This window comes from Felis catus, chromosome A2 (genome assembly GCF_018350175.1).
Source record: "Felis catus isolate Fca126 chromosome A2, F.catus_Fca126_mat1.0, whole genome shotgun sequence".
Taxonomy (NCBI): Eukaryota; Metazoa; Chordata; class Mammalia; order Carnivora; family Felidae; genus Felis; species Felis catus.
Window position 1 is genome coordinate 37,586,939 of NC_058369.1, and position 576,716 is coordinate 38,163,654.

At 39.7% G+C, this 576,716-nt stretch overlaps 1 protein-coding gene and 4 long non-coding RNA genes across 15 annotated transcripts in view; 3 read left to right on the top strand and 2 right to left on the bottom strand.

Annotated features, from left to right (window-relative positions):
• The first annotated feature begins 76,323 nt into the window (after nucleotides 1–76,323).
• LOC123383745 lies at nucleotides 76,324–416,835 on the top strand. Its single transcript, XR_006593893.1, has 5 exons — nucleotides 76,324–76,445; nucleotides 127,021–127,123; nucleotides 342,114–342,256; nucleotides 395,438–395,492; nucleotides 416,563–416,835. It is a non-coding gene; the product is annotated as an uncharacterized LOC123383745 (long non-coding RNA).
• Nucleotides 148,963–166,272, bottom strand: LOC123383747. Its single transcript, XR_006593895.1, has 3 exons — nucleotides 164,626–166,272; nucleotides 163,354–163,500; nucleotides 148,963–149,612 (listed from the first exon to the last, which is right to left on the bottom strand). It is a non-coding gene; the product is annotated as an uncharacterized LOC123383747 (long non-coding RNA).
• Nucleotides 171,388–173,688, top strand: LOC123383746. Its single transcript, XR_006593894.1, has 2 exons — nucleotides 171,388–172,154; nucleotides 172,637–173,688. It is a non-coding gene; the product is annotated as an uncharacterized LOC123383746 (long non-coding RNA).
• A 42,358-nt stretch (nucleotides 416,836–459,193) lies between the features above and the next one.
• The window catches only part of LOC123384124, a 124,038-nt gene continuing 6,515 nt past the window's right edge, over nucleotides 459,194–576,716 (top strand). The window contains exons 1-5 of one of the 2 annotated variants that reach the window (XR_006594800.1): nucleotides 459,194–459,564; nucleotides 569,702–569,922; nucleotides 571,271–571,361; nucleotides 573,426–573,487; nucleotides 575,526–575,684. This is a non-coding gene — a long non-coding RNA (uncharacterized LOC123384124). Of the gene's footprint in view, nucleotides 459,565–569,701; nucleotides 569,923–571,270; nucleotides 571,362–573,425; nucleotides 573,488–575,525; nucleotides 576,240–576,716 lie in introns of those variants that run through there. The other variant, XR_006594799.1, reaches the window with a different exon arrangement.
• Nucleotides 561,773–576,716, bottom strand: part of FOXP1 (forkhead box P1) — a 509,316-nt gene continuing 494,372 nt past the window's right edge. For all 10 annotated transcript variants that reach the window (XM_045053185.1, XM_023249951.2, XM_023249952.2 and 7 more), the window contains 2 exons: nucleotides 573,783–573,949; nucleotides 561,773–568,159 (listed from right to left, as the gene is read on the bottom strand). In XM_045053185.1, the coding sequence (XP_044909120.1) occupies nucleotides 568,015–568,159; nucleotides 573,783–573,949 (312 nt within the window). In that variant the 3' untranslated portion in view covers nucleotides 561,773–568,014. The remainder of the gene's footprint in view (nucleotides 568,160–573,782; nucleotides 573,950–576,716) is intronic.

Here is a 576,716-nt window from a genome sequence, read left to right on the forward strand (position 1 = left end):
GCATCTAACTTGCGGCTGAGGGAGTTTTTCTTTTTTTTTAAGGTAATATAAAGCCTGTGGTTCACAACAATAAAAACCTTCTCCAGGCTAGCGCTTACTTAGAATGACCCTCTGCAAAACAGGGTAAAAATAATGAACTCTTTGCAAACTGACTCTTGTTCCAGTCCCTTTCCTTCCACACCCGGCATTCATCACCTAGGGTTAATTTTAAAGGATGCAGGAAAAACAGACTGAAAAAATAGATAGAGGCTATTTGGGTGAAAAAGAAAAGGAAGGGAAATCTCTATAAAGTTTTATTCTCTAAAAGTTCATCCTGCAGCTGACATTTTGAAAAGCAAGTTTTTCTAACATTTTTTAGGCAACCAGAAAACATTTCCAGTTTTTTTTTTTTGAGAGTCTGCACATATTCCAAAAAGGACTTGGAATAACATTTAAAAGAGGATTTGTCATTAGATTCTTAGTCAAAGATAATACAGCTTTCAAGTGAATGTTAACAACAAAAAGCATAAGCCTTAGTACACACGATGATAAATAGTCCAATATTCCTAAATGTTTTGGTTTTTTTCTTCATCATGGAAAATAGTCTTTATTTTTGGCCCAAAGTGGTTTCTTTCCCTCAGTGTCCCCGGACGACTTTACGTTATCTGATCACCTTGTAACCCATTTCATCTCCTTTACCAGCTTCGTTTCTTGTACTTTGCTTCCAGTTCCATCATCTGTAAAAACTACCTTGATTATCAAATTTTCATACTCAGATAACTTTCACTTCCTCTCCTTATCAATAAGATACATTTCAAATTCTTTAGGCAGCTAAGGAAGACCTTGAATGGTCAGATTCTCCAACACCCCGTTCAAACTGTGGCTTAACGTCTTAAGATTTCTCCAGGTGCCTAACCTTTTACTCCCACCTAATTCTCATGCTGCTGTTCCTTGAACTTGCCTGCTACTGTTATTAACATTCCAGAGTGTTTCCTCAAAATACCATCTCCACCGCCACCTTGAAGCCTTCTGGATCCCTCTCATATGGAAATGATTGCTCCTTTCTCTATCCCACTTGGAACTCCGGGTGTAATCATCTCCATATTCTTCTCATGTTAACCTGTCTTATCTTCCTCATAAGACTGTAAACCCGCTGAGGACTCAGCCTGGATCTCAGCATTTTCTGCATCTTGCTCATCGTGTGGCATGGTCATCTATAGATTAATAATGACTGGACAGGGTCACCTGGGTGGCTGAGTCGGTTAAGTGTCTGACTCTTGACTTCGGCTTAGGTCATGATCTCACAGTTTGTGGATTCAAGCCCCCACATCGGGCTCTGTGCTGACAGTGCAGAGCCTACTTGGAATTCTCTCTCTCTCTCTCTCTCTCTCTGCCCCTCCATAGCTCACACGCTTACTTGAGCTCTCTCTCACAAAATAAATAAACTTAAAAAAGTAATGACTATACAGATAAAACCAGCATATAAAACTGATGGTGTTTTCCTTTGTCCCAAAGTCCTAGGATACACCTGATTACAAAGTTCCTTTAAGTTGTCTCTTTTCTATAGTTATGACATTTTTTTTAGTCCAACAAAGTTGTATTTATTGACCTGTGGCAACGAAGGGGAAACCAAACCATTGGAAAAGTGGACTTCTCAGTGAAGGAAAGCTAAAGGGGACTTATTAAAGTGTTTGGGAAAGTGTTACATTAGGGGAGGGATCAAGAAAGAAGAGTTTTGCTCTTAAATGGATATGTTCTGTTACAGCATTTTATGTCCCTTATACATTCGGTGACCTAATCTGATTTCCTTAATAGTTTAGGCATTGTCCTTTGGAAAAGCATGTTATCTAAAATATTATGTATCAGTGGGGCCAGGAAGAATTTTGGTAAACAACAGTGGTGGCAATCTTAAAACAGTGAACAGACACAACATGGGAGATAAGAAAAGATAAGGCACAAACATGTAGCAGAAAAGAGGTAGTTAAGGAACGAGGAGCAAATGAAATGAGCCAGGAACACAGTTGAATGTATTATTACTCCTAGTGGATTTTCAATTGTACTGTAATATTAGACAACATGGTTATTAATGTTATTCCTCAACAAAAACAATTAAAAAAGATTTACATTTATTTCTTTTTGAGACACAGAGAGAGACAGAGCACAAGTCGGGGAGGGGAAGAGAGAGAATGAGACACAGAATCCAAAGCAGGATCCAGGCTCCGAGCTGTCAGCACAGAGCCCGAAGCAGGTCTCGAACCCATGAACCGTGAGATCATGACCTGAGCCGAAGTCAGACACTTAACCCACTGAGCCACCCAGGCGCCCCAACAAAAACATTTTTTTTGAAGATTCACATTGGATTTGGGATGCTTATAGGGTTACAAGTCATGTATCCTCTTTTTCTATGTAGTTTTTAAGACAAGGAAGTCATTTTTACTTGTGAGCCTGTGGCCTGTGATGTTTCCAGGTTGAGATCCTGTGATCATTGTTATATATTTAATTTCATCTAAACTCTTTTTTAGTTATCTGGCCCAAGAGCAATCCATAACTCAAACTCCTGTCAACATTTCTTACTTTTGTGATTATAGATTACTTTTGCATCTGGTTTATTCTTTGATTATTCTTTTTTTTTTTTTATTTTTTTTTTCAGCGTTTATTTATTTTTGGGACAGAGGGAGACAGAGCATGAACGGGGGAGGGGCAGAGAGAGAGGGAGACACAGAATCGGAAACAGGCTCCAGGCTCTGAGCCATCAGCCCAGAGCCCGACGCGGGGCTCGAACTCCCGGACCGCGAGATCGTGACCTGGCTGAAGTCGGACGCCTAACCGACTGCGCCACCCAGGCGCCCCAGATTATTCTTGATACCTACATATTCTCCACTTGTTTCACTCTTGCACTCACTGTGATACAATCATATGAGAACCAGTGTTAAGTAAATTGCAAACTTTAAAACCCCTTTGCAAGCATTGTTCTGAGGAGGGAATTTTTAAGACAAAATCCATTTCGTTTCTTTTTAATCTTTTTTTTTTAAGTTTATTTATTAATTTTGAGAGAGAGAGAGTGCACAAGCAGGAGAGAAGCGGAGAGAGAGGGAGAGGGAGAGGGGGAGAGAGAGAATCTCAACCAGACTTTATGCTGTCAGCATGGAGCCCCACACGGGGCTCAAAAATACGAACTGTGCATCATGACCTGAGCCCAAATCAAGAGTCGAACGCTCAAGTGACTGAGCCACCCAGGTATCCCAGAATTCATTTCTAATTTGAAAGTATCCAATTTTGTCAGATATTATTTTCAACCTGTTCTAACACTTGGAATATTTGTTATTTGGTTTTATCCATTTTCTCTACTTACTCTCTCACTGCCCTCTGATTTTGCCTTTGCCCTTTGAATTAGTTTTTTTGTCTTTGAGAGTGTGTGACATTACTTGAATTTTCTGTATGGAATTTTGATTTATTTTGAAGAGCACCATTTTTTTTATTTTTTGAAATTAGGCAGCTCATTTTGAATTTTATTCTTCTCTTTGTATTAGCAATCATTATGAGATCTGTAGATGTTAATTAGTATCACATTCAACGTCCTTCATCTATTTCATCAGTAAATATGATAAGAATAGGTATCAAGTACTTTTCCTGCATCAAATGTCTATCACTAGTGTCCTTGTGAGACATTGGATTAAGGGTAGTGCGTACTCTTACCAATCTTTAAACCATTCATACATTCACCTAGGGATGTATGTGGCCACAAAATAGTCTCTTGAGCTGGAATGAGCCTTGGGATTAATGAGATAAATTACAGTTGATAGTAGGAAGTAAAGAGAAATCAAGTCTGATGAATCTCAGCCATAATAAGGAAACAATAGATAATCCAAAATGAAGATAAAAAGTGACAAGCCAACCTCAGAAATCAGGCTGGTTTGACTAGGATTCAAAGAGAATAAACATATTTAAAAAAAGAAACCTCCGCCCAAATTATGTTCATTGTGCCCACTTAAAATAATGAGCTAAACAATTCAAACCCATGGATGTGATCTCAAGTCCCAAGTTTTCTTGTTAAATTCTGTTTTAGTTTTCTTTTCTAAATAGAGATAGTTTGAATGTACTCTTTTTATAATTCTATTCCTTTTATTTTGACTCATGCATCAGTATTTCTAGTTCCTAGTCAAAATCTGATTAGAGGTAGAAACTTTAAGGACAAACGATCCAGCAGAAGGCAATCTTTGCCAAGAGAAAAACCCGTAAGATCATCTTATGTTTCATGCTCTTGTTTCTGTTAAAAATAAAATAAAATTGAAGGCATGAAGCTAGAACCTTCTTTAACAAAGAAAAATTATGTGCTATCATATTAGTCTTTTCTACAGTCTTCAAAACTATTACATTGTCATTTGCTGTTTTTTCCTAAACAATAAAATTATATGTGTCAGGGGACACTATGATATTAATCAATGTGGAGACAAGTCACCAACTCAGATTATTGGATTTGAGGTGTATGATCTGTAGAGCAGAGGTTTTCCCAAAGGATTAGTGGGTTGGATCCAAATGGAAATGGAATAAGAAATTGTGCTACTCTTTGAAAATATTTTTTTTTTTTTACTAAAGAATTAAATCTCTATATTATTTAGCTGCTACTTAAAATGTTTTCAATAGCCGGGGCGCCTGGGTTGCTCAGTCGGTTAAAGCGTCCGACTTCAGCTCAGGTCACGATCTCGCGGTCCGCGAGTTCGAGCCCCGCGTCGGGCTCTGGCCTGATGGCTCAGAGCCTGGAACCTACTTCCGATTCTGTGTCTCCCTCTCTCTCTGCCCCTCCCCCGTTCATGCTGTGTCTCTCTCTGTCTCAAAAATAAATAAACGTTAAAAAAAATTAAAAAAAATGTTTTCAATAGCCATTCTAATGACTGATATATGCCATTAAATAGTTTGCATTTTTAACATTCTTTTTGGGTTTTTTGGGCCCCAATACAAAAATACACATGGCGTAAATAAACATTGGTCCAAAGTATCAGAGACAAAGGTAAATAAAACAAGAAGAAAATTCCATATTTGTAACATAGGCTTTTCCAAGGAAAGGTTACAGCTAACACCACAGGCATACCAATTCAAGGATTTATTAGATGTTAGATCTCATCAAAAGTTTAGGTTCAAGAAATAGCACTCAGGGATATAAAATGCATTAAGTTTTATCCTTGTTTCATGCCAGATCATTAAAAAGAGCTATTTACCTTTACCAAATTATTTTTATGCCTTATAGAGTTCCTTTTACTGACTTAGATGTTGGCTGGCATTGAGAAAAGACTTAAACATGTCAATGACACTTACTAGTGGGTTTATTTTGAAGATTTTTGGTTCCTTGGAATTGTAGTATGCATCCTTAATGCAGTCTACTTAGTGTAAATATTGTTCTACTCCGTGTTGAATGTAGTAACTTTATAACTATGTAATTCTGCTTACACACTCCTTTATACTACGATTTCTTCTTTCTTTTTAACTTTATTTATTTATTTTGAAAGAGAGAGAGCAGGGGAGAATAGAAAGAGAAGGAGGGAATCCCAAGCTGACAGTGTGGAGCCAGACACAGGGTTCGAACCTGTGTTCGAACTCTCATAAACTATGAGATCATGACCTGAGCTGAAATCAAGAGTTGGATGCTTGACTGACTGAGCCACCCAGGTGCCCCAGTCCCCTATATTTTAGATATTCCTTCATTTTAGATAATACTAGAATTTACATTACATTTGGTTATTTCTAATTGTTCCTATTTCTTTGCGGATAATACCTAACTCTCATTATCACCATCTTTTCTTTCAGTTTCTTGATTGTGTCTATTATTACCAGTTTAAAGTCATTATCTGCCAACTCTAACATCTTTATCTTCTATTGGCTGTTTGCTTTCTTCGTTATGGGTTGCAGTTTCTTTATTCTTTACGTGTGTAATATTTTTTTTTAATTCTATCCTTGACATTTCAGATTATGATACGCTGTAGAGAATCCTAGACTATGCTGCGTACTTTTACAGAGGTGTTGAATGAACGTTGTTCTATCAAACAGGTAAATTGCAGACACATAATTTGTATCCTATCAGACTTGGTTAGGGTGGCTCGATTTCAGTTTTTCGTCTTAGTTTTACGATGTCGCTCACGCTAAGAGATCTGGCTGTTCTGGCCAAGGCATGTCTTTTCCTAGATCTCAGCTGAATATCCCAAGTGGTCCTGAGATATGTCCACTCTAGTTGAGGCAGAGTGTCTCCTGCTGTATTAGCCATGGTAGCTGCGTTAATTGCTCAGCTCCCCAGAAGCTACTTTTTGGACGATATTTAGTGTCTTAGCCTATGCATGCACAGCACAGACTACTTGTGGTCTACTCTGCCCCTTCCCTATCTTGAGCCAGTGTCTCCCCGCCAGAATCCTGCCCTGAAAATTCTAGCTACTTCAGTAGCCCAAACTGCAGTCTCTCCCTCTTCAGCTGCGCACATCTGCCGGTCGATATGGGTTCCACCTACCTGAGCTATTGTTAGGCCAAGTGCTGCCAAGACAAGAGGCGGAGCAGATGTAGAGTGTAGATTTTTGTGTGTTCCTACTCTCAAGAATTACAGTACGGTTCTGCTTGTTGCCCAAGGTTGAAAAATGGCTTCCTTATTTGTGGTGTCTGGTTTTATAACCACATATGAAGAAATGCGAGTCCGGTAGCATTTATTCCATGAAGTAGAAAGAACTCGAAAAGTTTCTTTACCGCCGTCCTTCCAATCAAGGAGATAACAGAGATAGCTTTCTTTCCCGTCTCCTCGCGCAGGGCAGATGAACCAAGAACAAAGGGTATCTTACCTTTGAGATTCAAATTTCACTTTATTTTAAGTTCATAGAAGACTTAGTAGTTTTGCAAGCAAGTCCTTTTTTATGATAAGTACCAAAGAATTAAGATCACATTTAAGCCATAAATCACATATTAGGTAAGAATACAAAATTGCTTAAAAGGAGTGCTTGAGCTAATCACCCCACCAAATTAAATTTTGACAAGTGAGTAGGAAGGAAGTTTAAAGGGGATGTCTGACTATGGTTTAGATGCTGAATGTTCATTAGAAAGGAATTCGGTGCATTATTTTCTCAGATAATCCTAGAATGATTGGGACAATAGGATCTCCAGGTAATCTGGTGGACAGGAGCAGAAGAGGTCTTTGCCCACTTTCTTAGAAGCACCTTGGTGGTTTTCAAGACTTAGAAAAAAGTCTTGGCATCCAACATGACATCTGAGTATCGATAGCAGATGGAGAACTAGGTGGGAAAATCTTGAGTATTTTCCATCATGCGATGTATTCTGAGGACAATCTGGAGGGAACCCCAGATTCCCTCCAAGTGCGAGAGAAGTGCTGAGGGTCAGCAAATAGGAACAAGGCCTTTGGTCACAGTCAGCAGTGCCATTAGTGGATGCTGCATAGACAGTACAAGCTACAGGCAATGGACGGGTTACTACGTTTGGGGGAAGAAATAGTGAGAAAAGAGATGATCCCCAAAGGCAAACAGAAAATGCTAGCTAAGTGGAGAGCAGCAATGACAGAGGATTATCATGTACTAGATTTGCTACCCAGGGAGAAAGCAAGAGGGAATTGTACATAGCCTGAAGGCCTCTCTTTGAAGCTGGAAGAGACTGAACTAACTTGAATTTGTAAGTTAGTTTTTCATCATCATCAGAAATGGGGGTTCAAATGCCAAGTTCATATCAGTTATTGTGGGAAAGTAAAAACGTATGTTTTGTTGAGATGAACACATTGCCTTGTGCCATACTTCCATACCATCTACTCTCCTGACAGCTATAAAATGAGTTCATCAATGTAGTCCGTGCTTTAGGAGCCCTATTTAGAATCATTTTCTTCTTAGATAATGGCTGCCCTCATTCACAGAGGTGAGTCCAACACCACCAGGTGACCTTGTTCCTTGGCCATATTGGATTATATCAGAAATAGGTGATTCAATCTGGTTAATCCAATATCCTCACTACCGAACTTGAATTTGAAGCCAACAATGAGGATTTAGCAGTTTATGTCAACGAGGGTTGTCTAAGTCCTCTAAGGAGGCCTCTTTGTGTTGTAGGAAAGTGGAGGAAAGCGTTCCATTTTCCTCACCCATAACATAGAGATAATAATAACGGCATCTACCATGGAGTTGTTGGGGGCTTAAATGTTAATGAATATAAAGCACTTGGAAAGGGGCCTGAGCCTAGAGTAAACATGGAATAAAGACTTAGCCATTATGTTTATTATGAGTGATTTGTTCTCAACTTTATTGAGATACAACTGAAGAACAACGCATGGCATATATTTGAAATATGTGGGTTGATCAGTTTTGACTATGTATTTACCCATGAAACTATCATGATAATCAAAATAACCATCTACATAACCCCGAAAATTTCCTCATTCTTTGTAATGCAACCCTCCCTCCACCCCATCCCCAAACACTGATCTTTTTGTCATTCCTATGGATGAGTTTGCATTTTCTAGAACTCAATATAAACAGAAGCATACAGTGTGTATTCTGTTTGCTAAATCCTTTTACAGCACAATGATCTTGAGATTTATCCATTTTATTGTATCAATAAAGCCCTTATTATTATTGCATTCTATTGTATAGGCGTAGCACAGTGTGTTATTCCATTCACCTGTTGATGGATATTTCAGTGGTTTTCCATTATAAATATTACAGATAAAGCTCTTATGAACACGTGTGTGTAAGTTTGTGATTTTACTTTTGGTCGGTTTACTATTTATCAAATGCCACATTTTTAAGGGAAAAAATGAGAAAGACTCTCAAATAAATAAAACCGTGATTAGAAAATACAATGTAAAAAATACCACCCAGTGTGCCTTGGTGGCTCAGTCTGTTGAACATCTGACTCCTAATTTCAGCTCAGATCATGATCTCACGGTTTGTGAGTTCTAGTCTCACATCAGGCTCTGCACTGAGAGCACGGAGTCTGCTGCAGATCCTCTGTCTCCCACCCTCTCTGCCCCTCTTCAGCTTGTGCAATCCCTTTCTCTCAAAAATAAATATCCACTAAAAAAAAAAGACAAACTAAGGCGTAATAAAAATTAGGAAAATAAGAATAGTAAAATCAAAAATACCACCCTTGCTTACAAAGTGAATTTTATCCTGCAACATACAACTAGTTGACATCCAAACAGAGTTTACAACTGTCTCATCTTTATATTTGACTACTCTGAAATATTTGACCAACTAAAATCTGCTGGAAAACTTCTAAAGGGGAAAAGGACAGTAAGTCAGATGCTACCCTCTTAACCTCTCAAAATGGTAGAGATAAAGAGGTAAACTGTCTTCCTGTAAATGGGGACTATTACTTTTTAAAAAGATACTGAACTCTTAGTACCTTTGCAAACTCAGTTTATTTCATTTTAAAGATCAATTACAGAAATGGCAGCCTTGCTTTTTCAGTCAAAACCTAGATATTCTGAAATACTTGGATGATAGTGATTGCAGCACTATAGAACGTTGTTTACCGAGTTTGTATTAGAAATTACTTTAACATTATTTATTAATAAGAAGGTATTGATGTATTGATTCTTAGAGGACAGTACCCTTTGCTAAATTCTTAATAATTATTTAAAATGATTATGTAAACTAATAGATATTATTGATGGAGGTGTGATGATGCTTAAAACCGAGTCCTGTAATCGATGCAACATGTCAGTAAAATTTACCCTAAATATTAACATCTGGAAATGTCTTTCTTTTGCAAGTAGTTGTTTTCCTCCTGTTTTTGTCCCTTAATTATCAAGTTCTTTGTCATCATTTTGGATTTGTCTCTCCTTCTGTGGCTCCAAGATCTTCTCTGCCAAGGGGGGGCAGACAACTATAATTTCCTCCATACATACTTGGTCTTCTGCCTACATCAGTGAGGAATACTTTTTCTTTTCTTTTTTTTAACCCAAGAGGAAGAAAGAAAAAAAAATCTTATCTGGATCAGTCTTTCCTCTAGACCACCTCTCATGGGTCAGTCTTAAAGCAGGACATTTAAATAAATTGAACTTCAAATACAATTTCAGTTTAACAGGACTTTTGGATCCAAAGAGAAATTCTAACATTTGATCAGCTATTCACAAATGATGTCTTTGTATCCTTTAAAGAACTATAAAGCAAATAAAAAATTGTAAGCTGTTTTATTTGATGTTATCTGAGATAAAATAATTCTTTGAAGAGCCATAGAGACTAATTGGAAAAGGATATCAGTATATCCATAAATTAGGAAATTAATAAACCTAAAACCACCCAGGACCTACATAGGTAATGCCACAGTGATCTAAGAATACATAATTGTTAACGCGCAAATTCTGAAGGGAAAAATGCGTTTTCCACAGAAGAGATAAGAACATTTTAGTGGGAAGAGATTTAAAAAAACAACAACAGTGGTTGAATGTGGGAAAGGAATGGGTGAAGGTGATAAAAGGGAAGAGTTCTCCTTCCACAAAGTAGATTGAAAATGTCATTTTCTTTCCTTTTTTGAGAAATAAAAAGTACCAGGTTCTTTTTCTTGGATTTTAAGTCTCCTCTAAGTCACAAAGGACCCGAGAAGAAGAAAAGAAAGGCTGTCTTTGTCTTGTAAATTTTGTTTGAAGTCAAGAAAAATGTTTAAGTTGGCTCCAAGATTTTGGGTTACTGTGAAAGTTGGAAGGAAGCAAAACCACTATGAATGTGTTCATTTCACTCTAATAAGTGACGGGATGGAGATTTATAGTAAGATTATGGATTTTTAAAAATTTTTTAATCTATATTTGAGAGAGAGAGAAAGAGAGGGCACAAATTGGGGAGGGGCAGAGAGAGAGGGAGACAGAATCAGGAGCAGGCTCCAGGCTCTGAGCTGTCAACACAAAACCTGACACGGGACTAGAACTCGTGAGCTGTGAGATTATGACCTGAGCCAAAGTTGGACAGTTAATCGACTGAGCCACCCAGGCACCCTAGACTATGGAGTTTTAAAGTTTATATATTTATTGTGAGAGAGTGTGCAGAGGCGGCGGTTGGGGGGAGAGACAGAATCTCAAGCAGTCTCTGCACCCCCAGTGCAGAGCCCAATACAGGGCTGGAACTCATGAACTGCGAGATCATGACATGAACTGAAGTCTATGTTTAACTGCCTGAGCCACCCAGGTGCCCCCAGATTATGGACCTTAAGGTAGTACCACTGACAGGAAAATTTTCAACACCACCAGCTTATTTCTCCTGATTGTCAATGACTCAGATGTGACTGCATGGTGTCACTAGGATAGTCTCTTACATGACTGTGTTCTTCCTCGTTGTAGTCCTTCTCACGGTAGGAGCATTACCGTTGTATGGTCAATGCCTTCAGGCCAGCACATGCAGTTCTGCATGATGTACCCTGCAGAACTCCAGGGTGGTGCATGAGGGGACTTTGTAATATGTCTACTCAGCTAGGCTGATGTGTTTTCCAGAATTCTTTGCCTTGTGTATTTCCAGTTAGAATGGGCCACCGAAGATATTTTTGTGGGAGATTTGAAAGACACAAGTAAAGCAGGGGCTATCTTGTTTTCCACACGGGAAGATTAGGGTGGCCCCTTGTGTATTTCCTGAACATTGCTCCTTACCTACTGGCTCACCTCCTTGGTGTAGACAGCGCCCATTCTGCAACTTTCCGTCTTCCCCTACATCTTCCTGCAGCTTCGCCATCGCTGGGTGATTGTGTTTATCTCCATTATGAGGGGCCCTAGCTTCTTCTGTAGGACAGCCACATCATCAGGAGGAAGGGAGAATGGACATAGGTTCCAATCCATGTGGTTTCCAGCTTATCTTTGTCATCCTCTATTTCACATGCATTCTTCTCTTCATGTATACTTTCCCTGCCAGCCAGAAACTACATCTGAAGCAAAAACAGAAATTTACAGAGATTAACCAGCTCCCCAATTTGTGGAAGGTCAAATCCTGGTATCAGGTTCCTTCGTATAAGAACCTCCTAGTAGTTCTGCCCTCTGACTGACCTCTGACTGAAAGCGTGCACCATGTACATTGCATCATATAAACGACACCACCTCTTATAGTCACGTAATGCACGGCCCGGGGGCCACATCGGGAGCACTGGAAGTCTGTAGTCCCATAGCGTAAATGCTACAAAGAGAAGAATCATTTGGGATGTTTCCTGTTTAATGCTACAGTAAGATGTGGGGAATTTGACTCCATGGCCAAATACATTTGGGAAACACCGAAATAACTCTGCATCTCTGCCTTGAGATCCTTCCACACTCACCCAGCAAAGACACTGTAAAGCTAGGCATGCACTAATTTGTTCAGTCTAGCCTTCTTCAAACTTATTTGATAACAGAATCATTTTCTAGGTACTGTCTGCTAGCATAGCCCTGGAATTAGTGGTCTACAAACCACACTTTGAGAAACACTGGAATACATTCGGATAAGCCCAGTCATTTAACCTTTGACGGTCATCATTTCTAAGTGCTATCTAAGTACAGAGTTAACGTGACTTAAAATCCTTTTTAGGCAGTCAAAATTAAATGCAAACAGGGGATGTGATAATAAGAATATAATGAAGAACAACACGTGCTTATGTGCAGTGTAACTCATTCCAGTACTTTCTAGGAGATATTGAACCACAAGAGAAAGACTTGTGGTAGAGAACATATCCTGAACGGGAAAGACACCATGTATCTCACCATGGCAATGAAGAGAGGTAACAGAGGAAACGTTTCGTCTCCTCTCTCCATTCTTTTCCCTCTTAATGTTGAGTTAGAGGGTGAATATGGGAACGGCGGAAAAGACAATGAGATCAGGAAGAAAAGGCCTTAGCTATTGAAAGCTGGAACCAGGTTAGCTTTAGTGGAAGGGAGGAAGATCAGGCTCAGAGCTGTCCCCGCACATCTCTTTTGTACCTTAACTCAGGCGTTTACATGTAGATGAGCTATTTCAGTGGCACACTAGATGCTTTAGGCCCAGCCCAGGCATGATTGCAAAATACAGTAGACAAGGCTAACTTTTGATGTACTTATTTTCTCTCGATGAAGCAAACAGTGATTTTCAAGAGACTTCCTTTGGGTTGCCATGATGACTGAGAAACATCACTGGCGTATAAAGGAGAGGTACATAGGTTACTAAACATCGCATTGCACAAGAAGGATCCTCACAATAAAGAAATGACCTACCCAAAATGAGTTGCCTCACCGTTGAGAAACACTGAAAGCACTTCATCTGGCTCCGTATGTTTCCTTTTCTGTTTCAGTCATCTTACCCATGAGGGCTGTGTATCTCTCAACTAGGTGTGGATCTGATTAGCTGATAAAAGCTATTGCAGAAAGATGGAAAAAACTCAACTTTCAAGTGTTCATTTACATTTCAAAAGAGGAAATAATCAACTCCAGAGAGTCTCTAACTAATTGATGCTCTGAGAGGAAAAATATATTAAAATATTTTATTAGAATAGTAATGTAGTCCTCTTGTATGCAGAGAAACTTGGCAGCCTTTTCCTTTCCTTTGTAATTTGCTCATTTCAAACTCTGTGCTTTTCTGTCCTTCCACTCACAATACATCCTTTCCAAGGAATTAAATATGTGTGACTAATGTTGCATCTGTACAGCATCCACTTTTAACCTTTGCACATACGTGTTTATAAAAGCAAAAGACGGGCCCTTATAGAGAACCGGTAGGTACATTATAGTGTAAATCACGTCTCTGTCAATGTAAAGAAGTTTTATCTGAACTATTAACTTGAACTCTCCCTGAAAAATAAATGTTCCGACAAGATGGCAGCCTCCTATCTTTCCTTCTTGCCTATACATGACCCAAACAAAAATGCTTGATTTCCTTTCCCGGTATATGGCATAATGATCCTTTTCTGCATTACTGTTTCCTACCTTGGGCTGAAACCCCAAAGGTAGAGGAGATGGAGTAGTTGATGAGTTATAGCACTAGCTGCTTTACATGTGTGTATGGAAGATATACACTCTGCAATGTGCCATCAGTTCCATCCTAAAGACAGGAACCTGAGGCTTGGAAGGCTTAAAAATCTAATACCCTCAATGCAGAAACAGCAGAAGTCAGAATTGACCTCAGGTCGGGTTAGCATCTAAGCTCATACTTTATTACCATGCTCTGCAGTGTACAGGTCTTTTTAGTTGGCTTTATAAGCTGCCCTGCAGGTTCTAGATGTGTGCATGTTCTAGATAGGTCTGAATATAGCCCGTTATTGAATGGGCTACTCTAAGAGAAGTATAAGTAATCCATACCATCAGAGAGGCGTTGCTCTAGTTGGAGAGATGCCACGCATACAATGGCATATGCACATGGAAAGGTAGCCAACAAAACGTGGTATGATATTAATCAGTGCCGGTGGAGATGCGGCGTTCAATAACTTTGTAGGATTTTAGTAGGGAAGAGGTCAGAGTTGACATAATTAAGGAAAAAGTCAGGGCTGGTTTTCAGACTTGATATGTGACTAATAGTAGCCATAATTTATTTTTAAAAAGCGTGGCAGACATTTATTATGATCTGAACTAGGCCCTGAGAATACAATGGCGAAGAGGTTGAACAGAGACCTTGTCTGTCCTGTGACTGCTTCCTACCCAAGCCCCTGCCTTTCACATGCCTATAGAATCACCTGGGCATCTTGTCAAAATGCATTCTCTCATTCAGGAGGTCTGGTGTTGGGGACCCGGATTCTGCATTTCAAACAAGCTTGCAGGTAATGGCCAGGCTGCTGTTCCATAGACCATATTTTGAGTAGAAATACTCTGGAGGAAGGGGTGGATGAGTGAATGAGGAAACAAATGGTGAGCACATAACTTTAGCGCACACACACACACGCACACACATACACACACACAAAATTGAAAGGCATGTAACCATCTTTACTAGCCTTCAGTTCCTATCTTCACAAACAGACCAGGCTACCACTGCCATCATGAGATAGCCTGGGTCAGTCTAAAATACTGGATAAATCCCAGGGCACCTGGATGGCTCAGTCAGTTAAGTGAACAACTTCGGCTCAGGTCATGATCTTACTGCTCATGGGTTCGAGCTCCATGTCAGGCTCTGTGCTGACAGCTCAGAGCCTGGAGCCTGCTTCGGATTCTGCATCTCCCTCTCTCTCTGTCCCCCCCCACCCCCCGCTCATGCTCTGTCTCTCTCTCTCTCTCTCTCAAAAAATAAATAAACATAAAAAAATTTTAATAAAATAAAATATGGATAAATCCTTTTGGCTTACCTTCTTCTAGACTTATATAGACACCTTCTGTCAAACTGTTTTCCCTTATACATTTACAATATAGTTGATTGTGCAATTTTTTTAGTACATTTCCCTTTGCTAATAACATTCTCCAAGCCTAGAAAAATTGATTTGATTTCAGTCACACCCTGGTCTTCTTGGACTGTAGAGCATTTCTGAATTCTGTGAATTTCTAATCTCATTTCTAATGTGCTCTCTGTCTTCTTCCTCCCTCTCTCTTTTCCTCCCTCCCTCCCTCCCTCCCTTCCTTCCTCTCTTTTTGTTGTTTTTTCTGTCATTCTTTCTGTCCTTATATACCCACAGAGTGTAATGTTTACAAATTACTGGAGATTCTCTAAAAAAATAATTTATTGTCGCATTGGCTTATATACAACACCCAGTGCTCATCCCAACAAGTCCTCCTCAATGCCCATCACCCATTTTCCTTCTCCCCCACCCCTCTGTCCATCCTCAGTTTGTTCTTAATATATCTCTCACATGATGATTGTGATGTCTCAGCTGTGTCACTTATTAGTTGTCTGACTTTTTGGGTAAGTTATTCAATTACCCTGTGCTTTCCTCATCTATTAAATGGAGATTAATGATAGTATTCCCTGTCATAATGTCATGGTAGGATTAAATGATTACTAATTATGTTAAGTGCTTAGAACAATTGCTAGGTCATAGTAAATGCAATGTAAATGTTTGTGGATATTCTTGGTGCCATGCAATCTTCTCTTCCCTTCTGTGGGACAGCAAACTTTCTTTTTGGCTTGAGAGCGCAGACGTCCATGGCACTTACGCATGAAGTTCAGTGCAGTAGTCTTCTCTTATGTTCTGAGGAGTCACGTGGGAGGGATGAAGAGTTATCCCAGAGTCTTTATCCTTCCATGTCTTCTTCCTTCTTGTCTTATCAAACTTGGGACATTTTCCCCTGTTTAATGTAATTAAATTACCTCTCCCTTATTCCCATTATTCAATTATCCCAGAAATGTCTATTTCATGAGCATGTAGTTTATTCCACGATGGCAAGACAGTCATGGACAAAAGTCATTTGATAATATTTTAAGGTCTCACTGCACATATTTGATGATGAGGAAGAGGAAGATGATTACTACTAGTGGTAGGGTTAACATTCATCAAGTATATGATAAAGGATTTCTGCTTTCAGCCATAATAGAACAAGAAGAACCATATTTACCACCACCACCACCCCAGTTGAAACAAGAAAAAAAACCATCTGGACAACCACAGTAATCAGACTCTGGACAACAAGCCGTTCAGGACAGTAATCTTTGACAGAAGGAAAACAAACAAGATGAGCTCCGTGATTGCCTCAGTGTGCTTCCCAGGAGGATTTTACAGGTTTAATGCAGAGTAGAGGAACTGAAATAGAGGCTGACACGGCACAGAGTTGAAGAGACAGAATTCAGAGATCAGCGAAGCCAAGACAGAAAGAATTCACAAAGCAGAGTTGGGTTAGAGAGAGCTACACACAGAGCAAATGATTCTTCTCAATTGTTCAGCAAAATATGGCTCAGTGCCTACATGAGCAAACTACAGGAGTCTAGGCAAGGCTGTCAGAAAGGAACAGGCAGAGCAATACCTGGAGCTTACACAAGACTAGAAAGAGTTTGTATTATCATCACCCAGAGTGAAAAGACCTAACATACTGGGCATCAACTAAATCTTCAGCCAACCCACTTGTAGAAGCAGGGCACAAAAGGATCAAGTTACTTCTAAATCACTTAACTGTGTCCCAGAACAAAGATGAAAAATACTTAAAATAATAAAGAATCCTGCAGGACTCAAAGATGTAAAAGACAATGTCTGGGATCCAGTAAGAAATTACCGGGTACACCAAGAAGCAAACAAACAAACAAAACAACAACAAAAAACAAAGAAACAAACAAAAAACCCCACAATCTGTAATACACAGGAAAAGAATCAACATTATAAATAGACCCAGAAATGTCTTAGGTAATAGAATTAGTAGAGAAAAACTTCAAGACAGTGGTTAAGACTATACTCCTTACGTTCCAAAAGGCAGAAGAAAGCATGCACATAAGGAGAGACATGAAAGATCTCAAAAGCAAGACAAAACAAAACAAAACAAAAACAGCAACAACAACAACAACAGTTTGAACTTCTAGAGGTGAAAATCATTGAAATGAATGGGATTAAAAGTGTATTAAATACTGAAAAAGAAAAGATTAGTGATCCTGAAGACATAGCAATAGAAATTACTCAAAATAAAAGACAAAGAGAAAAAAATGGGAAAAGAAGAACAACAATGTGCTAAGCATTTAATGTGCTCTTCTTCATGTAATCCTTTTTTAAGCCTTATAGATACATGCTATTGGAATCCCTACTTTATGGAGTAAAAAATTAAGGTTGTGAGATCCTAAAGAAACACAGACATGGTATTGCCAGACTACAGAATTTGCACTTAGAGACTTAAAGCCACACACTGTATGATTCCAATTGGATGACATCTGGAAAAGGCAGAACTGTGGAGACACGAAAACAATTAGTGGATGTTGGGGGCTTGGGGAGATCAATAAGTTGGGCATGAAATATTTTTAGGGCAGTGAATATACTCTGTATGATACTATAATGATAAATACCTGTTCTTATACATTAGACCAAACCCATGAACTACAGAACACCAAGAGTGAGCCTTAATGTATACTGTGTACTTTGTGTTAAAGTAGGTTCATCACTCCCAATAAATGTGCCAATCAGGTGGAAGACATTGATAATGAGAGAAGCTCTGCATGTGTGTGGGGGGGGGGGGGCAGAAGTTACATAAGAGATTTCTGTACCTTCCCTTCGATTTTGCTGTGAACCTAAAACTGCTATAAAAAAATGGAAGCCTTAATTAAAAAAAAAAAGATCTATAATCTTTATATTTGTTTCATTAGTCTAAGTCCTACTTAATTTATTTCCAGGGAATAGTGTGGTTTGTCATTTGGCAGGAGGTGGGACCACTTCAATTGAAACAGGTGTCTAATAAACATTTGATGGCAAGTCAGCTGTTAATGTCATTTCTTTTTTATAAGTTTATTTATTTATTTTGAGAGAGACAGAGAGAACGTGTGCATGGGAGGGACAGAGAGAGAGAGAGAGGAAAAGAGAGAGAATACTAACCAGTTTTCTCACGTTCAGCGCAGAGCCTGATGTGGACTTGAACCCACAAACCATGAGATTATGACCTGAGCTGAAACCAGGAATGAGACACTCAACCGACTGAGCCACCCAGGCGCCCCAATGTTATTATCATTTTAAAGAGTGCTCATATTTACTAATGAACTTTGTTATAAGAAAAGATACTTAAAGAAAGCCCTTCTTTATATTTTAAACAGTAAAGATACAGTACAGATTTTAGGCAACACAGTCCAAAATTTTAAATAATCAATTATTGCATATATACAATCAAGGTCATTTATCTTATTAAAATAATAATAGCAGTAACTTTCTGAAATATTTAAAATTAAAGAGGAAAAAGACTCATAGCATTCCTTAAGCTTTTCAGTAGAAACTTTCAGAATGACAGTGAAAGATTAACCTTACATCTTTTATAAGTTGCAACATTTTAAAAGCCCTATTAACATTTTCCTTTATTGTTTTAATTTAAAAAATTCAAAAAATGCTATCCATGAGCAAGTTAATGGTTAAGATTTTTTACTGTTATTTTACTCAATTTTTCCAAACACTATTAAATTGGAAGTATGGTAAGGGAGGTTTGAAATTTAATTTATGTCCGGTCATATTAATCAATCACTAGTAACTTCATCCTACATAGTGAATCTCAGTAAGAATTTGTGCATTATTGTTAAAGTATTGCATCATAGAAAAAAAGTCCACAGGCTTCTATCATTGAAAATATAACTCTCACACCAAAGTTTACTGTCTTAATAAACAATTTTCACCTGATTCTGATATGCTAGTGAAATTAGAAAACATTGCTTATGAAAGAAAAATGATAATATGAATTTGAGCATGTGTCATGAAATTCATCTATAGATATGTTACCTGGAATGAAAAGAAAATCAGATGGTTGAATGGATTTTAAAGATTTTACTTTAAGTTTGGAAGGCACAAATACCATCATTTGGTCTAATGGTTTGCTTGCTTGAAGTTTCTCAAAACTTCATTGAAATAAAAGGTTTAGGTGAATAATAAATATTTCGAGTAGAGCCTCCCACTACACATTGTGCAAATTCTCAAAAATTCACATTTTGCAAATTCTCAAATTCTCAAATTCTTGCAAATTCTCATACATCTATCAATATTGGTAGATCCTGAAATAATTTTATATGTCATAGAAATAGAAGGTCACTAGGTAGGATGTGAGAGGGATCTGGCCGTGACATCTGTCACTTCATTGATGGCCAGGGTGCATTTGGCTGATCTGGTTGGTTGGGTGAGTGCTGCCTTCTTCCCCCATCGCTCCACGTGTGCCCCTCCTGTAGCTGCGGCTCTGGATCCATTAGGTGAAAGAGGACTATGACCCTGACAGAGGAAGACTGGTCTTTGGTCAAGGTCAAGGGTACATGAGTAACTGAGCCATCCTGCTGGAGCCTCCAAGCAAGCTCTCATGGTCCATTTGTAAAAGAACATCAGGTATTCAAATTTCCAAGACTCCAGACACATCCAAAGGAGGTACTGCATGTAGCAGTCTGCCTTTCTTTTAAGGAAGGAAGGAAGGAAGGAAGGAAGGAAGGAAGGAAGGAAGGAAGGAAGGAAAGAAGGAAGGAAGAAAGGAAGGAAGGAAGAAAGTTACTAGTTACTTAATTTTTTTTTTAACTCAGGAAAATACATCATCTAAGTCTGTATAAAAGGATAGCTGGAATACTTGCTTCCAATGTGAAAAAAAGACTACTAACCCTGTCTTGAAAAGGAGAATGAATATTCTGTAAATAAGTACATACATTCTCTACTTAATGTTAACTGCTGGTAAGCCTAATTCAAAAAGAATCTACGAACTTTCAGAGAAACTTCAAAAGTAATAAAAGGAGTAACTAATAAGATGTGTAAATGTGTTTTTCCATTTTTAAAAAGTCAAATCATTTAAAAATCTTAATGATGAACTGATAGTTGATCTAAATCTTTCAAAACCCACATGCCTTTTTCTATAATTAGTTGTAGAACTTTGAGAACATATCAGTAATCTGATGTACATGAAAAGTGAAAGGAATAATTAAAATTAAATGGCATATTCAGACAAGCTATCTTTATCTTTGTGGTATATCTATATTTATCTTTATATAATACCATTGAATACACCATTTTGATTTCCTGAGGTCTTTTGTAAGTAAGAGAATACCAGGAAATAATCAAAGTAGGGGGGAAAACAATGTTACAGCGCTTGCTTATTTATTCTCTCATACTTTCACTTACAAGGTTTTTGTGCGACTTAAAAATAGTTGTTTACATGCCGTACCTCTTAATGTTATGCTACTTGTTGAAAAGCTGGCCAGTTGTGAGTGGGAGGATGTTCTGGGTTTTGAACTAAATATAAAAATAAGAGTGAATGGGAGTGAGTGGTTAATTTAATGCTGTGATTTCCTCACATCTCAATAAAACATTCCAAATAGCATCTAAATACATCATTTCAATTTGTGCAGAAAAATACTATAAAATGACAGTCTACCGAACCTCTATGATTGGTGCGATTGAAGATGAATTACAGGCAATTCGTTAGACATGATTTTATACACTCGCAAATGAAACCAAAAGGTAATTACTTTTCAATTGGGATGAGTTAAAATTTTATGTACCTTAATTAATTTTGTTTTATTTCTGTTGACGACAATATGCCTCACTAGTCTATGATGACAGGGAACTTGGGAGGAGTGAGATTTAAAAGGTGAAGGTTTCTTCCTCTTAGGCAAAGCACAAATACTTGAAACCTCTGAGCATTGTTTAAATGTGCCCACCGACTCTCAGTCCACTCGTCAGGAATAGCTCCTATAGCATTTTGTTTATTTCCAGCGCCCTTCTATATATTTTTTTTCTCTGCAGTGCATGATTTCCTGCTACTCTCAACCCTCCTACATGGCCCAATCAAAACTTAGTCCCATGAAGTAATTGGTACTTGTGGACGATCTAATATCGTGACTGCTGGAGCTTATGGGGAGCTTATCACATCATGGGAGTCCAGGGGAGAAAATGTGTGTTTTCTGTTTCCTCCTTATCAGAACAAGACTTGGGGCCACCTGATATCAGACCCTAGATTTTACCTCCCCCGCAAATCCAATTTATTCAATCTATTTTAGACTTAGCATTCCACATAGCCCTCGACACCTCACTGTACTTTATGATAGATAAGGTGGAAAATTCAAGGCACTGTTGATGAAAATAAAACAACAAAGTCTGCACACACAGATCTTACGAGGGAAGTGCATGTAACCGTTTTTAAAAGGTAGAAATCACTTACTTAAACTTCTCAGAGCGGTTTGTTTATGTAAATGGTAGAGTGCATTTGTTTTTGTTTCTAAAAATTGTCAGATAATTTGCATCTCTGCCCTTTATCTCTACTGTCATTAAAGTATTGGAGGAATAAATTTCCATTTGCTTCGATTCACAGAAGACTGTCATATTCAGATAATGGCACAATTCAGAATTTATCAAGTGCCAGGAGATTATAAAAGTTAATGGAACAAAATGGTATTAGTGTGAGATTTGGGGAAAATCTCATGAGATTTGGTACGGTAACTTCACAATTAAATTACCATGTCACTACTGTATGTGCAGACAAAGGGAAGTGGGGCATTTGTGAATTCCATATTGATAGATCTTATGAATGGTCTAGAAATGAAACCCTCCTTTGTTTAGGTAACTGTGAATCTTTTTGGAGTGTTGCTTTCTCTTTCTCTGTACAAATATTCGAAGTGAAGGACGCAGCAATGTAAGTCAACTAAGCAGATATTTTAGGATAGCTTTCTTGAATTCAAACCACAGTGTTCTGAAAGATGTGTTTGGGAATACCAGTGCTATTACCAGAAATTCACTGCAGATTTGGATTTTTTTCTTCACAAAAACTCTCCCATAAATAGGCTGGCTGACTCTTGTAGAATTCCTTCTTGATGCTGAAATGATTCTATTTCCCTCCTGGGCGCTCCAGGCTATTAGGCCATGTGTAGGCTAAGTAAGCCCCTTCTGAATGACTCCCCTGCCCCTTCTTCCAGTCCTCATCCTGACTCAGTTCCTGTGTTCACTTTCTTCGTGGGTGTCCAGGTGTCATCTAAGCCCTGGTGCTCCCCAACTAGCTCATTACCATCTCTGTGAAGAAGTTACTTATCAGAAGGGTTAATATGTGAATTACAAGTGAGAGAAGGGAGTCTTAGTGTCTGGCATTCTGGAACATCCTAGTAACTATTAGTTGATGCTATTACAAGTGATAATATATATTCTTGGATATAATGGGTCCTCCTGTGGTCTCTGTGTTAGCCACGCTATCTTTCCTTGACCACTTGGCCTCCAAAACTTCACGTCATTTCACTTCCTTTGCCACCCTCACTCAGGCTGTCCAACTTGGTCACACATTCCTGGACACACTGTCTTTTAGGAATTTCTTTTTCTCTTGTCACTGTCCTCCTTTAGCCTCTGCTTCAGATATTGCCTAAGCAACAGTCAATCCCCACTCCTTGTTGACAGGGCCTCTTTCCCACTTTGGAGGCTGACATGCCATAGGCTCACATTCCCATCCTCCTCTGCCCCTGAAGCAGAGTCATGTGACCCGCTCCTGACTATAAGACGTGAGGGTGACTTTTAGGAAGGGTATTCTCCTCTTTAAAAATTAAATAATTGATAACTGGAAACAAAATATCTTCAAATAGTGAAATGATGACAAACTATAAAAAAAGACTTACCTGGAAACTTCCATTGTTTTCTTCACTAGAAGTTGTCACACTTACACGTCATCCTGGAATTGCTATAGACATCCTAATACTAGGCTAGAAAACACCACTTTTATAGAGGATGACCGGGGGGGATAGCTGGAAGCCATCCGGATTTGATTTGATTTTATCCCTCTCAAAGTTCTACGGAGCCTAGATCTAAATTGGTCTATTAACTGGTTTACTAGTTTCTTCTTTGATCCTTCCAAACTGCCCTACACATTGCTGCTAAATAGTCATCTTCAAACCTTCCAGGTTTTATGTCTTAATCCTATTTAAACACCATTAACAGTTTTTAGCTTCTGTAATAGTGACCTTCAAATGGAATAGGGTAGACAGGCTAACCCAGTGGAGCATGTGAAGAAACCATTACATATAATACGTAAATGAGAGAAATTAAACTTTGCTAACATTTTCTATATTGGTTATCAATGACTTTCTCAATAGTCCATTTATCTGATGGTCACATATACTCAAAAGGTGGGAACTCTACACTGGGGATCTATTGACAAGGCACCCTCACCTGTTCACTTGCTTTCAGAATATTGAAATTCTGAAGTTTCAATACCAATATTCAGAGGTATTGAATATAACCTGAGCTTCGTTAAGCGGTTTTGTGGACTATATAATTTAGTTTTTTATCACCTAACTCTAAAAAATGGCTTAGAGAGGGGTTCCTGGGTGGCTTAGTCAGTTAAGCATCTGACTTTTGATTCTGGCTCATATGATGATCTTATGGTTTGTGAGTTCAAGTCCCATGTTGGGCTCTGTGCTGATAGTACAGAGCCTGCTTGGGATTCTCTCTGCCCCTCCCTCTCTCTCTCAAAATAAATAAATAAACTTAAAAAATGGCTTTGAGAGATTTCTGTTAAGCTATAGTACTTGAAGGTAGTATAGTTATGCAGGCATATTTCTGCTATTCAGCAGGTGAGCTCTTTGTCAGACTCACTATAAGACATGAACAATAATGTAATCATACTCAACATGAATCAGCCAAAACATCAAGAATTATCAACAAGACAATTTAATATATGGATTTCTATCCACTATTATTAATGATGATACCACCTCTTGAGAAGAGAATGTCTTGAGAAATTAGCCCATGATAGAAGCATATGTATGATATGTATGCAATATATATGCAATATACACACACACACACACACACACACACACATTGGGGCACAGGCTTGAGACCGTGTTTCTCTAGTTCATATTTCAATGGGAATAAATTGGACACCTGTACCTACAGGACAATATCTTCCTTTTGCCAATGAGCTAAATTCTGCTTTTTCTTAATTATTATAAAATAATTATAAATAAGTGCTCTCATTTATTAATGCTTAAGTGTATGCATTAAGTGTATTAAGTGTATGTAGGGCACTGTGCTAAGCCCTATGCATGATGGCTTTTATTTTGTTCAATATTCCTTAAAAACAACAATGTAAACTGAATATTGTCCCTCGTTTTTACAGATGAAGAAATTGAGATGTTAAGAATTTTCCCAGAGGTACCCTGCTAATAAGTTAGAGAACTGGGATCCAATCTACAGGTAAGCCGTACTTACTGCTTTAAATTATTCTATTTTATCTCAGCTCTTATGGTACCCTAGAGTGGCAACAAGTAAATGGAAAAAAAGTAAGGAAATGAAACTAAGCATATACTATGTATTAGAAAGCATGATAGGTATTTTAAACATTTTACAATAAACATTGTCAGTAACCCTATTAGCTAGCTGTCAGTATCCCCTATTTTCTTCTAATGAAGAGGCCACCATATCTTCCATCCCACTATAATCTTACCTCCTTCTGAAATTTATGCAGAAACAATGCCTACCATTTTTTCCCCTTTGGCATTTGATTGTATCCTTTCCTTGTGACAGTTGTAGTCCCTGGTTTTCCCATCAAAGCCAGGGTGATGTCATGGGGGAAAGTAGAGTTGGTTCCAGGCTGACTTGAAATCTAATCTCAGTGCCTCACCCACAGATGAGTCCATTTGGGTAAGAAACTACAGTTCCTTCACATGTAGAATGGACAAAAAAGACATTCTTGAGATGAAAAACACCTAACCCAGTCAATGGGTATGTACTCATGCGAATGTTACTTTCTCACCTGGTGGGTATATCTCATCTCCATTTAGACTGCAAATTCCTTCATGTTGACATGTGGGTGCTTTGCTGTTTTGTGTCTTTCACAGTATTATGAGCATAGTATGCTAGGTGCATGTTGACACAACACTGTCACTTGCTCCTGGATTCCTCAAATTTCCAAACGTTGTTTCATTTTGTTTGGGGTGGGTTGTGAAACAGAACAATACATAGGCTCTGCATTTGTCCCTTCGACCAGCGCATGATCATTTTTGTAAGTTTTTTTTTAATTTAAACGTTTATTCATTTTTGAGAGAGAGCCAGTGGGAGAGGGGCTGAGAGAGAGGGAAACAGAGAAACTCAAGCGGGTTCCACTCTGTCAGTGCAGAGCCTGAAGTGGGGCTTGAACTCACAAACCACGAGATCATGACCTAAGTTGAAATCACGAGTCAGACACTTAACCACCTGAGCCACACAGGTGCCCGTTAAGGTTTTCATCAAAATGTTATCTAGATATTTTCATTGATGTTGATACCACGTACAGTATTTCTTTGAAAGGGCTCCATTAGAATGGACCATTCTGTGATTGAATAACTGAAGCAGCTGCCTTGAATTAAAGACAGCCTATTTACTTAGCTGCTGTGGGGCTGTCCACTGCTATAATCATGAGTGACTTTGAAATACTATAGGTATCTTGAACTTGTGCCCATTCCTATCTGGGTAATTTTCAGTCAGTACCATGCTTGTGAAATATAGAAGCTAAATTCACTTTGTCGACAAGAAAACAGTTTTATGATGTCATCAGCAAAGGGTAAAGAGGCTTATTTGGATTCCATAAAAATAGGAATCTCAGTCTTCAAACTCCTCAAGTAATAGATATAAAATAAGCTATAAATCTCACGTTGATCTTTCCCACTGTGTTATCATAGTTATACCAAAACAGGGAGTTCCATCTTAGAGAGCAAAAAAAAGAATTCAATGGTTAGGCAGTATCATGGTCTAGGCATTCTTCCAGAATAGTAACAGTTTCAGGCTGAAGTTAGGAATTGGTATCACCAGCAAGACTGGAAGTTCTTCCTCAGAAGGGAGCCTCAAGTTTAAATGAGCAGAACTCCAATCAAGATCTTTTATATTTAAAAGAATCACTGTACAAAACAGCACTCAGCACCCAGAAAATATGTGAGCTTGGACATTTCCCAATCTTGCAGTTCAATTCAGGAATATATATTGTGGCTTTAACTTAAAAATTGTGATCAACTTTTTTGCATATCTAAGAACTGCCTGGTAAGTTATATGAAAGGAAAAAGTAAATAGAGCCTGAATTTTTTGAAAGCAAGGACCAATTTGATGGCTTTCGACAATTTCATTATTGTTTCTTCGGAAACTGAATGTTTCCCCCGCACTCTATACTAGCGGTTGTGAGACAAGAGTAATCAGTGTAGCAGGGGGTACCTCTAAAGTTATACAAGCATTTATTTCCTTTCTAGAGTTCTCCATGTTACAAAGAGTTCCCTTTTCCCACACAAAGACTTATCTGTCAATCCTGGAGGTTTGTGGGAGAAACATGTGGGAGTCAGATAAAGTCAAGCTTCAGGAAACTAACATTTTCTAGTTCTTTTGATTGGTAATGGACATCTCCTATTTATGAACAACTTTTGTTCTTCACCAGTCTTGCACAAGAAAAATAAACCACAGCAGTATGATGCCTGAGTTGGGACTGGGTAGAGTCCAGTCGTTGAGTTTACCAGCAACATTTTATTTTGTGCAGTTTCCATACCTTATGGATTCTTCCTTTAGAGAGAATCACTGTGTTTTCTTCGGAATGTTTTGTTACAGGAGTTAAATGTAATAGACAGTTTTGTTGTTCATCTTGCTGTTATCTCCTCTCTCTCTCTCTCTCTCTCTCTCTCTCTGTGTGTGTGTGTGTGTGTGTATTGGAGGGGAGGTAGAGGGAGAGAGAAAGTCCACTGAAGAGTAGAGTCTCTACCAAGAGGTAATAGTTTATCTATTGCTAACTATTCCCCGACCACCACTACTAAATCAAATATTCTTCCTCGTGTTACAGAAAATTAGAATGACTTAATAATAATATCTAAACTTAATAGGGAATTTTATATCTCGTGCTCTTAGGTATTTAATTTAAAAATAATTGCTCTGGTGTTCCAGGATTTAGAACCACAAAGAGAGTGCCCGCTCATCTTTGAGTCACAGCTTCCGGCTCTAGGAGTGGGCCAGGGAAGCTGGAATGCAGTTACCCTGTTAAGTGCTTGTTTTCCCTATTGCATATTCTGCATTATGGCTACATTTCAGCTGTTAGTTTTCCCCAAGGAAAAAGCAGCAAGCAAAGAATATGAATAAATAAATGCTCAACATCTTGCATGTCCAAACTTTATTATAATTTCTTGCAATGATGATAGACATTTTACAAGCTTTATTTAGGGAGATTTTGTCACTCCTTGGCATAACCATATGCTATAACGGATACTTGAAGGTGCCTCTATTTCTGCTGGGATATGGCTTGAATACTAACTTAAATAATGATTGTGCATTTCATAAACTGACTTAAAAATATGATTCTCTGAATGGAATTCCACTAGTCATGTACTCAACGAAAATTTACAAAAATAAAATTCAAGACAGTAGCATTTTAATTAGTAATTACTTTGTTTTTTTTCCTCCATAGATCACATGTATGTTATAGCCTTAAATTAATCTCTTTTTTTTTAAATTTAAAATTGAGTTCCCTTTTATTTCTCTGGTTCCTTTGAAGTACATTAATTTGTACATGGCAAAAATAATAGTTAAGGTATTAAACTCTTCCAATTGTATACTTCCTGATATGTAAATATTATAATCATGTGTTTTTATTACTTGATGATCAAAATTCATATTTCAAATATATATATTCTATGATCGATTTTATAAAGCAGTGGGTTTTAATAGTAGAAAATTTCACTTCCACATTTGGATAAGCCTGTGTTAGAATCCTGGTCCTGTAACCCTAACAAAAGCTACATTTTATCTTGGGCAAGATATATGAACTGTCTGATCCCCTGCTTTCTCACAGTCATATTTAGACACAGTTATCCGTATATCTATTCTTTTTTTAATGTTATTAATTCCCTTTATGACATTTGAAAAGAAAAAAAAAAGGAGGATAATGGGATATGGAATCAGAAGGTTCAGGTTTGAGTTCAAGCTTTGGTATATTCTACATATGTGATTGTGCATAAAGAAGTTAGTTTTAGGCCTGAGACCATTATCCTCAGAAGGTCCTGCTTGAAATGTTGGCCTCTGGCTGGTTCATGGGAACTCGGATTTGGGGATGATAAGAGTGGCTGGCTGTGCCTGGAGTGTTTGTAAAAACGGGGTGGTTTGTGCTGGACACGTGCTTTCCTGGAATCTGGAATTTTGGTATGTGCCAGGCAGAGGATGCCTACATCATCAGCAACCACTGAAAACCCTGGGCGCCAAATCCGTAATGACCCTCCCCGGAAGACTGCATTTCACATGTGTTGTCACAACTTGTTGCTGGGGAAATGAAACACGTATTCTATGATTTCACTGGGAGAGAACTCTCGGAAGCTTGCCCCTGGTTTCCTCTACGTGTCACCCATGCGTCCTTTCCTTTACCGACCTTGCTTTGTATCCCTTCACTATAAAAATCAGCCTTGAGGATGATGGCCCGCTGAGTTCTGGGAGTCCTCCTGGCAAATCACTGACCCTAGGGCATTGTGGGGACCCTTTGAGCAAGTTAATAAACCTCTCTGAGTTTGTGCCACCCTTCCCTTCCGCGTATATGATGCTGACATCTCTCCCTTTCAGGGTGACTCTGAAGTTGAAATGTATATATCTGCAAAGTAGTGTCTGCATGCGAGTCGTTGGGCTACTTCTTATGATTAGCATCGTTGTCCTCACATCCTTTACGTTAGACCTCTTTCTGGGGCTTTGAGATACACTTTCTTGATGCAGTATAAGGGGAAAAGAGAAGCAGCCACATCATTCCCTTTTCTCAGCTTCGCACTGCCATGGCTCCATGATTAGTCTAGAAGAGACTACGGTAAAGCTGAAAGGACTTTACCATAGTGCAGCCAATTCTCCACCACTAGCATCTAGAATGGCACGACAGACAGGGATTTGTTTTGCTTGCATAACATATCATCCTCACTGCCACCTATCAGAACCCTGATTTTTTTTCGTGGGAAGAATAAGATCGCTTCATCTCAGTGAAGGTGAGTTTCTACCTTAGCCAAGAGGATGGATCCTGGTTGGTCATAGCGAATCGTGCTAAAATAATCTCATTCCCCTTGATCACTGATTGGTAGGCAAGGTGATGGGTGACTAGGTGGTGATTTACGAGATAGAAGGGTAAGACTGCCACGGGGTGTTTCCTTTCCTACATAAGAAAACAAAGCCTCGCGAGGCGAAAGCCTTTTCCCACTTAACTCTCTCCTGCCAAGAACCTGAGCATGATGACTGGAAGCAGAGTGGCCGTGTTGTGTCCCTGAGGACACGAATCAGCAAAGTAAGGATGTCAGAACAGAAGGACAGAAAGACCTTTGCCTTTAATGGAGTCATGGAGCATCACAGTGTTTCCTTATTGAGACACAGTGTCCAACATGTGGCAAGCACTCCAATAAGAAGAAACTTTTAAAGTAGTGCTTTATTGATATTGGCTACATGCAACAATGCTTACAATAAGTAATATACACATCCTGTTAATAAACATCCTGTGAATCAATGAATATGCCACATCCAAAGCAAACATTTGCATATCTGGTTACCTGAGCCTTGCTGAAAAACTGTCCTTGGTCTGAGTCCCAAAACAGACTTCTTTTGGATTATTACAAGGAAAACAAACACCTTTAGAGCAAAAGTAACAAACCGTATTCTGAAATATAACCTTTACCAGAAATGCTTATTTTTTATACCATTTCTGGTTATAAAATACTATTACTATTGAGTGTTTGAGGTCAGTTTTTTTTTTTTTGAGGCAGAAATAGTGATGACAGAAAGCACTTTTTTTTTTTTACTTCGAAAAATTGGAGAGAAGTTCACATGGTGTCTATAATAAGACATTTTAGGTGACTCACTTCAAACTCCTAGCTTCAGTAGCTGCAGTAAACACCTGCTGTCATATTTGACACTGCTTGTTAATAAGTGGAAAATTTTTCAAGAATCTATATCTTAGCATAACTGCTTAGCTGGCTTAGAATTTGTGAATTATTGATGACAATTTTGAGTTGAGATACATCGATGGTGCACAGTGGCATAGTTGGCTTCACACTATCCTTCCAAAGTATTCATCTTAGTGTCTCATTAACTTCCGAAGAACCAAATGCCACTTCTCTTTCACTAAATTGATTGATTAATGGATAACTGTAAGCTGCATTTTCCAAAGGAATCCCAAGTGTCCTGTGGTCTTTTATGAATTCTGCTGCAGAATGTAGCAGCGAGTTTATGAGAGGGACTCTCCTTATTTCTGGAAACATCATCTTTATGCAGAGACACACAACCGATGGCCAAGGGCAGTTGGCCTTGCATGAGGTCACCGTTGGCGACCCTGGCACTTCCAACATAAATGTGTTTGTGCATCTCTTCTTGTATTTCTCTTTCATCTTCAAATCTTCTCCTTGTCTCTACATCTTTTGCCAAGGTTTGTGAATTGAGGCAGTTAGAAGTAAAGAGGTGGCTGATTCCTGTTACACTGTAATTCAGGCTCTTCAGCATTTGACAAAGGTAAGCACTGGGTACGGAGAGTTAGCAATGGGTGTAAAATACTCTGAAGAGTTACAAGTGCCAAGCCAGATAGAACTGGGGATGTTACTCTTTTAAGGAAGACAGTTTTGTACTTGAAGCCAGCTCCTCATTACTTTTTAAAAAATAAGCTTTTATTTTTGAATAATGTTAGACTTGCAGAAGAAATTGGGAAGATAGTATAGAGTTCCCCAATTGTCCCCTCTTTGGCCATCAGGAGCTTTTCCACCTGGATCCTGTGTTCTTTTGACATACCTCCATCATTGTGGGTATTTTTGAGCACTTCCTTAGTTTCTGTTCCTACAAGTTATTTCAAGGTCATCTACTCTATTCGCTACCCCAGCCCTAGAGTAGGGCATTTCTCCAAGGATCTCTGGTTCATTTTATTAGAGGATAGTATCAGTCACCAAGATCTAGGTGCTAAGGATGCTTGTTACCATGATGTCTTTGCTTTTAGGCCTTCCTTGTGGACAGAGCAAGGAAATGTACATACATATTCTAACGCCTCCGTATATTTATATCTATATCCATACATGTAACAATTTATGTCTATATTAAATTAAGCTTGATTTCATTCTTATGTCTTCAACTCTAATCCATTTTCACACGGATCACAGTAACTTTTTCTTATCTGTGACCTCCTACTTCAACAGTGAGAAATATGGCCCCCAACATTTGTCATCCATTTAATTGTTCATTTACTGTATACATGCATGGTGGTCCCAAAAGTGATAACCCATATTCCCATAGGAAACAACATTATCAAGTGTAATTTAGTGTGTATGAACAGTTCCTTTTGCCTGGAGTCATACAGTCTCCAGTTTTCTTTCTTTCTTTCTTTCTTTCTTTCTTTCTTTCTTTCTTTCTTTCTTTCTTTTTCTTTCTTTCTTCCTAAACATTTTTATTTATTTTGAGAGACAGAGATAGAGCGCAAACGGGTGAGGAGGAGAGAGAGAGAGAGAGAGAGAGAGAGAGAGAGAGATACAGAATCAGAAGCAGGCTCCAGGTTCTGAGCACAGAGCCTGACACAGGGCTCGAACCCATGAACTGCGAGATCATGACCTGGGCCAAAGTCAGAGGTTTGCCCAACTGAGCCACCCAGGCTCCCCAGCTCCAGTTATTTCTCATGTTACTTAGGTAGGTATCTTTCTCCCCAACCCTTTTGTACAAGTTGTTGCATGTACTAATAAAGCAGTCAGATGTTTTTGTCACATTTTGCATTTCACCCTTTAATTCTCCAATGTCCTAAATTATTTTCTTAATATTCATGCACTTAAGTTTGCTCATCGAGCTGTAAATTTCTGTAGATCTTGACAAATGCATAGCGTCATGTGTCAACCCTTACAGTATCATACAGAATGGTTTCCCTGCCCTAAAAAATCCCCTGTCCTTTGCCTGTTGACACCTCTTTCCCGTTTTCTCCAGAAATCCTGGATTTCACTATTTGCATTATTTTGCCTGTTCCTTAATGTCATATCATTGGAGTCATACGGCCTGTAAGACTGGCTTCTTTCACTTAGCAGTAGCATGGAATATTGATCCACATCTCTGTATGGCTTGATAGCTCACTCCTTTTAGATCACAGAATAGTATTCTACTCTATGGATATGCCACAGCTTGATTATTTATTCACCAATTGAAGGACATCTTGGTTTTGGTGATTATGGACGAAGCTTCCATAAATATTGCAAGTTTTTGTTGTGGACATGGGTCTCCAATCTACTCGGCCAATACCAAGGAGCATAATGACTGGATAATATGATAAAACTATTCTTAGCTTTTTGAAAACATGCCAAATGGACACTGAGAATGGTTGTACAATTTTGCATTTTTACCAGCTATGAATTAGAGTCCTGTTGCTTTGTATTGTCAGTTTTTTTTTTCAGCCATTCTAATAGATGTGAAGTTTCTTATTGCTTTAATTTGCATCTCCACAATTAAAAATGATGTTGTGCATATTTTCATATGCTTATTTCCCATCTGGATATCTTTTGGGATGACGTATCATTTTAGATCTTTTGTCTTTTTCATTTTATTTATTTATTTTTCATCTATTTTAAAATAGAGGATTTTGCTGTTGGGGATATATATAATAAGTCATCATCAAACCCAAGGCCACACAGATTTTCCCCTATGTTTTATTCTGGAAGTTTTATAGTTTTGCATTTTACATTAAGGTGTTTCATACATGTTGAGCTACTTTTGATTAAGGTCTGTCTCTAGATTTATTTATTTGCATAAGGATGTCCAGTTGTTCTAACAGTGTTTGCTGGGAGGACTATCCTTTCTCCATTGAATCGCCTTTGCTCATTTGTCGAATATCAAATGGCTACGTTTGTGTGAATCTACTTCTGAATTCTGTATGCAACTCCATTAATCTAGGTGTCTATTCATGCGCTGACACCACCGTTTCTCGATCATTGTAGTTTTATACCAAGTCTTGAAATGGGATTGTGTGAGTCCCACAATTGTGATCTTCTTCTTCAATATTGTATTGGCTATTCTAAGTCTTTTGCCTTTCCAAATAAACTTTAGAATGAGTACCAACAAATACAAAATATATCGCTATCATTTTGATTGGAATTTTGTTGAATGTGAAGATCAAATTCAGAAGAATTGATACTGAGTCTTCTAATCAATGAACATGGAACATCTTTTCATTTATTTCCAAATCTGATTACTTTTGTTGTAATTTTCCATATTCAGATGGCTTGTATGTATTGTTAGATTTATACATCAGTATTTTAATTTTGGGTCTATTATAAATGTCTGTTATAAATATAAATGGTACTATTTTTATAATTTCCAATTCCAATTATTTGAAAGTTGTTGCCTTTATCTAGAAAAGCAATTTAGTTTTGTATTTTATGATGTTGCTATACTCATTTATTCATTCGAGAAGTTTTCTGGTCAAATCTTTGGGCTTTTCTACATAGACAATTTTGTCATTGTGAATAGAGAAAATTTTATTTCTTCCTTTCAAGACTTTTGAACATCAGAAAATCAAGAGGTCTGAGAAAGTAATAGAAAAATACGAGATTCTTTTTCAGTTCTTTCTTATGTTTCCTCTGGTGTCCTTTTTTGTTAAAAACCTCAGCACAAGTATATTTAAGCTTTCTTCTGTAGTAGGTACATTGCAAGAAGAGGAGAAACTTGTCATATATTTACTTAAGTTGTATTGTGTTTACTTATATTTACATATATTTATTTAAGAAAAAAGTCTTAAACAGAAATTTCTAGGGAGGATATGAAAATTAAAGAAACATGTCATCAGTCTTCCACAGTTGGTTCACTATTCCAAATCCTTCCCTTTGATGGACTAACAATGATCTTTTTATAATTTTTAATTCTAAAATTCTTGTGAAGGATACATTAGACTTTTTGTTTTTAAGAACAAAATTGGACATTATAAATGTGCTGCTAGTATTTGTCTACCTGGAATCCATTCATAGAACATCCCTTTTTCAAGGGCAAAGCAATAATCTCTGACGTATTATGCGTTACCTTCAAGTTGTTGACTCCTTCAGGAATGCGCAAGTGGATCTTGCAGTGAAATTAATGTATAACTATTACACAAATACATGCTGATTGCACACTGATAGTTTACTGACCACAGATCTAAGCAGAAGAGAAATGGGCATCACCACCCAAAATACAATAAATGCATCATCAGTCTGAATTTCTGACTGTAATCAGTAGCAAAAGAAGAATTCTTTACTGTGGAACAAATAACTCCGCAAGTTAGGATTCATTTAGGCAAAAATGCATTGATTCTAAATTGCGTTCAGCCTAGACCTGCGCATTGTATGCAAGGCATTGTGACAAATCAAGAGAAGGTAGTCAAAAGATAGAAATAAATGAATTTGGCTTTTGCCTTCTTAGTTGTATCAGAATCCTAGATCAAGCCATAGTAATTTTTTAGGACTGGCTGAAGTAGAAGAAGAACTTTACTGCATAGGAGTGTCTTCCAACATTAGGATAAGGGTGGAAAAGGGCCTTGGGAAACTGTGGAGGCGTGAACAAGAACACTAAAGGACGCTGGCAGGTAATCTTCCTCTGCCTGTCACCTTTGACTCTCTTGTATGCATGTTTTGTGCTTGCTTGTCTTTAGCGTCAGACCTGCCTTTTTTGTTATTTGCATAACAAAAATAGTTGCACGTATACAAATTCAACATATATTTATGGGGTGCTCATCATTCCAAGCATTGTTCTAAGCACTCAAATACAGACAGTAGTGAAGAAGGTACAAAACACCTGCTCTCATTGAGCTTGTACCCTACTGTACAGAGATAGACAATAAATAATAAACATCGGGGCACCTGGGTGGCTCAGTCGGTTGAGCGTCCGACTTCGGCTCAGGTCACGATCTCGCGGTCCGTGAGTTTGAGCCCCGCGTCGGGCTCTGGGCTGATGGCTCAGAACCTGGAGCCTGCTTCCGATTCTGTGTCTCCCTCTCTCTCCGCCCCTCCCTCGTTCATGCTCTGTCTCTCTCTGTCTCAAAAATAAATAAATGTTAAAAAAAATTAAAAATAAATAAATAAATAATAAACATCAAGAATAAGATATAGGGAAAATGTTAGAAAGTGTTAAGTGCCAAAAAGAGACAATGTGGGCTAGGAATGGGGAATGGAGTTTGCAACTTGAGACAGGATATCAGAAGAGGCCTCATAGGTAGGATAACCTTTGCAGAAAAACTAGAAGAAATACGAGATTTGACCATGCAGGTATCCAGGGGAACAGCATCACGGGCAGAGGAAATGATCTGGTAAAGGTCTCAAGGTGGAGCGTGCTACAGGTGTTGTGGAACAGCATGGAAGCCAACGTGCCCGGAGTAGAGAACTCAAGGCTTGAGAGGTACCAGCAGAAAGGTAACAGGGCCACTGGTTATGTGGAACTTTGCTGGCTAAGGACTGGTTCTTTTCCCCTTGAGGAAACTGGGAGCCATGGGAGACTTCTTTTTCAATGTCAGGGTTGGATCTTACTGTCTGAGCTATGTGGAGACAGATGAGTGAATCAAGGAATCTCTCTCCTACTCCTTCTTGTCAGTCATGAACCCACCCCAGGCCAATCATGGCTTCCCATGGAGCTGTGGCTCAGTAGGTTAGCCAGGTTGCTGGAGCATATTTGCTTCCTTGGGAACTTATCTGTGCCTGGGGTGGGGCACATAACCCATGACTGAGATGGGGGCAGTGGAGGGAGGAGGAAGAACGGTTTTCAGAAAGTGAGGAGCTAAGTGGGGTTGAGAGTGTGAAGAGGCTGGCAACCTATTAGCTGCTCACTTCAAGTCAGTTACAGTCTAACAGAATGAAATGTGTTCATTAATATTTTCTCCCTATATTACAGCTACCTATAATAAGAGGGGTATTAGTAAAGTATAAAGGGAGATTGAGAGGAGGCAAAATCGCTTTTATGTGGGTCATGAATTCGAAAGATAGTTTGGATTTGGCCATATGGAGATGGGGGTGGAGGCAGGGATGGAACAAGAGGTCATTTAATATAGAAAGAAACGTTATGGGCAAGAAGACCTAAATGTTTCCTCCCCCAGGGAGAGATAGGTAAAGTACTGCAGACAGTATATTATGCACGAACAAATTATGCATGAGTTTACTCAGGAGACTGCTAAGCTCCTCAACAATAATGCATAATTGTCTTAGCAAACGCATCCTCCTTTGCTTATGCACCCAACAAATAATAAAGGGAAAGGGGATCAAGAACAAATGTCGGTGCAAAACACATTATTTTTATGAATATTATTGTCGCACAACTCTCTTCTGTTAGAAAGTCTATAGATATATTGATTAATGTAGTAGGAAATTTTCTACTTACACTTCTTCCCTTTGGATACTTAAACTTAAACACCAGTGCTGGTGACATACCATGGTCCTCATTCCAAAAGAGATACCAGAGGCACTTCAACTAAATGATCTGTTTTAAGTCAGGGAAGAATCCTCTGGGTTTAAAAGCTCTGGAATGCTAAATCCCCAAACTTATCATTCCAAAATATAGTTCTGTTTATCTGTTTTAATTTTTTTGACCTCCCAAAGATTCTGTCAGAGAGGTGCTTTTTTTTTTTTTTTTGGCTAAAAATAATTAACATTTTCTTCTGTGGAAGGATATTGAAATTCTAAAGAGCAATTATCTTTTTAGCTCTTCTATTTTGAACAAAATATGTAAAATATTCTACCTCAGGATTCGCTGCCAAAATTATACTGGGATTCCTCTTCTTTCTTGTTTTCTGTCTTTCTTTCTTTCTTGGAATACTATTGGTTTCTAAGATCTGAGTTTCTTTTCTTTTCTTTTCTTTTCTTTTTTCTTTTTTTGAGAGGGAGAAAGAGAACAAGAGTGTAGAGGAAGGCAGAGGGAGAGAGAGAAGCCCAAGCAGGGTCCACGCCCAGCATGGAGCCCAATGCAAGGCTTGCTCCCACAACCATTAGATCATGACCTGAGCCAAAATCAAAAGTCAGACACTCAACCGACTGAGCCTCCCAGACACCCACCTGAGTTTGTTTCTTACTGTGTACTTAAGTAGGTTATCGTACTAGAAATATCATTAACCTATTATGATACAATAGCTAGGGACTATTTATGAAAGACAGTCCCATTTATAACATTTTTTTCACCACTTCTTCATACAAATAGAAAGTGTCAAACTAATTACAAATATAAAACTGTTTTAGAATGTGTCATAGTGTTCATTCATTTCTTCATTCAGATTCAAAGATCCATCCTCATTAAACTTACGTTCAAGAGAGAAGATAGAAAACAAATGTAAAATATGTAAATAAATTAAAGTAATTGGAAATATTTAGACTTGCTATGAAGAAAATAATGTAAGGTAATGAAATCAAAAATACTATGCAATGGATGAGCTAATTTAGATTGGTGCAGGGAGCGGGGGGTGCAGTCAGGAACAACATTTCTAAGGAGTTGACATTGATTTGGGACCTAAATGGTGAGACAGAGCCATTCTTGCAAGGATGTAGGTGAGGAGCATTTCAGACAGAGGGCATAGTCAAGACAGCCCCTAAAGTTGAAATGAGTTTGATGTATTGAAGGGTCAGAAAAAGGGCTTGGGTAGTGTTGTCATAGGACTCATAATGTATACCTAAAATATATCCTATTTCAGGTGTTGTATGTAATCTGTGATATCCCTTTTAATTAGACTGCCATGTAAAATCATACCCTGGAGACAGATGTGAATTTCAGGAATAAAGACCTATTCCCTAAATAAAGTGGGAAAATTGGAAAATGGCAGGTGGAATTCATAGCAACCACTCCTCTAATTCAAAAACCAAGAGAAGGATTTGGGGCATCTGGATGGCTCAGTTGGTTGAGCACCCGACTTCGCTCAGGTCATGATCTCACAGTTTGTGAGTTCGAGCCCCACGTTGGCCTCTGTGCTGACAGCTCACAGCCTGGAGCCTGCTTCAGATTCTGTGTCTCCCTCTCTTTCTGCCCCTCCCCTGCTCATGCTCTGTCTCTCTCTCTCTCTCAAAATAAGGAAACATTAAAATTTTTTTTTAATTCAAAAACCAAGAGAAGGATTCTAAGAGCAAGTATCTAAGAGAATGAAAGAGAAACCCTAAATTTTGTAAACAACTACCTGGCACAGCTTGTCTTCTTTAATGGTAAGTAATCAGAAAAAAAGAAAGTATAGGCTTTTTACCAGGTTCTATAGCAGAAAAGATGGAGAACATGGTATTTGAGGCAGAGAATAAAAATATGTTTCAAAAATGTTTTAAAATTAACAGAAATACTTCTATTTCCAGGAAGATGGAATAGATTCACTTTGCTTTATTCTTCCTGCTGAGTGCAACTAAACCTCCTAGACATTATATATTTTTAAAAACCTAAGTAGAAAAGTGGAAGGAAAAACAGAAGAAAAACTGGCTAAAGATCATGGGAGCTGAGGAACAACATGGGAATATCTTCCTGGGTTTTCTTTTTATCTCCTGTACCTAGACTTATACCTGAAGAAGCAAGCCCCTGAGAAATGCTAACAGTCACAGACACACACATGGGCATACACACACATACACACACACATACATATGAGCACACACACACACACACAAACACATAGATATTCACACAAAAACAAATATCCTGAGATACACACACACACACACCGAGATACACAGACACACACAGACATATACACTTTCTAACAAAACCCTGTTCTCTCTTACCAAATGACCATCAAGGAAAACCTAGGAAGACAAAATATTTTAGACAATAACCACTCTAATCTAATCATACACAGCAGAAAACCTGTGACTCCATCTCTCCCTCCTGCTGGCAAAGGTTCAGAATGGAGTCTAGACTTCCTCCCTCCTGACGCCGTAACAAGACTCTCCCGGCTGGATGGATTAAAAAGCAAGAGAAATGATTTCATCTGAACAACAGAAAGAATAGACATAAATAAATAAAGTTAACAGCACTCGAAGGACCCTTGGGACTATGACAAAAGTTCACATGTTCATGTAATGAGAGTTCTGGATTGAGAGGGAAAAAATGACAGGGATGAAAAAGTAGTCAAAGAAATAATGACCTAACTTCCTGTTTATAAGAGTATGAACCTACAGATTCAAGAAGTTGAGAAAACCCCAAACAAGAAATCCAAATAAATAGAGGCCAAGAAACATCATAGCCAAACTTTCAAAAGCTAACGAAACAAGCAAAAAATCAAACCAAACAAAACCTTGCAAACAGTGAGAGAGAAACGACACCTACCTGTGGAGGGAATGCAATTCAAATGACTGCAGATTTCTCAGGAGAAACTATGGCTGCCAGAAACAAGTGGCACATTTTTCAAGTGCTGAAAGGAAAGACCTGTCCACCTTGAAACCTTATAACTAGTAAAAATATCCTATAGGGATGAAGGGGAAATCAAGACATTCTCAGATAAAGGAAACCTAAGAGAATTTGTCCCCAGCAGACCAACCATAAGGTGGCTAACTAAGGGAGGGTCTCTAAAGAGAATGAAACAAACAAAAATAATAAAAGCAGCTACCTGGAAAGTCAGGAAAGAACATGGCAAGCAGAAATGGGTAAATACAACTGATTTTCCATTTGAAGTTTTTAAAATGTGCTTGACATTGAGCAAAAATCTTAACACTGATATGATTTTATGTAGAGGAAATAATAAAGAAAACTATATTATAAGCACAATTTTGTAGATATAGACAAGAGGGCTTTAAAATTATTTGCAAAATTTTAAAAAAGAATAAGACAATTTTGAAAAAGAATGAGGCCATCCCATTTCAAAGCTTATCATATAACCATAGAAATCAAAACTGTGTGGTATCAGTGAAGGAAGGGATACGGAGATTAATGGAAAAGGATAAACAACCCAGAAATGGACTCACACAAAGACGTTCAACTGATTTCTGAAAAACATGCAAAATTAATTCAGTAGAAGAAATACAGTCTTTTCAACCAACGGTACTAGAGCATTTAGCTAGCCATAGGTTTAAAACAAACCAACAAAGAGCCCTACTTAAGTTTTATCCCTCATACTACAATTATCTTAGAATAGATCATGAACTTAAATGTAAATCATACCTTGAAGGCTAGACAAGGAATTCTTAGCCTTGATACCAAAAGCGCAATCCATGAAAGGAAAAATTAATGAGTTGAGCTTCATCAAAACACAAACTTTTCTCTATGAAAGGCCCTTTTAAAGAATGAAAAGTCAGGGGCACCTGGGTGGCTCAGTTGGTAAAGTGCCCAAGTGCTGCTTTTGGCTCAGGTCATGATCTCACAGTTTTGTGGGTTCTAGCCCCTCATAGGGCTGTGTGCATTGGAGCCTGCTTGGGATTCTCTCTCCCTCTCTCTCTGCCCTTCCCCTACTCATGCTGTCTCTCTCTCAAAAATAAACAAACTTAAAAAAAATAAAAAGAATGAAGAGTCAGGCTACTGACTGGGTGAAAATACTTGCAAATCACATAGTTGATAAAGCACTAGCATCTACAATATAGAAAGAACTCACAAAACTCATCATTAAATAAACAATCCAATAAAAAAAGTGCAAAACATATCAACAGATATTTTGTTGATGAGGATGTACAGATGGCAAATGATCACATGAAAAAGTGTTCATTAGTCATTAGGGAAATACCAATTCACAGTGAGATGTCAATATACTACATATCTTTCAGAATGACTAGGAAAAAAAATGACAACAGTAAATGGTGGAGAAGATTTGGAAAACCAGATCAGCCATACCTTGCTCGTGGGAGTGAAAAATGATATAGCCACTCTGAAACAGTTTTGTAGTTTCTTTAAACACTGAATATGCCCCTACAAATATGGCTCAGTAATTACATTATTGGGCATTTATCCCAGAGAAACGAAAACTGGTGTCTACACAAAGGCCTGTAAGTGACCGTTGGTAAGCAGCTTTGTTTATTATAACCAAAAACCGAATGCTCTTCAATGGGTGAATAATTAAACCGAGATACATCTATACTATTGGAATACAACTCAAAAATAAAAAACAACCAGAATGAATCCCCAGAGACATATTCTAAGTGATAGAAGAGAATTTGAAAAGTTTATATACTGTATGACTCCATTTATACAACATTCTATAAAAGACAACAGTACAGAAATGGAAAACAGAGTATGGTTGCCAGGGTTCGGGAGGCCTTGGGAGTAGAAGACAGGTAAGTGTGGCTATAAAAAGGCAAAACGAAGGGTCCTTTTGATGATGGAAATGTTTCGTATCTTGAACATATCAGTATAGATACCCTGAGTGTGATACTGTACTATGGTTTTGCAAGATGTTACCATTAGAGGAATCTGAGTTAAGGGTACACCACTCTGTATCACCTCTTAGGACTGTAGGTAAATCTACAACTGTCTCAAGATAAAAGTTTAGTTTAAAATAAACAGAAGTCAAATTTAGAGAATACTGGCTTTACACTCAAAATTCAAGAAAAAAATAGACCTTTAAAAGAAGAGTAAAGATGAGATCCAATAAATTTAAAATTAGAAACTGCATGAAGAATGTCAAAAGGCTGTAAATAGGTTAAAGACAATAAATGTGGTCATAGAATAAAAGTCATCCGCAGATGCAGTAAATAACAGAATCAACCATTCATTAAGGAATGGGGAGAATCATGATGGAAATGGAGGCCATGAAGATGTATCTTTCAGACCTTCCAACTGCAGGGGGTAAAACTAACCAAGAGCCCCGGCTTCTGGGCTGGGAAATCCAGTGCTATGTATATGAGGCTATCTCCTCACAGGCTGCATCTAGCCAATGATAGAGCGTGGAGGAAGACACAGAACTTCCGAATTTGTCTTGAGGGCTCCCTAGCAGCCTTGTAAAAATTCTTTGAATTGCCTATATTCTAGAATGCTTCCATTCAACCTTCCTCCCCTCTCCCTCACTGGGCATGAGCTTTGCCTCATGGACTGATTGCTTTCTTCTTACCAAACCCCTTCTCCTTTTACTCTCGTACGGGTGTTTTCCTTCATAGAAATCCTTGGACCTTAAAAAAAAATTTTTTTTAATGTTTACTTACTTTTGAAAGACCGAGACACAGAGTACAAGCAGGGTAGGGGCAGAGACAGAGGGAGACATAGAATCCAAAGCAGGCTCCAGGCTCTGAGCTGTCAGCACAGAGCCTGATGTGGGGCTCAAACCCATAAACCATGAGATCATGACCTGAGCTGAAGTCAGATGCTCAGCTGACTGATCACCCCAAAATCCTTGGCCTTTTAACCATATCTTGGCTTCTGCTCTTTAGAGGACCTGACCTCACACACAGGTCTACCAAGACTTTGAGGCTCCAGGTAGACAGTAAAAGACTGGAGTGCAGTAAAGATACACCAAAGACAAAGGCTAAAAACAAAAGATAAAATGAAATCTAATACTTGAAAATAAGTAACCCACCCCTGACTGATGCAAAGAACACCAGCAATCAGACCCCAGTACCTCAGACAGGAGACCTTGGGTTTCTTTTCTGGATCAGCTGAACAGCTGTGAAGGCAAGGTATCTATGCATTGACACTGGAGATCTGCCTAGGAATGTGGCATTCCCTAATGGTCAACAAGTTCTGCTAAGTTTCCAGTCAGTTTCTCATAGTTTGTTTCTAAATACAAATCAACTAAGCACCACCAGCTATTGGGGAAAACTACCAAGGAAGAAAGATGCTGAAATGAATAAATGGAAAGAGCCAACTGGATATAGTAAGCTATATATAAATATAAAATATATACAGAGGGTAGGAACAAGAAAAAAAACACTTAAAAAGAAAAACTAATAGAAATCCTCAAAAATACACATGATACTGCTTCTATAAAACAGGATACTATTTATTAAAATAACCAGAAATCAAAAGAAAGCTCTTTGGAAATAAAAGAAAAGTACTAGCAAGACAATCAATTTTAAAATCAGAAGATGAAATATTTTGTAGAGAGTAGAACCAAAAAAGAACAGAAACAGAAAAATGAGAATCCATTTAAGAGTAACTTTAAAATGGAGACGAGAGAAAAGTAGAGGGAAAGAAATGATTAAATAAATCACACAAGCATGATTTTCCAGAACTGATAGGCACACTACAAATTGAAAGTGTTTACTAGGTGCCCAGCATGAGGAATGGTGGGGGAGGGGAGTGGTAAACAACACACCTGGACACATTGTTGTGAAATTCCAGCAAACTGGCAAGAGACTGTCTTAACATCTTCCAGATACAGAACCATAGAATCATAACATTTTATTAATGCTTAAAACACGCCAACGAGAGACAATGTACAAAAAAGGGAAAGCTACAGGATAAAGAGAAGGTATTCTTCAAATGCATAGATGGTCTGTGAACCAGTTGATATGTTTTATAAGTTTCTGCATAAATATCCATTGGTCTAGGGAGAGTCAGAGCTTTCAGAAGCTTCCCTAATGGGCCCATGATGGATGAATGGATCCATGGATAGATGCATGGATGGATAGATGATAGAAAAAGATAAATAGATAGACAGGCAGATAGATAGAACTGAAGGACCACAGTTAGGAAATAGGAATACCCTTCAAATTACTTATATCTAGGATTTGTATTATTTGTTTTTTACTTTTCAATTCAATTATATCATTTGGGTTTTCTGGATATTGCTAAGGCTAGAGAAAAATATTATTAAGACCTCACTTATCCAAGGAGCTGAACCTGACAATGTGTTCTATTGACAACATTCTCAGAAACAGGAAAATGACAGTTGGAGAGTTTTAAAGCTGAGCTAAATATATGATAATACTCGCTGGCATTGTTTTCATGGTAGTGTTTATAAAGCACACACAGGGACATGATTTCATTTGTACTTTCAACAATCTTTTGAGGTTATATAATCCAGGTTTTCTTACTATATTTGGTTTACATGTTCTAAGAAAAATTTGCATTTTGATTTGCTTCACATGTTCTAAGAAAAAATTCCATGGGGGAGTACTCAGCAAATAAAGAATGACCAAAGAAATATGTCCTGATCATTAATAAATTTATCGTAAATTTTTCATAATTATTGAAAATAGGTTTAAGCCAATGTTCACCATGGGAAGAGTAATGAAAAGAAGTGTTCTTCATGTTTACATGAATCTGAATGACTAACACTTGATTTAAGATCTATTTTTTATTTATTTTTTAATGTTTATTCATTTTTGAGAGAGAGCGTGTGAGTGAGCCATCAAGGTAGGGACAGAGAGAGAGGGAGACAGAGAATCCAGAGCAGGTTCCAGGTTCCGAGCTGTCAGCACAGAGCCCGACATGGGGCTTGAACCCATGAACCACGAGACCATGACCTGAGCTGAAGTCTGATGCTCAACTGTCTGAGCCACCCAGGTGCCCCAATTGAAAATCTGACAGTAATGACTCAGTGACCTTAATGGAAGTAGAGGTTATTTTTAACCAAAGTCTCTGAAGATGTGAAGTTCTTTCCTTAAATTAAAAAAAAAATGTTTACTTATTTTGAGAGGGAGAGAGAGTGAATGCACACATGTGAGCAGGGGAGGGACAGAAAAAGAGACAGGGACAGAGAGAATCCCAAGTAGGCTCCATGTTGTCAATGCAGAGCCCGACACAGGGCTGGATCTCACATATTGTGAGATCATGACCTGAGCCGAAATCAAGAGTCAGATGCTTTAACCAACTGAGCCACCCAGGCGCCCCCTCCCAAGTTTTTTAAAAATACATATTAAATACACTTTTATGGATTACAAAACAGCACATGCTCTTTTTAGAAAACTTGGAATTTATCACACAAAACAACAAAAAATCACCCATAATTCCACATCAAGAAATAGCAGCTATTAGGATTTTGTTATATTATCTTTCTAATATTTATTATCCCTAGAAAATAATATGATCAAATTGTATATATATTAACTGGTTTTCGTAAATTTAAGCACGTCAATAAATGACACCCAAAATTTGCTGTCCCCTAACCTACTAAATAAACAGATAAATGAATATATTATAAACTTTTCTCAATAATTCTGAGTCCCGGTTACAAGTCCCAGTTGTTGGTTAGTGACATTCTCAAGATTTACTGAGAGACGTCAGTTCCTCGCTCTGGCATTCCATAGTTCCTCACTACTCCTCCTTTTCAAACACCTGACCACAATTCTATTTCTTATGGCTTGTTTTCTCAGAAATGATCAACATTAACTAATGCTTCTTTCTGCCCTGAGAGTATAATCCCATGTAGTGTCGTCTAGTTTCTAATTTAATGCTTTTAATTTGCTGTGTACTAGGAAACCACATAGCTAAGTTTATTAATAATCATAACTCCACCCAAAGCAGCAAGTTTTTAGCTACCATTTTTTGAAGCACTTGATTTACCCCAGGTGATTACTATGGTAAGTGCTTTTAATCTTCATAATAACTGAGTGAGAAAGTCCAAATTAGAGGATATGAAGTAATTTGCCCAAATTCACACAAGAACACTGGCTTGAAGTAGAATTGATTGGAGTGAAATTTGGGGAAAGCAAATTAGATGCTGGGGATTTTAAGCCTACATGGCTGGTGGAATAGTTGTACTGTTAAGAACATAGAATATGCACCCTTAGTGGAAGGTGAGATGATTTTAGGGTGCACCCTAAAAGATTTTTTAAATTTTTTTCTTAATGTTCTTATTTATTTTTGAGACAGAGAAAGACAGAGCATGAACGAGGGAGGGCCAGAGAGAGAGGGAGACACAGAATCGGAAGCAGGCTCCAGGCTCTGAGCCATCAGCACAGAGCCCGATCGGGGCTCGAACTCACAGACTGTGAGATCATGACCTGAGCCAAAGTTGGATGCTCAACCGATTGAGCCACCCAGGCGCCCCCACCCTAAAAGATTTTAAGCATAAGGATGTAGACAAGAAAACTAACAACACTGAATTACATAGTGATCTTCATTCAGTTCTGCTTTTTCGGATTATGTCAAGGAGATAGTCTCAATGAGTGCTAATATGTTTTTAACACCTTGTTGAACCTTGCTAGAGTTGTTTTTTGTTTGATTTTAGAGAGAAAGAGTGCTAATGTGAGCAGGGGGAGGGGTAGAGGGAGAGAGAAAGAGAGAGAATCCCAAGCAGGCTCCATGGTCCGCGCAGAGCCTGATACAGGGCTCAGTCCCATGACACCGAGATCATGACCTCAGCCAAAATCAAGAGTGGGATGCTCAACCACTGAGCAACCCAGGCACCCCTTTCCTGGAGTATTTTTTCGCAGAAAGGGAACAGGCCTCAGGTATAAAGCTTTTGGTAAACAGTAGTGTCTAATTATAATTTACTACCAGTTTGCTTTCACCCTTTATTTATCACGCTAATGCCAATTTATAAAAATATGATAATGATTTCTCCTCCATGGATGTGAGATTTTTGTTTTTCGAAAAAATTATTTAAATTTTAAAAGTTGAGTTGATTTTTTCACATAAGTAATAATAAAGTTGTCCACAGATATGGCAGAAAAAAAATCAGTGTGTCCTATAAATGATTCAATACAAAAATATGTGTCTAGTGGGAGAAAAAAGAATTATCAAAGTTAGAGGATAATCCAATTCGTACCATGTCGCAAGAGTTCAAGTTTCAGTAATTGTGTGAACTAGTTGTTAAACATAGCCGTTAAATCATACAAGCTTAACAATCAAACTATGTTAAAAAAACAAAGGTAATAAATCCTCAAAACTCACCACTTCCTATTTTGCTACATTTTACTATTTTCTTTGCTCTTGAAGCTACTCATGGCTACTGTGTCTGTAGGCTGGAAATGTAATCTGATGGTGTTGGACGGTGCACTTTTTCCCCAGCTCTGTGTTCAGTGGATTCATGGTGGCAATTCAAAATCTACCTTGGGGGGAGTATTTATACTATGGAAATTGGGGAAAGCAATAAATTAGGACTTTTTCCTCTTGGAGAGGTGGTCGTTAAACACTTACCAGCACAACACGGAACATAAGAGTAAATGGAAATGAGTTTCTATTTCCCTGGCCAGTGATTCCTGGTGCGGTCGTTTTAGTTGGTAGAGGAAGTCTTCCTTGAATCTTCCTTGAAAAGGAGTAGATGGTAAGTAATTGCGAACATCTTGGCCAAGCATGGTAGGGAGTTGTTAATCATGCTCCAAGTGAACATTTTGTGAATGAGGGATTCCACCTCCTGTCTCCTAAATAGGCGTAGAGAATATATCTTTGAAATTTTTTTCTTGTGAAAACTAAATCCATCCTACTTTTGTTTATATTATTTTAAATTAAAATGTGTTTCAATAATTTCTTGGTAAGTAGTATTCTTCAAAAGTTTGGTTACTTTCTTCGATGATGTGAACTTATTCTTTGAAAATCCATAAAATGTAAAAGAAGCCAAAGTAGAGTGATAAAAATGTCAGTTGTAGTAACAGAATTTATGGCTTTGGTTTTAATACGAGGAGTGTTTTGAAAATATCTTGTCTCTTATCTTGTGCACACAGTGGCTCTTATTCAGCTGAGGAAGAGGTTAAGTGAGAAATGAGTTGGCTCGCCAAGGATACATTTGTCCCACCCACCGTCAGCCCCCAACACACATATATACTCTCACACACACATACTCTGATGTTAATTTGATTTGAAAAAAATATCAGGAAACATCATCATCAATTTCTCCTCTTGCAGAAGTGATTATTCTTGCTTGACTGCCCTCTGCTGGAATTCCTGAAATATACACTTTGCCTCTACTTACAGGGACAAGTTGTAGGCGGTACGTAACTTAATAATGTGAGCAATCTTTTCAAGGCGTATTATGTGCAGAAGCCCGGGTCCGCAAGATTAGAAATAAAACTGAGTTAAGCATTAAATGCAGTGGTCAAGTGTTGATTTAATTAGCCATGAAAAATAGCCAGGTTTTGAATGGATCAAAGAAAACAATTATACATAATGGGTGAGCTGAAAACAATTGACTATTACTGAAAAAGAGGAATGCTTTAATTAAACTAAAAGATATACCTAATGTTAAATGAGGTGGTTACAAAAGCTCCACAAATAAAGCTGCTTAACTGCTCGGTATAATATGAAAGATCAGAAGGAGTGTTTAAATATACCTAATAAAAAAATACAACCTTATTAAAATTGTATTGCTATTATTTAAAAGTATAGTGAGCCTTTTCTCTGTCCTGTAAGCTCGGCCCCAACATTTAAGAATATTCATTTGCTTGTTTAAAATATTTAGGTTTCTCATTTATTATTAATTCTGATGCAAAGATACTGGTTTTGTGTACTTAACAAGAATATGTTTTCTGTGATATTCAGAGAAGAATTATTTTAGAGTGAATAATGACTGTGGCATCTCAGACCTTACAGTGTACTAGTTTAGCATATACTTATCTCTGCATTTTTCAGGCTTTCCAAGAGTTAGAAGAATACAGATCGACTGTCAAATAGGTTAAGTTGGTGGTGAAATTGGCACCGTGGGGTTCACATTTGAACAGTATTAATGTGGAGTAGTTTTACTATAAAGATCAAATCCTTCATCTAAGGAATTGGAGCTCATAAATGGAATAGACCGCTATCAGTGCATTTGTTGTTCAAAGCGGGAGCCTTTATTTCCATCACCATATTCCTTTTATGTTGTTGTCAATATAAGAAATGAGCCAGGTGATTAGAGAGTAGTGGGAGGGGAAGGGAGGACGAGAAAAGTCAAAGAACTAATAGGAAGGAGAAGACAAAAGACCCTTTCTCTCCACATACCATTTTGTTTGATTCTGGTCCCTCCCATGGATTAGAATCTGTAAAGTTCAGCTTGCAAAAAACCAGGTTTTCCAAATTCAACACATGGATTCTGCATCACTGCCCATTACGGTTTCATGTACAATAAGGACAGGACCTTCTTGGAAACAATGCTAATCACGTGGTTACGGATGTTAATTCTTTTGCAGTAAAAACTGACAACTGTACAAGTAAGTCATTTTTTCTCTTGTGAAAATGACAGTTATGGACTTTAAACCAGCCAGCACACGCAACGAAGGAAATGACAGGAACTTGCTCCCTTCGCCAGACTAAATGCACTCTGTTCCACCTCCCCCCACCACTGATCGCACACCTAGTAGGTTTCTGATACTAACTCAGGAAAACCTGCAGGCAAAGTAGTGTGGGAGACATGGAATTTGATTGGACTTGCTGAGTGTCATAAGATGAATTCAGGCACTGAATTTTGAATGGGACCAAACAATCCAACACTTGTCAGAGAAAGATCGTGATAAACATCATAATATAAATGGGCGAAAAATCCAGATTTTTGGAAAGTTTGCGCGTGGTAGGCTCTTTTGAATTATATGTTCACATTTGAGGTTTAAGAATATCAAAATGTTGTATAATCTGATGTCATTCTAAATGAAGAAGTCCATTCTGTTTTATTCAAAGGAGAATTATTAGTAGAGCATGAATGCAATGAATAGGTCCAGTGTATTGCATTTTTGAATGTTCTCTTGTCACTGTGCTAATCATTTTCCTAGCATTATATCACTGAGGTTTCCAAAATGCCACAATGAGGGGGATACTTAATCATGCCCATATTACAGATTGGAAAACTCAGGCTCAGAGGCCCAAGGTCACAGAGATACTATGTGGTAAAACCAGAACTCTCATCCTATTTTTTCTGACTCCAAGGGCAAAACTCTTAAACATATACTGCATCGGTGATAACATCATTCCTTCCTTGAAAAAGCCCGTAGTGTCCTCATGGGTCCCTATCCTGGTTATAGGCAAGGAATAAGCAGAATTCTCATGTCTTTACATAGTTGGGAAAGGAAGGTGCTTCGGTTCTTTCAAAAGCTAACAGCAGCCACATACGACATTTCTAGATTACCAATTTTCAAAGAATTTTAAGAAATTATACACAATACTGAAGCACTATGGAAGAGAATTTTCATCCTCTTTGGATAAATTTCCGTTGTCTATGGGCCATCATCTTTGTTCGTGTTTCCAGAAACCTATTCTGGGGAAGTGATCTGACAGACAGCCTGCTCCCAGAGCAGCACGCCCCTTTCTCCACTCGCATCTCTCTGCAGCATCTGCATTGGGCATGAGCCCGGATCCATATTTACGAGACATATGTAGACACTTTTCCCTTTCTTGGCAAATGCATAAATAGAATCCTAATGTCTACATGTAGGTACTATATAAATACAAAGTTGTGCACACTCTGTGGATGTCATGCATCATTTATCTGTGTATTTTTAGCGTCACCAACACATTTACATATGCTGTCATGTTTCAAACTGCACCTCAATATAGTGCCTTTTTCAACATGAACTCGGCAGCAGGCAACATCATTCTTCGAACATTTTCATCACAAATGAAGGTCAGAAAGCAAGAAAACAAATCCCAGAATAGAAGACAAATTTTAAATGGGTAACACTTTCCTAGTATGTTCTGAAGATACTGGAGAATTATCTAGAGCAGAGGACTGAATTTTTTACTGTGTAATTAGATTCATGCAGTCATTTTAATGTACCTTATTATGTCAGGATTTCCCGAGATAAATGTTTACACCTTGGCCATTGTCTAGAGGGGATTTAGATATGTAAACCGTCATTTGCAATTTTGTATTAAACACCTGGGGGGTAGAGTAGCAAAATGAGAGGCACTCTCGAGATAGGACTGAAGAAGTCAGGGAATCTTCGCTTGGGCTATAATATTGGAATTGATTCTTGGAGAATGAGGAGAGGTTTGGGTTTTCTTTTGAATGAAATACTAGGAGAGTTAGAGGTCATTTGACCACACATTCAAGTCTAAGATCAAATGTAAGAAATTAATTGATCTGACAGGTAAAGTTTAAGATGCTTGGATTTCTTAGCAGGGATCAACCTTAAATTTCAGAAAACAAGAAGTGGGCAGATGATTCTCCATTTTCTTCATATATTAAAGCCCTCAACCTGCCTCTCTTTGACCTTATATTTCTGTGTGCTGTGGATGTGATCAGTTTAAGGAGGTTTGTGTGAGAACCAAATATATGATTTTTCCAGCATTTTCCTTGAGAAACAGAACATTTTATTAAACAAAATACTTCACGGAATACTAAGTGCAAAACACTTAACAGCAGAGAGCTCATCTGGTTGAAGTGAGGGACAGGGAAAAAAGACCACCTACATGGTACTGTTTGAAAATCCTTGAACTCGGTAAAAAGTGTGTGGGTGCGTGTGTGTGTGTGTGTGTGTGTGTGTGTGTGTGTGATTTCTTTAAGTCCCTAAATCACTTTAATTGCTTTTTTACCCCCAGATTGCATCTAAGGAACACTGACTTTAACCCAATATGCTACTTACTCTGTTCTGTGGAATTTCAGAGATCCAGGAAAGATCTGTTCTGCCTGTCTTTAATCTCTTTCTTCCGATGGATATTTAAATAGCAAGGTTTATGTGTTGAATACAGCCGTGGTTCTCATAGTGCAGGGTGAGCAGTAATTACTCAGGAAACATGGTAGACGAAGATTCTTGAGCCATCTGCAATGATACCGACACCTATAGGTCTGGGGTAGAGCCTACGTCTCTATGGATGTCAATGCATTCCAGGTGATTCTGATGCAGTGATGTATGGGTTAAACCCAGATGTATGGGTTAAAGTATAGACCATAGTGCGGTCAAAGGGACGACAGAATAAAATGATGAATTGAAAGGAAAAGTAGAGTAGGAAGGAGAGAAGAGGAGAGCATGTGTTAATTACAAAATGCCAACAAAAATTGCCTAGCAGGCCACATGGTGAAACTGATGCCAGTTTGATACCTCTGCTTTAGAACAATAATTAGAGGAAACCTGTAGAAGTCAATAGGTATGTTTTTTCAAATTACAAGCATTTAATCAAGCTGCTTGCACCTTCCCCCCCCTCTTCCCTACCTACTTCCCTCCCTTCCTTCATTTCCTCCCCCTATTTATTTCTTTAACTATCTTTAAAGACATTACCAAGTTTTATAAAGAAAATTCTGCAAAGTTTTTGGAAAACATATCCTGGAGTTTTAGTACTACATGGTCCTTTGTTAGATGTTTTTATGTAGCATCAATCATGTTGTATGTATATATATATGTGTGTGTGTGTGTGTGTGTGTGTGTGTTACATATATATGTGTGTGTATATGTTTGATATATACCGTGTCTCTTACATTATTTCATAAACATTTCTATATTGTTATGTATCTCTTCACAGTACCTACTATCGTTACCAAAGAGATACAAGAATTAAAATATTTAGTGCATGTAAAGCTCAATAGAATGAGTGGCACTCATCAGTATTCATTAAATCATAGCATGGTTAAATGCCCTTTTCTAAGCTCAGAATCATCTTTTTACAGACGCCCAGAAAAGGAGTTACTGGGTCAGTGTGTGTGAACATTCTTTTTGCAAAAAAAAAATTTTTTTGAAGGTCTTAGTACAAGATTTGTGTATGTGTATATGTGATGCATTGCTTTTCAAAGATTCATTTTAATTTGCAATGCCACTAACACTGTTTGAGAGTATCCATTTCATTGGCCCTCATATGCATGTGTAATTTTATCATTTTTAAAAAGTTGATATTTTACATTACATCATTGCATTGTATGTTGAGTGCATGAGAGAAAGAGAGAGAGAGAGAGAGATTTGTCTTTGACCTCTTCCCATATATTTCTTGAAATTTTAATATTTTCTTATTGTTTTACATGGGCCATGTAATATAGTATGAGCTGCACATATATTTCTAGGGTTATTTTTTTTCTATTTAGTTTTCTATGGGCTTTTAAAAAATGTATAAATGTTTTTCATTTCCTTGGGCTCCTTTCTGTTGGTATCTCAAAACTCTCTCCCACTTTCCTCCCTAATACTTATTTCCACCATTCCTATCCTGCAGAGCATACAACATTTATAATTAATTTCAGTATTCATTTCCATTTTATTTTTACAGTTAAACCTATTCAGTGCCCACTCTTGTCTTTTTGCCCCAATGATCTCTCTGTTAGAGGAAGTTTGCCCTTAGGTGGTTTTACCAAGAAGGGCTTAGGGGAAAAATCATCTTGAGTTCTTCAGTGTTCCAAACTGGGTATGCGTGTGTGTGTATTTTAATAGCATTATTCTTGAAGGGCAGCTTGGAGGGGTGTAAAATTTTTGGCTCACCCTTCACTTCTGTATCTTGTCGATGTTGCTCGATCCTCTTCTGGTGTTAAAAATGGCATTGTGAAGAAATTTTGAGGCCCACTGCATTTCTTTCCCCTTTAAAAAGTGGCTTGACCTTTTGGTTTTACTCCTCACCAGAATTCCCCTCTCAAATATGTATCTTTAAGATTCAAAAACTTTGGGGCACCTGGGTGGGTCAATAGGTTGAGTGTCCAACTCTTGATTTCAGCTCAGGTAATGATCCCAGGGTCAAGGGATCAAGCCCCACGTCAGGCCCTGTGCTGAGCTTGGGGCCTTCTTAAGATTCTATCTCTCCCTCTGCCTCTCTCCCCCAACTCATGTATGCTCTCTCTCTCTCTCAAATTAAAAAAAAAGTTCAAATAATTTACAAAGATGTGTCTTAATGTTAGCTGTTTCTGGCTAGTTATCTGTGGTTCATGGTATAGCCTTTCTTTAAGGACACTCAAGTCTTTCTCTACCCAGGGCATTTTTCTTGCAGCACATCGTTAAATATATTAATTTTCCATTGGTCTGATCTTCTCTTGAGGACTCGAATGTAGATGTTGCATGTCCTTTTCCTACATACTATAGCTGTTATTTTTCTAATGTAAGCTTCCTGTTTCTTTAATTTTGTTTGTTTTTTTTCTCTCAGTTGTCCATATCTTCTGCCACGTTTTCCACAGAGGCTGTTCTCCGTGCATTCTGTGCGATTTTTTGCCCATTGCTTTTGTAATTTGGGTTTGTGTCAGGGTTCCTTTTGTATGAAACTTTTCCTCTTGAAATCATTGCAGATGCATATACAACCATAAGAAATAATACAGAGAGATTCCCATTTAACATTTACCCAGATTTCCCCCTACGATAACATGTTACAGAACTGAAACTCAGTACGATACCAGACTATCAAACCACCCAGTACCACACCCATAATATTAACGTATATGCAGTTAAGATATAGGAAGTTTCCATCACCACAAAAATCTTTCACATTGCCCTTTTGGAGTCATACCTACATCCTTCTTGACCTCCAACCCCCCTACTGATGTTAACCCTGGTCATCATTAACCTCTTTTTGTTCTCTATCATTTTGTTGTTTCTATAATGTTATACAAATGAAATTATATAGCACGTAACCTATTAAGATTGGATTCTTTGACTAAGCTTTATTCTCTGGAAATAAGATGTTGCATGTATTAGTAGTTTGTTCCCCGTTATTGCTGAGTCAGATGCAAGCATACAGACATACTGCAGTTTACTTAACCATCTGCCTGCCCAAGGGCATCTGAGTTGGCTTCAGTTTGGGGCTATTAAAAATAAAGATGCTAAGCATTATTTACAATAGCCAAGATATGGAAGCACCCAAGTGTCCATTGATAGATAAGTAGCTAAGATGTGATATCTATCTATCTATCTATCTATCTATCTATCTATCTATCTACCTATCTACCTATCTATCTAGAAATGGAATATTATCCAGCATAAAAAGGATGAGATGTATATATGTATATATTTTGCAGTGGAATATTACACAGGCATGAAAAGGATGAGATCTTGCTATTTACAACAACATGGATGAACTTAGAAGGCATTATGCTGAGTGAAACACGTCAGGCAGAGAAAGACAAATACCATATGATTTCACTCAAATGTGTAATCTAAAAACCAAAGTAAATGAATAAACAAACAAATGGCAGAATCAGACCTATAAATACAGAGAACAAGTTGACCCTTGTCAGAGGGGAAGGAGGGGTAGAGGAATGGACAACATGGGTGACGGAGAGTGGAGGGAAAAGGCTTCCAATTATGGAATGAATAAGCCATGGGTATAAAGGTCACAGCATAGGGAATATGGTCAGCGATACAGTAATAGCACTGTGTGATGACAAGTGGTGGCAACACTTGTGAGCATAGCATAATATTGAGAGAAGTTGAATCACTATCTTGTACACCTGAAACTGATGTTGTGTGTCAACTATACTCAAACAAACAAAGAAAAAAACTAAAAAAAATTAAACTCCTAAAAACATTCATGTATGCTTTTCGTATAAACATAAAATTCCACTCCTCCAGGATAAATACTCAGTAGTGCAATTGCTGGGTCTTATGGTTATGACATTTTTCATTTCCTTTTTTTTTAACGTTTATTTATTTTTGAGAGAGACAGAGACAGAGTGCAAGCAGGGTAGGAGCAGAGAGAGAGGGAGACACAGAACCTGAAGCAGGCTGCAGGCTCCAAGCTGTCAGCGCAGAGCCTGATGCGGGGCTTGAACTCACAAATAGTGAGATCATGACCTGAGCCAAAGTCGGACACTTAACCGACTGAGCCACCCAAGAGCCCCTGCATTTTTCATTTCTTAAGAGGCTGCTAAACTGTTTCTTGGAGTGGACGTACTATTTTATATTACCACTAGCAATGTATAAGTGACCCAGTTTCACTCTATAGCACTGGGTGTTGTCAGTATATATATTTTTAATTTTAACTGTTTAAAAAATTTTTTTTCAACTGTTTTGATAGATGTGTAGTTATGTTCTTATTGTGGTTTTATTTTGCATTTCCTAACAGATGAGACTGAACATCTTTTTCGTGTGCTCATTTGCCATTTGCATGTCCTCTTCAGTGTAATGCCTGTTCATGTCTTTTGCCCATTTAAAGACCTTTTTACTTCAGAATGGCTTAAAATTCATGGAAAATCACAAAGATGTTACAGAGAGTTTCAATACACCCCACATCCAGTTTTTCTCATTATTGGGTATTTTTCATTATTATAGTACCTTTGTCACAATTCATGTACCAATATTGATATATTATTATTCACTGAAGTCTATATTAAGATATCCTTAGCTTATACCTACTATCTCTTTTCTGTTCCAGGATCTGATCCAAGATATCATGTTTAGTCCTTATGTGTCCTTAGGTTATTACCGAGTATAACAATTTCTCAGACTTTCCTTATTTTTGATGACTTTGACAGTTTTAAGGAGGACCAGTCAAATATTTTATATATCATCCCACAATTGGGATTTGACTGATAATTTTCTTGTGATTAGATAAGGGTTGTGGGGCTTTGGTGGGAAGATCACAGAGAGCTGAGTATCTCCTTGAGAGCTGAGTATCTGCACAAATTATTGGGAATTCTTGTGCATGAGAGCTTTGTGTCTTCTCCCTCATTTATGTGTTTATTTACTTATTCCATGATTTATGTATAAGAGTATGAACTCTAGGATATTTATTTTATATTTTGCATTACAGCCCTCTACAACCTTATTAATTTTGTTGCGTTGGGCATTGGAAGCTCGTTCAGGTGGCTCCTGTATCCCTCTGACATGTCTCCCATCATGATAGGTCTGCTTTGTTTTGGTTTGGTTTAGTTAATAGCAGTTCCTTACTTTCTAACATTACAAGATGCTCCAGGATCATATTTTTGTTTCCCACCTGCGTTCTAGAATCAGCTATTCCTCCCGAGATCCCCGGTGCCTTTTATTGGAGAATGGCATCAAAAACCAAGATCTGGGAGGTACATGTGCTCGTTGCTACTGAGGTTATTGGTTCTAGGTCCTCTCAGCTTACAAACCAAGGAAATGCATATGTGTGTATGCTAATGCCTATAAGTACATATATCTCAAGACATTTCTACATATAACTATCTGTATCTATATTAGGCTAAACATGAATTCACACTAATGTGTCCAATGCTAATTCATCACCACATATATCATTAGAGCTCCCTGCCCTTCCTCATCTCTAAAATCTCCTTGCAACACTAAGAAACCTGACTCCCATCCATTGCCATCCATTTACTTTATTGTTAATTCTAGCAAACATTTATAGGGTATCAGGATTATTAACCAGTACCTGTATAGGAAACTTTATCAACTAGAGTATAACATCTACATACGGGTCCTCTTGTCTTTCATCTTAAGAAGTGCACTCATTTCGCTTGCCAAGATCGATGTCTTCCCCCAACCCCTTCTGTGAGTTGTTTTATATATTTGCCGTGTACTCAGAGTGTTTTGTCACACGTTTCATTCTATTCTGTAATTTACTGACCTCCTAAACGAGTTTTTTATTTGAATATAATAAGGTTCATTGTTTGTGCTGCAAAGTTCTATGTATTCTGAAAAATACAGTGTGTTGTACACACAGCATTACAATATCGTACCCCGTAGTTTTGCCAGAGTAAAAATCCCCTATGCTTTTGCATCTCACTCTGCTTCCCGTTAAATACCTGGCAAGCTATGGGGAGCCTGGGTGGCTCAGTCGGTTAAGCGTCCAACTTTGGCTCAGCTCATGATGTAACGGTCTGTGAGTTCGAGCCCCGCGTCGGGCTCTGAGCTGCCAGCTCAGAGCCCGGAGCCTGCTTCGGATTCTGTGTCTCCCTCTCTCTCTGCCCCTCCCCTGCCCATGCACTATCTCTCTCTGTCTCAAAAATAAGTAAAAACATTTAAAAAATTCTTTTAAATAAAGAAATAAAAGATAAAGACCTGGCAAGCTATAGTGTGCCGGCTACTCTGTCTTCAGCCCTCCATCTAGCTCATGTCAGTGCAGTGCCCCCCCCCCCCCCCGCCTTGGGGCTGAGTGTTCCAGGCCTCTTGGAGGTTAATGTATGCCAGACAGGAAAATGGGAAGGCTTGTTCTGATCTTCCCTAAAGTGGCACGGAGAAGGCTCCACTTGAAACAACTAGTAGAGATAAAACTCGAGCACGGGTGGCACCCCTTTAGATAACTACATTTTGACCTTACCATGATGCCCTTTAATCTAGGAAACCTGTGGATTAAGGACTGCCTGGGCAGTGGAGAATAGCTGTGCTGTGCCCGGATCATTTGTCTTTTTGATCGCCTCTCAGTAAGTTAACTGTGTAAACAGTATGGAGTGGCTTGCTTCATTTTTCAGTCTCCAAGTGCCTTCTCAGTCCCCCCTCCTCCTTCTAACACAAGTCCTCATCTTTTGCATGTTTTGCCTTTTCCCAAACTGTCATATCACTGGAATCGTGATATCTGTAGACTTTTCATATTGGCTTTTTTCATGTAACAGCATATGACTGAGATTTATCCAAGTCCTTGTTTTTTGGCCTGGTAGCTCATTTCTTTTAATCCCAGAATAATATTCTGCAGTATGGATCGACCACCATTTGTTCGTTCGCTCAGCTACCGAAGTACATTTTGGTTGCGTCCACTTTGGGGCAATTATGAGTAAGTCTGCCGTAAGTATTCTTGTGCAAACTTCCGTGAGGGCAGGACTTTTCAAATCAGGTAAATTCCTAGGAGTACAATCACTGGATCATAGGTTGAGACTGTTTTAGTTTCTAAACAAAAACTGCCCAACTGTCTTTCGAAGTGAGTCTGGCATTTGTGAATTCCCACCAGCAATGAAGTAGAGTTCCTGTTGCTCCATATCCTCACCAGCAATTGGCGTTGTCAACTTTTTGGATTTAAGCTCTTCTAATGTATGTGTTTCATATCATTGTTTTGATTTGCATTTCCCTAATGACAAATGATGTGGAATACTTTTTCATAATCATATTTGTCACCTGTATATCTGCTGTAGTGAGGGGTCTCTTCTGGGATTTTGCCCATCTTCACATGGAGGTGTTTCTTCTCGTCGGATTTTAAGAGTTCTTTGTTTATTTTGAACGGAAGTTCCTTATCATATATGTTTTCTGCAAATATTTCTCCTAGTCCTAACTTACCTTTTAATTTTCTTAACAGTGTCTTTCGCAGAGCAGAAGTTTTTAATGTGAATAATAATGAAGTCTGTCTTACCAAAGTGTTTCCTTATGGATTGTGCTTTTGGTGTGCTGTCTAAAACTGTTTTACCAAACCCAAGGTCACGCAGACACTCTCTAATGTTTCCTTCTAAAAGTTTGTGTGTGATACATTTTCAGTTGATTTTTGTGTAAAGTGAAGGTTGGTCTCTAGTTTTATCATTATTATTATTATTAATTATTATTATTTTGCCTATAGACCTCCATTTTCTAGTACAATTTGTTGAAAAGATTATCCTCTCTCCACTGAAGTGTCTTTGCACCTTAGTTTAGCATCGCTTGACTATACGTCTGTGGGTCTATTTCTGAACTCTTTCCTATTGCATTGAACCATGTCCCTGTTCATCCACCAATATCACACTGTCTTGATCATTTCACCTTTGTATCAGGTCTTAAAATATGGGTCCACTAGCTTTGCTGTTCTTCAGTATTGCATTGGTTTTTCCAGGTCTTTGTCTTTTCCTATAAACTGTAGAATCAGTTCGTCTATGTCTACATGTAGCACAGGTATGTAATATTCGGAGTTTCTCGTTGTGATTCGTGGAAGGAAAAGCGAAAGCCGCATCTACTACATTTTTTCCATAAGCAAAAGTCCTTCCCAATTTTTTGCTTTTATCTTTCACCTCTAAGCACCATCCATGCACACCACATTTTATATCTTCTTTTTTATATCTCAGTGTCTCCCCTAAATTCTCGCATTTATGCTTTGCATAACGTTCTCACATTCATGTGGGTGTTATTGCATGTTTCTTTATGGTCTTCTTGGAGGTGATTGCTAGCTCACATTTACAGAACACTCAGTGATATTTTTGTTTGTAATTATTCTCTGTTTCCTGGCAATATTTTATGGTAAAGGCGTTTTTGTCTGTTGCACCGTTCGCCGTTCTTCGCCGGAGATTTCATGTTACATCTTTGTGTAGATACCGTTCTAGAATTTTTCTTATCACTCCTCACCAATTGAGTGGTTATTTGCAAGAGATTTGCTGTGGTGTGAGAGGTCAGGATGGGGACGTCCTCCAGGTTCACAACAACGGGAAAGCTGTCTCCCCTGTTGCCACAGAGACAAATATGCAAATATACCCTTCCTGAACACGTAACACATCAGTGGGATTATGGGTAGAGGCCCACCTCATCTACTTCTCTGAATGAAACCAGGTCAGAGTTTTTCTACTGCCAGTCCTGTCTGTTTCATTTTCTGCCCACTTACTGCTTATACAGGATATGAAACTGTTTTCACCACAGGGTGAGGCTCTCCTTTTCAGGAAATGTGTTATTGTTAACCCTTTCTGGTAGTTACTATTGCCAAGGCCTCTCAGGAACGCCTTTATTTTTAAAACTCTCCTCACCTTTTCCCACTGTAAGCTGTTTTTGGCAGATCAAATATATGTCTCAGGGTTATATCGACATCTTAGCTTCATTGAAAATGGAGTTTGCACACATTTCCACCCTCCTCCCTGTCTTCGTCTTGCTGTTATATGAGCTGCAAGAAGAGAAGGTTAAAAAAAAAAAAGTGCTGACTTAGGGAGACATTTTCCTAGTGGAAATTTCCAACCTGCATTTATTGAGTACCTAATGTTTCAGTCTTTCCTTTTTATACTTCAAAAGGATCAAAAGAAGATGTAGATTGGAAGAGGAGACAACAAAGAACATGTTGATAGGGTTTGTTCAGGGGTAACAATTTTCAGTTGGCAATTTAGCCTTCATCAAAATACTTTCTAGAAAATTCACAGAAAAATTTTGCGAGTTAACTAGGCGTTGTCTCCAGTTCATTCTTTGACTAGCTGGTGATTTCAGGTAAAGCGCCTTCAAAATTTCCACATGAAGCATTTATTATATGTTGGAATGAAGTTATAAATGCCCTATACACTAATTGCTATTACTTCTCATGAACTCCAACATAATGCTTATGTTGGAAGACTGAACTGGTGTGTGCTTATTTTAGAGTTTCTGTTTTATAAGGAAAGAAACGTTCTACACATATAATGGTGCTATGTAATTTGACTGAATCCATCAGACACCTTGTCATAGAGGGCTTTTTATAGGTCCTTCTGTGACAAAATGGGACTTTGGCACACATCAAGAGGTGCCACTTATTTTTCATTATTGATTCTAGGATTGCTACTTCCCTACGTCTTTCAGGGGGCAAAATACAAGAGTTTATACGCTTTATTCATCCACGACTATGCTCTGGGTCCAGCCCACTATTAAAACTTTGGAAGCTATAGAAAATTGTACATGGTAGATAAAGGTCATCTACGCATGTTTGTTTTTTTTTTCCTCACTCATGCCACACTGTTAATATTTTAGAGCATTTCCAGTCAGTCTTTTTCTGTGCATTCTGTGCATAATTGGCACCATGCTCTCCGTGTAATTTTTTGTTTGCTTGGTTTTACTTGGTTTAATAGTAAATGTTCCTAAACATTACTTAAAATCGTTACACATATCTTTGAAGTGATTGCATAAAATTCTTATTGAATCTGGTTGAAAACACACAAGCTAGACAATAAGAAAGCAAAGACGCGCCACCCTTGGGTAGCAAGTTGTGTCATAAAAATGTCAATCATCCAAAACTTAATATGTAAGTAAATGATAATCTCAGAAGTCCAGAAGTTCCTTTAAAGTGTTTTTGGAAAGAGTGAAGGAAAAAAGGTGAAATGCTCTCGATATCCACACGGAAGAAAAAATGTTCAGAATATCTAAAATGGCATTATAAATTGCAAGAGGGGATTTATTTCTAGAAATTAAAATATACTGTAATTTAGTATGATGCTCAAAATATTCGGATATTAGCATAAAACAGACATATATATATGGAAAAATACACATGTGTATACTTAGAAAATTAAACTATAATAAAGTTGGTTCTTTGATTCAGTAGAGACAGAGTGGTTTATTTACTAAATGGGCTTTCACAACTGGCTATCCATCTGGAAAAATAGCGATCTTGGATGTCCATCTTATACAATAAACAGAAGTATATTCCCGAAGGATCAAAAGGTTAATTAAAAAAAAAAAAAAAACCTGATAATAAAATTTAGGAAAATGTTTTTATAACCTTGGGGTGAAGGAAAGTAATTGAAGCAAGACAGAAAACTCGGGGCCGTAAAAGAAACATTTAAATCTAGAAAGGTGTCGCTTCTCGGCCTTTTGGCTAAGATCAAGTGTAAATCTAGAAAGGTATTTTCGCATGTTAAAGTACACCACAGGGGGCGCCAGTGTGGTTCTGTTGACTCAGGCAGTTAAGCCGTTAAGCGTCTGACTTCCGGCTCAGGTCATAATCTTGGGGTTCGGGAGTTTCAGCCCCACATTTGGCTCTGTGCTGACAGTTCAGAGGCTGGAGCCTGCTTCCAATTCTGTGTCTCCCTCTCTCTGCCCCTCCCCTGCTTGCTTTCGATCTCTCTCTCTCCCTCTCAAAATAAATAAATAAACTTAAAAAAAATATTGGGGCGCCTGGGTGGCTCCGTCGGTTAAGTGTCCAACTTCGGCTGTGGTCGTGATCTCATGGTTCCTGAGTTCCAGCCCCATATCAGGCTGTGTGCTGACAGCTTAGAGCCTAGAGCCTCACTCGGATTCTGTGTCTTCCTCTCTCTGCCCCTCCCCTGCTTGTGCTATCTCTCTCTCTCTCTCTCTCTCAAAATAAATAAAGCTATATTAAAAAAATAATAATAAATAAATAAAGTACACCACAAACCAAGTAAAAAAAATGATAAGCTGGAGGAAAATGTAACACATGCAACCAAAAAAGAGTATTAGCCATAACATTATAAAATACCTACGATTATATGAGCAAAAGGTATGTGCCCCAATAGGAAAATGTTCGTAGAATGTAAATAAGCCATGGACAGAAGTGGAAATTCAAAAGGTCAATAAGTATATGAGACGATGTTTATTTCATTAGTAACAATAAGATACTACTTTCACCCCATCACCCTGGCAAAAAATGGAATAAACTGCTATTGAGTACATGGGAGGAGGGCATTTTTTATACTTTGCTGGTGGGAAAGTGTATTGGTATAGACCTTTAAAAAGTGATATAGAAATCTGCATTCCAAATTAAAACAGCATCCCCTTTGCTCTAGTAACTTTACTTGTGGGGATCCTCCCTATCTAAAGCAGTCCTATGTAGTGATACGTATAAGGATGTGTATTTCAGTACACAGAAGTAAAACAAAAACAAAAACCTCCCGCGGCAACACCCCCCCCCAAAAAAAGAAGACTTGTAATCACCCTGAAGGCCAATAAATGGGAGAATGATTACAATAAAGTATGTTTCATCATTTTATTCAGCTAGCAAAAAAAAAATGAATGATTGAGAGCTATATGTGGTGCCCCATAGTGACGTCCGTTACATAGGATGTTCAGTGAGAAAAGCCGCTTATTGAGAAATGTCTAAAGAATGATCACATTTATGTAAAAATAAGCAATGACCAAAATGATCTCTGCATGTGAATTTGCACGTATTACCTGGGTATAGGGGAAGGTGAGGACTCGCGAATAAATAGGCTAATCGTAGGGGGGTGAGAATGAGGTAAGAAATCCCAAGGCAGTAACAAAATGGAAACATATTGATTGTATGTTTTATAAAATGTAGACTATCAAATTCTATTTTATTGTAACTTTGTACAAATTGCATATGCATGCAAAAGTACTAAAGTTTTGTTGGTACAAATGGAAATGTGGATTGGGTGATGAAATTCCAGAGAATTTTCCTTTGGGTTGTCATTGTTATTTTGATAGCAGGTTTGAGTTAAATTATTTAAAAATAATATTCATTCTTATAACCACACAGTGTTTTACTTGTGTCCAAAATTTGTGCTACGAACAACTTTGCATGTAAATCATCCACATTTCAGACCATATTCTTAGAAATGGTTTCAAAAGCGTAGGTATAAGACTAAAACACACAAACATTTTGAAATTTCCCAATATCTGTTGCCAAATACTTTTTCGAAATTATTTCTACCATACTGCTCAGGTTTTAAGAGAACAATGCTTCCAAGTTTTGCCTACTTTTACTCCTCTCTTAGTTTCTAACTTGTTCATGTTTTTCTTTCAATTTCTGGGGGGTTTCTCATTTTGAAAATTCAAATAATAACGTACACACACCTAAAAACAATTGTAATCATTTAAATTTGCAATGCATTGAAATAAAAAAGACGGGGCGCCTGGGTGGCGCAGTCGGTTAAGCGTCCGACTTCAGCCAGGTCACGATCTCGCGGTCTGTGAGTTCGAGCCCCGCGTCGGGCTCTGGGCTGATGGCTCGGAGCCTGGAGCCTGTTTCCGATTCTGTGTCTCCCTCGCTCTCTGCCCCTCCCCCGTTCATACTCTGTCTCTCTCTGTCCCAAAAATAAATAAACGTTAAAAAAAAAATGTTTAAAAAAAAAAAAGAAATAAAAAAGACAAGCTGTAGTAAAAGTAATGAATAACCCCCTGATCTAGACAAAAGCTATGCTAAAATTTTGATCTCTGCCTTTTCCACCATACCATGCTGGCACAGTCCTTATCGAGGGGGAATTGACAATATTTAACAAAATTACATATGCATTTACTTTTATTTTTTTTAAATTTCTTTTCAACGTTTTATTTTACTTTTGGGACAGAGAGAGACAGAGCATGAACGGGGGAGGGGCAGGGAGAGAGGGAGACACAGAATCGAAAACAGGCTCCAGGCTCTGAGCCATCAGCCCAGAGCCCGACGCGGGGCTCGAACTCACGGACCACGAGATCGTGACCTGGCTGAAGTCGGACGCTTAACCGACTGCACCACCCAGGCGCCCCTGCATTTACTTTTAATCTGGCAATGCTATTCCGGAGAACGTACCCCAAAGTACAATGGTACAAATATGAAATGATGTACGCGTTGGGTTATTCTCTGTCACATTGTACGTAACGGCAAAAAGTGTAAATTCTTGTAATGGGCCAGCAAAAAGAAATGAAGAAAAGATAAATATACAAATGGAGAATGATCTGTAGAATATTTTGCAAAATGATCGTCATATTCTTTAGGATAAGTGTCAATATGCCCCAAATATTACAGGGTACATACTTCTACTAGAAAATCTTGTTTATATGAAATTCAAATTTACCTGGGCATCTCGTATTTTTATCTGCTAAATCTGATGACCCTGTTTGGGAAGGAGACTCTGAGCCAGAATTGAGTGTGCAGAATGTTTATAGCGGCGTCCCTGGGATCAGCACCTGTGAATACAGGAAAAGACTGGGCAGGGGAAGAAGTTACGCACTGAGAAGCCAAACAACAATTTCAGGTGATTCCACAAGGAGCTCTAAAAGTAAAACGATCCATCGGTGTGCTCTACTGGGACATTGGCAGGTCTCTTTTATCTTCTTCCTCAGTCATTGGGGATAGTCAAGGCAGCTTTCTATGGGTGAGGCACCCCCAAAGGGGCAGACACCTGAAGATCATCTATTTATATCATTCCCAGCAGCCAAGCGAAAGGTCCTGTTTTGAAGGGGAATCTACATGACTCATTTCTGTTTCCCTCACAATGAGGGAAGCAAAATGCCAAAAAATATAACGTATGCTCCCTTTGATTTTCAAAGGCATAAAACACAATATATGCGGCACTTGACTATATTTTGTGCAAGTTAATAGTAAATGTGCATTCACGTTCATAAAAATGGTTAATAAAGGCAAAAAGAAGGAGTAGGGCAATAGAAGAGAGACATCACTGAGTATACTTTGTTCAATAGTTTTGACTCTGGTTGTAAATTTTTTATATTATCAAAAAATGAAATTATAGACACGAAGCAAAAAAGACCTACAAAGTTAAACTGAAATAAGTAAATCTTTATCAAGCGTAGGAGACATAATAACCAAGAGACAAAAATTACTTCAAGTCATTCTAGAATAGGATTTTGACTATATAACCTTAGTTGGAGGCATTTTCAGGTCAAAAACTTTAAGGACTGCAAAATATTTTAAACTTCATTATTACCGGGATCGTTATTTGAGACTATAGTACATACATTGCAGGATAAATAATTATGCTATTATTGTTGAGAACCTGAATTTTCAGTGTGAGGAAAAAGGAGACACAATCACTAAAATCAAAGAATTTAAGTAAATATTCTGCAACATTATATTTGAAATGGAAGTATGAGAATGGCTCATTAAAAATAATTTTTTTTCTAGTTCTATGCACCGCAAAGCCCCAGAAAAACTGACAGGCTAGTTGTCATGAGTACTAACTGTTCAGGTTATGGTCTCTACCTACCACTCTTCTCTAAAAGGAACTTGGAGCTCCTTGAGGAACCTGTTCTATGAAGAAGCAAGGTATTCTTCCCAAATTAACGTGGTTGCATTAAGACAATATAAGAACCAAAACCCAACTTTGAACAGTGGGAAATAAAGCGATTTTTTTCCTGCCTTTTCCCTTCTAGGAACTGGCTAGTTCAAATATACAGGTTTTGGTCTAAAGTATATAGATGTTGAAGCCCTTTCTTCCGCAAGATTTGAGAGGGATTAATTTGAAAGAAAATTAATTTGAGAGAACATCGGGAAAAAAAAAAGGAGTATTTCAACCATTCTCTAGTTTGTAACATGAAGGTTGTTGTTATTTTGTTGGTTTATGTTTTCCTTCGGAACATGTGAAAATGGACCCTTCCTGCTTTTTCCTATTTGACCTATCCCCAGCCCCTCTTTTCCATGCTTATTTCCCAATTGGTAACTTCCCTTGATAAGTCCTTTCCATAGAAGAGTAGACAGGGGGAATCCCAAAGTCTAAACCTGCTATGTTTTTAAATAGTTTTCATTAACACTTTTTTACGTGTAGTTTTTATACTTCTCTGAAAATCATAAACTAATAAAATAATCAATTACATGCAGAGCTCTATTACTCCTCCGGTGCCTACAATGCGTAATGGACCTTTGTTACATCTGTTGACCATCCTGCTTGCTTTAAAGTGTAGGTGTATTTTTATAATTGTTTTCCCTTAAAAAAAAAGTGAAAAAAAAAAAAAAAAAACACAACCCTATGGTCCTCTCAAGCCTAACGGGTAAAAGCAAGAAATCACATTGGGAAATCGCTTTCATTTTTATAAATGCTATCATTAATCATTTGCGGAATAAAACTATGGCGGTGACCCCTCATGTTCTTTCAAGTTTCCACACCCACTTTCTGTATGAATCGGGGTGTTAAGTCCTGGTGTCAGTGCCAATTCTAACTTAGAAATTACATTCTTCCCACTCAGAAATTCCTCCTGGTGTTTCAACAGGAGAAATTATTCTTCATTTTCCCTCCTGAAAACTGTTGTGTAATGTTGCTGGCAGAGAGAGGATGTTTGGTTCCACCCCAAAGGCAGCTGGATTTCAGTGGAGTTGAGAGCAGTATCTATATATAGAAGGCAAAAAGCCTTGGGCTAACTGTAGATGAAAAGCACTCGAGATATGTAAGGTATTATTACTACGAAAGCATTATGATTTTAAGTTTGCTACAAGTTGCAACAAGCCTATAAAATCTGCCCAGCAGTATTGTAGCAAGACCTGCTTTGTGCTTAGGTTTTCACCTGTAACTGTTTGCTTCTCCTGTATCAACGCTACCTGTCCATGTTTATTAACCAACATAATTTGAGGCATTTTGATTTTTTTTTTTTTTTCTACTCTAGATGTCCTTGACGGGGAGTGAAATGACCAGTAAAACCCTTGGTTAAAGCTACACCATTTGGGTACCACTAAATAAAGAAGCAGATAGCAAGCCTTGCCCAGAGATTTAAAAAAAAAAAAAAGAAAGAAAGAAAGAAAGAAACTAGGAATAAAATAATCTACTCCAGTCATACTGAGTCTTTAACACGATTCTGTTGCTACCTGCTGATTTAATCAATCCTTTTCAGTTAAAAAATAGAAATCGGAGCGTAATACGTGTGATGAAGAATTTTAATAAAATGCATTGGGACTTTTTTGTTCTTAATGGGGAATGAAAATGATCTGACGGTGGCTAGTGTACCTTTTAAAACCTCTCAAAAAAGGAAAACCAAATGGTATGTATGCATCAAAGCCTGTTCGTAGTTCTGTATGTCTATTAAAACATAGAGGCCTTGGATGCTTTCCTCCTTGCAATCAGAGAGGTAAATATGGGTCAGTCTGATAACCTGAGGCCAGACCTTTAGTTGTGGTATTTTGATCTCCATCTCCAAGAGGATCAAATAATTTTGTTCTCTGGACACAAAGCAATCAGCTCACTCTCAAACTGGAAGTGAGCAGCAGAGAAAAGGGAGTGGGCAAATTATCGTAAGTCCTTTTCCGGTGTCACTGGCAAGGAGAAGCACTTATGCTTCTGTCTAGCAGGGGGCCAACAATAACTCTCAACAAAAGATACATTTTAATCAATAGGTCATGAAATATCCCCGTTCCCAGTCAGAATAAGGAACAAGCACACTGTAAGTTACCTTTTCTCTCTCAGCAAAAGGTGGTAGAATTCAGATTTTCTAATTAGGGTCCTAGAAAATAAGGGTATTTTTTCCCACTAGCAATTGTGATCTGCTAGAACCTTCTATGCTGATGGAAATGTTCTACATCCAATGAGGTAGTCCTATCCACATGTGGCTAGTGAACGCTTCTGAAACTAGTTTTATGCAATTTCAATTAATTTTAATAACCACCCACAATTTTATTTATTTATTTCTTTAACGTTTCTTCATATTTCGAGAGACAGAGCAGAGTGTAAGTGGGGGAGGGGCAGAGAGAGAGGGAGACACAAAATCGGAAGCAGGCTCCAGGCTCTGAGCTGTCAGCACCGAGCCCGACGCGGGGCTCGAAATCACAGACCGTGAGATCATGACCTGAGCTGAAGTCGGACGCTCAAACGACTGAGCCACCCAGGCGCCCCACCACACACAATTTTAGTAGTGGCCAACATATGGGCGAACACAGTACAGGCATCAGGGAATAGGTTAGCCAAAGTAGTGGGCGTCTCCAACCAAGACGGTATCTGCTTCTCCTAAGGAAAGCCTGGGCCATGCACCATGATAGGCAAGGTGATGCACGCATAAGAGCAAGGGAAAATGGAGTCTGAGCATCTACGTTCAAGTGCTGACAGTCCACCCTTTGAATAACTTTTTCTTTAAGGCTGGATTCCTGTAGAGTAGGAGTAATAACGCTTACTTTGTTAATCCATTGGGAAGATTAACGGAGAAAACATTCCTAGGACGACTAGAAACGGACCTGCCATCTAAGAGGTGCTAATCAAATATTAATACTTCCACAAAGTCATTGCAAAGATGTTCATGATGGAAGACCTGGGCCTAAACTGGGCACAGCCATTAGCCAGAGAGCATTTAATTGTTGCAGGTGTGGGTGGTCTCCTGGGAACCCAGCCAAAATGTGTAAAGTCATTCAGAGGTTCAATTTATTCCATTTACTCCTTTAACGTACAGTCCGGGGCCAGGTTGCAAACAGCACTCTGGTAGGCACTGTGACGGTGACAGAGATGTAGCAAGAGCACTTTTGGCTTTTGAGTTCTTGGGGTATGTATTTGAGAACAGTTGCATGATTACGTGAGTTGGAAGGCCACAGCCATGGTTTGTCAATCGTGACAATTTTGACTAATGGCATGATCTACATGGTAATGGGTGTCAAAAACAGAGCTACCTCATTAGTGGCAATAGCTCAATGTATCTTCGTTCTCTTCACTCTTGTCCCTTATTGATCTTAAGCTCCTGAAGGACAGATACAGTGCCTTAACTCGATTTACACAGTGGCGGAGTTGACGTTCTGTGTTTTGAAAAATTCCTATGGATAATGGGAAAGTCTAACAAGTGTCAAACAATTCTGGAAGGGCACCAATGATAGTCTCTTTGGAGCCGTGTTTTTCCATGATGAGTTTCAAACTAGCAGTGTGATGCCCAGGCAAAACGAGGTAAGCTTTTAAACAAACATCCAGACCCAGGGTCACAATCTGTAAGAGTTAGGAAGGTTATTCACCGTGGAGAATCACCCTGGCTGCTTGCCTCTGTGCTTAGGGAGAAGAACCGCACGATACCATTGGCAAGAGAGTTTTGAAGCAGCCTGGAAAACATGAGTGAAAATCGCAGCCTTATGCTATGAGGTCAACAATTTAAATTCAAGCCAGACATGCAATGACAGAAGCCCCACCGATTGTCAAGGTCCCTGGCATGCCCTGTCTTCCATTTCAAAGTCAACAGCTCTGTCTGGCTCTCTCATTTCAAGAGGGGAGTTGGTTTATCAGCCACTTCTACCCCCTGGGGGGTTTGCTTCAGGCCACTGGAAACAGAAAGTATGGGCCGTTAAGGCCATCTTCTATTTGTGAAGGGATTTAACTTAGTTTTTAAGTATGTGAAATGAAAAAAAAAAAGAAAAAACCCACTGGAACTTTAGTAGAATATGTGATAAATGAGGAGAAAACCAATGAAATAGAGATTGTATATTATACTCTGTTACCAACTACTTTAACTAGAGGTGCGGCAGGAATTAGACTATGATTCATCTCATGTTAAGTTTTTGGCAGATGGGGAATTTGGAGGTGTCAGTTAAGCCCCATGTAATTAAAAAATGATTTCTGAAATTTGGAGTAGCAATGGCTATTAATTGATTCAGATGCTCCGTTCTCATGGAAAGTCCTAGTGTAGGTGCACGAGGGAAGTTTGACATCCTGAATCTTTGTAGTGGATATACTACGGTAGAGGGAGGTAGCTTGGAAGAAAATGTCCAAAGCATTTTTTTTAGTTAATGAAAAAAATTGACGCACAAAAAATCCAGGCATGAGGCACTTGATTTCTCATTTGGGATGTATTTCAGGAAAAGATGGCATCGTGCCTTCCCCATCAGGATTTGGTAACCATTCCACTATTCATGAACAGATGCCTTGGTCAGATCCCCAAGTGTAAGTGAATTCATTAAAAGATCTAGGGAATTGGGGTATTAATTCTAAATCATTACATATTATAGATTTTCTGGAAACAAGTAGGGGGACGTGGCAACGAGAGGAAATAGTAGAGATTGTATCTATCTCTTGGCCAGACGTTGGTCTCATGAGATCACCAATAGAGTTCTTTTTAGCATAAGAATTAAACTCTTTGAAAAAAAAAAAAAGATTTAAGCAGTTATTGTCACAGTTGGAAGGTTGATATAAGACAAAATCGAATCATGAATGCAGCGTGCCATACAAGGGAAATAATCTAGTGGATAGAGGAATGTGCACAAATCAGTTTGTCTTTTGCATACTTCAAAAAGGAAAGTCTTCCCATATAATTTTTATAAAGGACACTTCCTGTAGAATACTTGAAATGATGCTGTTTGTAACTGTAAGTAGTGTTCTCATCCTATCGTGGCGTATTTTGTATTGGGGCTTAGTTGCTCTCTTACCAGATTTTTATTTTTTCACTCAGACAGTTTGGCACTGGTTGATGTGTAGGTGGATATATTTTTCTCACCTGCACAATGAACTTGAAGTTATTTTGGGAATCGTTTTCATTTTCAGCTATTATGATGATACCATACTTGGGAAAATTCTGTTGAGTTGAAGAGATTCTGACTAAGTGAGGGCAAAATGTAACAATCAGGTCACATGAAGAACTTCAAAATAGCACCGAAATTGTTTTATCCAGGCTACGGTTTTTGAGTACACAGGTTTTAGGGATATGCTCTTTCTTGAATTATGGCTATGAGGTCCATCCTAAGAGCCCTACAAGGACTATATGAAATGCTTCTGCCTACCTCAAATGACTTAATATCATCAAGATATAGGAGTTACTTGGGGTGCCTGGGTGGCTCAGTGGGTTAAGCGTCCGACTTCGGCTCAGGTCATGATCTTGCGGTCCGTGAGTTCAAGCCCCGCATCGGGCTCTGTGCTGACAGCTCAGAGCCTGGAGCCTGTTTCAGATTCTGTGTCTCCCTCTCTCTCTGCCCCTCCCCTGCTCATACTCTGTCTCTGTCTCAAAAATAAATAAACGTTAAAAAAAATTTTGAAAAAAAGATATAGGAGTTACTTGAAGTGTGTGTAGGAAATTTTATTGTAGAACATGACTGAAGTGTATTATAAAAAAGATATCTTTTTCTGTAATGAAACCTCATTTAACATTTGCTACAGTTAAGCCTGTTTCTGTTTGTCTGTTTTGTTATTGCTTGTTTGTTAATTCCCTACCCACAAAAGCAATGCAGTGATGGATGCTTTCTTTTGTAAATAAAGTTGTGTTAGAACATAGAGACCCATTGGTTTACAATTGTCTATACCTGCCTTTGCATTACCATGGCAGAGTTGAGTCATTGTGACAGAAATATCCAACCTCCAAAGTCTAAAATGTTTCTCAACCTCTACGGAAGAATTTTTCTAAAATTTGTTCTAATGTTTATTTCTTTTTAAGGGAGAGAGAGAGAGAAAGAGAGAGAGAGGATGGAGTGTGAGCAGGGGAGGCAGACAGAGAGGGAGACACAGAATCCAAAGCAGGCTTCAGACTCTGAGCTGTCAGCACAGAGCCTGATGTGGGGCTCAAACTCACGAACCGTGGGTTCATGACCTGAGCTGGAATCGGGCACTTAACCGACTGAGCCACTCAGGCGCCCCTACAGAAGAATTGTTCTAACTCATGCTGTCAAAGACAGATTTTTATTTGTTTGGTTTTATTTTGTTTGGGGGGTTTTCTTTTAAATAGAAACCGCCATAATTTCAGGAATGCAAAATTTAGTCCGACCCTCCTCTCTACTGCTATCTCTAAAATGTAGTCTGAGAAAATCTACTCACACACTTTCTAATTTCTTTATTAAAAATCTAGTCCTTGCTATATGAATCAAAGTTAGCTGTGGAATTCTGAGGAACAACCATGACTAGCACCATCCCGTATGCTTACTTTCTTGCCTTGAATGTGAACATAAAACCTTGATATGGGGCAGCTGTATTGATCCGTGTGGGAAAGCCTCAGGAAACAGCAAAAATACCAGTCCTGATATTTTCAATTTTTGCTAATCAGTCATAAGTAAGCCTATCTAATATAAGACGGTCATTTGAACTCTTGTAAATCTTATCTTTGGGGGGTGGGGCAGAAAAGAGAGCAGGGGAAGGAGTGTTGCCCCAATTCAATCTGAAAAAAAAATAGGCGGTGGGCATGACAAACACATTTTGCTAAATTACAACTATTCTGTGTAAACGAACATAGTTCCCTTTATCTCCTTCTATACCCTTTTCCTTCATTCACCTATTTGACTAGTATTTATTGTTGAAGCCTTTGCTCTAGTCTCCAAAGATGGCTACCCACGATTCCTTCCTTCCCTGTGCATGCATACAGTGGGGTCTGGACTGCCTTCTCTTGAATCTAGACTGGCCTTTGTGGTTTGCCTTGACCGATTAAATGCAGCGGAATCAACATTTGGGGACCTGCGAGGCCCAGGCCTTTAAAGGACTGGCAGATCTTTCTTGAAGCAAAAAGAAGAAAGTGATTCAAGGAGGGAGGGATACTCAACGGGCTCAAATGCTGCTGACCGATCGAGTTGGAAGATGAACAGGAACTTATCAATTGGATGCAGTAAGGTGGCCATCATTCATGACCTGGATTGTAGCGATCTCTGCAGAGCTTTCAGAGTCAAGTCCTGATAGAAAGTGTATTCAAGAAAAAATGGGAAGAAAGAAAGGAGTACAAATAACTTTCTGATCTCTTCATGAAAATCCAAGAGCAACTGAAGGAGGGACGATCATAGGTGGAGAGTGGTTGTTTTAAGGTGGCAGAAATAGAATCAACTTATCTAAATCTCGTAATACAACTCTTAGATTTAACCCACCATTTAAGACAGCATGGCCTCCCTGTGAAAACACAATTCCTAACAGCAAGGTTAATGCTTGGCATGTGATGTCTTGGCAAATTATCTTCCTCGTATTTCAGTGTCTTCATTTCTAACATGAACACAAATGATCATTTTATAGAACAGTTGCCCTGATAAAATTTCTTCATGTGTGCTTTTAAGTTTGATAGTTCTCATTGTTGCAGCTTGTGCTGTTTGAACTTGGTAGAAGATATAAAAATTGATGTCAAAAAACATTATTTTAATAAATACGATTTTTCTATATGTAAGGGAAACCAAAAAAAAAAAGTAATTCTTCGTTCTTGGGATTTCCCCACATTTTGGAGGAATATGTAAGTTAAAGAATGGAAGGAGTAAATGTGGGAGATGAAAATATTCAAAACAAAACTATACACGTGTTTATTGTTTATTATATTCCATCAAGATATTCTTTTAATTAATTTTTATTAACTTCACCCGTTTATGCCACTGCAATTTGTGAAAAATATGTTACCATATTTTAGCATGGTCAGGCCATATCTTGGGTAGAGTGACTGGTAGTAATTTAGACTGGAAAGGCTAAGTGCCAATGTCAATGAAAAACCATCTCACGTCTACAGTTGGAACTACATATCCTAGGAATTACATGTTTGAATGCTGTTTTTATTATGTTTGAGATCGCCTCTGAAGACAGTAGTTTCGAAAAGCCAATCCTATTTGCTCTTTTGACAACAATGTATTAAAAAAGGAATGGATAAATGAGGAGAATATTTTGAACTTAAAAGATTCAAATTAACTGAATAAATATTTATAATCATTTTGATACATTCTTTAGAATTATGCCCCTTTTGGCATAATATTTTGTAATATTTTGTGTACAATTTCAGGTTCATTTCATGTTGGCACCTGTTCTGGGTTCTCAATGGCACAACATGTGTTTTAGGCAAGTGCCAGTAATGTGTGTCTTTCATGGTACTTGTAGGGATATTCTTCTTGTAATTGCAAGGCGGAAGTTGTCTGTCGTCCAATGATATGTGCATAATTGTCTCTGTTCACTATAGCCAAAGTTTGATTGTCAGCAGTATTGAGGATTATGTTCTGGTTCCTTTTTATTTTAATAATTAATTACATTTTCTTCTAATAAAGGGGACTTGGAACAGTGACTCATGTTTTTTTTCAAGCTTGCTTGTTTCAGTGTCCTGGTATTAAGCTATAATGTATCTCCTTTAAAAGTATGGGACTTTTAACGGTATCAATTAAAATTGCACTTTATTTTTGTTACACAAAAGCAACCTCACTGACCCATTATGACAAATGTACGTGGCAAAAATTTGACAAATTTTGTAGAAAATAGTGATCTCTTTTCAGTTCCGAATAGACCAATGAGACAATATAAGATTTACTGGTTAGTTCTTACCACATGCCAAATATTCTCCTCTTGCCTCCGGAGAACCCTACTATTTCCTTTCCATGAGTGCTAAGCCCATTTGCTCACAAATATCAAGCTCCCTCTGTCCAGTGATAGAAAGAAGTAGGTACAACACCATCTAGGCTAGCTCTTGACATGTTGCCAGTTGATATGACTTTATCTTGGAAACTTGTGTCTTCTTTCTGAAAATTTAAAAATTGGACTAAAAGAGGTTGAAGATCTTAACCGTAATAATGGCTCTGGTTTTTGAATAGTTATTCTGTGACCAACACCGCATGATGTGTTTTCCATCCTGGATCTCCTTCAACGTTTCCCCATCCTGAATGGAGGTAGGTACTATTTTATTTTCATGAACTGGAGGCTCAGAGAGGTTATATACCTTAGGGTCACACAGAACATCACAGAAGACACAAGCATAAGTTTATCTGGCTTCAAAGCCCCTCCAAGTAAATAATGTGCACATGGCCTCCCTCAAGGGAGGATTCACTAATGGCAGACATCTGGGGCTTTGCAGCTTTGGAAGACTCACACTTTGCAAGAGCATGGCTCTGCCCCCCACCAGAAGACTCACAGAACCATCGTGAAGAATGTGTGAGGGGAAACAGAAGAATTAAAAGCTGAGGCTCTGGCGTGGTTATACCTGTGTATGTAGTCTGACTCACTACCAGCTTCATGACCCTGACTTAAAAACTCAATTCCCATTACCCCATTGTAGAGTGGAAATAATGACAATATGAATCTCACAGGGTTGTTGCAGGATGAAAGAAGATCAAGCCTGTGCTAATTTTGACTGAGTTCAGGTGATGATGGGGCCCTACCAGATGAAGACAATACAAACAAATGAAGGATTCAAGTAGCAGAAGTCATGGGAGCATGGGGTGGTGAGGAGATAGAGGCTTTGGGGCTGGGTAGAGTTGAAGTCCCTTCACAACGTTCGTGTTGCACGTTATGGGATCTCCACTGAAGCTTTTGCTTAGAAAAGGTAATTCCTATCTCTTTTTGATGAAATGTGATTCAAGCAGGAACGGAGTACAGACTGAGTGGAATGTGTTTGAGAAAAGCTTGAATATCTGAGTATTACTGTGATAGATTCTTCAGTAGCACGCCATTTTATGGTCTGTGCTGTGAATATCTGTGATAAATTTTTATGTTCACTCAGTATTGATACGTTTTCTGGGTTCCAAAAAACTGGTACGCCAGTTTTTAATTCACGTTACAAAGCTCAACGTAACATGGTTTCAGCTTTGGGCGAGTCCATAAAACTCTATGAGCCTCCGTTTTTTCACATTAAATTGGGACATTAATATGAGATAGTATATGTAAAGTGCTTTGTGCAATGTTTAGCGCTCAGTTGATCGCAACAAATGGTTGGCTGTTTTAGTATTTTTCATAAAACCTTTATCACTTGTTTATCATTCTTGCAACAAGTTGTGTGAGTACCTACTATACTCCACAAGCAACGCTAAAGGGTGGGGAGAGAGTGGTCGCCGAAATAGCCCTTTTTTTTAGAGGTAGAGAAAAACATATAAGCCATTAAACAGAATGATTTAAGTACACGTTCATGAGAAGAGCTGCTTAAATAATCCGAGGTAAAAGGATAATTTGGTGCCTTTCTCTGAAGAGATGATACCTGGGCTGAGGTTTGAGAGATGGAAAGGAGTGAGCCAGGCACAAAACTAGGTGCAAAGTTCTGAAGGTGGGGAAGAGCTTCACTGTTCGGTCTCTGAGTAAAGCAAAACCCTGAGAGAAGTTGGGACTGAACGCAGGGAAGTGGGCTGGGTGGGCTGTACAAGGTTTGCTCAAGAGTTGGATTTATTCTGTGTATGTAGAATAGCCGCTCGTGAGTTTTCTGCTGGGTAGAGACGCCATTGAGTATTTTTTCCAGATGGCTTTGGTAGCACTTGGGACAGAATGGATCGGAGGAGGCATGGTGGACAAGTGCTGAAGTGGGAGGGGTTTGCAAGTGAGTGCAGGTACATCGTGATAGTGGCTTGGGTTCAGACACTAACGGTGGGGCTGGTCAAAAACCTTTGGGTCTTTGGAAGTGGAATGCACGGGACTTCTAGATGGATTGGGTGTGTGGATGCGCCTGAGACTCCTTTCTGATCATAGGTTTGTTTGTTTTTTTTTTTTTTTACCACCTATAGAAGAGATGGCTATGTATTATCACTGGAGAGAAATGTCTAAGTTTAAAGTGTGTCGAGTCAACTTTGATGTGTGGGAACTGGGGGGGTTTTGATCATTTGGGCGAACCTGGCTTTTCTCAGTATTTTCCGGCATACTCTGATTACTGACCGGAAGTGATGCATGCAGGGGAAAAAAAAAAAAAAAGAAAAGAAAAGCAGGTCATAGCCTGCAACAGCCTTTGTAGGGTTTTGCCAGAACTCTTGGAGCCAAAAGGAAAAAGGTTCGCCCATACATACACTTAGCGAAACATTCTCCCCTATTTTGAACCAAGTGGGAAAAGTTAGTAACAGCTCAACAACCAAATAACATGACTATATGGCAGTTACCAGGGCTGGAGGAGTGGGGGAAAAGGGGGAGCTCACGTTGAAGGGGTACAGGGTTTCAGTGTGGGAAGATGAAAAAGTGCTAGAGACAGATGGTGTTGGTGGTGATTGCATGACAATTTGTGCCTCAGGCCACTGAGCTGTACGCTTAAAATGATATATTGTCTGATACCTACGTTTTGCCGCAATTTTTAAAATTGCCCCCCAAAGTGAAACTACACATAAAGCCTTGTGTTGCCCTGTCTTGCCAGCCTCATTGCCAATCCTTGTAAACACACCCATCCGGGGACACGGAAACTGTTGGAGGCCAGGAACCACAGAGTGATGGGAAATGATGGTTCCTTTTGCAGAGTAACCTGGGCTGTGAAACAAACAGCCAACACCAGTTGATGTTTACTTAATATTTTGGTATGTTGTTCATCATTGGTTTTCGGCACTAATTTTGATTTGTTTGAGATCGTACATTCAGATATTATTTATCTTGAATATTGGGGTTTAGGGACTCCGCTCACTGTTGTGTCCAAGGCCAGAACCTCATTCACCTCTCTCTTTGTTTATGGTTGGAGAACCATCACCCCACTGCTTAACAGGCTTGCTGTGAACTAACGGTATCTCAGAAACCAACCTTGTCTCAGGCTCGCTCTGGAGAACGGGACACAGTGGTCCCTGTTGCTATTAAACTTCGCTAATGCTATCAGGGGTATATGTTCTTGCTCCTTGATCCGGCTCTTATCTCTCCCCAAATCAAAAGCTAAGGCAGGAGAGGGGTAGGAACCCATTGCCTCCTTCGAAGTTCTCTTCTCTCTCTTTGCTACCATCCACTCCTATGCCTCTAACCTGCCCATAAGGACTTTTATCTCGTCTGTATATGTCGAGAAAGTGACTTCATGAAACCCACAGTCAGTGGTTTGGATTCTCTGCTTTGGGACCTCTAAAGTTGTGATATAAATATTCAAACCAAGCTGTAGGAATGCCAGCAAAACTCCTTTATTTTCTCTCGGAAAGTAGTTAGCTGTCAGGTTATTATCCTCTGCCATAGGTTCACGAAATCCGTCCAGAAGTGTATTGATGGCTGCGTTGTAGGCTTTATGTGACCTCCCCTGAAGCAACTAAATGATTAGGAGGATATAATGGGTTCAGGGAACCTGGAGTGGCAGAGACAGCCACATAATAGCTCAAATATCATAATCCTACTAAGTAAAATTAAATAAGCTTATGGCGAAGTATAAAGTGCCCCAGGCAGGAGTCAACAGTCTGCTTTCTCGTTGTGGCCAGCACAAGAAGGGCCAGGCTTTTCCCTTGGAGGCTGCATTGTGTGGTGTTTAAAGGCATGAGTCTGGGAATCCAATGACCCGGGTCTGAATCTTGGCTCATCCAATGTCCCCTATGAGACACTGGGGTGTTATTTCATCCCTAAATCTATTTAAATTTCCTGGTAATTCCCAGCTTATAAGGCCCCTAGCTCACGAGGATGCTAAGCCTCTCCAAGCCTGTTTCCTCACCTTTAAAACACCTGTTTAGCACCAAGGGCTAAAGATGATCAAGCATGCAAAGCAGTAAGCACAGTGCCTAGCATACAGTAGGTGTTTCAAAAATGACAGCTACTATTATTTTCTCCATTTATGACAGGAAAAAAAAAGATTATCTCCTGTGGCTGATTCATAGTTTGTTGAAAGACTGAAGTGATGTAAAAAAATATGAAATGGCGTTACATATTATGAAAGGTTAGGCCGAAACACAGGATTCTTTTGCAGTGATTTCCAGGTCTCATTCAGTAACTAATAACCGTAATTGTAGAATATTTAAGAAATCAACTCCTTCATTGATCCTCAACCATGTTGAGTTGCTCTGTGACTATTACACAAGCTCACAGGCCCTTTGGGTAATAATTCAGGCATTTATTCATTCAGCAAACATTTAATGAGCATCTACTATGTCTAAGCCATGGTTCCTCCATTGTTCTAGGGATATGGGGCAGTGACCAAACCACAACCAGAATATTGTAGACTTTGGATACAGTAAGTGAAAAGCCTATAGACATCCAAATTGGGATTTCAAATGGACAGCTGATTATGTGATTCTAGAGTTGTAGAATGAAACCTGGCTTAGAAACATAACTTCCAGAATAATCAGAGTATCTGTATTACAAAAAGTCAGCACAAAGAACCTGAAAGCAAAAGTATCATGTCTTATTCTTAAATGTTAGGGGAGAGGGGGAAGAGTTTGGGGAAGGATAAAGAAGTAACTCAGGAGGACTTAAGAAGCTAATCTAATTAAAGAAAAATGGTATTACTTGCTTATCTGTGTAAATTTTAATTTGGCTTTGAATGGAAAAGCAAATTTAGCAAATACTTAATGAGTTCTTTATTTGGACTATGGTCCACTACATAAAAACAGAAAACAACAAGAAAGTGTACCAAATCGTTATATACCCTTTGGTATTTAATATGATTAAGAAGAAAACAGCCATCACCACAAATTCCACCAGGAAGAAAGGTTCAGTGTTGCATTGATATATTTCCTCATGTTTGTATTGCATATTTTAACTTATTGTTGTATCAGAAGATTTTTCATTTGTTCTCTTCTAGGAAAATGATTTTTAATGTTTGGCAAATGTTGAGAGGGATTACAGAATAATCATTTGTCCATTGTTGAAAATCAACTTTTTGATTTATGTGTGTGAATATATATATATAGTTATGATAATAATATAGTTATCACAGTTATAATAATATATTGAACTTCATTTAATTTTCTTAGGAAAAAATCCTAAAAGTAAAATGATCAGATCAAAGGCATAAATAAGTTAATATTTATGATCTAATTACCTTGAGAAAGATAATACCATTTACATTCTCAACATTGAGGAAAAGAAAGCTAGTCTCACAGTACCCACACCAGAGTATTTGGTTTTTACTTCCTAATAGATTAGACAAAATGTATGATCCAACTTCTTTGTACTTTTTGTTACGAATATTGTTGAATAAGAAGTAAAGCTTCTTAATTCTGATTTGCTTAGCTTTTCTATCATAGCAAATATTTGACGTTATCTTTTCATTTCTAATAGTTACATATTATATCTTCCCTAACTAATTTACCTAGAATTGCCAAAACAATGTTAAGTAACAGTGGTCATAGTGGCCAGGGTCTGGAAGCAAAATGTCTGGGGGCCAATCTGTGCTACATAACAATAACACCAGAGCAATTTAGGAAAAAATGCCTGGGGTTATAGAGTAGGTATTTAAAAGAAAACTATAAAATTACATAGGTGTTTGAGTGGTTTGAATACGTGTAACATTTGAGAAGAAAGTGAGATAATTACTCATACTGGTTTTATCCTAGGATCATTTTTTACTGATTGCATTTGAGAATGAACAAGGTTTTCTGTATATTTTGGACTAAAGTAAATTAAAGACTTTTCATCCAAAACGGATTCAAAATACTTTTGTAGATCATATCTTAACACATAGTCCCACCATGTATTCCTATGTTTCCATAATTTACAAACCTGTTTTTTTTTTAACAAATAGAGAAATTTCTGAAGCAATGGATTCGTTTTAACATTGAAATAAACATAGCACATTCTCATTACTAATTTTTTTCTCAGTAGCATACATCTTTGTGATCCTTGACTAAGCCATTTGTTTGACCAGTTTATGTAAATAGCAGATGTTTCTGAAGCATTTTTTAAATATTAAAGGAATACTTTACAAAATAGCTTTTATATGACCTGAAGTAACTCTTCATAATTTGTGGAATCCTAAAGATGTCCTGTAAATTTTATACTCATCTCTTCAAATTTGACTTTTCACTTCATCAACAACATAGGGAGTGTGTGGTAAAAAATGTAAATGCTCGATGCTCTGCTGAGACTCACATAAATATAGATTTGTTGGAATTACTACAGCTATCTGTCAGCCTCATGGCTTTTGGGAGCCAAAATTTCTTAACTCCAAAATTATGAGCATGTGACAAAATATGATTTATATTGCTTTATGAAACTAAGGCTTCCATATAAATAAGTTAATAGACTGAAAAAAAATGGAGTTGAGCTAATGAGAAATATACCTTAATTCATCTTTGAGTGATCATTTGAAAATGTGGGTCTTAGATGAATTCTGTTTTAGAGCTAGACGCATCTGAAAGACAATATATGAATCTTGCGACTTTAGTCTTGGAGAAATTTACAATGGAAATAGAGACAGAAATGTTTTTACTTGTAATAAGCAGCCCATCAACTCCTATTCCGCGACATCCTCATTGTCTCAGTTTTTGGAGAGAGACGTTGCAATAGGACAGATAATAGGCATATTCTAGTTGTACCCTCGTAATTGTTTAAATTCTTTGAAACCAAGTTTCTTTCATCTGTAAAATAAGGTGGGGACTGGGGGAGGGTGGAGAGGGGAGTTGGCAAAAGTACCCAAGTCATTGAGCTCTCATGCGAATAAATTGTATTCAACTCAAGAGCCTGATAAAATGCTAGCAAATATGGTAGTGGTTAATAAAAGGACTTGGTTATTCTTTACTGTTAGCTTTCTCCCAGGCTGTAGACCAACTAGAGGTCCAGGTTGAATATATATATATATATATATATATATATATATATATATATATATATATGGATATATGTGTATGTATGTGTGTGTGTGTGTGTGTGTATACACAATCTATTGATAGCATTTTAGCAAAATGTTTATGATTAAAAAACACTTTCATGGATATTAGTGTTCTCATTATTTCCAATTACACATTTCTAATATAGGGTAGTTTTTCTGTAAGTGGACTAAGGAGAGTATGTGATGATTTTATGTGATAATATTGATAAACATTTTTAATGACACTTTTGAATTTAATATGTATTCAAAATATTACTGGAATGCCAAAGCCTTCATTTTATGGTGGCATTAAGTTTTCTTGTTAAATGCATTTAATCAAAAAAAAAATCTGGTTGGTTAAAAGCAACTAGTAGACATGGCATACAAACCTGGAAAGAATGAGGAATTTGGTACATGAATCTCTGGTGTAGAAAACATTGAGTCAGGGGAATGTTCGAGGGAGTTAGTGATGATTGTCACTGTGAATCTCTAAAGAGAATATATCACTTTATATTACAGTTAAGGATTATTGTCAAAATACGGCTCATCAGTGCTGTAAGCTGGTCTATTCTTTTACTTTTGTTCCCTTCATTCTTAAAGCCAAATTCTTTTCTTGTTCACACTCATAATTTATATAATAGATATTTACATTCTCCCTATGGGCAAAAGATGGATCTACCATTACATTTTAGTGGAGCCCACATGGGTAAAGGTTTTTTGGGGACTGTCTTTCTATCCATTATATACCTCAAGATAGGAAAGCCAAAATGAAGATCTCTCGTTTTCTAGATGAGGCAATAATTTAGGTAAATTTTGAATTCTTTGATGCTTGAGAAAGTCTACATAATTCCAGAACGCAAGTTTCAGTGTAGGCTCCTGCCCTGCTTTCACATAAGGCAGTCTCAAGTATTTTGGGTTAAAGGATTCTCATTAATGTTTTTGAATAAAAAATAATTCTTGGTCATTTGGATAAAATAATTCAGTTGTAAGTTTACTGGTTCCCCTGAATAATGTGAAAATGAAACAGAATCACAAATCAGTTTATTTCCTAAGAATAAAATTTTTTGCTAATTCTCAATTCTAACTTTTCCATAATTTTGTTCCAATTTTTTTCTGGATTTTTTTTCCTATTTATTTTCACTGTTTTTGCAATTCAAAAACATTATTGAAAATGTGGTTAAGATTTAGTCTGAGGATCTATTTCTTGCTAAAAGAAATGTACCTTTTTAGCTTAGGTTTCCTTTTTGAAAAAGCTCAAAGCAAATTCATTGGCAAATATCTTCCTTTTGCCTAAGGCAAAAACTAGTGAAATTATGCCATATGAAAGAGATTATTAAATATTTTATTTTGCTTTTTTGAAGAAAGTCATGAGCAAACATTTACAAGGTTCTTCTTTATACTGAAGTTTATTTTTATAAACCTTGGCTGAAGCCCTTCTTGTTCTCCTCTCGCTAATCGTATTTCTTGAGTATGTCTTTTGTGCTTACCAAAATTCAACAGATAATTAACTGGCCTCATTTTTCCAGGGTTACATAAAAGTGTGACCCTATACACTCTGCTAAAATCTTGGTCTATTATGTTCTTGTCTTTGAATATGATCTGTCACCTGAGATTTATTCTATAGAGGTAATATGTATATTTATATAGAGTGCCTTCTAGGGGAATGAGTGGTTGTTTGCAGCATCTTGGTTCCTTAGAATTTCAGTTGGTATTCATTCTAAAGTACTAGAACTTGAATGGGGGAATAATAAAACACGTATTTCTTACTAAACCACCATCTGAAAATAGACATTCCTGTTACTGAATTGGATTAGTTCAGGTGGTATTTTTTCCCATGTCTGCTATGTTGCAGTCCTGGAAGTAATGTTTGAATGTCTCCCATTTGACGCATATTGTCATGGGCACTTTATATGCATTGTCTTCATTAAAATCTCACAGCAACTCATTGTTTTATGAAGTCGATCGTACGTGGTTTCGGTTGGCATATTTTTCTGAAGGCTCTACATACCAAAACTGGTGGAGTATCAGATAAAATCTATTAAAGGTATTTATTTCAAAATCATAAGCCATGTGTCTGATGGACATTTCTGCCTTACCAACCTGAAAGAAGTCAAAGCTTCTGATGTATAGTCACAGATGCCCAGTTTGTAAGTCAGTTGCGTTGTGTTTTTGAGGTTAATTTAGGGAGGTGCAGAAAAAAAAAGATGGTTTGGATAACCTTATTCTGCAAAATAATATGTAAAATTCAAATGATAGGCTTAAGAGGCCATATGCCTATCCCACACCTTGGTCTAGGTAGACCCATCCAAGTTTGGCGACATAGAGACAAAATCAAGTTTGGGTATCCTGCCTCAGGGACTCAAGAGCAGAAAAAGCCAGAGACAAAAAAACCAGTCATTTTTTTTTTCCTGGAGAATTGCTACCGAGACCAAACAAATCCCCAAAGCCAGGAGTGGGGGCCAAAAAGGAAAATGGAAACAAGCACATACATGGATTGAAATGTGAACAGACAGATACGCATCTGGGTTGATTTCTAGCCCTTGAATGTCACTGACTCCATATTGTGCTTATACAAGAGATGGGCACATACTTTGTCTTAATGGTTCAAAGCTGACTCTACGTAATGCATCTATCTGCAAGTGGTTTTAGGTCTTTTGGTTCTCCTGTACTATAGATCACTAATTGGCAGACTATTACTCACAAGCCAAAACTGGCTCACCACCTTTTGTGTAAATAAAATTTGATTGGAACACAGCCCCACCCATTCATTTCCTTATTTTCTATGGCTGCTTTCCCACCACAATGGCAGAGTTGAGCACTTGTGACAAAGTCTAAAATATTCATGATAGAGTTCTTTACATAAAATGTTTGCTGACTCCTGCTGTAAAGAAATCTTGTAATAGGATTACCAAATGTCCTCATTTGGATCCTCTGATCATAGATAAAGATATATAGATAAATGTACACATATGTGTATCTGTGTGTATATAATGCATATATATACACGTATGTGTGTGTGTTTTCGCAGAAATTTCCTTAAATTTGCTAAAAGATTTTTCTTGACCCAGAACAGATATTATGCTTTCTATCCAATTTCACTCATAGCATCTATAAAAAATTTCCAGATTTTGACAAATAGCTTATAGTTTTCAAAATACAAGGTCCATGTTTGGAAGCAGTCTCAAATGTTTTTTTCATCAACTTTCAAAATAGTGACTTTATTGAAACATTCATGAGTTGTGAATGAATTTTTTTGGTTATATCTTAAATATCTGTGTGATTAAGACTTTTTACTGCTATTACCTTTAAGCTGATTGGGCGTGCATTCATCATGGATATTACATAGCTTCTTATTTTCCCAGTATCCTTACCATCGTTATCACAATGCTTTGCTTATATTTTGGAAGGATTTGTTGATATTTAAAGTTATGCAATTGAGAAATAACTCATTATCTATGACTTTGAGACCTAGGAATGTTGTGCATCAAATGTAACCCATATAAGACATTAATGAACCTTATATTGACCTGGACCCTTGTAGATATGCTTCCATATGGCAGTTTTGATCTTGTCAAGATTCAGAGATACCCGGTAGACAGAGAGGACCAGATGGGAAGGAGCTAGGCTGACTTGATATAATTAATCTTCTTGGGATTCAAGCATAAGAATAAAAACCATAGTAAGGATTGTATATAGTTTGAATTAATTTAGATATTCTCTTATTAAATAAGTATGATTCTCTTCTGCTTCTAAGAATGATGGAGTGGTGGTATTAGATTTGTACTTAGGTCATGAACAACCAGATCTGATCAAAAGATAAGAAATGAAATCAGATAAAATGCAACGTAAGACTGTGATCCCTAAGAGAAGGGGGAAAAAAAGGCAGCAAGCCCTGTGATTTCCCTGGATTTCTGTATGAGATACTTTACAGACAGCAGTGTAGGGAAGGGAACCTAAGCAAAGCACAACAGTCTCCCTGAGTTGAGGACACAGAGTTCAGAGTTTGGTGAACCTGAAACATCTGGAGTTTGATGAACAGAGTACAGGAGAGAAGGGAAGTACACTGAGAAAAAGCTTCAGAAATCTATAAAGGGTCACCTTGAGTCTTTGGCAAAATACTAAACTGTTCGGGTGTAAGGTGAGAATCCCTGAGGCCAGCAAAGAAAAAACACCAGTGAAAGAATAACTGCCAGGTAGTTTTAAGTAGAACAACTCCCAGAGCTCAAAAGGGTGGGATATAATGAAATTCCAACAGGGTAAGGTGACACAATCTTATTGAAACTGTGACATTTAGCAGATAGCAAAAAAGGTCACACCGTAGTAGTAGGTAAGCTAAACCCTAAATATTCTTCTTTAATTCTTCTGCTCCAGCAGAGTTTTAAAACAAGACTCCAAGGATAAAGCTTAATGCTGGCCTGAAAGAAAAAAAAAAAAATCCTTGATACTTTTTAAAGAAGTAAAAATCCAAACACTCAAGAAAATTATCAGAATTTAACTAAAAATGGCTTCACATGGTTAGTGTAGTAAAGAGAGGAGGAAAAATGTAATCCACGACCAGAAGAAAAATCATTCAATAAAAATAGGCCCACAAAGATAGAGATGATAGGATTTGGAGATAGCTACTATGAATATGTTCAAAGGCTTAAAGGAAAACGTGAACATAAAAGTATACGAGTGGGATTTATGTAAGGATAGCCAAATGTACCTTCTAGAAGTGAAAATACAGTAGCTAATATAAAACATTCACTGGTTGTTTTCAATAGCAGATTAGACACTGTAGGGAAAAAAGTCAATGAGCTTGAAGACATTGCAGTAGAATAGAAACTATCCAAACTTAGGCACAAAGGACGAAAAAAACTATGAAAATAATGAATGGAACTCAGTGATTTGTAGGATAGTGTCAAGCAGTCCAATGCACATGCCGTTGTTCAGAAGGAAATAGGGAAATGAGACAGAAAAAATTTGTCCAGATTTTGTGAGTATAAACTCAAAGAACCAAGAAGCTCAATGAACCAAAAGCAGGATTAACACAAAATTATGCCAAGGCACATTATAATAAAATTTTAGAAACCAGTGATGAAGGAAAAAAAATCATAAAAACAGAAAGTTGTATTAAACAATGGAGACAAAGATACTAGTTATTACGAGGTTCTCAGTAGCGATTAAAACCAGAAGGCAATGGAACAACATCATTAAAGTTCTGAAACAACAGAAATATATGTAGAATTCTGTATCCAGTGAAGATATGCTTTAAAAATAAAAGTGCTGTAATTTTTTAGAAGGAATCTGAGACAACTTATTGTCAACAGACCTGTACTTCAAGAAATGTTTAAGGAGCCCAGAAATGGTATCCATATGAAGCAAATGTAAAACATTTTGCTTTAGTGGCTTTGAAAATTTAAGAGGCAATTGTTTAAAGATGGCAATAAGAAAATTTAAACTGATATAGAAATAAAATTTATAGTAACAGGAGCACAAAGGATGGGAGAAGAGAAATGGAAGATTTTATAGTCTACATGATATGATATAGTCTTATTTGAAGGTAGATGGTGACAAGTAAGCATGCCTGCTATAATCCTACAGCAACAACTAAGAAATAAAGTGAGTAAGTATAGCTAAACAAGCCAAGAGGCTGATATGGTAGATTAATTGGAATCTAAAAACATCTCAATCTAAAAGAAGATAGGAGAAGAAGAAAAAGAGGACAAAGAATAGATGAGACAAACAAAAAAACATTAAGACAACAGACCCAGTGGAGTACTGTAACATTAAATATAAATGGTCAGATAATTGAGAATCTTCCTGTGAAACTATTTGTGATGAGCTAATATAATTATTGGTACCAACAACTATTGTGTGACATTTTGTCAAAAATATATTCGATTGTGATACATTATTGGTGTTATAAAAATTTGGGAATGACGTTTTAATTTTTTTTGGAGATTAATTTCATGAAATACAATGAAACTTAAATATCACTTGTAAGAAACGTTATTGCACACAAAACAAAAATCACTTAAAAGAAAAAAGTTCTCAATGGACTAAGATTTTTTTCCTATTGGGAAAGAATGCTGACCACGGTAGGTGTAGGCATGTATTCTGATTACAAAATGGGCCCCAAGACATTGTCTGTGTCATTTAAGCTTCCTCACATTTGGTTTCCTCTTCTGTAAAATGAGGGGGTGTGGTCTGTATTACTAAGATGTCTTGGGGCCAAAGATCTTTCAAGGCACAATTAACACATCAGTGATGATCTACTATTTTTAAAATGTACCCCTGCTTTTATTACCCCTTTTGGCTTCAGAAATTAGAAAAGAAAAGCCTCACAGAGTGAGATATATTTAACCCTGGTGTCTTTACGTCCTTCAGAGATGTGGCTTTGCATACGAACCCTCAGACTTCTGAACTCAAAACTCTTTTCTCCCTAAACTACTCTACATTTCATTTTCAACGTCTTTGAATCTTACCATTTTCCGTGTGTTCTTGGCATCCATGTTTGACCTCCTCACTAGATCCTGCTTGTGAATCTTTTCTACAACCTATATTCCACCAAGCTAAATGACATATTCTGGTAGACCAGGTATTGTGTTTGTTCTGCAGCTACAAAGAAGAGGAGGATGCAGTCCTTGGTCCTGATCCTTTGGCTGCCACTTATCCCTAGTTCTTAATCACTCTCCTAAGCTTCTTGTCAGCTAGGATATCTAAAAACAAAACCACGAAAACAAAAAACAAACAACAACCACAAAAGACCCAAGACATTGACAGTCAACACTAGGAACCTAGAGAACGTAGTCCTTTTTCTAAGATATGTTTAGAACCTAACTCCCAAAGGTCTAAGTAGAAGATACTTGAGAAAGAGGAACACATGGCTAGCTTGGTCAGAGGAGCACGTGATTGTTGATTTGAGGGTCATGAGTTGGAGCCCCACATTGGATGTAGAGCTTACTTAAAAAAAGGGGGGGTACTTAAGAAGGATAAAAAAAAAAGGTATCCAGAAGCAAACAAGTTAGAGAGATAGGTAATCAACACAGTTTTCTTGACTATAGGACTTTTTAGAATCTTCCATATGGTAATGAGGATCGGAAAGGGGCAATAAAATTGAAGCTCCATAATTTTAAAATTTGTGACTAACATTCAAGTTGGATGAGGCTGTGACTTAAAATAAGGTAACAAAATTACCTTGTGGAATTATAATTTAACTGTGTCCCTACTGTCATAAAACAGAAAAAGCTACCATGAAACTGATGTTAAAAATTACTATAAAGGCTTGTTTTGAGATGGACACGGTCGAGGAATGACTTCACCAATAATAATGTTTCTTTTCTGAACTCCTAATAAATGTGCACCTTTCATTTTTCTTTGTAAAATCTCTTGGTACTGTAACCACTCACTATGCTATATACTTGCTGAGGGCCTAGATGCTCTCTCATTCACTCTTGTATCTAAGAAGGCAGGAGCATTTGAGATTGATTATTACTGATGAGCATTTGTCTCTTGCATTTCCCCAATTGGATTTCCTTTCCTTTGAAGGCCACCATTGATCTACCTAAAGAGGCACAATTATAGTCTGAAAGGTGGTACATTGTAGTACATTAAAGCCAACAGAGACCAGAATATTGCAGAATTGTTGAGGCTAAAATGGAGGCAGATTGAGATTCAGTGTTTATTTTCAGAGAAGATTTTTACATTTTATCAGATTCAGTCTGTTTGGGTGGCTTAGATTTGAGTCTTTCTAGAGGTAAGGATTTTAAATACATGAACTAGTTCTTGATTTGTGGACAGAAAATTCCTTTTATAGAAGACTCTTCTTGAATATTTCATTCAGAGCTTTCCTCTGCCCACAGTAACATTAGATGAGAAACATTCAGCCTGTCCATTCATGATAACAGAATCAGCAACATTTTTTGTTGTTTATTTCTAGACATTGGAAGCTTTGGTTCTTGGGCTAAGTAGATACGACAGTATATGTATAATGATGAGAATGATTTTGCTTGTGTTTTGGAATGATGGAAAATGTATAAACACATGAAATATCTAACAAAAAGTGCTTATGATATTTGGAAGCAAGAAGGACATTTCCTCCTGGTTTTGAATAATTTTAATGATCTCACAACTCATTCTATTCATTTTTCCTCTCAATTTCCTTTTACGTTAATGAGGGGAAGCTTTTAAAGAACTAATTCAACACTGATGAAATTAAAAGAAGCAGTTAAACTTCATGCGTTGAATATGTAAAAACATATTAACAATTATGGACTTATTTTAACTTAGCAAAGTGATTAGACAGACATCTTTAAGTGTGATGGAGTGTAGGACTCAAGCCCATATTATATCATATATCCCCTCTAGTTTAAACATACCAGGCTGACAACCTTCCTGTAACAATGTGTTTACTAATTTTTAATACATGGCATATTTAACAAAATATTTGATCATTAAAATAGTTTGTGGAACACACATAAGAGTGAACTGTCTAGATTGTTTACTTTTTCCCTAAACCTGGAGGAACGTTTTGGTGTATGCAAAGTGACAAAGGCAAAAGAACAAATAAAATGTAGGAAGAATTGTCTATTTACCAAGTGGTGGCTTTGTGCATCCAGTAACAAATGATGCAGAAATGTTTGATGTGAAATGAGATATAATAAAGTCTCTTCTCAGGTTCTGATGAAGTCTTAAGAAGCACAGATCAACAGCACATTCATGGTGTTTCAACACAGTGTCTCTTTTGCCTGTGTTGATATCAGAGAGATGACCTGCTGTGACGTGGCAGAGATCAAACAGAATATAGTTGGTGGCTTTCAAGCATAGGTGACATCCTGAATAAAGTAAGGATGCTGAGTAAAGGTGTTCTTAATATATCACCAATATGCTTGTGTCTTGCATCTCTTAGAGATTGTACAGTAGATACATTTTATGTTTAAAATATATTACATATAGGGGCGCCTGGGTGGCTCAGTTGGTTAAGCATCCAACTTCAGCTCAGGTCACGATCTCACGGTCCGGGAGTTCGAGCCCCACATCAGGCTCTAGGCTGATGGCTCAGAGCCCGGAGCCTGCTTCCGATTCTGTGTCTCCCTCTCTCTCTGCCCCTCCCCCGTTCATGCTCTGTCTCTTTCTGTCTCAAAAATAATAAATGTTAAAAATTTTTTAAATATATTACATATATATATATATGTATGTATGTATACACACACACACACACACACACACACACACACACACACACACTTAGTTCAACTAACCACAAAATATTTCAAGTCATAATTGAGGTTTGTCTCTCTTCTGTTCAGCTTTGTTATTTTCCATTACTTTGTCTTCTATATCAGTTATTTGTTCCTCTGCTTCTTGAAGCCTTGTGTTCATTGCATCAGGCTGGTTTCCAATCTCCTTTATTGTACTCTTCTGCATTATTTTTTAATTATTTTATCTCTGTGGTAAGGGTCTCACTGATGTCTTGAATTCTTTTCTCAATTCCAGTGAGTATCCTTATGATTATTGCTTTATATTCTCCATCAGGCATGTTACTTATATCTTTTTCACTTAGTTATCTCGCTTTGATCTTATCTTGTTCTTTCATGTGGGATGAATTACTCTGTCTTGTTGTTTTATCTAAGTCTCTGTCTTCCTCTCTATGTTAGAAAAGTCACTTCAGTCTCCTGCTCCTGAAAGTAAAGGCTTTATGAAGAAGAGGTCAGGTGTGCCCAAGGATCAGCACTTCAGGGAGTATCTCCAGTGTGTGCTGTGTGTGCTCCACTACTGTGTTTTGGGTGCTCTGTCCTCCAGGTCAGTCATCTACAGAGGCTCTCTTTGCCTGCTGTGGGCAGTGTTTGGTCTCTGACCTGAATGTGACAAGTTTTAACTAGGGGTGCTCTGGTCTGCTTGTGAAATGAGACTTGGCACCAACTCCACCAGAACTGAGGCCCTGTAGAACTCTCTGGTCAGAACACATGGTGTGGGCAGGAGGTTGTGCTGGTCTTCTGGAGGAGGGGCCTGCTCCGCTGGGACTGAGGCAAGGCTGACTTGGAAGGGCAGTCCACCAGAGCACAGCGGGGTTGGACTTAGTATAAGCAAATTGAGGCCTGAGAAGCTGACTTTGGGAATGACAGCCTATTCAACTTGGCAGGTTATTTTTTTAAAAAAAAAAACATTGAGTCTGCATTTCTTAAGAAAATATCCTAAAAATAAGACTTTAAAACTTCTTTTTACTAATTTAAGATAACTGAGAAAGAAGGAATCAAAATATCAAACAAATGGAGGATATGTCAAATACCTGTTGTGTTCTGAAGCTTCTACCCTGAAAAACATTTGAAGTACTATAATTCTAGATATCCACAAGTATGGATTAATTAGCCTTCTTTAGTAATATGCTCTGGTGTTCAGTCTCTATTGTTTCCCTATGTCAAGCTGAACTCTATTGCTTCAGTAGAAATTTAGGCCACACTTCATTTAGTCTGGACAAATATTCCTGTGTCAGTTGTTCTATGTGAATAAGCCTTCTTAAAACACTCTATGTGTGATCACACCAGTGGGTTTGTCCAAAGTCTCCCTGAAAAGGACCAGAAAAAGTCCAATCAGCACCCAACTGAAATGCCTTAATGTAAGCCTGTCCTGCAGAAGCCAAATTAATAGCGAAGCAGAAAATGTACGCAGAGTAATCAAAATACAACATCAAATATTAAAATTACATAAAAAGAAACTGAAAGCTGAATACCCCCAAGAGGGCACCACTACTAATTTGTCCTCAAGACATTCCTGAGACAAAAGAGAAGACCCAAATACATCGTACAAAACATTTTGTGGAGATTCTGCTTGCCATGCATATTCTGTATATTTTCAGAAATTGTGTGTATAAATAGCATGTCAAAAGAGGGCACTATTTAGGGAAAATAATAGGCATTAATTAAAATATGGACAATAGGGAATGAAGGTTCTTCAGTTTCTAAAATTAGAGGAAGATGATTCAATAATAAATAGCTCTGCCATTATTAGTTTGCGGTAGCTTCTGTTAATTGTACCTTTTGTTACCTTTGCAGCCTGTCTAAACATCGTGTGCTTGAAAGCTCGATATTGTTTTCTAGCTAGTCCTTTATAGAAACTGTTCTGAAGCTTATCAGGCAAAGAAAAAAAAATGGGAGAAGAGAGAATCCAGTCTTTTGTATCAAAGAGCTTAATATGTAGAGTACCAGAGTAATTTTTGATATCTGTCCTACATTTGTCTTAGATAATTTTGTTCCATTGAGAGCTCTCTGAAAATCTCTAGTTTGTAATCATTAGACAATTCATAAAGTCTTATGTCACAGGCCCAAATTTTGTAAAGTGTAAGACTTATTTGCTTTGATCAATAACACATATAAACCCATTATGATGGGTTCAGTTCAGCTTATCTCATGATGTAAGGTATTGAGAAGTAAACCGTGGCCCATTTTGTGTTAAATTCATAGAGCTTGTAAATACACTGAGATGACAGTCTTTATCAAACTGATTAGTTTACTTTGGAGTTAGGGGTAAATTACTGAAAGTGAAACTAACACTTCCCGTGGAATATAAAGATAGATATTTATATTTTTTGTGAGTAACCTACCTATTGTGTTATCATACCAGAGTGGCTATACTTGCAGTCAGCAAAGCTGTCATTACTGTGTGACCTTGGGTGAATTAATGCACTTCTCTGAGCCTGCATTTTTTTTTTAATCTATAAAGTGGTGATAACTAATGCCTGGTCTTCCCATGAGCTTTTGAGAGAATCAAAATCAGAGTGCGATACTACTGAAAACAGTTTGCTCAACAATGTTACATATTTAATGTGACCTTGATTAAACCATGTAAACTTTCTGGATTGCAATTTTCTCGTTTATGAAACAAGGAGGTTTCCGTGGATGAACCCCGGCAACTTCTAGTGTTAAACAATGAAGTCTCTTGAATTGACCTCAAGCATGATATTGATTAAGAGTATTTCATGTGATTCTTAAAAACTCCTGGTCCCAGTGACGGAAACTAGACAATGGCAGCTGACTTTACAGTGGAGGAGAAGAAGAGAGAAAGGAAAGATCTATGAATACAGAGACAAGATGAAGAGGTTGGGGTGGGGGGTGGGTAGAGGAACTACAACAATTACGGTCAACTGTAACTGGGGAGGATCGCAAGTGGGCACATGGAGGAAATTACACCTCTGTTGACTTCTGCCTATACAGCCCCCTTCCATTCTGTAGAACAAAGGTGAGCAAAGCGTGCCTGATAATATTTAAGATATTATGAATTCATTTTGTAGACAAAATGTAGGCTGGGAATGAGGACTCATCTGTCATCTCCTCTTCTGTCAAATGCATGTTGCCCTTGGCAATGGGTCTGCTGTTACTAATTTCGTTTTTGTTTAGAAGCTTGTTTTTCCTCTTTGGTTCTCTGAGTTGCTGTGAATTAAAAGAAAAAAAAAACTCACAAAAGAAAAATGTCTTTGATTGATTTCTAATGGTGACTCTGACACTATTGTACTTAATGTCGGTGCCAGCCTGATTGTTTGATGTTTATTACATAGGTGAGTGGGAGGAGTTCCCCCTCCTTTTTGGTTGCTGCTTTTGTCAGATTGGCTCTGGTTTTTAGTTAGATGGGGGGGGGGGGGGGGGAAACAGTAGTTATTAGCCTGTGACAATTGGGAAGACCTAGTTTTGTTTTCAGCCTTTCAATATGCTAATATTTTCTAAAAACTGTCAGGAGAGGTCAATGTCCTCATCAAATTTCGACTGTTGGAGCTTTGAAAAGAATGTAGATTCTCCTCCTAATATAGGGAACACCATCTTCTGATGCTATATATATAACTATATGCTTCTGTAGTTAGCATAGAACACCCCAATCCTGTCTGGAATCCTTCTGGCTAATTACCAAATATTTTGAATCATGGTCATTTTGTCAAAGATTGGATACTGAGCTACCCTGTATTATAGAGTCTTACACCTGCCCTTTAAAACAATCTTCCTGAATATATTTCACATTTTTTTTTGCTGTCGAGTTTGAATTCTGTGTACAGCAAAATGTCTATCTTGTTCTCCTATCTATCATTATTTTGCTGTAAAGACAGCAGAAGCTCTATTTTAAATTATTCATAAGCTTTAGATAGAAACCTAAGCAAATTAAAATGTAGGCCAATATAGAGGAAAATGATAATGGGCATATAAGTATTTGTAGCTACTGTAGCTTCCATTGGGACAATCATAAAATTAATTTCATACCTTGCACAGTAATTTCAATGGGAACAATTTCTTAGTTCGTGGTCAAACTTGTTTCCAACACTGATGGAGATGAGCACTAGAGAAAGTATTGGATTTTCTTTCTAATTAGCTTTTTCTTATGAAATAGCTTCTTAATAATTTCCCTTCGTGTCCAGTACATAAAGGTATCTCTTCCTTTTAAACTGTATGTGAATTTAATTTATATGCCAATGATGTTTAATGCATTGTCTTGTCTGCATCTCATTACTGTCATTAATAAGCACTGGAGTACATCTAGTTACAAGGTTAATTGGGACAAATCTGGACTCCTTCTTTCTACTGTAAATATGCTATATCTTAGCAGCGTATTACTCACGGATGGGTGGTAAAAGTTATGGCATTTTACATTACATTTCTCCTTCTGTTGTCATCCAAATCAATCTAAATACAATATAAAGTGATTTTTCTGCTTGTATTGTGCAGACCTTGGTCAGTTTTTTTTTGTCTTCTTTTCTTTAACCAGACACATAATTTTATGGCTGATTTAAATAGAATTTCTACTCATCTGTGTGGTATATACTCTTGCCTCTAACACGTACATATGCACACACATACCCCTTAGCCTCATTTTAAATTGTTTAAAGGGATCTATACCACCAGAAAGAACCCTTTCAAATGAGTGAAATTCATGAGAATCTTCCATGAGAAAGTTATAGACCAAGGATTAAATCTTTTTAGTTGCAACGTTTGATACTGCCCATGTAAATAAGCTAAAAGAGCTTTTGAATTTTTTCACTGGCCCAGGAAATTCGTGTTAGATAAGCCATTGCTCAAGGGCTCTGCTTTTGAAAATGAGCCTCTATAGCCAGAGCAGGAATAGCAAAAACAGCTGGCAGAGATCCTACCATTTCCCCCTCTGACTCTTGTGACAGACATCACTAATAGTCTGAGACCACTTTTCTATTGAGCTCAGTGAATGCTTTTCTATCCATTGTTCCAGGCAGCTACCTGGAACAAAGCCATCAAATAGCTTGGCACAGGAGTAAAATCCAGCATCCTTTCCAGTATGAGAAGATCTTACCCCTCAGAGTAGGTGTTCCCTTTGCCAATGTCAATCATCACTGGGTTTGGTCAGCCTCCTTCCTAGAACCAAGACATCAGTCAGGTGCAATTGGTTTTAGGAGTAATTTCAGATGATCATGTACTAACTTAAGGAGCCCTAGGCAGAACCAAGTGTTAAGTCACGGTGCTACTGAACTGTGTGTTACGTATTCTTTCCCTTGGGCAGTGGTCACTTTGAAGCCACTGTATGTAACTTTGTCATTAAAATAGGACCTTGAATCCTTTTTTATTTCTCAAGAGTGCTCCCCCATAAACCTTCTGCAGGCGACTTAGTAAGTGGGAGTCTGTTTCCAAAGAACCTAGCACAAGACATGGTCAGATTTTTCAGAACATGCTTTTGATGCTCACTCTTAAGATTTTGTAGCATGACGGGTTTTTTTTTTTTTTGTCTCTCATGTGGCCCAGGTCAAAAGTATCCTGTTTCTCTTGAATGACAAAAAACTACAAGGGAGCCCAAGTGTTAGACTGATTCTGTGGCCTAGGTAAACTCTCAATGGAGTCAGGGAGATAATACATGAAGGTAGCAATGCTCATTTAAGACCTCCACATGTTACCCTACTGCATAGATACTATCCCCAAATGGGTCTGTCAGAGCACTCCTCTGGGTTAGTGCTACAACTAGGTTATCTCTGTATATGCCAAGGTGACATTGATGAGAAGGATTTGAGAAAGTCAATCCCAGGATATAGATGATATAGGAAGTGAAGACAGATTCCCTTGCACCTCCTTCCTTTGAACCTCTCTTCCATAGTAGTAGTATAAATTGCTTGTGCGTTTTATTTTTTTAAATGTACTGTAAAAATATTACATGCCTATAAGTCAGCTCTGTGCTGTAAAAATTTTTTGTGTGTAAAAAAATAACATCATAAAATGTGTCACCTCTATCTCCAAGGAGACTCATGGGATTGTTACCTCCTCTTGTTTGTAGTTAGGGAAGTTTAAGATGGTCTCATTCCAGAAATAACATATAGGAGGAAATCATGGCAACTTAGATAGAGATGGTTGGCTACTTTCCTCATGGAAGAAAGGTACCAACATTTTCCCAAACTTATTTGAGGTGGAAACAGGCAGGACTAAATGACAGCGTGTGCCAGTCATGGAAAACCTAGAGCGAGCACCATAAACTGAGAAGCCTGCAGGCATTAAAAGCACGAACAGGGCCCTATGTAAAATAACAATTTTTATTTCATGTTATTCTGTACAAGCCAGTTTATTGCTTTCTAAAATATTGAAAGTGTTTAAAGATTTAGATAAAAATTACAACTCTCATTTATGTTGAAAAGGCTCCTGGTTTATATGTATGATACAGGTCATATATGTGATATATATGATAAATAATAAATTATTATATATAATTTAATCACTTCACTCTCCCTTCCCCAAAGCAAAAAAAGGTCTTATAAAGGAATGGGCAAAATAACTCGTTCAGTTTTCAGTTAGTCAAGGTATTTTTACTGTAAGGGTTTTTTTTTTTTTTATGCTGTCCATACTGGCTGATTACAAACACAGAAATAAATAAATACATACATCCATATATACATGCATACATAAATGACAAAATGCTGCATATGGTGAAATTAAAGAGAAATGTATTAATCTGAGAACAGCTTTAGATCTGGAAATACATCTTTATGAGTCACTTAACATAGGCTGTAATTATTGGGTAATTAATGCTCTCAAATTAATCCCTTTCCTACAGAACCTCTAGTGGTTCTTATGCTCCAGTTGACCTAGAAAAGCTAGATCTTAGGAGGATTCCCCTCTAAATTCAGAGAATGTTCATCCATGCAAGTTTCCAAGGGCCTACAAATAAAACCTAATCAAGGCGGAAAGCAATCAGGTCCAACCAATCAGAAACTGAGCTGTGGGGCAGAAAATCAGAATTTAAATAAAAGTTGCAATTAGAACCCAGAGAACTGGCGTGACACTCGTTTTAGTTCTTAGCACTCAGAGACAGTTCGAAAATTATCTCCACAGTAGGAATAAGAAGGGCTGGTGAAGATTTTTGCCTCTTGATAGAATATTGAAAATTATCTTCATCAGTGGGTTAATTGGCTTAATTTTCCTTCAGATGGTAACTTTCAAATGCTTGGTCTTAATTAGCATGGGTAAATGAGAAATGTAGGTGATTCACACTTTTCAGTTTTCTTGTTCTCTAGAGATTTCCATTCCTTTCCCTAAAGATATTTGAAATGGCTGAGGGCTACATTGATTAAAATAAATTACGCCGGTGTTTTACACCAGGAAAAATGTAGATGGAATTGACTCGTGCCTGGTCCATTAAAAAAAAAAAAATGCAACCTACAAATACCACAAAGGAGAAAATCAGTGTGAACTCTTGGAGATAAACCTTGTATTTTGTATGCTAAACATCATAAAACTGTTCACTTTGCAGTATTGTGCTAGATAAAGTATGATGTTCAACTGAGAAAGTGGAAAAAAATCTGAGGCACTTTGTGTATTTAATGAAGGGTGTAGGTGGGGAAACTCCTACTCTGAAGGAGGGCAGAGGAGGAAAGGCATAAAATATTGTTTGTTCTTTTGGGGTTATTTTACTCAATTCCTGTTTGCTTCACTGCTAACCTCTCAACTTCAGGTTTACCCTGATAAAGAGATCATCAACGCCAAATATGTTTTTGGAATCTGTTGGTAGTTTTGATCTTCATTATCATGCATTGTAAATTTTCCCTTTTTCTCATGTTAATCCATATTTTATTCTGAACCTACTACTTCATAATCTCTGATTTAAAAAAAAAAAAAGCACCAGTCTTAGATTATGGAATTTGAACTAGAAGAACACAAAAGCACAATTTGAGTTACTTGGGTACAAATGTATTGTGTGACACCATCCAAATTCAGAAAACGAAATCCTATGCACATTGTACTGTGCCTCTTATATAATTTCTATAAGTTACATAATGTAAGATTTTCTCATTTCACTTCTGTTGGATCTACCCGATAAAACTCTAATAAGGGTGAAATAAAGCCAAAGATTTATTTAAGAAAGTTTAAGACAAAATTCAGTTTTGGGAAATTTCATTAATACAGTATGTATTTTTTTTCTGTTGGCATCTATATAGATGCATAATAATTACATTAAAAAATCCTAATTTTCTTTTTATTTATCCAAAATTAGACCTAAAAGCAAGCAATTATATTTTTTTATAATTTTTAGACAAACGTTAATACAAACCATGTTTTACTTCTAAAATTCACACACCCACTTATAATGGAGTTGCAAAAGTTTTTAGGGATTGGGACGAATGTATCATTACATAAAAAAGCAAGTTAAAAATTATGTATACAACGTGTACTAAAAATGAGGTGTTTAAATATGTGCATGTAAAAATAAAAGAACAATGGACTGAGAAAGATAAATTATATGAGAAGAAAAGAAATTTATACTAATAGATTAGCAAGGTTTATCTCTAGGTCTGGGGATTACAGGTGTATTTTGTGTTCTTTGTGCTTTTCTCTATTTTATAAATTTTCTGGCACAAGTTGGTTTTTCTTTTACTCAGATTAAATGTTTGAAAAAAATGTTCCCTTTCTTTTCCTTTCCATGGAGAAATGGGACCACCATGGTTTTATTACCCACAAGAATTTCAATTCTAGAAATTCTGTTGCATCCTTCCAGGTAGGCATGCCGAGCACTCGACATGGAGATCACATTTTACCCTTCTACCTAATAGCATCTCCTTTCCAGATTGCTCCCCAAATAAAAACAAGCATTGAACTTCCAATCAGTGATGATAATTTAATTTCCCTCTCAGCTGTAAGTACCAGGATACAGTCAGGCAATCAGTGAGAAAAACGTGTTCTCCTGGTTTATTTTTACATTAAGTAATTAACATTTTCTTCTCTATAATGGGAGGCCTAAAAAGTGTAGGCTCAGCTGACCTAATTGTGTAGGGCTTCTTAGAAACAGTGGTGTGTGTGTGTGTGTGTGTGTGTGTGTGTGTGTGTGTGTGTGTGTGTGTGTGTGTTTAGGGGTGAGGTGGGGCAGGATGCAGGAGGAGTAAGATCGTTAAGTAAAACCTGAAAGTGACTCTGAACTCTGAAAAGAGTTCTTCATAATACAGAAACTTTAGCACAGAATGGGCAATCCAGGCAAAAGAGATCACTAGGTATCTTTCAGTGGAGTGCTGGGCACTGTTGAGCTCACCTTTCTGGTCTGGGATTCCTAGACTCTATGGGGGTATGCACCTTTGACGGGTCTAAGTTCATTTACAACTCTTTTGGGGTAGAGGTTAAGTTGCAATGATTTTGGTTCATCAGGAAGTGAATGAGTTTTGTTCAGTGGAGATAAAATTTCCATTCTGTAGAAAAGATGACCCCAAATGTATATCTTATTGCCCAGTGCCTAGTTGTGTGTCATGTCTTCATTTCTAACTCTCTCTCTGTGTGTGTGTGTGTGTGTGTGTGTGTGTGTGTGTGGTATTTGAAATCTCAGAACCAGTTCTGATGTTTTACTGGTTTCCTCATTAATTTATTACTTTTTGACACCTGTTAATTTTATATTTGTATAAAAGTCTTCTGTTTTACTTTTTGAAAAATCCTGTCTTAACAGCTAAAATACATTATTTGGGATTTATAACAAACAGATCAAAGCAAAAGGTGGTCCACAGAACTCTGATGCTCTGTAGAGGTAATTGAGAATCTTACAAATGTTTGATTTGGGTTTCACTTTTTTTTTTTAATTTTTTTTTTCAACGTTTTTTATTTATTTTTGGGACAGAGAGAGACAGAGCATGAACGGGGGAGGGGCAGAGAGAGAGGGAGACACAGAATCGGAAGCAGGCTCCAGGCTCTGAGCCATCAGCCCAGAGCCTGACGCGGGGCTCGAACTCACGGACCGCGAGATCGTGACCTGGCTGAAGTCGGACGCTTAACTGACTGCGCCACCCAGGCGCCCCTGGGATTCACTTTTAAACATTGTTATGTATTTTTTTTCAAGTGATCTTGAAAAACAACAAATTGACTAAAATGGGTTAAATGCCAAATTTTTTCACAGTGAATGTTACACAGGAACTGAATTTTCTGTTGCATGACTTCATAACATGTAAAACTTCTGCATTTGAGCTCAAATATATTCTAAGAGAACACTATTTTTATTTGCCTACTGGAGTTATGCATAAGAGGTCATCAAGAATATAGAAGATTCTGCTTTTAAAAAAATCTCTTCTAGGTTGTACCCACCTGTAATCACTGCAGACTGTAACTAGAACAGGCTTGATCAATTTCAGCACTATTGAAATGTCAATCTAGGTAAATCTTGGTCAGGGCAGGGGGCTGTCCTGTACATTGTAGAAGGTTTAGCAGCATCCCTAGCCTCCACTCACCTGGTGCCATTAATACTCCTTCTCCAGTAGTGACAACCAAAAATGTCTCCAGCCATTATCCCTCAAGGGACAAAATTGTTCCCATCTGAGAAGCGCTGAACTAAGGGAGCAAGGAAGAAAGAGGAGAGGGAAGAAGAAAAGGAGAAGAATAAAGAACGTTGCAGAAGGCAGCATTACTTAGTAATAACTTAGACCATGTGTCAATAGATCAGTGCTACCATCACGGCCCTATTTGGAATAACCATGGAGAATGTGGTCATGTCATTTCATTTTCTTGGTTCTCAGCTGCTGCTTTGTCAAACAAAAATGTTAAAGTTAATGGTCTCCGCTGGATCCCTTTTCGTACACCCAGACTCTGTTAGGAGCACAAAAGAAGTTGAACCAAGAACCTCCCTAACAGGTCTTCAACGTTTAATAATATATTCTGTCAACAAGCAGGCTAGTGACTTCATTTAAGCTATTTTCTATGCTATTGGATGGAAATACCTATGAACATTAGCAATTGACATAAGCTGTTAGGAATTACTTCCTCTTAGGGGCGCCTGGGTGGCTCAGTCAGTTAAGCCTCTGACTTCAGCCCAGGTCACGATCTCATGGTCCCTGAGTTAGAGCCCCGCGTCGGGCTCTGGGCTGATGGCTCAGAGCCTGGACCCTGCTTCCAATTCTGTGTCTCCCTCTCTCTCTGCCCCTCCCCCGTTCATGCTCGCTCGCGCGCTCTCTCTCTCTCTCTCTCTCTCTCTCTCTCAAAAATAAATAAACGTTAAAAAAAAACATTAAAAAAAAAGAATTACTTCTTCTTATTTGAGGTCCATGTGAGGACTCAGGATGAGTAACCTCTAAAATTTGGTTGTACGTTATTTGAAAGGAAATATTTCTACTAATTCTGTTGGGATCAGGTCCAAGAGAAATATTTTTGAAGTTATTTTTGTGCCATCTGAAGTCAGGGCTCTTTAACCTCCATGATACCGTCAGGAACTTATGTTGGGCTACAGACACACTTCATGTTAAACACAGAAGCGATGCTGATTGGGAAGAAAGGCTCATAAATACTGCATCTGGGATACTTCCTTGTTTGAGAACTACGTGCTCAAACCTTCATAAATCACTCACTAATTCAGTGGCGTCAGGTGGATTTGTTGAACATGAACAGTGGGACAAATAGTAAACAACTTGGCAAGCCTGTTGTCCTGTGTTATCAAACAGGCTCACTTCTCAAGGCTGAGTCTTTTGATCCTGACCATTTGCCAGGGAGTGAAGAGACCAAATGTGACAGCTTGGAGGAGGTTCCTGTCCCCAAATTCCTCGAACTCAACAGAGCAGATCTTTTATTGGAAACAACAGTGTATTGCAAAAACCACTGTGATTACCAAAGCAGAGATTGGAAGAGGAGCAACAGACATTAAATGTGCCCCGCCTTGAGGAAATCTCCCCTGTGAAGTATTTGACAATCTGCTAGGATGCTTGCATTGAGGATTCTGAGGCTGTTAATTTCGACCTGTAACATGAAAAAGCAGCGACTTTGTGTTTGGTTTGCCTCTCCTCCTCCCCTCTCCCTTCTTTTTCTTCTGATCTTCTTCTGCTTCTCCGTAAGTGTGGCAAAGGTGGTAATCTAAACTTCTTTCCGCCTAACAATGTTTTTTAGCATCAGAATAACTTCCACGTCAGTGGACAGAGCTTTTAGTCATTCATAGACTGAAGGTCTCACAAGAGAGTGGAATTACTCATATGCCCCGAACAACACAAAACTGTTGTTTCGGATTCTTGGCATCTTTGAGAACGTAACAGCAGAAAGGATAAATGTGAAAATAGGAAGAAAGTGGAACACACTTAACTAGCTGGATCACCCAGCTAAAAGCACATGTGATACAGAATTTAATACTTTGTAATCAGTTTAAATTCTTCAGAAAGCTACTCCACTGGCCATTCACCCCAGACAAGGTTTAAGGCAAAAATGAAACATGTGCCTGAAGTTGTTCATCATATAATGTGATCAGATTGAAGTTAGGAAAAGCCTTCTGGCTTTTGAGTTTCTACTGATAGGGAGCAATACATCCTAAAGCTGTGGTGGGAGACAGTTGAGAATTTTCTGTGTTCAGATTTGATCTTCCGTGCACTGTTGTAGTCATTCATTCATTTGTTCAAATGGGATTTGTTAGTCGTGTCTACTAATGAGTATTTCTATAAAGTATTGAGGCTTACAGTCTGTATTTATTCCATGTTTTCTCAGGGAAAAACACGGAACATGCTTGAGTGAGACAAGATAGTAACATCCCGAAATCAATTCTCATGACAATGTCCCAACGATCTTTATTACTCATACAAATTACAAAATGCTGGCTTTGAAAATACTTGTGAAATGTCTTTAAGTGTTAGTTTCAAGGACATCTTTATCAATCAACGTAGAGTCATATCTTTTATTGGCAAGGTTGAAGGATAAAATACACAGCATTTAAAATAAACTATTTCTGTATGCTGGCAATAAAACCATCAGAAAAACTGTAAACTAAACAGTATTACACCATTTATAATGGCATGAAAATATATGAAATACTGGGGATAATTCTGAGCAAATAAGTGAGAAATCATCACCTCCAAAGCTATAAAATATTTCTGAGAGAAATTAGTAAAAACTTAAAGGGACAGAGATACATACTTTGTTCATAGGCCAAAGGCTTCCGCATTGTCAAGATCCGTTCTCTCCAAATTGATCTATAGATTGGAGGCAGTCCATTCAAAATGTCAGCAGGCTTGCGTAGAAATTGGCAACAGATTGTAAACTTCATATAGAAATGCAGAGGGCATAGAATAGCCAGAAAGTTTGGAAGGAAAAATTGAAGGAATAAAATGACCTGATTGCAAGAATCCATAATCAAAATAGCATAAAAGTGGCTTCAAAGCAGATAAGTAAATCAGTGGAAAAGAATACATGGTAAAAATCCACCACAAGTAGACCACTGGCTTTGGGCAAAGGTACAAAAGCAATGCACAGAGAGAGAGCTTTTAATAAATGGCACCAGAACCATTGGATATTTAGGTGCCCACCCTCAACAAAATGGACTTGGAATTTAATGGCTTTTGCCTGTGGGAATACTATAATCTAAAAATGTGATAGGTCACTAGTGTAGGATTTTGTGAAGGCTTTATGTAAGTCTTTCCTTTATCTTATAATGATGTTTCATTCAATCATTCAACAAATATTTATTGAGTAATTATACACTGCCACAGACTGATGCTACGGTAATGAACAGGGTGAGCGTAGATCCCTGCTCTTAGGGACCTTTGGTTAGAGTACACAATGGAGACACAATCAATAAATCCTTACAACGCTAGTTCTGCAACTGAAATCATAGTAAGTTGAATTGAAAAATACAAGTTGTTAAGAGAACACCGTGACTTGATATCAACTTAGTAAAAAACGTGGGGGGCTGGCACAGTTGGTAAAGGTTTCTTAGAGAAAAAGAATGAGTTTGAGACCTGAATGGACGTAGCCAGCCAGAGTATGCAGGAGACCATAACTGGAATCTGTGAATTGACAGAATTAAAAAAGCAACACAGTTCTTAAAGTGTGATCTTCTAATTTTGAATTCATGAGATTAAAGGCCATTATTTTTATTGTTCATAGCAGCACCAGTGGCTGTCTGCTAGGCGCAAACTCAGACAAGATGAGGTTTTAAAAATCTCCTTCATCCCCTCAGTCATCAAGAATCTGGTTGACAGAAACTATTAAATACGGTTATGCATATGTGCCTACCACAGTATAGTTATAATTTCTACTCCTTCTTATTTTATCTTTACATTGCAGTTTTGAGACAATTCCACCAGGATTTTCAACAAAGAGGATACCTCATTTAATTCATTACTTGGGCTCCTGTTCATTTTTTTTTTTTCACTTGAGAATAGATTTCAACTTTTCAGTGGTTGGCTCTGGACGGATGATTACTGAATTTTTCTTTAAGCTCCTGGTTTTTTAGAGAATAGCTTGGACAGTCTATTGAGTTATTTGTTGAAAAGAGTAGAAACTCTCTCAAAAAAGCTCAAATGAGAAGAACAAAAAAAAAAGTACAAAAATATATATGAAGTCCTCAGAAAAGCTCAAAATGCTTTAAATTTTTGAAGTATCCCTTCTCAGTGAAATAAAACCGTCACTCAGCTGTTGATTTTTGTGTGTTTTAAATTTCAAATGTTGAGGTAATGGAGTTGATCGGAAATACGGCCTTAGTAACTACACGTGTTCATCAGTTTTAGTTTGGGCTGAAATAAAATCCTTCAGACACCTCATCCAGTTCGACCCATGTTTCTCTTTTATACTTGAGAGCATGACATGATTCTCGAGAGATCCTGAGTTTTGCTTGTTTTAATATAAAATGAAACTCTCTTAGGATAAGAATCCTTGGGAGTAATAGGAATATAATAAAATATTTCAGTCTGTCTCAAAAATGATTAGTTTGGGAACAGGGTCTGCCCAAATTCTATAGTAGGAAACATTTTAATTCATGTGAATATATTTTATTGTGCTGGCATCTGGGCATTTTTATTTAGCTATAATTAACATACCATAAAATACATAGGTCTTGAATGTTCAGTTCAATGAGTTCTGGCATTTGTATACATCCATGTAATGATCACCCCAAATGAGATAAAGAATGTTTCCTAGAAATTTCTTTGATGCACTTTTCCAGGCAATTTCCCTTGCAATGATTATCTAATTTTTATCACAATGGGTTGATTTCACTTGTATTTGGATTTCATATAAATGGATCTGGATCCATAATATATGTTCTTTAGGTTCTGGCATCTTTTGCTTAACAGAATGTTTTTGATACTTTTGCATATTTCTGCATGTAAAAGTAGTTCATTCATCCCATATCACTGAGCAGTTATACATTGTATAGATATACCACAATGTATTCTACTTTTCACTATTCTGAATAACGCTGCTAGAAAGATTCAGATAAAAATATTTGTGGGAACATGGGGCGCCTGGGTGGCGCAGTCGGTTAAGCGTCCGACTTTAGCCAGGTCACGATCTCGCGGTCCGGGAGTTCGAGCCCCGCGTCAGGCTCTGGGCTGATGGCTCAGAGCCTGGAGCCTGTTTCCGATTCTGTGTCTCCCTCTCTCTCTGCCCCTCCCCCGTTCATGCTCTGTCTCTCTTTCCCAAAAATAAATAAACGTTGAAAAAAAAATTAAAAAAAAATATTTGTGGGAACATATGTATTTATATCTTTTGCATGAATACCAATGGGTAGAATTACTTGGTCATGGTGGTCATGAGACAAGAATGTTTATAAGAAATAGACAGTGTGCCAGTGAAGTTGTATTATTTTACATTCTTATCAGAATTTTCCATTCCTTATCAGAAGCAATATGTGAGACTTGCAGTTTCTCCATATTGTTAACAAGTGGTTTCATCTTTTTATTATTATTATTATTATTATTATTATTATTATTATAGTCTTTCTAGTGGGTTAGAAGTGTCAACTCACTGTGAATTTTTTTCATATGATAATTGGCCCTTAATACATTTTATTTTATGAAGTATCTGTTAAAACTCTTTTTTCAGGCTATTCCTCTTTTATTGTCGATGTTTAAGAGTTCTTTATATACCTACCTACAATTCTTTTGTCAAATACATGTACTGTGCATACACACACACACACACACACACACACACACACACGTATATGTGTCTTCCAAAGCAATTGTTTTACTCTGCATTTCTTGCAGCCATGAAAGTTCCTCTTGCTCTGTCTACATCCTTGCCAGCATTTGGTGTTTTCAATGTTTTGCATTTCAGCCATTTTAATAGTGTGCAGTGGTATCTTGTTATTTTAGTTTGTAACTCCCTGATGACATGAGATGTACACCATTTTTTTTGTATGTTTATTTTCCATCTTTATTTGCATCTTTGATGAGGTGTCTGTTTAGATCATTTGTCCATTTTCTAACAGGGTTGTTTTTACTGTCGAGTTTTAAAAGTTCTTTGTATATTTTGGATATCAGTGCTTGATCAGATAAATGTTTTATGAAGATTTACTTCATGTCTGTGGCTTGCCTTTTCATTCTCTTAACTGTGTCTTTTGCAGTAAGATGTTTTTTGTTTTTAATGTTTTATTTTTGAGAGAGAGAGGGAGAGAGGGAGAGAGCAAGGAAGGGGCAGAGAGAGAGGGAAACACAGAATCCAAAGCTGGCTCCAGACTCCGAGCTATCCGCACAGAGCCCGACGTGGGGCTTAAACTCACAAACCATGAGATCATGACCTGAGTCAAGTCGGATACTTAACAGACTAAGCCACCCAGGCGCCACACAGATAAGAAGTTTTTAATTTTAATGAAGTCCAATTTACCAATTTTGTCTTTTATGGATCCTGCTTTTGGTGTTGTATCTAAAAAGTTAGTATCAACTCCAAGTTCACCTAGATCGTCTGTGTTCTCTTCTGAGAGTTTTATAGTTCTTCATTTAATCTGTGATCCATTAGGGGTTACTTGTGAAGTTGTGAGATCTATGTTTATGTTCTTTTCCTTTTTTTTTCTGTCTTTTTGCACGTTGGTGTCCAACTTCTCCAGCACCATTTGTGGAAAAGACTAGTATTTTTCCCCAATTTTCCCCCAATTGCTTTGGCTCCTTTGTCAAATACCAGTTGACTAGCTTTGGGTAGGTCCAGTCGTGTATTCTTGACCTATTCGTCCATTCTTTGACCAATACCACACTGTCTTGACTACTGTAGCTTGACAGTAAGTGTAGAGTCAGGCAGTGTCAGTGTTCCAGGTTTGTTCTTCTCTTTCCATCTTGTGTTGGCTATTCTGGGTCTTTTCCTTTTCCATATAAACCTTAAAGTCATTTTGTAGATATTCACAAAATAATTTCCTGGGATTTTGATTGAGTGTGCATTAGATCTGTAGATCAAGTTGGGAAAGACAGGTATCTTAACAATATTGAGTCTTCTTATCCATGGCATGTAATATTCTACATTTACTTAGCTCTCTGATTTCTTTCATCGAAACTTTGCAGTTTTCCTCATGTAGATCTTACACGTATTTTGCAAATTTATACCTAAGCATTTCATTTTTTAGCGGTAATATGAATGGTATTATGGTTTTTTATTTCAAATCCAATTGTTCGTAGCTGGTATGTAAGAAAGCAATTGATTTTTTAACACATTAATGTTATATCCTGCAACTTGGCTATAATTCCAGAAATTCTGGGAGTGGGGATTTGAGATTTTCTACATAGACAATTAAATCATCTGTGAGCAAAGATAGTTTAATGTTTCCCTCCAAATATGTATACTTTGAATCTCCTTTTCTTATTACATTAGTTGGGACGTCTAGTATGATGTTGAATTGGACTGGTAAGAGGAGATACCATTGTTGCTATTTTCAGCAGAGAAGTATGTGGTTTTTCATCACTATAATGTGAACTGTAGATATTTTGTAGGTATTCTTTACCAAGCTGAGTAAGTCCCCCCCATTCTTAGTTTACTGAAAGTTTTTATCATCATTGAGTATTGGATTTTGTCAAATGTTTTTATCTACTGTTACCCTATGATTTTTCTTCTTTAGCATATTGATGTGATCGTATGTACACTAATAGATTTTCAATCAAGCTGTTTTTTCATAAGCAGACATTTAATTTGGCATCAAGTCCCATTGGTCTTTTTTTTTTTTTTTAATTTTATTTATGGTTTTGGCTTTTTGTGTCCTTTCTGGGAGGCTGGCATGCCTACCTTCCTCCCTGCCTACCTTCCTCCCTGCCTACCTTCCTCCCTGCCTACCTTCCTCCCTGCCTTTCTCCCTCCCTGCCTTCCTCCCTCCCTGCCTTCCTCCCTCCCTGCCTTCCTCCCTCCCTGCCTTCCTCTCTCCCTCCCTTCCTTCCTCCCTTTCTTCCTTCCTTCCTTCCTTCCTTCCTTCCTTCCTTCCTTCCTTGGCTTCTTTTTAATGAGTTCTCTTTTATCGTTAGGTGATGAAACAGTAGTAAATAGGTTAAGACTTTTTAACAGCTGTAGTAATTGAAAAGAAACAGAACATTGACATTGAACCATAGACCCTCTGGCAAAGCAATCAGTGAATTTCTAGCTTGTTAACCTCTCAAAGTTCACCTTAGTTTAGCATAATACCAGCCAGGCTGAGAAGCAAGTAGAACCTGAAATCTAGCCTTACCTCTGCACCGATGGAGGTAGGGGCATTATTTTCTAATCGACCAAAGGTCCCACCCTTCATGTAAGCCTGTTAGTGAGACTGCACCAGTTCTGAGGGTGTTTACTCAAACCTTTTAAAATCCACTTGTGTGGGGAAGGCGTGTTTAAATCTTAAGTTCAAAACCATGCAAACCACAGCAGTTCTGCTGTAATAGTTGTTTTGAAAACGTGATTTGTTACACCATGAATAATATGCAGGGGGAGAGTTCAGCAACATATGAATTGTCCATTTGCATGTGGGTGATTTTGTAAGCAAGACACCCTTGGTAAATGCAGGAAAGGGACGTAGCTAAACTGGGTCACGTAGGTAAATGGAAAATGCACACACAGGTGTATCTTAAGCATCTGCCTCCGTTCACCACATGTAGTACACAGCACACCCACTCACGCCTGGTGTTACAGCATTGAACCAGGTCCAGATAACACTCATTCCACCATTTGCAATATCTTAGAAGCTGCAACCCTGTAACACCCAATTCGCATCCATGAGCAAACTTTTGTTGTTGAGGTCATTGTAAAGTTCCATGCTTATTGTCCTATTTGTGTATTTCTTAAAAGTGTACGATTATGCCACTGCTTTTGTTAAGCTCCTTTTTGAATTTTTATTTTTATGTGTCACTATTTTTGAGTGTTACCCCCCTAACCCTATGTTCCACGTAAGCTTTGCGGTCTTTATCGTGTGAATTTAAATAATGTGGTGATTTGTAAGAATCTCTAGGTTACATTATAGAAGAACTGATGTGTATCGTTTTACTCATGAAGAAGCTATATCCCAAACAGAGTCTGAACCTAACATAGCAGAAATTATCATAAGATAGAAAAGAGGAGGTGTATGTGTTACAGCAAGTATCTGTCACCACTCCTGTCTTAAGGGAGTAGGAAGGAGAAAATTCTCTCTCTCTCCTTACCTCCCCCCGCTCACATCTTGGCATTATGAGTCCTGCTCATTCTCCAAAACCTTTCTTTTTACCACCACAGGACTATGCTCAAGGCTCTACCTTGTCCTTTATCCCGTTTGCCCTTTTGTACTAAAGTCTAAGGGTAGACACTCTATTTTCTGTTACAACTTGTTGGAGGGTGTAAATCCTAAAAAAAAAAAAAATGGTGTGCAACTGGAAGGGTCATGTTACAAATAAAGGATCTAAGAGATCACCTTAGGTGAACTGGGATGAAAGTACTTGTTAAAGAAAAGTAAATGTCGGGGTGCCTGTGTGGCTCAGTTGGCTGAGTGTCTGGCTTTTGATTTTGGCTCAGGTCATGATCCCAACGTCATAGGATTGAGCCCCACATCAGGCTCCATACTGAGCATGGAACCTGCTTAAAATTCTCTCTCTCTCTCCCTCTATCTCTCTCCCCTGCTTATTCTCTCTCTGTCTCTCTCTCAAATTTTAAAAATGAGAAATAGAAAAGTTTAAAAGGAAAAACAACTGTTTGTTTAAAATCTAAATGTGTTGGGGCGCCTGGGTGGCGCAGTCGGTTAAGCGTCCGACTTCAGCCAGGTCACGATCTCGCGGTCCGTGAGTTCGAGCCCCGCGTCAGGCTCTGGGCTGATGGCTCGGAGCCTGGAGCCTGTTTCCGATTCTGTGTCTCCCTCTCTCTCTGCCCCTCCCCCGTTCATGCTCTGTCTCTCTCTGTCCCAAAAATAAATAAAAACGTTGAAAAAAAAATTAAAAAAAAATAATAAAATCTAAGTGTGTTAACACCAAACTACCAAGCGCAGTGCTTGGATCAGAGTAGGTCCTCAAAATATTGGAAGAAGGAATAAAAATAAATGGTTCTAAAGGCAATTGGTAGCCCATAGATCTGTGTAAGTCATCTCAGCTCCCCCAAAGAACATGGAATTTCAGAGATGAGGAGAAAATCTTCAATAAACAATACCACATATTATGGTAGTATTGTTAGCAAATAATGAAACAGTAGTAGGGAAACAATTATTTTGGCTGGGTGGAACAGAAAGAGGAACCTATAAGAATTTGGTTGAAACTTAGGCTTTTTAAGAAAGTTCTTTCTCCAGAATTTGATTTTGATCTGAAAACAGAAGCGTCACCATAAATAATCTCTGCTTTCCAACTAGCTGTACTTGAGCAAAACATTTAGGTATGTGTAAACAGTGAAGAATGGTGTTAAATTAAACCCACATTGTGTTTCCATCACGGTGCTACTGCTTAGACCCTGGTTTGACCTTCCCTCCTCTCTCCATCAGATTCCTGCTATCATCTCCCTGCTCCTTGCATATCTCCTGCCAGACTGCTCTCACGACAACACCCTCTTCACAGGACCCTCTCACGATGTGAGTTGAATGAGCTCACGCTCCTCACTGCTCCACAGCCACAGTAGTCTACCATCTCCTCAGACTAGAACACCAATGACTTTCTGTTGCTTCTGTCCTTCTTACCTCTCATACCTACCCCCACATTTCTGACTCTGTGTCCTCCACCTCCAACTCTCACTTTGACTCCGGCCTCACCACTTGCCGAGCATCCTACGGTCCGTAAGTACTGCCCCATTTTTTGGTGCCCTGGTTGTTTCCTCTTCTTGGAACATCATCCCCGCAGATAGCGAATGGATCCTTCCTTCCCCTCCTTGGAATCTTCCTTCAGGTGACCTCTTCTTAACCACCTTTACCCAGACTACACTATTGATCATGTGAACCCCACTCTCCCCTGTCCATTCTCCACCCTTGGCATCTTTCCCTTTCCTTTTTCCATACCACCTTCACTTTGTAACCTGCTGTGTACTTTACTTTTTACTATATGTTTGTTGGCTTTCTTACCCATTCTCAAACATAAACTCTGTCAGTGCAGGGATCTTTTTTTTTTTTTTTTTTTTTTAAATTTTCAACGTTTTTTATTTATTTTTGGGACAGAGAGAGACAGAGCATGAACGGGGGAGGGGCAGAGAGAGAGGCAGACACAGAATCGGAAACAGGCTCCAGGCTCCGAGCCATCAGCCCAAAGCCTGATGCGGGGCTCGAACTCACGGACCGCGAGATCGTGACCTGGCTGAAGTCGGACACTCAACCGACTGCGCCACCCAGGCGCCCCAGTGCAGGGATCTTTATGTGTTTTGTTCACTGACAGCTCAGCAAGGGTTAGAAGAGTGTCAAGAATATAGTGAGTGCTCAAGAAATACTCTTGAATGAAAGTGACCATTAGTGAACATTTTACAAATCCTTCTACTATTTCAGCTGTGTATTTCTAATGGCTTCAAAGTTCACTAACAACACAGCAGACCTAAAACTAGAAGCATAATGATGACATAGATAGCCAAGTTTTGTTTGGTTGTTTGTTTGTTTGTTTTGTGTAACATTCAGAGTGATAAGGAAACCCAGAATGAACACTACAACTGAACACTGGTTTTAGGGATGAAGAAAAAAATTTTTAATAAAATTTAAAAATCAGTGAGTGTGGATAAGATGAGATGCTGAAAGAACACATATAATGTGTCTTTTAAAATTTGGGGCGCCTGGGTGGCGCAGTCGGTTAAGCGTCCGACTTCAGCCACGTCACGATCTCGCGGTCCGTGAGTTCGAGCCCCGCGTCAGGCTCCGGGCTGATGGCTCAGAGCCTGGAGCCTGTTTCCGATTCTGTGTCTCCCTCTCTCTCTGCCCCTCCCCCATTCATGCTCTGTCTCTCTCTGTCCCAAAAATAAATAAACGTTGAAAAAAAATTTTTTTTAAATAAAATAAAATAAAATTTGAATTACTAGAAGATGGCCATTTTTATTTGGGACGTTTTCCCCTCACCTTCATGGTAAAAATAAAATGTATTGATTATACTAATATTGATTGACTTCTTTCAAAGGTGAAAGAAAAACTCTTAGCCTGTGTTTTTCCACTGGGATTGTGCTATTTAAAACAATATGGCAGAAAAGCAAGTGAGCAGGCTGTTTAATTACAGTAGAACATGCTACCAATTCAACTATTGATCTTACTTCATTTGCCATCTTATAATAGATTATATACTTTTTCATCCATTCTACGCAATGCTCAGTATATAATTTCATATTTATAAATTCTTTTAAATATTTAATGCCTTTGCATTTAGGTTCTTAAATCAAATGATTTGTAACGGGCTAAAATAATCAGCATCATACTGAAAATTTAGGAAATAGATACAGAGATAGATCAAACCTTACAATACATAAGGAGTTTTAGAAAACACAAAACCATGTCCCTGAATATTAAATGTGTCAAATTATGTGTATTAATTAGAATTTATGGGTTAATATAATAGAAACTCTAATGCTGTGACTATAGGACAGCAGTATATAATGAAATGTAGTTCATATATGAAGTTAAGATGGAAAGTGAAATGTAAATTTATGTGATTTAATAAGGTTGTTATTGAACAGTGTATAAAAATTGAACAAGAAAAAGCTGGGCTTTATTAGCATGTGATGCAAATTATTTAAAAAATCTTGTGTGAAACATAAATTATACTGCTCTAGGCAGAGATTCTAATTCTCCTGGACAACAGAGCCATGATACTTTAGAAAAGTAATAAGATCATTAACAATAAACTAGAGATCAATGTAAATAATACAAATATACAAAAGGATGTGTGCATGCACGTGTATGTGCGTTGTAGGGTATCTACGAAGCTGACAACCAGTGACGTTGTATAATGGTGAGTATTAAATGAACAAAACCGCCATATATAGCCAAGCAAGTTGGCAAGTGACATTTAATCATTTGTTAAAAGTTGCAAACTAGAAGAAATATCTGAAACATACATTGCTGTGTTATTCGGCACGCCTCTTCAGCCTTGTCTGCAGGTTGTTTTCTTGATCTATGAAGACATTAGGGAATGACCACTAATTAGCGATGGTGTAAGACCCAGCGATGGTAATATTGGTTGCCATCCCAGCTATCTAAGTTGCTAATGTACAATCCCATTCCAGAAGAGCCGTCACTATAAAACCAGGTCAGCATGGCAGCAGAAATCTATAAATATAGTGCCTATGTCATATCCTATCATCTCTGGAAGGAGCACGCGCCCTGTCTTTTTAAAAGAGGTTTCCATATGCTGTAGAAGACATGTGTGATAAATTAAGCACTTCTTTCTAGACACTGAAAACATAATAGTGATATAATTAATTACAGTCATATTCTTGTTAAAATTGTGCAGAAAAATTACACCTTTTTCGATTAGCATGAAATATAAGTGTCAAATCCGTAATAAAACCCTGATCAATAAAACAATAATAATTGTGTTGTTAAAAGCAGACATTGAAAGGTGTTCATGGCAACATATTTTAAAGGTTAGAAACCCTTTTAAAATAAACGGATTTCATCTTTACACTATGTCATCTAAATCATTACTGTGTTTGTGTATACAATTATAATCAGACGATAAATTGCAGCTATTGAATGGATTAAGTCTGCACTTCTTGACCTCATAAATCTGAGATTGTCATAGCTTCAGAAAATGCTTGTGTAACAATCAGTTGATTACATGGCATGAGCAGCTGTGTGCATGTTAACTGGAAAATACGAAAGGGGAAGGGTAACACAGAGTTCAGTGGCAGAACTTTATAACATATTTGACACTTTCTTTTTAACACTTTCAGACCCTCCCTTTGGAAGGTGCCTTACGGTTTAGTAGGTTTACACATTGAATAGAAGGATGTGAGGAAAGTTTAGGCTGACACAACGAGGTCCAACTGAAATGTCAGTGTTCATTAAGATTCCCTGAAAATAGCCATTCCTGTTAAATCACCGTATTTTTGAAAGCCTTAACAGAGCATCCTATAGAGTGGTGAGAAAATCTTCACACTACTCTCTAATTAGTGACTTGGGCGGGGGTGGGGGGAGGAGGGGGGGGGGCAACTTCACCAATCCCCAATGACAATCTGTTCTTAAATGTGCCATTTCCGGTGGGTGCGTGATGCCTCTTTGACACAACCTCAATTGATGTTTAAAAGAAGTGAGTCAAATAATGGGTGATGGTTTACATTTTTGAAAATTTCAAAATCATAAAGTGATCATCTCACCACTAATGAAAATAAAATACCGGAAGTGGCTAGTAGTGTTAGTAGGTTTTGAGGGAAGGCTCGACCTGCACCTGCCATTTTATGCTTAATTCACGACGTATTGTGTGCATTTTGGAGCTTCTTACAATTGGTCTTAACTCAAATTTATCTATTTGTGTATAGCTTCCACCTTCAAAAATGTATATAGAATATGACCCAATTTTGAAAATCTCATATATTAAAATGGTATTAATCAAAGATTCAAAGAGAATTAGATTATTAATAATGAAATATTTTCATTTACTTTAATTTTCTCAGATGAAAGGAACTACAGCGTGCTTTAAGCATCAGTTAGGAATTTACAGCCTGCTCATAAAAGTGGCATTTTTCTCATTTTGCATAAAAAGTTAGAGTATAGAATAGCTAAATAACTAATCCCAAGGTCACAACGAAAAGGGGAATGAGGGGCAGCTCAAAAGAAAATCCTCAATTTCAAGCTCCTGAGGAACAATTGCCTTTTTATAACCCCTATTTAATAACATTTAATGATTAAATTACCATGAAAATAAAACATCTTGTTCAAAAGGCATTCTAGTGTGGAAAAATAGAAGACAGTGATCTATGATATGCACTCAACTTCGTTAAAACAGCCTTATAACAGATTAGACCCGGCGTACTCCCACCTGTCTAGGGAGCCAGCCGGCCTTCAGAAAGCTGGGTAAGGGAATGTCCACATTCCTACACAAGATGGGATTTTTTTTGCCTCCACGACTCTAACCCAGATAGTTATTGATCACAAACTGTTGCACACACCTCTCATTTCGACTTCGGCCATCATAGCCACACAGATGGCTGCTTCATTTGATGTTGAAGTTGACAGATTTTGAGATGACGCCAAGGAGTCCAGTGTTGTAGACTGTTGACTTTGTTGAATGTGAAGAGTTGCTTTGCATCACCTAGTCATAATGGTTAAGATGGGAGTGTCCCTGTTTGCATTAGGTAATTTACTTACATTGTGTCACTTCATCTTTCGAGCAATCGGCAACGGAATTATCATTGTCCTCAACTACCAGGTTAGAAAATTAAGGAATTGAGGGTATGGTTGGGGGTCACAGCTGGAAAGGGGGATAGCCAGATGTGAAAGCAGATATTTAAACATCCAGAACTGAGTTCCTTATCTGCTGGGCAACACTGCCTTGAGGTTTTACATTTCCCAGCTCCCCCTGATGTCCCAGAGTTGGGCTTCTGAATCTCAATAATTAAAGCCTCCCAACAGGCAGCTTCATGAGCTCCTCTGGTTTAAAAGTAACCATTTTAATCCAAAATTTTGGTCTAAAAGTGACCCGTAGATCCGTATGGCTGGTTTTATTTTTTTTTTCAACTTGCATTGACTTGACTAATTGTATGCTAAAGTATAGTTACTCCAGTTATTGGTGTTTATGGGTATTTCATTCAGGTAAAAAATACAATCAATTAAAGTTTACCATTTTAGTCAAAGACAGAATGTTTTTCAGATAAGTACTTAAAGCAGTCAAACAACTGCTGGGAGGAATTGATCCCTTAATAGAGTACTTGTGTGCCACTGAATGAATTGAAAGGAACTTACTCAAATTTGTCCAATCTGTTTGTTGGGTTTTTACTTTTTGGGTTTTTTTTTTTCTTTTTTTGGCATCACTGATAGAAACACTCAATGAATTAACTTAATTGGTTAACTACTTTAGGTCAATATGCCAAAGGAAAATAACTTCATTTTGGGTTATTCGATCTCTATAATTATATGATGGGAACACAAACTTACTCCACTTTTTTTATGTACTTATTTTCTTATTTTTATCTAAGAGAGAGAGAGAGAGAACATGAGGGGGCAGGGGAGAGGGGCAGAGACAGAATCTTAAGCAGGCTCCACACTCAGCATGGAGCCTGACATGGGGCTCGATCCCATGACCCTGGGATCATGACCTGAGCTGAAATCAAGATTCCAGTGCTTAACCAACTGAGCCACCCAGGTGCCCAACTTAGTTTTTTCTTAACAAAATTCATAAAAGTTTTCCAACCACGTTCCCTCTCAGTCTCTGGATTCCTCATGTCTTTTTGACTTCTGAAGGTACTTATCTCTACCAACACAGGGCCTTTGGACATGTTCTTCCCCATGCCCGGAGCACATGTTTCCTCACTTTCTTGCCCCACATCTGTCCTAGGTTCAATGTCTTCAGATCTCAGTTCAATGATTTCTTCTCGAAAAATGGGTCCCTGACTTCTGTGATAGGTTGAACACCCCTACTACCTGTTACTGGGAACACATAGTGTTTATTCCTTAAGCACTTGTCAGCATAGTTGAGTTATATTTTATGGGTGTGATTCTTTGGTAAGTGTCTCTTTGCTAGTAGCCTGTAAGCTCCATGTGGACCGGCACCGTATCTGTTTTGTTCATCATTTACTCCCACTGCCTAGCATGTTCTCTGGGGTATATACATGTTTGATGAAAGGATAATGAGGATCAGGCTGGTTAAGTCAGTGACATGACACAAGAAGTGAATACAATGATTTCGAATTAACTTTATTGAGATGTAATTTACATCAAATAAAACGCACCTATTTTTAAATGTGCCATTTAGTAACTTTTGAATAGATAGGTTTTTCCATAGCTTGCCTCTTTCTGATACTGAGCTATAACACAATGGGCAAATCTTGGAATGTCCCTGGACTTTAAACTCTTCATCTGTGATAAGGGATTAGGCTGTTTCTACAGTCCCTGCCCAAAGTAGGATTCTAGTTCTGTGTTCAGGCTATCTGCATGTGAGAATACATTTAAAGATCTATGTTCTCCCAAGGATAGCTCCCTCTGTAGACAGTTGTCGAAAGACAGGTTCAGCCTGCCTGATGTTGGTAGTGATTGGCTTAAACATCCCTCCTTCATGTACCCAACTTGAATTCTCAAGTTACCCCAACTTTGAGAAATGAAGATTTAACTCCCTTACAATGGCCCGTCTTTGAATATTGGGTTCAATATCTTTGTCAACATTTCCATCTCCTAGGGTATCTTTTCACAGTTTCTGTATAAATCCTCACATTATGCACCTTGCATTTATTAGTTTTATTTATCAATTATACCTCAATAAACCTGAAAAAAACATATTTCCATACCCCAGAATTATTAACAATGTTTAGACCATGTCAACCAGAGTCATGACAGTTCTTTTCCACTAAGGCCTCTGAAGCACAAGGGGAAAAATTAAATAAGGGCTACTTAAGATAAAGCTGTTTGCCTTCTTTCTACCTATAATTTGTGTCTTCTTCCCTTCATCCTCTCTCTCTCTCTCTCTCTCTCTCTCTCTCTCTCTCTGTTCCTTCTTTCTGTCTTCCCTCCTTCCTTCTTTTTTGGGGGGGGGGGCCTTCATTATTTTAATATCAAATACAAAAAAAAACAGTACCTTGATCTGCTCTTTGAATTTAGAGCACAGGATAACAAATTGTTCGCTCTGGGTAACAATTTAAAACCTATCCAGGCACTGTTACATGGATGGCAAACAGAGAAAGAGTAATTGAATAAGGAAAGGAAATAAAAAAGGAACAAAACAGACAGGCAGGGAGACCACAAACCGCCTGATGGACTAGAACGCCCCATAGAGAAAGGGAAGAAAAGAGGAAACGCAGAGAAAGACTAACAGACACCACCACCCACAGGGACATGCATTTTGATGAAATAGAAGCTCTCTATTTTTAGGCGAGACATACCCAGTTGTGAATATTTAGGACATTGATTCTCAAACGATGCCCTGGCAGTGGGCAGTTGAAGCTAAATATTTTTAAATGATCCGATTCACACTGAAAAAAATACTTCATAAATAAAGCAATGTCTCTCTGAAGATTGTTCTCCCTCCTATTTCTTCATTAAACCTTTGTATCTGCATCTGCTTACCTTTGCTAACATCTAGATTGAGCACGAAAGTCTACGGTGGGTTATATTAAGAATAAAAAGATTTGTTATTTTAAGCTAGGCCCTTTTAACCACGGAATATAAAAACTCTTCATTCAAGTAATTGATGTTAAAAATATTTTTCCCGATAACGTTTTTCCTTTGTGAAATGTTAATAAAGGAATCCATGCACATAGGTAAAAAAAAAAAAAAATCAAATGGGCTACAGGGCTTATAATGCAAGCAGTGGTTGGCCACCCCATTCCTTGGTACAATCAGTCTTCCTCGCTGGGGAAATCAATTTTAATGGCTTCCGATGTAGTCCTTTGGAGTGATGGCCTCCAAAAGGCAAATAATATGCTTAATTACTATATCACAATTTATCAAATTGAAATAATAAATATTGGACATAAAATATGAGAAGATGACACTGCCTCATTTATACTACCCTGCCAACTTCCATTTCCCCCCTTAATACCACTTTGTGATAGTTTTGTTTTGTTGGTCATTGACTACTCTCAGCACCCCCAACAACATAAGATAAAAATACCAGTGCTCCTCTTTTCTGCCTAGGTATTCTCTCTCTACAATATTTCACTTTCTACTTTATATTCCTAGTTACAATACCACATCTCACCTTGCCACTTAGCATAATTTTCATTCTGTTCTGCAAAGATCATTTAATCTTCTATTTCTGTCTATAGAAAGGGGGACCTGAGCAGCCAATGAAAGAGATTTTATTTGAAGAACAATAGTCCATAATGAGTAGAGTGGCTCTCCAGAGTACTGGGCAGTGTAAATCCCATGATCTTGCTTCATCATGTTCAGTAAAATATCCATTTTTCTTATTAATGTAGCTTGGTGGGGAATACACTTTGCAGAGGTGCCTTTATGTGCTCAGTCTTGGTGGAAGGCAAGCATAGATCAAAAAACAAGATTTTCAGAGGGGATTGCATCACATTTAAGTTACAAGAGTATAACAAGTCTTGAATAAGGTCTCCGAGTTGGTCTTTAAAGACTTCCCAGAAGGGTAAATTGCTGATATGGATAGTGGTGAATCGCAAAGCAGTTTCAGTCAACTATGTGGCCTGGGTCAAAGGTGAGAAGGAACCCAGGATGATGCCATATTACAGAAGTTAGGAAGAGAACAAGCTTTGTTCTTAAAGAATGTTTAAAAAAAATCAAAAGAATCCAAGATGCGGGGTTTGAACGTACAAGTGTCAGAAGTATTCTTTTAAAGATGAGTTTGGGGATGGAGTAAGGGTAGAAGGCAGATTAGCTTGAAAGTGAACGGTGAGAAAGGGGGTCTCGAGAAGTTGCTTGCAGAACTGTGGAGTGAAACTGATGGGAGAAATTGGAAGGAAAAGCAAATGTTATTTATCCTCAGAGGCCAATCTCACGTGCCATCTTTGCATGAGACTTTCTGCTGTCTACGTCCCCCGGTTAAGTGACTATCATCTTTTTCCCTTTTTCTCTGTGTTGTCTCCTCTATTAGGTGGAAAATGACCATCTCATTTATCTTCATTTCCCCACCACCTAGCCCAAAGTCTTACACATAGCAGGTGTTTAAAAAACTTTTTCATGTAGGCATGTGTTCGTGATGGACTTAAAAGTGCTCAGTTCTTTTCTCTATGTCCTTCCTTTGTTTTTTCCTTCCTTGCCTTTTCTCCCTGTCACCTTTGCTCTATTTGTCTTTTCTTTCCATCAAAGAGAAGGCTTATGTGTGCATGGATAAGGAAAGACAGGTCTGTGGTTTCATGGAGATTGAAGACCCGCGAGAGCGAATTAGAATTGAAGTGATAAAGACAGAGGAAATATGATCCAAATGTTAGGGGAAAAAAGAAAGGAAGCGAGGAAGGAAGAAAAACGAGGGAGTACGTGATCCTCTCTCTGAGGCAAGCGGGGCCAGGCCAGAATATCAACATAATATCTTAACTGAACTTGAATGGAAATTTTCAGTGATACTTGCCCAGATATAAAAGTAGAAAGTGTTTAAATTCCTGTCATTCCTTTATACTGAGAATAGAACGAAAAACAAACAAGCATAAAAAGACCATAAACACATTTGAAATATCAGTGAATAAGAGATTATATCCAAAAGAGAAAGAAATGGAGAGCTTTGTATAGTTTCTGGTTTACAGACCAGCAGTCCGTAAATACCTTATTATTTTTTAATACCTATTAATACCTTATTATTAATACCTTATTATTAATACCTTATTATTAAGACTATTAATACCTTATTATTTTTTTATTTTTAAATTTTTAGTATTTATTTGTTTATTTTTGGCCTTTTAATTCTATAGGCTTCTGGGCAGAGTTAATTAAAGGGGCCTACAGAAAATCGTGGTATTTATTTTATTTAAAATGTAACAAACAGCATAAAAATTTTAAGAAAGAAGATGCTGGCTACTTACCACCAAGCCATGACCTAGGGTATCTTAGTGACTTAAAAAAATTTTCAGAGCCTGGGTATCACTGGGAAAGCTCACAAACTTGATTTTGTTCACTAAGAACGGAGTCACGTTTTAAGGCCAAACTCATATCCACCAAATTCAGAACACACACGCTTAGTCATCAGAATACCAAGTTCTCAAAGTATTAGGATAAATTTAATTGTCTAGGCCTTAGACTTTCCTGTTCTTGGCTTGGCACAGTGTCTCCTCACAGGCAAGCTCGGTGGTAAGGTAAGTTATAATTAGAATTGTACTTGAGGCATTTGGAGTTCAGCTCAGCAGACGAACGTTGCGATGAATGGCTCAAGGGTTTTTTGAACCCAATGACAAATGTTAACTTCACCTGTATCTTCAAGAGGAATATACCTGCCATTAAGAATCAACAGGTCGCATGAACTGGATTTTTTTTTTCACTTGGAATTCCTGTGGGACTGACTGTGTATACCATATTTTAATGTGTTTCTTAATAGCATTACATTGATATAATTGTTTACATTCACAAAAGACATTTATATAAGTTATGTGATGATCTCCATTGCAGTTCACATTATCATGTACGTTTCACAGAAAGGGAAATAGAGGCTCAGAAATGTTAAGCGACTTGGCCAAAGATCCTACAGGTACTAGCTTAAGAACCTTTTAAAACAGGAAGTATAGCTTACATATTTTTTATCATCCCAAGAATAGTGTTCTCTAAGAAGTACTTGGGTCCTATTTGTTGATAATAGGTTTATAGAAGCATGTAATGACAGAATTGATACTTGAACACTAAAAGAAAGTCTTCACTTTACTCACTACTTCACAGTTTTTCATTCAATACTGAGTTCCCCATAATGCATTTAAAACATCATTTGCTTTCTAAAAATTCGGCTTTTTTTTCTACAACATTTTAGGAGGCTGTCTATGTTTGTTTGTTTGTTTAAACGTTTATTTTATTTTTAAGAGGCAGAGAGAGAGAACATGAAGGGGAGGGGCAGAGAGAGAGAGGGAGACACAGAATCTGAGGCAGGCTCCAGGCTGTGAGCTGTCAGCACAGAGCCCGATGTGGGGCTTGAACCCACGCCCTGCGAGATCATGACCTGAGCCAAAGTTGGACGCTCAGCCAACTGAGCCATCCAGGCGCCCCAGGAGCCTGTCTCTGTTTTAAAAAATGAATGAGTTTGAGCTAGTATTTTTGGCTTAAAAAAACCACAGATGATTTTCTTCTGTTGGGTGGCACATCAGTGATTGTTTTTAGTTGCAAACAACAGACTTCACTCTGAGAAGTTTGAGCAGAAAAGAAATTTACTAATTGGTATAGTGGACAAAACTCACGCTTGGCTCACATACACCCACATTCCTTTTACTCTGTGTGCTGATTCACAGATACGCCAGTAAAATTTTTTTGAGGTTGGCACCCACAACGTTCTTCACATGCCTTCACGTGCCAAGACTACTTTTTGCTGCTGCGCTGGGGGCCTGAAGTGCCAGGGAGATTAGGTGTGGTAGGGCAGCTCTCAGCCAATGACTGATGGCCTCCCCTCATATACTTCATAGGAAGGATACAAGTCAGCTCCCTTGCCTGAAGTTGGGACAAATTCTGGATGTAATTTAAACTCTGGAGTACCTTGCAGGGTTGGACAGAGGCTGGGACTTTCCCTGAGATCAGTACTTACTTGGCTTTTATACCCTTCCCTGTCATGTTTTCTCTCCTTCCATACTGGTTTGTCTAGAAGCACTTTTTTAAAAGTCACTTGTAGTGGGGCACCTGGGTGGCTCAGTCACTTAAGTGCCAGACTCTTGATTTCAGCTCAAGTCATGGTCTCACCTTTCATAGGATCAAGCCCTGAGTTGTTGGGCTCCAGTGCAAGCCTGCTTGGGATTCTCTCTCTCTCTCTCTCTCTCTCTCTTTCTCTCTCTCTGCCCCTTTCCTTCTCCTCTGTGCTCCCTTTGTTTCTCTCTCTCTCTCTCTCAAAACAAATAAACTTTAAAAGTCACTTGTACCTTCTAAGGTACCTTCTAAGAGCCTTCTAAGGACCCCAACTGTAGTGGTTTCTTAGGGCAGCCATAACAAAATCTTTTCTAGCCTCTTCCCAGCCTCTGGTGGTAGCAATCAATCCTTGGAATTTCTTGGCTTACAGCTGCCTCTAATCTCTACCTGAATTGTCACACAGCATTTTCCCTATGTGTCTCTGCGTCCTCACATAGCATTCTCCTCATGTATATTTTGTTTTCTCCTCTTATAAGCGCACCATTCATACTGGATTATGATCCATGACTTTATTTTAACTTGACTACACCTGCAAAGATCCCATTTCCAAATAAGGTCATATTTACAAGTACCATGAGTTAGAATTTCAGCTTATCTTTTGGAGGGGACACACTTGAACCCACAATAGTAACCTAAGAAATGAAGTTAGGGAACTCATAGGAAGGACCAGAGATTATTTAGCCTTGGAGACTACAAAGCAAGGAACACCACCCAAGCATACGAATGAGTGATTGCTGAGAAGAGCCGCTCCCGGTTAGTGTGGACAGCTAGCTACCTTTGCCACGGTTGCTGTTGTGTGTGAGACTGTAGAACTTCCATTTCTTATCCTTGAGATCCAGGAACCTCTCACAAGAGTATTGTGAAACAATGAACTCTGTATGGCCCCAGTCGCTCCCTGTTTCTTCTTCCAAAGTGAAATCTCAATGGGGCAAAGCCAAGATATGAAGGGAAAGTGAGAACGCAAGTTTTTTCGACTTCCTTCCATGGGGATGCAGCTCTCCTACAATGCGAAATTCTTCCCATCCAGGAGAAATGTTCAAAATGTGTCACAAAGTCAGAAAACATGGAAAACCACTACTCCAATTAGTCTCAATGATAAATTGGAATGCCTCAGGGTAGACAGAATTGTCCCTGCATTTTTACATATCAGTTTCATTCTTTTATGAAAGAGAAGAAATAAAAACTTCTGATTTGGCAAACTTGTCATGATGCTTTGTATTTTCTGCCTTAGAATGCAATGTTACTCTTCCTTAAACTCTTGGTGAATGTTTACTCTGTAGTTCGTTATAATACTAAAGAGCTGCGTGTGTATTCAGCTTTTGGCTGTATGATTATTACAATTTATATATAATTTTTTTTGTGTAGGAAGAGAAACTGAGATTGGAAGGTCAATTTAAAGAAGATTACATGTTTCATTTGTGGTGGTTCTATGAAAAGTCATGTTTAACCTTTAATATCTTGCTTTGTGAGACCTATGCCAATATTTGTATGAACTAGGAAGGGATCATTTATAAATGTTAAAGTTTTTAAATGGATTTAGGGTCTAATTAGGTTCATGGTATCGGTCTTAATATCTATTTCCCTTTCCCAGCCCACAGCCTGTAAATGGCAATAAATATTTGTTATTTGAAAGAGAAAGAACAGAAAAAAATTAAAACAAAATTTTTATGTAAAAAAAGGGAACAGGATTCTTTTGGGTTCCAATTTCTTTTCAGATTAAAGAATGCCATTTAACAGGTGAAACTTAATTTTTGAATTGCATCCTCTATCTTGTCACCCAAACAAAATATAAGTCACCAGTTGCAGGTTTTGATGGATATCCAGTCTACTGTGATCTTATTTTTGTTTAATGGTCAATAGGCTAATACGGGGGTCACCAACCAATGGCCAGGTCTCACCCTCCACCTATTTGTGCATGGTCTGTGAGCCAAGATGGTTTTTACATATTGAAAATGCAGCATGTAAAAAAGACTTACTATTTCAGTTGAGGACCTTGCTTCTTGGCCTGCCAAGACTAAAGTCTTTACTCTCTGGCCCCATGAGCTGGCTGACCCTCGCACAAGACTATATCCAAGGAAGACTACTATTTTGAAAGCATTCTGTCATCACAATAAATTAGAGTTTACATATATGTTGCTGTACTTTTCGCCAAGAAAAATAGCTCTAAAAGGAAAATAATTATGTTTTGAGAGAGCAAAGTGAAAATGAAAAAAATACAATCAGGAGGTGATAAAATCAAAGGCGATAAAATGCTCCTCTCCCCTGCCATCTCTGCTCTAGAAATGCATACATGTAGTAACCTTGTTGGCTCTAAGGCAACAAATACTTAATAAAGTGATTCCTTACGTTTGTATACCACCTGTAACATTTCAAAGCTCTCTCATGATAGTACTTAATGTCTTAGAGCTGTATTACAGCAATAACTCACCTTTTTTTTATTGTTTAGCATTATGAAACTCAATTGTGTGTACATTCTTTTTATCTTTTATGATGACAGGAATCCTTCTCAACCAAGAGATGAGTTGGAAATCAAGAAATTCCTTGGAAACACTACTTGCCTCGAGCTTTTTGTGACCGAAGTCAGTGCATGAGGCTCAAAGGTACTACAACAGTCTTAAAGTTATCTTTTTTTTTTTTAAATTCAGTAAACAAATGATGTAGTTGTGAAAAAAATCATTTATGCTCTGCAAAAAATAGATTTGTCTGGGGGTGCCTGGGTGGCTCAGTCGGTTAAGCATCATACTTGGGCTTAGGTCATAATCTCACAGTTCATGGGTTAGAGCCCCACGTCGGGCTCTGTGCTGACAGCTCAGAGCCTGGAGCCTGCCTCAGATTCTGTGTCTCCCTCTCTCTCGGCCCCTCGCCAGCTCATGTTCTGTCTCTGTCTCTAAAAAATAAATGTTGAAAACTAGGGCTCTCTGTGTAAATATTATGTATAGTTTGGACAGAAGTATTATTCCAAAGACCTCACCACCTCATGCAGAGAGTAATTTAAACCTGGTTACTTTGGTTATCAGTAAGACGGTTTCAAATGACGCGTTAAGGGATTCTATCTAAGACCATTGTTATTAACCATGTTGAATGGAAAAAAGATCCAAAGTCATGCTAACTTTAATTTCACTGAATTGAAGTTGGGAATTCTATATTGGGATCTAAAGTATAAAGCACTCAAGATGCTACTTAACAGCAACCTTTTGGAGAAGGCTTCAAAGTTTAGGTGATCGTTAGCCTTGTGTTTGTCAAAGGCGTGATGTAATTGCAAAACTATTTAGGACCTTAGGCTACAACAATTTAGGTAAAGCAGGATGACAGGCCCCTCTCTGTACTGTGAGAACCCAGTCACATCAAAGTCCTGGACCATATTCCGTATAATAGACTCTATGAAAAGTATGGAAGACCAGGGCTAGCAAATAGATTTCACATTGCCTTTCATTTTTGGTTGCTGCAGCCGGGAGAAATGAATTAAGAAGGATTCTGAGGCCTTAGGCCTGCCCGTTGGGAAATGGTGGTGGTTTGTCTGACAAAGAGGCAATGCGTTATTATCACTTTATATGTTGATGACTAGGCTACAAAGGGGATAAAACAGGGCTGGCCGAAAGTCTGATGCTTTCATCTCCTTCACACTTGGACTTCACGCTTTTTCTCATTAGGGGTATGCAATCTCTGAAAATGTTTGTGTGCCTCTTAACAAGGTCATCTCTTCGAACAAGGGTAGGCAAACCACTGCTTGCGGGTCAAATCTGCCCCATTGCCTGTATTTATGCTTTAAACGTAAATGTCATGTTTTAAATTGGTTCCTTGCTTTCTGCTTGCTGGATCTCTTTAAATGCTAGAAATAACAGCCTCACTTATTATCTCCACAATAAGTTACAGTTTTGAATTTGATTTTCAGACCAATAGTCTTTCGGGGAGGTGGAGGAGGATAGATTGTTCTTGAATACTCAGTTTGTGCAATGTTAATTTTACCTTCTACTCAGAGACTGTATTCTGTACTACGTGTTTCAAGAATGAATTTAGTATTCGTCACTCTGTTACATATTTTTGAGAAGGTATTATTATAGTTAACAATATATTTAATGTAACGCTTAGCAAATAATGTCTGTATCGCATATGCACTCAGGCACCTGGGCACCTGAGTTTTCAACTCAACATTATTCAGCGTCATTTAAATCCTTTCATCCTTACTTATTTCTTACTTGTTTTGTAATAATGTGTGGGAAGATCCCCCAAGACTGTATATCCATTTATCTTGGTAGACCTAATATGTTTTCTTGTGACCTTACACAGAATTTTTAGAGAGGAGCTATTGAAGGTAGGATTCTGGTTCCAGGTGTCGGAGAAAAGAGTCAGCTGGTCAGTACAACTTCTGTCTCTGATAAAAGATGCTCTTAGTGAGTGAGGACTTGGCTCTTCCCCCCTCCCCCCCCAGGTTAACAGGGCAAGAAGTTCTTCCACCACCTGCCTTAGTAAAAGATGGAGTTGTTATAAATTCTATTTGGCTTTGGATAGCTGTGTCTTCCTGTTTCTCTGCTTGAGTAGTTTCAAAGGGGAGTGTAGAGCGAATGAATGAAGCCCGTTTGTTCAACCACTTGGTCAAACCTTATCTTTCTACAATGCCTTAGTGTAGTGTAAAGTAGCCCAGGAATAAAACACTCAATTTAATAGATTCTGGGTAGTTGTTCTTCAAATCATGTTAGCCGGAAAACAGTTAATCAAGTGACCTTCTCAGCAGGAGCCGTCACACAGAACAAACAGAAGTAGACCCACTTGCAGTCCTAGAGTGGGGATAGAGGGTGGGAAGAAGGTGGGGGCCTTGAGACAGGTGGTCTCCAGCACCAAGGAGGATTCAGGGGAATAGAAGAGAGGACAGATGCGCTGAGATTTTTTTAATGAAGATGAATAGATAAAGATACGTGGGAGGGGTGCCTGGGGGGCTCAGTCTGTTAAGTGTTCGACTCCTGATCTCCGCTCAGGTCATGGTCTCAGGGTCATGAGTTCAAGCCTGGCATTGGGTTCCGTGCTGGGTGTGAAGCTTACTTAAAAAAAAAGAACAAAAAACAAAAACCAAATATGTGGCTAATTAAAATACATGGATTATTGTAAGATAGCTGAAAATATGTTTACATAATAGTAAATGTTAGAATGCTGAAATCCTGCATGATGGTTACCAAAGGTGCACATAAAACCCCACTGTGTTTCAAATGATTGAAGGGCGGGGAGTAAACTTTTCTAGAAGTAACATAAACACAATCTCCTGGGACCACCTTGTTAAAACTGGTGTTCCTGGTGAAATTTTAAAATCTAGAACAATTTCCATTATTTCTTTTTTTTTTCTTGGCATAAAGTGAGATTTTGTTAAGACTTTAATGTTGTAGTACACATTTAGAGTTTTCAAGTTCTCCTAAAATGAGGTCCTACAGTTTTTGATATTAAAACGATGCACATGTTTGGCTTGGGTGCAAATACTAAATTAAGGGGAGAGGGTACGGTTGGCCTGACATCATCTTGCTTCCCACTCTGCAGCATTTATCCCTTGTCTTCACAAAATTGTAAAAAGGAATTGAAAAAACCATACCCCTCAATTGCAGTAAGGTTTACGTTTCCTGGAAATGATGCATAAAATTTCATGGCCAGTGATGGAAAAGGAAAAGGTAATGTAAGGAATGCTAGGCTCTTATAAATCACATTCTTACAAGATGTCAATAGAAGTCATGGGTCTGCACAGAATGATCCTCGATGAGTCAGTAACTAAAACTGAACAAACAAGAAACAAAACAAAACAAAACCCCTGACTTGAACAAATGATGGCCTGGGACAGAAGAATAATGTTTGAAAGGCCAAAGTCTAAAACATACCTATTGGCAGCTTTCAAAATGTTCTGCAAATAACTTTTCAAAAGAAGCTTTTTATGGAATGTTTGGAGAAAAGGAAACACTGGGAAAGAGATGAGACTGATGGTATGTCACTAACTAATGTCAATGAGAAAGCAGTCTCCTGGATGGCCAGCTATATTTCTGCTTCCTCCACCAGAAATGGTGCTCAAATGGGAACAACAAGAAATGAGGCCAAGGGAAGGTAGCCAAGAGACTGCATGTGGCTCTGTAAAGTGAGTTGTCCTAAAGCTCATGTGGATTTGTCCAGGGTACCACTTGCATTTATAATACTAGAACCTACTTCAGTCATAGGTAAGGGATTCTGGGGGATGGGAGAAGGATTGGAATACTAAAAAGGAGTATATCCGTTAGAATTTTCCAAAATGTAGAAACAGGCAGGGGGGCCTGGGTGGCTCAGTCGGTTAAGCATCTGACTCGTGATTTCGGCTCAGGTCATGAGCTCACGGTTCATGAATTTCAGCCCCGCATCCAGCTCTACACAGGCAGCACAGAGCCTGCTTGGGATTCTCTCTCTCCCTGTCTCTCGTTGCCACCCCCTCCTACCTCTCTCTCTGTCTCTCTCTTAACTAAACAAACGTTTAAACACATACACACTCAGAATGTACAAACAAGCAGATTCTAGAAGAGATAACTTCATGAGGGTGCACTGATAGCTCGGAAAATCTGGCGACTCCTTCCTGAAGTGGCAGATGGGACAATTTGAAAAGCAAAGTGTCTGTAGTCCACAGTATAGGTTATGGCAAGGAGCCATGTCAATCAAATCGCTCTTTACAGGGGAAAATATTAATATAGTAAAGGGATTTGGGTTTGGTGGTTGTTATTACATGACTGTTTTTAAATGTCTCACAACCTTGATAGCCTTCTGGGCATTGGTGAAAAGTCTATAATAGTACCCATCGAGTGGATTAGCTTTTTGATAGATGATTATCTAAAGCATGTCGATCCTTGATCATTGCTAAGCAGGAGTGAGGCTAATTTTACATGTCAATTTTACTGGCCCAAGGGATGCCCAGATAGCTGGTAAAGCAGTATTTCTGGGTGTGTATGTGAGGGTGTTTTGGAAAGAGATTAAGCATTTGAATTAATAGACTAGTAAAAAAGATCTGCCTACACCAATGCGGGTAAGCACCATCCAGTCTCTTGAGAGGCCCCCTAAAACAAAAAGGTTGAGGAAGGATGAATTCCTGCTCTTTGTTCTTGAGCTGTGGCATCTGTGTTCTCCTGCCCTCCAACACTGGAATTCAAGGTTCATGAGCCCTTAGATTCTGGGATTTAACCATCAATGGCTCAGCCCTCAGGCTTCTGACTTTAGATTGGGACTTACACCAGTGGCTTTCCTGGTTCTCCATATAGTAGATGACAGAGTGTGGGACTTCCTGGCTTCCATAACTGCATGTGCCAATGCCTATCATAAATCACCTCATGAGGGGATTTATGTGTGTGTGTGTGTGTGTGTGTGTGTGTGTGTGTGTGTGTGTGTATTATAATACGTTATATTATAATATATAAATATATATATTATATTTTATCTGAAACAATGGCTTCCAGAAGCATGAATAATACATAGTACTAATAATACTTTTGGACCCATTATGGCGTAGAATATTGTATCAATCCATAATTTGAAGATGGAGCTAAATGGATCTTTCATCTCAAAGATCTGCTGTGATACATATCTGTATCTATCCTCCTGGCTCTATATTTCTGGAGAATTTTGACTAATGTAACAGGAGAGTATTCTCTATAGAAATCCATTCGTGGCCCAATCCCTAGTCATATTGTAATTTGTGATTTTACCAGTGACTTAAATAAAGATAGCAGCTGTTCTATGACGTTGACAGAAAGGTGGGAAAGGTAGTTCTCACCCTCCTGTCTGCTGTATTTCTGCTTCCTGGGAACACTTCCTAAAAAGCTCCTTGGATGAAAATCCTCACCTCAGGGTCAGCTTCTGAGGAAACCAAATCAAGTCAAGTAGAAAGAAGAAAGTTTCCCTCTAGGGGCACCTGGGTGGCTCCGTCAGCCAAGCATTTGACTTCAGCTCAGGTCATCATCTCACGGTCTGTGAGTCTGAGCCCTGCGCTGGGCTCTGTGCTGTCAGTCCAGAGCCTGGAGCCTTCTTTGGATTCTGTCTCCCTCTCTCTCTCTCTGCTCCCTTTGTGAGGTTTACCTCTTATTGGCTACAAGACCCTGGCAAATGGCTTTCCTTCTGAGCATCAGTTTCCTCGTCTGCAAATGGGGCAAACAATGGACTCATTAACTGAGGGGAAAAAAGGGGGGGGGATAAGTGATATGTGTAAAGCAGACATTATAGGACTTGGCACATATTTAACAGTTGAGTAAGTGGAAGCAAGTAATTGTGTGATCACTATGAAGGAGGACATAGACCGGAATCAGTGGACACATAATAGACATGAAAAGGTAAAATCCCAGACCCATGTTTAAAAGAAATCAATTATATAAATACAGCATAAGAAATTCCACGTGAAAAAGCCTTAAGATCTTTACTCTGTATAAATCGAGTATCATCCTACCATGTAACAGTGTGAGCAGGTTGTCTAGACTTTATTTTTGTCTCCAGAAAGAGAAATAGTATTCAACTGTTGTTGTGCTTCACACAATATGTCATAAGATAACCGTTCAATATGGGGTATGATAACTGAAGGATGACATCAATAGGTTGGCTTGTGGCCAGAAGAGATCATAAAAATGATTAAACTTTGTCATTCAATAAGTAACGAAAAGAAATGGGGAGGTTTAAGCTGGAGAAGACATGGCAAAGGAGGCTTGGCCCAGCAGGTCATTTACAGACAGCGGAGTACGAGGCGGCCGTGTACAGAAATGAGAAGGATCTCTGTGTACCGAGGCTGGATGATGTCCAAGAAAGAATGAGAAAAAGCAACTTGCAGAATAGTATGAGTATAATTCGCTCGATTTTATATAAAAAGAGAGGAATAAGCATCTGTATTCACTTAGAGATTTACAAAGTAAGAACTGGGAAAGAAAAGAAAAACCTAACTTACCTGTTGTGAGGGAGTACTGACCAGAGTGATGATAAAGACAGGGACTAGAGGGAAAGTTTCCTTTTTCATTTTTTATAACATTGATTCATATTTTGAGAGAGCCTGAGTAGGGGAAAGGCAGAGGGAGAGGGAGACAGAATCCGAAGAAGGCTCCAGGCTCTGGACTGACAGCACAGAGCCCGACACAGGCCTTGAACTTACAGTCTGTGATATGATGACCTGAGCTGAAGTCAGACGCTTAACTGATGGAGCCACCCAGGTGCCCCTAGAGGGAAACTTTCTTCTTCCTACTTGACTTGATGTGGTTTCCCCAAAAGCTGACCCTGAGGTGAGGATTTTCATCCAAGGAGCTTTTTAGGAAGTGTTCCCAGGAATCGTAAATAGAGCAGACAGGAGAAGGAAGCAATACATTGTGAATGGTTGAACAGGTCACCACAGAGGGAGATCAGATCTCCACCCCCCTGGCAACCTCTGGCAGACAGTGTGAACTGTGCTTGGGAGGTCCCCAGCAGTGGGTGAGGAACCCTCATCATTTGCACCTACTTGAGGGTGGGGCCGGGCATGGAGTGGTAAACCCACTGCCCACAGCATATATCACAATACCTTCGGATTCATTCCCATTTTTGAATCAAGGGAAGGTTTTCTGCTCAAAAAAAAAAAGTGGTTTTAATTATTTTAAAATTAATAAAATCGACAAAGAAAAATAAAATAACCACATACCGTAACACATTAGCAATGCTGATGTAGGGAAAGAGGTTAATTTGACTTTTGGTCAGTTCCAAAACACAAAACTGGAGGCAACATTTTTACTGCCGGAGAGCAGCTATCAACTGAAGTAGGAAGCACTTTGTAATAATTAGATCTACCGCTTTATAAGGTCTTGATAATGACCTATCATTGGATAAACTCGCTCGCTCAGAGATTAGAGCTCACTCAAGGATTTGTTTTAAACTTAGACTTATTGGGTGTTAAACCCAAGAAATAAACAAAGTAGATAATCCCCCAAAGATGGAGTTATTTATTAGGCTAAACACTGCTTTGCATGAGTTTCTCATTTGATTATCTCCATATAACCTAGTTCTTAAGTGGTTAGTGCTAGTACATTACTTTCCACAGACTGGGAATTCCTGAACCAGACAGTGGGTGCTTGGATATCCACCGTGATTCTCTGCAGCCTTGTTGATTCACTGATCAGCATCATCCCTCAGCTTGTGAGAGTGCAGAGCCTTAGGCCCTGCCCCAAATTTATTGAACCAGGATATGCATGGGAGCAAGATGTCCCAGGTGATTTTTGTAGACATATAACGTTTGAAAAGCAAGTATTTGAAATTGACCGGATTTAGATTCCACGACTACATAGCGTAATTTGTCTTGCCTCTAATGGAAAGGTATTGGCCAAGTTAACCAGCATTAACTTGAATTTAGCTAAACATTTGAATTTACAAATCAAATTCCCCATGATAACCATTATACCAGATGATTAGATGCACCCTTAAAAATATCATCTCAAATGTCCTGTACTGATGTGATGGGAGTAGATCATTGAAGGATTTTTCTTTTCTCCAATTTGAGTGTAGTGCCACGCACGTACTGATGTGCATATAGTTCCCTTATGTCCTCAGGGCCAACTAGGTGACCCATTAAAATCCTACAGTTAGGTAGTTTTCTTCAGTTCATTATCAACTTCAGTCACAATTGTGAGACACTCTATTATCATCTGAAACAATGGCACCTGAAAACATGAATAATACATAGCACTAACAATACTTTTGGAACCATTATGGCGTAGAATATTGTATCAATCCATAATTTGAAGATGGAGCTAAATGGATCTTTCATCTAAAAGACCTGCTGTGATGTGTCAATTTACACCTGATGTTAATAAGAATATACTATCACTTAAGATCCATATTAAAATATTTTATATAAGACGTACTTGCATTAATAGATCTCTGTCATTTGTTACTAAATACAGCTGTTAAACGAACCTCTTATGTGCTTTCGGCATTTGTTTTTAAGACCTTGACATTGGATTGAATAAAAAGTATTATGGAACCAATCCTTCATCGTGAAAGTGGACATAACGGATGAAATACTGTGTGTTGCTTACTTCGTTTTTGCCAGGTCAAATTGAAATTCTCATCAGCATTTGACACCCCTTACATGGCCACATAATAAATGAACAAGAACCTAAATATGGACATTAAATATTTCATTTTCACTCGACATTATTACTGTACAGTATAGTTCAACTTTCAAGAATATCTTTCACATTTCTTCTTTGCACATTATCGCCTTTCGTTTTGAACCTCTCCTATAACAGGGGCGTAAAAGAAGGTGGCTCACTCAATTATGAATCATTCTGGATTATAAATTCATGTATCATTAACCCTGAATTCAACAAGTACACAGTGATCTGTTTGATCTGAAATTGCATCAGAGTATGAAGTAGCACTTTAGGAGGATTAAATGAATAAAATAAATTGAATAAATGTTCAATATAAGTGAAATATGGCACCTTCACCTAAGGGTAAATAAATAAATCCACTGTTTACATTGTTCCCCTTTGACTTCATTTTCTCCATCATCTTCTCACTGACACTAACTGTTTCTCTGTTTGATGGAATCAATATTTTAAATAGGAATCAAAATGCAAAGTAGGGGGGGCGTAGGCACACATAAGTTGGCAATAATTTTTTTCTAATGGCTTAGAGGCATTTATCTTAGTTTGAAAGGCTTTTGACTAGTGGTGAGAAGAATTTTCATTTTTATTCAAGTTGCTTTTCATCTTCAAAAATATTCCCTTTATCATTACATTTAAATAAAAGATGCTCAGAAAAAAACTGAAGGGGGGAAACACCACCCTTTATCGTCATCATCATCATTATTTTATAGAATGAATATGGAACATGATTACTCTGCTGCTTTGATGTTATAATTGGTAAAATAAAGTTTATTTTCCAAGAAGTTTATATCATTTGCTATCCCTCCAGCCTCTATTTTGTGTATTCCGGGAAGGGTTCACCTGTGAGAAGCATGGTAATGGTAGGCCAACTTGACTGAGGGACTTTTTTTGAGGAACCACTTTATTTTTTTATTCCTTTTTAAAATGTTTATTTTAGAGAGAGAGCAATAGACACAGAATCCCAAGCGGGAGCCCCACCCAGGGCTTGAACCTACAAACTGTGAGATCATGACATGAGCTGAAACCAAGAGTCTGGACGCTTAACCGACTGAGCCACCCAGAGGCCCCTAAGAAACCACTTTAAATGATGAGGTAGCACATTGGGGAACAAGTCCGACTTGGAAAAGCATATTAAAAAGCTTGATTTATCAATTTTCCTCTTAATTTCTTAACTGTTTCCATAAATGTAAGTAAGCAGATAATTAACGTGGCCTTAGCATGGGCACCGAAGTCTAGAAGACCTGAAATTCTGGATTTGAAACTGTCTAGAACCTGAGTTGCTACAAAGAGAAATAGGTGAAAATTTGTTAACAAGAAATAAATTACTTTTTTATTTGTGGGATTTCAATTTTAAATAATCTTAACATATCACAAGCTGGTTCCCACCAAAATAATCGCGTTGAATAATGTTCTTTCTGCCACTGACCGCTTTGTTCCCGGGCCTTTGTAGCCTGGGATGGTGTATCTTTGAAAGCTTCCCTTATAAAATGCGTGCTTTAAATTAGAAATTTGGAGGTAAAAACCTTATTTACTGGGGGAGGAAAAAAAATCGTGTATTAAAACTAGAAAATCAACCTTTGCTCAATAAACCTGTATGTCTCCAAGAGAAGATAAAACGAACACAAAGTATCCAGAATGCACCTGTTTGGTGCATTCCCCTTTGATCTTGTGGTTTCTTCTCATCTCGAGTTTTCCATCACTGATTTTGCTTCATGTGCTGGTCTTTCCCCTCTATTGGCACCCATGCCACCTTTAAATGTATTCCCGTTTTGTCATTCAGCAGAGGAACTCCGTGCTTTGTATCCCCCTCCTGCCCCTCCCAGGCCTGCCCCTCCATCACTAACACCCTCTGCCATCACTTTCAGGCACACAATGTCACCAGCTTCACGCTTCTCCCTGCGCTCTCCCAGCTGATGTCCGACATCCTTCATTTCGCGGCATCTGAGCAGAACCACAAGATGACAACGTTAGGATCATAATGCGAATTAGTTATGCCCTCACCATTTCCCATTCTCATTAAATCATTGTCAGGACAATGGATTCATGTGGTACCATTTCCTGTTCTCATTACAATTTTTGTCACAAGAATGAGGTATCAGAATTGCAATGCTTCACGTAGTCTTTGAAAAATAATAGTTAACTCTGCTGCTTTGACCTTTTTTTTTTTTTCCTGCTCTGCATTTGGCTCAGCCCCGCCCTTGTCTCCCCTGCCTATTCGTGGCTTTGGCAATTAGCAGATTAAGATGAAAGGGTCTGGAATGGGGCAAAAGTCAAGAAATCACGATGATCGGGTTGCGTTAATACTTTGCCTTTCTCTTTTCGGCGATAAAACCAAACCCAAAGCTGCAGCCTGCTTGAACACAAAAGTTAGAGTTAGACACGTGGTCATTTCTGCGGAAAATGGTTTATTAATATTCTTTCCCATTGTCATTTTTTACTGTTCCTCAAGTTAAATAACAAGCACACAACTCGTCCTTAACCGAAAGCAGAGACCCATCGTTCCTACTTTCGTTGTTTTTTTTTTAATGATTTCAAATTTGTTACTTTTAGCTGAAAAAAAAACACATTCTTACCCTTCAAACATACAATTTGAATAAATTACTTTATTTCCCCTCCCTGCTGATCCTAGCTGCCTTCACCAAGGTTTGTTTTACAATTGATGGCTTTGTTCTTTCAAGACAGTTACACGTTCTGTTTGGGTTCAGGTAGAAGTCTTACAAACACTAAGTAATGATTTGTTAGCTAAACGCTCCTGAAGCTGTCTGTCAGCTCTCCCGGAGGCATAATAGTGGATTCACCTGTCTGCAGTCACTTCAGGGCGCTCTAATTAAATGCAAACTATCTGAAACCCTACAGAAGAGCCGGGAACACAGAAATGCCAAAGAAACGCGTCCACTTCTGTTTGGTAATACGTCATTAAGGTTTTTGTTTTTGTTTCCTTCAGAGAATGTTACAGTATGCGAGAAAAATAGAGATCGTTTGCTTGTTAACAGATCAGTGACCCTGTCTATGGGTAGAAAATGTTTTTACTTGCAGTGCGCCTAAAGCTAAATTTGAGTTTTCCTTCGATTCAGGAAAGAAAAGTGAGTTTAACACCATCAGTATTTTTTTTTTTTAAACATGCTCCCCTAGTCTGTCACATTTTCTGTCTTGTTTTCATTTGCTGCTTGTTTTTCATGATTCTTTTGGGATTATGTATGTAATTTCTTCAAATCGTAGCCCAGCACAGTGCCTGAAATAAAACAGGCACTCAGCAATGTTTGCAGGTGGAAGGGAGAAAAGGGTGGAGGGATTCAGTGAGAAGAGTTAGAAATGGCTTAATAAAACTTGAAGGTGAAATGGTTTTAAGATAGAACTTGTATTGGTTCGTGGGAAATCTATTTTGTTTTATTTAAGTACTGTCTTTCTGTTTCTATTTGATTGAGAGTTTTTGTTAGAAATGGCTGCTGGGGGTGCCTGGGTGGCTCAGTTGGTTAGGCCTCTGACTTCAGCTCAGGTCAGGATCTCCCAGCTCGTGGGTTTGAACCCCGCATCAGGCTCTGTGCTGACAACTCACAGCTCAGAGCCTGGAGCCTGCTTCAGATTCTGTGTATCCATTTCTCTCCTCCCCTCTCCCACTCCGGCTATGTCTCTTTCTTTCTCTCTCTCTCTCTCTCTCTCTCTCTCTCTCTCTCAAAAATAAAATAAACGTTAAATTTTTTTTTAAAAAAAGAAATGGCTGCTGAATTTTATCAGAGAGCTTCTTACAGTTCATGAATATTATCATAAATTCCTTTTTCCTCCTTTAATCTATTGAGGGGCTATTTGATAGATTTAACAGATACTAAGCCACTTGCTTGATCATATGTATTAGTTTTTGATACATTGTGGGATTTTATTAACATTTTATTTAGAATTCTGCCTCTGTCTTTAAAAGTGAGTTAATATTGTACTTTTGTGTTCTGTTGTCTTCTCCAGGTTTTGGTATTAACACAAATTTGTCTTTATAGAATGTCTTGGGGGAGAATTTCCATATTTTTGGGGGGCTTGAATCATCTGTTTAACAGTATATGTGTCCTTGAAAGAGAAAGCTCCGCTTTGAGAGCATCTGGAACTTGGTATCTCTTTGAAAGCACATTTCTAACCACCTTCTTCTGGGGTAAATGGTTTGTTCAGACTATCCTTTTTATTTGGTGGTAACTTTATTAATATGTGTTTTGCCAGGTAATCACCCATTTTTTCCTAAGATTTCTAATTGGCTGCCATAAAGTTTCAGGCAGTAGTGCCTTCAGATTGGTTCAATTTGTCCTGAATCTGCAGTTATATGTTCCACTTCTCATTCTTAGTCATATCTATTTTTATACATAGTTTTTGCTCTAATGGTAATTACAAAAGGGCCGTCTACTTTACTAGCCATTTCCAAGAACCAGCTTTCAGATTTATGTATCCATTCTACTTAATATTCATTTTTTATTTCCTTAATCTTAGTTGTATCTTTGTTTCTTTTTATCTTATTCTTTTACTGTTTCTTAAGATGCTGCATAACTTTTATTTTTGATGTGTTTTCTTTACTAATGAAGGTGTTTAAAATCAGAAGTAGAGCTAGTGATACAACTTTCATTGAACCACTGTATTTAGAATGAGATATTCTCTGTCTCATTTGCATTTAAGGTCATATTCCAGGAATTATCTACAATAATAATTTTTAATTTTTAAATATAACATTATTTTGATCTTTTGTCTATATTGAAATGTAGCAGATACATGAATTAGACTATGATTTTGAAAAAAGTAGTCTGAAAAAATATAGCTCTGCTTTTTAAAAAATGTAAGTATTTATAATAGTCTCTGTACCTAGTCCAGGGACTTAAAAAAATATTTTCTCTATTAGAGGGATGAAAATATCTGTATGCTTAGTAAGTCAAGTTTATTGATGAGTTCTATGTCTTATTTCTTATTTAGTCGATCTCTCTAATTCTTTGAGGGCTATTAAAAATTCTCACGTTAATTCTATTTTTTATTATGTTCTTAGTGCATACCATGGTTTTTGCTTCCGGTTTTAGCTGTTAGTTTGTCTGGAGATGCAAATGTGTTATATCTATATCATAGATGGTCTCTCAAGACATTTCATGATGTCCCTCTATTTTATTTTGTTTTCGTTTTGATTTTATTTTCAGTATAACTAACATAGAGCATAATATTATGTTCAGGTGCAAAATGTAGTGATTCAACACCTGTGTATATCACCCAGGGCTCATCACAACAGGTGCACCCCTGATCCCCATCACCTGTTTAACCCATCCCATGCCTACCTGCCGTCTGGTAACCATCACTTGTTTTCTATAGGTAAAAGTCTGATTCTTGGTTTCTCTCTTTTTCCTTTCCTCTTATACCATCCCTCTTTATCCAACTTCCCACTTTTATTCTTCAATTTCGCCTTGTCTGCTAGTAGTATGACTCCCATTTTCATTTTTTTTTTTTGTTTATATTCACCGGTATTCTTTTCCACATCCTTCACTTTTTCAATGTTTTCTCTCTTCAATCAGAAAGAACATCCAGCTAGTGCTGTTTTAAGCCAGTTATCGTCATCTCTGCCCTTCAGCAGGAGAGTTCAGTCACTCAGGTTTAATTTAATGGCTACTATATTTAATTTTGTTGCCTCCAAAATGAAGCATTAATTAAAGTGTAGTGGTAATGGGGGGGGGTGGGATTTAATCAGAGTAGTGTTGAGTTCAACATCATGTCCACTCCCTCAGGGCTCTCCCTGAGCTTCCCTAATATTGTCCTTTATAGAACCCACTCAACATAGAGCTGGTTCTAGTCTTTACTTCTACTTATTCACCACTATTTATCTTACTATTCCAAGGACTGATTGAATTCTTCTTTCTGGCAACCCTTTAAGCACATTACATACCTACAGTACTCTATGAGGCCAAATTTATAGAAGTCGAGTGCTGAGAATTTTCATGATTTGCTGCCCAATACACAGTAGAGCTTAAAACAAAACTTGGAACTCTGGTACCATGTCCAGAGACTAGGTCTTAATTACACCTGATTCTTTCCATTAATTTTCATTTTTCACATTCCCACCATTGAGGTCCTATATGGAAGGAGGCATTGTCGTTATATGAAAACATTCTCTATGAACTGACCGGATAACAAAATAACTTCCTCTAAACATTCCTCTTCAATGAACACTGGGATCTCTTCCAGCCTTGGAGGCGTCTGAGTCAGTTGAACAACTGCTTCCTTTAAATGCCAACAACAGAAACCAACTCTGGCTAACTTGTTTTAACATTTAATCAAAGGATTTTATCAGGTAGTTCATAGAATAAACTAAAGTCTAGAGGACAAGACAGGTCCAAGGAGGATATTGCTTTGCTTGTTTGTTGGCTTTTGTGCCCCATAAGGGTGATAAAAGCCAAGCATACGATAGTAACCATTATAGTTCCTGTCCCTAAGGAAGGTAATTCTACTTGGAAAAATTTGTTGAAGAGTTCCAAGTAATCAGAGTACAGTAATCAGTTTTAGAGTCTAACCACAACAATAGCAGTAACAGCCTAATCTGTGGAAGATATGGATTGCACCAGGCACTATTCCAAGGTCTTTATCTCACTTGGTTTCATAACACCCTATTAATCATTCCCATTTTACAGAAAAGAACACTGAGGCTCAGGAAGCTGGATTCATATGCCAGTAGACTGGCTTCTATGTGTGCTTTGAATATCTCTTATATATTAAGAAAAGAAAGCTTGTTAGATGAATGTGTGGATAAGGAGATGCTAAAATTATGAGTCATATTCCTTTTTAGATTCAGTAGCACATCTTACCATTATCATCTCTGGATTTTTGTCACAATCCGGTGTGTGTATGATATATTTCTGGTTCTGCCCAGCATTCCTTTCTTTGGACAATAACAAACCTAGTATGATAAGAATTCTCCCTCCTTAAGGTTTATGTCTTTTCAGCATCTCCACATACTTTGTTGGTCTGCAACAAAGGTTGGTCCGGAACAAAGCATTTGAATTCTTCCTGTTTGTTCTACATGTAGACATTAAGTTTTACAGGAAGAAAAGACTCTCAAGGAAGAATGTAAGAAAGTGTGTTTACAGAGAGCAAATTATAAAATAATGTCCCCATTTCTGTTACCACTCAGGCTTTATTTAAGCATGGACACACAAACATTACATATATGCGCGCGCGCGCACACACACACACACACACACACACACACACACACACACGTTAGAAGGTGCACAAAATTCCTAATAGTGTTTATCTCTGAAGGTAAGTTTTGAATGGTTTTTATTTTTTAATTTTTTTCTCACATCTCTTTGCACACATCCCTTCTCCTACAAGAAGGCTTTGCTTTCTTAATGAAAAAGAAAGTGCTCTTTTATTTTTTTAAATTTTTTTAGAAAAATGATTTTTTAAATAATGACTTATGCTTTAAATTATATACCACGTTTAAAAGGCGTGTTACTTTGTAGCAGAATAAAGCTTCCTAGACCCATCAGAATGCAAAACCTTCTGCTCCCTGATTACCATGTAACCTGTGCCAGTTTTGCAATTGGTATTGACTATCTGTCTGGGCTAAGCTACATAGCAAATGCTCCGAGAAATATTACTTTTACACATCACTCCTCTCCCTCAGCAATGAGTGCTTTTTCACATTTAGTTCCTGAGCTCCCATGAGTGCCTTCCCCCTATCTCCTGCTAAGCATGTTTCTTTTGGGCCAGGGGTATCTACTGCGTAACATCCCTTCGTGTAACCACCCATTCTCTTAGTAGATAAATGGGGACAGTATGGTTACTCTCCAAAAACTTTCGCTGGGAGCCTTCCTCTGCCCATCTATTTAAATACACGAGTTCACAAGGAAAATGCAGTGTTAAATTCAATGCTGAAGCAATTACATGAGATTTACCACTGTCTTTTAAATTAAAGATTTCCATACTTGCTCTTGCTAAAATAAAACTATCATTTTCATTTTTCAAAAATAAATACAGACCAAGAGAGAACGACAGTAATATTTGCGAGCGGTTATATTAGAACCACATTTCTACTTTTGGAAATCAATATATTGTTGGGGCACCCTAAATTTCCACTGACATTCAAATAAGCTGCCTGAAATTACTAATATTATGGTAAGGGAATCTTTCTGTTGAAAGCATGTGCCCATAAGAGTTCTAAATTCAGTGTAGTATGACGACTTGGCAGGACAGAACTGTTGCTTGAAATATAATAACAAGGAAGAAAACCAGGAGAAAGATGCCTCCATTAAATTTTCCAGCTAGCCCGTATGTTCTCAGTATTAAAACGGACTCAATATTTTCATCTGTTTTCCACACACAAACCTTGTGACTAACCACCTCAGCTACGTTTAAATAACTTGAATTCCAACATTAAAATTGAATACATGTCATTTTCCCTTCAAATATATCTAGCCTCTCAACTTGATCTTGAAAAGCTGTTCGAGGCTTTCATAGTTTTTACATCTGATTTGAGAATCTGACACACAGTTCATATCTTAGTACTTGAAAGTTCTAGCAAGTGCAAAAGATCGGAAGTCCTTGGAAATTATTTCAAAAGTCCATTCTCTTTTATGTCCAAAGACATGGTTGACATCTGAAGAATAAAATTAGAGGGACAGTAAATGCAGTTCTCTCATGTAGGTTCCTGGTAAGGCAGAGATATGTCCTAGAAATGCCTCAGGTGGAGGCACCTCTCCTAAAGAGAGTTGAATTCTCTCATGTCTGAGTAAGGTTAGAAGAGGTGCCGTGATCATTTCTGCAGCAAGGACAATCAGACCAAGCAAATCATTTTATCAGAATTCGTGGCCATAGAGCAGGGTTTAAGAGCATGGACTCTAAAGTCAGAAGAATCTGACTTCCAACCTGGACTCTGGCCACTGGATGAGTAACTTTATGCAATAAGGTTCGATAGTTATTGCCCCATAAAGGTACAGGAATTAAGTAACATCAACAACGTGCAGGGTTTATCAAAATGCTGCCCTCTGATAATTGGCAGCCATTATTATTGTCGTTTTTGCAAACAAAAAGAAGTTTTCACATTTGATATGTTCATAAGGGAGTTCTCAAATTTGCATATGCAAATGTGAGATAGTTATTGACAAATGTGTTTAAATAATTCTCCAAGTCTTGTTTTAATTGGTTTTCTGTAAGACTTCCAATTCTAGACTTGGCTTCAAAATAGTTCCATTTTCCTTGACCACTGCTCAGTTTCAATGCTGCTACTTTCTTTCTAAGTAATTACTTGCTTCTTTAGGTCTGGGGAGAGTGGAGATGGGTATGAGGGACTAGTCTCTGAACTCAAAGGGCCAGTGCATCTTTTCAGAGAACTCCTCCCCGTAATCACACCCCTCCCTGTGGATTCTGATGTATTCCTCCCTGTTTTCTCACGCTGGCTTCCTGCTGAGGAGGCACACTGTGGACCTGTCGTCTTGTGACCCAAATTGTTTGGAGGAGGCCGGTGAGCCCTAGAATGGGAAATAAATAGGAAGATTCTTTAAAAATTGAATTGGAAATCCATCCATCTGCAGTAATGTTGTTATCATCCCGATTTTTGTGGTTAGGTTTTATTTTTGTTTTCGCAATATTGATCAAGCATGTGTTGTGCTAATTGGAATGCTTTTCATGGCCAACGCATTTAATCCTCTTAAGTCTGTGGGGTAGGTATTAACTATCATCCCATTTTACTGGGGAACAAAACTGAGGCATGGAGTGCTTCAGTCACTTGCCCAAGGTTATATGGCCAGTAATCACAGAGCCGGACGATGAGCTAAGGGCCCTCTGGCTCCACGTCTGTGCTCAGACGTGAGCAGGTGACGTGTGAGAGGGTGCTCAGACGACCCTCTCTGTCTGGTAGAGATAGTTGCAGTCACAGTTTTGCAAATAAGTGAGTTATAAGTAGAGAAATTTAATAAATTTCCAGCACATAATAAATAGTTATGTTCCTTCCTTCTGATATATAAAAATGAGAAAGAAAAAAATGACTTGTCTCTTACGATATCGTTTGAAATCTGGCAATACTTTTAATTGGTGACTTTGCCTATGAAAGTGCTCTGGAGGAAAGTGAACCTTCTGTTACTCTGTAATTGCTATTTTCCCAGCATTATGAGATAAGGACAATGAGGTTTGGAAAAGAAAATGCTGATTTGGGGAAATGAATGGTCTATGTTTTCCTTACGTTGACTTACTCCTTAAAAAAAAAAAGTCTCTATCCCAAAGTTTTTTTTTTTTATTGTTAGTCTATAAATAGGAATTGACTCTTCTCAAAAATTTGAAAGGAAGGAAAAATTATTTTCTCAGATTTATATGATGCCAGATAAATTGTCTCTTACCCTGTGCCTGAAATGTTTTGAAACCTGATGACAGCAAAAAAGACTTCATTTAGATTCAATTGGGTATTAAATGATAAATTTTCTATTTGCGTAAGTTTGGCTTCTCTAACTTCATATGTAACATGTCAGTTTTTAATGTAATTAATCCATCTGTTTGTGCTTGTAGAGTCCTTTTCAAAAGAGCATTTCAGAATAGAATATACTTATCTGAATTCAGAGTTTAAGTTTCACTTAAAGTGATACGCAGTAACCTGTGTCTTTTCGGTCATATTAAATAGACCCCAGAATAATATTCCCAGATAAAAACAGCTGTTTATTGGTCTTTGTAACTGAGTAAAAATTGAATTCCATTTCTGCCTCCATATTTTACCAAAACAGAATGGTATCTGGGGGGGAGAAAGAGGCTATTTTAAATAGTTCCCAGGGTTCCATGACTTACCCATGTAGTGAGGCTTTGGATGTTTTGCTCCTTGGCGTATGCACAATACCTAGCTCGTAAGAATACAGGCAGGGAGGATACCAGGCCTGAGTTTCTGTTAACACAATGCCCTGCAAAGCGAGGCATGCCTGGATTCAAATATTTTTGTTCCGTTTCTGTATTACAAGTTTTGACATAAAATTCTGCACAGTCTCTGGTCAGATGAGAAATTAATTGATATTTCTTTCGTTAAGCAGGTAGGAGTCAAATATAAGCAGTTTTTGCCTAAACCTTTATCATATCTTGGAATCTCTTGCTGTATGACTTTGATAATGAAAAATGAAGTTTTTCCCTGAAATCTCCTTTAATGCTCACCTAAATTCCCATTGGCAGGGCATATATATTAGGATATGAGCCACACTGACATCAATCATCTGGATATTTAGCATTCTGGGGGCAAGGCAGTCTAGAGATAGTTCGAAGTTTTCATTTTTCGTTCCTGTGATTTGGCCTTCTGTGTCATTAACAGGAAGCAGTTCAGGATTACTTTTTTTGGAAGAATTACCGTATTTTAGCCAAATGAATCATCTTCAGATATTTTGTCATTGTTTTATTTTGTCCCAACCTTTTCAACTTCCTGAATTATTATTTGCCTATGAAATTTCACTCACTTGCTTTTGTGTCCACGGTTATATTCAATAATGAAGGTCAGCTTTAACAGCCTTTGCTGATTTTGGTTTTTCACAACTGCCTGTAGGCAGTTGATAAGGCTTGGATAGTGGGTTTGACTCCATTTCCACCTCCTTCCATGGGTCTTTCTGGAGCACACAGAATGGGATGGTCAAACTGTTTGTCAAATAGGCTTGAGAAGCTGCGTGTTACAAAGCAGCTAAGAACAACTTTACGATTGGCTAGGAACTCAGTATGAAGCACACAATAAGGAGCAACGATATTTTGAAAAAGATCACATGTAGAATCTCAGGAAATTAAAAATAATGAATATATTCTCTAAGACGTAGAATGTTATTCAGGTACCTGCTTTGATCTAGGTTTTAGTGTCCTGAACTTTGTGCATCTTCATTCAAATGTCCCATTTGTTCTTATCTACTTTCGAACTGCATTATTATTTATTTAATATGTTTTGTGAGCCCAACTCACTGTATACAGTTTAATTTTTTTGTTGTTCGTTGAGTGTATTTTTTACAGTCTGCACTTGAAAATTCCCATATTTGAATCTTTGCATTTCTGTTGCCACTAACCATCGCTTCAACTTGTGCACACTCGTGGGGCGCTCTTTCCTTACGTACTTGGTTGTTTTTTAATGACCCGACCTCTTGAATTTTCTTTAAAGTCGTCTTTGCAGATTTGCCTCTGCCAGGTTCCTAGTGTAAGACATATTTGAAAATAGTTTATGAAGGGCACCTGGGTCTTTCAGTTGGTTAAGAGTCTGACTCTTGATTTCAGCTCAGGTCATGATCTCAGGGTTCCTGAGTTTGAGCCCCACGTGGGGCTCTGCCCTCAGCATGGAGCTTGCTCGGGATTCTCTCTCCCCCTCTCTTTCTGCCCCTCCCCCACTCACTTGCTCACTGTCCTTGAAAATAAATACACTTTAAAAAAAATCTTAAAAAAACAGAGTAAAATAAAATAGTTTCAGGAAGGTGGAAAAAGTCCCCAATATTTCACAACAACTGACCGGATAAACACACTGTACTGAATCCCTACAATGGAAGATGATTCAGCCATGAAAGGAAATGAGTACTTACACCTGCTACAACATGGACGAACCTTGAAAACATGCTAAGTGAAGGAAACTGGACACAAAAGAACATATACTGTGGGATCCCATTCATAGGAAATAACCAGACTAGACAAATCCATACAGAGAGCAGGTGAGTGAGTGCTAGTGATCTGAGAGGGTGAAGAAGGGGGAGTAATGGTTGAGTGCATACCGCCTTTCACTTGGGGGTGGTGGAAATGTTTTGGAACTGCAGACTGGTAAAGGTTACATAATACTGTGAATGTGTGATGCCACTGGATTGTACATTTTAAAATAGTTACAATAGTGAACTTTTCTGTTCTGGGCATTTTGTAACAACAACAGCAATTATAAACGTAGTTCAAGGAAGGCCTGAAGTGTTTTGGACTACAGGGGTGTCTTGAATACTTTGACTTCAATATCCCTGCAAGGGCCAGCTTGTGGTTACAATGTCTCAGAGCTGTTTTATGTCCCTGCTCTGCTCAGCAGCAAGATCGCTTCCCGTAAGGCTCTTGGGGTTTGGGAGGGATGCGGCGAGTCTGCCTTTGAGTTGTCCTTACCCAGTGGGTACACCCTGCGGGGTCTCGATGATCCAGCCGGAAGCTGTCTTCTGAGACCACCTACTGTAGGTGGGCCCAGGGCTGTGACTGGTCTCGATCTAGTGAACTCTCCGAAGTAAGAGTAAGCTCTCCCGGCTACCCAAGTACTCAGTTTCCAGTATCGGGGCTCTCTTCCTTCACTCAGATATTGTTGTGAGTAATTCCTTACTACCTAGTCAACAAGTCCGTGTGTCAAAAGAAGAGGTTTCAAAATTTATTTCGGTATTTTTCCGTTACTTTCTGTGGGGGGATGCGGCAGAATGATCTTACCCATCCATACGATGGGATGTCACGATGTACAAAAGCCTTGTTCTGGCAAACCTCTCTTAATACATTTTGACTGTCTCCCCATTCTGCTCTCCTTGTACTCTTCCTACTCTCCCTTGGGGATTTCGTTGCAAGTCTTTGAGTTCGGGTTCCTGAGAACAGAATGTCTCAATTTATCTTCCACCCCGAGACCATGACCTATCTGACTGGCACAGCCTGAACTCGGACGGCGTCTGCTCTGTCACTGACCAGTCCACCTACTGGCAGTTTTTCCTTTCAAAAGAGAGCCTGAGAAGGACAGATAGCATGATTCCATACGGTCAACGTAAGTTCCAAAGCACTTGGCTAGGCTTTCTACCGTCCTGCATATAGATGGTCGTAGTCTTAAAGTTGAGGTTAACTAGGCTCAGAACAAGGTTCGTTTATTGTCCAATTTCGCAACACAGGAAAGAAGCTCATAAACTCTGCATGCCAGTTTTTTGGAGCCCTTGTTCTTAAAGCAGGACTGTGCCACTTAACATCTGAAGGAGTTGAAGAGGAGTGAGATGAAGTTGACTTCCGGCCAGGAGGAAAGGGGATGACATTTATTCAGGCCACGTTGGTTAAACCACTGTGAAAGAGAAGAAAGGAAAGAAAGCTGGGGATGTAAAGAGTTACTGAATTTTAGTAGTGTTTTTCCAGTTTTCCCAATTTCTCTTGCATATTAAATTTAATTTGCATTAAACGTATAATGAACACATAAGCATTTAACTCGAGAACAACACATAGATACTGCTCGTGTACAATATATGTACATACGGAAATACATCTTCAAATATTATATAGCATCTCATGTTTGAGATATGTGTTTCAGATCCTCTATATTTTTGAAAAACCTCTTTCACTATTTTATATCTATGATAAACAGGCTTTTTTTATTTTTTTATTTTATTTTTTTTTAATTTATTTATTTATTTATTTTTTTGATAAACAGGCTTTTAAAAGAAATTTCATATGCTCCTTTTTAGATCACCTGGCTCCCCTGAGCAGGCCTAAATCATGTTCACTTGAATGACATCTCCGTGGTTTTGAGGGCACCAAATTACCTCTCAGTTGATTGCTGATAGATACTGCTTGCTCAAATGAAGGCTGGGTAGCTGGATATTCAAGGTATTACTGAGTGAGTGGCCCCTTCACCACACCTGTGGCCCTTAGTCCCTTCCCTCAGCATCCGACTTCCCCATGCCCTACCACTGAGGAAATCTCGTGTATTCTCAGGAGTGGGATGGGAACTGTTGCTGTGATTTGCTTACATTTTCCCAAGTCTCTTAGCCGTGCGCATGGGTTTTCCCGTTGACCTGAGGACTAAGCTTTCAAAATCTCAAATCCAAAAATGATCCCCTGTGTTCATTCTGATTTTTTAGATGTATCATCCCTTTCATAATACAAGAAAACACAGGTTGTTTAGGAAACAAAAGAGAGAAGGGGCGCCTGGGAGGCTCAGTCTGTTCAGTGTCCGACTTCGGCTCAGGTCATGATCTCACAGTTGTGTTGAGTTGGAACCCCAGGCTAGGCTCTGTGCTGTCAGGGTCCACTTCAGATGCTCTGTGCCCCCCTCTCTCCACCCTCCCCCCCCCCCATGCACTCTCTCTCTCTCTCTCTTTCTCTCTGTCTCTCTCTCAAAAATAAACATTAAAAATAAAAAAGAAAACAAAAGGGAGAAGCCCAACACAATAAAAGAAAATGCCAGGGAAGATGGAGTGATATTACTTTTAAAGTATTACTCAGAGTAATAACCAGAAAAGCAGATTCATTAATTAGTTCTTTGTTTATTCTTCTATTACCAATGACGAAATTTCTAATTATAGTCATTATCGCCCTTACAGTACATGCAGTGTACAGATACAGTTCCTTTTTTTCTTCCGAATTCTTTTTATTTATTTTTTTAATTTTTTTTTAAATTTTTTTTTCAACGTTTATTTATTTTGGGGACAGAGAGAGACAGAGCATGAACGGGGGAGGGGCAGAGAGAGAGGGAGACACAGAATCGGAAACAGGCTCCAGGCTCTGAGCCATCAGCCCAGAGCCCGACGCGGGGCTCGAACTCACGGACCGCGAGATGGTGACCTGGCTGAAGTCGGACGCTTAACCGACTGCGCCACCCAGGCGCCCCCGAATTCTTATTTAAATTCTAGTTAGCTAGCATACAGTATAATATTGGTTTCAGGTGTAGAATGTAGCGATTCCTCCCATACAGCACAGCGAATGCCCTCCTTCATGCCTGTCACCCCTCTAGCCCATCCCCTCCCCACCACCCTCATCAACCCTCAGCTTGTTCTCTATCATTAGAGTCTCCTATGGCTTGCTTCCCTCTTTCTCTTTTCTCCCCTTCCCCCATGTTCATGTGTTTTATAAAAATGCATGCCTGCTTCTGATTTGCCTTTCCTACGTGGACAAATGTTGAGACACATCCCCTGTGTCTCTGTATGTTAGCGCCTATGAACAACAGTCAAGGTTTCCTTCATGGAAACTAACAGATGACCTTTTATAGTAGAAGCATAAAAGGAATCCAGCTTCATGGACACACTACCAGCCCTCTCTAGTAAGGACATGTGGATCCCAGCACTTAACTGCTGAGCCTTTGTTCAAAACTCACAAGCAGTGTAGGTGCTGGGAGACCTCATTCCCGTTTCTCGAAGAACTCAGATATTCACGGAAGCAACATGACTTCCACACTCTCACTTTCATGCGGTACTTGCCCCTTATCAACTGTTTCTCTTTCTGCCATTTCACTTCCCTGCAGTCACCCATGGACCAGAAGCAGATGATCACTGGTAGCCTAACGCTGCATCCCAAGTCTTACATCATTCACCTCACTTCCTCTCATCAAGCATTTCCTGATCTCACATATCTCACATAGTCAAGAAGAAGAGTGAATGTGGTACACTAAGGTATTTTGAGAGAGAGAGGCACACTCCCATGAGCTTTGTTATAATATATGACAATTGTTGTGGTGTAGTTTTAGTTACTGTTGTTAATCCCTTCCTGTGCCTGATGCATCAATTGAACTTCATCAGAGTAGATTTAGGGGTCAGTACCACCCACAGTTTCAGGGATCCCCTGGGGTCTGGGAGCATATCTCGCGCAGATAAGGAGGGTCTCTGGTACTTGGAGTTCCAAAGAGATTGACATAAGTACCGGTATGCCAAGACGGGGCCTTGGCGAGGTGATATTGGAGTTGTAGACTGGGAAAGAAGTGACACGTTCAAAGACGTGTCATCGGAAAAGGCTACTAGCCTGGCATGCTTGGAGCCTGGTGTTTCCTTTCCAGATCTGAAGAAAGACAGAAGTGGGGGACGTGGAGATTCTAATTTGAATGCAAGATAAGGTATGGAGCCGTGAATAGATGGCAGCCTTTCTGAACTTCTGGTGTCGCCGTAACATCGTCTTGGAGAGATAAACATGCTTCTGTGTCTGGGAGGAAGCACTTTGAGATTTAGAAATAGATTAATATGCTGGTAGATTAACCGAATGAGGGAAGGAGAAGAACGAAAAACAGAATAATTTGTTCACCCAAGATAAAGAGGCCAGTGGAAAAATAAGGAGAAAAGAAAGTGATAAGCTCAGCGCAACAGGTACAGACTTGGCCAACTGCTGCTTCTTATGTTACTCATTTTAATATTTTATTTCCCCAATTAGACAGCTACTTTCCAAAAAACACCGTTGGCCACATTCTCTCCATGCCACAGTAAAAGCAGTAGCTCCCGTTGACTGAGCATCTCACGTATGCCAGGCACGCCACTGGGCACATTATAAACATCCGATATAATCTCTGCCTCCAATCTGCCAAGTCTGTCTTGTCGCCTCCCTTTTGCATTCAGTGCAGAAAGTGCGCTCAGTGAGGTTAAACCTGCCCTCCAGGCTCCGACAGCGAGCGTAAATTGGAGTTAGGATTGGAACTCACATCCGTCCGGCTGAGGCGGTGTCCGCGTCTCAGGGTCTTGGCCAGGTGTTCTGAATGTGGGGTCTGGTAAGGACCGGGCAGCGGCTTCACCAGAGAAACAGAAAGGAAGTCCTCCAACAAGCCCGTTTCATGCCCCCAACTTCTGCTTTTAGCAAGCGTGGTCTGCTCTCGACGCACCTGGCCGGGCCCAACTGTGCACATAGCACATCCCTTTCTCTTGGGAATCGCTCTGCCGAGAGAGGCATCAGGGATGACCTCGGGGTGGCAGTGGTCCCCACACGCTTGCTCTGTGGTCTGTGAACAGGTAAAGCAAATTCTGTGGAAAGTCAGTAACACGCAGGACCCCGGGAAGCTGCATAAAAAAGGGGGTTTTAGAGAAGTGGGGGGGGGTAGCATATGTCATATAGGTTATAGGTAGCTAAGGAGTGAGAAAGAAGTAAGCTAGCACCTTGTATGTTCTATAACAATAGCAATTCCCCCCTATGGTAATCCTGAGGGTTAAGGGAAAACAACCCCAAAAGAAATAAAAATATGATGGTAGCTAACATCATATGCACTCAGTAAAGGAGAGCCATTATTTTCGTTGCATTAGAAGTTTGAATGGAAAAAAAACTGTTTTCACTCTTATCTGGAGAAAAGCCCAAAGTAGAAGAATGTATGAGGATTGCGCTATTTATGATTTCAGTATTTACAGTTGACATTTAAGATTTTAATGTTTTAAACATATAAGTGTTGCAACATGTTTTGTTAGATGCCTCTTTTGGTATCAAATTACATTTCAACTGTAATTTCTATGTTTGTCTCCTTCACTCCACACCCCCTTGGTTTTCTAGTTTTACTTTTTACAACCTCGAAAGCTCTTTTCCCCCAGTTTTCTTCTAGAACCCGCCTTCACCAAACAGTTGCAAGCCATTCTTAAGAGTCTTTCTTTTCAGTTGTACCTGCCGGACCTTCGCTTTCTTCTCCTGTTTCTCCACTTCCTAATTGTGGGCAGGATTGCTGAGCACGGAGTAGTGGCTCCATTCACTTAATCATGTACTCATTCAATCCTTTCATTTTTCATTCAAAAAATGTTTCTGCATGCCTGCTATCCTCCAAGCACTGCGGTACCTTTGAACTGTAATGGGGAGGTTGCCCTGCTAGAATTCCTGAAGTTGATATTCCCCGGGAGGAGAAAGTTCTATAATGACACAAGGAAATAATCCTAAGTGGTAATACGTGCAAAAAAAAAAAAAAAAAAAAAAAAAAAAGAAAGAAAGAAAAGAAAAGAAAAGAAAAGAAAAGAAAAGAAAAGAAAAGAAAAGAAAAGAAAAGAAAAGAAAAGAAAAGAACTCTGAGAGCACATGCTGGGGAAACCTGGGGAGATTCTCCTGAGGAAGTGCTAATGAATCTTGAAGGACCCTGGGGTACCCAGAGGGTACCCACAGGATGAATGCTGTGGAAAACGTTTTACTCACGTAGTTTTGACCCTGAGCTTTCCAGACCATCTTAGTCCTTAACTCTTCTGCAGACCCCCAAATTCACCCCATCAGTCTTTATGCATTCATAAATGACTTTAGTTGAATAGCGTACTTCCGTGCCTTTCCCACGCTTGAGACGCATCGCTTTTTCTTTGCTCCTAGCGAAGGTTGATATTTTGCAACCGTTTCTTCTCAGCATTCTGTAAACTAACATTTTTCTTTGCTTGTGTGTCTTTTATGTAAGAATTGATTGCGCTTCCTGTTTTCCCCTTACCTGGTTTCTCCTCATGATTCTTTTCTGGCTCAGGGCATTTACCTGCCAGCTCTGTCCCTGTGACTTTTGGGGCTTCCTTTGTACTTCGACTCCACCCATCAACCAGTATAATAATATCTCCTATTGCAGTAAATAAGTCAGATCATGTAAAGCAGCTAGTTCCTCCGGTTCCAAAAAGGTGGGGCTTTTAAAGGATTCTCTGTGATTTTTCTATATTTGCCTTTGTGAAATTAAATCATTTCAATTTGCGAAACCGGCTAATAATGATTAATACAAATATCAAATCATCAGATCTAATGAGCATGCCTTTCTTCCATAAAATCAAAGCTTGCACACGTAGTTGAAGAGTGTAGAGCCTGGCATTAGTGCTCATTGAAGGCACAAAAAGTTTTCAACCATCTCAAAGAAAGCATCAGTATTCCTTTTCAGTGCGGTGCCTTATGAATCCTTATGTTTAGAACACTTCTCCGCTGGAATAAATCTTATAGCTGATTATCACAGCAGTTGGCCTGATGCCAAAAGCAATTCTGGGAACAGTATTCAATCAACGTGTAAACCAGTGAAATGCCAGGAACTTTTGGAAGACCAAGAAGGGTGATTAGTTATTGAAGAATAAACATAGTAAAACATTAAGCATACTCTCTCAAACAGCGCAGAAAAGAATTTTCCATGAGTTCATATGAATATAGACCTGGTTATATTTTAGGATGTGGGTTCCACCAGATGATTTATATTTTGTTACATTGTTGGAGAACATTTAACTAGCACAAAGTATGTCATTTAGAGTTTAAAGGAAATAAACACTCCTATTATTCAAGGTAATATGTTTAGAATACCACCATCAACATATACTTTTATTTATAATATAATAAGAAACTTGATATAGAAAAATAAAAACAGCAATAAATCGATGGAAGTAAAAGCACAGAAGCTGAAAACCGAGAATTTTGACTGTTAACAATCAGCTAAACACGTTAAGTTGCCTTGTTGCAGTATCTTTAAATAGAGAAAGAACCCCTGGGATATGTAGTATATATGTGGGCCATATTATCCAACTACTCTGGAATATATTCCATTCGGATTCTAGAATATTTTAAAATTCTAATAAAACTCTTAATGGAAAAAAAAAAAAAACGTTGCCTTAAGGCACGGGTTCATAGTGTCCTAAAACTCAGGCTGGGGATGGAATCCCCTGCATTGCAAGGCAGGGGGCGCTCGCCTGTCTGGCTCGTGAGCAAATGAAGTCCATAGGCAAAGATACCCGACTGCCCATGAGAGAAAGCATACCTTTTCCTATTTTATGACTAATTGAAAATACTGCATTGTTATTCTGATTTTCCACTTTGAAAGTTATGCTGGCGTGTGTAGCTTCACATGTAGATTTTCAGTTGGGAATTGGCATTTTTAATTCTGCATTTCGTTATTGCAACGCCACTTACCCAACACATGCATGTGAAATGGGCCAGGACCATTCCGCTCATTGGTAATCTTTAAAGCATATGTGCAAACACCAAACAATGACTTAGCTTGTGATAATCACGTGGGGAAAAAAAAGGTGGAAATTAGGCATTCGTTCCATTGTTTATGACATTCTCTTTTTAAAGCTTAATTTTCGGTTAGAGATGCAATGCATACTTGGGCGCGTGCACTGATGCACACAAAGAAACATGCAATGCCTTCATTGCTGTCAAAGCAAATATTTTACCTACTTTTGCTTAAGAGTTCATTTAGCAAAATAAGGTATAAATCTTTTTTTTAAATAAAAACATGTGTCTAAAAATCATGAACTGTGCCAATACATGACAAAAATCAAGCGGATATTATTTAAAACGGCATGTAAATGACCCTCAGTGGTATATATCATGGTGAGGTTTATGCGCCACCATACAAAATTCTGGAAAAGGTACAAAAGCAATATTTATGTATAGTAATATTTTAGGAACCGGCATATTAACTGAAAATTGCAAAGTGGATTTACAGTTCCGACTAGGCAAAGTGTTTTTCTGGCTTTCTAGGATTTGGGTATTGTCCTACAAGCTGACTTTGTTCATTCCTAAAAGTTCCATCGTTTGTCAGTTTTTCTTGAAATCAATTATACATGTCAGGTGTACGTCAGGTGTCCCGAAGGGGAAGAGAATTCACCCAGCATATGGGCACTCATTGACACATACATAAAAGGGAACATTTGCAGATGTTTTGATAACGCAGGGGTTCAAATCATTTGTCCTAAGGCAGTATTTGTAGTAACACTTTGATCAGTTTCACGGTGGTTAGAGTATTTTCCCTGCAGAAATTACCACATGACCCCAAAGGACAAGAGAAATATTATGTGAGAAAATTGGAAAACATCCGATTGGCATGTTTCAGCAAGTAGACCAGAAATGAATTGTGTTCAATCTGATTTCAACTACTTAATGTAATACGTTTAATACCACAGTGTGTTGAGAGAAGCCAACAGATAAAACCCACATAAATCATACAAATTGCTTTCCTGCAACAATATTCAACAGACTTTTAATTGTGATATCTTTTCTTCAAAGTTGTAGTTCCTTGCTTTCTCACAATTATTAGCATTTGCAGGATGGTTTATGTTTTACGTACACAGTCTTACTCTTTACCTGAAAAAATCGTTTATTGAATTCGTTCTGTACCTGAAAAATCTTTCTTTATTTGAGAAAGAAGAGAGTCCTGGAAAATAGAGGACTACATTACTTTTTCTGTACCCTGACAGCTTTCACGGTATTAATTTGTTAAAAAGATAATATAATAATCACCTCCTCAATTTTCTTAGAGTGTAGAAAATTATTATCATGGAGTTTCACATTAAAATATTAAGATGGGTTGTCAGGTACAACCTCTTCTGTGATTTCGAAGAAATTCCAAAAACTTGGAGTAATACAGAGTTCTGAATATCCATGCTCCCATTGACCCATCCTCGCTGGTCCAGAAAAGTAAAAGGAGGCAAGACCACGCCTTCTACTCCTCTCTCTCACCTCAGGATTTGATCAGCAGTTGATTTACTCTTCTGTTGTTTAAAAAACAAAAAAATTTAATCTTTATTTATTTTTGAGAGGAGAGAGAGCGTGAACAGGAGAGGGGCAGAGAGAGAGGGAGACCTAGAATCCGAAGCAGGCTCCTAGCTGTCAGCACAGAGCCCAACACGGGTCTTGAACCCACGAACCACCTGAGCTGAAGTCAGACATTTGACGGACTAAGCCATCCAAGAGCCCCTCTTTTGTTACTTTAGATATACACAAACAATCCCGTTCACCCCCAGTGAATATTACTTTAACATGTTCTTGTCTTATAAAAAGTGAGTCCATATATCAGGAAAATTTGTTCAGTGAGCAAATTGCTACCACCCTTGTCCTGTGCGCGATTATTACTCTCTTTATGTTTAACCCGTATGAACTTGTTTTATAACATAAAAAGTAGTAATTTCTCAAATGTTATTTAGACGTATTTTTCCCCTTCTCCTTGCCTGCCAAAGACAGAACGCTCAGTCTTTTTCCAAGAGATGTACATGTTCCAGTTGTTGTTGTTGCTGTTGCTTTAGAACAGTCTGAAGAACATTATTATATTAATAGGGCACGTGGGTCCTCAGTCAGTTAGGTGTCTGACTCTTGATTTTGGCTCAGGTCATGATCTCACAGTTGGTGGCATCAAGCCCCACGTTGAGCTCTGTGCTGACAGTGTAGATACTTGCTTAGGATTCTCTCTCTCCCTCTCTGCTTCTCCCCCACTCACGCTCTCTCTCAAATAAATAAACTTTTTTTTTTTCAATGCTTATTTATTTTTGGGACAGAGAGAGACAGAGCATGAATGGGGGAGGGGCAGAGAGAGAGGGAGACACAGAATCGGAAACAGGCTCCAGGCTCTGAGCCATCAGCCCAGAGCCTGACGCGGGGCTCGAACTCCCGGACCGCGAGATCGTGACCTGGCTGAAGTCGGACGCTTAACCGACTGCGCCACCCAGGCGCCCCAATAAACCTTTTTTTTAAAGAACATTATATATTTATAATCCCATATTATTGGAAAAAAATATTTTTTTTAATTTTTTTTTCAACGTTTATTTATTTTTGGGACAGAGAGAGACAGAGCATAAACGGGGGAGGGGCAGAGAGAGAGGGAGACACAGAATCGGAAACAGGCTCCAGGCTCTGAGCCATCAGCCCAGAGCCTGACGCGGGGCTCGAACTCACGGACTGCGAGATCGTGACCTGGCTGAAGTCGGACGCTTAACCGACTGCGCCACCCAGGTGCCCCGGAAAAAAATATTTTTTATGCGCTATAATTTCAAAGATTTTCTGTTTTACAGAATTTGTTTAGTTTGAGTTATTTCTATTGGGAGTGCCTAAAATATTTATTTCCAAGCACGAATGAAGCTCACTTTTACAAATGATGTCACAAGTAAAGTGGGAAATGAAGTTGGTGGTGGTGAATGTAGAATGACTGTAAATAAATGCTCAATTCAATTTTGTTTTCAACAGTTGAATGCATCAGAAAGCAATGTATGGTGTTTCTTAGAGTAGTGTAGAGCCATTTGATTTTTTTTTTTTAAAGCTTGATACCTATGTGTACAAACGCCCTTTGTTTGCATTGAATTTCTTAGCCAGTTAGTTTTACTCTATAGGTGTCCTGCTCTAGATCTTTTTTTTTTAATGTTTATTTTTGAGAGTGGGGGAGGGGCAGAGAAAGTGAGGGAGACACAGAATCCAAAGCAACCCCCAGGCTCTGAGCTGTTAGCACAGAGCCCCACGCAGGGCTCCACCCAACACGCAGCAGCCACGCAGGCCTCCAACCCAACAAACCATGAGATCATGACCTGAGCCGAAGCTGGACCCTTAACCAACTGAGCCATCCAGGTGCCCCTTTTATGTGGTTCTAAAGGCCTATCAGTGAGGCATGGATCTTAAAAAACCTAGCATTATCTTGCTCCTCTGAAGATGATTTTTAAAAATAAACAATAAAAATCTTTATGTTGCTAGAGGATTTTAGTCATTTATTTAAAAAAGGGTGCTGTTGGGGCGCCTGGGTGGCTCAGTCGGTTAAGCATCGGACTTCATCTCAGGTCACGATCTTGCAGTCGGTGAGTTCGAGCGCCGTGTCGGGCTCTGGGCTGATGGCTCAGAGCCTGGAGCCTGCTTCGGATTCTGTGTCTCCCTCTCTCTCTGCCCCTCTCGCGTTCATGCTCTGTCTCTGTCTCAAAAATAAATGTTAAAAAAAATTTTTTTAAAAAAGGGTGCTGTGTTTACTATTTTTTATTGTGCATAGATTTTATATAGAAGAGCTTTTTATCAAAATCATATTATTGCCAGGATTTTTTAAGTCTTCTGTTAAAAATCTAATTTTCCTGAATTGTATTAGTTCTCTCTGATTTTATCCACATACACAGATCAAAATTAGGTTGTCTGGTCCTATTTTGGAATGTTCATTTACACTGTAGACACTCCTTAAGTGACAGCCCTTGAGAGATTTATGTTTAGAGGTCTTAAATACATGGATTATGTACTCTGATTTAAATCTTTGAAATTCTATTATTTTTTTATATTTCATCTTGTTAAATGCTTTTGTTAAGAGGAGGTTGTTTAAGAAAGTATTCATGATAATTATTCATTTTTAAAGTTTTTTTTAATACATTGCCTAAGATATGGATATTTGAAAAATAATGTTTGGAAGAAGCTGGAAGATACAGAAAATGACATCTGATTGCTTACCCTGGAGTTTGCCTAACTCCCAGCGTAAAACTCTTTATGTGAAACTTGAAACAGTTTTTATACTGCTAAGCCTGAAACCACTCCATTGTTTTGTTTTGTTTTGTTTTGTTTTGTTTTGTTTTGTTTTGTTTTTTCTCTTCTTGAAATGTTGCAGTATTGGGGCGCCTGGGTGGCGCAGTTGGTTAAGCGTCCGACTTCAGCCAGGTCATGATCTCGCGGTCCGTGAGTTCGAGCCCCGCGTCGGGCTCTGGGCTGATGGCTCAGAGCCTGGAGCCTGTTTCTGATTCTGTGTCTCCCTCTCTCTCTGCCCCTCCCCCGTTCATGCTCTGTCTCTCTCTGTCCCAAAAATAAAAAATAAAAAAAAAAAAAAAAGAAATGTTGCCGTATTGTAGGAGGAATGGAGACGGTGACATCATTTTCCGGGTTGGAGAAATAAGGGCACATACTCAGACCTAATCCATGCAGCACATACCTGATAAAAGCGGACCTCATTGTATGTTTCACATTGTAATGGTTCAAATGTTACTATAAAAGCCCTTCTCAAAAACCCATTCCTTTACACTCACGAGGTGCTTCTTTATATGTTTTGGATGAGTTATTTAAACAAGTAATGTGGCTTTAGGACAGGTGACATTCTGAAGGTAGAGAAGCCTTAATTCAGTGAAAATATGTATCAGGATTAGAAAGTGGTCAAATTCTTTATCTGGGTCTGGGGAATACAGGATAAACTACTCTGCTATTGTTTGTCATACCCTTCAGGGGTGGCCACACTTTCTTCCTGTGTGAGTCTTAGGCAGGATTGTTTCATGGAAGTCCTCATTTTCAACCTTTTATTGAAGTTTCTTTTTCTACAAAATTTGTGATGACTCTGGCTTTGACCAATCAATCCAAGACGAGCACTTGAGAGATGCATAAATGATCCCCCTCTCTCATACGTTGGTGGTTAAAACGTCCATAAAGAGCTTTTCCCCTGTCTCGTCTCCCTTCCTTGATTCTCCAGGGAGAACCTGGTTCTTCTGTTTTCATTCCCAGTGGGGGATTTATCAAGTTACCATACATTTATTCCTTATATGTGAGAATATTGACTTATCAAAAATAAAGGGGAGCCCTCGGCTCTATCTAGTTTAGCACGGTTATAAAAGAAGGGCTCCAGACAGGCATTATAATATCTGTCCTGTGGCACCAAGCCCAGTAATCAGCAGATGGGGGGACACTGAACACAATCATCAACACATTTATCAGACGTGAAAATAATACAGTAGGAAGAAAAAGAGAGAAAATCAGAAAGCTGAAAATTCAAAGGTAAAACTATTTTGGTTTTACTGTTAGATGGAAATGGAGAGGAAGGTTATTGTGTCTTGCTCTCTGCACAGCGCAGGGTTTTCCTGGAGTGTCCACAGTTCATCAGAGGCCCTCAGACTTGAGCATCGCCAGAAGGAGAGTGAACCCAAACGGTGAGGACCTTTGAAAGCTTCTAATGTGAGGAATGGCTAAAGATGTTGGGATGTTTAGCTTGAAGAACTCTAGGAATTGGACATCCGTCTTGATACAGCATTTGACATCATAAAACTGGCTCATAACCGTGCACGCAGTCTGTCTTATTAGCCCCTACTTGAGAAAGCCGCAGCACAGAGAAGTTGAGTAACTTGCCCACAGTCGCACAGCTAATCCCTCCTTTTGGAAGAGTACCATAGAGGAAAGATTGCTAACAAACAATCTCACACTAACAATGAAGAAATGAAATTTACTGTGATACTGTGCCTGCCCCCCACCTCTCTAATCCACTCACCTAGCTCCTGGTCTTTCCCTCAAGCATTACCTGTTGAACCTCACCTTAATCTCCTTTGTTTTTGAACTTGTAACTCCTCATAAGGGCCTCTCAATGAATATTGCTAGAATTGCTCATGTTTTAGTGGCCTCCGGTAATTAGAATGTACTTGAGATATGCATCTTTTTCCAAGTGAAAAAAATAATGTAGTAATTTTATACATATGAATCTTCTCGGCAGATATACCTTCAAGACCTTATACCTGCTTTGGGGGACGAACTGGGTCATGAAGTAGGACAGAGGGGAATTTAACAGTGTCATGGAAGCAGCGTTGCTTTGTTTAAGTAGAAGTTAGTAGCCCAGAAGCTTTGGTTCTTGGCACTTCTGAGCTTTTCCAAAAACAGTTCTTGAATCGTCCATAAGTTACTGTTGCCCCCAGGAAAAAAAAGTACATTTAGTCAATCTACGTAAATGCCTATTTATTGTATTGCCATGTCTGGGGAAAAAAGGAAAAGAGGAAAGTAACAGTCGTTTTGCTCCAGAGAACGTTAATTATTTATCCTGATACAAACATAATTACCTGGCAGTTCATGGACAACAAAAATGGGACATTAGAAGGAATGAAATAATTAAAATATATTGATAATGAGCACACACTGCTATATTGACCCAACGATGGTTAAGATATCACAGATGTATGCTTCAAAAGGGTATTATTTTGTAATTAAAAAGAACTGTAGAAAAAGAAACTGACGACATGATAATTATACAGTGCATTCGGCAGAGCTGTCAGTGGAAATGCCATTTAAGGAAAATAATACCATGTAAAAAGAAGTTAATGTGGAAAAAAAAAACTGAAAAGGAACTTACTGTTGATACAAGTAGGATCAATTATACATGTCTGGAAGGCGATAGTTATTTATGATAAATTTTTAAATACTAGGCACTGGATAGAGTTACGTGATCAACATCTTGTTTTCGTTGGAGGTGGAAGGTTCATCATTTCCCATATTTATCATCGCTGACCTTTGCTTCCTAGATACTCTTCTATGGAAAATGTATTATGGCCATGATCACCATTCTATTTCTTCTCAATTTTTAAATCTGACCTTCTTTGAGAGTGATAGTCCCTCATTAAGAGTGGATATGTCATTGCCCTCATCAAGCCGAGGAACCCAGTACTACTTACATTTTCAAAGGTGCAAATGCTTGATTTCATCAAACCACTGGGGAAGAAGAACTCGAAGCCTCTCTTGGCGCCCCTCAAGGCAAAAATTCTTCTGCTCTTTCAGCTTCCTTCCAGCTGGGTGGGCATCCTCTTTGTGGGAAGTAATTGCTACAAACGCAGAAGGAATGAGTGGTTTGGACCAACCAGTGTCTAGTCTTTTTGATGATTTTGAGATTAAGCCAGAATACTTTTTCTGGAGGGAAAACATTGAGACCTATAAGCAGCTAGCCACGTATGCCAGCAGTACTGACTGATCCCTTGAAACTGCATTAAAATGTTTAGAAATGAGTTTAGAGCATTCTAGGAATCCAGTAATCATTTTGCATAGTCTGATATTCATATTTGCTACTGCTTTAATCAAGGCACCGTATCGAGGTCAACTTCTGCTCCACTGAAACACAGAATGCATTTTCAACTATCCCTGGTCTCTGTGCTTCCACAAGTAAAGCCTTCCCTCTTCAAAAACAGCGAATCAGGTAATGTCTGGTTTTAAGATGGACCTCATGGAAGGCAGGCTGTTTTTAGAGGTGGAATTATGACCACCTATAGACTGGTAGGATTTAATTCAATCTGCTGAGCCCTACTGTTTTGAAGACTGACATGGTGTATCTTCCAAGTGGAGCCAATTCAATAATTACTTGAGTGTTGGCTGGGTACTAAACCTGATTAGGGCAGTGGGAGGCTTTAAGATTGGCCAGACCAGTAAGTGTAGGACCCAGCACAGACCCTCCAGCGTTCTCCCATACTTGGTACAAGCACTTAGTTCATTGCTAGTTCTTGGCACAGATACCCCAGTTGTATAGAGGACTTCCTTCCCACTCTGCAAATGCCAGGCTGCTCAATTCCCTCCCCTCAGGTACACTGCTCTGTCACAACTGTGACTTTATTTCTGCATTCCTTGGATGTTTTGTTACTGTTTCATAGACCGCCTCCCAACGTCTGCAGCAGATTGCACAGGAGGAAGCTGTGTTTCAGCTTCCACTCTGGGCACCCGGGCACAGAGTTAGCAATCAGTCCACATTTATTAAGGAAGGGAAGAAAGGACAAAAGGAAGGGAGAAGGAGAGGGATTAATAAAGTCAGGGAGATCACCCAGGGCATTGTTTCACCAACCAGGCAGCAGATTATCTAAAGGTATCTTATTGGGAGGAGAAAGACTTCCCTAAACCATCCCTCCCAAATTTAATAAAAATTCTGACAAAAATAGAATTCAGCATACTTCATATCCACTTACTTTCATGCCCAAACATGCAGGAACTCTTGTCATTAAGATAACAAATGCCTTTCTCAGGAGAAAATGCTTTGATGATGCTTTTCCTCACATTTTTGTGATTGTTCAAGAAGTCTATGTTCAATGTCAAACATTTGGAAAATACATAAAAACAAGAAGATGAAAATTAAAATAGGTCATAATCCTACTACCCAGGAAGAGTTATTCTGAATGTTGGTATTTTTCTTTTTTCAGGTTTTTCCCCCTCTGTCTATGTCCTATTCCTAGTTGAGACTGCATAGTATATACGAAATTTTGATTTTTTTCCACTTAGCATAATGACATAATTTTACCCTGTCAATGCTTACTTAATCAGTCCTCTGTTAATAATCATGGATATTGTTTCCATTTTTTCACCATTATAAATAATGCTGCAACGAACTTACTTATAAAAACAGGATAAAAAGATTTCCAAGAAACCCAGCCTTTTATCGTTGTGTGTGCATTCAGTCGGGTAAAACTGACTGTTCATCCTTGAACTTCAAATTTTCCAGAAAAAAAATGAAATATCAAAAATAAAAAAGAATTAATAATCAAAACCAGAAAAGTTTTGCCTAACAGAGCACGTGTTGTCTCAAATGCAACACTTGAAATGCGTTTGGTCTCTCTTCATACTGCTCAACTGCATCGTCTCCGCCAAACAGTGCAACGCAATACTTAGTGAAAAGCAGTCCTGCTTTGTGTGTGATGTAGAGGTATAACTTTCTTTTCACTGGGATTGGTTTTGTTCCTGTGTTTCAGGTGAGTTTTGTTGTGAGGAATAACTGGAGAAAAGCAGGCGTGAAAATATGACTTTTTTCCCCCACAGCACAGAAACGGACCCCTATGACTGCCCCTCCAGGAGATTTTTTTTTCCAGGAGTTCTATACCCCACCTGCTTCCTCCAGTCAGACATAACACCCAAACATCATGGTTTCAAATGGCTATTTTGTTTCTCTTGCAAATCTGCCCCAAAGTGGATTGTATAGCCTGAGCTGATAGTCATAAATAAGTTGAGGGTTCATAAATGCTGTAAAAGCATCTTTGAAATGCACAAACCAGAACGCTGGCGGTGAAACGGACGCTGGAGCGGGGGTGGAAAGCTCTGAGCCCTGGGTAGCGTTTTTGACCCCAGCTGGTCAAATACAACAGGAATTTGCCTGTGGTGCTCATGGAGAATGAAATATGGATAGTTTATACTACAGTAGGTTACCGTAGATAGGTTTCTCTGATCGTGACTCTCATATGCCCTACAGCTGTGTAACAAAGACAGGTACAAATAAACCCGGGTTATGCATGTGTATGGCTTCCTCGTTCTGTTTATTTGGGTGAACTTTGGGGCCCCCAAGCCCTTCGGAAGCTCCAGTATCCTGCTTTTAGTTAAAGTCAGTGTTTCTCCAGGTCGTGAGAAGGAGGCTTTGCTTGCCCTTGAAACCTGCCTGGTTTTTTGAGAAAGAACGCGTTTAGAGAAGACCGAGGGCCTAGCATCTCAGTGATTAATCAGGAAACCAGATTTGAAAAGGACGAAAGCTCCCCGGGACTTGAAAGTCTCTTCAGTGTTTCTTCACAAATGCTCAGTGAAAACCAAAACCAAAACCAGAAAAAAAAAAAAAAACCCACCTCTACCCTTGTCCCATCCCCATTCCACGCGTAAAGGGAGAAGCTCAAGGACATTGGCGAGAAATCATTGCTTTCACTGTCACCACGCTTTCCCCCTTGTGATCGCTACTGAAAAGTTGAACGGGAGAGGCTTCAAGCCTGAACCCCAAACTTTCTACCCTGAATCGCAATAATTCATTCCCCTCAAAACATCACGCGTGAAGAACCGAGGCCAAAAGAAAAGACTAAAAAAGACAACTGCATGATCCCGGTCGTACTTAGTTTCGCAAACACCTCTGTAACCTAATTAGGTTTTCGTTAAGGTGTTTCCGGGGAATCTTTTGAAAAGCCTAGGAAACGTCCTTCCCTCCGCAGAGTTAGACGTGGATTGCCGAAGGTGATTTTTTTTTTCCCCGACACATCCCGCCCATTAGGGGGACACAATTTGTCTTTGTGTCAGAAGGAACCCCTGGCACAACCCGGGGCGAGGCGGTGGACCAGCAGCACACGCTTGCCTGGAGTCTTACCTGGAGACATGGCTGTGCTTCTGTTACACAGGCTTCAGCTGTATAAATACACCGTGCCATCTGCACATGGCAGGGGAATTGAGCCCGTGGAAGCTCAAGACCTGTGTCAGTGTTTTCACAGAAGGACTGTTTATGAACAGATGTTACGTGGTGTTTTTCACAGAAAATGGACCCTGGAGAGCCCAAATGCCTATCAATTACCGAGGTATTATGTATAACAGCAATTGTTAACCTTGAGAATGATACTTTTAAAGTTCTCGGCCAAATATTTTCGGCTGTGACCACTTTTCTCTGTGTCAAGTGCAAGGCTCAACCTTGTGTCTTATGCAAAGTACCCGCCGTAAGGGTCTTGGGAGAGCGCGGTTTTTCTCGCAAACCAGACAGGCTCCGTGCTAAAGATGCTTTCACGATCAGAAAGCCTTGCCTGGTGTATCTACGAACCGCTGCGGTCTTCTCTTTTCTCTCTTCTGGTAGGAGAGGAAAAAAAAAAAAAAGGAAGAAAGAAAAGAAAACCACAGAATTGAAAGGCCCCTTAGATTTTCTTTTTATCAAGTTTTCTCTGCCTTTTCCGTGCCCGGTGAAGAAGATATTTAAATTGTTCTCAATGTTAATTATGCCCTGGACAGTTAGGCATTCAGGGTTCTACAAAATAAATTATTTTCTATAGCGTGCTTCCTGGATTAAATCTCAAACACCTACCGTGAGAGGAAGGTCCAGAACGCTATAGACACAGTGTGCCAGAGATGGAATTATCTCTGACAGCAACACCAAAAGCATCGAGGCCCCTTTGTGACCTGTTGACAGACACCATGTTTTGCATAATATATATATTTTCATTTTCCCTTAGCTTTCTTATTATTTATTCAATAAATCCTTTTTTCTTGCTGACAGCAGTTGTATTTATAAAGCTAAATCCAACACAGCAAAATGTTCATCACTTTATAAACTAAATGCTAATGTTTTATTTATGTGCAATGAAGAGAGAAAAAAAGAACTGAATTGATGTTTACCTAACAAGCGGCACCAAAGTGCAGTACCATAATAGTAGAGTTCATAAGCATTCTGGCTTGTAATTTTGGGTGTCAACATTTGAATTGCAGAAAGAGTTTATGCAGACATAGCACGTACCCAAGTGCAGTTTAGATCCACATCTATAAAAATAACATCTGTTTAAGCATACATTACATTTAAAAATAACTGTACAGTGATCAGCTGGTTAAGTACAGTTAACCAGATGTCGTTTTAAAGGGCCAGATGGAACCACGAAACTAAGATTGAAAAATTAAAAAATACTGTGAAAGGTCAAACCAATTAAGCAACCTGTTTTGTTGGCATGTAACAGTTAAAAAGTAAGTGAAACTACTTAAGGAGTGAGCAGCGGGAAGATGTGCCAGGGAAAACCAGGTCCTGCCCCTCGGAAGACCAAGGAAACTCCTCCGAATGGAGCTGCTCACTCACTTACTGGAATTCAAAGGAACTCAGCCCGGCAGCGCAAATGGCGAATTTTCCTTGCTGTGATCCTGAAGTGCCTGAGTTCCTTTTCAGTGTATGTTTTCTAACAAGAATGAAACTTCGGGTAGGAAGTCACAGGATACAAATCAATTTTCCAAACACACGCCCTCCCCTCGGGGTCAGCGTTTCTAAACGGCCACTGGCCCATTTCGTCCTTGAGACTGAACATGTTAATACAGGACTTGCTACATCTGACCCTTAAGAGTGAGCAATCACACACCATTCTAGAAAGCTCCAATAGAATCTTTTTTCTTTTTCTCGTCCCAGATATCTCATAGGAGGAAAGGATGCGGCAAATATTTACGGACTAGCTGCAATGAGGCAGGTTCTGCTACAAACATGCTCACGTGTATCCGGGGTCACAAATGGAGGCTCCCAGGGCTGATGCGGCCTGCAGATGTGTTTTGTTTGGCCCGCACCGTGCTTCAAGTTTGAATTAATGGCCAACGTCTAAAAACTGGGAGGCTTCACATAAAAGTCCGGATTTCCAGCTTCCCGGAAAAATCTGGCAACGCCAAGTCCCCATTTTTTTTTTCCATTGCAAAAACTGGCTACAGGCAAGTAGGAACAGCTGCCCCTTTTGATGGACACAGAGTCCCGGCACTTATTACTGGGCCTGCCACTCCCTACAAAGGAGGGAACCTCAGCTACCTCCCACTGATTTAAACCCAGCCCGCTGTATTCATTCGCAGGACCCATCCGGCTTCTGTTTGAGTTTTCCACCCTAGCATTCATCCCCTTGAATTCCAACAGCATATATACGAAGCGAGTGTTGTTTGGGTACTGCTGTTTTCTTTTGGTAACAGGAAATGGGGCAAGAACCCTATTGACTCACTTGAATGGTACGGTTGGTACCTGGCAGAGGTGGGCTTCCAGAGTGAGTCTCTTGATTCTCACGTTCGTTCTCCAACATTGCACATCTTCGTGTAGCCAAAGCACTGTAATTCTCAGCCTCAGTCCTCCACGTGGCAGCAGACATCACTCATGTGCCGTGAAATAACTTGGACTATTAGGAAACAGCGGTTGAGCCCTCACTGTAGACCTTCTAGACATGGTTCCTGTCCACACATGATGAACTGTGGGGCTGAGAGTCAACGTACCAGAAGTGCTATCAAAAAGCACCGGAGTGACAGAGGGGTCCCTTCTCTCCGATATGTGTCAGTCTGTTGCCTTTCCCTGGGGAGGATTCTGGAGGTGAGGAGGAGTGTGAGTCTGCATTTGACCTCGGCGGGGGAAAGTTATAGCTAAGAAGGGAAAAAAAAACCAAAAAACATGATGTCCTGTGCCATAATTTACTTGTTTTTGTTTTTGTCTTTTTTTTTTTTTGAGAGAGAGTATGAATAGGAGAGAGGGGCAGAGGGGGAGAAAGAGAGAGAATCCCAAGCAGACCCCATGCTGTCAGCACAGAGCCTAACATGGGGCTCAATCTCATGATCCAAGAGATCGTGACCTGAGCCATCCAGACACCCCCAAATATTTCTTTCTATAGGGATCCCTTTGCACACTTAAAAAGTAAGGTAATATTCAGAGCAGTTTGAAGTCACTATGGTCTCATTTGAGCTTAATTATTATTTTCCTGGAGGTGAAGTGCCTTATATGGGAATGAGATGGAGAATACATTTAAGGGAAAGACAAATCATGAGGACTGAAACGTAAAAGGTTCCACCTAACCTTTCCTTCACCCAACATAGAACCCATTATTCAATAGAAATAACGCTCATCTTAAAAACAAAACAAAACAAAACTGTAGAACACCTATGTTAACAGGACACACTTATGGTACTGTTGAGTAAGAACCCATATTATTGGACGCGACTCAAAAGCAACAAGAATATCCCAGAAGACACTTTGTACCAAGCATTTTAAGTATCATGAGTAAGTGATTGCTGGTGGTGAATATGTTGGGGTCAGTGCTGGGAAGAACTGACTCAGAAACCATCCAGGAGTAGCATTTTCTTGCCAGGAAAGAAAGGAAAGAAGAGAGAAAGAGAGAGAAAGGGGAATAAAAAAGAAGAAAAAAAAAAAGAGCGGGTTTGAGGCAGCAGAGAAGCGAAGGGATTAGAAAGGGCCAGTTAGAAAGAGCAGAAAATCTGCAATGAAACATCACCAATACCAAAGGCTTCCTATTCTGAATCCACTCCCTCCTCCTCAGTTAAATGAACTGTTAAAAGACCCAAACCAAAGCGGCAGCCACCGAGCCAACAATAACTTGGGAAGTTAGAGCAGATGGCTCCACCTCTCCATCTGATTGCAGCACATCCATAACCTCCCCTTAGCTCACTCCCGCAGCAACAGAGGAGGACAGGCGTGTGAACGGCTGACGCTCACAAGAGGAGGCCAAAAGAGCCCAGCTCAGACTTCAGAGCTCAGGCTGCAATTACAGGCCTGGTAGTGATGCCTGTGTCGACTGCTCGTTTTTCTGATTTGCAAAAATAGACTTGGGGTCTGGGTGGCTCAGTCGGTTAAGGGTCCATCTCTTAATTTTGGCTCAGGTCATGATCTCACGATTCGTGAGATCAAGCCTTATGTCGGGCTCCACGCCGACCGTGCAGAGCCTGCTTGAGATTCTCTCCTTCCCTGCTTGCGTGCTCTCTCTCTCTCTCTCTCTCTCTTTCAAAAATAAATAAATAAACTTTAAAAAAAATGGACTTACGAGAAAGCCGTCTTTCCTGATAAAGTTCGTGTCTTGCTGGTGAGCCCTCAAACACAGCTATACGGCCCATGGAAAGTTCTGCTTTCGTACTTGAAAACATACATCACACATTCCTTAGGCTGTACCAAGTGAAATCCAGTGAAGGAGAAAAACATCTGCACTTCCTAACTGTCATGAATCCCTGAGCTATTGTCGTAATTATTTGGTGTCAGATATAAAGAGGAAGACAGTCTTCTGACCGAATCGTTGTCGAGATACTAGTTAAAAATACCACTGCTTTCCAACGCCACGCAACGTGAACAGCACGTACCTATCTTCTCCAGTGGTGGTGGTAGAGATAGGCAAGCTCATGTGGTTGGATTTGGGATAGCCAAAGGCTTTAAGCAGGGTCACCCAAAACAGTAGGTGAGCCCTACACTCACTTCAGAATGTTGAGTGAGGTCAGGTTCCAGTTATTTATCTCCAGGCAACCTTCTGGCCATCAGCTTAAAATGCTGCCCCTCAGGGCACTGAAGAGGAAATGAAGAAGATTTTCCAGAAGAAAAAAACCACAATGGGTCAGATGTGTACGACTCTTGAGACCAGGAATTGAAACTAGAAGAAGCCCTAAAATGCAAGTAGGAAATCCAAAGGAATGAAGCAAGTCTGATAGGAATTAATCGACAATGAGAGTAAGGCAGTAAATGGCACCCAACATTCAATGTCAAGGACAGCTTTAAAAAGTGGTGGGAATGATGGCTCAATAGATAGAGAAAGGTCACCTGATGACCTTGACCACTCCATCCAGGGGGTCCGATATTACAAGGTGCTCTCTTTTCTCAGAGGAAGACAGAACTCTTTGTATGGAATCTCCTGAATTTCAATTGTTGCCAACTAATTATTTTTTAACTTTGACACTGAGGAGAAAAAACAAGTACATCCGTATGCTAAGTGCAGCTTGGGAGCTGTGAGTTTGGCTCTTGCGGTCACATTTAGGATACTTGGCTTACTTACCTCTACATGTGTGTACAGAACTATTAGAGAACACGGCCCTGAATTTGACAATAAGAGGACACAGGTTTGTTTAAGCCTCAGCTTTGGATGGTATTGCCCACATGCCCTTGGCCAACCCCATTGTTCATCTAAGCATCTGCGTCCTCCTCTATGTAATAAGCAGTTGTGTGTTACACTCAGGAAGACTTAAGAACCCCCTTTGCTCACACCCCCAACCTCGACAATGCCAGGTAAATCTCTTATTTGTAAAACCTTTTATTCTGTAATTAGAATGCTATGTTTAAAGGTAAATATATTCCTAGGAAAGGCTAGGAGGCAACTTAAATTCTCACTAAGTTGCAAATATCTCACAGAAGCCCTACAAATGGTTTTAATGAGAAGAAAAGATATAGTAGGTGGCTGAAGATGACAGAGAGTGACACCAGAGGGCTATGGAAAGGGACTTTGGGGGCCCTGAAAAATCAGGCCAAACTTATTTCTCAAGGTACCTTAAAGCAGAGTCTCCCTAAAAGCTGTACGGACTACTAATTCCCTGGGAATCAGTGTTCTAGGAACATCAACGTCTGAGAGCTAGGTTAAGTGAACAGCCTGATTATAGGACTTTTCAGAACCTTTGGTTTTGCTTCTGAGTCCTGCATATCTGCAAAAGGGCCATACAGCATGCTGTATTCTTAAACCTTTGACCAAAGAACATTTTTTTCTTTCTTTTTAGGGAGCACCAAATACACCTCTTCAGAAACATGGATCCATAGTAAGGAGGTTGTAATGACTTTTACTCACTCTTAGTCTCCAAACCTATTTTACTTTTTTTTTTTTTTTTTTAGGAATTTCTACTTTTTTTGTACGTGAGACAAAAAAAAAAAAGGCATGCGTTAAATATTTTGGTTGTGTTCTTTCCAAGTATCTGGAATCAGCATCAGTGTAAACTTTGTAAGTTCAAAATTTTCTCATCAGTCGTGTCTTTATGCTTGAGTCCTAGCAAGAAATGCCTTTATTTTTGTTTTTTAATCCTATTTTACCAAGACTACACTTACTGGATTAAAGATATTAATAATATTTCTAAAAATAATAATTCATGCCAAAGCCTTGAGCTGGGACTCCGAACACATTGCCCTTACAAGGCTTCCCACGAATTATGGCAGGATTTATGAATTTAGACTTAATATAAATTTGAATTGCTTCTTCAAAGAAAGCGCATCGCTATTATTTTTCACTGTTGGTTTTTACACAAAGCAAGTTCCTGGTCACAAGACGATACGATAAATATTTAAAAATTTGACTATCTGACTTTGAGGCTAATATGGACTTCAGGTCTCATTTTGAATATTATCACCAATGAACATTCTAACGTGCTAGCCTTGTTGAACATCACGGTCATAATTTTGTTGAGGATTCCTAAAACTGTGGGTTATTGACATCTGAGTCTTAATTTTCCCCTTTAATGTAACTGTTTTTTCAAGTAGGAAATCCCAAGTAAAACAACTTTTAGAAATATGGTCAGAATTTTTTCTGCTTCCCGTCTTACAGCTTTTCCTAAACCGCCTTCTGCTGTAGTGCCTCAATTGTTTTTACTGTAATTGTTTCATTTTATTTGATGGGTATGCACATAATTACATTATTCATTCATCCACAAGTACCTGGCATTTGTTCACACTTCTACTTTTCCCCTATTTGTTTGGCACATGTGAGGCTTTCCGTGTTTGAAAATACATTCCGCGAGAGATGTGTGTGAAAGGTATTTCATTAAAGTAACTTGTTTAGTTTTCGATTTGTCTGATTTACCACGCTCCCCTCTCCAGGAAAAAGAGGCTGAATTTATGTGGGCTTTTTATTAGGTCTCGTGTCATTGTAATCCTTTTCTTTCAATCATAATTTTTCCATAGACATGAAAGATTTCGGCAAAACATGCTGAACAGAGAATTCACTGTGAAACACGGGTAGCTTTTTCAAAACCTAAAACAGTAAGAGTACCCTGAGAATAGAACAAAAGAAATTAAAACGCTAGATATGCCACAGTTGTCTCATGCAGCAGTTAGAAATTTAATTATTTTATCTCGTAGAATAATGTGCCCTTCAGAAATCATTTTGGACTAGATGTTTCAAACCAATGATCTGTAGTTAATTATCTTTAATAACTGTTGCACATTATGGTTAGATCTATGTTTTTGCTAAACCAATTAATAATATCTTCATTAGTATAAAGACAAGGTAGCAGGATCCTTTCATTTTTCACATTGAAAGAGTAGATATTTTAAACACTGTAATTTACTTTAGCCATACATTTCCAATGATATGACTAATTAATGAAACTTCAAAGACATAACTTCCAAAAAGCTACTTATTTTAAAGTCGTTGTTGAACATTTAATGACATTAGGTTGGGGGCACTGCTGACGCCCTAACTACCCATGGCCTGGAATTGAGTAAACCCATTTAAACTACCAAAACGTTTAATGTTTAAAAAAGAGAGAAAATTAATCGAATATTGTCTCTTTAAAGGACCTGTTGATGACACAAGAAAACATAAAAAGAATGGAGGGCCTCTCTTTGTCTCAGCGGTTGTTAACGACCGCGGGACAAAAATACCTCCTTTTTAGTTCAGAACACTGATGAACCCCCAGGATTTGTACGGATTGCAGCGGAAGGAGGCGAGCTGAGAGGGGTGGTGGCTCAATTCCTGGGAGGCTGGCCTCTCCCTTTCCTTTGAAGTCCCGTTTACGCTCACATAAGGGGTGACCACAGCAGGGAAACGTTCACCATCGTTCACTAAGACCCTTGCTCGGATCTGACCTTGCAGTCCTAAAATCTGATCAGCCGCGCAGCTCACGTAGATCCATTATCAAGAGGGCTGGGCCGAACTCTAGAATCCACTGTCTCGCTGACTATGTGTAGGCAGAATTTGGAGGCAGGGGTGGGGAGGCAGTTGCTGCAGGCGGCCTGTTTGGGTTGCCTTGGAACATGTCAGTCCACAGCTAGTTCAAAGGTCGGAAACAGGATTTTTGAAATATTATTTAACATGTACCTCAATACCCTTAGAAGGGCTTGGTGATAGGGAGCTATGGTTGGGAATATCTAAGACAGCAAAAACGCAGTTTATTTACACCTCCACCTGGTTGGAAAAAAAAAAAAATTACCTGAGGTGACGGCTAGGAATGTGCCCGTTAGAAGGAAATAAAGAGAGAACTTGAAAGGAATGACAGGAAAGTTGAATGTGAGGGAATTCTGGGTTTGTTAGGCTATCGAATGCATATTAAATGTCACTTGCAGCAGCAGAGGTGGGCCTGAATCTGGCTGTGTGACGCCTGGCCGGCCAAAGCAGGGAGGGCCTTGCATCCTGCGAAACCCGTTCACCGGAAAGCGGGAAGCTCTGTTTCTCCTGTATAATCACACCAAATATATTTGATTTTCTGTTAATGACCCAAAGAACAGAATTAATGAGAGAAGAGGAACATGTCTATCCTTCTGGGATATACGTTCTTCTGTCTGTTGCTATAGGAATATAACCTCTCTCATACTGGCTTACACCGAGTAGCATAGACTTCTTAAAAGGTACAGCTGGGGAAATGAGTCGTTCAATAATTTCATATGTGCTAGGACTAAAATCTTAGGGGGTTATCATATGGGATGGGGGGGGTCATAATTACAAGAAGGTAGTTTAGTCAGACTGATTTTTAATGTTTGCTTATTTTTGAGAGAAAGAGGTTGCCTGCATGAGTGGGGGAGGGCAGAGAGCAAGGGGGACAGAGGGTCTGAAGTGGCCTCTACGGGGCTCAAACTCACCAACCAGGAGACCTTGACCTGAGCCAATTGAGTCACCCAGGTGTCCCCATTGGGACTGATTTTCAAGGCCGCCAATTGACCGGCCTTACTTCTGGCCAGCTCCAAAAGAACTTCCACAAGTAAAACCTTTATACATTCCTACATTGGGCAATGCCAGACTACTTACCCACTGGGGGAAAAAAAGCACATAAACCCCAAAATTGTATAATTCCATGTAAAAGTTGGGTGAAATACGGGCACCTGGGTGGCTCAGTCGGTTAAGCGTCCGACTTGGGCTCAGGTCATGATCTCACAGTTTGTGAGTCCGAGCCCCGCGCCGGGCTCTGTGCTGACAGCTCGGAGCCTGGAGCCTGCTTCAGATTCTGTGTCTCCCCCCTCTCTCTACCCCTCCCCTGCTCTCACACTCTGTGTCTCTCTGTCTCTCAATAATAAATAAACGTTAAAAAAATTTTTAAATAAATAAGTAAAAGTTGGGTGAAATCAGTTGTAGGAATGAATCTGCTTGTTGTTGATCTGATAATTGAAGGCAGTAAGCCGGGAGTCCTTGTTGCCATATCGCAACAAATGAGGAGAAAGAAAGAGTTGCATAACAAGAATGAAAACATTCTTATAATGAAAAGAATGAAAACATTTATAATCTTTGCACGTGTTGAAAGCCATTCCCTATACAGCAGCCTGCGCGATCATGACATATTCAGATCTGGTTGTGTCACTCCCAAATTAAAATCCAACAATGGCTTCCCATTGCCTGTAAGATAAAATACCAACATTTAGCCTTGATGTCAGGGTCCTCCAGGATGTGTTGCACCACCACAGAGTCATCGCTGGGATGAACACTGTGGCATGTGTTCTTTGCCTTGAATCCTACTCTCTCTTAACTCGGAGATTTGAAACCCAGTTAATCCTTACTCATCTGTGTGATCTCAAAAGTCCCTTCCTCAGGGACACTATCTCTGACCACTTGCCCTACTTGCCTACCTTAGATCTGTCCTTCATATGTTCTCATAGTCTGTTTACTAATTATTCTCTTTTAAAATGTTCTTCAGGGCAGCCGGGTGGCTCAATCAGTTAAGCATCCACCTTTAGCTCAGGTCGTGATCTCATAGTTCATGCATTTGAGCCCCACATTGGGCTCTGCACTGATGGTGCGGAACCTGCTTGGGATATTCGTTCATTCCCTCTCCCTCTCCCTCTCCCTCTCCCTCTCCCTCTCCCTCTTCCCCTTGTCTCCCTCTCCCCCACTCACTTGCTCACTCTCTCTCTCTCTCTCAAAATAAATACATAAACTTAAGAAAATATTCTTCAAATTTGTAATTATTCCTTGACCCTCTCCTGACATTTTTGCTGTGAGGGTAGAGAGTGTGTTGATTTCCTCATTTTGCAGGGACTCAAACAGTGCCTGGTACATGGTAGGACTCCATAAACATTCAGTAAATGAACAGACGTCCCAACTAGCGTGTCAAAATTTGGGGGGGGACTCTCTCTGGTAAGATGTATTGAAACACCACTGAATAGAGGGACGTAATGAAGTTATAGTTCAATAGACTTGATTTATGGACTTTGGATAAGATAACATACATGTTACTGTATTAGGGATAAACATAAACTATGGCATGACTTTCCACCATTACTATAATCCCAACTAATCAAGGTACATCATCAATCTGAATATGCCAAACACCCTTCTCCATAAGCTGAAAGCTGCAAATGGAAAAATCTCCCTACATTACTAAATGAAAAACACAAAGCCTTAGCATTTTGGTCATTCACTAATCATTTCAGAAAAAAAGGACTTCCTCAAGGCATGACGTTTCATACTTCCCCTTTGCTCTATTCTGCAACTGCTTTGTGAAAAATTACAATAAAAAAAGTCACTCTCCATTTGCAAATAGCTTTTAAAACCAGAGCTCTCTCCTGGGACTATGATCCTAATAGGATAGAGACAAGGCTAAGTTGCTGAATGCTGCTGGTCATTATTCTTTTGTTTCAACTCAAAGAAAACATGCACAAATCTCATAACTAGACTCCCGGGCATGTGTTTTTGCTTACTGCCTAATGTGGTTCTAATCACGCAAACATTCCAGCTAAGTAATGATGACACATCTACAGTTATAGATATTAGAAGCTTACGCAAGGGAAACGTTTTGGGAAACACAAAGGAAAAATACAATAAACGTTTTATTTAGATTTTCTTGTTGCCAATCATATTTAAACTTATGCTGGCCTGTGTTCGCATAAAAAATTGGACTCTAAAAAAATAGAAACTAAAGTGGAATTCTAGGAGTATGTGCTTGAGAAGTAGCCTTGAAATGTACTTGATTCAGAGTTAAGTCCTTCCTTTGTGGATACACTTGATAAATTGGAGAATAATTTTTTCTTTTGGAATTCTTTTTAGCTATATCATTCATTGCTGTATCTCAAACATGTGTCAATGATATATTCCTTGTGTAAAAATAGGAAAATATACATACTCCATTTCTTCTTGGTTTTGTTTCATTTAAAAGAGAGTTGGAAGGCAGCCCTGCGAGGGATTAACTCCAATTGAGACTCCATTATACAAGGGGAGCGTATTAGATTTTGGTTGGTTGCGTTTCTCCTTTTGGCTACAGCTCCTACATTTTACCCCTCTCATTCACAGCCACATGGTTTGGGTGCAAGTGTTCCTGATCTTGGGGAATGCTTATGCCGGTCAGAATATATTTTTGCTAGGACAGAGTATTTGCTAAAAGGACGAGCCTATGACCCTATTGGGCCCATGAGACCTGACTTCACCGTTTGCAGACCTTGTTGCTGCCAAGAGTGGAGCCTCACCTGAAGATGACATCATCATATGGAAGACAGGAGAGCTGACAGAAGAGTAGGGTATGATGACATCTGGATCAGACCTCACCTGAAGCTAGTGTCACTTCTGAGTTTCTGGTTATTTGGACCCCTCCCCCTCAAAATGCCTTATTTATTTAGCCTCATATGAGTTTCAATTACTTAAACGTGCAAAGATTTCTAAGTGATATAGGAAGAAGTTGCTACAAAATGATTTACAGGGTGCTATCCTTATACTGCGGAATACATGACTTTTGGGAACTGACGGCAATCTTTCCCCAGTCCTCCATACCCCTTCCTTTCTGGTCCTGTAGATATATCCATCTATATCTTTGTACATGAAGGTCCCTGTGCCCAGCAGGCATCTTCTCATCCCCGAAGATCCAAATCAAATATCACTTCTGATGTGACATTTCATCACCCTCCTCCAGCATGGTGCTCTCCTCGGATTACCAGAGAACCTTGTTGGTACCCTTAGAATAGTACCTTTGACATGATTGCTGAATTGTGTACATGTCCCTTTATCCCCCTGACTTGTTGTAGTAATTGTCACTATACATGAGACACCAACTTTTGGTCAGGAACTTTGCATGCTAAGCTTCAGAATAAACCTGTTTGCATGGAAGAGGAAACCATGGGCGAAGACAAATAGCTTCTAACTTTCTTAGAAATGGAAGATAGCAGAGCCACTTGAACTTCCCATGGTTCCAAAGCTACTGTTCTTTTCCCTACAAACTGGGTCATAGTCATTTTTATATTTCTAAAACTTACTGCCTAAATCATAAGCTCCAAAAGTGTAGTACCATTCTGGATGTGGCATGATTGTAGCCCTGTTGCTAGCCCTATGTCCGGTATAGAAAAAGTATCAAATAATTACTTAAATGAATGATCAAGTAAATAATAAACAAATTTAGTACTTCTTCAGTTGCTTGAGCGTTGATGGGTGGTCGTTGGGCAAGAACCTGAATACAGCTCAAAGGATTGCCAAACACTGAAAAAATAAGTGATGTTCGCCTCTCAGTGATATGTCAAGGAGATAGAGCCACACAAAGTCAACGATGCTGCTGGAAGAACCACTGAAAAGCTGTGTGACCACAGCTAGTTTACTTAACCTTTCTGAGCCTTCATTTTCTCATCTGTCAAAAAAGATAATAATAAAACCTATCTCTAGATTGTAATGAGAATAAAAACAAAGTGCATAGCATTTAACGAACACTCAAAGCATTGAGAAATGAGTGATGAATGTCCTAACTGAACCTTTATTTTAACAGTAGAGATTGGTATATTTATCAATGGTCTTCAAACCTTTATTACAACAAATATGGGACAGATATTTTGAAAAAGATAGTTACTTAAGATTCATCATGTTCATGACCAAGAAAAATAACAAATTTTTTGTGCATCCTGCTTTATAGATTTTGGAGTATTGACTCTTGTTTGGTAAGGAATAGGAGTTTACATTTATATCATTCTAGTAATTTCCATCTACCCACCTCTCAAATTAAGATAGATTAATAAAAAGAATAGTTTAAATTTTAGGTTATTGAGCAAATTTAGATTACTCTGTTCTTTGATTTTCAGACTATTTCACTAAAGATAGTTGTCTCCTCCCCATCCCAGTGAAAAAATAGCATGACTCAATACTGGGTACAAAGTCACTGAATATTATGTTCTGAATTTTACAGCATTTATTTTGTAACTTGATCTGCTTTAAAATTTTTTTATTAAAAATCTCTTCATTTGTTCTTTCAACTTTAAATTACATTTACTCTCTAAAAGTGCCAAGGCATCTTTTTCCTGAATGAATTAGTATTTCTAGTATTTATCCACCAGGTAAACAGCAGGGTATTGGACATTACAGTAGATTTGCTGACATTTTGTCAGCAAGAATTTATGTGGTTCTGTAATACTAAAAGTTCCAAGATGGTATTTCTGTGATATTGACTACGACATATAAATTAAGAAGCTACCTGAACATTTGCTTGTAATTAGAAATATATCCAATGAAAATTTATTTTTCGTGCCAAAAGTTAAGAAGAAGGTGGTTTAAAGAAGGCGCTCTTCACAGGAAGTCAAGCTGGACTTTTCCAATCCAGCCAAAAATCAGAAAGTGCTATCAATCTCCCTAGAAAACAAGTTTATAAACTCATGTTTTGTTTAAATAAACATTCTAAGCTAAAACTCTGGACTGAACCCTAGAATATGTCCAGTTTTTCTTATCACTGCTTTTCTGGCGCTGCAGTTAATTTTATAGCAACTAACTGAGATTTCCTAAATTTTCTTGAAATATACTGGGAACATTCCCCCAAGTGTCTCTGGAACTCCTCTGATTGGGGGTGGGGGAGGGAAGCAGGTCAATAGTATTCTGATTAAATTCTATTACTGATACTTAATTCTACCCTACTTTATCCTCATCTGTAGATTTCAGGAATTTTGTGAAATGCTATTACATAATCGCTTGGGTTTAAAAAAAAAGAAATATTATTCTGACTAAGCTTAATATTTATTTCTATCCCACTTCTTTCTTAGACCCATTTTTATCTGGTTCTCTTACTGACCAAGATTCACAAATCAAACCCCTGGTTTAAATACTCAGTTCTTTGAAAATTGTCCACAAGGCGGCAGTAAAACATCTTGCTTCCCCCCAATATCTTGAATTCCTGTGCTCATTTTCTAAACATCTAAAAATTATATTTGCGTGGATTACAATAAAAATTATCCTGCCTCCAAGTTTCTACTCTGCCATTCAAAATGAACTTACTAGTAAATATGAGTTGGCCATAATGAGACCCTTAATGAATTTTTCCTACGATAGATGAGTAGGAATCGTTAAAGTTTTGATAACATAAATTGCCCATTCATATTGATAAGCAATTCTCCCTTCCCGTTCTTCAAGGTTACAATGAGTCCTTCTAAATTTTCTAAGAGAAGAGAAGTCACCTGAGCATTAAGCTTGATTTTTATTTTTCTCTTTCTCTCTCTACCTAATCATATAATGTGAAGATCGCATTCACATGTGATTTTTCTACTTGGATTTCTCACATAAAATATAAAATCGGATGTTTCCATGTGTTCAGCAGATGCCTTGACACCCCATTTCAGTATAGAAGGATACAGTTTTAGGAGGTTTCCCACCCATGGGAGGAAGAAAAAATCTAATCGTAGCGAGAATTGAAGGCTCCCTCAGAGTTCCTCTGGTTTCCCACCCACTGATGGGTGCCGCTAACTACCTTGTCAGTGCTCTCGCTTACCTGGTATATACCTGAGCTGCAGACCGTCTTCCATGACCTCATGTGTCAAGCAAGTGAAGGGTACCTTGGAGCTCATGACCCATACAAGAGAAGGGGGTGGAGGACGGTGGGTCTGGATGACCTTGCACTGTTCACTGACTTCCTGCTGCAGGAACAATGTTTGCCCTGAGGATGGGAGGCTGCCAAAAGCACCTCTGGCATAATATGTCCTCCCAGTAAACACCTGCCACTCGGGAGAAGAGCAGACAGGTGTGCATGCATTATAGAAGTAGAGAGGGGAGGAGAGAGAAGAGACGCTTTGACAAAATAAATTCTAACTGTACTTCAATATAGGAGATCTGAGCTGCAGTCTTGGTGCGGTCTGCATGCCTGTGAAAGCCGCAGGGAACTTGGCCAGAACAAGATTGTGAGACTGAGTCCAGCATTTTATCATTGCGGGCGTACCGTGTTAGCTTGTGTGTGTGTGTGTGTGTGTGTGTGTGTGTGTGTGTGTGTGTGTGTGTGTGTGTTTGCAATATCAAAGCAAATTATTTATGAAGTATATTCATATGGCAAAATGCAAGAGAGCTGGTAATAAAGCATAAATAACCAGACACACACATACACAGTTTCCATTCTGTCCATTGTCTCGTTTAAGATACGTACTGCCTAATGCCTTTAGAATTGAACATTATTTTGCCAGTAATAAAAGACATGAAGTTCATAGCAATTTGTGCCTTCAGAAGGATGGTTTCCTATTTAAAATACTCTAAATTAAAACATACATCACCCACATAGCACTTGATTTTTGAAAATGCATATACTTGTATAACTAGCTACTCTAGGAAAAATGCGCTGAATGATTTAATTTCATATTAAGGTGCAAATGGAGTACTGGATTTGTGTTGAGACACAAGTGTTTTGTGACTGAGAGCAAAGCCTTCTGAAAGATTTTCACCACCACATTCAAAACTACCGAGTTCAACATGAGAGTAATGACATGATTCTCTTACTTTAAGAAAAGCACATTGATTTTAGACATATTGAAACTCACAAGTTTTAGAAGTGTGTTTGGGTGAAGGTTAAGTCGTCCTTGACAGTATTAAAAGAAAGGTTTGAATTGTTGAATAACCACCTTTCACCCATCCCTAATTGTAATTTAAATGACAATATGCTCTCAATCAATAGCTCTTTGTCACACTTTGAAGATCAAGGGATGAGATTTCACCCCATGAGTTTACAAGGCAAAAGCTCCCTGTTCATAACACTCAAATGTTGCATTAGAATAGTCTTCTCCAGCACTTCGTCCAGGATAAAGGCATTTAAATGGTACCTTATAGATGTTAATATTAGCAAGTGTCAGAAGTCTTTATTTTTGGAACTTGCTCTCAGACAGATATCATAATAAAAACATTAGCCCATTAAAAAAGCCAACTTATGTGAATATACTGATTTCACTGGTTGAATACTAACCTCTGTTGATGTTCGCTACCCTAATAGCTAACATTCTGAGTGTCTATTGTGTTCTGGGCGTCGTACTATGCACGTCTCGATTGTCTTTATTCCTCTCAGCCAGAAGCTGGTATCTATTCCCATTTAACAGATGAGGCCCAGAGGGCTTGGGTCACTTTGACTTCGTGTCCTACCGCTCATGAAGGGAACAACTATGACCGAATCACTTTGAAATCTACCTCAGAGCACTTAACGAGCCTCCGTGGCTTCTCGAGCAATGGAAATTCAACGTGAGCAAACACAACTGCTTCTTTTTTCCCCAAATCTCTGTGTGGACGTTTATAAATATATCATAAGCACTTTGCTTATGTACTATTATAATGTAAAACTGCCCTAGCACATATAGGAAAGGCTTTATACATAGAAACAGGCTCTTCTCGTGGTTTTTTTTTTTTGTTGTTTTTTTTCTTCTGCTTTCCAAGTCGAATGCATTCTTCGTACACTGGCATATGCGTTGCGGTTTGTTGTTATGTTCATAGGATGATGCTGAATTTCCAGGCAGGCCTGGCTGCATCTATTTGGGTTTAGATAAGATAAAGCTTGCTTATGCAGGCACTACCTGATAAATTCATAATGAGCTCAGAAAACATACAGGACCTCAGGCCAGCAGTTAATTTTAAGGATTCCAACATCAACTTTATTATATGACCAGACAATTGTCATATGAATGTTACACGATTGCCAATTTGGGTTGTTTTTCTGCTAGTGGCAAAGCTAATGATAATACGAATGGCGATTATGTGTTGAGTGTTTGTGATTTGTTAGGCTAGAGGCAGAGCAGGGGCCAGATCTTACACAAGGACAGGTTCTCTCTCGTCTACCTGGGTGACCTGGCAATGTTCCTCAACTAGGGATTATTAGGAAACAAAAAATGTACGCTTTGTGAATTCTTTGAAAAATCAGAAAATCTAGAAATATCGGGATAGGGTCCTCCTTGGCAGAAATTGGCTGGAGTGCATTATGGATGCGCCCTTTTGATGATCACGCTCTTTGCCCGTCAGGACAGTTCACAGGCTAAATTTTACGCCAAGACCAAAGCAGCTTCTCTCATTGAAGTGGCCAGGGTACACTTGACTTTGGAGTCCTGGTTCAAAAAACCAAGCAAACAACAAACCAAAAAAGGTGCTTTCTATCTACTATGCACTGTATCCTCATACTCTCTATGAGGTGGGTGCCATTTTACTCACTTTACAGATGAAGAGAAAACCCAGGGAAGTTAAATAGTCACTCAGGGCTCCAGTCGGTAAGTGCCAGGGTTGAGATTCTCCCTCCTATCTGTCTCTTTCCAAAGCCTGTGTGTTAACTCGCCATGTCGTCTGAGACATTCCCTCCCCGCATACGGACAGCTCTCCTCTTTAATTAACAAAGTGCATTTTCGTGAAGGCCATCCAGAAGTGACTGGACATCACTACCACGTGCACATTGACGCCCCCCTTCTTGTCAATCAGAGGAAGCGGCCAGCATGGGACACCAGGTATGCACGTGGCCGGGAAAACAGTGCACACACACGCGCACAGTAAGAACATCTAACTTAATGACTTCCACTTTACACACTTGGCAACCACAGCCCCTCAAAAAGGCATGGGGGAATTCATTTCAATAGTGCCAGTCATCCCACCTGCCATTGCATGCTGGAGCGAGAGAGAGGTGGGAGATGGCAATCTGCTGTTCCCTCAGCCAGTCTTGGCTGACTTGCTTTGGAGTCTGTTGTTTAAAGATAAGTATTTAGCCCTCATCATCCTCACCGTTAATATTATCTGGATATGACACATTTGCAATTTTAACGCCACCGTACCACCCAAGCCTGAGATATTTTGCAATTACGTAACAACCCATTGGCTGGACTTGCCTGGGGCCATTTTCACCTGTCCAAAGGCTGGATGCAATTTACAAAATTAGTTGTCTCTGGAAAGGGGACATCTTGGGATGCTGTGTTTAGAGCCCTCACACATCATCTCCGTTAATCCAGACCACCTAGCTGACAATAGACAAGCTCAAATCAAGTAAGATTTAAGAAAGTAAGTGGAAGGGAGAGCGGTGTGACCAGGGCCACAAAGTGTCTGGGCACTGATTTGATAGTCAATACTGTTTACAAAGCTTAGACAAGAGGAGGTAAGTAAGTGTCCTGCAGTCACCCTGGGCTCAAAGCAGACATTGGTAATCAGTCTCTCCTGCTAAACATGCAAGGGCAGTCAGACCCTTAATAATCCAATGTTAGAGAAGGATATGTGAGATCCCTTCTTTCCATGTGGGATTTCAGTCTGGTCTTGCCTGGTCTTAAGCCAGATTCCTGTTCATTTCTCAGCTGAGGGGCTGAGCTGAGAAGGGGATTGATAACAACCTGCTCTCTGATGATACCTGTGTTGCTCTGAAGAGAGCCAAATGCTTATTTTGTCAGAAACAGAGGTTGGAACAAGAAAATATCCAGGGATTATCTTAAATCACTCCAATATATAAGCCTAGGGGAAACCTGGCAAAAATACTGCAGGACAAAATGCATATATGTCCATGTCTTGGGCTAAAAGAATGGAGTAAGACTGATTGTTAAAAATTGTGGGGATCTGGAGAGTTACCAGTATCCTAGTGACTTGTACTGAGAGGGCAACATAGACAGGATTCAGGTTCTGGAAGAAATCCTTGACAAGAGGTCCATCCTCCACCCTCTATAATCCTGAAGACCACCATTATAGGGCCATCAGGAAGGAAATCTTTGACTCTGGAGTAAAAATCCAAATCATCTCTGCCCTTTTCTTCCTTCTGTCCATTCTTGTCTCCCTTCTTGGATCCTTCCAAACTCCTACCCTTTATGCTTTCCCCAAAGGAAACGTCAAAGGTGTTCTGAGCTTTACCTTCAGATCTGAGAAAATGGATGTGGTGTGATAGAAACCTTAGCCCCTGTATCAGATCTCTCTTGTGTTCTGCTTGAAAATCTTTTGAGAAAGGAAAAACAAAATCTGGCAACTCCACAGAGAGAACAAGGTTTAAATGCAAATGAGAGCTCAAGGTAACTCTTGAGTGTGAATGAGTTTCATTCAGAGAATGCCAATCACTCAGCCATCACAAATGATTGACAAGAATTCAGGGGCCTCATGGCACCCAGAGGAGTGTCTGTGAGAGGTGGGGAAAGGGGCAGAGAAAGGTTACAAGTCAAGAAGACACATCTTGTGCCTTTCAGAATTTTCGAAGGGTCATCCCATTTGACTTTATTTGGAAAATTAGTCAAGGCTATTGTATTTCTAATATTTGTGATTTTTTTAAACTTTTGATTGTTCCCGAATTTGTTCCTGAAGGGTTTATGACATAGAATCTTTTCCTTATCTCATCGTTCTCCAAACCAAAACCCTCAACTAGCATTGCCTCTTGATAGTCAAACTTCACGGTCATTTGGCTAGATTGTAGCTGGACCCACTGTGGGATGCAGGGCAAGTCATCTGGGGTAATTATAATTTGTCACCTGCAGAGCTCCACAGAACTGTGCTAAAAATGAGCCGACCCCTCCCCTCACATTGTCAGGAATCAAACTGATCTGTCAAGCTTGTCTTAAAAAAGTCTGTGGCTCTGCCAGAACACTCAGGTTTTGCTTTATAAATGCTTGAAATATTAGAAAACACATGAGGATTGTTGATGGAAAAAAAAAACCTGAATATTTTCCCCTCTTGGTCATCTTCTTCTCGAGTTGATTAGGACTTGAGTAATCCACAATGAAACCAGAATCTTTGAGTCCTATCTTAATTGGAAGGTAAAAACAATAGCCAATTTAAAAAGAAAAATAACATCAGATCATCTCCTGTTTAGAATCTACAGTTTGCCTGTTGCTCTCAACGGCAATCCCGTAAATACTTGCTAAATATTTGCTAAATATCTTTGGTTTACAAGGCATGTTAGAGGCCACAAAACAACCTACTGTGTCCTCTGCTTTCATATACCCAAGTAGCTCAGAAAATGTAGTTGACTGCCTCAGTGATACCCAAACCATGCTCCTTTAGGAACGTATCCTGACACTAAAATGGAATAGGTGTCTTTTTGTCATTCACCCAATCAAATTAAGCCAATGGATGACGCTATCTCAAGTGAAATTTTTCTCACCCATTTGCTTTTCTTCTGCACCTAGAACCTTCCTGAATGTTAATACGCGATCTGTAAGAGAGATTGACTTTGCAGCTGACACAGTACTCGACAGGAAGCAACTAAACAGTAACTACAGAGAGTGTGGTTTCTTCGAGTAGGGGTAGCCTGAGAATAGGGCCATTTAATGGCATTCTCCAATAAGGACCCCACTCTGGTGTTGAACTCCAAGTAGGAATGTGCCTCTTCCCCAAAATTAATTTGGAAGGCACCTTCACATTGCATTTCATGGAACACGGGTGGATGAGAAGAAATAGATTTCCAACCAGAGAACGCAAATTTTAATTCATTTAAGCTTCTTGACAATTGTATGAGTCTGTTCCCATTTTATGGATGAGGACCATGAGGTTCAAGACAGTTAGGTATATCTTGGCCCACATCACATTCTGCATAAGTGCACCAGATATGCATCCATGCCCTGGGGAGTAAAATGAATCACACTCAGATTAGAGCAGTTCTTCACCTATGGATGTGTCTTAGGTGATCTTGCCCAAGATACTTTGCCAAAATGCTTTTGCCCCACCTCTACCTCTAGGAACTGCAATTTACTTGAGTGGGAACAGATAAAATTGTATTTTAAGAAAGAATAAGAGAGAGAGAGAGAGCTATAGCCATCGATATAGGTAGATTTTTTTTAGTATAAGGAAATAAAGCCTTTTGAAGAGATCAGTTGAGGGGTGCCTGGGTGACTCAGTTGATTAAGCATCTGATTTCAGCTCAGGTCGTGATCTTGTGATTCGTGAGTTCACGTCCCACGTCAGGCTCTGTGCTGACAGCTCAGAGCCTGAAGCCTGCTTCGGATTCTGTGTCTCCCTCTCTCTCTCTGCCCTTCCCCCACTTACTCTCTATCTCTCAAAAGTGAATAAATGTTAAAAATTTTTTTTAATTAGTTGATTAAATATTCAGAATATAAACATATTACTTTGGGTAAGTGTGTAAGCAGGGGTGGAACCTTCTAATGAAGTCCTTGACTGAATGATGACATGAACCAATACAGCTTGGTCCATAGAAGGACACCTAGACCAGACAAGCCAGTGACAATTCCCCTTGGTAATGGTTGCTTGGTAAAGTTTCCAAAGTTCCTCTGAATGCAGAACAGAACTCAAAACAAAATCACTGTGGGTTTCTGGGTGTATAAGGTCCATAGGCAGGAAGAATAAACTCTACGCCAATTCTCTTGATCAGTGTAGGTTCAGCTAAAACATTGGAAGGAAACAAATTTTTCGCATAATTTTATAGTATATGAGATACAGGTATATGGAGATAAAGAGATAGGTTATATGATGTAATATATAAATGTATTATATGTATTAATATATAATTTTATATATTATATTAATTAGGGTGGCCCCTACTCAAGTACCAGTCAAGATTTGGATGCCACATGTGGAAAAAAAAAAAGAAAGAAAAGAAAAAACAGGTCGACAGCTCCTGTTAGAAATTCTGTGCTGAGGCTTAGTACTTTCTCAGGGCGCTAAATGTTACAAAATGCTCTAAGTGAACAAGGAAAATGTTTATAGTGTGGAAGAAAATTCTACGCCAGCAAAACTTTGAATTGACAATGACTTTTGATGAGAGTACTTGAAATAAAATGATCTTGTTGTCCTGTGTTTGTACTGTGCTAGCTATTACCCTTATGGGCAAGGGGCTAAGATAAGAAAAAGACATTTAGAAAATATTTACATTAGGTCAGGGCAGAAGCACAATGAACAGACAGCACCAGGCAAGTGGAGGAAAGACTCTGTTTAAGGTTAAATCTATACAGTTCTGTTTCTTGTCTTCAGAAAATCACAGTTCTTCTTCCCATTATTCACAGAAAACGCGCATGCGGCTCCCCAAACCACTTACCTTCAGACTTGAAGCTTAGATTTACTTTCTGAGGAATACATAGTTGAACTTCAGGGCACATCTTGACCACAAAACTTGAAGAGCGTATTGATGGCAGAAAACTTAAACAGGTGAACTTGGTCTATCCTTTCTAGGTAGTTCTTTCTAGATATCCTTTCTAGATAGAAAGATAGTTCTAGAAAACTATGAACTGCCTGGGTCTATCCTTCTTGCTGGCCAGTAGAAAGTACTTTTAGAAAGCACTGTCCAACAGACCCATCTGCAGCGATGGACACGTTCCGTGTCTGAATGGTCCAAAATCATAGACACTAGGTATATGTGTCTCTTGCACACTGGAAATAGAGCTAGTGCAACGGGGGAACTGAATTTTTAATTGTGTTTAATTTTAATTAATTTAAATTTAAAGAGCCACATTAGGGCTTTATTAGACAGCATACGATACTAAGCAATCACTCATAGTAGCAAATAGATTAATCCTGTTTGTTGTTAATGGATTCGTTTGCATGATTGGAGATATATATGGAGAGAGAGATGTATTTCGCAGGTCATATTGTCTGCTAGTAAAATTAGTGTTCATAAAACCACTTGAGACATAATACTAGTTTCTACTGTCTTATTTAAAGCACAGAGACTTTCAGACAGTCCACACCTAGAGCAAATTCGAGAACTTTTGGACCAATGTATGCGCACCTCCTTTCCATACAGGATTGGTAACAAATAGAACTTTGACTCTCTAAGCTCATTATTAAACTAAAGACATCTTTCATTTACTTTGAAAAGTTGTTGTTGGGGTTTATCCTTTAAATCAGCATTAGCGTTTTTTAGTGGTCTAAATATAGGTACATCAGTATTTTTACGGTAACTTCATAGTTTATTCTTTTTTGCTGTGATTTGTAAATTTCACTGCACTCTATCATACTTAAAGAAAAGTGTATGTATCACACCTGTCTGGTTCCATGACTTTTTGTTAAGTTTATTTGTTCATTTTGAGAGAGACAGAGAGCACGTGCACAAGTGGCACAGGGGCGGAGAGCGAGGGGCACAGAGACTCCGAAGCAGGCTCTGTGCTGACAGCAGAGAGCCCCGTGTGGGGCCCGAACTCACGAAGGACGAGATCATGACCTGAGCCAAAAGCCAACGCTTAACTGACCGAGCCACCGAGTGCCCCTCTAAGACTTTTTATAGTAGTGTTAATTAAGAGTTTTGTTCTGAATTTAACCAAGGGGAGGGAACTTCTAAGCGCTGGTGAATTCAGTGATAAATTGTGTACTCCTTAAAAGAATCTCCAAGTAGCAGTTGTGGGGTGATCTTCTAAGACTATTCTAGCTACTTCTTTCCTCCACCTGCAAACCCTGCCATCACTCACTCCCACCTACGTGTGTGTCTCTGCAGTATGAGTGGTTGCTACTTCCCACTCGCTCAAAATAGAGGTCAAGTACATTTGTGTAGTTAGGAGCCTGTATCTGGTCGTCAGCTCTCTAAGTGAATTTTCCTATGAATCACTTCCTAGGTTCCAGGAGCTGAGTAAGGAATCCTGGGTCTTCCGAAGAATTAATACAAACATTTTTCTTCTTTACTTGGTTGTAGTACTCTCTCTCTCTCTCTCTCTTTTTGTGAAGATTTTGTAGGCTGTAGTAATTTCTGTTACTGAATATATTTCATTATAATTTTTTAAATGCTCTTCTAATTTGAATTTAGGCCTTCATACAGATTTGTCACCTAGGCTGTTTTGAAATATATGATTTTAAATGCCTGAAGCTCATCCTTTAAAAATGATTTGTGAGTGTACATTTGAAAATGGTTAATGCTTATTTATTACAAATGGAATAATTACAGCTAATGGAACAGTGCCATTTACCATCAGTATAGTGGTATAGGGGAGCTTCATAATTAGCAGCTCGGTAAGTGCCTTTTTTCAGATTATGGAATGACAGCCCTGGAACACCTTTCCTTGAAATGTCTCAACGTGCTAAATTCTCTCTTGTTTATTCTTATTGGCTGTGGACAATGGAATTGGGGAACATTTGGCTTTAACTGATTTAATCACCACCTGAGTTCTCCTCTGACTTAGAAGGTAGCCATTTTTTAAAATGCGCAGGCTAGAAATCATTTAGCAGAAGGAATAAGGTGGGTTTTTTTTTCCACGCAAAAATTTGTGTTTCTAAAGGTTCCAAACTACCAGAGGTGGCAACACCCCCTTTTGAACAGAGTGCCCCTCAAGATGGGGGGGGGGGAGGTAAAAAATTAGTGTTTTAAATGACTGTATTTCTTGTTACTACCTCATCTACTTAGAAAAGACAGGAAACCTTCTTTGTAACGCTTTACCATGCTCCCCAAACATTTTAAAGCAGCTTTGCTAGGGTCAAGTTCGCATTTAGGCTTCTTTGGCAGGAATCTAAGCCACCGAATGGTTCCAGTTGCCATCTTTAGCCTTTTGACTAAGTGAAGGCCACTCTTCAGTCTTCTTCGAGACTCCACTATTAATGACCCTGATAAAAGTAAAAATTCTGTCCCTCTCAAAGACCTACCTCGCCGATTTCATTTTCTTCCTCCTTAGAAGCTTGACTAAAGTGTTAACTAAGAGACTCTATTAAGTGACTTTCAGGAGGAATGGCCCGAGGAACTACATTCAAAATTAAACTTTTCCAAAGCATAAAGTTTATGTATTAAGGCTTCTGTAAAATAATGTGCATACTTTCTTCTTCTCTTTGAGTGCTAAGAGATTGTGATACTGGACCTAATGCTACCCTTAGAACTTCTACCGACATCAATAAGAAAGGAAATAACTGGTAATTTATTCTGAGTCGGGAAGACATTTTCTGAAATGCAGCATAACCCTAATTTAGAATAGAGGGGAAAGGGTTTAAATTAGGTTTTTTATAGTGGTAAGTATTTGCAGACAATGTAGAGATTTATGGATTAATTTGTTTTAAATTAACTTTTATAGGGTGACTAATAGTCCACAGGGATAAACCAGACTTTCAATTGCCCATGATTTTCAGTCAGATCCTAGAAAGGAGATCATTTCTCTCAGGCAACGGTGACATACTTTTTAAAGTGTGCCATACAATTCTTTTTTTTTTTTGTCAGTGTCCAGAGAAGATAAATAAGTTCTGGGACTTGGGCAAAGATATTCACAACTGGCCCAACATTTGATGTCACATTTCACTCAGAAAAAAGGGAAGTCCCTGACCTCCACCCTGGCAGGGATCTTTCATGGGCTGATTTCACTGGATAACATAACAGTGGCGCCCAAAGAGTGTTCATAGAGAAAAAGGCTCTGCATTATGGACACATAAAGCTGTTGCCCTGCATTTCCTTTAGCCCAAGAAACACTATTCAGATCTGGGAGTTAAAAATTCAGAAAATTAGCATCGGGGACTCTCTTGTATCAGACTCTGCCTTCTGACTATCGGGGTCAGAAACAGATGACAGAATTAGTCTACAAAATGGATGTATTTATGTGAATATGTATGTACGTATCTATCTGTCTAAATATCTATATAGCTGTGTATCCATGTGTCTGTTTATGCATATCCTGAGCACCAACTATACACTCAGCCTAACCATGGGACCTGAAAAAGTGACCTGAGTTTTTAGTCTAGACTGTTCGCATCCCTTGGCCCATGTTACAGGTGACAAAGTGCATTTCATTAACAGAGCAGTTTTATTACCTACATGTTTAAAATCTCACAAACAACCGAAGAGTATACTGCGCTATTTTACGCAGAATATCCTGGCGAAAAGAGTTTAGTACCTTGATATCTTTATAGACAACACGAAGTCTCTTCCCGCTTTCATACTGTGTAATTCTCTCAACTTCCCCCGCTCTTATGTTCGTAATTATTTTCTCTCAGGGCTTTTGAATACATCATTTGTGGTCTTCTGGCTTCCACTGTTGGTGCCAGCCTAAATACATTTTGTTTTTGTATAAACTCTGCCCCTTTTTTTTCTTACTGCTTTTATGGGCTACTTTTATTTTGTCTTTGTGGTGCTCTAATTTTTCTATGATGCATTTTGGTATAGGTTTCCTTGTATCATTCAACCTTGGAATTATCTTCATCGGGACTCTGAGGTTCGGGTCTTGCATCAGTCCTGGAAAATCTTAGTCTTTGACTTCAAATGTAGTCTCTCATCATCTCTGTTAGCTCCTCTGGGGATTAAATAAATAGATAGATGTAAATATATATACATGTTTAGATATGCCTGTTTTCTGTACATATATAGATAGACATATTTTAGATCTTCCTTCTTAATCCACCGTATCTATTTCTTTTTTCATGACATCCGTCCCATAGTCTCTTGGGACCCTGCTTTATAGCTTCGTTGGATGTAACTTCCGATTCATTTTCTCTTTAGAGGTTCCTAGTAAACTGGAAACTTCACTGTTTTTTCTATTTCGTGCACTAAATCCATTTAAGAGTAGTATTTCTTCTGATTTATTAGGGGTGTCCTTTTCTTTGGACGTTAAAGAATTTTTGTGTATGAGGGATTTGCGCATGTACACGTTTGTTTGTGTCAACTTTGATCTGGTATCAGCCTACGTGCAGAAAAGAACACGCATCCTAAATGGAAAGGTAGAGGAATTCTTATGAAGTAAACACACATCTATGACCATTATAAAATAGCGCCGCTGTAAATTTTCTTGTGTCTTTCTTTGGGGGGAGCATATGTCAAGCATTTGTATTGAGTTTATACCTAGAGAAATTGCTTTTTCATGGAGTCTGTGTCATTTAGCTCTAGCAAACCCTGCCGGGTTCCCAAAGTGGTCTTAGCGGTTCACCCTTTTATCAGCGATGTGTGCGAATTCTGATGGCTCCATATGCTCACCAACTGTTTAACTTCCAACCTTACGGTTCCTAGAAGTTGTAGGTGATGAGTTCATTTCTAAATTCTAACTGTTTCCTTTTCGGGGCTGACTGGTCGTCTGACATATCCTCAGATCTTTGCTTTTTATAAGCATGTTGAACATTCTATACTCTTCGCATTTGTGGGTTTTGCTCGTTTGACCAAGCAGTTTGTTTCTTATTTATTTCACGATTTTTTTTAAAAATTGGGAGCTTAGCTTTTGGTGACGTTTGTGTAGGGGGTTGCTTCGAAGCCTGGGTTCAAAGTATGTTCTTCCAGGCAGGCTTTGCACTTGTATTTGCTACACACGTGGAAGCCATCAACCTGAGACAATTTTATAATAAAAGTGGGCTGACAACCCATAAGAGGGCAAGCCTGTGGTTATGAATTTTCTGAGCAATATTTTTCCCCTTCCGTCTAAAACCAATATTGAGAGAAAATTTCTTCATGCCCTATTCTATGAGATAGGTCTTTTCTCTCATTCACACTTTTGCTGGGATATATTTTCCCTTTGGGGTCTTGGCATAAAGCTGAGAGCCCAGTTCCATTGCCATCTATCAAATTAACCACTTTGGGCTAGCTCTAATCTGTTCTTCTGACTTCTCCTGCCAACATCTCGGTCCAGGTAAAATTTTGGTCACAAAAGATGAAGAGGTATCCCCAGGCTCAATTTTCTCTTACCATTCTGTATTTGTGCTTTCCCTTCCGTTTTATTCTCTAAGGACAGATTTTTTTAAAATGTTTATTTAGTTTTGAGGTGGGGGAGGGCGGTGCAGAGAGAGAGGGAGACACAGAATCCAAAGCAGGCTCCAGGCTCTGAATTGTCAGTACAGAGCATGATGAGGGGCTCGAACTCACACACTGTGAGATCACGACCTGAGCCAAAGTCTGATGCTTAACCGCTTAGCCACCTGAGCCACCCAGACACCCCACTGAGGATAGATTTTAATTCCTTGTCCACTTAGCAGTGAATTTAAAGAGATGTTAAATAATTTCATTTTAGCACTGTTGTTTTTCAAGGGGAAAATTGTTTAGAACAGGAGTTCTTAAAACGTTGTTTAGGAATCTCTGAAAGCTTTTGGGGGGGGGGGTTAATAATATTTAGGAATTAAAGGGATTTTGAGACCCAGAAGATCACTGTTGTTATGGGCTATCCTTTGTGCTAAATCCCAAATAACAGATCTCCTCAGATGCCAAAATATACAGCATCATCAATCTGTCCTATAAATAGTCAGCAGGTAGAAAAGATCCACGTTAAGTTCCTGTAGAAGTTTTATGCAAATGTATTCCCTGAAGACCATAAGGTTTTCCACAGGAAGAATCTTCTAGCATTGGAAGCCAGGCTTTACCATGCACCATGAGACCCTGAGCAAGCCACTCAACATCTTTGGTTTTCCGTTTTCTCAGCTACTCAATATAGGACATAGCAATCCTCACTCTTCCTCCTCGTGTTTGACCTTTGTAGGGCAAGATTATAGATAGCAAGATCATTCTTGGGTCTTTATAAGGTTTTGAGTTGTTGGACATGAAGACATGTGAAAACTAGCAGTTTGGATTTCCATCTTAGGTTACCATGACTAGAAATTAAATGGGAAGGTAAATGTGAAGTAACTGGTAATTTCAAAACAGATAGGCAATATTAAACTGTCTTCTGTACTCTGAATTGAAGTTACAACCAAAGCTAAAATATTAAGAATTCCTCTTAATATTACTAAGGGAAGGTTAAATGTGACATTGGTAAGTCAGCTTAGTGTGATGGGAAGAAAGCCATGCGAAGGAGGCCTGAGTTCTAATTCTGACTTTACAGCATACCAGCCCTGTTGTGGTAAAATGTTACATTTTGTAACCCCAATGAATCCCATCTCTTCATATTTATGCCCTTGAATAGTCCCCTCCCACCTTGTCTCTGGACTAGCTTTGACAGTGGGACATTAGCAAGCATGACGGAATCATGGGCTCAGTTAACGTTTGCGTGTTAAGTCTTGTCCTCCTGGGGTTCTTGGAAGTCAGCTGCCTTGTGAGACAGAAACTCCGGCTCAGCTCTGAAATAATGAGTCGTTCCATGGAGGGAAACCCATGTCAATGAGAGGTCACCTTGGATATTCCGTCTCCCATCAAGGTCCAGCTAAACAACACTTCATAAGTGACCTCAGTCCGTACCCACTTGGAGCAAAAAATCTGTCGAGCTGGGCCCATTCAAGACACAGAATCATGGAAATTAATCGCCTTTTCGTGACTGCATTGGGGTGGTCCGTAATGCAGTTATAGGTAACATGTTCTAGCCACTTTTCTTGAAGACTCCTCAGCTTAAAAGGAGAAATGGAAACATTTGTCCCAGCTACCTCAGAGAATTCGTACAAACGTCAAATTCGCTAATGTGAAGCATTGGGACTGTTTTTTCCGTGAGCTAAGTATGACGATATAATGTGGTTATGTCTATTAACACAAACTGGTTTGACTATTTTGACTGACTTGACTAATCAAATCGATTTTTTCAGGAAAAAAAAAATTACTCTTTGACTGACTTGATTATTGTTTTGACCTCTCTGACTTTTTTGGGGAGGGGGTTGAGTTCAATTGTGTTTAACTGAATAACTTGACCTAGCCAGTTCAGTCAGTCAAAATAATCAAAACGGTTTGGGTATATGGAAACAGTCTGTGTGCGATATTTTCCTCTTCTTTAACTTTAGTGGGAAATTATGTGAAAGAGGCCCATATATGCATAGCAAATATGGGGTATAAACTTCTACTTATAACTACTCAGTTTCAAATTACTGTATAGATTATAGCAGCATTTGTTTGGTAACAGGAAAAAATATAGTTAGTTTTTATTTCCCAATGGCGTGCTACATTATAAGTCCATTAGCCATTGCATATGTTATTGCTGTGATTCTAATAACCGCCGTATATTATTATGGCAATAATAATGTAATTCTTATAGTATGCAATATGTAATTTATTGAACATTGCTGGAATTTATTTCCAAATTGTAAATTTGGCTTGCTTCTCCGCACTGGAACTCCGTATGTCTTGCTTTGGGAATTTGGTCCTAACCTTTTTGTTTGAAGAAGCTGTCAGAAGCGCATGTCTGAGGTTGAGCGTGTGCAAGCGAGTGTTGGAGCTGGGAAGTCATTAAAGTCCTGGGTTAGAAGTGGAGTGAGTGATTGGAATGCGGGTTGAGTTGGTCCATTCCTATGTGTCATATTGATACTACCAGAGCTGCTGACTAGGTGATTCAGATATAAGCCACCGTTATTGGAGTATTCATAGATATTCTACTGCGCTTAAGGTTATGACAGATGAAGCTTGCCTTATGAATTGTCAAAAGGATCACAAACCTCGCCACTGCTTCTATTTCCGTCACCAGTAGCTTGCTTGCTTGCCTTTTTTTTTTTTCCACCTAATGCCCTTTGAATATAGTTCTTCGGAATCCTACATTACAAAGGCTATGCAAAAAGCTTTTCAGCTTGCTTGCCTCTTCCCAAACTGGAATGATTCTAAACTATTCCAGCGGCATCAGTGTCTGTATTTCTCCTTTAGGGACCCGAGTAAAATTAAAACAGAATTGTAACACTTGTGTCAATATCATTAACCTATTGCATGAAGTTCTTTTGGATTTATTAAATCCAGTTTATTGCTCACACATAGTCTATAAATTAATTTCAGTTTGTTTCTTCAGGTCGTGTAACTGACATCCGTCAATTTCAGTCCACATATATCTACTTTGTTTAGTATAAACCAAATCCATCTCATCAGGTCTAAGTCAACTTACACCCTTGCTGGGGTTGGGGGGAGCCTGCCGTGGGCCCTGAGCGCCCCTGCATGTTTTTGTTCAGTGTATCAAACTGTAAACCCTACCTGTCTTCTGAGGCTCCACCTTCTTTACAGACACATATTCAGTAAGTCCAGACCACCACAAATGACAATTATACCCCTCCCTTCATCTTTACTTCTTCACTCAAAAACAAAAACAAAAATAAAAACAAAACCCCAATCCCTGCCTTTTTATGTAGATATTCTTAATAGCAACCCTTCATTGGCTAGTTGCCTCATCTCTAGATCTTTCCTACAATTCAGGAATCCCTTAAGAGTTCCAAAGTTGATTCTTTTAAATTTTTTTTTCAACGTTTATTTATTTTTGGGACAGAGAGAGACAGAGCATGAACGGGGGAGGGGCAGAGAGAGAGGGAGACACAGAATCGGAAACAGGCTCCAGGCTCTGAGCCATCAGCCCAGAGCCCGACGCGGGGCTCGAACTCACAGACGGCGAGATCGTGACCTGGCTGAAGTCGGACGCTTAACCGACTGCGCCACCCAGGCGCCCCCCAAAGTTGATTCTTAACAGACTCCTACCAGTGTTTGGTATAGAGCTAAAATCTGTCATTTTACATTACCATTCATACTTTCTCAGATTAATACTTGTTGTTCATTCTTTTCTTCAGTCTTTCCTTTCTCCATCAGTTTTTTGTTCTTTTATTTATTCAACAAATATTTTTGAGTTGCTGTACTCTTAATAGCTAACCTCTGGGTATACAAAGTGAATTGGGCATGGTTTATATTTCTCAAAGGTAGTCATTGTGCAGTCTGAATGTCCCCCAAGCCCCATCTGCTTTGGGTAGAAAAGGTAGACCAGATCATAAAGGCTGAATGCCAGAATGTGGAAGTGAACGTATCTGCTCAAGACTACACTTTTGGAGTAGATGTATTCAGAGAAGTTCATTTGATAGAAAGGCATAGAATGGATTAAAGAAAGATGAAATAAATAAGTAGAGTCTCCTTCAAGAGGTTCTGATGACAAAAATCCACATTTCCTTCTTCGAAACCCGTGAAGCCAGCTGTATTTTGGATTCAGAATTTGCCAGACTTCAGAAAGGGGTTACAGGCATATACCATATATTGGATAACACTTGAGTCTGGATAAGCTCCCTGTAGTCATACCCTTCAATATTTTTCCAGATAAATTCAAACTAAATATTACAAATGATGTCCATAAAAAGCCTCATGTCCATTCAAATTATTAAACAAACTATTAAAACAAAAAATAAAAAACTTTGGGTCATCAGAACTTTGGGGACTTCAGAACAATGGACCTCCGATTTGAGCTAAACGAAAAACGCCCATGAAGTCATGCAGTCAAGAGGTGAAAAGGAAGAGTGGATATAAGATGTTATAAAGGTGGCCCTGGTGGTACTTGTCATTTGGTTAAATATTAAGCAAGAGAAGAAATGTGGCAATCAGGTCTGATGGCTGGGTGGCTGAGTCTGGGTGGCTGGGAGGATGGGTGCACTAACAGAAAAAAAGAAAAAGGGATAGGAGGAGGGGCTGCTTGATAAGGGGTTGGGTGGAGGGGAGGTAATGATTGATATAATTTGAAATCTACAAATCTCCAGGAGATTATGACTCTGCCTAAAATTAGCATGATTAAAGGTGCCTCTCACAGTGTTTTGGTGAGGATGTGATGGGGAACTAATTTACAAATCAGTAGCCTTTTCATATATAACATATTTCATTAATCAAATTTGAAAGTTGAATATGTTGAAAGTCATCCTAGAGTCCTCTTTAAGAAGAGGACACAAATGTTGATAGCATTCTAAAACTGGAAACAGAGTCTAAAGAGAATTCTTAAGTTTCAGAATCCTCCCTGGATCAAAATGGAGTTTTTTAACGTATTTCTTCAAAGCTACTTGAGACAGTAAATTTAGGTTTATGATTCAATTGTAAAGACTTTCAGACCCATTTTGGGTAACAACTCTACATTAGGTCAGTAATTAAAACACTGTCTTATGCGTGAGCAATTTAGTGGTTAAACCTATAGACACTAGTAAAGACACTAGTAAAGTATGGTCTAAAATTATCAGAGTGTATTTGTTTTAAAGTTTATGTTATTATTTATCTTGAGAGAGAAGAGGGGGGGTGCAGAAAGAGAGAGAGAATTCTAAGCAGGCTATATGTTGTCAGCACAGAGCCCAACGTAGGGATTGATCTCACAAACCATAAGATCATCCCTTGAGCCAAAATCAAGAGTTGGACACCTAACTGACTGAGCCACCCAGGCACCCAGAAAAATATTTATTATTTAAAAAAAATTTAATTTTATTTATTTATTTTCAGAGAGAGAGCAGGGGAGGGGCAGAGAAACATGGAGAGAGAGAATCCGAATTCACGAATAGTGAGATCATGACCTGAGTTGAAACCCAGAGTGGGATGCCTAACTGACTGAGCCACTCAGGGGCCCTGACAAATATTTGTTTTAAACTCATGTATATTTCTAGAAATGTAGTACCTATCTTATAATTATTTTTATCTGCAAAGATACGTTGATAAAGTGTTGTTTGGCTTTTCCATATGACATGGTTACCAAGAAACATTCCAGTTTTTATTGGTTTGTTTCTATGTCAGACCCTATGTTCCAGCTGAGTTCCTTCTTTAACCTCAAGTCCCATGGTGAAGGCCAAGGGGTGCCTCTCTGATTTGAGAGAACCAATCTTACCAAATAATGTCACTGGTCCCTCTCTTCAACAGCCCTCTTGCTACCTAGGAGAGTTTATTTCCATTTCTGCCTTTACATAGAGGTGTATCTACAACTGTGAATTCTTAGGGTAACACCTCTTGTCATCAAGTCTGATGACTGATGGCAATTAAGCTACAGAAATGATCTGTGTGTGCTTAGGTTCCAGTGTGATGTGATTACAGGAGCACAGAGAAGGGGGAAAAAGACAGGAATGGTAGGTAAGCCCCCAAACACTCCATGTAAGTTAATCATTAACATGAGAAGAAGGCTCTAAAATAATGAATGTATATTTTCATGCCTGTCTTAAAAGAAAAAAAAAATTTCTGTGAAGATAGAGAAATATAGAAACGTAGCTTTAAACTTGTCTTCACTTACATTATTTTCCTTTTACCTACAGTGTTTTCATAGAAATATATTTGAGTATATTGTTGGTTAGCTTAATCCTCCTGGAAAGTGATTTCAGGAAAGCCCAGTCCTTATTTGATAGGACTTTGAAATGACCCTCTCTCATCCGGAAGCAGTTCATTTTTCTCAAACTTGTAAGCATTTACTGTCATGATAGCCTGAAGTTTCTATCCCTATCAAGGATATAGGTTTAAGAAAATGCATTTCAAACTTCAAAAAAAAAAAAAAAGCCTATCACAAAACATTCTGAAGCGATGACTCAGTCTAGGAGGTGGTAAAGTTGATAATACTATGACACTGACAACCTTTGAGCTTTATAGTTAGCAAAGGGGCAATGTCCCCTGTGTACCAGCTGGAGGAAAACTATGTTCTTTGGTTCCAGAAGCCTCGCCGCCTCCCCTCTTGGAAACAGGCTCTTGAAAAGTGGTTTTAACTTCCTTCCCCCTGCTCTGATGCAGCCCTGACTGTGCAAGGGGGGATCTCCAAGGCCCGGGGTGTTAGGAAGGCAGAGTGACTATTGTCCTCCTTCACACGGAGACAGAGAAAGAGCCAGTCATTGCGCTGACTTTCTGCCATGCTCAGACTCAGGTAGAACGGCTCGGACCTTTGAGAACAAGATGAAAAGACCTAGCAGCAGGAAGAATTTGGGCTCCATTTCGGGAAAATACCCCAGTAAAAGAATTGTGAGGCCCTGGTGCATATTACCAAGGGATTCTGTGGAATCTCATTATCTGGTGATTTTAATGACTAACGTACAATGATTTTTGTAGGATAATTGATGTAAAGTGCTGCCCAGAAGCTGAGGGATGAATGAATCCACCTTCACACATCTTTTCAGGCCCCTCAGCTCTATGATTTGTACATTTTATTATTGAGCAGAAATCACAAAGAACTAAATATGCTTTTTTTTGTACATGGCGTTAACTACCTTTGTGTGTTAATGTGGTACCTGCCAATTACTTACATTAAGGCAAATGGCTAAAATATACAAATTAAGTTATGAACGCACTGCTACATTTAACAGATTAACTGAAAACCTGTGAAGATTTCAAGAGTTATATTGAAAGCATAAAAACCACTTCCTTAATCTTGAACTTGTAGGCTCCTTTTTTTTCCCCCCCAGAGCTGTTTGGTCTTACAGCCTGAATGTGTTCTAAATGCAGCAAAAGGAATTTAATACACATTGAGAAAATGTGTGGTCACCAGGCTATGTCCTGTGGGAGGCACTACCGTAATTAATCTTCACGGTAATCTAGGCATGTAAAAGGATATATGGTGTCTTTGTCTACTCAGCCTGCCATAGCAAAATACCATAGACTGAGTGGCTTCAACAACAGACATTTATTTTGTACAGTTCTGAAGTCTGCAAGTCCAAGATCAAGGTGCTGGATGATTCAGATCCTCATAAGGGCACTCTTTGTGGCTTGCATCTGAATGCCTTCTTGCTGTGTATTCACAGAGGAAGAAATGTCTCTCTTTTGCTCTTCCTGTAAGGGCACTAATCCCATTGGGAGGCTCCCAGCCTCATCACCTCGTGTAAAGTGAATTACTCCCAAAGCCTCATCTCCAAATACCATCACAAATGGGGGCTAGGCTTCAACATATCAATTTGGGGTAAGAATGACTCAGGTTAGTCTATAGCCTACAGTAAATGTTTTAGGCTTTATGGGCCATAAGGTCTCTGTCCCAGCTACTCAATTCTGCCATTGAAATGTTATAATATGGAAACAAATGGGTGTGATAGTGATTCAACAAAACTTTATTCATAAAAACAGGAAGCTGGCAGGAATTGAGTATGCATGGTCTTTGTGACCCCGGCCCTCGCAACAGCCAGTTGAACAAAAGATGGGAACTTGACCTATCTGTATAGTTTTCAACAATTTATGACTTGTCTGGTCTAGTGTGAATTGGAATGGATCCAATGGATTCCTCTCATGGAAATTTGGTGTTAGAGACACAGGAAATTCTTGGTTGAAAAGGGTTACTAGAAGTAGAAGGTTATGAGTGGGGGTTGAGGTCCTGGAGTAAAAGTTAGTAGAGGAAGATAGGGTAGGAAGGGAGAGTGTGTATGAGAGAGAGAGAGAGACAGAGAGAGAACAACACAGCCCCTAGTAAGTGGAGAAACGTTTCATTGCTGAATTTCTAGTTTCTTTTTTTTTTTTTTTAATTTTTTTAATGTTTATTTTTGAGACAGAGCATGAACGGGGGAGGGTCAGAGAGAGAGGGAGACACAGAATCTGAAGCAGGCTCCAGGCTCTGAGCTGTCAGCCCAGAGCCTGACGCGGGGCTCAAACTCACGGACCGTGAGATCATGACCTGAGCCGAAGTTGGACGCTTAACCGACTGAGCCACCCAGGCGCCCCTGAATTTGTAGTTTCTAATTTCAGCCTTGATGAAGCCCCAGTGTGCTTTGTTTGAGTCTTTGTGTACTGTGTTCTATCATTAAAATAAATTCCCCTTTGCTTATCTGAGCCTGAGTGGAGACTCTGGTGCTTAAGTCAAAGGGCAATGATTAGACAATGATGTTATGAGCATTCTTCTTATATTCACCTAAATAAAATTCTCCTTCTGTTTTCTTTTGTAAGTTTTCAGTGTTGGAGTATCAAAGTCCAAATCAAGGCTTCATAAGTTTGTTCTTCAGAGATAGGATGCCCATTGCTAAATAAAGGTGTACAAAGAATAGGACTTATGGGGGCACCTGGGTGGCTCAGTTGGTTGAGCACCAGATTCTTGATTTCTGCTCTGGTCTTGGTGAATTGACGCCATGTATGGTGCTCCATGCTGTCTCTCCCTCTCTGTCTGCCCCTCCACTGGCTTGCACCCACATGCACTCTCTTTCTCACTCTCTCAAATTAAATAAATAAAGTTTAAAAATTAAAAAAGAATAGAGCCTGTGGCTTTTCTAAGTCATGTTTATTGTCCCTCTTCCTTTCCAAGTTTTTTGTTTGTCTTTTTTAAATCCAGAGGGAAAAATATGTATAGAAGAATGACGTGAAAGGGTAAACAATCATTTGCCTGGTGCTGGCTCACGCTTCTCTGGCTGTCATTGTTGGTGTAGTCATGACCAAAGGGAATACAGAAGCCTGAGCTAACTTGCTCAGCTGTTGGCTACAGTGTGCAGAACGGGGATCCCCACGCACATCTTCTAGCCGCTTCTTCAAGCCTCGCCCTTGACAGATCTTTCTAACTTGGTATTATAGATAACTTTATTCAAGTCTCCAACTTAACTATCATTATAGGTTTTAAAAAGCTTTAGGGGCTTCCAGGTGGCTTAGTTGGTTAAGTGACCGCCTTTGGCTCAGGTCATGATCTCACAATTTGTAAGTTCAAGCCCCGCGCTGGGCTCTGTGCTGACAGGTCAGAGCCTGGACTTGCCTCAGATTCTGCGTCTCCCTCCTCTCTTCGTGCTCTCTCTCTCTCTCAAAAATAAATATTAAAAAATTTTTTTAATAAAAATAAAAAAATAAGAAATAAAATAAAAAGTTTTAGCACATGTACCTCTCTCCCGTTAGCTGAACTAAGATGTGAGTATACTGTATCTGCTTACAATAAATGTGGCACCGTGATGCATCGTGACACATTCAGTGGCCCAGCTAATTTGAAGACAGCTGTGACGGGCAGTTCTCTCTACTTGCAAATGTCCCATAAGCAGCCTGTGCTGAGGTTCTTGCCATTTTTCTTGCCCTGAAGCTGCAAGAGGGTGGCAGATAGAAGAAGCCAGCAGGCAGTCACTACCCATGAATTCAGGTAGTCGAAGGCCCCCAGCACAGCCTTCAACCCAAAGGGAAATCAATGAGAGAGAGCGGACAAATGCCCAATACTTCCGGTCCTGCAGTGAGTCACTTACGAGCATCATTCTTCTGCAGTTCCTCAGTTTGGCGTCATTGTGATTGAGCCCTGGTTTCCCACGGCGGCAACCTGCTCGTTCATGTTCCCTCTTGGCTTTTCTCTCTTCCTTTTCTCACTTTTCCCTGCTCCCGCTCTTCTGCTTTCTTTCTGTCACCTCCTCAGTAAGTGACCTGCGTCAACATCTTTGACCCAGGGTCTGCTGTGGGGAGGATCCTAAGTAAGACAGGGAACAACTTAGAATTTACACACGTTAACAGCTTGTGTTTCTACTCTCTGGATCTCAGAGGAAGTCATTGTGTCCTATTGCCCATGATAAATGGTAGAACGTATGAAGAGAGAGAATACCTCCCCTAAAAATTCTCTGCTTCCCACATAGAGTCATGCTAATCATCTTTTCATAGACCTAAGTATATCTTACTGGCTTAAAGAAACTGTTTCTCTAATGTTTTCTTCACAAGGTATTCATTGATTCAGTCCCAGATCAACCACACATGTGCAAAACTGTCTCTTCCTTTTTTTTTTTTTTTTTTTTTTTTGGTCTCTGTCAGCACTGTTTTTGCAATTGATTGAGGAATAGGCTAATTAATACTATGAAATCAATCTTTCTGGTAGGAAGTTGGAGTTGCCCATCTTTGCTAAGATCTCATAGAATGCTTGAGTGGGTAGGATCCTTGAACCAGGTCCTGCTCATTCCCTTATTTTACAGTCGAGGAAACTAAGGCCCAGTGCAATAGCCCAAGAGTATAACTCGTAGCACAGAGCAAATCAGAATACAAACCGATGGGTTTTCAGTACACAAGGGTCTCAGTTCGCAGTTTTCGCAGCTCAATACCATGTTTGACTGTTTCCTTCTCATGCATTTTTTTTCAAACCATGTCTATAAAACGACAGGTTCTGATATTCTTCTGTGCTATTCTCGCGTTGGAATAGAATCAGGTGGCATAGAAGCTATTGTTACAGCTCCAGAAGAGTGTCTGGCATTTTCAGCGGCAGCATGGAAGCTTTAATCGTGGAGGTTCCGGTCAACATATTGTGTGAGGCAAGGGGCTGAACTTGCCGTTGATTCCATGCTGTGAACCCTCCTGGGATCTCACTTCGTAGAAGAACCCACTTCCTACATGGAAGCTGTACAATTAGGCACATTAATAATCAAAACTCTCCAAGAATATCTCTGCAGCAGATCAATCCAAGCGTGAGCAAGGCAGCCAGAAACGTTTTCTTGGAGGCTTCTCTTTGACTCTCACGTACTTTCTCACCAACTGCTGGCCCTGCTTTTTTGCCCTGGATCCAACCCCATTATCAAAGACGCCAAGGCAAACTTTGCGATTGATTGTCTGAAAATGAACAACACACAGATAGGGAGGAACAGATATTGCAACACCCGAAAGTGCCTGTTAAAGTCACACTCCCAGAGAACGTGAACAATCCAGATGACTGAGGAAAATAGCATCTCCCAGGAGAAACAAGAGACTTGACAGGTAACACTGAAAAGAGATTTTTCTGGCAAGGCAGGTTGAGAGGGAGTGACCGTTCTTCCTGGAGAGCATATGGAAGTGTTGACAGGCTCACTTCTTAATGTGGCCAAGAAAGAGCTTGGTTCCAGTGGAGGAAAATGAGCGAACACAGATGACAACCAATCATGTTTTTCATAAAGCCGGAAATCCCGTACATGAGGCCCAGGGAATTCACAGATGCAACCTTGGCAAGGGTGACCTTTTGAGGACCTTCCCAAAGCTCGGTGATGTTAAGTAATTGGTCTTTTTCGCTGAGACACGAATTTGCATTCCATGCTCTACGAGGCTGGAGCCTGGGCACAAGTCACTTAGCGCATTAGCATAGCACTGGAATGCCCAGGAAGAATCTCTTTCCACCATCAACCATCCTCCTGGGCCCTTCTTCAGTGCTGATTTCAGTGTGAAGAATGCCCACACAGGAGCAAAGCTTACATGATTTTGTTTCCATTTTGAGGCACAGCCAATTCAAAGGGAAGAGGCACCCTCAGGTTGTCAGGATTCACTTGGTTCTCTAATAGATTTGCACCCCTCATGCCCGTATTTAAATTGGTTTGTTTTCACGCTTTCCATAACCCTGATTCTAGAACTTACCCTAATTCGGCAACTTCTACCTTTTTCATTTTAGCCCTTGCCTTAGTTTGGGTTTCCTGGCAGGCAACTCTAAGGCAGTGTTTCTCAACCCTGGCACTCTTGCGGGAAGCCGTCCTGTCCTGCAGGGCATTGAGCGGTATTCCTGGCCTCTACATGCATCCTCAGTTAGGGCAGCCAGAAATGTCTCCAGACATTACTAAGTATGCTCTGGATGGAGAACCACATCTTTAAGTCACAGGTTCAAGGACAGTAGAGTTAGAAAGTGTTTCCCAGGCAACACTAGTGTGGGAAGGGAAAGCATATTCGCATTCTCTAGAGAAATAGAACTAATGGGTTGAAGATCCAGAGAGAGGGAGAGGGACATTTTAAGGAATTAGCTCAAACAACTGTGGAGATCCAAGGTTAAAATCTGCACCGTAGGCCAGTAGGCCGGAGACCCAAGGGAGAGTCGGTGCTGCCTCTCAAATTTGAAGGCAGTCTCCTGGCAGGATTCCCTCTTCTTCAGGGGACAGGAGTCTTTATCTAGTAGGACCTTCAACGGATTAGATGAGGCCCACTCACTTTATGAAGGGTAATTTGCTTCACTCGCGTTGCGGATTTAAGTGCTCACATTGTCTGAACAAGACTTTCACGGAAACATTTAGAAAAATACTTGACCAAATATTTGGGTACTGTGGCCTAGTCAGGTTGACAACACTGCTCTTACGCTCATCCATCCCAGTCAAGAGGGTGAGGGAGCTGCGGTATTTGTACACCCCTTCCCATCAGTCATTGACTGAGGGCTGTTCCCAGGGGACTTTAATTTCCCGGCATTTCTGGCCTCCTGGTTTACCCAAGAAAAAGCAAGTTCTGGCAGCTAATGAAATCCATCAGGCAAAGAGGTGCCGGCATAGGCACCTGGAATTCAGATTGACGCGTGACCCGACAGCAAGTGGCTAAAGAACTCTGGGCCAGGCACTGACAGCATCTGCTACCATTTGTAAGCAACCCATCATTAATTAGCCCCAACCTCTGGCTGGTGTTGGGACTTTCTTGAATGACAGAGCCGTCATCGTTTATTGGCCTCCTCCCTCTGTGCCTCCAGATACTGGATTTTTTTTTTTCAATTGCATTAAAGTACACTCAGTTTACAAGTTCCCATCTCAGCCATTTGTAGACGTACGGTTCGGTGACATTGCATACGCTCACAGTGTCGTGCGATCACGAGCATCGTCCATCAGCAAAGATTTTTCATCTTGCAGAACAGAAATTCTCCCCCATTAAACATCCCGTTCCCCTTCTCTCCAGCCCCTGGGGCCTCTAGCGGACTTTCTCTCTGTATGAGCTTGACCACTCTAGGAATCTCATAGAAGAGGAATCATATCGTATTTGTCCTTTTGTGACTGGCTTATATGTGTGGCATCAGGTCCTTAAGACCCATCCACGTTGTAGCGTGTGTCAGAAATTCTATTCCTTTTAAAGGCTGAATAATTTTCCGTTTCATGTATATACCCCATTTTGTTTATCCATTCACCCATTGGTGGACACATGGGCTGCTTCCCTTTTTTGCCTATCACTATGAACGTGAGTATACAGATATCTCTTGATGTCCCTGCTTTCAATTATTTGCGTATATAACCAGATGTGGAATCACTGAGTTATATTTTGAGTTCCCTGCGTGACAAGTAAACATAGTGTGGAAAGCAATTGGGAAAAAGGTAAGCATGCTTAAAAAAGGAAATAAATTGTGCGCACATTTCTGAAGTCTGGGTTCATCAGTTCCCAGGACTACAGTCGAGTCTGAGATTTTTTTTTTTTTTAGTACAAAACACATCTGTGAATGGTCCATAATCACCACCATTCTACATTCTGAGAACAGTTTTATTTGTCTCCTTCTTTGCCTTCTGATAAAGAGCTTTGTTTATAAAATTCCCGTCTCCTGAAGTTCTCGAAAGATCTCAAGTGAGTTGTTCTCATAAATGAAGGCAAAAACATTGGTTGGCAAAGCCTGTGACTGACAACATCTTTTTTTAGTTACCTGAGCTCTTTGCCTTAATTCTCTAGCACTTTCCATTTTCCCTTTGTTTCCCGGAGTTTTGCCGCAAACTGCTGTTTAGCAAAGAGAAGCCAAATGCAGACTTAGGCCAAAGCCTCGTTGCAGTCTGTTTCTTTTTGTTGTTGGTACCCGCATCACATCCTACCTGGCCAGACCTGCCAAGTTTTTTGGATTTCCTAGAGGAGGTTTTTATTCTGTCTGCTTGTCTGCACTTGTATACAAAACCTGTAATTATATAATAGGTGAACTTACTGGTGTGCTATTGTGCTTTTTTCTTTTTTTAAACCAGCTGAATTGGTCCTTTTTATATTTTGAGCCTATTGTTACCTTTATGACTATTACAGGTTCCTTCCCCCTGGCTTCTGATACTTTAGCCTTTATGCCAGCAACTAAATATTTATATAAAAAAATTATTTAAAATAATTTGTGCTTCAGTGGAATTTTAAAACTTGTATGTTTCCAGCTATAATTTGAATGTTTTAATGTTACGACGACAAATGATTGCCGATGAAAGAATTTTGTTCTTAAGGTATGTTATCCTATTTTTAGATCAGAAAAAGCACCTATGAAAGTCATTAACTATACATATTTAATTCTTTTACTTAAAAAAAATTGTGGCATTCCTAATCTGTGTTTAATTCAGTAAATGTTTTATGGTTAATACATTCACACAGAACTTTGTGAATAGCTATACAAAATATCTGAAACTCAAAATGAAATAAATGCTTCTTAAAATTTGTTCATTGATCCAAAAGCTGACATTTAAAAAAAAATAGAGCAAATGGTATTCCATTATTGATTTCAGGATACTATTCATTACTGTCTTCAGTATAGCGGTCTCTCCTTCAAGCTTGTTCGTTTCATGGAGGTTAACACAAAGCTCTTCATTACTGTGGACTGTATTTTTGCGACGATCTATGCAATATTTTGTCATAGAACTACCTTCCTGTCCTCGTGCTTCTTGCTAAATGGCAGGCTTCAAGAGAGATGGATGGAATCTGACTCTTTTCTGGCTCTTGACCCCCAGCAGGTGGTGAACTTGAAGTACTTAGAACAGGGTTTGGAACCCCCTCAGCCCCTCAAATTATTGGTCGTTCTGGGGATTGTTGTGCATCAGATCAAAACAGATTCCTGGGTAATTTTGGATTGGTATCCGGTGGGCATGCCAGAGGACAGCTGTTCAAAGGAACAGTAAATATGATACCTCAGTAAGAATTGAACATTAAGGTTTTATCTGAGTGTGTGTGTGTTATGAGTAAGAAGTTGTGGACAGCCAAAATTAACGACTCCTTGTACTGCCATCTTGTTACCATTGTTATTCTTCCATGTCCCTTCTTTTTCTTTATGACTGTTACACCATTCCTGCTGATGAGATCAGGAGTCTCACTTTATTTCTCTGTGAAGGGGAGTAAGAAGGCACGTGACTCATCAACCAGAGAAATAATTAAGCAGACACCTTTCACTTCCACTAAACTACAGAACGTTACCAAAAATCATTCAGATTGAATTTTTCAGTAGAAATTTTCAATTTCAATGACAAAAATTTCATATACTAAATGCACAAGTGCATATAAACATAAATACTACGCTTGGGTGGATTTTCTACGAGCCGGAAAGACACTGTGGTAGGAGAGAAAAGCAAGCCATAGGTTAAAAGGATAACATCATAGATGTTCTCAGAGGCTGACCAGATCCATCTGGAGCCATGTGTCCCAAGACTCAGTACTACAGTAAAGAATGAAAGTGTGGTTCCCTTTTTCAGATAGCCAGCATTTCTTGATAAAATGGCAGAAGCAGTTATGTAAGAGGCAAAGGTGAAGCCCAGTTCCAAGGAGATTGATCTGAGAGATTGATCTGATAGAATTATACATCTAATTTGTCAAGCAAGGAGGCACAAGCACCCTCAATTTGATTTTAAAAATATGTGTATAGCCCTTTGCTCTAAGCAAACACACAGGAAGCATGGCACTTGGCCATAGCAGCGATTCTGGTATTAAACATAACAAGTGAATTCAGAACTGATCATTTACACCAAACTTAATTCCCTTTATGCCTTCAGGCAGCTCACCTTCATATTTGAGAATGCACACAAAAGAGCAGTCCTGGGTAGTCAAAAAGGAAACTAACTGTGAGAGTCTAGTCCTGGCTCCAACTCAACCAGTGTGACATCTCTGGTTCAACTCAGTAGTGTTAAAGCATTTCTTTTTCTGGCCTTCCTGCCTTCTTTTCAGCTGCCTTCTCTGGAACCCTAATGTATAAAACAGTCTAAAAACAAACCCGTTAGCTCTGATTGAACTGGGGGCAAGGGGACCCAGAGTCCAACCCACAGAGCCTCCTTCTTATGTCTTCACCTCCACCTGCTCATGATCTGTCTTGGACATGAGGATTTTACAGAAAACAGTGTACAAAAAGGTCATACCGTGTGTGCTCTCCAAAGACACTTCTCATTCACAACATCCATTATCATTTATATATTTAACATCAATTTATTCTGGGCCTTCTACCTCCCATCTTCACGCCCTCTGTTGCGTGTTCTCACTCTCAAAAGCAACGGGAGTATGACTCCAAACATTCAGCTGTGATAGAGATATTTTTTAGAAGAAGGATTTGTTCCCAGTAATCTAGTTTCAACTCTAGAAAACGAACTGGAAAGTTCTTCCTTATGCATCTCCGTGCCCTTTGTTTTGTAGCGCTATATTGCCACCAGCCATCTTTCCCCAGGTTTACTTGCCCATTTCCATCATCAAATTCAGATCAAGACAAAAAGGTCTCTTTTGCTGAGCAGGACAAAGAATCTACCTTTCTTGGTGAGGAAAGAGAAGAGTGCAAAATCATTATGTTTTTTTCTCCTTGTCACATGGCAACATAGAGTAACATGGGGTTAAGTATCATCCTAAGTAAATAATATCCTTCCAGACCATTGGGGGAAGCAATGCTCTCAGTAGATTTAATCTTCACCTCTGGGCTTCCATATAATTTTATTTTATTTTTAAGACACTTGATATTTGGTTTGAATGATAATTTAGGGATAAACTTGCCTTATTTTCCTATTATATTGCAAAGTCCTTAAGGGTAGGAACTTTTCCATACACAGCTCTGAATCTTTTATGAGGCTAAATATGTCACCTGGTGTAATGTAGCTGTTCTAGGAAATTTGTCATAAAGTGAACTGAGAAAAATACAGAGTTGACTCTTCTAAATAGAGGTTGGCAAACTCTAGCCCATGGGCCAAATCCAGTTTATCCCTTGTTTTTGTAAATAAAGTTCTATTGGAATAAAGCCGTGCTATTTTTTGATTCACTGTATATGGTTATTTGCATACTGTAATAGCAGATCTGACCAGTTATGACAAAGATCGTATGATCCACAAAGCCAAAAATATTTTCTATCTGGCCTGTTATAAGAGTTTCCCAGCCTGTAATCTAAACCCCAGGTGAATTAATATATGAAAATATTTTATTGATGTATATTTTTGTTTTTGTTGAATTACTTTCTAGCCTATAAACTTTCAGTAGGCAAACGTGCTACTTACTTATGTTTCAGTTATTGACAAATAGTCAAATCATGGGGCACCTGGGCGGCTCAGTCGGTTAAGCATCTGACTCTTGGTTTCAGCTCAGGTCATGATCTCACGGTTCGTGAGTTCAAGCCCCACATCGGGCTCCGCTCTGACAGCATGGAGCCTGCCTGGGATTCTCTCTCTCTCTCTCTCTCTCTCTCTCTCTCTCTCTCTCTCTGCCCCTCCTCTGCTCTCAAAATAAATAAACTGAAAAAATTTTTTTTAAAAAATAGTCAAATCAGCCGTTGCAAGTAGATATGAGATCAGTTTACCCACTCTAATTGATTATTCCTCACCATCTTCTGGGTTTTAAACTACGCAAATGCAAAAGAATAGTTCTGCCCTTTCAAGTCGCATTAGTCAAAACTTTTCTAGGTTTATGTAATAAAAGACAAACTCAAGCGAGCCCCCTCAAAAAAGAAACTTTTTTCTTAAAAAAGAAAAAGCTGAACTAAAATGGTTGGAGGAAACAGTGATGGCTCATGCACTGAGAAATTACGTGTTGAATTGGCTTCAGGAAGGGCTGGATTCAGAGGCTCAAAGGTGGTGTCAGGGCTCTCTTGCCAACTATTAGTGCAGCTAGATTTTGTTCGTAGATGCTTTTTTTCTATTTTACCACTGATGGTCCAGTTCCTCTCATATGAAAGAAAGTTGCCGCTGGCAACATAGTTTCAGACTAGTTCTATATGGCTTTTTGTCCAAATGCAAGGGAACCTTGTCTCTCCTGATTTCTGCATTAAATCTGTAAAAGGGCTCTACCTGTGCAAGTCACGTGTCAACCACTGTGGCCCAGTAGATGAGATACCTTAGGATTGATCGTCCCTGGGTCACGGGCTCAACTCTATGTGCCCTGGGCTCTATAATTGATAGTCCCACAAAAACAGGGCAACGTGGATAAAAACCCCACGTTGTGCCCCAATGGAAAAATACCTACTTTATAGATAAAAATAATGGTGTCTGTCTCTTATAGAAATATAATATCAGAATTTTAGTGGATGAGGCTAGATTTTTCCAAACAACAACCAAATATAGGAAAGATGATTTTACTCTTCCTTTCCTGTCTCCATCATCTTTCCTCTCCCTCCTCCTCCTCCTCCTCCTCCTCCTCTTCATCTTCATCATCATCCTCATCATCACCATCGTCATTTTTTTATGCTATTTAACATGTAGCTCCATAAAACTTCATAATGCCTGTATAGCTGCTTTGGAAGCAGATTCAATGTGCAAAACTCTACCCATGCTCTTACTTGCATCAAAACGTGTATCTTTTGCTCTTGGATTCTATTTGTTCCCTTCTCTCGTTGGTTCTGCGTTTAATGAGATTGCGTTGCTCAAGCTGGGATTTACTTACCTGTGAAGTTGACCAGGAAATGTAAAATTTCATCCACTGAGTGGTTAAGATGCAAGTATTTTCACAGTGAGATAAAGGAGTGAAGTGAACAGAAGAAATGTCAGAGTGTGGAAGGATGGGACTTATTTCTCTGCGGGGATCAGGGTCAGTAGAGTCTCTTGTATCTCCTCACACACCCCCATCACACTTCTATCCCAGAGCATCTAAACTTTTAGATATTTAAAAGTGGTCTCAGAGGATCTCTGAACTCTTTGAATGAGCCATTTAGAAATCTTAGTAGAGGTTACGTTCTCCCTACTTGTCTTATAGCTTGAAGACGCTATGATTTGGATCTAAAATAATTACTGCTATTCAGTGTCATCCACACATAATTAGCCTCAAATTATTGTGAATTAACATGGTTTGCCCTGTTCATGAAGTGATTCTATGACTATTTTTTTTTTCCTCACACATATTTAAAATGAAAACACTTTGGAACTTCTGTCCGGTTAGGTGAAGTTCTTTCTAGAATGTCAGTTCACAATAAAGGAAAATAGCAGGGGTGGCTTCTTAACCATATAGACTGAGTTACAGGGCATGGCCCAAATGATTTCTAGACTCGGTTTTCTCTGTGGCATTGCCTCTGCTAACTTTCTCCTCCTCCGTGTGTATACAAAGAAAACGCTCCAGTGTGGTAAAGATTTTAGGTCACTTTGAAAGAATCCAAACCAGAGAGATTCACATGTTTCCTTATCCTATATAACTTGGTGTAAACAGATGTTAGTAATAAAAGAATTACATAATAATTCTAAATTTGTTTCTGACAGTGAGAGGAAAAAGGAAAACATTTCAGAGCATGGATTTACCTTTTAATTCTCACTACACATACACAGAGAAACTCTATGAAAATTCAAGACTTTGAAGCCAAAATGCACAAGAAATCCCACTGCTCTCTGACCGTCCCTATGGTTTTACGTTTAGCCCTCAACACTTAATCCAACATTCAGCTCTTAGTGAGAAAATATCCAAATATATGTATGTCTGAAACTGATTCCTCCCAAGTAACCTTGGGTTTTCTTTGGCACTCTTGCTGCTGAGCCACAGATTTGAAGTTGAAAACAGGGTATTTTCCATGGACGTTTCTCATGTATAAAAATCCATCTCAGATTCTGACAAACACAATCAGAGAAATTAGTTTATTAATGAAACTCTTATCTGAGTGGGTTTTGAAAAATTTTAAAAATGCCTTTTTTTTATTATTCTTAAAGAGAACAGCACAATCCCTTTATTGTCACACTTTCTTAGAATTTATTTTCCACTCCTTATTATGCATGCCTCCTTTGTGTCATCAATACATAATCCATTATGTGCCTCTTATCGTATTTGCTCCCACTACTGTCTCAAGATGATGTCAAAGGACATTAGCTACCAGAGACTAACTTTGCAGGAGTGAATTAATGTCAGTGTTGAAGGAGACTATAATCATATGACTAAATGGGCTTTCAGGAGGCCACACAGTATGCTGATGACAGAATCAAGAATGAAACCTAGGAATTCCGATCATTTGTCTTGTGTTCTGTCCCCAAATGATACTACCTATTCTTAGCGTTTAGTAAAGTCTTGGTGAAAGCAATCCATTTACCAGAAACAGAGCATTCATGAAGGAGTTTTTAAAATAATCCAGTGGAAATTTCTTCAGCGATAATACAAAAGTTCTGAAAGGAAATCATGTACAGGTATAATCATACATGTAGTGTTATTTGGCATAGCTGAGATTACTAAAACTGGGATAGTACGTTAAATTTTTTTTGAAAGTTCATCTTATCTAGAAGTTAAAAGGCCCCAGTTTATAAAGGAAACATGCCATATATGAAATCTCTGTAGTGCAGGATTGGGGCTAAGCATACAGACTGACAAGTTCAACCTGAGGTCAAATAGCTTTCCAATCAGCAATTAGCTATTTGACGTCAGACAAGTATTTATCACTTATGAATTTTCTGTTTTTATATTTGTAAAATAGGCACATTAAGACTGACTTCTAAGCTTGTTGTAAAAATTAAGTGAAATAATGCATTGAAGACATTTAGGACAGACTTTTAGAAAGGTAGCAACAACTATACTCTGGTTTCTCTTCAGATCGCGTAAATCTTTCGCCTTTTAGAAAGGTAGCAACTGTCATGCAATATAGTCCTTAGATGTTCCTCAGTCCCTCACAGAAACAACAGAACAACTACATGGCCACACTAGAATCTCATAGACAGTATTTGCAATAAGATAAAGTGGTAGTCTATCACCAAAAGCCCCAAAATACGAGGGATGAATTAACGCCAACAAAACCCAACGTATCGGCCAGTTACTGACATCCGTCCAGAAGCCAAGAAAGTTTCTGGTAACCAAAATGACCAGACAGGCATCAACAAAGATTTTTTGTGTATATGTGTACTTGTGGAACTAAGATTGCATGCTCTTTCAATGCAGACATCGTACAATTCTAAAAGAAATGATACGAGAAAGGGGAAAGCGATGGCCAAAAAAGTACTTAACTGTTTTCGGGAATCCAAGAGGTGCTGGTAATACCAGTATGATTGTTCTAAGAAAGTTGTGTTTGTAACGTGGGATAAAGCCAGTGAGTAATTGTGAGATAGCTCTGCTGTTCCCTTTGTCCTTGAGACCCAAGAACTTTTGCTTACTTTGTAGTTACTTTGTTCTAGATGTTATTCACAAATAACTCGACACTAGGCAGCCAAATTGTTGTCCCGGTAGTACTTTGAATTGATGAATATTATAACTATGGAGGTCTGGTTCGACAGAACTGATGGAGTTTTTCTGTACGATTGTTCCTTTGTTGTATTCTTTTTTCCTCCTATGTACCCATGTCTTGACCTATTAATTTTCTCAAAATCTTTCAAAACTCTCCACTCCTTCTCCTTGTTCCCTTGGAAACTTTGAGAGTGTCTACCTGTCTTGATGCTTTAAGGGCAAATTCCACACTTTTGTTCCAGAGTTGAATGCCTCTTATATTGAATATAGTCCATTTTTTTCGCACCTGGCAGTAAGACAGGGGGTGTGACCAGCAAAAGTTTAAGGGAAGGAATAGGTGGAAGACTGGGAATGACATTCTCAAGTACTTATATTATAGCGATGATCTGAGTTAGGAAGCAGGAGCGGGGAGAAGAGGGAAGAGCTGGAAATCATTGTCTCCTTTTGTCTGAAACCCCATAGGCTACAAAACACATTGTTTTCTCTGCCTTATGCTGAGTCAAGCATATTGTCAATACTCAACAACAATAAATAATTAGCCATATTGGATTTGCATACTTAATTCACCATATGTGAAAATTAAAAATGTGCCTCTGAAAATAAGGTTCTGAGAGAGAGTCTTTGATTTGTTCTGATAGCAGCTATAAATCTTAGCATTTTATGCAGAATCTTAGCTAAGTTAAATGTATACCATTTTACCCCTTCATTATATCATAAGCTCCTTTTTAATATTTTAAAATATTAAACTGAAAGTCTTATTCTATTTAGAGGCTTTATACACACATCTATCCCCCCATAGATATGGATATGGTTATACCTAGCTATTTATCTATATATAATATATAAAGCAATTATTCCCCGGTAAATTTGTACATTTCATTTTCCAATACAGTATATTCATTTTAATCACATACTTTCTAATCTTTTTTGCCTCCTAGTCTCAGATTTTTGAATTCAAATTTCCTTCCCTTTGTCTGTATTTAAAAATAATAATAATCATTTTACATCTATTACAAATAACAATACCTAGTCCCTGATTGAATGCTAACATTGTAATTCATTCTCAGGGTTCGGCTGCCATTCATTCATACCTCGAGCTGTGCTCTCATTATGTATGACATCAGCAGAAACTCTCAATTCAATTGCAGTCTTTTATTTAATTAGGGACTATGTATTATTTGGTTTGTAGTATCCAGAATTAAAAATAGCCCCTTCCACTGTGTAATGGGAAAGGAAGAAAACTTTGAATATATATTCTAATTGATATTTTTAATACTCTAAAAGCAATCAAAACTTATGTTAAATATTAATTATAATATTTTTATGCTTTTGTGCACCTTGATTTATTGCTGCCCTTTTGGGTTCACTTTTAATTACATTACAGGAAAACAAAGGATATTTTTATCGGAAGAGTTATTTGGCACAGACAATACTTTCAATGGTGATGGTTATACTGAACTTTATATTAAACTTAATTTTCAAAAGCATATTTAACACAGTTTGCCAGGCTTTTTAAAAATTATTTTTCCTTCCTTTAACAACATGCCTCTCGGGTCTCTATATTAGAAATCGGGGACAAAGCTCATAAAGGAACAAAGACCCCAAATCAGGGATGGTCTTTTAAAAGAGGTACAGTTTCAAAGACTCCTAAAGATATAAATCAAAGTGCTTTTGAATACAGAGAGCATTCTAAAAGAATATTGAACTGTTTGCTTAAAATCTCACATTATTTCCTGCTTTTTAAACCCTGTTCCTTTTTGAAGGCTAGCACCAGATAGGGACAAAAGGAATATTTTCATGCAAAAATCAGGGCCAGGTACAGAGGCACAGTCAGAGTCTATTTCAAGTGGGGACAGGAATTTAATTCAAGTTATTCTCCTCTTTATTCCACATTTAACAGATTTGAAGGATTTCTCCACCTCTCTGACACTTGTGCAGACATCACTAGGTACTGTTTGTACCAGTGGCAGGCACCAGGAAATCTTGGTGTGGAATATTTAGTGCTCCTGGAATGGATTTGGAAAACAGGAGAGTGGAAACATGTCTGCTCAAGAAGGTGGGGGCTTTATGTTTCTTGAAATCACCCTTCTGGTCCCCGTTAGAAAAAAATATCTATATCCTCTTTCTAAAAAGAATCATGTTACCAACAGGTGGGCATCACCCTAGATACTATTTTTTAAAGTATATATTAAAAAAAATCTTCCTACTTTGGGGGAAGACAGAGATTTTACTTACCTTGTTGTAGATGTCTGGTTTTTTTTTTTTTTATGTTTTATTTTTAAGTAGTATTTCTAGCACTTTGGCTAAATCAGTACCAATACCCCAAATAACTAACTGATCATGCTATAACAAATTTTACTTTCCAAAAGTTATGACCAAATACAAGGCTTAAGCCCCTATGATGTGTGTGTTTCATTAAGAAAGTGAAATGCTATGCCACTGAGTAGAGCAGGTATCTGTGATTTTTCATGTTTCCATAGCAACATGTAATTTTTATTGAACCGCAGAATAAATAGGCAAATAAAACATACATAAAATATTGATGGGCGTTGGGTCTCTTGTCCAGGGACTTTAGTAACATATGGTCACTAGCGGCTCTTTCTAACTCTTATAGGCATTTTTCTAATTACAGCACATTCTTATTTCAATTTCTTTATTCTTCATCTAATGCATAAAGTTTGTTTTTTAATGTGGTTTCCAAACTCCACTTTGTAGTATACATACTGGAGAGAATATTGAGGCTGTAACACGCACCAAGAAATGAAGAGTGTTTTCTACGCTTCTCTAGGGGAAGTTATAAGATTTGCTTTGTCTCTCCCTTTTTTGACTAATTTTTTACAAGTTATTGACAGTGACTTATGTTCAGTGTGTCAAATACATAATACTGAAGAGAAAATAACAGATTTAAATAAAAATGATCACATTCGAGAATACGATTTATTTATTAAATAGGTTTTCCAACCTTGGCAAAAAGAAAAAAGAAACCGAATCAATTAAGTTAGTCATCTGAGCTTGAAAAAAAGGAAAAAATTATAAAATGAAATTGATCTGATATTCACATGTTTTATTGGAGTGATCTCTATAGTACCATGCTGTCTGTATCATTTCAGTTTCATAAACATGTATTGAGAGCAAACTTCATGCTTAGTATTGCACCATTATAAAAAACAGGTCTCTGACCTTAAGCTACAACCTTAGGAGAAAAGGTGAATTATTAAGGTTAATAGAAAGGTTGATAAAATGGGAAGAAAAAAAATCTCTTAAAATTAGGTTTAGCGTCTGGAAAAAATAAAGCTACATCCCTACCTCATAGCTTATAGTAAAATAAATTCCAAATTGATCAGACTAAAACTTGGAAAATGAAACTATTAACATACTAAATAAAACATAGACCTTTTAAAATATTTGTATCATCTTACTATTATATACTAAAGGGAAGGGGAAGGGAAAGACATTTCTGTATATGACGGGAAACTCAAACCGTTTTAAAAAAATGATAAATGTTGCATTAACACGAAAAATCCACATGGCAAAGGAATGTCATAAAAATATCAAAAGAAAACAAACTGGGAAGTGTTTTTCCCACACATATCACGAAAGAACTAATTTTTAATAAAAATAATATTCCTACATATCTATATAAAAATCTATAACGTAATAGGAAAATAGACAAAAGAAAAAGAAATGCACCTGTCACTAACATGTTTGGAAAAATGCTCCTTTACAGTCCTCATAAGATAAATGCAAATTAATGAAATACATTTCACCTAGCATATTGGTAAAAACATTTAAAAAAAAACAGCTTTATAACCAACTTGTTAGCGAGGGTGTGAGTGTAAATTGTTATAAACATTATAAGGATCAAAGTTTAATTTGTTATAATATCCTTCGAGCAAAATTTAGCATTATCTATCCCCAAAACGCAATAATCCTAACAATTTTATTTCTAGGACATTCTCACTTGTGGGCAAAATACACAACACTTGTAACAGCACTACTTGCTGAATAAACACAGTGAAAACAGCTCCACTATCCATCAGTAGAGGATACAATAAATTTATTTCCATACATTTGTGAAATACTATGCAGCCATTTGAAGAATGAAGCATCTCTTTCAGGACAAGTAAGGATTTCAGCTAAGAATACTATTAAAGGAAAACAGCAAGGTACAGAACAGTGTTACAGCAAACTCACATTTGTGTAAAAAATTAAAAAAAAAGAAAACATAAAATACATACACAGATGCTACCATATGCGTACATTTTCCTAAAGTTAGGGTTTGTTGGGGGATGGGATAACAACTTACTTGTTACTCTCTGTTCTTTTGTATATTTTTGATGTGGTGCAAACATTTCCTGTGCCTATGTAATTCATTTTTTAGTGTGTTAAGATAACACAAGGGCAAGTGCAAAAAGTATGTTTAGTGCTAGGAAATTTTTATGAAAAAATGACCACTCTTGTCATGCCATTCAAGGAAGGTTTAGAATGAAGGGGTCGTGAGGTAGATTTGAACCCAAAATTGAGATCAAGAAGTATTACCATGAACTAAGATGGTTTAATCATATCCATATGATACAAGCTTATGGCCCCATCATTCAAGCAAGTAGAGATAAGGGAGCCTGGAAAGAGGCAGAGATTGTGGAAACAGAGAAAAAGAATAGAAGAAGGTACAGCAACTTTGAATTATGTCTCTTTTGCAGTGAAAGCACAATAATGAGTTTACAGGAGTTCAGAACAAATATTCAAATGATCACGTAGAAAGTACCACGTTCTTAACGATTATGTTGCAAAAGTATCCTTTTTTGCATAAAGTCTTAGATGAGGAGAAGCAGCATGACGTATTAGAAAAGGCCATGAACAGAATTCAGGAGACATTTAGTCTGGTTCTTGTTCTGCCATTAATTAGCAAAGTAACCTTGAGAAGGTCACATTGTGTCTCCAGGCCTCAATTATATTATCTGTTATATAAAGGGGGGGGCATGCAATAGATTCATGGTTCTACAACCATTTTTTTTTTTTTTTGCTCTGAAGAACATTTTTTTTTTCAAATGAAATGTGAGCACAAACCAGTGAAACAGATAAAAGCAGAGCAATTTTGTATAAAGCAGGAATGGGTGCCCCAGAGCCCTCCTGCACGGTATCTTTCTTTCCCGCCTTGGCCCTCTTTAATGGAACAAAATCAAAGCCCTGGGAACCAACAAAGTTCAATTTAAAACTATTAGCTAGGGGATTCCTCAAGTCCCTTTTCATGAAAACATTTCATAATTCTAAGAGGTAATTGACTCACAGGTTTAACCATTTGTAAAATTTCTACGAAAATATTTGCAAAAACTGATGGTGGTAGTAGGAGGCTATGCAAGAAGTAATTACTTCAACAAAGATTTATTAAGCATCTTTTCTGTTGCATAATGTTGCAAGATACAGAGGTGGCTAGAGTGGAATCTCGCCCTCTCTGATTTTGATAATTTGTTGGAGTTTTTAAAAAATCCATTTAGGGTTCTCTAACCTTTTTGAATATTGACATAGATGTCTTTTATTTGTTTGGGGACTTTGCTGTTGCCTTTTTCTTCTCTCGGGGCTCCATTTTTATGTATGACAGTACTGTTGACCAACTCACATATCTCTTGTGCTCTTTTTTTGTTCTTTCCACCTTTTTTCCTTGCTCCAGTTTGAATGTCTTTTTTGACCCGTCATCAGTTTCCCAATCCTGTCTTTTAGTGATTTCCTAAATTCACATACTGTATTTTTAGTGCTAAACTGTCCATTTAATTATTTTTATAGATGTATGTATTTTGAAGCTGTCCTCTATTTTGTTAATCCTTTTTTTCTTTCTGTAAGCACATTAATCATAGTTATTTTAAAGATCTGATTGGCTAATTTCAGCATCTAGCTTTATCTGTGGGTTTGTTTCTATGGTCTGTTTTTGCTCTTGGTTGTTGATTTATGGCCATTCCACATCTTATGTATAATCATTTTTGACTGAATATAAGACACTGTGTTTAAAAACTGTACAGACTTCAAACGTTAACTTCTGCAAAAGAAGTCTATTCTTTCTTCTCCTGAGGCAAATACTGGGAGGGGCTGATTGGCCAAATGAAATCAGCAATCAGGCTGGCTGGGGTGTAGCTTTTGCAAACCCAGTCTATCTCTGTGGAAGCTTCAATTCTGCCCTAGAAAAATTTTCAACTTAGCTCTCTGACCTTTTATGTTGGGCAGTTTCAGAACATAGTAAATGTATTAACTCCATGTGTTGGAGGCCCCTAAGCTTCCAACCTTATTTGTCAGTCACACACAAATATCAAAAAATCATACATTTTCTTGTCTCTCCAGAGTACCTTTCTGGAATATTGGCTTCAGCTGCATCTAGAATCAGTAAGTGTGCCCGTGCAATATCAGTTGTAAATCTTTGGCGCTAATCCGTCCCTCCTGTGAGGATTCTTATCCGGCCTTTTCCACCAGAAGGTCTTTGTTCCTTAAGTCTTCAGGATTATGGAATTTCTCATTCTCCCTTTCATAACCATTTGGTTCATTTCTTTAGCCTTTCACGCAGTGTGAGATTAATCAATTCATGTAGCAATGGGCTGTCTGTTTGAAAGCCCTCAAATCTCCAAATTAAATTACTCTAGCTTCATTGTACCACTAAAAACTTTTCTTTCTCTCCTTTGTACAGTGGACTTCTCCTTGCCCTAGAATCTCATTCTTGTGGCCAGTATGATCAATATTTGCAGGGAAAAAACTGCTCAACTTATCAACTCACCTCCTACTAGTTCCTGTCTCTCCTATCTTGCTGCCTGCCTGATGTTTGTTGCTTTCTGATGCCTGTAAAGATACCATGGTTGCAATTTACCCAGCTTTGTCTAATTGTCATTGGGACTATTCAGTTGCTACCAAATGCTATTCAGAAGCAGAAGCTCACATTGGAAATTTTTAGGAATCTTAAAATCTAAACACTGTGAGGCAAATTTTTAAAATTTAATACATGTCATACTGTTCATGTTATTTTATCTGAACTGCTGCTTCTAGGTTTTCCTCTAAGTGGTTTGTAGGGGTGACTGGGTGGCTCAGTCGGTTGAGCATCTGACTTTGGCTCAGGTCATGATCTCACTGTCTGTGAGTTCAAGTCCCATATCAGGCTCTGTGCTGACAGCTCAGAGCCTGGAGCCTGCTTTGGATTCTGTGTCTCCCTTTCTCTCTGCTCCTCTTCCACTCGTTCTCTGTATGTCTCTCAAAAATAAGTCAACATTAAAGAAAATGTTAAATGGTTTGTAAAAGTATAGGATGATCTCTGGGTACATAATTTAAGATGTCATTAATAAATATGCTAAAAACTCAGGTTTGTATACACACAATATTCTCTATTAAATTTAGTCAGGAAAGGCAGAATTCTCTAAAACACACTACACCTTATTTTTCTAAAGACTGATATAGGAAAAGGTTAAGTAAAATGTTAAATTAGATACTAATTTTCTAGTGCATAGAAATAATCAGGCAATAATTATAAGTAGCACCTTGAGGGAAAATAAACATATTTTCTATTGGTATATGTATAGAATATAGTAAGTATAATCTTATATCACGCTTTGAAATTGTAAGCCACTAGTGTTACTATCATTTTTTTCAACTCCCAGAATATATCAACATTCATTTTAAATGATTTCTTCAATTAACTCCAGGATATCCATCATGCTAAAATTTTTAGAAAGCCTGGAGGGCTTAAGAAATTGTGTGTATGTGTGTGTTAAGAGTGTACTTAAGAAATGAATTTGGTTTGCATACCTTGGATTACTGGGGATTTATTTTATTCTTTCTTTTGTTCTCGATTTTCTTATATTTTAATCAGAGTCGTATTTGTAAAGCAATTTAAAACTAGATTAAAATTTAACCTGCAAAAGGGTTGCTTGAGAAATGAATTAATTCTCTTTGCCATTCTATTTTGCTCTTGCCCCTCTACCTCAAGGGCCTGAAACAAGTCAAAGGACCCCTTGCAGGCATTTTCTCTCATACATCACTCACTACACCAGTGTATCCCGTTCTCTCTTCTCTCATACAGCGCTCACTAAACCAGGGTATCCCCAAGCCTCATTGCTGCATTAGAGCCATCTATGCTAGATTATTAAGAACTATCAGATCCTTGGGTTCTGCCTCAGACAGGAATCATTAAGGATAGTCCTCAAATTTGTGCATTTTATTTGCATTTCAGTATGTACTATGGCTGAACACAATTACCCAGTAAGTATTCCATAAGAATCGCATAGCACAGCATAATCACTGACTCCCTAATTATTCAACAGAAGACTCATTACCCTGCTTTCCATTATAATGCCCATAGCAGCTTCCTCTGTCAGTACTGGTGAGGAACCTACCTCATTTGCCTCCTCCTATGTGTTCTTCTCTGGAAGCTTTCTTAACAGCTACTCATGTCCTATTAAGGAGCTCTCACCAGAACCCTTTCCAGTTCTTACCTTCTTTCTTCCATATTCCAAAGCATTCAGCAGTATCAGTGTAGAGGTCTTCAACTCTGAATTTCTCCTCTTGGAATAAAACCTGGAGGGAAATGCATTACCTGAAATTGGACTTCTCATTTACCAACAGAAAACACAGTGGGTTGTCATACTCATGATATGTGGTCACTGTGGTCAGAGTAAGTTTTTTTTTTTTTTCCTCAAGTCTCACCAAGCAAGAAAACTCAAGACACAGCCTGAAAAGTCCCTAGTGAATCTGTTTAATTCCTACCATTCTTTCAACTCTGGATAATCAGAGGCAAGTGATGAGCATGGGAGAGAGGAATAAAACTAAACTTCTATGCCTGGCATCCAGAGCAATAATTAAGAACAAGGGGTTTATAGTCAGGCTGCCTAGATTCGTATTCTCGCTTCATGACCTTAGCCATGTCACTTAATTCCATCAACCCACCATATCTGATTTATAAAATAAAGGGAAATATTAGTCTCTGATCCTTCCAAATGTCTTTGGAAACTGCTTTACTGAGATGTCACACATTCAGAAAAGTCACAGATCGTAAGTACAGAGTTCAACATAGTTTTTACAATGCAAATCCACTTATGTACCCCAATTTCAGATGAAGAAACAAAATCATATCAGTCTTACCTACCTCATTTTGGTCAATATTATTTCACAATTTTCCGTCAATAGAAGCTCACCAAGGTTCACCTGTGTCATAACTTCTAGCCTCATTGATCAGTGTTACCTCTTTTTCCTTTACATGTCTAAAATCACACAATATGGATTCCTCTGAGTCTGACTTCTTTGGAAAGATCATACTTATTGTTGCACGTAGCTATAGTTTGTTCATTGTTGCATTGTTCCCTTTTGTGAATATACCACAGTTTATTATGTGTTCTATTGTTAATAGCTCTTTGTTCACTTTAGAGTTTGGACTATGTTGTATATTTTGCCACAGATATTCTTCTACACGTCTTCAGTAAATACGTGTGCACATTTCCATTGGGTCTACACTTAGGAATGGAACTGCTGGATTGTAGAGTATGTGTATATTCAGCTTGATTGGATCGGGCAAACAGCATTCTAATGTGGTTATCTTATCCCAGTTTACTTTGTCACAGTGCATGAGTGTTCTGCTTTTTTCACATTACCACCAAGAGTAGCCATTAATGTCTCTCTCATTTTAGCCATTCTGACAGGTTGAGGTATTGTCTTCTGGTTCTCCTATTCTTCTCTCCAATGACTAATGCAGTAGAGTGCCTTTTACATGGTCTCATGTGGCTGTTGCAAGAATTGCAAGATATAATGCACATAAAGCTCTGTGCACAATGCCTGGCACATAGCAAGTACTCAATAAAGCCAGGCCTTCTTCTTATCATACCTTTGCCTATTTGATTACAATGAAGGACCATGGTGTGATCTCAGTGTTGCACATCCCTACCATCATTGTTTTCTTCTTTGTGTTGCTACCACAAAAATAACCACAGATAACTAAACAAATCACAAAAGAATACGTTTGTCAAACAAGAAAAAAATAGTTTTGTGGCTCTGTTCCTTTTTTTTTTTTTACTGGTCTAAGAAACCAAAGTTTATTTTATTGAGCACCACGGAATTAACACAAATGAAATGTAACCTCATTAATCACCATTTATTGATTTACACCTCGCTAATGCAATCATTTAAGAAAGTAGCTGTTAGGTAATGGTGTCTCATTATAGTTCTTGTGTAATTTCCAGATAGGAATTATTATCAAGCATGTCAAGTGGGAATCCTGTGTACTGGGTGTGTGAGAATCTGAGTACTCAAACAGTTGTGTAAAACACCACCAGGAACGTATCCAACTAGCCAGTAATGAACAATGGAGTTTTCCTTTGCCACTCTTTAAAGGGAGTTTACCTTCTTGGCTTTTATCATTCTGTCTTGCATTAAAGAGGATGTAGCAGCCATTTCTGTCCATATTCTACTTCTCTGACTATAGTTTGAAGAGAAAACAGAACATGAATTGTGGGCAATAAAGGAAGTAGAGAGTTCTGAAGACAGACGGCACAACTCTGCAAGTGTAATGGCGTCCGTTCAGGAATTTAGAGCTAGGAATGACATGGCAGGGGCCTCACAATGGCCTTAAATTTTGAGCTGTCTAAACAATGCCAGCAGGCAGGCATCAATCAGTGCCATCCAGCATATGGGCAAGAATATTTATCCCGACAAAGTCGCTTTTATTTTTTGAGTTATTGAATGATTTGTTGTTTCTTTTGCATGAATGCTGAGTAGGGAAGCTCTACAGACACATTCTGATACATATATTTAAAATGTAAGTTGATAAATAAACCCAGTGGTATGTATACGGCACAAACACTGTACAAATTCTAATTTAACTTCTGAGATTATTATGAGTTTGCCTATTATTATGAGATTATTATGAGATTATGAGATTGTCTGTTATTATGATTTAGGAATGTATTGCCTAGCACATATACCTTGAGTTATGCAATAAAGAAATGATATGAACCACTTGATTAAGAACTGACTATACAATCAAAACTTGAGTCAAATTACACACACACACACACACACACACACACACACATACACACACAAAGTTTAAATCAAAGCAAGGTATGGAAAGTGTTATCATAATCAAACCTCCCTGAGCCTGTATGGAGCTTGATTATATGGTTTAGAGCAGTGCTTTGCAACAGGATGGTTTGACCCTTCAGGGGACATTTGGAGATATCTGAAGATATTGTTGGTGGTCACAAATGAGGGAAGAGGGACTACTCACATCTAGCAGGTAGAGGCCAGGGATGCTGCTCAACGTCCTGAAATCCACAGGACAGACCCACAACAAAGAACGGTCTAGCCCAAAATGTTACCAGCGCTGATGTTGAAGAAGACTGAATTATAGCATTAAGCCTTATCCCCAGGGCCCAGAACAGGTCCCGCCACATAGCAGGGTATCAACAAAGATGTATGTATTCAAGAGCAAGTATTACTATGAAGTTACTAACCTATTCAACAAGAAATTTTGTTAAAAAAAAAAACACCAATAATCAAACGAGTGAATTGTGTGGTGTGTGAGGTATAGACCAGTAAAGTTACTTGAAAACACAGTCACCATTTTTCTTTTTATGAATATACTTGCAGTTTTTTTTCACATTTTCCTGTAAAGTGTTCTTCCTTTTTAACTTGAGTGAGTGGGAAACAGGTTAGTGTTTTGATTGAGGGCAGTGGCTTCAAAGTCAGACAGCCACGAATTGCAATCTGCAGTGACTCTCTGTTTCTTGCCCTGTAAATTAGGATAAGAGTAAATAAATCGGGGTAAATTATCTAAAATTGTACTCATTTAATAATGATCGTGGTTGCAGTCTCTTAGCATGGAGTAGTATCATGTGGATTCAGCTGGTTATATATTATCCTTTGGTAGTATTGGCTGACTGGAAGGGTTAATTCCTATTTGCTGAGGGAATTACCAGGTTCTAGACTCTTGCTCTATGGCAGTATTATTAGGTCACCTAACAAGTCTTTTTGTAATAGAAGTTAGATCAACAATATCAACCTCTTCATCATAGAGAATTTCCTTATGCCAGACACTCTACTAAATGCTTCACAGATATTTCACTCTCTAATCTTCCTACCACATGATGAGGTTTGGGGTTATAAAGGCTCAAGGATATCTGGCCACACAGGTGGTAAATCCCAGGTCTGGGATTCAATGACATAGATATGTGTCTAATGTTAAGCCAAAACTCAGTGCAAATGACTTTGTGCGGCCAGGAGACAACTTGTTGAAAGATGTAAGAAATTTACATCCTTAGGAGAGAAAGGAGGTCTCCCCACAAAGGCTCAAATATTTTGCAGTGCACAAGTTGTTTAATGAAGTGTTGATTTGATTACAATATTGTATCACTGGGATCAATTTTTATGACCATCATTAGGGGATCAGATGAAAACATTAAACCATTGCTGTTAGTGAAACCATTGCAGTTAACGAAACATCTCTATCCTTAGATATCACACTTGTTAGGAAGATGAGAACAGACTACAGAATGAGGTATGCATATATTCACATGTGTGTGTGTATCTACTGGACAGAGTCGCAACTGTACCCATCATTGGAAATAGTACCTATAATGGAGGAAGAGAAAGAGATTATACAGTAGAACGACAGTCAACGGGACTTACACTTTCTTTTCTTTCTGTCTCTTTCTCTCAAATGAGCATATGTGATATTTACAAAGGCTAAAAATCCCTCATTGAACACACATTTATTGTATGCCTACTCCGGCCAGGTGCGCTCTTTTACACTTTGGAGTCTTATCCTCGCTCTCTAATTTGAAGCATTATGTGAGTTTGTTTCATGGATGTCCAAGCCACAATCGGGAAGTGAGCTAGTAGGAGCCTAGACTAAGGTAGTCACGTTGGGAATGCAGGGGACAGTGAGGGTGAAGTTCATATACTCCACCTGTTCTAGACTCTAGTGTAGGAGTCTCTCCCATAAGCCACTCCCTGGCAGCATTGGTGGTTTGGAGGGCAACATTCAGTCCCTGCACACCTTTCATAGGAGGAAGCGCCATTCCTGAAAACAGCGAAGACTGAGGAATTTTTAAAAAGTCTCTTCAGACCATTCTTCCTGTTTGACTATAATATGACTATTTATTCATATAACACTTTGCACAGATTCTGATTTTTATGGTGCCATAAAGTAAGATTTTCAGAAACTTGGTGGTGGGTAACATAATACCATCAATGACACTATTAATTAATGAAGAATTCTACTTAGTGAGGGTGAGCATCATATTTTTCTGAAAATGAATCTTGAGAGCTTCCTTGATTATACCGTGCCTCTGCTTCCATTATCATTTAGAGATTGAGGCATGAGATGGGTCTGGTGATTATAATGATTTAGGAGGAGAAATAATATGTCAGAACTATGGGAGATTCTATAATTTCATGGTCTATAGCCTAAAAAAATACATCATACCCCCAGATCCGGGTGTGTTGTATTTTAACATTGGCTGTTGTGGTACCTTGCACAATATACCTGATTGCAAATTTATACTGAACTCCCCTGACACCAACGGCATACATATTGTAGTTACTAATGAAGAAAAGAGAAAGTAATATACTTTTATTAGAAATTTCTTTAGGGTCTACGCCATAATGGCACATATGACGGGGGGAAGAAATTATTCATTAAGTATTTCCCAGGAATTATTCATAATTTAATGATATGACAGACCCTAGACCTTGTGGATGCTTCAGCTGGTGCTAAGAGGAACTTCCCAGCTCCATAATGCAGCTAGCCATACGTCGCACATTTTGCCTGTGATCTGAAACCTGCAATAAACCTATTTTTGCTTTCTGGAGCAATGACAGGTTCCACCCATTTGTCTTTAAGATTTGGGGCCATCGCTTTCTTTAGAAGCAAGAATTTTTACATATACCCAAATCTGTTCCTCAGATTGTGTGGGTCACCTAAACAATTGGAGTTTTGGTGCCTGACACCTTAACCTTTAAAATGAAAAGGGACAGAACTCAGATGCATAGAGGAAATTGGCGTTGTTGAGCAGTCCACCAAGAAGGCAACTGGATTTTCAGTTTCTACCTTCATATTTTTATCCGTTTTAACGAATAGGACAATTCTAAGAAATGTAAGTACCAGACTATTTTCTTCAGCTATCAGTGTCAAAGAAATGGTACTAAATGAATTTTCTTCTTAAGATTTTTACTTTTAATTGTTGAAATCACATTTCACTGAATCTAAGATTTATTGATTGCATAATGCACCACTCTTTTATGTGCTATTCTAAGAGTGATCTCAATTTTGAGAAGTGTAGAAAAAAATGGATCTTAAAATCAATGAAATTTGATAATCCCAAGCGATACATGTTGGGGGAGAAAGAAGCACACACACACATCTACGTAGCTATTATTCGCCGCCAAACTTTTGTAGATAATTTGTTCTCCATCTCCCATAGTTGCAAAAGCAGGTTTTTACAAGATGGAACGATTCGATATATCTTGAATTGCGTCTGACTTTCTTCATTCAGCAGTAGATTATGGACACTCTCCCATCCCAGTTACCTTTTTTTTTTTTAATGGTTAAAATGTCATTCAGAAATGTCTTTTCTATCTTTAAGTCAGAAGTTACAAACTGTGGCCCACAACTTACTGTTTTAAATATCAAGAAATTTCATATACATTCCTCTTTTCCAGCTTCCTTACAAATCAGATCAGGGTGATGTTTTCACATAGTGACAGTTTCCAGCCAAGTCGTGATCGGCCCTCACTTGAAGGACGCACACTTCTCCTGGTGTGCCATCGTTTCCACAGTCTTCTATTCTCATACGTACTGCCTGTGTCTCCTACTTTCTTCCCTACCTGGTCCCTACTGCGCTTTGGGTTTGCAACCCCTATTTTCAACATTTGGAATAAAACACACTACAATACAACACACTAGTAAAGGCCTTTTTGTGGCATTCCAAGTTCATTTAGAAAATTACTAAATTTCTCAGCGTCCACCACCTTTATCGCCTAGTGTTTACTCGTGCCAACGTTAGATATCTTATGCAAATTTTTTTCAATTCTCCCACCTCCTTCAGGCTACCATAGGTGACTTACCAGTCACACTTGATTGGCTCCCGTTATTTTTAAAAATTTTTTCCTATCATGCACATCTCATTTGATTATCATAGACCCACGTACGCCTTCACACTGGTCTTTGTTAGACCTCATTTTAGTGGCCTGCCGTTGTCCACCCGAAAGGCAGACATGTCCTTTGTACCATTAGTCATTCCTGCGTTGTCTCTGGAGTTTGAACTCATGCCTTTAGTTGTTCCCCCAAACTTGGAAGCTAAACCTACTCTTTTATCTCTACCATTTCCTTGTTTGGCAAAGAACATTGTGGAAATGTTTCTGTGAGCCTCAAGAATAGGAAGAGATCGAGTGTTCCATTTGCTGATTTTGTACATTTTCCAGTGTTAGGATTTGTATAGGGCAGATGTTGATTAATAACACCAAGCATAAAGTTGTAATGCTTCTTAATAGACTTCCAATAATTGTTTTACCATTTAAACTGATTCCTCAGAAAGATTCCTGGTATGACCGATGTGCCACTCCTTCTCAAATGTGTGTATTCTGCAAAATAGACAATAAAACTGTTTAAATATAATTCCCGTATTTCTGGAAGACATACAGACACATTTCAATCTTGCGTCAAGCCTGTAATTAAAAAGTAAAATACACAGTGCTGAATTTAGTGTAATTGTTTGACTTTCAAACAGTGCATAGCCAGTGAATCCCAGGAAGCAATTTTCCCCAAGTACTAGTTTACATATGTCACAACTAGATAAAAGGCCCTTTCTGTGCCACTTCCCTCCCTCTCCCTCTCTGTCTCTCTCTCTTTCCCCTGTGCCTGCAATGTCACATCAGTTGTAGTAGCCAGAACTGTTGTCCCCCGGGGAATGATAGGGTAGCACAGAAATGGACAACTTACGTTAAAGGGATTGAACTATAATGGTGTTATCTCTTAAAAACACCCATGTCTCTTAGGTAGACCTCTTCCCATAGGGAGTCACAAAAGCAGACAACTTTGCAGGAATCTTGCTGTTCGACAGTGTCCTCTACAATATAAATTAGATGCAAAGATGTATAAACGAGGAACGTTGCCAGACTTACTTTTAAAGAAGTATGGCATTTTTGAAGACTTCCATGAAAGCAAGATTCCTCGGACTGTCAGAAAGCTCAATACCAACATAAAAATGCTGTATGCTCTCTGAGAGTGTTGAGTAATGGACATTCGTATGGAAGCCTGTTGGATGCATCTACATTTCAAAAAGTCCCTAAACTACCATTGCTTTTCTTAAGTAAGTCATAAGTTTAAGACAGGAGCAGTATTGTTTGACCCTGATTGCATGATGTGTCCCTGATGACAATTTCTAGATTTCTGATTGCAAAAAAAAATGCATGTTTAATATAGAAAATCTAATAAATATAAAGGAACAGAAAATGAAACTGCCATCACGCCAACATCCAGGGACAATCCATGTTAATATTTTTACATGTGTTAGTTCTAGGTGAGGTGGGTTTTTTTGTTGATACATTTAAAATGTTTGAAATTATGCCTCATGTAAATATTATATTCTGCTCTTTTCAGTTAATTTATAACATACAGATTCACACGCACATAATGTATAACACAGCCAATAATATGTATCAGACCTATTTTCCCTAGCTTGTTGAAAATTTCTGAAAGCATAATTTAAGGGCGTCATTGTGTGGATATCCATTGTGTCAACATAATAAAATTTGCTGAACCATTCTCCTGGCCTTGGTCATTTAGTTTGTTTTCATTTTTTGCTATTATAAATAACCACATCATCAAGCATTTGTAGTGATTCTGGGTAAATGGAGTCAGTGGGTGAAACGTATGAAATGTTTAAGACTCCGTAGGCATATTGCCAAATTGTTTAACAAAAGTATTATTACCATCTTACCTGCATTGAATAACTCCCATTTTCACCTTAGTCTCTTTGGTACTGCTGTAACCTTATTTTCTAAACATTTCTTGTAATAAGTAAAAATGGTATCTCTTTGTTGTTGGAAAATACATTTCTTTTATTCCCCATGAGGTTGAATATTTTTCCACGTAAGCATTTGCTTTTGTGAGACTTGCTGAAGCGCTACAGGCAAGGGTAGCTTTACACAGAGAATGTTGTCTGTGTCCCTTTGAACATCAGCCTTATTTTTAAAAACACTTTTCAATTTATCAAGTGCTGTCACATACCTAATTACCTCATTTGAGTCTCACAACAACCTTCTGAGGTGGGAAGGTAGTAGTCTCTATTGAAAACTAAGACAAGTGAGACTCAGAAAAAAATCAGTAACTAGCTAGGGTTAACCCAGTTAGCAAGCCAAAGACGTTTTTGTTTTGTTCAGGTTTTTGCTATCAAATCAGAGGGTTTCAGTAAAAACAACAGTTTGTACAAAGTAAGGTCCAGTGAATGTAAAATGCAAAAAATAAAGATTACTATTTAATGCCCTTCATTTCCAAAAACAGAAGAAAGGGGCGCCTGGGTGGCTCAGTCGGTTAAGCGGCTGACTGGCTCAGGTCATGATCTCGCGGTCCGTGAGTTCGAGCCCCGCGTCGGGCTCTGTGCTGACAGATCAGAGCCTGGAGCCTGTTTCGGATTCTGTGTCTCCCTCTCTCTGACCCTCCCCCATTCATGCTCTGTCTCTCTCTGTCTCAAAAATAAATAAACGTTAAAAAAATTTTTTTTTCAAAAACAGAAGAAAAAAAAGAAAGGAAAAATAAAGCTGGCATCAATTTTTTTTTCATGGTGTCAAGACACTCCAGTTTAGAACCAGAATAAATGCTTAGCAGAAGGGAAAAAAAAAAAAAAAAGATTAGCTGGATGGCTGTTTTTTTCTGACTACTGACTATTGCCTCAGAAAGTTTTAATCTTAAGCGTTTGCGGGCTTCAACATAAGGTGACAAAAAGAAATATTTGGAAGTTGTACAGAAGACTGGTCATATTTTTGAGGCAATGATATTCAAGAACCCACAAGCCATGCAAATAGAGTTGAGTGTACATTCAGAGTAAAGCTTTTATTTCTTCTTCATTATTGTACAAAGGTGTTTGCTAATTGCAAAAAAAGTAATCATTTCCTCTACATTGCTGTTGCAAGGGGGGGGAAGCCATAAAAATGTCTGTACTGGGAAACTACTGCATTCTGATTGTGTATGCTTATAAGAAACTCCGGATTTGAAACTCTTTTGTCGATCTTTCCACTAAAGGAAAACAACATAATTTCTTAAGAAGAATTCTGAGATTTTATTTTTTTTAATATTTATTTTTGAGAGAGCGAGCGAGAGAGAGAGAGAGAACATGAGCAGGGGAGGGACAGAGAGGGGCCCAGAGGATCTGAAGCAGGCTCTGTACTGACAGCACAGAGCCTAATGCGGGGCTAGAACCCACGAACTGTGAGAGATCATGACCTGAGCCGAAGTTGGAAGCTGAGCCACCCAGGTGCCCCTCTGAGATTTTATTTTTCGTTAATTCCATCGATTTTTATTGATTACCAAATTTATTTAAGCACGTTATAATTTGTACATCAATGGCAGCTTGGTGGAATGTGGCCGCATATAAGCCATGTGGTATCTACGTGGAATTTAGGCATTCTCTGTGCTGTCATTAGGCACCACGCACCTTGAGATGGAGCAGTTGTGTCTGTTAGCATTCTGGGTTGCAAGCACCAGAAACTGATGCTAGTCATCTCAAGCAAAAATAGAATTTATTGGCAGACTCTAAAGGGCTTTCAAAATTGAAGAAAGCCTGGAGGACAGTTCTTGGAATGCAGGCAACAATCTGTAACCCTCTCAGTGGCCCTACAGCAAGAGTTGCAGAAAATATTGGCACCAAAGTACAAATTTGACCTGTATGACACCCTTCATAAGGATGACCCCCATCATCCCACATCCCACATGACTAGTCCAGAATTCAAAGTTCAGAAGCCAAACTTCTCATGAGGGTAACATTTTGGATGCCTATTCCCTAGCAGTAGGAAAGAGACCCATTCCAATTTTGTGGTCAGCAGGAGCCATTAATGTCTAAAACTGTATGTCATTTGGGATTCCCCAAATGGGGATCTTGGCACATATGAAGGTGTGATTCTGCATTAAAAATTGAGAAATTGAAGAAGGGTCTACAGAGCTATGAATGTTGAGACTAGCTGCCCCCCAAGCCCTCTTACTCCTCTTGGCCACCAGAGAGTGGGCAGCTGATTATATATCTTACAGGCTGTCAGTGGAAGATTCTTCTTTAGGGAGTCTCCATAGCCTGAAAGCAAAACCCTAAGAACACAGACACTGGGTTTTCTCATTGAACCAGCCTACCTATGTTACCTTACACCGAGATGCATTGTCAGTAGGTGACTGTTCCTGGGCATAGAGATTTCTATCAGCTTTTTAGTCTCTCACTCTTAAAGTATGAGCAGACAGGCAAAGACTGCCAGGGATCTTAGGAAAGCCTCCAACATGAAGGGCATAGCCTTAACATACAAATGGAAAAAGCAAATTGTTGGGAGCAGGAATATAAAAACTTAAAAAAAATCTATCGTTGGTATCCTCAGAGATAAAGGTATTATTAAGTCCATAAAACAAGAAGAAAAAAATTAGAGAACAAAAATAAAGGTCTTAGGCATTAAAATTAACGGAAAAGAGATAAAAAAAAATCTCAGTAGAAGGACTGGGTTATAAAGTTGAAAAAAAAATCCCTCTGAAATTGAGAAAATCCATCTGAAATTGGCGCAAAAAGTCACAGAGCTAGAAAGCAGGAGGGAGAGGATAAGACAGAGGATCCTTCCAGGAAATTCAACACCCAAATGCCTTTCACAGAAGTAGAGGATGTGAGATTCCAAATCGAAAAGCCTCGTAAGTGTTCAACACAATGAACGAGATAGAACCACATCAAAATACATCATCACAAAATCTCAGAACCCTGGAGACAAGATGGATCTGAACTTCCAGAAATGTAAAAAAAAAAAAAAAAAAATCAGGTCACAACAAAACATCAAGACCAGAGTACTGGTGGGTTTACCAAAAGTAAGAGCTAAAATGGAATGATAGTGCAAGAAGTAAAATTATATGCATATTGTGTTTTTAGAGATTTGGAGTTGAAGACAAAAAGAAATAGCTAGAAGTGCTAAAAGTTGTTGCCTAGGGAGATTGAAAAAGTGATGTAATTGGGGCGCCTGGGTGGCGCAGTCGGTTAAGCGTCCGACTTCAGCCAGGTCACGATCTCGCGGTCTGTGAGTTCGAGCCCCGCGTCAGGCTCTGGGCTGATGGCTCGGAGCCTGGAGCCTGTTTCCGATTCTGTGTCTCCCTCTCTCTCTGCCCCTCCCCCGTTCATGCTGTCTCTCTCTGTCCCAAAAATAAATAAACATTGAAAAAAAAAATTTAAAAAAAAAAAAAGAAAAAGTGATGTAAGTTTGCACGGAAGCTCTTTTTAATAACAAAAGTGATGGAAATCATTTGCTTTTTGAACTCTATGCATATATATAATGAAGAAAAAAAAAACTGAGGGATAAATTGGTAGCTCTCCACTGAGACGAAGAAGGCAAAGAGAGAGAGAAGCAGGTCCATCCACCCATTGTAGGACATAGTCTCTAAACTGGAGGATGAGTTGTATACTACTCTGTTGATGGTGTCTGAAAATCAATTCAAACTAGCTGACACAAACAAATTGAAGTTGAAATTTGTTGGCTCTCCCAGCTAGGAAAGATACTGGGGCAGCTCAGAATATCACAGGCACGGATGCAGGAATCAAGACTTCAGGATACTGTTGTGCCTATGTCTTCTCTTGGCTGCCTCACAAAGGCAATGGTTCTTCATAAAGCACATGTCTACTAGAAACCTCACTTTCACGTTTTCCCACCTTAGCAATCCAAGAAGAATGAGAGCTTTTTTATCCTAATATTCATATACCAGGTTGGGTAGCACAGAGCTCTAAGACTGGCTGAATTTGGGCCAAATATCCGTCTTGTTGGCCACGTGTGGCAAAGGTTCAAGGCACCTGTTATCATTGACTACGTCTGTCCTTGTCTCCTTCCTCACATCTTAGCCAAACTTTTACAGTAGCCATGGCTGGAGTAACTAGTTTCTTGTACTCACAACCAGCCATTACTTTGCCTCAACTGATTTTCCTCTGACTTCAGGGCTTCTGTGATATCTAGGCAGGAGATACTTTCAGAGGAACTCCTGTTGCATAACCAGAGAGTGTAAAGGTCAGCATCTCATTGGGCAACTCTTGACTAACAGGATATGGAAGCCAGTGGATCAGTGATTTTCTCCTCTGTCAGTCAGGCAAAACTTCTGAGATGCATTTTCTGTGGCTCCTCAGAAGATCCCAGCAGAATTAAGCACCAGGTGTCCTCATTGGTGACTAACTCAAGAACACACCCTTCAAATGCCTTTCCTTCCTTCTGTTTTTCTTCCTCTCCAGCCCCAATCCTATCCCCTGATATTTCTTTCTTCATGTAGGTTCTGTTTCTGGGAGAATCCAGATTAAAACTTCTGGATTTTCTCAAAGGAATATGGCCTTCTTAGACAAAAGACAACATATCTTTCCTAGACTCCGTGAGTCATTGATTTCAGGCACATTACCAGCAGTGTATAGACAACTTGAATGTGGCATTTCAGGAGACGTAAGATTTCATCACCATAACTGCTTATTTTCGTATGAACTAATATCCCAGTAAATTCTAATTAAATATGAGGCTGATTATTAGTTAGAAGACAAATTAGGAAAGCAAACATAAAAAAATATTTCCATAAACATTATAATAACAGAAATGATTTACAGTATGATGAAAGTCCTCTAGCTACCAGGGAATCGATGTGTGATATCCTAGGAAAAAAGCATGTTAAAGTGAGGGTAAATAATGGAATTAATTTATACAACCTCATTAAAGGCTAAGCCATTTTTTTAAATGAGTTTCTGGGTTACACTCAGAGTCAAAGAATAAGATGAAATATTTTGGGTTTGGACGTCTGTAAATTTGGCCCATTTAGACTGTCCTATGTTTTTAAAGGAATGTTTTAAATTCCTTTTTTAATTATTATCCTAAGAGCTTTTGAAATTATTTTGCTTCTTTTATTGCGTCAACAAATTTGATAGGTATTTTAAAAATGCTTATTCATTTTTTACTTGGATCAAATAATTTAGTCTTTACACTTTACCAAAAATAGTAGTATTAATAGGGCAAATTCATATCTTTAAAAAGGTATGTGATGATTATTCTGAACTGCTGTGCAATCATCATCTGTACGCTTCATACTATGTCTTATAATTTTTCACACTTAACATTGTTTCGCCATTACATGGTAATGAGCTTGAAGACAGAGCGTCTCTTCTTTGCGTGTCCTTTAGTTCCTAACAATGAGTGTTTCTCATAGAAGGTAAGAAACAAATGTTTCTTTCATTCGTTTTTCTTGCTTATAACATAATGACTCTTCTTAATGAAAGAATTGAATCATTCTCACTACAAACAATACACGTAAGTGGAAAGAACAAAATAAAAAATAATTCCACTACCTAGGGACAGTCAGTAGTCAATATTTAGTGTATATTCTTCTGGTCTTTTTTTTTTTTCTATTTTAGACACACACACAACACAAAGACAAACACACAGATGTGCACTGATACATATGGTACATATATAATAAAATGAGATCATATTGAGCATTATATTTTCCTGTCTTAATACTAGTCATGTATTCAGTACTTTGTTGGGTTTTTTACTTAAAATTAAAAATTAAACCTCACTGTAAATAAAACAACTAGTAAACACATAGGAAGAATATATAAAGAAAAATACGTAGAGAGAAATTATCTTTCCACCCTCTCCTAACCCACATCTTTGAAGTAAACATTACTAACAATATGGTGACTAGCCTTTTACACCTTCCTTTGTATGTTCCTACAAACAGAAGCAAATAGAAACGCAGATATATAAGGTTTGAACTCATTAACTACATTTTTACACATCCTTTGGATCATAATATGGGAAAATGAGGTTAAAATGTCAGCATTTTACTTCCAGCAGTTTGATTGATAGGACTAAGTTAAAATTATGTAAACTTTGATGAATACAACTTTTAATTATACTATACTCTTCTTTAAGTTACTTTTATCTGTACTTAGATTCTTAGTCTACATGGTCAGTCTGTTTTATGAAACATCTCTGGTAAATATGGTTTCTGAGGTAGACAAAGAATAAGGAAATTACTCCTTTTGCAATTTTCATTGGGGTCTCTATAGATGAATATCTGCAAAATTCAGTGATCACTCAACATTGGATAAAATTGTTTCCTCTCAAGTGCCAAAGAAATATTTATTGTTATCTTATTTAGTATGGAGGAAATTGGACTCACATTCTTTCCAATTTTTTAAAGGACCCATAGGAAAATAACTTGAAAGTTAACTCAATAGTCATTTACAGAATGAAACACCTGTAAAAATTATTAAAAACACTTAAAGTCACTGAGTTGCTTGTCAAACTTACTCGAGTCTAATTAAATGGTTGTTTTCATCACTTCCTAAAATTTATTTTACCCTAGATAAGAGGCAAATATATCAGTCTCTGAATGGTATTGAATACTAACCTCATAATGTATCACCAACAAAGTCCTGCTGAATTAATGAATTGTGTGCATGTTTGAAAGTGGGATTGTACTTGTCTAATTGTGGCATCAGTTGTCATGGCAACTATCAGCCAATCAGCGAATAAACGCCCTGACTTGGCAGTGTTTGGGTGAAGAAAGCTTTGTGCAGTTGTCAGCCTGAGATTTATGATGGTAAAACTATATTTGGCGGGCAAATCAATGTGTTCTCTCTCTCCTCTTTGTGTTTCTGCCCTCATTTTAAGTCAACCCCTTGATATTCAACTAGAATATTAAGAGACCCTGGGTCTTTGGAGCAGTTTTGTTATTAATAGATCACTTTTGATAAACTGTATATGGGATGACTAGCTATTTGTATACATAGCCAATGAAGGCAACCCCTGGTATTTCTTTGTATTTGTAATTGCAAATGTCATATCTTGAAAGCAAGTGGGTATTAGAGGATATCTTTTTATGTCTACTATTAAAACATGTCGAGTGATCTATAAATTACCCCACATAGATAAACAGTGGATTAAAATTAGGCGCACTCATTCTGTCATCACTATAATATTAATCATTGGAGTTTGGGTCTTTAATGTTAATATATACCTTTTAGCAGTATATGTCACTACATATTAAATTACATGATAGCTGACAGATTTTTAAATCAAAACATTTTTTCTCTACTTATGTCATAACATGATAAGAAATAAAGAGTACTTTTTGCTTATAGAGGATATTGTTTAATCTTTGCGCATGCTGTTTTTTATTGTTTATATTTGTAATAAACTGAGATGTTTTTATCAGTACCTCACACACATACCAGAATAGGTGATCAGCGGTTTCATTTAACATGCAAAGAGCTATAGAAAGTAATGCTCGTAAAACCAATACTATTTTACCAACTTTTAGTAAAACAAAATTGGGACAAAATACCAATTCTTCTCCGCTGTTTACTTTCTTTCACCTGGAATGATAGGGAATTTTTTAATGATAAGGAAACACACGACTGAGTCTAAAACAGAAAGCCTGACTATACGTATGATGGTGAAGAGTGATTCAATCCCTTTCACTCCTTATAAAGTGTGACTATTTAGGGAAGTATAGATAAATTGCACACAGTTGACATAAAAACATATCCCCTGAAGAGTAGACAGGGCTCGCATGTTAGTTAGTGCCCAAAACAAGTGCCTTCTACAAGTCCCTGTCATCCTAATTTTTCTGTCTGCTACCGCACGAGTCCGTTCTAGAAGTAAATCTTCAGCAGAATGAGCACACAGCAAGACACTACTTTGTGGAGAGTAGGCAAACAAACAGACCAAACTTTCTTTTGCTACCACCCATTAGACTAAATGAGAAGTAGATCTTTCACCATTAGACCGTGGTACTGATATAATTTTTGTGGTTGTTAGGATTATGTGTTTTTCGCCTTTAATAGACTGTGAGATCCACAAAGGTAGGAAGTATATCGTGTTCATCACTGTGTGTTTAGCATTCTCAACATGATCAGCCCTCAAAAAATTTTGAATATAGGGGCGCCTGGGTGGCTCAGTCAGTTAAGCATCTGACTTCAGCTCAGGTCATGATCTCACGGGTCACAAGTTCACAAGTTCAAGCCCCGTGTCAGGCTCTGTGCTGACAGCCCAGAGCCTGGAGTCTGCATCAGATTCTGCATCTCCCTCTCTCTCCGGCGTTCCCTCTCTTGTACTCTGTCTCTCTCTCTCAAAAATGAATAAAAAATTTTTGAAAAAGAATAAAATTTGAACATAAAGGTTTTTTTCAGAATTTATTTATGGAAGTTGAGAATATGGGGCTTTGTTAGTTTTTTTTTCTGTCTTAAACATATCTTTACCTCAAACATTCCTTTAATCATATAAAAGTTATCCTTTCTCTGAATGGTATCGAAAATAAATTCGTGAAAATGAGAAAAAAAAGTCTTGAGAGCTAGCTAGAAAGATTCAAAATAATGTCATATATTAATAATTGTTAATTTTAAATATTCTAAACAGTATTTGAAAATAATATAAGAATACTAAGACTTCACATAGTATATCAACAATAACTTTTCATTTTAAATCAATTTTTACATCCCTAAGACATTTTCCCACATATATTTACTCATATGCTTATTCTAATTTTACAGATGAGAAATCTAAGGGACGAAAACTTAAAAGAACTGGCTTAAAAATAGAAGAAATCATTTGTATTCCAAATCTAGTCCTGTTTCTACTATCAAAATAATTTGAATCTTTTGTGTGTGTGTGTGTGTTTTATATATGTATTTGAGAGAGACACAGACAGACAGAGGGTGAGCAGGGGAGGGGCAGAGAGACAGGGACAGACTCTGAAGCAGTCTCCAGGATCCTAGGTGTCAGCCCAGAGCCCTACTCAGGGCTCGAACCCACGAATGTGAGATCATGACCTGAGCCGAAGTCAGACGCTTAACCAGCAAGATAAATTCTGTAGACTGTGATAGGCTTTTAAGTAACACGTAGGGTGTGATAGCGTCAAGAACATGCACCTGGCAAAAATATCGCTCTTAGAGCATAAAACCCTTGGCCTAGAGGCTCTGAGAGTTTCTCGGCGCTGTAGGACATATTTACTGCTACGTATACACATCTCTGCAATGAATGAACAGCTTGCGACTAGTTTCATCTACCTGATGACCTAGACGAAGAGCAAGGGAGTACCAACAAAACGCTTCCATCTACCACAGTCACTGTTTCCATTTGTTTATTTGTCTTGATAGCTCACACTGTTTTCCTTGGTTCCGGTGCTATTTTAAATGCGGGGTTTACTTTTTGATTTATTCATTCTCCGCCGCTGTCAACCTTGACATAGAACTTATTATCCCTTCTGAAAGCTAATACTTGAACATTTAACAGGGTTCATACTCTCTATGCCGGCTGGTATTCTTCACAGCCCAAACATTGTATCCATGAAATACATGGAGGCTGGTGATGCCTTTAAATTGGCCTGGATACTGTATTCCCGTATGTAGGGACTATAGGAATTCTTTAAAGAGAACGGTCATATGCAGCAGTAAAAGTCACTTGTTGTGTTAGTCATTATGTTTCAAGAGGTTTCTTCACTCTGCAAAAACTTGGCAAGTGAAATCCAGTAGGTATAGTATAAACTTACATGTCATTAATATTTATGTGACTACAAAGAATAATAAAAGTTTTTGTTTAGGTCTACTTTGGGCATACTCAATAGCTAAAGCACAGACGAAGACACTTTATTTTTTTTTAACTTTTCTTAATGTTTATTTATTTTTGAGAGAGAGAGAGACAGAGCACGAGCAGGGGAGGGGCAGAGAGAGGGAGACAATCCCAAGCAGGCTTCAAGCTCTGAGCTGTCAGCACAGAGCCGGATGTGGGGCTCGAACCAGCAGACCGTGAGATCATGACCTGAGCTGAAGTCAGACGCTTAACCACCTAAGCCACCCAGGCGCCTCTTGAAGACACTTTTTAAATTGCTTTGTTTTATTTCAAAATACGCATGGACTATAAAACAACATTGATGCAACTGGTTAATTTTATAAAATATTTATATTTTGCTATATAAATAATTGAAATATCCCTAGAATCTCTAATAAAAAATATCGTCGTCACACACACATGCAGAGTCAACTATCAGTCTATAAAAATCATAATGTTTACGGATTTGAGCATGAAATATAATTCCTGTGCATAAGAGTTTAAATTTAAGAATCTCCTTAGTGATCCGTGATATATGGTATTTATGGGGTTTAAACTTTTCTGCATAAAATCAAAGCTTAGTACCATTTCCTCGGTCATCCTGATACTTTTGCTTTTCTACTCTTCTTCCATTATTTATCCCCTTTGGCTGTCTCAGAACTATTTTAAGGGAAGATTTTTAAAAGGAAGGAGTAAAAAGGGAAATGTGACTCACTCTTCAGTGATTTGATTAAGAAAAGAAAAAAAAATCTTTTTCTCAAGTGACTGACAATTTCCAACCATTGTAGTCAAATTAGGAACAATTTACAGATTTGGGACATTTCATTTGCTTTAATTTAGTTGAAAAATTAAACTGTTATTTGTTACATTTAAAGTCTTGGTCCCCCCTTTTTTTTTTCTACATTAAAGCACAACTCCTTGGTTTCTTGGGGAAAAGTTCGAAAGTTGTGAATTTTGGCACACACACAACAAAAGCTATCGCTATAAGAATTAAGCAGTGGGTTTTTTTGGCCTGAATTACACAGTGGTGATAAATGGATTGCATTTTTTTTTTTTACTCTAGCTTTTCTTAGGACTTTGGGATTCCATATATAATTTTTTTTCCTCACTGAAACTCTCTTCTTTAAAATTCAAATGACCGTACTCTTGGTCTTTATTTACTGATATTGCTACTCTGGCCTGTTCTCTTCTTTGTGAAGATTGAAAATGAAATCTAGCAGTACTTAATGTGCTCTTGGCTGTGGACATTTCTTTTGAAAACAGGGCATTCTCCATTCCAACTGCAAGTGAATTTCACCAGCTCTGCTCTGTCTGCTTGCTTTTTTCTTTGTATTTATGGATTTATATGTTATTTTAGGAACTATTGGGCCATGCAAAGTATAGCATTTCTACTATTTGCAATAATCTATTTGAGATGATGTTCCTGGTGGCTTTTTTCTTTTGTTAATGTTTAGTAAAAATGATATTTTTTTAATAATTTGATAAAATAGCCAAAAGATCTTGCTTCTTTGAGTATTACCCTTAAGGAAGTTAGGGCCTGATTATCATGAGGAAATTCCTTTTACGTAATTTGAAATACGCAGCAATGGCTGAAAAACTTCCATTGCTGAGGACGCAGATCATTTGATAAAAGAACATAAGGATGAATTAAAAACGATGAATTATGGGGCGCCTGGGTGGCGCAGTCGGTTAAGCGTCCGACTTCAGCCAGGTCACGATCTCGCGGTCCGTGAGTTCCAGCCCCGCGTCAGGCTCTGGGCTGATGGCTCGGAGCCTGGAGCCTGTTTCCGATTCTGTGTCTCCCTCTCTCTCTGCCCTTCCCCCGTTCATGCTCTGTCTCTCTCTGTCCCAAAAATAAATAAACGTTGAAAAAATTAAAAAAAAAAAAACGATGAATTATGAATCTTAGTGGTTAATATTTGAGTGGTCAACCATTCAACTTCACTGGAAATTAAGCATTGTGTATGGTTTTGTTTTGGTTTGTTTTTGACATTGATGCCACTAGGGTTTTCATAACCAAATTTGGTTCAAGATGTATCCCTGTAATAACGTTTTTCGTTTAGAAAAAGAACTATTTCACCTGAATTTACAGGCTTTAGCCTAGTTTGAATCGAATTGTCTACTCTTCACACTGTTATAAACACTATTCTGTTATTAAATAAAAACTTCCCGGAACACAAATCGCTCAGCCCCTCCCCTCAGAACTCTGATTTTAATAGAACTGAGATTTCAGCCAAGAAATTCCATTTCTCACAAGTTCTGGATTGGTGCTAATTCTCTAGTCCAGGCTTTGACTTTGAGAACTACTGAGTTCAACAATTTATGTCAGAACCTCAGAAAGGTGGAGAATCTATCCTGAGCTTCCCCGTCAAGGAACTAGAAAAAGAATAGCAACTTAAAAGAAAATCAGAGAAAGAAATAAAGGTAAGGGCAGAAATCAAGTTAAATAGAAAAAAAAATCTAATGAAATGTAGAAGATCAATAGGACCCAAAGTTCTTTCTTTAAAAACAAAGTTGATAAAGTCTCAACAAGTCCGAACGACGAAAAGAGAAAAGACAAATAATCAATATCCGAGATGAGCAGAGGAACATCACTGTATGTATCCCAAAAGACAATAACAGTGTTTTGAAAAATTACTTGCTAATAAATCTGAAACTTGAGATAAAATTTGGAAAAGTTACAAACGTGGCTATTGTGTTACTACGCAAGAAGAAACTGAAAGCCCTCTACCTGTTTCAGAGACTGAAGAAGTGAAACGTCCAACAAAGAAAACTCCAGGCTCATGTGAAGCCACCAGTTTTATTTAAAGAAGAAATACAATTTTAAACAAACCCCTCAGGAGAATCAGTCTGTTCGTATTTCACGCTTTTTCTTAAAAGAGTTTTGCTAGGTTCACAATTCTGGGAGTAAATACCCTTTACCTTCCTCCTTCCGCTGCTGCCGACCTCTGATTTGCATTCATTTGATCCACCCTTTCGCTGGAGCTCCTGGTAAGACCTTTTCTTGAGAGCTTGGTGTTCGGTAGTTTTTCCATGGTCGTCTGGGTGTTTGTTTTCCCTGTGCATTTCATATATTGTGCTTTTTCTATTTGTGAACTCATGTGTTTTATAAGTTGTAGAAAAGCCTCAGACTTTCCTCTTCTTCACCATCATCTCTGGTCTATTTCTCTGGGACGCCCACTGAGAATGTCCTACACCTTATGACTGTATTCTCTGTGTATCTTAACCTCTCATGGTTTGCATCTCTGTCGCTGAGTAGTTTCTTTGGGTCTTTTAGTTCCCTAGCACTCACTTCAACAGTGTTTCATCTATTATGTCATCCATACATTGAATTTAAGTTACCTTTCTCATTTCTAAAAACTCAGTTTGGTTGGTCATTCTTGATAATTTTCCCTTTTTTCTACTTTTTCTTTAAGTTTATTTATTTACTTAGAGAGAGCATGCAGTTGTGTGCGAGTGGGGAAGCAGCAGGGAGAGAGAGAGAGAGAGGGAGACAGAACCCCAAACAGACTCTGATCAGCAGAACCCCATGCAGGGCTTGATCTCATGACCACAAGATCACAACCTAAGCCAATATCAGGAGTCAGACACGGAACTGACTGAGCCACCCAGGCACCCCTATTCCACTGTTAATTTACGGAAACTTATACTATATCAGTAATTGATGTTCTGTGTCTGAAAATTCCATTATCTCTGATCTTCAGATGGAGTCTGAACCTTCATTTTTTGTACTGACTCTCATTCATAACGCTGTATTTCACTCTGTGTTTGGTGATTTCCTTTTCTACCAGGAGCTAAAATTTGGTTGAATTTGATCTATAGATGTACCAACAGCATACGTTTGGGATTCGCTATTCTAGAGGAAATTTACAGTTGTGGTATAGAACCACTTTCCCACTTTGCAAGTTTACTCCTTCATGCAAGCCACTAACTCTTGACGTCAGCTTAGGTCTCTCCCTCTCTCTCTGCCCCCCTCCCACTTGCTCACATGCACTCGCTCTCTCTCAAAATAAATAAACTTTAAACAAATACACTAGATGTACATTATCTGGGACCTACGTTGTATCTGACATAGGGACCATTCTGAGTATCTAGCCCCCCATATTACCAGAAGCAGAAATCCCCAAAGTAACTATTTTCATTGTAGAACATTTAGACAATCCACAAAATTCAAAATAAAAAATACATAAGATCGCCCATCGTGTGCCATCCAGATAATCCTACCTCATAATTTGGTGGATATCTTTGGAACATACTCACAAAATATAAATGTACATATTTTTATAGACGGATAGAGTTGTTTTTATACTATTTGGCTTAAGGATACTAGATACGAGATCTGAATGTTATCACACCTTCTTCACCCGCCCATGACAGACAACATCAGTCAATTACTGCTTTCTAACCCCTGGGAACAGGGGCTTCGTGTCATGTCACCAAAAAATTATGACCAACAAGTATGGGCCTGTTGCAGTAACTTAGTACATAAGTTGATGGCCTTCCATCTCCTTTTAAAAGGTTAATAAATAATGTTCGCTTAATTTTCAGAGTCTTTAGAGATTAAAATCAGCAGAAGGAGCAATTTTATGAAACTCAAATAGAAAAATTATATTATTTTTAACTAATGAAACATCCAGAGAACGCAGTACAGAGAACATATTTAGGAAATAAAACTGTCACCCCCAAAATAGTAAGTGTCAACACAAATATGGCAGGGGAGGAAAACGTTCCAGGTATCAGAGTGAATTACCATATATATATTATAAATGAGATGTGTTATGCCGCAAATAATCTTCACCCTTAATGAATAATACATCTTTAGTGAATATTTCAAATATATCAAACCTCTACTGGCAGTTAGAGGTACAGAAGAAAGAGACACCCTTTTCTCAAACGTCTATGTTTGGTTTCTAAGGATTTTAGTTCCAAGGATCAACAAACTACAACCCCGTTGTAGCCTGCATCCTGATAAGTAGATAAAGTTCGATTGGAACACAGTCTGTTTACATATTGTCTGTTGCTGCTTTCCTGCTAAAACAACAGAGTCGAGTAGTTGTAACATGGTGGGTATGGCTGAAAATATTTACTTTCTGGGCCTTTACAGAAAATGTTTGCTGATCCCTGCGAGTTAGTCAGGGTTGGTTACACAATAAACCATGGTTAAAAATCAGCAAGAGCCAAGGAGTGTCTGAGTGGCTCAGTCGGCTAAGCGTCCGACTTCAGCTCAGGTCATGATCTCCCGGTTTGGTGCGTGAGTTCGAGCCCCGCCTCCCCCGCGTCGGGCTCTGGGCTGACAGCTCGGAGCCCGCTTCAGATTCTGTGTCTCCCTCTGTCTACCCCTCCGCTCCTCGCACTGGCTCTCTAGCCACTGCCACTCTGTCTCTTGCATTGTCTCAAAAATAAATAAACATTTTTAAAAATTAAAAAAAAAAAAATCAGCAAGAACCTAGGTCGTCCTCTTTCCTGCAGTCTCTCTGCTGAAAATTCACCTCCATTGCTGCTGCTTCCAACTTGCCCCGCATCCAACTCACTCTGACCTCAAACCAGCCCCATCTTAAGGCTTGCCTCCTGCCGCATACTGCCAAGACCTGCTCAAGGACAAATAACTCCCAGACACCTGTTAAACCATGGTTAATCTGATCCTGTACGATTCAAATCTATCTGTTTTCCTGTATCCAAATTTAGGCCATCTATTTCTATCTCCACACATCCCTCCCCAATTGCTTCCATTAACAGAAACTATAAAAAAGATAAATGCCATAGAAGTGCCAAATTTACGTTTCCAAAATTAAAATTTCTACATTTGAGAAAAGAAGTCTAAGAGAGAGGGTGTTATCTGAGCTACACCTTCAAGGACAAGAGGAATTCTGATAAGTGGAGGGAGTAAGAGAATTATTATAGTCGAGGAGAATGGCAAAAGCCGCGGCATAAAGGAAGGAAGGTACGTAGGGTGATCGGCGGCAAAACAAACACAGAATGAAACTCAGTGGTCCTCGAGTAAGTAAAAGACCAGTTTAGAATGTGGAAGACCTTAAAAAGAAAAATAACTGGATTCCATTTCGTGGGCGTTGGTGGTAGGAGGGCTTTGACCGGGAAGATTGGAATACATGCAAAGCAATTTTCTTTAGCAAATCAGAATTGACGGTAGGTAATAGAATTTGTGGTATCATCTTAATAATAGTGGACATGCATTATATATATGTAATATATAATACACATATATATTTATAATAATATATATCTTATTAACCTGATTCATTCTTTTGAATGAATGAGGAAACTGAGATTCATTCATCGAGGTTTAGCAGATTGCCCAAGGTCACACAGCAGAAGACGGGGACTCCCGTGTTTAAATCCCAGCCAGTCTGATTCTAGGCCTTAACCACTATCCTCTACAGGCTAAGGTCAGTTGTTGAAGGTAACCATGTTGAAGGTATGACCATTCGCATCCGATAGCTAATGCGGAAGAACCAGAAACGTTACACCAAAAAGAAAAAAAAAAATGAAAGAAAAATGTTTGGCAATGAGAACTTACAAATATGGCTCAAATATCCCTGACTTCAATAAAAGGGAAATGAACTATGAAATTATTGAGGGAGGCAGTATATGGAAATGAAGGCATTGATACTTCATTCAAACCTCTTAATATATAAAGTTAAATATTCACTCCATTTTAAGTGAATGATTCTGTCAAAAGAATTAATTTTCTGAGCAATGAGGATATTCATTTAGCATGATTCCACCATCTGCAATTTATGAACCAAATTATACTCGTGCAGAAAAAAAGGAAGTTCACACAATGCATTTAAACTACATCAAGACCAAATCAAAAATGTTTCCCGAAAATTGAAGAAATCACCAAGTAAAAGTTAATCGCCTGCCCCCTTAGTAGACAGTGACCATTACAGCATAATATATAACAAATGCTTGACCCGGATGGTTTTAAAAACTTTAGCACTTTATTCATGATATGTGACGGCACAGATCCATTCTTCACTGGAAAGAGGAACTCTCGCTGCAGCCTAGACTTGAACAGTGCTAGTGTCCCAGCAGAGGCCTTTTCAGGACCCTTCAGTTTCCTCGAGCATTTACAGGGATCTTGAGCAAAAATGCTCGCAGAGCCTGGCAGGTAGCCAGAATGGATAAGTGAATGCAGGTTACTGAAAAGCAGGCTTGACTTGCTACAGTCAAGTTGGAAGAACTTCTCAGCGTGTGGAAGAAACAACGGCACCTCAGATCCATCTAATTCTTTTCATAAGGAAACAGGGATTCATTGTTGTAACCTGCCCCAATTAAAAAAAAAAAAAGCTAGAACCCCAGATACATGGGTAAAATTTTCTATATTTAAAAGAATGCGGTAATTAAGTCACAATTTTTAAGATGCCAAGCAGACGGAAACCACATTTGCAGGCTAGGTAGGCCAGCAAGTTATACTTGACCCATTTTGCATCGGAACATCTTTTGTTTACCAAAGATTGAAACAAAACATGAATATACACAAAGGGAAAAAAAAAACATTAAGAGAAAACCGTGGTACTTTTACGTGATAGAGATTTACCAGATTTGTGATACCTAATTACCAGATTTGTTTTTGTTTCATTTTCTCCTTTTTTACTCACTTATCCGTTCTTTCATGTAACAAATATTTGCTCATTGTCTCTTAGATGTAAAGCTCAGCAGCTGGTGAAAGAAGAAAAAATAAAAAAGCACGTAATCAAATAATTACAGCTGCTTAACGTGTACTAGTTAAAGTATATCCCAAAATAGTGCAAGAGCACAGAGTAGGAAGTGGCGAGTGTCTCCAGGGAGGTCAGGAAGGTTTCACTCAATTTAGTGGGCAGCTGCAGGTTTACTTTCTCTGATCCATTCCCCCTTTTTTCTTCTGACAATACCTCCTTAGTTTAAGAAATATTTCCGTCTGCCTAGGCTAATGAAAATGCCCTCAAATTTTTTTTATCTTTCCTAGACTACATATTCTGAACTGACAGAGAGGGCTTCATTGGCCCCAAATGCCCCCCGGGGACTAGGGTTCTACCTTCCTTAGCTATCCTACCAGGAATACATGGCAGTTACAGCTGGAAGGACTTGCGCTGGCTCTTCTTTGCTTTGCTTTGGACATGATTGCATAGACATGTCACTTCCTCTCATGTCTCATTGGTTCAAATTAACTACATGGTCTCATTTAACTTCAAGAAGCCTTAGAAGCATGAGAGGACATATGGGGCCATCTTCCCATGCCACTGCATGCAGTCTTGGTGGGACTGTCCATCCAGATGTCCTATCAGCTCCTGGTTGAGACATGGGCCTGTTACCCAAGTTGGGCAATCAGAAAATATCTTCCTTTGCGTGTTGGCTCTTGAACTGAATCTCACGGAGTCCAAAAACAGAACCAGCTCATTCTAAGAACCTCATCTGAGAGAGGCTCTCCATTATTTCCCGCAGTATAGATCTTGAATTTTTCCTTTCTTCAATTCGTTCTATCATTCTTTGAGCCATTCTGTTTTCTTCCAAAATATTTTATTGCCCAAGTTATATTTATTCTATTGCCCCCAAAACCTTTTTTGTGAGGGAGTACAATTATAACTGACACACTGGGAGAAGTGATAGGCAAAGTTACATCTTAAAGAATGACTAAGAATTGAGTATATGAGTTGGAGTGGGGACATCGAGAAAAAACAGATAGCAAAAGGCAAAGATACAAGGCAGAGCCACGTACAAGTAGTTCTACCTGGCTGGAACAAAGGATGTGTGGCTAATACTTGCAACGACTGTGAGAGAACTGTGGGCAGACAGCAGTAAGGACCTTCTACACTGTGTGAATGCATTTCAGATTTCATCCAGTGAACCACTGAATATGCCCAGCCAGAGAAATATGGTGGCAGATAGTGGGGGTCTCTTGAAGGCTTTTAAATAACTGTAATTTCACTATGCTTTTTAGACAACTTTATTGAGATATATTTCAATATACGTATGTATATCTATTGAGATGCCATAAAGTTGACCCATTTAAAGTATACAGTTTAGTTGTTTTTAATATATTTGCAGAGTCAAGTAACCATCAGCACAATCTATTTTTTACACATTTTCATCACCCTTAAAAGAAACACCATATTTACTGATACTCACTTCTTCTTCCCCTACCTCCTGACAACCGTTAATCTATGTTCTATCTGTACAGATCTGCCTCTTCTGGACATTTCATATAGATGGACAAATCCAACATGTATTCTTCTTTGGCTTTTTACACTTATCATCCATGTGGCAACATGTATCAGTGCTTCATTCTTTCTTGTTGCTGAATAATGTCCACTTGTATGGGTGTACTCGGTTTTGTTTATCCATTCATCAGCCAGTGAACATTTAGGATGTTTCCATGCTGGGGCGCCTATGACAAATGAACTGCCGTGAACTTTGACGCACAAGAGTTTGTGTGAGCATGTTTTCATGTCTCTAGTATATACTCAAGAGTAGAATTGCTAGGTCATATGTATATTTAGTAATTTAAAGAAGTACCAAACTACTTTCCAAAGCAGCTGAACCATTTTACATTCCTATCAACAATGTACGAGAGTTCCAATTTCTTCCCATCCTTGCCAAAACTTATTACTGCCGAGTTCTCCAAACTTCCAACTCCTAGTGGTGTGCTTGTAATAAATTACTGTTTCTGTATGTTGCTTTCATCCAAAGAATCTCAACGTACACAGCCCAAGAATTAGAAACTGATTCGTGAGAGATGATGAAGGAAAGAAGCATCTAGGATTTTACTCAGGTCTGTAGGTTGGATGATTGAAATAATTGTGCTGCCATTTTGTGATACATAATGTGCAGAAGTGAGAGGGTTGAGGAGATGATGAGTTCTGTTGTAGATACACCAGTCATGCCAACAATCCATTGTGTATATGACCTGGTCCTAATTTCGGATATTTAAGAATCATAAACACATCGGTGGTAACTGAACCCACATAGATGAGGTATGTACGCTGAAAGAGAATAAGACCAAAGAACGAATCCTTGGTGGAGCAGATAAAAACAGACAAAGGGTCCACATAAAAGGATTCGAATGGGCCAGGAAGATAGAAATCACAAATGAGAACACGTTAAACGGGTTTAAAATCTGGGAGGAGGAACCAGGATTAAGGAAGGGTTGCAGAGACAGTAGAAGAGAATGGATTAAAGAAGTTCTACAGGAGTGGAAGCGAAAGGGATTCAGACTAGAGTGGAGACGTTTCCACAGAAAGGTATTTTTTTATGGTTCCTGGGTGGAGCACTGAGTTCATCGGGAAGAATCACTCATGCATTGGTACATAGCCTTTCGTGGTCCTTTGGGATACAGAGAAACCAGGAAGATACTTATGAGAGTGAACACGGCTGTGTAAATTAGGGAAGAGATTTGCTGAAGGGGCTGTATTATTTTCTGCTTTGTTTCCTTTGACGCTTCTGCTTTCCTTCCTATGCATTGCTTTGTGTATGTAATGGCTTCTCTTTATTCTGTTAGAGAATAAGCAAGGCTATCTGCTAAAACCATTGTGAGGCAGAAATTCATGATCTATGTATACCCAAGACCGTTCTTCTCTAAGAATTTTTAGTGTCATTTCCAGGTGCTCATGGGAATTCTCTGCCTGAGTGTCCCTGCCAACCTGTCTCTATTAGGTTCACATTGTATACAGTTGCCAATTAATCCCGTGAAAAATTAAAATCAGTTCTATGATCACACTAATGCGCACATGTGCACGCACATGCACACAGAGAGACTTCAGAAACTAATCTCTTATTCCCTGTTGAATTGTTTGACGATCTACCACCCTGTGTTCCCCAAAATATCTACGTGGGTTTTTTTTAATTTTTAAAAATTTTGTACATGTTTATTTTTCAGAGAGAGAGTGAGAGAGAACGAGCAAGCATGACCGGGGAGGGGCAGGGAGAGAGGGAGACACAGAATCTGAAGCAGGCTCCAGGCTCTGAGCTGTCAGCACAGAGCCTGACATGGGGCTTGAACTCACAAACTGCAAGATCATGACCTGAGCCGAAATCAGACACTCAACTGACTGAGCCACCCAGGCAACCCTTGTTTTCTTAAATATATCTTATGCCCCCCTCTAAAACAGTTCATCGTTGCCCAAAATCTCCTTGTATCCCCTAACTTCCATACCCCTGCTCCTTCTATTTCTTTCACCTGAAATCTCTCCTATCCACCTCGACCTGCTTATTCCGTTCATTTCTCCGTCATGCTGCCTATGATGCGATGAGAGATGTTACGTTTCTTGGTGTTAAGGGCATTAATTTTTTATATGTGAACATTGAAAATACACCTCAATTTTTAACAGCCCCATTTGTCATTTCTTTTTTAACATACTAGGTGGCTCAGAAAATCAACGTGGTTTGGGTCTCACTAGAATTCTGAGAGTACCTGTTCAAGCTTAAAAATAACAATAAATAGAATAATTATAAAATGTTAATTGCTAACATGACACAGTGCTTATTATGTGCAGGCACTATGCTGGTAGTTTGTATTCTACTCAGTTCTTCAACAGCAGTCTCATGAAGTAGGTGCTGTCATTATAACAATATTACAGAGAAGGAAACCAAGGTTTATTGGCCATATGTAAGTTGGCGAGGGTCACATAACTTGAATGCCACCTATTTCAAAGATTTTTTGTTTTATTTTATTGTATTTTATTGTATTTTATTTTATTTTTTAAATATGAAATTTATTGTCAAGTTGGTTTCCATACAACACCCAGTGCTCATCCCAACAGGTGCCCTCCTCAATGCCCATCACTCATTTTCCCCTTTCTCTCACCCCCCATCAACCCTCAGTTTATTCTCAGTTTTTTTTAGAGTCTCTTATCATTTGCCTCCTTCCCCCTCTGTAACTTTTTTTTCCCCTTCCCCTCCCCCATGGTCTTCCATTAAGTTTCTCAGGATTCACATAAGAGTGAAAACATATGGTATCTGTCTTTCTCTGTATGACTTATTTCACTTAGCATAACACTCTCCACTTCCATCCACATTGCTACCAAAGGCCATATTTCATTCTTTCTCATTGCCAAGTAGTATTCCATTATGTATATAAACCACCATTTATTTATCCATTCATCAGTTGATGGACATTTAGGCTCTTTCCATCATTTGGCTCTTGTTGAAAGTGCTGCTATAAACATTGGGGTACAAGTGCCCCTATGCATCAGCACTCCTGTATCCCTTGGGTAATTTCCTAGCAGTGCTGTTGCTGGGTCATAGGGTAGGTCTAGTTTTAACTTTTTGAGGAACCTCCACACTGTTTTCCAGAGCAGCTGCACCAGTTTGCATTCCCACCAACAGTGCAAGAGGGTTCCCATTTCTCCACGTCCTCGCCAGCATCTATACTCTCCTGATTTGTTCATTTTAGCCACTCTGACTGGCGTGAGGTGGTATCTCAGTGAGGTTTCGATTTGTATTTCCCTGATGAGGAGCGACGTTGAGCATCTTTTCATGTGCCTTTTGGCCATCTGGATGTCTTCTTTAGAGAAGTGTCTATTCATGTCTTCTGCCCATTTCTTCCCTGGATTATTTGTTTTTTGGGTGTGGAGTTTGGTGAGTTCTTTATAGATTTTGGATACTAGCCCTTTGTCTGATATGTCATTTGCAAATATCTTTTACCATTCTGTCGGTTGCCTTTTAGTTTTGTTGATTGTTTCCTTTGCAGTGCAGAAACTTTTTATCTTCATGAGGCCCCAGTAGTTCATTTTTGCTTTTAATTCTTTTGCCTTTGGGGATGTGTCAAGTAAGAAATTGCTACAGCTGAGGTCAGAGAGGTCTTTTCCTGCTTTCTCCTCTAGGGTTTGGATGGTTTCCTGTCTCACATTCAGGTCCTTTATCCATTTTGAGTTTGTTTTTGTGTATGGTGTAAGAAAGTGGTCTAGTTTCAACCTTCCGCATGTTGCTGTCCAGTTCTCCCAGCACCATTTGTTAAAGAGACTGTCTTTTTTCCATTGGATATTCTTTCGTGCTTTGTCAAGGATTAATTGGCCATACTTTTGTGGGTCCAATTCTGGAGTCTCTATTCTATTCCATTGGTCTATGTGTCTGTTTTTGTGCCAATACCATGCTGTCTTGATGATGACAGCTTTGTAGTAGAGGCTAAAGTCTGGGATTGTGATGCCTCCCGCTTTGGTTTTCTTCTTCGATATTATCAAAGATTTTTTTTCAAGTTCTGCAAAATAATGGCTCCTTTTTTCCTCTGAAGCCCCCCAAACAAAAGCAAGCGTTTGTGTTTTTATGAGATTCTCTTTCTGTTGTATCATAATTTTGTTGAAACTATGATTAACTTCCAAAGTAGCCTGATAACTTCTTAAAACTGAGAACCGAGACGAAATGGGTTCTTTGAAACCCCAAAGCCATTGTTGAGCCTTGCACACAGTAGGACTTCAAAGTGTCTACCACATTGTATTTTGGCATTACCGTTACCTGATGGCACCAGCTTTTAACAAACTCAACATTTATGCAGGAAAGAAAAACGCAGATCGATGTTAGTGTAATTACCAGTCTAGTAAATCAATAAGTACTGAAAGCATTAGCCGTAAAGAATATGAGGCCAGGAATGGAGAAAAATCTTATGTTTGTTCTGGCACACGTTTTCTCTAGCGCTCCCTTCTTCCTTTCTACCTGCACTTAATTAGCATCTGGGACAGTCTTTTGTTCTTTCTCCTTTAACATTAAGCCTTTAAGCACTTGCTGGGTGATGAAAATAATAGGTAACAATATCCTTGCCATCTGTGTTTTGGTTCTAAAGGTAAAAGAAGTAAACCCCAAAACAGGTGAATCGATTTGCTCATCTCTTAGAAGTGATGAAATCAGTTCTACCTCCTCCTACAGGCCACATAGCACATTATTCTTTTATTCTCCCTCACTTTTGGTAATTTTCTTCTTTTTATGTATTCTGAGAAAGCTTATTCTATGTTCTTCCCTTTCTTGACTCTCACTGCCTGGGCCTCTCCCTTACCTTTCGTCTTTCTTCTTTCTCCTCTGCCTGCCTTATTTTCTAAAAAAGTCAGAATTTCTGGTGAAAATCTCCAGAACTTAGTACAGAAAATTTAAAAATAGGATTATCTGTACAAGTTACAAAAACTTTTTACACTTTGCCAACATAAAACAGGGCACTGAGATGTATTTTATTCTCTTTGGTAATTAGACCCTGATGTAGATTTCACAGACTACATCTTTCAGTTACATATTTCCAAATTTAAACCTAAAAATTCAGAAGCATCTCAATGTGTGAGTTCTCGACAATCGGTCACAATAATTCTCGTTTTTATAGGAATTAGTCCCTTATTTTCTTCTTGGTGGTATCTGGCCATTGTTATTCCATTTACAACTTAACATAGGATCTCCACATTTCGTATGTTCCAGCCCTTGTTTCTGTGTATATATTCTGTCCTATTTATAGGCTTCAAAATAGCCAACATTTGTTTATATTATTGTGTAAAGCATTACAGAATACCAGCTAAAGGTCCATTGTACTTGTTCATTTTGTAACTTAATAAAGTATCTCTTTCGTATAGCCTTTGGGCACATCAGCCATCAGTAGGTAAAATCACAAAGCGATAGGAATAAAAGATAATCTGGTTTCTATTAGAGCCTGAGTATGATTTGACTAGATTTCTTTTGCCTTTTGCCACAACTTTTCGTGAGGTCCTAATGAGAGATTTGGCTCTAAACACTATGCTCTAACTCATCCCGCTCTGGAAGCTGAAAAGACTTACAGAGACAGTCAGATGGTCTCAAACTTCAGTGTGTGGGAACGGGACTTTTAAATAATAATTCAGAAACTCTGTGTAACCGAGTTTTCACAGGCAGGATCTCATATCTCATTTCCAAAAAGTATCAAGCGTGCTCCACCTTCTTATAAAAGTGTTGGGGGGAAAAACTGTCAGGAAGAAACCCGAATTAGAACATAAAGGAGTTTGGCAATGTTTCCAAAACTGTACCTAGATCTTAAGAAAGCAAGTTACTATTTTCATATACATATTTAATATGTACTGATTTTTAAGCCAAAGATATAGAGACAACTCGTGGCCATCAGGTAAGGTTTGCTTTAGGTTGCGCACAACAAAACAGAACAAAATCTAGAATAATTATTATGTAAACAATATGGGAATTTATTTTTCTCAGCAGCCTTGGACTAGAATAGTGACTCCCCCAAATCATTTAGAACCCTGGAATCACTGCCTCTTAACATAGCCTTCATCCTCATTGTAAAATGTGGATGCTTGATCTCCAGCCATCACATCAGAGCTCTAAGCAGTACAAGGGAGGACAAGACGATGTACTTCTAACAATAATGGTTGTAATAATACTAGTTCTTTTGGAACTCAATACGTATTCCCAGAAAAGCATGTAAAACTATTTAAGAATTTTTGTTGTCTATAGCTGGTAATAATGGATTTAAAAACACCAGAAAATTAAATACCTGCACCAATAATGATCTAAAATAGCAAGGACTTTTATTTTTTGAATGTGGTACAATTAAGTAATACTATCAAGCTTTCTTTTTTGGAAACCTAATTTCTCGAAGTAGCAGCAAACCTTGGGGTTTAGCCTTTAATAGTACATTTCCTTTGCTCATTTCCAAAATATAAGGGAAAATAGCATTTTTATTGATATAATTGTGGGGGTTTCAGGTGTGCAATGGTGTTAATGTGTCACTTGTATATATTGCAGGGTTTTTTTCTTCATGTTTATTTACTTTGAAAGAGGGGGAGAGCACACGTGTGAGCTGGGGAGGGGCAGAAGGAGAGAGAGAGAATCTCAAGCAGGCTCCATGCTATCAGCACACAGCCGGACACAGGGCTGGATCCCATGAACCGTGAGATCATGACCCAAACCGCCATCAGGAGTGAGAGGCTTAACTGAGCCACCCAGGCATCCCTGCAGTTTTTCTGGGGGGGGACAAGACCGATGAAGATCTAGTCACTTATCAACTTTGGAGTCTGGAATACAGTATTATTGACTAGAATCATTATTCTGCGCATTAGATCTGTAGGACTTATTTATCTACTAATGGAAAGTTTATACCCTTAAACAATTTTCCCTAATTCCCAATTCCCTCACATCCTTTACCCCACACCCAGCCCCTGGCAACAACTGTTCCACTCTGTTTTTGTGAGTTGGGCTTCCTTAAAGATTCCACGTATTGGTGTTATCATACCGTGTTTGTCCTTCTCTGCAAATACTTTTTTAAGAAATGTGTATTCACTTTTGAGAGAGAGAGCGTGAGCAGGGGAAGGGCAAAGAGAGAAGGGGACAGAGGATCTGAAGGGGGCTCTGCCCTGACCACAGAGAGGCCGATGCCAACTGCGGGGCTTACACTCATGAACTGTGAGATCATGACCTGAGCCGAAGTCTTATGCTCACCCTTCTGAGTCACTCAGGCATCCCTCTCTGCAAATACTTTTAACTAATGAGCTTTTTATGTGTACTTCTGAACTCATCCAACTGGCTTGAAGGAGTATAGTCTCTCCATCACCATGCATACATCATATATTTGGGGATTTACTTTGTCTAAAGAGATGTTGTCAAACCCTTGGTATTTGGGTAAATGTCTTTCTCAAAACTGGTTTTATGAGCAGGTATTTCTAGTTGTTTAACAGGAGTTCAGAGTCACGGGGGGGGGGGGGGGGACTTCGGGCCTCCTGACCTCCCTCATCAGTTGCCTGGCTTTCTCTGTTTCCTCCTGTCCCTTATATGCAGATGGCTCCCTTGTCTTTTTCCTTCACCTCTTCTTTTCTTTCCACTGTAGATAGCTTCAATTGCTGCCTCCTGTGCACAGCATATCCAGAAAAAGAAAGTATTTGGATAGCTATTGAATGTACTTCTATATCTGTTCATTTAAAAATACACATACTTATTAAAAAACCTATGACATACTAGATGCTAAGAAATAAAAGACCATCACTGGTCTTACAGAGTCCACAGTTATACAGTGAACGGCTACTTGGAGTATTTTAAGGGCTTTGATAAAAAACAAACACAGACTCTCACGCACGCATTATCCACAGGAGGGGTTTCTCAGTTGACCGTGCAGTAAAAAGACTTGAAAGAAAAGATGAAACATCTAAGCTCATTTATTTTTAGGTTTTATCAATCTAACTAGGTTGTAAGATCCTCAAAGGCCAGAGAAATGTCTTGTTCATCTTTTTTTTTTTTTCGCTTTTGTTTTGTTAAATCTCCTTCTCTGCCAGGAATGTTAGAGAATGTAACGCCACCACATTACCTAACTGCTTCTTTGGTTTGTGCTAAGGGCAAATGGTAACGGAGAATATGAGCCATGTGTAGCTCAGGAACTGAGTTCATCAGCCACTTTCCTTGGAGTGGCAGATATGCACAGCAGACGACTTATGAAATAGACATCACGAGGACATTTCAGAATAGTAGATGTTGTTTATCCTTCTAAAGCAAAGAGAACACAGAAAGTGAGGGCAGGGGGTGCTGGAAGATAAACTTTGCTCAGAGAATTCCTACTCTGTCCAAAACAAGGCTTTTCTCTCGGACGATCTCGACCTTCTGTTTCAGAATTGAGCACAGGCAGGCTGCCAGCATGTACGCAACAATATAAAGTCAAGGTTTTCGTTTGAGGCACGGAGACTTCAGCACTGACCTAACCTCTAGAAGGGACCTCAAGTGCTAAGATTCAGGAATAAATGATAGTATAATAAGTGTTGCAGTAATCACGTTGTAAGGATTGGAGATTACTCTCTAATCAGATATGATATGGTTATGAACATATCAAATAATTAACTGAATTTTTCTAATCATAATCACCACTAAAATTAATTTTTAAAAAAAGGCTACCAGTGTCCCTTTCTGTTGTTTAAAAGTGAGATTATTAGGACTGATGATAAAACACTGATGACGTGTTTTGTTTTAAAACAATGAGATTAAAATATTGTTTGAAGTTACTCATTTCACCCAGTTGACATTTTAATGTATAAATATAATTGCAGACTCTTGAAGAATGTTTAATTTTTGCCTTGATATATATGTTCGCAATCGTGTGTTTGAAAGAAAATCATAAAATGTAAAACTTTATGTTTAATCACCAGTGTCAAAAATTATTAGGTAATAACCACTGGAGAAGAGAATGTGTAAAAGATACAAAGGCCCATATTTAAGACATAATTTTTCTAATAGTTTCTCTGATTTTAAGATGTCATGGCGTCATATGAAGGTTAACAGGTCAGATACCAAATGGACTTTTTAAAAAATGTTAAGTGATCAATTTGCACTCATAAAAGGGTTAAGATTACTGGAAGTTAAAGTCCTCTTTGACCATCATCTAGGTACATCACTGGCTAGAGAGACAATAAAATCAGCTCTCCTAAGTGTTCAACTGGCTAAACAAAAGTAGATCAAAATACTTCCTTAAAGGCAGCCTGCCCCACCCAAAACTGGGGGCAGAATATACTTCTTTCTGAAATTATAAAACTAGAATTTTGATCCTAGAAGATATCATTTGACGATAGGTTTCATTAATGCGGGTGTCCTTGTCTCTTCCTCTCTGTAGCCCTGGTCCCAGTCCTTCTTCCCCTCGAAGACCAAGAGTCTTGCCAGGGTACCATGACTGGGAGGTTGAGCTGGGGAAAGAGAACAGTCTTTTGACGAAGCTGATTTGTTTTTTAAATTGCATTTTTTTCCTGTTGAAAGCTTTGGCTAAGAGTGTGTTTGAAATCCATTATGATTGTAAATATGATATACTTTATTCAGCCTGTGTCTAAATGCCGACAAACAGAACGTTGGAGTCGGAATAAATAAGAACAAATGAATTCTTTCAGTTTCCTAACAGTAGAGCTAGCTTTTCCCAACAAAACATGACACCTCGTTTTTTTTACGGCAAGGTGGGTGTGGATACAATTTTGAAGACCCTTCCTCCTTGCAAAAATGCCCCAGGGTGATTAAGTGCTTTCGTTAAGTTAAAAAAAGTCTTACATATGTAACCACTCTTTTAATTTGTTTGTAAAGTAGTGCAAGTTTTGTTAAGAGATTGGAAGGAGCAGTGTTGAGCAATCACACAAACGAGAATAATTGTACACATTGTGCCCACCTCCAGTCATTGGACCAAGTACCACACATTCGTCTTTGGTCATGTTATGATAAAGTTTCTGCCTGGATAGTGTCAAAATAACCAGATGCGCAAGGGAAAAAGCCACTCAGGCAGGCTGCTTTGTTTATCAGCTCCTAAACTCTTCCAGTTTGGAGGCATCTAGCCGATTGAATGATCACGTCGCATCTGGATGTTTGGCATTGTGTAGCCACAAGAAGAGACAAAGTGCTAAGTTTTACAGCTGTTAAAGTAGCACCTTTTTTTCCTTCTTCTGCTTCACAGAATAATTATGCTTATAATTACCTTATGCTTTTCCAGGATACTTTTTGTATCGAATTATACAATTGGTGCTTCAAGCCTGGAGAATGAAAATCCTGTTTGCAGGAAGAGGGCAGAGCATTGTGGAAATAAATGAGTATTCCCCTGGTGAGGAGGGGGGTGCAGGGAGGATCACGGAAATCAGAGTTTATCCTGAGTGCTCGGATTTAGGTAACCCGATACCTATGACAGATCTGCGGAGCAAAAAAGAAGAGAATTAAGAATGAGGTTTTAGAAAACTCTACAAATGAAAATAATGGGGATTTATTTATGCTAGAGGTGGGACAAAAGAAAGCCTTGGGGGTGCAGCAACGATAAGTAAACTACAATACAATTAGAAACATCTATAGTTCACTGAGATTTATGTAGACTATTACAACTTTGAAAATGTTAATGACTCCATATTAAAGCTAATGTTTATTTTAAAAGACTCAAACAGGAACGCCTCTTCACTACAAAAATACATGTATTTCGGTGGCAGATTTAGAAATTGGATGTCATCTAATGTACGAGTGTGGCACAATTTCTTTAGAACTTTGCCTTGTGGTTTTCTACATGTTCTTAAGTCGTGTTGACTAGTTTTGTCTGCCTTACTTTCTCCAACTGCAAGGAGGAAACAGATCCTTCACTTTTTCCTGCCCAGAGTTTTCCCATTCTTTCCAATCTGACAGACAGTTTGAAATATATTAAAATCTGAGAAATGTTTTGAGTTGCAGGAAATTGAAATCATGAGACTTTTTTTTACTATAAAATATCACATGCAAAAAAATTATTCTTGTTTAGGATGAAATTATCTGATTGAAGACAGATAACTTCTATTATAATATCTTAGTCACAGTGTAGCCGAGTATAGAATCAACAAACTTCTCTTTTCTAATTAATGTGAATTCATGAAGGATGCTTATGACTTGGAGCATATCCATTCAAAGGGCATTATAAAGGAAAACACTTAAAAACACAGAAAGCATTAAGCATGTTTAACCTCTCAGTAGTGGAAAAAATATTAAATATATGAACATAAAATTGTACCGACACAAAAAGCTTTTTGTATAAGAGATATCTCATCCTTAGGAAAATATATTAATTATTTGCTTTTGGATGTATTCTCTTTAGCATAAGGATGAGAATCCCATTTATTTAATGGATGGAAGTTAGGTAATCAATTATAGGCTCAACATTATATTCACATTTGTGGGTGAGGAATAAAAAAATAATAAAGATTCACCCTACTATTGATATTACAAATATAAGGTGGCAGGAATACTACATTTTAAGGCATAAGACCTGGCTGGAATTAAGAAGCTACTTAGCCTCTTTGGGTCTCAGATTCTCAATGTTAAACTAGTAAAGAATAAAATTCAACTGGACACATTTTAACGATCCCATTGGTTTTATTCAGCAATTCATGAAGGGGGCAGCATCCAAGCTACCAGACAGGAAGTAGTTCCAAAGAGCTGTATAAGGTGAGAAAGTTTTTATAGATCAAAGTGTGTAGGATTAAGGAAGTTATACTGATTGGTTAAAGAGGTTTTCTTTCTTTTTATGGAGCACAGGAAAGTCTTATACCCAGCTCATGTAACTTGTGCAGAGGAAGCAAGCTGACCCATGCCTTCCTTTTCTGGGGTACCTAAGCAGAGAAACTTAATTAAGCTTTGGTATGCTGACATGGGACTTAACATGAGTGAGTCCATTTTGGGCCTAATCTGATTACTTTAACAAAAGTATTGATAATCATTCCTGCCCATATCACTGTATTAGTTAGGATTCTCAAATACTAGCGATCAAATGGAAGTTATTTTTCTTACATTACAGGAAGTCATCTCATTCCAGTGTTCCTTCAGTGGTTCCAGGTTTCGTTCAAACCTGCACTTCACTTGGTCTTTCTATCTTAGTTTCTTTCTGGAAGCAGACTAGCTAGCTTCTCATTATATATCATTGGTCAAAGCTGAGACTTAAACTTAGCCCAGTCCTAGAAGGGGATTGCTATGACAGACAGAACTAGACCAGTCACAGTTCATTTAAGGTTTGGGGTAGAGGCCAACTCTTGGTAAGATCAAGATACCAGCACCCACTGACTGAATAAAATTTGAGTTCTGTTAGCAAGGAAGAAGCCAGGTCAACAATGTCAACCACAATCATAAAATTATGTAAGTGATATATTATTAAATAAACTAATATGAAATAATTTTCCTAACTCTAAAATGTTAAAGAAGTGTTATTACTCTTGGTGTTATTATTGGTGATGATGATGTTGCCATTATTAATACTTAATGTGTAAATCTACATTAAAACCAAAATTATACACTCATCTAAATCCTCCCTACCACCTCCAGCTCTCTCATTTTCTCTGTCACTGAGTATCTTCACCCAACCACTTAACAGTTAAGAGCATTTTACCCACTGAAGCCCTGAGTTTTCCATGTTCCCAAGGAGCCTGGAGAATGCTATTATTGTCATAATTTCTATTAATGTATAGCAGGTTTGCTTTCATAGATAGTTGCATAATAATCATGCTAATTTACTTAGGTATTCTTTGTTTTGTTTTGTTTTTTTTTTGTATTTATCTTGAAAGAGATAGCATATAAGCAGGGAAGGGGCAGAGAGAGAGGGAGAGAGAGAATCCCAAGCAGGCTTTGTGCGATCAGCACAGAGTCCAGTGCCAGGTTCAAACTCACAAACCCCAAGATCATGACCTGAGAAGAAATCAAGAGTCAGCTGCTTAAGCCACTGAGCCACCCAGATACCCCTGCTTAGGTATTCTTTACAGGATTCTGACTCAGTTTACAGGACCTGAAACAGAGTAACTAAATTCATAAAATACCATCACAACTCAATTTAAAAAGAAAGATTTTCATCAAGGCATGTTTTCCCCCATCTTTATAATGTCACTATGGTTTTCCCAGTGCTTCCCACCAAGTTCATGGACTTTGGGCACAATTTCTGTCATTGTTTTCCACTTATCTTTTACACCCCAGTATTAGTAAATACATTTATTTGATACCTACTCATGTAAGACGTTATATTGAGCACCAAACACACTGTCTGTAAGTATTTATGAACAAAATTACAAAAAGAAAAAAAAATAACTGTGGGTCTGGTAGAAGTAAAATATTGACATAATCATCAAATGAAGAGTTAAAATGTTTTGAAATGAATGAGGAGAATCCTTGGAAAAGAAATGAAAAGAAATACTGAAGGTAGAAGGAAGATCCACAAATGAAAAAAATTAACTATTTGATGGTGTGATTTAATCATGTCAAAGACTTTTTACTCCAATAAGATAATTTGGGTGAGAAGTTTTGCAAGATGTTTAAACTGGACAGAATAATCACTATGTTCAGTATAATATTAGCTAGGTACCCCTAGGTGTTACAGCACCAACAAGGAAAACCTATAAGAGAATGAGATTAAAGACGAGAGAAATTTATTTCATACTTACGTCAAGTCCGAAACCAAAACCAACCAGTCTCAGACTGGCAAGTGATTCTTCCCGACACTGAGTCAGGGACCCAAGGTTCCTTCCACCTTGTAGTTTTGTTTGTCATCTTCAGGATGTAGCTAATTAGTTTGCCATCTTGAGTTCATCATATCTTAAAAGGGAGGCTTGGACATGAGAAGAGTTTTATAGAGCAGTTCTTGAGATGACACATATTATTTACAATCCCTTCCCATCGGATATATCTCAGATGTATGGTCACACCTATCTGCAGAAGAGACTAGAAAGCATAGGAAGAAGACAAAATTAGTTGGAGGTCCCCCTAGTCAGTCCTTATCATCAATATTATCAAAATTTTACATTATTTCTCTGCAAAATTTCAAACTAAAATTTAATATCTATGTAAATAGAGCCTGAAACTATAATACTTATATAATAAAAATTATACCATAAAAGCAATGATAATGGTGTCCTTAATTAGACGTTACTATGTGCCACGCAGTGTTAAGTGCTATTTAGAGATGTATCATTTAAATTTCACAGTACCAGGGCGCCTGGGCGGCTCAGTCAGTTGAGCATCCGACTTCGGCTTGGGTCATGATCTTGGGATTCATGGGTTTGAGCCTCGTGTTGGTCTCTGTGCTAATAGCTCAGGGCCTGGACCCTGCTTTGGATTCTGGTCTCCCTCTCTCTCTGTCCCTCCCCTGCTTGTGCTCTGTCTCTCTCTCTCAGAGATAAATAAACATTAAAAATAAAAAATGAATAAATTAATGTCACAGTATCCCTCTTGAGGTGGATAGTATTATCGTCACTATTATTTAGATGGGGAAATTGGGGCAGAGGAGAATGCAGGTAGCTTGCCAAAAGTAGTGGGTGATGCAGTCAGTTAATAAAACGGTAGGATTTAAATGCATGGAAGCTTGCCATTAAAATTGAACCCAAAATGCTTTACCGAAAGCTTTGTGATTGTCATGTTCAAATTCAGTTTTTATCAATACTTTTTCTTAGTTCAAAATTTTTTTCCTAAACGAATCCTCACAGAGGCATGGTATATTAAAAGTAACATGTTCATATTCTAGGTAGCTCATTTGCTCGAGAAGCTAATGTGATAGGGGCCCACATTTTTAATGAATCAAACTTCCTATCCTTCCTCTCCATCCAGTACCACCACCCTCTTCTTTACCATCCAGACCTTGCCAACACAGCAATTTCCATTGCTCTATCCATCCTGTTGTATCTAGGGGTAGTCAGTGGGGAGAAAAATCAAGAAGACACAGGGAATTATTTCTTAGTAAAGAGAGAAAAAAATGGAGAAGAAAAGTTGGATGGGGTCATAGGAAGGCAACACTTTAGTTGATATGATAATTAGTAGAATATTGATGGAGAGATTTGAGAATAGATAAAAACAAGAGTTACTAGGAGGAGCTTTGAGGGAGGGGGAAGAAACCAAAGCACGGAAGAAAGAATTTACAAAGTTTTGATGTAATTGGTTACATCTATTTTAAAGGTATCCAAGAAATTACACACACAAAAGATTGTAGTTACTTTTAACTTGCATTGCAACTTATGGTCTGTATTTCTTTCATTGTGTCTCCAAAACGAATCACAAGAAGCCCTGTGTTTTATTTGGGTTACATTGAGATCACGGCAACACAGACTCTTAAAAGTTGGAAGGCATCTTAAAGATATGCAGTCTAATATGTCTCCCAATGCAAGGATTTACTCTTTTCATCTCAGGAATTGCCCCTACTCTCATTTTAATGAGTTTATAGTTCAGTATTCATTCCCTGATAAGGCAGAACATTTCATTTCTAAATAAAAGTCGATGCTTTATTACACTGAACCAAAGTCTACCTTCCTTCCATCAATTTGCTACAGATCCTGCTCTATACAAAATCACCTTAGTCTACTATTCATATAATAGTTCCTGAGCTATTTAGTAATATTCAGTATTTTTTCTGTAAAAATTTTTTAATCTAATGATAGAATTGGACTTGGAACTTATTCTTCAACCCCGTCCACTAGTCACCCTTGAGATTAGCCTCCCGTCCACACATATTACTCATGATTTCTCTGATAGATGATTAACATCTTTCCAGTTTTCTATTTCCCCATGTTATCTGCAAACATGTAAAAATAGGACACAGATGGGACCCTCAAAATAGGATAATTTAAGGAAGGTTTATTCACAAAGGGAATTTTCAAAGGTGTGTGTGTAGAACTATAATTGGGGCTGGCAACATCTGAACTTGTATTGTACACCTGAAAAATCAGACAGAGATAGTGGCTATCGGAATGTGGAAGATGAGAATTGTTTAGAATGAACTACCTTGAAAGAAAGAACTACCTTCTGAGGAGGTATCCTGCAGGCTCAAGGAAAATCACAGGAAGGGACCAGAAAATTAACACCTAACCTCACTCTTCTTTCTTCCGCCAAGTTCCTGAAAGGGGTCCCCATTGATGGAACCATATGAGAACCCCAAATATGAGCTCCCCAGAGCAGAGAGCACATGGAGTAGTGTGGGAGAGGTAGAGAAAGAAATGAAAGATCTCTAACGCATACTCTACTATGGTTAAAGATCCCCCAAAATAAAATCTTCGGCTCTGCTATGAGGTGATCAGAACCTTTCAATCACTTGTCCCTCCAAGAGATTTACGCTGTAGGCTTTCTGCTAAACAACAAACCCTTTATTTTTTTCTCCCACTTATTAGGAACTTCATCGTGTGGAAAGAGTCGCCAAAATAATCATAATTTAGCACTCACAGATGTACTGTTATGATGTTTTTGACATTTCACATCCTTCAACATCTTGGTTGTCCCACAGTGAAATTTAGCCTTCTGGTGGAAAGTGTCATTTTAGCGTCTGAGCATGGTGGGCCGTCACGGCCATTGATACTGCCAATTGTCACCAGCAGCGCTAAAAAGATTGTAAAAATTCCTAATAGAAGTAGGTTGCTTTGTTCTTTATATAAATGAAAAGGGAGAAATGGTTGGGTTCCAAGGGAGAAACAGAGAAACAAGCAGGGGAATTGACAGTAGAATTGGCTACATGCCATTACTCTTTTAGCTTCGCTTTCGTAAGCTTTTAGCCAATACCGGGCACAATAGACCCCTTCGCATACCTGATGCTATGCTGGATAACAGCCCAAACCTTAAGAAATCTAGGCTGTACACATGAAAAACTAGAAATATTTGCATTGATTCAAAAACATCTCTCTGCACAGAAGTGGTTTTTACACAACCAAGCCCATTATTTATGACTTCACTCGCTTCTAGGAAAATGTACTCTTTTCTTGCCCAACCACTTGCCTTAAAAGGGCACGAATAAAGCAAAATGAAATAATCCAATGAACCTCATGTACTCTATAGCACTTTAAAGAGAAAAAGAAAACATTCCATCAAAGACGCTGAGATTGCTTTGCATGTCTCCTCCAATTTACTTGTACGGAGTTTCTGAGATATGGCTGGTATGGTTGTCATTATCCCTGAGGTGTCCTGATGCCATTGTTGCCTAGTAAATTACAGGTTCTTCTAGGTCTAAGACAAACACCTCAATTCTAGGGACACTCCGGTCAAGTCCAATGTTCAGTAGCTCATAATGTTCTCTCAGACCAGGTATATCCTATTTTTTTCCTGTGCTTCTCTCCTGAGACTCATTTTAAACTTGTAGTAATCATTTATTTTAACAAAGCTGAAGGACCTCAGAACTGGTTGGCTTTCATGTTAAAGTCGAAATTTGGCAGCTATTTCCATGATTGGCTTGGAAGTGGTATTCTAAGTCACCCTTCCTAAGACCTTGCTCTACTTCTGTTCTCATTCAAGTCACAGTATGAAATAGGAAAAATGTCATCAGGCGTAAAAAGAAAGTCAGATAGGTTGCTATTCAAAAATGAACTCCACTGGAAAGTATAGCAAGAATGGCAGACCAGTCGCCCTCTTTTATTCAAATCTGAAAATAAGTAATTTTTATGTTAAGCATTGTTGGAAAGGCATGGGAGACTGATGTGGACGTGTCAATGTAAAATCACGGTCGCTAGACACCGACAAATGGGAGCATAAACTTCACTTAGCTCTGTCGGCAGAGGAGCCCAACAGTGCCTCCAAGGACCTTAAAGGTTAACAATAAAATCTCAAATTGAATCCTCATTTTCAATGTGAGCCAATCTGTTATAAAACAATGAATTGGCATGAACATACCAAGGCCAATGAGAACAGTTAAGCAAGAGCCTGTCAGCGCACCCATACTTTATCACCCATGCAGAGAGTAACTCTCCATGACATTAAGGATGCTCTGTTTGATGGAATGTCACAGTTAGTTGACACTGGCCTTATCCCGGATCGTAGATTCTCTGTCACATCCTGCCAGTTTAGAGCAGGACCTAATGATTACAGTGTTTTACCTTACGAGCCCTGATGGGAAACCAAAGCTGAGTTGAGCTGCGTCAATTGCTGCCCGGTGTCAGACCTGCCAATTGAAAGTGATTGATAGAGGAGATGGCCAGCCACATGGAAGAAAAGAAAGTGAAACGTATTGTGCCCTGATCTGAGTAGAAAAACTTACAATCTCATCAAACCAAAGGAAAAGGATTATTAAGAGTTTCAAAGAATGTTGAGACTGCAAATCGTTCCATTTCTTGGTGAGTTGAATAAATTAGAAAATTCGTCTACTCACTAGTCACAGGACAGTGAACTCCCACAAATATACAGAAGCATGGACAGATTGCTTTCAAGTGTATAGTTATATACATTTTTTTGTCTATCATGTGGTAGGCATTGGGAACACAGGGATGAGGAAGATCAAACAAACATAATTCATGGGATTTATTTATAAAACAGTTATTTTTGTGTCCTACTATCTCCTTCAGTTTAACCAGTGAGCAGAAGCTTCCCCGGATGGAAGTGCGGATGAGAGTTGCAAGTTTTTTCTGATGACCATTAAGCCGTGTCTGCAAGCTAATAATTTAAATCTTCATTCCCATGTAATACTTACATGACAGCTGCTTTAAATGTGAAGCTCCTTCTTCACCAGTTTGCTCTTGCTGCAGAAGGGAGGCCTGCTGGTGGGGAAGGCACTGTGGTCCCCCCCGTTTATTTCTCTGCCTTGAACTTCCGTGCCTCCTGACCCAGCTTGCCAACTTCAGATTGAGCGCAGCAGAATTGGAGCAGGGCATTGAAGGAGAAGAAAAGAATGCAGGAATGTTCTCATGTGGTTGATGACCTAGGAGGGGTGCTCTCTGGGTTTGACAGGGGTTTAAATTTGAGCTGTTTTTCTTAGGAGTGTTTTCATGGGTTCTTAACAGGTGCCCCAGTGGAGTTGGCATGTCTCGTCTGAAGTTCATTGGACACGGTGAATGTATTGAGTTCCGGTCGGTTGCTTTGGACACCTTCTCCAGCTCCTAGACACTCACAGGCCCACCCCAGCTTCCTTCTAAAACACCCCTGTATCTTTTTGGTGGCCCACACAGCTCCCTAATGCGTATGTCCTATACCAGGTCCCCAGGAAACATTCATACCACCTTTGTTCTTGGAGAATAGTTATTTCTCAGACTACAGGCGTTACTCCAATACCATTGGTTCCTTCTGTTAATTTTCAGATTTCTTAGGCCTGTTGCACACAGCAGTCTCCTCTGTCACCCAAACAGTGCAAATCTAAGCACAAGAACCAGAAGCTCTGCAGGGCTGATGGGATTTCCCATTGTTCTCATACAGTGTTCTCAACCGGGATTACTTTGGCCCCACAGAGAACATTTGGCAATGTCTAGAGACGCTTTTGGTCATCACAAGTGGAGGAGAGGTGCTCCTGGCATCTAGTAGCTAGAGGCCAAGGCGGCCGCCCAACATTTTATAATGGTCACAATAGCTCCTGCAACTGCAAAGAATTACCCAGCCCCAAATTTCAGCAGTGCTGAGGTTGAAAAACTCCTGTCCTAGAAAAAAACTGGTTTTCAGTTTCTCGTTTGTTTTTTTAGGTACACTAGAACTGTAAAGATGAAAACATAATATTTCTGAAACTCCCCTAACACCTTCTATCGATTGACTCATTAATCACATATATTAAGTGCCCACTGAGTGTCAGGCACCATTTTCAGGGCGGGGATATGGTGGTTCTCATGGAGCTGACCCCCTAAAGAGGGAGGAGGCTAGGCAATAACCAAGTAAATAAATACTTTAGCAGGTATTTTATGTAAGAATAGTGCTGGAAAGACAATGAAGCAGAATCATGTGATGAAGAAAGGGAATCATCCCTTTGTGTTAGAGTAGTTGGTGAAGGCCTCTCTGAGGTAGTAGGAATTGGGTGGACCTTCAAAGGACGATATGCAACCCTTCTAAGGGAAGAACACTCCAGAAGGAAGAGTAGCAGGTGCAAAGACTGTAAAGCAGGAACAAGCGTGCGATGTTGCAGGAAAATCCAGAATTATTATGAGCAGTGAGGTGCATGACACAACACAAAGACAAAGAAGAATGTAATAGGCAGGCCTTACTGGAACATTAAACAGTTCTTCTTGACCAAGAAACCTTTGGAGAGACTTTGATCCCAGGTGGTGGAGACAGACGCGAACCCCTTTAACAACGGACCAACTCTCATGCGTACGTCTCTGTGTGTTCTTTTCATGAATCCTCAAAAAGGACCATTGTTTAGGGAAGAAAAACACCCCACTGATTCTCCTTTGCTCACACGCTCGCAATACTTGTGACAGAAGATGTGTAGCTTTTCCACACATCTAGCAATTCTCTGTGACACCAGAGGGGTGTCCTGTAGTTCAATTCAATTAGTCCTGACAGAGAGCTAGTGCAGGTGAAGTGCACAGGTGAAGGGCTTGGTCTCACATGACTGTCCACCTCTTCAGACACCACTCACAAGTGGTAGGTCCCCGACTTACCCGTGACTGCTGTCCAACTTGACTAAGCAGTAGAGGTTTCCGTGATCCCCTCCTTGGATTCAGTCATTTTCTTGAACAGCCCACAGAACTCAAGGAAACACTCATGTTTTCCAGTGTATGATCTAATAAAGGATATGATAAAGGATACTGATGGACAGCCAGATAAAAAGGTATAAAGGGTAAAGTTTGGAATGCTCTCCAGCGTAGGAACTTCCGTCCCAGTAGAGCCTCTGTCCCAGTAGAGCTGTACGATCTTCTCAGAATACAGATGTGTTCACCAGTCCAGAAACTCTCCAAATCCTATACTTCTGGAATTTTTATGGAAACTTCATACATGGGCATGATCTATCATTAACTCATTCTCCTACTCACCTTCCCAGAGGATGGTGGGTGGGGATGAAAGTTCCAAGCTTCTAATTATGGCTTGGTCAGCCCTCTTCCTCACGCTGTCTGGGAGCCCACCATCAGTTGCCTCATTAAAACAAGAGACATTTCTATCACCCAGGAAATTCCAAGAGATTTAGGAGCCATGGGTCAGGAACCAGGGTCAAAGACTAAATTTCGGAACAAGACACTTCTCCTAGCACTCCTATTTACAAGGGGTTTTAGCAGCTCTGTGTCAGGAACCAGAGAACCAGAGGCAGAGACGGGTGTGGGTGTGTGTGTGGGTGTGCACACATGCATGTGCAAGCGCTCAGTAGAAATCTGTGTCTAAGTTCAGGCTTTTACTGTCCCTCGCAAAGTGTACCTCAGGTCTATTCGGATGCAAGTCCTGTTTTAGGATTTCTCTGAGATTTGGATAAATTCCAGATTCTGGGAGCAACAGTCTACTGAACATCATCACCCCATCTTTTTGTGATTCTGAAAGAAATGTCATAAAGCAATTTACCACCAAAATGGGGACTACAGTTCTGCCCCCAAATGACTATTCGGGAGGTTGATCGATGTCCCTTGTCATCCTGGAAAAAAGGGACAGAGTGTCAAACTGGAATGCCTAGAATCCTCCAGGTAAAAGAGAAATGCGTCCTTCTCCTGCTCTCTATGGTTAACCCACCACCTACCCTTGACTACAAGTTCTCCCAAGAATATATGACCCCTTACACCCTACCACACAACCCCTCTCCTGCTGAACAATGAAACGTGGGCTTGTGGGTAACTTAAAGAGCGCCTCACTGCAAAGGAAATAACTTCAATTAAAGAGAAAAATACCAGTGGCCCAAAGCCTAGGGAGCAAGGAGGCATTCCATAGAAAACCTAGGGAGGAGAGTGGCCAGTGAAGGTAAAAGAACAATGTGGCAAGAAATGACAATATTCATGGAGTAGAGCCAGTTTAGTTATGGCAGCGAAGTAATTTCAAACTACAAAAGGAATTTTAGGCTTCAAAACTCCAGCTCCCAAATAGTGTTATAATTAGTATTATTTTCAGATTAAAGAAAACACCACTTTTGTGTAACAAATTACCTCCATTTTAAAAGCAAAAATAATATATTTCACTTCATAAAAAAAAATGCCCAAACGGAAGCATTCTTACATTAATTATTTCACTCTATTCAAAAAGCATATCCCTGCTTGCTCTTTATTATGCCTTCCAGCTCCTGCTTTGAAAAACATGTTAAGAAGCTGGAAGGTATTTTTTTTTAAATGAAGGGAAAAAAGAAAAAATAAATAATCTTTGAAGCAATTAGAGCCAAAATACAGAATACATAAATATACATGTACATATTTCTTTATTTGCCCCCTAGATTTCACTCCCGTTTTCTTCCACCTCCCTTCTTGGCACGAGAATATGAAGCATCTTTCTTTCCTTGAGCTTCAACAGCAGGCAAATGTTTGCCCCAGAATTGAATCGGATTCTGTTCCGCGGGTTGATTGGCAAGAGTCTTCATAAAGGGGGTGGGGTCCCCGGAGGGCAGATACATAATTTTCCTAATGCATTTCTCTTCCCCCCCTCCCACCCCCAGCCTAGGAGCCTCAGTCTATTTCTGAGCCATTTTGTCTGAGAGTAATAATTAGCAACACGTTGCAAAAGACAAAACACCATCGTCATTGCTTTTTGGGATCTGTAGTTACTCTTGTAAAATTACCAAGAATATAATTTTACTGTGGGAACAAAGAACATATGTAAAGTAAATATTGTTACAGACTTCAGAGTTGGGGGAAGAAATTTTTAATCTGGAATATTCTATAAAACCACAGGAAGTGGAGTTTCAAATCCGTTGTCTCGACACTTCCCTTCCCTCAGCTCCCTGTGGCCGAGGTAAAGTGTTGTCACCTTGTGGGAGAAAAGATTTGAGTGCCGGCCTTTCTAAACGTGGGGAGCTGAAGCACCTGCATTGAAAACACCTGGAAAATTAAGACGCCCCTCTCCATGTAGCCTCGAAATCTAGCAACCAGTCTCCCCCTGAAAAACAAATACGGTCCCCTCATTAGAAGACTTTAGTATTGAAATATTAAAAATTATATTACTGTTAAAAACGATCTTTAGACTTAATATGGCTTTCGTGGAAACCACTAACAAGAAGGGGAAAGTAAACGTGTGTTGTTATTTGTACCGGGATTGAAATGTCGACAGTGCTCTGTATACCTCAGGGGAGGTTTGACTATTTTTACCAGATCTAGCAGAAGTCTGCAGCTCCAGTGTTGGTGCTCAGCCTTGCCCAAAGGCCAAGTCAGTGTAGCAGCACCCTCTTTTTCTTTTTCTTCTTTTGGAAGGCCTGGCTTCTCACAGCGTCGCCTGTCCGCAGTCACAGCTGTGAACCAGAAAGCGTCACTCCTGTGCCTTAGCAGGTGGGTTCCAGAGGCTCTCGTCAGACACCTAGCAAAGCTTCCTGATTCAGACTTTACCCTCAGTCCTGACAATGCCAGCAATCCGATTAATCATCCCCCGGCGCATTAGTCAGCGCAAATTAGAATTGGGGGGGTGGGGGTGCCCCAGAGGCAAGGACAAAGCTTGCAGATGTGAGAGATGTAGCTGATCAACAGCATGGTAGATGGGAGCTTCCTCACGGCATAGATGAGGACACTGGGGCACAAGGAGAACTTGCCCAAGGTCATCTAACTAGTGCGAAGTAAAAGAGCCAGCATTCCCACACGGGCCAACTCTCGCCAGTCTCTTCCAGGCTTCCTCTCCATCTTTTAGCTCATCGGAGTCTTAGGCTGGCTTTTGAACGAGTAGTCTGGCTACTAACCCAGCGGTTCTCAAAGTGCATCACCTGAAAACTTACTAGAAAGTCAGAGTCTCCGGGGTGCCTGGGTGGTGCAGTCGGTTAAGCGTCTGACTTCAGCCAGGTCACGATCTCGGGGTCCGTGAGTTCGAGCCCCGCGTCGGGCTCTGGGCTGATGGCTCAGAGCCTGGAGCCTGTTTCCGATTCTGTGTCTCCCTCTCTCTCTGCCCCTCCCCCGTTCATGCTCTGTCTCTCTCTGTCCCAAAAATAAATAAAAACGTTGAAAAAAAAAAAAAGTCAGAGTCTCCGACACTCTAACCATGTAAATCAGAAGCTCTGGGCCCAGCAATCTTTTTTTTTTTTTTTTTTTTTTTTTTTAACAAACTCTCTGAGGACTTCTGATACAGCGTAAGAAATTCGGGAAATCACTCTACAAACTCCTTTCAGATGTCACTTACCCTAAGCTAAAATGTCAGGTGGTCCAAAGCATCTCATTTGACAAGTCTCAGAAGTACCTTGTCTTCTGGATTTCTAAGAAGGGCAGATGTGTCTCCAGAACTGCCTGTCTGTGCATTTCAGCCCTCCAGTGGGAGGTGGGAGTCCCTTTCTCCAAGCCTGAGGCAACCATTGTTCTCCTGTCCTCTCCTTTACTCCACTTCTTAGGAACCTTTTCTCAGGAACCAGTCTCTCAGGGACACTGGTCAGTCTGGGTTCTTGATTAGAATCAAAACAAAGCAAAACTAACACAAAAACCGAAACTAACTGTGGACTGACTTGATCAGAAAAAAAAAGTTTATTGGAAACGTACAGAGTCAACCAGAAGGCTGGAAAAGAGGCTAATAAATTGTCAAGAAACTAAGGGAAACTGTTCAGTGGAGACCACGTCTGAAGTTCTCCCGCATGGTGCTCCCACTGGTTCTCTCCCTGCCACCAGTTCTGCAGGTTTCCATGAATAATCTCTGAGCACCCTTACTTTTTTGTATTACTCACTCAAGATTCAGTGTGGGGAAAAGCATCCAGTTGGCCAATCCTAGACTGACTCCCATAGTTCCAGCAGCTGAAGGGCAGAGAGCCAGACTATTTCTACCTATGGTGGAGCTGTCTACTGTAGACATCTAGTACCCCCATCTAGAGACCCAGGATAGACAGCCCCAAAAGACTGTGTTGAACCAGAATTCTTAGGATTACACAAACCTTGGGTTTCTTAGCATGTCATTCCTATTTTTCTTAGTGGACATGAATTGAAACACAGAGTTTCCCGAAAAACTTTGGGAAGGGGAACCGATACTCAATGTCAGTGGGTGGCTTTTTTTTTTTTTTTTCCTTTTTTAGTTATTTACTAAATTGCTAACTCCATAGTCTCTCTGACAATGGAAAGAAACTACTTCTCAGTTCAGAGACTCTATGCATTAATTAGAATAAATTAAGGCCTATTTTAGTCATTTGTGTTTTAGAAAACCACAATCATTCCCCTCACAGTTGATAACTCTACTTAATTTTAAATCTTCTGTACATGAATAATTTGAACATACCATCTCTGCACTCGTATTTATTTGTTTCTTTACTGAACAAATGTTTATTGAGAGCTAATTTGGGACAGAAATGGTACCAGGTAGTAAAAATAGTACAATGCTTAAGTATACTTTACCCTCAAGATGCTTCCAGTCTATTTTAAGTGTTATCAATCTGGAGTCCATAAAAGCATTTCCGGGGTTTGGAACTCTCGTGGAATTACTTAAAAATATTTGGCAATATTTATTTTCACCTATCTTTTTTTTTTTCTCAGTCAACAACATTGGAATTGGAAAAGTAGGTAAAGATCTCAAACTTTGCTATTAGTTACTCAGATTGATCTTGGTTCCCCCCTCTTCTTCATAGCCAGTATGATCTCACCTCTCTGACCCTGCATGTGGCAGGCAGGAAGTGAGAATTCATGTCCTTCTGCCAAGCAGCCATTAATCAATAATGGACAGGAAACAGGGTATAGTCCACCTCTCCCTGCCATCTGGTGACAGCTCGGGGGCCTGAATTCTATAGTAGCTCCAAGAGCTCCCCAGTGGGATTAAACTCCAGTTATCCATAGTGGTAACTGCTTGACAAGGTCCCTTTTGCTGTGTGTCTTCTCTGTCCTCTCTCTTACCCACTCTTCCCCACCATGTCACCTGGGACCACCTTCCAAATAAACCACTCCCCCTGGAATCCTTGTCTCAGGGTCTTTTTCTGAGGGAATCTAAACTGAGAACTCACAAGCCCAAAAGATTTAAAATCATTAGTCTTGTGGCAAACAAACAAACCCCAAATTTCAATTCTCTCCTAACATGGTCAGGAATCTTAAAGGAATGGGCTTGTGGCTTATAGGATGACACCTGGGGAAGGCAAGGGTACTTGTAAGGCAAGTGGAAATGACATCAAATCAGCACCCTAAAGAAACTAGAAGACTTTGCCAGGCAAAAACAAAGAAAAGCCCTTAATCCGAATACTGTTAACATTTTCCGTCTTTCTTTTCACCTAATGTCATTTCCTAAAGTCAAACCCTCAGCTCAGAGGACAGAGGAAATTTGCAAGCATTATTTATGTTTGATGAGGGATAAAGTGGCATCAGACCTCGACAATACCGAAAGGCACTGCCTCATCCAAGGCTGAGCTTTGTGAGACACTGGGGAGCCGTCCCGCTGTGCGGGTGACAAACCAGCCAGCAGAGCAGGGATCAGAACGTTCCATATTTGCTTGCCTGCCTGCTCTATGCTGAGTGGAGTCTAACATGATAGGAACTGTTTGTTATATTATTTACTATGTGTCTCTAATCTAACCTTTTTATGTGTATGGGCTTCCTACAGAGTGAGGAGACAAATCTACTCCCAGAAGAGACGTTACAAGAATGTTAGCTGAAATGTTGAATAACGAGAAATTCCTTTGAGTTCCTTGCGATGCTCTAATCCACCATGATGAAACTTTCATGTTTTGTCAGCTATTGTAATTTTGCTTTCACAAATGCAATACAAATGCTTCCCGTGTAAGTGACTTTCCCGTTTAGCAGTAACTTTCAGGAAAATTCTACTATTGTGATTTTCGATGGCATGTGTTTTAGGAGCTCTATAAAACACACACACCTAAAAGGTTTGTATTTTAATTCCCTTCATTTTAGTCAGCCATAGACAGGGTTTAGTCTACATTTTTAAATAATTGACTCCATTATATTTGATAAAATATAGGTTAGTTCTGAAGGCAACAGTTAGCACTTACATAGAGAGCTTTTTCTTTCGACTCTTCAGAAAGCTGTAAACCTAAAATAATTTTCATGCCCCTGTGGGCTCCAACACTCCCAGCTTTTTGCAAAGGAAACTGAGGCAAGGAACTGGCAACAAATTGAAAACCCTGAATATAGAGGGGTTAAAGGGGCAAGTGTTTTGTTCTTGGTTCAGCCGAGCAAAATTTGCTACGTCTTGCATGCTTCCTATCAGCATCTGTTGACATAAGGGGAAACATCCAGGCTTGTAATAATTGTAGAGGTTAGAAGCTGTAATTAAAACTACATAAAATTAATGGATGGACTTAGAAAGATTTATGTGCCTTGAAATAAAAGTACTTTCAACTAGTTGAGATTTATATCTGCGACCTGTCAATTTTGTATGTGGGTGTGTCGTTTTTTAAATGAGGTGAGCGTGCAATTATTCAAGTGGGCAAATGTTCCCAATTTCTCTGAGCTACTGGTTTGCATCAGAGCAGGACAAAAGAGAGCCATTTGGGCCACGCCGTCGTAGGTCTCTACTAGAAGCCGTGATTACCATTTTAAAAATGACTATATCCCGGGGTGCCTGGGTGGCTCAGTCAGTTAAGCGTCCGACTTCGGTTCAGGTCATGATCTCCCGGTTTGTGAGTTCGAGCCCCGCGTGGGGCTCTGTGGTGACAGCTCAGAGCCTGGAGCCCGCTTTGGATTCTGTGTCTCCGTCTCTCTCTGCCCCTCCCCCACTTGTGCTCCGTCTGTCTATCAAAAATAAATAAAATGTAAAAAAAAAAAAATGACTATATCTCACCTATGACAAACCACTGAAATTCTGTCACACCGGTCCCTTGGAATATTACAGATTGCCCCGCCATTTCTCAACATAAGAATGCAAGCGCCTAATTTTCTGACGCTGAATTCTCTAAGTTTTAGAGGCTTGTCCAGAAAAGAAGACAGAGAAGTGACCAGCTGGGTAGTATAATGAAAATAAAGGTTTTCTCCCCAAGAGAAGCATTACATGAAGAAGGCAGGACGTGGGTACAAGGCAGACAAAGTGGTTCTTCAACACCCCAGGTGGGAAATAGGAGTGTTGGACACAGAGAGAAAAGGGGAGGGAAATAATTATCATTTCTAGCAATAATAATTATTGCCCATTAGTTTTCTAACTAGATATCATTTCTCCAGTTATTCTCTACCTTTGATCTCATTATTTTCTGATTAACCACTCTTCTTAATTTTCTCAGCCTGTATAAATTACTCTTCGGAATTTTAAACATTTTTTTTTTTATATACATAGCGGCTCTTTAAAGGGGCTTTTAAAAGACAGTCCTAAAGGATGAACCTGCCATATTATCCTAGCTTGCAAGTCTGTGAAATAATAACTAAGTGTTAAGATTGTTAAACTTTTTAGAACTACTCATGATCCTCCATATTTTTTATTGAGAAATCAAGCTCACACATATGTAAATGTCTTTCCTTGGATAAGTTAATGGCAAACATTTTATAATGTTAAATGCATATGAATAGTAATGCTGCAGAAATTTTAAAAACCCTTACCCCTTCCCCCAATTAAGAAAACACATTTTCCAGATGGAACCAGGTGGTTCAGAATCTGACTGGTATTTCCGGTGAGGCTGCCTTGGAAAGAAGGCAGGAGTAATCATACCTTACTAAAAGAGGGAGCTATCTTCACATCTCAATTTGCATAATTGATCCAGTATGAAGTAAGTCCTGCAGCAGATGAGCACTCTGGGGATCCCTTGTTTGTCTCAGCATGTTCCATGTCTGGGAGGCATTAGCTGTTGAATAGAGGTATGCCTGTATCACCCTTCCTCATGGTTTTCCTGGGAGCTCAACGGTCTTCTTAAACTAATGACAAAATAATCAGAGACATCAAAATGTTTCTTGTGGACAAACCTGACGTGTTCCAGTGATGGCGTGTTGATGACTCACAGTCACCCCCTCCACTGCCACTGCTTTATTTGGAGAAAGCAGGCAGTGTAGGGAAGCGGGCAGTTGCAAAAGTTTCCCACCAAGATGAAAGTCACGAAAGTCTTACTAAACGCGGCTTGGCTATCAATGATGAAATGGGTCCGGATTCTTGGGGCTGTGGCTCACAGAAGCACTATTGTCCCCGTCACTCGTCTGAAAATTTTAAGGTCAGATTGCAATTCAGACACAAGCAGGTGGAAATCTCAAAGATGAGATGTGGTTATATTAACCGGACTACGTTGTTGAGGGAACTCCCCGGGTGGCGGTTGGTGTTCATTTTCTGTGAAGCTATTTAGGGTGCATATTTAACCAGAATCTTGTGGGGCATTGGAGCCAATCAGGCATACACATGTAAAAGAAACTCTAGGAGCTTCCAGACCATGAACGGTGGCCACGCACTTGGAAAAAGTTGTACCAGAGATAAAACTATAAAATTGCCTACCAGTAAACAAAGCAATTAAATTATTTAGAGCGGAATTGTGACGCATTCATCAACTCTATTGAAAATGACTTTGATGTGCCCCGAATTAAGGGACTCGCCTGCAACTTGAGAAAATGCTGTTCGAGGTATGCGGACGGTGAGCCAAGCATGGAAATGGGTGCCTGGAGGCCATGACTCTCTGCCCCAACAAGAGAATAGCAGTGCGTGGTCTTTTTTTTTTTTTTTTAATTTTTTTTTTGAACGTTTATTTATTTTTGGGGCAGAGAGAGACAGAGCATGAACGGGGGAGGGGCAGAGAGAGAGGGAGACACAGGATCAGAAACAGGCTCCAGGCTCTGAGCCATCAGCCCAGAGCCTGACGCGGGGCTCGAACTCACAGACCGCGAGATCGTGACCCGGCCGAAGTCGGACGCTTAACCGACTGCGCCACCCAGGCGCCCTGCAGTGCGTGGTCTTTGAGGAGGAGTGGAGAGGTATGGGGCTGGGATGGCCTGTGCAGAGGCCAGCCAGTGGAGGACATTATTTGCACATGATACAGCTTAGAATTGATCCCATAGATAATGGAAATATACTGCGGCAGTAAAACAAACAAGCCAACAAAGGTATAATCAGATTTTCCTTTTCCTTTTATATTTTTTAATGTTTATTAATTTTTTGAGAGAGAAAGACGGCATGCGTCAGGGAGGGGGAGGGGGCAGAGAGAGGGAGACACAGAATCCAAAGCAGGCTCCAGGCTCTGAGCTGTCAGCACAGAGCCGGATGTGGGGCTCAAACTCAAGAACCTCGAGATCATGACCTTAGCCGAAATCAGATGCTTAACTGACTGAGCCACCAGGTGCCCCAGATTTTCCTTTTAGAGTTTTACATATGAAGGATAACTTGTTCAGGGGCATAATTAGAGGAGTAAAAGGAAGCCGGGGAAAACTTTCTAACTGGAGTGGTTGATGAACAGTCATGTCACCCGAGGTCTTAGGAAGTAGAACCTAAGGTTTCAGAGAGGAGGTAATGATTCACCTTGGATCACGTGGCTTGGGAGTATCCTTGGAACATTCACATAGAGCTATCTGGCAATGGTTGACTGTATAAGTGAAAAAAATCAAGGAGAATGTTTAAAATATTGACTGAGGACTTCATCAGTATCCGAGACAGATACTGATAAACATGAAGGTGGGGATTCGATGATATATTGAATACTTAACACAGTTTTGGGCGCATAGTACACATTAAATAAATGCCTCTCTTAATGATTATCATAATTATACTCTCTGACAGTTTCGTTCTTTAAAAGCAATTGTTATTTATGTTTGTAATTACATGCTCATTTGTGTGATTGACAGAATATCTTCCCCTTTAGAGGGTAAACTCCATGAGGGCAAGGATTATAATTTAGTTTGGGGATTTAAAAAAGTCCTTTAATAACTTTAGGTTTCTAGAAAGGTTGCAAAAAGTGCGCAAAGACGTCTTGTATATTCTTCCCCATTTTCCCCTAATGTTAACGTCTTCTATAACCATAGTACAGTTATGAGAAGCAAGAAATTAATACTGATAAGCAATACTCTTAACTGAACTATGAACCTCACTTGAATTTTGTCCGTTTCCCCACCTATGTCTCTCTGCTGGCTCAGGATCCAATCCAGTATCCTGCATTGCATTTGGTTGACTTGCCTTCTTAGCCTCCTTCAGTCTTTGATAGTTCCTAGGTCACCCTTCGTCTTTCATGAACTTGACATTTTTTGAAGGGTACTGGTCCTCAACATTCCCTCCATTTGGATTTGTCTGGCATTTTCTCATTGGTTGTAGTTTACACGTTGGGCAAGAACTCTGCAGAAATGACGTCATGGCTTATCAGCGCATCCCATCAGGGGTACCCAATATCCATATGCCCAATTACTGGTGACACTGACTTAAAGCACGTGGTGAAGGTGGTCAGCTAGGATTCTTCACTTTTTCAGTCACCATTCTTTTTTATCTCTTTTTGATCACCATGGTGCCTGGCACATAAAAGGCACCTTGTAAACATTTGTTCATGATTGAATGAATGTTGGCTAACTAAATTTCTCTCCTCACAGTTAGGAACTGAATAGTGTACCACTTTTTAGTTTGTCCAAGCCAGCACAGCCCCTATTAGGAGACTCCCTTTGTTAATTTCCCAAGGTTTTCCTGAAAACAGCCAGAAGGTTCTCCACTTCTCCCCCCACACAACATCTAGGCTATATTTACTAAATGCACAGAGTTACCATTATCATTTTGTGAGAATGGGGCCCCAGTTCAGTTTGCATCAGGGATACTGGATGGGAGTAGCTGGGATAAGGGCACCTCGTTCTGGAAGTCAGAATCAAAAAGAGCCGGAGGTCAATTTTTCATTTATTTTCCTTAAAACATTTTTCTTTCCATAAGAGTAAGGGTAGAGTCCACATTTCAGGAATTTTTCAGCGACAAAAAGTTTACAAGCAGGAGCTCCAGGAAGCTCTGTCAGGCTTTTGCATAAATGCTTGAGCTTTTAGAGATAGATATTATAAATGTGACACATTTCTCCATTTCCATAGTTGAAGGGAAAAAAAATCTCCAATGTTCCTGCCCCAAATCCTAATTTACTCCGTAATTAATCTGAAATGAAAGCTAATTTCTTTGCTTACTTTGACAAATATTTTAGAACAAAGGGGTTACTTTAATTTTTTAACTGACTCGCTAATCTATTTTTGATGACACTAATCTTTTTTGGCTGGAGGCAGGGCTGAGTGGCCTCCACATCACCGTAGTTCAACCTAGACTCCCTGGAGCCGGAGGTTCAAATCCGAGCCGGGTCACCCCAGCGGCAGGCTGATAAATTGAGTGCCTTGTGATGCAGTCCTGACAGGGCGCTGATCTTTCAGCAGAACCCTTGAAAGCTTCAGTTTTCTCTGGACATTAATGATCCCCAAATAAAATAGACTACAGTATCCAAAGCAGACTTCTCCTTGGTCTGTAACCCCAATGCATGAGAGAATGTTCAAGCTGGAGGGGAAAGTTAACCGTGCTGAAAAAGACAAACTGTGCCAAACAGCAGGAGCCCCCAAACAGGTGTAATGGGAGGCAAATCTGCCGGGACAGCACACGCACATCCAGCCTCCTCACCAGCCTTGGGGCAACCCAGCCTTTCGACGTTAAATATTCTGGAGCAGACGGCAAAATACGCTTGGTGAGTGTAGGGAGCAGGTGGGCTAGAGAAACGCAGACCCCGTGGAACGGCCCGCGTGAGAATCGCGCGCCAACTTCTACGCGCTCTCTCGACTGCGTGTGCCTGATGGTGCCCACTTGCACCGCCACGCCCAGACGCATCCGCGCAAGTGCAATGAGCAAATAAATACAGGAGTGAGGGGCGTGAAAAGGACAGCACGGTCCCTGGTTTCTTAACACGTGATGCAGTAAGCGCGGGACGGCGGGGAGGAACAGTTCCAGCCACTTTGCGGAGCCCCCAGGTGGGGAAATAGACAAGTTGGTTTCACACGTTTCACCAATAAAAGCAAGGCGGTTTCCGGTGCCCTTGCTGTCCCTGTGCTGCGCATGCGTGTTTCTAAATATTAAAAAGGCGCCCCGTACATATGTGTGCCCCCACATCGAGCATATGCACGTTCACATGTACGTTCTGTCTTTGACGGTCTTTCTAGGTTCATCTTCTCCACCTGAAGTGATCAATGAGGTAATTGCCTATAATCAGAAGTCTAATGCCGTTGCGTTATTTATGGGCTTTGAAAGTAGTTACTTAATTATTAACTGAATTTAACTACTTTCCCTAGGGTTCAGCTCCGTCATTTATTTTTCATGGAACAAATGATAATAAACACTTATTATGTTCATTGTAGCATTCCAGTCATTTTGCCCGTGTTCAAGTTGTACCGTGTGTATGTGGGTGTGTGTGTGTGCTGCGCAGGATAACAATTCATCTGGATGTTAATCTTCTAAGGAGCAAGAGTAATGAGGAGGGAAGAACCACAAAAATTATTGACAGATTAGCGAGTTCAGCTCCAAGGAAAATAATAAGGGAAATAGATTTCAGTAGCCCAATGATGACCAGAGACATCATTCATAAAGCTAAGAAAAAATAGAAATGTACCATTTGACCTTTCCTCACCACACTAGGTTTAGAATTAGGCCAAAATGGAGTAAATTATATTTACAATGGAAAGCGTTTATTAAGGCCACAAAGAAGGATTTCCTGGCTCTAAGTCTTGTGAAATAGAACATTGTCTTCCCTTTTGAAAGAGTAGATTCTTACAATTTAAGAGCTGAGAACTATAGATATTACCTAATTTGTTGCTTCTTAATCTTTGAAGGGGACATCTACCCCTTTTAGCATCTCACACTGTAAACTTTCCTCCTCAGAAGCAAGTCCCATACAAAATGTGATAGGATATTTCACAGGGCCTAGGGACACCGTCGTTAACCCACGGTAAAACTCAAGGTTATGAATTCTTGGTCTCGTTCAATACTCCCATTGTATGGATGAATACACTGAATCTGGAGGTTAGACAGTGTTACGAACTTAATTTTTGGTCCCCTGCTGTCAAATCCATAGGTTGAAGTCCTAACCCCAGTACCTCAGAAGGTGACTATATTTGGAGATAGGATTTTTAAGGGGTAATTGAGTTTAAAATGAGATCAGCAAGGTAGACCCTAGTCCAATACCAGCTGGTATCCTTATGAGAAGAGGAAATTTGGACACAGACATAGAGTAGGTGATGTGAAGAAGGAGAGAAATGGTGGCCATCTACAAATCAGAAAACAATGCTCCAGAAAAGACTAACCCTGCTCCTACCTTGATCTTGGACTTCGAGCCTCCAACAGCAGTGAGAAAATATGTTTTCCTTATTTAAGCATCTATGGCAGCCTAGCACACTAACACAGGTAGTTAAGTCCAACCTATTTAACTAATGGTAGAGCCAGACATAAGATCTCTCTAATTCAGTTCTCCTTCAAGTGTTGTATGTTTTTGCATGGAAAATAATGAAACAGACCTAGTGATCTTCCGGGAAAACTTTTCATGCACTGACTGTATGATGTTATCCACTTAAGTTCAAAATGCCTTTTGTTGGGGGGGGGCGCCTGGGTGGCTCAGCTGGTTAAGCGTCTGACTTCGGCTCAGCTCATGGTCTCGCGGCTCGTGAGATTGAGCCCCAAGCCCCACGTCAGGCTCTGCGCTAACAGCTCAGAGCCTGAAGCCTATTTCAGATTCTGTGTCTGCTCCTCTCTCTGCTCCTCCCATGCTCATGCTCTGTGTCTCAATAATAAATAAACGTTTAAAAAAGACTTTTTAAAAATGCCTTTTGTTGGGCCACCCGACCTAGGGTACCTGAGTGGCTCAGTCGGTTAGGCGTTTGACTCTTGATTTTGGCTTGTGTCATGATATCATGGTTTGTGAGATCAAGCCCTGCGTCTGCACGGAGACTGCTTAGGATTCTCTCTCTCCTGCTCTTTCTGCCTGTCTACCACTTGTTCTTTCTCTCTCAAAAACAAGTAAATATTGAAAAAATAAAAATAAAATGCCTTTTGTCAAGTTTTCTAAACACTCTGAAAAATAGAAAGAAAAATTGCTATGCTCCTGGTTCATTAGGAATAATATAAACAAACAACAAAAAAAGGAATAATACAAACAAAGTCTTCTGTGCTTAAAAAAAAGAACTTTAATATTCTTTGTAATTAGGGAGTTCCTTCATCCTAACTCCTGAATAAATATCCAGTTTATTTGTTTGGTCTTTAAAAAATAAATAAATAAACTTATTCATTACAAATGGAGAATTTATCCCTGGCTCTACTCAAGGAAATATTTATGGCCGTTCTATCCTACAAGACTCTATGCTCTAACTTGGAATGCTTTTGATAGTGCAAACTTTGGGCAGGTAAGAATTAGTCCTGCTACATGTCTCAATAAATTATTAAAACCTTGACTACCTTGTTCTCTTACTGATTTATTATCTTCTCAAAATTTCAGTTAATAGGAGCTCCTTCGACTCATTGACCTTCAAGAGATCCTGAGGTCATTAATTTCAAATCCCTTGTACAGTCCCAGTTTAATTAAAATTACATGATAATAAATCCTCATACAATGGACTTTGTACTTTCCCAAATGCTCTAGTTTCTTTTTGGCACTCTTTGGCAGAAATTATGACAATTATTCACTTCTTTTCATTTGGTTTGTTTTGTCTATTCCATCTAAATGTAAGCTTCATAAGGGCATAAACTTTATCTCGTCCACTGCTGTATTTGCAGAGCCCCAGCCTCAGCACATAATAGGTACTCAATTAACACTTGCTGTATGAATAAGTTAATAAATAAAGAATCACAAGGAGGGCGCCTGGGTGGCTCAGTTGGTTAAGCATCCATCTCCGGCTGGGGTCATGATCTTGTAGTTTGTGAGTTTGAGCCCCATGTCAGGCTCTGTGCTGACAGCTCGGAGCCTGGAGCCTGCTTCCGATTCTGTCTCCCTCGCTTTCTGCCCCTCCCCCGCTCACACTCTGTCTCTCTCCTTCGAAAATAAATAAAAATTTTTAAAATTAAAAAAAAAATCACAGAAGGAATGCTCCTTTCCGCTATCAGGCCCTGGCAAATGTTATTTCCTCTGATTGTAATCTGCTCTCCCCTCCTACCTCAACTTCTTTTTTCCCATTTCTTCTACTCATTCTTCAGATATCAGCTGAAACATTTCCTCGGAAAAGTCTTCCTCTTGATCCTCCGAATTAGGTCAGTATCTCTCTCGATTACATGTTCTCTCATGGACCTCTGAGGCTTTGCTTCATTCAAGCACTTGTCCTTGCTTATCATTGTAACCTGTTCAAGTTATTTAGTGAAAATGTGTCTTTTATACTATAAACTCCATGTGTGCAGGAAGTCTAATCTTGTTTGTCATTATGTCCCCAGCATCCCAAAATGTACCTGTCCCATGCTGGGAATTCAGTATACCATTTTTTTTTTAATTTTTTTTCAACGTTTATTTATTTTTGGGACAGAGAGAGACAGAGCATGAACGGGGGAGGGGCAGAGAGACAGGGAGACACAGAATCGGAAGCAGGCTCCAGGCTCTGAGCCATCAGCCCAGAGCCCGACGCGGGGCTCAAACTCACGGACCGCGAGATCCTGACCTGGCTGAAGTCGGACGCTTAACCGACTGCGCCACCCAGGCGCCCCCCATTTTTAAAAATTATACAAGTAAATAAGTAAATAAATGTTTCATAAAGAAGCACTGAAGGTGGAATGGCCTTAAAGATGTGTATTAAAAAGATACTGGTTTGGGGGTACCTGGGGGGCTGAGTTGATTAAGCATCCAGACTCTTGATTTCAGCACAGGTCATAATCTCATGGTTCATGAGTTTCAGCCCCACATCAGGCTCTCTGCTAACAGCGTGGATTCTCTCTCTCCCTCTCTTTCTCCCCCTCCCTGACTCACTCTCTATCTCTCTCTGAAAATAAATAAAAATAAACTTTGGTGTGCCTGGTGACTAAGTCGGTTAAGCTTCTGACTTCAACTCAGGTCATGATCTCACAGTGCATGGGTTCAAGCCCTGCATCAAGCTCTGTGCTGACAGCTTGGAGCCTGGAGCCTTCTTCAGATTCTGTGTCTTCCTCTCTCTCTCTCTGTCCCTCTCTCACTCATGCCCCCCGCAAAAAATAAATAAACATTAAAAAAATTTTTAATAAAAAAATAAACTTAAAAAGAAGATACTGGTTTTAACCTTGGGCTTTAAAGAAGTAAGGAGATACTTAGATTATGCAATATATTCAAAACACGTTTGTGCAGAAATATAAAGAAGCTTTAGCAAGACTGAACAAACACGTGTTTAACTGAAGCATACTTTTTCACGTTGTTCCCTTGTGAAAACTTTCATACGTCAAAAAAAAAAAAAAGTTACCTGAGAATGTGAATGCACTCTTACATGCCATATTGAGTTTCCCTCTGGGAAAATTTATTGACCTACAAAAAGGTCCATCTACCAATCTCCTTTTGTGCATCATGCTTTGACTCAAAGATTCAGAGCCCATGTTGTGCCAACTCATTGACTCACCAGGCTCAGAGGATCATTCCTCTCATGTACCTCTCTTCCAGCAATATTGGCCCATTCTGTTGAATCAGTATGCAAAAGGTAAAGAGCTGTGTCCACGGGGAAGACTGGAACCAAGTAGACAGAAGGAACTAGAAGGATTGAACCGATTTTTTAAATGTGAGAGGAATTAGAAAAATATATGAAGGATGGTTTCCAAGAATAGAATACTTGCAGATACCTCAACATACATACCCGTACTGTAGAACACCAAAGCACAAAGCTTTACACATAGCGCATCTTTAACTGAGGAATAATAATGGAATAAGTTGAAAGAAAGAAAGAAAGAAAGAAAGAAAGAAAGAAAGAAAGAAAGAAAGAAAGAAAGAAAGGAAAGAAAGAAAGAAAGAAAGAAAGAAAGAAAGAAAGAAAGAAAGAAAGAAAGAAAGAAAGAAAGAGGGAGAAAGAGAGAGAGAAAGAAAGAGAGAGAGAGAGAGAGAGAGAGAGAGAGAGAGAGAGAGAGAGAGAAAGAAAGAAAGAAAGAAAAGCAAAAGAAGGAAAAGACCGAGGCACCTCGGTGGCTCAGTCGGTAAAGTGTCTGACTTTAGCTGAGGTCATGATCTCATGGTCCGTGGGTTCGAGCCCTGCATTGGGCTCTGTGCTGATGGCTCACAGCCTAGAGACTGCTTGGGATTCTGTGTCTCCCTCTCTCTCTGCCCCTACCCCACTTGCTCATTCTCTTCCTCTCTCTCTCTCAAAGTAAAAGAAATGTTGAAAAAAAAAAGAAAAGAAAAAGAAAATGTTTGTGTATATTTGGCTTAAACAACAGAAATTTATTTTCTCACATTCTGGGGGCTGGAAGTCCAAGATCAAGGTGTGAGCAGGGTTGGTTTCCTCTAAGGCCATTCTCCTCAGCTACAAGTGGTTGTCCTCTTCCTGCCTCTTCATATGGTTCCTCCTACTGTGGACACATGCCATTGGTGTCTTTTGGTATGTGTCTCTTTGTTCTTCTTACAAAAACACTGTGACACCTGCATGGCTGAGTTGGTTGAGGGTCCAACTCTTGATTTCGGCTCAGGTCATGGGATTTAGCTCTGCATCAGGCTCCACACTGAGCACGCTAAGTATGCTTAAGATTCTCTCTCTCTCTCTCTATCTCTCTCTCTGTCTCTCTCCCTCTACTCCTCTCCCCAGTTTTCACACTAGTCATATTGCATTAAGGTCCACCCTCACAGATTCCTTTTCACTTTTTCCCCAGTTTTATTGAGATATAATTGATATACATCACTGTATAAGTTTAAGGTAAACAGCATAGTGGTCTGACTTACATATATTGTCAAACAATTACTGTAATAAGTTAAGACCCGTCATCTTCTTTCAATGCAGTCTGTTTTGATCTCTGTGGTGCTGGACGGGTACTTCACCGTCACCCTTGTGTTCTACGATTTTCTCACTTGTATCTAGTCCATGAATACTATTTTTTTTAAATTTTTTAAGTGTTTATTTTTGAGAGAGAGAGAGATACAGAGCGTGAGTGGGGGAGGGGCAGAGAGAGAGGGAGACACAGAATCCAAAGCAAGCTCCAGGCTCTGAGCCGTCAGCACAGAGCCCGACGCGGGGCTCGAACTCATGAACCATGAGATCGTGACCTGAGCCAAAGTCGGACGCTTAACCGACTGAGCCACCCAGGCGCCCCTTGTCCATGAATACTATTGACATGTTCTTCTTATGAGGTGGAGCACAGTCAGGAAGACAAGATGTTCCCATCTTGGTGACGTCATTCTTTCAGTAAAGAATTTTTTTAATGAAAATATACAACCCATGACTTGGCACAGCAAGAAAGGCAGTCTTGCTTATTTCCATGGGAAGGGCAATAACTCTTTACAAAGCTGTTGGCAATATTTATTATAAACCTTAAAAATAGCCCTGCCTTATATCACAATCACTTTTTACAGTCTTTTTCTGAGGAAATTTTCAGAAATTTGGATATAGACTTTTAGGAAATATTCCTTGTGGAAACATAATGGTTAAAGATGGAAACAACCTCTGAACAACTAACAGTAGAGTAATAGTTACATACTGGGCAATGGTGGCCATGCCACCATTACAAGTTATTTAATTTCAAAGAATACTTAATACAATAGAAAGTTTCAATAAATATCATATTAAGAGTTAAACAATATTTTAGAAGGCTTTTTATAAAGTACAGTCTCCATTTTGGAAATATATTTTTAATATGCCCAAGTTATAACTCATGACATCACGTAATTATTCACTTTAAACAACCAGCACAACATGAAAAACTTGTCAACACAATTGATGTCTGCCCTGAACAAGCCTATAAAGTTAACAAAATTATTTTCATTTACATTCTTCTTTGCTTGCAAAAAGGGATTGCGTAGAAATTAGGAGCAAGATCAAAATGGGCTTTGACGGCAGGGTAGATGGACCCACGGATCTAGAAGTCCCTTCTCTGTTTGATTTTTCTCTCCTTGCATGTATGTTCTGGTTCATTGTTCACTCTCCCTTGAGACAAAGTTCTTGTATCTCTTCTATCTACACGGCACAAAATCGGGAGACAGACGGCTCCCCGTTTTACCAATTAGAGTAAACAACATAGTACATCTTTCTTTTGGTCATAATTCGAAATTGTTCTATGTTGCTTCAGTTGCACAATCATAGGCCCCGCAAATGCAGGCAGAGAAGATAACTGCCAAGTTGTCCCCATCCCAGTGAATAAGCAGTAGAGCACTTACAGAAAAACAGAAGCCAGTCTGAGCTGGGGAGACAATTCCATTAAGTGTCTTTGGCATAAGAACTCCATAATATTAACTTTGTCATCAGGTAGGATGTTTTTCAATGACAAGCAATTGCTATAGTTTGAACTGGCTTAAAGCATAAAGGGATTTTAGTGGTCTCTCCGATGAGAAATCTCTAGAGGTTACACTGAGTGTCCACATACTAAGACCAGGACCACTCTTTATCCATTTCGCCTTTGCTCTATTCCCTGGCTGGTTTTTCCTGTTTTGAATTCTTATTATCTTCACCACTAGTAGTCCCAAAATGGCTGGCAGCGGTTTTGGGGGCTGCATACTTCCTTATTTATATCCAAGGAGATACTCTTTAAATATTTGGCACTTGAAAAATTTAACATAAATAGCACAGACAGTACACCAGTCTGCATCAGTCAGGGTTGTTTAAATTTCTCAATATGCCACCGTTATTTGGGCCACTCTATGATTATGGAATCCCCAATGAGGACACTCAGGAATCTTCATGTACCTCCTGGATTATTTATTTCCCATCCTCAAGGTTAATTCACACGAAACAATTTCTCTTGTTAAATGCCAGTTTTGCCCTAAGGTATGAATGTTTAATCCTCATGAAGGTAGTGGGAGTTACATGTGTGCAATGGTTACAGTCCCTTAACTAATTAGTGGTGAGAGGGTGTTAATAAGAGAGTGATTTATATAATACTAAGGAACTGCCAAATACAGTAAAATCTAATTTAGACCCAACTGGTGGAAAGCCAGACTTAACTGGTAGAAAAGTAAGAATTATAGAATATTTTTAAAGAAATTACATATCATGATTTTCCAACGTGCTTGGTAATGCAAAGCATTTCTCAAGCTTTCATGGAGCAGAGGGCATAACGTGTTGCCAAGTAGAGATGCCTTTGAAAACTCCTTTAAATGAATAGATAACAGTGACTGTGATTATCATCCTGTAACATTTTTGAACATTAATTAATATTTTTAAGTTTGAGATTTTTCTCTCTGAACCTATTGTCGTCCTGCATAAATTTACTTACATTATTGCATTGCTGAAAAAGCCATTCACAGACTTGGTATGAGCGGTCCTACCTTCTGGGGACACAAAAACGTCAAGCAAGCAGTTTCTGGCTTTTCCAAATGGGCTCGTGGAAGAAGACGTTTAAATATGTTAAGAGCCTAAGGAAGTTTCGGTGTCCCCTCACTCTTTACATACAACACATGGTCATAGAGTGCTTACCTTATTTCAGTCATTGTTCTAAGTCATCGTTCAGTCATTGTTCTAGGCACTGGGGTGCAAATAGCCAGGTTAGTGTCGGTATTTGACTTGCAGCACCTAGGGAAGTCGTTTGATGGTTGTCATTGATAAAATCTGATTTGGATTTCCACCTGTACCCTGGGGGTACCATCGCACACCACACCATCACGCTGTGCCATGTTGGCCTACGTGAGTGCCCTTTTTCTTCATGTATGTTTCCATGTATTCACAGAACTCATCCTGCCCTCCACTGCAGGTAATCATTCTTACCCATTTGATGCGTCTTTTTTTTAGTGTAATGCCTTCTAAAGCATGCATTTTTTTACACGTATTCTTGATGCACATATTGCACTGAATTACATAACTCCTTTAGGCTTTCTCTTGAGTCAACCCTATTTCCTTTTTTTTGTTTAATTTCTTTTTAACGTTTATTTTTTAGACAGAGAGAGACAGAGCATGAATGGGGGAGGGTCAGAGAAAGAGGGAGACACAGAATCTGAAGCAGGCTCCAGGCTCTGAGCCGTCAGCACAGAGCCTGACACGGGGCTCGAACTCAAGGACCGCGTGATCGTGACCTGAGCCGAAGTCGGATGCTCAACCGACCGAGCCACCCAAGCGCCCCAACCCTATTTTCTGAATACATGCCAGTTTGTGTGTCCGTGGCTGTTTGCTTCTCATGGCCTCAGAGTATTCCAAAGCATGAACCCACTATAGTTTTCCCGTCCTTTAACCAATAAATGAACACATAGATTGCTACCAACACCCACTACAGGAAAACCAAGAGGAAAAAAAAATAAAACCAGGAGGAACATCTTTGTACATGTTCCTTTCTGAACCTGTGTGAGACTCTCTCTAGTACATATATCTATTATAGGGTATAAATATATTTCATTTAACCAGCAACTCCAGATTGCCCCCAGAGAAAGGTTCCCCTTGTTTATATCTTCAGAAGTGTCTGAGAGCTTCTATATCCCAGAGTTCTGTGAATAATTTGCATTATTTAGCTAATTCTTCTCAGTATGATGGGTACAAATTGGTATCTCATTCTTGCTTTAATAGTCATATTCCTAAACATTAATAAACGTGGATATCTCCATGGATGTTTGTCAACCTTCTGAGTTTTTAAGTTGCATACTGCCTGCCTGTTCATATCCTTTACTTGTCTTTCCATTGGTATTCCTATTTCTTGATTGGTAGAAATTCCACTTGCATATCCACGTATCAGGCTCATCAGGTTTTGACTTTGAAAACATCTTTTTCCAAACTGCCAACCCCATATTAACTTTGCCTATTACATCTTTGATTTGAACAAGTGTTTTGATTCTTTTATAATCACATTTGTCAACTTTTGTACTCATTGTCAACTGCATTGTTCTCTACTCGTGTTACATGTTTACCTTTGACACTTTGGTCTTTAATCCATCTGAAGTCCACTTATGCATATAGTATTATGAAGTCTAATTTTATTTTCTTTCCTACCTGACCTAGTTTTCCTAACATTGTCCAATAAACCTTCTCTATTGATTTATGGTGCTGGCAACCAAATATTAAGTTTGCTAAACTCATCTTTCTGTTCCATTGGTTGATCTATTTTGGTATCAACCTCATACAGATTTATAATGTAACTTAGTTTTTAAGGCATGCCATTACTCACTATTTTTTTTTTTATTCTGAATCCCCTTCACCTCTTTGCCATCCCACCCCCTCCCAGTATGGTAACCAGTAGTTTGCTTTACTGTTCTTTTCCGGGAGCCTAAATTTGCGACGTTTATTGAGTTCCTAAAACAAAAATTCCTGCTGGAATTTTTTTTGACTTTCCATTGACTTTAAAAATTAAATTAGGGGGGCACCTGGGTGGCTCAGTTAGTTAAGCGTCTGACTCTTGATTTTGGCTCAGGTCATGATCTCATGGTCATGACATCGAGCCCTGCATTGGGCCCTGCTCTGAGGGTGGACCCTTCTTAAGGTTCTCTCTCTCCCTCCTTCTCCACCCCCCACCACTCTCTCTCAAAAAAAAATTAACTAGATAAATATTAAATTGTGAAGAACAGTCTCTTCGTTTATTCAGTTTTTTCTTTTATATTTTAAATTTTTTTAATAGTTATTTATTTTTGAGAGAGAAAGAGATAGATTACAAGCCAGGGAGACTCAGACAGAAGAGGAGACACAGAATCTGAAGCAGGCTCCAGGCTCTGAGCTGTCAATCCAGATCCTGACACAGGGCTCGAACCCACAAACTATGAGATCATGACCAGAGCCAAAGTCAGACGCTTAACTGACTGAGCCACCCGGGTGCCCCTCTTCTTTTATAGTTTTGAATGTAGTATTATACTTTTGTTTGACAAGGTCTAGATTTATTTTTATTAGGTCTTAAATATTTCATAGGTTCTTTGGCCATTACACATAATTCCATATTTGATTTTGATTCTCTCGTTCATTATTGCTGGTGTAAAAAAGTGAATAAATTTTTATTTGTTGATAACATCAACAGCAACCCTGCTGTACTTCTTACTGGCTTTTATCGTTTATCTTTGGAAGCTGTTGGATTTACTATCTTGATCTGCACTGGCATATGCAATAGCCCCTGGCCACATAGGACTCTTGAGTACTTGAACTATAGCTTGTGCGACATGTTGAAATAGAAGTATTTGGGGAAGATTGAGCTAAATAAATTTTAGTATTAAAACTAATTACATCATTTACTTTTGCTTTAGTGAAGTTTTGAAAATGGCCTGCCATCTGTGTATAATGATAGAATTATCTCTCCCTTTCAAACCTCACCTGTCACTTCTTTCTTCTTCTTTTTTTAACTTTCTTTATTATTTTGCGGGAGGGAGGGAGAGCGCTCCCATGCATGCACAAGTGTCTGCAAGTGAGAGAGGGGCGGAGAGAGGGAGGAGAGAGAGAGAATCCCAAGCAGTCTCCTTGCTGTCAGTGCAGAGCCTGACCCAGAGCGCAGCCTCACAAACGCAGGAGATCATGACTTGAGCTGAAATCGAGAGTCTGATGCTTAACCGACTGAGTCACCCAGGGGCGCCTCTTTCTTTTTGTATAGAGTGCTGGCTGACCCATCTAATACAATGTTAAACGTTAGTAGAGGTAAACATCTTTGTCTTTTTCCCATTTTGAAGGCAATGTGGCTAATGGCTTATTGTGCAGAGTTTTGTGAAGACTTTTGATATAAGCACGAGCTGTAAAGAAAATTCTCTTCAATTCCAAGTTGACTGTATGTGGTAGCCTTTGGCAAGTGGCTTTTCTGCATCTATCTAGATAACTACATCATTTTTCTCACTCAAGCTATTAATACATTTAATTACAAAGATAGATCCTGTAATGCTGAGCCATCCTTACATTCTAGGGATATATTCTCTTTTATTATGTCAGAGTTTTAGTCTATTTGGCTCTGATAATTGATTTTGATTCTAAAGAAATAACTTTGGCTGCTCTGTGGAAATTGGGCTGGGAGAAGAGTGTGGAATCAGCTATGTTCGTTTTATATCATATTTTAACTACACAGTCTTACTGATATATTGACTTTTTGATCATTATGAGCAATCCCACACTATCTCTAGTAATACTTCTAGATTCAAGGTATATTTTGTCTGATACTAATATAGCCTCTCCTGTTTCCCCAGACATATTGTTTGTACTCATATCTTTTTGTCCAATTTCCTTCCGTCTAATTCTGACTGAAGGAGTGTATCTCTTATCGACGGTTAAAGTTGGTTCTTTTTTTAATCCAGTCTGATAATCTCTGACTTTTTATTAGAGCATTTAGTCTGCTTATATTTAATGTAGCTATTGATTTGGTTGTATTTAGATTTAACATTTTGTACTTCTGTTTTTATATTTGTTTCGTTTCTTTTTTGGTCTTCTGTTACTTCTTCCTTGATTTCTTTTGAGTTGATCAGTTCTGTTTTAGTATTCCATTTTAGTTGGTCTATCAGCTTCTTAGTCATATCCCTTTGAGATTTTTTTAGTGCTTGCTGTAGAGATTATAATATGCCTTTTAACTTATCCCAATCTACCTGGAGCCAACATATAATTATTTAGAATAAAGTACTAAAAGTTTATCATGGTTTTAATTTCCATGCATAGCCTCGATAGGCAGAAATCTAAGATGGTCCCCAAATTTCTGTCCTCTGCTATGCATGCCCTGTATAGTCCCCTGTCCTTGAATGAGGTCAGAACCCTTGTATGTGATAGACTATTGTTCCAGTGATTAGGTTATTAATCATTTGAATTTGAGTTCATCAAAAGAGAAATCATCCAGGTGGCCTGACATAATCATATATGCCCTTAAAAGGGACTGGCCCCTTCATGAAGTCACAGAGATACAAAACATGAATGGACCTACTGAGGGGACAACATAGCAAGGAAACATGGGAACGCTCTAGGAGCTGAAAGTAGTCCCTTGCCATAGGAACCTCAGTCTTAGAGCTGCACAGAATTAAATTCTGCCAACAACCTATGCTGTGGTCTTCTGTTACTTATACACTTCTGTTACTAAAATATGGGGGTCTCATATTTTCTTAGTTTCTTAAAATTCTCGTATTTCACATTTAGATTTCCAGCTTCTTTCCTAGGCCTGAAGTATAATCTCTGAGATTTTTAGCCACTATTCTTCATTTTATCCACCTGCCTTTTCCCCAGCTAAAGAATTAAGCAACATTATTGAACAGAAAACCAAAAACTCAACTTCTTATCTTTTGGAGTTGTGATATTTGAAATTAACCTTTCCTCCGGTTTCTGTCTGCTTTTGAATTTTTGTAGTGCCGTTAATTAGTTTTTAAAATATGGCATATTATATTTCCTTCCTGAAGAGGTAAACATAAACTCTTCACTTTTCTACCATTACCAGAAGTTGACTTTTAATTACTTGCAAAGAAATTTTAAAGCTTTATAATAAAGCTTTGTGTGTGTGTGTGTGTGTGTGTGTGTGTGTGTGTGTGTGTTTCTAAAACATTATTTTGATTTCATTTTTTAGGAATATTTTTGCTGAATACAGAATTCTAGATTCACAAGTCTTTTTCCACATCTCAGCTGTTTAAAAATGTCATTCCTGACATCAACGTTCCAACTGCTGATTTCGGCTCAGGTCATGATCTCATGGTTCATGAGTTTGAGCCCCAAGGCAGACTCCTTGCTGCTGACAGTGCAGAGTCTGCTTGGGATTCTCTCTCTTTCTCACTTTCTCTCTGTTCCTACCCTGCACACGCTCATGCTCTCACTCTCTCTCAAAATAAATAAACGATTAAACAAAAGAAAATAAAATGTAATTTCTTAGCCTCCTAGTTTGCATTGTTTCCAGTGAGAAATCCACAGAAATTCTTATCATTTTTCTCCGGTACTTATTTTTTTTCCTCTGACATCTCTTAAGATTTTTTTCTGTATCATTGAATTTCAGTAATTTTCATACGGTGCATCAAGGTGCAGTTTCATTTTGTTATGCTTGGATTCATTGACTAGCTGCTATTGATATGTCTTCACATTCACGGATCTTTTCTTCTGTAGCATCTAATCTGCCATTTTGCTAATTACTGAATTTTTCATTTCAGATATTATAATATCATTTCTGCAAGGCACAGTTGGTTCTTTTTTGTAGTTTTTGTTTCTTTACTGATATTCTTTATTGTTCCCTTATTATGTTTCTTCCTTCTTTCAAATCCTTGAAAAATTTGTTTTAGTCTACGGCCATACCACCCTGAACGTGCCCGATCTCGTCTGAAATATTTGTTTTCAAATACCTGTCCGACGATTCCATCATTTCTGTAATTTCGTGGCCTGTTTCAAACAACTGATTTTTCTCCTCATTATGGGCAATATTTTCCTGTCCATTCCTATGACGAGCAATTATTTGCTTTGTGCTGGACATAATGGATGCTGTTTTGTTGAGTATATATCATATGTGGCCACTGGTTCAATGGGATCCAGATTTAAAAGTTCCTTTGCCCAATGCCCTTTTGTCAGAAAACCCACCTGCTTGTAATACAGCGACTTCAGCAGTCCCAAATTCTGATCTTTATCTTCTTGGTTCAGCAAAATTTCCATAGTCTGTTTGGGTTTCTTTACCTTGCACTGCAATCTAAGGTTCTTCAAAGGCAAAAAGAGTGATTATGTATCTTGCCTTTTTTGTTTATCTTCTCTCAGGCATCACAGTTTAATTCTGTGCTTGTTTCCAACATCTGTAAATGGTTGTTACATATATTTTGTGCAGTTTTATACTTGAGTACAGAAGGAAGAGTGGTTTAGTATAGTTACTCTCTCATGGCCAGAAACAATAGGCCTGGTCCTAGAGCCTATTGTGAAGCTAAAGCTCATAGAGAATTAAATCATTTCAGTTATTCAGAGAAGACTATTGTGTGGGCGTAAAATCACACTGGCCCTGAAAAGAAGGAACTTGGATTAGGTGACCTCTTCGGTTCTTCTCAAATTCTCGATTCCAAGATTCCTACACTTACTATAAGATAAGTTATTTTAGGTTGCAAACAATAGAAAACATGGACTGGATTAGAATATGTAACTAAACTAGTTGGTGGTATTGTAGGCTTCAGGACTAATTCAATCCCGACTCTATGAGGTTCATCGTCTCATTACCCAAGCCAGCTTTCTAAGGGGTCAGTTTTACTCTAACTCAACTGTCTTCCTAGTCATATGATGACTATTAACATCTCCTGGCTATGTGTTTCTTCATTTAAGTCCATAGGGGAAGCATTTCTCTGTCAAACAGAAGTCCATACCTTCCCTATGAATGGGCCAATTTGAATCCTATATTCGCTCAAGAGCCAACTATTTAGCTAAGGGAATGGGAAAGGTGTAGTGCATTTCTCTAAACCAATCATATGACCAGGAAAATAGGATGACTTTCATTGGTTTAAACAAATTAGGGCACATTTCTAGAGGTGGGCCTGGGGTTGGCAACATTCAGACCACCTGAGTGAAACATAATGGAAGAGGAGGAGTACAATGGATATTAAGAGAGCAAATACAAGGGCGCCTGGGTGGCTCAGTCAGTTAAGCGTCTGACTTTGGCTCAGGTCATGATCTCACAGTTTGTGAGTTGGATCCCCGCATCGGTCTCTGTGCTGAGAGCTCAGAGCCTGGAGCCTGCCTCTGTTCTGTGTCTCCCTCTCTCTCTGCCCCTCCCCGAGTCATGCGTTCTCTCTCTCGCTCTCTCTCTCTCTCAAAAACAAAATAATGAACATTAAAAAATTAAAAAAGAGAGAGAGAGAGAGCAAATATAATGCCTAGTTACACTCAAAATTTTGGAGACATACTACTTTCTCTTTATGGCATGTGTGCTCAAATAACTCATGTAGCTCAAATTGCTTTCTAATTCTTAGATGCATTTATCAAGATGAAAGGGGGGCTCTTGATTATTAATATTTTAAGTGGAAAAAAAAACATTTAAGATACAACAGGAAAAAAAAAGATTTTATAATGAAAGATTGGTTGGAAATCCATACACCGAAATATAGTAGCGGTTGTTTATGAGTCATGAAATTATGATGACTTTTTCTGAGAGTTCCTTCTCTGTGTCTTTCTGTCTCCTACATTGGACTGAGAATATACAAAAGGTATGTATTTCTTTTGTAAGTGGAGAGGATGAATTAACCCATTAAGATGATTCTTGTGGAGTTGCAAGAGGAAACAGTATTTCAGCACTAGGAGAAGGAATCAGTGTTATAGAGCATGCATGGATCCTTCTGATTACAGTGCAGATGGTGGGCTTAGCCAAACCAGGTTCATGGCCTGCGTTCACTACACATTGCCTCTGTATAATGGGGCCACGAACACAGTACACTAATTGAATGTATCAGGCACTTTGACAAGCCCATTCATAAATAACATAAATGTAATCCCTACATGGGTGTGAAAAGGTCATCTTTTTTCACATGTCACAGATGAGGAAATTTCACATATTCAAATATCATGTAAATGCTCAAAATTACATAGTCCATAGGAGGGAAAACTGATTTGAGCCTACAATATGCTCAAGTTCAAAATCCTTACTCTTCACCTCTACTCAAGTGGGTCTGAACCTTTGATCCACATTAAAATCAACTGAACAGCTTGGTACCACACAGCTTTGGGGGCCCAGAATTGTGGATTCAGTAGGTCTGAGTGTGGACTGAGAATACACATTCCTAACAAGTCCTCTGGGTGCCGCCTCAGGCTGTTGGTCTGATGACCACATGCTGAGATCTACTGTCCTACCCTACACTTTTCACTGACATGCGCACTCCACGACCCAGTAATTTTAGCATAATTCCTCATACATGCAAGTGCTAACTCTTCTTTATTTGAGGGTTTGTTTCCTAATCCCTTGTCTTTGTGATTTTTGTAGTCTAGTAAAGTCCCCAGGTTTATAAAGAGGCTTGAGAAGTCTTCCCTTGAATCATTACTTCTCATACTTTCCGCAGCCTAGTGCCCTAAATGGTTTTGTAGTGGTCTAAAAGAGTTAACGCCCTTCCCGCTGCATGATGTAATTTTAGGGGGTAAATAAACCACAAAACAAAATCTGCTATCGTATCAATCCATTTGTCAGCATTTTGAAAGCACGAATGCAATAAATTAATTGCAAAAGCATGTTGCATAAATAAAAATCTCTGTAAGCTCTTGGTTTCATTTTAAACCTCCTCTTGCTCCTCTCTCTGCAGCTATGTGGGTGCGTTGGTAATAAATTTACCCTTTGGGGCTCTGTTATCATAAGGACAGATCTTCTCTTTCATTATTGTATTGAGTTTTTCTACCAGCCTCAAGTTTTGACCAGGAAGATCACACACAGCCGGGACCAGGATTCTGAGTGCAGCTTACTGAGTAGCAAAATGTATTGTTACTTTTTGCAAGTTGCATTTCTCAGGTGACTTGTAATGGGGTTAGATTAGAAGGATTGATGTGATCACTTCAACAGTGAGGTTAGTTAGTTAGTTAGTTAGCACCCATCTAGTTAGTTAGCATCAAAATTACCCTCTAGTTAGTATACGTCTGACCAGAAGGTAAGATTCTTTTTCTAAATTGGTCGTTAAAATAAAAAGGAATCTCCTTAAATATCTTGTCTTGTGGTGAACTCTCAATTACATTATATTGAATTAGATAGCCGTTACAGCAAACATCCTCCTGTTATACAACTGGATACTTGTGATTAAGAGTTGACTTATGTTTGGATATATATATGGTACTTCCATCATTTTTATTTCCAGAATATTTCAGAACTAAGAAACTCCAATGAATTAGCTTAATTAAGAGTCTTTTATTATCAGGGGCAGGAACCCACTCAAGCTGCACTAGCTTAAGCAGTGAAGGGATTGTTTTAAGAATGAATGATGTCTTCATGATTTCCAACGGGAGCAAAGACCAAGCTTCTGGAAGGGACCAGAATAAGGAACTAGATGCCCAACAAGAACCCTCTCAGCCTTCTCTTTTCTCCTATTTTTTTTCCTCTTTTCCGCTTGAATCTTTTCTCTGGGCACATGAACTTTCTCAACTTTTCCGTGCATCTGGAGGAAAGAAGACCAGTCCACAACTTCTGAGAATACATTCTCCATTCAAGAGGCTAGCCAAGAGGTGCACTTGTCTATCAGTCCCACTCCCAATTCCAGCAGAAAGAATCTAATTGGTACATCTTAGATCAGATATCTATCAATATGGTTGCCAAGGAAAACCTTAGGAAGTAACAAGTTTTCTGATAAAGTTGGTCATGATGAGTTCAGAGCAAGATACAAAAATACCTACATTTGAATAAATTATTTTTTTTTAAATAGAGTACTTTGCTTCAGGAAACCTATATTTGGTGCAAAGTAAACCTTCCAAGATACTATATGGTGAAGTAGAGAAAGTAGTGATATTTATATGTTTGCTTTTCTTGCCTTCCCAGCACCTCTTCTCTTTCTCTGTATAGCACTATCTCACTTTTGCATTTGATTATGCCTTTTCCCCATTCCCTGAAGTCCTGGTCATAGTATAACCCACATAACTCTTCCCTATGTCACAGCAGCCATGTGGCACATGTAGCCCATGCTGGCCAGAGAACCAGGTCACCCTAGATAGGTTTACGGATAAACATATAACCCAGTGCATTCGATTCTTCCTGAAATTCGATATATGACATTTGAGGGGAAGCATACTTTCCTTTTCGATCATAAGCCATAAGGAAGTGAAATTGGGGTAGCCATCCTTCCTGCCATGTGGTACAAGCTATCCCCAACAATAAAGCCAACAGACCTAAAGAAGGAGCCCCCAAAAAGCCATCTGGGGGGCTGGGACCCACCATAGCTGAAGTGCACTTTCAAGTCACAAGAGCCAATCAAACTCCTTTATTACTGTTGTTACTGTTATTATGCTTAAAGTAGTTTGGGCTGGGTCTCAAGCCTTCACAGATGAAAGAATTTATTATTATTTTTTTTAATTTTTTTTTAATGTTTATTTATTTTTGAGACAGGGAGAGACAGAGCATGAACGGGGAGGGTCAGAGAGAGAGGGAGACACAGAATCTGAAACAGGCTCCAGGCTCTGAGCTGTCAGCACAGAGCCCGACGCGGGGCTCGAACTCACAGAGTGCAAGATCGTGACCTGAGCCGACGGCTGCTTAACCGACTGAGCCACCCAGGCGCCCCATTTTTTTTTTAAATTTTTTTTTCAACGTTTATTTTTATTTTTGGGACAGAGAGAGACAGAGCATGAACGGGGGAGGGGCAGAGAGAGAGACACAGAATCGGAAACAGGCTCCAGGCTCTGAGCCATCAGCCCAGAGCCTGACGCGGGGCTCGAACTCACGGACCGCGAGATGGTGACCTGGCTGAAGTCGGACGCTTAACCGACTGCGCCACCCAGGCGCCCCCACAGATGAAAGAATTTAACACATTGTGTGGCTCAGAACTGACTGTAAAATATTAATGGAAAATACAAGTCCACAGTCCTTTATTCAAAATCTTTCAGGGCAAATACATTTCAGAATTCAGAACTGTTTGGATTTCAGAAAGATACAAAGATGCAAATACCATCCATCACGTAACAAAAACCTCGGGATCTGAGGCTCTGAGCAGCATGCCGTAAGCAAACACCTCAGTATTTCCTGAGTAAAATGTAAGAATGTTCACACCAAATAGGATAAACGAAATCTACAGATCACCTTATGTTAGCTCATGTCTGGTCATGTTTTTGACTTCAATGGAAATAAGAAATTTATTTTTTTTTTTAGTTTTCCGAGTGTTGTATTTTGAAATTGTGGATAAGAGATTGTGGACATAATGGTCACTTTAAAGCTTCAACCAGGTATAGACACTGCTAATCCCAGCCTGTGCCTCTGCTGAGCCACTCTTGGGAGCTTTACTGAATGGTAGCTTTACTACCCTCTTTCTAACACTGCTTCGCAGTGCCTGAAGGATTCTGAAATCAGTTGGTTCGTGCAAGGGAGAGTTAGTATGTTAGGCTCATCCCAAGTAAGTAATAGGATATCACTGAGCCTACCCCCTCTGGATCCCTTCTGCCATTTTGCCAGTGGTCAAAGTCATTGAAATAAGTTGAATGATGACTCCCCAAAGAAGTTCATGTCATAATCCTTAGAACGTGTGAATATGTTGCCTTACGTGGTAAAAGAGATTTTGCAGATGTGATTATGGACCTTGAGATGGTGAGATTATTCTGGATTTTCCTGTGGGCCCAAAGTAATTATAAAGGAGGAGGGAGACAGAAGGGTCAGAGGTTGGAGTGAGGATCTTAGAAGATGCAAGAAAGGTCCATGACCATGGAATGCAGGCAGCCTCTCCAAGTTGAAAATGGCACAGGGGCACCTGGGTGGCTCAGTAGGTTAAGTGTCCGACTCCAGCTCAGGTCATGATCTCATGCTTTATGGGTTCAAGCCCCACGTCAGGTTCTGTGCTAACAGCTCTGAACCTGGACCTGCTTCGGATTCTGTGTCTCCCTCTCTGTCTGCCCCTCCTCCACTCATGCGCTCTCTCTCTCTCTCTCTCTCTCTCTCTCTCTCTCAAAAATAAACATCCATTAAAAAAAATAAGAAAAAATAAGAAAATGTCATGGAAATAGGTTCTTTTCTAGACCTTCAGAAAGAACCAGCCTTGCCAACACCTTGATTTTAAACCTAGCAAGACTGACTTGGAACTTCAGAACAGTAAGATAATAAATTGTGTTGTTTTAAGCTGCTAAATTTATGGTAATTTGTTATAGCAGCAATAGGAAACTTAGGCAATCCTCAAGGGCAAGTTCTAAAAGAAAGAAAAGAAAAGAAAAGAAAAGAAGAAAGAACACTTTGTCTGAGTGGAATATTAAATAGAAGAGGGAGTGTTCATAGTAACCTTATTCACAGTAGCCAAAAGGTAGAAACAACCCAGATGTTCATCAGCAGAGGGATGGGTAAACAAAGTGTGCAATATACACACAATAGAATATTACTTGGCCATAAAAAGGAACGAAATTCTGATACATGTTCTAACATCAACAAACCTGGAAGGAAACACACTCAGTGAAAGTCAGATAGAAATGGACGAATGATACATGATTCTACTTTTATAAGATATCTAGAATAGGCTAATTCACGGAGACAGAAAGTAGAACAGAGGTGACGAGGGGCTAAAGAGAAGTGATTGAAAGTCGCTGTTTAACAGATACACAGAATTTCTGTTGGGATGATGGAGAGTTCTGGAGATGGACAGTGGTGATGATTTGATAACGCTGTGAATCACTTAATGCTGCTGAACTGTACACTTAAACATGGTTAAAATGGGAAGTTTTATGTATGTTTCCACAATAAAAACATAAATAAAGAGAGGGGTGAGGTGTCTGATCCACTTTTCCTTCATGGTCCTTCATGGTACATGAACTTGTACAGTCACTGAGCTTCTTGTATTTATCGCTGTATGTGTGTGTGTGTGGGGGGGTGTATTCGTTTTTCTTTTCTTTTCTTTTCTTTTCTTTTCTTTTCTTTTCTTTTCTTTTCTTTTCTTTTCTTTTCTTTTTTTTTCTTTAAGCACCAGTAAATAGAGTTACCTTCTTTTCCTCTAAGATCTCTGAGCTGCTCTCTAGCTGTCTGATCTCGGCAAAGCAACACCACCACCCCAACCAAGTTCAGGACCGGTGAAATAGAGCTATCAGAATTCATTGACCCTAAAGGCAGTCTTGCTGATAGACACCAGCCAGAATTAGCTCTTCCTTAAGAAATTTAGAATATAAGGTCAATCCAGCATTTCTTTTTTTTTTTAATTTTTTTTTCAACGTTTATTTATTTTTGGGACAGAGAGAGACAGAGCATGAATGGGGGAGGGGCAGAGAGAGAGGGAGACACAGAATCGGAAACAGGATCCAGGCTCTGAGCCATCAGCCCAGAGCCCGACGTGGGGCTCGAACTCCCGGACCGCGAGATCGTGACCTGGCTGAAGTCGGACGCTTATCCGACTACGCCACCCAGGCGCCCCTAGCATTTCTAAACTTTAATCTTTAGAACCTAGGGTCCAGATTTTTGGTACATTTGCGTGTGTCTGCACTCTTTTATTTTTCTTTAAATCGCTCATTATTTTTGTTAGGCAGCTGACAACTGTCATCTATCACCAGGAATAGAAGTCTGAGCAGTTTTCCCCACTGCATTTTGGTGTCAGGGTCAACAAGGAAAAGCCCAACACATTTAGGTACCAGATGGACCAATGCTTTGCTCCCATCGAGAAAAGGCAGAGCGCAATCAGTTTCTGTCAGGGGCACCGGTCCCCTGTAGCCAGTGAGACCCTTCTGGTAACAACAGAGAGTAGCTGGCCTAGATGCACTCCTCTCGCCTCACAGGATGAAGGACCACATCCCAGTCCTGCCTGAAGTCAGGAGAGCAGTGGCGTTAGCCAGGTGCCATTCACACACACTCTTCGCCAGAACAAAAGCACACCCCTGAGTCTGAAACGAGGAAAGAAGTTACCACACAAAGTGGTAAGCCCCGCCCTGGCTTGGAGGACTCCTTACACCTCTTGGTAGGGATGCATTCCAGGTCCAAGCTCCATTCTTATGTGACTGAGTGGGGGTCAAAAGACAGCTTGTACAAGGCTTCCTTTCTCAACAATTGTTACTGAAATACAGCTTTTAAAAGAAAACTTTTGGGGGGCGCCCGAGTGCTTCCGTCGGTTAAGCGTCCGACTTCAGCTCAGGTCATGATCTCGCAGTCCGTGAGTTCCAGTCCCACGTGGGGCTCTTTGCTGACAGCTGGGAGCTTGGACCCTGCTTCAGGTTCTGTGTCTCCTTCTCTCTCTCTCAACCCGTCACCTGGTCAGGCTCTGTCTCTCTATCAAGAATAAATAAACATTAAAAAAAAAATTTTTAAAAAATGCTTTGATTTTATTATAAGTTAAAACTAGTATCAACTGTCACAAACAGAGGGTAACCTTAAAAATAAATGTGATAAAAAATGGCCCGTGGTGCCAAAATCTTATCACTGCCTGTGAAGGGTGTTCAGTCTTGTTTTTCCTCTCAAATAATAAGCATTCTTAAGCCATTCCGGCACCAAACGATGATGTTCTTTTTGACTTGATGAGAAAATCTGGATGAGATTTGCAATGGGAATATAATTTTCTTGTTGAGACTCAAATGTATTCGGTATCATGTCCTGTAACGCCTTACATGGTCTTGGCTTTAAGACCAGGAGTTTGCGCCCTGCTCTTTAGGAAGCGTGACTCTTGCTCAGTCTACTTGTTTTAATGGTGGGGAGACAGACATCTGACAAGGAAAGTACTGTGTCAAGTGATAGCACTCACAATAGCTAATCTAAATCAAGGGTATACAGGCCAGATACTCCCAAGTGCTCGGCACATATTAAGTCTTTAACCACCGGTTCATGAACATAGCATCATCCCCCTTCTGCAGACGAGGCTCAGAGACATCGCATTCCTGGCCTGAGTTCCCACTCTTAGTAAGGGACAAGGTTAGACCGACCCGAGCTTCCAAAGCCAGCGGCCAGTCTCTTCCTATCTGATGCCTACAGGCTTCACCTTTTCATGTCCCTGGGTTTGACGAGAAGTGAAAAAAAATTCTGCTTTTTGTTCCAATTATAGAACTTTATATTGGGTGTCCTGTTCAGTAATAATTTTGGTGTATTTTTATCCTCTGTTAGAAAAAAAAAATGACCACTGGGTTTCTAGACAGAAACATAGATGACGAAATTTTAATCCACGGTACGGAGGTATTGATTTCTGATAAACACATATCAAACTGAACTGCATTGTGTTTTTATTTTCGTCAAGTTGACTCATTTGGGTCCTTTTTTTAAAAGGGGGCATCTGGGGCGCCTGGGTGGCGCAGTCGGTTAAGCGTCCGACTTCAGCCAGGTCACGATCTCGCGGTCCGTGAGTTCGAGCCCCGCGTCGGGCTCTGGGCTGATGGCTCGGAGCCTGGAGCCTGTTTCCGGTTCTGTGTCTCCCTCTCTCTCTGCCCCTCCCCCGTTCATGCTCTGTCTCTCTCTGTCCCAAAAATAAATAAACGTTGAAAAAAAAATTTATAAAAAAAAAATAATAATAAAAGGGGGCATCTATTAATAAGCCTGGTCTAAGATTGTACCGCAAGCAAACTTTTTTACAAGTGTAATCTTTCTAACATAGCAATGAGAGGAGCAGCAGGGGAGGCCAGATAAATAAAAGCCATCTTTCTTCTGAGCAGAGAAACTTTGCTTTTCTTTCCACTCAGCTGCTTACTTCTGTATAGTAACAGACTGAAGAAGATCATGTTGCAAAATTTGGCATCTACAGAGTTTATATTTTTCAGAATACTTAATAAAAGGCCACCAAATGCTAAAATAATTATCCATTTCCTGTGTGTGTGCGAGTTTTTTCCCATTGCTAAAAATTCTTAATTAAAAAATTAATTAAATGGGTTCCTCTAATTAAGAAGCAACTGTAGACCTTGCAGTCATTGAACAAGGAAAAACTTTTATTTCCTTCATGGTTGTCTTAATAGCCCTCCCAGGAAGGGTAATTCTGGTGGACATATGAAGACCTTCCTCTCCTTCCATTGCTTCCATTAACTCTTTTGGGTGATGCTTTACGTTCCCCAACCATTTTGCCAACCCATTTGACTTCTTTGGTTTGTTTACGGTGGAATCGCCTCGACATACTAATATAATATAATGGCATATAAACATTTCATTTAACCCTCTTAAATTTACATGCCATTGTTTCATAAAGAGTGAAACAAAGTATGAAAGAGAAAAGGAACAACTTTAAAAATGTCACTCCTTTGCTTACCATCCGCTCAATATGCTTCTCTCCGAGCCCGAACATTCGATGAGAAACACGAATCTGTTCTTCCATTTGCAGGTTTCAGTTCTTCTGTGCTTTTCACGGGCATCATCCTCCTCCCACAATGAGTGTGACTTAGTGTTTTATTATTTATATTTTAATAATACGTACCATATACACTGACTTCAGATTCTATTTCTTTTACGTCAGATCAAGTTCTCTATGCAGGCTCAAACACTTTTGCAGGTAGGTAAAGATATATATGTGGGTGGGTTATAAGCTTCTCTTTGTCTCCATAAGGTATTACTCGGTGTCTTCCTTTCATCTCAATTCTCCCGTGCAGCTCTGTAGGCCACATCCATTGTCCAGACACTCTTCTTTCTTTCCTCAAACCCTACCGGCCTCACCAATGGCAGCTTACCTCCTCTCTCAAGCTTGCAGGGGCTCTAATGAGTTGCCTCATGAAACACGGGTACATGGGAAGCTTCAACTTACAATTTGTTATTTGGTCCCTTCCACCCCACAGCGTTATATTCTTAAGAAATAGTGGGGCGCCTGGGTGGCGCAGTCGGTTAAGCGTCCGACTTCAGCCAGGTCACGATCTCGCGGTCCGTGAGTTCGAGCCCCGCGTCCGGCTCTGGGCTGATGGCTCAGAGCCTGGAGCCTGTTTCCGATTCTGTGTCTCCCTCTCTCTCTGCCCCTCCCCCGTTCATGCTCTGTCTCTCTCTGTCCCCAAAATAAATGAATGTTGAAAAAAAAAAATAGTAAAAGCTATACTCTTCATATGCTGTTGGTTAGAGGAAGAGGTGACTGTATGTTGGTAGTTCCTTAATGCACTGAGGTTCTTCTAGTGAAATGTCGAAGTCATACCAGCCTCAGGTGCGGTCTCAGCTTTAGCGAGGTCCCTAGGAGAGCCCTGGAGAATACACTATGCCTCAGAATTCATTCTGCCTCAAGGCAAGGGAGCTGGGCTCTCCTAGTCCCATAGGAAGTGGTCACTGGCCTCATGCTGCCCGCAAGAAGATAGAAAGTTCCAGGGACCACTGGCTTTCTGAACACAGCGTAGAAGCATCTCCAATAACCCCAGGGCAGTTCTCTGAGGAAAGTTGCAAGTGGGAGTCTTTGGAAGCAAAGCTCATACAGGCAGAGAAGTGAGCATGGAGAACCAGTAAGAAAAATTGAGGTAGCTAGGCCGAGTTCCAGGGTCTGCTACAGGAAATATGTAGGACTGCTAAACACATAGAACTTTCTAAAGAAGACGTGAAAAGCATGAGTCATAAAGAAAAATATCGTAAATCTGTCTACATCAAAAAGAAAAAAAAAAAGGAGGGAAGGAGGGAAGGAAGGGAAGAAAGAGTCCTGAAGAACAAAAGTAAGAATATAATCAGACATTAAAAAAATATTGGAATTTTAAGTTGGTTTCAATTTTCTTTCTTCTGATGATCAGGAACAAGAGTGCGACAGAATCAAGTATGGCACTGTTTCCTTGCTTGGGAGCCTCAGTGAATGGTGATGGAAACTGAGACCCACAGAGGAGGGTGATGAACGTAGCTGCAAATACACGAGTCTTAGTGCACATGGGACACCCAGCCAGATGGTCCCATTAGGACCATAGATTTATTCATAAATTTCTTCACAAGACATTTTTTCATAGTAGCTCATCTATGCGAAGTACTGTGCTACAATGTCAAGAATACATAAATAAATAAAATAAAAGTTATCCTTGAGGGGCTTACCCTTTATTAAGGGAATATAGATATTCAGACCTTCGATTCAGTCCTTCGATGAACCCATATGCCAACGTGTTATACATTGCTCTAGGCTTTAGGCACACAGCGGTGAAAAAAAAAATAGGCAAGTTTCTGGCTGTTATTGAGTCGACCGTCTACTATGGAAAAATAGATAATAAATAATTTAGAAACACATAGCAGCCATGAGAGTGGCATGAAAAGAATAATTAAGGGTGTCTTGGAAGGACTTTATTTGTCTCTTAGAATTATGGAAGCCTCAGCCTAAAGAGGTGACATTTAAGCTAAGGCATTCATCGCAAAGATAAACTTGTTGGAGGAAGAGAAGGAAATGCATTCCAGGGAAGAATAAGGGCAAAGACTCAAAGTCTGGAAGGATCTCGGTATGGGTGAGGGACAGAGAGAAGGGCATGGGATTAGAATACATGAGGGGGAGAGAGCCGTAAGATTGGTAAGGGCAACATTGGCCAGATTCAAATGTGTGTCTGGCTTTCCTCCTGAAATGAAGGATAAACCTTATACCTTCTTAAAACAGGAAAGATAACTTGCATTCAAGTAATAGGCATTGAGATTCTTCAAAGTATAGTTAATGTCGGGGTTTCTCAAATTGTGAAGAGTATTTTTTAATGCTGTGAACCAGTGCATTTATAAAATACCACAGATTTGAAATAGGAAAGTGAAATAATAAGGAAATAGAAAATGCAAGCTCATTTTTAAATGGTGACACTCAACAGTCACTCTCTTATTGCTATAACGGTTTCTAAATGCTTACTCTCAATTTCTGTACTATTTAGCTCACGGTCTGGTCATGGACCAGCACCGGACCACGGACCACACTTTGAGTAGCACTGGGTTCTGGAACTGAAGGCTTTTATCATATGTTTTAAACCTGCCATTATTGACAGGCATACTCTCCTTTATTAGTATTTAACAATATTTCGTTAGAAAAACTAGGGAATCTCATTTCATGTCCTGATGTTGGTGGATGCGTGTGTATGTGTTTGTATGTGTGCGTGCGTGTGTGTGCGATCCTGTCGGGAATGTTATTAGGTCCTTGATTTCTTTAAAGTACAGTAATATATGAGCCCACTGTTCCCAATGTGCTTTTGGCATTATTTATGAAAAACAGTCTTTAATTACCAAGCTTAACACATTATCCTTGGTGGAGACTCAAATCTCTTTTCCAACTTTAAACTGAGCAAAAGCTTTCATCTGGCAAGGTATTGAAGCCCACTATGAAAATTTTGTGCATAGAATTATCACCAAGAGCTATTTGGCAGCTTCCCCATCTCAATGAAAAGGACTCTGTATTTTATCTTCACACAAATAACTCTCACCACCATATAAATTATTTTCTCAATTATCTTTCAACCTTTTTGCAATAAGGTTTCCTGAATAAGAACTGGAAATATCCACATCACATTCCATGTCACATTTCTTGATCCAAATTCTTTTAATTAGTTACTTAGCCCAAATCTATTTCAAGCACAACAATTTCCTGTATATCTGGAAGAGTGGTGGGAAATTTTTACCTCATCTAACCCAATCATGGACCATAACCCCATATTAATCTGGGAGACAGCCAATGCTTGTCTCTGGAGTGGTGTTACTTCTCTTTTAGCGTGCAAGATATTTTTGCATTGGAAGTGAAATTCTGTAGTTGTGAAAGAGATTTCCAGCACACATTTTCCAGTCGATCCCAAGTGAAGTGTAAGCCATCGGCGTATCTTATGGCATCCCATCCAATCAGAGTATTGCCTCTTACATTTTCAAAGTACAGATTTGATGCTCTTGGTCGGGAGCCAAGGAAAGTGCTGGATCAGCACAGTCAATTCCAAAGGAACATCTCATTTTATTGTCTCCCTCTCTGAATCTCAGAGAACAATGGGTTAGCCACAGTCTATAATGTGGTTCAGATTGTTAAGTTATTTTCAAATCAATTGCACTCTTGAGCCAGTTTCTTTTTTCACTTCCTTGGTAGCAGGCAATCTCTCTGATGCACTTGAAAACAACTCACAGCTCCGCATGACCACCTGAACCAACAGATATCACTTAAACTTGGGCATTCTCAGGAGACGTTGCTTCTTGTTGACTGTGGCCTGGAGTTTTAGTGCAAAAGCTCACGTGAAAAAAGGCCAATTGTTAGGGCTGTGCTGGAGAGAGAGATGTTTTTCCTTTGTAATCTCAGCAATAGCTTCAAATGGGACCTTTTCTAATACGCTACATGTGCGTTTCAATGAAAGGCTTGAAATGCCGTTATCTAAAAATCTGATGAAACATTTGGCTCTGTCTGAAAGAAGCACATGTTAATTGCTTATCAAAGTATCAACTTTCATTTCGCAGAATGACTGATATCTCCGTGAGTCTGTGAGGAGAAAGCACCACAGTTGATTTCAAGGACAAGGTTTTTTACCACCTGTAAATCGAAAGGGTAGCTATCGATGGAATTCGCTGTCATTGATTCATGACTAGTTTTCTTTAGGTCCAGCATCGTATTGTTTGTATGCACAACACTTTCATTTGGGGGATGAGGGCCTCTTTCGTTGGCAAAATCTGCTCTTTGCTTTTATGACCAACACAGACGTATTCACAGCTTAAAAAAAAAATTCCGCTACATGTGTTTCCAAAACAAACTGGTCCTAGTGATGTGTCTCAAGTGACCCCCTCAAAAAAAGAAAAGAGAAAAAAAGAAAAATGCCTTGGATTAACCCAAGGCAGTTTTGAATTTCTAGGAGTCTATGATCTGTTCTTCCCAAAGGTAACTTTGGGGCGGGGGTGGGTGAGATCTTGAAAACTACAACAAAAACACACCGCAAATATTTAGTGTTTTTAACGGAAACTCAAAGCAGAGAGAAATACTAGCCTGAAATAAAACAGAAGGGGGAAGAAATGCCATGAATTGCTAAACTGGAACTTTCTTACTCTTTGCCACTTTTTCTTGCCCAGGGAATCCAGGAATGGTTTCCACACCTCTGATGGGAGTGGATAAGTGAACTCTCCAACTTTCTAAGGAAATAAGAGCTGATAGGTGGCCAAGCAAACATCCTGGCCACAGGGAGGCAGGTAGCCACACGTTTAGAGACGCTGAAATAATTCCACCCACCTTTACAGTTCTCTCCATTTTAAAAGCAGTAATAAAAATGCACCGGAGACTTTCTTCCTGCAGGCAGTACCTTTCTGTGTTTCTTTTGTTGTTCAGGCTTCTCTGACTGATTACTTTTCTAAATCAACATCCCCCTCTATTTCAACGGCTCTACTTACTTGAACAGCTGGGCTATTTTTAACTCCCTGCCCTTCTGATTCATCCTCTTTTATCCTCCTCTGGGCGCGAGGCCTCGGTTGCAAGTCTTCTTCCCATGCTTGTCCTCAGGTCGTCCTGCCGGACCCCTAGCCCCTGCCTCCCCTCCCATCAGGTGCTCCTCTGGGTTGGTGCCGCCACCACGCCACCACCACGTTCGGCCCCCTCCCCTGCCAGTCCCCTTCCTCTCGTCCGCTTCCTACGCTTCCTACGTGCCAGGCAGGCTCTGCTCCACAATTTCATCAGGTGGCCTGGGGGTGAGGGTGAGCCAGCTGTCACTTAAATTCCCTCCCTCTCAGCCGGCCTGAAATGGAAAGTGTGATAAATGGAACCGTACGAGGCTCAATTTTGTCTGGAAATTTCAAACTTATGATGTTCGAAGAGGTTCATAAATTCCACCCCCCAGAACACAGCTCTGCTCTCCCTAATACCCAATTGCAGGTTTCAACTGAGCAGACCTCTCGACCTGTTTTTACAGCCCGAGAGATTCGGATCTTGGCATGCATCTAGTGCCTCTGCTTTGGCATGTTTTTAATCTAGTGCCCAGTTTGGGGGTGCAGCCACCGCATACATATTTGCTGATTCCTTTCCAGAGGGAGAATGTAGACAATGGACAGCATAGGTCTTCAAAGGAATTTCACTGAGAACTGCTTTTATTTTTCTCTGTTTCTCAAAGTCAGAACTGGCTTTGTTGTTGGCAAATATGTTTCTACATGTCCTGTCCCGAAGAAAAATTGTCAAGTGGAGAATCTTCAAAAGTTACTCTCGCTATCGCAAGGAGAAAAGGGCGTTTCTCCTCCATTTCGTCCCTCATTCCTCCTTCAAGAAATACTCTTTAAAATCATATGAGAATGCAAGTCCAAATGGTAAGCAGAAAATTATCAGTTAGGCCTTTTTTTAGATAGCAAAGATCAGTAACATGAGTTGTTTTTTACAAAATTTGAGATGCGGTGCAGTTAAATGTGTAAAAAGGTTAAAGAGAAATTGAAAGAACGTGTCTCTTTAAATTCTGTTCATTAATGTATAATTGCACAGGCAATACAAGAAGAAATCATTTTTTGCATCTCCCTTGACCATCTTTTTCAATTTAGTTACCCTCATCAGCTAGAACTATTTTTTTTCATGCTGTATATATTTACCACAATTAGATCCGATGTAGAAATAAATACACAGCTTTTGTGGTTTTATTTTTGTTTTTTGGCTTTTGTGTTTTTAAAACAAAATAGGATTATTTATGTGTTTTTTTGTACAACTTGCTTTTTCCACTCACATATATATTGGTGATCTCTCCGTATCATTAGATAGAGTTGTAATTCTTTTTTAACCTCTCTGTATTATTCCATATCCTAAGCCAATGTTTTTGTGGTATTCTACTAATAACCAACATTTAAGTGATCTATAATTTTTCTATTTTTCACTTTTCAAAGAGTATTTTAGTGACTAGTTCTGAATATGTGTATCAGTGATTTCTTTTTTCTCCAGGTTAGCTGCCAAGAAATGGAAAAGACTAGACCTAAAGAAATGTCCATTTTTAGTCTTCATAGATATTGCCAACCTGTCTTCCAAATTTGTTTTACCAACCTTGATATCCCTTCTTGTGGATCAGGCGTTTATTTTTTGTTTTTGTTTTTGTTTGTTATCATATCGTCTCTAACTACCCTCCACATCGAAAGACTTAGCAGCCTAAAATCAGAAACAAATGACATAGAATTTTATACACTTACCACTTTCTTCCCACTGTTTGCAAACACATAACATACTTTTCTGCCTATCCTACACCAAGTTCTAATGCTCACAGAACTAATTCGTATAGTGTTAAAAGAGAACGTATTTTCTCGATACAAATGCTAAATTTAAAATAAAAGAGAAAAAAATACAAAAAAAGGACCGAGAATGTTTTTCTATCCTAAGTTGTTGTGCAAGAGAAATCTCCACGGGCACAGAAATATTTCATTTTAGAAAGCATTTATTTCAAAAATATTCTCCCTAACTTGAAAAAAGTGCTAACTTTTAGGACCTTCTATTCATTACGTGAATTCAAAGTGCACTTCCTAATGTGGGCGGTGTGCTTGTTCAGACATTGTGAAGGAGGAGGGATTTAAACCTTTTAAGGAAACAACTCACACTGAAAGCTTCAGGTATGTGAGTTAAATATGTGTGAGTTTCATACTCAGTGGGTCCAAAATATTGACCCCATTCAACATTTTGCTTTGTGTGCAATCACAATCTCGGCATTAGTTCAGTGCTCCCGTGGGTCTATGCATGACTTTTTAAATTTTTTTTTCTTTTTTTTTTTTCAACATTTATTTATTTTTTTGGGGACAGAGAGAGACAGAGCATGAACGGGGGAAGGGGCAGAGAGAGAGGGAGACACAGAACCGGAAACAGGCTCCAGGCTCTGAGCCATCAGCCCAGAGCCCGACGCGGGGCTCGAACTCACGGACCGCGAGATGGTGACCTGGCTGAAGTCGGACGCTTAACCGACTGCGCCACCCAGGCGCCCCTCACATAACGTTTTTAACATTCTCTGGAATTGTTATTGCCAGCAATCCACTTTGATAAACACCATGTAAGTACAAATTATCAGTAGAGTTAAAGATCTGATGACCATGAGCTTCCGGAGGGAATGAAAGCAAGGTGCATTAAGCTAAACAGGAAAGATATTCTAGATCCTGAGCAAGGAAGCTAATGACGAAAGCATGATACGGACTCTGGAAAACCACAGAAAGGGGACATAATTTCATTCAACAAATACTTATTGGGTGTCCATTCATACCAAGCCCTGTTTTAGGTGCTGGGGATAAAGCAGTTATTGAAACAAATTTAAGGGGCACCTGGGTGGCTCAGTCAGTCAAGCGTCTGACTCTTGATTTCAGCTCACGTCATGACCTCAGTGTTCATGAGATCAAGCCCCATATAGGACTCTGTGTGGACGTGGCATAGCCTGCCTGGGGTTCTCTCTCTCTCCCTCAACCCCTCCCTCCCTCTCTCTCTCTCTCTATAAATAAACATTTAAAACAATAAATAAATAAAACAAATTTAAAATTCCTTGCTCCTTCTAAAACTTTTCAAAATGCTATCTACTGAGAAGCTGAGGTTCTGAAAGTCAATAAATGGATGCATTAGATTAAACATTTCTATATATCAAGAGACCATGGAAAAGAAAACTTTTCAAGACATATACAATGAGAATATAAAGAACCCCTTAAATCAATAAGAAAATAACAAATAACCCAATAGGAAAATGGTCAAGAGACATCAGTGAAGAAACCAAAACAGACAATAAATCGGTCTGATTCTCAACCTCGTAAGTTACAAGTTAAATGCAAAATCATACCACAAAGATGTTATTTCACAGCTAAAATGGCAAATATGAGGGTTTAACAAAACCATGTCAGCATATAAGAGCATTCTCACAGATCATTGGTGAGAGACTAAATACCTTAAAGATGATTTGAGTCAGCAGTGACCAATAAAAATAAAACATGAACCACAGATGTGAGTCCCAGTTTTGGGCTTTTTTGTTTGTCTTTTTTTTAATTTTTATTTATTTTTTGAGAGAGAGAGCATGAACAGGGGTGGGGCCAGTGAGAGAGGGAGACAGAATCTGAGGCAGGCTCCAGGCTCTGAGCTGTCAGCCCAGAGCCTGAAGCGGGGCTCGAACCCATGAACCGCGAGATCACGAGCTGAGCTAAAGTTGAATGCTTAACCAACTGAGCCATCCAGGTGCCCCAAGTCCCCAGTTTTCAGAAGCCACATTTTAAAAAGGTTAAAAAAAAAAACAGGTAAAGTTCATTTTAATGATATATATTTCATGTAAACCAATATATCGTAAATATTACTGTTTGATCATAAAATCAATCTAAACAGTTATTGAGACGTCTTACATTCTTTATTTCACACTGTCTCTGAAATCCAGTGTGTATTTACACTTACACTACATCTCAATTCAGACTAGCCACATTTTAAGGGTTCAGTATCCACTTGTGGTAAGTGGCTACTATACTGGACAGTGCAGCCAGGTCAACATCTAGTAAAATTGATACTGTGCCCGAGAAAACCGTTGTAAACTTGCACCAGGAATTTGAAGAACATTCAGGGCAATCTTGTGACAAAGGTTTCAAAAAAATTTTTAATGGTTATTTCTTTTTTGAGAGAGAGAGACACAGATCAATGGGGGAAGGTCAGAGAGAGAAGGAGACGCAGAATCCCAAGCAGGCTCCAGGCTCTGATCTGTGAGCACAGAGCCCCAAGCAGGGCTTGAACTCACAAAGGGTGAGATCAGACCTGAGCCGAAGTCAGACGCTCCACCTACTGAGCCACTCAGGCACCCCTTGTTACAAAGATTTTAAAAACAGAAACAGTGTAAATGTCCATCAGCAAGAGAATGGGTTTATGAATTGTGGTATATTCATATCATACAATATGATAGAGCATGAAAATAAATGAGCTAGAGCCACACTTAACATAAAAATATATTGTGTGATAAAAGCAAATTGCAGAGAAGTACGTAAAGTATGATAACTATATGTATATAAAGTTCAAAACCCTCCAAAACAACATTATTTATTCCTTAAGTGTCTGCACGTGTATAATAATAGCTTAAAGGCATATAAGAAAATGATAAATAGCAGTCCTGCATGTTAGTGTTTATCAAGGAGGGAGAGGGAGAATGGTCTAGGGGAGGGACACCACGGATTTGGGCTACACTGATGTTTTATTTGTTAACCTAGGTGGTATACATTCTTGTATTTGTCATATCACTCTATATACTTATTGTATGTCTAAAATAGTTTAGAATGTTTGCTGAATGTCAGGAGTGAGTACAGTATTCCAATGTGTCCAATTTTCTAGTCAATGAGAATAAGCCTTATTGTCACGGAGAGGGGTGGGGGGAGTTCTGATTTCATAGTGAATAGACATTTGGATTCTTTTCAAAAGGAACATTCAATCTGTCTCTAATTTGCCTGCAGTGCCCCTTTTGCGGTGAAGTTTGGTTCGTGTGTGTCTAAGCAAGAGGCAACCTTACTTAGTATCACCCAGTCCCAAGCTAGATTCAGGAAAGAGAAAAGAGAGCACACAAACTGGAAGTGTCCATGAGCCGAGAGGTCAGCACCTGCTTTGCCTTGGGTGCATATGCAGACAGGGCTTGTTGGTGGAGAAGTCAGACAAGCGTGTCGTGACTTCTTGCCTCAGTTGATGCCTCCGCAAATGACTTTCTGACCTGGGTTCTGGTAGGATGGTTCTAGCTCGGACAGAGCACCAAACACATAACCACATCTTTAACACACCATCCACGTGATTGCAAGAGTCACAACTATCAGATTGAAATCTGACAAAAAGCAAGGTGAAGGGGATGTTTGCTCAATAGTCAGCGTTTTGAAAACATACCACATTGACACGAAAAATTTTTTGAATGCCACATGTCAAATCGCCACGTCAGGCACTGCTCCGGGAGACAGGCACAGCTTCAAAGACATTCTGACCAATCGCTAGCTAGCTGAAAGGAAATCAGTATTTTAAGAACAAAAGCAGGGGCACCTGGGTGGCTCAGTCGGTTGAGCATCTGCCTTCGGCTCAGGTCATGATCTCATGACTCATGACTTTGATTCCCGCATCAGACTCACTGCTTTCATTGTAGACCCCACTTCGGATCCTCTGTCCCCTTCTCTCTCTCTGCCCTCCCCATCTCACGCTCGCTCGCTCTCTCTCTCTCTCTCTCTCTCTCTCTCAAAAATAAAAAAAAAAATCAAAACAAAAGCAAAAAGAGGGGTTTTTCCCCATGGTAGGTATAGTCTTTGAAGAATAGAAAGTGTTATTGCATTTGGTGAGTAACAAAGTATCATCTGTAAGCTATAATCTCCCTATACAACACTACACCCTAAGGTAGCAAGCTACATGTACATCCTATTCAGTAGAGTAAGTTTTGCGAGTTTACCTGATTATCAAAATCACTTGGGGCTGTTAGGGTTCAATCTTCTTCCCAGCCCCTCCCGATGCCTGGAGAATTAGAATCTCATGGGTGGGGCTCCATCTTTTACGTGGAACCCCAGGCAGCAGCTGCACCTGAGAGCTCATTAGACATGCAAAATCTCAGGTCCCACCCTGGACCTATGGAGACAGAAGGGACACTTCAACAATACCCCCGGGGTGGGTTTTGTGTGATCACTAAAGCTGGGGAAGCACGTTGACATACTTGAGTTTTGAAATTCTCAGAGTAAATATTCTAGCCTGAGACACCATAAGTAGACTTTAACTGGAAAAAATTAAAACCCTGGAGACTAATGCTCATCATAAACAGGTTTTTCCCAGTAAATTAAGAGACTCAGGAGGCTTTGCCAGGCTCCACGAAGGTGAGTGGTATTATTACGTGTAATAATTTTGATCGCCGACTTACTTTTCTCCTTTTAATAGGAAGATAAGTTAAATTAAGTGAAACTCTAGTCTTTTTCCTCTTTAACTTACCCTCGCCAGAGTGTGAAAATGAATCGGTTCTCACTTACTATTCTCTGTTAATGACGTTACACCTACATCTCTTAGAGGGACAAAAACAATTACGAAAATAAACAGAAAATTACTCCCTGAAGATGTTTCCTCACTGACTCAAATGATTAAAAGAATTATTTTTTTACATTTTTTTTTTTACACACACACACACAAAACCTACCTCTGACCTGATAGTTTAGGGGCACCCACAGTCATTTCTAGTTGTGATGTGGCTCTGTCCCGTTACCAAATATTTTCTCTTTCTGTGTTATTTGCTCGGAGTGAAATCAGAATGACTTTGTGTTTAAGGAGAAGGACTTAGATTGTCCCTTGCCACAGCTGTGGGAGCGTCCAGCTTTGGCAAGGTCCCTCCAGGAACAGGATTTATGAATTAACTGCTCCTGAAAAGCCAACAGAGGGAGCACAAACCATTGTTTTTTTTGTGACACATAAAAATCGGCTATTAAAAATAAACTTTCCTGGTGGCATGGCATAGAGTTTTTTTAAATGAAATCTGTGTATCTAGATTTTGAAAGGTGTTTGTCAGGTAATCGCTATTAAAACGAGTCGCATTTGCTTCTATAATACGTCAGAAAGAGAGTCATGATTTGGGGAAAATATTTTTATTCTGAGGAGACGTGAGCTAGCCTGATGATTTTTCTCGGCTTGTCTCCTCGTATTTATGAAGTTCTAGTAAAGACCCTGAAAGTTCCCCTTGCTGATTCTGTTGCCTTTTCTTGTTCATTCCCTCCTTTCTCTCTATCAGTAATGAACTGCAGTCATACTCTACATATGTGGAGGGAGAACAGTGGTATAATCTCATCCCTTAAAACTTTAGGTCTTAAATCTGCAAACCTCTCTTTCTTGCTCAAAGGACTCTTACTTTTCTCATACATGTAGATTTCTTTCTTTTTTTTTTTTAATACTTATTGATTTTGGAGGTGGGGGGTGTGTCAGGGTAGGGGCAGAAAGAGAGGGAGACATAGAATCTGAAGCAGGCTCAGTGCTCCGGCTGTTAGCCCAGAGCCTGACATGGGGCTCAAATCCACGAACCGTGAGATAATGACCTCAGCTGAAGTCAGACGCTTAACCGACTGAGCCACCCAGGCGCCCCATCATGCATATCGATTTCTGTTCTAAGAAGAACCCAGAGACCCCTCAGTGTTTTTGCCTATGGACTTTTGAGGTTATTGGCTTCCCCCCAAATGGGAACTCCAAAATGAACCTTCCTGTATCTAAAGTGGATTGTCAGGGCGTCTGGATGGCTCAGGCGGTTAAGCATCCGACTCTTGATTTCAGCTCAGGTCATGATCTCAAGGTTTGTGAGTTGGAGCCCTGCATCGGGCTCTGGGCTGACAGCGTCAACCCTGCTTGGGATTCTCTCTCTCCTTCTCTCACTCTGCCCCTCCCCTGCTCACGCTCACTCCCTCTCAAAATGAATAAGTAAACATTTAAAAAATAGCTTAAAAAATAAAGTAGATTGTCCTATGGCTGTTGGTTTACCAGTTCTCCTTGAGTTTTCAGGGCAAACTTTGATATTCAAATCCATACCAATTTCTCTACATACTGTCAACGCTTCAACAATGTTTAGCCCTTTGGTGGCTTAAGATTGTCGCTTCGACAATTCTCTCCCTTCCCATAATTTTTCTACAAAGGTAGCAACCTCTAGTAAAACATGTTCCCCTGTTTTAATAAAAATCTTCAGGGCTGAGTGCTCGAAGACTGAACTCTAGAAATGATCTTTGTGTTAACTCTCTACTGATGAACAAGTGTCTGTGCCTCTAACAGTCTGTAAGGAGTACAGACTTTTGCCACCCCAAGAAAAGGAGGAGGGTGTAATGCCCTGGCTTTATTGCTTTGGTACAGTTTTGACAATATGGAGATTACTGGCTATTCAAATAATATTTAAACCTAACTGCCAGCTGCCGTAGTCCTACAAAAGGCCCCCTACATAACCAGCTGTGCCTTATAAAGCGCGTTTGGTACCTTTTCCCTCACCACCACTTCCCTTTATTTTATCAGCAAGCTGTGGTTGGTTGTTTTTCCACCGTCCAAACATACCTAGCCAAATTGGAGTTTTATTTGTTAGGGTAACTCCTAGATGAGATTTTATGTATGTCCTAATCTAAAACATGAACTACAGCAACTTCCCCATCCTGTCTTGTTGGGGGGGGGGGCGGGGGGTGGAGGAGGGAGGGCAATGCGTATTAGAAACTTCGGTGCGCGTTGCGGTTAGAAGGTCCTTATGAGGAATGCAGTCATTTGAACTAGGTTGCTGGTCTGAGCTAACAAAAATAACCTTTTAAACTGATTTGTAGGATACTGTGTCTTATTATTTTCCCATCTTCAATACAATCTTGGATTTGACCCCCAGGATATCAGCATTAAAGCTACCCCCATACATATGGCCGCCAGAATGCAGCAAAGGGAAATGGTTAAGTGATTTAAATTCTTCACCACTGAAAGCTTTCAGCTCATTGATGTTCAAAAATAAGTTGAGGAATCTGGCACGGACTGCTCAGCAACTAACAAATCAGTGTGCCATTCACCAATCAAACACACGAGGCCAATTTTCAGCTACATCACCCTCAGACTATTCGTGGAAGGTCCAGTTTACGAGAGAACGAACCCAGGGTCCTTCTCTCCATGGTCTTCAGGCTGCCGTTCAATTAATGCGAAGAAGTGACAACAGAAGCTCATAACGATTCCTGATCATTGAAGCAATGTATAGAGGTGGCTGGGAGGTAAAAGAACTGGGAGAAATTGAACCTGATGGGCGGAGCCATATAAATATCCTCTGTGCTTCTTTACTATCCCCTTTCCACAAGGCAGTACCATGGCATCTGCTCCCAGACTGTTCCCATCCTGTTCAAAAACTGACCTGCATATATATTGGGCTTAATGACCAAATGTTTAAAAATTCATTGCACAAGAACAGCTGAAAGCAGTTGATTGGTTTGAACTTTATTGTATGCACCTTGCTTCCAGGACCGCAGTAAAGGGGAAGGTCAGCTGGTAAACATTTGGGCATTTAAACATAAGAGGCCCTAGATTTCCCCGTGCCTCTGTCTGTTTTCTTATCCCTTATCCCACAGCCTAAGGCCCTACTGAGGTCCTCAACCGCTGAGCTGGCGTTTTGTTTGGTTCTGCCTGCCCGTCCTAACACAGAAGGGTCAGAGCAGGTCTGGAGAAGTGGTGGCCTGCTAAACCCCATCAGACTTCCACCCTGAGAAGTTCTTTCTGGAAGCATCGTCCTCACTGACTGAGGAGCCATTTCAACTGCAAGAAAATAGGTAATTTTGTTTTTCCCCCAAGTGCTGTTTCCAAGTGATTGTCATTCCTACAAAGATGAACCCTCTCCAGGAAAGTCCAAATGGTAACACGGCATTCTAGGTAGACTCCCCACTGCATTGGAATTCAGACATTTGCCCTGAATGCTTACTGGCCAAGAGCAAGGCATTGGAAAAATTTCATAGCGTCCTCCATCAAGTGGTGTTCGCAAATCATCCGCGTGAAAGAGGTTCTTGGTAAAGATTATTTGTTAAAACAGTGACCGCCTAGCACGAGAAGGTGGTCTAATGGATTCAGACTCCAGCTTCTCATGGATTTCCTAAGCGAAGTCTACCCCAGTACAACTTTTAACTTCAGTTCTTTGTGACCACCAATTTTTCACGTCATGGTTTCTGTTCTTTCTTTTCTGCCCCTGGGCACACCTTTGTGCCTCTCTCCTTTGACTGACGTTTGATCCATCTGATGATAGTCATTATTGACAGGAACTCACCACACACATGCAAAATAAAGCATCAAGGCATCCGTTAAATAGAAAATGTTGGACAAAGGCATTTGGGTGGGAGGGAAAAGGAATAAGGACTAGTGAAGAAGACGCCATACTTCTTCCTACAGGTTCACGCCATTTCCTCCTGTGATCTCCCGGCGTTCAGCGCCCTTCATCACCCTGCTATCGCTTCAGTTGGAGCATTGGAGCCCTTTTGCTGTATTTGCGCGCCTTTGGCATATGTGTGTTTTAAACTCACGCTCCTCTTTGACTGATTTATTCCTTTCTTCTTTATAATTTTCTCTTTCTCAGTGTGTAGTCCTTTGTCATTAGAATGATAATCATAATAATAGCAGGAATGTAATTTCCCATAAAGCTAATAGTAGCTGTGTGCCCATACACACCCAGTTTATTCTTAGATTCATTTACGCTCTGACTTCATCTCATATTTAAATACAGCAGGTGTTTGTCTTCATCAAGAAATGTTTGTTGAGCCCCTCCAGGGAGCACGGGGCTGTCCCTAGGTGCCGTGGGCTTACACGGGACACAGTCAAAGATGTGGCAGGACTCCTCCCACCCCCTGAGGTCCAGGAGTGTAAATTTTAGTTCATTTCTTCAGATGGTCTAAGTGGAAGAACCTGGACTCGTGCTTCCTTCAAATTCCCTCAGCTGTGTTCATTAAGGACGGACAGAAACACATAGTAACTTGAGTTCTTCAGCCGTGTCCTGCTTTGAATACGGTGCCCGGCTTCAAAAATATAATTGAGAGGGATTCTCTTTTCACAGCCATTAGATGAGAAGAATAGATGGTGATTATATAAGTAGTCTGGATTTTTTGTTGTTGTTGTTGCTGAAGCTCCTTAGCCGCGTTGAAGCAGACTTTGCGCCTTGCGGTGCTGGTGGAATTCAGTAATGGAGGCAGAAGTGTGTTCCTCCAAACGGCTTATATGTGGTGACGATAATCACAACACCTTAGGTTCTTCATCATGCTTTTGAGTTTAAAACGCGCTTCCTCTTGTCCTTATTTTTAAGGGATATATTCTGATGTACGTAAGATGAAAACGAAAACGCAGTGTCTCCAATTCAAAAGAATTCATCAAAAATACGATGCAAATACGCAAAATATAAGCAATCGATAAATCTTGAAGAAAAGAGGGGGCTTCCTTATACGTCATCCTGTTGGGGCTTCTTAAAAACCCAGTGGCGTGGGTTCCAAAACATGATGTCCCTATTTTGCAGATGAGGATCAGGGGAATAAAAGGAAAGCTCAAGATCCCATGGCTCATGGCTGGTTCGCTCAGGACCCAAGTTCAGTTTTTCTCATTCCAAATAGAGTGCTTCCTCCCCCTTCTTTTTAACTATAGTATGTTGCTTCCTGACAATGACTTAACTGAACATTTTCAGTTACAGACCAACCTCTCAAGATCTGGATTGACAAAAAGTGTCCTTTCAAATTGAATGTGGATTAATTAGACAGATTATCCAAGGGAGAGCTTAGGAGATGCCCAAAATTATCCAACAAACACTTAACATGTGTTCATGTTTTCTGTCTGTTGAACATCTTAAAGTTAGTAGGATAACAGTGTTGGGAGCTAAGCTTTTGGAGTAAATCAGACTATCGGGGCAAGCCTGGGTATGTTGTTTATATGTTGTTTACCCTCTGATGTATCGTAGGAAAGGAAGGTAATAGAAACCTCTACCTCATAGGACTGTTTTGAGTATTAAATGAGGTATTGCATTAAAGCACATGGCATAGTGTCTATTACAGAGTTAAAGCAAAGGTTAAGAAAAAGTGAAGGTAAAAATAGTATTCATTAAGTACACAGTTATTAATGCGAGCCTGCTCTGTTTCCATTGAATGAAATCCCAGCTAGTGCACCTTTAAAACTTGGAATGGTGCTGAAATTAAACATTGTTACTTAAAAGAAAAATACTACAGAATTCAGACCATATGAAAAATAGTTAAAATAGATGTGCCTTCGACGCAGTAATCTGGGTACGTCCACAGGGACACCGGATAGCAGGGTCAAAAAAAGAAAAAAAGGAAGAAAGAAACAAGAGAGAAAACAGGCTGCTCACATTATCTGGAGTTAAGAGCAATAGAGATAAAACATCAAGATAATTGAAGATAATGTGATTCAAGCTTATTGGTAATAAAATCCTGCAGTTTCGAAAAAGCAAGCGGACAACTCAAGAAGAGCAAATCTGAATGATCAGCAACCATGAAAAGATGCTCCAGGTCATGAGTATTTCAAAGTTTAAAGAAACAATAGAGATACTACTTCACCTAATGGATTGTCCAAGAAATTTACTTGCAGTGACAATACCACTCGCGTGTTGAGATGCGGAGTAAAAGCAATCTCCTATACTTTCACAAGAAATACAATTCGAATGACATCCGTGAAGCGTAACTCGTGCCTATGGTTCAAGGCAACGAGTATCTGTCTAAAGGCTATCAAAGCCCCAGGGTGCAAATCTGAAGTACAAAGGCAAGAATCCCCGTGTTGTTCCCAGCGGCAAAAAGCTAGAACCAACGAATGGTTTAAAATACTCATGGTACATCCACAACATGTAATGTGTTCATTAAAAAGTACGGATCAGGGGCGCCTGGGTGGCGCAGTCGGTTAAGCGTCCGACTTCAGCCAGGTCACGATCTCGCGGTCCGTGAGTTCGAGCCCCGCGTCGGGCTCTGGGCTGATGGCTCAGAGCCTGGAGCCTGTTTCCGATTCTGTGTCTCCCTCTCTCTCTGCCCCTCCCCCGTTCATGCTCTGTCTCTCTCTGTCCCAAAAATAAATAAACGTTGAAAAAAAAATTAAAAAAAAAAAAGTACGGATCAGTGTTCCTCCAGTTGACTTGGGAGGGTTTCCAAGAGTGTTATGGGCTAAAACAGTAAGGTGCCGAACACAGGTGTTCCATGTGGTCATGTTCTAGTAAAGCTGACAATATTCGTAGCATGCGTGTTTCATGTATGGACAGGTGAGCATTGAGGAAAGGAAGAATGCATATGGGTGTATTAAGACTATGGCAAGCAAAAAAAAAAATTAAATATGCACAACGCACACACACACACACCAGTGTGTATGATATATCCCATTTAGTTAAACCCGTGGCATGTGTGGGACACTTGGGGGCTTCAGTTGGTTAAGCATCTGACTCTCGATCTTGTGGTCTTGAGATGGAGCCCCGCGTCAGAATCCCTGCCCGGGATTCTCTCTCTCTGCCCTCACCCCCAATGCTCTCTCTCTCGCTCTTTCTCTCTCTCACACTCTCAAAGCAAATAAACATGAAAAAACTCTGGCCTGTGTACATTGTGTATATATGCCTTAGGTATATATGAAAGTAGACAAAAAGAATTCTATTTCGATCCAGTAACCTATTGGAAGATAATAGAGTTTATAATAAATTTCTGGGTAATTTGTACAGCATGATGCTATGTGCAAAAGCAGAGGAACAGATAAAACCTGCATGCGTGTAGGTAGACACATACCCATATATATTCAATCTTAGGTCAGCAGGCTCTGGCCTGTAGGGCACATCCAGCTGGATGCCCATCTTGGTAAATTAAGCTTTTTGGTGTGCATCCACACCGATTGATGTGTTTTTTATAGTTGCTTTCTCAATCCAGAGGCAGAACTGAGACGCTGTGATGAAAACCCTGTGACCAGCTAAGTCTAAGATCCTTGCTCCCCAGGCCTTCACAGAAAAGTTTGTCAGCCGCCGCTAAACATGATTTTAAATATATTCACATAAGTAAAAAGAAAGGCGAGGATGTATACTACGTTGTTACTCTTGGTTATATCAGGGAGCAGGACTGAATGGGAATGAAGGAATCTTAATTAGCTTTCGTTACACTTCATACCCTAGGCATGTATTATTTTTGTAAGTTGAAAACCAGCAAAGAGCATTTTAACATTTAACAACTTGAGTAAAGCAAAAGAAAAATAGCCTTAGAAAAAGTATAATTTGGGGATTCGATTTCTATACTCATCAACAAATATTTGAATGGTTCCCATGTATTAAGTGCAAGGATGTACATGGTAGCAGAGCAGTAGAAACTCAAAGGCCAGTGCAAGAAACCGACGTCAGTTCAAAAATGCGGCGTTGAAGATAAATGTGCTGAGAAGCTGTTAGTTCATTGAGGGATTTAGGGAATGCTTTACAGAGGAGGTAACATGTGAATTGTGTCTCAAAAGACAAGTCGGTGTTTGTTGAGTAGAGAAGGGAATTGGCCAGGCAGAACTGAACAGAAAAGGAGGGTGGTTCGACAGAAGGCCTGAATGGGAGCTGATAGCCTACTCATGGAGCAAGAAGAATTTAGGCATAGCCCAAAAATAAGGTCGCAGAGAATGTAGGGAGAGAGCAGGAATGAGGTCCAGGAGCCAAAGACGGGTTTAAAATGATAGCCTGGTTTCGCTTTTGGAAGGTGGCACGGAGTGCCTTGGACTTTGTTTGATCAACAACGGGAAGTCGCTTCAGACTTCCTACTCCCAACTCTCATCATTTCCTGAACAAACATTTATTTAGCTCCCACTATGTGCCAAGCAGTGTGCAAGGTGTTAGGGATACTCCGCTTGCTCTGTCGGAGCTCCTGTATGGTCTCCTGCCTCGCTGGCGGGTGGATGGATTAAAAGTGGCTGACTGGTGCGTTGGGCTGAAACACCATGGCTCTCCATCCACACTCAGAGTTAGGTGATCCATTAGATAGGTCTGCCACCTCCGAGGGAAGGAGTGTAGGCAACACAAGACTTGGGGACCTCTCTTGGCTTATGGGGAGTGCGTGAGTAGCAGAGAAATCACAGTAGACCGAGATTGTCCTGTTCAGAATGGTTGCTTGGGGTGGGGGTGGGGGGGGAGGTGGCGGGGGTTGGGTGCCATGTCTGTATTTCCCGGTGAACTTTAATCAGATTCTGTCCCTCCCCACGAGGCCCCCCACCCACTCCACTTCTCCATTTGTCCTGTCTGTTCATTAAGCCGGTTCCCTAGGACTCTAGGTCACTGCTTAGAAATGCAGACTCCAGGATTTATTATTGCTGTCTCCCAGCAAATACATGAAATTCACTTTAGTTCAAACCACCCAAGCATGACAACTCTAATAATGATGTTTTAATAGTGTCTACTGTGTTAAAGTTTTTTGAAATCTGATATCTGACATGAGCTAATATAAGCAATATCACAGGCCCCCGGTTTTTTTTTTTTAATAAAACAGTTCCTTAAACGAGGGACTCAGTGGTACTGTACTGATAAAACCTAATGATTTCTAAAATGACGTTTTACTCCCATATTTATAATTTCATTGTTAACCAAGATTGTATTGTGGTCTTTCAGAATATAAGCAATAATGTTCCTCAGTCTAAGTACATTGAATTCACCTCGGAAAATTTAGGTAACTAATTATCCAAAACTACTGAGGCAGCGACTGTTTGCTTCCTGTATGATTACACTCTAATGTAAGGTTTTTCTGTAATGGAACAAAAATAATCCAAATTCTTTACTTGGTATGCTAACTGGCTACTTCAAAAATTGCTGTCAGGTTACTTGCAAATTTTTGTATAATAAGTAGGCAGGTTTGGCTTTAAAAGGTTGACATTGTTTGGGGGTAACAGATGTGTGCTTACATGGTTTTAAATGAAACCAAGCCCCAAAGAGGCTCAATAAACAAATGACAATGTTTGGAAAAGAAAGAAGCTTGTTTCCTTTCATAGGGTGCACGGAATTTAACCAACCTGTGTTTATAATTACTGTCTGGTTTAGTTAGTGCGAAAGAATCTACTTGTTACTCGCTTATAAATAAACAAAATAGATCGACTTTCCTATTCTGCAGCCGGCTTGGTGGAGTTTATTTTTCTTTTTCTTTCTCTTTTTTATTGACTGCAGACCACTTACTTTATGTCCAAATTATGCTGTTCCATTTTAAACATTCTTCTGGTTGGGGTTTCCCCCCTCCCCTTAATTCTTGGCCTGACTTATAAAGATGACACCTCTCCCATATTTCAAGTCTTTTTTTTTAATCCCCTCCCCATCAAAATTATAAATTATTAAATTTAAGTCACTTGTCCACATGTGGATGTTTGGTCGGATACCAAAGGTGGTATTTTCTTTGGCAAGCTTGTACAGAGAGCAAGTTGCTACTACCCAGTTAATTGTAAAACAAAATTAAATGAATGCTGTCATTTTGGGGCCACGAGAGAACATTGTGTAGCATGTGAAGTCAGTTGTTTGGACATCCAGAACAGGCTACGTATTTCTATGTGAGGAATTAATTCTCGCCTCTTAAATACACAAAAGCAGTGCTATATAACTTTGTGAGGAACTGTAGAAATCTATTAACTGTTTTGAAATCTTCCCTTGGTGATCTTGCTATCAGTAAATTTAGTGTGTTCTTGAATTCTTTTGTTAGTTAATTGGAGCAAGTATATTCAGTTAAGCTTGGAGTTGGCTTTGCACGCCGCAGCTTTTATTTCCCCCTTAACTTAAGAATTAATTGTACCAACCTAAAGATAGGTCGTAGGGAGCAAGATACTGCATTTTCATTTCCATGTAGCAATATATTTTTCTAAAACTCTGGTTAACCAAACGCTTCCTCAAAATTATTTTGCTCCTTGAAATTAACATTGGGCTATTAGTTATTATTGAAATCATTCCTCACTGTTAAGACAGATTTTTTACTAGGGTGTGGGTTTACCTTTTATGAAGATTGCATTAATCCATCACGAAAATTTTAAAACTCAATAAATTCATTTTACCATAAAAGATGTATAAAGCCATAAGCATTTTCCAGATGTGGATGTGGATATAAGTAAAGAAAACTCGTCTGTTCTGAGAGAGGAAAAACTGTTGACATTTCTTTGAAGTGTAATCTCTTTTGTTTATTTGGTTTTTAATAGCTTCCAGCAGTTAGCCACATATTTTTTAAGTGATGTTGCTCACATACCCCCCTTTTTCAAGTTGCAAGTGGCATTAACTTACTGCCATAAATTTCGAAGCTTAACCTGTAAAGGGAGGAGAACTTCATTGAGATGGGTAATTGAGTAATTGCCAAAAAGTTTAAGGCACCATTTTCCTTAGCAACTGTCGTAAAATGGAAAGTATGGGCGGCCCAGGGCAGGGAGTCAATTGGCTATTGTTTGAATCTTTAATATTTATTTATGAAGGGCAGATTTCAATAGCAACATCTCATTCTTTGACTGTGCTGCTCATTTGACCATTCATTTTGAACCAAAGAATGAAGAAACTTACAGATTACCACTGTGCACATCACCTGTGTCCCGCAGCATACCATGTGCGTGTATGTGCATATGCGTGCACAAATGTGCTATAAATGAGGGAAACATTTAGAGTGATAAAAAATCATTAAAATCGACTGAGTGGCTGAAAAGTCTATGACACTGAAAAATGGAAACTATTTGGAAAGTAAGTGAAAACTTAAAAAAAATATATGTACAAGCTTTTGACATTTCATAATGATTTATATAACAGGCTGCATGAGAATTAATTTGAGATCAGATGGAATGCTAGCCATAACCAACTGCACAAAGCAGAGAGCATTCAAGGTTGAGGAAATTTTTTTATATATAAATTAAGTTTGAGGACCATTTCTCATTCTGTCCAATCAATGTTTTTTAACTATTACTTATAATAATGTGATTCTCCAAAGCTTAGTTGGCTGGGTTTTTGTGTGTGTGAGTATATTCGAATGCGTGTGTGCTCTGTACCTAGCCGCAAAAATCCTAATGTACTTTCGTGTATCTATGCTATGTTTAAATGTAGCATTTCTCTTTGGTTGGCACCTATTTTTACATGCCCGTGCCAAAAGAAATAGTCCTGAGATTTTCATAAAATGCTAGTAAGGTGATATAATTTTTATTGGCACAAATAAATAGAAATGTGTCCTATAATTTGGAAGAAAATCCCAAACAAAACCAACTTGTTGTATGTTTTTAATGCAGCTCTAAACAATGTGCTGAAAACACCGGTAATAAAATTATTTTAAGGGATGCTCCTTGACCAGCAACTCAAGCTACGTAGTAAGATTTGCTCTGTTTTTCATGTGTTTTCCATCAAGGAAGTCTGTGGTTACCTTCCTGATTCTGCTGGACTGGAAAAACATAGCTAATATGGTGTGATCTGGAGAAAGCTTTGATGCAGGGACTTTGCAAATAAACCTCCAGATGCCATATGGTTTACATTCATCTCTCAATTTATTTCCTATAAATGTCTATTGAATATTCCATTGAACCAACACATGTGGCACTGGGGCTGAAAAAGAGAACAGTATATAGAATACTTTGTGGTAGCAAGTGATTATCATATTTCTTTCCCGATATTGCTACCAGCCTTAAATGCATGGTAAATTAGTCAAATGCCAAAGTTCTCAGACTTAAAGCGAAAAATGAGGAAAAAAAAATTGCAAGAGTTATCAAAACAAACACTCGGCTTTTATGTTTTGGGTAGAGTATCGCACGCTCTGGAGTGGGAGTTATTTGTGACAGCTCGGACTCGTGGCTTTAGGTTGCTGCCACTTAAAGAAGAAAGTTCCCTCTGCCTCAGATGCAGAGATAAGTGCTATTATGAGGCTGCCCAGAGAAAATAAGTGTTGGAAGGAGGGTTTACGTGAAGCTGCTTCGGGATTGACACGTTTTATGTCGTCCTCTTTGGTTCCATTCTCTTCTGGGGTCCAGGCACCCCCCGCCCCCATTTCGGTACCAAGAAGACAGCCAGTGTAATTCTTCTAGGTTTCTTGAATGCCTCGCTTTTCCAAAATGAGTTCATCCTTTCCCTTTTAAGGCCATCGTTTCCAAAGACTGATCTCCTGGCTCATTTTTGAATCAAAATTCCAAAGACCAATTACGAGTGCGCCCCTTTAAAAATAGATTTGCCGCCTGTAATTCCACCTCAAAAGCCCAGTCGCAAGTAGTAAATCACATTATCAAAACTGCTGCTTGGGATTGTTGTGTCTCTGATTCCATGTGAGCCTACATTAAGCGAGCATATTAAATGAATAAAATTAAGGATTTCTAGATGTCCTTTCCTCTAGTTTCATTGTGATTATGACTTGATTTACTAATTAAGGAAAAAATTAATCTAAAATGTTTGAGTCTTCTGTTCCCTAGGCCTCTGAGGCCACCAGGGCCTATTAAACGGTGTTACTAATTTCCAAACGAAAATATTGCCACTTGCTCGCTTCTCGGGTCCGCAGCACAACAGAGGATTCCAATTTCCTTTCTGACTGGAGTCTGTGCCTTCCATTAATAATCCTTCAGGTTACCCATGTCCTCAGGGCCCTCACTTGCACCAATTGTTGCTCCCCTGGTCCAGCCCTGGCCACCTGCTCCTGCCTTCTGGACGGGTCCTCATGCGAACCCCACTGACTTGGTGCTTCAGGCAACTGACCTGAGAATCCTATTACCTAAATGCAGAGTGCTGGAAATACAAATCACCCAAAGATAGTAACTTTCATGGTTGACTTTTCAAGAACAAACTTGAAGTTACGGTGTTCTAGAACTGCTGTATCTAATAGGACGGGTGAGAAAAGACTCATAAACCAGTGGGTGTTCCTGATCGCTAAACATAGTGACTTACATTTGATTTTAAAGGTAGTCTAGCAAATTAAATGGTATGGGCTTCTGGCTATTAAATAGAAGGCATTGGAAAAAGTTGCTCTAAGACTGAGAAGTTCTCTTAAATAACTTGCTTTCTTGTTTAATTTTGAGAGAGAGAGAGAGAACTGGGGAGGGGCAGAGGGAGAGGGAGAGAGAGAATCCCACTCAGGCTCCTCACTGTCAGCTCAGAGCTCAACACAGGGCTCGAGCTCACCCGTGATGAGATCGTGACCTGAGCCGAAATCAAAAGTAGGACACTTAACCGACTGAGCCACCCAGGAACCCCATAAATACCTTGTTTTATCATGATAGATATAGATATGTCCAGATGTTTCAGGAAGAAATTGTGATCAAAGAAGTTATTGGATCTGAAAAGGCAAAAGTTACACCTCCAAATACAAGGTGTTACCTCTTGGAATCCACGTGTGCTGCGTACATGCATGCACATGCATGAGTGAGTGAGTGTGTGTGTGTGTGTGTGTGTGTGTGTGTATGTCTTGTAGGTAGGAAGAAGACTGGAGACAAAGAAGTCGAAAGTGTTCAAATAGAGGCAGTTTTTTCTACTTCTTTCCTGTCTAATGAATTAGAACCTCTAAATGGAGAAAATCTCTAATGTGACATGGATGTGGCGATATTTCTTACGAGATTCCACAACCCACTTTAATGCAAGGAAAAAAAGATACTCTCTTTAAAGTGTTCTCCTTTGGAAATCATTCATCTGGGTCATTTCTTGGAAGAGGGACATCATTCCCACTTTTCTGACCAAAGAAATTTAAGCCTGAAGCATCAGATCGCAGAGCGATTAGGGAGGTGACACGGTACAACCGCTTGGCACACCTAGGTCTCAAACGAGCGGGATGTGAGTGACATTTTGCTAATGATGATCAAAATAAAAAAGTCTGGAGTAATTTCACTACTTTGTCGAGCAGAGCAGGGCAGTCTTTTCTGTATCTAGTACATCTTTCTCAATCCCTTTACTTCCAGCACAGACAGGTAGGGAGCTGTTGCCTTGGGAACTGTTCATAAGCCTCAACCAGTCTTCTCACTGCCAAAGTGATGGACACGGGAGGGTCATTTCCTTACTTCGGATTCTTGAGTTGCAGTCGACAGAAATACACTTTCTAAGTTAAGCGGCAAAGGAAATGGACAGAGGTTGTTCTGTGTCTCAGGTAATTGAAGGAAAGGGAGGATAGCACAGGGTCAGATGGGCAGATCAGAGGGCGGCTGTGGGGCCGGGCCGTAGAACAGTTTGGCCAATGTTAATCCACTGCTTCATTAATGATTTCAGGTCCGCTTTTGTTGTTGTTTTCTAACGTCCACCATAATCATCTGTCTAATAGGTCAGGTTGAGGAGCAACCTGGACAAGTGGGCTCGTCCTCTTACTCAAATAAGCAGGCAAACACAAGCCTCCTTTCAAACAGTACATATGAATTAAATGGTAAAAATATACACAACTGTTTAGGTCCAGCCTTACATAATTGTGATTTTGGCTATACCCTTGAGCATCTTTGGGGCCTCCAGTTTGTTCTGTGAAAACCAATGTAGTAGCCTAAGAGGTCCCTATATTCTAAGTGTGCGGGTGTATGTAGTGCAGAGTCTGACGTCTTATGTTTTATCTGACAAGCATTGTAATAAATTATTGCACACGCGCGCACACACACACACACCCTCCATCTGTATTTTCCCATGGGATTTGGCATAAAGCAGGCACTTAAACGTTTACTGAAGTGTCATGACACCAAGTTTGCCATTGGTGCCTTAGAATTTAGAACCACAATACAGTTTGGAAAATCACAGAAGACCTAATTTTCTGATCCGATTCTCTGTTGGTAGCCATGATTATTGCCAGTAGGAAAAGGATGAAACAGGCCTGCACAAGGCATGTGGAAGCTTTCCAAATGGGCTTACTGGCTGAAGGGTCCCAACTGCTTTGCAATCCTTTTAAATATTAAAACATGTTTAAAAATACCTTGTTTTCATTACGTCACGATACTGAGGCCGAGTATATAGGGTCTGCATCTGGTCAGGCAAGGATAAGCCTAGTTGGAGAAGAGGCCATCCAAATATCACAGTACCTCAAAAGATGCATCTTTATTTTTTTCTATATCCTTCTTCTGTATCAGTAAGTGAATCTCTGGAAATTCCCCCTGGAATTTCCCATGTAAAAAACATGGTGGATTCCCCATGTGAAAAACGAACAAGCAGACAAAAACAAACACATGCACTTTCCACATGTAAATTTCTGTTTTGTTTCATCTAACTTTCGTCCCCATTCCCTCTTGGTGGATACCATTTTCCTATGGCCTCTCGAATACTATAGGAGAGACTACCTGACTATAATTTACTAGGCAAGTGAATGAAAAATGCTTTCATTTACATGATTAACATTTAATTAACATTGTTAATTAACATTGATTTTTTTTAAACTTTTTCAGCTGAAGTATAACACTTAACATTGACCTTAACTTTTAAAATAAAAGCTAGGTGTTAAGAAAGCCCAGGAAGTTGATGATTGATAACATGTATTATGATCTAGCTCCGTGTGATCTGGGTGGAAGTTATGAAGTAATGTGCATTGTACCATATAAAACCCTAATGATGGTTAATGTTAGCTAATTAAGATGAACACTGAATGGAGCCAGCCTGGCTCATAGGGGTATTAACATCCTATTAGAGTCTAGCAAAATATTATTTTAGTCAAAACCATATATAGTGAATCATCTTAGATTCTCCCTAAGAAGCATATTTTGAATCAAATTAGACATTAAAGCCATACTCTAATCACTGTTGCCCATCAGAGATAATATTAAACACCTTCTTGAATTTAATATTAAGGCATGTGTTCTTTTCTTTCATCTTATTTTAATCTTAAACAAAGAGGTTTGCCATGCTTATAGAGTATCACTTAAGAAATCATGAATAGTTGCCACTCCCAATTTTTTCAAATGTCAGATCTGTTTCATTTTAACCCACCTGAGTTCTTACAGGTGTAGTTAGATAACTCAAGCCATTTCTTCTGGCTGATGAAAACATCCACCTTCTATATCTGGGATAATGTTCATCAATTTTCTTTTTCCCATGTAAAATATCTTTGGGATGCATTTAAATTGGCATGTCTGTGTGACCTAAGAATGTCATTTTGCCTCACTGGGCTACAATGTACCATTGTACCATAGAGTCAAGATGCCTATAGATCCTAAAATACTTCCTTTTCCATAAACTTAGGTCACTTTTTCAACATTTGAATCTTTAACCATGGAAGTTGGCAATGGAGGTAAAGACATGATGGAAATGTTTTTTTTAATTTTTAAACGTTTATTTATTTTTGAGAGAGCATGAGCGGGGGAGGAGCAGAGAGAGAGAGACACACACACAGAATCTGAAGCAGGCTCCAGGCTCTGAACTGTTAGCACAGAGCCCGATGCGGGGCCCAAACCCACAAACTGTGAGATCATGACCTGAGCTGAGTCAGAGCCAACTCAGCCAACTGAGCCACCCAGGTGCCCCATGAGAGGCAAAAATATCTTAATACCCACCATTTAGTTAGGTGACATGACTTAGGAAGACGCACTTAAAGAGGGCAACACTCAGTGTGCTTATGACAAACCGGTCCTCGAGTGAAACCCAAAGGCCAATTTGTGCGTGGAAAGGCCAGTTTGTTTGTAGTGGAAAATATTTATACGATGCCTGTGTGCTACTCACTGATCTATTGGATTATTTTTGTGCTCTCTGAGGAATGAGTTTCAGAATCAGCATGCCTAGGGCTGAGAACTGGCATGTCTGAGAAGACGGCTTGGCAGGTGCATCCACAAGAAGCAGTCGAGACTGTGTGCGTGTTTCAGAACCTAGGAATAACTAGTTCGCTTCTCAGGCAAGATGTCCGATACAGTTAAATCATTCGACAGAACAGTATTTTAAAGACTCTTATTATATTAAAGGCAAACACAGGTACACAATGGAGTCCAGCTTAGGTGTGGAATATTCAGGCACTCTCCTGTGTGGTATGGCAATGGTGGGCGGGGGGGGGGGGGGCGGCATTCCTTGTTGGTAGAGAATGAAGAATGCTAATCTATAGGCCATTCCCACTGCTGACCGCCCCCCCCCCCACTCTCTGTGACACAGTACACATGCACACACCTACTTAAATATTTTGTCTGCTCACGGCTCTGTACCCTGTGCTAAGAGCAGTGTTTCCACAGTAGTAACTCAATTTTACATTGAATGGATCGACAAATACAGGCACGCGTATTCACCTTTGCATGCGAAGTAACTGGTAGTTCCATTTCTTTCTAAATACAGTAGTAGATGCACAAGAAATTTTCGTTGACTTAAAATGCTTGTAATGACACCACTGATACATGCATAAGTATATGGGTATGGAGACCTCTCTTGTGGTAAATTCTCTGAAAGAAGATCATCCGTTTTCATTTGACGTTGCCGTTGAGAAGCAGTGAAGAGAGAAAGGAATTAAAATGGAATATTAATTATATTCAGTTTAAATTTACATATACACTGGGTAAGACCAACTAGCTCCCATGGAACGATAAATGGTGTGTTTGGGGATTGGTGGTAATGGGTGGGTAAAGGGAGAGGTGGCCATTTTACCTCAGACTGCGCTTGGCAACTTGGCCCCTAGGCCACCTCCAGTCAGGAGATCAGCTTGACCTGGTCAATGCAGTATTTTTCAATTTAATTGAAATTAGTTGCTATCATTTTTAAATGGGAAGATTGCTCCAGATATGAATTTCTGACCTCAAAAAAGTGTAGAGGACAAGAACAAACCCAAATTCTCCCTAAGGGCTGCCTCAGTGACACAGGGCTCAGCCTGGATCTCTGCCCTCCGTTCAAGGTCAGTCCAATTCCTCGGGGCATTTCACTTCTGAAATCTGCTTTAGAGGGTCCTGTACCACTAGAACTCCCTTTTTATTTTAAGTGGCATCTACTGTCTTTCTCATTCATATGAGTGAGGACTTTAAAGACTGAATATCAAGGCACAAAAGGAACCTGAATAATTATGCCTCAAGAAATCCCTGACCCAATACACAGAGCATAATTCAATTTACAAATACACAGATATAAGAATATATGCATAGATTTTATGTATGTATATAAATATAGAAAAAAGACTGGAAGGATATATTCCAGAATATTAATACTCGTCACAGTAGTTGTCCCTAAGCAATGAGATTTCAGATGGGTATTGTTTTGTTTTATTCTTCCATTTCCTTTTTCTGCTTTCCTGTCTTTTCTAAATTTTATACAAAGAACAGTGAATTATCTTCTTGATAGGCAGAAAATTGTTCTCTTGAATTTTGCTGTAATCGTGATTCTAATATCCACCATTTTCCTGCCTCCTTTGTAAGGAGTCTCTGGCCCACATCTCTTTGTCAGATCTGCCATCTCTGTGTTTACCTGCGGGCGGCAGGCGCCCAGCTCTGCATGTTTGTTTTTCTCTTCTCTGTACATACTGGCCTTTCCACTGCTCACATCCTGGGGTGGCTCACACTGGAGTGACTGACAGTGAATTAAAATTAAAAACACCAGTTGGCATTAAAGGTCACTGCTTTATTAGAATTATTCATTCAAATACAATTAACTTACCCCAGCTCTGGGGGAAAAGGAAGCGTTTACACCAGGGAGAAGGAAGGATCTAAGGGTTCTCCATGTATAGCCTTTCTCCCATTTGAATTTTTTCCCCCCAACAACTTTATTGACATGACAGGCAGCTTGAAACAAAGGAAGGGCAAAGAGTGGGAAGGTGTTTCCTTTGATATACATGAAGTAGGGTTAACTTCCTTATTTTGAACACAGAATGAGATTTGGGACAAGTGGGTTCTTAGAAAACCGTGCCCACATGACACAGAGGGTAAAGATTGTATCTCACTTTTTCATCCTCATCGGAAAGAAGCACACTGAGGGACCATGACTCATCACTATTGCAGCCTGTCTCAGTACCTCTCATTTTTGGATCAAGGCTACCTTTGAAATTTTCATAAAATCTATGAACATCGCAGCATAAATATATACCATATGCACCTAAAACATGACAAACAGATTCATGAGGTCTCTATTAGAATCCTTTCTAAAATTAAGAAATCCTGTTCCCCTTGAGAAACTTAACAGAAGACCATGGGGGAAGGGACGGGGGAAAAATAGTTACAAAGAGAGAGGGAGGGAGGCCTTAAATACAGAGAACAAACTGAGGGTGGGTGGGGGGTGGGGGACAGGGGAGAGTGGGTGATGGGCACTGAAGAGAACACTTGTTGGGATGAGCACTGGGTGTTGTGTGTAAGTGATGAACCATGAGAATCTACCCCCAGAACCAGGAGCATACTATATATACAGTATGTTAGTGAATTTGACAATAAATTACATTTACAAAAAAAAAAGGAGATACTTGAGGTTAAATGAGATCAGAGAGATGGATCCCTGATCCACTAGGGTCAGTGTCCTTATAACAAGAGACACCAGACATCTTGCTCCCTCTCTCTGCCATGTAAAGACATGGCCAAAAGGCTGCCATCTGCAAGCCAGGAAAAGAGCCCTCAGCAGAAACTGAATTGGCCTGCACTCTGATCTTTGACTCCCCAGGCTCCAGAATTATGAGACAATAAATATCTGTTACTGAAAAAAAAAAAAAAAACTCTATTCCAGATTAAGAGCTCCTTTCCTCATCGTTGATTTATTTATTCATTCATTCATTCATTCATTCAGCTTTGGAGTCAGACAACCTGGACTTCAAGTCCTGGCATGACCCAGGGCGGGTTATTTAAGTACTCTACGGCTATGTCCTTATTTCTGAAAGGAATAAAAATAGTGCTTATCCAATGACTGGTTTGGAGATTAAAGTAGAGGGAATTTGTAATACTTTTAATTGCAAACTTCAAATAAATGGAAGTTTTGATAAATATTACATGCTGTTATGTATTATGTGATTATGGCAGTTGTGCTAAGAGTTGGAAAGAAAGAAAAGAAAGAACAAGATCATGATCGTGATTCTTGCTTCCACGGAGCTTAGAAGCTTCTCCAGGGAAAACACAAAGAAAGCAACACAGAACAATGTAAAATCTACAGAAACAAAAAGTAGGTAAGTGGTAATGGTAATCTCGGGGTGGAGATGGGAGCAGATGGGTGGGAATGGGGAATGACCTAAATGGGCATGAAGGTTCTTTTTGGTGTGATAGAAATGGTCTAGATTTGCCTTGTGACATTGCATGCACAGCTCTGTAAACTTACTGTCATTGAATTATACATTTCAATCGTGAATTTTATCATCTGATATAAAAATGCTTCAGTAAGCTCTTAACAGGATAGAATGGCATGATAGTTGTAGGTGTAGGTATATGCTAAGGGCTATGGTTGCTACAAAGGAAGCAGTGACCCTATGGTACAGGGAGACAAGTCACAGAGGAAGAGATGCTGAATGGAGTCCCAAAAAATAGGTAGCATTTGGCAAGGTGGATGGTAACACATTCTAAGCAGAGAAAGCAAGAATCAAGTTCCTCAAACGTGTAGGATCAAGTAATTTTCTAAATCAAAATATGTTGACTACACTTATATCCAAAATATTGCCTTCTCTTGGGTCACCTGGCTGGCTCAGTTGGTTGAGCGTTGACTTCGGCTCAGGTCATGATCTCACGGTTCATGGGTTCGAGCCCCGTGTCGGGCTCTGTGCTGACAACTCGGAGCCTGGAACCTGCTTCAGATTCTGTGTCTCCCCTTCTCTCTGCCCCTCTGCTGCTCACATATTCTCTCTCTCTCTCTCTCTCTCTCTCTCTCTCTCTCTCTCTCTCTCTGTCAAAAATAAATAAAACATCAAAATATTGCCTTCTTTTTATATAATACAATGCTCATTTCGCTAATGTAATGGTTCTTCTTCCCAACTCTGTCATAATGTATACTTGACTCAAGAGGAAGTAAAGTGACCTAAATCTGTAGATGTACCCCCCCCCAACAAGCCCCTGGAAGGTAGCTTTGAAATCTGCTTGTCCAGTTGTCCCAAACCGAAATGAGGAAACAGAGACTAGAGCACTGACTGCATAAGGTGTTTGACCACATCCTGCTTAAGCAAGTAAAACAATCAAAGAAGCAAACAAAATACATGGCCTGGCACCCACTCATCAGTGGTCACTAGGATTTTCTCTGTTGTGCACATGTGGGATGGGGAGAGGCTTTGTAATCCAATATCTAATTTGTTTTAAGTTTATTTATTTATTATAAGAGAGAGAGAGAGCCCAAGTGCACAAGCGGGGAGGGCGGTGGGGGGGGGGGGGGAGGGAGAGTATCCCAAGTAGACTCCATGTTGTCAGCACAGAGCCTGATGCATTGCTCACTCCATGGACCGTGAGATCATGCCCTGAGTGGAAATCAAGAGTCAAACACTTAACCGACTGAGCCACCCAGCCACCCCTGTAGCCCATCGTCTTCAAATACTAACTTAGTCCTCAAACTCAAGTGTTAACTTTATGATATGGTAATTTTAGCTCCTGAAAACCAGGTTTTGGTCAGGCTCATTAACTTCTTAGTAGGTTACAAATAATTGTAACAGCCTGCATAAGAAAGATAATGACTGTTGAATTTGTGTGCCCTTTATCTAAAAGAATCAAAGAAGATATCATCCCAAGAGTGCTTTGGACTCTATGTATGAATCATTGACTGGAAAAGCCAAGTGGCTGGTATGAATTGTTCAGGAGGCATGTGGGAGAACAGGGTTAGGAAAGAGTTGTGTCAACCAGGCTAGGTCTCTCAGGACTGTCCTGTAAAGTCATTTAATGCCCCAGGATACAAACACTTCTTAACTAGACCATCACAGTTAGCAAAAGACATCTTTAAACACAACGGAAGGAGTTGGTATTGAGAGTAAGTCTATTCACGGAGAGTAGGGTTTGGAAAATAGGTAAAGTATGGGTCTAAAACAGTGCGGGCAATCCACCTACATGAAGCCCAGAGTTTGTGTTTTGGGCTTATGGATGGGTTTCAGAGGCTCAGTTTTCAGGTTACTATTCCTGAATATTTAATTTTATTCTTTGAAACAAAGACCTCCAAAGGGATGCAATTCCTAGAGCTAAATGCACCCTCACTCTCCTGAAGACTCATCAGCTGACAGTCTTTATTGATTCCACGCGTGGTTTAGAAATAATGCTAACTCCTCATCACCCCCATTTTCCCGGGGAGGTTTTTTGTTGTTGTTGTGTTGTTTTGTTTGAAAGCTTTTCCTGTTTCTTTCTGGATTCAGACCACAGCTAAGTTGGCCAGAGAAAGAGACGTCCTATATAATTACAAATAATCAGAAAGCCGTGTGTGTTCTACTTTCTCTTAGATTGAAGCACCACAGTCAGGTCAAGAATGGTGTCAAATAAACAACTTTACTGTTTTGAATTTTTTAAAGGCTGAGGCTCCAGATAAAACAACTGCCTCTTGCACACCCTATTCCCTGTGATCGCATGGCTTGATTGATGACAAGTCAAAACACACTTTGTTTACTCAGCTTTAAAGTGACTGTGGTGGTCAGGGTTTTGTGTGGCTCCGACCGTTATTAGATAAATAAGGTCCATAAACACGGTAAAGGTAGAGGTCTCTTTTCCAAACAATGGAGTGTTTCCTTTCCATACCTTTCGGGCTTAACTTTGAAGAGGAAATTCATTACCAGCTTGCCCACTCCAAAGGCTTGGGTTTCTTCCCCTTAAGACTTTGCAAAATGGTTACTAACCCACACTCTTTCATTTTATGTGGTCGAAGGCAGGGTTTCTCAACCTCACAGCACTGTTGACATTCTGGGCTGGATGTTCTTTGTTGTGGGGGCCATCCTGTGCATTGTAGGATGTTCAGCAGCACCCTTGGCCTCTATGCACTAGACGCCAGTAGAAACCCCTAAGTTGTGACAGCCAAAAGTGTCTCCAGACATCGCCACATGTCCTTTGAGGGGCAAAACCAACCCCAGTCGCGAGCCTTTGGTGTAGCGTTTTGAATACGCTAACAAGAAAAGAAATTTTCACTGCCAGGCAAAAACAGCCCACAAAAATAGGATCGTCTGTAATGTTAAAAAATTACAAGAGGAACTTACAAATCACCAACTGTAATGGCTGTTTTAAGCAAATACAATTTAATTAAGAGATCTTAAAGAATGAAGGGTGCCATCCTTTGCTAGGATTCCCTTCAGTCTGTACTGAGGGGATTGATATTTTCCAAAAGTGAAATCTAGGGTGTTTTTTTCCCCCTCTTTCTATGCATAGTTGTATGGTGTAATGAAAGAAACAATTGTCTTTAATTTTTCTGTCAGGAAATACTGCACCAACGCAATGGGAAAACACAAGCGAGGTCATTTTTTCTCTTGCTGCCTAAAACATTCCCCTGAGAAATTTCAGTCATTTCCTTATGCCACTATAGTTTATCCCTGGCCTTTCCTTAAGCATATTTTAAGAAATTCTTGCGTATTCATCTTCATTGGTGCTTCTGGTGTTATAATGAGGCATTTGTTATAAACATTAGTGACCATAATCAGATTTTAGTTTGAAACCTTATATCGGCAAACTTAGGTAGGAATGAGTAGCCTTGCAGACAGTGTTACTGAAGAAACAGTTAATACAATTTAAATAAAAAGGTTTATGGCTAATTTCAACTCATTTAGTGAATTGTAATTATATGATTACCTATAGAACCTCCATAGTATGGTATTTGAAAGATCAAAGTTAGTGAAAAGTCAGCATGTAATTAGTTTCTTGCTTTGGAGCATTAGGTAGAATTACTGCAAAGAGGCAAAACTATCATTTTATAGAGACCCTTAGGAGATTTATAATGATGGTAGACAAATATATGCATACAATATCAGTTGGTGTGCTAAAATTTAATTTTCATGAGGAAATGTGGTTGAAGATGATCACAATACATGGGGATGTTCTTATTTTAATATTGGTGGATGTTATTATTAGAGAATCATATCAAAAGATATGTCACCAGGGAGAAAATATCATTTATAAATCACTAATGAGTAGCAAACAGTGTTTAGCTTGGAGGTATGAGGCATCTCTTCACAATGTGCATTTATGATCAAACACAAAAGATCAAGTGCACAAAGAATAGTAGATCTATATTTTATCTCATTCTGCTAAGGAATATTTTTCTATAGATAGAGTTTCACTGCCTAGATTGCTTTTCCTTCTCATCAGAAAAGATTCTGCAGTTAGTAGAAGGAGATTTTTATTGTGTCTAATTTGGATCTTAGCCATTAAGAAAATGCATAGTTGTTAAGTATGTATAGATTTTATTTATGTCCTTAGAGTAACACAGAGAAGTGCAACCAGTCTATAGAAACACATGAGAAAATCTCGGACTGACAGCAGACATCTTCTGGGGCTTTGCTGAGATTTCTCGCTCTTAAATGTAAGGTAAATTCAAATGGTTCTTAAGCTCTCGCGTGTAGATCTTTGGGCCTTCCATCGCCTGTATTTCAGTACATTGGAGTAAATCCAACACTGTTTTCCAGGGAAAATTTTAGTCACCGTCCCAGGTAAATTTAGGCTCCTGACCATCTCTGCGCAGCAGCTGAGTTGTCTTCAGGGAAATTATAACAACTTAAGTGCCTCATACCTTCATAAGACGATATCAACTCTTTTGACTCAGCTTAACAGACTATTAAAACTTATGTTTCCAACCCCCGTGAGAAACACAGATGAACCACCCTCCAGGCCAGTGATAATTTTGAACCATTTTTTTTTAATGGTGCACATGTGGCTCATCCAATTTTTTTTCTGGAATGCCTCATGTTTACCACTCATCATTGGAAAACTGTGACCCTGAGCCACACAGTCTTCTTTGGTACAATGCCATCTAACTGTTTTGAAGACCGTGATTAAGCCAGAGCCTTTAGAAATGCTTTGGCACACCTGCTCTATAGACCTTCCCGTTCACATTATGAAGTGATGTGCCGTTCACATTACCAATCTTCTTTGTGAGAATGCTTGTCTTCTAAAGAGCAGTTGGCTTTTTTTTTAATCTTATGGGCAATACCGGTTTTGTAACTTTTCATGTTTGCATATTTAAATTCCAGGAATTTTAAAGTCAAACTTGTCATCCACAAACTGCAAACTACTTACTGATAAACATTTGCGGTTCAAATGGACTTTTTCATTTCACTTAATAAGGCTATCCATGTTGTTTCTTTTCCTGATACTTCTTACTTAATCTAACTTATCTTCCTGTATGGTATGGTTTTGTAAGTCATCTTAAATCTTTCAGGGAACCAAGCTGATACACTAAACACAATAAAATTACCATAGTCTAGGGACCATCCATTCTGATTTGTTCACATTAACTAATAAGCCAGGAAGGTCTTTGGGGGAAATCCGATAGGCAGATTCTCATACTTTCTGTGGTTTCTTTGTGAAATGCTTGTGATTTCTTCATGAGGCATCGCACCACAATTCAGTTGATTCTTGACTGTGATAGGTTGACTCATTAGAAGCAGAAGAAAGGGACAACTAGAAATACCAAGAAAGTGAGGACTACAGAGCAGAGCAGGATATTCACAGGAAAGTCATGGACGCCTGTAGGCCTGGAGCCACAAATATACAAAAATCACAGTGTGGAGATTTCAGAAAGGAAGCAGTGTAGAGCAGCGTCTTATTTATTACCCGCTGGGCTCCTCTCTGTTGCTTCAGAGAATCAGGAAGCATCCTTAGTGAATCATAAGAAAATCACCAAGAATCCTTAAATCAATTCCCTGTTGCTAGTCACTCTGGAGGATGCTAAATAGAGTTGTCCTTATGTGAAGCTTCCTGATCGCAACTCAACACCTGCAAGTAGGACTTTTGATTTGGGTTCACACTCAAAACCCCCATTTACTGGCTTGGCCCCCAGCACCTTATTAGATTTGATCTGTCTCCCTCCAACAGCAGTTACCTTTATTCTACTTCAGTTAAAGGCACTCTGGAGTATGGTTGGCTATTTCTTTGGGTTTCCCCCAAGGTCCTCCTGCTAAAATGAATTCCATATACTCTATATTTTAAGTCAGAAATCATTCCAAGTACTTTGCTACACTCAGTGAAAACCATTTTATAATACCTTGGTTTTCCAATTTGAAGAAGACAGAAATGCTTTGCCACAATAGATTGACCCAAATAAAATGGAAGGGGCTAGATATGAGCTCAAATATCCTTGTAAAAGAATGGGAAGTTCTTTATTGGACCTGTTTGGCAAAAAAGGCAGGTGATGGGTGGGAAAGTGTTCTGACTGAGTTTTCTGTACTTAGAGCCAAGACATGTAGTATGTATAGCGAAGCAAAGAATATTTTTAGGGTAAGCCACTTCTGATGTAAGCATTTTAAAATTTACCAACTGTTGTCAAACTAATCTATGCGGCTAGAGGTCAGAATCGAAGTCCTCTTGGAGTAGGGGATAGTGGTTGGAGCCGAAAGGGAGGTTTCTGGGGTTGTGAAAATACTCTGTTTCTTAATCTGAATGCTGATTGGTTTGCGTGTCAAGTTTGTGAAACATTCCAATTAGCTCCCAAATTAGATCTCCTGCAACTTGTTTATGATTTCTCACTTTCCTTTTGAAATCAAAAGCGCACATGACTTCCATCCTCAGTCTAATCCAATCAAACGTGTATTTGTTGAAAATTAGGGAACATGGTGTGCCCAGCAGTCAGATCTATCAGCTGTCTCAAAGTCTGCAAAACCCCCTCTCTGGAATAAAATGCACTCTCCTTCTTTGTTTCCAGTGTGTCCCTCTTCCTCCTGATTTCCCCGTCATGAAAACCTGCATCCCAGAGCAAGTTTTATCAGAAACTCCACATTTGAGGGTCATGGCACACGGAACCCTAAAATAGAAAGCTTTGTGACCTTTTTTCAAAATCCTCCCTTTCTCTATCTCCTTCCCAGATACACAGTCCATTCTTTCTGTTGAAGGGAACAGTGTAAAGAATGCACAGCCAGAAAGAGGCTTTGGAGCCCAGCAGGGTCCTGGTGGATGCATGCATATACATGGGATCAGGGGCGAACCGGATGGACTGTCTCTCCCAGTGAGTGAAAGTCTTAAACCGAGATTAACCTTGAAGCTCAAATTAGATAAAAACAAATAGAAATTTCTCCGCAGGAATAAGAGCTTAATATAAAGGAAAAGTATTTCGTAGCCCACATAACTTTAATTAAGATGAAAGGGTTTCCGAGTATCTGCTTCCTTGACAATCTTATGTTTAAAGATGTGTGTTGAGCTCAGCATGAAGGAACTGGTCTATGCAGCTCATTCACTTTTACAAGGGCCTACTTTGGGAGCTCTTTGTAAAGCTCTGACGTTCACTTCCAATTTTCTCCCCGAAGCATGCCTTCCTCTAGGCCTTTGTTACATTCTTGGGGAATCCGCCAACCTCTTTATTGCAACGGTGGGACCCACTCACTACAGGTGAGACACCCCCTCCCGGTTATGAGGGCACCGAGAATGGAGACACCCACCTGCTTCGGTGGCTGCAGTCACGTTTTGGAGAGCACGTGGGGGTTGTGCTTGACACAGCTTCTCGCATGGAATTCATCAAGAAAAGTTTCTCTTGTTGTTTCTGATAGAGAAAATCTATAGGCAAAAGTTGGTGTAAGAGAATGAAACAGAAATACATAAACATATCCGAAGATTAGAAATCCTGCCCTGAAGTTGTTAAAGGACTGAATGGAATTTTTTCTATTTGTCTTAGTGATACAGTGCTGATGCTTTAGATAAGGATCCTTCTATTTTTCTTTTGTGCTTTTAAACCCTGCTGGCTATCAGCATTTATCACGGAACTCTGTAAGGAACAGATGCTCAAGGCATATCTCAGAAGCATCCAGAAGGCAGTTAAATGTATGGACCTCGGCGTCCCTCCAGATGTGCACAGGGTTGGCGCAATGTATTCATTGTGTGATGATGTACCTGTTGAGAGCCTTGCTTCAATCTGAATTTCTAATCTGTATAAATGAGAATTAGAGTAACACTTCATAGTGGGAGGATTTAAATGGATAATACCTATAAAATCCATATATGCCAGATTCTTAATAAGCATTTAAGTAAATGCTAGCCATTTGTTTTTAAATTTAAAGAGAATAGATGTCCAAAATACATATGTACGTGAAGTATTTCCTGGTGGTTTAACTTCACCCATTCTAGGTGGGATCTTGGGTAATTAGTTAATGTCACAATGTCTCGGTTTTTCCCATCACCTGTAAAATGGGGATGATATTAACCGACTCTGGAGGGTTACTGTTTAATTTAAAGATTCAGAGACAGAATATAGAGAGAATGTGAGGCAGGTTCGATACCTGGCAGTAATAAGACCCTACTGAATGAATGGGTGATATTAGTGATTATTATCTAAAGGCTGTTTTGCATGTTTCAGACAAGTGCTGTCCTTGGGGATCCAGGATATGGTGATGTCTTGGTATTATTATTTTCATAGATCCATTTGAAATTGACCTGCACTATGTAGGCAATTTGCTCTATGTAGAATAAAATATCAAAAACTAGAGTACTTGCCAAATGACATTTTGTGGCTTAGTAAAAATGAGAGATCTATAACCAGACAAAATAAGTGTGGAAAATAATATATACCAGCCCCCTCTCACCACCCCCCCAGCTCTGAGTCCTTCAGAGATCCACAGTGCTTATTTAAAATTAAAAAAAATTTTTTTTAACTTAAAACAAATTTAAAAAAACCTCAAGCAAAGAGAATTCACAGTAAAGAAACCATTAGAACCTTATTTCATCTGGGTTTTCTAGTTTCATTTAACCAGGAACCCATTTTTCCTACAATACCTATTACTGATAGAGTAATATATGAGTATAATCAGAAATAAAATGCTCTAATGCATTTGAATCCGATTATTGTTTCTGATCCTGAAGTTACAGCGATTTCTAAGAATATTTTGTGAACTGATAACCTGCAGAAGTATTACACAAAGTACTGCTTTCGTAAAGTTTTTTTTTTAATTTTTAATGTTTATTTATTTTTGAGAGAGAGAGAGAGCAGGGGAAGAGCAGAGAGAGGGAGGCACAGAATCTGAAGCAGCCTCCAGGCTCCAAGCTGTCAGCACAGAACCCAACACAGGGCTTGAACTCACGAACCATGAGACCACGACCTGAGCCGAAGTCGGACGCTCAACCAACTGAGCCTCCCAGGTGCCGCAGCTTTCATAAAGTTTAATGACAGAAAATAAGTTGGTATCCAAACATGTCTTGTTCACATCAGCAAGGAAAAAAAACCATAATATTCATTAATTTAGCAGAACCCCAAGATAACTGGAAACATAAATAGTCAAGACTGCCGGACAATTGCATAGCAAACACATCAGAACAATTTTGTTCCTTAGGAAAAAAATTTTTCTCCCCTGTGCTGAACACACCAAGTCTTCTGTTTTCCCACTTTTGATCAAGAGATTTCTCTCTCTTAGGAAATATTGCTCAATTACAATAGTAAATTGCAAATGGCACTTGCCCACCATGTGAGAAAGACAATAAGGAGGGCAAAAACTGTAACTAACTAGACACCTGCTTTATCTAATGGAGCTACAGCCACTCCAAGCCAGTCAACTGATGCCCATGCATATACCCATGTGTGTGCCTGTGTGTGCACACATACACAGGTGCACACACATATTTGTGGACCCAGGTGACTGCCTTATGATCACCTCTCAGGAACATGGGATTGTAGGACATTGTTCTACTGGATATGCAAGGTACCAGGTGCACTGGAGAAACACCACCATCAGGAATCCAGGTAGAATGTAATCATTTGGGTTCTCCCCAAATCCAAAGTACAGCCCGTGTAGCCTTTTCGTCATGGGCTCGCATTCAAGCAGGAAGGGACTCTAGGTCTGACCTGTGCTGAAGTAGGATGCTCTTGAGAATAACTACTTTATTCATTCATTCCAATCATTTTGAGGATCTACTGTGTGGTCTACCCTGTTCTAGAATCTGGGTAAGCATCAGGCAACAGAACAAACCAATCCCTTATCCCTCAGAGCTTAGCTTCTAGCTGTGGAGAGTAAAAAAGTAACTCTTTTGCCTCATTTGTAAGAGCCACAGTAACTACCTCACGGAGGTAGATGGGAAGACAGTAAATATACAAATATATATGTTCATGGCGATATGTACTATGATAAAAAATAGAGTATGGGGACAGAGAGTGACAGGGGCTGGAGACATGGTAGGCTAGAGAGTGATCAAGTCTCTCCTGGGAAGGAAAATAGGACAGTGCACTGAAATTCTATCAAGGCCCAGAAAACACAGCACTACCAACTCAGTTGAGGACCTAAAATGTGCCAACCCACACTATATGCCAAGCCCTGTGCTATGGGCATTACATAAACTAACTTCTTTATCTGCACAGCTACCCTAGGAGTCAGATGCTCTGATTCTCTTCTTTAAACAGATGAGAAAATCGAGGCTCAGAGGCTGAGTCCTTGGCCCTCTATCACACCACCCAAGTAGCATGGACCTAGCCTTTGGTTCTGCCTGCCACTCAGTTTTCCATTTGCTTCCCGGGGTGTGATGGAGTCAATGAGGGTTTGCTTTAGACCGGGAAGAGGCAGACAAGAAATCCTGATTTTTTTTTTTTACTGCTTCAGCCCATCCCCACCAACGCACATACACAGAAGAAAAATGAGACAATGGATTTGGGGTCCAGAAGGAAATGTAATATCAGAAATCCAAAATACAAAGAATAGAAGCATCTAGCCATTTCCATTTTGTTCCATTTTGGACTTGATTTCCCCCCAACTTGTCTCACACGTATTAAAATCCGAATCCAATTCCTTCTATTGTTAATGAGTAAATGAAGGAATTTGAACTTATCACCAAGCAAGCTATAAAAATAATTGACGTCAGGGTATAAAAATTCAGCGCACATGGCCCTTTGTGTTGGATTCTAATCCTGCTTACCTCACTCCTGGTTTCCAGTGTCTCTTACCTTTTCGATATGCCTGTCACTTAGCACGGAACCTGGCTCCTAACATGTGCTTTATCAATGTTAAGCTGAGCAGTGGAACCTGTAGTCCTATTTATTTGTTGGTTGGTTCACTTGCATGAGTGTTTTCAAAATTCTATCTTCTGACCCAAGTCTTTCTGTAAGTATGACTTGGTATTCTTTATAACACGCAGCCTGTGGAATGGTGTCGCAATCAAAAGAATTTTCCTGCCGAGCAAAGAGCAGAATGAACTTTTTATTCACTTTGTGTAGAAAGCCAAAATTAACATCTTTTTGCTTTTGCATTCGGTGTAGAATATTTAATTCAGCCCTGAGTTGGGAGTTTTTAGGATTTTTAAAAATCATTTGTTGAACTAAGGGCTTCACTGCTCCTGTGAAGTCCATCATTTCCTGGTATTAGATACAGCTTTTCATTTAATTAATTTTAATACAGTAATTTATTTTTATATTTTCCTCTAATCTTGTCAACCCAATGTGGATTTTGCTTTTAATAAAGTACAGGGTAAGCTACTTAAAGTGGACTAATTGGGCAAAGCCTGACTTGTCCATCTGATCAGAATGGACATTTGGAGGAAGGTGGGGGCAGGGGGAGGACAGACTGCACAGGCGAAGAAAACCCGTGCTCAGAATCCATCGGGCAGAGGCAGCAAAGTAAATAGAACTTGCCAAACACACGGAGGGTGCGGGTGAAACCTACATAGGACTCCGAGAGAGAGTTCAGAAAACCGATTTCCTTTGTGACTTAGGCAACAACTCTAGCTATTGCCAGAGAGAGAAAATGTGCAGAGTTTTTGAAAGCCAATTATAATCCATCATGCACTTCTGTATGCAATTCTTGCTACAGCTCTGTCCCTCGGCAAGGCTGCTCGGGTGTGCAAGCGTGTGCGAGCGTGTGCACACACTCTTATCTGGGTTCCTGGCTCTAGACCTTTCTTCTTTTTCATATAGGCGAACTACAGCCCCGGTTTTAAAGAAGCCTGCCTTCGATTTCGGTTTGTTTCTCTTGACTGTATAGTCATAAGCCAAGTGTGTGCTAGGCATGGCGGGGGGGTGGGGTGGGGGGTAAAGAGTGAAATGTAGCTCTTGCCCTACAGGAGGTCACACTTGAGTGAAGTCAAAGCCCCGAAGAAATTCTCTACCTCTGTTTGAGCCCCTGGGCATAGACGAGTCACTCTAAGAAGCCATAGGGTGTCTCCTTCAAACTGATTCTATGCTCAGTGACACTGCAGGGATGTGGTGGTCACAGACGTTTACTCCAGAGCCCGGCCGCTGGGGTTTGAATCCTAAAGCCATCCTGGACTAGTTTATATGATCTGGGGATCCCACAGCTTTCCCGCCTCTAAAATGGGGAGGCTGTAATGTCAGCCTCCTAAGATTCTCAGAACATTAAATTAATCCGTATATGAAAGGTTTGGTGTCACTGGCTCACGATGAGCGGTATATGTGCTTGTCGAGCTTTTCTGTCGGCAGGTGACAGAGACCCAATTCAAAGTGGCTGAAGCAATAGGGGTTCATTGACTCAATGTACTTAAAATCACAAAGACACAACTGGAACCAGGTGTGCAAATTATTTCTTCAGCTCTCTCTCGCGCTCGCTCGCTCGTGCCTTTCTCTGTGTTGGCTTCTCAGGGGAGTTCTCTCCCTGTGACTCCCAACCCCCACCCCCACTCCCCTGCCAAATAACTATAGGCTTTCAGCACGCACTCCAATGGGAAGGAGAGGTTTTCCTATAGCCCCGAGGAAACTTGCAGAAGTTATTAGATGGGCTTGAGTCACGTGACCACCCCTGAAGTCTTCACTATGAGGATTATGGTCCTCATACCACACCTGCTTACGTGTCACTGTCATCCACATAAGCAAAGAGGTAAAGGCTCCTTGGACTGAGAAGGAGTGGGGGACGTGGTGATTCTCTAAATTGGGGCTTTTTACTAAATGAAGAAGGACAGAGTGTGGGGTGTCAAACCAAACTATCTACCACATATGCTAAACTCATTTCCCTGCCTATGCCGGTGTCCCCCTTCAGTGGCTTCTGGAATGATAAGCAGTAATGAGGGGCATTCATCACACAGACAAGTCCTGTTTTTCTAAGTGCTTTTCCTTATGGCGTATATGTTTGCCTTGTTTAAATGACTTTTAGTAAATGATACATATACTTGTCTAAAACCTAACGGCTTACATAATATTTGCCCCCCACTCCTTTTCCATTATTTTAACGCATTTTAGCCTAGAGGCCAACGTAGTGACCATTGGCAGCCGTTGCTTTCGGGATCAAGATACCTCTTTTCTCCTGTCACTCTCTGTGGACCTTCCCACCCCTGATTTTTCTCAGCCCTGTCTTCTACCCCTCTGGGGAGCATCCTTACTGTTATCCTTGCTCACCCGCTCGGGGAACATTGCTATAGCTTCCCAGTCCTTTGTTTCAGATGCGTGATGTAACGCTGACTTTTAACAAATAAAAACTTCCTTCGGGGATGTCCTTTGGTTTTATCCACATGTGCCCTGGGATGCTTGCTAAGATCCTCACAATGAAAAGAGGGTCACTTAGGTCAAAGGGAGACAGAGAAGGCATTGAAGGCCAGGCAGAGGTGTCAGAGAGGAGGGTGACAGACCTGGCACAACTCCTTGAAGAGAAAATGGAGGAGCACGGATACATCTCGAGGCTAAGCCACTGGGGACCATTTGGGTGTGCACCTCTGATAGCCCCATTAGCTAATCTTCTAACGCACAGGGGTAGAGACTTTCCACCCTCACCGTCCATTTGTATGCTGTCTTTGGATGATTTCGTGAAAAGCTCCGAGACTCTGCCAAGTCCCCCAAATTACAAACCACCACATCTTTTTTTTAGTTTATTTATATTATTTTATTTTGAGAGAGAGAATGTGAGCAGGGGAGGGCAGAGAGAGAAGGAGAGGGTGAATCCCAAGCAGACTTCACACTGTCAGCCCAGAGCCCCACAAGAGGTTCAACGTGGGGCTTGTTAAGATCGTCACATGAGCCAAAACCAAAGCATTGGATGCTTAACCAGTAGAGCCACAAGGCGCCCCAACCCCCACCTCTTCACTGATTCAGAATGCTCATAACTTTGTACTACTGTGTAAAGGGAGAATTATGGGGGGGCTGGGGATGGTGAAGTCTACACCTGTAACAATGAGTGTGTATTGTCATATTCAAGATATGTTTTGCTTTTAATATCTCGATCAGTTGATTTGAGCCCTTTTCTCTGAGTTCATAATCCCTAAACATTTATGGATACCCACCAGGTTCCTGTGTTTATCGTGTGACATACAAAGTTCCGATAAGAGCATCCATGCCCATTATGCTATTCCAGGAAGTGTGTGGGCGGGCAAAGATTACTGTGACCGTACATTCCTTCATAGCTTTAACTCTGCATGGAAAAACAGACCCTTCCTCACTGCCTACTAAGTATATAGGCATGTATACATGGATTAAATGGCAGTGGGTTAAGATTCTCTCGATGTTTGTGCGGATAAAATGAAGCAAAAGCAAGTACATTTATAAACAGTACATTTATTTCCTTGTCAAGCAAGGAAAAGATTGACCTGTCAGTGTAATAGAAACCCTATGAAATGGGAGAGTAGCTCAGTTCACGATTTGCAACACTTCGTGGGTCTGAGCCATGGGTCTGAAAACTAGGTCATGACTAAGTTAGATAAATCATGATGGCTACAGTCTACTAAAAATAGTAATATCATCTTTTATCTTCTTGTTTAGTGTTCTTCCGATGGCTAAATTAGCAGCACACCCATTAGGGGGGCTTTGACCTGCAGTAGGAAAGACTTCTGCATTGGATCCTGCCATTAACATATAATTTATGTAATGCCTTCCAGATGGTGCGCTAACAATGTGATATTTCTTCATATAATAAATGTGTGCCTGATGTATGCTAGGCGGTGTTCTAAGTCCTAGGGATTCAGACGTGAATAGGAATGAGTGAGGGTAAGGGCAAGGAATGTATAAGAAGTAGATGAATACGGAAATACTAGAAAAGTGGCAAGAACTATAAAACTAGGGGGAGTGATGGCAAGTAACTGGTGTCTCTTGCCGATTGTGTTGTCAGGAAAGATCCCTTCGAGGTCTTCATCATCTGAATGAGCCACCGTGTGACAGTGACCAAAAAATATTTCAGACACGGGGAACAATTAAAGAGCAGTGACCGTTCATTCATTTATTCACGCATCTCTGAATCCACTCTAGAAGTACTTATTCAGCCCTACTATGTGCTGGGCCTGTTCTACCATTAGAATTCAGTGAACCCACACAAAGGTATAATTGGACCATGAACAATAGGCATAATAAATAATTTGCATTTCACTTTAAAGATTGGTCTCTGCTGTAAAAAGTCGTATGTGGTAGGGGTGGACTGAGCTAGCAAATGGCAGGGAGTGGTAAGTGGGCCAGGGGCAGATTACATTACCAAGCAGAGTCGTGAAGGTAGATCTCCCTGAGAAGTTTTGAGCAAATGGCGAGGGAATAGCCTAGCAGTTAACCGGGGGAAGGGAGAAGCAGGACAAGAAGAGCCAGTGCAGAATGCCCTCCGGCAGGGGCAGGCCTAGCATGGTTCAGGAGACCCCTGTGGCTGGTACAGGGTGAACAAGGAAAAGGTCAGAAGGTCCATGGAGAATCACAATACATAGGGCCTTGTAACCAAAGTTAGAATTGTCATGTCACTTGGAGTGAAATGTGGAGCCATTACAAATTTGGAGCCTGGGAGTGACATGATCTAACATGTTTTCAAAGGACCACTCTGGCTATGAACTGATAAGAGACTCGCAGGGGGCAGGTGTAGGAGCAAGGAGAATAGTGAGGAAGTTGCTTCATTAATGCAGCTGAGAAATGATGGTGGCTTGGACCAGAATTGTAGGGGTGGTGGGACGTGGTCCAATTCTGGGTATGTTTTGCAGGTCCCTGCCAGGACTTCCTTTTGGGTCAGATTTGGAATGCACCGGACACAAGTCAAGACTTACTGGCTGAGGGAGTAGAACAGGGTCGCCATTGATTGAGAAGGCTGAGGACAGAATAACTTTGGTGTTGGGATAGCTTTGATGGTCTGCAGTTCATTTGTGATCATGTTGATGTTGATCCATGATTAGGAATCCATGTGGATATCTTAAATAGCTGTTGGATATAAGCCTCTACAGGTCAGGAGAGGAGTCTGGTTCTTTATGCTCTAGGAACAGGCAATATGGATATATGCGCAGAGCCAAGGGCACCTCGTGGGCACCACAGTGTTTAGAGGTTGGGGAGCAGAAGAAGCATAAAAGATTCTGAGGAAGGGTAACCCCTGAAGTAAAAGGGAAATCAAGAGAGTGTGGTGGCCCCACAGGCCAGATGGAGAAATATAGCAGAGGCAGTGAACAACTCTATCAAATGCTATATCCATCGGTGACCCAACAGGACGACTACAGAAAGACTAGGGGATTTAACAGCGTGTCTTTGAGCAATTTTGGTAGGGTGGCAAGGCAGGGAACCGGACTGACATTAGACTAAAAGAGAATGAGGGGATGGGGCACCTGGGTGGCTCAGCCGGTTAAGCATCCCCCTTCAGCTCAAGTCACCATCTTGCAGTTCACGAGTTCGAGCCTCCGCATCAGGCTCTGTGCTGACAGCTCGGAGCCTGCTTCATATTCTGTGTCTCCCTCCCTCTCTGCGCCTCCCCAACTCATGCTCTGTCTTCCTCTTTCTCTCTCAAAAATAACTTTTAAAAACAGAGAGAGGGGCGCCTAGGTGGCGCAGTCGGTTAAGCGTCCGACTTCAGCCAGGTCACGATCTCGCGGTCCGTGAGTTCGAGCCCCGTGTCGGGCTCTGGGCTGATGGCTCAGAGCCTGGAGCCTGTTTCCGATTCTGTGTCTCCCTCTCTCTCTGCCCCTCCCCCGTTCATGCTCTCTCTCTCTCTGTCCCCAAAAAAATAAATAAACGTCGAAAAAAAAAATTTAAAAAACAGAGAGAATGAGGAGAGGAGAATCAGGGAGTGCAACTATAGATCACTCTTTGAGGAGATGGATTTTTTGAGAGAGAGAGAATGAGCAGAGGCTGGGGGGCAGAGAGAGAGAGAGGGAGAGAAAGAATCTCAAGCAGACTGCATGCTGTCAGAGCAGAGCCCAACATGGGGCTTGATCCCAGGAACCAAACCAGGAGATCGTGACCTGCATCGAAATCAAGAGTTGGACGCTTAAGCAACTGACCCTCTCTTTAAGGAGCTTTGCTGAAACGAAAAGCGGAGTAGTCAGCAGGGCAAGGATAGCCAAGAGAAGGGTTTTTTTTTCATTTGTTTTTTAGATTTTATAATATGAGGGAAGTAACAACCTGTGTTTGCCTGTGGATGAGATTGACCCGGTAGAGAGGAAAAACTGAGGAGGCAGAAGACTGAAGAAAGCATTGCTGGGACAGAGCCCTTGAGTAGGCAAGAGGGGTCGAGCTAGTGTACTGGAGAAAGGGTGGCTTTAGAGGGGAACGGGCTTTGTTAACTGCGTATCGATCAAGGAACCAGGCAAAACACGTGGGTGCAGAGGCTGGAAAGTGAGTGCACGGGTTAGTAGGGGTCTGTTAATTTCCCTCTTTGTTGCTTCTCTTTTTCTTACTAGGGAAGGAAAGGAAGCAAGCGGAGTAGCAAGGAGGGAGGGAGGGAGTGGAGGGGTGTTGGAGGAGAGAGAAGTTAGGGTGGTGTGTGGGCAGTGATTGGTTGCCACCCGGAAGGGCCCCCCTGAAGATCCCGGTCTCCGGGGGCCACTGTACCTGGAACCTAGCTCTTACTGGAAAGAACGGGGGGAAGGGGAGGGGGACGGTGCCAGGGAACAATAGCAGGGAGTTAGGTTTGGTAAACCTGAGTCAAGAGTTTAGATTTTATTCCACGTGAACCCTTAGGAAAATTATTTAAACTTTGCACCTCTGTAGTCCACTTCTGACAAAATAAGGTAAGAATCCATAACCTTTCACCTCTCAGATTCTTGGCCCTGTGTGAAAGCACTAATTAATTCTTAAGTGTTCATTAAACCAACAGCTCAGATCTCCTGATTCTTAAGGATTTGTTGAAAAGTAAAATTTCTCGGCCACGCATCTTCCCTTTTATTCTTTGAATAGCTTTCAGCTCTGCTCCAATATCTTGATCTTCCAATTGCCCTCTCTTTCTGGAGCTTGCTTTATGGATTCAATTCTAAAACTTTTCACGGAGAAAGCAAATAGGGGTCAGTCTTTCAGCATGTCTTTCTTGAGCAGAGATGGTGATCCTGGCCCTGTGAACTTATTTTCAGCATTTTTTGAATACTTGGCAAGAATATGAAGGTTAAAAGATTAAACGTGAACTTACTAAAATTTGATGGGCAAGTCTGAAACCAGAAATAAATATTCCTTGGGCTTCTAGGTTAATACCAAGGCAGGGATTTCTCTTCTGTGGGCATTTTTCCCTTTCCTGTTTATTAATATTTTCAGGTAAAGCCCCCTTTGCCCCCTTGTGAAGATGCTGATCACAGCATGATTTCTAATAGAAAAATCACAAGCATCCTGTATTTCCAAAAATCTTGCAAGCATAAAATAAATTATCCATGTGATAGAAAATCCACACACATTTAAAATATCTCCTTTTGAAGACTACTTAATAACATGGGGGAATGCTCCTGGTGTAATGAGGAATAGAGTAGAATTAAATGTTTACTATAACCTCAATTTTTAGGTGAATGTGTTTTTTATTTTTAACCTGGGATATAAGATAACGTAACATTTTTTTTTACAAAACAGTGATTCTCTCAAAGTAATATGATTAAGGGTGTTGTGTTTTATTTTTCTTTGAACATTTTTTTGAAGAATTTCTGTAATGAAATGTATTCCCTTTTTGATGGAATTAAAATTAAATTTACTATGACACAGTAATTTTTCTTACGTCTGGAGACAATTGATGATTGAAAAAATACCAATGTTTCTCTCTCCTACTGATGGCATAGAGCAAACTAAGATCCACCCATATTAGAGCAGAAAGCTTTCTGACCCACTTGGGGACAAAAAAATAATGCTCTAGGTTTAAATGTTTGCCAAATAATAGGAAGGAGGAGAAGAATCGAGTGGAGTATGGGGGCGACATATAAAACTATAAAAAAAAACCCAAAATATAAAACTATATACCAGTCTTCAGATCTTATGAAATCGTAAATGTCTCTCTCATTCATTTTTCTGTATTGTGTGGTAAACAATTGTTTCGCAATTATTTGACAGTCTGTTATTCATTTAATAAACACTTATATAGCACTTACTATGTGCCTGCACTGTTTCTAGGTGCTTTATGTGTAACTCATACCAGTCCTCACAGCATATTTGTGATATGGATAGCCTCCTTTTTTTAATACGTGAGAAACTTAGACGGAAGCAGGTTACATACTAAACCACATTGCAGGCACTGCACTGGGCTTTCGGTTTTACTCGCCCCCCCACAGCAAGATATATTGAGTCCCTATCCTCGGGGAACATACAGTCTGGTAGGAAGACAGAGGTTGATCCAATAATCACACACCACAAATGCACAATTACAAAATATAATACACCTCCGAAGAAAACGGTAGACGGGGCATGTGGCTCCAATGAGGCCCCGTGCATCTCGATGAATTACAGGATGCCTCTGTAGGCTCATTTGTCTTCCTTATCGTGACCGTTACAAAGAATTGTGGTGTACAATTGCGCTAAATACCGTGCAGGAGAAGAGCAGAAAAGGAAGCTCTCACCACCCTTACTGCTGGTTACAGACCAAAGCCAATGATGCGCTCCCTGCTTTCAATGGAGCAGCAACACGGATCGGCCCACGCAGAGGCAAAGGAACTCCTTCCTCCCTGGAAAAAGAGTCGAGAAGAAAACATTTATTTCAGCAGATGTATGTATCCCTGTTGGTTTCTCTGCGGTAAGTTGCCAATATCTCCCTCCCGGCATTTGCCCTCATAGTGCCTAGTGCCTACTTTGGGTGAGGGAAAAACGAAATCGCGGCACGAGGAATGATTGGAGTTTGGATTCGGGGTTGGTTTTAATTGGTAAAAAGGCATGAATTTTGATGGCGTAGTCCAGAGGAATTTTTTTTTTTTTTGAACTTGCTCTTTTCACAGAGAAAGGAAAGATACTTTTATTGGGAACCAAGACTTGTGTAATATAATCCAAATCTTTTATTTATTTTTTTTAGTTCTTTTTGTTTTTAGTTTTTTTGTGTGTATGAGTTTTTTGGTCTGAACACAATGACGAATGAAATTTTCCACTATAAAGTCTCCTTTGAGGAAATCCGGGGCACTTGGGCGGCTCAGCTGGTTAAGCGTCTGACTTTGCCGCATGTCACGGTCTCGTGGTTCGTGAGTTCGAGCTCCATGTTGGGCTCTGTGTTAACAGCCCGGAGCCTGGAACCTGCTTCAGATTGGGTGTGTCCCCCTCTCTCCGCCCCTCCCCTACTCACACTCTGTCTCTCTCTCTCTCTCTCTCAAAAATAAATAAATGTTAAAAGAAAATTTTTTTAATCTCCTTTGGGAAATCGGATTCAACTTTAGTTTCTGGAATAAAATTCACAAGGCTTTAGAGAACTCACGTGTTTAGAATCCAGCATCTTCTCGCTGGAGGGATACCAAGTTGCCATCTCAGACCTGGACAAAATTTAATCCCTAAACCAGGGATATTCTGCTGATCAGATGCCACCATTTGTGAAGAACTATGAACTGCTCCAGGCACTACCGCCTGTTGAACTAAACATCTCAAGATAGCAGTCGAGTTATTCCTGAAGCTTACGAGACTTGTGTGGTCATGTGCTAGTGGGATGATCACTCATCCCAGCCTCATTAGGCTGTCCCGTGTATAATTTCTTTCCTCCTCATCCTAGTAACAGGGCAACTGCATAGAGCAACTACCAAACCCTAGACAAGTACTCTTAACTGTCACCCTCATCTACCCCTGGGGGCCTCTTAAGATGGGTCCCTGATCTCCCAGTTGCGTTTTGCTGGAAAACTGGACTGTAAGGAGTGAGAATTGGTACCAAATTGGACTCTCATCAGATTCCTAGTAATTTAGAGCTAGGAATAAGAGAATAGTCACTTCTCCATGAGAAAGTAACTGTTGTCTGTGACATTGGGAGTTGCTGAGGACCACCTTCAGTCTGCATTGGGTAGCGGATAAAGCTGTTTGGGCAGAAGGAAGAAATTGGAACAGACGGAGAGAATGGACCAGCCATGAAAGTGGGAGAGGGTATTCCATGGGTTCCAAGCTGGCTTTGAAAACTGGGGACTAGTGCTTCCTGAAACCCCACAGATTTCCTGCCTATACATCCACGATATCCCTTTATCACCATCATGCATTTGGTTGGTTTGGTTTAAACCACGCTTGATCGTTGTTACCTGGAACTGAAGAGTCTTAACTATGTAGTGGCTTTCATAGTTGAACAAGAATACTTACCATAATCACACACGCACCAGTCTCCTTTAGAACTAGCTGTGGCAGGTGTCATGCCAACGGTTCCAGCTATAGACGTGCACACGAATTACCTGTTTTCATATTAAAGGAACAAAGACCTCAAGCAGGAAAAAGAAACACGCAAAGAAGTTTTAGTTTGAGAAAAAGTAGCAGGCATTTCCTAGAAATAGCTCTGACCCAAACCCAGCCAGAGCAGATTCAAGTGGAAGGATATAAACAGAAATCACACCCGGACTGCTATAATTAAACTTAACTAGATTTTAGAGGAAATTCTTCTTTGTGAAAAGCAAAGAATCTCCAGAGTGGTTCATTCGTCCTAAGCACTCAAGAAAACAATTATCAAATTTGTGGTTTGCAGGTTGAAATCTTTTTCAAATCAAATCAGTCAGCGTAAAAATAAAACTTTAAAAATCCGTTTTACGAATGCTGAAATAAGATTCGTGCGGAGGTCATGGAGGTTCAACTGTATTAGATATTTCCTGTGACTGGAGTCTCCACCCAACACACGTCTTGAATAATCATCAAGTTCAGTACAGCTTTTGTCATTGTTTTCGTCTTAACACTTTGTATGTTATTAATACCTTTATCAGTATTTTATCTTTTTACTTTATGTCTGATTGTACTATTCATACCTAGGAACGTGGACCCCTGATAACTTTAAGAGGATTAAGGTAGAGGAAATTGGCTTTATTAGTTTGGATTTGTTTTATTAGTATTCTACAGTTTGATTAAAATGAGAAAGTCAAGAGAGTGCTATTTACCAAGCAGAGTAAAAACAACATAAAATGAAATAAACTGAGCCTCCATGTATTATTGATAAAACACAAAGACATTTCTACAGCATCATTGTAAGTACAAAGGTCCTTGTGTGAGACAATAAAGGAGAACAAAGACATTTTTTTTCCCCAGACTGTTTTTAGTTTCTTTGCAGATACCTTTAGTTAACTGAAGGGCATACTTTTTCTTTAAAAGGAATTTAGAGAGGAAGGTACCAAAATATACCAGACAACTATATTGAAATATTTACCATTTGTTGATTTGGGACATAGAGTGAATGACAGATTTCAGCATAATATTTGCAGAGGGAGAAAGAGAATTTTCCATGAGCATCTAGAATGTTGTTTTGCTTGGGTTTATGCAGAAAATACATCTGAGAAAAATGAAAATTAATCTTGGAGAGGGGGAGAATTCCTCTGAGAATATAACCATATAATGTCAACAGAATTTTTCAAGTGGTTAGCAGTAAAGAAATAAGATTGTTGATGGATTTTTTTTTTCAATCTACCTTTTGCGAAAGTGAGTTGAGCTTTTAGATGACAAAATGGGTGTGGTCCTGCCTGAGTATTTAAAATATACATGATCTGGTGTGCATGTTTGCATATGTTTCTCTTGTCTTCTCATCTTCTCCCCCACCCCTCCATGGTTTGATAAATTCAGTTGCTGGTTATAGATTTGGAGATGTTCCCTGTAAAAGCCATTTTGAGTAAAGGCATATGATTATCTAAAATCATTGGCATGCCAAAGAACAATAAGTGGAAAGAAACTAATTGGAAGTTTCACTTTTTCGTTTTCTTTCTTCCTTTCTTCCTTTCTTTCTTCCTTTTCTGCCCTTGAATTTAAAGTCTGTGAGTTCTAGCACATGGAACAAGGAACCCGTTCATTGTTTGCATGGAAAATGTAATAACAGGGAAGGTCAACCGATATAGAAGCTTTCCCATACAAGACAATGGTCTTAAAAACGGGGGAAAGTGAATTCATGTTCAATGGGCCTTAAAAGAATGTTTATTTGATGGGAAGCGTTTAGATCATTGGAGGCCTAGAAACACCAGTTCTGAGGAGAACAGGACCAAGCACTCTGGGTATGAAATCAAAGCTATTTAAGAAGACTGCTAAGGCCATCTTGCAGAATCATGAAAGAGCCTTCATTTGTCATCAAAAACCCTGTGTGTGAAGGAAGGCAGGCTCTGCGCCTGAACACCTGGGTGATCGTGCACAGATGGGTCTCAGTTTTCTCATCTATATAATGGATATTATTATCTGTGAATCAAAAATATACCTCGCCTAGCATGCTGCCTGGTGCATAAATCTTATAGGAAAGGAAGTTGCTATTATATCTAAACTTGATATCACCAGAACTTCTTCAACTGTGCCAGAACTGTAGCTTTTATGATTGTGTCACTGTTAAACATCCTGGCTTCATTTCTGTGGAAAAGGTAGAATTGGATTTTATATTTCAGGGAAATTCAGCAACATCGTCTTTTGTCACCCCACCCCACCCCCAGTCTCGATTTACCTGTCATGTCCCCCTCCCTTCACTACACAGACGAAATGTGCAAAACTCTGGGTCAATGTACTAAAATTGGTTTGGGAATATTTACAGACTTTCAGCCTAACCCAATCTCCATGCACAAACACAATTTCTATAAATTCACTCTTCCTGATATACTTGTGGGATGTGGATAGGCACATTTTGAATGTTACAATCCTAGTTTAAATGGTTTTTTAAACTTTCTAAAATAGTAATAATTTGAAAAATATTTCAAATATTCAAAAAAGTGTATATATATGTATATATGTGTGTATATATATATACATATATATATATATACATATATATATATATATATATATATATATATATATATATATATAGTACTGTCTTTCATCAGGTCCTAATACTTTGCTATATTTATTTCAAGTTTTCAGAAAATAAAACTTGACAGATTTATTTAGAGCCCAGTCTCAACATTTTCCACAGTAACCACTATTCTGAATTTTAGGTTTATCATTCTCAAGCAGATATCGATCCTATTACCACATATCTAAGTGTCCATAAATTTGAGGCACAATTCTTGAGTGTTTTAAGTTTTACAAAAGCAGCATTTTACTTTCTATATTATACCCATGACTGTTTTCAATATTTTGAGATTTATCCATATTGCTACATGCCGTGTCATTCGTTTTCATTACTGTATCATATTTTATTTCATGGATTGGGTGAAATTCATTGGCGTGTTCTTTTGTTAACAAGTATTTAATTTATTCCAGCTTTTCACTGTACCAAGGATGATGTGAACATTCTTGTACCTATCTTCCAGTGAACACGCACTAGAGTTTCTCTGGTAGACATTTCTAGAAGTGGGGTTGCAGGCAACAAGGGAAGGGAATGCAGTCTCAATTGTACCCTTTATTGCAAAGTTGCTCTTCAGAATGGCTGTGACCTCTACACTCTTCCCCATACACTCCCATCCGTGATATATGGTCACCTTAATCCTCCTCATCTGTCCTCTTGATATTGTCAGATTTCTTAATTTTTTGAAAACTTGGTAAGCCGAAAATAGATTTTAAATTTGTATTATTCTGATTATCATGGAGATCAGCCCTTTTTTTTTTTCAACATTTATTTATTTTTGGGACAGAGAGAGACAGAGCATGAACGGGGGAGGGGCAGAGAGAGAGGGAGACACAGAATCGGAAACAGGCTCCAGGCTCTGAGCCATCAGCCCAGAGCCCGACGCAGGGCTCGAACTCACGGACTGCGAGATCGTGACCTGGCTGAAGTCGGACGCTTAACCGACTGCGCCACCCAGGCGCCCCGATCAGCCCTTTTTAATATGCTTATTGGCCATTCATGTTTTCTTTCATATCTGTGAGCTGCGAGATTTGGAATCACATCTGTGTCTTTTTTTCTTTGTCTATGTACTTTTATTCCTTGCTGATTTTAGGAGTTCTTCATATATTCTGAATGATAATCATTTGTTATATGTGCTGCGATTTCTTTTCTGGACAGTCTGTGTTTTATCACTGTGCATGGATTTTTTAAATTTTGAAAATGAGGGTTTTTTCTTCTCATGTTTTATTTTTAAAATTCTTCTCAACTCTGAGGTCATAAAAATGTGTTCCTTTCACATGTAAGTATCTGATCCAACTGGACTTTTTGATGTGAAGTCGCTACAGGATTGACGCTGGTTTTCTAACGGGTAACCATTTTTCCAGATGACCGAGTAATCCCTCTTTCCCCCACGTCAATACAGATGCTCTCTACTTATCTCTTCTATTTTATGCCACAGTATGGCACTAAAGCTATGTTTACTAAAGCCTTATTGTTATAGCTTTGTAATCATGCTAGATTCCCTATACAGTATGCTCCTCCCATCCTACCATTGATATTGCCTTCAAAACTATTTAGATACCCATGTTGCTTTGCTCACCCAAATGAATTACAGGTAACTGTAACTAACAATGTGAATTACTGGGGCGCCTGGGTGGCTCAGTCGGCTGAGCATCCGACTTCGGCTCAGGTCACGATCTCACGGTTTGTGGGTTCGAGCCCCGCGTCAGGCTCTGCGCTGACAGCTCCGAGCCTGGAGCCTGCTTCAGATTCTGTGTCTCCCTCTCTCTCTCTCTCTCTCTCTGCCCCTCCCCCCCTCATGCTCTGTCTCTCTCTGTCTCTCAAAAATAAGTAAACGTTAAAAAATTTTTTTTTAAAAAACCTGTGAATTATTAACTTCCACCAATAGCTGTTGGGATTTTGCTTGTATTCCAGCCATTTCATAATTTGGGAAGAACTGGCAACTTTATGTCATTGACACTTTCTGTCCACATCCTTGAATATCTCTTCTTTTGTTCAGGTCTTCCTTTATGTCCTTGATAATTGTGTGAGTTGGGATTCATTGAACTAGATAAAGCAGAAAACCTAAAATAACAGAAACTGAAACAAAAGCGTTTATTTTTCCCTAAATGAAATCTGGAGGTGGTCAGTCCAGGGCAAGTGTGGCAGCCCTACTGTCACCCGGGCCACAGGCTGCTTCTAATTTTCTGCGACAATCCTAGCACATGGCTTTGTCTTCAAAGTTATCTTGTCATCTATTGGCTCCTGGAGCTCCAAACATCTCATGTATACCGGTCAGAAAGGCGAGAAGGCAACACAGCTTGATCTGTCTGTCACCCTTTAAGGAGCCTTTCCAGAAGGGACACCCAGTAACTTACCTTACGTGCTACTAGCAAGAATATAGTCTCCTGTCTCTACTCGAGTGCAAGGGGGACTGGAAAATGTGGTCTTGTAACCCGACCTCTTGCTCCCCACAATAATACAAGAGCCTTTATTCATGAGTAAAAAAGTACAGATATTAATAAGGAAAAAAAAAGATAGATATTAATGGTCTCTGTCACGTGACCTTGCACACAATGTCTACGTTTTGTAGATTTGTTTGTAGGTACCTTACATTTTTGCTACCCTTATGACTCTGTGCCTTTGTAATAAATTGATAAGACTCATATATAGGAATATTTTTGCATTTTTATGTGTTTATCTTTGATCTAGCAATATTAGAGAACTGTTATTTATTCTAACAGCTTGCCAATGGTTTGTATTTAGACAGTTGTTGTGGACTGAGTTGTGTCCCCTACCTACAAATCCATATGCCAAAGTCCTAATTCCTGGGATGGGCGTACCTCGTTTTCTTGTGCTTTGCCTTAGGATATTGCATTTGTTACATATTGAGGGTTGTGGCAAGCCCGTCTTGAGCACGTCTCTCTGTGCCCGTTTTTCAACATTTACTCACTTTATGTCTCTGCGCCACATCTTGGGAAGGTTGGTAGTGTTTCAAACATTGTCATTGTTATTATATTTGTTAAGTGATGTGTGATCAGTGATTTCTAACTTTTGTGGTTGTTTGGGGACAGCACAAACCACACCCATGTAAGATGGCAGGCAATCTATGAATGTTGTATGTGTTCTTACTCCACCACCAACTGGCCTTCCCCATCTCTCCCTCTCCTCACGCCTCCCCATTCCCTGAGGCAAAGCAGTATTGAAATTAGGCTAGTTAATAACCTTATAATGGTGAAACAAAGAGTCCCATGTCTCTCATTTTAAATCACAAGCTAGGAATGATTAAGCCTAGTAAGGAAGATGGGTCTTAAAAGCCAAGATAGGCAGAACGCTAAGCCTTTTGAAGGAAACAGTTCACCAAGTTGTGAATGCCAAGGCACAGTTCTTGAAGGAAATTAAAAGTGCTTCTCCATGGGGCGCCTGGGTGGCTCAGTCGGCTAAGTGTCCGACTTCAGCTCAGGTCACGATCTCGCGGCCAGTGAGTTCGAGCCCCGCGTCGGGCTCTGTGCTGACAGCTCAGAGCCTGGAGCCTGTTTTGGATTCTGTGTCTCCCTCTCTCTCTGACCTACCCCGTTCATGCTCTATCTCTGTCTCAAAAATAAAAATATAAAACATTAAAAAAAGTTAATAAAAAAAAAAGTGCTTCTCCAGTGAACGCACGGATGATGAGAAAGGGAAATAGCCTTCATGCCGATGTGGAGACAGTGTGAGTGGTCTGGATAGAAGACCAAACCAGCCCCAACCCTCCCTTAAACCGAAGCCTGATCCAAAGCAAAGCCCCTGACTCTCTTTAATTCTATGAGGACTGAGAGAGGTGAGGAAACTGCAGAAGAAAAGTGTGAGGCTAGCAGAGGTTGGTTGTTGACATTTAAAAAAGCCATCTCCGGGGCACCTGAGTGGCTCAGTTGGTTGAGCGTCCGACTTCGGCTCAGGTCATGATCTCGCGGTCCGTGGGTTCGAGCCCCGCGTCGGGCTCTGTGCTGACAGCTCAGAGCCTGGAGCCTGTTTCAGATTCTGTGTCTCCCTCTCTCTCTGACCCTCCCCTGTTCATACTCTGTCTCTCTGTCTCATAAATAAACATTAAAAAAAATTAAAAAAAAAAAAAAGGAGCCATCTCCAAAACATAGACGTGCATAGTGAAGCAGCAGGTGTTGGTGTAGAAGCTGCAGCAAGTTCTCCAGGATATTTAAGCTAGGATAATTCATGAAGGTAGCTACACTAAAAAAAAAAAGATTCTCGGTGTAGACAAAACAGCCTTCTATTTGAAGGAGATACCATCTTGGGCCTTTATAGGCAGAGAGGAGATGTTAATGCCTGGATTTAAAGCTTAGGGCAGACTGACTCTCCGGCTAGGGTCTAACACATCTGGTGACTTTAAGTTGAAGACACTGCTCCTGCTAGGGAACGTACCCGAGGGATACAGGAGTGCTGACGCAGAGGGGCACATGTACCCCGATGTTTATAGCAGCGCTTTCAACAGTAGCCACATTATGGAAAGAGCCTAAATGTCCATCAGCTGACGAACGGATAGAGAAGATGTGGTTTATATATACGATGGAATATTACTTGGCAGTGAGAAAGAATGAAATCCGGCCATTTGCAGCAATGTGGATGGAACTGGAGGGTGTCATGCGAAGTGAAATAAACCAGGCAGAGAAAGACAGATACCATATGTTTTTTTACTCATGTGGATCTTGAGAAACTTAACAGAAGACCATGGGGGAAGGGAAGGGGGAAAAAAGTTACAGAGAGGGAGGGAGGCAAACCGTAAGAGACACTTAAGGACTGAGAACAAACTAAGGTAGATGGGGGTAGGGGAGAGGGGAAAGTGGGTGATGGGCAGGGCGGAGGGCACTTGTTGGGATGAGCACTGGGTGTTGTACGGAAACCAATTTGACAATAAATTATATTTTTTTAAAAAGTTGAAGACAGTGCTCATTTACCATTTCAAAAATCCTGAGATCCCTAATAACTACCCCAAATCTACTCTGCCTGTGCTTGTAAGTGGAACAACACAGCCTGACTGACAGCACATCTGTTTACAACTGGATTTCCTGAATCTTGTAACCCCACTGTTGAGACCACTTGGTCAGGAAAAAAGATTCCTTTCAAATATTACTGCTCGTTGACAATGCACCTGGCCACCCAGTGGGATTAATGTTGTTCTTATGCCTGCAAACACCACATCCATTCTGCAGCCCATGGATCAAGGAGCCATTTCGACTTGCTGTACATATTTCATAAATACATTTGGTAAGGCTATATTTGCCATAGTGATTCCTCTCACGGATCTGGGTAAAGTTAACTGAAAACCTTCCGGAAATGATTCACCATCCTAGATGCCATTGAGAACGTTTGTGATTCATGGGAAGAGGTCAACATATCAACATGAATAGGAATTTGGAAGAAGTTGGCTCCAACCCTCATGGATGACTTTAAAGGGTTCAAGACTTCGGTGGAGAAAGTGACTTGCAGATGTGGTAAAAATAGGACAACTAGAATTAGGAGTGAAGCCTGAAGATGGGACCGAATTGCTGCAATCTTGTGATCAAACTTGGATGGATAAGGTGTTGCTTCTTACAGATGAAGAAGGAAAGTGGTTTTTTGAGATGGAATCTGTTCCTCGTGAAGATGCTGTGAAGCTTGTTGAAATGACAACAAAGACTTTAGAGTATTAAATCAACTTCATTTATAAAGCAGTGGCAACATTTGCAATAATCGACTTCAATTTCGAAAGAAGTTCAAACACTATCAAATAGCATCACATGCAACAGAGAAAATGTTTATGAAAGGAAGAGTCAATCAGTGCAGCAAACTTCGCTGTTGTCCTATTTTAAGGAATTGCCACAGTAGCCCCATTCTTCAGCACCCACCACCCTGATCAGTCAGCAGCCATCAACACTGAGGCCAAACACTCCACCAGGAAAAGATTATGATTTGCTAACCACTCAGTCAATAGTTAGCATTTTTTGCAGTAAAGTATCTTTATATTAAAGTATATACATTGTTTTTTTAGACATAATTCTGTTGCATAAGTAATAGATTGCAGTATAGTGTAAATATAACTTTGATATGCACTGGAAAATCAAAAAGTGCATGTGATTCATGTGGATGTGTTTTAAGGTGCTGGTCTGGAAGTCAACCTGCAATATTTTTGAGGTATGTCTGTACCTCAGAATGTGACTGTACTTAGAAAGAGAACCTTTATAAGAGGTCATTAAGTTAAAATGAGATTCTTAAAATGGACCCTAATCCAATATGACTGTGTCCTTCTAAGAAGAGGACATTAGGAGTTCACTTATTGTTGCATTGTTTTACATTTGGTCATGGTAGGCCATAATTAGGGAAGCAAGAGGATACATACCTGTATTCATGGAGTTTATAATCTAGCTTTTAAAAAGGCTGCAGAGTCTGGACAGAAAGAAACCATCCAGAGCTCTGCTGTCCGATGAAAACACATGTGACTACTTAAATTATAACTAACGAAAATTAAACTTAAAATTTCATTTATCTGGGGCGCCTGGGTGGCGCAGTCGGTTAAGCGTCCGACTTCAGCCAGGTCACGATCTCGCGGTCTGTGAGTTCGAGCCCCGCGTCAGGCTCTGGGCTGATGGCTCAGAGCCTGGAGCCTGTTTCTGATTCTGTGTCTCCCTCTCTCTCTGCCCCTCCCCCGTTCATGCTCTCTCTCTCTCTCTCTCTGTCCCAAAAATAAATAAAAGTTGAAAAAAAAATTTTTAAATTTCATTTATCTGGTGTACTTCAAGTGTTCAAGAGCCTCACATGGGTAGTGGCTACCATATTGGGCAATGCGGATGTCGAACATTTCCATCATCATCAAGGCTCTAGCAGAAACCACCATTCTGGAGATTGACGTGCAGAATTAGTCAAGTGAATGGGTGAGAAAGGTCAATCTTAGAGGCCTCTTCAGAAAGCCACTCAAACACGCAAAAACCAAGGGTAGAGTAAACAACTGAGGAGTTTGTCCTGAGGTAAAATATAAAGGCTTGCCTAAAAACTAAAAGGAGCCACTAATGTCTTCCTCAGTCGTTGGATGAGAGACATTCAGTGCTATTCTGCAGCAGACGTGGGAGCTCCAGGAAATTTCCAAAAAGGAAGGATTTGGCCGGGAACATCTCCAACAGAGAAAAGTTCAATAATTGTGTGAAATCATTTGATGCTGACTTGGCCAAATTTCTGTGGTAATTTTGATCCTCACAAAATGTCAGTTATTTCACACACACACACAAATATTTGTAATGCATAATTTCAGCTACTCTGAACAATTTGCCAGCATTTCCCGTACTTTACCTTTGAATTTTATAAAATTCCAAGATATTTCGTGGTTACATCCAAAAGAAATTTAGGATGATTTTTTTCTATTTTTTCTAGGTCTTTTTCTTTTTTAACCATAGCTCTCATGAACTTGTAGTCCCCCATTCATTTCTCAAAATTGAGATGTCAAATCTGTTAACTCTCCTATCAAACAAATATTTGGCCCAAATATAATTACATACTAATAAAAATGAGAATAGCCCATTTGTGCTCACATTTAATAACAGTTGGAATGGTATGGGTGTTGAGAAGATGTGGATGACTGGGAAGTGAGATAAACTTTAAAATGAATCAGCAGAGAGAGTCAAAATAAAAGTCCTAAAACACAATAAAGCTCCCAACTTCAGTAACAGGAGCTTTCATTTTGAGATAGTTGGTCATGATAGGCAACAAACAATAAATATGACTGTTTCCCTCCCCCCGCAAAAGAACCTCCAGTATTTTCATCATTTAAAAATATTCTATATACATAAAAACAAAGTTCCTGAATACCCATAACTAAGGTCCCTCCATAGAAACTTTAGCAGGCATATTTTTGCCCTAAAAGATCTAAAATTAGGGCATCCTATTGAATTAAAAATCACTTCTGTCTTTCTTCCATCAAAATGGCCCAATCCAAAAATGAAAACAAAATGAGCAAACCTATCACTCATCCATCTGGGCCATGATAAATCCATACCAGGAGGTGTGAGATTTAAAAGTAAACTTAAAGCTTTACTTAATGTTAGGAGCAGAAATAGAAATTTAACTCCGGTTTTTTGATCCCAGATCCCTGTTACAGCCTCATTCACTAGACTGGATGAACTTGTCATAGCAAGAATGCAATCAGGGTTCTATTTGGAAATGAAGACATCACAGTAGTAATTAGGGGTAAGCGATGACACAGAAATGAGCAAAAGGCTCCATCATTTTTAGAACTTTTATTGAAAACACAGTGATGGGTCTCATTTACACTAACAAGGCAATTTGCAATAATAAAAATGTATCACTATATATATTCACAGTTACATATAGAAATATTTATATATTCAGGGTTGTAAATGAAAAAAAAATTCAAACTCATGGTAAGTGTTTCATTGAAATTTGAAAGCAGGATTCAAAGGAAACAATTCAGTACAGATCAGGCAGGGAATTGTCCCTGGGTTGCAGTCTTGCATCTATTTCCATAACACAGTCAAGTTTCCTCGAAAAGAAAAATAAGTCGCTTTGGCTTTGTTGATCCACATTGTCATTTGAATACGTTAGGCAATTCATTAAATGTGGCCAGTGTGAACTAATGAATTCTAAATTGCAGAACGTCTTGAGAGAAATAATTTACTCTAGACACTCAGTCAAAAGGCTTATACAATAAAAACAGTTGAACTAAAATATCTACTAGACGTTCTTTGGAAACCTGGTTCGTATGTTGAGATGGCTGTAGTTCGGTGGCGCTTATTCTCACTGTTTCTGACAGGGACTCCTCTGTCTTAGGAAACTTTGGAGTTCTGATTTATGAGCCCCGCTTCCAGGTCTCCATGTCTAGAAAATGTTGAGGGCCGCAGCTGAAGTACCACTGTACGGGAGGCCTTGCTTTGGTACTGAGTAACACCTGTTTCTAAGTTCCTGACAAAGAATCTGAGCAGAGAAGCACCAGGCCTTACCTTGGTTTCTCCTGGTAATCTGTACGTAAATAATCCTCTTTGCCTAAACTGATCTCTTTGGTTTGAAAGCATCTTCATCTGTACTCTGGGCTCTTTAGTGTGTGAATTTTTGTTTTTCCATCATCAAGGCCAGCTGCTTTCTGGAACCTACCCCTGTAAAGTGAATACAAACACTAGGATGGCTTACAAGTAAGGTACTAACTGTCAACACTAAAATATATGCTATTCAAATGCCTCTGCACAGAGCTTGGCAACCTTTTTCTGCAAAGAACACGACAGTTAATATTTTAGGCTTGGCTGGACATGTGGTCTCTATCACAATCATCAGCTCTACGGCTATAGCACAAGACCAGCCCTCGATGATATACAAATGTACGTACAGGACAGTTTTTCGATAAAACTTTGTGTATGGACGCTGAAACTTGAATTTCATACAGTTTTTATGTGTCATGAAATAGTCTCCTTTCGATGTTTTGCAACCATTTATTGATGTGAAAACCAGGCTGAGTTTGCTGTCCAATAACACAGCAGCCCCGATTCAAACTCACAGGCTGTAGTTCGTGCGCCCCTTCTTTAAAAGTTTTCCCCGAGCGGTTTAAGGATTTTTCCTGAAGTTTCTTCTACCATGTGATTAATTATTCTGGCATATGTTTTTAAGTAGGAAAAGAAAAACTTGTGCTTAATAATCTGAATTGTCTCGAGGAAAATGGTGGGATCAGACTGAAAGCATCTTAATGCACATTGGCCTATCCAGGAGGCTCTGGCCCTGTCTGTGTAGCAGAAACTATTCCGACTGATTTTCCTCTTCCTGGAAACATACTTCCAAGCCTCTTTTGTACTTAGTTAGTTTTGTTGCCACAGCAAGCCTAGCCTTACTGATGCCATCTTTTCTCTCAACTTGAACGCTTAGTAGAGTGTATAGAACGTAATGGGTGTTGAAGAGGTATTTACTGATTGCTGATAAACAGCGATCTTAGTAGTTAGGCATGTTATAATGACATATTGTATATTACTAAAATATTTTATTAAAATCTATTTGTGATATATGACCAGGCTTCACAAATTGTACGCATGGATTGAGAAGAAAGATAGAAACCCTGTTCTAGTGGGATTAGTGGGTCCACGTGTACTACAGTGTTGTGCTCATTCTTGTGCAATGTGAACATTTGTTGGGTTGCTACTCTGTGCCAGGGGTATAGATATAAATCATTTGTGACAAATTTAATTACAATTTTCTGAGCCTCACCCTTCAAGATTAAGATGGGCAAACCACAACCATCCAAAGAAGAGAAATCAAGAGTATTCAGGCTAGGAAGGGTTATGAAAAGCATGTGTCACCTATGTTTTTAAAACATGTACTTTGTGCCCAAATCCGTGTGAGTGGTGAGAATACTCAGATGAATAAACTGTTCTCCTGCTCTTGAGAAATGGGAAATTTAAGGCAGATGGACACGGGGCCATGCTATGCAAAAGGTGTATATGTAAAGCTCTGTGAGTACAGGATGAAGAGTAAATGGCAATTCCTGGGACTCCAAAGGGTAGCGTTTGAGCTGAGCCTGGAAAGATGGATAAGTGTCACTTGACGGATAAAGAGAAAGTACTTGTTCAGTGTACCCAGGGGAAGGATATTGGGTGGAGTGTACGATGTAATAGGATAGGGTTCATGGGCAAGTAAATAGGCATAAGCAGAAGATGAGGAAATCTCAAATAGGCCATATCATGGAAATATTGGATGACACTCAGAAGGGACTGGACTTTTCCATTTGACACCATAGAACCACTAACAATTTGGGTAAGAAGGAAGTAACCTGGAAGGTTATATTTCTAAAAAAAATGAGTAAGAAAATTTCAGCTGCTATAAGTGCTACAAAGACAATATAAAGACATATCAAAACATATGTGATATGTGTGGACTGGGGCAGGAATAGGGGTGGGAATGCCATTTTAGACGGTAGCCAAAGAAGACCTCTCTCAGGAGGTGAGGTTGAGCTGAAACATGAAAGATTAGAAGCTCATTCCACAAGACCAGGAAGAGCAACAAATACAAAGGCCCTAAGCCAGGATGGAGCTGGGCTTGTAGGAGGTTCAGAAAGAAAGAGGGCCGGTGAGGCTAGACTGTAGTGAGAGAAGGCAGGAGTAGTAGAGCATGGGGCAGAAAAGAGAGTTTGACATATTAAGATAATCTCTCTCATGTAAGAAGTATGAACTTTTTTTCCTAAGTGCGGCGGGAAGACTTTTGAGGGTTTTTTGACTACCACTCCAGCAACTGTGGAGAAAGGAGATTGTAAGTTGGCTAGAGTGCTAGTTGAGCATCTGCTGGGGAAACTGTGAAATAGTCCTGACTCCAGATGAGAGTCTCTGGAAAGGAACTGGAAAGAACTAGATTTCATGGGCATCTATTTGGAGGAAACACTGAGAGCGTTTGTTAGTACTTGGTTTGAGAGCTGGGATAAGGAAGGAATCAAATATTCCTCCTAGCTTTTCAATCACCAAGTAGGGGAAGGATAGCACTTTCCGAAATGGAAACAAGCAGGGTGGGGGAGATTCACAAAGGGAAAGAGAATCCTGATTACCCATGCGAAGTTTGATATTCCTATTAACTGTCCAAAAAGAGATGTTGAGTAGACAGACCTGAATATCAGAGTTTTAAAAAGTCAAAGCTAGAGATAAGAATTTGAGAATCATTTAATACATTAATTATGATGAATGCCTTAGAAATTTATGAGGTCCTCTAGAACAAAGTATAGATAGAACAGAGGTGAAGCCTAGGGCTGAACCCATAGGGCATTTCAACAGTCAGAGGTTAAATGAACTGATGAGGAGGAACAAAAAACCTGAAAAGAATTCAGTAGAGGAGACAGAAAACCAAGTGAGTGCTGCTTTGGGGAAAAAAAATAAAAACACAATGGAAGAGAGTGCTTTGAGAAGGAAGGGAGGAATCCATCTTTCCAATGGTGCTTAAGAAGTCAAGTAAAAAGAGATCAGAAAACTGACCATTGGATTTCTCCATGCAAAGGTCATGGTCACCTTGGCAAGAGCCAGTGTTGATGGATATAAAAACAAGAAACAAAAATAGGGCAAAGGAAAGGATGACTATAAATGACTCCCAAGAAGTTTCATTGGAAGGAAGTAAAGCAATACAGTTGTAGGTAGAGGAGAATCTAGGAACAAGGAATGTGGATTAAGAAGGTTGATGCTATTGGGGTGCCTGGGTGGCTCAATCAGTCAAGCATCCATTTCTTGATTTTCACTCAGGTCATAATCTCATGGTTCGTGGTTTCAAGCCCCGCGTTGGGCTCAGAGCTGACAGTGACAAATGGAGGGGCTGCCTTAGTTTTGATTCTGTGCCTTATAGCAATTGCATTTATAAAGTTCATAAAATGGCATAAACATTCAAAAGATGAATAAGGTCTGAGGATCTAATGTATATCATGATGACTATCGTTGCTAGCAGTGTGGGGTGTATTTGAAATTTGCTAAGAGAGTAGAACTTAAATGTTCTGACCAAAAATAAAAAATTTAAAAAAGGAAGGTAAATATGTGAGGTGATAGATGTGCTAATTATCTCTCTGGGAAGAATCCTTTCATGATATATACATCTATCAAATCATCACGTGGTACACTCTCCATTAATTTACCATTTTATTTGTCAATTATACTTTAGCTTGATGGGGGGAAGAAAAGGCAAAGGGTGAGATTGCGGGTGCAGATAGCTTGATAGAGTTGGGCAGCTCAATTTGCATCTGTTACATAGTTTTAAGATATTGCGAGGAAAATGGGATCCACGTGTCAGGAGAGTGGACACTTGAGAGCTACCGCTACTAAGCAGTAACAATTATTAGAAACTTTTTCCTTGCTTGGAATCAAAATTCACTTTCAACTTGCCAGTATTACAAATTTAACCACACACACTTTCAGCTATGGTCTGGTTAGCAAGAAATTATTACATCCTTCATTGTAGACAGTAATTAATTTTGCCCAAGAGTGCTTTAAGTACATGGGAGCTCACAACAGATTATTTGGGACTCGCTTAATAAGAACCAGATAAAATCCCAGATGCTTCACATTTGCAAACTCTTAATTTAAATTGCCTTTATTTTGTTCTTAATTTATTGGGGGAAGGGATTGGCTAAAGAAATTTATATCTATTAAATTTGTAGCTTTCAAATCTATTTTATCTTAATGGTTTTCTCTTAGGCATTGAGAATTTTGCCTCTTTCACCCAAAATGTTGACTATCCTTTCCATTTTGTGCCATCCACAAATTGGACGAGATGCCTCTTGTCTTATCAATCAGTGATCCCCAATCTATTGTCAGAAGAGAAAATGCTTTTTCCCACTTAATATATCTATCTTTTAATGACCAATCAATTTGAAATTTACCCATGGTTGACATCAACTTTGTTCTAGACTTTCTCAAGCCTGTTGGTTATCTCCTTTCTGAATCCCAGGACAAGTCAGCCTCTCTCCCATATCCATGTACCTCTCCTGCTTCTCCTCATTGCTAAAACATTTGCTTGTCTTATATTTACTGAATCTATGGAACTTTTTTAAAATCTTGACTCTAGGGGCGCCTGGGTGGCTCAGTCAGGTGATTGTCTTGACTCTTGGTTTTGGCCTGGGTCATGATCTCATGTTCATGAGTTCAAGCCCTGCATCAGGCTCAGCACTGACAATGTGGAGCCTGCTTGAGATTCTCTCTCTCCTTCTCTCTCTCCTTCTCTCTCTACCCCTCTCCTGCTTGCACTTGTGTGCTTGCTCGCTCTTTCTCTCTCTCTCTCTCTCTCTCTCTCTCTCTCTCTCTCTCTCTCTCTCAAAATAAATAAATAAACTTAAAAATTTTTCTTTTGAATCTTGACTCTAAAAAAATGTTCCTCTATGGTTAACAATGTTTTTTTTTTAAATATATCTCTTCTTTCTCTGTTTGTTAATATTTCTGGAATTAAATTACTTCTGAGGAAATGCCCTTATGCCCATCACAAATTTAAATTTCTTACACAAGGTACTCTTGGGTATATGAAATAAAGTCTTAAGTAGATGTTTGGATATCCCAAAATTCTCTCCTCTCACTATTACTGATTTCAAAATATGTTGGGCTTGTCCTTCCAAAGAACCAGCAGCTTCCCATTCTTACACAATATGAGATTTCATTGATTAGTCCATGATATATGCCTGATTCTCAAGCAATCACGTGCTGGTTCACTTTATTTCCCAGGAATATTAAGTCAGTGCCACATATTTTAGGGTTTTGTTACTGGTGCTTATTTGCAGGACTAATTTCTCTATTGGCCGTTATAATCTAGATTGTGGTATGGCAACAAACCTTGAAATTGCAGTGGCTTAACATAACAGAAATTTATCTCTCGCTTAAGAAAAGTCCACCATGGTTTGGGACAGCTCTCCAGGGTATCTGTCTCCCTTGCAGTGATTCATGCATTCCTGTGGCTTTTATCTCATGACACTGTCATATCAATATGTGATACCAAAGTTGCCTCAGAGGGGAAGTGTCTGACAAGTCACACATAACTTCTAGAAGCTCCAGACTGCAGATAACATCCATCACTAATACTCAGCATATTGGCCTGAACCACGTACACAGTTCCATAACTGCAAGGGTGCTAGGAAATGTGGGAGAGCATATGGATATTTGCTGAGAAGTAAATATCCTCTGCCAGCCTTATTAGTCAGGGTTCAGCCGGGAAAACAAAAAACGTTCTAGGTATTTCAAGTAGGAAGGGATTTAGTACAGGACATTAGAAGCATATATAACCATTTAAAGGGTAGAGAAAGTGAAGGTTAGGCAAGATACCACTAAAGTTCATGGAATCAGCAAGTGCAGGGATCACAGGAAACTGTCACTGATGATTTCAGCTGCCTGTAGGACTCAGAGAAGCTGCTGGCAAAACCTCCTGTCTCCTGTCTGCCAATGCCAACATGACTCACTGCACCTTCTGCTGGAGATTAAAGCTTTCCTCTGCCTTTCAAATCTCAATAGAAACTCCAAGTGCCCAAGACACTAGGCACAAGGCCCATGTGGCTTTTGAACACCTAAAATGTGGCTAGTCCAAATTGAAGTGTGCTGTAAGTGTAAAATACACAGCCAAACTTGAAAAATTAGCATAAAAGAGGAATGTAAAATATGTCATTGTTAATTTTTAATATTGATTACATGCTGAAATAATATAATGTAAATATTGGACTCAAGAGAATATGTTGTTAAAGTTCATTTCACCTGTTGCCAAACTTTTCTAGAGTAACTGTGCCATTTCACATCTCCACCTGCAACATGTGGAATCCACTCTCTTCACACCCTCACCAACATTTCATATTTTAGACATTCCAGTGGGTATACAGTGTTATTCAATCGTAGCTTTGATTTGCACTTTCCTCATAGTTAATGATGTTGAGATTTTTTTTTTTTTTTGCATGCATGTGTGTATTCTCTCTGGTTAAAAAAAAAGTCACTCACATCTTTTGCACATTTTCTCATTGGATTGTCTGGGTTTGTTGAATTTTGAGAGTTCTTCATATATGTTAGATGCCATTCTTTTGTTGGATACATGGTTTGCAAATGTTTTCTCCAAGATTGTACCTTGTTTTCTTGTCATATTAACAGGGTCTTTCGCAGAGCAAACACTTGCCAGTTTGATGAAGTCCATTGTCTCTACTTTTCTTGTTAGAAATCACGCTTTTTGATGGCAACCATAATATTTTTTTGCCTTGCCCTGGATGCTGAAGATTTTCTCTTATATTTTTTCTAAAAGTTTTATAGTTTTGCATTTAGGTCCACATTCAATTTTGAGTTCAATTTTGCATAACTTGTGAGTCTCAGGTCAAGATTCGCATATGGATGTTCCTTCACTCTAGCACCATTTATTGCAAAGTCTGTCTTTCCTCCACTGGATTGCTTTTTACTTTTGTCCAAAATCAATTGACTAGTTACCCTGACTAGAAGCTCCAGTACAATGCTACGTAGATGTTGCAAGAGCAGACATTCTCATCTCCTTTAAGGTTTTATTCTCAGGGCAAAGAGGTCAGTCTTTCACTATTAAGTATGCTGTAAACTTAGTGTTTTGTAGGTGCTCTTTTTTCAAATTGAGGAAGATCCTCTGTCTTCTAATTTTTCTGAGAGTTTGTAACACGAATGGGTTTTTTAATTTATAAAATGCTTTTTGTGTATCAGCTGATAAAATCATACGAACTTTCTTTGTTAGCCTGTTAATGTGATGGGTTAACATTGATTTTTCAAATTATTGGATCAGCTTGCATCCCTGAAATAAACCATGCTTGGCCACGGCATACAATTCTTTTTATGTATTGTTGAATTCTATTTCCTAATATTTTCATAAAGATTTTTGAGTCTATATTCATAAGAACATTGCTTTCTAGCTTTTGTTTTTCTCTGTTTTGCACTGTCTTGGGTTTCATTATCAGCGTAATGTTAGCTTCATAAAATGAATTGGGAAGTTTTGCCTCCTCTTTTCCGGAAGGGACTGTGTACAACTTGTATTAATTCTCCTTTACACATTTGTTAAAATTCTCCAGTGAAACATCTGGGACCAGAAATTTCTGTGGGGGAATTGTTTCAATTATGAATTCAACTTCCTCAATGGTCATAGAGCTAATCTGTTTCATATTAGGTGAGTTTTGATAGTTTGTGTTTTTCAAGGAATTAGTCAACTTCTTCTATGTCATCAAATTTATGTGTGTAGAGTTGTTTGTAGTGTTCTCCTATACTTTTCTCTCTGACAGTCTATAGCAAAAGCCTTTGTTTTATTCCTATTATTGGTAATTTGTGTCTTCTTTCTTTTTCGGTCCCACTGTAAGTTTGTTAACAACCATTTCCATGAAACAGATCTTATTAATCTTATCTGTTGTTTTTCTGTTTCACACTCATTGACTTCTGCTCTTTTTTACTTCCTTTCTTCTCTTTGCTTTGGTCTTATTGTTTTTCTTCTTTTGCTAGGTTATTGAGATGGGAGCCTAGATTATTGATTTGGGACTTTTCCTTGTTTCTTTTTGATGTAAGCATTTGATGCTATAATTTTCCCTGTCAACACTGCTTTAGCTGCTCCCCACAAATTTTATATGTTGTATTTTTATTTTCATGCAGATGAATATATTTTTAAATTTCCTTTGATACTTCCTTTCTGGCCCCTGAGTTGTTTATATGTGTATTGTTTGTTTTCCAAGTGTTGGGAGACTTTCTGGTTACCTTTCTGTTTGAAAGATTGATTCCTAGTTTGATTCTCTTGTGACCATAAAACACACTCTGTGTGATTTCAGTTCTTTAAAGTTTCTTGAAGTTTGTTTTATGGCCTAGAATATGGTTCACTTGGGCACATTTTCCATGGACACTTAAAAAGAATGTGCATTCCACTGTTGCTTGAGGGATGTCAAGCAAATGTCACTTAGACCTTGATGGGATAGTATTGAGTTCTTCTATATTATTGCTGGTTCTCTCTCTAGCTCTATCAATTATAAATAATTTTGGATTTATTTTTTTACATTTTTTCAGTTTTTCTTCACATATTTCATAGGTCTTTAGTTTGATTCAGACACTTTCTTGGTGAGTTGACCCTTTTATCATTATAAAATGTCTCTATCGTGTTAATATTCTTGCGTCTGAAGTATATTTTATCTTTATATTTTATTTTTATATATCTTTATTTATATATATCTTTATTTATATTTTATTAATATAGCCATTCCTGCTTTCCTTGGATGAATGCATTTAGAACCAAATCACACAGTGTTAAAATTTTTGCTTCAATCATCAAACATAAGTTGGAAAACTCAAGAGGAGGAGGAAAATTTATTGTATTTACCAGTATTTTTATTTAACAAGTCCTTCCTTCCTTCCTGATGTTCCTTCTTTTATCATTGTGCAGATTTCCTTTATCCATTCTTTTAGAGGAGATCTAATGGCAACACTTTCTCTCAGTTTTCCTTTATTTAAGATTATCTTGATTTCCCCCTTATTCCTAAAGAATGTTTCCATTGGATATCGGATCCTGCATTTTAGTTATTTTCTCTCAGCGCCTGCAAAACACTGTGCCACTCCTTTCTGGCCTCCATGATTTCTGTTGAGAAATAGTCATTCTAATTATCTTTCCCCTGTAGGTAAGTATTTTCTCCACTCCTTTTAAGACTTTTTCTTTTGTCTTTAGTTTCTGGACATTTAATTATGATGTGTCTTAGTGTAGATTTCTTTGTGTTTATCCTATTGGGGATTTACTTAACTTCGTGAACCTGTAGTTTTATGTATCTTGGCAAATATGGGAGATTTCACACATTATTTTTTGAGTAATTTTTAGCCCGTTCTTTTTCTCCTCTTCTCTTGGGAGTCCATTGACACAAATATCACATCTTTTGTTACGATCCCACCCGTCCTTGAGGCACTCACATTTTTCTTCAGTATATTTTCCTTCTGTTGGATAATTTCTGTTTATCTCTGTGAAGATTCATTGATTCTTTTATCTGTCCCCTCCATTCTGCTGTTGCACCCATGCATTAATCTTTTTATGCTGATTGGTGTATTTTTTTACTTCTAAAGGTCCCACTCGGTTCTTCTTACCTTCCATTTCTTTTCTGATCTTTTCTGTTTATAAGAGGTTTTATTTTTTCATTTGTTTCAAGTATATTTTTATTTTCCCACTGAGGCATTTTTTTATCATGGCTGCTCTAAAATCTCTTAGAACTCTAATATTTCCACCATCTTGGTGGTAAGATCTGTTGATTGTCTTCTTTCATTCTTGTTTAGACTGCCCTGGTGTTTGCTATGATGTGTGATTTTTAATAGAAATATGGACATTTTCATACTATGTTGTGACATTCTGAATCTTATTTAAACCTCTGTTTTAGCTTAATTTTTTGGTATGGCTTCAGCATGAAAAAGGAGGAAGCAATGACTCCTTACTGCCAGCTAGCAGTAGAAATTCATTCTCCTCACTCAGCCTCTGTTGACACCAAAAGTGATGTCCACATTACTGTTTGTGTGAATGGAAGTCTAGGCTACACTATGGTCTCCACCAACACCACAGGGAATTGGGTTGGGGTGGATGTCTCATTATCACTTGGTAGTGATGAAAGTCTGAACATGCTGTTTGGGCTTTTTTGACATTATCCTGCTGGTGATGTTGGGGAGCTTTGTTATATATAGTCCAACAAGGCTGAATGTCTAGGCTTCCCACTTTGTCTGCTGGAATGGCTGGGGTGGAACCATATTTTTTCTGTGGTGTTTGCCTGGAGTAAAGTGGTTATTTTCCAAAAGTTTTCTGTCTTTTCAGGCTGCTCCTTTCCTGATTCTTTGACTAGAGAGAATGGGCTTTTGTTTGAGGCTGGTGTGTGTGTGTGTGTGTGTGTGTGTGTGTGTGTGTGTCCATTGGAACTTTCTGGATTGCTAACTTCTTCAGCTCCAAGTCTAAGATACATGAGGCAAAAAAGAAACCCAAGAAACTCACTTCCACCTTGTTTCTTGGATCCTAAGCTCCCTATCTGGTCTGCCTGCATTTTCTACCTTTCAGAGACATGTCATACACATTGTATATGCACTTCAAGGGTTTTAGCTGTATTTAAGTGAGGAAAGTGGGGAAAACCACATCTTCCCAGAAGTACAAGTTTATGATTCTCTTTTTAAAAGGTAATATAAAGCCTTCAAATAAAGAGCCTATTTTTGAGGATCTGAGCCCCCCATTTCATATCAATTTTCTGTTAACTACTCCTTCTCACAGTTCTCAGAATCATTGGCAAGTAAATAACTCAAGCCCCTTACCCAGAGCACTCCCTGCACTCTCCTGCTTATCACAGACTTCCAAAAGTAATCTCTATTTCTGACACTACCCATTTAACTCACACGTCTTTCTCTAATAGAGGAGGGCATGTCCTTGGTCATGGAACTATATCCTGCTGATGGAAACTTTCAATAATCTTCGAAGATACTGTTCAGCCCCGATAATATACGTGCTATTATTCATTTGTTAGAACTAGAACATCAAGCATTGAACACTTTTGTCTAAATGCCTCCAAATTCTGCTTTGAAAGTTAATTCAGAAGAAACACAGAATAGCTTTATCCACTTTCAAATCTTCAGTTACTTGCCCTTCGCAGATACCACCTAAATGATGATGGCACCAGGTTCGAGTTACCTTCTGAGTTCCAGAGGCATGGATCCAACTGGCCACCTGACGGTGTAGTCTAACTGTCTCTTTCAAGTCAGCATTACCTGACCTAACCCATGACACCACCTTCTCTGTCCCCACCATTCAACTCTATTCCTTGTCTAATAGAGTTCCCTGTGTAAGGGAGTGGGTACCATTATGTGGGCAGTTGAACAAGACAGAAACTGGCAGCATCTTTGACACTCCTTCTCTGTGGACTCATATATACCCAGTGGTATCCTGTTTGACAACCGGATCTCCAAAAAAGAGAATGTATGCATATATGTTGAAATTTATCATAGGTGTTATCAATATAAAGGAGGTATAGCATATAGTTTACAAATAATCAACTATACAATACCCTGTCTTAAATTTCATATAGCCAGTTGATTCTCACAGAATGCTTTCATTCCTTTTTGCCAAATTCTTTTTTTTTTTTATTTTTTTTCAACGTTTTTTATTTATTTTTGGGACAGAGAGAGACAGAGCATGAACGGGGGAGGGGCAGAGAGAGAGGGAGACACAGAATCGGAAACAGGCTCCAGGCTCCGAGCCATCAGCCCAGAGCCCGACGCGGGGCTCGAACTCACGGACCGCGAGATCATGACCTGGCTGAAGTCGGACGCTTAACCGACTGCGCCACCCAGGCGCCCCCCTTTTTGCCAAATTCTTGAATCCATGGTCAACTTAGGATTGTAACTGAATGTATTTCTGATGTGTATATTCGTTGATAATTTCCTTTAGATTAAAGAGAAAGACATGAGTGAAACAACTAAGATGTTTGTCAAAATTTCATTCTTTTTTTCGATGATGTGAATGACTTATTTGCTGAATCAGATCATTGTTTTCACATACTAGAGGAATGTTTCTTCAATTTTGTGTAACATTAACAGTGAAACATCTGCAGACATGACACCCTTTTAAAATCAATCTGTATTATTAACATTTTCTCCATCGCTTTCTTGAGTCTAGAAAATCAACAACATAATAAAGCAAGCCCTGTTTTACAGTGTTTGACAATTACCAAGGATTAAATACTCCCGCTATGACTAATTTAAACTGCAAACATGATGTAACTGAATGTGGAGTTGGAGAGATTTGTGCAGTAACCCCCCTCCCATCAAATGGTATTTCCCATAGAAACACAAAAGACATAAATAATATGAAGAGCGCAGAAAATAATGAACTGTAATAAAATAGGAATTCATTACTTTTACATATTAAGTTTATTTTAATATAATTTAATTTTAAGTTTATATAATTTAATTTTTAATAATGCCTATGTGTAATAATGAACTAACAAAATTCATGAAAATCTGAGAATTTAACTATTGGCTCTTGCAAACTGGTAGGAACCAGCTCTGGGACACTATGATAAACAGGCCCTGATCACGGGGTACCGGGGTGGCTCAGTCAGTTAAATGTCTGACTTCAGCTCAGGTCATGATCTCATGGCCATGAGTTCAAGCCCTGTGCCAGGCTCTGTGGTGACAGCTCAGAGCCTGGAGCCTGCTTCAGATTCTGTACCTCCCTGTCTCTCTGCCCTTCCCCAGCTCCTGCTCTGTCTCTCTTTCTCTGTCACTCAAAAATAAATAAACATTAAAAAAAATGTGTTTAGATAGGCCCTGATCATTCTACCCTAAAAAGTCCCTTAAACCACTTTACCTTCTTCCCTTTCTAACACTATGGCCCTAGCCTAAATTGCCATTGCTTTTTAATTAGAACCTCCATACAGCCTCTTGTTTTTCTATATCTATCCATAACTCTACGTAACTTTTTCTTCAAGCTTCAGCCAGAATAATTTTTTTTCAGAATAGTTTTTTTAATGCCCGTATGACCATGTTGTCCAATGCATTCAGTAATTTCTTCAGCAATTGATAACTAAATTGTATGTCCGTGGCACAGTTTTAGTTGACCAGGATAAATGTCAACAAAGGAAAGAATTCCTGCCTCATGTAAAATACATTCTACTGGGGGATATAGACATTATACGAAACATAGTAAATGAAGTGTACTGCACCAGGAGGTAATGAATGCTACAAGAGGGAAAAAATGCAAAGCAAGGTAAAGTAGAAATGGCAAGGCAGTTACAGTATTAAGTCTGGTCCTCAAGATATGCCCCATAATTCAGTAGAAATTTGAGCAAGGACTTGAAGAAGGTGGGGGGTGGATCCATTTAGATTGAGGGGAGGGCAAGGGGAATAGCCAGTGGGCACAAGGAGCCCCGTGCAGCAAGAATAGAGTGAGCAGAGGAGGGAGTTAAAAAAAATTAAGTAAGAGAGCTAATGACAACAGAATATAGGGGGTCTCAATAGGTCATGGTAAGGACTTCAGCTTTTACTGTGATTGAAGTAGGGAACCATTGCTGAGTTTTGAAAAGATGAGTATCACACTTTTTCAGCAGATCACTCTGGATTAAAACGTTTCAGCTGCTTTCCTTGTTCTTAAAATAAAGTCTAGTGTTCTTCAGATGGCCAACAGGCACATGAAAAGATGCTCAACGTCACTGATCATCAGAGAAGTGCAAACCAAAACCACAGTGAGATATCACGTCACACCTGTCAGAATGGCTGGAATCAAAAACACGAGAAACAAGTGTTGGTGAGGATGTGGAGAAACACGAACTGTCGTGCAGTATCGGTGGAAATATAAACTGGTGCAGCCCCTGTGGAAAACAGTATGGAGGTTCCTTAAAAAATTAAAGATAGAACTATCCTCTGATCCAGTAATCTCACTATTGGGTATTTACACAGAGTACAAAAACACTAATTTGAAAGGATATATGCACGCCTATGTTTATTCCAGCAATGTTTACAATTGCTAAATTATGGAAGCAGCCCAGTGGCCCATCAATTGATGAATAAATAAGATGTGGTGTGTGTGTGTGTGTGTGTGTGTGTGTGTGTGTATTACACACACACACACACACACACACCATGGATGGACTAGAGACTGTAAAGTGAAATAAGTGAAATATTATTCACTTATAAGTGAAATAAGTCAGTCAAAGAAAGACGGTATCATACAATTTCACTCATATGTGGAATTTAAGAAACAAAATGAAGACAAAAGGAGAGAGACAAAGCAAGAAACAGACGCGTAACTGAAGAAAACACACTGATGGTTACCAGATGGGAGGTAGTGGGGGGATGAGTGAAATAGGTGATGGGGATTAAAGAGTACACTTATTATGAAGGAAAAAAAAAGAAGGAAAAGAAAAGCTAGTGCTTTTCATTTGGTGTACCAAGCCCCAAATGGTGTCACCCTTGTGCCATTTTGTCATCCTCACCTCCTGCTGCTCTCTCTCTCTCTCTGCTCCTTTCCCTTCATATATACATCTGAATAGGGTTCTGCTTTCCAGGGCCCCTGTCAGGCAGTTATAGCTACCTGAACTTGTCCTTCGTAATATTTATCATACTAAATGATTGCTTTTGATTTTGTGCTTCGCTGTTTATTGTGTGTATTGCCTACCTCCACAGCTACTTAAAAAAAAAAAAAAAAAACTAGGGGCGCCTGGGTGGCTCAGTCGGTTAAGCATCCGACTTCGGCTCAGGTCATGATCTTGCGGTCTGTGAGTTCAAGCTCCTCGTGGGCTCTGTGCTGACAGCTCAGAGCCTGGAGCCTGTTTCGGATTCTGTGTCTCCCTCTCTCTCTGACTGACCCCCTCCCCCCCGCCCCGTTCATGCTCTGTCTCTCTCTGTCTTAAAAATAAGTAAATGTTTAAAAAAAAACTTGGATTTAAGCAAAACTGTTGACTTTTTTTCAGTGATCTATCTCAAAGAATTAAACCAGTGCTTGGCACATAGTAGACACTCAAATATTTGTTGACTGAATGAATGTGTTATGTGTTGCTAGATTCCAAATGCTCAACCCAGGGTCTGTCTAATGATACATATTCTGCATTTTTTTGGTTGAATGAATAGGTAATCAAATGCATGATGGGTGGATGGATTGATGATTAAATCCGTGAAAAGAAAGAATGAATAAATGAATGGTTGGTGCATTTCTGTAGCCCTAGTGCTGAACCCAAAGTCTAGGTCATGATAGGCATTCTTTCTTTCTTTTTTTTTTTTTTAACAAATAGATGATCGAGTGAACGGATGGAGGATTGAATGAGTGGATGAAAGTGAACGTATGAATGAATGACTGAATGAATGTATTATCTTGAGTGAAGTCAGAAGAGTTTCCATCCTCCAAGAAGAATATCTCTTCTGCCTAGAGTGTGCCCCTTGACTGGCCCATTAGTTCTCTTCTTGGTTTCCTGCCGTGGATATATTTTGAAGAACATTTTTATTAGCTTTGGAGTCACTTGCAAGGTAAACTTGAATTCTCTTTTGGCTCGCCTGTGTTCTTGTTCACACCTGACCTGCCATAGTTTGCGGATCTCCCTGGTTTCCTTACTTGGGCCACATTTCCAAGTGCCCCTTTGATCTCTGGTGCATACTTTTGCTAGGCTTCCAATAAGGTGTTTTTAAACAGTCTCCAGATTTCCTGTGGCTTATTGACTTTTTAAATTATTCCTTTCATTTGTTTTTCCTAACTAGTGCCTACACTTGTTCTTAGATTCTCTTTATAAAATTGAGTAACCACATGATATATAAATTTTCTCTCCTAGCCCAGAATGGTCACAGTGTTATGATCACCTGGTGATACTTTTTCTTCCCGGTCCTGCCCATCACTCAAAGCCAAGTGTAAAATATTTCCCTCCTTAATAACTCTAAAATCATTTTTCTAAGAGGAGATCATTTATCTTATCCAGTAAGCTTATATTTGTATCCCTAATCAATATGTGAACTGTGAATAAATACGTCTTCAAGCAAGCATGGAGCATGCTGTGTATATATGCCTCAGCATGAGTGTGTGTGTGTGTGTGTGTGTGTGTGTGTGTGTGTGTGTGTATACACTGTATAATGAACAGGCACTTTGAAAACCATCTCATTTATTTCTAACTAGAAAGCCTCTAATCATGATCTCCCTTCTGGCAGAAGCCCAAGTCTACTCACATACAAGTCATAAATGTTTTCGGTTCCCATCTACAGAGACCAAATGCGAGTTTGTTTCTTTTTTGTCATACGTTCACCTTCCCAGGCCCATTTGAGGATAGAGTTCAACAACCCAGTGGAAGTAGGAATCATTTACTATCACGAGAAAGTCGCGTTTGCATTTTCTGACCGAGCATTTCATCAGACAGAATTTTTCCTACCAAAGATGTTTACTTTCAACCATTTTTTGCTTTATTTGGCCAAAAGGTACATTCTTTGCTACATTCACTGGTCATGTATACACTACCCAAAGTAGGGATCACAGGGTTTTCATCTGCAGATTTTTACCAGACTAAAGTGAACTGAGGAGCATGTTAGGAAATTCGACCCCGTGGTGTATATATACTTCTTGCAAATATTTTAGCAGACTGGCTGGTCCTCCAAACTTTTATATGATAAAACACTTACATAGTCACTGTTTATTCAGATTATAGATTGTGGCGTGAATGTAATAGATGGTGTTTTAAATAGTGAGAACTGAAAATGTACTTTTTCCCACTTCCAACTTTTGAATCAGTTAAGTTGTAATGAAGAAGCTTTAAAATTTCGGTGATATGTTTTCCACCCATGATATTGACATATGCACACAATTACCTTTTTTTTTTTTTTCCTTTCGAGAAAATTTCATTCTTTGTCATGTTGGCTGTGGTGCACCAATAAAGCCAAAAGATCATATTAGAATTCATGACAGTTTTCACATTGCATTATCAATATGTGGAAATAATTGTCTGCTCTGAGATTAAATTACATTATTGTGTATCTTTTTCATGCCTAATAAATAATGATGGATGGCTTTTATTTTCATCACCACCTGCGACCATTTAGTCACCCCTTGATTGTTGAAGATAAAATAATAAAGGCAAGTGTTATGTTGCAGGCCGGAGAATGTAGTCAAAACAGTTGTATGTTCCTTGTTTCCATTTGGATTGTTTTAGTCCCTAAAGAGAAATGCATGGTGGTCTATAAAAGAGATCCACCTAGGGGGAAACATAGCAAACAGTTCACATAAATGAGGGGAGAAAGTGGGAAAATAGTTTTTTTTTTCCAGTAGAACAATAATTATTTCTTGGTGCGCGATTCTTAATCTGAGAATGAGTTTTTTGTTCTGCTGTGCAAATCAGTTACATGCAATTAGAATGCAAAGCGGAGGCACATCTTACTGTTTAGCCTTTTAAAATAGAAATGAAAACAGCCCAGAAATTGTAGCAAAGTTGAAAATGCATGCTAGGTAATTTTGAAATCCAAAGACATAAAGCCATGCATAATAAAAAGGCCACTCTAAACTCATTACATTTTTTGAAATTGGCAATTGGAAGGCTTAATTTTAAAATCCGAACTTGCATGTTTGCGAACTTATTAACTATATTTTGAATGGTCAATCGTATTGCCAGTGTTTAGTTGTGTTTTGTTTGTCCCCCAGTATACAGTTCCAATGCCTCATAATTTGGTTTAATCTATGTCTGACCTGTTCACATTTTTTTTAATTGACCAATGTTATGCTTAAGCAAAATTGATTCATGTTTTCTGTTGAGATTTTTGAATTAAAATTATAATCAGCAAATGCTCTGAGTGGTCAGGGGAAAAGAATCACCTCCAAGTTTTATGATACTGTTACATGTCATGTCTGAAGAATGTGAGCTTTTTTAGAAAGTAAATATATAGTGTTTATAATGGCAACTAGTCATTTGATCATTTGAGTTGCAACAGTGAGGTAAGAAAGCAAACTATAGACAAAATCTTTTTCGATATTTGGTTATGAGTCACAGGTCGACTCTACAGGACAGCTTCACGTGCTTGGCTCTATTATCTTTAAATCAAAAGATGACAATCTTTTCAGGCATAGCAAAGACTCAGACCAGAATCTAAAGGTAATCCTATCGCGTGTCAAGTTACTGCAGAGAAGTGGCTTGAAATATAGGCCAACGGTCCATTATTTGACGAACCCCAAGTGAACACTTAGACTTGTGGAGTCAGTCTTTTGCTGGGTATTCTATTAATGCTCTGCCCAATTGTTTTAGAGCATTCATTTAAAAAGAAGGAGGGACCTTTCCCTTGTTTATGGCTGTTTTGCTATCTGACTACCCATCTCCCTCTGTAATTAAATGCCGTGAATAAAATAAAAATAAACATAATTTTATTTGTACCATTACTCACTGCAGAGATTACATCTTCACACTTCCTGAGAGAATCAAAGACCACTCGTGCTTGCTTCTTTCCCATTTGACAAAGTTATGCAGAAGTCACAGGTTTTCTAGTTTCTCTGAGCCTGGGAGGAATTTTGTGTGTTAGCAGCCGTTGAGACATATTAATTTGCAGTGGGTACATATGTGTTTACCCTCTCTCGTTGATCAAGATTTTGCTTGGCCCAGGAAAACACCTTAAAAGGCTAGTCCTACAAAACAGACTTGTATAAAAATCACCCAGAGCTTATAACTTGGACGTCTATCTGTGGACACAAAGCTACTCTAAAGAAAGTAAGAATTAGCACATGCCACATAACTATTCTAGTCAGAGCCCTGCTAGTCCTTTTCTACCCCATCCCCAGTGTTCTATGGAAGTTCTGAGAACCCAAGGCTTTACCCAAATGTACCTAGCCACAAATATCTTGATCTCCCTCCCTGGCAAACAAAAAGTTCTAGAATGACATCCCCAAAGCATAAGAGACTGTTAAAAACTGAGAACAAACTGAGGGTTGATGGGGGGGGGGTGGGAGGGAGAGGGGGGTGGGTGATGGGTATTGAGGAGGGCACCTTTTGGGATGAGCACTGGGTGTTGTATGAAAACCAATTTGACAATAAATTTCATATATTAAAAAAAATAGAATGACATCCCCATAGGATAGGGTGTTTGTTTGTTTCTCTTGAATTATCTCTTATCTGTTCTGATTTTCTTCGGCCAAAGTCTTCCTGACATAATCTAGAAGAAGAAGGAGGGGTGAAGGAAGAGGAGGGGAAAGAGAAAAAAGACGGGAAGGAAAGGAAAGGGGAAAAAAGAAGGAAGGGGAAGGAAAGGAAAAGGGAAAAAAGAAGGGAAGGAGAAAACATGTGGAATAACTACACCATAAATATACAAATATACCATAAATATACAAAATGGAAATGCTGAACTAGCACCATTAAAATAAATCATTCTTAGTGCTGTAATCGTTTGGGGGGCTTTTTTTTTTTTTTTTTTACTTTCACACTTTCTATCCTACTGGTTTGCTCCTTCTAAGAGCGTTTCCTGGGCCTGTGCTACATATATGAAGACATGCAGGAGTTTTTAATTCACACCAAAATTATTAATGTTCTCAGCTTATGTATTTGCAAGGAGATGTATGAGCAAAATAACTTACATCCATGCGTGCACTAAAATACTGGAACATGGAAACTCCCCTGCTGTTAACAGTTAATAGTTCAGTGCTCTGGGCTAACAGCAGTTACTCTGCACTTCTCGGAAAAACATTTGGGAAAAAATACTTTTGAGTAATAAAATTAGTGTTAGAATGACAACAAATGTCAACATATTTGAAGCTTCTTGAGTCCTTTTGACATTTAAAATACTCTACACACAATTTGATCATTTTTAGGCAGTGTACCTATTTATAAATGTGATTTCTAACATCAGGAAAAATCACTTTGTCTAAAATATAGACAAACTTCAAAGCATTACCACCAGCAAAGTCATTTTGGATTAAGACTCTTAAAATAAACTTACTAACTTAGCAGTAAATATTTGTCCAATTGGATCTTCTAAATGTTGAAATTTGTTAGTCATTGTGGTTGAACTAATGCAGCACAATGAGATTGCTTTCACTTTTCCAGCAGCCGCCTTAAGTCATGTTAGTACTTAACAACTAGTCCTGGGTTTCAGAAAACACTGTTAGGGAAGGAAAAACAGACTCTTTGGCTAGAGCTATGGAAGGAGGGTGGGACCTTATGAATTACATGACTCCATAAGATGTAGGCAATTTTATTCTGGCAAGAAATTCAGGCTTTTGCATTTTATTTTTACACTCAATTCAAGTACATGTGCCCAAGTCCTCTTCAAAAGGAAAGATTCGTACTCGTCTGCAGAGCACAGATTAATTAATAATTAATTGTTCCATTTTATCTTTCAGGTTACAGTCTCACGTGTTTTGGAGCTCCACGAGCCGTAAAATGATCTGCCCAAAGGTGAGTGACTAGGATCACAGTGTAATTGCAAAGAGATGAGCTCAGATCATGTCCAAATACATGTGAAGGGAGGTCCACTCTTCTTGATGAATATAGTCAAGACAATGTCATGGATTAGCTTTCACCCTTTGGTGGAATGTCTAGTGTTTTCGGTTGTCTTCAAGATATTATATAAAGCACCTAGAAAATTGTGCCTTAAGGGGGATCATTTCTCAGGTGAAAGAGTGCACTGAGCTTATCAAGATGTTTCATTAGCAGGATATTTATCTGAAAACTGTGAAACACACATGCGGGAATGACTGGTGAAATTTATGGCGTATTCCATTGGGCTAGTGGATTTCACTTTGCAACAGACATTCTAATAACGGGCTCTAATCTGCCTGTCCAGACCACGGACAATTTGATGTAGCTCCACTATAACATATTTTAAACTTTTCCCGAAGTTCAGGAATATATCTTTCAGAATCCGTCAGTACTTCAGAAGCATGGCTCGCCAAACCAATCAATCTAGTACAAAGTTTGTTTTTAGATTTCAAGTTCCTTGTTACTGCTTTGTAAGCAGATGTCTTCAAAGATATAATATGGTGAAGAGATTATGTGATTTTTGGGTGTAGCAATTCTGCCAGTTATAATTAAAAGGGCCAACATCCAAGTTTTGTTTTCTTTATAAACACTGCGGAGTGTGTCAGTGGCCAATCTAAAATTACCCACAGAAGAGTGTGTGCTCTCTTCTTTAGCACAAGATAATGAAGATGGTGTGTGAAACGCGCCATGGTTATAATAAGCTGATGGACTTGTGGTCCTACGCGCAAACTTGTCCAAGTGTAATTATAAGAGTTTTAAGAGAATTGTTGCTTCCTAAACTGACTAGTCAAGTGACTCAAAAGTTAATATCACCGACTTAACCATCTGACTCTGAAGGTCTACAGTTGTACCTTAGAAAAGAACTACTTGGAATCAGTCATCCTTTCTTACAGGGAAAAGACTTTTTTTGAGATGAATCTCAATGCAGGGCAGCCTGTTTTGCATTTTGTCTATAGATTGTTTCTGGAAAGGTGAAGTGTGTCTAAAAATGAAAGGCAATGAAGAGCTGAGCATCCAGTTCTTTCTCCCGTGCATGGAGAGAAAGGAGACAGTATGAACCTGCTCTGACGTTTGTGTGGTTGGGAAGGTGTGATGGCCGGACCCCACCTGAATCGCAAGGGCAAGAAATCAGATTGGGATCCAGAATAGGATAGGAAACATCTCAAGATGATTATGTAATCATAAGCCTCTATAGCAGTGGTTTTTCATGTACAGAGAATAAAATCAGTATAAAAGAATCAAGACATCTGCATGTAATTCAAAGATTGGGAGATCGTCTGAGACAGATGGACGTTGATGGTAGAAATCTGGGTAAATCAGGGAAGCCAAGAAAGCCTTTTCTCCTTCATGTTTTAGGCATAATCCTTTATAAATTCCACAGGCGAACTGAGATGTCATAATGTCCTTCCAGTAATACGTCAGGGAATCCTAATGCCTCCTATTGGGATTTTCCCTTGGAGGTGTGGATGAGTGACTTACAGGTTCTTAAAGGGGATTGGGTACAAGAGCCATTAAAGACAAAAATCCTATTCAAACCAGCCTCACATTTTGCTGCAGTTTCCTTTGCTTTAGATATTCTCCGTGTCTTAAGGCAAATGTCTCCTGTGTCAAGCCTACCAGATTGAACTAGTGGGTGACTTGTAATTATTAAAAAGGGCAGAAGGCATAAAATTAGAAACAACTACCCTTACCAAAACAACCATCCAATTGAAAAAAAAAACTTTTTCAGTGCTGAACTCTTTTTATATTTGCTTTTATTTCTGGGAATACGCATGCATTGATAGGTCATTCTCATATCACCGCGTGCTCTCCTTATGTAAATGCAGGCACATGTTTATGTTGAATCCATTCCCCTACAATGTAGTCAGAGCAGCCTTTGCAAAGTTAAAAAGGGAAATCTGATTATTTAGTATCTTAGTGAAGAGCAAAACACTTACTCTATGCTGGATGGGCCCCTGCATTCTCATCCAGACACATTTTACACCATTTCCTTTCATTGTTTCTGCCCCACCTACTCTGGCTCACTTTCATTCTGTCTCCTCCCATCTGACTTCCATATGGTAATTGCATATCCCTCCCCCTTAGCCTGGAATCCTTCCTCCGGCGTGCCTCCCCAACTAAGACAAGTACTTCTGTTTTTGTGTCTGATTAGATCATGATTCTTGTGTCACGGAAGTAATCGTGATTATAACTTTACGTGTATATGTATGATCACTTGTCTGAGGTCTCCTTCTTGGACTGGTAGCTCCATGAGGAAAAGAACCATGTTTACTTGGCTCATGATTATATCCCTTGAACGTATCCCAATGCTTGGAACAGAGGCACTCACAAATATTCGTGAGGTGAGTGAACATATGTCCAGATATGTTTTGATTATGTTTTCCTATGGCATAAAGACCTTGTATCTATAATCTATCTGGTGGAGCCCCTAAACAATATAGAGGGGGACTTTGTCTATTACACTATCATGACTGGTCAGGTGAAGTAACCCTAGTGTCGTCTCCGGCTTTGACGTAATAGAGGTTGGATGTTTCACTCTTGATGCGGTCAAATGTGGACTGGGAGTGTGGGTTTGCTCTGCTCCGCGGAGTCATGCGTGGATCTGGGCTGTTTTCTCCTACTGCTCATCCCTCTATTAAGTCTCAGAGCCCTCCCTGAATTCTTGGTATCCATCATCCAATAAACAAAGAAACAAAAGGATGAGGCCAGGAGGTGGAGGTTAATGTATCACCCCTTTCCACATTCTCTTATCCTGAATAGAGTCACATGATCCCACTTGATGGCAAGGCAAGCTGGGAAATAAAACCTTCCTAGTGAGACACAGGTCTGTCTCTGCTACAATTAAGCGCAATAGCTACAATTTCCAGCAGTTAGTAGGTGCTTCCCAAATCATATCATCAGTGAGAAAAGGAGACCGGGGCCCAAAACCAAGCTCACAAGTAAGGCAAGTGCCAACATTAAGTGGATCTAGTGGTATTGTGTCTGTCTAGGAATGTGCTACAGGGTTTGGTACATACAGTTTTCCTACTGCAGAGAATCTCAAAACAAGTACATCTTGAAAATGAACTTTGAAGAATCAGCTGGAGGGTATACAGATTTTCATATTCGCTTAAGGATTTTTCTTTTTCATATTGTACCAGTTAATGTGCCGAAATGAAAATAGCTTCCCACAAAGTGGAAGTTATACTATAAAGTTGGAATTGGTATTATCTATTGCTGAATTTCAACGGAATCTCAAGCAGAGTGATGTAACTCTGAAAGCAGGATCCTGTTCCTGAATGTTTCCCTGAGATTGTGTCAAACAGATCAGGAAAACGAAATGCATGCAAGGCTGGGTTTTCAATCAACAGGCGCAAAAAAGACCCTGGTAGATCAATCAATTTAAAGAGAGCATGTACAATAACTGACGGGCAGTATTGTAAAGACAACTTTTTAAGCCTGACATGGAAGATATTCTTGAAGAATAATTTATCTGAGAGAAAATCAACCTGCCCTGTAGAACTACCAAATTTAGTGTTACTCTACCTAATGCATTGTTATCAATCTTATGATTTGGAAAAAAATGTTTCTCTTTTAATTTCACTTTTTCTTTTGAGAAAATATGTAACATGGACCTGTGTTGCCCTTCGATGTGGAAAGCAGACATTAAATTGGATTTCAGATTACGTGACACAATCAGACTAAGATTAAATGCCAAGGTCATCTATGAAATCGATTTAATCACATGTACAATCGTGATGTGCTTTGCCATAGAGCATTGCTTCCCCAACTTTGTACTTTTGTCTTTCCTAATAAGCAATTCATCAGGTATCTTTTATCATCTTTGCTTTTTTCCATTTGTTGTGGGGGAGGATAGTGTCCTTGTTGGTCAGTATTTTCATCCCCGTCTCTCTCAATGTTTTCTTCTCCTCACTTCTTAGATAACGAAAGATGATATCTAAACTTAGTTCTGTATTTCACTGAGCCTAAGGTACTGTGAGTTGTAAGATGCGCCATTTTTATTTACCAAGAAAGAAAACACAGTGCTGCTTAAACTATCATGCAATGCTTTCTTATCACCTACAGTTTTTATTCTTTGCTTACCAAAAGAACAATTTTAGACTTAGACACATTTTTATCATATTTCACACTTGTACAAACATAAAAAGTAAAACATGAGTAAAATAAATTGGTTAAAGTGTTCCTAAAATCTCCACAGACTTATAGTCCAAGTCTTCTGAATTCATTTTTGACACAGTTGTTGATGTTTGTGTTTTTCCACACACTCTCATCTTCTGTGCCATCACAAACGTTAGCATCCTTAAAAGAATGCTCCACCATCATCCCCAAGACTTTCTTCCAAGCTGCTGACATGCCGTCCTGTGGTAAGTTTTCATGAGTAAGCACGGCTGGTGATAGCTCTGTCATGACCACTGTCTGGTCAGCAGCCATGTTAAGATACTTTCCACTTGTGAAAAAAATATATCAAGAACTTGTTAAATACTATTTCTTGTTGAAGGTACATCTGAAAACACAACCCAACAGCTTATCTCGATTCCCTAATACTGTCTGCTGGTTTTTTGTACTTTTTTTCATGCTCGTTTGCTTAGTTTGAGAGAGTGAGACAGAGCACGAGCAGGGGAGGGGCAGACAGAAAGGGAGAGAGAGAATCCCAAGCAGGCTCCACACTGTCAGTACGAAACCTGATGTGGGGCTCGAACTCACAGACCGCAAGATCATGACCTGGGCAGAAATCAAGAGTCGGATGCTCAAGCAACTGAGCCACCCAGGGACCCCTGGTCTGCTGTTTTCAGAATATAAAATATCACTAGCATGACATATCTTTTCTTAATTTATTTAGCCTTTTATAATGATATAGATGTTTAATAGTAAAGGACACTCAGAAATTATTGTCACAGAAACAGTAAACTCCATGAAATTCATGTAGGTAATGTAGATTAAAATCTTTGTCTCTAGCCTTACTCAAAGTTAAATTAAAATGTAACTCTCTGTAGCCTCTCAAAGTCAATGACAATTCACTATGGGCATTCCTCACATATTACGTTATTGTGTTCTTGAAGGGCTATGAAGAAACCGAGTATTCTTAAATAGAATCATATTTTCTACCATCTTCGATTTTTACTTCAGAATTTCTTTTCTGAATTTTTGCTAGATCTTAACGTTCTACCCTCTCCTGAAGTGAGTCTTTATCTCCCTCACTCTTGCTCTCATCTCTTTTAAAGACGGATAAAGTTATGCAAACTTTAGCTTAACTGTACTCGGGAGCACTCGATGTTTGAAATAAGCTCCCTAGAAATATTTTTGTGAAGTCTTAAACCCCCTGCGTATCGTGAATAATAAACAATGATTATCTGGTTTAGATTTGTTTTCTTTTACAGGCTGGCTTACACTGAAGACATTTTGGTTTCCATTTATGAGTTAACACCCCTAAACATGTTCTGCTGAACACTGTAATTGCGTCCTAACAACTTTGTCATAAAAGCAAAGAATTCCTTATTAACCCCATTATTTTTTATTTGTTTTTTTTTTTCCCTACATGTTTGTATTTTAAAATATATTTTCCATGGTAGGGACTCTGTGAGTCTTAGAAATGCAACTAGGCAGATGTACTGACCACGGTTACCAAGGAAGCAGTTTCCTTGGCGATGGCCAGCCGTCATCAAAGCAGTCTACGTTCTCGGTCCTTCCCACGTGACTTGCTCTCACATGCTGTAAAACTTGGGTAGCAGAAGCAGCTCTTTGTAAATCATCAGCCCTCACCCGTCCCTACTCACCCAAGACACCACGAATTTTTATGAAGCCGGCAAGTAAGAGCAGGTGGTAAATTGTTTGTGATGTTCTTTGAGAAGTTTTACAAGGGCCCCAGGCCACAATTCACCATGAAGGATTTCTGGTTTCCTGAACTTTCAGTTCAACCCAGAATTTATTCCAGTCATTTGAAGAAGATCCAAAAATATATCAGCCAATGCCCAAAGGTCAAAGCTGCAAGAGATCCAATAATAAGGAAGAAGGCTTTTGCAGAGTAAATATTTCCTAGTGGTTAAAAGGAGAGGTATAAAGAATCAGGCATTTCCCTAACCATGACTTGTAGTCAAGCTACATTGCCTCTCTGCCTGAATTTCTGCAAGTCATAAGTGAGAACATTAATACTTGTTGGTATGGTATTTGAGCCTCTAATAAGAGTCTATGATTAAGATTGTTTGATTTTTTAATCTTAAGAAACATTTGAAAAAAAATATTTCATTACATCCTTGACCCTTGAAAAATTGAAAATGACATGCCACCGGTACAAAAGACTATTATTTTCCCAAATGAAATTTACAACATGGATGGTACCTGAGTATTGGCTGATAGTGAGAACCCCCCATGTTTCATGTACCTTCTGTTTGCTATGTCATTTTCTCTTTGCAGTAACTCTATTTGGCAGACATTACTATTCCCAATTTGTAGGCAAAAAACAGACCTTGAGAGAGCAAATGGTTTACCAAAGCCTACAACTAGCAATTAGCATGAGGATGTGAACTTCAGACAGATTGACTGCAGATCTCACTACTCTACAGTATTCCTTCAAATATGCGCAGACATCTTCTTTTGTGTGTCAAATTAACGCACCCTAGGTTGCTTTTCTTTTTCCTGTTCTCCCACCTGTATCAGGATGTTTGCAACCATGTATAAAATTCCAGAATGCGATATATCAGCTTCAAGTTTTTACGAACTTAGAAAATGATTTTTTTGAGAGAGAGAGAGAGAGAGAGAGAGAGAGAGAGAGAGAGAGAGTGAGAGGAAGAGAGTGAGCTTGGGAGGGGCAGAGAGAATGTTAAGCACTGTCCATGCTTAGCACAAAGCCTGACTCAGACTCACGGGGCTCAATCTCACAACCATAAGGTCGTGACCTGAGTCAAAATGAAGAGACCCACATTCAATCAAAGAGCCACCCCATAGAAAATAAATTTGCAGTACACTTCTAAAAGTTGTCACGTAATCACAAATATTAGAAACAGGGAAATACCAGTGGAGCCATTCATCTCCCCAAAGGCATTAAGAAGCATATTTATAATATAAAGACCAGTCCTCTTAAACTTCATCAGATTGTTCTTCCATGGCATTCTGTTTCTTACACCAGAATTTCAGCATGAACTTTTCAGCACTTTTCAGTTTCAGGTCCACATATGAAAATGCTGGTGGAGTAAAAAAACAAACCAAAACAGGAAAGGGTCACCAAAATTACTAATACTAGGAATTGGTTCTCGGTGTATGAAGTTAGATGAAACCCTAGTTGCCACCCTACACTGTAGTTGTTCTTTGTACACCTGCCTGGGTCAATAAAATAAGAAGGCTTTGAGGACACCTATACCCCCTTCAACCTGAGTTTGCAGTTTGATGTGTTTTACGTTAAAATTTTATTTGAAGAGAGATTTCGTAGGCCAGCCTATTTTGGAAATAATAGTCTTAGAGAAGAAAAAAAAGGATACGATTTTTGTATCTCACAAAAATAAGTAATATAGTGGATACCATTCTGTTTTTACTAGGGACAAGAAAGGAAGAAATAGAGTTAAGTAACATCTGAAGGAAGGACTTAAAAGGAAATGCTCCTTGATTCCAAGAGCATCAACATCCTACAGAAATAGTACCTACACGAATCAAACTAATAGAAAGCCTTCCCTGGGAACTATATAGGTGATACAGAACATTTCAGGATGACTTCATTTTCTCTATTTTCACCTTTATACAGTTCCAGGTGGAAATTCTGTGGGGCCAACTATTATTAACACGGGAATATTTCTCCCTGTCCCACCTGGTTCATACACTAAGAATTGGGTTCAAGTGGGAGAGAATTGAACCATCTTTTGAGAACAGTCTCAATCAATCTGATTTGGGAATTGGTTATATAGGATTTTAAATATTTATCTCTAGGAGCACCTGGGTGGCTCAGACACTTAAGTGTCCGACTTCAACTCAAGTCATGATCTCCCAGTTTGTGAGTTCAAGCCCCACATCAGGATCTGTGCTGACAGCTCCGAGCCTGGAGCCTGCTTCAAATTCTGTGTCTCCCTCTCTCTCTCTCTCTCTCTCTCTCTCTCTCTCTCTCTCTCTCTCTGCCCCTCTCCCACCCATGTTCTGTCTCTCAAAAGTAAATAAATGTTAAAAAAAACTTTAATATTTGTTTCTAGATGATCCCTTCTCCTTAGTGTACATCTCACGTTAAAAAATTAAACTTAAGGGGCGCCTGGCTAGTTCATTCAGTAGAACATACAACTCTTGATCTCAGGGTTGTGAGTTCAAGCCCTGCATTGGGCATGGAGCCTACTTTAAAAAAAAAGCTAAATGTGACACTGTCCTCTTTCTGCATTTCAGAGAGAATTTGAAACCCTTTTTTACTTTGCCAAATGGGCACTAAGTATCATTTATAGTTTTTATTTTATTTCTAAAATTGGAGACTTCCTAACTATGGCCCATTACAACCCCATCTTTAACAGCCATATTGTGGTTTGGGGATTGTTGTTTGTTTGTTTGTTTGTTTTTTAAATGACACAACATGATTGATGTAATCTGACATGATTCATTACAACGTCAAGTATCAGCAGAACATTTTGAAAAAATATTCATCAAAATCTATTACTGTAAAAATTGCCATTTGCAGATTCTTTTTTCTGGCTGATTTCCTGCGTGGTGAAACAACACCTTGTTGACGTCAAAGCACATACTTTTAGGAAGTGTGGTTATTAAAATAGGTGTTCCTTAAGTCCTGGTATTGCCTTAAGGTTTATCGTTAAGAAGCTAACAAGTATCAGGTGAAATCTCAACGATGTTTCTTCCATTTACACACCATATCTAAGTAAAAGAAATACAGTGTTATGATTGGTGCTCCTGCCTTGATCTTACCTTTTGATTACCAGGGATGAAAATCCTTATGTTCAGGTTGGTTGCAGCTTAATCACATGATGACAAAGAGAAGCAAAGAGCTGGATCCTGGGCTCATTGGACTGTCAATTTCTTCCTTATGGAAGATGTTTGTTTCCCAAAGCTTAGGGTCATAAGGCAAAAGTCTAATGCCCCCCTTTTTCTCCTCTAGTGGCCAGACATTTTGAACTAGCTTTATTGTCCATGATGTGAGCAACAGTCACCCAGATGGAGGTAAACCAAAGCCCTGTTTACAAACACGCTAAAGCCAGATTATTCTGTCAGTCACAGAGTACACAAAGCATCGTTCCTCACTCATTTAGCTCATGGTTTGGTGCCCCTTCCTACATACGAGATACAGGAAGGGCTAGAAGTCAACAAATATTCTTGTTTAAAAAAATTTTTTAACATTTATTTATTTTCAAGAGACAGAGAGACACAGTTTGAGGGGGGAGCTGCAGAGAGAAAGGGGGACAGAGTCTGAAGCAGGCTCCAGGCTCTGGGCTGGCAGCGCAGAGCCCGACATGGGGCTCAAACCCACCAACGGTGAGATCATGACCTAAGCTGGTCGGGCACTCAACTGACTGAACCACCCAGGCACCACTAGAAGTCAACAAATATTATAAGTAAATACATACCGTAAGTATGTTATTAGGTTAAAACAATTTGCCAGTTTCAATATAAGATTGTTTCGTTTTGCATTTAAAACTTGTTTGAAAACTCATCTCCCCCAAGGTGCCTGGGTGGCTCTGTCAGTTGAGTGACCGACTTCGGCTCAGGTCATGATCTCACAGTTTGTGAGTTCAAGCCCCACGTCAGTCTCTGAGCTGACGGCTCAGAGCCTGGAGCCTGCTTCTGATTCTGTGTCTCCCTCTCTCTCTGCCCCTCCCCCACTCATGCTCTGTCTCTCTCTCTCTGTCTCAGAAATAAACATTAAAAAAAAAATTTTTTTTTAAAAAAGAAAACTCATCTCTCCCAAAGTACTACTCCCTGTATCTGTTGAAGCTGAAGGGATAATTACCGTATGAAGCCTCATGTTAGCCAGCATTCAAACACCTTTTCAACTGGTTTTTAAAATATTTGGAGTTCAGCTTATTTCTTAGGTTATAATTCCGTCAATCAGGAATTGTTTCTCTTTTATCCTTGCCATTCCATGTGTCGTTAACATCTTATAATTTATACAAGAGGTGAACAAAGGTGAATGTGTAAAGATACATTCTGAAACTTATGGGATTGCTTTTTTAACAAAGGCCTTTGGGCTAGCATCACAACTCATTTTCAAAGACTATTTTAGCATGAGAAATCTCTCCTGCCTCAATTTTATCTGTGTTACCAAAATACGTATCAAATGTTTGCCATGACTATATCTTTTTAGCTGCCCCACCCCCAGTTCCATATTCTGTGTGCTGAATGAGGCCTACAGAAAAAGTACTCATTCAAAAATGTTGGGGCGCCTGGTTGGCTCAGTCGGTTAAGCATCTGACTTCAGTTCAGGTCATGATCTCACACTCCGTGGGTTCGAGCCCTGCATCGGGCTCTGTGCTGACAGCTCAGAGCCTGGAGCCTGCTTCGGATTCTGTGTCCCCCTCTCTCTCTGCCCTTCCCCAACCAGCACTCTTTCTCTGTCTCTCAAAAAACAAAATAAAAATGATTAAAAAAAAAGAATAACAGAATAGAAAAGAAGGAAAGCCCCTATATTCTAAAAAAAAAAAAAATGTTTATCGAGCACATAGCAGGTGCTTGTCGCTGTTCTAGGTCCTTGTGACACACAGTGAACAAAGCCAAGCCCCCCCTCCCCCACCATCAGACTTACATTCTATGGGGAAGATAGGCAGTAACCAAATGCGTAAGTAAATATATAATGTGTCAGACGTGATGAGTGCTGGGGAGAAAAATTAAGTGAAGCAGGTGTATGGGGAGAAGGGGAGGACACTCTCCTTCCTGTGGTCATTTATTCAAAATACACGTTTGAAACCCACTATACCCACTATGTACAAGGCACTGTAGTGAGAAGCAGGCAAGATGGACATAGGCCCTGGCTTATAGCTCATCAGAGGAGATGGAAAGTTCCACGTAACCAGTTTTTTAAGCTTTTGAAACCCTAGTGGGGTAATCAGCCATGAAGTAGTAAAATCATTACTTTCAAGTGTGCCCTTCCCATGATTCCTTTCCCACCTCCTAACCAATATGTAGGAGTTCTCCAAAAAGTCCTACAGGAGTCCTCCTCACTGAAAGTGGATCCTAAGCCTGTTTGATGCCTCAATATTCCCCCTAAGTTCCACCCTAAATCCCCACCCCCAGCCTCTTGGCAGGCACCCGTCTGCAGAGACAGCTGGCAAGACAGCACAACCTGGTTGGTCCACTTGACTGACACAAAACTCACATGTTTTTGTTGTTGAGTATAGCAGTATAGCCTGGTTCCCCGCTGTTGTCTCTTTATTGTCTCTCCCCTGTTCATTTTCCCATATGCAAAAAGGTCACAAAAACAGAGCAGAAAAAGTGACCTAGAAGCAAATGTGCAACCAGAGAATGGACTCCCAGTTCTCCCCCCTGCAGATACTTAGCATCTCTACAGGGGAGTCTCCTGAAGCCCTCACTCTTGGTTAGAAAGATGGAATGTTCCACTGTCATTCTCCACAAGGAGGGAAGGAGAAGAGCCACAACTTTGCTCCCAATACCATCCATCTTTCAGACTCTACATTTGATATAGCTCAGCAGAAAATTGTAAATTGTGAAATGTGAAAAGAAATAAGAAAGTGTAACACATAACCAAAAGAAAGCATAACCAATAGAAGCAGATCAATAGATGACATATTTACTGAAATTAGCAAAGGCTCTAAATAACTTTTATGCATAGGGGCACCTCGTGGCTCAGTTGGTTAAGCATCTATCTTCGGCTCAGGTCATGATCTCACGGTTCGTGAGTTTGAGCCCCATCCCAGGTTCTGGGCTGACAGCTCGGAGCCTGGAACCTGCTTCAGATTCTGTGTCTCCCTCTCCCTGTGCCCCTCCCCTGTTCACACTCTGTGTGTCTCTCTCTCAAAAATAAACATTAAAAAAACTTAAATAACTTTTATGTATACATGAAATGGTTTATAGGAAAAGATGGATGTAATGAGGATTTTTCTGGCAAGAAAATGGAAACTTTCCAAAGCACCAAATGAAAATTCGAGCACAAAAAAAAAAAAAAAAAAAAAATACAGTATCTATAATTGTTTTAAGTTGATGGGGCATGCTTAGTATCACATTGAACACTGAGGAAGAAAGGACAAATTAAGACAGGTGAATAAAAAACTACTCAAACTAAAGCCAGGGGCAGGGAGAGGTTGAAAATTTTTTAAATATATGTAGAGAGCATTGATGAACTATGGGCAAATACCAAATAATCTAATTGTATAATTGGAGTCCTGAAAAGAAATAAAGAGAGCAGAAAAACACTTGAAGATGTGATGTTGATTTTTTTCTCCAAATGATGTGAAAAACATCAACCCATAGGTCCAAGAAACTCAACAAACTCCCAGCCAGTATGAATGCAAAATAAATCACAGTGTAAAATAGACAAAAATTAGATTAGACCAAAGTCAAGTAGGTTTGTTTTCCGAAGACTGTCTTAGAGTCTTCAGTATATACATTGCAAAATCCCTACAGGAGAATATAGTATGCACATTTTGCAGTTTTTAAAAAAGGAAACCCTTTTTTTGTAAAAAGGATTTCTTTTTTCCTGAGGCTGCTCTTCTCAGGTACATATTTTGTGAAATCCTGGGATGGTGATAGGGATAGATGTATAAACAGACCACAGATTGGAAGCATCACTACAGTAATGTGGAGAATATGTTTTATAAACATAACAAATAGACCAAGCAGTTTTACCTAAGTATAGAACAAATGTACGGGTGAGCAAGATAGTAAGTATTCTATGTGAACGGATGGCTTTTGTGAGAATAAAATACCAAAGGGCCTCTAAGAACAGAATGAAAAATTCAGTGTGATAGGAGGTCAGGATGCATGGGGAAAAAACGGCTAAGAAAAGTATAATAGGCTAATTTGGGGATGGCTTTGTATACATAAAAGATTTTGAATTCTACCCACTTTTTTTAAATGTATTTTGCAAGGAGTAGGATGCGATAAACAAGAAGAAACGCTGGGTACGTTCAGCTCGTTTAGAAAGTTTAGTTTGCCAGTTATAGGGAGAACGGACTGGAATGAGGTCATTGGTAATAGAGAACCAATTAGAAAGCTACTAAAATAATCTAAGGAGGGGCACCTGGGTGGCTCAGTCGAGCGTCCAACTTGGGCTCGGGTCATGATCTCACGGTTCGTGGGTTCGAGCCCCACGTCAGGCTCTGTGCTGACCGAGGCTTGCTTGGAGCCTGCTTCGGATTCTGTCTCCTTCACTCTCTGCCCCTCCCCCGCTCACGCTTTGTCTCACTCTGTTTCTCAAAAATAAATAAATGTAAAAAAATTTTTTTTTTTAAAAATCTGAGGAGAATGGCAAGAAAAAACAGTTGTAAGAGCTAGCGGTAGAAATTCTCTCAGTGGAGAGAACCATCGAATGATCAATTTTATGCGTCAACTTGACTGGACTAAAACGTGCCTAGGTATTTGTTCCAACACTATTCTGGTTGTATCTTTGAGAGTGTTTCTGGATGAGATTAATATTTATATTGGTAGACTGAGTAAAGCAGATTGCCCTCCTTAAGGAGACCCACCTTCATTCAATCGGTTGAAAGCCTGAATGGAATAAAAAGGCTGACCCTCACAGATAAAGGAGAATTCCTCCTGCCTGACTCATGTGAGCTGGGACATGAGTCTTTTCCTGCCCTGAGATTCAGACTACAACCTTGGCCCTTCTTGAATCCTGGGCCTGCTGGCTTTTGGACTGGAGCTTACAACATTGGTTCTCCTGGTTCTCGAGCCCTAGATGTGGACTGGAACTGTACATCAGCGGTCGGGGCCTCCAGCTTGCTGACTGCAGATGTTGGGACTCCTCAGCTTCCACAGTTGCCTGAGCCATTCCCTTATAATAAATCTCTTTCTATAAACATGCGCGTTCTACGGGCTCTGCTTGTCCGGAGAACCCTGACTAATACACGTCGTGTTTAGCTTCTGACCACTTTTGTTTGGAGAAGATATCTCTGAGCACATGGCTGGAATAGGAGGGAGGCTAAGCTGTAACTCAACTTGCCTAACTTATCCATCAACAGGAATTTGGGGCTGCGAATGAGGATAACCATGAGAGGAAGGAGAGCAAAGCAGACAGAGGGAGGAAAGACTCTCGAACCTAATGGGCCTTGTGAATCGGTTCGCAAGTGATGATGTGGAATAAACAGCGAGCCCTGATGGCAGTTCAAAACTGCTGAGGACCCAGCATCCACCGGACGCTGGAAAAGCAGCTTCCTGCATAAGAGAAGCCTACAGCCAAAGTCATGTCTCCTGGAAAAACCGAGACTTCATTTGGAGGGGCAGGAGGAAGGATTATTTCCAGACAGTAGCATTTAGGTAGGCTTCACAGGAATGTCCCAACTCAGCCCTGGTATTCATTCCTCTGCCTCAGAGGTTGCCACAAGAGGTTTCCATCTCAAGGGAATGGTAGCCAAATGAGACCAACTTTGCTATGTCATGTTAGCTGGGCTTCTTCCTAAGTGCCTGCTATGGTTCCTGAGTGCAGGCTCCGTGTCCCTGCAAAATTCCTGTGTTGAAATCTTGATGCCCACTGTGTCGGTATTAGGAGGTGAGGTCTTTGAGAGGTGCGTAGGTCATGAGGTAGGTCCCTCGTGAACGGGATTAGGGGTCTTATCAAAAAGACGCCACAGAGCTCCTTCCCCCCGATTCCATCTTGTGAGGATACACTGAGCAGCTGCCAGCTATGAGCCAGAAAGTGGGCCTTCACCAAAACATTACCATGCTGGCATCTTGATCTTGGACTTGCCAGCCACCAAAACTGTGGGGAATAAATTTCTCTTATTTATAATCTCCCAGTCTGCAGTATCTTGTGACAGCAGCCCAAATAGACGGAGACAGTGCCCTACCTGCAGACCTGTGATAAAGGGGCACAAGAACATAGAGCTTGGCCCCACGGTAGGAGCAAGGCCTCCCAACTTTGCACAACTGAATATAGGCCTTGGAAATATTTCTTTCGTGTATGGCCATTTCTAGGGAAATCCCAAGCGAAATCTAGCACATAGAAACACAGCCTTGTGCGTTCAACATGACCTTGTTACAGAACCAGGAGTAGGAGTGATAATGGCAAATGTAAGGAAGTTAATATCCTAGATTCTTCCCAGAGTAGCAATCCCCTCCTTCCTTGGCCTGCTTGGGACACAGGACCTCGGGAGCAGAGATGCAAGGGAAGGTAGGGTGCCAAACGTGGGTAATAGTGTCCAAAGACCACTTCTTCTCCCCTATTTGAAATGGGCTTGTTTATGATTAAGTAGTAGTTTCCATTTGTGTTTTCTGGACCCTCCTATATTCCACAGAAGGGTCTCAGGGGCCATTGATGGGAGCGAGATAGCGCACTGGGGGTGCTGATGATACTTGTGAATTTCCACCATCTTCTCAAAGAGCAATTTCCTTTCCATCTGGTTTAAGTCTTGGGTCTTCTACTAGCATTTTCTTTTAAGAAAGAATTCTGTGGCTAAGTCTTTTTTTTAAATCTCTGTGATGAGAGATTATACAGTTGGGTGAGTAAGAGTACATAAGGGATTATCTTTGAGAATATAGGAAGGAAAAGGAATTTGTTTGATTCTGGGGTAGACACAAATGTATCCAGGGTCTAAGAGAAGCAGAACTTCGTCAAATGCAGATAACTTGTCATAGAATGCACTGATAACAGCAGCAATAGTTGAGTTTATGGAGTACTTACTGTGCGTCAGGCACAACTCTGAATATTTTAGAGACTTTATTTTATCCTCATAAACAACCCTATGAGGCAATTGAGTATGTTCAACTGTATCCTCCCAAACTTTACGTTCAAGTTCTAACCTCCAGGACCCAGTGTATGACCTTATTTAGAAATAGGGTCTTTGCAGGCATAATCAAGTTAAGATGGAGTCATATTGGGTTAGGGTGGTGTCCCTTGTAAGGAGAGGCACAGAGACTCAGACACACACATGCACACACAGGGGGAGCAACATGTGAACATGGAAGCAGAGACTGGAGTGAAGCAGCTAAGGATTGCCAGCAACTATTAGAACCTGGAAGAGGTAAGGAAGGATTCTTCCTTAGAGCCTTCAGAGGGGTCATGACTCTGAGGATGCCTTGATTTTGGACTTCTGGTCTCCAGAACTGTGAGAATAAATTCCTTTTGTTTTAAGCCACCACAAACTGGGTGGGAACTAATACAGAAGTATGGATCGGAACCATATAAAATTGTTCTTTTTCTAACTATAGATGAATGTCAAGCGATTTCATATAATTTAGTCTCTTATTACTTTCTACATGATGAACTATGTTCCAGACATGTAAATTCACACTTCCAAGGTCACTTAGGTAGGAATAGGCAGAGCCAGAATTTGAATTTACAATCTGGCTCTAGATCCCAAACTTGGATCATTTTGACACAAAACTGGGCAGAATTCCAGAATGTAAATGAGTGATAAGTCTGGAAGGATTGGTTTTACTTTTGATGTTTAGTTTTCATTTGCTTTGCTTTTTCTTGTACTATCATCATCGAGTAGCAAGGACCTATTTTCATCTAGATCAGATGAAACAGACATCGGTGAGCTTTGGAGAGAAGATGAGAAGACAATGTATAGACTCGGCCTCCATGTCTGTGGCACTGCAACTATTTTGAATCTGGTTCTGGTTTTATTCCCTGAGTACAGAACCTTGTGGCAAGCCTCGGTTCTAAATGCATTTGACATTGGACTATATATTCCTTCAGGTGCAACATGCACTATAAATGTGTATTTCTTGGTTCAGGTCCTTTGGTGTGGCTTCATATGGGAAAAGATATAGATGTATAGTATAGTCTATGTACATCATACGTGCATTGATACAGTAAACTCGGAAACAGGCGAGTCATTAAGTCTTTCACACACACGCGCGCGCACACACACATACACACACTGCCTCATAATTCACATGTAGCCCCAGTTTGCCTCCTTTACCTCCCAGGATAACCAAAAGTTCTACCTTTTATTTATTCAGGCTTCTTTAGAGCCCCTATACACTCTTGAATTTTTGAGGTCATCCAAACTTGACACTGATAGGCAGGTGATTTTGTACGAAATCCTTCTTCATGTTGGCTGTTCCTCCTCTTACTTACCTTCTAAGATTTATGTTACTAGTATCAGGGGTCCTTAAACTTTCTTGAGTTGGAGAACATTATAACAATCACTTTGACTCCCCAGAAAAATGCACATAGGATAAAACATTTCTTATAAGTTCATGGATTTGATTAATCTTCTGAAATCCATCCTGGGCCATCTACCTTTAATAGGGATTCTTTTCTTGAGCTCCAGGGCCTGAATAGGTAAAATAGCATGATACTCTGATCTGAAAAGTTGGGTTGTATTAGTTAGGAATTTAGAAGTATTAGTTAGAAAGAGAAGCCCTAACCCCTCCCATATATATACATAAATGTAAATATATACATACATACATACATATGTATGTGTGTGTGTGTGTGTGTGTGTGTGTGTGTGTGTGTGTGTAGTTTTTCAAGTGACAGAAAGTCCGCCCTTAACTGGCTTAAATGCTAACACAAAATGAAATAGAACAACATGGTGGTGAAGGGAGTGGAGAAGGTAAGGGTGCACATAAATCTATGGGTAACACCAAGGTGGCTTGATATAGGGTACATGTGAGTTGGCCAAGTTCCCTTTGTTGCCTCTGCTTCCTCTGGGTTGTCCCTTTGCTCAAAAGATATAGTCAGAGATATCTGTCAGCAGCTATTGGGGCTGTTTTCACCCAGGTGCCCAGCCAGCGGAAAAGAAAATATTTCTTCTCTGAACTATTGATTAAGCGTCCCTGGCTTCAGGAATTCAACCATCCTGGTTAAGATGCTCATCTGTAAGCCAATTACTACAACAACCAGGGGTGGGCTCACTTTGGCCTTTTCATTCCAGAACTGGGAGTGAAACCAGCTACCCCAGGTGTAAATGGGCAAGGAAATGAACCTAAATAGAAAATTAGACAAAAGGAAGTGGACCCTGGGGGCCAAAACCAGCAAATGTGTACCATAAGGATATAAATTAGGGTTTACATTTGAAATTTATACGTGACTCACGGTTGAAAACTCATTGCTTCCCGGATGTGGATGGCCATGATCAAATCATGCCCCTTGAGTCCCAACACTGTGTACCTCGGTGAGCCAATATCGCGTGGCCACTGGTGAGGAGCCTGTGCCTTTCCCCTCCACCAGTATTTGTGAAAGGGTCCCAGTGAAGTCATTTATATATTTTAGAGTAGTTAATGTGCCCCTATGGGCCTGCAGCGAAAGATGCATTTTGAATTATCTAATGAGTAAATGGGGCATTTAGTTAGACACAGTCTAATTACTTTAGGTCTTTGTAAAATATTAATTTAAGGCAACTGCAGCATTAAGGAGTAAGTTTGCCAAGTGGTGCTCAGTGATTTAGCTTTGCAACTGCCATTAATATCAATAGAAGTCTCGCAGCTCGCTTGCCACCCATTGCTTTGGAAATGCACCCTAAGGTACAGAAGTCAGCTTCTGTGAAATTTTGTTTCAATTAATGTTCCAGGAGGAAGTGCAGCATCTAGCTTTTGTATACAAGTGTATCACTTTACTGATGGGCCATCGGGGGGGCTGATTGATGTCCATAAACTCACGTTTGCATTTCATGCTCTGCCATTGCTATTGTTGAATTTCTGGTGTAAAGGAAGTCCCAAATTCTAGAATACACCTGCAAAAATAAGTTGATTTTTCCCAGGGGATGACATGATTTGCCTTGCAATTAAAATACCTTCCTAGGAACATACCCTGTGAATATACTACAGCAGATTTGTTCGGGCATTTTCCTAAAGATGACAGGTAGTAAGTGTAAAACACGTGACACGAACGCTGAACAACTGAATTGCCACTTAGAAAAAAGTACATCGGAACAACGCTGAAGTTGCCTCGCACTGGACTGTCTTACATAGAACAACAGCTATTGCCTTGGCTGGTTTGCGCCAACGGAAGGCAATGTCTGATTCTATTTCCAGTGGCTTCTCAATCACCGATCAGGGGCTTACTTGCCTGACACCCCTTTATTAGCCTCATTAATGAGTCCTCCAAATCTGGGGAAGGTATTGTGGGAAATAAGTCGTCATCCTCTGCCCCTGACCCTTGCACCTTCTCAGTGCTCAACTCCAGACGGGAGTGGCGGGCTTGATGTCATGATGTGCCATGAGAAGCTGTTAGGATGGGAAGGGCTGTGGAAATGTTGTATAGATGTACTGTGCTGCAGTGATTCCATGGGAGGATCCCTGACATAGAAGTAGCTCTGGAACAAGATGCTTAGTTCAGAGAAGCCCTAACCCCTCCCAGAAAATGCAGAAACTTGCCCGCTGGGCTTTGCAGTGAAAGTTCTAAGAAGCCATTGCATTGATTCTTTAGCATGGAAGCAACACATACCATGTAAGAGAACACGTAGCAAACACGTAATTTTGGAAACCATCCAGGATGGTCCATTATCATTCATGCCTTTATTTATAGCCATGCCACATACCTTCGTGTCTAACTTCATTCAATTCCTTCTCTTAGAAAGTCCCTGGTATCATTAGTGTCTGGATCCCTTTGCAAATTGCAAGAGCTAATTTAATTTGGGGGTGGGGAGGCTAAGTCTCTATGCTCCCTTTCAACTCCAACAAATATTTCATTGTTTGTAATGCCTCTTAATACGCTAAACAATATTTATGCCGCACTCTACAACATTTTATAACTTTCTTCTAATTGCCTTAGCAGTCTTTAAAACCAGAGCTTAGCACTTCGATAATAAGCGTATTAATTTGTCTAACGTTTAAGTTCTTACAAAGGAAGAGACAAGCATTAATTTTGTTTAGTTAAAACAAGCTTTGCTTTTGAACAGCAGGTGGTAATTGAAACAAAACAAGGACTCATTAGAGGAGCGTCTGGTGGCTCATGATACAAACAGAGCACACTAGAAAACCCAAACACAAGAGCCCTGAAATAAAGTGGTCATCATCTAATTAACAGAACATGTTTTAATTACCGAGTAAACCATGCAGCGCCGTGTGTCAATTTAACTGATGTGCTAAGTGCCAGTTTACAATATCAGAAACAGACAAATAATTGGAATCTAATTACATGCAGGTCTATTGCACACCAGCGCCTCCAGCCCATCTTAATAAACAAGTTTTTACATCAAACCATGAATAGCAAATACAGCCGTGCTGTTAATTGCTACATTGTGATATTGGGACTTTGCCAGCTCTGACTATTAAAATAAGCTCTTGTGTGGATTGCAGTTTCTCTGCTACGCTTTAATTAGAATCAAATGAGAGGCAGAGATCGGGCTGTATTACTGCAATTCAATATATGTAAATAAGATAACTGGCTAATCTTTTTATTTTATTTCTGAGCCTCCATGCAATAGGCGGTTTAGTTATGGTAATAGGTTATCACTTTGCAAATGAACTAGACTTGCGCTGTGACATGAATCAAGAAACATGTAATCTTTGCTAGAGAGTCTAAATATCCCCCATCATCGCACATGGGATCTGGAGAACTTTCTTGCCCAGGATATATGATGCTATATTTTTAATGCCCATATTGGCTTAGTTTTCCAGCGATAGCTTTCGATGTTGTATTTCACTTGTCTAAATAAACGCGCGATCCATAACTTGCTATTTACAATGCTCAGACAGATATTTCAAGATAAACTCTTTTAATGGAGAATCATTTGTTTGAGTACTTGAAAGGTGGCAGAGAAGGTCTACATAAATACAGTCTAATGCAAATTTTAAATTAAGACCAAGGCACAGATAACGCTCATATTTCATACTGTATATAAATGTGCTGCTTGTCAGAGAACTAATCAGGGATTCAGAAATACTGAGTGTGAAAATGACATCTACGGTAGGGACGCTGATGGGCCATTTTTCTGTATTTTCCAAATAGGGAAGAAGATGGTATAGCTATTGTTGAAAAATTACCGAGTAATGATCTCCTGGGAAGATCTCCTTATGTTTCATTAGAATTGTAATTAGAAGTGGCCGTGACCTTGGAAAACCTGCTTCAGGAGCAAGCTCTCCTCTCTTTTGTTTAAGAAAAACCTCTAAGTTTCCCCTACTCATGGGCCCGAGGCAATGTTAACCCAACTCCATAGAAAGAACATAATAAAGCATTCAAAATGCACTTCTCTGCCGCAATAAACTGAAATACGCAAATACAGAATGGATTATCATGCACTTAATTTTAGTTGTAGTGTGTCTTTGTGAATTAAAACCATCCAGAGCCTTCTTTCTGGGAGTTATTTTGTGCCCTTTACTAGAGTGAGCCAGTCCTTAGAAATACCCTCTGATGAAGATGGGGGTGCTTTACTCAGTATCTAGAAACTCCCGGGACTTCCAAGACAACCCCTAAGCCATTTTCAACTTCTGCCTTGAAGTATGCAAGCCAAGCCACTCATTGGCTTGAGCTAAAGTCAGCCGAAAACAATGTTCCGCAAACTTGGCCTGAGTCCTTGCCTATTTAAATTTCCATCACACCATTGTTGAAGGCTCATGCCTTTCACATGGTTTGCCTGGTGGATGTGTTCCAACTCCCAGAAGGGAGCAAGTGCACCACACAAAATCCTGGAAGAGCCCACATGTTTCCAACACCTCATCGGACACTTTAGTACAGGGGTAAAAACATTCCTGGTCCTCATGTTGTTGGCCAAATCACAAAGGATTTCAGGCTGGTACCTCATCCATCTCGGTTCTGAAATGAAACGGAGCCTCCTGGTCAATTGTCAAAAAAACAAAAAACAACTCCACGTATCCCCTGGTTTTCTCCAGTCCTCTGTGCCTCCTGCAAAACCATGCCAACCCCACTAACAATATATAATCAAAATGTTTAAAAGGCAGAGTAAACGTGTATTAAAAAAAATGCACAGAGGCTGGAAAAGGTATGTAATAAGGTTAAATTTTACAAGCATAATTCCATATGTTGAAAGCATCTTGTAGTTATGTCAAATACAGATGAAGCTATAAATTACCCCAGAATCAAAAGTGTCAAGTTTCAGGCTAATGCTGAATATATATATATATATATATATATATATATATATATATATACACACACACACACACACACACACACACACACACAGCTTCAGAATTCTTATTAAAATATGAAAACATGCTAAACATAGAAAAGCTAACAACTGTACCAAAAGTAAGACAAAGTGTTACTAATGTCTGCCAACTGGTATTACTCACCAGGGCAATCAATCACATATGAGCAAACCTCTATGGCAGGCAACCAGGAAAGCTGAAACCCACCTCTCCCCCATGGTTGTCTTATTTGTGGTTACTTTTGCAAGGATTCCACGTTATTCCATTTGCTTGCTGTTAACCCTGAGAGGGCATGGCTAGCACAGGGAAAACGTTTATTCAATTATAATGTCTTTATTTCTACTTAAAACACTTACAAAACTGTCAGCAATAGACAAATTAGTACTTTGGACCGAAGCATGTGCTCGGTTTATTCTATATTTGAATTCTAATAAATTACGTCCACATTATTACAAAAATTATAACTGACATGCTGTCAGTGCTATACATGTATGTGACTAGAAATATACATAATGCTTTGAAAGCTGTCACATTCAGTCCTGTTGTAAACATCACCCTCGTTTGCTAAACAATGTTGTTATATCTTTGGTTGGCTGTAATTTTTCCTCTACGTAGAAGCCCACGACTCAGAATATGTCTTAACTCTAGAGAAAAATAGTGTCTCCTCTATGAGTTGTAGTGATCTATCATGAGATTCCACGTAGCATATGGAAGCGGTTTCTTTCTAAAGCACCCTAAGCCAACTAATAATATGGGCTTATTTGGTGAACTAAACATTGGTAAACACTTTCCAATCAACATGACGACAGAGTTTCTGGCACCTTTAAAGGGGTCTTCCGTATTTGGTGAAATGGCATCTGCTTTTGCCAGTTTGGACACAAATGGTGGCTCTTCACCTGAAGTGAAAACAACTAGCACAAAGGTAAAAATGTGACTTCCTGAGGTCACTGATAACGGATGTATATCTACTGAGAGAAATGTTTTTGGTAATCAGGAGTTTCCTTCTCTTGCATCTAATGAGTGCCCACTGTGTGTCCAGCACAATGCTAGATGTGGGTGGCCAAGGCCCTGCCTGCATAGAGAATATCATCTGGGGGTGAATTCAGACAGCCAAGAACGAAGTATAAGGATTATGACCAAGTGAGCAGCACTGGGTTCCAGGCCCACGATGCTAGAAGCCAATGTCCAGGTTTCAACACAGGAACAATTGGATAATAAAGCATTTTAATGGCCTCCAAAGCCTAATACACGTGGAAGGAATTAGTCGTGTTTAGACCAGAGATCTTGTATGTTTTACTTACAGCACATGGTTGCAAGCAACAGAAACCAATTCTGTTCATTGAAGTAAAAGGGAGTTTATTGAAAGGAAATTTGAGGTGCAGACTCATAGAATTAATGGGCAGCTAGAGAACTTGGGTTAGAAATGGATGGGAAAAGGGGCGCCTGGGTGGCTCAGTCAGTTGAGCGTCCGACTTCCGTCCAGGTCATGATCTCATAGCTCGTGAGTTCTAGCCCCGCATTGGGCTCTATGCTGACAGCTCGGAGCCTGGAGCCTGCTTCTGCTTCTGTGTCTCCCTCTCTCTCTGCCCCTAAGCCACTCACATTCTGTCTCTGTCTCTCTCAAAAATAAATAAACACTAAAAAAAAAAAAAAAGAAATAGATGGGAAGAGAAAGCTGGGCAGCAGGAAGCAGGGCTTAATGGTAGAAACGGTCATGGTGAGCTGTCTGCCAACTTCTAATTGGTCTGTGCAACCTTATGTTACGTGCTTAGGATCCAAAGTTCTGGGAAAAACACTTACAACTAGTTGAGCTTAGGTCTTATACCTCCCACTAGTCTCTCTCCAAGTAGGAAGAAGGTGAAGGTCACCCCACACTTTCTTGCAGTGTGAAACCCTCACATGAAATGTCCCTTTCACCAAGAGTATGTATAACCAGGAAGAGATAATTTCACCTCTACGCACGCACACACACACACACACACACACACACACACACACGCACGCACAATTGAGATACATCAGAAAACAGAAATGGACATGAGGCTACAAATGACCACAAGATGTACTCAACCCCTTCTTGTTTGTTTGTTCAGAATCTTGAAAGGAAATGTCTCTCTCTCTTGAATTCATCAAATACTAGTAGTGTTCTTATGGTATTATATTGATCTCCTTGACCACGTCGTTTTGAATTAATACAGGTTGTGAAAATGGCTGTATCACACTTTAAAGGGGGGGGGGACTTCTGAAAACAGGAATTTGAAGTTCTTTACTTGGTACAGGTATTTAGGCAAAAATATCCTCAATATACATTTTTAAATGTATGAATTCATAAGCAAAGTGAAGTACAGGGATAAGAAAATTACAACATTTGATGTCAGTGATTCTGCCACCAAGAATCTTAATAAGTTCTCAGTAATTGTTGTTTCATCTATATGAAAGTCACACAGAACAAAGGACATATATGTAAGTATTAAAAAGAGTTGTACTAAAGGCAATGTGGAATCCTTGATTAGATCCTGGAACAGAAAAAAATAAATAAAAAGACCTCAGTGGGGGGAAAAAAAACTGGTAAAATCTAAATGAAGTCTGTACTTTCATTGATAGTATTGTTCCAAAGTTAATTTCTTAATTTTGATAAACATTCTATGCTTGTGTATAATGTTGCCATAAGTAGAAGGTGGCCAAAGAACACATAGGAATTCTGTATACTTTCTTTGCAACTCTTCTGTAAGTCTAAAATTATTTCAACATCACAGGGGTCTTTTCTTAATTGGCAAATTCCATGCACCTAGTAGGTATTCAATGAGTGTTAGTTACATCCTACTAATTTCCCTCTCTCGATCCTGAAATATTGATGTTGATTAGTTTCCTGGGACAATTTCCTATTGTTCCTTCTTTAATTAATCTCTCTCGAGGAGCCAAGAACAAAAAAGGAAAAGGGAGAAAAGAAAAGCCTCAGTCTAATTTTGCTCTGCTTTGTTGTGAGATGAACCTACTCTTTAAGAAATGTCTAGACATCTGTCATCCGAGGGCATCCTAATATTGGCACCACAGAAACACAGTGTTAATGATGACAATGTATTTACTTAATGATCTTTGTGAGGTAGCTAGTTACTCCTTCTTTTGCTTTTACTTTACGTCTAAACAAAACTAACACTGCCACACATCTTGAGAATGCTATAGTTCATCTCTAACGGATGGAATTTTGTTCTTATTTTGTTAAATGTTACATTTACATAATTGTGTATGTCATTGATGTTTATGAGGATACACCAAAAAGTATAAGTTATTCCACCTAAAGAAGAGAGAATGATTAACCTTAACCCAGTGTAGGTTTCCCTCACAGTGATAATTCACACTGTCCCAAATCAGGAACCAAATAGACTCTAGGTAATGAGGGCGAGTTTTCTTATTCTGCTCTAAGTTTAGTGACTTATTCTGTGCACAGAAGTTACACTGGTGTCAGGGATGATTTTTTTTTTTCTTTAAATCACAGAGTATGTAGCTTTAGAAATTCCTGACAGCAGGCCAGATAACATTGCTTATGGTTGCTTTCTTTTTTTTTTTTTTTTTTTTTTTTTTTTTTGCAGTTAGGTGCCCTTCAAGTTTTATGTCTTCGTTATGTTATTCAATCCTAGTTAAAACCACAAAGCGATTCATGAAATAGCACCTGGGGATTGAAGAGTTAACTATGGAACTTACTGTTGTCGAAATATTCTTATCTCTAGACACAAAGATATTTATATGAAAACTGCATTCTTTGTGACAAACCAGAATCTTATTTTGCTGTGGCCAAATGTAATGGACATCTGTTGTTTTTGCCTGCCCAGCACATATTCCTCCCTTTACTATTAGCAGAGGCTGCATTTGGGGGGAGGTCCCACCCCTCTAATCCCCTTAGTGCATATGGTTTTGGGAGGACCCTCATCCTCGCCCACACTCGAAGGGTGGGCCCGTGACTCAGACCCGGCCAGACATCAGAGTCTTTCCTCTTGGCCACAGAGATTGGCTCAAGCTGAGCGGGTGATCCCAGCCAGACCAGAGAGATGCAATTCAAAGAATCGTCTTGGAATGACTGGAATAAAGAAGCTCTTTTTCCTGGAAATGAATCCAAGAGGATGTCCACCTGGAGCTACTAGAGGTAGCCTTGTGAGAAGCCCAGCACACTGAAGGAACAACTGAGACCAAATCTAGCAACATCATTTGAACCATACCTGGATCCTGAAGAGAAAAGATTTTTTTTTCCCAGTATTCAGGAAATAATCCTTTGTTTTCCCCCCTAAACGAGTCTGAAACAAATTTACGAGTGTATTTCTCTTGCAACAAACAATTCTACCAATCCATAACATTTTCAGGTGTATTCTTCTTCCTTGATGAATCTAACTCAGGTGAAGCCTTAATAAATGGGTACTGAGTACATAAGACACAAACCAATGAAATGGATAAAAGGATTTTCTGAGATAGAAGGTATGCCCTCAAATGAAAATGTGCAGAAAATTTTGTAGGAATTGATTGACTTTTTAGGGAGAGAGAAAGTCTGAAATGTCTACTGTCTTTTCTCAAAATGAAATGTTACGCTTTTTTTTTTTCTCGTGGAAGGTTGTTAGGGAATCCCTTGAACACAGGATCTAGGAGCACGGGTATGGGCATCAGATGACCTGGCTTAAAGTCTGGTTCTGTCTCTTACTCCCTATATGACCTACAAATTACTTAGCCTCTCTTCGTATTGGTTTTTCTGTCTGTGAAGTTAGCACAAACATGACAAGATCATACAACTCTTCAAAGACAGAGAAAACACATCCAAATTATATATTATGTCTGGTGCATAGCATTAAATGGTATTTAAAAATAATTACATAATATGTGATTCAATACAGTTTTTCGCCAATTTTAGAATCTCTCACTTGGTATCCAACAAGAAAAAAGATTAGTTTAATTTACATCTCCAGCCCATATTTTATTTCTGTGCATGAGATTCCATGCAGATATACAAGTGCACACTGGTTATGGCCACTTAAGTTTTTCCCAGGCACATGAAATTTACCGTGCTCAAAACCACATACGGTAGTTCTCCCGAGTCCTAAACCCACATCTCTTTCTGCAATCTCAGTCTCCACAAAGGCATCATCTCACGCCCAGAGTCCTGCTCCCTCCCACATCCAGCCCATCAGCCTTCTGACCACTTCTCTGCCTCATTCCATTTACCCCATGATCCGCATTCCACACAGTGTAGTCAAAGTGATCTTCTAAGTTAAACCACTTCCTGAAAACCAACCATGGTTTCTCCCTGGTCTTAGGATGAAAGCCAGCTCCTTAGCATAGGGTACCTTCCCTCATGATCTAGCATTTTCACCGCTCTCAGCTCTTAACACTTCCCAGACAGAGTCACCTCACCATTCCACAGTCCAGCCTAGAAGCTTCTCTCATCCCTCCCATGCATGTTCTATTTTGTTTTATCGAGTTTGTACATGTGGTTTCTTTTGTCTGAAACAGTACTTACTTCCCTCTCCTTGTACATCTGCCATTGGTTTAACTTTACTTTTATGGCCCAACCTACCTGTTACTTCTTCCAAATGTCCCAGCCTTCCTCCAGCCATGACTCCATTAGGTAATACAGGGGGATCTGCTATCCTATCACAACCCCAGCCATGCATTATATGTTATTTCTATATGGATATCTAGATAGAGCTATGATATAGTAGAATGACCAAAGTCATTGTCTCTTCCACTTCCGGGACTTCTTAACCTGACTTGACAAACCTCCCAGTGATCCATTGATAGAAATTCGGGGCTGGGTGAGGGTATTTTATGGAGTTTGTTGAGGAAAAAAAAATACGATTTTTTTTCACTAGCCTCAAACTGAAATTCATCATTTCCTTCCCTTATGAATGGAGGCAACAAACACAGGAGTAGCAGCAGCTGTGACTTTGTCAAAACAGAGCATAGATATTTTATAACACATTGCAGTTATTACTGACCTCTTGAAATAGTTATGCTCATCAGTATTATGGTAGTCATCAGACATGCCTCAAGAATCTATTTAATACATGAATGAAGAAACACATATTATTATATCAAAACCTTTTAATTATTTAGACAATTTCATTATTATCGGTTTTCTTTACAACCCTAGGTACTTAATGTATTTAAAAATAGTATCCTAAGAAGAGGTTTGTAGGTTTCACTAAATTTCTAAAGGGTTCTACGGCCCAGAAGAGGTAAGAACTCTGGTGCGTGATGAAAGGCTCTGTGAGGCCCGACCACATTTGGCTGCATCGCCGCCATATCCCCAGGGCCTTGCACCAAGCTTGGTAAACTGCAGGCGCTCCGTAAGTAGGTGCTGAACTGAATTGAGATGAAAACTGAAACCAATTTTAATCTGGCAGTATTTAGAAGTCCGCGTCCCGTGAGTCTGGACAGTTCTCTTGTCCCTGGAGGATAAGGTGGACCTTGTGATATGGATGGCTTACGTCCCATTCTGAGGTTTGTCAGGGGATGTCCTACAGTTATGTGGCCCAAGCTCTTGCTGAGAATACGGGCATTAAAGTTTACAAAGACATAATGTAGCCCATTCTTTCCCTATATAAAAGCAGCTGGCAACATTGACCTTGAGTGATGCAGAGACGGGTGAATAACTGTCACAGAACAAGTGTGATCTATTTTATAAAGTCCTATTTTTAATTTGACTTGGAGCCAGTCTTTCAACTGGACAACTCTCATGCAAACATCTGCTCCAACCTTTGTTCTTTTATGCCTAGTGGGCGGCTTGTGCAATAAAGGATGTTGTCAGGCAGTGGTTGGGCTCCTGGGTCAGTTGACAGCTAGGCTCTTCTCAGTTATCCAGAATAGGTATCCAGGCAGCAGAAATGTTGCCTGATCAAATCGCCCCAAGCACGTTTCACCTGACAGCATTGACTCTGGGGTGGGCCCCTGGGAAGACCTTGACAATTTTTTTCCCTGCAAAAATATGTAAAGAGGGGATGCAGATCAAAGACCTCAAAACAAACCATCAAATACATCTCCGGAGACCTCTAAGAGTTCTTTCTGGAAGTAAAGTTGGACTTGCGCGTCTGTCCATTCAACACAGTTTTGAGAATCTACCGTGTGCCAGTAATGCGGTTTTTGAGGGAATCAGTGAGTACATCAGTGGCAGGAGGCATTGGGACGAATCTTTTGTCTGGTGTGGTCCCTTAGGTCTGAACCAAACGGGCAGGAGCAGTGAGGACCAGCAGAGATATCTACTGCACTTTGTATGTGGTACCTGTTTGAGTCCACAAAGCCACCCACCAGGACTCTCACTCCATAGAGGAATTAAGAGCAATCCAGAGATGGTATTTTCAAAGTTTCGCGTGTGACGACCTGGGCCCTACCACGGATCTCCTTGAATTTCTGGCGGGGGGGTGGGGGTGGGTAGAGCCTGAAATATTTCTAATGCATATTAATTTTGAGAACTATTGTTCTGGGTAGCTGAAGGAAGTTAGAAGGAAGTCATCTCATTCAGGTGGTGGATTTGGGCTCTGACATCTCGAAAACCTACTAGCCAGATGGCTGACGTTGCCACATAGAGGGTCATAAAGCAGAAACATGAGTGTGTGGCTGGAAAACTCATTATTCCCCACTCACTCGGGGAGTTGGTCTTCCCTTCTTTACCCATGGTGGCAAATAGGTTCGTGGGGTTTCTCATCTCCAACAGATGGGTAGCGACAGTTTGAGGCAGTGTGTTGTAAATTCTGAGTCCGCTTCTTGACTCAACAGGAAAGAGTTTTGTAATCAATTAGCAATGTCACCCATGGACTCTCCATGGAGGTTGCATGCTCCTTATATTCTTGCTACCCGTCACTGTCTTACTTCAGCCTCCACTGTCTTCAGGAAGGAAGGAAAGGAATGCCTCCAAACATCTAACTCAGCTCCAACTCTGAAGAGGATGTAGGGTTGGATAGGAAGTAAGCAGCTTTTAACATTATACCATTGTGAGTTTGCCTGCTTTGGGGGGGTCTGTCCACTTTTGCATCCCTCTTGTTGCAGTACAGATCATTGGAAAGTGTGGTCCAAGAGGGGAAAATAAAAAGAGAATTTGTTTTGAAATAAAACAAGATAGATTTACAACCTTCCAGGACCTGCCTCTCTTTCATAAGTTGAGAGTCAATGGAAAGTAATTATACCCTTACCGCTCTAAAGAAAATACTACTTACTTCAGAGATGAGTTCTCTTATGTAGCCAGGGTTTACATTTTCTTCTAGAAGACGCCCTTCATCAGGAATATCTGTGTACTAATGTAGTGGAAAAGAAAACTGCTGAGGCTGGTAACTGGAATCATTCGCTGTTAAAGAAACTGTGTGTGAAACACTTTGTTTGTTTGGTTCTTGTTTTGTTTTGCTTCTTTATTCTTTGATCAAAGAGAAGTTCCAGTATCCTTTGCCTGAATTGCTCAATATTTTTAATGAACTATTACATACAAGCATCTCTAATGCATACACAAGGGTATAGATAGCAAATATCCATGGACCTAACACCTACTTTTAGAAATGGTTCCATTATGAAGCCCCAATCCTATTTGATCGGATGCCCCCATGGCCCTCTGCTAACCCTTGCAGAGACAACCACTACCTAGCCACCTTGAATTTTTTTTAATTACTTAAGGGATACAATAATTATAACTCCTTAATAGGCACTCTTGAAGCTTTCTCACTGAAAATGCTCTGGACTGGCTAGCCATGATTGAACACCTCCTTGTTCTAATTTGTGTTCCCAAATAGCTAACACAGAAAAGGCTCTGGGTATTAAAATAAACTGTGTTTCATCATTGAGGGAATGGAGGAAAGAGTGCCTGCCACTCATGTTCCAAACATGACTGAAAAGTTTAGGAAACCCATGAATGGTAGGAGTTTTCTGGAAGGGAGTATTTGAGAGACAGAGATGGGTGGATATATACAGCACATGAAGATAAATCCAAGTTTCCTGGAAAATGTGTGAAGGGAGGATTTCAATCTCACCTAAAGAGTTTTGGTTTTTATTGTTTGTTTGTTTGTAGACAGATGTGGGGCATCTGGGTGGCTCAGGTGGTTAAGCGTCCGATTCCTGATCTCAGCTCAGGTCATGATCTCACGGTTTGTGACTTAGAGCCCCACATTGGGCTCTGCACTGACAGCATGGAGCCTGCTTGGGATTTTCTCTCTCTCTCTCTCTCTCTCTCTCTCTCTCTGCCCCCCCCCACGCCCCCACTTTCTCTCTCTCAAACTAAACACACAGACTTTTTTAAAAAGTAAAAAAAAAAATGAACAAATGAATAAATAAATAAGACAGATGCTAGGGTCCCATCTTGGACCTTCTGAATCTGAATATTTAGAGAGTTAGGGAGTTCCATTGTATATGTTTCTGTGTTTCTTCCTACACACACATACACATGGTGAATCAGATGTGCGATCCTGGTTTAGAATCCCTGTTATAAAAGAAGCCTTAGATTTCTTGCATCATTTTTTACAACCTGGAATTACTTCGGTCTTTGAGTCCTTAGCCAGGCACCCTGAAGAACACTTAGCTGAAGAAAGCTTTGCTCCTGCCCTCGGGAAACTTACAGAGAAACATGGGAGCAGTGCTCTGCAAATGAGCTGAAAGCTGAAAGTCTACCTGAGTGCTGCCAGATAGTGCATCAGTAACAGAGAGCTCAGCCACCTGTGGCTCAGAAATGTATTAGCAGGGGCGCCGGGGTGGCTCCGTCAGTTAAGCATCTGACTTCGGCTCAGGTCTCAGTTCGTGGGTTCAAGCCCTGCGTCAGGCTCTGTGCAGACAGCTCAGAGCCTGGAACCTGTTTTGGATTCTGTGCCTCCCTCCCGTGTTTCCGGCACAAAGAAGACACAGAGGACAAAGGGTAGCTGGCTAAAATTTTTGAAAGACGCACAGGTCAAGTCTGGTTTTTTAGAATTAGGAAAAACAGTACTTTCTGGAATCCCCACCCAACAGATTTCCACTTACAGCTCTTTAGCTGAAACTGTCTCACAGAGCCAAACCTAGCTGCAAGGGAAGCTGAGGGTTTTGCCCAGGCACACGGTCAACTCAAATAAAATCAAGGAAAGGAGAATAATACTTGGGTAGGCAACTGAGGCAAGACTAACATCTCCAATGATGGAAGGAAGCATGGAATCTGAAAGCAAGGGCCTGGACCTAGAGAACGCTAAGGATGCTTCACTTTTGCAGAAGCTCACAACTTACCACTCATTTGGAGGAAACTGTTCCTCTGCCCATTTGTCTTATTATTTGGATTAGTGCTGTTGGTAATACCCATCTCTCAACTATATATTGATTTCTTAACTTTCAGAGGGTGTTTATGTCCAGGTTCTTACAGTGTACTTCACACACACACACACACACACACACACACACACACACACACACACTCACAATCTCTCTCTCTCTCTCTCTCTCTCTCTCTCTCTCTCTCTCACACACACACACACACACACACACACACACATACACCAATGATTATATCCTCAATAGGTGCCCAGTCTGTATTGAAGAATATATTTTCACCCTGGTCAACATGGGCATTAACCAGTATTTCTACATACACTTGTCTCTTTTAAGATGTATTGTTTGGTACGCAGGCTCTACTGTTTAAAAAAAAAAAAAACAACTATTAAGTGATGGCGCTCACAACTAACTACAAAATTTATGTCCGGTACAGTCCAATTTTGGAGGACGACGGCTTAAGGAGGGAAGATTAGAATGCTCTCAGGTAATATATTATTAACTCTGATTTTGAGCACATCCAAACCATGAAAAATATATTACTGCATATTCTTACTATATTTATTATGTTTTGTGAAATGTAATCATAAGCCTATTCTAAAATTGCTTTCCTCCTATAACCAAATTTCCTGGGTTTAATTGCTTCTTAAGGACCAGTTAATTTGAGTTTTTCTTTTGCGCTATCAACATGCTGTCCCTCACTTCCTCAAGAGATTAATTTTAACTTCTGGAGAAAATTTTGGTTTGACCACTGCGAAAAGCTATCATTCAGAATGAACTGGGCTGGATTCACTCAGGATCCCAAAGCGGGTTAAAGAGAAGTGAAAGTGGGCTAAAGTGGGTAAGAGAAGTGAACGTTAAGTATAAGAAACATGATCACTGAGAACGTTCGCCCATGCCTCATACATAACTAAAGCTGCCTGCTGGAGTTACGAAATTAGGTTTTGTTATTGGTATTCAACATGAGCCATTATATTCTTCTAATAATAACCTCAATAATAATATAACCTTTGTTTAACATGGGCACCTGGTTAGCTAAATGAGACCCCAGCTGTCAGTGAAATACCTACCTCAGTATAGGAGTTTAAAGTTAATAAATTTATAATTTGAGTAAAGAAAATAATGCCTTGCTTCCCTCCAAGGAATTCAAAGCACTGTGTGGGTACCATTTCATTAATCTCCATATAAATCTTCGGTGCGTGGCAGACAAAAGTTTTTTTCAACCTTAGAAGAAACTGACTATGGAATTACCATCCGTTTGAGTCCAAAATAAATCCCAAATCCATCCACTTTTCTCCGTCTGCATGGGTCCATATGGTCCAAGCTGCCATCACCTTGCCTAAATTACCAGATAGTCGCCGAATCTTCCTATGTTCATTCTTACTTCTCTACGGGCAATCGCTGGCAATCAGAATGTGCTTTTTTCTTTGAAATCAGATGATACCGCATGTACGTGTAAACCACTCCAGTGGATCCTCTCCACTCTTTGCCCTTGCTCACTTTCATACTCAGCTTCCTTTCTTTTCCTCCAACAATCCAAGTGTTTGCTGATCTCAGAGCCCTTATACCCGCTGGCCCCACTCTCCGGAACACCAGGTATTAGCATGGGTGTTGCATTTTCTTTCTCCGGATCTTTTTAGTCATTTTATGACAGTGTCCTTAAGCTCCCTACCTAAGAGGAGCTGCCACCTCTGTGTTACTGTCTGTTCCACAAGTATTTATTCTCTTTACAGAATGGTCCTTGTGTGATGGTCCTTCCCCTCACCCCACACCTTGAGTGCAAGTTCTTAAGAGCAGGCCTGTTACTGGTGACATTCTCCTGGTGTTTCTCTAGGGCTTAGCGTTATGCCTGGAGCACAGTACGTGTCCATAGGTACTTTTTGAATGAGTGAATGAATGAATGAATGAATGTTGAGATACTTGTTGTGTGTACCATGCATGACTTCTTATGCTGTTCTTTTTTCTGAGTTTACAACTATATTCAGAAAATGCGTGTGTGTGTTTGTACACAAGCACAGAGACACATTGGCTGAACCCTTGTTTTCCACCCAAGCTATCTGCTGAATTCAGTGGCACCAAGTTTTTTGTCTCTACAACAACACCCCATATCCAATCTCTGTTCCTATAGAGGAGTTCATGATCATCATTCAAGGCTCTTATTTCCTCCAGGCAAAACCTTGGTGCACATTGAGTTGTCTTATAATGAAGAAATCCCTTCACTGAATCCAGGAACTAAATTACTATGGATCGGACTTACCTAAGGCAAGAGGTATGAGTTGGTTAAAAAAAAAAAAAATTCAGGGGACGGTTTCCAAAAACAAGCAAGTGGAAATAAAGTTCCATCTGCAAAAGTCTTATTAATGCCATGGATCCTGTTGCATTAATGAATTTCATCTAAGGTCCCTTTTGACCATTGTGAGTTTATCAAATTCCTGATAATACATCATAAATCTAATTGTCTCTTTCGAGATTTTTTTTTTTTTTCCGAAGCAGATTTCTTCCAAGTGTTTGGGTATGAATCAAGCCTTGACTTTAATTCGCTGATAGGAATTAGCCTCCTTAATAAACTTAGAATTGAAGGCCACTGCCGCATCACCACCCTGAAACTCTCAGCTGCTAATCAAATTCTCGCTTCCTTCGCAAAGGGCCACAAGTGCTTGGAGGCCTAGGAAATCAGGCTTGTTTCTGCGAGTGGGTACTCTCCATCGAAGTTCATTCTCTCTTCGACTTTCTTATCAGCCATTTCCAGTCTTATTCATCGGTGATAGGGGCCCTTTGTGCTTAACACTGGGCACTGGGCAGTGAGGGGGCCGGGGCAGCGGAAGCCCCCCCAGAGCCATGCCAGCCCACGTGACTCTTGTCATGTGCTTGTCAGCTTGTCATGATTCACTATTTCATCCCTTTTCTTGAGCTGGGGAGGAGACTTGGATGTATCTGTTGTATATGTCAAGGCCTCTCATTTGTCAAAGTATTAGTGGTCCAGTGTCAACATAAATACATCTGTCCATAAATCTTGACAGGTATAATGATTTGTTGCATTTGAAAGGCATGACTCAAACATTAGACCCCTTTTTGATTCCTAACACGATTATCTTCAAAGCCAGGCATTTCAGATGCCTTCCGAATTGACTTCTGTCAAGTGATTGAGTAGCTCCCGCTGACTTATCTACTCTTATGAAGTTAATACCATCATGGCCCCTGCTGTCACCTGCCTTGAAGGCCACCTGGACTGTGGCAGAAAATATGTGCTTGATGTGCTCATTATTCTTTGTGGAAATGCCTTCGTTCTCAGGCTTTTGTTTTATTTCCGAGTAGGACACTGTTGTCATTTGTTTGTTAGCAGGGAAATGGGTTTGGCACATTGGTCAAATGAAGGATTTCCTAGCACTCAGGTAGCCAGGAAACTCATAAAACCAAAACATGAAAGCGGGCCTCTGCTGTGAGAGAGCAAATAGCTTTATATTCACTGCAATGAATCTGCAAACCCAAAAGGAAGGGAATGTCATCTGGTGGTTAGACAGAAAGACCCCTTCTTTGTATGATAGTTAGCATTTATTGAGTGTTTATTACTTGCCAAGCCCTACGCTAAGAGCTTCTCATGCCGTATCTCTTTGAGTCTCCCCAACAACCTAAGAGATACCGTTACATTCAGCCCAGGAGCAGTTCTGTCAATTGCCCGAGGCTGGCAGCTGGTAAGGGTGGAGCAGACATTTGACAGGAGCTGTCTGACTCAACAGCAATCTCCTTTGCAAAACTAAACTCTGAACCACTGCTGTATGCTCAGCCCCCTTGACTTTGGTTCACTTTCTAAGGCACGCAGGGTGCTTAGTGCTTTAACATGCACTGCTCTGAAATGGGCACGGTGATGCTGTGAAAGCTCGTTAAGATCACACGTGTGCATTAGCAGGTGTCTGACTTGAGTCCCAACCCTGATTTTTGCCATTTATATCGTCATTTGGAAGTTGTCCTTCCTCTGGGGCAACTGCGTTGTGGTAAACCTTCAAAAACTCGATTCAAAATAGGTGAGTTTTTACAAAGTCATCGCTGTTATGATTTTTAAAAATCTTGAATCCCTCGACGCACAGTCGCGTTTTGAGTTCCACTTTGTTTGAAATCCATTCCTTCGTCTTTCTTCCTTCTCTTCCTTTGCTTTCTTTTTTATTCTTATTTATATCACTAACAGTGAAAAGCCTACTCTGTTGATCCCTTTTGGGGGCACTTTCACCTGAAGCAGGTGTCCTTCTGTTCTTTCTGCGATTCCCCTGAACCCTACCTCTGTTGTTTGTTTAGATATGCCAAACAGAAATCACTTAAGGAAAGATGAATTCGGTGCTAACTCTGCCACAATAATTTCTTTAGAATACTCACTTACAGGCACCTTTTCCTATTTGAATTTGATATACCCTCATTAAATACCTGCTATGTGGACTCAGGGAAAACAAAAATGAAAACTTGAATCTGATTGAATCTTTTTTTTTTAATTTTTTTCAACGTTTTTTATTTATTTTTGGGACAGAGAGAGACAGAGCATAAGCGGGGGAGGGGCAGAGAGAGAGGGAGACACAGAATCGGAAACAGGCTCCAGGCTCCGAGCCATCAGCCCAGAGCCCGACGCGGGGCTCGAACTCACGGACCGCGAGATCGTGACCTGGCTGAAGTCGGGCGCTTAACCGACTGCGCCACCCAGGCGCCCCGAATCTGATTGAATCTTAATACCTGGGGGGGAAATGGATGTGTATGTGCTTACGTACGTATGGGGAAGCATTTCTTCCAATTTAAGGCAACAATTATAAAGCGATGTATAAATACCGTAATGGAGAGAAAGCATAGAGATTCTAACCGGTTTTAGGTTAAGAAAAAATCTCGGTCAGGGGCACCTGGGTGACTCAGTAGGTTAAGTGTCCGACTTGCTTTGGCTTAGGCCTTGATCTCACGGTTCATGAGATGGAGCCCCACATCAGACTCTGTGCTGTCAGCTTGGGATTCTCTCTCTCTCTCTCTCTCTCTCTTTCTGTCTGTCTGTCTCTCTCTCCCCCACCCCTGCTCCTGCTGTCACCTTCTCTCAAGATGAATAAGTCAACTTAAAAAAAAGGTAAGAGAAGAAAAAATTTTGGTCACATAGAAGGGCTCTGTAAAAGAACTATGGTTAACGTGATTGTTTAAGACATTGACACAGTTGGAGTAGAAAGCCTTCACATTGGCCTCGAGGAAGAGCGGCCCACGCAGGCAGGATGAACGCATGAGCAAAGTGTGAGATGGATGTAAACGTGCTCCTTGAAGGGAAAGGAAGCGGCGTGCGTGTCCCATGGAGAAACGCAGACTAAAGCTGGTAGTGTTACAGACTCTGGGGCCGGAGCCGTATTTGTTTCTGGAATGGAAGAGTGGCATGACGAAACAGGTACTTTAAGTACATTAACTTGTCATCCATGTGAAGGATGTTTTGAAACGGAGAAAAAGAGTAGAAAGACAGAAAGAGGCGGCTCCTGACATCTGAAAGGCTAATGTCTTTTTGGCCTTCAAAGTCCAACTAAGTGTCGTTTCTTCAGTGGGGGTGTCTCTGCGCAGTCAGTACGTGCTCATCCGTCATGTTCTATCACATCACCCAGGGAAGACAAGTTCTCTACTCCCAAGAATGCAAAAGCGCGCGACTTTTTTTTTTTTTTTTCCTCACTGAGCAGTCCCTTCTACAAAGAACAAAGTCTTACCTGATAGGAATTTTTTTTTTTAGTATATGAAATTTATTGTCAAATTAGTTTCTTTTTTTAAATTTTTTTTTCAACGTTTATTTTTGGGACAGAGAGAGACAGAGCATGAACGGGGGAGGGGCAGAGAGAGAGGGAGACACAGACTCGGAAACAGGCTCCAGGCTCTGAGCCATCAGCCCAGAGCCCGACGCGGGGCTCGAACTCCCGGACCGCGAGATCGTGACCTGGCTGAAGTCGGACGCTTAACCGACTGCACCACCCAGGCGCCCCTGTCAAGTTAGTTTCTATACCACACTCAGTGCTCATCCCAAAAGATGCCCTCTTGGAATTTTTTTTTTTTTTAATGTAGGTATATTGTCACTTACTGCCACATTGTTTGTTTGTTTGTTTGTGTTCTTTTGCCACGAGTGGAAGGAGGTTTGTTCTTGCCATCTTTAATCCTAGTTTGGCAGAAAATGAAGGCCCACAGGCCAGGAACATGGAAAGGTGATAGAGATTTCCGTTCCGGGTAGGTTATTAAGAAGTGGTTCCTGGGGCACCTGAGTCAGTCAGTTGGTTATGCTTCTGACTCTTGATTTTGGCTCAAGTCATGATCTCACAGTTCATGAATTCCAGCCCCAGATTGGGATTCTCTCTCTCTCTCTCCTTTTCACTCCCTCACTCTGTCCTTCCCCTGCTCAGGCTCACTTTTTCTCTCAAAATAAATAAAAATAAATTCTAAAAAAGCTTTTAGAAAAATTTAAACACTAGGGGCGCCTGAGTGGCTCAGTGGGTTAGGCATGAGACTTCGGCTCAGGTCCTGGTCTCGTGGTTCATGAGTTCAAGCCCCGCGTCGGGCTCTGTGCTGACAGCTCAGAGCCTGGAGCCTGCTTCGGATTCTGTCTCACTCTCTCTCTCTGCCATTCCCCCGCTGGTGCATTGTCTCTCTTTCCCATTCTCTCTCAAATATAAATAAACATTTTAAAAAATGTAAACAAACAAAACCACAATAACAACAACAACAACAACAAAATAGAAGTGGTTCCCAAACTTAGTTCGCACTTGGAAGACTTGTTAAAACACAGATAAATGGACACCACTCCCAGAGTTTCTGATTCAATAGGTCTGGGATGTGGCCCAAGAGTTTGCATTTCCAACTCCCAGGCAATGCTGATACCTTTAGTCTGGCACTTACACCTTAAGTACCACTGTCAGGGTAGGAACTGTGATTCAGAGACAAGGCTCTGGCCAGTAGAACTCCAGCACAAACTGGTTTTTGTGTGTCCCGGGCCCCAACAGGATGCCTCCGCAGAGAGCTGAAGGGATCCTTTTCCACAGGGCTGGAAACAAGAATATCTCCAGGCACTACCAGCCGATCACACGCACACAAACGTCTACCAAACTCAGAATCCAAATAGCATCAACTGCACTAGCCTGTCACCCAGAAACCCCCCTATGTCTTTTTATTTACATCTTAGAGTCCGTACGTCTCCAATATCATCCTTCGTGGGTTCCAAGTTACGCTTTTTTTTTTAATTTTACCCTCCCTGAAATCAAGATGCCTCTTTTAACCACGATCCACAGGCCCTTTGTACTCACCACTATGGTATGAGAAGGGATTTGGAGGTTGATATATGAGAAGAAGCAGAGAAACGGACAAAGACGGAGGAAGGGAAGGATGGAGCATCTGGACAGAGGAGACTAGCAAATGCAACAATTAGAAAGAGAGGGAGAGAAACAAAGGAGAGGCTAAGAAAAGCAATGGAAATGAGGCAGGAAATAGAATGCCATGCCTGAGAACTTCTTTCCAGCACTTACCCAGAGACCCAGAGTTTCTATCTGTATGTTCCCACAGATCATGGCCACCTTTCTCTGTGTGTGCAAGAAAAATGTGTGATAAAAACCCATCTAAATGTATCTGAAAAATATAAAACTGAAGTTCCATGTAGTGGCAAAGCCTTGTGTTACATTTTGAAGTTTACTTATTTTGAGAGAGAGAGAGAATGCATGCCTAAGTTGGGAGGGGCAGGGAGAGAAGAGAGAGAATCCCAAATGGGCTCCATGCCGTCAGCGCAGAGTCCGACGCTGGGCTCAGTCCCACGAACCACGAGATCATGACCTGAGCTGAAATCAAGAGTCGGATGCTTAACCGCGTGAGCCACCCAGGAGTCCCATGGGTTTAAAATTACATTTTAATTAAAGCATTTCTTTCTTGCTGAGTACTACATACAGTAATGGTGCTTCTCCTAATGGGTGGACTCTTAGAGTCAATGAAATAGAGTGATTTAGGCAATCCTATGATGCAAAAGAAAGAAACGTTCATAGCAAGGTTGGCTTCTCTTTGGAAATTTTCCAGTTAGCCTTTTCCAGCATATTCTGGTTTAATATGTTATGTAGCACTTAGCATGACCTATATCTGCTCTTTCAGTAACATCGCTTTTATTTGTCTGCCCGTCTTTTTCTTATAAAACAGGGTTTGACACTTTTCTGTTAAAGGGCCGGATAGTAAACACTTCAGGCTTTGTGGGCAGTGAAGTCCCCATCACAACTACTCAGCTTTGATGTTGTAATGAGAAAGCCACCGTAGACAATATGTAAACAAATGAGCATGGCTGCATCCCAATATTATTTTATTTAAAAACAAACAGACTAACAGACTCAGGGCCACACTTGGTCCATGGGCCATAGTGTATCCATCCCTGATATATAGGATGGGAGACAATATAAATGTGTACACTTCATCTACCATCCTGAACCGGAAAACATTTATTTTTAAGAATCGTTTTATTGAATTGTAATTTGCATACCATGCAATTTACCCATATAAAGTATATAGTTCCGTGGGTTCTAATATTTACACATACGAACACCCAACACCACAGTGCATTTTACATTTTCATCACCTCAAAAAGAAATCCTGTGCTTTGTTATCAGTCCCCTATCCCACCACCACCCCAACCATTAGAAACCATGAATCAACTTGCTATCTTTATACACCTGCCTGTTCTAGACATTTCGTATAAATGGAATCGTCCTCTGTGGTCTTCTGTGACTGGCTTCAGGGTCATCTATCTTGCATACATACGAGTACCTCTTTCTTTATTGTGAAATAATATTCCTTTACATGATTTACCACAGCGTATCCATTCAGTGGTGGACATTTGGGTTGTTTGAAAAACATTTGTGGGTCTTCTAACTCTTCAACTGTGTCGCTAAAAACTCTACATTCAAAAGTATGCCCGGACACACATACACACACACACACACACACACACACACACACACACACACACACACATCAGGAACCCCCTCAACTAGAAAGTCGCAATGAGTTAAGTGTATTTAATCTTCAAAAATCACATTTTTTAAATAGAGTTTTCTATGGTCCTAGTACCACTTTAGCAAAGTCCCGTATTCTAGAGGTAACTTCCACTTTCACGGATATTGCTGATACCAAATATTTGCTGTAGGACTCTTTGCCACTTGGTCTTTAAAGCAAATATTTTATTTAGTACCTATCATGTGCCAGGCATCCTCTAAGCACTGGACAGGGTAAACAACCTCTCTCTTCCCAGGCTGCTGACACTCTAGCAGTGAGAAGACAGTGAACAGCAAGCATGTCTTTGTAGATATTGACAGTCGCTCAGACAAAAGTGTAATGAGGTGAAGAGTGCCTCAGGGTGAGAGGGAAGTTGCTGTTTGGGTTTGAGGTCAAGAGAGGTCTCTCTGACAGGGAAGTATTTAGACTTATACCTAAATAGGGAGGAGGCAGCCATGGGAACATCTGGAAGAAGAATGCTCTGGACCTAGAAATGTCCGGAGGTAGGAATGGGCTTGACATGGAAGAGAGTAGAAATAACTATGGCTGGAAATGAGTGAGCAGAGATAAGCCATCTTTTTGGCCTTGAACACAGGGTGGTTTTGTATGTTCATAACTTGGTACATAGCCACCAATGAAACTTTGGCTCTCATAAGAAACCATGAATACCTCAGAGCTCTCAACATGGCTAAGTGCTGTTCTGGTTATTAAGTGAGTCTCTCAGTTCCAACCCTTTGTGACGCTAGCCCTGGAACTCTACAAACTGTATTTTTCCTTTATCGGCTGAATTCCGAATAGGTTGGCTGATCGGGAGCACTAAAAGTAAACCCAAAGGCACAGGAAGCAGAGGGGTCTTGCTCCTTCCCTGTGTGCAGTAGTTGGCCCAGGACTGTTGGTCCATTTTCCAGAACCTGCCTCACAGTACTCCATCAGATATCCTAGGACAAGAAGCAGTGTCTGCTCCTCAGTTGTCCGAGGCCTGGCTCTGTGGGATTGCTCTTCTGAGCTCCTTAGCCATCAGCAGCAGCTAGTCAGTGCCATTGCATAGCCATCTGGGCCCCAGCACTACAAGGCTCCTCCTCGAAGCTCCTGGACATCAGTGACTCCAGCTTTTCCCTTTGTTCTCCCTGCCATAGGAGACGTGACTGTGTTTTGCCTCCCTGCCTTCTTCTTGACTTTTTAGCCCATCAGTTCCCTATATTCAGCTGTCTCCCCTGAAATAACTCGTGTGGTTTCTATCTTCCTCATCAACCCCAGCTAGTAGTGTGCAGGGCTCGGTATAAAATGAAAGTACAGGACTTGCTCAAAAAGTAGAGGAAAAGTACCAAAAAAAATACACCAGTATAGTTTTTTTTCTTGTTTCTTTCTTCATTGGCCTCTCAACTTCCCATAGTACTTTTAGTTTGCCGTTTAATATTGTTCTTAGGAAAGAAAAACAAAAATGAAATCATTAGCATGGCTTTTACCGTTCATCTTTCTTTTTTTTTTTTTTTTTAATGTTTATGTATTTTGGGAGAGAGAGAGAGAGAGAAAGAGAGAGAGAGGGAAAGAATCCCAAGCAGGCTCCGCGCTGCTGGGGCAGAGCCCAGCACAGGGCTTGCACCCACAATTCGTGAGATCATGACCTGAGCTGCAATCAAGAGTTGGACGCTTAACCCACTGAGCCACCCAAGCACCCTACCATTTCATCTTTCTATTGTGCGATGCCAGTTTTAGATGCAACTAGAAGAACATTCAACTCATACATGGAATCACCAAAATTACACAATGTATATTTCATAGCTCCTATATGTGTATATACTTCGTTCTTCCCCAAACAGTAGAAACACTGAACAAAACCAACTCTACTATTTTTATTTGACTTCTTAATTCACCCACATTCTACCAATTCTCTATGGAACTTTAGGCCTTCCATGACATACTCCCTTTCTACTTACTTACTTTAAATCTCACTGAATGCCCTTATACCAGGGACCCCCCCCCCCGCTCCAAACTCTGTGTTCCAGGGACTTCTTGAAGGTTATACACAAATAAGGTGGCGAGAAGGGAGGAACGCATGTTACGTATATCTCCTCTGTTCTCAGGGGTGGTCTGTCATCCCATTGGCCTTCTCCTGCAAAGCACAGGTTCAAAGCTAAAAGTACCTCAAATTTCAAGACGAAGACAGCGGAGTACCAGAGCAAGCACAGGCCCTTCTGCGCATAAGACCCCGTATGAGTGTACAGGTCACTTTCCCTTGAAACACAACAAAATGGTCTGTGTGGTCTACTTGTGTATATCCCAGAGCTCATTCACACTGTCTTCAGATGCCCAATACCAGACGTTTTCAAAAAGGATGAAATTGGGGGGTGCCTGGGTGGCTCAGTCAGTTGAACGTCTGACTTTGGCTCAGGTCATGAGCTCATGGTTCGTGAGTTCGAGCACCGCATCGGGCTCTGTGCTGACAGTGCAGAGCCCGCTTTGGGTTCTCTGCCCCCTCTCTCTTTGCTCCCCCCCCACACACTCACACACATTCTCTCTCTCTCTCTCTCAAAAATGCATAAGTGTTACAAAAGAAGAAGAAGAAGAAGAAGAAGAAGGATGAAACTGGTCTTCCCCTGTGTGAATCTCTGACATCTTTCAGAAACACTCAAGTGACTTTCCTTAGCCCCAAAGGAACTAGTTTTCCATGTTTTCTGGAGGTTATGGGCTTAGATTTGCTCACTGAAACATGGTTTTTACTCTCTTTCCTAGAGCTAGGGCATACCTCATGCAAATTTCAGCAAATGTGAAAGCCAGGTCTACTAATAACATCAAAAAATGCAGGATATCAGATGTATTTGGCATAAATTGTCTGCACTTTTCAACCTCTAACTGAACAAAGTCATAATTGCAAATCTCCCGGTTTTCCTTGTCACTAATAATGGTCTCTTACCTGACCAGCATGAAGCCAGAATTATAGTTCCACAAGCTATGAGAATTGTAATTTTCAGCGAGCAGAGACAACTTCCCAGCCCTGATTTTTACACAAATTATGTTTCCTTTTCTGTGGCGGCTTTTAACTTCCGTGTGTAAATTTAATTACTTGAGGGGAAAACATACAGGCATCTTGGGTGACTATTTTAATGACCATCCCTAATTTGTACAGTATTTGAAACTTTATATTGAGATCTTTTAGAGTGAGAAAGTGGCAGTGTGCTTAGAAAGTATACAGACTTCTTTCTGGAGTCCCAATTTCAAGTCATACTTGCACAGAAAACACTAAGTTAACCTTCCAGAGAAGACTCTGTGAAACGCAGTGTTAGAAAATGAGAGGAATCTGATTCCTATGTCGCTTCTCACCAGCTCGAACCCCAAATTACCCAAATAAAATGTTCCAAAACCGACATGCAAAATTATTCCAACTCCTTTTCTGCTTCCTAGAAGAAGAAGAAAAAAAAAAAAAAGATTTTTTTTAGCAGAAGACCCTGTCTGGCAAACAAAAAAAGAATGCAACTTAATTAAGCAGAGAAACCTTTCTCCCTAAAGGTACACAGAAGGCCTGAAAACACATTAGACATTTCTAAAGATCACAAATTAGCAAACACTGAACGCGGGCTGTCAGGAAAAAAAAAAAAAAAAAAGAAAGAAAGAAAGAAAGAAGGAAAAAGGAAGACAGGGAAGCCTTTTCGGAACATAAGGTTCTTAAAAGACATTTTGAGAGAAATTAAATCTCTCTTGCACCTTTAAAGTCTCTTTCTCAGCTATCGATAGAGTTGGCTATAGAAGGAAGTGGTTCAGGGTGATGCACCCTTCACTTATTTGGGGAATGTGATTTTCCACCCTGCCATTACCTGGCATCCAGACAAGTGTTATAAAAATATGTCATCATAAGCAGCCTAGAATAAATACTCAAATCCTCAGGGTTGTTTATCATGTCTAAAATGTCTTTCCCGGATTTTACAACCCTAGCTCTTTGTTACATTTGGGGAGGAGAGGTTGTTTGGAACACACATGGATGGCCAACTCAGAGGTCACTGCATTTAAGCCAAGGAGCATTAGGGCATGCGGCTTATATTGGACCAGGTTCAGATGGGTTTCTGCTGAGGGTCTCACTGTGGATCAGTTAAAACCAGCCCAAATGTTTCGTTTGTTTGATAGAATTATTTTTTTCAATTATGATCTTCACGTTCTTGGCCAGTCAATGAAATGAAATAGTATCCTTCCCCCTGAAATTGACAATATACAATGGCACCAATTTTCTGACAGTAAGTGCTTATTGAACATATTTAGGTGAAGAATGCCACCATAGGAGCCACAGAACAAGGACTAGAAAGATGCATTCACACAGTGTCTGTCCTGAAGGGGCTCACCATGCAGTGGGAAGAATAGGTGGCACTGGCCAAGTCGATTAAGTCAAATAACCCCGCCTCTAGCATGCCGCTGACCTTTGAGGGGGACTCTTTTGATCTGGCTTCACGCCATTTTATCAAAGCCCTGTGTACACAGGATACATGCAACATACAACTAAATCTGGTTAGTTTAACTCTCAATATATTAGACGCGAACAGAACTAAATCTACGTTTTTCTCTATTTTTCATTGGAAGATGCAATGATTCTGGCCATCTGGAGAATGGCTTCACGTCAGGTACTATTTTGAACCAACTTCCAATGGATTAATAAATTTTTATTGACTGGAGAACGTGTGCTTGTATGTCTGTTTATATACAAGTCCATCAGCCAAGACATACGTGTGTAAACATCATCACGCATTATAGCAGGATGTCTGTTACAACAAGGATCTGGCATTTCACGTGACCTTAAAGAGTTCCTGGAGGCACCTCGTTTTCAATGACAGCCTGCTTCATTTGTTAAATAAATAACAATACTTAGCTTTCATATTGTTGTATTCTGCCTTCTGAAACATTTCCTGTAGCACGACTTTGCCAGTACAGAGCTGGCTTTTTAAGTGATTTGTCTGTAACCAGGCAGTTTTAGAACTTTTACTTCCTTAGTCGGTGCTAAAAAGCAATTCAAGAAGACTTAAAATTCTCCTGGGGGCTGATTTTATAGCAACAGTGAAAACGCACACACGTTGCATGAGCAGCCAATTTCATTCCTTGGTGAGGGAAACGGCATGGAGAGTAGAGCCTCAGTACAAATGGTTTAACGCCATCATAAAAACCACTAACCATCGGGTATTAACATGCTTTTTATCATGGAAGTTTTTATTGAAAATGATATTTGGAAGCTACTAATTTGGCGGTGATTTTCACCCTCTGGCACTTACGGTGGAGGCAACTTCCCCTTCTGCTGGAAGGGTCACGGAATACCTTGGCCCAGCCACACTGGGGAAAGGGAGATTAGCTTTCTTGCCCACTGCCTTTGGGATCATGAGCTCACTCACCTGCAGGGGTGGCCATCAGCTTTCAGTTCCACTCCCTAGGCATGCTCAACTGAAAAAGAAACTGCACCCACTCTGTAACCCCCATTCACCCCTAGAACTGTCCCGTGGGCCAGTTTGGGGTGGCTCGTAGTAGCAGAAGACCAATCTGTGCCATTGGGAGAACACCACTATTGGTCTTAATATTGGCCATACATGAAACACATGGGAAAACCTGTTCCTTTCTCAAAAAGAAGTCAAAACAGACTGCACATGCACATAGATCAGAGAGTTGCATCCAAAAAAAAAAAAAAAAAAGAGAGAGAGAGAGAGAGAGAGAATGTTTGTGCCTGCATTCTTCATTCCATCTGGCACAAGATTGGAGTAAACTTATTTGGGCAAATGTTGAGCTCTGATCATCACACTGCCTACCCCAGCGCCCTTACTTAGAGAGTCAACGAGGCCATCGATGTATGGGTGGACAATGCACAGGGGACACACACACACACAGCCACACGCTCTGCAAACACCATCCAGAAAAACCTGGGCCTTTCCCAAAAGGAAGTGAAGACAGACCGCACACGCACGGAAATAGCGTTTGTGCCTTCCTGCCATCTGGAACAGGAGCCCGGCAGGAGTAAACTAAGGGGGGGGGGGCGGGGAAATGCTGCTTTTTCCCATTGGTTACGTTAGATCTGGATGTACCCAAACTATAAAGGGTCAAACCACAGCCAGATTTTCCTTCAAATGTCGCTTTCAATATCAATCTCCTGATGAAACTCATATTAATACCCACTGGTGGCTGGTTTATTTGAAAGCTTTAAAATGTGTGTGCGTAGAAAACCTTTGTGTGTGAGTGTGTGGGAACTCTATTATTAGGGTTGTTTCTTTTACAGTGAAAGGAAATTGCCATCTCAAGAAGAGTTATAAGCTTTTAGTGAGGAAATTTTTGTATTGTTGTTATTGGATTTTGTTTAGATTTGGTTTGTTTTGGCTTTTTGTCCCACCAAAGAAACCAGATTCCTAGTCCCCAAATCACTCTTCCCAAATCCTATTTTAGAATCATATGAGATCCTTAATAAAAATAACCCTCCCAAGAACGACTGAACCTGGGTCTTTGGAAGCGATTCCCAGGAGTGTGCCTTCTTAGTTGGCATCATTCTGCACTGTGGCCCAGGTGATCTCAGTGGCTCAAGAGAGGTCCTGAGCTCCTGGAGTGTAGCTTTTTCTATAGCACAGTTTAAATAATGTAAACGTCACAACTCTCAAGCTTCCCTGTGTCCTCAGTGTTAATTGCAACAAATAAAAGTTAGTTTTCCTGGGGCGCCTGGGTGGCTCAATTGGTTAAGCCTCCAACTTCGGCTCAGGTCATGATCTCGTGGTTCACAAGTTCGAGCCCAGCTTCAGGCTCTGTGCTGACAGCTCGGACCCTGGAGCCTGCTTCGGATTCTGTGTCTCCCTCTTTCTCTGCCCCTCCCCCCACTCATACTATCTCTCTCTCTCTCCCTTTCTCTCTCAAAAATAAATAAAACATTTTCAAAAATTAAAAAACAAAGTTAGTTTTCCCAGTCTAGTGAGTGCTCATCGGCAGAGTGACCCAAGTAAACTAAAAGAGAAGACACCTAAACACAGTGTCCACCAGACAAAGCAAACTAAGGAAAACTTCTGCTAGCTCAGTGGGCTATCCACGGAGATTCTCACCTTCTCCAAAAAATAGTAAGTGAATGAAGTATGACAAAAGTCAGGAGTCCCCAGGACATTAACAAAAGAGAGAAGATGCAAAGCCTCTTCCCAGCTCAAGTTAATTTAGTGCATTAAATGGCCATGTGTTCTAATAACAGTACAACCATATCCCAGGTGACTGATCTGTGCTGCATTCCAATTACTGTCGTTAGTCACGGTGGACAGGTCCAGAAGGAGCATAGGGGCTCTGGGATCTTAGTAATGTTCTGTTTCTCGATCTGGGTGCTGACCTTAAAGTTGTGTTCACTTTGTGAAAATTTATCAAGCCGTAAGTTGACAATCTGGCCCTTTTCTTTCTATATGTTCTACTTAACCCTTCAACAATCACACTGAAAATGGACAAACTCAGAGGCCCTCCGTGGCTCAGTCAGTTAAGCCTCTGACTCTTGGTTTCGGCTCAGGTGGTGATCTCGTAGTTCATGAGTTCGAGCCCTACATTGGGCCCTGCACTGACAGTGGGGAGCCTGCTTGGGATTCTCACTCTCTCTCCCTCTCTCTCTGCCCTTCCTGCTCTCTCTCTCTCTTTCTCTCTCTCTCAGAATAAATAAATACACTTAAAAAAGTGTGTGTGTGTGTGTGTGTGTGTGTGTGTGTGTGTGTGTGTTTCTGACCTTCCTACATCCTACATATGGCTCATGGTTAATTGCAACTAAGCAGTATAACAAGTCTGTGATCACTTGTGTTTCTCTGGACGTCAATAAGCTAGATACCATACGGGAAAGTCAACTCTCCCTAAGAGCTGCAAGCAGACGTTAGAAAATTCGTCGTGCCTCCAACAACCAGCCAAGGTGGTCAGCTAGTTATTCTTTCTAGCTGGGTAGTTTCCACTTTGGTCTAAGCAAATAAGACTGTCTATTCAACATGTAGAATACAACAATGAATATTCAATCCCGGTTCTGGGTTTTGGCAGAATCCAGCAAAATGAAAAAAAAAAAAAAAACAAAAAAAAAAACCCTTTCTTCTTTTTTCCCCTGGGGTTTTACGAATCTCCCTTGAAAGGGTTTGGAGAAGGCCTCTGCAGGAAGGCCAGTCTCCTGCTTCAAGAAACTGCTTTGGTCTCTTTATGTATATTAGAACAATTAACATCTAGTTTCACCATACAAAGGACTTTCTCTCCTTTTATGTTTTAGTTCTTAAAATTCCCAGAATGGTGTAGAGTAAAACTGTTCACTTGAGAAATTAAGTACCGTATGTGATAAGACAGTTGGATGAAATTTTTAAGCTGTCATTAAAAATGATTATAATTAGGACAAACTACAAGAAAATGCTTTAAAATTGAGACCCGAGTGAATTAAAAATTAAGGGGTGTATTATGTATTATCATGTTGAAGGGCTGGGTTTTACGCGTCTAACACCCATTAACACTGATACCGGTTGCCTGCATAAATCCCCATGGACTGAGACAAGAAGGCACCCTTTTCATTTGTTTTTGCTAACAAGATAGCGCTTTCTGAGCTCAACGGGAATAAGGCAAGGAGCAAATGTAAACAGTTTACCTTTTCTCTGCTTTGAGAGTTTCTCCCAAGAAGTTTTTTTCTATCCTGAGAGGACATTAAAATATTTCATAACAAGGCTGACTTCTCTCTCGTCCTGAAGAATGTCCCAGAATCATCTGGGGTGAAACTATAACTGTGCAAATATACTCTTTCTTCCTTTCAGGGTGAAAGCATCCTAACCCACACGGATTTGGGGAACATTAGAATTGTAAGCTGTACTCATGCCTCTGTCCCTAAGAGTCGTATAAGCCACTGTTAGTAGGTCATGAAGAAGGTACCAAACAGGTCACTACTTCCCATATCAAGTCACACATCGGGTCATCCTGTGTCTGTCTCCCGTGGGTTCCCATCAGTCTTTCTCCTCTCTTTGATGACTCTGTCTTTGATAACTCACCATGCCATTAGTGTTTTGCCTGTCTCGGGATTCCCAGGGACTCAGACTGTGGGGAAGCTGAGTATCGAAGCCTAGGCTCACTTACGCTAATGTTGACCTGCTCTCATAGCATTAATTCAGTGAGCTATTCAGCAAAGAAAATCCCAGCCTTTGAACCCTTTCTCCCCTCTGGGCTAGGGAAGGAATGGCAGGGATATGAAAAGCATAGACGCGGAGCGGGCAGAAAGTTCTCTTTTGCTACCGTATCTTCGAGAAAAGAGTGAGCAAGTATAACTGAGTACCTAGGACATGTCTACAAGTACACCACTGGTCTATAATTCCGTGATCGCCATTTAGTAAGTGCTCAAGAAAACCTTGTTGACTGGCTGTGTAAGGCAAGAGCTCTTGGAATTAGGCAAATGTAGACCTGTGGTCTTTACAGAATTAATATTGGTAAAGTTGACTATGCATGAGACACTCAAATGCTATAACCCTGCGTACTTGTAAACGTGCAGACATACTGTCAGGGGCAGACTCTGAAAGTGGCCCCCATCATTCCCACACACTGGTGATTCACACGTTCGTGCAACGTCCTCCCCCTTGAGTATGGACAAGAATGTGATTTGCTTCTAACCAATGGGATATAGGAAAGGTGACAGACTGCATGTGATTACGCGTACACAATTACATGAGATCACAGTACCCATCTTTGCTGGAATCTCTCCCTCTCTCTCTCTCTCTCTCTCTCTCTCTGTTTCTCCCTCTGTCTCTCTCTGACTTTGTCTAAGAAGTACACTGCCATAAATTAAGTGCAATATTGGTGAAGCTCATGTGACAAAGACCATCAGGCTGCCTCCAGTTACTGAGGGCGCCCTCCAGCTGACAGCTAACAAAAAGAAAGAAGGAAAAAGTTCTCCATCCTACAGGCAGATTGAATGTGCCTACGAGCTCATGAGCAGGAAATCTGACCCTCCCCTAGCCCAGCTTCCACTTGAGAACCCAGTCCCCTGGCTGACACCTTGACTGTTGGCCACAACTATGAGATAATAAAGGTCTCTTGCTTTAAGCTTCGAAGGTTGTGGTGAGTTGGTTACACAATAATACATGATTAATATCATTACTGATTTCAATTTACGTATAAGCAAGCTTAGAGTTCAAGAGCTCATCTCTTGATTCATAAGTGAGTATCCGAATATCACTTTATTATCTTTACATTTGGTTTTACACAAATGCCAAAACTCTAAGAATGCAAAGATTTCCTTCAATTTTTTTTCAGTGGTACTTGACTGCAACTTTTGGCCAAAATTTTATTTGCAATAGTCTCCGGACATGTCGTTGCTAAATGTCAAGTGTGTGCTACATAAGCTCAAAGGAGAGAGGAGACCTTTTCAAAAAAGTATCGTCAACCCCAAGGAGACATTTAATCACTTGACCTAGAAGGGAGCTGTTTTTCGTTTTTTTTGTGTTTTTTTTTTTAACTTTCTCATAAAAGACCCTTGGTAGGTCTGCTGCTCAGGAAGACGCAGCTAGAAGACTTTTGCAAAACTAACATGGGGTTCAGTGATTAGACATAATGATATACTGTAAGCTGGCGTGGGTTCAGAACTTCCAAACCAATGCCACTGTTAGTGATATTTAATATATTTCCAATCCAGAACAAAAGAGTTCTCGTGGTTTAGTTAGATTGTTTGGGCCAGTGTGCTTTTTATTTTTTATGTCTTTCAAGGTCTGTCAGAGCTGTGTTGAGTATTAATTTTGCATATTAAAAACCTCTCACCGCTTTCTTCTCTGCCACCTCCAGCATTATAATGTCAATGTCTTTATCTCATTGAGTTTACGTCTGTGTTTTTTTTGTTAATGTTTATTTATTTTTATTTTTATTTTTTTTTATTTTTGGGACAGAGAGAGACAGAGCATGAACGGGGGAGGGGCAGAGAGAGAGGGAGACACAGAATCAGAAACAGGCTCCAGGCTCCGAGCCATCAGCCCAGAGCCTGACGCGGGGCTCGAACTCACGGACCGCGAGATCGTGACCTGGCTGAAGTCGGACGCTTAACCGCCTGCGCCACCCAGGTGCCCCAGTGTTTTTTTTTTTTTTTTTTAACCACAGCAGCTTTTCCTGAGCTGGTTGCCTCCAGATGTGACACATTACTCAGCAAATCCATGTGAGACCGCAGAGTTTGCCATGGTGGCCGAAGGGTAGCCTAGCTTTTGTCTTCAATGCAGTTGTTCATGGCAACATCAGCTCTCCTTCCAGCATGGAATTTTCGGGTCACCCTTATCCCCGAAACCATTTATGAAGTACTTACTGGGTACCAGGCACACTGTGTCTACTTTTCACACGTTTGGCTCCTCCACACATCTGCTCTGGGAGGCTGTCATTTGCCGTCTTGTCCTGACCAGAAGGACAAACTGAGGCTCAGAAGCTATGTCCCCATTAGCTTCCATGGGACCCCGGCGTAAATCACATGTGACAAGCTGAAGGAATGATTCGATTCAGGCCTAAAACTGACAGCGTTTGCTTCATGTAAGCAAAATGCAAGCTTTCTAAGCCTTTCTGAGAATTACACTGTTACAATTGGGCCTTGAAAATAATAAAAGCTTTACTTATCCTCATAGGTTTTCCCAGTGACAAAATAGAGAAATCTAATATCGGCATACACATTCATTGCCTAAGCTTGCTCAGACTTTGGTTCTGGTCTCACTTCCTTTCTGGTTCACTCTGCCACCTTGGACAACTCCATGGTCTTAGCTATAATTTACTCATCTGTGAGGGGAAGGAAATAAACTGAAATTTCCTCTAAGGAGAGTTCTAGCTCTAACAATTTATAATTAGAGCTCGACTCTGTAATTATATTATTATCTTGTTTTTACAGGAAAAAACTTGTTTTATTCTGATGACAAAAGTAACACCACACACACACACACACACACACACACACACACACACACACATGCACACACATATATGCATTCACATATACATACACATATACATTTTATTTCTAAGTGTTACCCAGCAAATAGCTTTTTCTCTCTTCGGTCCCTAACTCTTCCAGAGCAATAAGCTTATTTTTGCTGATCCCAGTGTTTGGATCCCCACTCTTCTGAGGGAAAAAAAAAAATACCTGAGTTAAAGCACAGGGCATTTCAGGGATGTCTAGCCACGTCCCACCCCCACCAATCTGGCTGGACTTCAAAATGAAAGCAGACTGATTAGCAAGGAACCCCTTTTCCAGGTCTTAATATAAAATTCCCAGGAGTTGCCAGACGTAAAGTGACGTGATGCCAAAACATCCAGGTGGGGAAGAAAAATTAATAAATTATAGGGATATTTTATATATACAATTCCAAATATGGTTACGTGAAGTTTGGAAACATCTGGGTGATGAATTGGAATTTTACTTTGGCTTCAGCTCTTTGGCATAACGTAAACACAGCCTGCGAGTCCCTGGAGATAAATGGGAACGTTGGAAACCGCAAAAGGTAGATTGAGAAAGAATCAGATTTTAAAACTGTGGCCTGTGATGCTTGCCAAATGGAAAAAAAAAATTTTTCTAAAAATTCAAAGCCGTCCAAAGCATTTTCTCTCAGAGTTAAATTAAAGCGATAGTGTCCCAGGTAGCTAAAATTAGAAGCTATTTTGCATATATTTTCACCCTTTAGTTGTAAAATTTGGGGAAGTAGGTATTTTTTCTTTCATTTTAGTTTATGTTTGTTTTAAAGACCTATTAATGTGCTGTTGGTTACAGTTTTCTCCTCCTGATTCTACATGCGAACTCAGATTTTGGGCATTGAAGAACTATTTTCTGAAAATAGTCTTCAAAAGTGCTATTTCTTTAAAAGTACCAGATGAGGATATATGGTACATAGTACAGGCAGTTACAGTATGAATTTTAAAGGCTTTCACGTCCAATTACTTGCAATAACTTAGTTTCTTTCCCAACCTATAATAAATCGTGTATATATAAACGTTACAGAATTTAAATATGAGCAGAGTTTTAGTATAATAGTATATCACTAGGAATCAGTATTTTTGTTATATATAGTACTGTTTAACATATGTGAAGTAAAATCTCATTGATTTGGGTTTGCTAATTCAGAGTTTGCGGAGCTGGCTTAAAGTTGACTCTTCATTAGGGAAGTCGTTCTTCATAGAAAGCTCAAATTAAGGGCGTAAATAAGACTGCAAATGGGAATGTATAAAGTACTTAAGAGTACATTTAAAGTACTTTAGAAGTACCATTTGCATACGAAATTGTTATGCTAATTATAAGTAATTCTTATTAAAGTAGGTCTCCTAAGAAGATCTTCTAGGCAAGTTCCCTTAGTGAATTTGAGTTACAGAATGTGGCAGAAAGTAATAAACCAGGGTTTCTTTTAAATACTGTGTTCCTTAATTCAGAATTTTCATTAATTATAAATTACTTTAAGCTAATTAATCCAAATTGCTAACATTTTGCTAGCAATCTTGGTTCCGGTTCCTAACTCTCTTCCGTAAAAATTCTAAGAGTGTGTTTTTCCCAGTGGTTAGAATTGACATGTAGATAAAAGTTCTTCTTTTTCTTTTTTTAACTTAAAGGTTAGAAAAAAAAAGGAAACTTTGAAACAAAAGGGGCCAAATTAGAATCGGTTGCCTCCTCAAGTACATGAGTTCCCTTGTCAGTAAAACAGTCCAAGAGAACATTGAATAACACATAAAGAAGGTCTAAACTAAACCACTAAACCAGTGGTTAGACCTTACAAGTTAAGTGACATCCTGATGCAAGCACACACCAGTTGTTGGTTCCCTGGATATTCTTGTTTACACCCCTGTTAATAGAACATAGAAGCAACTCTTTGGAAAGTGGAGACGGTGTTGAAGTTGATTTGGGTTTGAGCTCCTCAAAGTAGAGATGATGGTTGAGAAATCTGGCCCCCAGACACCCTGTTGTGTTTTGAGAAACCACAAAGGACTACCTTGCTCTCACCTATTGTGAGACAACACCTGTGTCTACCTTTCCCCTCAGATAAGACCCATCTCCATCCTGCCTCATGACTCCCTTAAGATTCCTTGATGACTCTTTTATTTGCCTACCTCTATGAAACCCTCAACTCATTTCCTTGTCTTTGTGATTGTCCTCATTAAGACATGTTCTCCCTACTGTGATAGCCTGCACGGAATCATCCCTGTATTTGTCCTGTGTATTCTCTCTCACAGCTTGGGGCTGTGGCTTAGGTAAGATTCGACCTCAGGTTCAGATCCCTGCTTACTCCCACTAGATAACAAGGACAATTCTTTCCTGACTGGTGATACAGGGACCCAATGGTGAGCCCATGGTCTGGATCCTTGTCCTTTGGCAGCAAGGCAAGGATGTGATTTTTATTCTTTTGAGTTCTCATTTGACTTCAGGTGCTGACTTCCTGTGGTTTTATGGCCTGACCATCTGGTGATTTCTGTAAATAGATTAATGGTTTATGGAAATGTTATCTCTATTGGTTCCTGCCTGCAAATTGGACTGGAACCTTTTGCCTTACTCCACTTGTCAATCTTTACCAAATTTTCAATTATTACAGTTTCCTTCAGTAGCCAGCTCCTACCCTTCAAACTAATGTTTCCAGTCTTTCTTCTCTCCTGCCTGGCCCAGAATTTAAATCTGATTGGCCAGATCCCTATCAGACTCCAAACTCTCAAGAATTTCTGCACTCTGAAGCCCAGAGATTTGAAATAAATGTCAAAGGAACATCACAGCCAACCATACATGAACCAGAATTCTCCCTGGATAAGCCATGTCTGTACTTGTACAAAAGGTAACCACTTATGTGGACCTTGTCACCCAGAGCATTAACATCCTATCTAAAGAGCAGCAAGAAACTCATAACTGCATGTAGAAAACCCAAAAGACTCTACCAAAAAAAATTGCTAGAACTGGTACACAAATTCAGCAAGTTGTAGGAGATCAAATCAACATGCAGAAATCTGTTGTATTTCTATACACCAATAATGAAGCAGCAGAAAAAGAAATCAAGGAATCGATCCCATTTACAATTGTAGTAAAAACAATAAGGTACCTAGGAATAAACCTAACTAAAGAAGCAAAAGATCTGTACTCTGAAAACGATAGAGCACTTATGAAATAAATTGAAGACGACACAAAAAATTGGAAAAGCATTCCATGCTTATGGACTGGAAGAACAAACATTGTTAAAATGTCTATACTCCCAAAGCAATGTACACATTGAATGCAATCCCTATAAAAATACCACCAGCATTTTTCACAGAGCTAGAACAATCTTAAAATTTATTTGGAACCACAACAGACCATGAATAGCCAAAGCAATACTGAAAGAGAAAAACAAATCTGGAGGTATCACAATTCCAGATTTCAAACTTTATTACAACAGTGTACTCATCAAGACAGTATAGCACTGGCACAAAAACAGACACATAGATCAGTGGAACAGAATAGAAAACTCAGAAATGGACCCACAACTATATGGTCAACTCATCTTCCACAAAGAAGGAAAGAATATCCAACAGGAAAAAAAAGACAGCCTCTTCAACAAATAGCGTTGGGAAAACTGGACAGCAACGTACAGAAGAATGAAACTGGACCACTTTCTTACACCATACACAAAAATAAATTGAAAATGGATGAAAGATCTAAATGCCTGATTTCTAGGACTCTCAAACAACTGATCTTTGCTATCACCTCTCAACAAATGGTCCAACTTGGTTGAAGAATTGCAAGCAAGAATCCTCAAGACATGATTTTCTAGACCCTGCTTTGCCCCCCTTGGGAGGTTTTGATCACCTCTCAGGTATGCAGCAAAAATAATATTAATTCATCTTGAACAAAAGAGAAAGATGACAGTGTTGAACACTGCCTGAGCCCTGTGCTCCCAGAAAAAGCAACAGCTGAAAATTTTTCCTACTCTTCGGGTTTTCAGAAATAACTCCCCCCCCCCAAGGACCACTCTGCCCCCACCTATTCTCAGCTAAGACTAACTTTCACCCTTCCTGAATGACTGGAAGAAGACTTATCTCCGTTCTTCCTCATGACGCTAGTAAGACTTGGGATGACTCTCTTATTTACTTTCGTCTGTAAGACCCAATGCCCCCTTCCTTTTCTTTGAGATATTCCTCATTAATGACATACTCTCTTTTGCAATAAGTTGAATAAAATGTTCTCCTTTATTTCCCTGTGCATTTTGTCTTTCACAGTGGAAATTTTGGTCAAAATACGTATGTGCCCACTTATACCCTGTAGGGTGGAGGATGCCATCTATACAGAAAGGCATGGAGGGGAAAGTTCAGAGCAAAGTGGAAATTCACAATTCTGCAGATTTCATCAGTGGTTGTTCAGGGCATACAGCAGTCCTCCCTATAGTTCAAACTAATGGAATAATTGTCAGATATCACAGCAGGGGCTGTGTAAACACCTCCTCAAAAACTCTGATCCTCATTAATTTTATCTCTTCCCACAAAACCCAATTATTCATGCCTAGAGAAACATGGGACATGAAAATTTCCTAACTGCATGGCTATTTATTTTCTGTAGATGAAACTGAATCACTTGTCAAACTTAAAAAAAAAACTAGTTCACTTTCTGCTGCTTATCACTAAAAAGATGTCAATCTAAATCTGTTGTACAGGTCAGTTCCTATTCTCATGTCAAATAGATTTTTCTCCTTCTTCTACCTTCTATATTTTATGAGTCCTGGGAGTAAGGAAAAAAAAAAAAAGAGCAGAAGATAAAAGACTAGTCAAGAAAATGTAAAATTAGAGTAAAATATGTAAATTGGAAAACCAAAGATTTCCCACCATTAATTGAAGATATCATCATAAAGGAGACCTTATCTTCACAATCAACTTTGTCTTCAAATTAAAAGTACAGAGAAAATAGATCTACCTTTTGACTAATAATACAAAGTCTAAGTTGCTTACATCGCTTGTGCCGTTCAAGTCCTGTTTTCAAAAATGGCATCCAGAACACTCTGTCTTAAGAGGACAAACTGTTATTTCTGTAGCTTTTAATAACTGACAACTCCACATTTAAACCTCAGGCTGTACATAAACTGTCAGCATCCAAATTTGCCCAGACAAACAGAATTGGAAAAAACAAAAATAACATGAGGAAAAAATGCGTTATTAACAGCTGTGTAAATAACAGCGACAACATTAACTAATAAAAGGAGACCAGCAATCTCAGAAAGAACCAAAGAAAGAATTCGAGTTGCTGTAAATAGATTTAGAAAGGTTGGCTGTGTTTCGACTCCTTTCCAAATCCAGTTTTCTTTCAAAGTTACTGCATCAAGAAGCCTAGAAGAAAACATTTTACGGCAAATTCTTACATTAGTAAAGAAAAAATAACAACAAAGTGAAAACGTTTTTTTACCCACCATTATGGAAAGAGAGAAAGGAAAAGAAGGTGGGTTATTACTCTCTTTTCCCTCATCAATTTCATGGCTGATCCATTAATATTTGAATGGACCAGCCAAAACTGCTTCGAGTGAAGAAACTTCTTCACGTCCTGCAACACAGCCATTGATTGCACTTAGTCAGAGCTCCTTTGGTTGCTGGTAATAGAAACCCTTCCAAACTTGCTCAAGCAAAACAAGGGATTTTCCTTAAGAGTTTGCAGGGCAATCACTGGGAACGCAATAGTGGGAAATACCATTGGTCCTTGTCAAGAAATAATGATTGCGTACCTGAAATTTGCCAGGCATCATTGTACCTGCTGAAGACCAAGATGAGATAGACCAGCGAAGGCCCCGCTCCCATGAACTTGCATGGGAAGGTGAGAAGACAGACAATGAACACACAACCACAGAAGTAAGAACATGAAATGCTACTCTGAAGAAGATAAAATAAATGTGTTATATCAAGTAAGATAAAACAAGAGTCCTAGAATTTGGGAGAGGAGGACATGGGAGCTTCTTACACTGGGAAGAGCTTTGTTGAAGAGATGAAACTGGCCTTCAAATCTAGATGACCTGGAGAGGCAGAAGCTTTGAGCCCTGCAAAGTCTAAGGGAACGGTTTTGCTAACAGAAGGAACAAGTCAAAAGCCACAAGACTAGAGCCTGTTGCCTAAAAGACATAGGATGTGAGCCCACATATGTAATTTTTCACTTTTCTAGTTGCCACATCCACCAAAAAGGGCAAAAAAGGAACAAACGAAGTTAATTTTTACATAGTTCATTTACTCTCACATATCCAATATGTGATTATTTCAACATATAATCAATATAAACATTATTGAGATATTTTCCATCTTTTGTACTAAGTTTTCAAAATCCAGCGTGGGTTTTATACTTAAAACATATCTCAATTTGGATGCTAAATTTGCAATAAAGTAAAATGTGATCCTACCAAAATAACAAAGTTGTTTTTAATGGAAAAATATTTTATAGTGCTTCATTTTTATATTAAAATGTAAATTAATTAAGATTTAATTTGACTTAAAAAATCTGCTCCTCAGCTGTACTAGCTATCTTTAACTTTTTTTTTAATGTTTTACTTATTTTTAACACAGAGAGAGACAGAGCATGAGCTGGGAAGGGGCAGAGAGAGAGAGAGGGAGACACAGATCCAAAGCAGGCTCCAGGCTCTGAGCTGTCAGCACATAGCCTGATGCAGGGCTTGAACTCATGAACCATGAGATCATGACCTGAGCCAAAATTGGACACTTGACCAACTCAGCCATTCAGGTGCCCCTGTACTATCTTCAAAGTGCTCAATAGCCACATTTGCCTTACAGCTAACATTTTGACCAGTATGGAACAAGAGGCCAAGAATTTGGGGTTGGCGGGGTGGGGAGGTGGATGTGGATGGGATAAGAAAAAAAGAGTCTACAAAGGAAGACTTGTCAATAGTGGTAAGGGATTTGGAATTTGGGTTTTATTCTAAGTATAATAAACAGCTATTAGAAGTATATTTGTTTGCTCTTACTAATGTGACAGATTACCACAAACTCAATGGATTAAAACAACACAAATGTATTATCTTATAATTTTGATGGTCAGAAACCAGAAATGAACCTTACAGGGCTAAAACCAAAAGGTTAACAGGGCAGTTGCTCTGAAAGCTCCAAGATGGAATCCATTCCTTGCTTCTTCTGGTTTCTAGAGGCTGGTGGCATGGCTTGGCTCATGGCCACATCACTCCTGTTTCTTCTGTGCATTGCCTTCATCTATCTGACCCTTGCCTCCCTCTTCTAAGGACCCTTGTGATTACATTGGGCCCCCTCAAATATTCCTCAATAATGTCCCTGTGTCAAGATCCTTAACTTAATTACATTTGCAAACTCTCTTTTGCCCTGTAAAGTAACACATCCACAGGTTTTGGGATTAGTATGTGGACATCTTTGAGGAGCCATCATTCAATCTGTCGTAGAAGTTTAAGCACAAGTAAAGTGACAGGGTCTCATATAAGGTTTAAAAAAAAAAAATCACACAGGCTGTTAGGTCCAAAAATGACCTACCCAGGTCATTTCCTACCCAGGAAAATAGGCTAAGAGGCTTGCTCACCGAACTGCAGGTGAGAATGAGTGAACTTATGGTGGAGATATGCCCATTCGTGTCTATAGCACCTCCCCTACTTTTCCTTTGGAAAACTGCTCACCACTGCTACAATCAGGAGGGCAGCCAGGGCTGCTGCTAGTCTGGCAAGAAAAAGGGATATAAGACTCAAGCCTAGACAATCATCACCATCCTTTCACGTGGACCTGATGGTTAGTCCAGGAATGAGCCTGTCGCTCAAAATGAATTTTTCATCTTGAATTGTTCAACTTAGAACTGAAGGAAAACTCACCTCGCCCTACGTCTACCTGATGGAATTTAAAGCACCTAAGCCAGTAACTGCAAACAGCTGATTTTTCAGCATGTGGAAAGAACTTATCTACACAGGGAGCACATGAAGCCAGTACTGAGAATAAGAGCGAATCTGGGAAAAAGAATCCTGATCGCCCTGTTTGGGTTCCTCTGTCAAGTCTCATCTGAAGCATCACTCTTGGGCTGTCTGATTACATTAAACCAATACGTTTCCTTTGGTGCAAGTCTGAGTTGGGCTTCTGTCACTTCCAACCAATAGAATCCAGGTCTCAGAAGATGTGGGGCCTGGAAACAAATGCATTGTCCCTAGGTCTGTGGGACTACCTGCTCTCTCATTCTTGTCTACATTCAGATTCTTCTTTTCTCCCCTTTCCCTGAAAAACCATTCACTCAACTTATCTATCCATATGGCCAATATGGTCCTCTATTATAATAGCCTTCCTGAGAATATTCAGCAGAGACCAGCATGGATATATTCCAAAGAGAAATTCCCAGGACAGAGAATGTGAATGACCCAGCTTGGTTCTGGTGACTACCCAAAGCCTATCTCTTGAGGGGGTGCTGAGGTCATGTCTCAGAGCAGGGCATACCCCCAGTCACTGACTATCACATGTAAACTCCTCTCTGCCCCTCTCCCTTCTTAACACTTCCCACTAAAAGCTCACAATACATCCGTGTGATCCAAGAATGGACATCTACAAACTCCTTTCTTCAGTGATCCCAACTCTGGGTGTAGGCAAAGGCTGCTCTTTCCATTGCCCAAGTAAGACCAGAGACTTCTGGGCTCTGCTTATAAGCCAACCAGCTACCAGTTCATCCACTTAGTTTAGAAATGACACTTAATAAGTTGGATAATAAGCATCCAAGTTTATTTTTAGGGCCAAGGACAGGGATATTGAGGCGTTAGCAAAGAGAAGGAAGTAAGCTGATTACCAGACTGATAATGAAGGTCAGGAGTCTTGCAGTTCAATCAAGTACTACTAGGCTTAAGATCATTTGCAAGCTATTTCATTGACACTACAGTTCATTTTCAACTGTATTCTATATTAAACAGCAATGTGACAGAGTCTTTTTCCTTTTTATAAAAATTTGTCCAGTGCAGAGAGTTAGCAATGTTTGAATGTTGATCAAGCTGCTAAAGATTTTTATGACGTTTGCAATGCTATCATCCTTTGGTTATTCACTTATCAATTCATCAACTACTTACTGAGTCTGGACTACAATCCAAGCACTGCTCTAGGTACTGGAACACAGAGGACAAAAGACAAAAATCTCTACTGTTGGGTAGCTTCCATGCTTGTGGGAAGAGACAGATAATACACCAAAGATGTAAAATAGAGATTTTATTAAATGCTGGTAAGTACAATGGTGAGCAGTAAACCAGAGGGCAATATTTTCTTCTCTCTGGGAAAGAAGAGGACAGGAGGTCCAGGTTGCTTAGTTTTGACATGGTACTCATAAACTAGCAGCCACCTCAGAGAATGTTTTCAGCTGAGTTCGTGTATGGGGTGGGGGGGGGGGGGCAAGTATCAGAAATATTATGGTGGAAATGTTTGATCAGAGACATCTTGTTACTGGGGGGGGCCAAGAGAGAATGGTGTTGACTGCTGACCACACAGATAACGAACTTTATGTGTCTCATACCTCAAGTAAGCAAAACCATTGGTTCACTACCCAAATTTTGTATGCTGAGTAGGTTTCCCATTCTGACCATGAGAAGCCGTGTCAAGGAGAGTTGAAATCTTGAGCAGTTAACTGGGAGGAGACATGTCACCGCCATCCGCTTGGTTCTTTGACAACTGCTTGGATAAAAAGTACCCTCCGTCGTTCATACTGCCATTCATTTCTGACACATTAATATTGAATCTCATAAATCACGAAATACAGATCTCATAGTTTTCAAATTTGAGAAAAGGTTAAAACCCGAATTTGCTGCTCTTTGGCTACAAAGTTTAGACTATGACCAGGAACCAACGTAAGCTGAATTCAAATGTTAATGTCTTTTAATCGTGGCAAATTGATTTTTATAAACATATGCAGTCACATTTTCAACCAGTGGTTCTGACACTGTCTTTTTCATTAACGTGAACGAAGATAAGGGTTTCAAAAGAGAGCTTAACGTGAAATGTTTCTGTGGTGGGATATAGTCCAACATATCAATAAATAAGTCTTTGAACACCAGGATATGAGACAGCATGCTGGGGTCTCAAAGCTCCAGATGCATATATCAACTTGGTCGTTGCCCCTTAGGCGTCTCAGAGTCAGCTCAAACCTGACCTAAATTAACACTTAACTGCTGCTCTTTCCTCATCACCATCATCCCTCTCCACCCTCTCAACCAGGGCCTCGTCTAATTGGGTGCCATCATACCTACAGAGTTCCCTCTCTTTCACCTGCCATAGCCAATCTGCATGTCACTCATATCAGTGTAACCTCCAATATCAGAGGTTAGCAAACTATTTCTGTCAATGGCCAGATAGTAAATATGGTAGGCTTTGCCGTCTTCCTGGTCTCTGTCACAGATGCGCAAGTCTGCCTTTGCAGGTGAAAGCAGTAAGACACAATCAGTAAACAAGTGGGTACAGCCGTGTTCCAGTAAAACTTTGCAAAGAGAGGCCGAAGCGTCAGAGGCGAAGACGTGCCAGGCGATGCCATAGCTGCAGCTTTGTGGGGTCAAGAGCCAAGCAGTATAGGAAGCCTCTCAAAGCTCTGATAAGGCAAGGAAATGGATTCTTTGCTGGCGCGTCTGGAAGGAGTGCAGCATGGCCATCCCCTTGTTTTAAGCTGGACGCGACTGATTTGGGAATTCTAACCTCCAAAACTGTAAGCTTATCAATTTGTGTTTTTTAAGCCCCTCGCTTTATGGGAACTTCTTACAGCAGCAACAGGAGACTAACGAGGTATTCGCGTGAAGTATTTATGGAATGTGTAAAGAAATGAGTGAGTGATAGTAAGGATTCATCAGTAAACAAGAGAGACCCAGAAATTCTCATTCCAGAGTCTGATTGATGTAGACATAAACAAGTAATTAGCAATATGCTGAGATAACAAGAACTTTTGGACTGTAGGTAGATGCAGAGAAGTTTGCATTTTGTTGAATCCTTAGGGCCTGGGCGTTGGTTGGAATGGCCTCTGAAGTTGTGTTCAGGCTTAGTGGGAAAGACCACTAAGTCCCTACTGGTGGACAATGGCAGCCTCTAGGCCATGGGTTTACTATCCATGAGAAAGAGAGGGCTAAGTAGTCTTGTTTTATCCTTTCCTAGCTAAAACAACTTGAAGTATTTTATTTGGTTCTTAAAACTCCTGGGTGTGACTTTTCACCTGGAGCGATGTCCTCAGGGTCTCCTTCAGGCCGACCTGCCTGCTGCAGGCCTGGGTCTCAGCATTTCTGAGGGCTTGTGTAGCAAATTGACCTTCAGCAAGAGGAGATGAAAGGGGCAACCATCAGGATTCCTCAGATTCGTTAGCGCTGACCCGTGTGCCTCTTCAGTGGTCTGGCTGCCGTTCTAACTGTGCGAGATGACTGAGCCTTTGGTCAAAAGGAAGCAGTTAATTCTTCAAAACAAAATGAAGAACACAGACTGAATTCAAATTGGAGGGAGGAGGGGTTCTGAGGTGCCTGGGTGGCTCAGTGGCTTAAGCATCCAGCTTTGGCTCAGGTCATGGTCTCGCGGTCCGTGAGTTCGAGCCCCGCCTCGGGCTCTGTGCTGACAGCTCGGAGCCTGGGACCTGCTTCAGATTCTATGTCTCCCTCTCTCTCTGCCCCTCCCCTGCTTGGGCTCTGTCTTCCTCTGTCTCTCAAAAATGAACAAATGTCAAAAAAATTTTAAAAACGGGGGTCTTAAAAACCAGCTTTTTTTGTTTTGTTTTGTTTTGTTTTGTTTTTACCTTTTAATGAGACACTTAGTGTCTGTGTCTACCCATCTTTGCTGTCAGCCTTTCGAGACTCATCTGTCAGAGGTTGAGGAAAAGTTAGTACTGAGGAGAAGGGGTCATTTCAGAGTCAAGACAGGGTGGCTTTTCCAGAACCACCTGGCCCTACTCTATTCTGATACTTGTTGACATCCAAACACTCATTCACCGCTAAACACCTGAGAGGTAAACCTGATCTCCTTCTTCACTACTGTGGCCCCAGTGCCTATTTCTAGTTTTGGAGCTCCATACACTTTGTGGAGTGAATAAATGAATGGCTCTATGTCCTCTGGGATTTCAGATGATGCGCCTTTTTGGAGGGAGCTAGATTTGATAAGCTTGTGCATCCAAAAAACCATTTTCCCTTGGGTTGTGAAATCAGTGGTGAATAAGTAATGGCAGTTCTTGAATTTCTGTGGCTGGACAATCTCCATGTTATTTCAGACCCTCGTGTCTCTTGGGTTTATTTATTCCCTTGCTGGGAAGGATGGCTTGATTTTCGTTTCTCAAACACGTGAACATTCGCCCCAGCAGTACTTGAAGCCATGGTAGAGATGGCTTCTTGTCTTCTCATCTTGAACTTGGCTTTTACATTAAAGCAAACACAGTCACATATTATATAGAATCTGAAATACAAAAAGGGAGAAAAGCAAAGTAAATACAAAGTTGGAGCGCCCCCCCAACCCCCGCCCTGCCGATACAACACTTTGAGTTCTTTATGTCTCACTTTTACCTAGAGACTTCCACTCTGTTTTGTGCTTTTACGGGCCTACTGGTGAAATAGTCAGAGAAACACCGGAAACTCTCTAATTTCTGTTCCTTCTTGTACAAAATGGAGGTCACAATAGTACCTACGGTAGTTTCAAGAGGGGGGCTTCATACATAGGAAATGTTGCATAAAGGTTGGCCGTTGCTCTTGGGGTTGTTAATGTTGTTTTGTTGTTGCTGGTTTATCAGAGCTTCTGTGACCATGTCAGGAATGTAGAGGAGGAACCACTCAATAAAGTGAAACTGGTTTTAAATTCTGTCCACATTGTTTCCACCTCCCAGTCCGGAACGTGATGATTTGGGGGTGTTACCCCTGTTAGTCTGATGGTTCCAAGGCTATCCCCCCACCACCACTGGTCTTCCCTCTAGGAGAGACCAGGGTAACTCCCATGTGTCCATGTCAGGTTCCTTTTATTTTCTATTGCTTCGCCCTCGGCCACCTTCTGCAAACCTAGGAAGCAAACGCGTGAGCCAGAAACTGCACACCACATCTTTCGCCTGTCACGATGCTATCTGTAATTGAACTTTAAGACAAGGCTTCTCCAGGCAAACCAAAAAGGGAGCTTCTGAAGCGTGAACAGGAAAATACCTAAAACCGTAGAAAGTGTGATTTGGAAACATTAGCATTAATCTTTGTTGTTAGCCGCTCGGTGTCTTATATCAGCCATGCATGAACGGTATTTACTATAAACAAACCATTGTTTCCCCCAGACCTCGCATGTTATAGGAATATTTAATAAGGAACTTGCTTTCCTGTAGTACCAAGACGTGCCAGGAAGTTGGGGAAATCCTGATGTTCCTAACCCTTTATTTTAGCTGTTTGTTCTATTTCAGGTAAAACTCGCATCTCCAGAAGATAAAGAATAGGGAGGTTCCAGAAGGCTTGCATAATTCGCAACACATAATTTAGACAAAATATCCCATAACAAGTGCGATGCACATTACTTTCCAAGTAGGACTTTATCGGTATTTTACTATGACACCTTTTTTTAATTCAAAGAACTGAGATTTGCTTTAGAAGAGCACCAAGCTGCATGTGTGCAAGGTGTGATGAGTTTGTTGTCTAAGAGGAGTGCACCCTGAGGCGTGGAAGGTGGCGTGGAACTCGAAGTATGGCGCCGGGAAGCGGCCCAGCAGACCGAGGCCTGCAGGACAAAGCCATGCCCATTTTTAGCACTATCTCCGTCTGCTTTCCTACTACGATGGCAGAACAGAGATCGTGTGGCCTGCAAAGCCTAAAATATTTCCTATCTGACAGGAACAAGCTTGCCGACCTTTTACGTAGATGTTACATACCAGTGACCAGATTTGAGTTCCAAAGCTAGCATTGACGATGTAATTTTGTTCGCCTAAGTGAAGCGCTCTAGGCGTCAGTTGGCTCACCTGTCAAATGGATCTGATGATCGTAGTTGGGACGTGGGGCCTAATGTGGCAGTGAGGTAAAAACAAGTCAAGGTCTATCAGATGGTAGCCAGAGGACCTAACACGGAGAAGGAATAAAATAAATGTTAGGTCTAGGGTCTGGTGTTGTGCCTTACAGAATACTAGAGCCAGGGTATTCCTTGGAGAATTTGGAAATAAGACCTTACTCTGTGAGATCAAAAGGCAAGATAAATACAGAGTAGATCCAGGGAGAGATAGGGCAGATCGCTTGAAGACTCAAATGGCACTCAGCCAACAAGGCTTACGCAGATCAACATATTTGAAGGAAGAATGTGTCAGTCAGGAAACAGAGTGTTCGGATTGGTGTTGGTCTGAAATCAAAGCCAAGAAGAAAATGAGCATCTGGACTTGGAGCGTTGACCTTGCCTGACCCGGTTTTACCTATGGAGGAGAGGGAACCTCTCTCTAACTGAGGATTGTTCTTGAGGCAAAGTAAAGGTATTTGCATCATGGAGTCCACGCACTGTGTTTTTTTAGTCTGATACCATTAAATATGTGAATATTAGCTCGCCAGGCAACTTCTTACTCTCATTGGGCTTCTCAACTGATTATACCAGAAACTGATAGTCTTACCCTAAGTTCTGGAGTCTGTGGGTAGTATTTGGGGACCCATGAGCCACTTTAAATTGTATGCTCACTGTTGAAAGTTTCCACATTTCTCTGGAGAAAGGATCCATAGAGAGGGTCTCAAAAGCTATGATTACAAAAAATGAAGAATCTACTGACCCCATAAAAAGTGGGCCTCATGTGAATTATGTCTCCTGCAAACTGCAAACTTGTTTTTGAGGTTTTTGAGTCAGCCTTCCCCACACGCTTCCCTACTTGACAAATAGGGCTACTTCCTTGTGGAGGGGGGGGGAGGGGGGAAAGAAAGATCTGTGGGTTATCCCTTAGACCTTAACAAATTCTTTTTAAGATCATCAGAGACTCTACTGTCTTGTCTGATGACCGGTGGGCCTCTCCCAGCAATTCCGCTGATCACTATCCCCGGCTGGGAATGCATCGTTTTGATTTGTTTTTTTTAATTTGAAGCTCCTTTAGTCTGCTCTTGATTTAAAAAACAGAATCATTGACTTAATTAACAATCGAAGGCACATTTAGTCAATTGGGCTTGATTTTAATTTTTTTATTGAGTTCTGACCAATTTTTTAGTTGAGCCTGACAAAGAACCAACGGCGACAACACCAAAAAAAAGGGGGGCCAGGTTTCTCTGTAAGAGCCCTGGCAAGAAATAGAACAGTTTCATTTATCTCGAGGAATAATAAACAACGGCTGGAAAGGTATGGCTAATGAATGAAGTGAGAGGTTTACAGGTTCAGCTGAGTGCATCCACACCGGTAAGGTTGGCCGGAACCTGACGGCTTGTTTATGAACGCACGGAGATCTTGCAAAGCACACGCTAAAGAGGTTAAACAGCTGTATCCTGTCCCGTAGTAGACCATCATTTTTTCCCAAGTCGAGGTAAATACCAGCACATTGCATGAGGTCATTGGAATACACTTTATATCAAGTATCTCCTGGGAAGATACTTACTCATCACCAGCAAGTTGGTTTTCTAACATCAAATGAGAATTTGACTTCAATCCCCTAGATCTGTGAGGTAAATGTTTCTTTATTCTGTCCCGAAGAATCTTCGGTTAGGGCTTCTCAGAGCTCAGCTTCTGGCCATTTGGGCTGCCATTACACTCCAAACAGGGTGAACATTCTAGAAGGCCACAAAGCCTCATTCATTTTGGACCAGTGGGGCAATTTATCTCCTGCTTGATGGGGTTGCACCCAGTAGCTCCAGCATGCCCTGTCTGTTTTGTGCCAGTTCCCAGAACTGGACTTGAAAATGCCTTAGTTTCAAAGGCAGATTTGCTGATTCCTACCTGGGTCCCCAGGTAAGTCATTGACTCTGAGTAGAGTGGGGTAATGTCATGATTCTCTCGGGGATGTGTATCATGCTGAGATGGACTGAGTGCTTCTCCGTTCTTCATAACAATACAGTATTTGCATATTCCATTATAATTGGTTATCATCATTATCACTTAGCCATCTTGTCCAGCTCAACAGCTCGCTTTCTTACCAACTCTACAGCACATCATTAGAATCGGTTCTTGTACCAACGGCTTCTAAATTATTCATGATAAGCCTGCTTGACCAAGCAAAAGAAGAAAATACTGAATCATGAGTCTTCAAACCCTCAGGTCAATCCTATAAATGGAAGCTATCCTGCCTCAAAGATAAGCTTTACAGGTTTCCAAGGGCAAGAAAGAAGTTAGAAGCCACCACGGGTCCCTAGTATTCCAATCTTTGTTTTGCATCCGTGGCAAGCTAGCTGGTGGTTAGTGTGCAGAGAAGATGTTCCAGACTTCAGCTGAGGATTTCTTCGTGAAAAGTCCAAATACACCAAACTGAATGGTTTGCTTTCCAGCGTGTCTTGTAACTAATAACTTCAGGTAGCTTTTAACTGGTCAGGATCTTTTGCCTGGAATGTTAACGTTAAAAGATGTTAGGTCCTCTGCTGCGTCTTTGGTTTGTTTGTCCTTGTAACAGTCTAAATTGAGTCCTCTTGCCCTCATTTTGCCTGAGGAACCTGAAGCTCAAAGGTGTTAAGCAACTGGATGAATGTCAACAGCGATCAAGTGTGAGAGTACTTATAAAGCCCTCAGAACAGTGTTGCATAAGGTCCACCCCTGTTGCTACTACCTGCTTCAGCTGCTGTTACCATCATTATTGAGGGATACAGCCCCATCTGCATTCAGGAACCCTGCAGAACCTGGGCTCCTGACCTCTATCTATACATAGGCTGCTTCCAAAAAAAAAAAAATGTGTCAGTCCTGAGAAATTGACTCAATTTTGTCAATCTGATCGAAAGAAGCTGTGAGGCTAATAGCAGGTAAGACCCCGGTTGAGTGATCATAGTAAATGAACCAATGAATGATGATCTTCTTCTAAAGCAGATATGTTGAGAGTGAGGCAGGTGGCTGTTCTGACTGGTGGGTCTTAAGGGTGGGAAGGAGGCCTGCAGTATGGGACGACTGAACTTCCTTCGTAGGGTGAGGAGACCGGGTGCTGTTGAGGTCTTAAATGGAGAGTGCCTTGAGGTGTTGACACTTCTCTGATGTCCCCCCTCGTACCAGCAACGAATATACATATCGAGCAGTGTTTGAGCTGTAGTCGAGGGATCATGGACAGTGCCTTGACTCTCCAGCTCTGAGGAGACATGCTGGGAGAGAGGGGGATGGGCAGTCAGAAGAGTGTGGGTCTGTCTGTACCTTCTTTGTGTACTCCACCCCAATACAAGGAAGTTGCTTCCTACCTAAATGCCTACTCTTGAGTCCTCATGGTCACTGCATAGAAGAGCATGGAAAACATTTCCTCAGCCTTACTCTCCAGTACCAAGTTGGAAAAGCCTTCCCTGCACACGTGTCTAGTTGACTGTATAGCTTCCAGGATTTTTCTGACCTATAGTTAAAAAGCAGAAACCTTTTCAGACCTACAGTTAAAAGTCAGAAAGTAATGTTTATCACAGAGCCCAGATCTTATCACAAGATCTTATCACAAAGCCCAGATCCAAAAATATGGCTGAATGCTAGCAAAGAGTTGACCACATTGGCTTACTATGTGTAGCGAAAATCTCAGCCAGCGTCAAGAATGATCAGAAAAAACTCAGTTCTGGCCACAATATATAATCCACCAAGGCTCCTAGTTAGTGTACTGTCGCAGGTAGAGTCCTTTTCTTAGGATAACTGATCCTCTTTCTGACTACCAGCAGAATTCCTTGTATTTGAGGAGAAAAAAACATTCTTAAGAACAGTTTTGAGGAAACATCCATAGTGGCTGTATGACTTGAGGCAAATCACATTATCTCTTTGAGTCTCTTACTATTGGTGTGTAAAATAAGTTTTAGTCAAGGGCTCTCCAGGATCTCTTCAGGCTCTAATGCTAAGCCTTGTAGCTTCTAGAAAGTGACTCCAGCTTTTCCCTTCCTCTCCTCTATATGCCCCAGTTTATTTCCTCTCCCACAGCCCAGATGGGGGCTCTCTGTTGCCCAGATTGGGGGTGCCCTGAGAAGGAGGGCAAGAGGCTTTAGCCGGAGCTTGGTCCCGGATGTGCGTTTGTACTGTAGCTTGAGGTGTTGGGTTTGGGAATTTTTGTTTGTTGGTTTGGTCTCATCTGGGATTTTACTGAATGCATCAAACTCCCCAGCTCAGCTCTGTGGCCTCTGGGGCCCTTAAAGGAATCTGACCAGAGAATGTGACCTTCCTCTGTACCTTTGGCACCTGCCAGCAGATTTTCACATGAAAATGACACATTTTATAATGGAAAAGCCCAAAGTGGTCCTGTACTGTAGTTTCAATGCTCCCTTATTGACTTACTTAGTTCAGTGGTAGAGAAGAGAGGAATTGGAGCAAGGGGTGGAGGGAAATGGGGATTAAAAACATAAATATGTGATTACTTTTAATGACCTTATTACTCAACATCAAATCTGTTTGTATTGACAAATAAGTATGCAAATGTTTATATCAACACTCACTTCATTAAAATAGTAAATGGTTGAAGTTAATATTAGTGCAGCATTGAAATCTTGAGTGATTTTGATTACATAGCAATAAGCTACTGATGAGTATCATTATGTACCAATCATACAAAAATGAGCCACCGAAGGCCATATTTCCAAAATTGGGTTGAGCAAGTACAGTCACAAAAACAGAGACATACACTAAGTGCCAGAGACTTTGTCTTCCTATCAAAGCATAATCAGAAGATGTGAAATTAAATGGGCAAAAATGTTTCTGGGCATGCAGTTAAGCAGTTACTTTGCCCAAAAGACATATATGCAGATGTCCTACCCTGTGGAGACTTCCCTATGCTTCATGTCCTACCCTACCTCTATTCACTTGATTTCCCTCCTACCAAAGACCTGATGGAGCTTGAGGACAAGATAGCTTTAAAAGACCAGAATCTTTAGAAATAAGCAGGAATTAGTGTGCATGATTTGCCTACTGGGTGTGAAAGAGTTGAGTTTAATGTTCCTGCAGGAACGCAGCATGTGGGCTACCTTCTTCAGTTCTGTGACTTTTCAGGTTTCGTATCTGCTGAATACACTTTACTACACAAGTGTTAGTGAGATAAAAAACCAGCAAGAAAAGAGAGTTAGGAGATGCAAGAAGTCTCAGACGGACACCCAGATCAAGTCGTTTGTTGGAGAATATTTCACAGAGGTTACAGCTGAGCTTTTATTAGGCTTGAGAAAGTTGGCTCTTGAACCTTCACTGCCACATGGTTTAAATTTTCAGTCAAGCCCAGGAAGAGTAGGAATCCTTTGTATTAGTGGAGTGCTGAGTTTTTCATGGAGAAATGAATCATAAATAGGTCTTTATTCCATAACCATGAACATCTGATCAGGCATTGTTGAGCCAGAGATCAAGTGTTTATTGAGCACATACTATGAAGAAGGTATGCATGAAAGTGTCTGCAGTAGGCACTGCTTCCCAAGAGGGTCCATTTGAGTTGTCAGGGAGGAAATCTCTTCATATAGATCAATACTAAATTGGGTGCTAGACGCTAACAGTCCAGCTGATGGGAAAAATGGACATGGAGAGGGCTGCTATGATTGGAGTGTTGGCCAAAATATGAGACTGACTTCCCTTAGAATAGTGAAAACAGGAGCAGGGGACCCAAAGGCAATAAAAGGATGGTGGAATCATATTCTTGAGATTCTGACGTAGGTGCCAAAGGCATTATGGATAAGGATGCAGCCATGGGGAGCTATCTTGTCTTTTTTTTTTTTTTTTTTTTTTTGAAACAATCTCCAACTTGAGCAAACATGCAGGAACATTAGGAAGATGAAGTTGCTGGCATGACTGGTCCTGTCATTCCCACTACTTGACACAGTATATTCTCCAAACAAGAACATTCTTCAGGGCACCTGGGTGGCTCAGTTGGTTAAGCTTCTGACTTCCTCTCAGGTTATGATCTCACAGTTCAGGACCTGAGCCCCGCTTTGGGGGAGTTTGAGCCCCTCTAAGGGCTCTGCTCTCTCTCTCTCTCCCTCTCTCTGTCTCTGCACCTCACGGGATTCTCTCTCTCTCCCTCCCCTTTCTCTGAGACTCTTGTTCACGTGCTGTTTCTCTTTCATAAGTGAATAAACCAATGAATAAATGAATGAACATTCGTCCACATAACCAACGTAAAATATCAAAATTCAGGAAATTAGATGTAGTTGCTCTGCCCCCATTGATTAAACCTTCAGACCCCATTCTGGTTTTGCCAGTTGGCCCATTTGAGAGCAAAAGGATCCAGATCAGAGTCTCATGTTGCAGGTGCTTTGTCTCTTTTGCCCTCTTGAGCTTGCAGCCATTTCCTTGACTTTCATGACTTGGGCTCTTTTGACGATGACAGTCACTGCTTTGCTAGAGTGTGCCTCGACTTGGATTTGTCTAATGACCTTTCATGTTTAGATTAAGGTAACTCCGCTTTGGCGAGAAAATCACTGGAGTGATGCTGTGTTCCACTTGGGGCATCCTTTTTGGTGGCTTGGAATTCCACTTCTCCCATTCCTGGTCATAACTCTAATCACTAGATTAAGAGAGTATCTGTCGGGCTTTTACACTGTAAAGTCGTTGTTTTCCCTGTGAATGTTTAAGTAGAAGGAGAAATAATTCCAAGTAGCGTTTAGGGAAAATTCAACATATTGTTGCCTCAGGTAAATTGATTAGAGAAGACTTGTGGGCCCTGGGCAGAGGAGCCAAAATCAAGGAAGTCCCTTGTAACATGTGAGCTCTAGTTGCCTTTTGGAGAGGAGAGAATATATTGTTCTACTCTTCTGACCTTGAACTGCAGTCCAGAAGCCTTGCCAACAATGATCACTGGACATCCTGAGTTTCCCAGCAGCAAAGCATCTGGCCAAGATGTCAGAGGACCTGCTAAGTATAGAAAATTAAAGAAGCTAGAGTCTGGCTTAGCAGCTGAGCCTGTGTCTTTCAGCTGTGGACTGTGGTACAGCGAGCAAAGGATGGGCCTTGAAACCAGATTATAATATGGTAGGGGGTCCCCATTTACTTGAAGCAGACTTTTGTTTTCTGGCCCGAAATGCAAACTGAGGGCAAAATCTGAACTGCATAGTGTACTAGGCCCAATTTTTGGAGGACCTTTATGGTGCGGAGAGAGACATTTGGCAAGGGAAGGGAATTTTGATTAAGTGCACGGATAACCAGTGGAGAATCTGAGGCCTGCAATGCAAATTCTTTGGTCTTAGTTTCCACTAAACTACAGTGTCCCAAGGACAATGCCTACATATATTTGTATTAAAAGGACAGGGGAAAAAATAGGATAAAGGTCCTCCCTTGAAATGCAGGTTCTACCCCACGCTGTCTTTGAGCAAGTTCACTACGGTGAACCCCAGTTTCCACACGTAAAACAGGGGAACTGGTATATACCGCACAGGGATTTTGATAGAATTAAACACACTAATGCATTAAGATTGCCATGCAAAGCTCTGGGCATCAGGTTGGTGGTAAAAGTTTTAGGTGCGGCTGATTGTGTATTCCCAGGCACTTAGCACCTGATGTGGCAAATCAAAAACTTCAAGGGATAGCCACACGATGGAATATTACATAGTATTTATATCTTAAAAAGGAGCTATTAAGCCAAAGAAAAGACATGAGGTAAACTTAAATGCATATTGCTAAATGAAGGAAGAGAGTTTGAAAAGGTTACACGTTCTATGATTTCAACTCGATCACATTCTGGAAAAGGTAAAACTATGGAGCTAATAGAAAGATCAACAGTGTGTGACTGGTGGAGAGGAAGAGTGAGGAGAACACGGGGGCAGGGAAACCATTATGTATAATAGTGTAATGGCAGATAGAGTTCACTAGGCGTTTGTGGAGACACAGACTAGACAACACCAAGTATAAAAAGTAATATAAAAAATGGACTTTAGTTAACAATGTATCAACACTGGTTCATCACTTGTACCACAGCAAGATGTAGAAGCTGGAGAGGAAGGGGGTGAAGGATGGGAGACCATGTATAACCACTCGACTCATTTTCTCCATTTGTTAACGAACCTAAAACCTAAAGTTTATTAATAATTGGTTAAAAAGCTCTTGAGGGCTACGTGACAGATGTTCTCTGCTTCTCAATAAGCATGTGACAACATCTTACCATTCCTCACTGCTACCTAAACTTCAAAGGTCCTATACAACTCTCTGTCTGATATGGAGGCATCCAGATCTCAGCCTGTTCCCTATCCTATCCCTACTTACTTTGACTCAGGACCAGCACGAACCCATTCTCTATCCCTGAGAAAGTTAGAAAGAGCAACCTTCTCTAGGTGGCACGGCCCATGGGAATTTAGGTTTGCAGCAGAGCCGAGTTAAGAATTCCCTGTCGCCTCCTTGTTGAGGGTTGCTGTTAGAGGAAGACACAGGCTTTCCCCATGGCTCTGTTGTTTCAGGTAATGGCTGCACTGACGGAGCACAGTCACGCATGCTGCCCTCTGCTGGCCACCTCATCTGACCTGGGGCTTTTTCTACCAATGGACTTGGCACACATTCAGGGCATGACCGGCCTTTCCTGGATTTCTTGGTACTGGCTATGGGAGCCCACATGTCCTGCCAGTGGCCAGGGGCACGCTCTCCTTTAGCAGCCCCATCAATCTAAGTGGAATATAGCAATTCTTGTATTCTCTCCGGCCAGGCTTGCCTCCCCCTTGACCTCTATTTACCAGTAGAATCACACTGGAATAGATCAGGCGTTTTTCAGAGCTGGCATCACCCTGGGATTCCCTCTACCTTGAAGCAGAGCCTTTGTTAAACTATGCCATGGGCTCACAGAGCAGGGCAAGGTCTGGTCAAGGGATCTGACAAGTCCAAATGGCACACATCCAAGAAGAAGCGGCAAACCCAGTGATGATATTCTCCAGGATAGACCAAGGGACCATACAACATGGTAAATCACGGGATCGGGGAACCGAAATACAAGTCCTACCCGTGCCTCTTGCTAGCTTTGTGACTAAATTTCCAACCCCTTCTTGAGCTTCAAAGTATTGTCCTGACAGAGAAAATAGTTTTCTTGCTGGATTAACTATTGAAAACATAATAGAAATAGCTCTTATTTACTGAGAGTTTACTCAGTACCAGTATAGGGATGAACGTTTTATACACATTACTTCCTTAGCTGCTTGTAAGTTTTTGAGGTAATGAAGGTGTATCATAAACAACAATAATACCGAGTATGTTGCATCAGAACCAATAAGGTTTGACCTCCAAACACAGGCATTTCCTGTGGTTCAGCCTAAGATTAAAAGGACCAAAGGATTTACAAGCTAGACATGTAAGCAGGTAAGAAACAGGTTAAAGTGGATAGACGGTATAAAGGTGTGGACAGGCCCCAAGGGGTAAGAGTTAGAATGGCCAAGAACAAGCCTCTACCTAAAAGTTCCTGGGGTTGTAGTGCTGAACAGTAAGCTGAGGCAGAGGATCTGGCTTACGGCAAGAAGAAAAAGATCAGGCATGTGGGGAAATCTCCAGATGAGCGGTTGTCAAACTGGAACTTGGAGCTGAGCCATGTAAAGGTCTCACTAAAACACACATTGCTAGGGGCACTTGGGTGGCTAAGTCGATGAAGCATCTGACTCTTGACTTCAGCTCAGGTTATGATCTCCTGGTTCATGAGTTCCAGCCCCTCATGCAGCTCTTGGCTGACAGTGCAGAGCCCGCTTAGGATTCCCTGTCTCCATCTCTCTCTCTCTCTCTCTCTCTCTCTCTCTCTCTCTCTCTCTCTCTGTCTCTGTCTCTCTCTCTCTCTCTCTCAAAATAAACTATAAGAAAAAAGAAAACATAGATTGTTGGACCCTATTCTCAGAGTTTGATTCAAGAGGACCTGGCTGGGGCCTGAGAATGTGCATTTCTAACAAGTTCCCAGGTGATGGCAATGTTGCAGGTCTGGGAACCACAACTGGAGAGCCATTGCTTTAGAGCAAAGGTTGTAAACTAGGACTTGGAAACCAAATTCAACTTCCATTATTGTTTGACTTTTTTTCCATGCACGGATTTAAGTCTGTTTTTCCAGACTTAAATCAGGAGATAGCACACAAAACTTCAGACTTCCACCTTCAAAAATTGACAGAGTCTCAAAACTCCTATTCCTGCCTCATTTCCTTTTGCTAGGGTGACTCAAAGTTGCTACACAACTAGGTGAGTTCTATTGTGTATGGCTTCTGGCTGGGGGAGACAGAATTTGTCCCCCTAACCTTAGTATTTATTTTCAAACCTAGCTATCAATACACAGTGAACATTTGGTATCTTAATTCACCACTCTTTACAATTGTATAGGCTTTACGTTCTTTTATTAGCCAGATTTTAGTGCCGGAACCTAGGCCAGACGAGGAAATGCCCATTGGGCTAGACCATTTTATTTAAAGTGGTACCTCTCTGCAAATCCATACTGAGAATCTATTAAATACGGATTTTCTTACACAAATGTCCCATTTCTACCATAGAAAACCAATGAACTGTCCTGGAAATCCACCTGATTAGGTATTTTTGAGAGAACTCTTAAATCTAATCTCCATCTAATAGGTTATGTCACAATTGCTAGTGTCTTGAAGTTTATGTATTAAAACAAAATAATAGCTGCAGACAGTCAGGGAGGAATAGTTAGGAACATTTATCAAGATATGCGACAAACTCTAAAGTGGCCCCGGTGATCCCACTTGATTGCCGTGGGGTTCTAGTTTCCTTTTCCATGGCCATTCTGGTAGAAATGATGATGGCAGAGTTGACTGGGAATTAAATGAAGTTCATATTCAGGGAGATGCAAAGTATCCCCACGGTAGAGCTATCCCATAGTCAAGATCTTCTATAGGAGATTTTGTTGCTGCCTGAGTTTCTATCCAGTGTTCTTATGGTCTAGTAACCTTGTGTTCAAGAAATTAATCAGTTCATGTAGAAGAAGGACTTTGTCTAAGGTTTATACAAGCTAAATGTGAGTCGTGATATTTCGTGGAGTGGATACATACTTTTTTCTCACCTTACTGAGATCAAGTGGAAGTATTTTAAAAAATGTAATGTGTAGAGTACATAAATATCAAGAAATGACCACGTCTGAATCCCCACTACGCACATTGTGGTCTGAGGACCGGGGGCATTTGTAGGGGGCCTATCACAAATGCAGAGTGACAAGTCAAAACCAACCAAACTGGGATCTGTAGGATAGAAGATTCCCAGGTGATTTGTTTGCAAAATCTAGCTTGGAGAAAAATTGATCTAAGCCAGGTATTATATGTAGAAAACTTGGCGTCCCAGAAGAAAGTGGTGTCATAGATACTTTGGGTGAAGAATAAGAAAGAGAACATTTTGGAAAAATCCTGAAAATAGGGTTTGCAGGTGATTTTCTTTTTTTTTTTTTAATTTTTTTTTCAACGTTTATTTATTTTTGGGACAGAGAGAGAGAGAGAGAGAGAGAGAGCATGAACGGGGGAGGGGCAGAGAGAGAGGGAGACACAGAATCGGAAACAGGCTCCAGGCTCTGAGCCATCAGCCCAGAGCCCGACGCGGGGCTCGAACTCACGGACCGCGAGATCGTGACCTGGCTGAAGTCGGACGCTTAACCGACTGCGCCACCCAGGCGCCCCTGCAGGTGATTTTCAAGTCATGGGACCCTTTGCAAAATGATGACCAAAATATTTCATGAACCCACATATGACCATAGCTATATATTCTTGTTCATCTTTTTTTTTGGAAACCTCCGGGGTGCCTGGGTAGCTTAGTTAAGCATCTGACTCTTGATCTCGCCTGAGGTCTCAATGTCACAAACAATAAGATCTAGCCCCACATGGGGTTCTACATTGACAGCATGGAGCCTGCTTTGGATTCTCTCTCTTTCCCTCTCTCTGCCCCTCCCCTGTTCTCTCTCTCCCTCTCTCAAAATAAAATAAACATTTTTTTTTAATCTCCAATGAGCTACACTTTCTAAATGAGTGTGGATGTTATTAGATCATCTATGGATTCTCCTAGCCCTTGTAACTGCACAACCCACAGACTGGGAAATACCGGTCTGGAGAAATCATGATCAATCGATGACTGTCATAGGATTTCTTTCTTTGCTGTGCAAGAGAGCTAGAGCAACTGCAGGGGATATATTCCAAAAAGGTTTTATATGATGGTTCATGTCCACTTTTCAAACCTGACTGATAACCCACAGCACTGATGGCTAAACTTTGGTGGTAATCACCTGTAAACCTGGTAACACTGCAAAAGAACAGACCCTCAAGTGTTGGAGTGAGCATGGGCCTCCAAGTTCCTTCTCAGTTTTCCAGGTGGCTCTGACACAGATCCAGATTGAGAACTGCTGTTGTAGTGCAGGATTTATCACTTGGCTCTCTAGACATTTGGGGCCAGACCCTAACTGGGTGTGGGGATTGTCTTGTGCCTTCCAGGATGTTTCACAGCCTCTCTGGTCTCAAGCCACTAGATGCCAGTAGCAAACTCCCTCCTGAGTTGTGACCATGAAAACTGTATCCAGACATTGCCCAAAGCAACGGGCAGGAAAAAAAATCACACCCAGTTGAGAACTACTGGCCTACAGGATGAAAGACCAAGTATATGTTGGATTACCAGCGACACAGAGTATAGGGGAGACCCACATAGCTGCACCAGAACCAGAGAGCTGGGTGGCTTTGCTCGTCTGTTCCAGTCTTCCTATGTCCGGCCTTGTCATTGGTAGTGACAATTAGGAATCCCAGACTTAGAAAAAAAAAAATCTAGTCTATTGTGATCTTGACACATGGAGACTAAACCCGGTGAATGATTCAAACATTACTTTGTGGTTTGAGTTGAATTTAGAAGCAATACACAAGGCTCAGCCAGGCATTTGTCTTTTGTCAGAGCCTGGTCACATTTGTCACACAAACCAGACCAGTAATAATCCTTTATTTACAAAAAAAAAGTCGTTTCTAAAGCCAATTTTCAACCTATGTTTGAAAATCATATTCCACAAAGATGAAAAACATACATTTCCATTTTGTTTCGAATTAGCACAGTAAACAGCTGGCTCTCTTCTTTCAAGTGGAGGACTTGGCTCCATTTGTTAGCCCTGTTTCTGATATTTCACTGATCCTTTATTTACTTAACAGAGTTTGACAGGAAATTCTCAGAGAGATAATATATCTCCATTAATAAGGTGACTGGGGGAACATATTCTAGCGTTTCAAGTGGACTGGAGCCATAACTTATATTTTTGACATTTTTGTCAGCTACTATACCATTACCAACGTCCAGCAGATCTTGCCTCAACCCACGAAGTCTTTGGAGTGTCTTGGGGGCAATGCACGCTTTTGTGTCATTCAGAAGACGCAGGCCCGTTAGACCATTATCACTAGAGAACGGGGCGCATTAAAAAGTCTTATGAGAAAGGCAACCTGATACCCGTAAAAACTATGTTCAGACATAAATCAGACCAGGATTAAGAGTGAAAATGAACGAAGCTGGATTTCTGGGTGAGTCCGGCAATGGTAATGTCTAAAATGTTTTCTCCTTGGAGGTCAGCAATCGGCACCGAAGTTAAAAGTGTAAAAGGAAGAGTCTGGTGTCGTACAACATAAACTTTTCCTTTGCTGTAGACCGAACTATAAGGTGTATGACTTTGAGATAGAAGCCCCTGATGTGAACCAGCGTAAAGGCGCTTTGTTCTTAGCAAGATACCAGAAAAAATGACAAAAACTAAAAATCAGCCTCTGACTCCTCTGTTGGGAATCCCTTTACCTGTTGAATAGCTTTTTGGAGTGGCATTCCAAAACATGAAAGGATGAATTAAGGGTTGACTTACATCAACGTTTTCACAGCCAAAGAGATCCAGTCTTGCAAGGGAAGGGAAAATTTCTCCCATCTATCAGATGCCTCTACAATTACTCATGGCCCCAATTCTGTCTAAAAGCGTATCCAATAATTGATAATGCAAGGGGCATGATAGGAAGTAACAATGCAATTTATAGCAGAGAGATAAAACCCAGATAGAAGAACATTTACCTTATAATGCTATTAATATAAAAGTGATTATGAGGGTCGGTTCTAATTAGAATGTTCACTTAAAATCAAGATAGAGTGGCCAGAATAGAGAGCTTCCTGGGGTTGGAACTTCATTCTTTGACTTGAAAGGTTACATGCTTCTTCCAAGTAGGACATTAAAATCTTTAATTTTGCAAGATGGTGCCATTTAACCATCGATTTGCAGTTGATTATCTCCTCCATATCTTGAAAATTGTCTAGGAAGTTTGTACTTGATGTAATTACACGTTGCACATTCCATAGCACCTATGAAATAGGTAATAATGTACATATAAGTGTGGTGTTGAATTGTACCCTCCCCCCTCAAAAGAAGGTATGTTCCAATCCTAACCTAAGGTACCTGTGAATGTGACCTCATTTGGAAATAGTGCCTTCACAGATGTAAAGAAGTTAAAAATGAACTCCTTGTGCTAAGCGAAATAAGTCAGAGAAAGACACATGCCATATGATTTCACTCATAAGTACAGTTGAAGAAACAAAACAGATGAATATAGGGGAAGGGGAAAAAAGAGACAGGGAGGCAAATCATAAGAGATTCTTGATAACAGAACTCACACACACACACACACACACACACATGCACACACACACATTTGCACACTCATACATACATGCATACAAACCAAGCCTAGGTGAAAAAGGTATAGAGAAGACCAGAAGGCCAAGGTATGCTGGCAACCACCAAAAGCTAAAATGAGGCATGAAACAGACTGAGTCTCCGGAAGGAATTAAGCTTGATAATCTCTTGATCTTGACTTTTAGCCTCCTGAATCATCAGAGACCAAACTGTGTTATTTTAAACCACCCAGTTTGTGGTAACTCCTTATGGAGTCCTAAAAATTCATACTATATACATTTGTTTTCTATTTTATATTATGAATAAGTGTGTGTGTGTGTGTGTGTGTGTGTGTTTGCAAAGTAAGACTAAAAATTTATATTTTGGTTGAAAAAACTAAACCTTTCTGCCAGTTTAAATTTGGACCACATTTAAATATGTATGTATTGGAGACCAGAAAGAAAAAGAGAGATTTCGTTCCATCTTAACACACAAAAGATGGCTTCTTGAACCAGAAACCAAATAGCCTTTTCTTTTTCAAAGCTGCAGTTCTAGACATCAGTGTTCTTGCAACTTTAGAATATAAGCTCCCATCAAAAAACTAAGGAATACAAAAAGACAAAAACCACAAATAAAGCAAAAACCTAAAGGAACCGATTACCTGAAACCATTGTCACAGAACTGTCCCAACTACCTCCTCTCAAATTAGCTAGGTCTTAAAATCTCATTCAGTAATTACTTACTGGGACCCCTGGGTGGCTCAGTCAGTTAAGTGCCTGGTTCAGTGTCTGACTCTTGATTTCAGCTCAGGTCATGATCTCACAGTCATGGGATCGAGCCCCGCGTGGGGCTCTGTGCTGACAGCATGGAGCCTGCTTGGGATTCTCACTCTCTCCCTCAAAGTAAATAAATAAGTAATAGTGGTTTTTAAGTTGAAGTTTAGCAAATATTTCTAACAATCTAAGATGTTTGCCTATTCCAAGGGTGAATACTAGAGTTGGTGCAGAGACTCAAGGAAGATAAAATAAGGCCCTAAGTTCCTACAAACAACCAGCCAGGGAGGAAAAAGGAAGGAAAATTGTGAAGGAAATGCTGAGCCATTATGAATGGTTAGGATGCTAACGTGAGTCATCAAGAAAATCTAATTTCATATTCAGTATCTTCAGACACAAAAATTTAGATAAACCTGTAGGAAAGTGTCTACGGCATATGTTAAATATAAACATTTCAAAGTTGCTTCTTAAGGAAAAAAAACTTCAATTATGTGGACATTTTACTTAGCACACATTATCCTTCAGAATTTCTGATTGCAAGAAGCGTTACTTTAGCTGCCAAAAAATAACATTTAATTTTGGAAACAATTTTTTAATGAATTTTTTCTTATTTAGAAAATTCCTATGAATGTAAATGGGCTTGTCTGTGATCTGTGTTGATATTTAAGGTGCTTACATAACCATATGGAAAACGAGATGAAAATTCCTGTTTACATTTCTTGAACGTTTTACATATTTTTTAAAGTTCAAATTTTTTAATGTTAAAAAAGTGTTCTTGTTTATAATGCACATAAATATGTTTCTCGGAAAAGTAATTTTCATAAATGTCTGTTTGCTTGAATTAAAAGGCAATTTTTTGAATGCAGCTTCTAATACGGTACTAGAGGCTTGGGTAGCCTGCGGGGTAAGGAGAGTCCTTCAGCCATCTTTTGAGGCTAACCTGTGGCTAGTCACCACCTCCTTAGTCTTAGATTTGGTGATCTTGAGAGATCTGCAGGTTAACAGTATTTGAAATCCCGAGCACTTTTTTTCTTAAAAGTTTCAACCACTCCCTGGAGGTTTAATCCTAGTGATCTTGTAAACAAATTTAGGTGGCAAGTTGTTCTGTTTTGGTCTTTCAGTCCTATTCAATACCTGAAGAGTTGGTTAGAAATTTCACTGCCTCCAGGCAAGTTTGCATTTTGGGTTCTCCTCAATCCCCACTGCTCTCTACTGTCCTATGCCCTGTTTGGTTCATTCCCATTTCCTGACCGTCCCTCTCACCCAAGGCATCTGTTTTTTATTCTGGTTACAACATACTCTCTAACGACTCATGACAAAAAGTGCCAGTTACATCTGCCATTGCAATATTAGATCTTGCTGCTTGGAGAATCCTTCTCATCTCCTTCAAATGATTAGGAAAATGTAACCATGTGGATTAATTTTGCTCGAGTCAGAGGCTCACCAAAGAAGCCTCAGGCTATCCCAGGAGACTTCCACATGCCTCACAGAACTGGGTAGGAAAGGGCACAGACAACGAGCATCGCTGGGATTTTCCTCTGTTCTCTCCAGCATTTGATGCCATAATATGAAGCATCTGAACTTGCTGAGTATAAACTGTTTTAGACTATGCCAGTGGCACTACTGAGCAAATAGCGTGGGGACAGTTATTCAGTTTACTGAGACCGTCTGGCCCAGCATGGGATGTAACCTGGTACAGTCATCTCAAGAATATTGCCAGAGAAAGTAGAGAGTATGGGATTTAACATGGAAAATTAGAAGTTGATCCTACTTCTTAGACAAAATTGAGATTGACAAAATTGAGGTTTATCTACATAAACCCTTAAACAAAGATGTGGTTCTGAATCAAAATGAGGGACCTGGAAAAAAAAAAATGAAGTTGAGGATTTGGTCCTGTTTAATTTCTTAAAGGAAACTCTTCAAAGGGAAAAGAACATAAGAAAGTTAGATACACAGGATCAGTTCTCTTGAGCTATTTTGGGCTGGATGGTGCCAAACACCTTTTGGACTTTTCTTGAGAAGATGGCTTCTTCAGGTTTTAGTACTTCCGAGATCATTTACAGGTTAAATTTGGGTTTCAAGTCTCTAAACCACTTACTTTTCTGTAAGCTAGTAAACTAAGTTTCTTGACAAGTCCTTTGAGAATTAGAATTAGGTTCTCTATAAATTGCTGACCTCCAATCGTCTCTCCATTGTGAGGCTTGATCTGTTCTGCATGAAAAGTAGGTTAGTGAAAACACATCACAGATTTCTTAAAACGGATAAAGAACTTTTCTGTGGCAGTATCTTTCAGTGGCTTGTCAAAAGTCTAGAAGAATTAAGAAGCAAATTATGCCTTGGGCCCCATTTCAAAAGAAAGAAGTGACCCCGAAGAACTCAGGCTTTTGCTGGAGGGTTGGAGAGTTCAGTGATAGGATGACCAGAACATAGTCTGAAAAAGATTTCGTTTAGTGAGGTCATCACTGTCCCACAATACAAGGTCAACACCAAAAATAATCAAGCACATTTCTACATACAATACACTTGAAAAAACGAAAATTAAAAAGAGAACACCATACATAATATTCCAAAGAAAATCAAATACTTAAAGCACCTATAGGATTGATATACTTAAAAGTTAAAAAGAAAAAAAAATTGTTGCATAAAATCAAAGAAGGCTTAAGTAAATGTAAAGATATACAGTGTTCATGGATTGGAAGACGCAAATAATAGTGATGCAGTTCTCCCCCTAATTGATCTATATGTTGAATGTAATTCTTATCAAAATCCTAGCAAGGTTTTTTATGGACCTACATAAGCTTATTCCAAAACTTAAATGGAGAGGCACAGGCCCTACATAGTGAAAATAATCCTGACAAAGAATAAAGTGAAGGGGGTTAATTACCAGAAATGAAGGCTTTCATCATAGCTCCATTAATCATGAAAGTCTGGTATTGGTGAAATGCTAGGTGCCCAGAGTATTGTAGTAGAATAGAGGACAGAGATAGACCCACACAAATGCCCAACTGATTTTTGATGAAGGTTCAAAACCAATTCAGTGGAAGCCAGACAGCCTTTTCAACAAATGTTGCTAGAGCAATGGACAAAAGTAAACCTAAACCTCATACTTCATACGAAAATTCAAAACGGATCATATACTTACTCTAAAAATGTAAAACTATAGAATTTTGACAGGGGCCCCTGGGTGGCTCAGTTTAGTGTCTGACTCTTGATTTCAGTTCAGGTCATGGTCTCACAGTTTCATGGGTTTGAGCCCCAAGGGGGACTCTATGCTGACAGAATGGAGCCTGCCATATGTCCCAGGATGCTTACATCTGAGTTCTTTGTTACACCCCCAGCCAGAAAACTCGACCGCCCCGATTTGATTTTGCATCTTTGGATCTTAAGATGAGTTAAGTCATGGGAGCATCTGGGTGGCTCAGTACGTTGAGCATCCGACTTCAGCCCAGGTCATGATCTTGTGGTTGGTAGGTTCAAAATAAATAAACTAAAAAAAAATAAATAAGTTTAAAAAAATCACATAGAAAATCTTTAGGATCTAGGGACTAAGGAAAGAGTTCTTAAACTTGACACCAAAAGCGTGATCCATAAAGGGAACCGATTTTTTTACTTCATTTTAGAGTGAGCATGCATGTGTGTGCACAGTAGAGGGGTCGAGAGAGAGAGAGACAGAGACAGAGAGAGAGAGAATGCCAAGCAGGCTCCACACTCCACACAGAGTCAAATACAGGGCTCAGTCCCACAACTCCAGGATCATGACCTGAGCCAAAATCAAGAGTCAGATGCTCAACTGACGGAGCCAGCCAGGTGCCCCAAAAGGAAAAATTAATAAAAATTCTTTCTCAAAATAGAAATTACTATTCTATAAAAGCCCAGGTGAAGAGAAACAGAAGTTACAGACTGGGAGAAAATATTTACAAGATACGTAGCCAGCAAAAGACTGATATCTAGCATACATAAAGAGCTCTCAAAACTCAAAAAATAAATAAAATTAGAATTTGAGCTCCATCTAGAAACATATATGTCACAAAATAATATATACAAAGGCGATGAAAAGATAGTCAACACAATTTACCTGTTAAAATTAAAACCATGATGAGATCTTACAGCATCCAGATAGTAGATTTCACAGATAGCAGAATGACGAAAACAAAAAGATTGGGACAAAAACAAATTGTGTTGATTATGTGGAGAAACTCTGTCACTTGTAGACTGCATTGTGGCTGAGAGTGTAAAATGGCATAGCCACTCTGTAAAAGGGGTTTCAATTCCTAAATATATTAAACTTGCAACTACCTTAAAACCCAATAATTAAACTCTCTGCGTTATTCCCTCCAAAAATCAAATCTGTATTAACACAAAAGCTGGTACACAAATGTTCATAGTAGTTTTATTGGTAATAGACCTAAACTGGGACCGGGACAGATTTCCTTCCACAGGTTGAACGGATAAACCAGCTGTGTGATACACGTGTACCCTGGAATACTATTCAACCTTTAAAAGGGATGAATGACTGATCTAAGCAACGATATGGAAGGATCTTCAGGGAATTACACTGAGTGAAAAAAATTGATCCCCAGGATGTCATACTACAGGATTCTACTTATACAGCATCTTTGAAGAGACAATTTTATTTTATTTTAGGGTTTGCTTATTTTTGAGCAAGAGAGCAGGGGAAGGGCAGAGGGTGAGGGAGACAGAGGGTCTGAAGAAGGTTCCATGCTGACAGAGCTTAGCACATGAACTCATGAGCCTCAAGATGATGACCTGAGCCCAAGTCGGACGCTTAACCAATTGAGCCACCCAGGTGCTCCGAAATGGCAACATTTTACAAGTGGAGGATTGATTGCCAGGAGTTAGGCACTCTGGTGAGAGGGAGGGAAGTGTGGCTATAAAAGGCAACAGGAAGAATCCTGACAGCTTCAGAACCATTCACTGTTTTGACTGTTGTACAGGATACTTGAACCTTCTATAACACTTTAATATACATATGCACACAGGGGTACACGTAGAGCTAAGGAAATCTGAGCAAAGTGTACAAGATCTTTCCCCCTGATGTTTCTTACAACCACAAGCGAATCTACAGTTCTCTCCAATTTTAATAAAAAGAAAGACGAGTTGAAATTAACAGTTAAGATGCCATCTAAATGGGAAGAAGCAGGTCATCAAGTAGAATATCTTTGATAAGTTTCAGACCAATGTGCGTTATGATCTTCCAGGTTGTTAAAACAATTTTATAACTGAGGGAAGATTTAATTGACATCCAGTTTAAAACCCTGGCCCGAGAGCGATGTGCTCGAGGAATTTTTAAAAATTTTCAGTCCTCCTCCTCAGTTGCCCATAATGACATGATTCACATCTCTGGTCCAACTAAAAATATAAACATGAGCCATCAGGTCATCCTACAAAAACATAAAGCACTTGCTTAGATCTATATATACAAGCACAAATTGATTTAAAAAATTTCCTTTGTGTTTTTGATTTCTGACTATAATTTTGTACTATAGTTTCTCTGTATCTGACTATTTAGAGAGCAGGCTCCATTCTTCCTTGGTGAAATTCATCTTGACATGTTTTTATTTTTAGTAGATATATGTATGTGTGTATATATGTATGTAAGTATATACGTGTATGTATCTACGTGTGTAGATATCTATGTGCATATACCTGTATATATACATACATAGATATATACATGTATAATATATGTACGTATACATATTTTGTATATACATATTATATAAATATTTTATGTATATACATACACATATTTATATATACATAATTGATGTATATATACATTATATATAGTTTTGTATATATATACATATTTATATATGTATACATAATTATGTATACACATATATGTAATTACATATATACACACATATATGTATATATAATTATGTATATGTTTATGTGTGTGTGTGTATATATATATACACATATACATATACATATACATATATATATATACATATACATATATATATATATATATATATATATATATATATATATATATAGCATTTACAACCATGTGCCTCTACTGGGCTGGATTGACCTTGACCTTCCCTCCCCCACCCCCGTGAATGGCCACATGCCTAGACCCAGCAAGAGTTTGCTTCAGGGTAAATGCCTGAATAAAGACATTTTCTGAGTCACAAAGAAAGCTTCCTTCTCTTCCACGTTAAGCACATAATTGAAGTGTGGCCGGTTCTATGTAACAGATGTGTTGAACAGAGCGGTACTAATCGTAAGAGCTCACGGTTAGTTCTCTCTTTGTGCCAGCCACTATGCTAAGCATTTAGGTTATCTCCTTTATTCTTACCCATCAGGAACCGTGTGCATTCTTATTTTAAAGGTGAGGGAACTGGTAAAAGCAGAGTGTCCAATGCACAGCCTTAAAGCTAGGAAATGGCATGACCATAATTCAAACCAACAGGATAATCCCAGAACCTGCATGATTGCCCAGCACCATGTGTTATCTATAGGCTTTCCAAGGGATCTTCTCCACCCTCTGTTGTTCTAAGAAATACTTTATTTGGAATAGGTTCTGAATTTTGGTGTCATTTTAACAAAGTCTAAATGATAGGGAGAGTTACCTATTGAGCACAGGTTCAAGTATGCCTCTTTTCTTAAAATCCCATTAAAGATTGGTTTAAAATCTCCCAGCTCTGTTGCCTTGTCACAGAGTTGACTGCCCTTGACGTGATTCAGATTTTTGCTTAGAAAACCACCCTACCAGATAATAGTATTGGTACAAGCTAGACAAAATTTTTCAGGATAAAAATTTTCCCTGTATTCATTGATTCAGTTCAACAAATACCTCCTGAATTTAGACTCTGTATGAGGCACAAAACATTGTGAAGATTGGGGTCAATTGGAACTCACATTCTAGAGGAGAGAAAAGATAACAATAAACATGTAAATATGTTTTGAAAGGAGAGTTGGGGTTAAGGAATGGGCATGTGCACCCCGTTCTAGATAGGGGTACTCAAGGAAGTTTGCTCTGATAAACTCACTTCTGAGCTCAGACCAAAGGAAAGTGAGAACAAGTCCTCAAAGTATCTGGGAGGAAAACATTCCTAGGAGTGGAAAGAGCCATTGCAAAGCCATCCAAGGGAATTGTGCTAGGTGGGTTTGAGGCACTGTAAGGAGAGTGATGTGGCTTGGGCTCACTGTGCAAGAAGGACAGTGGGGGTATGTCATGCAGGAAGAACCGTGGATCGCTAAGAACATCAATGTTTAGTGCGAGTTGAGAAGACACTGGTGGGTATCAGATGGAAGAAGAATGTGGATCCAATTTACCTTTGGAAAGAATCAGCCTGGTTGTTGAATTACATACACACTGTAGGAGGCCATGGCTGAACCAACACATTCACTTAGTGAGTCATCCCAAGAGCTCTGGCAAGCGATCAAGGTAGCCATGAAGTTTGGAAGGCCAGGTCGAGTTCTCGGTACATTTTGAAAGGGGTTGCCAGCATTTTCTGATGGATCTGACATAGGAGGTTAAGAACAGAATGATGTTAAGGATAATCCAAGGACTTAGGGCCTGAACAACTCAAAGATTTAATTAATACATTCAGCCAATACGTTTTTGTGAGCTTACATGAGTTATAAAAAGTAGTGTCTAAGCCGAGGCCTGGAGGAAAAATAAGCGTTGGTCAACCAAATGTGTGGCGAAAGAGTGGTCTGGCCTTGCCTGAGCCTATGTGTGTAGCTAACACGGCAGAGAGAGCCACTCAGCAAAGCTGATGCCCACTCAGCAAAATTTGGCATCTATCGCACAACCTCCACTAATCCATACAGATACGTGTTTAAAGTCAGGTCTACTCACGCTGCCAGCTATCTAAATTAACCTGAATAATACCCATTTTCTCAGATTCCATTACTGCCTGGTTAACTACTATTCGGGAGCCTACTTGTGCCAAAAGATGCTCTTTTGGCCAGGAAAACCGTTGAGGAAAAGACAGAACACGATTCTGTCCTTGAAGAGTTGATGTTCAAGTGACAAGTACTCCTTAACTGTGAAATTCGATCATTGGCTCCTTCATCTAACAGATACGTATTGCCCATCTACTGTGTTTCAGGCACATTACCTGACATTGAAACTAAGGCAATACAGAGACAAAAACCTCTGAATTTACAGGGAGAGAGGCAATGAAAAATAAGTAGGATAAAAAACACTAAGTAAAACAGAAAGGAAGGCAAACCATAAGAGACCCCCCTTTTTTTAAGTTTATTTATTTTGAAAGAGATAGAGCTCTGAAGGGGCTGAGAGAGAGGGAGAGAGAGAGATTCCCAAGCAGGCTCCACACCATCAGCACAGAGCCCAGTGCGGGGCTCGAACCTATAAACTGTGAGATCGTGACGTGAGCGGAAATCAAGAGTTGTTCGCCTAACCGACTGAGCCACCCAGGAGCCCCCAAAAGACTCTTGAATACAGCGAACAAACTGAGGGTTGATGGGGGTGGTAAAATGGGTGCTGGGCATTGAGGAGGGCACTTGTTGGGATGAGCACCGGGTGTTGTCTGTACGTGATGAATCACGGGAATCTACTCCTGAAGCTAAGACTACACTATATGTTAGCTAACTTGATAGTAAACAAATAAAAAATGTATAATAAATATGTAAATAAAAGGAATGGCCATACTCTGGGGGAGAAAAAAAATAACACATTGAGCAATGTTAAAGTACAGGGGGAAATGAACTAAAGACGGGCATACAGGAAGCGGGTAAGAGTTGTAATTTTAGATACATTGTGCCACAGATGTGCAGGGGATCATTGGCTATGATTCTGTTTTTAAAATCCTAAGTGCGGTTCAAAAATGGAGGGTCTTCCTTACTTGAAGTGAAATCATTCCTCTTAAGAAAAGGTTAACAGTGAATGTTAATTCTCAGCTCTCCAGATTTCTGCCTTAAATAGGAACGTTCTTTTTATATTAAAACATCAGGACAGTAGCCTTTGAAAAAGACGTGCAATCTAATTAAAATGGAGAGATTAGCTGCCCTCGGAATATTTGCAAAGCCTAGAAAGGTAATTTAGTGAAATGTATACAATTTTATCTGGCTTTAATTATTAACGACATAATTTATAATGTGTGCTTATTTCCTTCATTTACCTGCAATCGCGCGCCTGTGAACCTGTTTACAAACATATGGTGTTTTCAGACCACGGCGTGGAACAAATTAGTTAAGGAAAGACCCATTGATAAGCATAAAATAGGAATTTCACTCCTACCTATGAAATGTTCCCTTTTATTTATTATTTTTACTCGTTCCCAATTGGAGACTCTATAATAGGAAAGATGGGGGAAATCTAACCTGTGCTGAGCACTACACTCCAGAGTGAGTTGGATGGTCACCATTGTCTGACACTTTCCAATCTGTGAGCGTCAGTGGGTATATATTATATCGCTGCTGTATACTTGTAAGTGAAATATGATTTATGTAGATAATGATGAAACTCCCTTTGATATTTACTATGACCCAGAAATGTTTTACAGCCTTTTTTTTAAAAAAGTTTATTTATTTCCAGAAAGAGAGAGCACACGTGCATGAGCAAGAGCGGGGGGGGGGGGGGGGGGGGGGGCGTGCGCAGAGAGAGAATGTGAGAATGTTAAGCAGGTTCCACACTCCGCGTGGAGCCAGACCTGGGGCTCAGGCTCACGAGCGGTGAGATCATGACCGGAGCCAAAATCAAGAGTCGGACGCCGAATGGACTGAGACACCCAGACGTCCCTGCCACAGAAATTCTTAAATGTTAATGATTATTCCATTTCTCCATCCTCCTTCACATGACACAATTACGTTTTCCCATGGCATTCGAAGGTAGACAAGCACAGGTGTCTTGCTTGAACCAATGGAATGGAAATGGAAATGATAGGTGTCATTTCCAGTGGGAGACTGTGAAAGCCTGTGCGCTGTGGACTGTGTTTCCTTTTTCCCACATTAGCTGTCATAAAACCGTGAGGCACGATGCACCGGCTGGACTCCCAGGGTGACTAGAAGGTGCTGAGACCCTGCAGAGCCACATTGGTCATGTAGTATGAGTGACGTTTAAAGTCATGTTCTGGGGGCATCTGGGTCAGTGCTGAATGGTCTTCAATCACTCTGTGGAGGGTGTTTTGGGGTCATGGATAGTTCCATTGGCTTGTATGTGTGTTTCTGTTCTTCCCCTTTTCCGGTGATAGACTTTAGGCAAGGTACTGGACACTTGCGAGTCTCAGTTTCCTCTTCTATTAAGTGACAGCCATTGTGATACGACAGCACCAAATACAAGGCCCCAGAACTTCCTCAGAACGCAGAAACGCCATCAGCCTTCCTTGTTGTTTTGTTTCCATAGCTAAGCAGTTTAATCTGGTTATGAGATCATAAACCCTGATAATGATTTAAGCTTGAAAAGGCCGTTAAGCTGCCTCGCCAGATGAGAAAACATAAAAGAGAATAAATTAACACCAACCCCCAAAAGCCAGTTTTAGTTACCATCAATAATTATGTCCTCATTACCCTGGGAGGTAAGTTTGTAGCTTAGAAAGTAAATAAGCAGTTAACCAATATTGGCAAAGCTTGACAACATGTTTGAGACCATGATGCTCCCACTGATGGCTTGTGGCAAAGCGTAACACCTCGATGAAGCAGTCTTTACCTACTTGAAAGCACAGGGGAACGTAGGACTCTTCTGACGGGCTTTTTTTTTTTTTAAATACTGCCTGCTTCTTCTCAACACCCCACCTCGACTCTAATGTGCCACTCGGGGAGTGTTTATCAGGATAGGATAGGTTACGCTGTAGTAAACAAGACCACCAACACCCCTCAGTCTTAGTGGTTTAGGACGACAAGAGTGAATTCTCCACTCCTGTTACCTGTCCGTCACGGGCCGGCTGCAGGTCTCATCCAAAGCATCTCCCTCTGGGACCCAAGCTAAGGGAGCAGCCTCTCTCAGAAACCTCACCTATCTCGTGAGAGAAAGACAGGACAACATGGGGAACTCCACCCTGGCTCGTAAGCTTCCAACCAGGAGTGCCACGTAACCTCCAGCCACATTTTAATGGCCAGAGAGGGTCGCGTAGCCAAGCATGGTACCAAGCTGGAGAGGGAAGGATAATCTTCTGTAAAGAGGGACAGCTAGTATTTGTGAGCAACATGGAGGTTACTCTAGAAAACGAGCTCCTCCATCACTGATGACAAGTTGTCCTATCCATTCACTCTGCCAGAATACAAAACAAGTTTGAAAACCACTTAGCATCTCTGCTCTCACTTCTAGCTATAGCTCCTTACTACCTCATGAAAATGCAGTCAAGAGTATTGAGGTGAGCCAGGGATAGAATTGAACTCTTCTCTTGAGTCATCCGCTGCTCTCTCTTACAGCACACCTTAGACAGGCAGTGCGTAGAACGGACTCGGTTAGGAAGCCTGGAGAATTTAAGGCAGACCGTAGGAAAGACATGCTATTGTTTGGTCTATTTGAAGTGAAAAACCGAAGTCAAGTCAATAACCGAAGTCGTTATCTTGTACAGAATTAAGTCTAAGTCTGCCACGTGGTTCCTGGCCTTTCCTTGCCTGTGAACAGATGTGTCCACATGCCCGTTACAGCCTCAAGTCTGCTGCCAAGGTGTCAAGTTTACCCTCTACCTGAATATTCTTCCTCTCTTGATGCCTTCAATGCCAATGCTTTGATAGGCTGAAGAGGTTTCCACTTGTGGTTTTTAACCCCAGGAAGAATGAAAATGGTCTCACTCATGCCTTGAGAGCTGCATCGTCGCAAAGGCAACAAAAGAAGAGATCTTTTTGAAAATAGCATTACCACTGTCTCTATATAATCACGTGGTGAGTTTTTAAACTGAAAATCGGTAAATATTGACTGATTCACTGGTTGGTTTGCTTTCCTTGTGTCGTGTCTTACTGTCCCCAAGGTCTGTAAGCGCACTATGCCATGGAATTTCCCAGGATCTTTCAGTATCCATTACCACAGTGTAGCCGAAGCAACGAAATCCTGTGCCCTCAACTACATTTGGGCCCTCCTCTCTTCATCACGGCCTGTCCAAACATTACTTGTACTTTTTGCTAAGTCAGTTAATGCGTTGAAATTCTGCTTTTGCCTTTATCAAGGTGCTTTAGGCTGTGAACACTTAAATCTTCCTGTCTTCTCTGTGTTGGGCAATCAGCATCCACTATGCAGTTTATGACTGAATGATAACCCATCGTTAAATGTTACTGCCAAGGGCGTGTGAGAGGACTCATTTTGTCCCGGTTCAAAAACATAGTTAATCTTGAACATGTGATGTAATACCGTGGAATCTCCTGTCTGGAAAAACATTGTTGGTTACAATGGGTGTGCTGAACTTACTTTTTACATAACCACAATGTCATTATCACCACTGGCAAATGTTCCTTCTTGTCTCAAATGTCCCTTTGCACTTGGTCTGTGTGAATCAGAATCCAAACAAGGTCCATTGCATTTGGTGGATTTCCCACATTCGCATACTGGCTGCTTGTTTTCCCTAAGTGTCATTATATTTGTTTCTCGATCTCCCGAATTTCCCGTAAGTTGTTAGAAGGAGAGACTCTTTTTGATTCTGGTTAAATTTTATTTTTGGCAAGTATTTCAGGGGTGGGGCTGTGTATTTCCTCTTGTAATGTCTCAGGATGCACATGACTTTTGGTTCTGCTTTTACTCATGTCAAGACTGACTGAGGGTATCGCTGACCAAGATGGGTGGGTAGAATTTGGATCGCTAAACCCATTCCTCCCCAGTCTGTGGTTCAACTTCATGGGAAGTGCTTTGATGATGTCTCCAGGGGAAGTTCAGATTACAATTGTTGATCAGTAGCCAGTAAACCTGATTTCATGTAGGAAGTTCAGCTTCAATGATGAAAATTTGTATTCCAAAGTAGACCCAAAGGGCTTGGGAGAGGAAGGTGAGAATACTAGTACACAAGCTGTCCTGTATCATAAGTGCTTCAAAGTCGTCATTAGACTGGAATTAATCTCTAAAAGCAAATTGAAATCTGCAGAAAGGACATGTAAAATCAAAATGAAATCGTATGTTTTGAGAACTTCATGATACATTCAAGGTTACTGAACACGAAGACTTTTGTATGCTGATGTTTTACTCAATTTGCATTAAATTTCTGGGTTAAAGATCCTAAAAACAACTGGATTAAGAAAACAACAAATAAGGGGTGCCTGGGTGGCTCAGTCGGTTAAGCATCCTACTTTGGCTCAGGTCATGATCTTCATGGTTTGGAAATTCAAGAGCCACATCAAGCTCCGCGCTGACATTGAAGAGCCTATTTGGGATTCTGTCTCTCCCTCCGCCCCTCCCCTACTGGCTTGTGCACAATGTCTCTCAAAATAAATAAATAAACTTAAAAAAAAAGAAAGAAAAAAGAAAAAAAATACCAGCAGCAGGCTTTGAACAGACAGTACTTGACTGGCAGAGTCATATGGCCTTTAAAAATAATACCAACATTCCCTGAATGTCAAATTGAAATCGTTTGGGGTTTTCACCCAGCTCAGTTTCATAGAGTTGAAATTTGGAGAAGCCTGATTTGTAGAAACTGTAAATACGTGTAAATGTATAACCCCCGTGGAAGTTTCTCAACTTAGCACTATTGACATTTTGGCCTGGATAATTCTTTGTTGTGGGGAGCTGTCCCATATTTCATAGGATATTTAGTAGCATCTCTCATGTCTACCCATGACGATGAAAAATGTCTGGGGAGTTTGTCAAATCCCTACTGGGAGACAAAATTCACCCCTAGGTGGGAACCATTGGTCTGCAGCAACACTTATCAGAATTCCAAAATTCCTCTTTCCCAATTTGCCAGTTTATATCTTTTATTTTGTATGCCAGAAGAAACCCAAAGTGAAGTCCTTAAATGTATACAGTTAGGCTTCCCACAAAAATGCTTTAGAGAGCAAAATGTGAAGCCAGATTGTGAACAAATTCCAGATCTATCAATTTCTAGTTCTGAAATGTTGGGAGTCTAAATGTTCTCTATTGTAAAGTGGATTTACCTCAAACTGTGTTGTCCATTCATGGAACTCATGCTTCAGAGCCATCTGTATAGCATGTTAAAAATGCACAGCCATGGGGCACCTGGGTGGCTCAGTCGGTTGAGTGTCTGACTCTTGATTGCAGCTCAGATCATGATCCCAGGGTCTCGGGATCAAGCCCCACATTGGGCTCTGTGCTGAGCGTGGACCCCGCTTAAGATTTTCTCTTGGTCTGTCTCCCTCTCCTTCTGCCCCTCTCCTCTGCTCTTGAGCATTTTCTTTCTTTCTCTGTCTCAAAAAAAAAAAAAAAAAAAAAAAAGTAGATACACAGTCCTGAGCTCTACTCCAGTCTCACTGTGTATGACTGGGGAATGAGCTTTCAAAACGGAGATCCACCCAGTTCTGAAATACTGTAGTGTCTGAGCATCTTGGTCTAGAACTGCTTAGCTTTCGTGTATGTGTGTGTGTGTGTGTGTGTGTGTGTGTGTGTGTGTGTGCTGTTTCCTTTCTTTTTTGTGTGGTGAAATGTACGTGACATAAAAGATACCACTTGAGCCATTAAGTGTATATTTCTGTGGCGTTAGTAGATTCACACTGCTGTGCAACCACCACCGCCATCCATCTCCAGAACTTTTTCAACTTTGCAAACTAGAGTTGTGTTCATGAAATATCACCTACCCATCCTCTCTACCCTCCAACCCTTGGCAACGACCCTTCTACTTTGTCTTTATGAATTTCACTGTTTTAGCTTCCTCATGTGAGTGGAATCCTACCATGTTTGGTGTTTGGTCATTGGCTTATTCCACTCAGCAAAATGACTTCAGGGTTCATCCACAGTGTGGCATGTGTCAGAATTCTTCTTCCTTGGGGCGCCTGGGTGGCTCAGTCGGTTAAGCATCCAGCTTCGGCTCAGGTCATGATCTCATGGTTCATGAGTTCGAGCTCCGTGTCAGGCTCTGTGCTGACAGCTCAGAGCCTGGAGCCTGCTTCAGACTCTGTGTCTCCCTCTCTCTCTGCCCCTCCCCCACTCGCACTCTGTCTCTCTCTCAGAAGTAAATAAATTTTTTAAAAATTAAAAAAAAAAAGAATTCTTTTTAAAAACTGAATCATATTCCATTATACATAAAAATTCTTATCTGATTGATCCATTCATTCATCAAGGGACATTTGGGTTCTTTCTACCATTTGGCTCTTGTGAATAAAGCTACTATACACAGGGGCATGCAAATACCTATTTGAGTCCTGCTTTTGCCCAAAAGTGAAATTGCCGGATCACATGGTAATTTTGTCTCATTTTTCAAGGAATTGTCGTCCTACCTCTTTCCACAGAGGCATTCCCATCAGCAATTTACAAGGGGTCCAATCTTTCCACATCATCACCAACACTTGTTACTTTCTGTGTCTTTGTTTGTAATAGCCATCCTAATGGGTGGGAAGTAATATCTCATGATTTGAATTTCCAGTGATTTAGTGACGTCGACCATCTTCTCTTATACTTCTTGGTCATTTGTGTATCTTCTTTGGAGAAACCTCTATCCCTGTTCTTTGTCATAAGTGTTGAGTCATCCTCTACATCATAGGGAAAACCTAGGTTTTGGAGCCAGAAAGCCTGGGTTCTAATCTCAATTTTTTAGCTTTTTAGCTGTGTAACCTCAGGCCAGATTTCTACCTCTCTGAACTACCTTTTTCTCAACTGCTCAATAATAAGTGGAGAACAACTTTAAATTGAGATTTGGGGAATAAAATAAGTAAGATCCTTAATAAATCATCTGGAGTCTGTTACTGTTACTTCCCATGTTAAGGAGATACTTCTAACTGTAATATCTATATATGAGAAGGAAACAAAGCTGAACCTTCAGTAGGAAAAATAATGAAATGATATTAAGATTTATGTACAAGCATGTAGAAGTTACAGAGGACGTGGTGTAAGAGATCATCTCAGTGTTCCCCTGGACAAACAAGTATTTGTTCTAGATCTTTCTTTAAAAAAAAAACAACAAAAACAAAAACGCTTACAATGATCAAGGCCCGAACTTGACACTTGTTTTTACTGGGATTAAAGGCTAAGGTGAGCTACAAGCAAATTCTATTGTGTTCTAGAAAACATAGTCACTGGAGCATATATAAACTTTAGGTATACCCTTCAAGTGTTGGTCGTGTTACAGAACTATTGTCGTGAAGGAACTGTTGGCCACCTTTTGATCATAGACCCCCACCCACCAGAAATTAGAAGCCAAGGATAGAGACCGATCGATCACCCTGGGCTGGCAGAGGCTTCCCGCTCTAGAAGGGTGTTTGATTTTTCGATTTCTCACTCTGGGTTGCCCCTCACTCCCTAGAAACATGTGCTCTTGAGACATGCTTTTATTTTCGGTGCTGCCTTTTTCTGAGGCTCCTATTCAATCAATCCCAGTAATCTCGGGCAGTACCCATGGGCTCATTCCCAGGCTGCGTCCAAGAGCCTCAGGTACCTGTCAGGCCATGTGTGGAATATGAGACGAAACCATGGGAGCAACCTCCTGTGATAGTGGGCAAAACATGGACAAGAGCAAGAGAAGGCAGAAGTCAATTAATGTTTAATGAGGACCTAGTGTAAAAGAACAGGAAATTATTAACACGGGAATGTACATGAACTTGAGCAATTCCCCAGCCTGCCAGAGTAAATTTTGAACTTGCTGATCCGTCCTCCTTTCTTCTAAAGAATATGGACTCTCGGGGCGCCTGGGTGGCGCAGTCGGTTAAGCGTCCGACTTCAGCCAGGTCACGATCTTGCGGTCCGGGAGTTCGAGCCCCGCGTCGGGCTCTGGGCTGATGGCTCAGAGCCTGGAGCCTGTTTCCGATTCTGTGTCTCCCTCTCTCTCTGCCCCTCCCCCGTTCATGCTCTGTCTCTCTCTGTCCCAAAAAATAAATAAATGTTGAAAAAAAATTAAAAAAAAAATATGGACTCTCTTTCCTAGGAGAGAGGCCAAGTGAATCTACATAATAAAGGGCTAAGAAAGAGAAGACGGGGGTGGGGAGGAGAGAAGAGGAAAAATAAGTCACAGGCAAGGGCTGGAGAATTTTTCTCCAGGAAATGCTGAGAAGTCCCTTAGGAGTTTGCAGGCTGTGAGCAAAGTGGCAGGAAAAGGGAAGAGCATTTTGATAAGTGTTGCTCAAATATTTGGGCTCTCTCTAATGGAAATTTTAAAAATTCGTTTTGGCAGTTGAACCACGCTTCTTCCAATTTGATTCCATGAGACTGAGCTATGTGGGAACGTCAGCCTCATTAGGATTACACCAATATGTATTTTCTGCTTTTCACACATGAAGTCAGTACTCGATGGACGTGTTAGTTTGTGGCGACCGTAGAACACCGTGGAGCCTCTGGACTTTGCTAGATTTAAAACCCGGGTCCTTAGCTGTGTGGAAATGGGTCAGTCACTTAACCTCTCTGTGTCTCCATTTGACCATCTCCAAAATAAAATTAGGGTACAAGTGTTTTGTGAGGATAAAATGAAAATCTGTATGACGTATTAATAATTGTCCTGTAATTTCTGTTAATAGTGTCCTTAAACAGGGTAAAACTGAAGTTTTCGCCTGACTTGTGGAAGGTCACATAGCCAGATAAAACATGGGACACGCGTTAATAGAGAATTTCAGATAAACAACACATATATTTTTAGGATTAGAGTGTTCCAAATATTACTTGCACTAAAAAATTTTTAGGGGCACCTGAGTGGCTCAGTTGGTTAAGTATCTGACTTCGGCTCAGGTCATGATCTCACAGTTCATGAGTTCAAGCCCCACATCAGGTTCACTGCTGGCAGCACAGACCCTGATTCAGAGCCTCTGTCCCTCTCTCTCTCTCTGCCCTCCCCCCACTTGTGTGTTCTCTCTCTCTCAAAAATAAACCTTAAAATTTTTTTTAATCTATTATCTGAAATTCCTTTTTATTTTTAATTTTTTTAATCTGTATTTATTTAAAAAAAATTTTTTTAACGTTTTATTTATTTTTGAGACAGGGAGAGACAGAGCATGAGCAGGGGAGGGTCAGAGAGAGGGAGACACAGAATCTGAAACAGGCTCCAGGCTCTGAGCTGTCAGCACAGAGCCTGATGCGGGGCTCGAACCCACAGACTGGGAGATCATGACCTGAGCCGAAGTCGGCCGCTTAAGCGACTGAGCCACCCAGGCGCCCCTGTATTTATTTTTGAGAAAGAGACACAGAGCCCTAGTGGGAGAGGGGCAGAGAGAGAGGGAGACACCGAATCCGAAGCAGGCTCCAGGCTCTGAGCCGTCAGCACAGAGCCGGACGCGGGGCTCAAACTCACAAACTGTGAGATCACGACCGGAGCTGAAGTCGGAGGCTCCGCCAACTGAGCCACCCGGGCACCCCTGAAATTCCTTATTAAGAGATGTGTACTGTATTTGTATTGCAAAATCTGGCAATTTTATCAATGAGGAGTGCTAGCGATTCAAATCCATGTTTTCTGACAGTCCACGTGAATGAGTGTCCATGAACTCCTTGGCACTTTCTCCCAAGGGAAACGACATATAGTATATTAAGCGCCTCCTGTGTGTCCAAGCCATGTCGAGCGTGGTGTCAGATGATCTCTAATCGATATGGCACCTCATCCAGATCAGGGTTGTTATTCACATTTTCCAGAAGGGGAAATTGTAAATGCAAGGCGCTGAGTACCTGGGCAAACACAACAGATGGGAAACAATAGGGCTGAGCTTCCAGACTCACCCTTGTACTCTAGGCCACCACCTGTCACTTTAGATGGTCTGGTTAAGATACTTTGACCAGGTAGAATTTATGCACCATAAAAAGATGGCCTGGTGCTTCCTAGGAATATGTAGGAGGGTGCCCTTTCTCTTTAACTGCCTCAGGTCCATAGAGCAAAGTGAAGGATGGGGCTGTCCTCCTGCAGGTTTAAACATATAGACAAATAATGTCTAGATATCCCAAGGCAAAAAATAATCCGGGTTGATGGTCCACACACCCTGGGCTCACTGGATGGCTGCCAAGACTGCACTTAGCGAGGAAGGAGAGTAGAGTTCCCCCTCGTTTATTCCTGGGGTTGACAAAGTTAGCCATGTGACCTGTATGAAACTACGTGCGAAGTCACCAAAATGACGCGCACAAAAGTTTGTTCCCTGAAACCCTGTCAGAGCCAAATGTACATCATAGATTTTTCCTGTATTCCTGTATGTGCTTGGAGAAGAGAATCTTTGTGTCTGATGGTGTCTGAAAAATGAAATGCCCAGGGAAAAGTCTCTTCTGATAAATACGAAAAGAAAAAAAGAAAACTCGTGTAATTTTGTTTTAAATTCCCCAAATGCCATTAGCAATTTCAATTCCTGATTATCCACTCATTCAGTTGAGACAGGCAGTTTAAGAGAGGCTGTCATTTCCTCAGTCCAAGTGCAGACTGATACTGAAAAGGGCAACTGGCTCAGTCCGTAAATGACCATGATTATACTTCCAGCAGTACAAGGAGAACTGTGACGGGCCTTTCCTTCCCTGGGCAATTTTTTCTGATCACCTACAACGGAGTGGGGACCCTGCCAGGCACTAGGAAAACGTACTGCCTCAAGTTTAGATCATTATGAAGCACGTTTTAGACCTTTTCTTAAAAACCAGTGATTGATTATTGGGGCACCTGGGTGGCTCCGTCGGTTAAGCGTCCGACTTCATCTCAGGTTATGATCTCGCTATTTGTGGGTTCGAGTCCTGCATCAGGCTCTGCATTGACAACTCAGAACCTGGAACCTGTTTCGGATTCTGTGTCTCCCTCTCTCTCCGCCCCACTTGTGCTCTGTCTCTCTCTCTCTCAAAAATAAAATGTAAAAAAAAAAAAAAAAATTTTAAAGCAGCAATTTTTTACAACAATTGGCGAAGGAAAAAGTAACAGCAATCGCTGAACTACAAAAAAAAACAACGGCCGAGAAAAACTGGGATTGTTTCGGTGTCTGCCTCTCAACACCAGGGCCACCAGTTAAAGAAGAATGCCATGTTAAGGTCACATGAATGTTTCCTGGTTTAGTCTTCCACATGAATGTCAGGAAAGTACTCTTGGGCAAGTCACTTGCTACTGTTCTTAACCAGTCCTTGTTCAGCTGCAAGTGACAGAAACTGAACTCAAAGTGACTTAAGCAAAAGTGGATTTTCATAGGTCATGACATCAAATTGTCCGGAGTGTGAATGTCACTGGGTCCGGGAACTCAAGTGCATCAGAAATATTCCTTCCTCCATCTCTCGGTTCTGACTGAACTTGAAAGCCCAAGGAATCCCTACTTTACATTTTCCAGCTCAGCAGGGGAAAAAAAATACTTTGATTTCACAGAGATTCCCACAAAGTTGCTTGTCCCTGAATCATTTATAGAACCATTTGGGAGGATGGTATCCCAAGACAGAAGATGTCGATTGTCTGGGACTGGGGTGTGGCAATTCCCCTGGAATAACAAGACAAAGAGTGGGAAGGAGGGGCCATCCAAAGACAATTGACAGGCTGATCATGAGAGCAAAAGAAAATGCCTGTCAGGCCGAGAGAAGCAAAACCCATCAAAGATACCATTTTTAATGGTCTTTCCATCACATTGTGAATACAAATTATTTTTTTTTTAAGTCTAAGACTTTTCAGAAAGCGGGAGAAGCAATAGTCTCCAACCTGGAGGTACCTACAAACTCAGAAATAAGGTGGAAATGGGGGGTCGTTGTTGAAATGGAGAGTGTCTATCACGTTGGTCTCTTGGATCCAGTATCCACCTACTTTCCAAGCCACGTGCCTGAAAAAAGTGGTTGAACTTGAGTTCAGTTAAATGGTTAAACCATGGATCTCCAAGTGAAAACTGACAATGAGCTGTTAAATAGTGCAGTGGTCTTTAGAAGCAGAGAGCTAGGTTGAAAAGTCAGCTTTAACCCTCACGAACTCTGTGACCTGCAACATGCCAGCTTTTTTAAAAATCTGAATTTCCTCATCTGGGGGAAAATACAGGCCATAATTGTACCTACCGGGTGGTTTAGGAATGAAACAATCACACGTAATGCTCCGCCTAGAACCCAACTCTGTAGGAACTTGGAAAACTTTTCCCATTCTACTGTTTTTGTCTGTCCGTAAGGAAAGAAGCGTTTTGGGAAAAGGATTCAGTGCTCTGACACGTTGATGCTCCAACCAGGATGGGCTACGTAATTTGCAGAGGGCCTGGTGCACAATGACAACACGAAGCTCCTTGTTCAAAGACTACTGAGAATTTCAGGCTGGTGACCACAGAGTATTGCACCAAGTATGTGGGATCCTTCTGAGCACAGGCCCGTGTGACCGCACAGGTCACGTAGCCCTGAAGATAACTCTTTGACGTGACTTTTGCTAAAAGAAAAGAACGTGTTAAGCCAGATCACTTGTTTGCCTTTTGAGGAGCACCATCTCTGAAAGGAAGTTCCATTTTCTTCCCTGCTGGGAGCAGGAGAAACTTCAGACATGGATAAGAGATGGACCCATTCCCAGGAGATGCCACTTTCAATAGATTTTAAGGAGGTGGAAAAAAAAAAGGAGAAAGACTTTTTTTTTTTTTTTTCAGTTTGATGGGAAGCTTTCTGGAGAAGGAAGACAAATGACAATATGGAAAGGAATTTTCAGTGAAATAACGTTATAAACAGCTCTGAAAGCATAACAAAGTGAAGCCAATAAAAATGGATGCCTCGCACAGTCTGAAATTCCACAAAGATTCTCTTTCAACAATACACTTTATTAATAAATCAGTTTTATTTGCTCCGTTAAAATCATAACGCTAAGCAGTTTGTGGTTAGGTTAACATCGCTGTCGTCCGCACTTGAAGAGCTCACTGGAGCATCAGAGAATTGTTTTGATCTAGGAGATTTAAATGTACATTTTAAAAAATTTAATTTTTATAAAATGAAAAAAAAAGAAGAAATCTTGTTTACAGTCCTTCATGGATTATTCTCCAGTTCCACAGCAACACAGAGAAGGACCCAAATAATCCTCTAATCTATATGAGCTGCAAAGATAGATGGGAAAATCCTCTTGCTATGACTGATCCAAACTAATCCAAGATGATGGTAATGTTGCCCCAACTTAAAAGTCAAGAGTAAGAAGCCAGGCCATGCCCTCGTCATTTCGTTTTGGGTAGCAATTTAATCTTGACTTCAGCCATCCCCAGCTAGTCAATGAATGCAAATAGCAAACAAACATTTATTTAAAATCCAGTGTATAAAAAGCAGTAAACTGGGTGGCAGGGCCTTTATTATATTTACTTTAGCATCCAAAGTAGAGGAAAGAGCATGTGTAAAGCACACAAGTCTGAAATGTCCGTTAAAGCCTGGCTTGCACCAACAATCAGGCAAAGAACCCCATAGAGGACTGAAGATTTAAAAAAATAATAATGGATGGAGGAAACTTCCAAAACTGCTTTAACATATTGTCAATAACCTTACCAACTTCTTTGCAGGGAATCATGGAACATGGTCAAAATCTCATTTTGTTAGGTTTTTAATGAGGAGGTTGCCATGTCGGTGTTCCATGTTCACGGCCGACGTGCATCTCGCTCACATTGGGATGTCCTCTGGGAATTTCATGATCTCAGATAAGTTATAGCTCAATTTACCTCTCGGATGAGTTTGGGTATGTTTAAACGGAAAGATTTGACAGTTCTTGGAGTGGTCACCTCAGGGTTCTAGATGTTCCTGAAGGCATACTTACCTCCAAGAGAAGGTTAAACTTGAAAGATAGGTAGACAGATCCTATGCATTGTGGCTGCAGTACTCAATGCTTAGTGATTCAAGGCAATTTTCCGCACATCAGAATCGCACCCCCCCAAAACACAGGTTCCTGAGCCACATCACCTTTCTGTGCCGACTTTGTATTTGTAATATGTCCCATCAGGATCCTGACTTGGGACCAGATAACTCTGTACAACTCAGTCCCTTTCTCGGCTGGGAACAAAGAAATTACTTTTGCGTTGTGTCAACCTATTGTCACTGAATTTATCTTCAGTCAGGTGTCACTAAAATCGTATTTAGTTGGAATCTGTATTCCTACATAGGTTAGATTAGAACCGGGGTCAACAAACTGGGACACACTGGTCAAACCTGGCTGGCAGACTACTTATATTGGAACATAGCCACAATCATTTGTTTATATATTGTCTATTGCAGCTTTCAGGCTGTAAGAGCAGATTTGAATAATTTCAACAGAGACTACTGATCTGCAAAGACTAGTGTATTTGCTACATGACCCTTTACAAAAAAAGTTTTCAGACCTCTAGTTTAGAAGATACTAGCTATTTTTTTCTTTAAGAATTTACTTGCAAGAGGACCACATGGGGTACCTGATAATTGTTTTCATGTTGTTCTCCCGGCAGTTTTAAAGGTCGATTTTATCTTCTTCTTCTTTTTTTTTTTTTTTTTTTTTTTTTTTTTTAGTTAAGGAAAGTGTGGTACAAAGAGATTCTATAATGCAGTCAAAGGTTGCCCAGCCAGTGAAGAAGAGAGCTAAGCTTTAACCTCTGGCTGTGTAGCCCATGCTCTCAACTCCTGTTCTCTTCTGCACAGGACTTCACCAGATCCTTGCCGTAGCTACGAGAAAAGCCCCAGGCTACTGATGAAGGGCACGACTTAGCTAAGTGATTTATTTATCCAACAAAAAAGGAAGGATTGGGCTGGATTTTAACCTAGCCATTAATGAGCTTGTTAACCCTGACCTTTCAAATCAATCTTCAATATCTACCTTTACCTTTTAGGAAGGATTCCATTTTCTAGTGATAAAGCACTTTTTCCTCTTCTGAAAATCTAATGATCACTCACTGTAATATTAGACATCATAGCAGCCCATCAAACCATTAGTTACACATAAAATCTATTAATGTATAGTATTCACAGTTGCATTATCTTTCAAGTCAATAAAAAGGAAACACTTTATTATAAGGGACTGATATCTACCTTGCTGCGTTAAGACCGTCTTTTCCAAAGACTTAGGTACTCTACCAACCATATTTAGGGACCAATGTAGTTAGGTAGTTAGGGCTGTTTAGGAAAGCACAGCTTCTCTCCCTGGCTTGGCCTCTTAGAGTTGTGTGGCTTTGCTGGGCAAAGAAACTTCCCAATGATCTGTTTCCTCATCTTAAAATGGGGTGACCACCCACGTTAAAGAGTTCTTATGAAGATTAAACTTGAAAACTTCTTTAAATCAATTAGGATGCTGGGCACAGAACAAGTGTTTTATAGATTGAGTAGATTAAAGTATTTCGTCTCCTGAACGAAGATGCTTCATCATCTCACAGTCATCTAGACATTAGCACTAGAATATCCTCAGACTAAGCAGTCTGAGGGGATCCAGGCCAGGCCAAACAAAGGAATTCTAGGAAATCAACCCACACCACAACAGCACATCCACCAGATGTCAGTCATTAACCCAGGGAAGGAGCACTTAAAAGTTGCAAATTCTCAAAATACACATTTAATCCTCAAAATTAGCCAAGGTCTGACCTACCCTACTAGCCCATGGTACTCCCCATGAAATCCCTAACCTCCATGAGATTTTCAGCCACAGAAGTCAGGGGTGGGGATAGGGTATAATGTGAGGGAATAGCGGAGGAGACAACTTTTAAAACCAGTCACTTAACCACCAAACATTTTGGGAGCTTCTAATATCTGCCTAGAAGAGGCAAGGTCAGGGACAAAAATGTGACTAGATGTGGTCTCTGGCTCACAGCCTTTTATCAACAAGGTAAGAGAAATGGATTTTGTCTGTCCATGGTTCTATTGATCATAGGGTCCTGGTCCTTGAAAAAGCAGCTAATAGGAAAAGCCAGTGATGCTGCCCCAGGTTGGCATGTAGTTAGCATTGAAAGGGGGTAACAGGTACTCGTTCCTCCAGTATGGAAAAGTTCACATGTGTGACCTAGTCTGCATTGGGATCTACAGCATGCGTAGGATGGAGCTTGGTAAGGAGGAAAGAAACTGCATTTTAATAAGAAGAAAACCTTGAGCAAATGTTAAGTGAGGAAGAGTAAGCTGTGTTGAGGGCAAAGGTGGGCCAGTGAGTTAATCGGCCTTGCTGATGAAGAGGCTCTAAATACACAGTATCAAAGGGATGAACTGTAGGGTAGGTTGAGACCGTGCTATCCATGATCATAAATGACTGGCTGTGAAGGTGAGATCTTATTGTGAGTGTGGTGGAATGGACCTGTGTCTCCACCAGTTCTGAGAAGTAAGCCTTTGTGCCAGAAGCCGACCACGCGGGTGCTGATATGTCTCCTCCTTCCCCCTTCACTCCCAGCTTGAGTTTCTTCTGAAGGAATCATAAATATTTGATCAGACCTCAGCACGTTGCATGGTTGGCACACCAGCTCTACCATTTGACTTTTAGCGGAATGACCTCCGACGTGAACATTTAGTGCTTAAGATGGCTCGTCAGGCAAAAATTGAGCAGGGTCAACCTCAGCCTTGCGAATCCTTAGGAAGGGTCCCCAGCAGGGCCGCCATTTTCTCTTACCATGTGCCCAGGGTGGCCAGTTTCTCTCACAGTGTTGGAACAGATTGCTGCTTTTCTGGCCTCAGAGCATGATGAAGTAATTGAATGTTTTAGGAACTTGATGTACGGAGAATATGAACCTTTTAACATTAGAATCACACTTATTTTGGCAGCAGACTCAAGCCTGAGAGACGCCTGGGAACAGAATGTGATGGAGGCAACAATATTTTTCCCCCCACTTCATGTTCATTCTGGAGCAGGCATTGCTTGGAGAAGGAGAGAGAAGGACAGGCCACACTATTTAATATTCATTCTCTCCTTCCCTCATTCTCTCTTGTTCTCCCTCCCCTCCCCAGCTAAGCACACAGTGCTCAATTCCAGTAACTTCTACAGGCTTATGCTATGTCTCCACTTGGCATGTGCTCTCTTTACATTATCACAATAACCCTATGAAGTTGGCATCATTACTAGCCTTGTAGTACAGGTGAAGAAACTGAGGCCTAGAGAATCCAAGGACCCAACAGTTTATAAGTGGCAGAGCTGATGTCTGAACCCAGGTTTACTTGACTCCAGTGTTTAGAGCACAGCTAATCATGTAACCTTGGGCTAAGTGCATAATCCCATATTATTTGATCCTTGTGGTATATATACCATGTATTTGTGAAATGTAAATTACATATTACTATATTAATACATGTATACTTTATTATATTAATATACATAACAGGTGCACCCGGTGACTCATTTGGTTGAACAACTGACCCTTGATTTCAACTAAGGTCACGATCCTAGCATTGGGCTCCATGCTAAGCATGGAGCCTGCTTAAGATATTTCTCTCTCTCTCTCTCTCTCTCTCTCTCTCTCTGTGTGTGTGTGTGTGTGTGTGTGTGTGTGTGTCTCTGTGTCTGTCTCTGTCTCTCTCCTCCCTCCCTCTGCACCTTTCCCACTCACATGCATGCTCTCTCTTTCCCAAAGAAAAAAAATGTATATAACAATAATGTGTATTTTTTTTATTTTTTTTTAAATTTTTTTTTCAACGTTTATTTATTTTTGGGACAGAGAGAGACAGAGCATGAACGGGGGAGGGGCAGAGAGAGAGGGAGACACAGAATCGGAAACAGGCTCCAGGCTCTGAGCCATCAGCCCAGAGCCTGACGCGGGGCTCAAACTCACGGACCGCGAGATCGTGACCTGGCTGAAGTCGGACGCTTAACCGACTGTGCCACCCAGGTGCCCCAACAATAATGTGTATTAATACAGTCATTATAATATCTGTAAAATGAAGATCCTAGTGCCATGTCATAGGTAGAACATATGGAATAATTAAATACCTCACTTGGTCATGCTATCTTCCACAGACCAGCTAGAATTGTTGTCGCCATTACATACATAAAGGAGCATTGTAAATCTAATATGTATGCTGTGTGTGCAAGAGGATAAATATATAATGAACAACTGACCTGGAACATTATTCACCTGGTAGTTACAGTAATTGTTCCTGGATGGTTTTGACTTTCTTTAGATTTGTTTTTTGTTTTGCTTTGTTTTTGATTGCTTTAATTTTTTTGCTGAGTGTCTGTTAGTTTTATGATCAAGAACAAGTAAGATACTCTCACTTCAGGGGAGATGGTTACTTCTCACCTCATTTGACACCCTTCTTGTTTCATCTTTTTCTTTCTCCTCCTCCTCCCGGACCCCTACCCTGTCTGGGAGGATTTCACTCCCCACAGAGACATAAAGACCCCTCACTGCCTTGAAGGACTTCCAGTCTCTGACCTCCTCACTAAGTAGGGTAATTATCACTCCTTCCAGGAAACTGAGAGCAACTTCTTTCCCGGGTAGGGGATGGGAAACAATAGCCTATTGCATATGCAATGATCCCTCATCGCCCATCAGCCCCGGAGCAGGAGGATGGCAGAGCTCCCTTGGAGCCTGATTTAACAGCGGGGGGAAAAGTGGGAAACTCACATATAGTAGTTCGGGGAACAGAGCCAACAAGACAGAAGAAATGAAAGGTTCACTGACATTCCCCTCCGCCAAAGACGTTCTTGATTCTAAGGAGATAACAGCTATCTAAGAGCTGTCTTGTGATTGTATTCATTTCTGTTGCCACCACCAGCGCAATAGAGGCCTACTGTGGTACACAATGTCACCTAGGATGTCACTGACTGTTCCTTGAGGGCAGAGGAGGAAACTTTCAATTTCCAGAGCTGCCTGCCAAGAAGGAATGGGCGTGGCAGGCGGGGACTGGTCACGATTAGGTGATCCATCTTGACTTCCGTGTCTCTTCGCAAAAGCGTGGTCCCAGAATATCCATGTGATAGAATTTAAATGGTCATGCTGCCTAAAACGGTTATGGAGTAAGCAAGTTTTTGGATATAGCTTAACTGTCTCAATGCTTTCGTTTCCTGTGGGATGTTGATGCACAGCTTTCGCATTACTAATACACATTGTGTGTCTCAGGGGGTGGGGCTTACAGCTGTTCACCACCTTATTTGACCCCAGAATCCTTTTTCCATGGAGTATCTGGATGGATGAGTATTTCAAAGCACAGATTTTCAGAAATGGTGCCATAGATCTCTGTGGCGGGAATCAGAGGGACTCCCGAGAAATATTTTGGAATGGTTTAAGGGGCCCCTTGTATCAGATCCTTCTGCAATGTTTAATACCATTTTGGCAAATAAATCGCCAAAGAAAGAAAAAGCAAAGTGAAAAGAAAAGAAAAAGCCTACACCTCGCACAGACACAGTGCTGATAAATATTTTTTTAATTTATCAAGTTAAAGCTAACTAGAAAAGCATACTCTCATAAAATGAAACTCTTGGTCTCACCATTTCCCACTGTAAATATCCAGGTATGTTTTCTCATAGAAGATGTTCTTTATTTGGCCAGGTTAGATGCTTAGTTCAAAGCAGAGGTGGTACAGACAGCCTTTCTAAAGCAAGAATCCTCTCTTCTTGGACTTCATTCTCCATAATGCACAGCATCGTCCTCTCGCAACCCAACTCTTCATTGCTTTGCAATTATTTTAGTACTTTGCGCAAATCTGGAAACTCCCCTTTCCTGTCAGCTACATCAGAATTTCTCTCCTATCGAAGACCCTCATTTTCTAGGTGAAGTTTCCAGAGTGGCATCATTATGTCCAAAGAAGAATTTCTCATTATTTCGGTGTGATATATAATATAAATATGTCAAAATGTTATAGTAGGGAAAGGAAAAAGTTAATTTATGACTTAACCTTGAAAAACTGATTAACATAAGCTTAGGTTTTTGTATTTAACTAAATTTATGTTATAATTACAACATGATATACTTCTGGAGACACTATCGTATGATAACATCAGATGCTGCTCTGAACTCCACAGTTGACTTTCCTAACAAAGTCTTACTATTTTGCAAAAATATTCCAGGGTTTCATCAAACTCTCTGAGAGAACTCCCATGATTCTCCGGTGTTGACACTTTTCCATTCTGAAATGCCCATCCATGTTGATTTTCTCCTCTTCCTCTGTTACCTGGCCTATTTCTGCCAGATGTTCTTTTATCAGTGGCTTTTGTGTATGGTTCAAAAGCAGTTCTCCTAGTGAATACCTTCATACTCCCCCAAATACAGTTTCCAACATCACATTTATCAATTTCATGAAAGTCTGGTCTTTTTCCAAGATGGACAGTTTCAATTTTTAAACAAATTTAAATTGCTCTCTTGGATCTTTAAAATTCTCCATGAGAGTGCACACACAGAGTAACAGGTGCAGTTCATGGCAAATAGAGCTGCCTGAGTGGAGACAAATGTGACAAGCACCTCCTACCAGTAGGAGTATTTTCATGTTAGTATGAAACCAGTATTTTCATGTTAGAATGGCGTCTGTTTTCTTGCACCAACGTCGTCACTTAGGAGACTTGGGTTTTAATGGAGACTTTGTCCACGGTGATGAAAATTAAGTCTTAAATGGCAAATTCATTTTCCAGTTTGCCATTGAACAAATCTGATAGGTCTCAAATAGCAGACTGATGAGTACAAGGCAAATCTGAAGGGTTTTGTTGGATAGAAGCTGAACTCAAAAGTCAGAAGTTTGTAGGCGTTTTTGGAGGAAAAGGCAACAGAATCTACCAGAGATGATGAAAACTCGGAACCCTTCTACTTCCATTTCTCACGTTCCATGTGAGTTTCCTTTGTACCCAACAGATGATAGTCCTGCTTCAAAACCTGTGAGGATGACACATTGCTTCGGTTTATCTAAAGTACAAAAATAGGCAAACCTAGTCTATGCTGTTACAAATGAGGACAGTGGTTTCTCTTGGAATTCTTCTGTAGGAAATATTTGTCTCTTCCTCTCCCATATGTTTATTCAATAAATTATATTTGTGTGGGCCCATGCATATTAATTTTATAATTTGAATTATACTCTAATACTCCATTGTCTGTTTTTTTGCTCATGTTGTCCTTTTTACCCCAGCTTTATTAAGGTGTCATTGACAGATAAAACTATAACCTATTTAAAGTGTGCGATGCGGGGCTGCATAGGTGGCTCACGTGGTTAAGCGTCAGACGCTTGATGTCACGATGTCGCGGTTAGTGAGTTCCAGTCCGGCGTCAGGTTTTACACTGACAGTGCAGGGCCTGTTTGAGATTCTCTCTCTCTCCCTCTCTCTCTCTGCCCCTCGCCCACTTGCACACACACTCTCTCCCTCTGTCTCTCTCAAAATAATTAGACATTAAGAACATCTAAATAATAAACTGTACAATGTGATGTTTTGGCATATGCATATCGTGAGAGGATCCCCCCCCATCAAGTTAATTAACAAATCCATCGCCTCATAAATTTACCGCGCGCGCGCGCGCGCGTGTGTGTGTGTGTGTGTGTGTGTGTGTATTCCATATCTTGGCTACTATAAATGATGAGCCTGGGACTGCATATATATTTTTGACTTTATATTTTCATTTTCTTCAAATAAATACCCTTTATATTTCCATTTTCTTCAGATAAATACCCAGAGCTAGAATTGCAGGATCATATGGTATATAGATGCAAACCTATTTTTTAGGAACCTCCATACTGTTTCCACAGTGGCTGCACAAAGGTACATTCCCATCAACAGTGCAAGAAGGTTCCCTTTTCTTTCCTTCCTCACCAACGTCTGTTATTTCTTGTCATTTTGATACTACCCATTCCAATGGGTGCAAGGTAACGTCTCCTTGTGGTTCTGATTTGCATTTAACCGATGATTAGTGTCATTGAGCACCTTTTCATGTGTCTCTTGGCCACTGTTCTTTGGAAAAATGTCCGTTTGTTTCCTCTGCCGTTTCTTAATCAGATTTTGGATGTTTTTAGTTTGAGGTAATCCCACTTGTTTATTTCCCTGTCTTTATTTTTGCCTTCACTACCCCTGCAGCTAGTGCCACATCCAAAAATACATGACCGAGACCTATGTCAAAAAAACTTAACCCCTGTGTTTCCCGATAAGAGTTTTGTGGTTTCATGTTTTATGTTCAAATTTTTTTTTAATTTTTTTCATGTTTATTTCTGAGAGACAGAGGGAGACAGAGTGAGAATGGGGGAGGGGCAGAGAGAGAGGGAGACACGGAATCCAAAGCAGGCTCCAGGCTCCAAACTATTAGCACAGAACGCGAACTTGGGACTCAAACTCAGGAACCATGAGATCATGACCTGGGCCAAAGTCGGATGCTTAACTGACTGAGCCATCCAGGTGCCCCTTATGTTCAAATTTTAAATATAAGTTGAAGTAGTTTTTGCATATGGCCTAAGACAGTGGTCCGGTTTCATTTGTTTTGCATGTGGCTTTCCTGCTTTCCCAGCCCCACTTATTAAAGACACTGTCTTTTCCCTGTTGTATATTTTGGCTCCTGTTTTATAAATTAATTTAACATCTATAGGTGTGGGGGTTTTTCTGGGTATTCTATTTCAATGATTTGCGTGTCCCTTTTTCTGCCAAGAGCATACTGTTTGGACTACTGTAGCTTTGTAATATAGGGCTTGAAATTGGGGAATATGATACCTCCAGCTTTGCTCGTCTTTCTCAAGATTCCTTTGGCTATTTGGGGTCTCTTGTGGTTCATTATAGATTTTAGGATCATTTGTTTTATTTCTGTGAAAAATGCTGTTGGAATTTTGATAGAAACTGGATGGATTCTCTAGATTATTTTAAGTAGTACGAACATCGTAACAATGTTCTTGCAATCCATAAGCGCAGAATATCTTTCCATTTAGTTGTCTCTTCCTGAATTTTTTTCACCAGAGTCTTACCGTTTTCATCATAGGTTTTTCACCTCCTTATCTTTATTCCTAGATCTTTTTTTTCTTTTTGATGCAGTTTTTAATGGCATTTCCTAAAAGCAACAGTTTTATGGATTGATTTTGTACCCTGCAATTGTACTTTATTTGTTTATTCTAAAATTTCTGGTGGTGTCTTTAGGATTTTAAAAATTCTTTTTTGAAGTTTTGGCGATTTTTGAAAGAGAGAGTGTGAGTGCGGGAGGGACTGAAAAGGAGTGGGAGAGAAGATCTGAAGCAGGCTGTGCGCTGAGAACAGCAAGTTCACTGTGGGGCTTGAAGTCATGAACTGCGAGATCATGACCTGAGCCAAAGTCAGACGCTCAACCAGTCGAGCCACGCAGGTGCCCCCTAGGGACTTTTATGTGTATTCTATTGTGTCCTCTGCAAATAGTGACTTTTCACTTTTTCCTTTCTGATTTGGATGACTTTGATTTCCTTTTCTTGCTGAACTACTCGAGGTAGGACTTCCGGTACTACGCTGAATAAAAGTGGTGAGAGTGGGCATCCTTGTCTTGTTGCTAATCTTAAAGGAAGGACTTTTCACCACTGACTATGATGTTAGCTGTGCACTTGTCATATATGGCCTTTATTCTGTTGCAGTCCATTCCCTCTAAACCCACGCTCTTCAGAATTTTTATTGTAAATGGGTGTTGAATTTTGTCAAGTGCTTTATCTGCATCTGTTAAGATGACCAAATGCTTTGTATCTTTGATGTTGCTAATGTGATATATCATGATGCTTGATTTGCAGGTGTTGACCCATCTTTGCATCCTTGGAATAAATCCCACTTGATCATGCTGTGTAATACTTTTACTGAATTGTTGAATTTGGTTTGGCAGTATTTTGTTAAGGATTTTTGCATCTGTGTTCATCAGGGAAGTTAGTCTGTAATTGTCTTTTATTGTGGTATCTAGTTTTGGTATCAGGGTAACACTGGCCTCGTAAAATGAGTTTGAAAATGTTCCCTCTGCTTTTATTTTTTGGAAGAGTTTGAGTAAAATTTGTATGTATGCATCTTCAAATGTTTGGTGGAATTAACCAGTGAAGCCGTCTCTCTCCTGAACTTTTGTTTGTTGGGAAGTTTCTAAATTGCTCATTCAATCTCCTTATTAGTAAAAGGCCTTTTCAGGTTTTCTGTTTCTTCATGATTCATTCCTGGTATGTACTAAGTTTCTAGGAATTTATTATTTTCTTATAGGTTGTCCAATTTGCAGGCCTACAGTTGTTCATACGAGTGTCTCATAAGCCTTTCTATGTCTGTGGTATCAGTTGTAACATCTCTTTAATTTCTAATTTTATTTATTTGAGTTGTCTCTCTTCTTTCTCAATTTCATCTTTTCAAAGAACCACCTTATAATTGCAATTCATTTTCTATTCTTGTTAGTCTCTATTTGATTTGTTTTCACTCTGATTTTTACTATTTCCTTCCTTCTTACTAACTTGGAGCTTAGTTTCTTTTTCCTTTTCTTGTTTCTTGAGATGTAAAGTTTGGTTATTTGAGATTTTTCTTAGTTCTTGGTGTAGGCATTTATCCCTATAAACTTCCCTCTTAGAGATGCTTTTGCTATACGCCATAAGTTTTAGTATTTATGTTGTATTTTAGTATTTTAGTATTTAGTATTATGTTGTATTTTCATTTGTTTCAAGGTATTTTTTGTTTCCTCGTCTGTTTTCTTCTTTGAGCCATTGGTTATTCATTAACATGTTTAATGCCTATGTATTTGTAACTTTTCCAGTTTCCTTCTTGTAATGGATGTCTGGTTCCATATAATTGCAGTAGGAAAAGACGCTTAATATGATTTCAGTTTTCCGAAACGTATGAAGACTTCTTTTGTGCCTAACATGTTATATATCTTGCAGAATGGTTCTTGTGCATTTGAAAAGAACGTGTACTCTGTTGCCATTGGATAGAATGTTCTGTATATATTTTTTAAGTCCGTCTGTTCTCATGGGATTTTTATGGCTGATGTTTACTTACTGATTTTCTGTCTAGCTGATCTATCCATTGACAAAAGTGGAGTATTAAGGTCCCAACTATTACTGTATAGCTGTCTGTTTTTCCCTTTAGATAGGTTAATATGTGATTTATATATTTAGATGCTTCCTATGTTGGATAATAACTATTTATAAATGTTATATTCTTTTGTTGAATTGAACCCTTTATCATTATGTGATGCCTTTCTCAGTCTCTTGTTACAGTCTTTGTTTTTTTGTTTTAATTTTTTAACGTTTATTTATTTTTGAGAGAGAGAAGGAGAGAACAAGAGAGCACAAGCAGGGGAGGGGCAGAGAGAGAGGGAGACAGAATCCAAAGCAGGCTCCAGGCTCTAAGCTGTCAGCAGAGTGCCCAGTGTGGGGCTCGAACCCACAAGCCACAAGATCATGACCTCAGCCAAAGTCGGGCGCTTAACTGACTCAGCCCCCCAGGTGCCTCTATAGTCTTTGTTTTAAAGTCTGTTTTGTCTTTCGTAAGTTTATCCCATCTGTGTTTTGGTTTCCGTAGCTTTTTCTATCCCTTCTCTTTGATTCTGTGTATGTTCTTACACCTGAGTTGACTCCTTTATGGGCAGCACATAAGTGGATCTTGTTTTTTACCCATTCAGCCACTCTATCTTTTTTAAATTTCTGTTTATTTATTTTTAATGGAAATATCGTTGCCATACCATGTTATATTAGTTTCTGGTGTACAACATAGTGATTGAACACTTATATATATTACAAACTGATCACCGTAATGAGTGTAGTTACCATCTATCACCATACAAAGTTATTAAAGTAATACTGACTACATTCCCTATGATGTAGTTCACATCCCCATGATTTAATTATTTAAAAAAAATGTTTAATGTTTACTTATTTTTGAGAGAGACAGAGACAGACCATGAGCAGGGGAGGGGCAGAGAGAGAGGGAGAGAAAGAGAATCAGAAGCAGGCTCCAGGGTCTGAGCTGTCAGCACAGAGCCCGACGCGGGGCTCAAACTCACTAGCTTTCGAGCGGTGAGATCATGACCTGAGTAGAAGTCGGCTGCTTAACTGACTGAGCCACCCACGGGCGCCATAACTTAATTATTTTTTTAGATCTCAGTTTTTAACTGTGAATCTCTTTCACCTTTTTAGCCCATACAGCCAATCTTCTTCCCTTTGGCAACCACCAGTGTATTCTCTGCATTTGTGAGTCTGTTTCTCTTTTGTTCCTTTTGTTTTTTAGATTCCCTATGTAATGGCAATCATGAGTATTTGTCTTTCTCTTTCTGACTTAAATTTCACTTCAAGATATAGCCTCTAGATCCATCCATGTTGTCACAAATGAGAAGATTTTGTTGTTTTTTTTTCCGGCTGAATAATATTCCATTCTACATATCCCCCATCTGGATCCATTTGCCTGTCAATGGATATTTAGGATGACTCCGTATCTAAGCTATTGTAAGCAATAATGCTATAAACATGGGATGCATGCATCTTTTCAAAATAGTTTTTTGTTTTCTTCAGGGAAATATTCAGAGGTGAAATTAGGGGATTGTATTTTTTAATTTAGGAGGAATTTCTGTATTGTTTTCCAAAGTCAAAGTACCAATTTACCTCCCAACAATAGTTCACATGAAGTCCCTTTTTTCCACATCCTTGCCAACACTCGTTATTGCCTTTCATCCTGACGCTAGCATTCCAACAGATATGTCTTTATATTTTTTATTTTATTTATTTTGTATTATATTATAGTATTATAATCCTGTTCATATGAATATTTTTGGGTTGTGGAGCAAGTCATCTGAGTTTCCATTATTTCGTATGAAGAAATACATTTTGATATAGCAGTGCTTTGGATACCTCATTGTGGTTTTGATTTGCATTTCCCTGATAATGATGTTGAATATCTTTCCTTATACCGGATGGACATCTGTATGTCTTCTTTGGAGAAGTATCTTTTCAGGTCCTCTCCCCATTTTTCAACTTGACTGCTTAGGGTTTGTTTTGTTTTGTTTTGTTGTCTTGACTTGTATGTGTTCTCTACATATTTTGGATATTAACCTGTTATCAGATAAGTTACTTGCAAATGTATTCTCCAATTCAGTAAGTTGCCTTTTTGTTCTGTTAGTGATTTCCTTCACTGTGCAAAAGCTTTTTAGTTTGATGTATTGTCACATGTTTATTTTTTCTTTGAATGCTTTGACACAAGGAGACAGATCTAAAAAAGTGTTCCTAAAACTGATGTACATGAGTTTACAGCCTCATTTTTTAAGGAGTTTTGTGGTTTAATATCTTACACTTAGGTTATTAATCCATTTGGAGTTTGGAGCTTAAGAAAGTGGTTGATTTTCATTCTTTTGTATGTAGCTGTCCAATTTTCCCAGCTGCATGTATTAAGGAGACTGTCTTTTCCCCCCATTTTATATCATTGCATACATTTCTCATAAGTTAATTGATCATTTAAGTGTGGATTTATTTCTGGGGTCGTTATCCTCTTTCATTGATCTATGTGTCTGCTTTTGGATTTGTACCATATTGTTTGGATTGCTATAGCTTTGCATTATAGTTTGAAATCAGAGATTGTAATACCTCTACATTTGTCCTTTTTCCTCAAGACTTGTTTGGCTATTTAGTGTCTTTTGTGGGTCCAAAACAAAATGTCAAGGCTATTTATTTTAGTTTTGTGAAAAAATCATATTTGTATTTTGTTAGGGATTGAATTGAATGTATTTGGGTGGCTTATTTTGGGTATTATGGACCTATTAACAACATTAATGTTTCCTCTTCTTGAGCATGGTGTATCTTTCATTTCTTTGTGTCTTCTTTGATTTCTTTCATCATTATCTTAAAGTTTCCCAAGTATACGTTTTTCACTTCTTGGGTTAAATTGATGTCTAGGTACAGTAAAACTTTGGATTGTGAATAACTCGTACTGTGAGTGTTCTGCAAGATGAGCAATCATTTCTAATAAATTTTAACTTGATCAACGAGCAATGTCTTGCAGCATGAGTAGTATGTGATGCTGAATGTCGCATGATCACAACTGAATCACTCGTTCTTCTCTCTGTTGCTCGCTCACTGTGGGATTGTGGGTAATCGTCTCCCGTGCTTGGATGCTCAGTCTTAGGCCGTGTTGTTTGGCAGAAATCACTGATTTTTCAGAACGTTGGAAGGTGCCCACATGTGACACAAATGTATATTTTTGTCACTTCAAAGCATCTATGGACAGTCCTTTGCTTTTCCATACAAAAGTAAGCCTAGGAAAGCTTTGCTTCATTTTAGGTCCGGCTGCCTACAAATGTAGACCCTTTCCTCTGATGCCAAATTGCTAGTTACATTAAAAACAGTATATGACAGGGGTTTATTAATACTGACTGTAGTCAATATCCACGTGAGCGTATACAGTGGCCTCCATGCAGAAAAATATTCCATTGAGCAAATAGATACAGGGATTCTGTTAGTGATAGTAAAAGTCTTCCTACACAATAACCTTCACAGCCACAAAGATTCTCAAAGGCAAGTGCAGGTTAATTTGTTTATCTTTCTATATATTTTGTATTTATTTTTTTTGTATTCTATTACAGTATTGTAATCCTTATAGGAATATTTTTGGGTTGTGGAACAAATCATCTAAGTATCTATTATTTCTTACAGGGAAATTCACTTTGATATACAAGTGCTTTATGTTACAAGCATGTTTCCAGAATGAATTATGCGTGAAAACCAAGGTTTTACTGTATTTTATTCTTTGTGGTACAGTTGTAAATGGATTGTTTTCTCTTTGGCCCCTTCATTATTAATGTATAGAAATGCAAAACATTTTTGTATATTTATTTTGTATCTTGAAGCCTTATTGAATTCATTTTTTAGTTACAATAATGAGTCATTAGAATTTCTTTATATATAGTATGTCATCTGCAAATAATGAAAGTTTACTACATTATCACTTTGGATGTCTTTTATTTTTCTTGGCTGATTTCTGTGGTTAGGATTTCCCTTACTGTGCTGAGTAAAAACGGTGAAAGTAAACATCCTTGTCTTGTTCCTTATCTTAGACGAAAATCATCTTTTCAGTTTGAGTGTGTTAGCTGTGGGCTTATTACAGGAGATAAGTCCCCTCTACACCCTCTTTGCTCACAGTTTTTATTATGAGTGAATATTGAATTTTGTGAAATGTTCTTTCTGCATCTATTGAGGTAATCACATGATTTTGATCCTTCATTTTGCCGGTGTGTATCATGTTGATTGATTTGCAGATGTTGAACTATCCTTGCATTACTGGAATGAATCTCATTTGATTTTGGTAAATGATATTTTTAATGTATGGTTGAATTCAATTTGCTGATAATCTGGTGAGAATTTTTGCATGTATGCTGATTTGGGATATTGTCCTGTAATTTTCTTTTTTGTTGTGTCTTTGGTTTTGGTATCAGAGTAATGCTGGCCTCAAAGAACAAATTTGGAAATATTCCTTCCTCTTAAGTTTTTTAAAATAATTTGAGAAGGATAGGTATAAACTTTTCTTTAAATATTTGGTTAAGGGGCACCTGGGTGGCTCAGTTCATTAAGCATCCAACTATTGATTTTTGGCTCAGGTCGCGATCTCTCGGTTCATTAGATCAGACCCTGCATCAGGCTCTGTGCTGACAGCTTGGAGCCTGCCTGAGATTCTCTCTCTGCCCTTCCCCAACTCTCTCTCTCCCTCTTTCAAAAAACTCTCTCTCTTTCAAAAAAAAAAGGCATAAACTAAAATATATATATATGTATATTTGGTAGAATATACCTGTGATGCCATGTGGTCCTGGACTTTGTTTAGAGTTTTTAAATTATTGATGTGATTTAATTACTACTAATTGGGCTGTTCAGATTTTCTATTTCTTCCTGATTCAGTCTTATAAGTTTATTTCTAGAAATTTATCTATTTCTCCTAGGTTTTCCAATTTGTTGGTGTATAATTATAATATCCTCTTATAATTCTTCGTGTTTCTATGGTGTCAATTTCTAATTCCTCTTTCAGTTCTGATTTACAGTTATTTTAGTCCTCTCTTTTTTCTTGATGTTGTCTGTTTAAAGACATGAATTTTGTGTATATTTTCAAAGAACCAGCTTTAGGTTTTATTGATCTTTTTTTCTTTTTTGGTCTCTATTTCCACAGTGATCGTTATTGTTTCTTTTCTTCTTCTAATTTTAGGCTTTGTTCTTCTTATTATACTTATTTTAGGTGTAATGTTAGATTGTTTATTTGAGATTTTGCTCATTTCTTGAGGTAAGCTGGTATCACTATAACCGTTCCTATTAAAACTGCTTTTGGGGCGTTTGGGTGGCTCAGTTGGTTAAGCTTCTGACTTCGGATCAGGTCATGATCTCATGGTTCCTGAGTTCGAGCTCTTTGTCAGGCTCTGTGCTGAAAGCTCAGAGCCTAGAGCCTTCTTCAGATACTAGGGTTTTGTCTCTGTCTTTCTGTCTGTCTGTCTCTGTCTCTCTCAAAAGTAAAACATTGAAATTTTTTTTTTTTAAAAAAGAACTGCTTTTGTCAGGGCGCCTGGGTGGCTCAGTCGGTTGAGCGTCCAACTTCAGCTCAGGTCATGATCTCGCAGTCGGTGAGTTCAAGCCCCGTGTCGGGCTCTGTGCTGACAGCTTGGACCCTGGAGCCTGCTTGGGATTCTGTGTCTCCCTCTCTCTCTGCCCCTCCCCGGCTCATGCTCTGTCTCTGTCAAAAATAAGTAAACATTAAAAAAAATAAAAAAAGAACAGCTTTTGTGACATCACATGTATTCTGAACACTGTGTTCCCATTTCATTTGTCTTAAGGTATTTTTTTTAATTTCCTCTTTGATTTCCTCCTTGACCTATTGGCTGCAAGTCCTTTAACCTCCCCCTTGCTTGTGGGTTATTGGTTTTTTTTTCAGTTTTTTTTTTTTTTTTGTAATTGATTTCTGGCTCCATATTTTATTGTCAGAAAAGTTGCTTGATGTGATTTCACTGTTCTTTAATTTGTTAAGACTTGTTTTGTGGCTTGGCATGTGATCTATCCTGGAGAATGTTACATGTGCACTTTAAAAGAGTGAATATTCTGCTACTTTCGAAAGGAACGTTCTGTATGTACCTGTTAATTCAATTTCTCTAATGTGTCATTTAAGGCCAGTGTTTCCTTATTGATTGTCTCTCTGAGTGATCTCTTCATTGATGTAAGCTGGGTGTTAAAGTCTCCTACTGTTAACCTATTGTAAACTATGTTTTCTTTAGATCTGTTAATATTTGCTGTAAGTATTCAGGTGCCCTTATGCTGGGTGCACAGCTATTTAAGTGTTATATTTTTTCTTGGTTTTATTCCTTTATCATTATGTAATGCCCTTCTTTATCTCCTTTTAGTATCTTTTTTTTTTTAAGTTTATTTTGTCTCATAAATATTGTTATCTCCGCTTTCTTTTTGTTTCCATTTGCATGGAATATCCCTTTCCATCTCTTCACTTTCAGTTCACGTGTCTTGAGATCGGAAATGAGCCTGCTGTGTGCAGCATATAGATTGGGTCTTGGTTTTTTATCCATTCAGCCACCCTATGTCTTTTGATTGGAGCACTTAGTCCATTTATATTTTTATTATTATTTTTCATCATGATAAGCATACTGTTTAATCCCCATCACCTACTTCACCCATCCCCCCCACTTCCCCTCTGGTAACCATCAGTTTGTTCGCTAAGACTCTGCTTGTTGGTTTGTCTTGCTCTCTCCCTTTTTTTTTTTCCTTTGCTTGCTTGTTTTGTTTCTTCAGTTCCACATATGTGTGAGGTCATATGGTATTTGTCCGTCTTTGACTGACTTATTTTGCTTACCTTATATTCTCTAGCTCTATCCATGTTGTTACAAGTGGCAAAGTTTCATTGTTTTATGGCATCCATAAGGCATCTTCTTTATCCATTCATCTATCGATGTACATGTGGGCTGTTTCATAGGTTGGCTATTATAAATAATGCTGCAATAAACATTAGGTGCATGTGCCCCTTTGAGTTAGTGCTTTTGTATTTTGGGGGTAAATACCCAGTAGTGTGATTACTGGGTCATAGGATAGTTTTATTTTTTAATTTTTTTTGAGGAACTTGCTTTTGGCTGCACCAGTTTGCATTCCGCCAACAGTGGAGGAGGATTCTCCTTTCTCTGTGTCCTTACCAGTGCTTGTTGTCTCTTCTGTTGTTGATTTCAGCCGTTCGGAGAGGGATGAGGTGATACCTCGCTGTAGTTTTGATTTGCGTTGCCCTGATGATGAGTGATGTTGAACATCTTTTCATGTGTCCATTGTCTATCTGTATGCCATCTTTGGAGAAGTGTCTGCTCGTGTCTTCTGCCCATTTTTTTAATTGGATGGTAGGCTTTTTGGGTTTTAAGTTATATCAATTCTTTATATGTTTTGGATAATAACCCTTTATGAGGTATGTCATTGGCAAATATTTTCTCTCATTCGGTAGGTTGTCTTTTAGTTTAGGTGATTGTGTTCTCCACCTTCCAAAGACTTCTTATTTTGATGCAGTCCCAATAGTTTACTTTTGCTTTTATGTCCCTTGACTCAGGACACATGTCTAGACAAATGTTGCTACAGACAATGACAGAGAAATTGCTGCCTGTGCTCTCTTCGAGAATTTTGTGGTTTCAGTTCTCACTTTTAGGTCTTTAATCCACTTTGAGTTTATTTTTATGTATGGTGAAAGTGGTCTGATTTCATTCTTTTGTGTGTAACTGTCCAGTTTACCCAACATCATTGGTTGAAGAGATGCTCTTTTTCCCATTTTCATTCCTCCTGTGTTGAAGATTAATTGACTGTATAATTGTGGGGTTATTTTTGGGTTTTCTGTTCCACTGATCTATGTGTCTGTTTTTATGCCAGTACCATACTGTTTTAATTTTTACCACTTCATAATATAAGTTGAGATCTGGAAATGTGATCCCTCCAGTTTTTTTTTTATTTTTCCAGGTTGCTTTGGCTATTCGTGGCCCTTTGTGGTTCCATACAAATTGTAAGATTATTTGTTCCAGCTCTGTGAAAAATATTGTTGGTATTTTGATACAGATTGCATTAAATATGTAGATTTCTTTGCATAGTATAGACATTTTAATATCTGTTCTTCCATCCAATGAGCATACAATCTCTTTTCATTTCTTTGTGTGGTCTTGAATTTCTTTCATCAATGTTTTATAGTTTTCAGAATACAGGTATTACACCTCTTTGGTTAAGCTTATTTTGATTTTTATATTTGTAGATATTTTGTTTCTGGTGCAGTTGCAAATGGGACAGTTTTCTTATTTGCACTTTCCATTGTTTTATTAGTATAGGAATGCAACAAATTTCTGTACATGAATTTTGTATCCTGCAAATTGACTGAATTCATTTATCGGTTCTAAGGGTTTGGGTGGAGTCTGTCTACAGGGTTTTCTGTGTATAGTATCCACGTCATCTGCAAATAGAGTTTTATTTCTTATCAACTTGGGTACCTTTTGTTTCTTAATGTTGTCTAATTGCTGTGGGTAGGACTTCCAGTAACATGTTGAATCTAAGTGATGAGAGTGGACATCCTTGTCTTCTCCCTGATCTTAGGGGAGAAGCTCTCCATTTTTCACCGTGGAGTAAGAGTGTGGGTTTTTTTTGTATAAGGCCTTGATTATGTTGAGGTATGTTCCCTCTAGACCTACCATGCAGAGAGTTTTTATCACGAATGGGTGTTGTGCTCTGTCAGATGCCTTTTCTGCATCTATTGAAACGCTCGTATGGTTTTTATCCTTTCTCTTATGGATGTCACATATCACACTGATTGTTTTGTGATTATTGAACAACCATTGCGTCCCAGGAATAAATCCCCCTTGATGAAGGTGTATGAACTTTTTAATGTATTTTTGGATTCAGTTTGCGAATATTTCGTTGAGGAATTTTGCATCGATTTTTATAAGAAATATTGGCCCGTAGTTCTCTTTTTTTGTGTGGTATCTTCATCTGATTTTGGAATCAGGGTGATTACTGGCCTTAGAGAATGGATTTGGAGATTTTTCCCTTCTCTGCTATTTTTTGGACTAGTTTGAGAAGAGTAAGTATTAATTCTTTTTTAAATGTTTGGTAGAATTCACCTATGAAGCTTTCTGGTCCTGTATTTTTTGGGGGGTAAGTTTTTTTTTTTTTTCAATTATTGCTGGTAATTGGTCTGTTCAAATTTTCTGTTTAATCCTGCGTTAGTTTTGGTAGGTTATCTGTTTCTAGGAACTTATCTATTTCTTCTAAGTTGTGCACCTTGTTGGCGTATGGTTTTCGTATTATTTTACAATTGTTTATACTTCTGTGGTTTTGGTTGTTTCTCCTCCTTCATTAGTGATTTTGTTTATTTGAATCCTTTCATTCTCTCTCTTCTTATTAGTCTGGCTAGAGGTTTATCAATTTCGTTGATCCTTTCAAAGAACCAGCTTCTGGTTTCGTTAATCTATTCTATTGTTTTTAGTTTCTATATCATTTATTTCTGATGTAATCTTTATTATTTCCTTTCTTTGCTGGGTTTGGGTTTTGTTTCTCCTTCTTTTTCTAACTCCTTTACGTGTAAGGTTAGGTTGCTTATTAGATTTTTCTTACTTCTCGATGTAGACCTGTATTGCTATAAACTTCCCTCTTAGAACCACTTTGGCTGCATGTCAAAGATTTTGGACCGTTGTGTTTTCATTTTTATTTGTTTCTGTGTAATTTTTTTTATCTCTTCTTTTATTTCTTGGTTGACACTTTCATTGTAGCCTGTTATTTAACCTCCATGTATTTATGGTCTTTCCTGATTTTTTTTATTGTGGTCAAGTTATAATTTCATAGTGTTATGGTTAGAAACGATACATGGTATGACTTAAATTTTTTGAATTTGTTGAGACTTGTTTTGTGGCAGAAGAAGGAGGATAAGGAAAAGTAAGGGGAGGGGAAGAGGAGGAAGGAGGAAGAAGAGGTGGAGGAGGTGGTGGAGGTAAAGGGGGTCTTTTCTAGATAATGTTCCATGTTTTAGAATGGAATGTTCTGAATATGCCTGTTAAATCCATCTGGTCTAGTATGTCATGCAAAGCTGTTGTTACCTTGTTGTTTTTCTTTTTTGGTGACCTGTTTAGTCCATTTACATTTAAACTATTAATAGATATGTATGTATTTCCACTTTGTTGATTGGGGGCATTTTTTTGTAGTTCTCACTGTTCTGTTCTCCTTTGGCTCTATTTTCTGCTAATTTTTTAAAATTCAGTGTTCTGTTTTGACTATTTTCTGTTGATTTTTTATGTAGTTATTATTGATAATTGGTTCATGGTTACCATGAGATTCATCTGTAATATCCAATGTATATAGCAGACTGTCTGAACTTGATTGGAGCTTAAGTTCAAGTGTGTTCTAAAAGCCCTACAGTTTGACTTCCTCCTCTGTTTTACAGATATGATACCATATTTTACATCTTTTTATTTTGCATATCACTTAGTTTTTCTAGATATAATTGATAGTACTACTTTGAACTTTCATATTTGCTTTATAAGTGACTGATTTAAATGTATGTTTGCTTTCACCTGTGAAAGTTTTTCTTTCATGTTTTTCTCCTAGTGGTGGCCTTTTGGTTTAATGAAGTCCCTTTAACATTTCTTGGAAAGCCAGTTGAGTGGTGATGAAGTTCTTTAACTTTTGCTTATCTAGGAAACTCTTTACCTCCTTCAGTTCTGAAACGCTAAACTTGACAGGTATTCTTGGTTGAAGGTTTTTTCATTTCAGCACTTTAAAAATACCATGCCACTCCCTTAGGACTGAAAAATTCTGCTAAAAATCAGCTCATAGTCTTATGGGTGTTCCTTTCTAGGTAACTGGTTTCTTTCCTCTGGTTGCCTTTGAGACTCTTTAATTTTGGACATTGTAATTATTATGTGCCTTGGTGTGTACCTCATAGTGTTCATCTTGTTTGGCGTCCTCACTGCTTCCTGAATGTGGATGTCTGTGTCCTTTCCAAGTTTAGGAAAGTTTTCAGCTATTACATCTTCAAATATGTTTTTTGCCCCTGTGTTTCTCTCTTCTCCTTTTGGGGCCCATGCAATGCCAATATTAGCATGCTTAATGTTGTCCCCAAGGTTCCTTAACCTAGCCTCATTATTTTTGTTCTTTTTTCTTTTTGCTGTTCAGCGTGGAAGATTTTTACTACCCTGTCTTACATATCCTTGATATTTCATCATCCTCCGATCTGCTGTTGATTCCTTAAGTGGCTATTTCATTTCAGTTACTGTATTCTTCAACACTGATTGGTTCTTTTTTATATTTTCTATTACTTTTTTGAAGTTCTCACTGGGTTCTTCCACTCTTCTCCCAAATCTGTGAGTATATTTTTGACCATTACTTTGAATCTTTATCCCATAGAATTCTTATCTTTGTGTCATTTAGGGTTTGGGGTTATTATTATTATTTTTGAGAATTTTGTGCATTTTTTTTCTTTCATCGGGAGCATATTCCTCCTTGACTTACTTTGTCTGACTTTCGGTGTTCGTGTCTATGTTTCCGGTAGGTTATCTATGTCTCCTGGTCATGAAGGTAGTGGCTTTAGGTAGAAGGTGTCCTCTGGGGCCCACTAGCACTCCAGGGATATCCCATATTTGGCTGCATACACCCTTCTGTATAACAGGACCACTAATGCTGCAGACAGGCTAGTTGGCAGAGGTGGCCTCCAGCCTGGCTGGCTGCAATGCCTGGCCCTAATTTCTGGGGGTGCACTGGTAGAAAGTGTTAGTCCCAGCCTGAGTGCCTGAGAGGTCTGGCTGCAGCTGCTGCAAATGTACTTGTGGGTGAAGTTAGTCCCCCACTGTGCTGGCTGTGAGGCCCAGCCACAGCTTTTATGGTCATGCTGGTGGGAGAGGATGCCTACCCCAAGACCAAAGTATATTTGTGGGGGGAATCAGTCTTGACTGAGGCTGCCTTCTGGGTGTGGCATGACAGGATCCACTTAAGTGGAGAACAGTGGTCCCAAACAAGGCTGCCTGCCATGTGTAGAGTGGGAGCCACCTTGCAAGGACACCTCCCAGAGTAGGTTCACAGAGGTATATACAGTAAGCAGTGCTAGCAAGGTATATAAAGAATGTTAGAACTGACTTACAGAAGCTTTAGACCAGCTAGGCTTAAGGAGAGCAAGAAAAATGGCACCTGCCAATGCTTTCAGTCCTGGAGGGAGTTCCAAGAGTTCCAAGAGATCCTTATGCCTCTAATACACACATTAGTCAGTAAAAATCCTTCATGGATAGATCAGGCACTTTTCAAACTCCTGCTTCTTTGCTGGGTCCCAGAGCAAGTGTTATTGTGTGCAAGCTCCTTAAGCATGGAGGCTCTATTTCCCATAGATCTTTGTCTCTCCTCGAGTTAAACCCCACTGATTTTCAAATGCTCTAGAGTTAAGCTCTACTGATTTGCAAATCCAGAACTTATGGGAGTTTGTCTTCCTGAGGGCAGATCCCCAGGACAGGGGCATGCCTCATGAGTAGCCTGGACTCCTTGCCTGGTATCACTCCTGCTTGTGGGTCCCTGAGTGATGGGTTTGATTCCTCACTGCATCTCATTTCATTGTGATGTGTGTGTATGTATGTATGTGTATACGTATTTATTTGTGTGTGTGTGTGTGTGTGTGCACATGTGTATATCTTTAGCCATGGAAGAGCTGTTCTGCTAGTTTTCAGGCTATTGTCAGATTGATTTGTACCATATGTAGTCGCGGCCTTGGTATGTCCGTGGAAGGAGGTGAGCTCAGGGTCTTGCTACTACAACGTGTTCCCCAAACTCCCACTCTATGTATTTTCATTGGAAAAGTGAGTGTATTTGCATTTAAAGTAATCATTTAACAGGTCTGTACTTAAATTTTGTTAATTCTTTTCTGTAAGCTTTGTTGTTCCTCTGTATTCTTTCTTTGTTTTCTATTCTTTTGTGTTTTGATGACTTTCTTTAAGGTATGTTTAGACTTCTTTATCTTTTCTGTACCTACTGTAGGTTTTTGCTTTGTGGTTACTATGAGGCTTAATACAACAAACGAAATTTGAACAGTGTATTTTTAAGTTGATAAAAACTGAAGTTTGAACACATTCTATAACACTACATTGTTTACTCTCTCCTCACATTGTAGGTTTTTGATGTCACATTTTCCATCTATTGATCTTGTGTATCCCCTAATTAATTGTTGTACTTAACACTTATTTTTACTGCCTTTATCTTGTATGAAAAACTATCTCTCCTTCACTTCTGAAGGTAAGCTTTGCCAGGTAGAGTATCCTTCATTGGAAGGTATTGCTTTCTTTCAGCACTTCGGATATGTTATGCCATTTCCTTCTGCAGTTTCTTTTTTTTTTTTTTTAATTTTTTTTTTCAACATTTATTTATTTTTGGGACAGAGAGACACAGAGCATGAACAGGGGAGGGGCAGAGAGAGAGGGAGACACAGAATCGGAAACAGGCTCCAGGCTCTGAGCCATCAGCCCAGAGCCCGACGCGGGGCTCGAACTCACGGACTGCGAGATCGTGACCTGGCTGAAGTCGGACGCTTAACCGACTGCGCCACCCAGGCGCCCCTGCAGTTTCTTTTTTTTAATGTTTATTTTTGACAGAGACAGCATGAGCAGAGGAGGGGTAGGGAGAGAGGGAGTCAGAAAATCAGAAGCAGGTTTCGTGTTATCAGCCAAAAGCCCCACATGGGGCTTGAACCCACTAACCAAGAGATCATGACCTGAGCTAAAGTCAGACAGATGCTCAACCAACTGAGGCACCCAAGCACCCCTGGTCTGCAAAGTTTCTGCTGACAGTCTTATGGGGGTTATTTTTCTCTTACTGTTTTTAAGATTCTCTTTGTCTTTAACTTTTTAAATTTTAATTCGAACGTGTCTTGGTGTGGGTCTTTTTGGATTTATCTTCTTGGGACTTCTCTGGACTTACTGTATCTGAATGTCTGTTTTCTTCCCCAGGTTAGGGAAATTTTCAGCCATTATTTCACCAAATAAGTTTTCTGCCCCTTTTTCTCTTCTCCTTCATAGCCTGTATAGTATGAACATTATTCTGCTTGATATTGTCTCATAAGTTGCTTAAGCTATCTTTGGTTTTTTTTTTTTTCTTTCTTTTCTTTTTTTTTTCCCCCTTGATCTGATTGGATGAGTTCCACTGCTCTTTGACTTCACTGATCCTGTCTTTTGCTTCATGTATTCTGCTATTGAAGCCCTGTAGAGTATTTTTCAGTTTAGTTACTGTAGTCTTCAGCTCTTTGACCTCTTTTTGGTACTTCCTTATATTTTCTATCTGTTGGTTTGAATTCTCACTATGTTCATCCTTCCCACCCCCCCGCCCCCCGCCCTTTGAACTCTTTATTGGGTGAAAAACTTGTTTCCATTTTATTAAGATTTTTTTTCCTAAGATTTTATCTAGTTTTTTTATTTGAAACATGTTCCCTTGTTTTTTGGTTTGTTTTTGTTTGTTTGTTTTTCTTGGCTCTCTGTGTTGGTTTCTATGCATGAAAAAAAACAACCACCTCTTTCTGTCATGAAGGAGTAGCTTCATGTGGGAGATGAAACTTACAGTTCAACCCCGCCCTGCTTCTTTGTGGCCTCTCAAACCTTTATGAATATCTAAGAAGTTTATTCTGTTTTTAGTAAATCCCAGTTGAGGGCATGCCATTGCATGTGAATGTCCCAAAGGGAGGATATCATTCCCTACATTCAGGCTGATTGGAAACCAGACCCTCAGGTAGTGACTTGTTTTTTTGTTTTTTTAATGGTTATTCATTTTCAAGAGAGAGAGAGAGACAGAGTGCGAGCAGGGGAGGGACAGAGACAGAGGGAGACACAGAATCCAAAGTAGTCTCCAGGCTCCAGGCTGTCAGCACAGAGCCCGATGTGGGGCCTGAAGCTGCAGGCTGTGAGATCATGACCTGAGCCGAAACCAGATGCTTAACAGAGCTTTAACTGACTGAGCCACCCAGGCGCCCCTAGATCACAACTTTCAAAGTATGCAAGGGGCAACCTCTGAGCAGTAGCCACAAAAAAAACAGGACACCACATAGCTCTACTCCAGGAGATACTGGTGCTCTGGAGGTAGCAGAGGGAAAATGCAAAGATAACTGTTGCTCTTTGCGGCCTCCAGAATATTACCATGGGCCCTTCCATGTGTGTTTGGTTAAAAGCCTGCCCCTCTGGATTCAGCTATGCAGATAAGCTAACAGTCCTCTTTCACAGAAAGACTGGATGCTCAGTCTTTTGTCCCTTTGTGTCCTGGGGGTGCTAGCCAGTTGAGAGCTCTTTCTCCATTGGTTAGCCTTGTGGGACATGCAAACAGAAGCCCCACGAGCCACCAAAGCCAGATAACCTAGAGGTGGCCTCCTATTCTGCAACCACAAGAATTGGGACACTCTAGGAGGGTACAAGCTCCCTTCTGGGGGATACTGGCAAGCTGAATCAAGAAAGTGGGAGGGTGCAGAGATGATGACCGTCATCTTCCATCCCCTTAGAGATCTTCTGTGGGCCCCTGGATACGTGCCAAACCAGATCTTCTGCCCTTCTGGCCGGAGCTCCGGAACGAGCAAATAGACCTCTTTGACAGAGAACTTGGGAATGTGTTTCACTCTGCTGTCTGTGCAGTTCCCTGGGGATGGTAGCCAGCTATGAAGTGTTCTTCCAGTTGTTAAAGTCTTGTAGGATCAAAGACTGCACATTTGGCCACCAGAGCCAAGTAATGAAGAGGCATCCCCAGGGCAGCAGCCACAAAAACTAGTGTCCAGATGCATGACAAAGCTCCTCTTCTGGGAGATAGTGGTGCTCGGGAGCATAGCAGAACAAGAGCGCAAAGCTAGCCCCTGTTCTCTGAGATCTCTGGAAAGGATTATAGCCAGCCCTTAGATGTGTGTTTAATTAGAAGCTTGCTTCTTGTGCTGATTCTGCAAAGATAAGCTGATAGGCTTCCTTCACAGAAAGACAGGGCTCCTTGGAATGTTGTCTCTTTCTGTGTTCTCAGGATGGTAGCCTTTGAAGAGCTCTCTCTCCATTTGTTACAGTCCTGTGGGACCCTCGAGCATAAGCCCCAGTGATCACCAGAAACAGGTGCTTACAGAGGTATCCCTGGCGGCAGTCACAAAAATTGCAACACCAGAGGAGGGCACAAGCTCCTTTCCAGGAAATACTGGCTAGCCAGAGCCAGCTAGGGAGAGCTCAAAGATGGCAGCCCCAAGCCTTTGTGCCCAGAGAGTACCCTAGCGGGCTCCTAGAGGTGTGTTATTAGATACCTGTTTCTCAGTCTGATGAACAAGTAAGCGTCTTTAACAAAATCTAGGCCTGCCTCAATCAGCTGTCTCTGTGCTGGTCCCTGATGTGAGTAAGTCCAAGCACACAAGGCTCCTAATAGCCCTTTGTCCATTTGGTATATAGTCTTGTGGTTCTTGTGGGTATGAGTCCCATCGGTTTTCAAAGCTGCATGTTTCAGCGGCTGATCTCGCAGATGCACATCTTAAAAGCTGGGGTGACTGATGTGGGGTCCAAGCTTTTCACTTTTCAGGAGAAGCTCTGGGCTTTGGATTCCCTCTATGTTGTAAGACACTGCACCAGGGATCAGATTTATGGAAAGATTGTATGTCAACTTCTCTTTCCCCTCAATGTAGGTTTCTTCGCTTTTCTTGAATGTGTAGCAATTACTCAGCTAATTTTTAATTTGTCTTTCTTTAGAGGAAATTGTTGCATCTGTATCTATATGCTGAGCTCAGAATCTTGCCATGTTGAACTGGAACTCTTCTTTGGTTTTAAGGCCGAATTTTATGTATATATAAAATTAATATATATATTAATCCCACACGTTCTTTATCCATTCATCCATCATCAGACACAGACTGTTTGTATCATTTGGGTATGGTAAATAATGATGCTATGAACGTGAGAGTGCAGACGTCAGTTCAAAATAATGCTTTTGTTTCCTTTGGATACATGCCCAGGTATGGGACTGCCGGATCATTTGATAATTCTGTTGTTCTTTTCTTGAGGAACCTCCATACTGTTTTCTCTGATGACTGTACCAGTGCACATTCCCACCAACAGTACACAGGGGTTCCCTTTTCTCTCCATCCTCACCAACACTTGTTATTTCTTGTCTTTCTGATAACAACCGTGTGAGACAGGTGATATTTCATTGTGCTTTTGATTTGCATCTTCTTAACAATTAATGATGTGGAGCACCTTTTCATGGACCCGTTGACGATGTGTATGTCTTCTGTGGAGAAATGTCTATCTAGGTTCCTTGACCATTTTTTAATTGGCTAGTTTGGTTCTTTTGCCAATTTTGGATATTAACGCCTCATTTGTTCTCTTTGTTTGGTTGTCTTTTCCTTTGGTTAATGGTTTCCTGTGTCATACAGAAGCTTTTTAACTTCAGGTAGTCTTGGTTATTTCGTTTTTCACTTGTTGCCTTCGCTTTTAGTATGAAAGTCAAAACAAAAATTGCCAACACCAATATCCAGGAGCTTATCCACTCTCTTTTTTTTTTAACGTTTATTCATTTTTGAGACAGAGAGAGACAGAGCATGAATGGGGGAAGGTCAGAGAGAGAGGGAGACACAGAATCTGAAACAGGCTCCAGGCTCTGAGCCGTCAGCACAGAGCCTGACACGGGGCTTGAACTCACAGACGGTGAGATCGTGACCTGAGCCGAAGTCGGGCGCCCAACCGACTGAGCCACCCAGGCGCCCCGCTTATCCACTCTCTTTAGGAGTTTTACAGTTTCAGGTCTTACTCAAAAGATTCTGTTTTTGAGCTTTGGGAACACTTGCAGTCTGACTGCTGTGTCCTTTTGGCCGGCTACCTACTCTTTTGTTTTCTGAGCGCGTCCTTAATTTCAGGTGAAACAAGATGGTATAGATCAATTTTGTATTTTCCCTCCCCTATCCCTGGAATCAGCTATTGATCTAAGAAGTCCTCCTGGTTCTTCATATTGAATTCTTGAAGACAAGAATCTTGTTCTTTTTGCCAGATTTCACTATCTGTAAGCATCCCCAGTGCCTAGCCAGCCCTGGATTAGTTCTCGGAGAATGAATAGTTGAACGGCCAAATGTGTATTAGAACATTATAAAATGTTCCAGTAGCCTCTAGACCCGGTATGTCATGTCTTAGTTCATAATCTGTAAGAAAAGGAAATGATGAGCTTGGGCTGCTGACTCCTTGCCTAACTTATTCGTGTTTATTGCATCTGTAAAATGGAGACAATAAAAACCTCTCCCTGGTGGCGCTGAGTGAAATGAATGAGCCAGTTCTTGTAAGGCACCCGAAGCAGCATCTGGTACATAGTAAGTGTTCAATAAATATTAGATATTATGATCTTATTGTTCTTAATATGATCATATAATTCTTAATATGATCAGCATGTTGATTTTTCAGTTCTTCCATGTATTTCCTCTGATAGCACTTACTGGTTTACACCAGTTGTCCATTTTAATCGGCTCATCAGAGCCAAGATTAACCTTCACCTCCCCTTACACCATAGTCTGAGGAATGTAAGTAACCACACTCTCCTCCTCTGTGTTCAGACTCAGTTAAAGGGGGAGAAAAAGAGTCAGGTAATGAGTCAAAATGTAAGTTTTATTACTGGTAATGCTTGCTGGCTTTTATTATTTAGTGGAGACTGAAGGCCCAAATGGCCTGTGTAGTCCTTTCCCAGGGGCTAGACTTTGGATCTGCATGCGGATGCAGAGGGTCTACAGAGGGTCATTGGATCTAGAGGGTCAAGGTAAATGACGCTACCTTACTCTTACTTGAGATTAGAATACCCAAAATAGGCCACCTGTGCATAGCTAAGTCTATGACGTTAACCCTCGGGGCACCTGGGTGACTCAGTCGGTTAAGTGTCAGCTCAGGTCATGATCTCAGGGTTCGTGGGTTCGAGCCCCGCGTCGGACTCTGTGCTGACAGCTCAGAGCCTGGAGTCTGCTGCGGTTTCTGCGTCTCCCTCTCTCTCTGCCCTTCCCCTGCTCGCATTCTGTGTGTGTCTCTCTCTCTGAAAAATAAGTAAACATTTAAAAAAAAGTACATTAATCCTCTCCAGGAGAGAATTGCAGTCCAGTGGATGTCAGGCTTAAGAGAACTACCCTTCCTCCGCAGGAAAAAGCAAGTAAAAAAGAGTAAAGACAGCCATTTCTTCTCAATATTTCAGAGTGAGATCATGCTCCCATTTCATCTATTTGTACCAATGACAGAAGAGGAAGCAAGTGGTCTTTCACAGCTCCCACCTTCTTCCCGTCAAGTGTGAATCGCAGAAAATACAAACCTACCTTCCTACCAGCTAAGAGGATTGTGTCACATGTAAAGAATTTCAGCGACTAAACAAGGCCTCTCTGATTCACCTGAACCAGAAAAAAAAAAAAAAAAACGCAGGAATCTGATTTATTTGATTTTTCTCTTTTAAATCCTAACCGCATCCTCATGCCCAAGACAAATATTATGCATGGAAGTCAGTTGCTGAGTTAGCACAAGAGCAGGTTTGTTTCCATTACATAAATTCAAATTAGGATAGGTCAGGCGACTTAGGTAAAACCCACGGACTTCCCTCCTGGTGTTGATCACCTGATCGGAAAAGTACCTTTTCCAAGCTTTTATGAATGGACTGATTGGCCGTCCGGAACCCATTGGCATGGATGTGGCTAAGGACATTAAACTCAATAATCGGGCTTGCAAATAGGTCGTATCTTACTTGTCAACGCTGATGAATGGTGAGCGGGTGTGTGGAGTCTGCTACTGAGCATTTTTCAGGCCACTTTGGGCTCAGGAGGAAATAAAAGATGGCTATGATAGCTACCAGGAGTTTGGCAAGGCCGAGCAGTGGCAAAGGCTTGGTTTTTCTAAGTCTTATACATTTAAGTCTGTGTCACACGTCCGCTTTCGTGCTAATTTCCCCACTTACTGAAATTTCAAAATGCTCAAATACTTGTTGCCTGTTCAGATGGGCTCATCCTTGAAAAGGTAACCTATAAGACAGGATTTATGGCAAGGATCAAAAACTCAAGTAGCTGCCACGCAGGTAACCAGACCGGACACGTCATACAATTTGTGACAATCGGTGTGACAATAAAATAAAACACTTATACACTTGCCCCGAAGTGAAATCAGTAGAATTTTGCCAGAACCATTGAACCTCCTTCTGTATCTGTCCCCAGTCCTACTCCTCACATTCTTTCCCCTTAGAGGAAACCATAAACCTGTTGTTTATCCTTTTTGCATCCATGGGTTTACCATATCGCCTAAACAAAATACTGTTATTTTTGGCTGTTTGGAATCTTAATAAAAAAGAAATCATACCGCACTCATTCTTCATTTACTTGCTTTCCTTGTTGAACACCGTGTCCCTGAGAATCCCACTTGACGTGGTTCATTCACTATCATTTCGTTTACAGATTTCCTATTTATATACAACAATTAAATTTTCCATCCTATGATTGATGGGCCTGTGGGTTGTTTCCATTACAGGCAATGCTGCTGCCATAAACATACTTTTATGTGGTTCTGGGTGCACATTTTTTCTAGATTTTGCTCTAGAGTACGTTCCATGAGCAGGATTTCTAGATTTCTGGGAATGTTCATATTCAATTTTGTTAGTACCTTAGCGTTTCCCCAAGTAGGTGTGTTGTTTCCAATATTCTTGTTCTACATCCTCAGCAACAGTTGATGGTTTTGTCGGCTTGTTGACTTTGGCCCAATGACTGTGTGAAGTAGTATCTCCTTGAAATTTTAATTTGCGTTTTTTTTTTTTTTCTGGCAACAAACGAGCATCCTTCTATGTTGTTATCGTCATTGATGTTTCCTTTTCCTGTGAAATGACTGTTGGTGTCTTTTGTAGACTTTTTTCTGATTGCTTGCTTTGTCTAAATTTGTTGTAAGGATGTTTAAGGTCTTAAAACCATCTGGACTTGATATTTAGGTATAGTGTGAGATAGAGACCCAACTTCATGTTGTTCTGTACTAAAAAATAACTTTCCTAACACATCCTTTCTTCTCTCATTTACAGCACTGGTTGTATCCATATACGTGACATTTCCTTACATGTGGGTTTTTAAACTTCTCGATTCACTACTCACGTACAGTAGCTTATTTATGTATCCCTATGACATATGACACTATCTTGATGATTATAGCTTCATAATAAGTGCTGACGTTTGGCAGAGTAAGATCCCCATTTGGTTCTTCTTTTAAGCTGTTGTTATGACTCTCTTCTATTTTATATAAATTTTAGCCGCAAATTGTCACATCCTCTCCCCAACCCTCTCCCTACCCCCACATACAAGAAAAAGTTGGTGGAGTTGAATTGAAATTGCATTGAATCTGAAGATCTATTTGGGGAGCATTAATGTCTGCATGATAAGTCTTTCCATTAATTTAACATTTTCAGTAGAGTTTTATAAATGCTATACAGACTATACATTTTAAAATGGAGTATTCTTAAGGGACTTATGTTTCTCTTTCATTTCTCAGAGTTGTTATTTCCTTTTTTCTTTATTTAAATGGAGAGGATTTCCAACACTATTTTGAACAGTAGTGATGATAGAAAATCAGTGTCTTATTTTTTACCTTAATCACATCTCAGATTTCCCCATCACATATTATCTTATACTTTTTGTTCCTTTGTTATTTTCAAGTTGAAAATATTTCTGTGTTGATCCAGATATCGATCATTTGATTGATCAATCAATGGATCAATAAATATTGATAACAGGTAGATAGATTTTAATCAACATATATTCCCTAATAGATGTTGAAATTCATCAGGTTTTGCTTGTTTTTAATCTTGTAATTTTCACCTTGAATTAATATTCAGAATTCTGGGGGCGCCTGGGTGGCCCAGTCGGTTAAGCGTCCGACTTCAGCCAGGTCACGATCTCGCGGTCTGTGAGTTCGAGCCCCGCGTCAGGCTCTGGGCTTATGGCTCAGAGCCTGGAGCCTGTTTCCGATTCTGTGTCTCCCTCTCTCTCTGCCCCTCCCCCGTTCATACTCTCTCTCTCCCTGTCCCAGAAATAAAAGAAAAACGTTGAAAAAAAAATTTAAAAAAAATATTCAGAATTCTGGCTATCCCTATATTTCAGAACAAAGATCTATTATTATATATTTGTAATACATTTTCTTCATTCAACCAGTTTTTATTTAGTATTCTCACAAAAATATTCTTAAGAAATAGGCTAATAATTTGTTGTTGTATCTTCATCATATTTTGCAATCAAAGATGTATTTGACTTAGTAAGTTGGGTGGGTTTTTTTGTTGTCTTTTGTTTTGTTTTGTTTTTTCTCATGGAAAAATCGCAGTAAGGTAAGAATTATCTGTTCTTTGGAAAGTTTGGAAGAACTTACCTGTAAAATCATTTGGGACAGGGACACATTACAGAAGTGGATACGTCTTCAATCACCACTACAATTTCTGTTATATTTTTCTATTTTTATCTGATGCCAAAGTGTGTATTTTGTCCTTTCAGTTTTATTGACAAAGTGATTTCGCCCTTCCCATTCTCTATTATGTGCTTAAAAAAAAATCTTTTCTCCTTTGCGTACATGATCACCCTGGTCAAAGTTTACCTATTTATCTTTTCAAAGCACTAGTTTTTACTTTCATCTTTTTTTTTTTCTCTTTGATGCATAGTTGTCTGTTCTTCAGTGTATTCTTGTACATTTGCTCTATTTCCTTTCACGACCTTATTTTTTTTCATGTTAATTTATTTTGAGAGAAGGAGTGGGTCGGGGTGGGGCAGAGTGAGGGAGAGAAAGAATCCTAAATAGGCTCCGTGATGTCAGCGCAGAGCCAGACGCAGGGTTCAATCTCACGAACTGGGAGATCATGACGTGAGCTGAAATCAAGCGCCCGACCCTTAACTGACTGAGCCACCCAGGCATCCCCTTTCTAACCTTACTTTTAAACAGTTATATTGTAGTGTAGTTGACATAGAATAAACTGCATGTATTTAAAGCGTACAGTTTGAAGGACCTGACATATGTGTATCCAACCATGAAAACAGTACAACCAGTTAAAACACTGAACACATCCCACACGTCCAAAAATTTCCTCAAGCCCCTTTGTGACAGAGCCCTGTCTCCCATCTGTCCGAGTAGTCTGGTTTATAGGTAACCACTGATCTGCTTTCTCTCACTGTGAATCTGTTTGCCTTTCATATCATTTATATAAACTGAATAACACTGTATATATTCTTTTGCCTGGCTTTTCTCAGCATAATTAAAGGATCGTCTGTGCTGTTGTATCGATAGTGATTTACGTCTGTATTTTGCTCCTTTCTGTCGGTGGGTAGTATTCCATTACATGCATATATCAACTGCATACCCATAGACCTATTGATGGACATGTCAGTTGTTTCTGGGTTTCTACTATTACAAATAAAACTGCCCCGATGTTTCATGCACAATTCTTTGTACTGACACATGCTCCTTTTTCTTGGGTAAATATCCAGGAGTGAAATGAGTGGATCATGTGGTAGGTGTATGATTAATATTTTAAAAGCTTCCAAAATGTTTTTTCAAAGTGACTATCATTTTACATACCCGCCAGTATTCTATGAGTGTTTCAGTTCTCTTACACTCTTGTAAATGCTTAATATGACCAATCCGTTTTAGTCATTCCAGTAGATGTGTGCAGGTATCCCATTATGGGAACATATAAAATCACAATTTGCATTTCCCTAATGACTAATAATGTTGAGCCTGCTTCCATGTGCTTATTGCCCATTTCTATATCTTTTTCATGAAGTGTCTAAATGTTTTGCTCATTGTAATGGGGTTGCAAATTTTCGGAGTTCTTTGTTTATTTTGGATACAAGTTTTTTAGTAGATGTGTGATTGGAAAACATTTTTCCCCACCCTGTGCCTTACCTTTTTGTTATCTTAACAGCATCTTCAAAAGAGCAAAAGTTTTTTTTTTAATTCTTATGAAATCCAATTTACCAGACGTTTTTAATGATCATTTTTTCATGTAGTATCTAAGAAATCTCTGCCTAACCCAGCATCACAAATATTCGTTCCTCTGTTCGCATCTAGAAGTTTTATGGTTTAGGGTTGGCATTTAGGTCTGTGGTCCATTTTGAAATAATATTTATGGAAAGTATGGGATATAGATAGAAAACCATTATTTAATACATGGATATCTAATTATTCCAGCATAATTCATTCAAAGACTATCTATTCTCCACTCAGTTGCCTTTGCCCATTTGCAAATGCCATATTATATAAATATGTAGATCTATCTTAGGACTCTATTCTTTCCACAGATCTATTTCCCTATACTGAACCTCCAACTTTGCCTCCTTTTTCAGAGATGTTTTGGCTATGATTTTTGGTCCTATGCATTTTGGGAGTAACTTTAATTCTTTTTAATGTGTTGTTTGTTTGTTTGTTTGTTTTTGGAGAGAGAGAAAGAGTTAGAGCACGAATTGGGGAGGGGCAGAGAAAGAGAGACACAGAGTCTGAAGCAGGCTCCCAGGCTCTGAGGTGTCAACACAGAGCCCAGTGTGGGGCTTGAACCCACAAACGGCAAGATCATGACCTGAGCTGAAGTCAGATGCTTAACTGACTGAGCTACCGAGGCGCCCATTGAGTAATGTTAGAATCAACTTGGAAGTTTCTATAACACATCTGCTGGGATTCTGGATGTACAGGTTGCATTGAATGCATGAGGTGAATTTGAGACAATTTACATTTTTAAAGATATTGAACATTTACAATCAGTGAACATTTATTTAGGTTGCCTTCAGTTTCTCCTAGCAGTATTTTACAGTTTTCAGTGGATAGGGATTTCAAATATTTTGTCAGATTTGTTCCGATCATATTTTAACGTTACTGTCAATGGCACTGCATTTTCATTTCAATTTCACATTTTTCATTGTTAACATGCATAATGGTGGTTTTTTTTTTATATTGATGTTCTATCTTGCAGCCTTCCTACATTACTTACTAGTTCTAGTTTCTTTTTGTAGATTCCATCAGGTCTTCTACATAAAATTTTGAGTTCTTCCTTTCTCCTCTGGATGCCTTATCGTACTGGACAAAACCTCCAGGCCAGCGTTGAATAGGAGTGGTGAGAACAGACCTGCCCTGATCTTACATGACAACAAGCTTTTGCCATTAAGAATGATGTTAGCTGCAGGTGTTTTGTAGATGCCCTTTAGCAGGCTAAGGAAGTATCATTCTAGGCACGCCTGGGCGGCTCAGTTGATTAAGCATCCAACTCTTGATTTGGGCTCAGGTCATGATCTCATATTTCATGAGTTCAAGCCTTTTGTCAGGCTCTGTGCAGAGTCTGCTTGGGATTCTCTCTCTCTCTCTCTCTCTCTCTCTCTGCCCCTCCCCTGTTCTCCCGTGTGCACATGCACCACATGCGCTGTCTCTGGAAATAAATAAACATTTAAAAAAAAGCAAGTGCCATTCTATTTCTCATTTGCTCAGAGTTTTTATTGAAAATAAATATTGAATCTTTGTCAAATGCTTTTTCTGTGTCTGTTGACATGATTATAATATTCTTTGAGAGTGTTGATATAGTAAATTACAAGGAATTTTAAATTTTTTGTTTTTAATTTCTTTATGTGTTAAGATACACATAACATAAATTTATCATTTTAGCTATTTTTAAATACACAATTCAATGGTTTTAAGTACTTTGACAATGTTGTAAACTCTTACCAAAATCCATTTCCAGGACTATTTCAGTATTCCAAGCAGAAGCTTATACCCAGTAAGAAATCACCAGTCCCCTCAGCTCCTGGTAATCTCTACTCTAGTTTCTGTCCCTGTGAACTTGCCTACTCTGAATACTCATATAAATACAATTATGTAACACTCGCCCTGTTGTGTCTGGCTTATTTCACGTAGCATAATGTTTTCAAGGTTTATTCATGTAGCCCATGTCAGAATTCCTACATTTTGGTAAACCTTACATTACTGGGATAAATAATAATGATGTATTATCTTTCTATGTATTCCTGAATACAGCTGGGCAAAAGTTTTACTTAGAATTTTCGCATCTATGGTCATGAGGAATTTTAGTCTACTTTCTCCTTTGTGATGGCTTTGTCTGGTTGTGGTATCAGAGTAAAACCGGCTTTCTAGAATGAACTGTGCTGGGGCCCCTGGGTGGCTCCGTCGCGTGAGCGTCCAACTTCAGCTCAGGTCATGATCTCACAGTTTGTGGGCCCGAGCCCCACGTCAGGCTCTGTGCTGACAGCTGAGAGCCTGGAGCCTGCATCACATTCTATGTGTGTGTCTCTCTCTCTGCCCCTCCCGCTCTCGCACTGTGTCTCTCTATCTCTCGCAAAAATAAACAAACATTAAAAAAAAAATAGAACGAATTGTGCAATATTCCCTCCTCTTCACTTGTCAGGAAGAGTTGTGAAGAAATAATATTATTACTTTATATATTTGAGAAAACTCACCATTGTAACCGTTCATCTTGGAGTTTTCTTTCTGAAGGTTGTTAACTACAAATTTAATTTCTTGAATTTCTTCAAGTTATCTATTTCTTCTTCAGTGGTTTAGATCTCTCCAAGAATTCATCTGTTTCAGCTAAGATTTTTAATTTCTTGGCATATAGTTGTTTATCATATTCCCTTGTTATATTTGGGATACCTAAGGAATATATCCTGATTTTACCTTCTCAATCCTTATATTGGTCATTGGTTTCTTGTCTGTTTCCTGTTGCGTCCAGATAGAGTTTTACCAATTTCTTTCATCTTCTCAGAGAGCCAGCTTTATATTTCATTGGTTTCTCTCTCTCATATTCTCATATTTTCAGTTTCATTGATATCCAGTCTAATCTGTTTATTTTCTTCTTATTTCAGGTAATTTTTTAAGGTAGAAATTGCCATCATTGATTTGGTCCCTGACTTCTTTTCCAATGGACATATTTACTATTTTAGCAGCATCCCACAAATTTTGATATATTTTGTTATCATCTTCATTCATCTGAAATACTTTGCAATTTCTTTTTTACTACATAGATTGTTTATAATTTGGTTATTTACTTTTCAGATACATGGGTATTTTCCAGAGGAAAATTCTCTTATTCCTCTTTCAGTTGTATTGGTGAAAGAATATACTTCATATGACTTGAATCCTTAAAATAAATGAGACTGGGGCGCCTGGGTGGCTCAGTCGGTTAAGCGTCCGACTTCAGCTCAGGTCACGATCTCGCGGTCCGTGAGTTCGAGCCCCGCGTCGGGCTCTGGGCTGATGGCTCAGAGCCTGGAGCCTGCTTCCGATTCTGTGTCTCCCTCTCTCTCTGCCCCTCCCCCATTCATGCTCTGTCTTTAAAATAAATAAACGTTAAAAAAAAAATTTAAAATGAATGAGACTTGTGTGTGATCCAAAAGAAGGTCAATTTGGATAAATGTTCTGTGTGCACTTGAAAAGAATATGTATTCTCCTTTTGGGTAGAGTTTTCCAAAAGTGGTAATCACATCAACATAGTTAATTGTGCTGCAAAAATCTTCTATATTCTTATTTTCTTTTTTATTCAAGTGTAGCTGACATACCGTATACTAGGCTCAGGTATAGAACATACTAACTCAACATTTATATATATTATGAAATAATCACCACCAAAAATCTAGCTATTTGTCACCATACAAAGTTGTTATAGATTATTAACTATGTTCACGATGCTGTACGTTGTATCCCTGTGGCTTGTTTATTTTTTACTTTTCAACGTGATTTTATTTTGTTTTTAAAATGTTGATTTTTTTTTATTTATTTTGAGAGAGAGTGAGAGAGCAGAGGAGAAGCAGAGAGACGAGGGAGAGAATCCCAAGCAGGCTCTGAGCTGTTAGCACAGAGCCTGACATGGGGATTGAACTCCTGAACCATGAGATTATGACCGGAGCTGAAATCAAGAGTCATACACTTAAGCAACTGAGCCACCCAGGCACCTCGCTTGTCTATTTTTTAACTGGATATTTGTATCTTCTAATCCCCTTCCCCTCTTGGAACCATTTTCTTATTCGCTCCCCTTTGGCAACCTCCAAATTGTTCTATCTGTGAGTCTCTGGGTTTTGTTGTTGTTGTTGTTGTTATTGTTCTTTGTTGTGTTTTTTAGTTTTCCCATATAAGTGAATCATATGGTATGTGTCTTTTTTTTTTTTTTGATGTTATTTTGCTTAGCATTATATTCTCTAGGTCCATCCATGTTGTCTCAGATGGCAAGATTTCATTCTTCTTCTTATGGCTAAGACATAATCCATTATAAATATATAAATGTAAATATATAACATAATTATTAACTTAAAACATATATTTATATGTTACATATAAATGTAAATGCACCATATCTTCTTGATCCATTTATCTTTTGACAGGTTGCTTCCTTATCTTGTCTGTTGTAAATAGTACTGTAATAAACAAATGTGCACATATCTTTTCAAATTGGTGTTTCCATTTTCTCTGAATCATTGCTAAGAAGTAGAATTGCTACATCAGAGAGTAGTTCTATTTTTAATTATTTGAAGAAACCCCACACTGTTTTCTACAGTGGTTGCCCCAATTTGTGTTGCCCCAATAAACAATTCACTATTAGTGAATAGTGCAGTAGAATTTCCTTTTCTCCACATCCCTTGCAAACACTTACTTCTTGTTATTCTTGTCTTTCTGGTAAGTAGCCATTCTGACAGGTGTGAGGGTGATTCATCATTATAGATTTGATTTGCATTTCCCTGATGGTTAATGATAATAAACATCTTATGTTGTTGGCCATCTGTATATATTCTTCGGAGAAGCATCTATTCAGGTTCTCTGCCCATTTTTTAATTGAGTTATTCTTTTTCTTGATAGTGAGTTTGTGTGTTCTTTATATATTTTGGGTATTGACCCCTTGAAAATTTAATCTTCCATTCTGTGGGTTGCATTTTCATTTTGTTGATGGTTTCCTTCAAACAAAAGCAAACACTTTTTAGTTTGACGTAGGTCCTAGTTACTCACTTTTGCTTTTGTTGCCCTTGCCAGAGGACACAGATCCAAAACAATATTGCTCAGATCAGTGTCTAAAACCTTACTACCTTTGTTTTCTTCTAGTAGTTTTGTGGCTTATGATCTTACATTTAAGTATTCTTTTTTTTAAGTTTTATTTAAGTAATCTCTATTCCCACATGGGGCTTGAACTCATGACACTGAGACCAAATCAAGATTTGCATGCTTTCTCTTCTGAATGATCCAGACACATTTAAGTCTTGAATCCATTTTCAGTTTTTTTCTACATAAGGTTTAACAAAGTAGTCTAGTTCCATTCTTTTGCATGTAGTTGCCCAGCTCTCCCAGCACCGTTTGTTGAAGAGACCACCTTTTCCCCATTGTGTGTTCTTGCTGGGACACAAATGTGAGTATATATGTATACTCACATTTGTATGTATAAGTGTATATATGTATGCTCACATTTGTATGTATAAATGTGAGTTTATTTCTCAACTTGCTGTTTTGTTCTGTATGTCTTTTTCTGTACAGGTACCATATTATTTTGATTACTATAGCTTTATATTATAGTTTGAGGTCAGGGATCATGATAACTTGAGCTTTGTTCTTCTTTCTCAAGATTGCTTTGCTAATTGGGATCTTTTGTAGTGACGTACAAGTGTTAGGATTATTGGTTTTGGTTCTGTGAAAAATGCCATTGGTGTTTTGGTAGGGATTGCACTGAATCTGTAGATTGATCCTGGTAGTGTGGAAATAGACAGTAATAATTTTTCCAGTCCATGAGCATGGAATATCGTTCCATTTATTTGTGTCTTCATGTTCTTGCATCAGTTTCTTGAAGTGTTCAGTGTATGGGTCTTTCACCTCCTTGGTTAAATTTATTCCCAAGTATTGTATTCTTTTTGGTGCAATTGTGAATGGTATTGATTTCTTAATCTCTCTTTCTGATAGTTCATTATTTTGCGTATAAAAATGCCACATACGTATGTAAACTTTGTATCCTGCAACTTTCCTGAATTCACTTATTCTAATAATTTTGTGGTGGAGACTTGAGGGTTTTTTTATATATAGTATCAGCTCTTCTGTGATAGTGATCGTTTTACTTCTTTTCCAATTTGGATGCCCTTTTATTTCTTTTTCTTGTCTGATTGTGGATGCTAGGACTTGTGTGTTGAATAACACTGGGGAGAGTGAACATCCCTGTCTTGTTCCTGATCTTCGAGGAGAAGCTTTATGTTTGGGTTTTCACTGTCGAATATGACATTGTGGCTTTATAATATATAATCTTGATTATATTGAGGTATATTCCTTTTGTACCCACTGTGTTGAGACTTTTTTTTTTTATCATAAATGGACGTTAGATTTTATCAAATGCTTTTTCTGCATCTGTTGAGATGATCCTGTGATTTTTATCCTCTTTTTTAATGTGGTGTGTCAAATAGATTGTTTGATGAATACTGAACCACACTTGCAGCCCTGAAATAAATCCCACTAGAGATCATGGTGCATGACCCTTTAACTGAATTGTTGAGTTCACTGTGCTAATATTTTCTTGAGGGTTTTTTTGTATCAATATTCATCAAGTATATTGGCTGGCGATTTTTTTTTTTTTTGTAGTGTATTTGTCTGGCTTTGGTATAAGGATAATGTTGGCCTCCTAGAATGAGTTTGGAAGTATTCTTTCTTCAAATTTTTTGGAATACTTCGAGGAATATGGGTATTAACCTTCTTTTAATGCTTATTTATTTTGAGAGGAGGGGGACGGGTAGAGAGAAAGGCAGAGAGAATCCCAAGCAGGCTCTGCATTGTCATCACAGAGCCCCACAGGAGGCTCAATCTCATGAACTGTGAGATCATGACATAAGCCGGGGTCAGATACTTAATTGACTGAGCACCCAGCCACCCCTAACTCTTCTTTAATATTGGTAGATTTGCTTCTGAAACTGTGTGGTCTGGACTTTTGTTTTGTTGTGAGTTTTTTGATTATTGACTCAAGTTCATTACAAGTAATAGGTCTGCTCAGATGTCTTATTTCCTCCTGATTCAGCCTTGCAGGATTGTATGTTTCTATAAATGTATGAATTTCTTCTAGGTGCTTTAATTTGTTAGAATGCAATTGTTTGTAGTAATCTCTTATCCTTTGTATTTCTGTAATATTGCTTATAACTTCTCTTTGATTTTTGATCTTACTTGTGTGGACCCTCTGTCTTCTCTCCTGGATGGGTCCAGCTAAAAGTGTATCATTTTTGTTTATCTTTTCAAAGAACCAGCTTTTACCTTAAGCTGATGTCTTCTATTCTCCTATTATGTATTTCAGTTATTTCTATTTTGTGTTTCAGGAATTTCTGGTCTGCTCTCAATTATTACCTACTTTCTACTAGCTTTAGGCTTTGTTGTGTTTTTAGTTTCTTGAGGTATACTGTTAGATTGTTGCTTGGAAATTTCTTTTGTTTCTTGAGATAGGACTGTATCACTCTACAGACCTCTTAGGACTTCTTTTGTTGCATCCCATAGATTTGGAGGTAAATCCCCATAGATTTACCTCAAAGTATTTTTTTAAACTTCCTCTTAAATTTCTGTGTTGACAACATTGGTTGTTTACTAGTTTGTTGTTTAGCCTCCACATGTTTGTGTTTTCCCAGTGTTTTAGGGTTTTTTTTGTTTTTTTAATTTTTTAAATGTTTTTGTTTATTTTTGAAACAGAGACAGAGCATGAGCAGGGGAGGGGCAGAGAGAGAGGGAGATACAGAATCTGAAGCAGGTTCCAGGCTCTGAGCTGTCAGCACAGAGCCTGACACGGGGCTTGAGCTCACGGACTGTGAGATCATGACCCGAGCTGAAGTCGGACGCTTAACCGACTGAGCCACCCAGGCGCCCCCAGTGTTTTTGTTTTTGTTTTTTTTAATAATTGATTTCATATTATTATATTTGAAAAAGATGCTTGATATGATTTCAGTCTTTTTCAATTAATTGAGACTTCCTCTGTGGCTTAACATGTGATTGCTTTCTGGAGAATGATCTATAGGTAGTGGAAAAACATGTGTATGCCTCTTTGGGATGCAATGTTTGGTATATATCTATTGAGTCTATCTGGTCTAATGTGTCTTTTAAGGCCAGTGCTTCCTTATTGATTTTCTGTCTGGGTAATACATCCATTTGTGTACATGGGGTAATAAAGTCCCCTGCTATTGTGGGGGGAGCATGTGGCAAGCTGAGGGCAAGATACAGGCTGGCACACATTCCCGCCGCCCACCCCCCATGGAATATGTGTGATATTCCTTGGACACTCTTGACTACCCAAGAACAAAGGAAAGGGATTTAAGTGCTTGCCATCGTAATGTGGGAAACTAAGGCAAATGAAAAACTAAATTTCCTTACTGCCTACAGCCCATTGACAAGTCCTTAAAACTGGCAGAGGGACCCCCTTTAGGAGCTGTTGGCTCTATGATGATACTTTGCTAGGGGCAAAGAGAACTTTGGCAGAATATTGTCCCAACCTCTAGGATCCTGTGAATCGGCTTCCTTCATCTCAACTGCCCTAGGATATCTGCTGGCAGTCATGCTCCACACTTATGCCTCCCACCCCCACCCCAATACATCTGAGGGCTTTCATGACTGAGGTTTCATTAAATGGTGATGAAAGGTGTTTCCCTAGCAACAGTTAGCCCCTCAAGGTCCTAGAAACTTGCTTCCAGAATTCCTTGGAGACTAACTCTATCTCTGACCCCCTCCCAACCTAAGGGTATATAATGAGTTCCCGTCATGACCCCAGCGCAGCTCTTCCTGCTCATGGTTCCTGTCCCCATGCTTTAATAAATCACTTTCTTGCACCAAACACATCTTCAAGAATTCTTTCTTGCCATTGGCTCTGGACCCCACAAGCTCCCATCACCTCAAAACTTCATGACTATTCTATTGTTGTCAGTTCCTTTCTCTAGGTCTCTTAATATTTGTTTTGTAGAACTTAGTGCCTCTATGTTGGGTGCATATACATTTATAAATGTTAGGTCTTCGTGTTGGATTGATCCTTTTACCATTTTGTAATGACTTTCTTGGTCTCTTTTTACAGTAATGTTTTTTAAAGTCTGTTTTGTCTGATACAAGTATTGCTACCCTACCTTCCTTTTCATTTCTGTTTTCATGGAATATCTTTTTCTATCTCCTCACTTTCAGTTTGTGTGTGCCTTTAGATCTGAAGTGAGTCTTTTGCAGTCAGCATAGAGTTGGGTCTTGATATTTTTGTCGTTTGAAATTTTTATTTAAATTCTAATTCATTAACATATAGTATAATAGTGACTTCAGGAGTAGATGTTAATGATTCATCACTTACATATAACACCCAGTGCTCATTCCAGTGAGTGAGTGCCCTCCTTAATACCTAGACAGGTCTTGATTTTTAATCTATTCAGCCACCCTTTGTCTTTAGATTAAAGCATTTGGTGCATTTACATTTAAAGTAATCACTGATAGATAGGTACCAATTGCCATTTGCTTGTTTCTGTATTTCTTTTCTGTTGTTTCTTATTCTGTTCATTTGTGATTTTGTAATTTTCGTAGTGTTAGGTTTGGATTTCTGTTTATTCTTTGCTTATCTCTTAGAGATATTTGGTGTGTGATTACCATGAGGTTCATTTATAATATCCAGTGGATGTAGCAATCTATTTTAAGTTGATGATCATTTAAGTCCACTTTCAATATTTTTTTAAGTTTATTTATTTTGAGGGCACAGGGGACAGAGAGACAGAGAGAGAGAATCCCAAGCAGGTTCCTTGCTGTCAGACCAGAGCTCTACCCAGAGCTCAAGCTCACAAACTGTGAGATCATGACCTGAGTGGAAATCATGAGTCAGTCGCTTAACCGGCTGAGCCACCCAGGTGCCCCAAGTTAAATGCATTTTAAAAGCACTACATTTCCACACCCCCCCCCAACTTCTTATGATTTTGACGTATCTTACATGTGACTACTTTGCCTCCTCCTTGACTAATTATTGTAGGGCTAGCAATGTCACCACTTCTGTCTTCTAACCTCCATACTGAGTATGCAAGTGATCGAGTCCCTATTTTTAGTATATGTTTACCTTTACCAGCGAGATTTTTTCCCATAATTTTTCATTCGTAGTTATGGCTTTCTCTTTTTTATTTAAAGAAGTCCCTTTAACATTTCTGGCGAAGCCACTTTGGTATTGGTGAACCCCTGTAGCTTTTGCTTATTTGGGAAATTTCTTCTCTCTTCTTGAATTCTGAGTAGTAATCTGGCCAGAGTATTCCTGGTTGTAAGTTCTTTTTCCTTTCAGCTCTTTGAATATATTGTGTCCCTCACTTCTGTCCTGTAAAGTTTCTGCTTAAAAATGAGGTGATAGTCTTATGGGAGTTCCCATGTATATAACGGGGTGTTTTATTTTGCTGTTTTTTTTTCATTCTGCTTTTATCTTTCACTGTGGGCACTTGGATTATAATGGGTCTTGGTGTGGGTCTCTTTGGGTCCATCTCACGTGGGACGTTGTGCTTCCTGGAGTGGGATGTCTGTTTCCTTTGTCACGTTAGGAAAATTTTTAGTCATATTTCTTCAGATACTTCTTTTTCTGTCTTTTCTCCTTCTGGGACTCCTTACTGCAAATGTTAGTAGGCTTGATGTTATCCCACAGGTCCCTTAAACTAGCCTCAGTTTTTTTTTTTTCATTCCTTTTTCTTGTTACTGTTCTGATGGGGTGATTTCCAGTATTCTTAATTTTTTTTTTAAACATTTATTCATTTTTGAAAGAGAAAGAGCACAAACAGGGGAGGGCCAGAGAGAGAGGGAGACACAGAATCTGAAGCAGGCTCCAGGCTCCGAGCTGTCAGCACAGAGGCAGACGCGGGGCTCGAACTCATGGACCGCGAGATCATGACCCGAGCTGAAGTCGGCTGCTTAACTGACTGAGCCACCCAGGCGCCCCAGATTTCCAGTATTCCTTCACATTACTGATCCATTCTTCTGCTGTTGATTCCCTATAATGTCTTTTTCATATCAGCTGCTACATTCTTCATCTCTGGTTACTTTTTGTGTTTTCTTTTTGTTCTCACTGTGTTCATCCATTCTGCTCTTGAGTTTGGTGAGCGTTTTTACGGCCTTTACTTGGAAATCTTTACCTGTAGATTGCTTATCCCTGTTTGATTTAGTTCTTTTTCTGAAGTGTCTTGTTTTTTTGTGTGTGGAACATACTCCTCTGTCTTCTCATTTTGCCTCTGTGTTAATTTCTATATAGTAGGTAGGTCAGTTAGGTCTTCTGGTCTTGAAGGAGTGGCTTTATGGAGAGGGTGTCTGGTGTGGCACAGTAGTGCACATTCCCCAGTCACCTGCACCAGATGCCCCAGAAGTGACTCTTCTGTGGGTTACGTGCACCCTCCTGTTGTGTCTGGGTCATTATTGGTGTGGACTTGCTGGTGTGCCGGTCTGCCCCAGTGCAGCTGTCTGTGTGGGTCTGGCTGTATCTGCTACCTGGGGCTGCTTAAGTGTGGCTAGCTCCCAGCTGTTTGGCTGAGAGGTTCAGCTGTGACTTGAAGGCACACAGTATGTGGGGTTTGCTATGAGGTTTGGCTGAACCCTTGTAGGCATTCTAGTGTGCGATGCTACCCCCACCCCCCACACCCAGGGTAGGAGTGCTTATGGGGCACCATAAGCATCTGAGTCCAACATCTGGGTGTGGTGAGGCAGAGAACCTTGCTAATTTTCTGTGTACTTGTTCTGTCAATCTCACACTATAATTTTGGATTTTTCTATTTCACTTGTGGCTCTATGTGCTTTTGTTCTATGTATTTTTAAGTTTTCTTATTCAGTGCCTGAATATGGAGGATTTTTATGCCTTTTTAATGAATATCACTATGATTCTCTATTCCTACTAATATTTTTTGCTATGATATCTACTTAACATAGCCCCCCTAGCTTTCTTTTATATATGGAATATCTTTTATTTACTTAGCTTCCTTTTATTTTCTAAATGTTTGTTTATTTTGAGGGGGGTGGGCAGAGAGACAGGAAGAGAGAATCCCAAGCAGGTTCCACACCATCAGTGCAGAGCCCAACATGGCGCTTGTTCCCACAAACCTGAGATCATGACCTGAGCTGAAATCAAGAGCCAGAAGCTCAACCCACTGAGTCACGCAGATGCCTCTAGCTTCTTTCTAAATATAGTAGATCTTTTCTCCCCTATTTTAACCTAGTTGGTTTTTTATATTTAAATTGTGTTTCTTGTACACAGTATTTGGTGGTCACTGCTTTTGTTTTCCGAACTGACAATCTCTCCCTTTTAATTGTAGTATTTAGGCCATTTACATTTAAAGTCATTATTGATACGGTTAGATTTAAGTGTATTATCTCACTATATGAGTTGTATCTTGGTCATCTGTTCTTTCTTTTTTTCCCCTTATTTTGGAATATTAAAATAATTTTTGTAATGTTTATTCATTTTTGAGAGACAAAGACAGCACATGGGCAGAGGAGGGACAGAGAGAGGGAGACACAGAATCTGAAGTAGGCTCCAGGTTCTGAGCTGTCAGCACAGACCCTGATTGGGGGCGGAGCGGGGGGGGGGAGGCGGGGCTCAAACTTGTGAATTCAAAATCTTGACCTGAGCTGAAGTTGGACCCTTAACCGACTGAGCCACCCAGATGCCCCTGTAATATTTTTTTATGATTCCCTTTTATTTCCTTCATTGGCTTCTTAGCTAAAACTCTCTCATTTTTTATTTGAGCCATTACTTTGGAATTAGCACAAGTACAACTCATCGGTCCATTTTAGGGTTTCATTACACCCCTTCATATTATTATAACTCTATAATAGTAGCTTCGATTTCTTGTCCGCCAACCTTTGTACTATTGTTTTTACACATTTACTTTTACATACGTTATAAACCGCATAATACATTGTCACGGTTTTTGTTCAGTCCAGCAATTCTCTTTCAAAGAAATTTAAATCTAAAAATCTCACGTGCTAACTGATTTTTACATTTTTGGGACCGTTCATTTCTTGGTGTAGATCCATGTTTCCACCTGTTGACATTTTCTCTTATTGGAAGGACTTCCTTTATGTTTCTTTTAGTGCAGGTTTGCTGGTGATGGATTCTTTCAGCTCTTGTCTGTCTGGAAAAGTATCTCATATTCATTTTTCAAAGATTTTTTTTTTTTTTGCTGGATTTAGAATGCTGCATTGACCGTTGGTTTCAGTATATTATAGATGTTGCTCCACTGTCCTCTTACCTGTGTTGTTTTTGATAACAAACCTGTAGTCATTCATTGTTCTTCTACAAAACGCATGGGTTTTGCTCTGGCTGATTTTAAGAGTTTCTTTATCCCTCTTTTTGAGTAATTTGATCATAATCTTTCTTTGTTTAGTTTTCTGCAGGATTCTAATACTTGGGGCTCAAAGAAATTCTTGGACTCTGGGTTTATAGCTTTCAGCCTATATGGAAAAAAATTCAGATCATTTATTCAAATTTTTATGCCCTACTCCCCACTCCGGGAATTCCACTTACAGGTGTATCATGTTATTTATGTTGTCCCCCAGATCACTGATGCTCTTTTCTACTCATTCTCTCCTCCCTTAATTTCTCCCTGTCTCCTTCCCTTTCTTACATTCCTTCCTTTTCTTTCTTCTCTTTTGATTTGTTTATTCTCTCTTCTATTTTTGACTTCGTATGGTGTTTATTGCTGTCGCTTGAAGTTCACTAGCCTTCTACAGTGTCTAAATCGCCATTAATCCCATGCCCTGGTTTTTTTTCAGTCAGACATTGTCGTTTTCATTTGTAGAGGTGCAATTTGCGTCTTTTGAAATACCTTCTGTGTCTCAATTCAAGTTCTTAAAGATCTATAATACATTTATAATATCTGCTTTAATATTGTCTGTGAAGTCACATACATTTGGTAGTTCCAGGACAGTTTGAATGTATTGGTTTTGTTTTTTCCTCCTCATATGGGTCCTATATTTCTGCCTCCTTTTGTGCCTTGCATTTTATTTATTGCATATCAGGTATCGTGAATTTTACCAAGTTGGGTGCTGGAGATATTTTTTACTCCTACCAACATTCTTGAGATTTATTCTGGTATGCAGTTAACTGGAAATAGTTATATCCCTTAGTGTCTGGCTTTTAAGATTTGCTAGGCAGTGCCTGAGCAATATTTACTCTAGGGCTAATTAATCCATATAAGTTTGGGGAATGTTCCATGTATGACAAAAATAATGCATGTTTTGTTTAGCATACAGTTCTCATCATAAACACTTAATTACCCTGAACCTAGAAATCAATTTATTTAGATGTTCCATATTTGTGCTGATTTTTTATGCTTGACTCACGCATTATGAAAAGAGTATGTCACATTTGTTATTTACAGTGTTTTGTCTATTTCTTCCTGTAACTCTAGTTGTTGCCCAATACATTTTTGGGGCATGTTATTAGGTGCATGTTGTGCTATTATCATTTTTTCTTTCCTTTCCTTTTCTTTCTTTCTTTCTTTCTTTCTTTCTTTCTTTCTTTCTTTCTTTCTTTCTTTCTTTCTTTCATTTTTCATTCTTATTCCTTGGTCAGGCTTGTAACTTCTTTGTGCATTTGATTTTTCCCCCCTTCAAATCCTCTTTTTTTTCTTTCATTCTATTGAAATGGATATCTCTTCTTTTGTTTGGGTTCATTTTTTTGTTTGTTTTTAATTCATTGCTTTCTTTTCAAACTCTGTCCTTTTGTTTAAATGTGTTTTTTGTAGGAAAAAAACACATTACTAGCGCTTAGCTTGTGTTTTTCACTTCAACATCAGTCTCTGTTTTTTTGATTTTTGACTTTAACATGTTTATATTTACTGTAAAACTATCCTATTAAAACTTAATTTGCTTTCATGTTTCTTCTTTCCTAAATACAGCTCTACTTCTCTCTCCAACCCCCACCCCACTGCTTTGAATATTTGTATACAATTTTCTTTATCCAAGGGGCTACCCCTAATTTATTAATAATCATTTATATTATTATGCTTCCCTATGAATTTCTTATAATTAATAAAAATAATGCATTCTCTCTGAATAAGACAACCACTCTCGTTTCCTCTCCCTTTCTCTTGTAATTTTCTCAGATGTGAGTCCATACCTCAACACCTGCATGTTCGTATCATCTAGAATCTAGTTTTGGATTATTAAGAACGTATATTGGCTTTATCGTTTTGTACACAAAAGAAGCTTTGCTATGTTATTTACTTACTTTCACTTTTCTTTTTCTGTAGCACTTCCTTTAGACATGTTCTCTAAAGGATCTATGCTGAAAATCTAATTTTAACCTCCTATTTTAAATGACTCCTATCTGTCTTGAATAGAAATTGTATTCCTGAGGCATCTTATTTCTGTCTCCGAGTTCCTGCACGCCTGCAGGTATCCACTAACTCTTTTAGCAAAGTGGACTCTGGGAAGAAGCTGAAGTCCAAGCCTTGAGGGAGGGGAAACGGTATCTGACCCTCTAGCATTATCATAGCTTGCTCTTGTCGCTACAAGTTTTTCCACCTCTCTACCAGCCAAATCTGTCTCTCACAGAATTTTCTTGTGCTTCCACCTTGGACACTGGTGTTTTCCAAGACTAGACTCCCTTAGTTTGAATTTTGTATACTTCAGGATACAGAGGGAATGAGGAGCAGGAGGGAAGACTCAGGGGAGGCTATCTCTGCCTCTACCTGTGTTACCCATTCTCCATACTACGTGGATTCCAGCACTATGACTCTACTATATAAATCTCTTGGTTTTTGGTTTCTATCCAATCCTGAGGCCTTCTGGAAAGGAAGTCATGGAAACACTTTCACTGTTTTTCACTGTTTCTCCTACCATTGCAAGTACCAGGACCCTCCAGAGTCTTCTCAGGCTATCTGCCTGGCACCCTCATTTTCTTAATGTAATCTCCTGGTCATTCCATTTGGACATGGGATCCTTCATCTCTGGGTTTACCCTGGGAAACCTAGCTTAGGTCTTTTCCATATGGGAATCTTTTTATTCTTGGTTATTCTGTCTCAGCAGGGACACTGTATTGACACTTCTAGACCTAATCATCGAAATTGTAGTTATTGTTGCTCCAAATGTTCCTTTCTTCCTGCTGGTCAAACTCAATTCTTTTTCATTAGAGACACTACTTTTATATCCTGCCTCTCTACTCAGAGGTTCATAGAATAGAAGTTGTTGGGGATTTTGAGAAGCCATTCACAAAATCTTCATTTTTCCTGACAAAGCCTAAACCAAGAGTCTCCAAGTCCAAGCTCCTGGTGCACAAACTGGTGATTTGGGGAATTCCAGATGAAATACTTAGGTCGCAAACTGTGGCTTTTGTGTATTAACCTAAAAAATTAAAATGTGTATTAACCTAAAAAGTTGTCAGCTTTTGAAATTATACCAAAGGGAATCACCAGTTTTTTTCTACCCACCCATTGCCCTCACTTCCTTTCTTTCCAATGCTGGTTGCATTGATGATTTATCAGTGGGAGCTGAGGTTTCTCCCTCAACAGAGTCACCCTAAGAGTCGGTTAAGTCCGCAGCGAGGTCTGACTCATTTTCCTTGAGTCAGTTCAGCATATGCCTTTCCTGAGGTGAAGCCACCAAAGTCTGTGGGGTTGCCTAGGAGGACAACCACCAAAATCAAATTTCTTCTAGACACAATCCATAGTGCATAAAAATTAATCAAGTCCTACCATGACTTGCTTTATTCATAATACTTAATGGTCATGTAATAGGAGTTTTTATTCAGCAGTTAAAGTTCATAAGTGCGGGTTTTACATGGAGATAGGTATTATGCTGATGGTTTAATTACACACCTTTTTGCACACCAAAGGAAATGGGTTATGCAGGTTTTGTAATTAAGGAAGGACTTTGGAGAGAGAATGAACCTAGGGTGAACTGATCTTTTTCAAAATGTTTATTTTTAAATTACTAACTCTTAGAAAATATCTAACCCAGGAAATGATACTTGAGGTTAGAAGTTGTTTGTACATAAACAACATGCTTGCTTGTGTTCTCTCTTTCTCTGTCTCTCCCTCTTTACACACGCGCGTGCTCACACTCCCACTCAATACAATTTTCTAGTTCTCATGATGGAAATTAAAATTTTACTTCCAGAACTTACTTTAGCACTAAGGAGGAACTAAATCCCCTTTCCTTCAAGGCTAGCATAAGAGACTTTTTACCCAAAGACATCAATTTTAAGTCCATTAGGTAAGTCATCTAATGTTGGCCCCAAAATGATTCAGCTGGATCCCCAAACACTGGATTTCACTGAGTCCAAACTATCCACTTTCTCCAAATTAGATTCTGTTTTCATGGGACAAGATTTTCTACCTTCTCTGTGTTACTGAAACCAAAATATCGTTGACCCTTTCCTTCCCCTAACACATAATACGGCACATATCTAGGTCCAACCTCTTCTCTAACTCCAGGCTCCTTTGGTTAGCTGCCTACTCAACATCACAAACAGATATGCAGGAAGGTTCTGAGTTTAAAAGTCTAGAAAATTCTTCTGATACTACCATAAGTGTGTTCGTCTTGTAATCTTCCTGGTTTGGTAGATGAAACTCTGTTCTTTCAATTTGTCTTTCAGTTTCATACCAAAAAAATTCTTTCAGTTGATCACACCAAAAAACCTTCAGGTCTCCACGGATTTTTTTTTTAATTTTTTTTTTCAACGTTTATTTATTTTTGGGACAGAGAGAGACAGAGCATGAACGGGGGAGGGGCAGAGAGAGAGGGAGACACAGAGTCGGAAACAGGCTCCAGGCTCTGAGCCATCAGCCCAGAGCCTGACGTGGGGCTCGAACTCACGGACTGCGAGATCGTGACCTGGCTGAAGTCGGACGCTTAACCGACTGCGCCACCCAGGCGCCCCTCCACGGATTTTTATTCCTCATGGTGAACACCATACTCAGCAGCAAGTTCCACTGGCTCTATTTTCAAATTTTAACTCCTTCTCACCATTTCTGTGGCTGTCCCTGTGTCTCAGCCACCAGTCTTTCTTGTAATGGAGCCCTCTGCTTCTATATTTGCTTCCCCGCATTTGCCGTGCAGCAGTCAAAAGAATCCTTTTAAACCCAAGTCATTGGATGCCATGTTTATGCTCATAACCTCCACTGGCTTCCATCTCACGGAGAAGAAAAGCGAATGCCTCATAATGAGGCCATTGGTACATATAATCATCTGCTGCCCATTACTTTTCTATCCTTGTTTCTTATGACCCTCTTTCTGACTCTCTATGTTCCAGCCTCAGAGCCTTTGCCTTTTCTCTTCCTTCTAACTAGATTGATTTTCTCCTGAATAACTCCTTGGCTTGCTTCTTAGAGATATTTATTCAAATCTTACCTTTGATTGGGGCCTTTACTATGGCCACTATCCCACCAGCCCTCTCTCTGGTCCTTTCTTTCCCATTGAGCTTCTTGCTTTTTCTGGCAATCACTTATCACTGTAAAACCTATGATTGTCTGTTTCCCCTTTCTGGAAAGGAAACTTGAGGTGGCAGGGGTTATTTTCTGCTCTTTTTTCTTTTCCCCCTGATAGAGCGTGAGCAGGGGAGGGGCAGAAAGAGACGGAAATACAGAATCTGAAGCAGGCTCCAGTCTCTGAGCTGTCAGCACAGAGCCCAACGCGGGGCTCAAACTCATGAACCGTGAGATAATGACCTGAGATGAAGTCGGACCTTTAATCGAGTAAGCCACCCAGGTGCCCCTTCTGCTTTGTTTTACTATTGAATTCCCAGAGCCTATAGGCACTCAGTAAAACTGCTTGTTAAATAAATGGTCTGTCTCGAAGGTGTGACTAGATTATAAGCAACTTCAGGGCTGGGAAGTATGTCTTTGATTGCTGTGAGCTCAACACAACACTCAGCACTAGTAGGGGTAGTGGACAGTTGTTGTTTTGGCTTTCCAGCCCAACTGTTCTTCGTTTTGTTTTGTTTTGTTTTGTTTTAAGATAAAATAGTTGTACCCTATTCCCTATGATTCTGGTGGGTCTGGCAAACATGTATCTCACACACTTGGCCCGTTAGAGGATGCCCCTCCTGCCGTTGGTCATCCTGATTGGCTGGGAGATGAGGGGATGATCCAAGTTGGGTCGTTCAGCGTCTTGCCCTAGATTTCTCCAGTGGTGAGAGCCGGGGACATTTGTTCAGGGTTCACAGATAGAGCACCGCCTGTGGTCAGCTTCTGTACCGCACAGAGGAAAACAAGCCTCATAATCAAAATATTGAGCAGCTGGTATGCCACGGACAGCAGGTAGTCCGAATTGGACGCTGAGCAGAAACAGTGACTCTACCATACAGCTGTGTGCCAGCCGTGTTGCAGCTGCAGCAACCTTCCTCTGCTACGAAGGCGTGAGGTTTCTATGCAGGGAGATGCGGGGTTTGGAGTGGGAGGGAGGAGAGTCCACCCTTTGAGTCCAATTCTTGATGTGTCTCATCTTGGTCTCTTCTTGAGTATCTTTCCTCCTCTTAAGTGACAGGCCTATTCGAGCCTAGGAACACATGTTTGGAAACATCCCCAGTTGGGGAAAGCTGTGTTCAATGTTAGTGACCCCTCTCTCTCTGTTTAGCTGTGATTTCTGCATTTGAGACTTGCATGCAGTCAAGCCTGAAGGCAAATTTCCTTTGATCAAAAAAATGAGACAAATGCTATAAAACTTACCCAAGTCATTTTCCAATGACCTGGAGAAACCATCCCTTTTTGGCATCTTCGATTACACTGGGCTTGGTGGAAGCACAAAACTCTAATTTTGCATCTCTTCTAGCCCCAGGGAGATGTCATTTTTCTCTCTAATACCAGAGTGGCTTGGAGTCCTAATTTTACCTGCGAGATGACAGAAGAGTTTAGAACATGTCTTTGACATGTCACATGACTCTCACAAAGCCACGACAACGATCTGTCCAGCCCCTGCTTCTGTCTCGAGAACCATCTCGCCTATACGTTGCCCCACACTTGGCAGCTTCAGACGTACAGATCTTACAGATTCTTGAACTTGGAATGCTCTTTTTTACCCTAGGGACTTCACACATGCTGTTCTCTCTCTGAAGTCCCCCCTCCCCCACCCTGTAGTACACTCAGTAGGGCTAATTGAGTACCAAAGACAGAAAGCCAGTTCATGCTGGCATATACAAGAAAATTTACTGGCTCAAATGATGGCAAATCCAGGAGTTTATCTCTACCTTCGGGCATGGCTAGATCCGGGAGCTCAAATGAGGTATCAGTATATCTCTAATTCTTATGCCCAGTTTTGGATTTTAGGTCCCTTCTTGGAGTCCCATCTTGGTCTCCGTTTCAGCTGTCAGTATTATTCTGAGCTTCCACCTCTTTCTCTTTTGTTTCTGTTTTTTTTTTCTTTCTATTCTTTAGATGGACCTTTTTCACAGCAAAAGTAGCCACTTGTAGCTCTAGGCTGATGTCCTAGCCAGTCAATAAGACCTTCCGGAAAAGTATTTCTCTCAGTAGTTTCAATGGAAGTCTGGGAATGCACACTGAGCGCGGAAGTTGAAGAGGCTGGTGTTGCTGAAGTATCATTGACGGGGTGGGAAGGGGCGTCCCCTCCAAAGAAAAATGAGGGCGCTATACTTGAAGAATGGAAACGAATTCTGGGGAATTCAGTCTTGAAAAGTCCACCTAGCTGATTCATAGTCACCTTTTAGGTCTTAACTCAGCCTCTTGTCTTTGCAGACCTGTTCCCCGAGCCCTTCTCTCCAAAGCACATCTCTCTCTGTGTTACACATTCTTGTAACATGTGGAATTTTCTGTTTCTGTTTGAAGTTACTTGACACAATCCTGGCCCCCAGCTGGAGTGTCAAAGACAGGAGGATGGGCCCTGGGCTCGGTTTTTTCTCAACAGTATCCCATTTACTAAGAATCCATTCAGTGGCTTATTTGTTGCGCAATACACTATCTTGCTTAGTCATGGTAACTGTCCTGTAATGTGAAAATTTTCACTAAAGCTCAGAGAGGTTTAAGTAACTCGCCCAATGTCGTACAGGCATCAGGAAGGCAGGGATGCTGAAACCCCATGTATCAGACTCTACTTCCAGGCCTATGTGTTCCAGCTTCCGGCCTCATTCCCCACCAGGCGCCTTCAGATTGGTCCTACAAGCAACAAGACAGAGCGAACCTTGTCCTCAAGGAGCTCACTGTTGCTCTAGCATCTTCTCCAGACACACTGGTGTGGGATTCTAGATATAGAGGTGATTATCTTTCAGAAAGATTTTTAATGTACCTCATAAGAAAGACCCAAGGAGGGAGTAGGGCTGTTGACAGGAGCAGGCGGTCCGCAGAAATAGTCCTCTTTGAGGTGAGGCAAGTCAGAAAGACCCCATGATGCACAGGAGATTCAGAGTCTTTGTTCTCCCCTCAGGCATTGTTCTCCTGCCATTGTGTCTAATAGTGGGCACCACCGGTATGGGATTCACACGTAAATGGTTTCCTCTCGGGGCGCCTGGGTGGCGCAGTCGGTTAAGCGTCCGACTTCAGCCAGGTCACGATCTCGCGGTCCGTGAGTTCGAGCCCCGCGTCGGGCTCTGGGCTGATGGCTCAGAGCCTGGAGCCTGTTTCGGATTCTGTGTCTCCCTCTCTCTCTGCCTCTCGCCCGTTCATGCTCTGTCTCTCTCTGTCCCAAAAATAAATAAACGTTGAAAAAAAAAATTAAAAAAAAAATGGTTTCCTCTGTATTATCTGACAACTTTGTAATATCCTCAAAATGAACATCAGTGATTCTCTTTTGAAGCCTAGAGCTTTAAAATCATGGGATCATATTTGCTACCTTTCTGTGAGACCCTTCCTTTTGCTGAGAGGCTCTTTGGAGGTAGGGAGCATGGCCAGCACTCACGTAGGGGCTGCGGAGGAAACCATGGACCCAAATGCTGACCCTGCAGAGCCTTCCCCATGGGACCCGGAGTGGGTTACTGAGGAAACCTCAGTGTCCTCATGTGCAACCTGTCAGTGACCCTTGCCACCTTGCAGGTTTGGTGTGACAGTCTTTGAAGTGACCCTTGGTTTGGTGGGCCTTGAAATTCATAGGCGGCTTTACATGGCAGGTTGTGGAATGTGACTGCAGGGGCTCGTGCCACCTGTAGCCTTCCCAGTAGTGTGACATTGTTTCCTCCACTCAGCAGATGGGAGCATCTATCTGTGGTCCTCATGCTGGAGGGTGGAGGACAGCAACGAACCGTACAGGGAGTGTTTCTGCCCTTGCAGTTGGAGGGAGATGTGCCATAAGAAAAGACACAAATGAATATATCATGTTGAGAGGTGCTAAGCACGATGGGAACAATCAAGTGGGCAAGGGGATGTGGAATGTAGAGGCTAGAGTGGGCACTTAGGGTGCCATTTACAGTGCGAGGTCAGGAAAGCCCTCTTTGCTCTGGCCTTTGAAGGAGGGAGGATGTGAGCCAGGAAAAGAAGGTCCACCATGATGGGAATAGAAACACTGAGCCTGGAGGCAGAGTGGGGTTGGTGCCCAGGAAATGCACGGTGTGGCCAATGTGGCTGGGAAAGGGCGGGGAGAAGCCATTTGCTCACCTGAGTGTGAAACTGATTTTGCACCACGTCCCCAGGTCTTGTCAAGCTGGACTGTGTACAGCACTCAGATCTGTTAATAAGCATTAGAATTATGATGTTGCCATATGCTTGCTTGATACAGGGGAACTGCAGGGATGACTTTATTTCGTGTCCTTCTATGCCTTTCTTGCTAACTCTGCCGGGAAGTCCCATGCCGCTGACATCCCAGCTTTATTGCCTCTGCTTAGAACTTTCTCCTCCTCCTTCCACGCTGGCATGCTCTCCTTCATCCTTTGGGTTCCTGTTAAACATGCTCTGGGATGCTTCCCTGATCGCCCCCAGCACGATTCCGTGGTGTTCCTAAATACTCCTGCCCTTCCCTTCTCCTTAGCACTTACTGCATTGCAGGGCACCCTGAACGTTCAAGAGCTCTCTTCCCAGTGAACCCTTGGGTACTGTGAGGCCAAGGCTGTGTTTGTCTGAGTTCCAGTTGTACATCCAGGGTCGAGTGTGAACAAGTCATTTAATGTTGCTTTGTGGGTAGATGGATGGCTAGAAGCATGCATGCCTGCTAGTGAAATGTGTTCCTAACGGGGCATGTTACCAGGCAGAGTTCAAGTAGACGATTATTACAATATTGGTGAAATATGGAGTCCCACACGAACCCTCTTGGGCTGAGACCATAGATTTCATCAAGAGAAGTCCCCAAGGGGGCACATGTTATTAAATGGTGAGAATTTTAAAATCAGAAGGAACCCTTTTTGTCATGTAGTTAAATGTCCTCAATTGACAGAAAGAGGAAGCACGGGACCAGAGAGAGGAAGTGACTTGTGAAGGTCAATCAGGTTGTGATAGTCAGGGCTGAGATGGTAATCGGGCATTTGGATTCTCTAGCATTTGATTCAGAGTGTGCTTCATGTGGTCTCCTCCAAGCGTCCCAGGATCCAAACACTGACATGCTATACTGGGTCATAGGTAGATCAATCCCATGCTTGGGAGGGACTGTTACGGTATGTTCTTGGGTTTGGATGTTTTAGACTTGGTGCATTTTGTGGGTAGGAAACCGCCACTTGGATGCAAAGTACTTCTGAAAGGATTTCAATTTCTGGATCAGACATACAATGCTGCGACTTGCTGAGCCAATTTTTTCCCCCATCCATAGAGTCCTAAAGTAGCAAGCTTGATTTGAAAATAAAGTATTAGTAAACATTTGAAAGTGAGAAACAAATTATTCCCAGAACACTTAGCTCCTTCCTTCAAATACACACTTGAAAACTGCTAAGATTCTGTTCCGTGAGAATGCTTGAATCTCTCCCTAAATCATAACACGAGTAAACTTACCGAAATATTTTTACAATTTTATTAGAGGTTTTAATTCACTGCTTTATCTATCTCTGTTAGACTGCAAAATAGCTTTAAATATTCAAGTGGTAATTAATGAATCTTTTATGTTGCAAATCAAACATTTTCATCTGTGCGCTGGTGGAGTAGCAGTGAGGAAGGATTTCAGGAATAATTGTTTCTCCCAATTCCACACTGTTGACTAGCTCGTGCCTTGTGTTTTAGGAGTGGGTTTCCCTTTGTTGCCTAGTGGGGCTCATGCTCAGCATGGACGATGTCTGCTGTCTTTCTGGAGGTCAGGATTTCTTATGTGTTTCCTGCCAGAGACATTCCCGACTGGATGGAAAGTCTTTGAATGTGGAATTTTTGCTTGAGTGCAAAATAATAAAAAGCATGTGTATGTTAAAAAAGGATCAGCTTAATGGCAAATGAGCATTGGCTTACGTTAATATTCTATTACAGTAAAAACTTCTATTTAATAAATTTTCTCCAGACTTTTTTTCCTCCCAGAATCTAACGTATTTTTCTAAGTGGCTTGCCAACCTAAAGAAAGTATATATGATACATTTGATTTATGTTAAGTCAATAACACGCACAAGCCATTTAAAATTGTATTTTAAGTGTGGAAATAGCAACCAAGGAAACACATATAGTACTATATATTCAGAAGGGAGAAGTGTTAGCTTTTCAGGGGCTGAAATGCCTTGTAAATATTATTCTATTTCAAAGATATTTTAAAAATGTGGTGCTTTTCTGTCAGATGGCAATAAAGCAAGGCTGAAATCCTGTCCTATAGTTCAAGACCAAAAATCAAGCTGGTCTTAAAGACTTCACATGACAAAATCATTTTCCTTTCCTCTCTCTCTCTGCCACTCATGAGAAATGATTCAGGGAGAGAGCAGCTCTCCAGAACGTCCACCGAACGACTGACAAAATCTTCATTGGAAGGCACCCCATGTTCCTCCACGGCCCTAATTAATACTGGACTTGGTGACATTTATGTATCAGGGCAATAAGCTAAACAGGAAACAATTTATGTCACCTAAAGCTTTTTAACAAATCGATGCAACTATTTGTAATTGCTTGTTTCACAAGATGAAAAGTGCTAAGGCCTGATCTTCGCCCACGGATTTGTGGTCAACCTGACCCGAGCTTCCGTTGTTTAAAAAAAAAGAAGTGGGGGGGTGGCAGTTGGTGATCTGCACTGACTTCCATCAAGTAATCCATATTGCTAATATTTCTGGAATTTTAATGTAGTTACAATTTATAGCCGATCAAATGTGGTTACCTAAATTGCTGTTGCTAGTAGACAGTTTAACTGTCTTTATTAATTACAGTATAATTTAATGTTTGAGTACCGGCACTTGTGTTGGTCATTTTTACAGCCAGAGCAGTTACCGGCCTTATGACGAACCATTTTAGCATTTTCAATGGAAATTTGCTAATATGATGAGTGATAAAAATGTCACAAGCTGGTAAATAATGATTATTGCTTTGGCTGAAATTAATTCTTGAAAGGCCGGTTACCTTCAAATTAACATTATAACTTGGAAGCTTGTCTTTTTCCCATCCCCTATATTCTTGGTAGAAGCCAAAAAAAAAAAAAAAAAAAAAAGGAACACTGACCATTCTGAATATATATATGTGTGTATATATATATACATATATATATACACACACATACATATATATATATATATATACACACATATATATATATACACACAGTATTAAGCATCGAATGTCATTTTGCAATCAGAGTGGAAATAAGACGACATAGGGTTTGTTTGTTTTTTAAATAAAATACTGTTTAAAAATAAATAAAAGTAGGTTATATCTAGAGTGATGGCTTTCTAATCCAAATATTGTCCCAGTTAAACCAGTGTTTTTGTAGGTAATTTAATTTCCCTCCAATGTGAATTCTGTCTTAAACCTTTCATCAATCAGTCAATGCCTTAAATGAAGGTTTTGAGACCCAACTTCACTTTAATAAAGAATACTTTTATTTGACTCTACTACAATGAAGATGAAAGACAAATCATGATTACTACCCTCTACGTAAATATGTAATATCAAAGAACGCAAAATCTAGTAAGTCAAGAATGACTAATTATACTTTGTTTTGGTCTTTTTGATGGGGGGGGGAGTGGAGGACGGGGACATGGGGAGTTAGTATATTGTAGCTGTTTGTGTTGGTGTGAAATTAGTCTAAGACTCGAGGTTCTTAATATATAAAGGCCTCCATTTAAACGAACCAGTATTTTGGGTTTCCTGCCTCATTTCTCTGAGCAACAAGCCTTAAATGAATGAGCAAAAGAGCATGTTCCTGCTTCAGAAGAATTCCAGAAATACAACTAAAAAGGGACTGTGCATACAGCCTTCACTAACGCATGGTCATACTTGGTTTGGGTCCTTCAGCTTATTCAAATATGTGTACATATTTAATTTTACCAACTGCATATGCTGTAAGCAGTATTTATGTGTAAGCCTGGCATTTAAAGGAATTTCAATTAACCCTAATATTATATTCTTAGCAGCTAGATGAGAATTAAGGGTTCAAATGTTTTATTAATTATCAGACTAGAGGGCTTCTAGACTGTAGCATAACTGTTAATGAAAAGAGGACACTACTTTGCAACTTAATAGCAAAACCTGTATTAAAAAAATTTTTTTCCCCCTAAGATGGGCTTTTCAAAACAATGCTTGGAAAGCACGTTTACGTGTTCCTCACCGGCAGCCGGTGTTTGGCCGAACGGCAGCTTGGTTAATTTTCAAGTCCTCTTTTGGCTTGTGCTACGCTCTGAATTACATCCAGAAGGGTTTTATGTTACTACGGTTTGGCCACTTCAAGTGCTGTTTTCAATATACCAATTTAATTTTTACTGAAAGATGATGCCCCTTCTCATCGATCCTTAGAATACACACGACATAATAATTTAAAAGACAAATAGCAGGTTTTTTGTTTTTTTGTTTTTATCAAGGTATGCGGTGACACAGATCTTGAAATCAAGATGGTATTTCTGGAATATTTAGTTCCTCGTGCTTCACTGTTTGCTGTAGTGGATGTGGTTATCTAGCATACTTTTGATAGAATATTTTTATAAAATCATTTGTTCTAATCTAAGCATTTATCATTATATGCAAAAAGATTTCTTGATGAGAATATTATAGACGGTGCATGTTTTTGACATTAGCATTTTATTTGGATGACTAATCTTGCAGATGTGAAATTTTAATGAATTATTCATGAAATTGCTTTCCTGTGAAATTTTAGTTTGCTCTTAATGCTAGTTATTAAACATTTTGTGGGTTTTTTTTTTCTGGATAAAATTTGATGAAGAAAAATAAGGGTGCACTTCCTCGGGAGAAAAGGTAGCTTCTATCGCTTTTGTTTTTTTTCCAGTTCTCTAAGTGGAAACTCGGGACTTTGAAACCCTGAGGATGAGAGCTTCAGCCCTCTGTGATGATGAAAGCTTTTAGTTAAGATTGATTTTAATTCTGTGTTGCAAGCAGCTGGTGATAAACCTAAGGCAGATGCCTAACATACAGTATCAGCAGGTCAGAAGGGGAAAGAAACTTAGGCTGTGGCGACTTTTTACTACCAGTGTGAACAAACAGCATTTTTATTGCATTTGAGAATGCTATAATGTCAGTCATGAGTACTGACTACACAACATTTTTTTTTTTTTTATTGTCTGTATCCACAGACACGGAATGATGGAATTACAGTTGATGTCAAGGAATGAGTTTCTTTTATGCCTTATCAAAACAAAACAAAACAGAAAAAAAAAAATTCTTGTTACTGGCAGCACATATCCACGAAGCACCGTGCTCATAGTCCGGACTAGACCATCTTCATCAAGGCTTCTGGGTAGCAGAGATCGTGGGAACTACACCGGCCCCATAAAATGCCTTTAGAATTTTAAGTCTCATTCTCAGGATAAAAAAGCGAAACCAACATTCAAAAACATCCAAAATATCAAGAGGGTATATATACCATTAACCAACAGGTACCCAAAAGATTCAAAATCCTTACAAGCATGTTCTTCTTTGTACCCTTGGAAACGGAGCTCAGCTGGAATGTGGAAAGGAGAGGAGATATTTTTTTTAACTTTTTTTTTCCCCCACAATAAAATAGCTAGTGATTTACATCAATCAGATTTTGGGTTAAGAATCCAAGGTATTCTTTCCTAGGTCTGACGGAATGCTGGCTGTAATGTTAGCGCTGTCCGAGGGTGGCAAGGTTGGCGGTCACTCTTCGTGTACAGAAGCCTTGATATTTCATTTCACTGCTGGTTTTAACGCGGGCAGCGTCACTTGTCTTACAAGGACAGACTCTAGGGACAAGTAGGATGGATTCTCATTCCTGACAGTGCATTTGCCTGATACAAGGGACTGTCTCCCTAATGTACGCTTTTCTTTGGAGAAAAAAAAAAAAAAAAGGAAAAGGAAAAGTAACAAATTGTCTTTACATCTTGGCACCTTGTAAAGTTTTTTTTTTTTTTATACAAAAAAGTTCAATAGCTTTGACAACTCCCCATTATTAATCACTACTTCACTGATAAACTTTGAAAGTGTGACCCTGGAATTTCATCATGCAAAATATTTACTGCAGCAGGAGAAAACATTTTTTTAAACAGCATTTTTTTTTCTCTTTTCAAATGTATGAACTTGTTTAAGATAGCCAGGAAGGCAGTGGTGGGATAAACACAAGGGATAGGAATGTATCAAAAAACAGGTTAACACACACGCGCACGCGCACACACACACGAATCTGTACAAAATGCTCTGATCAATGAGAACAGAAAAAAAAAAATCTGTCAACTATGTTACAATTTAAAAGGAAAAAAAAAAAAGGTTAGGGAATTTCTCCCTCCCACATGTCAGGAAATGTCATCCAATATTCTTAAAGCAAGGATAACTAAATAAAATACATGTGCAGCAAATTCTGCAATTCCATTACATACAGTAGTTTTTTCCCAAAGCTATTTTTTTTTTTTAGTATCGTTAATATAAAGCAGTTGCACAAAAAGCAAAGGTGTTTTGACAAACAGGTGTATGCATTTATTCCTTTTTAGGAACAATATCTAAAAAAAGAACCGCCCTCTGCCCTCCCCCAAAAAAGACAAAGATTCACACAAGACACATTGGAATATATGTACAACGTAATAAACCCCATCCTAAAGAAGCGACTGGAATAACCCCCCCCCAAAGGGATACAGAATCAGAATTGTAAAAATCATAGTGAAGTTTGCTTGCTGTAAAGCCTGAGAATTTTTTTTTCAATTGGTTCTTCTGCAGGGTTGGGAGACCTGCAAAGATACGTAAAATCTAATTTTTCTTTTTTTTTTTTTTTTTGCTACAGTCTTTAGACTAAGCATGCAAGACATACGACTAAGTGCAACTGAGTGAAATGTATTTTTTTTTATTTTCATCATTCCCTAAAGGTTTGAACTGAGGTATGCGTACTAACAGTTTCTCATGCTGTTATCTTTACTCATGTCTAGCTACACATGCTGAGAATGAACTAATCTACCAGATTTTTATCCTCTTTTGAATACCAAACGAACCAGCAACCACTCAGTTTAGAAGCACAGGGCCCCCTTCCCATGACCCTGTCTGGCTACTGCCTGCACATCATGAAGCTGCCTGGAAAAGTTAAAAAAAAAAAAAAAAAAGTCTCGAGTGACCACAGACTGCCCTTTATACAGAAAGCACAGTGAAGCTTCAAAAGAAATGGCCAAAGAAGTTTTTGTACCAAGCTCATGAGTGGACGGGAGTGTTACTTTTTTTTTTTTTTTCTTTCAATGGAAAATGCTGACCAAAGCCTAATTAGAAAAAAAGGAAGGAAAAAGGAAAACATTAAAAAAAAAAAAAAAACCCAACAAAAAACCGGAAGATATATGCCAAGACAAAGCATAATTCATGCAGTGATCCTAGCACGGTCCTTAAAACCAAAGTGGCATACCTTTCTGTAAAAAGAAAAACAAAAATGTATTCTAGAAATGTGCCTGTGATTTAATTCCAATGTCGAAGCTTTTGTTTTCTTTACATTTTTTCTTAACTGTCTCCTTTACTGGTTACCCCTAATTTTCAGTGGCATCCATTCAGGTTTTTGAGATGGGACTCCCTTCCTTCTTTCGCTCCTGTAACACTGTGCCCCATTTTCACCTTCAGCAGCCCCATAATCTCTCTTTAGGAATTTTGGTCTCTGTCGAGGTACAGAACAAGAAAAAAAAAAAAATAACAAAAATAACAACTTTGGTTCCATTACCTACTTGGTCTTCTAAATTTATTCTATGAAGAAGGAGCAGTTCTCTTTCTCAGGTTAGCAATAGCCTATAACTCATCAATTGCCTCTAAAATTCTTTCGCCTCCTTTGATCAACAATAAGAGGATATTTGGCTTCATCAGATAAAGCATAAAACAGAGAACATAATTTACCTTTGTGTAATATCTTTGGTAATTTTAGAAAAAAAGGTACAAAGAATATAAATTAAGCTCCAAAAGGCTCTCAAACTAAAACAAAAGCTACGGTCCTAGATAAATAAATGAGTGACAGGAAAGTGGGTGCAGAGTGGAAGCATTGAGGGGTTCCTAAGGACTGAGGTTGTACTGACCGATGGCCGTCACGTTCGGCATATGCCACGTTTCTTTCTCCAAATGCTCAGGGGCGCCATGCACCCCCGTCTCCTCGATGTCTTCTACTGTTAGTTTTGGATACTGGCTTGGTGGGATAATATTGCATAACAAACTCAACTGCAGTACCGAATTTGCACGTTTGAAATTAACACTTTAGCATTTGCTGAACTCGGTCCTCATTAACTTCCATCACAAATTCAATCTGAAATCTAATTTGCATTCAAACAGATTAATGCCACCAAGCAGGTCTGGACTGATGTTTAAATTCAGCGCCGCCAACCACTTTTCAGCAGAGTTGCTCAGGGAAGCCAGCTTTTTGGCCATTTTGCAAACAAAGCAACCCAGGCTGGTTTTAACATCAGAGAGCTTGTGGCCCATGGCAACTTGGTTACCCGCGGGAGAGCCTTCCACAGCCACACTGTCCGTCTAGCAGGAGAATCTGGGGGGGGGGGGGGGGGGGGGTAGTGCTGCCTATGTGTCCTTGTGCTCGCAGAATGCTGTGGCATTTACTGACAATGATGGTAGCTGCAAAAAACAAAACAAAAAGGAAACTGAAACCACCCCCTTCCCACCTCCAATACTGCTTCGTGGAATGAATCTGCATTGTTCCTAGGGTGTCTCTCTCTCTCTTTTTTTTTTTTTCTGTCATTCATTCTCTTTCTGGCAGGACTTCAGGTCTGTGTGAGAGGACCTTCATGTGTAGAGAGTGCAGCATTTGGGACCTTTTTTGAAAAAGACCAAAACGGAATGTTTTCTGACTTTAGAGAAAACGTGGTGATGTCTGAAGGAAAATGGAATGAGTGACAGAAAACTACAAACGAGAAATGACATTCAGCTTTGTATAATAAAAACACCTATTAACATTCATCACAAGGTACAGAAAACTTTAAGCCTCCAGGAGGCCGTGGGCCCAAATGGAGGCCTGAGGTCAGAACTTAAAATGGTATAGTTGAAGCAAAAAAAAAAAAAAAAAAAAAAAAAAAAAAAAAAAAAGCAATACATTAAAAAGTTTGGGATAATTACTTTTTTAACCCCCTCCCCCCAATACACACACAAAGGCCTTCCCCATCCCAACTGGAAGCAAAACAAAAACGAAAAAAAAAAAAAAAGGAGTAAAGGCAGTGATAATCAACATGCAGTACTGTGCAAATAGGTCGTCCATTGGAATCCTTAAATTCTGGGCAGAGGCTTGGTCTGCAGCTTAGACGCACATGCTCAGTTGGGTGTCCTCGGTGTCCCACGTCGGCAGGACGGCAGTTCAAAGTCTGCTGCTAAAAGTGAATCAGTTTAGCAAATTTACAACACTGATGTTGACTGTTAGGAGAGGAAAATCCCAAGTACCAAACAAGTCCATCCAATGCACAGAGTACAAATTCCTTTTTTCAACAAAAAGTAGAAAAATCAAAAATACTCCCAAATGGGATTCTTGATGGCACTCAGAGTTAACACGTTTCAGAGTTGTCCGAATGGAGTGAAAATCCTCCAGACTGTACAACAAATGGAGAACAATTTCACTGCTGACTTTTGACGTGTTTTTCCCCCCCAATCTTCGTTCTTGGGGTTGGCCTGCCCAGAGACGCTCACTCCATGTCCTCATTTACGGGTTCGTCTTCGTAATCTCGGTCGTGGTCAAAATCTGGACTGTGGTTGGCTGTTGTCACTAAGGATAGAGGCCCTTCAGCTTCCTCTGGATCGAGGGGCTCTTCTTTGACGTGCACAGGATGCCTGGAAGGAAGGAAAACAGGTTCACTTCACGGAAGGCCCTTCCTGACCACGGCAAGTTGGGGGTGGGGGCAGCAAAAGCCTCCCTAGATGGAGGACTGGGTGGTGGCTACTTAAATTCAAACGAATGAAAACTTCATGCCACTTAAAATTGCGTTTCTCAGTGCCACATTCCAAGTGCTCAAGGGCCCCGTGTGGCCCGTGGCTACCATACTGGATGGCAGAGAGAGAAAAATTTCCATCACGGCAGAAGGTTCCTATGGGGCAGTGCTGTTCTAGAACAGTCCCTGGCCAGAGCAGCCTCTCCCGCAGGGGTGCGTTTCACACTTTAAAGCGCGCACTCAGATCACCTTGCGCTCCTGTTAAAGTGCCGCGTGTGTCTCAGCAGGGGTGGCATGGGGCCTGAGACTCTGCATGTCTGACAAGCTCCCATGCCATGCTGCTGGTCCGAGGAGGACCGTACTCTGAGTACCAGATAACAGGCCCCGCAGGGGCATCCTGGGTGGAAGAATACAAATCTTGGAAGAATTACGTGAAATAAGAATCTGCACTACAATGGTGTTTTGTGGGGACCACAGAGTGCGGGAGGCTGGGCTAATCATGGCTTGCTGTGTGTTCTGCTTTGCTAGTTAACATGCAGAACCTGTGAAAGAAGTCTCCAGAGACCGACCCCAAGCGAGGTTCTATCATTAATCAACTTCAAGCAAACACAGCAAAGAGACACCATGATACATGCTTGAAACTCCAAATTAATGCATATTTTTACAAACTGTCAATAAGGCGAGAAAAGCCCTGCCAGGAAACACAAACGGAGAGGAAAAGGCTCGCCCAACACAACAATATGATAAGAAAGCAGAGCCCCAATCAGAATAATAACGCTGTCAGCTGTAAACAAGGCAAAACAAGAGGCCCGGCTGGTAGCGGCCACCGGGACGCCGTAGCCTGTGACGAGATCTGCCAACTTTCTCATTATGGACCCGCACAGGGTTCACCTGAAGGGGACTGCGGGGGATCACGCGAAACCACGGGGATAACAATTGAGAAATGTTGTTCGTAAATCATATTTACAACCGATCCTTTGCAAATACAAATTACTTTCTGTTGCAAGCCTTTTGATATGTAAAAGAACCATTCAAGTTAAAATGGTCCCATCGCTGGGACAAGCTGCAGAAGGGAGGATTTTTTAATTGACATTATCAAGTATTAGTAATAAGAGGGGGTACTGGGGATGGCCCACTTCCTAAATAATTGATGTACGCAAACCCCAAAGGCCACTCGAACCATTTAAAAACAAACAGGAGTGCTTTGGACTGCCCTTGATGATGTGAACCTTCAGAAAACCAATTGACTCTAAAATTAGCACAGCCTAGAGAGGGTTTGGGGGTAGATGTCAGGGTAAATAGCTTTTAAAAAAAATGGTGCCCATGTTCTTCAAAATGATTTGTAAAACGAAATTTATCGAAGTTGTAATACAGCCCATTTGACGGGTCGTGCTCCGTCTTGTTTTAGTTTCTTTAATGGTCCTACTTATTTGTGTTTGTACAGTAAGGCCGAGGAATGGCTGTGTAATTGAAGAGCCCCCGTGAAAAGTGAAGATGGGGTTCACAGATCAGTAGGAACTTCAATAAGGAAATGGCAGAGCATTGAAACCTCCCAGGATACCTTTGAAGCCAGCCCTCGGAGGAAACCCTCTATTCTTTTGGGAAGAATTAGGTGCCCTGTCGATGACTCCTTTAGAAAACAATCACCCAAAATCCCAAATTAAGGTATGTTTTTTGTTTTTGCCTATTCTCTCCCATGGGGGTAATAGTTTTACATACTGCATACATAATGGAAATAAGATTATTTTGCTAGCTTTTTCAGTTGCAATTTTTATGGCTGTATGAGACCCCTTGTGCGGACCCATCAGTGCCTTAATACTGGGCGTTTCGTGACGGTCTTTTTTTTTTTCTCCTTTCTTTTGCTCTTTGAATAATAGAGTAACCACTTTTATCCATTAATCTTCCTATTTCTGCTGATTTACCTCCTCAGGATAAATTTCGAAGAATGAAATTCTGGGAGCAAAGGCCAAAAACATCTTTATGGTTCTTATGATTTATTATAGTATTAATTTCCAAAGGGGCTGTATCAATTTAGATTCAACTTCATCAGCTCCAAGCATGACTTTTATTTTTATTTAAAGAAAAAAAAATTTTTTGTTAATGTTTGTTTATTTTTGAGAAAAAGAGCGTGGGAGGCGCAGAGAGAAAGGGAGACACAGAATCCGAAGCAGGCTCCAGGCTCTAGGCTCTGAGCGGTCAGCAAAGAGCCCTTTGCGGGTCTTTAACCCACAAACTGCGAAGATCATGACCTGAGCTGAAGTCGGATGTTCAACCGACTGGGCCACCCAGACGCCCCCCAAGCGTTACTTTAAAATATTTTGTTGCTTAGCAGGTGTAAGGTAAGCGCAGGTTACTTTAAATTGCGCTTCCTGGATCACTGACAACGGTGAACGTTTCTTCATATTTCAGTATCATATTTTCACTATTCAATAGCAGTGTTACTTCACAAATTACCCCCTCTTCTCCACTGATTCACGTTTGGCAAGAAATGTATCTGTGTGTTACCAAGTCCTGTATTGAAGTTCACTGTAGTATCCTGGATCATCGTTTTCTCACTTTTCCTTCTTGTACGCTTAATTATTCATCTATTCAGGTTTATAAACCTGAATTTGAGTTTGGGAGGGGGTGGGAAGACTGAGAAATAGAATATTCTTGAGGAAGTTCTTGCTTTGTAATTTTTGACTCTGACGACTGTTTCGCTAGGCACAAAAACAAACCAGATACAGTGTAAGTCTCCCCAAACACAGGTCACGTTAGAGAATATTTTGTTTTCCCCTGAAAGTTGCAGCTGAAGTCAAGTATGATTATTGACCAACCCCAAGACACAGGTTAAGACCCTGTCGTGCATGCTGGCTTGCCCCAGTGCCTAATGCAGAACCCGCCCCCGACAAATGCTAGCTCACTGACGAGATCTGTGTGACAGCCTTGACAACACAACTGAGTTAGATATTAAGGCTCCTTAAAGCTCCAGAGAAATGCAATCCAGCCTCACAACATTTCTTCGTACCAGCAGATCCCCCCTGAGTGTGGCAAATGCAGTCACACGGGCATATGGTGCTTCGGAGAATCCAAGAGAATGGATTTCCAAGCAAGATACATTTCAGGTGAGATGCAAACTATTTAAGATACTATTCTTCACATACAAGTGCGTGTCTCCTGGAAATCGGAACTGCACGGATGCGCCATCTTGCACGTCACCCCGCTGCCCCACCTTTCTCTCCATCTCCTACTTGCCAAACAGTTCCCGATGGAAACTGTGTGCAAAACCACACACTTCCCTTCTTACATCTGAGTAATTCCTTTGTTTAGCCACTCTGGGAACATGAGAGTTTTTAACTAAAGCTGACTGGTGTTTAGAGGCATTGTGTTCTGAGGGTGTGTGCACAGCATGGAGTATTTTGCTTTGTAGCTCCGTTAGTTCCTATCGGGATAAAAGTATAATGCCCCAAAGCCATAATTATGGGAGTACTTTCTAGTGTTTCAAAGGAGAAACAAAATGGGGTAGTAGTGGAGTGTCACGGGAAGGGTAAGAACGGGGAGCTCGGTTTCAACACTAGATCGAAGCTTGGGCTGCCGGTCCTAACAAGGTTCTTTAAGCCACGCTATAAAGTTTACAGCTTGATTTATTCCAACAGACTAGAACAGTTAAGAAACCATTTGCATCATAGCCGGGTAATGCATACTGCACAAGAAGGAAAACTGTGTCATTACAGAAGTCGCTTAATGGAAACAGAGGGTCAAAAAGAGTAACATTCTGTGACACTGGGAGCGGGCACAAGGGCGATGCTGTTAACACACAATTATATTTAGCAAACAGCGCAAACTGGGGAGATGTGAGCAACGGCGTGCGTCATGACATCTGTACACAGGGTTTCCTTAAACACAGCAGAAAACAACGGAGACCTTCATTTCGTTAAAAATTAAGCCGCTTGTGATAGATGGTTTCTGGTAATGCTGGGGTTCATTCAAAGTTAGGAACTTTGGAGGGGCTTTATCTCGTACAGTAAAATTAGCATCATTCTCTACTGTTGCCCGAGGCTCTGATCCAAATATCTTTCTCTCTTCAGTAATCCTTTGCACTACGTAACAGGAATGTATATCCACCAGCCCTTTGGAGTGCAGATAGATTGTGAGGAATAGTCTCTCTTCCAACCAGTAACTTCGGATATATTTGCTTTAATGAGTATTGTTTGAAGCGGCTTCTATACCAATTTATGTTTGCTCTGAACTTCCTTAATATCTGAGTAAACACTCCTGTCAGGACAATGATTTAAAAACGAACACGAGTGTGATAACAATAAAGTCGGGAGCACCAGATTGCTTTAGAAGAGGTGATGTGTGGCAGAATCAGTGTGAAAGACAAACGCATTCCTGAAGTGTTGTGTACTAAATGTGAAGAGATGGTTCCTGTAAATTAAAAACGATTATTTCCATCTTTAAAGATCCTTTTCAAAGCTCTTTGGGCATGACATTCAAATGCTAAATAATCAATTTTCAGATTCCCCTCGAACCTACCCATTTCCCTGGCAGACAGCCTTTTTTCTTTTTCTTTTTCTTTTTTTTTTTCCTGCTGTCATTAGATGCCAATTCATTCTGTTGCTAATCGCTCCAGGTCACACTATCACTCAAATTACCTTAAAATAAGATGTCGGTCAAGGAATTCACAAACAGGGTGTAGACAAGGGGCCGATTCCAGGAGCTGGCAGTCCTGGAAAGGCTGGATTGGTTTGTCCCTTTAAAGGGGGCAACGGTTTAGCAGATGTTTGGTAAGAGATAGAGATGGCCACTCCCTGGCATCCCCCGCAAATCCAATCACTTGGAAAAACGTGGTGTCTCTTCTCTTTGCAGCCTTCCCGAGCGGAGAGGGAGCTCTTCCTCCTCGGGAGGCATCGGAGCCTCTCGGGAGGTCTGCCCAGTCCCTGTGCTGTTCACATTCAGCATGGACAACCATCGCCCATCACTTCATTCAGTTATACGGTGCTCATTATACTGCCGTCTGCTGCTATAATGCTCCTATTAATTTTCCTTTTGATATTTTAAAGCAATCTATAAATCAGGCCGCCTTTCATTTGTGCCATCGTTAATGCTTGGTCATCACGCTTGAGCGTGGTGTTTGCGGTCCGGACTATCACAACCACGTAAACAAGCACTCTTTCTCCCCCTGCCAGGTTCGGCACACCGGCAAGTTGAACAAACTCACAGAGGCGCACACCGATTTTAGGAGGAAAAGGTAATGTGGCTTAAATAATGGCCTGAGATGCCAAGCAGAGGGAAAAAAAAAGCAAATGAGTCACCCATTTTATTGCCGTGTGCACTTGTAGGGCTGCATGAAGCTGATTGCTTTTATGGGAACGTTAGTATAAATGGTCCTTTTATGTGCTAACCGAGCTAAACATTTCCAGAAGCACCAACTTCTACCTAGGTTCTAGGAAAGCAGAAATGACAGAAAGGGTCTAAAAAGCAGCTCGAGAAGAGTTCGTGTGCACGTCGCATGCAGAGACCTTCTGGGCGTGGACAGTACTCACACAGCTTGCATAGGGGATCTGCCCGGACTGCTGTCACTCTCGTTGCTGTTGGTATGCTCCATTGCCCCGTTCAGCTCTTCCCGTATGGCGCTGGCTAAGTTGCCCAGAGTGGGATTTCCCATGGAAGCGGTAGTGTATAGAGGTATACTATTCTCAGCCATCGAAGCCTGTTAGCAACCGAGAGAAAAATGTATGAGGACGCAGAATATGCACAGACAGGGAAGCTGTTAATTAGGGGCGTATTCAAGGATCTTCCGGGTACGTTCGCCGTGTGGCCGGCAAATGCAAGTTTCGAACAGGTGTAAAAGGATTCCGCTTTAACATTAAGACTTGTGACACATGTCCCAAGCTTGGTTTCCAAGAGCTAGCTGGGACCAAACCGCTCAAGGGGAGGGAAGGCTCAATTTAGCCCTGCTGGGTAGAGTCGCACGGTTTAGACAAGGCTATCTAAAATGAGCTTTCTGTCTGATGCCTTCCTTCAAGAGGGACTGAATATTTCCAGATCACAGGGAAATATAATGGAATTTTCATTTCTTTATCCACTTTGATGACTCCAGTATTGGATATTAAAGATTTGATCCAATTATTCTGGCCGCACAGCTCAAACTTATGAGAACTTCCATAAACATTTACCTCTTAGCTCCTAGAGAAAAGGAAGAGATTATAGAATTGGAATCAATTTTTATCCCCCCCGCCCGCATCATTTCTGTTTTAATAATTTTTGAATCTGTTGAGTGTAGTTTGCGTGGTGTTACCTTCGACCAGTTATCTCAATGTTTCAGACTCAGACCGGTCACCTGGAATTTTAGGACTAAAGAAAAAAAGATACCTGTCACTCCAAATGAGTGTCAGCAAAAAAAAAAAAAAAAAAGTGTGGAATTGGAGAAAATAAGAAATCCCGAAGTCTGGTGGGGGGATGCTGTTCCCTTGCTATCCTCCTGCATTTGAGAAAAATGACCACCCAGTCTAAAATGCAGCCAACAGTAACAGACGACCCTGGACTGAAGTATGCATATTGTTTCCTTGGGTAGTGATTATGACCCAGTAACTTTTCATTTTATTAAAGAGGGCAGACTTTCAAAAACTGGCAGTGTAATTAGACCAAGATTGATCAAAACTGTCCTCTTACAGACTACAGTATGCCTGGTTTTCCATCCTAATGAGGAAAAAGTACAGTCACAAGACAATCTGGCACGGTGACTTCAATTGGCCAGTGATACAAGAGGCCAAAGTATTCTAGAAATCCTGGCTCTAGAGAGAGAGAGAGCGAGCCAAAAATGAAGACAGAACGGGTGCAGAGCTGGGCTGCAGGGAATGTGCCTATTATGACAATTGCAGCCTCCCTAACTGTACAAACTGCAAAGCCAGGAATGCCTTCTTAGATACAAGCCCCCGTGATGGGTCTTCACTTACTAGGGCGCTATTTCAAAGCCAAGCCCTCTTGCTGCAAGCTCACAGATTTCCCTTCTCTCCACTTCTGTATTTACCTAACTGCCTTCTTTTAAAAAGCGGGTGGGGGGGGGGGGAATCCTGTTTTTATTTCCAAATGTGGTGAACTTATTTTGATGAACAGCGAATCTGAACATTCTCCGCTCTCCTACAGTTTGTTAAATAATTTCCATCAAGTACTTTTTTCAACAGATCTCTGGTAATGGCAATAAAGCATTTTTTTTTTTTTTTTGGCAGAGCAAAAATCAACAACAGCTGACAGGTTGTTTTTTTTTTTTTTCTTTCAAACTGCAGCTGGACAAGCATCTTAACTGCCTTTATTTGAGACAACGCAGTGGTCATGCCTCTCTTAATCATGGAAGTTCCGCAGGAACCATCAGCTCTCACAAGAGCATTTCACTATTACACAGTCAGAACCTGGTGCAACAGCTTCTCGAGTCAAAAAACTGAGAGGTAAAGGCAAAACTGCAATGTTTGTAAGAATGTGTTCTGTGGGAGAAGCTGGTCACCCTATGGACAGAGCAACCTTCTTAAGATGATCTGTTCTCCTTGGCTCTTAAAGTGTTCTAGGTGAAGGTCATTAAAATATGGGCTGGGGCCCAACAGCCACAGCAGTGAAAGGCATCCAAAAGGCAGGCACTTGTATTGATCCCTTGGTTGTGAGACAAAAAAGATGTAAGTGAAGAAAACCAGCATTAATAACTTTTACGATAATGATCAAGTGGGCAGCAAAGAGAAGCTGGTGCCTGATATGCAGAGCTTCTTGTACATTCTTTGTTGACTGAGTGATCAAACCCCCCCCCCCAAGTTAGAAACATTTTCTACCAACTGCTTATGTGTTACAAAGTGGTTGTTTTTTGTAGCTGATGCCTCAGTGGAAGCAGGTGGGTTACAATTTTTATAATGGACTTAATCATATAATGGCCCTGTGTACTGTATGTGGTTTCATATCAAACACCTCTGCCAAAAAAAAAAAAAAAAACAAACACACACACACACAAAACAGAAGTCAGGTGCTCAAGTAATGGGGCAGAAGTCTGTAGGTACCACTGCTCCTGGAACATGAACCATGCTAAGATCCTCGGGGGAAAGGCAGTCTATAAATAAGAAGCTTTACGGTTACCCTTAGTTACTTCACTTTTTCAGAGCATAATGCAATCTGTCTCACGTCCAATGTTTTATTTCTGTAGTGGATTCTGCTGTCCTATTTTATATATTGTATATCATGCATTATGTTGCTCTAGTAATCTTTTTAAGATGTTGTTCCACTATTATTTTTACTTGTCTTGAAAAATGTAAATGGGCAATCATGGGCAGGAAAGGCTGCTGGTAGAATCCTGATTCAATTTGCCCAGCAGAAAGTGACCTGAGACTGTCTACTGACCATGGATCCAAACTCCTAGAGCAGAGGAAAAAAAGGTCCATTCGGCAAATCGTGAATTTTTATCAATGCTTGGAAAAGTGCAGGACAGTTTGGGGCTACCG